This window comes from Schistocerca cancellata, chromosome 1, assembly GCF_023864275.1.
Source record: "Schistocerca cancellata isolate TAMUIC-IGC-003103 chromosome 1, iqSchCanc2.1, whole genome shotgun sequence".
NCBI classification, from domain to species: domain Eukaryota; kingdom Metazoa; phylum Arthropoda; class Insecta; order Orthoptera; family Acrididae; genus Schistocerca; species Schistocerca cancellata.
In genome coordinates, this window is record NC_064626.1 from 82,097,786 (window position 1) to 82,597,393 (window position 499,608).

The following is a 499,608-nucleotide window of genomic DNA, read 5'->3' on the forward strand; positions in this document are numbered from 1 at the left end:
ACACATGCATTGAGAATGCACTGACGCATGTTGTCAGGCGTTGTTAGTGGATCACGATAGCAAATATCCTTCAACTATCCCCACAGAAAGAAGTCCGGGGACGTCAGATCCGGTGAACGTGCGGGCTATGGTATCGTGCTTCGATGACCGATCCACCTGTCATTAAATATGTTATTCAATACCACGTCAACAGCACGCGAGTTATGTCCCGAACACCCACCATGTTGGATGTACATCGCCATTCTGTCATGCAGTGAAACATCTTGTAGTAACATCGGTAGAACGTAGGGCCGGCTACGGTGGACAAGCGGTTCTAGGTGCGTCAGTCCGTAACCGCGCGAGTGCTACGGACGCAGGTTCGAATCTTGGATGTATGTGATGTCCTTAGGTTAGTTAGGTTAAAGTAGTTCTAAGTTCTAAGGGACTGATAACTTCAAGTCCCATACTGCTCAGAGCCATTTGAACATTACGTAGGTAATCAGCATACATTGCACCATTTAGATTGCCATCGATGTAATGGGGACCAATTATCCTTCCTCCCATAATGCCGCACCATACATTAATCCACCAAGGTCGCTGATGTTTCACTTGTCGCAGCTATCGTGGATTTTCCGTTGCCCAATAGTGCATATTATGCCGGTTTACGTTACCGCTGTTGGTGAATGACGCTTCGTAGCTAAATAGAACGCGTGCAAAAAATCTGTCATCATCCCGTAATTTCTCTTGTGCCCAGTGGCAGACCTGTACACGACGTTCAAAGTCGTCACCTTGCAATTCCTGGTGCATAGAAATATGCTACAGGTCCAACAGATGTAGATATAGCATTCCCAACACCAACGTTTTAGAGATTCCCGATTCTCGTGCAATTTGTCTACTACTGATGTGCATATTAGCCGTGTCAGAAGCTAAAACACCTACTTGGGCATCATCACTTGTTGCAGGTCGTGGTTGACGTTTCACATGCGGATGAATACTTCCTGTTTCCTTAAATAACTTAACTATCCAGCGAACTGTATGGACACTTGGATAATGTCGTCCAGGATATAGAACAGCATACATAGCACATGACAGTTGGGCATTTTGATCACAATAGCCGTACATCAACACGATATCGAGCTTTTCCACAATTGGTAAACAGTCCATTTTAGCACTGGTAATGTATCACGAAGCAAATACCGTCCGCATTGGCGGAATGATACGTGATACCACGTACTTATACGTTTGTGACTATTACAGGGCCATCTATCAAAAAGCGAAATAAGTGGTCCAACTAATTTCTTTATGCACTACCCGAATATGTAATAAAAATGTGGGTTCCTATTTTTAAAAAACGCATTTGATATCCGTTTGACCTATGGCAGCGCCATCTAGCAGGCCAACCATAGCGCCGTCTGGTTCCCCCTTCAAGCTAGACGAGTTTCGTTCTGTGTTGTTTTTTCGTTTGATGCTTATTTCGTGAGATATTTTGGCTCGGTCACTATCAATGGACCACCCTGTATACACAACAACTAGTACTGTGAATAAAAGATTTCTGCTTGTCGCCGTAATTCTGCAAGTGCTGGACATGTAATGAAGAGACCAAATATGTGACTACTGAGCAACATATTGAAGATAATTGTTATTATATTAAGACCATACAATCTAACAGTTACTTTAGCCACTGGCAAAAAAATTTGTAGTAGGGTGACACACAGCATGTAAACTAACACTGACAAATTTTACAACCTGGACACCTGCAAAATAAAATGTTCTGAGTGCCCATGACTAGACATGAGCAGTCTCGTCGAGGGTTTCTTATTAGATCAGAGGAACATATACGTACATGAAGGTACAACACACACATTACAATATAGGTTATGTCTTTGGCAATGTAGGTAATCTAATACTAATATTAATAATGGTAATAATAAAAATCATAATAATAATAATCTTTTAGCATCTTTCAATCATTTTGTGCCACGCTAAGCACTAGTTACTTACGAAAAGACGTACTTAATTTAGGTAGTGCCACATGGAAACGAATGTTGATCTCAGCTATGCACAAGTAGAATGAAAATCTTGCATTATAATTAATAGCTCATCACTTTTATGCAGACACACACACATAGATCACAATGTCACCATTTCACTCTTATCACACTTGTAATTTCTCTCAAATCGTTAACACTGCTCTTCACCAAACTCAGCCATCTAGGAGCTGTGAAAGCAATTGAAACTTTAATACCATTTATGAAGAGTATGATAGAATGCTGACTTTCTTTGGTACATTTGCTGATTTAAGCAAATTATTTGATTCTGTCTCACTTAACATAATTGTTGCAAAGTTAAAAATACTGTGACATTAAAGATAAATCACTCCACTTATTCAACTCTTATTAAATCTTAAATTTAAAGAAATAAGTTGCGTAATCCATTTGTAAACACGGATAAATCATTAGCACTCCCAATAAAAAGAGGAGTACCTCAAGGCTCCATAGTTGGATCTGTCTTATTCATTGTCTACATAAAAGCTATTTCGAATTCTAAACCATTTAAGAGTGTACTTCCAACCCTCGTAAAAGCTAATCGGAAAAGAAATTAAACAGCCACATAAAAAACATGAATCATTAGAGGGACTGAAGTAGCTTGTGAAAGGGAAAGAGGAATGTATCTGTTGGCAAGAACAAGTGGATATTCTGCAGTAGTTGCACACAACACATACTTCTCAAAATTACTAACAAAAGTTATTAAAAAATCAAGGAACATGCCAATAATGTCAGACACTAGTAGCTCTGACAACAGATGTGAGGATATATGGAATGTAGTGAAACTAGAGACAAGGCCACCTAAAATGGTAACATCGGTATAGAGCTGAAGGGAAGAGCTATAAATGATAAGTGACAGGCACCAAATATGTTTAAAAATCATTCGATAAAACAAAAGAAATTAAAGGGACTAACAGTTCAAGAGAACAATCATAGTAGTACATTGGAGAAACAACTCTCAAAAACTTCAGACACATGAATGTTTCATCAAATTCTTCTGAAATTAAGAAAATTACATATACTCCCAAAAATAAAAGTTCATCTGGATTTGACAGTGTTTCAAGTAGCAAAGTAAAGATTTGTTCCCATATAATAAGCCGTGACTGATCTGAAATATGTAAGGTTATGTCCCAAGTGAGTAGTGTTGAATGTTGTCTCCCATAATGTGCAGAACACAAACCTATTTGACAATATGGAAGTGTCCTAGAGGCAGGTTATTCGGGAGACACGTGCAGATGGCAGTAACAGCAAGCAGCAGGGAGTGCACATCGGACAGAAACCAGTTTGTGTTTCTTAAGTGCGCAGTGAGTGACAAGCAATGTCCTTTGAAGAAATTAGCACACTGGAACAAGAAAAGGACAGAAATTTAGCAGCCTAGTTATTTTCAGTATAAAAATAAGTCCATTGGAAGGAAGGTTTGTTGTGAAATAGTAATGAAGCTTAAAATTAACATAAAGTAAATATTTTTATTGTGTTATTCTGTTCAGACAAAGTAATTCACAAACAAGTGTCGCACAGTTTTTGCCACTAGTAATGTTAGATGCAGCTGTTTACACTATTTTCGTTGAAAATAATATCCAAAAAAGCAAAAAAAGTGTTGAAATTACTTAACTTGCGCTGATGCGAGTGATACAGTTAAACGGAAATTGATGCAGAGTACTCTCAAGCTTGCATCGATCGCTTTCAAAACGGAATCAAATGTAAATGTAGATATTCTAGTGCATTTATGGAATTTATCAGGATTTGATCGTAAATTCACATGCATGGTATTAAACTCTTCAAACATTTCTCTGTTTCATTAGAATGCTTGGACCTTACTTTACACTGAATAATTGTACTGTCAGAAATGGACTTCTTTCCACTATCAAATTGAATAACAATGCATCAAATTCTATTGTTCGCCTGATCTCAGCAAGATGCTACCAACCATACTGCCCAGGACACTACAGCATCAGCCTGCTTTATGTCATCGAATGTGCTGCCTGCTCGCAGCCTAATGAATCACTAACTCAAGGATCTTTTTCCAGAGAGACTGGAATATGCCATTGTAAAATGCCTCTTTGAGAAGGATGACAGGATAAGTGACAATACCTACCGATCCATTTCGCTAGTGACTTAATTTTCGAAAATTTTTGAGAAGGTGACATATTCTAGAATAGTAACTGAGGAACAATAATACCCTCAGCAAATCATAGTTTGGATACCAGAAGGGTTCTGCTACTGAGAATGCTATTAACTTGTTCACTCACCAAATTTTACGTGCGTTAAATACAAAATACAGCCAGATGATATTTTCTCTGTCCTATCTAAGGTAACTGAATGTGTGAGTAACAGTACTCTCCTAGATAAACTACAGTGTTGTGGGACTGATGGTGTAGCCAAGATAATGTCATATCTAATGAAGTGAAAGCATAAAGTAGTAATTAGTAATGCAACAAACGTAGTCTAGGGACGTTAATCTGACGTTGGAGAAATCATGTATGTGGTCCCCCAAGGCTCAATCTTAGATCTGCTATTGTTCCACATGTATGTAAATGATCTTCCATCTAATATGCAACAAGCAGATTTAGTACTCTTTGCTGGTAACAGTAGTACTATAATCAATCCAAGCACACACTCTGAAAGACAAAAAAAGTGAACAAGATGCTTATAAGTTTCATTGACAGGTTTTCTGTGAACAGTATCACCTTCAATTGTAAAAAGACACAACATATTCGGCTTTGCCTGTCTAGAGGTACTACATCAATGGTAAGTGCAACACATGATCAGAAAATTGTAAATAGGATGGAACACTCGAAATTTGTGGGTGTCCATATTGATAAGAATTTAAACAAGAAAAAAACACATTTTGGAAATTAAAACAACTTACTTTAGCCATATTTGAACTTACAATCTTCGGAAATCTACAGGGGAGACAAACCAGTAAGTTGATATATTTGCATATTTTCATTCAATAACGTCATATCGAACAATGTTCTAGGGTAACTCATCTTTAAGAAGGAAAATGTATGTTGCTCAAAAACATGTTCTAAGTATCCATCTATCCATGATAATCTTATAGACATGTTTAAGGAGTCGAGAATTCCAATTTATGCTTTGTAATATATTTATTTCCTCAGGAACTTTGTTGAAAATCATCCATTGTAGTTCAAAAGAAATAATGTTGTACACAATTACTATATTAAAAAGATAAATGACATTCTTTACTAAACATTAAGGTTGTCTTTAGCACAAAAAAGTGCACAGTGCTGCAACTGAAAGTTTTATAACTTACCCCACAAAGTAAAATTTTAAAACAAGCTGAAAATGTTTCTCCTTGACAACTCCTTCCATTCTGCAGAAATATTTCTATTATTGAAATGTGTAAAATGCGATAGGCAATAATTATTAGCTCACATCTGTATATTTAATGATATTAATGGTAATAAATGTTCAGCATATAGCCATATCTTCAAACTACAAGTTAATTTGCCATGTGAATATAAAATGACTTGTTCCACATCTTTACGATTTATTGTGCAAATGATTCATGGAACATGAAACTACCTAACTAACCAATGTGTGTGAGAACTCAGTTTTCAATTACATCACTCAAAAGGCAATTCGAGTATGCCACAAAATATTCATCCCATTTGCACATTCTGATGCAACTTCCCTTCCTGCACTAATGAACAGCAAATTCCATTTGTCAATTCTTGTTTCAATTTCAAAGCACCATTTCTGTATTTTGGTTTTCATGTTTGCAATTTTCTGGTGTGTGTGTGATTTGTAGTTCCAAACAAACCTAAAAAGAAATCATTAGCAATAATTGCGGAGTCTCTTAAATTGTGAGCATGTTTGTGGAAATACAAAAACGAGTGCCGCAAACACAGAAGTTTAATGACCCAGAATGCTCGAAAGTGTAGATGATGAGTGGGTGATTTGCATATCACATAAGCTAAAATACGAAGTATTTGCTGTACCTACATAAATGGACACAACAAAACAGGAACCAAAAGATTGGTTTCTGGAAATGTATGGTTGTATATAAAATTTATTCCACTTTTAAAACTTATCAGGCATTGTAATGTGTGTTCAGGAAGAAATCGTGCATTTCTTTAAAGTTTGTGAAAGTTGTACAAAAATGTTAGTGCTGTACTTTGTCAATACAAAATATTAATTATGATATGCTGTATGTTAGTGGACATCTCGGATGACAACAAAATGAGGTGGAGTGTTATCTCATCATTCAAGGTGTGTACCACACTATAACATGATGTGTGTATTTTTATTCTAAATTGTATATGACCACAACTGCGATAACATGGTATTTATTTTAGTAGGAACCTATTACTTATTTTATAAATTAAATGTTGCTAGCAGTTAAAGGTCATCATTATTTGTTGGTGCACTCTGATCCATTACATACTTAGACAATACACTGCATGTAGGACAAGCAAAATAGAGAAAGACAGACAGACAGAGAGAGAAAGAGAGTGAGAGAAAGAATACTGTTCCCAGAAATTATGTATTTATGTCACTGCTATTTTAAATCAGTAGGTGGGCTGTTGCATAATTTAACTGATATCTGCAAAACACTTGAATGACCTAATACTGTTACAGGCTGAGATATGTGAATATTAATTGTGTTTAATGTGTTGTGAAAAATATGTTTTTATTTTATCATAGGTCTCAAGCGCTGTTTAAAAGACACTCATCAGCAAACAGATACACTCATACATACACAAACAGATGATATAGTAAATAATTTCTTAAAATTACCATTGACTAGTTATCTGTGAATGCTCTCATCTACAATTTTAAAAGGCAACATATTCTGTTCTCTATATCCAGGGGTACCACAACAATGAAAAGTGTAACACATATTGAGAAATTAATAAATAGAGTGGAAAATTCAAAATTCTTAAATGTCCTTATTTATGAGAATTTAAACTGAAGATAAGACATTTTGGAATTCCTAAAATGACTTACTTCAGCCACATTTGCACTTGGAATCATTGCAAACGTTGGGGAGTGACAAATCAGTAAGCTGAGATATTCTGCATATTTCCATTCAATAATGTCCTGTGGAATAATGTTCTTGGCTAACTCATATTTAAGCAATAAAATCTTCATTGTTCAGAATCGAGCTGTAAGAATAATACACAGTGCTCCCACATGATCTTCTTGTAGACATCTGTCAAAATAGTTGCGTGTTCTCACTACTGCATTACAGTCTACCTCGTGAAGTTTGTTGTAAGTAACTCACTCCCGTTCAAAATTAACAACGATGTATGTAATTACAATACAAGAAGAAAAAATGATACTTATTACTCTATATTAAGGTTGTCTTCAACACAAAAAGTGGTACACAAAGCTGCAATTAAAAGTTTTGATCACTTAACCAGTGATATAAAAAGTCTGTCAGACAGAAAAATAAAATCTAAAAACAAAAAACTTTCTCTGTGCCAATTTCTTTTATTCCTTAGAACAATTTCTGTTATTGTAATGACTTAAAGGTGGTTGCAGGAATTAATAATTCACCTTTGTGTAGTTAAGAAAAACATATAAATGTTCAGTTTGTAGCAATAGTTTCAAAATAATTTTTTCTGTTATTATAAGATGACATAATCCATCCCATTATGATTTATCATGCAAAATGATCTATGGTTCATGAAACTAACCAACTAACTAATGTCTAAAAGTCTTGTGGGCCCTTTATTTTCAGCTGAATGAAGTGTTGTCTAGATGTTTTACAGAGAGCTGTGTCTTCCCCGAGGATGAGCCCTTACTGAACTAATGATTGGAAGTGTTCATAATATGTCTTAATCACTGCTGGCTTGGCAGCAGTTTGATTTAGCGCAGAAAGAGCAGAAAAACCTGTTGAAACCTTTATTCCAAGAGCTTTCATATGACAGCACCATTTTAAATTGGATTTTCAGCGATATTCATAGAACTTCAGTTTCAGAACTGATGTCAATTACATATTGCCAATCCATGGTATTGTATCAAATTCTTGTAGAAATGAAGAAAAGTGGAGACTGATAAAGATAGTTTTTTCTGTATTTATTATTAAGTTATTTTTTGACATTAGCTAGTAATCAGACACACTGAAAGGAACTATAGAGATCCTAGCACAGGGCCTTGTGGTACTCCATACTTCATTGGTAATTTATTAGATAGATGTGTATTGTTGTAATGTCATTTTCTTCAATGTTATCATACCTTAATATGACCATTTGCTGCCTTTCTTCTATGCAAGATATTTTCCAGTGATATCGAATCCCTCTGATGACATCTTCCACGCCATCCAGTTCTTCTAAATACTAATAAATAGCTGTTAATGCAGACTCAGATTTGCTAAATCCAAGATGACTTGGACATTATATGATATTTTTTGTAATGTAACTTTGTACATTATTTCATGTATTTTGGAGGGAACACTGTGTTACAACACTGGACAACAGTTATTTAGATTAAAGTGCCCCTTGAAAAGGAATATGAAAATGGAAATGGATTAGTAATTGGTTGAATAGTTGGAAAAATTGATTGAAAAGAAGAGTTGAAAAATTTTTCAAGGTAATTTATGAATCTGTGCACAATCTTGAGTGATACTTTAACTGATACCAATATCAACAGACTTTTAATATCATTACATTCAAGATCAGTAAACATAATGTGCATTATGTACTGCTGTTTCCAGTAGTGTGCAGTAGCAAATAATCACTGCAACTATTGAAATTGTCGACCTATCATACGAAGCACAATATTTGTAGTATAAGTAAACCAAGTTTAACAGGTCCCTGTCAAGTCTGAGTCGTTCATTCACATTAATTCCATTGTGTTTAGTCTTGAGTATAACAATGTTGATGCAGGAACACTCCTCCATACATGACATGAATTACTCTTGCTTCCACCAAACCTGTTGATGCAGGATCTCGGTTTGCGAGTGAAATGATGAACAGATAGGATTTAACCTTATAACCATGTGAGTAAATATTCCTTTTCTAATGATTTTTATAATAGTTTTAATGAACAGTTAAAATACACATTTTTAACAGTGCTGGTATGGAGGATCTAAGCAAACCTCCATATGCTACCACTTCCCAAAACAAAAGTGTGAAGATACATGGATTAACAAACTGGAGAGCGTAGTGCAGCCATATAAGTATAGAGTGTAGCAGCTTCCTACCTTTTCCACTGAAATCAGCATTCCTGGCTTGTCTCGTTTATAGGCAAAATTTTAATTTGCTCTTTCAATGTTTCTAGATTCCCAATCTCTAATCTCGTGGTCATGTAACAAATACAATGAAAGTTTCATCAGTTCCTTGTAACGATAATATGAATCATTTATCTCGAAAAATTTTATCTCAGCAATTGAAAGGTCTGTTCATATTTCACTTGGCGCTATCCTTTACACAGTCGCCATTGAACAAGTATATGGAAATGGAAAGTGATTAATAAATGCTGAATAGTTGAAATAACTGAATGGAAACAATAGTTGATAAAAATTTGAAGGTAATTTTTGTATCAGTGCACAATCGTGGGTGAAACTTTAACTGATACAAATACCAACACACGTTTAATATCATTACCTTCAAAGTCAATAAACATAATTTGCATCAAGTTCTGCTGCATCCAGTATTGTGCGCTACCAGATAATCACCACAACCATTGAAACTGTAGATCTGTCACAGGAAGTACAATATTTTTAGTACAAGTAAACCAAGTTTAACAGGTGCCTATTAAGTCTGAACGGAATGGATAGTGTCTTGAAAGGAGGGAATAAGATGAACATCAACAGCAAAACGAGGATCATGGAAAGTAGTCGAAAGTAGTCGGGTGAAGCAGAGGGAGTTAGATTAGGAAATGAGACACTTAAAGCAGTAAAGGAGTTTTGCTATTTGGGGAGCAAAGTAACTGATGATGGTCGAAGTAGTGAGGATATAAAATGTAGACTGGCAATGACAAGGAAAGCGTTTCTGAAGAAGAAAAACTTGTTAACATCGAGTATAGATTTAAATGTCAGGAAGTCGTTTCTGAAAGTATTTGTATGGAGTGTAGCCATGTACGGAAGTGAAATGTGGACGGTAAATAGTTTAGACAAGAAGAGAATAGAAGCTTTCGAAATGTGGTGCTACAGAAGAATGCTGAAGATTAGCTGGGTAGATCACATAACTAATGAGGAGATATTGAATAGAATTGGGGAGAAGAGGAGTTTGTGGCACAACTTGGCTAGAAGAAGGGATTGGTTGGTAGGACATGTTCTGAGACATCGACGGGTCACCAATTTAGTATTGGAGGACAGTGTGGAGGGTAAAAATCGTAGAGGGAGACCAAGAGATGAATACACTAAGCAGATTCAGAAGGATGTAGGCTGCAATAGGTACTGGGAGATGAAAAAGCTTACACAGGATAGAGTAGCATGGAGAGCTCCATCAAACCAGTCTCAGGACTGAAGACCACAACAACAACATTAAGTCTGAGTCATTACCTCCACATTAATTCCATTGTGTTTAGTCTTGAGTATTACAATATCGCTGCAGGAATGCTCCTCCATATACCGCTTTAGTTAGTATTGCCTGCACTGATCCTCTTTATGCAGGATCTCGACAGTGAGTGAAAACATGAATAGATAGTATTTGACATTAAAACCATGCTAATAAATATTCCTTTTCTAATAACTTTTTATAATACTTTTAATAAACGGTTAAAATACACATATTGAACAATGCTGGTACGACGGATCCAAGGACACCTCTGTACACTACCACTTCTCAGAACAAATTGAAGAGTGTGTTTCTTACTTTGTTTCTTGCAGATATTTAACAACGTATAAAACATTATCCATGCTACAAAAAAACTCGTTAAACTACGTTTGCTTGTGTCTGTAACTCATTCAGTTTACATATAGCTTATATATAAGAAAAGGAAAGAACGAAAAAATAATATGATTCAGTACACCTCTTTTTTAATACTGTAGTTAATTTTGCTGTTTTTAAGCTACTGAGGCAAGTTCATGCTCATAGGGATATGTTTACTGTGTACATTATTGATTTTATTACTATAATCTGACGATTTTTTAGAGACTGTACATACTGTGGTACACCATACAACCTACACAAATATTGATTTCTAAGCGACCTCAATATTAGCTTCACCCCTGTCAGTGTGACATCTTACTTCAGAATAGCATTTACATAATTTGGTAGACAAAGTATATCTGGATGCTATTTTGTATTAACTGATTTCGTTTATTACTATGATACACATTAAGCTAATGAGCTATTTACTGTTTAGAAAGAGATATTTTTATTGTGTCTAATCTGTGCCAGTTTCTGATATGATAATCTTGTTCATAACATTTCTCTTATATTTTGCATTTAATACATAGTTATCGTTATTACTTCTTTTAATTTCTTTTATCTTGTTGCACACTTGGTCTTTTTTTTAACACAATTTCTAAATTCTAGTGTTTTGTTTTATGAAAGAGTAGTGACTTTCTTGTTACTGGAAGTTACAACATCCCATTATTTTTAACTATTTCAGTTATACTTTTTTCCATTGTAAATGCTATATGACGACAATGCAAACATACATTGTGTAAACGGTCGGAAATGCTATTTATTTCACTTTTTCTGAAGATATTTTCCCACGTATCCCTTAGCAACATAAACTTAAATACTCTGATGTTGTCATCACTGATGTCTTTGTGTCCAGTTTTGTAAGTTTTTCATCCCTATTTTGTATTAGCATTCAGTTTAATTGCCAAAACCTGAGCTTCATGGCCACTGTAGTTCATATATATAATGTTGCAGCTTAATGAAGATAACATGGTTTATAAAAGTCTGGTCAAATGCAGATTTAGTTTCAGTAATAATTCTAGTTGGAGAGTTGACTCTTTGTATACACTCGAAACAATTGACTACATTTAACTTCTCATTTCTATGACTTGAATCTTTTAAAAAGTCTGCATTTAAATCCCCACAAATAACTTCTTGTTCCTGTCATATTTTGTATTATTAAGCAGCCTATCAAAATCTGCTTTGAATAGTTTTCAGCCCTGTATAAAGTGTTTCAAGAAAGGTATTAAGATCTCCTAAATCAGCTACAGATAGTTCAAAGTATTTACATCTTGCCAAGTTGTGATACTTTTCTACTGCTGTCAATTTCAAATAATCTTTGACAAAAATAGCTGTCCCATCACATTTACTATTGTTCCTACAACCATTACTGACAAGTTTGTATCCAGAAGCCACAGCTTACATAATGTCGCCCCTGCAGGTATATATGGGAAAAGTATATGACATTTCTGCAGTGTGATATTAGTGAGTAAGCAAGTATTATTGAGTAATTAGTGAATGATGATGTGTAGTTTCACAGTAGTCACTTAATTCTGCAAATGGTGAAAATAAGTATTCGAGATATGCTTTTTTCATTCAGAAACGGATTACAAACGAATTTTCGTATTCGGTTGTTAATTCTTGTATATATATTAGTAGATTAGTTCCCACTACTTTGTTCTCATAGACTGTATAGCCTGTATAGATTTCTTTTGTTTTTCTGTAAACAAATTTTTATATTGTTTATAAATTGTACCACTTCCTAAAGTTTTCGCTCTAATTAAGGTTATATAAGTATGGTCTTTCCCAAATATACCTCTGACCAAACAGCAATTCCGGTAGCTGGAGTCCAAAGGTTTTGTTAATCATACCTTTTGCGTTCTTGCAATGATATTTCCATTGAAACTTTCATCCTTTAACATGTATTTATATATAACTGAGAACTGGAATACTAATTTTTACTGACGTAGGTTTAATTTTTTTACTGTAAAAGGATATTTTCTTAAAAACAGCATAAATACATCTTAAAATACTGTAAAGTACATTGCAGAGTGCTTTTCCTAAAATTATCAGTAACTCTTCTCCCTGTGTCTTTCATGTGTGGTGTAGATAATAATACAAGTGCCATAACATACAATCAGAGATCAATACTCTTGTTCTTACAATCCTCATTTAAAGTTTTTAGTGGAAGCAGCAGATTTGTTTCATTGCCTTTTTGAATGTATTTCTCTAAATTCGTAAGAATAACATCCGTCGTTTGTGATGTGTGGTACAGTAGCAAGGTCATTTCTATATGGTCTAATGTGACTGGATGTAATCTTAGGGTACATCCTCAATTTATGCTGTTACGGACACTTATGTTTACCAACAAATCCTATCTCACAATTACTACATTTCCCTCTGATTTCCCAAAACATGTGTAAAGTTAGACATCCAAAAAGTAATAAGCTTTCTATTCTAAAATAATGTACAGAAACGAACATATCAATTTCTGCAAAGGAAGATAACATGAATATGTTTGATGTAGAAATGCAACATGCAGAAAATCCCTGAATTCATTTGTTGCTGAACGTAACTCAAGATTGGGACCTTTTATGACAATGATATAGACAGTATTTCAAAAATCAGTGTAATTTAGTTTGTGAAATATTATTGTAGAGCATCCAGAGGCAATCATCTGTGCAATGCTTTAACTTACAAAAATTGTATCCCTCACTGATTACATAAATCTGACCATTTAGGACATCGATATAAATCTTCACTAATTGACTCATTATTTATCAATATCTTTTTCCATAGTTGGAGAGCTCACTTCAAATATTAATACCACTATTAAGGGAACATGCAAATGTCCTTTCTGTCTTCAATTGGGATTTAGTTAATTCAGGTCTTAATTGGCTCTTAAAACACCATTGCATGCTATTTACTTCACTTCTGGTAACGATAAACATACAAACTGGGACTCAAAAATTATCTTTGACTTATTCACGGAATTCTGTCGTTAATAAAATTGTTAAATTATTCAAAAATCTCCAGGGTTTCTTTACTATTAGGTTCGGAATGGCAATGGCCCACAGTCTGCTTGGAAACAATTTATTTGATTTAATTCTCTGTGTTAATATTGACATTAATTGTATGAATATTAAAATTAAAAAAGACAGAGTTCAGAAAAAATAGAAGTCATTACAGGTTCTATCATATTTAATGAACGAAAATTAATACTGCAATAATTGATAACTGGAATTAAATACTATACCCAAAACAAAAATCATCCACATTTAGTTATCATACATTTTATAACAGTTTTGATCTGGAAATGAAATTCTGAACGATAATGTCATGTTAAAATTAAACTCTTTCACTGAAACTGTTCTGCATAACTATCTAAATGGAGTGGTCGTTTGCATCTTTGTTTGTCCCTTTTATAACAGAGTTCACTTGAGGAGCTTTCTTCTCTTTCTTTTACTTTACAGCGATCATAGAAAAATATTTATGATACTCGCTACTTAGACAATAAATATTCCACATATTAATTAATGTATAATTTCATCTCAGTTACAGTAATGATGACTTGAATAAAAAGAAGGGGAGAAATCCCTTGAAATATTGTTGTGATTCCATAAGAGCACAGATGGCGGTGTAACTGATTCCACTAATTTATATTGCTAAATTTGTATAATCAATGTTTACTAAAGTTATTGTATGAGGACATGCAGGAATAGATCAGGTGATGTATGTATTCTGTTTACGTACTTGGTGCATCATTTCTGTCATTTATTTGAATCTCCTTGACCCATTTCAATTGCAATTCTCTCTGACGAACAAGTTTTGGGCACGTTTATCATTACTCTTTCAAAACCAGTAATAAAACATGCAGTCGTGTTTGGCTACGTGGTGTGTGGTATCAACGAAGACACATGGGCGGTTTACGACGATAGAGGAGAGAGCCATGTGGTTAGATGTTGAACACCATAGGCAACACCATTTTAAAGTTTTTTATATTTTGACAACTATGTGGATATGTACCTTGGAAGACACGGCTGCAACAAGGGAAGTTGCCACAGTGTTTTAATTTTATTATCAATTTTATTGTGCCTGGTGTATGTTCCATTTTATCGAGTTTTAACAGATTCTTTTACTTTTTATTATTCTGATGATGGAAGCTTGACTTCTGAAACGCGTCAATCTTAGTGTTTTACACTATAAACAAGTGGTTGAGCCGATATATTTTTTAACATTGACATTCAGAACCACGACCTCTCATTCAGTATGGATAAAAACAAAATACTGAAATTCCTTTATAACTAGTGCAGATTGGTAGAGCGTCACCCATGTTAACCAAGCTGTGATGAGTATAAATAGATTGCAAAAAATCTGTCCACAAATATATATGTCGATATTATGAGAAACAATCAGCAAAATATTTGCCAAAAGTGAAGCAAGCTGGAGACAGTTCCAAAATAAATGGCCAGTTTGTCTCAAAAGTACAACATGATAGTGATTGAACATTATGTAACACAAAAACCAGTTATTATCACCTGACTTGAAAAATGGGTATGGAAAAGGATCAGCAATTTGTTGAATTGAATCATAAGAAACTTGGCGTCTGAAATAACCAACGAATCCAAAACTTACTTCACAGGCAGGGAACAAAAGGAAAAGAGAGGAAAGAATATCTCAATTTATTTTTAGATTATTTGAAGGTGTTGATCACATATATAGATCAATTTGTGACCAAAAAGGTTGATAATCTGTCCGTCCAAAGAGTGCTGGAAGTCACGAAACCCAAACAAGAGACAGGTGTTATTCAGGAACACGTCACAGGAAACCACAACGAGTTTCACACTCAAGTCTTACAAAAAATAAACAGTTGTAGTGTTTCGGGGTATTTGTAAACATCCCAACACACCATTGCAAAGCCATCGACAAGAGATGCCCGTGAGTAAATTGAATAAGGATAAATGTACTGGGAGAGGGAAACTGTATGTTTTCCTTTCTTGTATGCAGTGAATGTGGAACAGTGGTGGAGCTGGTGTGAAGGAAACCAGTAAAAATGGTATTACTACCACTGGTCATCAGGGAGTCATTTGTGCCATAGTGCAGCAAGTGCCTGAATCTGAGAGCCATGGAATAAATAACGGACCAACAAGGGCATAATGAACAATTCAAGAGTGGTAGTTGTTTTTCTGGTTTCTCTCTCTTGTCCTACAGTATGCATGTGTGGACATTTGAATGTACTCAAGGGAGTGGTATTATTGTAGCAATTGTTAGCTGCATTGTGAAAAGTAATATTGAAAATGTTGGGCAAAATATTCCCTGTTTGTGAGATTTGTGGCTATTTATTTAGTAGCGCAATAGAGAGAACTTGCAGAAGCATTCCAGGGATCTTCACCACAGTTGAATAGACACGGAGGTGGCACAGAAAAATCTGGACCAACAAAAAAGAAAAAAACTACTCTGAGAAGACAGGATGGTAATACTCCTTTCATCTGGCGGTGTATTGAGGACAGCAAAATATTACCCTGTTATATTGGTCAGGGACGCAACTTCACGCTAGTCCCAGTTTAAGACCCACCACAAATCTTACAAAATAAACAACAGTAGGAAAAGGAGGAAAAATACACCCCACAGTATACATAAGAAACTGAAAGAAAATAAAACTAAATGGCAAACAAGGGATTATCTTTGGTGCATAACTTACAAGCAGGATTAAACCAGTTTTGCACTGAGATGCGTGGCATGGTGAAGTGGGAAAATGTCTTCATATTTGCAAATACTTGTGTAAGGTATTATGGAGACTCAAATAAGGTTTTCCTCATTTAAATGAGAAACAAATTTGTTGGGCTGCAAACAACTCCTTAGTTTTGTATGTAGCAAGCAAGACATTCATCTAGTATCCACAGCACTCTGCCCTGTAGATGGAATCACATGCCAAAGATAAAATTATGCAAAGTTAGATGCAGGGCTGTTCCACCTTGTAAGCGACAATGCAGCCAACATGCAGCCCATATAATTATGCTACACTGGAGTGAAATACTGGTCGAATGGTGTGCAGAAGAAGCTTTGCAAACAAGTGTTCAGCCTTGAACCTTATAATGTAAGAAGAAGAAACCTAAGCAAGTACTGTTTAAGTAAGACAAATACGAGACAAAGGTATACCAAAGAGTGATTTGTTAAGAGCAATAAAAAGCAAACCACTCATAAAATAAGAGAAAAATTGACCACATTGTTAATGGTAGAGGTATTTTTATTGATAACTGACTGTGATAATCTCATTGAAGAAAATCAAAAAGTGATGCAAAGTGTTCATGCATTGTGAAATGACGGTAGAAATCGGTGCAGAAATTACAAAATACTATAGTGGCACAAATGTGAACTGCAGTATCCTTATATCCAGAGGTTATCTAAAAATAAAGCTAGTGAGCCTGTGTGTTATGTTGGTGAGTTAGCAATGGTTAAAGTTCACTCCAGAAGTTCAAAATTCAATAAAGAAACTGGGATGTTCTTTCATCTGTATAATAGACTACTAATAAAGAGTGAGATACCACATCAAAAAGTCTTGTTACTGGTAAAGCATATTATGACAGTCATTAAAGGAATATATAGTGTTGACTAAGTAAAACAGTAAGATAATGTACAAAGTATAATATTAGTCATGAAAGTCTTGTTTGTTTTGCAATTCCTTTACAGGCTAGTAGTATGTAGTAACATTTTTCTCTGACAAAATTATCAGTAATTTAGAGATTTACTGAGCGTTATTTGAAAAACAGATTTGATTAATAAAAATTATTATGAAAAGCACTCATTTTGAATTAGTTGCAGACACACTAATTATGTCCTAATTACATACAACAGCGACTGGAACCACATTTTGAGCTGCAGTAGCGAATACACATGTTATCAGTTCTGAGATCGAGAAACATCTATATCCTCTGGCCCATGGTGCTAATCCCCATTCGCAGAGAAGATCCAGGGGAGGAAGGGCGATGGCATATCTCTTTCCTGGGACTATCACCTTTCATTTCTTTGTTTCCTACTTTCTGGTTTTTTCTTCTCTACTTCTTTTCTTGCCTCTCTGAACAAACACCGATTTTAAGCCTATCTATCCACACATATCTTTCAGTTTCGCAAACTCCTCTTATTTCCATTTAGTTTTCATTAATACATGTTATAAAATGGTTGTGTTACAAAATCATTTAAAGACTTGGTTGCTGAGAGAGTGCAAAATAATTTGCAGTTTTTGTAAGGCAATGTTATACATAAGATGGAAAGTACTTAAACTCATATGTTTTCTATAGAGTTACAGTACTTCCTGAAAATCATGAAAAAGTGATAGTTTAGTATAATGGCTTATATTACCTTATGAAAATGGAATTGTGCTAACCTAAAGCTAAATAAAGTTTCTGAGAGTTAAACTTTGAATTATATGCAACCTTCATACCAGGTGACACTGAAATGTCATAAACCAATATAGATGCATAACATATGAATTGTGGGCACCCTGGTCATGTGCGGAATAGTGGTATCTCACTATTGTATTGTACATGGAAGCAAGTTCTTGTATTATTATTATTTAGCTACTATTGTACCTAAAGTGATGCAAGACAGTGTACTGAATGCTGAAGCAAGTTCTTGTATCAGTATTATCTAGATACTGTTGTATCTAGCTTGCATGAAAATGTGTACTGAACACTGAAGCAAGGGTTGCTCAGGTACTATTATACCAGTAGCTGCTGGAAGGAGGCACCCCAAAACGGATATTAGAGTACCCACTTCACGTGATATTGTATATTGCATTCTATGGACCACGTAGATGACGTTGAACTCAAGTGAAAAAGCTTTAACACAGAGTTGCTCTAGAAGGATTACTGTAGAAATATAAAGCTTAATATACGAATAACTTGTGGGAATGCAGCCAGGTTATGTCGTCAAAAACTGCTGATGTTTCGACAGAAGCACACCACGCCATTTTGAAGGCAAAACTGCAGCAAGTAAGTGCTGTGCAACAGAATCCAAAACCTCAGATCCCAGAGAAACTCTGGAAAGATAGCACTCACACACTCTGTAAACACCACAGTCTAACATAACAGATGTGACACTCCATCTTCTGTTTGTTACCCACAGCGATTGAGCATGCCAAGCGGTCAGGAAGTTATACTGTCGAGTAGGGCGAGATCTTATGAAAACTAAAGCTAATCGTAATTGCTTATGTTCGCCTGTAGAACGGTTTTTGCAAACGACAGCGTCCATAGTGCAATAAATTGCAGAACCAAAAAGAAGAAGACACCATGTTTGTCTTTTTTTAGGTTTTCTAACAACCCTAGCTATGAACGGCTACATTACCAAACAGTTTATTTACGATTTTCTTGTAACACACAGATATTTACTGGACAAGGTCATATTCTTTACGAACAAAAAAATCGCTTGTAAACAGTACAAGACCTGACCTTTTGGAAAAAGGCATCGTATATCTCCTAAAAGACGTGAAGTTTTCTTCGCTATGCATCCAGTGAAATCAGTGATGTGGAATATAAGTAACGTGTATGGAATGCAATACCTACATTATTTTTAACATTGCTGACAAGCTACCACAACTGTAGCTGAAGAAGAAACCACACAGACATGAAAATAAAAGAATAAAATGAATAAAACTGCTTCCCAAGACAGAAGAAATCAATTCCACAATTGTTGCCGCATCTGCTTTCGCTTTTGACACAAAAGTAATTACGTATATAAATATAGTTATTAGAAAGTCGAGTGAAGTGTAAGACTAATGTGAAACATTAGGCTCCCTAAAAAGTTGTTACATGTCGAGGAAAGTGTGTGCCATAATAAGAACAGACAACAAAAGAAATATATCCTTCTCATGCATGAAATATCCATTACATGATCTTGTTTCCAGAGGAGTAAGCTGCAATTATACATATAATCAAATGTATTTCTTCATGATTATATTGTAGTTTACATCACTGAATCAAGCAGACTCGACTGTTTTTACATGTATTTCATGATAATTTAATTTTCTTAGGTTAGAGGAGGTAGCCCAGGTGTGTTGCATTGTCCTGATGGAAATTGAACTTCCCGCCATTTTCTGTGGAGGAGGGGGGAGAAGAGGCAGGAGGGGTTTACCAGTGGGTGAGGGGTTAATTAATTGATCGATTTAGTTATGTAGTCAACCAAACTGATAAGAGTGAGAGGCATTATTGCAATAACTCAGATCTGAGAGTGTAACAAGAGCAGCGAAGGGAGATGTTTCCTGAGGGGGGAGGGAAGTGGGAGAGGTGGGGGAGCAATATTTTAAGTGCCTGGCAATCAAAAGGAAGGATCCTTTTAGCAGAACAACAGGTTAAGTACCTGTCAATCGAAGGAGAACAGTAGGTTAAGTACCTGTGAATCAAAGGTGAACAATAGGTTTGCCCCTGAGTGCATACCTGCCCTGATGTAGGCAACCCACACTAATCAAATGCGCCAGAACAAACATTGCCCTACTACTAACGGCATGTCCCAACGTATCATCAAATTTCCCCTTGACCAACACATCAAGGAAGGGATGCCAGCCATACTTTTCCACCTTCATTGTGAAACGAATATTCGGGTGGATTGAATTCAGGAGTGATAAAAAGGTGTTCTAATTCTCACTGCCATTACGCCAAACAACAAAAGTATCGTCCATATATCTGAAAAGACACACAGGTTTCATAACCGCCGACTCCAAAGCACATTCCTGGAAGTGTTCTGTAAACAAATTGACAATAATAGGTGACAACGGGGTTCCCAACGTAACTCCATCTGTCTGCTCCTAGTACTGGTCATTGCATAAAAAGTAAGTGAAACATGTCAAAATAGGTTCGTTAACTCAGCACCAAACCTAGTCTCAATCAATTGTAACGAATCAGACACAGGAGCACGAGTGAAGAGAGAGACCACACCACAACTTACTAGAATATGAGAGTCATTCAAACACATTCACTCTAATCGATGTAAGATATCAGCTGAGTTCTTAATGTGGTGCTCACTTCGACTTACCATTGGGCTCAACAGAGTAGCGAAGTGTTTTGCTACACGATGTGTCACAGCACCAATCTTACTCACAATTGGACAATGCAGAACCCCTTCCTTGTGCTGAATCAGACAGTAAACACTGCATATTTTGAACGTAATCTTGCTTTTCCAAACCAATTGTAATATTGTCCTTGTACGCAGGTAAAATAATAATATCCAGATCAACTCTAAGTGAACATAAAGCAGCCCTCTCAGCCGCTGTGATATTTCTCTTGGGTGGATGTGCCTCAGTCAGCATACAACATAGCTCCTTCACAGCCTCCTCTGCGATATCAGGAGGTAGTTTAAGAACACCCTGTTCAACAGGTAGCTGAATTTGTATGGGGTACACACAAGAGCTTTTTTTTTACATTAGGCGACTTTCCATCCAATTCAGATAAAGATAGCTGTGGGCAATCCAGAAGTATCAGTGTAAGATAGAAAGAAATGCCTCTCACCAGTGACAGCTTCAAAAACGTAACGGTAAACTACTGATGAATTCGCAACAGAGTGCAAAAGTTTGAAGGGCTCATGAAAATCAGTGAAGCTCTTTTTATAAAGGAAAACCTAGGAGAACTGCCATAATTTAATCCTTATACCACTGAAAAGATGAATGAAATAATTATTAGTATCAGTGGCATTGAGAAACACCTAAAATCAGTAAAACTGAACAAAACTCCAGGGCCTGATGGAATCCCTGTCAGATTCTACACTGAATTTGCGGCTGAATTAGTCCCTCTAATAACTATAATCTATCGTAGATCCCTCAAACAAAAAACCATGCCCAGTTCTTGGAAAAAGGCACAGGTCACCCCCTTCTACAGGAAGGGTAGCAGAAGTGATCCACAAAACTACCATCCAATATCCTTGACATCGATTTGTTGTAGAATCTTAGAACATATTATGAGTTCAAACATAATAAGGTATCTTGAACAGAATGACCTCTTCAGTGCCAGTCAGCATGAATTTCGAAAACATCGATAATTTGAAACCTAACCCCTACTTTTCTCACATGACATATTGAAAGTTTTGGATCAAGGCAATCAGCTAGATGCTGTATTTCTTGGTTGCTGAAAAGCACTTAAGTCAGTACCTGATGCTTATTGTCAAAATGATCATACGGGGTATCAAGCAAAATTTGTGAGTGGATTGTGGACATTTTGGTAAAGAGGACACGGCTTGTTACATTGGATGATGAGTCATCATCACATGTAGAAGTAACTTGAGGTGTGCCCCAGGGACGACGATGTTCAGGCTGTATGTATATTAATGATCTTGCAGAAAATAGTAACACTAAAAACAGGCTTTTGTAGATGATGCTGTTATCTACAATGAAGTAGTATCTGAAACAAGCTGCACAAATACTCAGTCAGATCTTGACAAGATTTCAAAGTGGTGCATAGATTGGCAACTTGCTTCAAATTATCAAAAATGCAAAATTTTCCACTGCACAAAACGAAAAAAACGTAGTATCCTATGACTTTAGTATCAATGAATCACTACTGGAGTCGGCCAACTCATACAAATGTCTGGGTGTAAAACTTTGTAGGGATATGAAATTGAATGATCACAAAGGTTCAGTCATGGGTAAAGCAGGTGGTAGACTTCAGTTTATTGGTAGAATACTGGGGAAGTACAAAGGAGATTGCTTATTAATCAGCTCATGCGACCAGTTTGTGAGTATTGCACAAGTGTTTGGGACCTGTACCAGATAGGACTAACAGGGAATATTGAATGTATACAGAGAAGGGCAGCACTAAGAGTCACATGTTTGTTTAATCGGTGGAGAGCTTCACAAAGATACTGAAGGAACTTAACTGAACGATAGACATAAACTATCTGAAGAAAGTCTGTTACTAAAGTTTCAAGAACCAGCTTTAAATGATTACTCTAGGAACATACTACAACCCCCTCCACATCTCTCACGTAGAGATCATGAGGATAAGATTTGAATAATTATTGATTGCAAGAGGCAATCAAACAATCATTCTTACTGCACTCAATACGTGAATGGAACTGGAAGAAACCCTAATAACTTATACAATGGGACCTATCTTCTGCTGTGCACCTCATAGTGGTTTGCAGAGTATAGATGTAGATACAGAACAGAACTAATAAAATCAACCTCTGGCACACGCTTGGGAGTCGGAGCAAAATTTAAACCTTTCCCTAGCACACAGAGCGCTAAGACTCCTATAACCTGAGTTGAAATGTCCGCCATGTTTTCCCCAAAGTATAGGATATTCATACTTGTTCACATACGAGTCATGATGCGAGTGGAGACTCCTAATTAATGTATTGAAGGATTCGTCGTAAATATGGGTGACTGATCAGCTGTGAACTGCACCAACTATTTCAAAAATGGTTTTCTTATGTTTAGATTTGCTAGTTACCTCGTATGAAGAAAAATTTGGGCCATAGACTGCTGGAGAGAGAATTGGAACCAGCTGGAGCTCAGTTGTGTATCCTAAATACAATAAACAAAGTAGTTATAAACATGAAACCAATTGTACGAAACAGTGTTTCTTCCCAGTCGAAAACTGTAGTGAAGCATTTTGTGTCAAAATTTTTCGATTCCTGAGATATTTTCCCAACTGGAAAAGTGGAGAGGAATATTTTTGATGTACTTATGCGTCTTATCATAAACATACATACACAAACTGAGTAATACTTAATCCCATTTCTTATGTAGGCATGGTAGAATGAGCGATAATCCAGTTATTTTTATAGCGGATTGGGCATTGTGAGAGAAACTGCACAAGTAACATAATCTTCAAAGAACAAAGTTTTTACCAAAACTCACCAAGCAACAAACCTGTCATGAAGTACATAAAATGAATACTGGTTAAATGATAGATGTAACTATTAATAAAAGTTCGTTCACCGTGAGATGAAACCATAGTTTCCCCCACCTCTGTACAGGGTTATTACAAATGATTGAAGCGATTTCACAGCTCTACAATAACTTTATTATTTGAGATATTTTTACAATGCTTTGCACACACATACAAAAACTCAAAAAGTTTTTTTTAGCCATTCCCAAATGTTCGATATGTGTCCCTTTAGTGATTCGGCAGACATCAAGCCAATAATCAAGTTCCTCCCACACTCGGTGCAGCATGTCCTTATCAATGAGTTTGAAAGCATCGTTGATGCGAGCTCGCAGTTCTGGCACGTTTCTTGGTAGAGGAGGTTTAAACGCTGAATCTTTCATATAACCCCACAGAAAGAAATCGCATGGGGTTAAGTCGGGAGAGCGTGGAGGCCATGACATGAATTGCTGATCATGATCTCCACCACGACTGGTCCATTGTTTTCCAATCTCTTGTTTAAGAAATGCCGAACATCATGATGGAAGTGCGGTGGAGCACCATCCTGTTGAAAGATGAAGTCGGCGCTGTCGGTCTCCAGTTGTGGCATGAGCCAATTTTCCAGCATGTCCAGATACACGTGTCCTGTAACGTTTTTTTCGCAGAAGAAAAAGGGGCCGTAAACTTTAAACCGTGAGATTGCACAAAACATGTTAACTTTTGGTGAATTGCGAATTTGTTGCACGAATGCATGAGGATTCTCTACCGCCCAGATTCGCACATTGTGTCTGTTCACTTCACCATTAAGAAAAAATGTTGCTTCATCACTGAAAACAAGTTTCGCACTGAACGCATCCTCTCCCGTGAGCTGTTGCAACCCCGCCGAAAATTCAAAGCATTTGACTTCATCGGGTGTCAGGGCTTGTAGCAATTGTAAACAGTAAGGCTTCTGCTTTAACCTTTTCCGTAAGATTTTCCAAACCGTCGGCTGTGGTACGTTTAGCTCCCTGCTTGCTTTATTCGTCGACTTCCGCGGGCTACGCGTGAAACTTGCTCTCACGCGTTCAACCGTTTCTTCGCTCACTGCAGGCCGACCCGTTGATTTCCCCTTACAGAGGCATCCAGAATCTTTAAACTGCGCATACCATCGATGAATGGAGTTAGCAGTTGGTGGATCTTTGTTGAACTTCGTCCTGAAGTGTCGTTGCACTGTTATGACTGATTAATGTGAGTGCATTTCAAGCACGACTTACGCTTTCTCGGCTCCTGTCGCCATTTTGTCTCACTGCGCTCTCGAGCGCTCTGTCGGCAGAAACCTGAAGTGCGGCTTCAGCCGAACAAAACTTTATGTGTTTTTCTACGTATCTGTAGTGTGTCGTGACCACATGTCAATGAATGGAGCTACAGTGAATTTATGAAATCGCTTCAATCATTTGTGATAGCCCTGTACAATATAAATGTGGCATTTGTTTAAGTTGCCATATACATGTGACACTAGTAATTAGCCACAGGTCGTTACTGCATAACACTCATATTTGAAGGCGTTGGTACCGAGTTCTTAACTCATTACATTTAATATTTACAAACTACTACGCAAGTTCCGAGCCAACACAACCGTGTAATATTACATTTCAATTTTTGCTATTATATGGTACACGCATTCATCTTTAATCATTAATCATTTAATCATTAATTACTGTTTGGTTCATTTCACACAAGCAATATCAAATATTTTATAAGAAACACTGTAAAAAGTTGCATGAATAGGTTAGCATTAAACAATGCTGAATCCTCAGAGATGGGAACAACATGGCACACGATTCAGCCTGTTATATAGGAGCTCTAGGTAAACTGCATCGTCAGAAGCATTCTCCGCGATTTACCACAGGATTTACCACAGGACGTCGAGATATAGTATTCGACTCCAAGCCATGGAAACGATGAAACATCGTCAAATGCCAGGAGGATACAGAATATATTCCCAGTTAGACTGAGACCATGAAGCACCGTCCAAGGAAAAAACGAAATTTTTGAACCAACCACTAAATGAAGCTGAAACGATTCCTTGGAAATCAAATCTAACTGAGGACTAGTGTGATGGATCCTTTCATGGACAAGAGTAGGCCAGCACATTGCTTGATTCCATTGGTGGCAGGAGAATTAATATGATGACAAGTTTGGCAAACGTTCGAACAATATTTTGGTCACTGATAAGGCACATTGCAGTCTTACTCTACTGCTACTAAGATTATTCAAACTCCGCAAGCAACAATACATTTCCTCCCGGTAGAGGTAAACAATGTGCGACCTTAGTTTCTCCCAACATATATAATGTTCAAATAACTTACGGGAATGCAGCCGGGTGACTCAGTCGACAACAGCCGATATTTCTACAGGAGCGCTATTGTTTACTGTGTGTGTGTGTGTGTGTGTGTGTGTGTGTGTGTGTGTGTGTCACCTTTAGAGAGTTTCTCTGGAACCGAGGTTTTAAATTGCTTTGCACAGTGCTTACTTGCTGCAGTTTTGCCTTCAAAATAGCAGGGTGTGCTCCCATCGAAATATCGGCGTTTGTCGACATCACCCGGCTGCATTCCCATAAGTTATTTGAACATTGTTTTTGCTGGGAGAGACTAGGGCCTCATAAAGTTTAATATCTTGGCAGGTGCTTTTAGCTTCCACTAGTGAGCTTAAATAATCACTGCTGTTTAATAGATGGAATATGGAATTCTGTATTTCAAAATATGCACCAGTACTGATTTTCCTCTGGAATACAAGGTCTACAGAAAGACGAAACAAGGGAGAAGTTGTGGACATAAAAGTTTTCTGAGTGTGGTACCGTGTTATAATGTAATAAATTATACTGGAGAAACAACGTTTCGGCCACTGTAACCCTGGCCAACAGAATTAAAATTACACTCCTGGAAATTGAAATAAGAACACCGTGAATTAATTGTCCCAGGAAGGGGAAACTTTATTGACACATTCCTGGGGTCAGATACATCACATGATCACACTGACAGAACCACAGGCACATAGACACAGGCAACAGAGCATGCACAATGTCGGCACTAGTACAGTGTATATCCACCTTTCGCAGCAATGCAGGCTGCTATTTTCCCATGGAGACGATCGTAGAGATGCTGGATGTAGTCCTGTGGAACGGCTTGCCATGCCATTTCCACCTGGCGCCTCAGTTGGACCAGCGTTCGTGCTGGACGTGCAGACCGCGTGAGACGACGCTTCATCCAGTCCCAAACATGCTCAATGGGGGACAGATCCGGAGATCTTGCTGGCCAGGGTAGTTGACTTACACCTTCTAGAGCACGTTGGGTGGCACGGGATACATGCGGACGTGCATTGTCCTGTTGGAACAGCAAGTTCCCTTGCCGGTCTAGGAATGGTAGAACGATGGGTGCGATGACGGTTTGGATGTACCGTGCACTATTCAGTGTCCCCTCGACGATCACCAGTGGTGTACGGCCAGTGTAGGAGATCGCTCCCCACACCATGATGCCGGGTGTTGGCCCTGTGTGCCTCGGTCGTATGCAGTCCTGATTGTGGCGCTCACCTGCACGGCGCCAAACACGCATACGACCATCATTGGCACCAAGGCAGAAGCGACTCTCATCGCTGAAGGCGACACGTCTCCATTCGTCCCTCCATTCACGCCTGTCGCGACACCACTGGAGGCGGGCTGCACGATGTTGGGGCGTGAGCGGAAGACGGCCTAACGGTGTGCGGGACCGTAGCCCAGCTTCATGGAAACGGTTGCGAATGGTCCTCGCCGATACCCCAGGAGCAACAGTGTCCCTAATTTGCTGGGAAGTGGCGGTGCGGTCCCCTACGGCACTGCGTAGGATCCTACGGTCTTGGCGTGCATCCGTGCGTCGCTGCGGTCCGGTCCCAGGTCGACGGGCACGTGCACCTTCCGCCGACCACTGGCGACAACATCGATGTACTGTGGAGACCTCACGCCCCACGTGTTGAGCAATTCGGCGGTACGTCCACCCGGCCTCCCGCATGCCCACTATACGCCCTCGCTCAAAGTCCGCCAACTGCACATACGGTTCACGTCCACGCTGTCGCGGCATGCTACCAGTGTTAAAGACTGCGATGGAGCTCCGTATGCCACGGCAAACTGGCTGACACTGACGGCGGCGGTGCACAAATGCTGCGCAGCTAGCGCCATTCGACGGCCAACACCGCGGTTCCTGGTGTGTCCGCTGTGCCGTGCGTGTGATCATTGCTTGTACAGCCCTCTCGCAGTGTCCGGAGCTAGTATGGTGGGTCTGACACACCGGTGTCAATGTGTTCTTTTTTCTATTTCGAGGAGTGTATATTGCCTACATATTACAAAATCATACTTTTATAAGTATCCCCTCTTTTTATGTATCTGAGTCGTTTATTCTGTTGTTGAATCAGAACATACTCTCCATCATCTTAACAACTGAAAAGGAAATAATGAATGTATCATTGTTCAAGAATAACACTTCGAAATCTGACGATGTTTTGCCCAACTCCATACTGTACATTACAATGTGTACACAATAACATTTAAACACATTAATATGTGTGTTGTCCAATACTCAACCAACACAACTGGGTGAGTCCAGTACATTAAAAGATGGAAAAATTATGTATGTGGAACATAAAAGGATGCTGTCATTGTAGTGCTGAGTAGTAAGCCAGCAGTGGACCTCACATCCGTAATTGGTCAAAAATACCGACCACTGCTGCGCTCGTGCTAGGTTCGCTTGCGAGCCAACAAACGAAATTAGCGACTTGTGTGTCCGCAGCCAGGTAGAATTTTGATCCCAGCATTAATAAATACTTAAAAGTCACGATTTGTGGACGTCTCCCACTGACTAGATGCGACTGGTGTCCAAACACGTGATGCCAATAAACGATCGAATTCTGTGCATTTTCAACTTTCGCGGCGTAATTATTAGTCCATTAAATTTCGGGCATACAGCCGGACAGAAACACACATCAAAATAACTCCAGCGTCACCTCGGTTCCGAGAGTTCCGGAACCTGTACAGAAAATTAGAGTAGAGATCAACATAAACATCATTTCCGCCCTTTTTATTACTCATGAAAACTACACATTGCATATTGTACCACCATCAGCGAGACCTTGAGAGCTGGTGGTCCAGATTGCTGTACACACCGGTACCTCCAATACCCAGTAGCACGTCCTCTTGCATTAATGCATGCCTGTATTTGTCGTTGCATACTACCCCCACGTTCATCAAGGCACTGTTGGTCCAGATTGTCCCACTCCTCAACGGCGATTCGGCGTAGATCCCTCAGAGTGGTTGGTGGGTCACGTCGTCCATAAACAACCCTTTTCAATCCCAGGCATGTTCGATAGGGTTCATGTCTGGAGAACATGCTGGCCATTACAGTCGAGCGATGTCGTTATCCTGAAGGAAGTCATTCACAAAATGTGCACGATGGGGGCGCGAATTGTCGTCCATGAAGACGAATGCCTCGCCAATATGCTGCCGACAAGGTTGCACTATCGGTCTGAGGATGGCATTCACATATCGTACAGCTGTTACGGCGCCTTCCATGACCACCAGCGGCGTACGTTAGCCCCACATAATGCCACTCTAAAACAGCAGGGAACCTCCACCTTGCTGCACTCACCGGACAGTGTGTCTAAGGCGTTCAGCCTGACCAGGTTGCCTCCAAACAGGTCTCCGACGATTGTCTGGTTAAAGGCATATGGGACAGACATCGGTGAAGTGAACGTGATGTCAATCCTGAGCGGTCCATTCGGCATGTTGTTGGGCCCATCTGTATCGCACTGAATGGTGTTGTGGTTGCAAAGATAGACCTAGTAATGGACGTCGGGAGTAAAGTTGTCCATCATCTAGCCTCTTGTGCACAGTTTGAGTCGTAACACGACATCCCGTGGCTGCATGAAAAGCATTATTCAACGTGGTGGCGTTGCTGTCAGGGTTCCTCCGAGCCATAATTCGTAGGTGGCTGTCATCCACTGCAGTAGTAGCTCTTTGGCGGCCTGAGCAAGGCATGTCATCGACAGTTACTGTCTCTGTATCTCCTCCACGTTCGAACAACATCGCTTTGTTTCACTCCGAGACGCTTGGACACTTCCCTTGTTGAGAGCCCTTTCTCGCACAAAGTAACAATGCGGACGCGATCAAACCGCGGTATTAACCATCTAGGCATGGTTGAACTGTGGCGAACGACAGTGATTTCGAGTGGTCGTGCTAAAAGCAGAGATGTTCCAACGAAGCGAAGTATGACAGCAGATGGAACCCCTTTGGTTCCTTGATTATTCTTAGTTTTTGTATTTGACCGCTTCGTGTTGGTTTCTGGAACTATTTTGTTTGTTTTCGTGTGATTGCTAATTTGATTGTGTTTTGTGTATGCAGTCAAACAATAAAAGCCAAGTAACACTCTCAAGAACTTGTGCATTATTTCAGCAATATATATTAGTAACTTCAATGGTGACCCCGATATTACGAATACGAAAATTAGCTCACAAGAAAAAGTGACCACAAGAATGGAAGGGACTCGATCACGTACAGAAATTGGACGGAAGGAAGACAAAAGCAGCAGAGTTCAAGCAACTCCAATTGAAAATTCATCCTTGCCGTTTCGTAACAGCGGCGAATCAGATGCAGGTTTAATTTCGCAGGTTGCTCTACGTTTATAGCCTTATTGGCCACAGAACCCGAAAATTTGGTTTGCACAGGCAGAAGCAAATTTCCTGTATAGTTGAATAACAAACGAGAAAACAAAGTTCGCCCATGTGGTAAGTCAGTTGGACCAAAACTGCGCATCTATGGTGGAAGATAATTGTCTGAAAACTGTTACCAACATTTGAAGTCAGAACAACGGGTTTCCAAGTCGGTTGAGCAACAAATCCTACATTTATTGCCTCATGAAGAGATGGGACACAAGACGCCTTCGCAATTTCTCCGACGCCTGAGGAGAACCTTCGCAGCGGATACGGAAATGCCAGACTCAATGCTGCGAATGCTGTGGACAAGTCGCCTACCAGTATCAGTGCAAACCGTCGTACATTCACGCGTGGAATTGAATTTAGATAAGCTGGCAGAGATGGCTGATCGAGTACAGGAAACAATTTCACTTCCGCTACCACCAATCACAGAGCTTCCACGACATCATACTGCAGCGTCAACAGAGATGGCCGCAGCAACACAGCAGAAGTACCATACAGATATACAGGACAAGTTGCAGCAGTTGTCAAATGCAGTACGGCAACTGTCATGCCAAGTAGAGACGTTAACAGTGCAGCATGGGCAAATGGAAGTTGACGATAAAGAGAAATAAATTCAGAGACGTCGGAAAACGTTTTCTCAATCACCAGCTAGGAGCAACAGCCCGAGCCCACATCGACGTCAATTTTGTTGGTATCATTTTTTGGTAAACGTCCAACACGATGCTCACCACTGTGCAATTACCCAAACTTCTCGAGCGGCCAGCGGCTGCGAGAGTTACACTCCTGGAAATGGAAAAAAGAACACATTGACACCGGTGTGTCAGACCCACCATACTTGCTCCGGACACTGCGAGAGGGCTGTACAAGCAATGCTCACACGCACGGCACAGCGGACACACCAGGAACCGCGGTGTTGGCCGTCGAATGGCGCTAGCTGCGCAGCATTTGTGCACCGCCGCCGTCAGTGTCAGCCAGTTTGCCGTGGCATACGGAGCTCCATCGCAGTCTTTAACACTGGTAGCATGCCGCGACAGCGTGGACGTGAACCGTATGTGCAGTTGACGGACTTTGAGCGAGGGCGTATAGTGGGCATGCGGGAGGCCGGGTGGACGTACCGCCGAATTGCTCAACACGTGGGGCGTGAGGTCTCCACAGTACATCGATGTTGTCGCCAGTGGTCGGCGGAAGGTGCACGTGCCCGTCGACCTGGGACCGGACCGCAGCGACGCACGGATGCACGCCAAGACCGTAGGATCCTACGCAGTGCCGTAGGGGACCGCACCGCCACTTCCCAGCAAATTAGGGACACTGTTGCTCCTGGGGTATCGGCGAGGACCATTCGCAACCGTCTCCATGAAGCTGGGCTACGGGCCCGCACACCGTTAGGCCGTCTTCCGCTCACGCCCCAACATCGTGCAGCCCGCCTCCAGTGGTGTCGCGACAGGCGTGAATGGAGGGACGAATGGAGACGTGTCGTCTTCAGCGATGAGAGTCGCTTCTGCCTTGGTGCCAATGATGGTCGTATGCGTGTTTGGCGCCGTGCAGGTGAGCGCCACAATCAGGACTGCATACGACCGAGGCACACAGGGCCAACACCCGGCATCATGGTGTGGGGAGCGATCTCCTACACTGGCCGTACACCACTGGTGATCGTCGAGGGGACACTGAATAGTGCACGGTACATCCAAACCGTCATCGAACCCATCGTTCTACCATTCCTAGACCGGCAAGGGAACTTGCTGTTCCAACAGGACAATGCACATCCGCATGTATCCCGTGCCACCCAACGTGCTCTAGAAGGTGTAAGTCAACTACCCTGGCCAGCAAGATCTCCGGATCTGTCCCCCATTGAGCATGTTTGGGACTGGATGAAGCGTCGTCTCACGCGGTCTGCACGTCCAGCACGAACGCTGGTCCAACTGAGGCGCCAGGTGGAAATTGCATGGCAAGCCGTTCCACAGGACTACATCCAGCATCTCTACGATCGTCTCCATGGGAGAATAGCAGCCTGCATTGCTGCGAAAGGTGGATATACACTGTACTAGTGCCGACATTGTGCATGCTCTGTTGCCTGTGTCTATGTGCCTGTGGTTCTGTCAGTGTGATCATGTGATGTATCTGACCCCAGGAATGTGTCAATAAAGTTTCCCCTTCCTGGGACAATGAATTCGCGGTGTTCTTATTTCAATTTCCAGGAGTGTATTTACAGCGCCAACAAAACAATTCATTCTCGCACAGACTCTTTGTAGCAGACAAACTTACTCAGTGCAAAATCCTCATAGACACTGGGTCAGATGCTTCTTCATACCCGCACAAAATGTTACGTGTTCGTGTGAGGATGAAGCCCATGCCCTTACAGTTTTCTGCAGCAAACAGCTGGTTCAAAAAGCTCTAAGCATTATGGGACTTAACATCTGAGGTCATCAGTCCCCTAGACTTAGAACTACTTAAAATTAACTAACCTAAGGACATCACACAAATCCATGCCCGAGGCTGGATTCGAACCTGCGACCGTAGCAGCCGCGTGGTTCCGGATTGAAGCGCCTAGAACCGCTCGGTCACAACGGCCGGCTGCAGGAAACAACTCGGTGATTAAGGCATTTGGTGAAATAACTCTGCAGTTAGATCTCGGACTGGGGTATGAGATATCAGTGGCAGTTTATTGTAGCTGATGTAGCAGAACCAATAATAGGAGCAGACTTCCTCGCTAATTTCAGGTTGCTGCCTGATGTCAGGAATGGCTGTCTAATCGACAATACTTCCGGTTGCAGTACAAGAGGCGCCCAGGTACCTTATCCCACGAAACGGGTGCGAGAAGTATTCGTCACAAAGAGTTTACGCAGCTGTTTCTACACTTTCCCGAGATTGTTACACCACAATACGAGAAGAAGACGTGAAACATAATACGCAACATTTCATCAAAACCACACCAGGTCCACCAGCCACGGAAGTTACCACCTGACCGGCTAGTAATAGTAAAACTAGAATTTGAGAAATTGTTGAAGAAAACATCATCCGTTCGTCTGACAGCCCGTGGGCTTTGACGTTGCATCTAGTTTCCAAGAAAGATAAAACGTGGAGACCTTGTGGCGATTTCCGGGCACTAAGCGCAAGGACAATACCAAGTAGGTACCCGGTTCCGAATTTACAGGAGTTTAACAATTTGCTAGTGGGATCACACGTGCTCAGTGTAGTGGACTGTGCGAGAGCTTATATGCAAATTCCAGTGGCGGCAGAAGACGTCCCAAAGGAAGCTATACCTACCCGGTTTGGCCTTTTGGAACACATGTATCTGCCTTTTGGACTTAAAAATGTAGCCCAGACACGGCAAAGATTTATCCACGAGGTTTTGCGTGGCCTGCATTATTGTTCTGCTTACATTGACGACATTCAAGTATTTTCTAAAACTAGAACCGAGCATGAGGATCATCTGGCACAGGTTTTCCAACGTCTCAGTGATTATGGTGTGACCATTAAATTCAAGAAGTGTGTCCTAGGACAAAACAAAGTGACTTTTTTAGGGTATTTAGTTACCGCAGCAGGAATTACTCCAACGCCGGAGAAGGTGCAAGCGTTACAGCAAGTATCACCCCCGACCACATACCAGGAATTACGAAGGTTTCTAGGAATGGTAAATTTCTACAGGTGGCACTTACCAGGGACGGCGGAGAAACTGGAGCTGCTGACAGCAGCACTCGCAGGTACCAACGCTAAAGGAGAGCGCAGAATTCAGTGGTCTATGGAAATGCAACGCTCGTTCGAGGCAGTGAAACAAAGTGTAGTTGACACAACGCTTCTAGCACACCCTGATCCGACCGCACCAATATGTTACTTTCGCGTGGCAGCCTTTGGAATTTTTTTCCAAAAAATTAAATGCGCGGCAAAGAACTTGGAGTGCATATGATCGTGAGTTGCTGGCAATCAAATATTTCAGAACGTCAGTAGAGGCCAAAGACTTCACCGTTTTCGCGGACCATAAACCCTTAACGTTTGTTTTCACACAGCGTGGCAAACACAGTTCTCCGATGCAACACAGACAGGTTGAATTTATAGCTCAATTCACAATCGACATACGGCATATAGCAGGGGCAGACAATTTTTTAACAGAATACCTTTCCCAAATAAATGGCATATCCCAAACTATTAACTTTTACGAGAGTGGCACAAGAGAAGGATCCAGAGTTGCAGCATTTCCTCTTGAACGAGAATATGGGGCTCCATCTAGTGAAAATTAGATTACCGAACTCGAGTCTCAAAGTTTGGTGCGACGTCTCTACAGGAAGAATGCGCCCATTTGTGCCAACAGACTAACGCAGACGAGCATTTCATAGTGTTCACGATCTGGCCCCTCCTGGCATCTGGAGCACGGTCCGCCTGGTGACAGAACGTTTCGTATGGCCCGGGGTAAGCAAAGAATGTAGGAGATGGGCGCAATAATGTTTGGCCTGCCAAAGAAGCAAAATGGGTCGGTACGCCCATCATCCGTTAGGGACTTTTCCTGACAGTTGCGAAAGATTCGCTCATGTCCATCTAGACTTGGTGAGACCATTGCCGCCCTCAGATGGTTTCTGCTACCTTCTTACGGTAACTGATATACCCGTTGGGCGGAAGCCATTCCGATAGCAGTCATTTCAGCAGAAACGACAGCAAAGACCTTCACGGGCGTGGGGATAGTGCGTTTTGGATGTCCTGTACATGTAACCACGGATAGAGGCGGACAGTTTGAGTCAACTTTATTTCAACAGTTATCCAAGCTGTGTGGAATGAACCACCACAAAACTACCAGTTATCGTCCCAAGAATAACGGTATTGTTGAAGGATGGCATCGGACTTTAAAAGCAGCTCTTATGTGTCATTAAGATAAATGGACACAGGCTCTGCCTTTGGTACTACTTGGTTTGCGCACTGCTTACAAGCCTGACTTAGGCACGTCTACCGCAGAAATGGTGTATGGCCAGAATATCCTCGTCCCAGTGGGCTTCATTGAAGACAGGAGTCCTACGACAGGAGAATTTGATACATCACCTACGTTCATAGCGCAGTTACGATAAGAGTCGCGTCTGGGCACAATTCCAGGCATTAGGCATGGACATCAACCAACTTTCATGCACAAGGACTTGAGCCGTTGTACTCACATTATGTTCAGATCGTCAAACCACTATTGCAACAACCGTATTTGGGACCTTATGAAGTTTTGGGCCAAAACATGCATACGATGGAAATTTCCTACAGTGGGAAGTCAACAGTGCTGTCAAGATGGCTCTGAGCACTATGGGACTTAACATCTGAGGTCATCATTCCCCAAGAACTTAGAACTACTTAAACCTAACTAACCTAAGGACATCACACACATCCATGCCCGAGGCAGGATTCGAAACTGCGACCGTAGCGGTGGCGCGGTTCCAGACTGTAGCGCCTAGAACCGCTCGGCCACCACGGCCGGCCAGTGCTGTCAATAGAAAGAGTCAAGCCAGCTTACATGCCTGCTGACTGTCACGAAGAAGCTTATCCAGCAAACAAGCCAGCGCCGAGGATACCGGAGGACACAATTTCTCTTGTGCCTCCACCGTCCAGTGAGCAGGCATCGCCCAAGCAAGTACCACACAGACATAGACGATCAGGTCGGCGGGTACGCTTCAAGTAGCCATACGTCCCGGGTGCTCCGCACTTTCAGCAGGGAGGCTGTGTGGCGAACGACAGTGATTTCGAGTGGTTGCGCTAAAAGCGGAGGCGTTACAATGAAGCGGAGTATGACAGCGCACGGAACCCCTTTGGTTCCTTGATTATTCTTAGTTTTTGTATTTGACCGCTTACCGTTGGTTCCTGGAATAATTTTGTGAGTTTTCGTGTGATTACTAATTTGATTGTGTTTGTGGATGCAGTCAAACGATAAAAGCCAAATAAAACTCTCAAGAAGTTCTGCGTTCTTTCAGCAATATACACTCCTGGAAATTGAAATAAGAACACCGTGAATTCATTGTCCCAGGAAGGGGAAACTTTATTGACACATTCCTGGGGTCAGATACATCACATGATCACACTGACAGAACCACAGGCACATAGACACAGGCAACAGAGCATGCACAATGTCGGCACTAGTACAGTGTATATCCACCTTTCGCAGCAATGCAGGCTGCTATTCTCCCATGGAGACGATCGTAGAGATGCTGGATGTAGTCCTGTGGAACGGCTTGCCATGCCATTTCCACCTGGCGCCTCAGTTGGACCAGCGTTCGTGCTGGACGTGCAGACCGCGTGAGACGACGCTTCATCCAGTCCCAAACATGCTCAATGGGGAACAGATCCGGAGATCTCGCTGGCCAGGGTAGTTGACTTACACCTTCTAGAGCACGTTGGGTGGCACGGGATACATGCGGACGTGCATTGTCCTGTTGGAACAGCAAGTTCCCTTGCCGGTCTGGGAATGGTAGAACGATGGGTTCGATGACGGTTTGGATGTACCGTGCACTATTCAGTGTCCCCTCGACGATCACCAGTGGTGTACGGCCAGTGTAGGAGATCGCTCCCCACACCATGATGCCGGGTGTTGGCCCTGTGTGCCTCGGTCGTATGCAGTCCTGAATGTGGCGCTCACCTGCACGGCGCCAAACACGCATACGACCATCATTGGCACCAAGGCAGAAGCGACTCTCATCGCTGAAGACGACACGTCTCCATTCGTCCCTCCATTCACGCCTGTCGCGACACCACTGGAGGCGGGCTGCACGATGTTGGGGCGTGAGCGGAAGACGGCCTAACGGTGTGCGGGACCGTAGCCCAGCTTCATGGAGACGGTTGCGAATGGTCCTCGCCGATACCCCAGGAGCAACAGTGTCCCTAATTTGCTGGGAAGTGGCGGTGCGGTCCCCTACGGCACTGCGTAGGATCCTACGGTCTTGGCGTGCATCCGTGCGTCGCTGCGGTCCGGTCCCAGGTCTACGGACACGTGCACCTTCCGCCGACCACTGGCGACAACATCGATGTACTGTGGAGACCTCACGCCCCACGTGTTGAGCAATTCGGCGGTACGTCCACCCGGCCTCCCGCATGCCCACTATATGCCCTCGCTCAAAGTCCGTCAACTGCACATACGGTTCACGTCCACGCTGTCGCGGCATGCTACCAGTGTTAAAGACTGCGATGGAGCTCCGTATGCCACGGCAAACTGGCTGACACTGACGGCGGCGGTGCACAAATGCTGCGCAGCTAGCGCCATTCGACGGCCAACACCTCGGTTCCTAGTGTGTCCGCTGTGCCGTGCGTGTGATCATTGCTTGTACAGCCCTCTCGCAGTGTCCGGAGCAAGTATGGTGGGTCTGACACACCGGTGTCAATGTGTTTTTTTTTTCATTTCCAGGAGTGTATATTAGTAACTGCAGAACTACAGACAACGCGAGCCGTGTACCTCCTTCCTGGTGGAATGACTGCAACTGATCGCTTGTCGGGCCCCCTCCGTCTGATAGGCGCTGCTCAGGCATAGTTGTTTACATCTTTGGGTTGGTTTAGAAACATCTCTGAATAGTCAAAGGGACTGTGTCTGTGATACAATATCCACAGTCAACGTCTATCTTCAGGAGTTCTGGGAACTGGAGTGATGCAAAACTTTTTTTGATGTGTGTAAAACTTACGCTGATATTTCTGCCGCGTATATCAGAGGAAGAAATTTTATTTGCGCGGGTGCATGCACTAAATTTAATGGACTAATCGAGTTCAGCACTGACTACATTCTTTGTGACAGACAGACCTATTAAAAGAAAAGACAATTTGCTGTTTTACAGAGCACAATTTTCTCCGATGATCGCAAACAATATACGTATGTCGTACTAAATGTTTTTCTGTGTAGTTCTAGTGTAGACACTTGAACGTGACAAACAGCCACGAGAGTAAACAAATGTGAAACTTGACTGCCCGAGGTAGTGGAGGGGTGCCGTCGGGACTCTTTCATTTCAAAAGCAGAAAAGAAAAACGGGCAATCCGCAACACAAATTATTCCGTTATGGCTATTGCGCAAATGCTTGCTGAGAGATTGTGAGTGTCATAAATGAGATAACTCAGGCACGACATCTGCCGTTATCTTACACAACCCATAGTTCAAAACACCTCCATGTAAAGCTGTTACGTTATAGTATCAGCACTACAGTCACATTGAGTTTTTAGATGACATTCTTTTCACAAAGCCGTTTGTCGAACGGAAACATTATAAGAAAATCATTGTATACGTTATTTATCAATGCAATTCTGGATCCTTAAGCATTAACTTTTTAAAAATAGAATGTTTATTTGTTCATTGCGGCTTTATCTGATGCTCATTTGTTTTTATCCTAGGTCTGGAGCGTAATATGAAAGTCTCTCTCTTGCCCTTACAGCCTACCTAATTGTCAAACTGCTCTTGTGCCCGTGTGTTTTTGTGTACTTGATATTTCGCCAAATTCTCCGTTTCATCTGTACCGCTGTCTTTGCTGGGAATTATTTTCATATGTACTGAATAGAACATAGTCAACACAGAGAAAATGTCGAGAGGAAATCTCAACCGTTCCTAAGAGCCATTGATTCACAAAACGTGTTTTCAGCGCTGTTGTTTGGAAATTGGTGGTAAGTCCCTATGGGACCAAGCTGCTGAGGTCATCGGTCCCTAGACTTACACACTACTTAATCGAACTTAAAGGTTGGCCTCTGTAATAAAAAACTGAGTGGAAGGATCAACCACCGAACTTGAACAGGATGTCTTGCGACGTCCGCAACGACCAAACACAACGATCCAAAAAAAATAAAAAAACACCTTCACGCGCTATTGTGTTCTTGGTACTGTTGCATGTCACTAGACTTGTTCCCAATGCCGAATGACGGAGAAAATGTTTCAAACTTTCATTACTATAATCCGTTCATCATAAGAATAAACCTGACGTAAATAAACACAAACGTGATGATTGGTCAGGAGCCGTAGCACACGTACAGTGGTGTTGTTACACTCTTGGAAGTAGGTCCCACTTATGTATTAGAAATCTTGTTACTAAGTCACGTCAAATGAAACGTTAAGATATTCAAATGTATTAACAGCCATCAACATTTTTCTTAACCACGCTTTAGCTAAGTAGTTTTTATTTCAAAAATGTATACAGTCACAGCCTCCGCAGCGTTGTGTTCTGATTGTCGCACTGTTAATGCGCAGTGTGAAAGTGGCTAAGGCTGCTTGCTGTTCCGTGATGAAACACACGCGTGGAACACGGTTAAAAAGTGCCGATAAATAGGCTGTTCTTAATGTTTTTCATAAATTTACGGCTTTGAAGTTTTCCCAACGTTATACAGGGTGGTCCATTGATCGTGACCGGGCCAAATATCTCAAGAAATAAGCGTCAAACGAAAAAACTACAAAGAACTAAACTTGTCTAGCTTGAAGGGGGAAACCAGATGGCACCTATAGTTGGCCCGCTAGATGGCACTGCCTTTTTATTCTATGTTCCTTGGCGCTGCCATAGGACAAACGGATATCAACTGCGTTTTTTAAAATAGGAACCCCCATTTTTATTACATATTCGTGCAGTACGTAAAGAAATATGAATGTTTTAGTTGGACCACTTTTTTCGCTTTGTGACAGATGGCGCTGTAATAGTCACAAACATATGGCTCACAATTTTAGACGAACAGTTGGTAACAGTTAGGTTTTTTAAATTAAAATATAGAACGTAGGTACGTTTGAACATTTTATCTCGGTTGTTCCAATGTGATACATGTACCTTTGTGAACTTATCATTTCTAAGAACGCATGCTGTTACCGCGTGATTACCTGTAAATACCACATTAATGCAATAAATGTTCAAAACTATGTCCGTCAACCTCAATGCATTTGGCATTACGTGTAACGACATTCCTCTCAACAGCGAGTAGTTCGCCTTCCGTAATGTTCACACATGCACTGACAATGCGCTGACGCATGTTGTCAGGCGTTGTCGGTGGATCACGATAGCAAATATCCTTCAACTTTCCCCACAGAAAGAAATAAGGGGACGTCAGATCCGGTAACCTGCGGGCCATGGTATGGTGCTTCGACGACCAATCCACCTGTCATGAAATATGCTGTTCAATACCGCTTCAACCGCACGCGAGCTATGTGCCGGAAATCCATCATGTTGGACGTACACCGTCATTCTGTCATGCAGTGAAACATCTTGTAGTAACATCGGTAGAACATTGCGTAAGAAATCAGCATACATTGCACCATTTAGATCGTCATCGATAACATGGGGCCCAATTATCCTTCCTCCCATAATGCCGCACCATACATTCACCCGCCAAGGTCGCTGATGTTCCACTTGTCGCAGCCATCGTGGATTTTCCGTTGCCCAATAGTGCAAATTATGCCGGTTTACGTTACCGCAGTTTGTGAATGACACTTCGTCGCTAAATAGAACGCGTGAAAAAATCTGTCATCGTCCCGTAATTTCTCTTGTGACCAGTGGCAGAACTGTACACGACGTTCAAAGTCGTCGCCATGCAATTCCTGGCGCATAGAAATATGGTACGGGTGCAATCGATGTTGATGTAGCATTCTCAACACCCACGTTTTTGAGATTCCCGATTATCGCGCAATTTGTCTGCTACTGATGTGCGGATTAGCCGCGACAGCAGCTAAAACACCTACTTGGGCATCACCATTTGTTGCAGGTCGTGGTTGACGTTTTACATGTGGCTGAACACTTCCTGTTTCCTTAAATAACGTAACTATCCGGCGAACGGTCCGGACACTTGGATGATGTCGTCCAGGATACCGAGCAGCATACATAACACATTCCCGTTAGGCATTTTGATCACAATAGCCATATATCAACACGATATCGACTTTTTCGCAATTGGTAAACGGCCCATTTTAACACGGGTAATGTATCACGAAGCAAATACCGTCCGCACTGGCGGAATGTTACGTTATACCACGAATTTATACGTTTGTGACTATTACAGCGCCATCTATCACAAAGCGAAAAAAGCGGTCGAACTAAAACATTCATATTTCTTTACGTACTACACGAATATGTAATAAAAATGCGGGTTCCTATTTTAAAAAACGCAGATGAAATCCGTTACACCTATGGCAGCGCCATCTAGCGGGCCAACTATAGCGCCATCTGGTTTTCCCCTTCAAGCTAGACGAGTTTCGTTTTTTGTAGTTTTTTCGTTTGATGCTTATTTCGTGAGATATTTGGCCTGGTCACTATCAATTGACCACCGTGTATACACTGTAGTACATAAACAAACCTATACTGAAAGCGTAGCGCCGGTGGTAGCGTTATGAAAACTGAACCAATTACGGTTATTAGTACGTTAGTTCTAATCTCAACACTGCCTTTTTTTTTTGTCGTTCAATTTGAAATACCTACATCTCGTAATTATAAAACTCATCATCATTTTTTATGACTAACGCACGTCTTCTTGTTTCTAATTACATATTGGAAGCGAAATTCCTGTTTCCATTTCAAATACAAATTTTCAGTTATCGATGTTTTCTATAAGACTGTTCATAAAAGTTGCTTAAATTAAGAAAACATAACAATTAATTTTAAGACAAAAATGCAAAACCAAATCCTCTTTATTTGGACTATGTCCAACGTTTGATACCACAGACGTAGATAAGTATCGTACAAACACGAAAATCAATCATTTTCTCAGCATCGAGTACATCATACAGATGCTGTATTTTTACATTTGCTGCTGTACCATTACTATATGAACCCAACAGAACTGATCTGGAGCCAAGCTGCTCGATTTGGCCCGAGAAATAATTAGACTGTTACGCTGCGAGAGATACTGGAACTAACGGACGCAGTTTTTTCATACGTCACTGCCAAACGCTGACGGGATATGGAACGGCTCGCCACAAAAGAAAATGCTGCGCGTGGTTGGCTTTGTGGATTCTATTGTTGATAGGCTCTTCATCAACGTAGCAGGTGTAGCTGCCCTTTTTCTGCTTTCGCTTTTTCGTGTAATAGGTGAAAGTTTGATTTTATTTTTTACACATTGACTGTCATTGAAGGGTTTTACCTTTATTTGATATTGTCCCCGCTAAGTATCAGTTGGATTACTTTTAAAACCCAATGTTAAACGTGGGTCACTACACGTATAGTATTCCCAACTCTGAGAGAAAAAATCTTTAGTAGCTTTACTTCCAATGTTTACAGACGACGATACTTTAACCTTTCGTTCAATTGTTTTAGATACGAATCGCTAGTTTGTTGTTGGCATAGATCACGTACTCTTAACGTTTATTAATCTAAGCTAAATTAATGTTCAAGATTCCCGCTAACATCAGAGATGTTAGATAATATCCTGACAATTTCGGTAAATAAGTTATTTTTACTTAATATCCGCAAACTGTCATTAACTATGATCACTAGTCGCGTGAAGTTAAAGTTTCCCACTATCACAATTCAAAGTCCGAATCCGGTTAAAATTCTTAATTCAGTAGAGCGTTTACATATTGACATTAAACCCAAAGAGGTTACTATTCACCTTCACGTTTATCTATTCCGATAAATGTCCAAATTAAAGTCTTGAATTGACTATCCTCAAAAACAATCTCGTCACGATCTATTCTTGATCCCCGTCTAATAAAGTTCTAATTGTCGTTCTCTAAAGCAGTACGTCCTAAATAACTTCCAAACTAGAAAAGACTAGGGACTGGAGTATCGTAATTACAACGTATGGCTATTTAATAACTTTAATAAACACTATCTTTGGTGTCCCAGACCTACGTTCCATGACTATAATATTGAATTTCTTACGTATTGGAATAACTAATATTTTAATATTTTCTACTGTTTTCCCCCTTTCCATGTTTCTAAAATTTATAATTAAATTTTCCTTTCCTTTTCTTTTGCTTTCTATACTAGATATTTACCTCTATTTGTTTTTTATTTATTTTTCGTAATTACTACTTGTGGAGGGACTTGGGCCATTTTGTGAATTAATATTTTAAGGACATGGGAGCTAATTTGGGAGCTATTTTTGTTTTTTCAACACCGAGAGGCGCTGGAGGTGTTACACAGGTGACACATAACTGAAGTATATTTCTCGGATTCGGATAAGGAAGGAGGTAAGAGACTATCAGGCGACTGACTGTAATACCTTCAGTGGCTTCAATATTTAACTGTACGATGAAATCCTTCAATACTCTCTTACGTTACACACAGCTTATGCTGAAAGTTTCTCCTGTGGTTAAGTCATAAATTTTCATCATTCTTGTTTGTAATTACAATATTACGTTACCTAAAAACGATAATGTGTTGCCGTTTCCGTCTAATCGTCCAAGGAGAGTATTGTGGGAGATTTGCAGTGTATTATTTCATTAAATGATATTCGAAACTGTATTGCTCGTCTCTTTTTACGTGTAAACTGCAGCAGACTAGCTGCACCAGTTGACCGGCCAGTGCTGTTCAAGTTAAATGCGCCGGTAAAGCTATTGTCCCCTATTATCGCTAAGTCGATGTGCGCATAACGCACAGCACAAAACGTGTCCATATTATCGTACTTGACAGTACTCGAGACAGCTTGGCTGCCGTCCCTTGTGAAATGGAAATCCAATGAGGTTCCAGCAAACGCGGAGGAATACATACTGTAATGTTTATTATACATCAGGTTTATTATGATGAACGGACTGTAAATGGCGGCTAGACTTTGTGCCAAGCGCTTTCGTCTGGCGTTCCAAGTTTCATATGTCAAACTCTTTATTGGTTAAAGAGTGAAGTCCTCCGGAGTCAGGTAAAGCTATGAACCACCTCCACGTAATTCCAATTCATACAACTGACTTGTTTTATTTTAAACATACTACTGGAACATTATTGTCAATGTAGTTGTTTAAGATCTTCAAATGCAGTATGTATCAATCTCAAATAGCCATTAAAATTCTTGCTCTCAAACAGAAGAATGGAAAATGTCTAAAATATTCAAAAGACGACCATGGCTGATGTATGCGAAGCCATACTTCAATAGGCGCTTCAGTCTGGATCCGCGTGACTGCTACGGTTGCAGGTTCGAATCCTGCCTCGGGCATGGATGTGTGTGATGTCCTTAGGTTAGTTAGGTTTAAGTAGTTCTAAGCTCTAGGGGACTGATGACCCATAGTGCTCAGAGCCATTTGAACCATTTTGAACCATACTTCAACTGACCTGTTAATGATGCTGCTATTTCTTCCTCAATAGCATAGGGGGTTCTGCGGTAAATGTTGCAATTCCTGATGCGTTTTTTTTTATGTCAGTGTATTTAGAAGATATCAGAAATGGTTTTTGGTGACTACAGTTATTGCTGTATTCCTGTACTTTTATTATCATAAATAAAACTTGAGCCTCGGTATTTTGAAACAAGAACTTCCTTACTGGCACATGCAATAAGTCAGTTCCTTGGTATGCCACACAGAACATTCTGAAAAGATAATTTATTTTCTAATTTGTTACATTATTTTTTGCACTGATGAGATAAGCAACATAAGTATGTGCTATCAGATTACCTTCTCAATATTTTGGATACAAATAAGTAATCTCCAGAAAGACATACACTGAATCCTGCCGGCCGCGGTGGTCTAGCGGTTCTGGCGCTGCAGTCCGGAGCCGCGGGACTGCTACGGTCGCAGGTTCGAATCCTGCCTCGGGCATGGATGTGTGTGATGTCCTTAGGTTAGTTAGGTTTAAGTAGTTCTAAGTTCTAGGGGACTTATGACCTAAGATGTTGAGTCCCATAGTGCTCAGAGCCATTTGAACCATTTGAACTGAATCCTGACAAATATGAGACATGGCACTTGGTGGGGTATCGACACCACGTCGACAGCAAGTGTGCACGCAAAAGCAACGCAAGGTAAATTCTGTTCCAGAGAAATTACGACTTGAAAAAATGGAAATAAATGTGATCTCTCATTCTGAATCTGTACCCAATCCTCCTGCCAGTCCACACAGGAACCGTGGACGAAACCGAAGGAATTGCATTTCAACCGCTCTGCTCTCATAGATTGCAACTAAACGCTTCGTCAATCACAATTCAGACAATGACAGTCTTTCGCAAGTCAGACCAGATAGTCACATTCAGAGGACGAAAGGCAATCTGTCCGTCTCACAGCAGATTTGCAATCAGTCTGTATCATTTCAGTCAGATACGGGTGCTTCAGTCACTTATGAGCAATTGATAAACCCTCAGTTTAAAAAATCACACCTTTACTTAGTGTGTCTTAGTTCTTGGAACGTGTAGGCTACTTCGCAAGCAAAATATACAGGGTGTTCGGAAGTTCCCGTTACAAACTTCTAGGACTTGTAGAGGGGAGGGAGTCCATAATATTTTGAACAGGAACGCATCCACGAAGACGTCATCCAACGACGCTACAGAGCGTCAAAGTTATAAGCGCCGGCGCCTGTAAATGTATGTATATAGAGGGTGATTCCGTGGTGATATTAGAAACTGCCAAGGATGATGGAGACAGATAACTGCATCAATTTGAGGTAAGGGTCCCTCGTTGTAATACCTCTGACAGTGGAATGTTGTTGCTAAGAATGTAGAGTAGGCAACTTCCAGAGGTTGTACTAAGGACCAAAAAAGAAAGAAAAAAGTTCCCAGTAAATATGGGCTCTAAGTGGCATACCTGAGGAGCTCTTTGTTCATCTTCGCTAATGTGGAAAACATCTTCCCTATTGAACAAGTGCTCGTAGCTCTTAACAGATGCATTTTAGAGCACATGATACTTGGACATTTTTTTCTCGTTTTGGTACTGTCATCTATGACAGTTGCTACCCTACAATCTTAGCCACAATAGCACTGGTACATGTATTCCACTGTCAGAGGTATCAAAACAGTTTCCGCTCGTAGCTTTCGATTCTTTCGTTTCCGGTGCATGGTCCCTTACCTCGAACTGGTACCTTAATACTTTTTGTTATGACTTTCGTGGCCACTTGTTGACAAACTGCGTATTTGTTTCTGTCTCGGGTTCTTCGGCCGACGTTCATCTAATGATTTTTGTGACGTTTCGCCAACGCGAGTGGCTGGCATTGTCAAAGCTTCACCCTCCATTGCCGGTGATGAACTGGAGCCGAGCTCGCGGCCGCAGACTAATATGTGCCTGGTGCGCCAACGTCCGAGGGCTTCTCCGCGGTCATTTCCGGTGCGGTTCTCCTCTTGCTACCTGCGACGGTCGTTCGCTGCAGTACGGGAAGCCAGGATCCGTTTACCTTAAGGCTTTCCTCTTTCTTGTTCAAACTGTTCGCGTGTTTTTGTATTTTTACAGCTTCTCTGAACAAGCGCGTGTGATAGTGCTTCTTCACGGCCAGAACTTCCGTGTCGGCGAATTTTATTACGTGGTCGGTCTCATTCAGTGCGTGCTCTGCCACGGCCGATTTCTCCACCTGCCCCAATCTGCAAGGTCGCTTATGCTCTTTGATCCTGGTGTTAATTGATCGTCCACTCATTCCGACATAAACTTTTCCGCATGTGCATGGTATACGGTATATTCCCGACATTGCAAGTGGGTCCCTTTTCTCCTTCGCCGATGCAAGACGCTCTTTGATCTTCCTTGTCGGTTTGAAAAATCGTCTTTACGTCATGTTTGCGCAATATACGGCCGATTCTGTCTTCACTCTGGGAATGTATAGCAGAAAGGCCGTACCCGACATTTCTTTTTCTGATTCCTTACTTCGCCGAGTGTAATTTGTGGAGTACCCATTGCTCCTCAGAACACTTTTCAGGTGTTGCATTTCTCGTTTGAGGGCTGCGGCTCACATATTCGTCCTGCTCTCGTTACGAGCGTACTAATCATGCCTCTTTTCTGGCTCGGGTTCTGGTTTGATAGTTTGTGCAGGCATCGGTCCGTGTGTGTCGGTTTTCGATACACGCTGTGTCCCAGGTTTTCGCCGTCCCTTGTGACCAGCACATCTAGAAATGGCAGTTTCTTGTCCTTTTCTATTTCCATGGTAAATGTTATGTTGGCATGGAAGCTGTTCAAATGTCTTAGGAAGTCACCGAGCTGATCTTCACCACGGCTCCACACCACGAACGTATCATCGATGTATCTGTACCACACCTGAGGTTTGCAAGTAGCCAAGTCCAGTGCCTGTGCTTCGAATTGTTCCATGAAGAAGTTGGCCACCACTGGACTAAGAGGACTACCCTGTTCGTAGAAATCGCCATTCCACGTGAAATAGCTCGTGGTGAGACATGCATGGAAGAAGTTTTTGATGTCTTGCGAGAAAATGGAATCGATATGCTCTAGAGCGTCACTGAGTAGCACTTTCGTAAACAACGAAACAACGTCAAAGCTGACCAGGATGTCGTCTGGTGCAAGTTTCAGTTTCTTCAGCTTCTCAATGAAATGTCCTGAGTCCTTAATGTATGTGTCGGTCTTCCCCACGTGTGGTTGGAGCAGAGAGGCCAAGTGTTTTGCCAGTTTATATGTCGGTGATCCAGGAGCGCTAACGATCGGTCTCAGTGGAACGTTGTTCTTATGGATCTTGGGTAATCCATACAGCCGAGGTGGTGGGGCTTCTGTGTTGCGCAGGTTTCTCTGTATGTCCGCCGGCAGAGACGACGCCTTGATTAATCGATTCGTATTCCGTGTGATACGCTGCGTCGGATCTGCGCTTAGTTTTCGGTACGTCGTCGGATCTAATAGGTCTCGGATCTTTTGGTCATAATCTTCGGTCTTCATTGCGACGGTCGCATTCCCCTTATCGGCAGGCAGTACCAATATACTCTTGTCGGCGCTGAGATTCTTAATGGCTTGTACCTCTTCTTTCTTCAGGGTGCAAGCTGGTGGTTTTGCTCGGCGCAGTATCCTGGCTGTTCCAGTATTTCCTCTGCCCTTTCACAAGGAAGGGTCCGAATGGCTGCTTCTGTGTTAGCAATGATGTCCTCCATAGGTATAGTTCTCGGGATGATAGCGAAATTCCCTCCTTTTTGAAGAACAGTCACTTCCTCTTCGGTCAATTGTCGTTCAGTGAGGTTGACCACTGTGTGTGACATGTTCGGAATCGCCTTGTCGGTCTGCTTTCGGCATCTTTCAAACTTTTTCTTCTGTCGCTCGGTGCAGCACTCGAGTTCGTTCTGCATGCTCCTGTGAGTGATGCTGTCGATCTTGTCCCAGTCATCTAGATGCATTCTGCTACTTAGTTGATAGAAAATGTCCAGAAGCTCCTGATCCGTTCTTGCCAAGTCTCTCCATGTTGTATGAATTCGCTCACGAAGAAAAGCTCGTTCCATTATGTCGTAGATACGATGGGCTTGGGCGGTGGTGAATAGGGGCTTACATCTCAAGAACTTCGGTGTAGCACATTTATCTCGGCACCGTGACAGAAAGGCGAGAGAGGACATTAATCGCGCTTTCTTCTTCCGTCGTTGGGTCAAGGCATCGGTACAATCTGCAAATCTCCTCCCCGTAGAGGCGTAATACAAAATTGTTAAGGCTTTCGTGGCCCGTTTGTTGACAAACTGCCTATTGGCTTCTGTCTTGGGTTCTTCTGCCGACGTTCATCTAATGAAATGGCTACCAGTTTCTAAGCAGAAATTGAAATGGAATAGAAGGAGTTGCCCTGGAGAAATGATTTTAAATTAGATTTAAAACTTGCTTCACTGCCTGTGAGGATTTCATGTTGTTGGGCAAATGATAAAAACTCCTCTCTGAGCCAAGGACAGCTTTAAGACTGGGCAATAAGGATCATTTTTCTCTCTAGTGTTGTACCTATGTACGAGGGTGGTTTGAAAAGTTGTCGGAATCGCCACGAGAGGTCAGCGCTAGCGCAACGAGTTGTTCACGTGATATTCATTGGACTGTTGCTTGTACACGCGTGCCGTCAGTGATATTGGAAGAGAGCTGTGGCGATAACACGGTTGGGGTGTTGTTCCCGCGTAGTGATTTGCGAAGATGGAAAAAAATCGAGGTTCGAGCATTGATTAAGTACTTCGCCAAAAAAGAAATATATGAAAGCAAAGGACATTCATGCCGATTTCCAGAATACACGGGGGACTCTGCTTCATATTCAACTGTTGCCAAGTGGACCAATGAATTTAAAATTGATCGGAAGAGCTTAGATGATGATCCGCGCAGTGGTCGGCCAAGATGTGTCACTACTCCAGAAATCATTGCAAAAGTGCACAAAATGGTCAAGGAAGATCGCTGATTGAAAATGCGTGAAATTGCTCACGCTTGCCAGATGTCATCTGAAAGGGTATATCACATTGTAACTGAAGAATTAGAAATGAAAAAATTATCTGCAAGATAGGTGCCACGACTCCTGACGCTGGATAAAAAACGCATGAGAATGGACATATCAGAACAATGTTTGGCCTGTTTTAGGAGAAACGAACAAGGTTTTTTGCGCCAGTTTGTGACCACAGATGAAACTTGGGTGCACTACTATACCCCAGAGACAAAACCACAGTCACAGCAATAAACATGCTGATTCTCCGCCACCAAAGAAATCAAAGACAATTTCTTTGGCAGGAAAGATCATGGCTTCAGTGTTCTGGGATGCGAAGGGGATTCTGTTTGTACATTATCTCTCCACTAGGCAAATAATTACTGGAAAATACTATGCTAACCTCCTGGACGAACTGCAACAAAAGATACCCGAAAAAGGCAAGATTTAGCAAGGAAGAATGTTATCTTCAGCAATTTGCAGACTTGTAGCTAAGAGGGTTCAAGTCAACAATGTACTCAGTCTATTTAGATGACATTATTATATTCTTCAGAATAACTCAGGTACACACTGAACAGTTAAGAAGTGTGCTGTCAAGACAATAAGCGGCCCACTCGAGTTTAAGATTAGAAAAATATTATGTTTTTGATTAACGCTAATACCTGGGACATATTACTAGCTTGGCTGAGGGAAAGTCAGATCTGTGACTGATGTACCCACTAATGAAAAGGAATTGCAGAATATTAAAGGCAGGAATTTTCTATCAGCAATCTGCCATGGATTATTCAACAGTAAGAAAACCATTAACAAGGTTGTTAAGAAAAAGAGTAACTTTTGAATGGACTACAGAATGCAAGACTATAATGCAACAGATGCATGTGAATCATCTCATTTTTTGGGTCTGTGGAATGAAAACTGAATCTAATCTAATCTCTGTGTTAAAGAGGTCCCACTTGCTGATATACCTTAATTTTGAGAAGCTGTTAACAATGTCATGTGACACATCAGATTTTGTTGTAGGTGATTTCTGAGTTAGGAACAGGGTAAGAAACAAAAACCAATGGGTTTTGCTTCTCACCAAATCAATAAGACTGAATTTAATGATAACAAAACACAGAAGGAATTGTCAGCCTCAATGTTTGGAATTAATTACTTAAAATTCTGTTTGTATGGCAGTTCACAGTGGTAACTGACCACACTGTCCTTTCATGGCTACTGAATTTGAAAGACCCCCAGTACCTAATGCATTGGATATTGAACTAAAGTAAGTATGATTATGATGTATAAACTGGGGAAAAAATAAGAGAAATCAGAGCTCACATGGAAAGATTTTAATGTTAATTTTTCCCATGCATTGCTCAAGACTGTAATGGTTGAGAAATAGCTTGAAGGTGATTCAATGAACTCTCAGCCAGGCACTTAATGGTAAATTGTGGATTAATCAAATAGGTGTAAATGCCCTTCATCAAAATTCAGATGCCATAAGCAGGAGGGTCCGTGTAGTCCAAGCTGATGAAGTGCTTATCACAGAGCTGAAAGAGGCACAAAGAAAGGACGCTAATTGTCGGCAGTATGCCACTCTCCTGGATTTTGTATCTGTAGATAGTAATTTCAGTGCTCTTACTTCCTTGAGCACATGTTTCCTCCAAAGATTTGTCTTTGATTGATCCCACTACACCAGCAAGTTAACCAGTAAACACTTCATCTGGATGTACAAATGATTATCAACGTTGACAGGCTTTTAAATGTATCGGCATGTGGTGTATAGATAATGAAGAGGTGGGGCTTAGGCACTGGACAAGATGGTCACCAGTGTTATTGCTCCACCCCTGTTATACTGCTATCACATGCAGCCAACTGCTAACATAGCAACAGTCTGGATGTCAAGTGGCCCTGAGTGCATCACACTTTGCCGCATATCGATACTGGCAGGTGTATCCGTGACATGCGCAAGGAAAATGATTCTAATTGGTTAAGCTCTAGTCATCAATGTGTCAAAAATCCATGGCCTGCTTTATGCATAAGGTCCATTTAAATTGCACAACTCTTGGATATACAAGCAATTTTAAGATGGGGAAGGTACCTGTCAATAGTTTTGGACAAAGGTCCGAAGTTGCTTTAAGTAACTGATGCATTGCATATACTCCTGTAATGGATGCTTTAAAGCTACACAAGTTAGAGGACAATACTCCACCTCAACATTTTTTTTAACAAAATAGGTCACTAAATAACTCCAAAACTCCTTTTCAGCTGATCAGCTGTCCAGTTTCCAAGAGTCCTGGATCTTTTTGTACCTGGTTAGTATTGGAGGAAATTGCATATTCAGTGTGCTAGTAACTTACTCATGTTTTCCCACACATGGCCTATTTGCATACTGAAAGGAAGACTTGTCAGGGACTCAACTGAGAAGTCCGCATATGACAATCTCTGTGCCACCTTTTCATTTATTGTGAGTACACACTAGGTCCAGGCAGACAGCATTTATAACATTCTTTAATTACCATACACAGTTGAGCCCATCCTTATACACTCAAATGGGTGTCCTCCCTCTTTCGTAGTTTTGAGATCTTTTCATATGATTGTTTGACACTTTTGGCCATGTTGCCATATAACTGACAGCACAAACACACTGACACGTGCACTCACAAGGTTATTAATATCCGTTTTGGGCTATGGCAGAAGTAGTTTTATTTTCCAAGAGTAGGTCACAGGAGCCCTTGTTGGGATGTGCCCCTAGATTGCTAGCACTGTCTCACCTAGCACATTTTGTGACTGTAATGAGATTTGCTACAGCTCAGGTAGCACCACTAACCCACCACTAGCTTTATGTCTTAAGTGAGCTTGCTTTATGCATTGCACTCTCTGTGATGCATTCCTGTCTATCCACATGTTTGAGCCTGTCTTGGAATCGACTGACAATTTTTTCCTTGTCATTGCCAGATTTTTGAGAGCTCAAAGTACCTGACAATGTTATCAGCAAAGGGAATAATTTGCTTTGCTGATGGTCATATTGTTATTGCATGACGTGTAAGGAACCTGTGGCTCATTCTGCGCTGTGATATTTGGTATTCTAACTACTGTTGCTTTTGATACATTACTGCACTTGTGACCTGTACTCTGACTACTTGTGTTTAGTTTTGTTTCGAGCTTCCACACACCATTGTGTATCTCTGATGTTGTTATGTAAGGACTTACATGTTCTTGCAGTGTTCATTGTATAGTATAGATAATATATTTTCATGCAAAATGACATCTCACATTGTCTTGTAGCACCTGCTGCCCCTGTATCCTGCATGTGCCATTGTACTGCTAAGCAGCAAAAGCAACTATTTTTAGTAGCTTTCATGAATTCACTACACACAAGGCCAGGGAACAGTTTTTCTCTGGAAAGAGTATCTTGGTGTAGAGAGCCAGCTGCCTTGACAACTGTGAACACTCGTGCCACACTTTCCTGTTATGTCAACAGCAAACAGCTCTCTCTTTGAGTCCCTAAGGGGTCATCATAGTTACAGGGCTATTAAAAATGATTGAAGCGATTTCATAACTTCACTGTAGCTCCATTCATTGACATATATGGTCACGACACACTACAGATACGTAGAAAAACTCATAAAGTTTTGTTCGGCTGAAGCCGCACTTCAGGTTTCTGCCGCCAGAGCGCTCGAGAGCGCAGTGAGACAAAATGGCGACAGGAGCCGAGAAAGCATATGTCGTGCTTGAAATGCACTCACATCAGTCAGTCATAACAGTGCAACGACACTTCAGGACGAAGTTCAACAAAGATCCACCAATTGCTAACTCCATTCGGCGATGGTATGCGCAGTTTAAAGCTTCTGGATGCCTCTGTAAGGGGAAATCAACGGGTCGGCCTGCAGTGATCGAAGAAATGGTTGAACGCGTGCGGGCAAGTTTCACGCATAGCCCGCAGAGGTCAACGAATAAAGCAAGCAGGGAGCTAAACGTACCACAGCCAACGGTTTGGAAAATCTTACGGAAAAGGTTAAAGCAGAAGCCTTACTGTTTACAATTGCTACAAGCCCTGACACCCAATGACAAAGTCAAACGCTTTGAATATTCGGCGTGGTTGCAACAGCTCATGGAAGAGGATGCGTTCAGTGCGAAACTTGTTTTCAGTGATGAAGCAACATTTTTTCTTAATGGTGAAGTGAACAGACACAATGTGCGAATCTGGGCGGTAGAGAATCCTCATGCATTCATGCAGCAAATTCGCAATTCACCAAAAGTTAACGTGTTTTGTGCAATCTCACGGTTTAAAGTTTACGGCCCCTTTTTCTTCTGCGAAAAAAACGTTACAGGACATGTGTATCTGGACATGCTGGAAAATTGGCTCATGCCACAACTGGAGACCGACAGCGCCGACTTCATCTTTCAACAGGATGGTGCTCCACCGCACTTCCATCATGATGTTCGGCATTTCTTAAACAGGACATTGGAAAACCGATGGATCGGTCGTGGTGGAGATCATGATCAGCAATTCATGTCATGGCCTCCACACTCTCCCGACTTAACCCCATGCAATTTCTTTCTGTGGGGTTATGTGAAAGATTCAGTGTTTAAACCTCCTCTACCAAGAAACGTGCCAGAACTGCGAGCTCACATCAACGATGCTTTCGAACTCATTGATGGGGACATGCTGTGCCGAGTGTGGGAGGAACTTGATTATCGGCTTGATGTCTGCCGAATCACTAAAGGGGCACATATCGAACATTTGGGAATGACTAAGAAAACTTTTTGAGTTTTTGTATGTGTGTGCAAAGCATTGTGAAAATATCTCAAATAATAAAGTTATTGTAGAGCTGTTAAATCGCTTCAATCATTTGTAATAACCCTGTATATCTACCTGGCTGGATATGTCAAATATACTATACCTCATTTGCAATGTTTCCCCTCATATGAGTATACTACTTACTACATATTTACTGTCTTCTGAAAACTTTAAAAGGGCCTGCTGCCAAGCATTCAAATTTAACTTTACCATATGCCATTATGTCCTTAGTTGCTCTGACCTCCCTGTGACTTCTATACATTTTTGACATATATGGTCCTGAGAATAAAACAATGTCAATTGGAAAAATACCCATTAAATTGATGCAGAATTTATAAGATTTCCTTCAGCTGCTGTCTAACATTGTTCTTTTACTAGTTAAGCATTATGAGGAGACAGACACACACTCATGGTAAACAAGGAATGAGTTTGGATTATCTTTCATTAGGGCAGTTTCTTTACTTTGCTGAGGGGGTCAGACCATGACCATCCATTCTGCTGAAATAAGTAGGTGGATGCTTATTTTTTGATTCCATCCCTATCTGTTTCTTATCCTCTGCTGTGCTACTGAGACTATCCTCAGTTTTTTTTTTCTGCCAAAATAGGGTAGCTCCTACTAAACCCCTCCTAGCTTTACTGGTTTTTCTGTCTCATCTTTTCTTTCATAATTTCGAGGCACCACACCTTCCCCTGTCAGAGTGTCCAGCTATTACTCCATTCCTGTGGATTTCCCATCAAGTGTGATATTTTTTCTTTTGTGCATAACCAAGTAAGTGATCAGTAGTGGCATTTGTTGCTGAATAATATGTTTATTATACTCTGATTATATTCTGGACTGTGATGCTCAAATACATGTCCAATCTTTCTTGTGTCTTCCTCGTCATCTGCATTTGCACCTGTTCCAAACTCTCTCCCCAGTTTGTGATTTAAGAGCAGGTTCATGTACCCTATCTTATAGGAATATACTACATATCCCTGTTCCATTCTCTAATTTTGAATGGGTAACTGACACACTTTCATGCCCATTCCTGCTTCCAGTTCATTGTAGGGCAGGTAGTCCTAGATAGTGTGCAATGTGATGGATTGCTTGAAACTCTATAAAGAAAACTCTATATAAAAAAAAGCCATTATTGTAACTTAAGATCTTATAACTGTCCTGCCCCAAGCCTGGCACAAAGCTTCTGAGCACTAGCCTTTATCTAAATTACGTTGCAGACACTGGTTTCATGTTTCCCTGCCTTCTATTCTAGACTGTGGTGCTGAAATTGGGCCTGACACTGTAAGCATTTCAGATTATGTATGCCAATTCTGGGTTCTCATAAGAACCGGGGTTTAATGCTGTCGCATTATTCATGAACATTTATGTCTTGCTGAAAGCTAGTAGAAATCTATTATCTTCTTACAGCTGACACTCAACAAAAAACAGGTGAGCCCGCACCTGTCAGCACCTTTAAGCCAACGGTGCCCCTTCCCAACTATCCCCTGCCTCTACCACATCCATTGCTATGAGACTTACGAATTTAGTCAATCAGCGAGTTGAATGTGTATGAATCTGTACCACTGTGAGTCTATTGTTACTGAGTTATCTCCACATCTATATCTAGCAGTCTCCGCAGAACTACAGCGTCAGAAAACTTGAAACACACATCATCATTCCTCAAAATTTTCATATCTCACTTGTTTAAACATCCAGTCTTTCAGGTGACTCTTTTGAACCTTAGCATATCCTCTATCATTACTAAATTGTGATGTGAATCTGGATATGCCTTACAATCCAATATCTGATTTCAGAATCTCTGCCTCGTCATGTTGTAATGCGGTTGGTATCTTCCTTGTCTTCAAGCTTTTTCTAAATATAACTCCATCTTCAATGATCCTTGAAGAGTGTATTTGCTACTACCTTATGAAATTTATTGCAGAACTCAAGGGGTCTTTCTCCTCTTTTCATTCCCACTACCAAGTCTGTATTCTCCCATGACTCTGTCTTTTCTTCCTTCCCTGTCTATAATGTTAAAGTTCCCCATGATTATTAGATTTCTGTCTCCTTTTACTTACTGAATCACCTGTTCAGTGCCCTTATATATGGAATGTTTCAAATTGATTCATATGATTTAACGAGAATATGCGCACACAGCCTTGGGGTACTTTTTGCTATTACATTTTTATTCAAAGTTTTCAATTACCTTTCACTAAGATTCAGTGTGTGCTCCACATGAAACATGATAAATATCCAAATTATAGCCAAGCTCATCATGTACATTTACAACTATCACTAGAGTTACTGCAGTCACTGATGTCGTTATATGATGTTGCAGGTCACCCAAAGTTGCTGGAGTAAGGGAGAGGCACATGGACAGAGTCATTCACTAACCCACTTTAAAATATCACATATCTCAAGATCAGGCAATCTTGGTGACTAATAGTGTAAAGTAAGGTCCATACACTCTTTACAGCCAACCAGTTGTTGAGGCAGCTCATTGCTAAGAAATGCTCTTACATGGAAATGACAGTGCAGTGATGCTCCATCGTGTTGGAAAAATGAAATTTTTGCATCTTCTCACAATTTGGAAAAACACAGATGAATGAATGAGTGTGCCAGCAGCAACAGGGAGATTTGTACTGGTAACTACATGAACTGCCAACTTACAACTGGTGCCAAAGTAAAAATTTATTTCCACCATATAATTTAAAATGCACTATCTTCCTTCATGTTGAAGATATAATCCTGTGAAATCAGATGTATCTTCTCTCTCTCTCTCTCACTGTGTGTGTGTGTGTGTGTGTGTGTGTGTGTGTGTGTGTGTGTGTGTGTGTGTGTGTGTGTGTGTGTGTGTGTGTGTATCATCATCTTGCAGATGATAAAAGATCCCTACTCGCAAGCAAAGATGGATGGAGGATTTCAGCCCACCTACCTGCCTGCTTTCTACAGTTAGTGCTGTTTGTTTTATCACTGATGAGATCCATGGTGAGCTTTGGTGATTGATTTGCTCATGTATGAGTCCACAGCTTTGAAGTAATTTCTGGCTAAAACCATACTTACATGCACTGTAGGTTGTCAGAATTTGTCTTATACACATGACCTTTATGTCATCATATAGTATATAACTGGCGAGATGTGGTGTGCAGTCATTTTCAAATGCAGCCACGTCAGTGAAATGTGTGTTGTTATAGCTCAAAACTTAACTAACTCAGAACAGAGTCCTGTACCCACGAACACATTTTTAAATTTAATGACATACATCTCACTTACACAACTGCATCTGAAAAGTGGCCACAGGCTGAAACTATCAGTTATGTATGACATCCGACATTGTGTCACAAATTTCATCTGTTTAAAAAACATTCTGACCACGTACAATAGACATAAAAATTGTTTTAGCATTTAGAAACTGCTATGTCATTGCTTATGAGTTGAGGAATAGCTTCAGTGATGCCATTCACACTGCAATTTAAAACATTATACGATCTGGTTTCATTATCCATTTCTGAGGTATTATTGGTACAAGCAGCCCTGCTGTGCTCAAACGTGGCTTTGATATCCTGAAACAGTTGACTCATATTGACTTCATACAGGTTTGCCTATTATGTCTCAGCACTCTTTTGGAAATGATGGGTGGCATGGAGGACTCTGGAATGGTGGTGTTGGTGTACCTTGTTTGGGTTCTGGCGGTGGATCTGCAGTTCAGCAGCGAATGTGGAAACTTATGGGTTGGGTTAAGGAATTGGAGTAGAATGGTAAGGCAGGGAGGAGTTAAGGTTCTGTGAGGTAATGTTCCTGGAGGTCACCATTGTATGTGTGGAATTCCAGCTTTCTTGGCTTGAATTCTTCCCGCAGATATTTATTGAGGTTCTTGATCATTGTTTCACCCTGCTTATTGTGTCACTATTGATTATGAGTCTACCACTTAGTTCATTGATTAATTTTATGTCAGATTTTGTTTGTCCAACTATGATTGGGGGAATCCTAACACAATGGGGATTGTTTTCAAGGCTGTTGCTAGCGTTAGCACTTGTTTTCTTCTGAGGTGTAAATGTTTTTTATCTCACTGTAGTCTCAATATGACACCAACACACACTATCACTTACTGGCACCAGCACATTGGGAATGAATTTATTATTCTCCTGAGGTTTTGCCTTTTGTGTCCGTTCAAACTTGTTTTGTGAGACTAGCTTAGGTCTGCTTTTGGGGCTGTAACATATACCAGTATGTCTTGGTATTTGTTTTAATTCATCTATTTTAATTTTACTTGGGAAAAGTAACTCATTGATCATGTTCCTCTATGCGAGACCCAGATGAGTCGGCTTGCAACTGATTTTTGTCCAAACTGCCTAGATGATACTTTAGGGAAGGGTGCTGCAATGGCTGTTTCTGTCAGTTATACTCTGAAATCTCTACTTCATGATGAGATTTATGTAACACAATATCTGAATGAAAGAGTGATGCAACTTTTCTTTACAGTGGAGCATGATAAGTCAAATTTAAAGTAAGAGTAAGGTAGATGGTGCATATACAGGGTGCATCAAAAAAATATATACACACTTTGAACCATCATAGAAAATTTGTTTCTGGTTCTACAATGTTAAATTTCTGGAAATGGAAAGCTTAAAGTCCATTTGGAAAAATAAATGTACTTTTCAAATGTGATTAATGTTCAAACTGGTGGCCTTCAGCATCAATACATTCCTGAGTACGAGTCACCACTGATTCCGTACATCGTACCAAAGTGTCAAATGAGATTTCTGCACACAGTGCCTGAATCTCATTCCAAAGTGTGTCCAGGTTATGTGGTTTATGTTTGTACACCTCATCTTTTACTGTGCCCCATAAGAAGAAATCCAGCGGCGTGAGGTCTAGAGAGTGTGCAGGAAACTCGATTGGTCCCCTGCGTCCTGTCCACTGGCCTGGCACATTGTGATCCAGATATGCTCGTACGTCCCTATGATAGTGCGGCGGGGCGCCATCTTGTTGGAAATAAAACTCATCATTACTGTATAATGCACAAATGGCACAGAATATGGAGTCAGCAAACAATGTTAGGTACGTTTCTCCAGTAACAGTACCTTCAAAGCAGAAAGGCCCAATGAGTCCCCTTGTAGACAAACCACACCACACATTTACACCAGGCAAATTCACAGCCTTTTCAAATGTAATGTGTGGATTTTCTTCAGCCCAGTACACACAATTGTGCCTATTGACAGTTCCATTGAGTTTGAATTGGGCTTCATTCGACCAAATTGTGCTACCCATAAATCCCGGTTCACATCTCACCATCTCGTGAACTCATTCACAAAATTCTAGCCTTCGATCTGGATCGTCATCACTTAGTTGTTGCACCAGCCTTGGAATGTACACACGAAACTTGCCTTTCTTCAGAATGCGTAGCACACTACTAGCACTTACATTACTCTCACGTGCTGCTTGCCTTGAAGATTTTTGAGGTGAACACTGAAACTGTTCCAAGACCGCAGTTGTGGAATCATCACTTTTAGCTGTACAAGGTCGCCCTGATCGACCTTTATGCACATCACACACTGTTCCATGAATTTAGAATTTGTCTCATAAACGTGTAATTGTTAACCTTGAAGGTGGTTCTGTATCATACTCACTTCTCCACTGTCTTCGAACTGCAGCTACATTCTCAAAGTTCCAGTACCACTTAATTAATGCTTCCGCGCTTCAAAGCTCAAACGCACGTCCACCATGTTGCAGTTACTTCCTTGTCACTGCTGCCACCTGTTGGAGAGACATAACATTACTTTCTCACAGATATTTAACCTTGTTGAGTGGGAAATAAATTGTCTATGACAGTTCAAAGTGTGTATACATTTTTTTATGCACCCTATATACTACTGGAGGGAGAAGGAAGGAAAATGAGGTTTTTCATTCCACTGACAATGTGGTCATTAGAGATGGATCACAAGCTTGGATTGGGTGAAGGATGGATATGGAAATTGACCATATTCTTTTGATAGGAACCATCCCAGAATTTTCCTTGATCATTTTAGGAAAACCTCAAAATCTCTGAAACTGGACGGCTGATAGCGATTTCAACCAATATTCTTCTGAATAGAAGTCCAGTGTGTGAGCCACCGTGAAACCTTGTTCGTGAATTATGAAGAACTTTTTGCATGCACAGTCAAGTGTTTGCCAGTTGTTCTGTGATCAGTTGTAGGATATTCAAAAACAGCTATCTTATATTTAACACACACTGATATGTTGTTCAGTGTTATGAGACCCAATCTCAATATAGAGCTCAGTCTTACATGAAGGACAACTGTTCTGCATGACTGTCACACAAAAACCAAACATGACAGTTTTACTTCATTTTGTCTCAACATTACGCCTCAGTGTATTTGCAATGAGCTCACTAATATGGAGTCTCGAAGGGATTGTAATGTCTGTTGTGATGCCTAGGTGTTTCTTTTTTTTTTTACCTAAAGCTTACATTGTCTGAACAGTTCTATTTCCGCATCTTCTGGCTCATGTTTCTACGTTTTAGTCTAGTTTTAGCTGGTCTTAGATCTGATCTGCCAGAGGAGTCACCTGCGTTCAAGTTTCTTAATGTACTTAATGCTTAATATTCATTAGGTTTTTTCTCACTGTAGTCTCAGAATGACATCAACACACACTATCATTCACTGGCATCAGCACATTGAGCAAGAATTACCCACTCTGCAGATATTGTGTAGCAGAGGTGAAGCACAATTCTGATTCTGTATCTGCACATGTCCTCTGCAATCTACTCTGAAGTACATTGTAGAGGGTACTTCCCATTGTACTACTCATTAGGGTTTCTTCCTACTGCATTAACTTACGAGATGCATGAAGAATGACTGTTTAAATGCCACTGTGACTGCTGTAACTATTTCAATCTTGTCTTTGATATGGTGCAATATATAGAGGATTGTTGCATATTCCTAGATTCTTCACTTAAGGCTGGTTCTTGTAACTTTGTAAGTAAGTTTTCACAGGATAGTTTTCAAACCCATGACAATCTCTGCTGCTCTTCTTTGTATACATCAAGCTCAACCTTACTTGTTAATCCTATTTGGTATGTGTCCTACACAGTTAAGTAGTTTTCTAGGATGGATTGCACAAGTGTTTTGTAAGCAGCCTCCTTTGTAAACTGATTGCATTCCTAATATACTACAAGTGAACCAAAATTTCCACCTGATTTACAGATAACTGAACCTTTGTTACTATTCAATTTCATATTCCTTGAAATTGTTACACCCAAGTAGTCATATGAGTCGAATGATTCCAATTGTGACTCTTAGAATGGAATATCAACTATGTAGGAAAAGATGGATTGCTACTTACCATAAAGAAGACAAGTTAAGTTGCAGAGAGGCTACATGTGGACATCTTTTATTCATGCCTGTCTGCAACTTGATGAGTCTTCTTTATGGTAAGTAGCAATCTGTCTTTTCACACATTGTTCATGGAACACTAACTTGTTTTTGTTTCTTGAAGTGCACAATTCTACAACCTGGCTGTTTGTACAGCTTTTATGAGACAACTACATCAGCTGCAAAAATTCTAAGGTTACTATTAATATTGTCTGCCACCTCTTTAACATATAACATGATCAACAATGATTGCAAACAGACTTCCCTGGTCCATAGATGAAGTTACTTTTCCATCTGTTCATGGCTCTATGTACAAGATAACATGTTGTCTCCTCCCTACCAAGAAATTCCCAATTCAGTCACAGATTTTGCTTGATGCCTCATATGATCATACTTTTTATAATATACATAGGTGTGGTACAGAGTCAAATGCTTTTCAAAAGCCAAGAAATATTGTACCTATTTAATTTCCTTAATCCATGACTTTCAGGATATCAAAGGAGAGAGTGTGATTTGGGTGCATGATATATGTTCTTTGAATCCAGGTGGATGGAATGGAGGAGGTCATTCTGTTCAAGATACCCTTTACATTTGAACTCAGAATATATTCTAGGACCATGCAACAGCTGGATGCCAGATATAATGTACAGTAGTTTTGTGGATCAATTCTGCTACCTCTTTTTACGTGGGCATGACCTGTGCTCTCTTCCAACTCCTGTACACAATATTTTGTTCGAGGGACCTAAAGTATAACATAGTTAGTAGAGAGACTAATTCAGCCACAAATTCTCTGTAGATATGACAGGGGTTCCACAATGTGATGGAGCTTTATTCAGTTTTAGTGATTTCAGCTGTTTCTCAAAACATTGCAACCTACAGGTACATCAGTCATCTTAGCAGTAGTGTGAATAGTTAACAGGGGCAATACTCCTGGATTTTCATTTGTAACAGAACATTTGAAAACAGGGTTTACCATTTCTACCTTTGCCTTGACACCATTAATTTCAATCATTTGTGACTGTCAGGACTCTAAAACTGGTGCCACTATGAGTCATTACATATGAACAGAATTTCTTTCGGTCTTATGAGAGGTCATTCGATGGGATTCTGCTATGATAGCATAACACTTTTGACAGGAAAGCATGACTCATTTAGTGTTTCTCTGTCAACACCATGGAGGATCTCTTCCATCACAAACTTTTCTACTTGGAACATATGTATCCAGGGTTTTGTTGAATGTTCTGAACTTTAGCCGCAGTTTCGCTACCTGTCCCTGTGCAAAGCTGAATGTTTCAAGTTCCTCATTGAGATATGGTACTATCTTTTTATCTAGTTTGTTCAACAAATAAATCTTACTATTGTTTTTTAGTTTCCCTTTGTACTTTCGTTATTGTTGCTACAACTGTCTCATGGGCATTGATGCCAGTTCCAATGTGGACATCCTCAATGTGGTCAGATCTAGTTGTTGCCATCAGATGCAATATATTTCCAATATGAGTGGGCTTCTGAACTATTTGTTCAAGGTAGTTACCAGATGAGTCATTTATTATTGTTGTGCAGGATATCTTGTCACATTTACGACTACAAAACTGTAATTTTTCCAATTGACTGTTGGATAATTAAAGCCTCCTCGGATGATCAACATATGGTTGAAGAACATACCTACTAGCAAACTGAAGTTTTGTCTAAAGTTTTCGGCTACTTCCACAGGTGAGTATGATGGTCAATAGAAAGAACCATTTATAAGTGTATGCCTACCTTTGAGACTGAGTCTTGCCCAAAATATCTTGCATGCAACTGCAATTTCTATCTTGGTGGATTTTATTTCTCATCTGCTACAATAAATACACATATCCAGTTCCCATTAACCTAGCCTTATATGCTTAAATTTACACTGAAAATCTCATTGCTATCAATTTTGAGTTTCAATCAATTTTCAGTACCTAGTAATATGTAAGTTCCGCTGCTTTTTAGGATTGCTTTACACTCTAGCACTTTGTTGTGAACACTTTGACAGATGATCACTAGGATCTTAATGGTCTCATCAGTGAATGGAGGAGGGGAGTTAATCTCTGAACCAGATGGGAAATTGTTTAATGTAAAAAAAATCTTATATTCAACCCGTACACAGCTATCTGAGTAACAACATCTGATGTGTAGTGCATGCTTGACACATTTAGAGGAAATTTAAAGTTCTCAACCCTATGGCACAAGTCCAAGAAGTTGCAGCTTAGCTTGTCCTTTGAAGTCTCTGGTTCAAGGCTTCCACTTGACTCAGAATCGGGAGACCATGATCAGTCCTTGGGACAAAGCGTCAGATTGTGAACTTAGTTGAAATTCCATAAGCAATGCTGGTCTTGTCAACCTTCTCTGCCAGTCACTGAAGTAAGTCTTTCACCTTAGAGTGCAAACAATAGGAACAGTTTGATCCAACATTCCCTACAGTCTCCAGTGGGTTACACTCTGTTCCCTCAAGGGTCACAAGAATGGCCTCTTCAAGATGTTGAACAAGGCATCCAGGCATATATACTGAGGCCACAAGGTGATGATACCCCAAGACGCACTTCTGTCACACCATTGTCAATCAAGTGGATGAGTGGTACTTCATATAGGGGAGACAGTAACCACAGGAGAGGATGTTACTTGAGGCACCTTTGTTTTTCAAAAATATCATTCAAACTGTGGATGCACTGCATCTGATGCAACATTTTATATAGCACTAAATAACTAACTTTAAACTAAGCTTGCTGGTTTTCTTTAAATTTGAGGATCTGTTATGCTTACAAGGTTCACAAGTCTTTAAGAACTAAACAAATTAGTACCCTATTAGGGGATTTGTATTAGGATAAGAGAAATACTTAGGTTAGATTTATTGATTCCCTGAAGGTACTTCGAACTTTTTTCCAAGGTTAAGATTACTAAAAAGCTCAGCAAACTTGAAAATAGAAGACATTTACAATAACTACAGATAAAGTGTGTGGAGATATATATAACTATACACCAGGATAAATGCCCACCATCAAACTGTGGCCAGGAGCAAAGTAGACCACGCTGTGGCACAACATGAAGCTGAACATAACATGCTTGATTTCAGTAGCTACTTCACCTAACCAAGGCATTTGGATTCTCTCCTCCACCACCAGCTTTCCTGAGCTGCGCTAATGGGAGTTATCCTTACAACACATTCTCTGCTCCCGAAATTATCCCCGCCTCAACCTACAGTAACATATTGTCCCCACTTTCCACCCAACAGTTTCCACCCCCTCTGTCCTATCACCTCCTCTCCATTCTCATCTCCAACTGTCTTTATTTTTCACCCTCTGCCAACGCACCTTCCTATCTTTCCCTGCCCCCCTCCTTTTTCACTCTGTTTACCCAACGTCCCTGCCCCACAATCTCCTGATGCTGGACATGTTGGCACTCTAGTCCCTGTACACTCCATCAGACAGCACTCCTCTCTTCCCCCTGCCACCCCCTCTAGACTGCTGCTTCCATCCCAAATTTTAGTTGCATTCTGGTTCAAAATGGTTCAAATGGCTCTGAGCACTATGGGACTTAACTTCTGAGGTCATCAGTCCCCTAGAACTTAGAACTACTTAAACATAACTAACCTAAGGACGTCACACACATCCATGCCCGAGGCAGGATTCGAACCTGCGACCGTAGCAGTCGCGCGGTTCCAGACTGTAGTGCCTAGAACCACTCGGCCACCTCGGCCGGCCCAGTTGCATTCTGGTACGAGCTGCTGGAGTTGGCGGTCATGACTGAGTCAGGTGTGCTTGGTTGTGGGAATGAATGGTGTGTGTTTCTCTTTTTCTGATGATGGCTGTCACTGAAAGCTGTTGTGTAAGTGTCTTTTAATTGTGCCTGTCTGCAACTTAGCTTGACATCTTTATGGTAAATAGCAGTCTATCTTTTCCTGTGTTGTCGATTTTCCTACCTGGGAATTCCATTATTTCATTTAAATTATGTATATTTTACGTGTATACATGGAAATCAAATATACTCATTAGATAGATTGTAATATGGCCAATATATACACAGGTGATAATACTGTTATAGCTATTCATCTTGTACATTTATGACCTTGTGGGCAATATTAATAGTAATCTGTACTGTCTGAAAAAAGCTGCATTAGTATTCAGTCCAATCTTGATAAGATTTCAAAGTGGTGCAAAGATTGGCAACTCGCATGATATGTTCAGAAATGTGAATGTAAATGTAGACCTTAGGGAAACATTCAACACTGACAATTAGAATAATCTAATGGAAATGTTAAAACTGATTAAACTAGATTATAGTGCCAGAAGAATAATTAAAGAACTATACAAAGAACAATCAATGACAGTAGAGATAAGAAATACACAAAAAGGAGATGGCATCCTCAAAGGTGACTGTATACAGTCTGTCCTCATCCTCATTCAGCAGCTACATAGACCATTTAATGAATTACTACAAAGAATACTGTACAGGTATCAGAATAAATTGAGAAAGAATACAGATGCCTAGATTTGCAATAGAATAGCTATGATAGCTCCAGATGAAATAAATCTCCAAAGAATCTTAGAAGTTATGGCTATAGTACTAATGCCTGAGTACAAAATGGAAATTACTCAAGAAAAAAGTGTGCTCTAAGGAACCAGAAGAAATCAGCATCGAAAGTAGAAGAAATAAAATAAAACAGGCAAAATCATACAAATGTTATGAAAGCAAAATACTTACCAATGGAAGAAGCAAAGAAGACATAAAGCAAAGAACTAAAGAAACAGAATCATTTTTCATGATTAAAAGAGTAAAAGGGTGTTCAGAACTGCATTTGACTCATAGTACTGTATGATTGTTAATCATGGACAATCAGCAAAAATTGATAGAAATTTTTTGAAGCATTTGAGATATGGTGCTGGAGACACCAGCTAAAGATAAAGTGGACAGATAAAATCATGCACCAGGAAAACTTGCAAAGAACTGGTAAAGAAAGATTATTTAGGAAAATAATAGGGTGAGGAAGACACTGGTTGATTGTTAATTTAATAAGAAATTATCAGTTCCTTAGAAATGTCACAGAAGGAACACACAATGGAAGACAGCCTGAGGAAGACAAAGACTGACATTTTTTATACAAGTTATACATAAGACCCAATTGTCAGATTCCAGTGGATCAGGCATGATGCGAAGAGAAGAATCAGAATTCCTCCAAAACCCTAAAGAAGAACGGAATATTTTACATGGGAATGCTCAATACCAAGACGCTATGAAACTAGGTGAATTAATTCACAACTGACAAACACAACGAATAAATTCAATATTAAACTACTGGATGTACAGGAAAATTATTGTCAGATGATAACCACTTTGACTCAGAACACATACAAGGCAAAACCGGCCATAACCATTTTGGGAAAAAATCTCAGACTGTTTGGCACACTATTTATAGGACACAAATCAATACTGGACTCTGTAACAGATTTCACCTTAAAATCAGAAAAATACTTTTCCTGTCTCTCAAATATTTTTCATCAAAGAAAAACAGGAAAAGTACCACAGGAATCAAAGTCAGCTCTAATAGTCATTCTTCACAAGCAAGAAGACAAAGCAGACCCACACAGTACAGAGAAATTTTGCTTCTAACCATCACATATAAAATGTGTGAAACCCTGTTAAATTAGATAGAGCCTCATATAGATTCACAGATAGGAGAATACCAGGAGGGTTCAGGAAGGAAAGATCATTCAGTGAACAGATCTGGTGCCCAGGAACACTATTAACATTGAGAAAGTCCAGAAACACCACAATAACATTTGTTGGCTTCAAGAAGTTCCATAGACTGAAAAACATCTGCAACACAATTGAAGAAAATAAGCTAATTCAGGAAGTATTAACAAATACACTGAAGAGCCGAGGAAATTGGTACACCTGCCTAACATCATATAGGGCCCCCACGAGCATGCAAGTGCCGTAACACAACCTGGAATGGACTCGACTAATGTCTAAAGTAGTCCTGGAGGGAATTGACACTATCAGTCCTGCAAGGCTGTCCATAAATCTGTAAGAGTACGAGGGGGTGGAGATCTCTCCTGAACAACACGTTGCAAGACATCCGAGAAATTCTCAATAATGTTCATGTCTCAGGAGTTTGGTGGCCAGTGGGAGTGTTTAAACTCAGAAGAGTGTTCCTGGAGCCACTCTGTAGCAGTTCTGGATGTGTGGCATGTTGCACTGTCCTGCTGGAATCGCCCAATGGACATGAATGGATGCAGGTGATCAGACAGGATGCTTACGTACGTGTTATCAGTCAGAGTCATGTCTAGACATATCAGGGGCACCATATCACTCCAACTGCACACGCCCCCATTACAGAGCCTCCCCCAGCTTGAACAGTCCCCTGCTAACATCAGGGTCCATAGATTCATGAGGTTGTCTCCATACCCATACACCTCTATCCACTTGATACAATTTGAAACGAGACTTGTCTGACCAGGCAACATGTCTCCAGTCATCAACAGCCCAATTTTGGTGTTGACGGGCCCAGGAAAGGCATAAAGCTTTGAGTCATGCAGTCATTAAGGGCACATAAATGATTGAAATCTGCAGCAATTTGCAGAAGGGCTCAGTCGTCGTTGGTCCTATTCTTGCAGGATCTTTTTCTGGCCACAGAGATGTCAGAGATTTGATGCTTTACCGGATCCCTCTTATTCACAGTACACTCATGACATGGTCATACAGGAAAGACCCCATTTCATCGCTATATTAGAGATGCTGTGTCCCATCCTCATGTACCATCTAGAACACCACATTCAGACTCTCTTAAATCTTGATAACCTGCCTTTGCAGCAACAGTAACAGATCTAACAACTGCACTAGACACTTGTTGTCTTATATAGGCATTGCCGACAGCGGTTCCATATTCTGCCTGCTTACATATCTCAGTATTTGAATACGCAAGCCTATACCAGTTTCTTTGTCACTTCAGTGTACAACATCCAAAGTTAAATGTTTGGGAGAGATCTCATAACCGTTTAAAATCAAGACAGGAGTGAGACAGGGATATGGCCTGTCACAGTTTGTTCAATTCACTTTTAGAGAAAATAATTAGAATGTGGGACAAAGGATTGAGGGGGGTGGGACAAAGAAGAGGAGGGACAGGGAAAGGACTGTCAACATAAATATCTGGCCTTTACTGATGATATAACCATGATAACAAATAACATAAAATAAGCCAACGAGAGTTACTTAATTAGTTTCATCCTCCATGGGTCATTTGCATGATAAATTGTAAGGATTGTCAAGGAGAAACTTTTATCATTTTGTTTTCAAATTTTATATCACTGGGTAAGTGATCATAAAGTTAGTTGCATCTTTGTTTGCCCCTTTTTGTGCTAAAGACAACATTAATGTGGAGTAATTAATGTCAGTTTTCCTTCTGGTATTGCAATTATGTATATCACTGAATTGCTGTGGTTTATTTGCAAAAAGCTTTACAGGAGAATAAATATACTGTGGAGCAGTAGTCAGAATAAACAAATGTCTACAAGACGACCATATGTAGCACAAGATATTATTCTCACTGCATGTTTTTGAGCAATGAAGACTTTCTTTCTTAAAGATGAGTTCCCCCAGAACATTATTGCATATTATCATACTGAATGATAATATGCAAAATATTTCAACTCACTGATTTCTTTCTCTCCAAGATACGCAATGATTCTAAGTGCAAATGTGGCTGTACTAAGTTGTTTTGGGAGTTGCAAAACCCACTTTATCCAGTTTAAATTCTCATCAATATGGACACCTAATGATTGTGAAGTTTCCACCTTATTTCCTCAACGTGTGTCATGCTTATCATTAATGCAGTACCCCTAGACGTGCAGAACTGAATATGGTGTCTCTTTTCAAAATTTAGGGTGACACAGTTCACAAAAAACCAGTCAATGAAATGTTTAAGTACACTGTTTTCATTTCTCCTGTTTCTTTATGTCTGCTTGGATTGATTATAATACTAGTCATCTGCAAAAAGAACTAATTCTACTTGTTGTATATTAGATGGAAGATCATTTACATATACGAGAAGCAATAATGAACCTAAAATTGAGCAGTGGGGATCCCCTTCAGTAATTTATCCAGTCAGAATAATGTCCCCAGTCTGTCTCCAGTCTGCAGTCTTTTGGTTAGAACTGAACTTTATATCCAATGAAGAAATTACCACAAAGGTACAAAGAGCATACAACTTACAAGGAACCACTGCAACAGAAGAAGTATCTCCATCAATGCCAAATTTATGTATATATATTAATAAACTTGCAGACAATATTAATAGTAACCTCAGATTTTTTTGCAGATGATGCAGTTATCTATAATGAAGCTATCTATAATGTCTGAAAGAAGCAGCATACATATTCAGCCAGATCTTGATAAGGTTTCAAAGTGATGCAAAGATTGGCAACTTGCTTCAAATGTTCATAAACGTAAATTGTGCACTTCACAAAATGAAAAAAAGTAGTATCTTATAAATATTATACCAACGAGTCACTGATGGAATCGACCAACCCATACAAATACCTTGGTGTAGCACTTTGTAGGGATATGAAATGGAATGATCATATAGGCTCAGCCATGGTCTAAAGCAGGTGATAGACTCCAGTTTATTGGAAGATTACTGGGGAAATGCAATCAGTCAACAAAGGAGACTGCTTACAAATCACTTATGCAACTGGTTCTAGAATATTGTGCAAGTGTGTGGGACCCGTACCAGATATGACTAATAGGGGATATTGAACATGTGCAGAGAAGGGCAGCATGAGTGTTCACAGGTTTGTTTGACCCGTGAAAGAGTGTTATGGTGATGCTGAAAAAACTGAACTGGCAGACTCTTGAAGACAGACATAAAATATCCTGAAAAAGTTTATTGACAGATTAGATTGGATTAGATTTAGTTTTCATTCCATAGACCCAAAAATGAGAAGGTTCTCTTGGGTGTGGAACAAGCCAGAAAGTATAATATAAAAAACGTAAAACATGTGAATATAATACCACTATCCTGATCATTTGGCAGGCGATTGTCAAAATACATTACAGTAAACTGGAAATGTTAATAGTTACAGAATTAACACACTGTCAGAATGAAACATATTTATGCACTTTTAGTAAATGTATCCTAAACAAAATACCTAATTGTGACTGTTGTGACTAACAAACATTTTTAGTTAAGCCAGTCTAAGAGTTTCTGTTAAGATATTCATCTATAGAGTAGAAGTAGCTGCCTAGCAAAAAGTCTTTCAGGCTCTGTTTAATCTGTGCTTTATCTGAAACGAAGTTTTTAATGGTTGCTGGCAATTTATTGAAAATGTGTGTTCCTGAATACTGGACCCCTTTCTGGACAAAGGTGACTTTAGGCCTTTATGTAGTTAATGGACCAAGAAGAAACCGTAATGACTGGTACAATGGGACATACCCTCTGCCATGCAATTCACAGTGGTTTGCAGAGTATAGATCTGGATGTAAATTAAGACACTATAACACAGTAGTGTTACCAGAGGCGTTCTGCACATCAGAAGCAATAGGGAAGAATGAAAATGATAGAGACAGAAAAACAAGAGAGGAAAATACTGTGAAAGATCTGTGGGCTGGTTCAGAAAGGGGGGATCTCAACGAAGAAATCGACAAAAGGACTGTACAAACAGACAGAAGTGATTACAAACAATATCAGGAAAAGAAGAGCAAGTTCTATGTTCAAATACGTAGGATAAACGATGGCAGATTGATCAAGAAGAACTTTACCATAGTGGCGGCGAATACAGTGGAAATACACTGGGTAAAGGTAATCATGGAAGACGTCAAGAAACTAAACATCTCCACAGAAATCATGACAGACAGCGTAAGCACACAGCAAAAAATCGGATAACGGAAATTTGAGCAAAGGCCCAGAGACGAAGAAAACGGGAAAGGAGTGGACAGAAGAGAGGAAGAAGAAACACAGTGAATATATGAGAGATTTCTGGAACGAAAGAGGCAGAAAAAACGTGTGTGTGTGCACGCGCGCGCACTTCTTTAATTTTCCCCTGTGTGTGTTCCTTCCAGTATTAGTGTTCAGTGTCATAAACCCATTCTCACATAGATTTTCGTTTGACGTTATTTTAAAAATGCCGCCAGGAAAAATCTGACAGCGGAATCCTGAAGCGGCAGCTGGCGCCACAAGGCTCTAGCGGGGGGTACCAGTTGTAAGGGTCTGTGGAGCCCCAGCTTTATTCAGAAACTATATCATCTATTATTTTATTCATTGGCCGACGGAGGCATATCATACACCGCAACTACACTAGAGAACTATTTACAATAGAGTAGGATCGTCGCGTTTTGAATTATATTAACTTGACTGTACAGTAAAATTTTCATTTGTGCGGTTGGCAAAGATGATGTAATTGGAAGCAGTCTTGACGTTTTGTAAGCTTGGTTTCTCTCGTGACGTCATGTTTCAGTTGTTTTAGTGCTACAGGCTGTGTCGGGTGTTGTGAATGTGCGGTGCAGATAGTTTTTAACTGGAGTGACGTTTACTAATATGTGACAATGGCGTCTGTCAAAGTAGCAGTACGGGTTCGTCCCTTCAATCAAAGGTAAAATCTGCTTCAATTATAAAAACAATAAAGCGTTTCAACTATTTAAGAATTAATGCTGTGTACCGTCTTGCTGTTATTAATTACATAGTCGTCAGTTTCAATATGTCATTATAATTTCATCTTTCTCGTTATTTTCTTCTGCGGCTTCACATTTTATTTTCATTCACCAGGGAGATTGATATGGACGCCAAACTCATAATTCAAATGGATGGAAAGAAAACAAGAATTCTGAACTCTAAGGTTAGTTAAATCATCAAAATCCACCATATTTTGCTTCCTCTATTGTATTGCATGAAATTGCCTACTTGAGTCGTCATAAATAATTCCATTCGCCCTAACAACAACTTGTTATTTTGCTTCATTTAAGATCAGTTACTTGACTATGTCCTAACTTTTTCCGGTCAGAATAATACACTCATAGGCCCCTGAGTAGTCTCATTTAATGAAACTGATTTCACACGTTCAAGATAAAATCAACTGGATGCAAAACCAGACTAAATGCTCCTTTTTTTAATTTTTTTTTAATTTTAATCAGTCTTATCCAGACTGCACTAACATATTTACTGTAGATCAAATTCCTGTCTGAGTCAAATGTCTGCTTATTTATTTCTTACTCATGGTATCACTTTAGGAAGTTTTCTCTAAAAGTACTTGCCTGAAGTGTACCTTTATATCAAAGTGAAGTTTTGGTGATAAACAGTACAGGCAAGAAGAGAATAACTTTTAAAATTTGGTGCTACAGAAGAATGCTGAAGATTAGATGTGTAAATCAAGGAGACCTAACTATGAAAAGACACCTCTTACTGCATAAAACTGGGAAGGAAGGAGCATCATGACAATTTGACTTAAACAGTGGATAGGTTGATAGGACACATCTGAGGCATCATTGGTACAGGAAAGAAGTGAGGTAGTAAAAATTGTAGGATAGTGCAAGGAGGTTCAAGTGTATGTAGATTACCAGTAGCTATACAAAGATGAGGAGACTTCTACTGAATAGACCAATATGGAGATGTCCATAAAACCACACCAAGAAAAACTTATTCTTTTACATCTTTATTAATTCTACTGTGCTGTACGTAAGCCATCAAGTATCCTGTTAAAATTAATTCAGTCTTTATATGCTACATCACAAGTTTTGCATCGAATTTTATTTGTACATGGGCTTAGAAATCATTCAGGCTGAATGTCATGTGTCGCTGCATATCTACTAGATGGGTTTGTTTTATTTCTGGTTGGAGGCCCTTCTGTATATGAGCTTTTGTACCCCACTTCAAGAACAACCCAAAATATATCGATCTGAATGTTTGAATCTTGATCTGTGTTGTTCACTACACTTATTGCGCTAACAGATTGGTATAAGGGAAGAAAAGACAAGCAGATTCATAAACTGCGTAGGCTCTGACAGTAGTTGTATAGATATTTTGAAGTTGCTATGTAGGCTAATGTCTTTTAGGGCTCAATTTATCTGAAGAAACTGATCTAGTAAGGTTGTGGTACATTGAGGCTACAAATCAGTTCATCAGTAATCTCAGATAGTTTTTGTTTTGCACTGAGGGCCAATGCAGTACATAATTTTTCTGTCAAACTTTGAGTTGGAGTAAAATTTATGTTTATCATTCTGTTTTAGAGGAAGTGCAACATATTTTACAGAATTATATTGTGGCCCTGTCGGTGAGTGCAAGACGGCCAATCCAGTGGTACACAGTTTGATCCCCAGTCGGTTCTAGGATTTCTTCTGTCACTTATCGGGTCTTTCACCTCTTGCAATGATTTATGAATGTGAAAAAATACCCGTGTTTCAGAGTCCTTGTCAAACTGTAGGTCCCTCTTCAACTGGCGGAGAAAATCAATTTGAAAGGAGGCAAGGGCATACCACATCCACTAGGACTACGACCAATAAAGCATTGCGATGTTTCAACAAACATTTTGGCTCAAAATAACTTTGCTTTTACGTGTTTGAAATTGTGGCATATGTGTTATTTGCCGTCTGTCATAAATAGAGGTGGACAGTTATGTGAAGTGACCCATTTGAATAACATAAAAGCTACTCCGCAACCAGACTCAGAGGACCCATTGATGCTGACTGCCAAGTCACTGTCTGTCATATGGGGTTGTTTGGTTACAGTAGAAGGGGCGTGGAACAGTACAGCACTTTCCTGGCCACTGTCAGCTCTCCAGACTTTGGAGCTGCTGCTTCTCCGTAAAGTAGCTCCTCAGTGTGCCTTGCGAGATTCAGTTCTCGCCGATCAAGAGAGGCTCCCTGGTAGTACTGGGAACTGAACCCAGGCCCTCTGCATGGAAATCAGACCCACTGACCAGTCAGCTAAAGAGGACAATGACCAAGTTGACTATAGTTTAGACATTTTTAAATTTTCAAGTCTGATAATCAGACTAATATTGTTTAAAGTATTGTTCAGCTGAAAACATCTACATCTACATGGATACTCAGCAAATCAAATTTAAGTGCCTGGCAGGGGATTCATCGAACCACCTTCACAATTCTCTATTATTCCAATCTCGTATAGCGCGCGGAAAGAATGAACACCTAGATTTCTGTACGAGCTTTGATTTCCATTATTTATCGTGATGATCGTTCCTCCCTATGTAGGTCGGTGTCAACAAAATATTTTCGCATTCGGAGGAGAAAGTTGGTGATTGGAATTACGTGAGAAGATTCCTTCGCAACGAAAAATGCCTTTCTTTTAATGATGTCCAGCCCAAATCCTGTATCGTTTCTTTGACGCTCTGTCCCATATTTCGTGATAATACAAAACGTGCTGCCTTTCTTTGAACTTTTTCGATGTACTCCGTCAGTCCTATCTGGTAAGGATCCCACGCCGCGCAGCAGTATTCGAAAAGAGGGCGGACAGGCGTAATGTAGACAGTCTCCTTAGTAAGTCTGTTACATTTGCTAAGTGTCCTGCCAGTAAAACGCAGTCTTTGGTTAGCCTTCCCCACAAGATTTTCTTTGTGTTCATTCCAATGAAGAGATGAAAACGTGTATTGTACATCCCAATAATATATCAACAAAATGCCACAGATTTTTCAGAAATTATAATACAGTAATGAAATATTATGACGCCCATTGTCTGAGTTATGAATGACAATGAAGTACTGATTCAAAGCATAAATTTATTATGCCAGTTTTTTTTGTAAATATGATGTATCTGAAGCTATTTGAATTACCATGTTACTGATCAGACATGACATATAAGACATGACAGTTTAAAACACGACACACTGCTACCTGAATCCTACTACGTATCTTTCATGGGAGTGCTGTTGCCATATGAGGCATCTGACATGCCTGGCAGATGGACTCGCAACTTCAAATAGTTGCTGGTTACTTTCCTTACCCCCAAATTAATCCATTACTACCCTATGATGCTGTGGTGCTAGTATCACTGGCAGAATGAATGCAATGGGGAATTTGGATTTATCACCATTTGAGGACTGTTAGGCATGGTGGACAGCTGGACCAAGTATTGCCCACAAAAATCCTTTGTCTGAATTCGAGTCCCATTCCAGTTCTGCACTAAGTTTTAGTTAGTTCCATTACTGTATGCTAAAGTGTAAAAAATTCTCACCCATGATCAGTTGCATTGCTAAATAAAAGGTCAGAATTCCTTTCTGATACTTTTACCTTACCTGAGATGAAACAAACAATTGATCTGTGGTCCTCTTTTTTTCTTTCCTTTATTTTCTTCGTGGTAATGTGAAAAGATTGTTATGACGAACTGAATCTGAACAAGTACTTACAAGGAAGCTCTGAAGCGTGGTTAAAGCCATTGATGTGAGCAATTTCTATCAATGGACATTCAGCGTCTTCAGAATTTTGACTAATCATATTCGACTGTTAATTGTCGACCACTTTGATGCCTGTATGTAAAAATGTTATTTACATGTGTTTTAAATTATTGGGAATGGTTTAATAAGTTTGAAAGTGTGGGGGAGTATAACATGTTGGCCATATTTCATTTCTGTCATGTAAGAGTGAGCATTCTATACTAGAGGGAAACGTGTAGAGTACGAAACGGGACAGTAAAAGTTATTCAAGTGCGTCACACAGGTGCTGCTGAATGATTTTTTTATCATTTAGCATTGACTGTTCAGTGCACTTTGCCTCGTCAAGTCACTGGATCTGCGTAGCGGCGCAGAAAGGATGGTATTACTGACACACCTTTCTCCCATTCCAATGAAGTTTTACAAGCTTCTCACAAATCTTGATACACAATATTGGACTATCTCTTTGCTCTCGATGTAGAAAATATATGATTGTTGTATCTTTGATCATTTGCGTGTGATTTGAGAAAACTACAAGAGATAGGCGGAAGGTCGGTATGGGCACAGTATACAACGCTATGTGATCCGTATTCGGCTGTTGATGTATGGGCATCAACGAACAGAACAGCTGAGATATGTTGGGCCAGTGCGTTTTGACGCAGAATATCCCGTCTCCGGCCATCCTGATTTAGGTTTTCCGTGATTTCCCTAACTCGCTTCAGGCAAATGCCGGGATGGTTCCTTTGAAAGGGCACGGCCAATTTCCTTCCCCATCCTTCCCTCCCCCGAGCTTGCGCTCCGTCTCTAATGACCTCGTTGTCGACGGGACGTTAAACACTAATCTCCTCCTCCTCTTGACGCAGAATAAATAGATTCGTGTCTGTTTATCATAGACCTGCCCGTATTTTACGCGACTGGTAGAAGAAAATGTTGAAAAAGGGGACAGGAACATGGTTGTTTAATAGAGTTAAAAATGCTCGTTGCTTCAGAAACTGCCCATAGGACTCTGTGTTTCATATTGTAATGTTAAAGAGTGAACACGCTGATTCGGTTACCTTTCGTTCTTCGATGAAGAATTGAGGGAAGTTTCAACAATTTAACCTCTTTCCCTGTTGAGACAAGAAATGTTAGGCAATTTCCCTCCCCGCCCCCGCCCTCTTTAACTGTGTTCTCGGTATATCATGTCAACAGTTGACCTAACTCGGGTCTAGAGAATACAGTAAACGGCCCCTATATAGCTGCGTGGCGTTTAGTGAAAGTCAAAATGAGATAGTTTGGCGTTACAGGCCTACAATGTGACCACGTGACCACAGAGAATTATAAATATTTTATGACTGTTTACCTTTAGCTTGTTGACGAAGAACGGTTTGAGAACATGAAAAAGCTGTATCCATCGGGGCGTCACAGCGTATACCGTGGTTGTTAATTATGGATCGAAACATCGTTATACTATATCAGCATCCTGTAACAATAGCTTACTACAACGCGTGGCAGCGCATAGCATTTATTAATACGATTTGCGAGTTGTCGGGAATTGTATGCTGTAGGCTACGTGTGAAGAACGGTCGCAGTGTTACGGATACTTACCGACGTTGTAAGGAATAATTTAACTGGGTGAGTTAAGTTACCATTTCTCTGGCAAATCGAATCAATTGTGGATGTATGCAGCTGGGCCGAAACTTTCCGCGCAAACCAGTTCCACCGGTGTCACCCGACACCAGGCCGAGCTGACCTTCCACACGGTGTTCGCGACTGTCTGTGTGTAGTACGTGTTCTATGGTTCTGATGACGTCGTTGTGTTAACCATACGCTTGATAGGTTGCAAAAAAGAAGTATTACGAATCTTTTCTTCTCCATCCGCCCGTCGCTGGATGGTGCGTTGGCTTCTGATTCGTGACTTTTTACTCCGGAGAGGTCACTATATTTGATTGCAGTGCTTGTGGCAAATATATTAAATTTTCAACACGAAAATTTTCAATGGTAAATCTGGTAAATTTAACTTCCAATCTGGTGTTAATTTTCACTTATGATAATACAAATGTGTTGTGTTTCGTCTCAACTCATCCCTAGGTTTCTGGGATACACGTTTTGTGTTGCAAGTGGTTCGTCCATTTTTAGTTTTTCTACTACAGCATTAAAATACTTAAGAATTGTAACTAAGATGAATTTTAGACCTACCCCTCTCGTAATAGTTTTAAACATGCGCTAAAGGCCTCATTTTGGTACGCCACCCAAAAATCACCATAATTTTATAATTGCCATCAGTTGGTCTCCTTTGCATTCGTGAGTAGGGGAACTGGAAGAATGTGCTGTGACAAGTCTAATATTGTTATGTCGACCTCCACGCAAACTTTGTGTATAAAGCTCCTAGTTTTCACTTTTTTCGTTTCTTTCGGTTCTGAAAGAAAGTGCACTACAAATCTAAATTCACTTATCAGTTCTTGGACGACTGAGATGGGCCAGCATATCTAAAACTTTTGCACCTGTTCAGAATAAAGCAATGGATATTCGTCTCGGCCCTCGTCTGTGCCCATTCATAACGTACTCTGTCTAGAAGTAACATTGCAGATTCGAGAGACGTTGTACACTTGGATGCACATCAGTGTTTCACTGTGATCGTCCATTTCCGTACTGGATGTTGAAGCATACCAGCTCGTTTTAAGGATCCTAAACAGTGAACCGAAGACTTACCACTTTGTATACAGATAGTGAATTTATTTGAACAGCCCTTTTCACACACGAGCACACTGCATTCCTAATAGTTAGTATATATGACGAAGTTGATATTTATGTAGTTGTTAGTAAATGATTTGCAGATAATTCAATGTTGCTGCATCAAGCTGCGAGCCGCGGAGACATTCAATTACTTAGGACAGCAGTCTGCTATGGTAACTGTTACAATCAATATTGTATGTAGTTAACATATTGCATTCACAGATGTGAGTGATAGACTTACACATGGAGTAAAGCCCGCCTTGGCTTAACGACTCTCCACTGAGCATAACGTGTGACTATTTACTCCCAGGTCTCACTAACTTGAAAGATTATGGAGGACTACTTTGTCTGTACTAAATCTTGTACATTTTTGATGAATTTAAAATTCAGGGAATGTGCAGTTCATTATTGAAACTCACTCTTTTAGATAGTCTTTAAAAATAATCATCGGCGTTATTAACATGGAAGCCGAAAAACGAATACACTACCTAGCTTCTCTAGTGTGTCCCTTGACATTTCTAACTGAAGAGTTCTTTAGTTGTAACAGTGGGTTTTCGTTCACCCAAATATGTTATTTTTATACATGACAGGATCCAGACAGATGAAACAATGCGCCATTTTACTTGTGTATTTGTCGTGTAAGGTTCTCCGATAAGTCTCAGATACTTTCCAGTCCAGAATAATTTTACGGAACTACGGCTTCAAATGATTACAAAAATTATTGTCGACAAGCCATGAATTACGGTTTTTTTAGTAAGTGCAGAAAATAGACTCTTTATGATCCAGAGTATACGGATACATTTTACATAATCTTTCGTTCACGGCAGTTTTCTTTGCGGGAAAAAAAAATACATTCGCTTCCACTCGCAATTTCAAATCCGACATTCCAGAAATCTGCAGTAAACTGAAGTTTTCGTGTTTGTTTATTTGGCCGAGTATTCAATATGCAACGTATTAATGCAACGCGCTATATAGTTTGGAACTCGGACACGAAAACCGAGGAAGTTAGATTCGTATGACACGACAGTTTTGCCGTGAACTGCGTCCCTTAGATGGTACGCCCTAAGAAAAACATGAGTACGCCACGTTAGTAAATTAGTGCAATTGCTAAGAAGACCGCAGGTAAGAGGTAGCAGGGGGCTCAACTTTAAGCCCATGTCGACCCGAGTGCGCACGAGCATTAGAACGGCTTGGCGAAGAATAATCTGTCAGCCGAAGGAGTTCAGAAATTCTTTTTTGTGTGTCGTTTTTGCAACGGGGCGTTGTTATAAGCTGATTTTTACTATTATTTCTTTCCCCTTATTTTATTTCAAACGTAATTTTAACTACGTAGCGTGTGAAAAGTCGCGGCCAAGCCTCTTCATTTACGTGTTCCTAGACCGTTGCAGCATTATGTACACTGATTATTAAGGTGGCCGTGACAGCAAAGCGTACAAAAAAAAAAAAAAAAAAAAAAAAAAAAAAAAAATCCGTAACCCGTAGCCAGGAAGCAAGAATTGGAAAATTGAGATTTGTGGTCATCCCAGGAAAAAGGATGCGAAACTGCGCGAAACACGGTTATGCGGATTAGATTCCCGGCCTTGCATGTAGTTTTAAGAGGGGTCGAGCTTGAGAATTGTTGTGGATAGTGGAAAGGAAAGAATGCGAAAGATGGACTTACAGGCAACAAAAGACTCCCGCAAACTAAAATAGACAGCCTGCAGTCTTGTTATAAACTGGCAATTCAAAGAATCGAAGGTGATGAAAATTCCTTATGGAAAATCACTTCGGACACATTTGTTTCATAAAATATCAACCTTTGAAGAGCCACATAATGAGTTCTGCACGAAGGCACATAAATGTTATAGACTGACAACTAATATATAGAGATCCTAGACACACACTCATCCATTTGCCACTGTACAGTTCTACCACCTAGGTCACAAATGTCACAGATGACTCGATAGCTTTTCTTAATAAGTGTCTACACGACAGGAAACAGAAATCTCAATGGGTCTCTTGCCTAATGTAACAGTCAGCATTTGTTTGGTGTTAAAAGGAGACATACACATGTTTTATAGTGCAGTGAAACCTTTTGCTACAGGCTTTTATTAGGAAGAGGTCAAGACTTTTGACAGTTAGGCGTTCATCCAGAGTCACATGTCCGGGATTATTAAAGAACTATGTAGAAGAATAAAGCCGTTAGAGAAGGTGAAACGATAAAACACTCTGTTCTCCAGCCGCGACGGTTCGACGAGTGTCATACTCATCTTCTGTCGAAGTGTCGAATCATTGCGGACCTCACTCTATTTATAGTGATGGGCGCCTCCTCCTCCTCCTCCTCCTCCTCCTCCTATCCACGGTCTCGATGCAGCCACTGGGCTTCACGACTTCAGATGATGATTACGAGGTGTGATCAAAAAGTAACGAAAGTTTAATTTTTTTTTATTCATTCATCAGCATCAACTTCAAAGTAATCAAATTGGTTCAAATGGCTCTGAGCACTATGGGACTTAACTTCTAAGGTCATCAGTCCCCTAGATCTAAAAACTACTTAAACCTAACTAACCTAAGGACATCACACACATCAATGCCCGAGGCAGGATTCGAACCTGTGTCTGTAGCGGTCGCGCGGTTCCAGAGTGTAGCGCCTAGAACCGCTCGGCCACCCCGGCCGCCTCAAAGTAATCCCTCTCAGATAAAATACACTTGGTGCCAGCGCTTTTTCCAATCTTGGGAGCGCTTCTGAACTCACTTGTCGTTATGGTATTCAGCTCTTTCAGCGTTTCTGTTTTTATCTCATCGCTGGTGGCAAAACGACGTCCTTGAATAGTTCTCTTCAGCCTCGGGAATAGAAAGAAGTCACAGGGAGCCACGTCCGGCGAATACGGTACCTGAGGCAACGTAACGGGTTTGTTTTTTGCCAGAAAAGTCACGAACAAGCATTGAGGTGTGAGTGGGAGCATTATCGTGATGCAACTTCTACTGTTTTTGCCACAAAACTGGTCGTTTTCTTCGGATTGCTTCACGCAAACGGCACATAACTTCCAGGTAGTATTCCTTACTGGTCGTACGACAAAAAAACAGGAACTCATGGTGCACTATTCCTTTCTAATCGAAGAAAACAGCGAGAACCTTCACATGTGATCGAACGGGATGAATTTTCTTTGGTCTTGGCTCTTCAGGCAGTTTCCATTGGGACGTCTGAGCCTTGGGTTCGAGCTCATACCCCTCCTCCCCCCCCTCCGCCACCCGTATACTCTTATTTTGTCACCTGTTGTAACCCTCTAGTTCTGGATCGCTGTCGACTTCATTCAGCTGTTCCTGAGAGATGTCCACGCTACGTCGCTTTCGGTCGAAATTCAATAGTTTCGGAGCAAACTCTGCCGCTACTCGTTTCACGCCCTAAACACCCAAAAATATTACTTGGTATGAGCCAAAGTACATGCCGAATTCGCTAGCAACCTCTCTGATGGTGATTCGGCGTTTTTCCAGAACCACTTTCCACTCTGTCGTCAGGAATTTATGTGCTAGGGCGTCCAGGGCGGTCGTAATCTTCAGAGTTCTCTCGACCCACTTGGAAATGTTTATACTACTCGTAAACTCTTGTCGTAGTCATAGTAGATTCGTCAAAAGCCAGAGTCAACATTTCGAATGCAGTGCTGCACTATATTTCTTTTTCAAGCAAAATTTTATGTAAAGCAAAAAAATTTTCGAAAGCAAAAATTCGCCGTGCGTCGACACTCGTATAACCTTTTCGACTGACAAAAATAAACGAAATACTCAAAACAACTGAAAATGCAAACATACATCAGGAACATGTGTACCATCAAGTTTAAAAAAGGTTTTGAAATCCTGTGTAGGGTTTAGCCTGCAAAATTAAAGATTTCCCTGTACTTCTTGATCACACCTCATATGTTGCTCGTTGGAACGGCGCGGTTTTTAACGCTGCCAGTCTGCCACCCGGATGAATAACGTAGCTTTTCACCTGGAGTATATGCCAGGAGTGTCTATATTCACAGCTAATGTCAATGCATGTTATAAAGGAAAGGAAAAAAATGAGGAAGGAGATAAGAATGAAGAAAAGATTAAAGTGAGGGAGCTGTCTGTGCATGTGGACGTCTAGGAGTAGCCTATGTTTTCTTTCGTAGCAGCCTCCGCAAAAAAATATTTTTGCATGTAAACGCCATTCAACAAATAAGTTAGTGAAATTTTTACCACAAAGCCCATATCTCACACATCGGTGTCTGACCTTCTATTATGAGGTTTTCTGAAAAGTAAAAGATAAAGGTGTCATCAGTCAAAAATGTTCAAATGTGTGTGAAATCTTATGGGACTTTTAACTGCTAAGGTCATCAGTCCCTGAGCTTACATACTACTTAACCTAAATTATCCTACGGACAAACACGCACACCCATTCCCTAGGGAGGACTCGAACCTCCACCGGGACCAGCCACACAGTCCATGACTGCAAAGCCTTAAACCGCTCGGCTAATCCCGCGCGGCTGTCATCAGTCCGAAGATGATTTTGAACACCGCAGTGCTTTACTACGCAAGGTGCTGTTGGAGCTGGTATGCCCATGCCTTGCTCCAATCTTCGAACTGACAATTCAGTCTGTTACAGCGGCAGGATCTACTGTTGAACGTAGACACCGAAACACAGTCCAGCTTAACATTTTTCTCAACCAACCATTGCCAGAGGTGAGAGAAGCGATGAGGGATATTCTGTAAAGAAGTTAATTTTGGTATTAACACGCTGGTGGTGGTGGACTGCCGCAACATTTGAAGCACTGGCGAAATACCCTCAGACTTCAAGAAGAATATAATAATTCCAATCCCAAAGAAAGCAGGTTTTGACAGATGCGAAAATTACCGAACTATCAGTTTAATAAGTCACAGCTGCAAAATACTAACGCGAATTCTTTACAGACGAATGGAAAAACTGATAGAAGCCGACCTCGGGGAAGATCAGTTTGGATTCCGTAGAAATGTTGGAACACGTGAGGCAATACTGACCCTACGACTTATCTTAGAAGAAAGATTAAGGAAAGGCAAACCTACGTTTCTAGCATTTGTAGACTTAAAGAAAGCTTTTGACAATGTTGATTGGAATACTCTCTTTCAAATTCTGAAGGTGGCAGGGGTAAAATACAGGGAGCGAAAGGCTATTTACAATTTGTAGGGAAACCAGATGGCAGTTATATGAGTCGAGGGGTACGAAAGGGAAGCAGTGGTTGGGAAGGGAGTGAGACAGAGTTGTAGCCTCTCCCCGATGTTATTCAATCTGTATATTGAGCAAGCAATAAAGGGAACAAAAGAAAAGTTCGGAGTAGGTATTAAAATCCATGGAGAAGAAATAACAACTTTGAGGTTCACCGATGACATTGTAATTCTGTCAGAGACAGCAAAGGACTTGGAAGAGCAGCTGAACGGAATGGACAGTGTCTTGAAAGGAGGGTATAAGATGAACATCAACAAAAGCAAAACGAGGATAATGGAATGTAGTCGAATTAAGTCGGGTGATGCTGAGGGAATTAGATTAGGAAATGAGACACTTCAAGTAGTAAAGGAGTTTTGCTATTTGGGGAGCAAAATAACTGATGATGGTCGAAGTAGAGAGGATATAAAATGTAGACTGGCAATGGCAAGGAAAGCGATTCTGAAGAAGAAAAACTTGTTAACATCGAGTATAGATTTAAATGTCAGGAAGTCGTTTCTGAAAGTATTTGTATGGAGTGTACCCATGTATGGAAGTGATACATGGACGATAAATAGTTTGGACAAGATGAGAATAGAAGCTTTTGAAATGTGGTGCTACAGAAGTATGCTGAAGATTAGATGGGTAGATCACATAACTAATGAGGAGGTATTGAATAGAATTGGGGAGAAGAGGAGTTTGTGGCACAACTTGACAAGAAGAAGGGATCGGTTGGTAGGACATGTTCTGAGACATCGAGGGATCACCAATTTAGTATTGGAGGGCAGCGTGGAGAGTAAAAACCGTAGAGGGAGACCAAGAGATGAATACACTAATCAGATTCAGAAGGATGTAGGCTGCAGTAGATACTGGAAGATGTAGAAGCTTGCACAGGATAGAGTAGCATGGAGAGCTGCATCAAACCAATCTCAGGACTGAAGACCACAACAACAACAACAACAACGACAACATGTGCCCCAGGTGCTGTAACAGTGCCTGCAGTGCTCCCGACGGCTGTGGAAGTCTTGATTTCCACCTTTGTTTACCTCTTAGCTGCGGTAGATTTTTGTGCTAGTTCACCTGCAGAGGTACTGGTGAACTCTCCCCTCACGTTGTCGTCTTTCAACTAATGGCACTCAGACAGTACACGAAACTCTTAATGCTTTCATACTAACTCAGAAAGTGGTCTGCAAACAAAGAAATGGAACTCTCCTTGCTTTCCTACGCTTCGAAACGCACCACAAAAGACGAATCAGTAGTAAATAATATGGTTCACTCGTGTATAACAAGAACGTATGAATTTATCGTAGTTGTAAATGTATGTTGTGTGTTTAACCACCCTCACTTGTCTGTAAATTGTATATTGTCCAAAGCACAATAAGAAAAGTCAAATGCGTGAGAAGCATTCAGAGCCTCGGGCGTACCGACTACTGCTATATATGTCGTCCTCAGCATTCAAAAGACAATCTGCTGGAGGTATGAGGGTTATATTGTATCAAGAACAGTAGTAGATTCATTATAGTTATACTAACTAAAAACCACACATATTTGACATTTTTGGTGTAGGCTATGCAACCTTCAGTTAACAGGAGGTAAGATCGACCGTATTATGAGAGACATGTTGTAAGGTAATGCTTAATTCTTTCCGTAACGGCATTCTTTACCCTACTCCTTAGTCGCGTAAGGTGTCAATCGCATAAGGTTGCATAACAGCATATTTTTCTTCCAGTCGTATTGAGTGCTCGGTGCGGTCGCGGTTCCTAGAGACCTTGGCTAGCTTCTAGGATCGTTTCTTGCACTGAGCTAGTGTAATCTCTCCGCGGAAAATACGTGACGGACTGAAATTACGTTCCAGACCGGCACTCACGTTGTGATTTATATATTTGTGAGTTGTCCGAGTATACCACATTAACAATTCAGAGGAGCCGCCATTCTGCATGTAAAGTCTTGGGGTGTTGCGAATGTTATATACGTGGCCGCGTGTTGTGAGTCTTGACACCAGATCGCTAGTGAATCGCACATGCGGATCATTAGATCTCTGATACCGGACATCATATCTGCTTGTAGCCCTACTCAAAAATTCTACAGTTTTGAGCTTGTTGCTGAAGTGTAGAAAAATTGATTCTGGATATTGTATATTGCGTTGAAAACCTAATACTCGTAAGAAAAACTCAAAATATATTATTGGAACTCGGTGCCGCATGTGATAGTAATGGCACGTAGCCATGTATGGAAGTGAAACATGGACGATAAATAGTTCGGACAAGAAGAGAATAGAAGCTTTCGAAATGTGGTGCTACAGAAGAATGCTGAAGATTAGATGGGTAGATCACATAACTAATGAGGAGGTATTGAATAGAATTGGGGAGAAGAGGAGATTGTGGCACAACTTGGCTAGAAGAAGGGATCGGTTGGTAGGACATGTTCTGAGGCATCAAGGGATCCCCAAATTAGTATTGGAGGGCAGCGTGGAGGGAAAAAATCGTAGAGACCAAGAGATGAATATACTAAGCAGATATAGAAGGGTTAGGGCTGTAGTACGTACTGGGAGATGCACAGGATAGAGTAGCATGGAGAGCTGCATCAAATCAGTCTCAGGACTGAAGACCACAACAACAACAAGAACAGTGGGTGGGGTCATACGGTGGCCATTGAGCACATGGTAAAGAAAGTCCACGATATTGTGTTGTCCAAATCCCTTCTCGAGTGAACGGGTATTCAGTATCTTGCACGAACATTGTAGTACGAGCTATTGCCAAAGTGGATGCCGCCAAAGTAGGATCTAGTGGCAATTTCCCTGTGTTTGAACAATTTTAACTGTCGTCCAAAAGTATGTTTAAGGCCTCATTTCACGAATGGATACTGAGTACATTATTTCCAATCAGGAGACATGAGTATCAAAGCAATGAATTTCTCTTTGCGAGGCGAAGGTGAACGAACGAAGGCGTACTTGCACTTAATGTCCCGTCGACGCCGAAAACCACTTCATCATCTGGACCGAGCGAGAGCCGGTGTGGCCAAGCGGTTCTAGGCGCTTCAGTCTGGAACCGCGCGACCGCTACGGTTGCAGGTTCGAATCCTGCCTCGGGCATGGATGTGTGTTATGTCGTTAGGTTAGTTAGGTTTAAGTAGTTCTAAGTTCTAGGGAACTGATGACCTCAGATGTTAAGTCCCATCGTGCTCAGAGCCATTTGAACCATTTTTTTTTTTGACCGAGCGAGATGGCTGCAGTGGTAAGACATTGGACTGGTATTCGGCCATCTAGATATAGGTTTCCTGTGATTTCCCGTAATCGATTAGGACGAATGCTGGGATTATTCGTTTGAAAAGCTAGGATGCATACCCTTCTTCATCCTTCCCCACTCCGAGCTTGCGTTCATTCTCTAACGACAGTGTCTCGAAGGGACTTCCTAATCTTCTTTCTTTATCAGGTGAGCAAGTTGTGGCGAAAATTTTACCGACACGTTGGTGTGATATTTATCGATCACCTAGAGAAGGAGGGTACTGTGGCTATTAACTATTAAACTTCGGAGTTCGGTATCTCGCACAGGGTACTGTTGAAAAGTCGAGTTCATTTACCGAATAATAATACAGCACTCACCAAGTTTCTTGAGAGTGGCTGAATTCGTATCGTCTGAAGAAATTATGGCCAAAACTCGTGTATTTGTAGAGCCTGAGAAATCGTATTTGTTGGACAGTTTCATATACTTTGACAAGTGTTGAGGTCGTATCCAGGGCGCCCATAAGATAGTTTTTAGGGGAGGTACGGAATATTTTTAATACTTTAGTGTTTGGAAAAAGTGAAACATCAAGACCGAGAGCTGTGATTACATTGAAATTTGTTCCACCGATAAGGGACAAGACACTACACATTTATTATTTAGCGTATGGCTGATATAGACATATCATGAAATTAAATTACATATACATATGTACACATTAACACACAAGAAACTTAAGTTCGTCTTTACAACTGAATATCCAGTCCTTCAATCCAGCGCACTGCATCTCGAGTTGCTAGCAGGAAATCCTCTTTGGCGCCGTGATAGGCTCGAATCCTGCATTCACTGACAATGTGGTGAACAGTCTGGTATGTAGCCCCGGAGTCACAGGCTGGATCAGGCAGCTTCTTCCACTTAAAGAGAGCATCCCTGCATCGGCCATGGCCGGTACGGATTCTGTTGAGAGTAGTCCAGGTCTTGCGTGGTAGGTCGAGTCCACTTGGAAGTTAAGCACCTGAGAAGATGTTATGCGGTGCACATCTGTCACTGCTTCCCACCGACCTTTCCATTCTTCAAGAGGTTTGAAATCCTTAGCAACCATGTCAGCAGCGTCGCACAGAGTTGGATGGCGTGATTTCAGTCTCCTGCGATTTAAAAGTGGCAGGTCGCTATGCACGGGTAGGTTAGAATTCCTGGAGATCTTGTGGAATTCTCTCATAAGGGCAGTATATGTGCGTAGGTCAGGAGGCATTATACCGGTTAACAGTGGAAGCCAATAAACTGGAGTAGATCTGATTGCGCCAGATATTATGCGCATTGTCGTATTCAGCTGGGTATCAACAAGCCTTGTATGATGACTGTTCGTCCAAACAAGTGCACGATACTCAGCACTTGAGTACACCAAGCCCAGAGCTGAAGATCGCAGGGTGGTTGCTGAAGATCCCCAGGTAGTTCCGCATAGCTTACGGAGGATGTTGTTTCGAGTCCTCAACTTTTGAGCTAAGTTAAGAAGGTGTTGTTTGAAGCATAGTGTACGATCCAGGATGACACCAAGATATTTTGGGTTCCAATTATGACGAAGAATTCTGCCTTTGAAACTTACTTCCAGTTTTACGTTCGCCAACCGGTTATTTAGATGGAAGCAACACACTTCTGTTTTACTCACACTGGGTTGGAGTCTCCAGATTTTAAAGTAATTATCTAATGCAGACAGGTCATTGGCTGGAATCTCTTCTGTTGTCTTTATTTCTTGGTGTTTTACGGCTAGAGCCAGGTCATCGGCATAGCAGTATTTTCTGGACGAAGTCAGGTAGATCAGATAGATATAGGTTGAACAGTAAGGGCGAGAGAACTGATCCTTGAGACAATCCATTGTTCAGCTTCCTCTCCTTACTTATGTTGCTTCCAGTGATTACCTGAAACTTTCGATCACTTAGCATGCTGTTAATCAGTCGAGCCATTGTTCTGCAGGGTATGATGCGGAGAAATTTGTAGATAAGGCCTTCCCTCCACACAGTGTCGAAGGCGGCAGTTAGATCAACAAATGCCACAGATGTTTTCTGCTTCATTTGATATCCTGACTATGAAGGATGTGAGAGACAATACTTGGTCGCAGCAGCTACGCTCTTGTCTAAAGCCTGCCTGATCAACTGGAACGTTCTCTTGGATAGCGCTACTTATTCTGTTATATATATTAGCCTTTCAAAAAGCTTGTAGCAGCAGCTAAGTAGGGCAGTGGGGCGATAGCTTTCTACCTTGTTTCTGGGTTTGCCAGGTTTCAGAACAGATATTATGATCTTCGCCTTTTTAAACTCCAATGAAAGTTGACCAGTCCGCAGGACGTCAGTGAAGAGTTCTGCCAGCCATTTCTTAGCTTTTCCTCCCATATGGGTCAGGAATTCTGGATGGATACCATCGAATCCAGGCGCCTTAAGAGCACGATTATCATTACAGACCTGTAAATGCGCCCTGACCGTGGAAATTCGGTACGGAGCAGCGCCACAACGTGCTGCAATCAGAGCCGCTAGACATCGTGGCGAGGAATCAAAGAGCGCCTGAACATACTGCTGGAGAATACTCTGCCACGCGGTTTGTAGACGCGTTCACGAAGCATCATCTGCGGCTACAGGACCTGAACGAAGAAGTTGCCGATCGACTATATCCCAGACATGTTCGATTGTCTACATAAAAGGCGAACGGGCAGGCCAGGGAAACAGTAGTATCCGTTACATATTCCTCGCCTCATGCGGCTGGCCGTTGTCCTGATAAAATGTGGCATGTGGGGGGCTGCACGCCAGTGCCTCGGGCTGTAAAACATCCCTGATGTAGCGGTAGCTGTTCAGATTGCCCTTAAGTGTGGGAGGCGAGATTGCATGTTACAGGCAATAGCACCCCAAATCATCACACTTGGGTTTTGTTCACTATGCCGCTCGACAACACAGGCGTTCACCACGGCAGCCGTCGAACACGTATGCGGCCATCACTTTAGGACAAGTTGAAGCGGGACTCGTCCGAAAACGCTACATTTGGCCATTCAGCACGCCAGTGTCGGCGTTCACGTGCCGTTCCGTCATGACACCCTCACATGCCGATATTCGACCTTTTGATGTCGGCGTGGCACAGTGCACGTTTCCATTTCGTATGACGGCTCCTCACCGACTGACCGTTGTGTAACACTGACCTATCCGGTCACACAAAAGAGGGCTCCGTTGGGCCTACGTGCACGCCACCTCTCTGCTATTTCAATCACTTATTATTGTTTCACCGTTCTACACGTCCTCTTATCGTAGAGTGCTGCAGACCGTTGACTCTGAATGTTTCACTTTTTGCAGACAGTAGTGTATTTTGGAAGAGGGATGGCGACTTGTAAGTAGCTATGAAAAAGTTCAATTTGCAACTCTGTTAAAACTTCCACGTAATACCAACTTTTAAATTGAAAGAAAAACATCTGACTACGCGATATTTTTTTCCTTAGAATGAGAGCTCGGATGAGGAGGAGGGGATGCGGGGTGGGTTGGGGTTGGGGCACGGCCCACCTTGCTCCCCTGGCGCGTATTACTAAGGAATCATTTTCCGTGGCGTAATTGTGCGCGACTGTTTTTCATTCGTGAACTGCGTGCGCACGCTGCGACAGTTTTTTTTACCAAAATCGAACACCTCAATGGCGATAGTTTATTATAGACGTCTTCTTGTTCTCCGCGAGAAGGAAGACAGCACAGTTCCTGCGCAGCCTCACCGAATTCATCAATACTGCAAGAAATGATTGCAGATATTGTATGGTCTCTCATGGGTCCTATTTTGAAGACTACACCTGTGAAGTGGCGCGTGATTATTGCATTTTCGACTCGCGTTTGGGAGGACGGGTACTCAAATCCTAGCTCGTTCATGCAGAATTAGATTTTCCGTGATTTCTCTAAAGCTCACAAACTCAAATGCCGAGATTGTTCCTTCGAAAGGGCGCGGCTCATATTCCCCATTCTTCTACTCATATTCCCCATACTTCTACAACCCGAACCTGTATTCAGTCCGTAATGAGCTCTTCGTCGATGGGACATAGAATTGTAGCCTTCATTCATTCTTTTGAAGACGCCCAACAGCAAATGAACATATTTGTTAAGTTCATAAAATTCAGCACCAGTCTCGTCAATTTTGCGTCATACTTCATGTAGTCATACTTTCGATAATCATTTCCTTCGCGTCAAAAAAGGATACCTTATTACGCATAGTGCGCCAGCCACTTAGCAATGCAACGCATTTTTAACATCAATTGTTGATTACACAGTGTTATTCGGTTCTCTAGGAATGGTACACGCATTTTATCTCAACGCAATATTTACTTACGACCGTAAGCAAGCCACATATGAACGCAGTTTGGTTGAAATTATTCTAGTGGTTTCAGAGCTAGAATGGAACATACACACCCACGTATCTGAACCGTTTATATGGTGTATACTGTATCTCACATCTTTCAATGTCCTAAGCAATCTGACATAGCATCTATCTTCCATGAAGTGGCACAATAGTCTTGTATTTGCAATGTACTAGACCAAGACGCATGTGGTGTTGCCTTCAGTGACGATTCATAGGTGTGTGATATATCAAATGACTTAGAAATTCTGTTCTGTAAAATCCTCAGAAGCATTGAGGCCTATTCAGAGTGATAGTCACTCAGGATTAAGGGTCTCCTGGTCTTTCATGTTCAGGGCGTGGACGAGATTAGACATGGTGTGATCTTCAAAGATCTGGGACAAGTGCAGTGTTATCAGATGCACCTGGTTACATGAAGGTAGTAATCACCTTTAAATCCACCTCTGGCAGTACGGACGTGATAATAGCATCAAAGGAAATTAATAGCCCGTCCACAGAATGAAGTAGAAAACGGTTCACACTGCATTTTTTATGCATCTAGCCTGCTCATTGTACCACCAAACTCTGCGCTCTGAACAAGCGAGAGAAGCGGGCATCTGCTACAATAATCGTATGCCACTTTCATGACATCAGCAGCAATGGCTATAGATGTATTACCCAACTGCGACATTTGAAAATCTGCGCCAGACTGGGACTCAAACCCAGACCTCCCACCTATCGCAAGTGGCCACCTCAACCACCTCAGCCAACCAAGAACACTCCTCCATCCAATCCAAACCTCCACATATCACTGTTGCTTCCCTGTATTGTAATGCCATGTACATCTCCCTTTAAGTTCATAACATTATTTGATTTCCGCTCAGGAAGAGTGACACTACCATAATGAATTAAGTCCATTTTTTATAATTGTGTGCTTTGTCTGGGTTATGATACTTACTTATGATTTGATTATCAGCAGCTTTATGAAATATTATTCCAAATCTGTTATATTTATGAAGCAGAGTGTATGCATGTGTGTATGCTCAGGGTCTCCTCCCAAACTTCAGACAGATTTCAACTAAATTGACACAGAAACAGCAGGCCTCATAAATTTCAGGACTATATCCTCATATCTTCAATGTTCTAAGCAATCCAACATAGTGTTTATCAAAGTGGCATTATAATCTTGTCGTTGTAGCACTACTTCCAGTATGAGCAGAGATACAAGCAAAATGTGTTTTTCCCCACCTTTGGTGTATCGGCTGCCTTGCACGACAGGCATGCTGAATGGGAACTGTATCCGCCTGCCAAATCAATCTGCGTTGCATAGCAGCCTACATGTCAGGAGCAAGAAATGGTTTTCCGGACCCTGACCTGTGGGCTGCCCTGCATGTCAAGCATGTTGTGTTCGAGTCGTGTCGGGCTGCTTTATCGACATGTTTTGCAAGGCGGCCTGTACATCAGGTGCAAATAAATGATATTGAAGCCTCTGATATATAGCCTGCCCTGGGTGACGTGTGTTGTTGGAACAGTATCGACCTGCTTTATTGAACTGTATTGCAGGGGCTACATGTGCTGATGACTAGGCTGGGGACAAATTGAGATGGATGGTGGAGGGGGTGGACAGAGTGAGGGGTAGGAAGAAATGGGCAGAGAGGAGAGAGGAAGAAGCATGTGGATGTGGAAGGTGTAGAGGGATAGTGGGTAGGTGGAGACAGAAGAGAGGGAGATGGAATTGGGAACAGAAAAAGGGAGTAGGGTATAGCGGGAGGGAGAGGGACGAAGGTAACGTAAGAGAGAGGAGATGAAGATACGGTCCGAGAGAGGGGGTAGAGAAATGGACAAAGAAAAGGGAAAAGGAGGTGGAGGGAGAGAGAGTGGGGAGGAGGAGATAGACAGATAGAGGTGGCAGGATGAGGAGGACATCCAGATGGAGGAAGAGTTGGACACAGAGAGGGGGAGGAGGATGTGTGTTCAGTATTTGTGTTGAATACATATGTAGGTGCAGCTTGTAATGGTCGCCTAGTCGTAGATATTGTTAATTGCTATAATTGCACTATTTCACTCCCATTTACGGAGCTTGTTAGCACTTGATGTTAGGTTGGCACCATTAAAATGCATTGTGTTGTGGTAATCGCTGCTAATTGCTGGATCGCTGCTGTGTCTCGATGTTGATGCTGGCTCTAAATCTGGTTGTCTAGGGTTAAAAACATGAGGTCCCGTGTTTTTTTATGTGCTTTTGATGATAAAGAACGAGCGAAACCAACAAATATGTAAACTTCAAATATTTATTACTTTGGCGGCCATCTTAATTCCACTGTCCACTAAAGACCATGACACAACACAAAGTAGTACTTCCTTTACATGTTCTTTGTATTGTTTATCCACCTCAAACAATAACACACAAACACACTTTACCAAAGTGACATTCCGACTGCCTCTCGACCCTTCTTGCTGCTTGTATTTATAACATTGTCAAAGAACTACTAAAAAGAGATATAGTTTACAAGTCACATGTACATCTGTTATCATAATTTGTGCAGAAAAGTTATTAATTTGCATCGAGTGACATAATTTAACATGTTATTAAAATGACAGACAGATTTGTTGACTTGACAGAATAATTCTTTGTTACAAAAAGGCCGTTTTTTAGAAGTTTGTCAATTGACTTCTCTAATTTGCATAAATAAGTGAATAACATGAATTATTAAGAATTACATTGGTTTTCGTCTAAAATAGGATTGATTACATGAATACTGAGTGAAAACGCTCCTAGTGAACTAATAGGTTTCACTGGGTGATTTTTATTTAAGGAGATCCAAAATACCTAAGTTGGCCACTATTTTTCGTACTTCATATTAATTATTTAAGATGAACTCAGTGTTTTTACATGATGACATTTGCTGTATCAGTGATCAAGTGATATTAACTTTTGTGTGGGTCAGTTATTCAGTATAATTTAATGGGTTGACTGTTTATGGAGACATGTTATGCAATCATTGTTAACATACACAATAACTTTTCTATAATCATAAATACTCGTTAAACTGGTTGAATTTGGAGGGCATCGCATACTTCGGTAAAGTAAAGCTTTTAATGTGTTCCGTTACAAGCTGCTGGGAAAAGGCTAGCTATTACACATAAGGAAGTGGACAGTTCATATGGACGATTGGATCGGATCGGGGAGCATGCTCAGATGGGCAAGGTGGTTGGTGCGACTGCTCTTAATGGGCGTGAGGTCTGGATTCGAGTTCCGCTTCGGCACAGATTTTCACATTTCACAATTAGGTAATGAATCTATACCCATTACAGCTAATGTCACGAAATTCGCATTTAGCGAAAAATTTGGAACAATATTTCCTACAGCTGCTGATAACCAACTGACATGTAAGCAACTGCCATGAGAATCGATGGGCTTCTGCATCAGATATATGACGGACAAAGTGATTTTAACTGTTGCACTTGACAGTACCAGACACGAAATCGATACTCTCCTCGAGTATCAGCATTCCCTATCCACCGCAAACGTAACAGCAGTGTTCCTCCCATATTTACACGTTCATACAGTGCAATATTACGGCAGTGTTCAACAACGGACAAATATGGTTCAAATGGCTCTGAACACTATGGGACGTAACATCTCAGGTCATCAGTCCCCTAGAACTCAGAACTACTTAAACCTAACTAACCTAAGGACATCACACCCATCCATGCCCGATGCAGGCAGGATTCGAACCTGCTACCGTAGCAGTCGCGCGGTTCCAGACTGAAGCGCCTAGAACCGCATGGCCACCGCGGCCGGTAACAACGGACAAATCGTGTCGTTGGCGAGATGTAGTCTCCTCTCTCCTGGCCCATCACTATCTATAATCTACATCTATTAATATTGTATCACACTAGATTGAAGATTGAACTCGAACTATTGATTACAACTTCCCTCGTTATGCTTTGCTGCTGTATCCTAAGCCCACGCCATCCTGCTGCCATCCTGAATCGTCTTATTTCGCTAAGTGGTGACTTTTTTGAAATCTGTTTCCTGTATTGTAGAAACTGAAGAGTTGCCATAATGTTTGGGTATGAGTACCACAAGAGTTGCCACAATGTATGGGTATGAATACCACAACATAGCGGAAGAATAAATTACTCCAAGGAGATTATTCCCGTGCAGAATACAAGCAGCGTGCCGTGAAGAAGTACCTGAGTATAGATTCAAGTACACAGCGTCCAGTCACTTTATTGTAACCACATGTCAAAAGCTTAAAGATCACCTTTTTCAGCGCACACGTACAGGAAGAGAATCAACGAGGTTCTGAAACTTACCGACAGGTATGTGGAGCCATGCCGACTGCAGTGCTGTGGTCAGCTTAAATACATACACTCCTGGAAATGGAAAAAAGAACACATTGACACCGGTGTGTGAGACCCACCATACTTGCTCCGGACACTGCGAGAGGGCTGTACAAGCAATGATCACATGCACGGCACAGCGGACACACCAGGAACCGCGGTGTTGGCCGTCGAATGGCGCTAGCTGCGCAGCATTTGTGCACCGCACCACCGCCGTCAGTGTCAGCAAGTTTGCCGTGGCATACGGAGCTCCATCGCAGTCTTTAACACTGGTAGCATGCCGCGACAGCGTGGACGTGAACCGTATGCACGCCAAGACCGTAGGATCCTACGCAGTGCCGTAGGGGACCGCACCGCCACTTCCCAGCAAATTAGGGACACTGTTGCTCCTGGGGTATCGGCGAGGACCATTCGCAACCGTCTCCATGAAGCTGGGCTACGGTCCCGCACACCGTTAGGCCGTCTTCCGCTCACGCCCCAACATCGTGCAGCCCGCCTCCAGTGGTGTCGCGACAGGCGTGAATGGAGGGACGAATGGAGACGTGTCGTCTTCAGCGATGAGAGTCGCTTCTGCCTCGGTGCCAATGATGGTCGTATGCGTGTTTGGCGCCGTGCAGGTGAGCGCCACAATCAGGACTGCATACGACCGAGGCACACAGGGCCAACACCCGGCATCATGGTGTGGGGAGCGATCTCCTACACTGGCCGTACACCACTGGTGATCGTCGAGGGGACACTGAATAGTGCACGGTACATCCAAACCGTCATCGAACCCATCGTTCTACCATTCCTAGACCGGCAAGGGAACTTGCTGTTCCAACAGGACAATGCACGTCCGCATGTATCCCGTGCCACCCAACGTGCTCTAGAAGGTGTAAGTCAACTACCCTGGCCAGCAAGATCTCCGGATCTGTGCCCCATTGAGCATGTTTGGGACTGGATGAAGCGTCGTCTCACGCGGTCTGCACGTCCAGCACGAACGCTGGTCCAACTGAGGCGCCAGGTGGAAATGGCATGGCAAGCCGTTCCACTGGACTACATCCAGCATCTCTACGATCGTCTCCATGGGAGAATAGCAGCCTGCATTGCTGCGAAAGGTGGGTATACACTGTACTAGTGCCGACATTGTGCATGCTCTGTTGCCTGTGTCTATGCGCCTGTGGTTCTGTCAGTGTGATCATGTGATGTATCTGACCCCAGGAATGTGTCAATAAAGTTTCCCCTTCCTGGGACAATGAATTCACGGTGTTCTTATTTCAATTTCCAGGAGTGTATTTCTCTCTTTAACATCCATGGCACGAACAGCCCGATCGAGGCGGTCCCACAGATTTTCGACAGGGTTGAAATCCGGGGAAACTGGTGGACAGGGGAGTAGGGTAAATTCATGCTGGTGCACTTCGAACCACGCACGTACACTGCAAAGTGTGTGACACGTTGCATTTCCCTGCCGGTAGATGCCATCGTGCCGAGGAAAAAGGCACTGCATGTGGAGGTAGACATGGTCCCTAATGATACGTGCATAGACTTCTATTGATCCATTGTGTCTTTCAGAATGACGAGATCACTGGGGAATACCACGAAAACATTCCGCAGACTATAACGCACTCTCCTCCGGCCTGGACCCTACCGACGATTGTTGCAGGACGTTTGCTTTCAGTCCGATGGAGCAAGAAAGTGACCAATCTAAAAATGCCACTAAACGAATGTCCAGTCGCGGTACTGGCTTGGAAATTCGAGCCTTCGTCGCCGATGAACGACAGTCAGCACGGTTACATGAACCAGGCGCCTTCCGCAGAGGCCTATATGCAGCAACGATCGCTGAACGGCCGTGGAGGAGACACTGTGTATAGCCACTTGGCTCATCTCGGCGATCAGTTGCTCAACAGTTAATATTATCTTGGAACTCTTCAAGAATAATGGTTCAAATGGCTCTGAGCACTATGGGATTTAACATCTGAGGTCATCAGTCCCCTAGAACTTACAACTACTTAAACCTAACTAACCTAAGGACACCACACACATCCATGTCCGAGGCAGGATTCGAACCTGCGTCCGTACCGGGTCGCGCGGTTCCAGGCTGTAGCGGCTAGAACCGCTCGGCCACTCCGGCCGGCTTGGAACTCTTCCATTTGGTCCTTGTTTGCATAGAAAAAAAGTAATATCAGAAATCGAGTCCGCCTTGATGCAAAACACCTTGTTATTCGTTTATTTCTTTATTATCCCAAACTAGTTTCGGCGACAAATATCATCATCATCAGTGGTTTTTCTTTATCTAAAACATGCAGAAAATGGCATGATTGCACAAACACAGTAAAACATTATTACATTTTTACAATTCGTCTTTTGAAATATAGTTTTATATTGATACTTTCATACTATACCTTATTTATTGTATGTTACAGCATGTTTTACGCAATTATTGGTGCTGTTTGCGGCATATTTTCTGTGCTCTTTTTTTCTGTTGCCGTCTTTTTACTTAGCGAATATCATGTCATCTGCAACCATGTGAACGGCTGTTAGTAAACAAATACTAAAAGGTGAACTTCGTATGTCAACAGTATATCCTTGGGGTTGTGGTAGTGTTGTGGAAACCAGTTATTTGGTGTTTACTGAGCTGTTGCTTAGCTGTTCGTGTACTCACGTTCGTTGGATGGTATGTGGTTGCTTTTATACACAGAAAAACAAAACTTTTGCACCTTGTTTCTGATTCAGAATATTACGCCATCTTGCTATTCGCACGTGTCGCGAGAGGCGTATCGCATGTGGCGAGAAAGGCTATGAAAAACTGCAGAACATCTAATGAACAAAAACTATAACCCCTCTAATATCGAAATGGTCTACGTATTCTGAAAAACAGCAGCAGTCTATACCGACAACTAACAATAGAAGAAAATTACTACATATAATAATGTCGTGTGACGAGGGCCTCCCGTCGGGTAGACCGCTCTCATGGTGCAAGTCTTTGGATTTGACGCCACTTCATCGATGGTGATGAAATGATGATGATTAGGACAACACAACACCCAGTCCCTGAGCGGAGAAAATCTCCGACCCAGTCGGGAATCGAACCCGGGCTCTTAGGATTGACAGTCTGTCGCGCTGACCACTCAGCTACCGGGGGCGGACATTACTACATAGAAAAGGCTATAGTCGAAGGGAAAAATGTGATAAATGAAACCACAACACTCTGCAACAAAACACTCTTTACCGCTCTGAGAGAACTAACCTAGGACACAAACAGAAAGCACACACACGCAAAAGAACCACTTCCCCATCACACACAGACACATATATAATGAACAGAAGTCTTCGTAATTCGCGCTACAGTTTTTCATAGCCTTTGTCGCCACATGCGATACGCCTCTCGCGACACGCGCGAACAGCAAGATGGCGTAATATTCTGGATAAGAAACAAAGAGCAAAAGTTTTGTTTTTCTGTGTATAAAAGCAGCCACATACCATCCAACGAACGTGAGTACACGAATAGCTAAGCAACAGCTCAGTACACACCAAATACTGGTTTCCACAACACTACCACCACCCCAAGTATATACTGCTGATATACGAAGTTCACCTTTTAGTATTTGTTTACTAACAGCCGCTCACATGGTTGCAGATGACATGATGTTCGCTAAGTAAATGAAATGATCGTATGGCATTGTTGGCCGGGAGGCCCCACGCGGGGAAGTTCGGCCGCCGTATTGCAAGTCCTTTTTAGTTGACGCCACTTCGGCGACTTGCGAGTCAATGATGATGAAATGATGATGAAGTAAAAAAAAGGCTACAGAAAAAAAGAGAGCACAGAAAATATGTCGCAAATAGCGCCAATAATTGCTTAAAAGATGCTGTAACATACAATAAATAAGGTAGTATGAAAGTATAAATACAAAACTATATTTCAAAAGGCGAATTGAAAAATTGTGATTATGTTTTACTGTGTTTGTACAACCATGCCATTTTCTGCATGTTTTAGATCAAAAAACTCCACTGATTGTGGTGATATTTGTCGCCGAAACTAGTTTGGGATAATAAAGAAATAAACGAATAACAAGGTGTTTTGCATCAAGGCGGACTCAATTTCTGATATTACTGCTCAACAGTTGCGTCTATCCGCCCGAGCCGACGTTCACCCCTGTCATCTATGGCCAGTAGTGCACCAGAGTTGCCTCGACGCCGGTTTTGGATAGCGCCATTTTGCCACGCTCTTCATAATTAAACCACGGCGGGACGCGAACAGTGTATAGACTGCGTGGTTTCGGAAATGCTTTCAGTCTTGGTCTAAAAGCCAATGATCGTGCAGATTGCAGATAAATCGCTCCGTTGTCGCATTGAGGTAACGACTGCAGTGTTTTTCGCGTCCTTACGACTCTCTTTATGTACCCTCCACTGCTAGTGCTGCCACCTGCCGTCTGCGATGGGTAATGCACGTTGAGGTCAAACATAGGCGGTGATCACATTACTGTGACTGGACCGTGTATGACTGTTTATTGCTCAGGGTGTTGTTTTTTACACGTTGCGTTAGTCTTGACTTTCTAGCCTAAGCAGAAGTTGAGTGGACGTGTTAGCTTTAGGCGGGATGGCAGTAAAGCGCTTTCCAGTGACTCATCGGGGCGCACTTGCAGCAAAACCAGATAACGGCGTGTGCACACGCGACGGTAAGTCCCAGGTGATGGCACGTTACATTCAGCGTCACTCCAAAACCCGACAGTTCCTCGTTTGCCTAAGATATTTTCAGAGTTGGCTCATTCTGACGGAGTGAAAACACGTTAAAAATGTCGCGTCGCACGCTCTCGTTAAGCGTGTTAAAGTGACGGTAAAACCCAGTTGTATAATTAGGGTAATGATCTAAACAATTGCGTTACCTTTGTGATTGTAATGTTGCGTTTCTTAATAAGACTGTACATGGTGTGGTTTTTCGCTGTTCAGCTTCACAACCCAGTCCGAATAAGAGACAAAAGGGCACGCCCTATCTTCGTACGAGATGTTAACAAATGTACGAGACCTCCCACAATGACGTAACTCTCTACAGTGTGTCAGGCATGCGCAACGAACGGCCGGTTCTTAAGATGTTCTTGCAGCCTAAACTACAAATAACATAAATAAATTTAGGTACGGTACGTGTATACATCAGCATCTACATTCCAACTATGCAAACGAGTGTGAAATGTGTGACAGATGGTACTTCCCTTTTTACTTCATATTAGGGTTCCTTACCGCCCCATTCGCCTATCTTCCCACCATCCACCCGTCTCCACCTTGATCCAGTGTCCTCCTTTCTTTCGCACGCAGTCCTTCACATCTTTCAGATATCTCTCTCTTGCTCTTTTTCCCTTCCCTTTCATCTCGTGTATCTTCGTGGCTATCCTCCATTCGCTTAATATGTCCACACCGCCCAATCTTTGATTGCTCTATCCTATCCTGTAACGGCTGCTCCTTCCCCTCCTCTAATCCCCTGATCGTCTCATTCCTTAACATCTTATTTTGCTTCTCTGGCTTCCTTTCATTACCCAGGTCTCAGAGGTATGAGTCAGGATCGGAAAACAGTGCGCCCAGCATATAACCCGTCTGCTGTTTTGAGGGACATTCTGACTCCATATCGGGCTTCTAACACCCTTCCGGAATGCTTCTGCTCGTTTAATTCTGTGTCGTTTCTTCCATTCTCCTGTATTAAGCTTCCCAAAAACTTGAAAATCACCACCTTCTTCGTTCGTTCTCCAGCAGCTGTTATTCTACTCGTAACTCTCTCCTTCTTCTTGACTGTGATCATTATTTCACACTTAATTATGCTAAATTTCATCCCATAAACTTGCACTATTCGTTGCTGTACTTCCAACTGCTGCTGCAATTCCTTCTCCCTGTTTCCTCGAATCATCAAATTGTGCGCAAACATCATTGCTTTCATCCTTCCCGCACCAGTTACTTGTTCCACTCTGGCCATTATTACGTCTGTCACCGTAGTGAAGCGCAGTGGTGAAAGTGCAATTCCCTGCGTCAAACTATTCTTCTGTTCGAGCCAAGCTGATCTCTCTCCTCCTATTTTCACATAGCTCACACTCCCACTGCACATTTCTCGTAACCTCTATATTGTTGTTTTTCTTCTCGCCTGTTTGCAAGGACTTCCTTATCTTGTTTCTACGTACACTATCATATTCTTTTCCAGTGTCCAGGAGGGTCATCAGTAGATCTGTTCCATATTCATTGTGGTGTTCCTGTATCTGTCTTACAGCTAGAATAGATCTACTGCGGACCCTTCTGCGCTGAACTCATGCTGTTCTCTCATCCTTCCTTCTGTTTTTGGCCCAATTCGTGTTTCCAAAACTTTATCAAAGTTCTTTACACAACGGTTCATCAATGTAATTCACTGATAGGTTATTAGAAAAGAGCCCAAAAACTATCTTGAATATCGGGACAATTATTCCCTTCTTCCAGTCTTATGGGTTCCTCCTCTCTTGCCGCACAATTTTAATCACTCGATGGAGCCAGTGTATCCCAATCTTTGCTGCTGCTCTTATTTCTATGCTTAACTCATCCAAACCTGATGCTTTCCCCCCTTCATCTTTTTCAGTGCAATTTCCAGTTCTCTCCCTGTTAAGTCCTTTTCTGTTTGCAGTTTCTCTTCTTGCTACTCAATTTTTCCCCCTCCATCCGGATTCAAGGGTTCTTCAAAATACTCCCTCTATATGATCTTGAGTTTCTCCTCATTTTCCATCTCTTCGCCACATTTATTCAACATGGGAACATAGTCCATCATATCATTCCGCCTCCTATTTTTAATCGTCTCGTATAGGACTTTTTTTGAACCTTCATTGTCCTCGATCATCATTCTAGTCCAGCCTTCTCTCTTCTGCTTCTTGCCTCTATCTTTCTTGTCCGCTACTCTCCTCTTGCCTCTACTGTCCAATTATGTTACCATACTGTAAAGGGTATATTCTTCTTCTGCACTATATCTTTCTTTTCTTCATTCCACCATAATATTTTCTCCCAGCTCTTTTGTTGCTTGTCCTGCCACACACCATTACCTCCTCGTAAATCTACCCCATTCCTCTTGCACCGTTTGTGGTTCATCCATTTGGAGTTTTTCCTTCACAGTTCTAAGGTACTCTACCCTGCTCTCTTTTTCTTTCAGCTTCCATACCCTGATACTCATACCCTAATTTTCTGTCCCTTTCCTATGCTTGGCCCCTCTCAGATTCTTTATTACAGTCGACGGTCACTTTCCAAGGTTTCCGATGGTATTATCTTGATATCTGTGATGTTCCTTTTCATTTTACTATTGTGGAAGCTATAATCATCTACCGACTTTCTATGCAAGTCGCTACTGCACGAGGTAATCGTCTGGCTCTCAGTTTTTTTTTTTGTTTTTTTTTTACCAGGATTTCCTGACCAACCGACCATTCCTTTGACAGAAATCCAAACTGTCTTTCACCTTCCTCATTCCCACTGCCCCTCAATCCCTCTGGTGCAAGCGTACTTTCGTACCACTGCCTTTCTCTTCCAACATGTGCGTTTAAATCCCACCATTACCACCATTTTTTTTTTTTTTTTTGTCTCCCATCAGGTTTTCATTCCCTCTTTAAATTCTTGTTTTTCTACAGGAGTGCAGCCTACTTGTAGAGCATCATTCGTAATACTTGCATGGTCTTTCCTTTCAATGATATTTTTATCTTCATCATCCTATAACTTATCCTCTCCATTACTTCTTTTAACACATCTCTCACTACGACTCCTACTCATTTCTCCTTCTATCGCGATTCCCATTCCAGTATTATTGTTAGCCTTTCCTTAATTCTCTTCTTTCGATTGGTTCAAATGGCTCTGAGCACTATGCGACTTCGCCGATTCGAACCTACGACCGTAGCGGTCGCTCGGCTCCAGACTGTAGCGCCTAGAACCGCACGGCCACTTTGGCCGGCTCTCTTCTTTCGTCTCCCCTGTTTTTGCCAGTTCCAACAAATCCAACTTCCTTCTTTCCATCACATCCACCATCTCCTCCACCTTCTCAGCCATTGTCTCTATATTCATATTTCCCAATCGTAATTTATGTTTACAACCGGATCATCAACTGCTATATGTATCCATCCCAAGGGTCGTACCACTCTTGAAAACGGTGGGTTTAACCGCTGCTGGCTTGCTGCGTCTATCGTAGCTTCACCAGAGACCCCGTTAGTCTTAACTTTTCAGATTTCTTCTAGCACCTTCACATCTACCGTAGCAGCCCCGAAACACACGCGGTTCCCACTGTACTGCGCCCCAGCGACCAGTCCTCTGCATCATTACGTTGCCCGTCACTCGCAACGGGGACTGGGGATTGGACTTCTGGGAAACAGTACATTCCTAGGTTCATCACTTAATGTAATAATATTCCTATTGGTTCTTGAATCTTTGTAAGCGTCTTTCGCAGGATATTGATATCTATCTTCAGCCGCCTCCAGTTCAAGTTTCCAGCATTTCCGTGACACGCATATCAGTGAGTCAGACGAACCCGTAGAGAACGTTCGTGCTACCCTTTCTAGTATGCGTTAAATATCCTCCTTTAGTTCCATTTGGTATGGGCACCACAGGCTTTAGCAATATTCTACCATGAATCGTGCGATTGCACCAATCTTCTTTATAGATTGATTGCATTTTCAAAGTTATGAGTTATTCCAGCATATCTCTGGAATGTTTTCAGCAGCTCCAACCAAACTTGGGGCACACGCAGGAGACAATTACCGAGTGGGTAACAGTCTCCCACAAACTCTGTTTGTCGGGAGGGGCAGTGCTTACAAATGAGTACAGTCCGGGTAAGACAATGACTTAATACCTGGAAAAAAAAATGGACAAAGACACACATAGTGGCATTGGAAGTGGGGTTTAATGTGGTTGTTCAACTGATTGGTTGTATTTCTGATGACTTTTAATCCCTAGCAGATGGGTTGGAAAAATGGTGACATTTAAATATAACTCGAAACGCGTGGAGCAGTTTCGACCAAACTTGGTACATGTACGACTGGAAACCAAATGGTGTGAGAAGAGCATGTCTAAGGTTAGCAGAAGCGGTGCGAAGGAGTAAGGCGTAAGTGTGGCAATTTCAACGAGGTGTGGTAAATTAGTTACTGTGTCTGGAAAAAAATACTGTTGGCTACGACAGCTGTAGAACCCTTAGGACGGTGTGCGGGTGCGAAGGAGTGACATGTAAAAATAATCGAAAACGAACGATATTAGCGTAGAATCCATATTTTTCAGGGAAACTCTTGGAGCATTTGCAGCCAAACTTGGTATATATAAGACTGGAATACGTAAATAACCAGGGATTGTCAGGTAAGCAACTAGTTTGAATAGACTTATAGTAATTCAGTTAAAAATCAACTCTTACAAGGTAATAACAAAAGTGGTTTGTATGGTGAACCAGGGAAGTGGAGGAGCATGGAGGGGGGGGGGGGGGGTAAGGACTGGTTTTAACCCCTCAGTGCTTCAATAAATTTCTTCATGGAAGAAAAAACTCAAAAATTATGTCGCTCTAGGAGTCCCCAAAACACTCAGGACATGGCAGTACATGTCAGAAGCGTTGGTAGCTTCGTGCAGAATCTGCACCTACCGACAATGGCACTCGAAAACTGTTAACCTTACTCTTATTGCAGTCGCACTGATACGATGCGAATTTGCGACGCCCGGCGTTACGGTGTGAATATTCTTTTTATTTCGGCTTGTACGATGTGGACGCTACCGCCATTAGCAGGTACTGGTAAACCCCCGATTCTGTGTTAAATCCAATTCCCGCGTATAAAATAGCGTGAGACGTCTGATTACAAATGAGTTTGCTTTTAAGCTTGTAAGCGAGAAACAGTTTAGGAAAGATTTGAAATTTCGCTTAAAGTTTGTTGGAAGTCGTTATGTTATCTCATTATGAAACACTAGATGAATATAATCGAGGTAACTTGTGCTTCATTTTAAGCGAAAGCATCTCAATGTTTATGCCGTCTCCTGTGGCAGCGGCAATAGCGTCGCGTGTGCCGCGTAGCTGCCAACCTCTTCGCGGACAACTTCCAATACGTTTCACACTCGTTCCACCGTTAAAATACAATTGCAGTATGTTAGCTATATTAAGTATACAGTAATATATGACCTTAAACGCATCAAATGTTAACTGATGAGCGGCTACATTCTTCACTGCAAACTTTTCAAAATATGCGTCGTGTTTTAGTTTACTTCGAAGTATCACTAACGAAAAGCAGTTCATTATCAAGCTGCATTGTCGGACTATAGGTTGCGGAAAAATCAAATATTTTTTTTACCTAATACTGGGAGAAATACATGGTGCAAACACACTGCGCTGTCTTACCATACATTTATTCACAACCGGTTTCAGTCATTGATCATCTTCCAATTGGAAAAATATTGTGACAACTTCACATGTCATACAAGCTATTTAGTCAGAAAAGACGCCATAGCTGACTTGCAAGCATCAGAAAAAGATACTTACCGTCATAATACCAGAAAACATTGAAACATGAAACAATGAAAGAGCAGTAAGTGCACTGAACCATTGCTCAGGCACAACAACGGTTGTTGTGCCAGATCAGTGGTGCTGCGTGCTTACATTTGGGCTTTCCAGGACTTGCCTTTCGCCTCCTTCCTTTGACGACTACTCCTGGATTTGAAGGATGAAGGGACTGACGATGCGGCAGTTTAGTCCCTTTCACTCCAAACCAATCAACCAACCAACCCTCAGGAAAAGATAGGCTGTTTACTGTTGGCAGGTTACATAATTGGTCGATAGTATTGACAGCTCTCTTGGATTGTTTCTGGTCAACGTTGCTGCCTATAGGGACTTGACACCGTGAGAAAACTGTTGTGTAACCCAGTAAGGCACGGAAAATCGATGCTTTTTGCAGTGGCGCAGCTTAACGCTCGTGCAACGTGATACGCATAAAAAACGGGGAAGTCTGAATATTGTCCGAATACATCAGTGCTGCATCGGAAGCATGTCGCAGATCCGGCAAATTCTTTGGAAGTTGTTGTGCCAGGTGCTAGAGCAAACTCTTGATACGCCTTCGCAATAGAGGGGGACAGCAACGGGTTGAGCTTCAGTAGATAATTCTGAGGATAATTACTTCACCTGCATTAACATGTATTGACAAAATCTCTCAGCAGTTCATTGTAAATTATGTGTTCGTGATGTGTCCAGTATCCGTGACAGTTAACTTCAATCCAGTCAAAATTCCACACCATGTGCAAAATTCGGAAGAGATTTGTTTACAGTGTACGATAACGCTTAAGGGATGGTTAGTAACCTTCAGTTGGAGAAAGACGGTGGTATAAACATAAGACTCTGAGAAACGGTAGTCGTAAATAAATTGACCATCGCACCAGTGAATCGAAGGAATTATCTGAGTGGGGCGGAAATCGGTAGATGTGATGTACATGTACGGGCAAACGAATGATAAAATGGGATTATTCTTTAAAGAGAAAAAGCTTCACAAATTTAGCAAGTCAACAATGCGATGGGCTAACTCTGCACCCTATGCAAGCAGTTATTCGGTTTGGCATTGACTGATGGAGTTGTTGAATGTCTTCCTGAGTTACATCGCTCCACATTCTATCCAATTGGTGCTTTAGAACGTAAAAATCCCGAGCTGATTGGAGGGCCTTGCCCATAATGTTTCATACGTTCTCAGTTGGAGAGACCCGGCGACCTTGTTGGCCAAGGTAAGGTTTGGCCAGCAGGAAGGCAGGTGGTATAAACCGTCGCCGTATGCGGGCAGGCAGTATCCTGCTGAAATGAAGTTCAGGATGGTTTGCCACGAAGGACAACAAAACGGGACATAGAATATCGTGGTCGTTCTGCTGTGCTGTAAGGGTGTCGCGGATAGCAACGGAAGAGTCCTGCTACCAACAGAAATGGCAACCCGGATCATCACTCGTGGTTGTTGGGCTGTACGATGGACGGCAGTCATCTTGGTATCGCACCACTTCCGCGGCATCGCCAGACACGTCTTCCCTGGTCATTGCGGCTCAGTTTGAAGTGGGCCTCATTACTGAAGAAAGTTCTTCTCCAGTCCATGAGATTCCAGGCCGGAGACCTGTCTGGAGACAATATGTACAAGGACCACGAGGGCAGAAAAAGAATGGGAAACTAAGAACGAAGTGCTCGGATTAAAGAGAGACTAAGACAGGGATGTAGTCTTTCGCCCCTACTGTTCAATCTGTACACAGAAGAACCAATGAGTGAAATAAAAGAAAAGTCCAAGCGTGGGATTAAAATTCATTGTGAATGGATATCAGTGATGAGAGTAGCTGATGACATTGCTCACATTTTCTCAGTGAAAGTGAAGAAGAATTTCAGGATTTTCTGTACGGAATGAACAGTCTAATGAGTACAGAATATGAATTGAGAATAAATCGAAGAAAGACGAAAGTAATGAGAAGTAGTAGAAATGCGAAACTTGGTATCATAATCGGGCATCACGGTAGCAGAAATGAGAAACTTGGTATCATAGTCGGGGATCACGAAGTAGACGAAGTTAAGGAATTCTGCAATGATGGTTGGAGCAAGGACACAACAGAAAGCAGATCAGCACAAGCAAAGAGGGCAGTCCTGGATAAGAGAAGTCTACTTGTATCTAACATAGGTCTTAATTTGAGGAAGAAATTTCTAAGAATATACTTTTGGAGCACAGCACTGTATGGTAGTGAAACATGGACTGTGGGAAGACTGGAACAGAAGAGGATCTAAGCATTTGAGGTGTACCACAGAAGAATGCTGATAGTTCGGTGGACTGATACGCTGGTTCTTCGCAGAACCGGCGAGAGAATGTATATATGCGGAACACTGACATGAAGAAGAGACAAGGTGATAGGATATTATTAAGACGTCAGGGAATAAGTTACATGGTACTAGAGGGACCAGTAGAGGGTAAAAAGCGTAGAGGTAGACAGAGATTGGAATACACACAGGGAAAATTAAGGATGTAGGTTGCAAGTGCTACTGTGAGATGAAGAGGTTGGCACAGGAGAGGAATTCGTGGTGCGCCGCATCAAACCAGTTACAAGCCGTGATCGTCGCACGGTTGTTTTGTACTAGTGCCCTTTGTTAGAATGGCTGCATTTCCCAAGTATTATACCAATTAACTGAAGTTTGCCACCTGCTGTGCCTATGATTTTGAGCTTATGTGATCGTTCCGTTTCATATACTTACCCATTGTTACACCGAGGTATTTGTATAACGACCGAGTCCATTTGTGATTTGTTGACACTGCTGTCATAGGATAATACGTTTTTGTCGTTTTGTGAAGTGCACATTTGCAAGTTTCTGAACTTTTAAAGGTAGTTGTCAATCTTTCCATTACTTTGAAATCTTATCAAGATCGGACTGAATTTTTGTGCAGCTTTTTCAAGCAGTTGTTCGTTGTAGATAACTGCGTCATCTGCGGAAAGTCCGAGGATATTATTATAGTCTGCAAGGCTGTTAATAAAAAAGCACGAACAGCTACAGTCCCAAGGCATATCCCTGGGGTACAGCCAAAGTTATCTCTAAGTCTGTGAAAGACTCTCCATCCAAGATAACTTGCTACGTCCTCCATACCAATAAATCCTCAATCCAGTGACATATTTTTCTTCTTAGCGTTAATCCCATCGAATTACGCCGTCTGCTGTATTCAAGATTTGGCAGATTTGTTTGATTTAACTTCGTTGCCGGATGTCCTACCTGGGCCGGCCGGGGTGGCCGAGCGGTTCTAGGCGCTACAGTCTGGAACCGCGCGACAGCTACGGTCGCAGGTTCGAATCCTGCCTCGGGCATGGATGTGTGTGTCCGTCCTTAGGCTAGTTAGGTTTAAGTAGTTCTAAGTTCTAGGGGACTGATGACCTCAGATGTTAAGTCCCATAGTGCTCAAAGCCATTTTTTGTCCTACCTGTCTCCGCAGCTGTCTATTACCTCAGGAAGGGAAGTCTTGTGCGCCGCCTGTCTGTGAATCGTGTAAACTGTGGTCTGCGTCTGATTGTGTTTGTTCGTGCATCGTATTGTCTCAGGTGGAATGTGAGGACCAGCCCAGCTTTTACCTAAACGAGCGGGGGAAGAGCAGAACAAAAGAAAGGAAAAAAAAAAAAAACAACCAGCTGGCCGCTCCATCAGCCACGTTCGTTAACCCGCCGCACAGATTCGGTCCGGGTCTGGTTCACCTTCCGCTCTCGCTAGGTAGCGCGCTGCGAGTTTAAGCCATACGAGCAGGTCACAAGTTTCGATTTATGCCTCTTACGATCGCATGTTCGATAATAAACTTAAGTTTGGTACTGTGTCAAAAGCTTTTCCGGAAATCAAGGAATACTACCTCTATCTGCTTTTATCCGCAGCTTTCAGGATGCCTTGTGATAAAAGAGCGGTTTGAGTTTCACATGATCGTCGTGTTCAGCATCCAAGCTGGTTGGCAGTCAAGGAGATCTTTCTGTTCGAAATGCCTCATTATGGTAAGGCATCCAAAATGTTGCAGACTGTATTGAATCGTTAAAAAACCATTCAAAAACCAAGATCGCCCAAAATATTTTTTTATTTAGTACAGTCTTAGCTGTCATCTCCCGGCCTTAAACATTTTTTTGTAGTAAAAAAATCACTATTTTACGCTGACCTCATGCACAAGATGTCAAGTGAATAAAACTGAGCACATAATAAACGTTTTCCATCGCTAAAATATTTAAAAATACACAGCATCTTGTCCAAAAGGCCATGTCCATATACATATTGCTCACAGATGCTTGTTAATGATACTAATACGGTATACAATAGCGCACCTGTTTAGATATGCTGGACACACACTGAACGGTGCAAATCCCACTTTAAATGGCGTACAAGGTACAGTTATACATATCGCTCAAGATGCTTGTTACGTCATACAAATACGGTATAGAATAGCACATCTGTTTACATATGCTAGACACGTACTCGTACTAAACAGTGCAAATCCACTTTAAATGGCGTACAAGGTACAGCGTAAAATGAACATGTCTTACTACAAAAAAATGTTTAAGACCTGAAGATGACAACTAAGGCTGTTGAAACCGGTGGTCTTGAATAAAAAATATATTGTGCGATCTTAGCTTTTCAATGATTTTTTAACAGTTAAAACAGATCGCCCTTCAATACTCTCTTAATGTCTTGAATCAAAACAGTTTCATACATTCTTGGGGATGGCAGACGATCCAACCACAAATAACATGGACTGTGTTGGTAGATGCAGTGATCTCACCGTCTTGAATCATTATGCAAACTGGAAACGCGGTGCTTTCTATAGCAGCTGTTGCATACCAACATTGGCCTTCAAAGTGTTTATTTCACATCTGAACCAAAGAGGGTCAGTTGCCATGATAGGAGGGGAATGCTGGAGTCTACATCTACATGATTACTCTGCACATCACAATTAAGTGCCTGGCAGAGGGCTCTCATCGGAATCACCTTGAACCTGTTTCTCTTCCGTTCCACTCTCGAACAGCGCGCGGGAAAAATGAAATCTTTTCGTTCGAGCTCTAATTTCTCGTATTTTATTGTTATGATCACATCTCCCTACGTAGTTGGGCGCCAGGAAAATATTTTCACACTCTGACAAGACAGTTGGTGATTGAAATTTCAAGAGACGATCCTGCCACAACGAAAAACGCCTGATTGCAACCTCAATTCGCCTACTATGTCCGTGGCTTTGTCTTCTATTTCGCACTAATACAAAACGAGCTGCCCTTCCTCGAATTTTCTCGAAGTCCTCCGTCAACACCATCTGATGCGGATCCCACACCGCATAGCAGAACTTCAAAGAGGGCGGACAAGCGTGGTGTAAGCACTCTCTCTAGTAGACCTCTTGCACCTTCTGTGGCAATAAATCGCAGTCTTTGATTTCCTTTCTCCACCAAATTATCTATGTGATCGTTCTAATTGAAATTATTTAGTTGAATTTACAGCTTTCAGATTTGTGTGACTTATCGCGTAATCGAAATTTAGCGGATTCCTTTTAGTGCTCTTGTGGATGACTTCACACTTTTCATTATTTACAGTCAGTTGCCACTTTTCGCACTAAACCAAAATCTGGTCTAAATCATTTTGCAATTCGTTTTGATCATCTGATGACTTTACAAGACGGTAAATGACAGCATCATCTGCAAACAATCTAAGAGGGCTGCTCAGTTTATCTCCTAAATCGTTTATGCAGTTCAGGATGTTACTTCTGTTTTACTCGATGACTTTCTGTCAGTTACTAGGAACTGTAAGCTTTCTTACAGAAAATTACGAACCCAGTCGCATAACTGATGCCATGCTCCATAGATACGTAATTTGATTAGAAGGCAACCTGTAAGTCCGTTCACTCGAGATACTGAGTTGCATTCGAGCACATTTCTGAACCAGAAAGAAAACCCTGCTGTGTCAACTCTACAGCTGCACAACTTGCAGAGCAGGCAGTCATAGTTCTGCCGCTACTCATCGTCGCACTGTTGAAACTTGAGACGACTGATAAGATAGGATGCACCTATGTTGTCTCTTTCTTGGAATGGCGTCAGTGGGGAAGAATCCGGGGATTCAACGAGTAACGTTGCACAGTATATCGACAGCACAAAACAAGATATGTGCAAAAATTCTTGAAAACTTGTATGGAAAGACATCGACAGAAAAACGAGTGACAGTTTTGTTCGAAGTAATTTAAATAACTCAGTTCAGATTAGACTAGAGCCACCTTGGTCTCATTTTGAAGAGGAAATATGAATTTTTTTGCCTTTAGTGCTGCAACATCGGTAACACGTCGCGAACTGCGCACGCTCGTAATCAACCCACGATTTTCGACTTAATGGATTTGAGACGTGTCCATTAACGAGGTCATATTTCAGGCCCTAATAATTTGACCTGTTTGAACCAAATGCCGTTTAGAAGAGGAATTTAGTGTCTGTGTGTTACAGTTCATGCTGGGGCGAAAGTGTGTATCTCTCAAGTTCTAAAAAGACTCGGAGCTGTGAATTTGAAAAGTTTGAGAATTTTCCGCTTGTTAAAAAGTCACGAAATATGAAGGTAAGGGAGAACCTGCATTGCTAATTTTGCACGAATGCATGGAGACAAAATTATGAAGATAATTTTTTCGGAAACGTTACGCTCAGACCCACTGCCGCCAGCAGGCAACTTAAGCCAGCTACGAGAATATAGACGTTATGTGATGCGCCTAGGTCACGTATGGATGTAGATTTTGTTGCTCGCGAGATAGAGGGTGCAATGAAGATGGACACGAACCATTTGGGCCTACGCCAGTACCCAAAACGGCGGCCGGAACGCTAAATTCGACTTGTAGCACAGCCGAGGTCGCCTGTTTAAAAATGTGTTTTATAGAAATATGCTATACAAGACTGACGTTTTCACAGAAATAACAGCACTGGATATGTCTTTTTTTCCCCCACAGCTATAGGTATAGCATTCGCGATCGCGGAACACAATGAAGAACTCTCCGCTGTGCGCGAGGTCGTCTGTCTGCTCCTGCGGTGTGACTAATTGGAGCTGGCGTGACGTACGTCATGCACGCATCGTGCTCCGGTGGTTCCTAGACATGGCAGTGATAGCTGGTTGTGTGACGTGCTAATTAACCAGAGTCAACCGAGCTGACATATTGCTCTTCGCTGGTGCTGGAAGCTTAAGTAGAACACTGTGCCAGTATCATGATCCCTCTAACGTAGTATTTAGAGCGCAACAGAATGCTCTAATATGCCCACCATATTTGCAAGTTGGAAAAGAAAGTGCTCAAACAAAGGATTGCTCCACTAGCATATCTCCGAAAGCTTCTGAGTTTGTACTCGAGGGAAGCAAGGAATGGAAGGATAAGCCTCGTGAAACTAAAGAACAGTATTTCACTTAAAATAGAAACAAAAAATGATGTAAATAACTACAGAGATATATCTCTGTTGCCAGGGGGCTATAAAATATTTTCAACAGTATCACTAAACAAGGTAGAAGCAACACTTGATAGCCATTTGGAAGAATATCAGAGTGGATTTAGAAAGGGCAGATCTTGCTCATAACAGATTTTCAGCCTAAAGTGCATAATCCGTCACACACTTACAAACTCTAAAGACATAGTTGTAAAATTTATAAATTTTAATAAGGCGTTTGATTCGGTTGATAGGGAAACACTAGATGAAGTGATTCGAGAATTTGGCTTTAAATCTTAACTAGCAAACCTTATTCGTGAAACGCCTACATACACCAAACCAAAGGAGAGTTTCGCACTGAAAAATCTAAGCCATTCAGAATGAAAACAGGTGTAAGGCAAGGTGACGGCATGTCTCCACTCCTCTTCAATTGCATCCTACAGCAAATAGTAAGAGAACGGAAACAAAAACTAAAAGAACATAAGCTACTACCAATAAGACAGGGGACTACGAACACAAATTCCATGTCTAACATTTGCAGATAATTTTGGATAATTTTGCCATTCGTTCTGAAAACCCGACAAATGCAGAAACACAAATCAGTCTCTTAGAAGAAATAGCCAACAAAGCAGATCTAAGAATTTCTGTAGAAAAAAACAAAATGTATGACAAACATAAAAAAACTGTCCAGAAATCCTAGTATCAGATATTGTGCAGGTAAAGGGGGTAATGAATTTAAATATTTGGGAGAAATGATTCAAGAAAATGAATTAGAAAAATTTGCTGTAGAAAAAAAGAGTACGTGAAATGGAGAGAGCGTATGGTATAACCAGGAACACTTACAACGAAAGGTCTGTGTCTAAAAATTTGAAATTACGGCACTACAAGACAGTAGTAAAACTATAATGACTTTATGCATGTGAATGTTTTGTATTGAATTACAAATTTCACAAACTTGAAGTCCCAGACAAAAGATTTATTCGAAAAATACTCGACCCGTTGGGAAATACAGAGGTATGGAAATTCAGAAGTAATGAAGTACATCGCAACATAGAAAACATAACTGAAACGCTGTAGAAGAGGCGACTGATATTTTTTCGACATTTATACAGATTGAACGGCAACAGGTTAACTAAACAGATTTTTAAATGTCTTTGAGACAAGAAGTCAACAAAAGCCTCGATTCAGGAAGTCAGGATAGATTTGGAAATAAACAACATAAGTGAAAAAGATGCAACAAAAAGTGAGATTTTTTAGAAGAAAGTGTTAAACATGGAAGGAGAAGAGAGATTCAAAATGGTCTGAGGAGAGGAAAAGGATACTTAGTGAGAAGATGAAAGAATACTGAAAGAAGAAGAAAGAAAAACAGAGGGAGAACACTGAAATTGGCGCTTGGTCCTTAGATGACCCAAACGGAAAAAGAAAGAAGAGAAACAAAACAGCAACCAAAATAAAAGCAGCCTTCGAAAGGGCACGTCTATAAAATGAAAAACTGCTAGTGAGTCGACGTGCTACGCTGTCCACAAGACGGTGGAAACGCAGCAGGAGTCCTGCGCTTGGACGCCGCCCCCCCCCCCCCCCTCCCCTCACGGGTTCATACAGTGCAACAACGGACTGCGACACGTGCAACTGGTGCAAACGTGTTACCATGTCCGTATTGTAGTCATGTTGTTCTCTCTGTGGTCTACATAAATAGGAACTTCAGTATCCGTGAACAAATGATAAAAAAGCAAAGGAGGACATCAGCCGACAAAACTACACCAAATCGAACAAACTCACTCATGACAGACAGTTCACTTATATTTACTTGATTTCAAATATTACAGAATTATTCGTTTTGCGAATAAAAACCGCCTTTTTCTGCTGCAATGTATTTTATTTCTTCCAGACGCGTTTTGCATTATACTTTAAGCCATATTCAGTGAAATAGTTGGCCGGCCACTGTGGCCGAGAGGTTTTAGGAGCTTCAGTCCGGAACCGCGCTGCTGCTACGGTCGCAAGTTCGAATCCTGCCTCGGGCATGGATGTGTGCGTTGTCCTTCGGTTAGTTAGGTTTAAGTAGTTCTAAGTGTAGGTGACTGATGACCTCAGATGTTAACTCCCATAGTGCTTAGACCCATTTGAACCATTTGAGTGAAATAGTTCTTCACGTTTTTGGTTAGCATCTGCGTTTTTTCTTATGTGATCACATGCTGGTGGTCGCATTATAACTTCACTTACGAAACATAAGCACGTTTCCATGTTAAGAACTTTTTTCGTCACAATTTTCATATCGTTTGCCCTTATTGCTGTGGAGTCCGCCCCAGTAGCTGAGTGGTCAGCGTGACGGATTGCCGTCCTCCGGGCCCGGGTTCGATTCCCGGCTGGGTCGGAGATTTTCTCCGCTCAGGGACTGGGTGTTGTGTTGTGTTCATCATCATTTCATCCCCATCCGGCGTGCAGGTCGCCCAATGTGGCGTCGAATGTAATAAGACCTGCGCCAAGGCGGCCGGACCTGCCCCGCGAGGGGCCTCCCGGCCACTGACGCCAAACGCTCATTTCCATTTCCATTGCTGTGGAGCACTATTAGTCTTCTGTTACTAGATTTGAAGTCCCCCTAACTAGTGTGTGTTTACTTTGTATCTCAAGTTCCCAAAACATCGGGGAATTTATTTTGTGCTTGACGTGTCGAAATGGTTCCTTGACGTGATATAGCAGGAAGTGACGTCACAAACCTTGTAGAGTGCCAGTAAACGTTAGCTAACTCGTCCATTGTGACGACAGCGTAAGCGCGAGTACCTTCGGAGATGCTCAACAAACTACAGTAGCAGACGCTACAAGAGCCATTGAGTATTGTGGCGAGGTCGACTGTTCAAATTCCGAGAGTGTGCGTTGCAAGAGTCTTTCTTCTTTCCCTTGTGCATCTGACCCACATCGGCGCAGGGTCGGCAGGGTTATTAACGCATTTGGCATGGTTAGTTTCAGCGATGACCCGATGCTCTCTCTTTCGCCAGTGCGTTCCAAGATTCGGGCAACATATTACTTCGCCACGCCCCGCGAAATGACCACGACGGGGAAAGCAGGGAAAATTTAGCGCAAGCTGAGGTTATCTTCCCGCTTATCGTTCGCGAATGGAATGGGAGAGATGGAAATAGGTATTACTACCAGAAGTACCGCAGAAGTTAACTTTCGGAGTTAGTCGTACATGTGGGTGGAAAACACGATAGGTAAACATACTGTAAAGGCACACCGCCACTGAATTTTAAATTAGTGAAAGTAGCATGAAAGGGTGTGTTGTTTAGCGAAGGATCATACGGAACTTCGTATTTTAGAACGAAAAATAATTTTTAAATAAGGTATTGATATGTTAATAGTAAGAGGGCGTGCTGAAAAGTAATGCCGCCGAATTTTTTATTTTAAAACTCTTAAAACAATTTAAATAAAACAAATTTTGTTAACGATCTACATCCTTATGCTTCATGGCTCTATATTAATTTCTCAACATAGTCACCCGGCGACGAAGACGTTCTCCCAACGAGAGGCCATTTTATTGATACCGTCAGTGTAGAATGTCGGACTTTCTTGACGGAGCCACAACCTCACCTTTGCTTGCACTGCTTCATCACTAATAAAGTGAAGTCCTCGAAGATGTTGTTTAAGTTTTCTAACAGATGAAAATCGGACGGAGCGAATTCGGGACTGCGTGGAGGATGATCGACGACAGTGAACCCAAGCGTTTGATTGTTGCACATGTCGCAGCCCTCGTGTGTCGTCTGGTATTGTGCTGACGAACTATCCCATGCTTTAACTTTTCTGAGGAGTGTTTCTCATGCATCGACATAGTTAAGGGGCTCCGGAAAGGCTCAAAATCATGAAAAGTTCAATTTTTACTTTTTTGCGTTTTCTGAATCTTCAGACTATTACCTTTTAATAGATATATAATTTATTCAATTCCGAAGACTACAACTATTTTTAAATTTTTTTAAAAATGTGTTCTACATGGGCGTGACCCACTGTGGCGCTGTTAAACTGCTGTCAAATGGTGTTATTATTAACGTCCGTGTTCATCAGGTACATTTTAGTGATGTGAGATAAAGTATGTGTTGTGGCTAACCTGTGATGGTTCAATATATATCGCTGGTGTGATTGTCGATTGTTTCATGTTTATTTACTCTGTCGTTATCTCGAAAATATTCGTAATTAATTCTGTTTCTTGAGTCTCTGTTTTGTTGAAGTATAATAATGAGTAAAAGTAAAGTTGCTGTTGCGACTTTCAATGATGGCAACATTGTAAGGTGCAAGGTATTTAGAAATATGGGAATGAAGATAGGTTCTAACATGGTACGAGCGATGCTTGCTTTAGACAAGGAACGCCTTCGGGCTGCAGACAGGGCTGTAAAGAGTCTAGAAATACAAGCAAGAGTAAACAAGAGGAGGAACAAGAGGAAGCTGGAGGAGGAGGAGTTTGCAGAGGATGAAGATAATCCATCCTAATGGACCTGGAATGCACTAAAAAGTTAATCCAATCTTTGTCGCTCGATTCCCAAAACTTTTATTTTCTCATACTAATTACATGTTTTCTGAGGATCTTCCAAACATATTTGTTTCAAACTTTCAGTAAATGTTACACAGTACCTTCTGCATAATTTAACACAGCCTTTTTCCAAAAAACTGTATATTTTTGAATATATAAATAAAAAATTGCAAAAAAATGTTGTGAATTTTCATTACAATTGAAAAAAAATCATCTTTAATAACTGAACTAAAATTTTGTAAAATCCTTGTGTTAAGTTGTAGCCCATATTCCAATAAATAATCTGTAAAAAGTTCAACTTCCTACCTCAAATACTTTGTGAGGAAAGATAAGCGTTATTTTAACATTCCAAGTATAGGGCGTTCCGGAGCCCCTTAAGTTACATACCACCACGTTACTCGGTAAAATTCGGAGGCCTCTAGCGACACAGACTTGCAGCTCGAGCCAGCGAAACGGGAAAGTCGAGCGAGTAATATGCATAATAGGTAATACTTCCACCAATATTAAGAACAGAATAAAAAATTCGGAGGCATCCCTTTTCAGCACGCCCTCATCTTATTGAAACCAAATAAAAACTTTTGATTACTGCGATGTTCCGATCAAGCCGCAAAATACGAAGCGTTTATTCGAAAATGAGTGTGTGACTTAGTTAGTGTGGGAATCCCCGTCCATCAAGAAGAGAATGGTGGCAGTTCTCTTCCTCATAACGGGAATGCTGAAACTTGTGGTGGTCGACTCTCAGGCAAGTTTCTGGGAACTGGTACGCGGAAAGATGCCAGCCTCAAGTCGTAAATGTTCTTAAGAGCCGTTCGTCTCGCTTCCACATCCGTCAGTTCATTCCTTCTCGACAGCGCTGCCGCACAATAAAAATACGTGTAGGCCATTTAATACCGTAGATTCCAAGTTCTCGAACAACGGTTCTGCAGCGACTACCCTTAGCCGTGTGATACTACTTTGTTTCCACTACAGGAGATACAACTTAATGGCCGACACTTTCTTGGAGTCATAGGAAGATGGATGCGCGCTGCTAACACACAGTAATCGAGAGTACAGAAGTTGTTGGGTGATTGAGGTCGAAGTGGTTTGTGTGCAGTAAAATTTAGTTAAAATTTTAATCTTCAAGATTAACATAACGTTGCTTAACTAACTACAAAATTTTACCTTAAGTGACAACGGCGTCGAAAGTCTGCAGACTTTCAGCGCTTTTAATATAGCTCGACAAAGCAAAGTATGTGCATGACGAGGGGGCCAACACTGTGGCGGTAAGCTTCAGAGGGAAATGGTTGCGGAATTTGGCGTAAAAACGTGAAATGAAACACCAGTATTTCGTTGTTTACGTGCTTCCTTGGCCGTGTTTGTAGAACCAACTCGAAGTCTATTTTTGCTTTTCTTTTTATTTGTTTTCCTGTCCTTCCAGTCCTTCTATTCGATTACCCTACATACAAACCCATCAACTGGCTCTAATACTTCGTTTTCAATTTGCCCAATTTTATCTTTGCTATGTTTGTTGTATATTATTTTAGTTTGATTGTATTTGAAGTTCTGGTCTATTTTGAAAATGCTGTGTTAAATTCTTCCATTCGCAGTTGAAGTGCTATGTATACAAGAGAGACGCAAACAATACAGTGTCATCTGCAAATCGAATGTTCTTTTAACACGTATTACTTCTTCGTTTTCCCAGTTTAAGTACCTGAAAACTTCGTTTAGGTTTTGAATGAAATTATTCGCACTGGTAAACAACTTTTATTTAACGTCACGACCGGTTCCGCACCAATTGAAGATGCATCCTCAGATGACAGAGGCTCTACACTGCTGGCCGCTGGTGGCCGAGCGGTTCTAGGCTCTTCAGTCCAGAACCGCGAGACCGCTACGGTCGCAGGTTCGAATCCTGCCTCGGGCATGGATGTGTGTGATGTCCTTAGGTTAGTTAGGTTTAAGTAGTTCTAAGTTCTAGGGGACTGATGACCTGAGATGTAAGTCCCATAGTGCTCAGAGCCATTTGAACCATTTTGGTTCTACACTGACGGCAAAAAATCACAAACACCAAGGAGGAGTTGTGTGACATAAACGAAAGTTGGTAAGCGTGTTTCTACGTTTGAAAGGTGATATCTATTCAGATTTCGGGCCACTCGCATAAGACTGGCGCTAATAGCGCCACCATCGTGATGCGTATCAGGTTTTCTTCAAATACACGCTGTAACAGTGATGAGCGAGCGTTGGTTGCCTTTGAGATTGGACGTGGTTAGTTGACGTTAGTCAAGAATGCCTTTAAGGCGACAAAGACGCCGTTAGCATCACCTCATTGAATTTGAACGAGACCGTGTTATAGGGCTACGAGAAGCTGGATGTTCCAACCGCGATTCTGCAGAAAGACTTGGCAGGAACGTAGCCACTGTATATGACTGCTGGCAGCGGTGGTCACGAGACTGTACGGTAGCAAGAATACTGGGCTCTGGACGACCACGTGGCACTACCGAGAGGGAAGACCATCATGTTCGGCGTATGGCGCTGGCGCACCGCAAAAGCAATTTGAGCGGCAGTTGGCACCACAGAGAGACAACGAACCGTTACAAATCTGTTATACCTCAAGGACAGCTCCGAACCAGACTCCTAGTAGCTTGCTTTTCACCGGCACCAAAGCATCGCCATCTGCGATTTCAGTTGTGTCGAACGAGCTCGTTGGAGGACAGGGCGGAGGTCTATTGTGTTTTCTGATGAAAACTGGTTCGGCGTCGGTGCCAGTGAAGGCCGTGGTTTTGTTAGGAGGAGGCCAGTTGAAGGCCTGCAACCGACCTGTGTGCTAGACAAATTGGATCTACACCTGAAATTGTCGTCTCGGGTGCGAATTCGTATGGCAAGCAGGAGCACTCTTGTGGTTATTCCATACATCCTGACTGCAAATTTATACGTCAGTGTGGTGATCGACCTGTTGTACTGCCAATCATGAACAGCATTCCAGAGGGTGTTTTCCAACAGGTTAACGCTCGCCCACATACCGCTGTACCCAAAATGCTCTACATAGTGTCGACATGTTGCTTTCGCCTGCTCGATGACCAAATCTATTTCCAATGGAGCACATATGGGATGTCGTCGGACGACAGTTCCAACGTCATCCACGACCAGCATTAACCGTCCCTGTATTGGCAGACTTAGTGCAAGAGGCATGGGACTCCATCCCATAAGCTGACGTCTGACACCTGTGTAACCCCGATGTATGCACGTTTGCATGCTTGCATTCAACATTCTGGAGGTTAGTCTCGTTATTAATATACCAGCATATCACATTTTCACAATGGCTTATCTCGCACTTACATTAACTTAATGACCTTGTGGATAACATCGGAAGTTCACTGAGGCTTTTTGCGGATGATGCTGTGGTATATCGAGAGGTTGTAAGTATGGAAAATTGTACTGAAATGCAGGAGGATCTGCAAAGAATTGATGCATGGTGCAGGGAATGGCAATTAAATATCAATGTAGACAAGTGTAATGTGCTGCGAATACACAGAAAGAAAGATCCCATATCATTTAGCTACCATATGGCAGGTCAGCAACTGGAAGCACTTAATTCCATAAATTATCTGGGAGTAGGCATTAGGAGTGATTTAAAATGGAATGATCATATAAAGTTGATCGTCGGTAAAGCAGATGCCAGACTGAGATTCACTGGAAGAATCCTAAGGAAATACAATCCGAAAACTAAGGAAGTAGGTTACAGAACATTTGTTCGTCCACTGCTTGAATATTGCTCACCAGTGTGGGATCCGTACCAGATAGGGTTGATAGAAAAGATAGAGAAGATCCAACGGAGAGCAGCGTGCTTCGTTACAGGATCATTTAGTAATCGCGAAAGCGTTACGGAGATGATAAACTCCGGTGGAAGACTCTGCAGGAGAGACGCTCAGTAGCTCGGTACGGGCTTTTGTTGAAGTTTCGAGAACATACCTTCACCGAGGAGTCAAGAGTATATTGCTCCCTCCTACGTATACTCGCGAACATAGCATGGGGATAAAATCAGAGAGGTTAGAGCCCACACAGAGGCATACCGCCAATCTTTCTTTCCACGAACAATACGAAACTGGAATACAAGGGAGAACCGATAGAGGTACTCATAGTACCCTCCGCCACACACCGTCAGGTGGCTTGCGGAGTATGGATGTAGATGTAGAATCTGTGACCATGCAATGTTAATCACTTAAATACGTTACCTAAACAAATGTATTCACGAAATTTTATTACAATAGGTTAATTATTTTTTGGCGTTGCGACCTTTTTTCGTCAGTGTGTTTAACAACTCATAGCTAAACTGATCGTGACTTTGAATAAAAGTATTTTACAGCCAGTTCGGATCATTTCATTCAAAATGAGGAACTGTGTTCCACATCGTCCGCAGTTTAAAACATCGTTTAGAGTTGCAGAAAATAGGCGTAGTGACATGTAATCAGTTTTCCCGACCTCTTTTAATGCTGAATTTCCTATTGTCCGGTTGAAGTGTAATGGAAGCTGTAGCAACGCTATGTACTGTTCAGTAGGCTAACATTGCTTGAATCTAACCCTTTGTTCTTCTAGGCTCCTTGGTGAGAATTCAGTTGAAAGTGAGTCAAATGCTTTTTCAAAATATGCAACTTTCAGGCGACAAATAAAATAAATTCATTACTGTGTATAAATTTCTCGCCAGAGTTCGACAAATCTTGTTCGGGGTGATTTGATTAATTGATAACCTTAGTCTGAATGTTTAAAACATATTAAGTGTTCCTTAGTTTGTATGTTTATCATAATCTTTGGTAGTCCGTTCCGCATATACCAAGTTCTGAATCTGGATTGCTAAAGAGCCCTTGTACTTTTCACGTATATTCACTGTAACATCCCGGTTTTTTGTCGTCTTGTGAGTTTCAATGACTGTAACCGGAAATCGTTACATGTCGGGATTTGGAAGTGCGCCGCGCGATAACGTTGAAGGTAACACTCGCTAGGGACCTCGTTCGCCAAGACTATTGCGGAGCAGTTGCTCGAAACGCTGCTGGAGCGTGCTCAACTGGCACTGGACTTAAGCTCGCAAAAGCCGACGACCGGGAGCGGATGTGAGCTTACGGTAGCGTGGCGTGACCAGGTTAACACGCGGACGGGCAGCTGGGGCGCGCGCCTCTGTTTGTCTCGCATTGTCTCCCGTCACTCCAGCCTGCTCCGTGCATGGGGCGTGTGGCGCCGGTCGCCAGATATTGTATTTTAACAGATGCGTCGGATCATACAAACCCTAGGATTTTTGTCACCTGATCACTTCTTTCAACTTTGCAGTGTTTTTTAACGTGCTGCAGAATTGCGCCGGGGTTCGGACTCAACGTTAAACTGTAGGTTTCCACATAAATATGTATGTTCTGTCCATGAAATATGTTTTTACAACTGCACCAAAAGTTCCTGTACAGGAACTTTTGTAGGAGATCGATTTGTGCATATTTCTCCCACATAACTCTTACATAGGGAGGCCACGACGTTTGGAACGCGGATTTACTGCAAACTTCGTACACTCGTAGTACTCCATGAGGACAACAAAATGTGTAAACAGTAGCCCGTATTTCTCAAGCGTTACTGAGAAAATCGCAAATTTCCTAATCGATAGTTATGAATATTATATTATTTGTGATAATAAAAATTAGTAGACTGCCAAATAACATTGTAAATTTAATAAAAGTCCATCCGATTACACGTATTTTCCCCATTACATCAATTGTAATATAAATAATAAAGAAAATGACTGTTGAAAATAAAAAAAAACTGACGAACGGAACTCGATCCAGGGATCTAGCGGGTAGAACGCCAACCACTTTTTTTAAAAAAAATCATTTTGTTTTATATTGTTCGCTGAATTTGTTCAGGACGGACGTCCGATGACAGCCGTTCAGTTTTTTCGTTCATCCGTTCGCTCAGTTTTTTTATTAGAAAGGAAAGCTAACGCTCTGACCGAACACGCTGAGCTACAGTGCTGGCACCACTCGGGTGTAGCCACTTTGTGGTTAAAATAGCCACGCACAGAAATATATTTGACGACCGAAATTATCTTGCGATTTTCTCAGTGACACATTTTGTTGTCCTCTTGGATTACTACGAGTGTACGAAGTTTACAGTAAATCCGCGTTCCAAACGTCGTGGACCCCCCTTGTTAGTGTAAGACACATATATTGTAAAATCGCATTGAAAGTACAGTACGAGCCCTGTATTTTTTGCTCTCTGACAGTTAAAGTTTTTCCGTTCAGTCATGCACATGTGACAGTTCCATGAACAAGTGTATATAGAGTGTTTAGTACAAAACATTAAGAGGTTTGTTTCTTTGGTGCTTCTGGTCAGATGTGAGATTGTAATAACATAGTAATGCTATTGTTCGGGAAAGCACTTCCGTGTCATGCACCTTATATTTTTAGATGATGACTGTTGAGGACCGTGCAGAGCACAAAAATGCGTGACACGCGACGGTACATCAGATGTATTAGTGTGATGTTCATGTTTCATCTCTCCTCTTTTTTCTTGAGTGTTATGTTTTTTAGATGTATTTGAGAATGGGCGGTGCTCGAAGGTAGTACTGCAAATAAAATATTTTAAACACAGAATGGTGGAATAATGTCCTCTTTCAAATTTACAGAGGCTATGGGGCCCACCAGAAGCAAATGACAAATTTTTATTGATGCAAGGAAGTACGTAGAACTCAAGAAAACTGGTGTTCCAAGACAATTACATCACATGCAGCTACAGGAAACAAGCAAAGATGAAATTAGTCAGTTATTACGTCATTAAAGAATAAAGGCTCCCTCGGGTCTGATGAAATTTCAGGTAGAATTATGAAGACCAGTGCACCAGAAATTAGCGGTGTACTTAGTTCGTCTGTGCAACGAGTCCTTCACGCGTGGTCAGTTTTCTGACTTGCTGAAATACTCGTTAGAGAAACCACTTTATAAGAGTGGTGGGAAAAGATAAACCTAGACAATTACAGGCCAATTTCTGTACTACCTACGTATTCAAAAATTTTTGAGGAAGCAGTATATAGGAGAGTAGTGGCACACTTTAGTACACACAGTCTGCCGTCAGACACTCTCAGTTTGACTTCGGGAAACGAGTATCCACAGACAGTGCTGTTGAGATTCTTTTCTGTGTGAGGCTTCAGCTGGGCTAGACGGTAGGTTAAGGACAGTAGATATTTTCTTTGATTAAAAAGAAATAGATTGTGTGGATCATACAATATATTTGCAGACGTTGAAACGATATGGGATCAGGGGAGGTCAGCCGTGGTTCACTTCAAGTAGGAAGCAGAAAGATGTCCTCCAGTGTAAACAAGCAAGGAAGAAGTTCGAGTCTGACTGGGATCGTGTAAAGTGTGTTGGGAGGGTGGCGCGGGGGAGGGGGGGGGACGACAGCTGGTTATGTTCTGGGTCCGAACGAACCTGGGGTCGAAGAAGCCAGCTTAAGGAGATAATGGGAATAAAATCACATTTCTGTGTGCTTTTTTTATTTACATTAGTTAACTGCAAATACCATCATTCACATAATGGACCTACCGTTTATACTGCATCATACAAAATGTACTGAAACTGACGGCCATCAACCTCAATGCAGGCATGAAATGGGGTGACCAAGATTCTGACACACCCTGAGAAATAACCCTGGTGTGTTTCGAATTACATCACAGGCAGCTATTATTCTGGAAACTTAATTTCCTTATCCACTGGAGTCTCAGACACAACTGACTTTAAGATATCCCCATAGGAAATAATCAACAGGATTAAGGTGAGGTATACTCGCAGGCCACGGAATAGGACATCGCTTCCAGTCAGCGGCCAGGAAGTACTGTAGTGGTGCTGCTCCATCGTGTTCTGCCGTACGCCTCTGAATAGCACTGAGTAATGAACGGGTCTGTCGTTGATTCATGGCACGTGCTGTCGTGGACAATGTGAATCCGATACAACGCAGCCACCTGATGGACAAATACAGTAAACAAAACCTGCATCGTGTCCGAAGGTCACTCAACAGCCAGTGAAAGGAGGTCATTTTAAAATTGTAGGACTGAGGGTAGATAGAATACTGTCTTGGAAGTATGACATTTCAGATCTTACTAGAAACTGAACGTTCCATGTCGACTATAAAAATTATCCCCATTGTCTCTGACACAGTTAACACGAAGTCTTGCTCATTTTGACTCTAGTATCTCGTTTGGTGTTGTATTTTGGGGCAACTCTGAAGGACTGACAAAAGAGTATACGTAGCGCAGAAGCGGGCCCTCAAACGGATCTGCCGTGTCAGTTCGCGAACTTCCTGAAGGTCTTCGTTCATGTGTGCCGAATTTCTAACTCTACCCTCGCTGCAGTGGCGGATACATACGGTGGGCGCGCGGGGTGCACCCCCTCCCCCCCCCCCCCCCTTTGCGGGGCCGCCCACATTGCCACCCGCGCCGCCCTCGCCAGTCGCCCGCACGCTATTTGTTCGTTTGTTTCTTCAGTCGACTCGACTGAATCGAGTTATCGTGTAGTTGTACTTTCCTATGTAGCACGCGCGTCCGCGTCATCGTATTTCATACGTTTTATCTGGCACATAGATAGCTAACACACACCTACGAGAAAAGTCGCGGCCACGCTTGTGATCTCGATACATTATTCTGTCTGGCATTTGTTCGAGACGAGTCGCGAATATTCTACTGTTTTCTTGTACAGAGAACCTTCGATACGTAGGGTGATAAATACGAACTATTCGCCGAGCAGGAAGCTAGTTTACATTCAGAAGCAGAAATATTAAGAATGAGCAAGTAAACAGTCCTAGTTGTAGGAAGTGCAAGTGTGAAGATTAGTCAAGTGTGTGTGAATTCATCATTTAAGGAAGAGAACCATGATTCTAACTTTTTTATATCATACGATGGCATTGTCTTTTTTATGTATATAATCAGTTTAAATAAAACTTTCTGAAACTATGAATGTGACTTGATTATTTTTTATTGTGGTAAAAATAAAGGTAGCTTAAGATCTCTTTAGCGCCACTGCCTCGCTGACCGCATATTCCACCATAGGATTTGTTGTTGTCAGTATTGTCTTATTCAGCAGAAACTGCAGCATTCATTCAGTGAACACCAGGCGGATAAACAGTATGCACTTGGAGAACACATACAGAAAGATGTACATTGTTCAGCAGGTTTCAATTTCAATAGGCTTCCAGCAGTGCTGAAAGAAGATTGACTGATAAACCCCAGGTATTCAAATCTGAGGTGAAATGTTTCCTTGTGGCATGCTACTCTTTTATTTTCCACAGCAGTTCTTCGCAGTAGCTTAGAACTTTTTTCTGTGATGTGTTCTTTATTCGTTTACACTGTCTTTTAGTGCATTATTAATTTTTTGCCTTTGTTGATAGATTTTCTAATCCTCATTGTGTGAACTATGTACTGACTCTTTGACCAAAGAGCTCTGGCTCCGATGGTCTCACCTAACCCGGCGAATAAACAGTACAAAACAAAAAAAAAAACAAAAAAAAATGTGGACGACGGGCCAGGGATCCAGGCGTTGCTCCAACCAAGCACTTGTCAACACCTGCGTCACGTTATTCGATGCGATAAACAAGTGACGTAAAAATAGAAATAAAACAAAGTCAACGACAGGCACCAGCAGACCTACGAGTTTTCTCTGCAAACAAAACGGATCACGCTTGTTACTAGTAATTTTAACAATGCTGACAGGACTGGAACATATCTCAACTCTTCAGGGGAAGATGTCACGCTTGCGTGAACCACGGAAGCTTTCCACCGCACTGGAATTACTCCAAACCCGCTCTATAACTGTAGTAACACTACGGAAGGTGAAATCAATTATATCCTCTTTGCATGTGCAAAATGGGAGAGGCACAGACAATCTTTTTTACAACAATTACGTCGTCTGAAAGCAGAGTTACCGACGATTGCCACCCATTCTACTTTCTTTGATAATGCTGCATATACCAAAGAGCTATTCAGATTTTTACAAACTGCCAAGAATCTTTGTAATAATTATCCTGCACTGTGATCCATGTTAACTGTTGTTCATATGTATTTTATATTTATAGGAAGTAATAAAGTAGTAGATGAGTTTTGCTATTTGGGGAGCAAAATAACTGATGATAGCCGAAGTAGAGAGGATATAAAATGTGTGACAAGAAAAGCGTTTTTGAAGAAGAGAAATTTGTTAACATCGAGTATAGATTTGTCGGAAAGTCTTTTCTGAAAGTATTTGTAGGGAGTGTAGATCGTGTAAGTAATGAGGAGATACTGAACGCGATTAGGGAGAAGAGGAATTTGTGGCACAACTTGACTAGAAGAAGGGAGCAGTTGGTAGGACATGTTCTGAGGCATCAAGGGACCACCAATTTAATATTGTAGGAAAGCGTGGAGGGTAAAAATCGTAGAGGGAGACCAAGAGATGAATGCACTAAACAGATTCAGAAGGATGTAGGTTGGAGTAGGTACTGGGACATGAAGAAGCTTGCGCAGGATAGAGTAGCATGGAGGACTACATCAAACCAGTCTCTGGACTGAAGACCACAACAACAACATTTATAGGGATTTTGATGTAGACTCTGAACAGTTGTATTTCTAGTGCACCAATTTTTTTGTGTATTAACTTGTGGTGGCCTATAAAATTGATACACAGCATGTTCAACACTTTCGTTAAATGCGTATGTGTACCTATATCGATACATGTGCCACTACAGTTATGTTAACCGTTAATGCTGTTATACTTGTATCACTGTTATGTCATGAATTTATAGGTTGTAGTACATGTCTCTTATTTAACGTTTAGCTGACTAAATGGCCGTTGTTTGCCAAAGGCCCAATAAATAAATAAATAAATAAGTAAATAAATGCTTGTAATTATTGGGTTCTGACGTGGCACACATGGAAGTTCTTTTGCTTCATGAAAGCCATATTATGAATAACGATTTTTACTATAGCCAATAAACACATGATAATCTACTAATTAATTGTGTGACATCCGCACGTAGGCTTTATTTACTTACGCCTTTACTTTTTGCCTGGCGACATTAGCGGTTTATTATACCCACAAGAAACTTGTACTTAATTAATTAATTATAGGAAATGAGAAGTTTGTTCTGTTTTACGTATAGGCACAGCCAGAATACCAAGCAGATCAGATTTAGTATTACAATAGCTGTGAGGCAATAGGTTAGGCAATGATTGATGTAGTGAGTGGCTTGCAATCTGAGAAACCAGTAAATACGGCAGTGTATGATAGTTACATCACCCAACTGAGCAGCGTATATGTGAAGCGATAGGACTGATGAAGACGCCTTACGTAAACCATGCATGTAACCATACTCTGTTTACAACAGTTTTTACACTTCCCTTGCTATGGCGAAGTACATCACGATGATAAAGCCACGGGCGAATTCTGTTGGTGCAGTGTCTCTCTCCTACAAATAGTTCTGTCTGTTGCATTGGCTGCAAATACTAACTGGGTATTTACGATATTTTGTTCGTTGTCCGCTGCTGTACAACACGAAGTGGTTGAAGAAAATACTATGCGTATGCGCCTGATGAGGAATGGTATTATCTTCGCCACCATAAACACCAATAGTCTTAAGCCAGCCAATTGATATATACAGAATATAAATACTGATCACTACGATTTCAGACAGCTTGTTCCAAAGAAACAGCTCCATTTCATTGAGAAATATATCGATATACCGATATATTTTTTAAAGAAATGTCGATTTATTTCGGCGACATTATTTTCACAGATATACTGATATATAGACATCAACATGGCCATTTCGAATGCAGATTTTTTATTTCGTATTATATTTTTTCGAAATTTTCGGTAAATATTTGAAGTTGTTATTTTGAATTTGTATCAGAAAAGAATTTTACTTTCGCTGCGTGAAGGAATCTTACTGCTGTTTGAACTTTCATCACGCCTAGTCTTTGTCTTTGACTGCCTGAAGCAAGTACAGGTGGCACGAGAGTAATAGTCCGATTGAACTGTCGAGTGGCGGTGTGAATGGAATAACAAGATTTCCGATGTAAGAAATAGCACAGCAGTTGCGTTAGAAGCAATTTACAACACAACTAATGTGCTGTTTGTTCACATCAGGTGATTCAGAGACAGTTGCTTTAAATGTTGAACAAAAGTTGAAATGACTGAATTGGTCTTTGCGGTGGGCGGAGACGTGTGAGGGGAAATGCTGACGTAGTCGGCGCTCGGCGCTACTGACAGAAACTGCAACGTTTAGATTCACCACGCAATTTTGGCACTACAGTTGCTAGGTTGCGGGCATTGGCATTGGCAGAAATGAAAAAAAAAAAAAGGGAATTCGACATAAAGTGTTGCGGACAAATCCTTGCGTGATGAAACCGAACGACGGACCCATCGGTCACGTTTTATCGTGCCACTTGCATGCAGTTACCAATGTTAGCAAAGTGGTTATCGCCATGCGTGAACTTGCAACGTTTTCCTTTCAGTTCTTACTCTGAGGAGGACAGGCGGGCTTGTTGATTTACAGAATATCTAATAATAAATCAGGACTTTCAAGTACAGCTCTAAAACTAACTGTATATTTACAATGTGCAGCCGATATTTTTATAGACTGATACGTCGATATTCCCTCTATACATAGATAATATTTTCAGATATATCGAGGTACTCTAATGAGTCTTAATTTAAATATCGATATATCCGGTTTCTGATATTTTTAAAAATAACAACAGTCCCAAACAGGCTATAATGACTCGATAGCATTTCTGTTCGGAGAGTCTGAAAGCCAGAGGAAAAGTGTTATTTCGCGCTCATACTATCAATACATTCTTGGTCATTTCCTATAATCTGAGGGCGCTATTAGGCCCTGAAAGGTATCAGCTATTGGACACAATATCTGTGCTATTTATAAACGTGGCCATTTAAACGGATTCATCGTTGCAACAGTTATCATTCCATTACTGCATCACTGAGTACCACGATGTGATCACCCAAAACATTACAAAAACTCGAGTGCGTTTCATAGTCTGAATAAGACAGTATGAACTGTAAGCTTACTTTAGGGGTCTTTACATGTAATCACATACCGATACAAAGACAGAGAAAAAATTAATTTGTAGGGTATACAGGGTTTATCAAAAAGAATCGTCCGATTAAAAAGAATCGTAAGTATTACGTTATTTGAGATACGCGCGTGAATAAAGTACTGTTTGAAAAAGCAAACTGTCGAGTCTTACATGGTTCCCGCTAGGTAGCAGCAGTGTGCACCCACTTCAGTTCTAGTAAAAGTGGTGTCGAGACAACAGAAAGCGTTTTGCGTTCTTCGTTTTGCGCAGTGCGGGTCAGTAATAACTGTTCCGCGTGAATTCGTACAGGGTATGGTGTGGATCCTCCCATGAACCATGGCCCTTGCCGTTGGTGGGGAGGCTTGCGTGCCTTAGCGATACAGATAGCCGTACCGTAGGTGCAACCACAACGGAGGGGTATCTGTTGAGAGTCCAGACAAACGTGTGGTTCCTGAAGAGGGGCAGCAGCCTTTTCAGTAGTTGCAAGGGCAACAGTCTGGATGATTGACTGATCTGGCCTTGTAACATTAGCCAAATTCTGTGCTGGTACTGCGAACGGCTGAAAGCAAGGGGTTACTACAGCCGTAATTTTTCCAGAGGGCATGCAACTTTACTGTATGGTTAAATGATGATGGCGTCCTCTTGGGTAAAATATTCCGGAGGTAAAATACTGCCCCATTCGGATCTCTGGGCGGGGGCTACTCAGGAGGACGTCGTTATCAGGAGAGACAAAACTGGTGTTCTACGCATCGGAGCGTGAAATGTCAGATCCCCTAATCGGGCAGGTAGGTTAGAAAATTTAAAAAGGGAAATGGATAGGTTAAAGTTAGATATAGTGGGAATTAGCGAAGTTCGGGGACAGGAGGAACAAGACTTTTGGTCAGGCGAATACAGGGTTATAAATACAAAATCAAATAGGGGTAATGCTGGAGTAGGTTTAACAATCAATAAAAAGATAGGAGTGCGGATGAGCTACTACGAACAGCATAGTGAACGCATTATTGTAGCCAAGATAGACACGAAGACCACGCTTACCACAGAAGTACAAGACATTTCCAGGGGCAGATGTGGACTCTGACCACAATTTATTGGTTATGAACTGTACACTAAAGCTGAAGACACTGCAAAAATGTAGAATTTTAAGGAGATGGGACCTAGATAAACTGAAAGAACTAGAGGTTGTGGCCGCGCGGGGTAGCCGCGTGGTCTAGGCGTCTTGCCACGGTTCTCGCGGCTCCCTCCGTCGGAGGATCGAGTTCTCCATTGGGCATGGGTGTGTGTGTTGTCCTTAGCGTAAGTTAGATTAAGTAGTGTGTAAGCCTAGAGACCGATGACCTCAGGAATTTGGTCCCGTAGGAACTTACCACAGATTTCCAAATTTTTTTCCAGAGGTTGTAGAGTGTTTCAGAGAGAGCATTAGGGAACGATAAACAAGAACGGGGGAAAGAAATACAGTAGAAGAACGAGTAGCTTTGACAGATGAAATAGTGAAGGCAGCAGAGGATCAAGTAGGTAAAAAGACGAGGGCTGTCAGAAATCCTTGGGTAACAGAAGAGATATTGAATTTAGTTGATGAAAGAAGAAAATATAAAAATACAGTAAACGAAGCAGGCAAAAAGGAATACAGACGTCTCAAAAATAAGATTAGCAGGAAGTGCAAAATTGGACAAAATAAGGATGTAGAGGCACATATCACTAGGGGTAAGATAGATACTACCTACAGGAAAATTAAAGATACCTTTGGAGAAAGGAGAACCACTTGTATGAATATGAAGAGCTCAGATGGAAACTCAGTTCTAAGCAAAGAAGGGAAAGTAGAAAGGTGGAACGAGTATATAGAGGGTCTATACAAGGGACATATACTGGAGGGCAATATTATGGAAATAGAAGCGGACGTAGATGAAGATGAAATGGGAGATATGATACTGCGGATGAGTTTGACAGAGCACTGAAAGACCTAAGTCGAAACAAGGCCTCGGGAGTAGAAAACATTCCATTAGAACTACTGACAGCCTAGGGAGAGCCAGCCCTGACAGAACTCTACCATGTGGTGAGCAAGATGTATGAGACAGACGAAATACCCTCGGACTTCAAAAAGAATATCCAATCCCAAAGAAAGTAGGTGTTGACAGGTGTGAAAATTACCGAACTATCAGTTTAATAAGTCACGGTTGCAAAATACTAACGCCAATTCTTTACAGACGAATGGAAAAACTGGTAGAAGCCGACATGGGAAGATCAGTTTGGATTCCGTAGAAATATTGGAACACGTGAGGCAATGCTGACCGTACGACTTATCTTAGAAGATAGATTAAGGAAAGGCAAACCTACGTTTCTAGCATTTGTAGACTTTAAGCTTTTGACAATGTTGACTGGAATACTCTCTTTCAAATTCTGAAGGTGGCAGGAGACAAATAAAGGGAACGAAAGGCTACTTACTGTTTGTACAGAAACCAGATGGCAGTTATAAGAATCGAGGGGCATGAAAGGGAAGCAGTGTTTGGGAAGGGAGTGCGGCTGGGTTGTAGCCTATTCCCGACGTTTTTCAACCTGTATATTGAGCAAGTAGTAAAGGAAACAAAAGAAAAATTTGGGGTAGGTATTAAAATCCCTGGAGAAGTAATTAAAACTTTGAGGTTTGCCAATGACATTGTAATTCTGTCAGAGACAGCAAAGGACTTGGAAGAGCAGCTGAACGGAATGGACAGGGTATAAAATGAACATCAACAAAAGCAAAACGAGGATAATGGAATGTAGTCGAATTAAGTCGGGTGATGCTGAGGGAATTAGATTAGGAAATGAGACACTTAAAGTAGTAAAGGAGTTTTGCTATTTGGGGAGTAAAATAACTGATGATGGGCGAAGTAGAGAAGATGTAAAATGTAGACTGGCAATGGCAAGGAAAGCGTTTCTGAAGAAGAAAAAATTATTAACATCGAATATAGATTTAACTGTCAGGAAGTATTTTCTGAAAGTATTTGTGTGGAGTGTAGCCATGTATGGAAGTGAAACATGCATGATAAATAGTTTAGACAAGAAGAGAATAGAAGCTTTTGAAATGTGTTGCTACAGAAGAATGTTGAAGATTAGATGGATAGATCACGTAACTAACGAGGAGGTGCTGAATAGAATTGGGGAGAAGAGGAACAAGGGATCGATTGGTAAGACATATTCTGAGGCATCAGGGGATCACCAATTTAGTATTGGAGGGCAGTGTGGAGGGTAAAAAATGTAGAGGGAGACCAAGAGATGAATACACTAAGCAGATTCAGAAGGATGTAGGTTGCAATAGGTGTGGTGTCACCGCCAGACACCACACTTGCTAGGTGGTAGCTTTAAATCGGCCGCGGTCCATTAGTACATGTCGGACCCGCGTGTCGCCACTGTCAGTAATTGCAGACCGAGCGTCACCACACGGCAGGTCTAGAGAGACTTACTAGCACTCGCCCCAGTTGTACGACGACTTTACTAGCGACTACACTGACGAAGCCTTTCTCTCAATTGCCGAGAGATAATTAGAATAGCCTTCAGCTAAGTCCATGGCTACGACCTAGCAAGGCGCCATTAACCATTTCTATAGAGAGTCTCACTTGTATCATCAAGAATGCTGTATACAAATGATGGATTAAAGTTAAGTATCACCGCCGCTACTTACTTTTCTTTATAGCATTCATAACGTATCCTGTTTCAGACCTCACGCCCGTCTGCGTTAGATTATAGCGTGCATTTCGGCCTCCTCTATCTACAAGGTGTTGGCACATTTGCCAACACATCAATAGGTACATAGAGATGAAGCAACTTGCAGAGGATAGGGTAGCATGGAGAGCTGCATCATACCAGTCTCTGGACTGAAGATCACAATTGCAACGACAACAACAACAACATTAATGGTTTGGATCCACCTACAGCTCAAAGCATTAGATGAGGGCATGAACAAGTCCGAGAAACAGGTTGTCTGTGTAAAGGTAAATGATCGGGCCGTCCCCGAGACACGGACGTCGAACGCAACAGCCATAGTTTGACAAGGAGTCCGCAGAAATCCATTAGCCGTGCAGCTCGACAGCTTAGCATGCCCCAGATTTCCGTCTGCCGTGTGTTGCGTCGACGTTTGCATATGAAACCATACCAGATTCAGCTACTGCTAGCTATTCCTGGAGGTGACAAACAACAACTTGTTGAGTTCCGTAATTTCATTCTTGGCAAGATGGAAGATGACAGGTTTTCCTCCACAGTCTCCGTGCAGTTTCACGGGAAAAGGTGTGGTCCATTTTTCTTTGCCGAGAACGCTACTTAGGAAGCACATATTTCGATATGCTTGAGAAGTTTCTTTTCCAACCCTTGGAAACTGATTCGATCGACTTCATTTACCAACAGGATGGGGCACCGCCACACTGGCATCCGGAAATGCGGGAATTTTTAAATCAAAGGATTACTGAACGATGGATCGGTCGCACTCGACTAGATGATTCAGCCTTACATTACTGGCCTTAAAGTTCACCGGACCCTGACTGTATGTGATTTAGACTTGGCCACTGTTTCTATGTTTCGATACAGTGTATCGGTACGTGGAACTGTTTCAGTGTTTCGGAACGGCTACGATTCACTGTTTCGAAACAGTGGTTTTTCATTCCACCCCTGTCTCGGATAACTGGACCAGATTCGGTCTCGAGCCAGACACAGAAACTGTATCATTGTTTCAGAATAAGGCTGTTTGAGTCCACCAGTGCTGGGAACGGACTAATTGTATCGAAACAGTGATGTTTCATTCCTCTCTGTGTCGGACGAGATTCGGGCTCGGCACAGGTACTGAAACACATTTAACATACCACTTCATGAAACACTTTCAAGAGTGTCAAAATCTTTTTGACAAGCAATAGCATGAAGCTTAAGATATCCGAAAATAAAGCTTCGTTTCTAGCTGACTGTCATATTCCGAAATGGCGTAACATCTGCTTTATAAACACTAACAAATAAAACAACGCATACTATTCACATTCAAAATAATAAATATGTGAAAATCATTCAGTTAAATTACACTTTTTGATAACATACGCTTCTCTGTTCATGTACAGTAATCATATTAAGAAACGTAAGTAAGCTTACAACATTTTGAATAAAAAAAGGCGTAGAGTGACAGTTATTAGACATATACATAAATTTCATGTAGGCATAATTGCAAGCAATCTGTTTGACATATCACTGATAGTGTAATGGGGAACGGGAAGGACTAGGAAGCGTGGTGAATTTATAGTAACGGTTCGAAACACCTTGAAAGACAAAATTTTTTTCTGTTATATTTTGTTATTTATTCGAATTAGTTGGCGTTATTTGTGAGTCTATAGTCACTGTGCCTATTATCCTCAATGATTCCCTTTGTGTGCATGGAAATTAGCAGGATGGGTATATTACCCATACTAACGGAATGTGGGAATTCCAGTAGCATATCCGTTGTGTCTGCAGTTTGCTCCCACCTCCAGTTCCGTTCGTGGTGGCCTTTCTGTCTTCAGCTATGGCTGTCCTCAGCCAATTGAAAAGCATGAAAGTCACACGACACGAAAGCAGCGCATTTGCTGCAGAAATACGAAACTGCCAAGACGCCTAAGTTTCATACTTTCTGCGATATGATTAGCGCTCTCGCACCTCATTTGTGTTTATGTGGACATACGTATACAGTAGACAGTCAAGATGATGTGTAGGTTTATTAGATTACAAAACACAAACTGTTTCACTGTTTCGAAACATTACATTGTACTGTTTCATTTGTTTCGAAACAGTTACGTGTTTCAGTTTGCCCATCTCTAATGTGATTATTTCTTGTGGGGGTTTATAAAAGACTGTCTACGTTCCTGAGTTAACAACAACAATGTGTGAACTGAGACATTGCGCAACAGCAGCTGTGCTGTAACTGTAAGACATGTTCGCTCCAATGTGGGAACAATTTGAATACCGCATAGACATGCCGTGCACCTGAAGGGGGACGTAGTGAACACCTATGAAAAGGTATGGGAAAAAAAAACTTTTTGCGTTTCCCGTTCATCAAAAAACAAAATTCATTGTATATGTTTATTAGTTTCAGAAATATAGACGTGCCAAATCAGATGATTCATTTTGATACACCCTGTATTCCGAGGTATCATAGATGGATAGCCCATATTTTGTGCTACTTGCACTGCTCTGAATTCAGCTAATTTCAGAGCGGCCTGGCAATAACATCTCTATTGCATATGACGTACTTACATCAGTTCCCGTCACTGACAGTGTGTCCTCTACACGCATACTGAGCTGAGCAGTCTCGCTGTGCTGGTCTGATCACTGTAGATAACAATCATTCTTTAACCCCTCGAGTCCCAACAATCGGAAAAAAATATAATTTTAAAATTGTTCCCAAAATTAATCTTCATTATCGTTGTAGGCTACGAATACAAGAAGAAATTGGCAGAAAGTTAACACTATATTATTTAAAGGAGGTGGTTTCACGTAGAAACCACTGGGACCTACATTTTTCACTCGCCCATCATCTCATGTATTAATTAGAAAACAAATTAGAGTTTTTTCTAGACACAATCCCACATCTCGAAACTTTCATGAATTCATAATGAGTGAAACAAACTATAGCTGTAAATAACGAGCAAAAATTGGTCTAAAATTTAATACATTTTGTGTCAAAATTACATACTGCCCCACTGGTTTCAATTCAAAACCACTCATAAAAGCAGTAGTACAAACTTCAATTTTCGTTATAATAACTTTAGATATGGTTACTTTCATTGCCAATGATCTCCTCAATAAGACCACTATTTATATAATAAAAAAAAAATCACGTTGCACATCTCCGCGCCGACTGTTGCTTTCAACACTGTGACTGCTACAATCAACTGGTCTCTCATTGTAGGTAGCACTAGATGTCTCGCAGCAGCATCGGTGGTTTCTGGCTGAAACCACTGGTACTCAAAAGTTTAATGGTGTCATGTCTTGTGACAGTACGATATCTGCAGTACGTGATATTAATCACATTTGTCTTTGTATGTGCAAAATTGAAAAGAAATTGACGACCTGTGCCGCCTGAAAATAGAATTTCCCACAAAAGCTCCCATTTTTCTCTCTTTGAACACTCCCTCCCTCCCCCCCCCCCCTTTATTAACAATAAGATTTCTTTAAATTTTTAGTCTGCCGAAATAACCTAATTTTTACAACGCACTACTTGGGATTAATCTGTAACATTAATCAACCATAGCATGAAGTTTTTCCATCAGTATTAATGTTACTATATATCGCCTCAGCACTTTTTTGTTTTTGTACCTAACAGTTATTTTTGATGAATCTGCACTGTCGTATTGCACCTGACATTGAACTTAAAGTAGAGCTGCCATCGACATAAAGGTTGATCTGAACAGCACAGTGAGTTCCATTAGAGGTTGTATGTCATTGCCTCATTCCGACCTTCAACTTACTGTGCACAAATATGCATGGCACGCGATTTTTTAATGTATTGACGACGGGCATCCGCATCTATTACCAGAGGTAACTGCTATGATTGTTTAATGTACGTCCAATTGTACTGTATGACGTTCATGTTTCAGCTCTTCTCCTTTATTATGGTGTGTTGTTATGTACTTAGTACTGCAAAAAATTTGTTTTTAACGCAGCCTGGTGGAGTAATGTCCTCCTTCAAAAATAATATTTTGATTTATCTTCCTGGTTATTTACAATAAGTGATTATTAAATATTTTGCACAACTCTCGTGAATCACGAACTTTTCATTCTCACTCAAGAGAGGGGTAATATGTAGTAATGCACACATATTCTGCCGTGATAACCTCCTTCACAGTTGGTCATTTAATATTAATTTTGTTCTGAGAGATTACCACTCTCTCAAACAATGAATACCCTCTGTGTGATAATATAGCTGCAGTTCCCTTCTACATATTCCAGTGCTCTTAGTTATCGGAATCGGTTGCTTATTAGTACTGCATTTTGTTTTATCGGAGAGTAATGTTAAAGAAAGTATATATTCGTCGTTCAAGTCGTCTGGATTGTAGACTTCTTGCGGAATTAACTCTTCGAGATAAGCTCTATACCTCTGGATTACAAGTGGACCTATATCTGTAAATCGTTGTTTCCTGCTTTGGGATATGATTATGTGTTGATGCGTATCTCTGCTATTATCTGTGAATCATAGTCCGACAGGCTATTACTAAATTTTCTAGAAATAAGTCACAGCTGAATGTTTCATGACGCAGAGGCATGTGTTGTCTGTGTTTATCCAACAAGGCGGGGAAAGGTAACGGCGCAAAGTACTTGATTTGCGCCATTGTTGAGGATTGAATTCCAAACGTCTCTTCGCAGTGGCTCGTAGAATGAACGCTGTTCGAATTGATACGTCCATCTGACGGAAACGTGTGCGTACTGCATCTCAAGAAGTTCAAAAATGAATTATCGTGCACTTATTATTTTGCTACTCCCTGACACGGCAACAGTTGGTGAAGACAACACGTCATATTATGGTTGATGTGAACTAAAATGAGATACCTCGCAATTTAGTATTTAAGCATACTCATTTTTATCCATTATTGAAGTTTTTTTAAACTAGCCTTGTACGCTACAGTCTTCGCAGGTGTCAAAGAATTCTTCGTGTATCACGCAAGCGTTCTTCTTTGGATTTCAGCATGGTGACAGGCTTTTTCCTTCGACTTTCACAAAACTAATGGTATCATTGAGAAGCAACGTAAAACACAGTGTCAGCAGTCGAAGCAAAGTTTCATGCTGATGAATACACGAAATGCTCGAACAGTCCACGGGTATACTGCCGGTTCATTGTGCCCGTTGGACACTGTGAATCGGCAGTATACCCGTGGACTGTTCGAGCAACAAATACGCCGGGAGAAACTGAAGAATCACATCAATACACGAAATGTTTGGCGGCTGTAACGAAGCGTGAGAAGCGCGGCGGAGGGGGGGGGGGGGGGGAGGACAATCAGAGAATTAGAAACAAACAGTGGTTGTGTTAATTTTTGTAATGAATGGGCAGCAGCTTGTGAGTCGCTGTCGCTGTCGCGGGAAAGGTCGTGTTTGTTTCTGTTGTCAGTCCCCTCCCCCACTGAGAGACTCATGTGCAGCCCTCCTCGGAGCGCATGCGCGTGCGATCACTTCACTCGTAACACGTGATTACGTAACGCTCTTGGTGGGCAGCCCGCGCAGTGTGCATCCATGCCGAACTGTCAGAAGGCGGTTGGAAAGAGATCCTTGCGTAATCCAGAGGTGCACGTTGCGAGCCAGTGACCGTGAAGGTTACGGTTACCATCCGATGTGTGTCCCACGCTTAGCTTCTTCGTTTGTGAGTGCGTCTTTTCGTCACTTTTAGGTTCTCTTTCTTAAAAATTAGACTATTTTGAGGGACAAGGATGATGATAAACTGCTTTGCTCATACATATTCACGCTGCCGCGAGCATAAGTTCGGAACTGCAAAGACACTACGGCAAATGAAGAATGGGAATGGACTATCTTGGACGTTGTGAGTGCCAAATTTAAGATTGCTCAGAAGAACAAAAAAAAAGTATCTCTTTTCGTACGGATTTGTATCCAAAACTCTGAGAAGGTATTCTGATATCACAGAATAATACTGTTCATCTCATCAATGCAAAAAATAATGATCAAATTACAAAGTAAATAATTTCTTAAGAACGTTCCAAGTGCCGTACCGGGAAACTGACTGTGTCAATAAGAAAGTTTTTGTTTCGAGTACTGTTAATATTGAGACGCTTCATTTTATTTGTGATAGTACTGGTACAGAATACAGCAGTAGTGTTTTAATTAGTCGAACTACACTCCTGGAAATTGAAATAAGAACACCGTGAATTCATTGTCCCAGGAAGGGGAAACTTTATTGACACATTCCTGGGGTCAGATACATCACATGATCACACTGACAGAACCACAGGCAACAGAGCATGCACAATGTCGGCACTAGTACAGTGTATATCCACCTTTCGCAGCAATGCAGGCTGCTATTCTCCCATGGAGACGATCGTAGAGATGCTGGATGTAGTCCTGTGGAACGGCTTGCCATGCCATTTCCACCTGGCGCCTCAGTTGGACCAGCGTTCGTGCTGGACGTGCAGACCGCGTGAGACGACGCTTCATCCAGTCCCAAACATGCTCAATGGGGGACAGATCCGGAGATCTTGCTGGCCAGGGTAGTTGACTTACACCTTCTAGAGCACGTTGGGTGGCACGGGATACATGCGGACGTGCATTGTCCTGTTGGAACAGCAAGTTCCCTTGCCGGTCTAGGAATGGTAGAACGATGGGTTCGATGACGGTTTGGATGTACCGTGCACTATTCAGTGTCCCCTCGACGATCACCAGTGGTGTACGGCCAGTGTAGGAGATCGCTCCCCACACCATGATGCCGGGTGTTGGCCCTGTGTGCCTCGGTCGTATGCAGTCCTGATTGTGGCGCTCACCTGCACGGCGCCAAACACGCATACGACCATCATTGGCACCAAGGCAGAAGCGACTCTCATCGCTGAAGACGACACGTCTCCATTCGTCCCTCCATTCACGCCTGTCGCGACACCACTGGAGGCGGGCTGCACGATGTTGGGGCGTGAGCGGAAGACGGCCTAACGGTGTGCGGGACCGTAGCCCAGCTTCATGGAGACGGTTGCGAATGGTCCTCGCCGATACCCCAGGAGCAACAGTGTCCCTAATTTGCTGGGAAGTGGCGGTGCGGTCCCCTACGGCACTGCGTAGGATCCTACGGTCTTGGCGTGCATCCGTGCGTCGCTGCGGTCCGGTCCCAGGTCGACGGGCACGTGCACCTTCCGCCGACCACTGGCGACAACATCGATGTACTGTGGAGACCTCACGCCCCACGTGTTGAGCAATTCGGCGGTACGTCCACCCGGCCTCCCGCATGCCCACTATACGCCCTCGCTCAAAGTCCGTCAACTGCACATACGGTTCACGTCCACGCTGTCGCGGCATGCTACCAGTGTTAAAGACTGCGATGGAGCTCCGTATGCCACGGCAAACTGGCTGACACTGACGGCGGCGGTGCACAAATGCTGCGCAGCTAGCGCCATTCGACGGCCAACACCGCGGTTCCTGGTGTGTCCGCTGTGCCGTGCGTGTGATCATTGCTTGTACAGCCCTCTCGCAGTGTCCGGAGCAAGTATGGTGGGTCTGACACACCGGTGTCAATGTGTTCTTTTTTCCATTTCCAGGAGTGTATATTCAACGAGAACCGATTCTGATATCTTCTCTGATATTTTTCTCAAGCGAATATTAAATTCAATAAAAAAATTTGCCACCAATTACTTACTTCTCCTGTTGCTGTAGATCACCCTGTGCTGTTCAGGAAGAAGTGGCAACATCAACAGATCTTTCTATTTTGCAACTGATATTATCATCTTTCAGATGAAGCAGGACATGGTATGCATCAGCCATGATGTTTCGTTTATTGAATACATTGACATTTTTCCATTCTTCTGTTTCAGAGTAACACTTTTATATTACTGTTTAGGCTGGATGAGTTTGAGGGTCAGTCGTATGCACTGAAATTACGTGGAGTTGGTGAATAGTTTTAGGTCATTAGGCTGCTCAACACTCTTGCGAAACAAAGGCCTTGCTTAATTATGTTCCCCATGATTTGGCACTTGGAAAAAGTCTAGGGACTTGCAATAGAGTACCGAGCATACAGTACCACTGAAAACGCTTTTTGTGCCAAATTGGCACATTTGACATTTACACTTTTCTGATTTCCAAGGATGTGTACATTTGTGCTGACAACTCACAGTGTCATATGTGTGAATAATAACAAATAATAATAATAATAATAATAATAATCCATCAGCAATCGACTCATGACCATGCGCATTCAGAGTGTCAATAAAATAAATACGATCATCAATGCGCATGCGCCCACCAATACCGAAAACAAGGAAAAAAAAAACAAAAATTGTGGCACAAGCTCGAAAAAACTGTGAGCACAATTCAACAACACGACGTGAAAATCCTAATGGGAGACTTCAACGCTCAACTCGGGAAAGAAAAAACTTATCGAAAAATAATCGGCAATAATTCTGGACACCAAAACATTAACACTAATGGCACACGTCTGACTGACATATGCCAACAGTTCAACCTCAAAGTTGTGTCCACCCACTTCAGGAAACTCCTACAAAAACCGAAAACATGGCGATCCCCAATCCAACATCTTGGTGAATATCGGATAGACCAGAATGAGATTTTAACTCTGCAGCGGAGTGTGCGCTGATATGAAACTTCTTGGCAGATTAAAACTGTGTGCCCGACCGAGACTCGAACCCGGGACCTTTGCCTTTCGCGGGCAAGGTTCGCAGGAGAGCTTCTGTCTGCTGTCTTAAGAATTACAAAGAGTATTGCTGTCAACATTGTCAAAACCTTGCTCCAAATGTACAAAAGCTGCAAACGTAGGTTTGCCTTTCATGGACCTATCTTCTAAAACAAGACGTAAAGTCAAAAACTGTGTGCCGATAGCATTTTATAGCAATTTTACGTAAGCGGCAATAAAAATGACTCCTTATAACGTTTCCGGCGCCAACAGTCTTCTTCAGGAAGCTGCATTTCTATTCTCGTTCTCTTCATCTGCGTTTATACTCCAAATGCCACTGTAGATTGCGCGGCGGAGGGTACTTCGCAGCTCTGTTGACGATTTTTGCCATATTCCTTTCTTGTATGGAGCGAGGATGAAATATTTCTGCACTCCCGCAGATCTCTCTTATCATGATCCCTGCGCAGGGTAGACATTGGCGACAGCAGAATTGTTCCACACTCATTCTTCAGTACTTGTTCTAAATTTATGCAACAATTTTTCGCAAGAAGAATGTCGTCTTTCTTCCTAAGATTCCTATTTAAGTTCTCCGAGCACCTATACTCTGAATTCGTTCGATGTCTGTCGACGTGCTAACTTGATAGAGACTCGAAACGGTGGAGTAATTCTATAGACCTGGTCGCACTAGCATCATGTATGCGCTTTCTATACAGGGTGGTCCATTGATAGTGGCCAGGCCAAATGTCTCACGAAATAAGCGTCAAAGGAAAAAACTACAAAGAACGAAACTCGTCTAGCTGGAAGGGGGAAACCAGATGGCGGTATGGTTGACTCGCTAGATGGCGCTGCCATAGGTCAAACGGATATCAACTGCGTTTTTTTAAATAGGAACCCCATTTTTTATTACATATTCGTGTAGTACGGAAAGAAATATGAATGTTTTAGTTGGACCACTTCTTTCGCTTTGTGATAGATGGCGCTGTAATAGTCACAAACATAAGGCTCACAATTTTAGACGAACAGTTGGTAACAGGTAGGTTTTTTAAATTAAAATACACAACGTAGGTACGTTTGAACAATTTATTTCGGTTGTTCCAAAGTGATACCTTTGTGAACTTATCATTTCTGAGAACGCATGCTGTTACAGCGTGATTACCTGTAAATACCACATTAATACAAAAAAAGCTCAAAATGATGTCCGTCAACCTCAATGCATTTGGCAATACGTGTAACGACATTCCTCTCAACAGCGAGTTTAACACGAGAAAAATGTGTGCGAAACTGCTGTCGAAAATTCTCGTGATCGGAAAAAAAACTCTCACCTTGAATATCATTTTGAGTATCAAGCTCACACCTTGAATATAATTGAAAATGTCCCTAATTTCTAGGAAAGATTGATGATATATAAGGAATCTTGGTTTTTCACTTATGATCCAGAAACTAAGTGCCAATCCTTGCTTTGGAAGGACCCAACTACCCAACTTCACAGAGAGCGAAAAAAGCCCGAATGGTTTTCATAGAATTGTGTATTTTCACTGGTTTCCTGAATTTAAAAGTATTAAGCAAAATTACCTTGAGGTTCTTGCTCAGCTCCGTGGGAAGAGAAAAACTACCCGAATTACGGGAGAACAGGTGATGGGTTCTGTTCAGACAACGCCCCGGCTGATACCGCATTGTCTGTTAAGAGGTTTCTAGGCAAGTACAGCATCCCAGTGTTAGAAGACTATCCGCCTTATTCGCGCAGCCTAGCAGCATGTGACTGTTATATTCCGCAAGGTCAAATCTGCATTAAAAGGAATAAGGTTCCAGTCCGATGAAGCAGTGTGGTGGGGGGGGGGGGGGGGGGAGGAAGAAGGTGGCACGCGCCGTCAAGGCGCTCAGAGAGGAAAACTTACAGGACCGGCACTGTTTCCATCAATGGGAAATTCACAAGGAGCATTGCAGAGATAGCAGAGGGGAGTATATTTGCTGTGGCATAGGGTGGCAATAATTAAATATGTATGTTTTTGAAATGAAATGTTTTACAGCAATAGTCCCGAGCCACACCTCGTATTTAAAGAGGATTATTCATTACCGTAACCAGTCACAAATTTTCTCAAATTTTCTGCATTTTCTTACGATCAACAATAGACATTAATTTTCTGTAAACAACGGCATTGTCATTGCTCACTCTCTCCGTAGAACGTAGTGTCAAAATTTTTCAAATTTAAGTCAAATGCTAAGTTCGTCGTGTCTTAGCACTGCTAGCCTCAGTGTTGACTGTTTTTACTCTGCATAATACAGAAAGTCGCCCAGCTAGCTAATCATGTTTGCAGCTGTAGCTGTAGAAGAAGCGTTGCTCCACAAGTTACATCACGAGCCGTGAAAGCCACTAGCGCCCTATAAGGCCGGCACTCTTCCAACTTGTTCGTCCAAAAGAGCTTAAGTGCGCGGCGACGCTGAAAGCTGGTCTGTCCGGTCCCTCGAAGGGATTAATAGGCTCACTTTTGAGCAGCGTGAATTTTTAACAGAGCTACGAGTGTTATCTTGTCCTTTGGCATAACAATGTACATTCACAACGCGTGAGTTTTTTTTGGCTCCTATTTGCGTACTATAGCTAGACTACAGAGATGTAGCGATGTAGAGATGTACGGATATCGAACGTTCAAGGAACGGAACGTCGAATCAACAGCCGTAGCGGGGTACATGTGGGTTCTCAGCAGAGATCTTGCCGTTGTTCAATCAAAATCATAAAAAAAGGTGTGTTAAAAATAAATGACGCCCAGAAATAAGGGGTATTTGAAAAGAAAATTAAGGGGTAGAGATTGTGACACGTCATTTCCTGGCCATTCTCGTGCTGGCCCTGTCCGCTATTGGCGCACCTGGGGCAATATCCGGCTGCAGGGAAGAAGGCGGTTTTTCTTCAGCCTGGAACTTGTGGTACGGACTTTTCCTAATCCTCCTAAATGGGTTGTGGCTGGAATCTACTTGGCGGGCTTACAGGAAGAGTAATTTCCCGTCGGCCGGTGCTGCCAACATCCGTTGCAGAAGTAGTTCTTAAAATCTGCCAGGAGGCAGCGCCTTGCAGAAGCGCTGCAAGCAGGACCAGAAAGTGGCTGTGAGAAGGCCTACATTCAGATCCTGATTCTGACTGGCGAGAGGTGTTAAATAGCTGAATGGAGTGGTTCCTGGAGGTAGTGGAATGGAGGAGGTGGTGACAGGCATCCGTCGTAGGGTTGATGTGGGAAATCGGAGTTTGCGTTTTGATGTCGTTACCATTTCGTAACTCTTGAGTTACTACTGATCATTAATGATCAACGAGGTTACGTTTCCGGTAGCGAAAGCCTATAAAACATTCCGGAAGTGCGTTCACGTGCACGGGCGTCGAATGTTACGTAGGCAAATTCCTGATTTTCACGACGAGTGTTGCGCTGTATGGTGCGTGAGCTTGTTCGATAAGAAGAGGTCTTAGAGCAGAGCGCTGGAGCCATTAGCTACCTGGAGGTGACATTGGGTAAAAATGACTGACCTTTCTAGGAACCAATAAATTTCATTTGTGTACAAATTTGAGTGTGATGTTCTTGCGTAACTTTTTGACATTCTAACTGCATTCATGTTTTGTTGTTGTGATTGTCGGCGGGAGTTGCTATTAACCAGTTGGAGGCGGTATGTAAAGCTGTTAGCGACGAACATATTCCAGTCCAGTGGTTCGCTGTCGTTCCTGAAAGCATTGAGATAGCTACAGGGCTTTTAATTAATGACTTTGTAGTTGTGAGGAGTCTCGCAGAGAGGGAGATGGTTATAAGTTTAACAACCAGTTAAACTGCACTATTAAACCGCCCAATGTAACAGGTTTCTGAAATAACCGATTTTTCGGGTTTTGTTTCTTGCATTTTGCAGCAATAAACACAGACTTCGAAAAATGATTGAAAAATACTAATCACGGCGAAGGATTAGGAGACCGCGATCGATATCAGAGTGAGGCTGTGGCAGAAATGTCACGTGTCGAGAGAAGATAGCGAAGATGAAGGAGATCTGTGCGGCAACGGCGGGGGCGTAAGGTCACCCAGTTGATGACTGTACGCGTCGTCAATTTTAGATGGTGCCAATTTTTCACCTTGAAGCAACCATAATATTAAGGGTTCAGTTATTATCCCAAGTTGATAACATCTCAATAAAATTTAGGTATACCAATCAAATTTACCGTCTCTTCCAAGGGACAATATGGACGTTTTCACCTTACATCGATGTCGCAAGTTCGTTGTGCCTCCTTCCGTTTTTAAGCTTTTAAAGCAAATGGAGCATTGTACGTTAGAATTATCGCATTTTGTAACATACTTTCAAAGTAGGGATGATGCCGTTGTGCAGTGCAACGGATGTCCGAGGACGCCAGCGAGAAACTACCGTATAGACCATACGTGGGTGCACACTTCACCTGCACGCGTACGGATCACACGCCAACAGATTAGTCCGCCGCTCGTGGTCTCGCGGTAGCGTTCTCGCTTCCCGAGCACGGGGTCCCGGGTTCGATTCCCGGCGGGGTCAGGGATTTTCACCTGCCTCGAGATGACTGGGTGTTTGTGTTGTCCTCATCATTTCATCATCATCCAGGAAAGTGGCGAAATTGGACTGAGCAAAGGTTGGGAAATTGTACGGGCGCTGATAACCACGCAGTTGAGCGCCCCACAAACCAAACATCATCATCCCCCAACAGATTATTCTCAGCAGTGCTGCACCGATTTCTGTGACATTCTTATGTTGCTAGTTTCTAACTGTAGGCGTTATGAAAATAGAACTGATTGCTTTTCCCATCTTCTGTAATAACCCAATATCTTAAGCAATGCAGATTTTACGAAGAAATATAACTCGTTCGTAAAAAAAGTTTTATTTAAAAATAAAAAATAAATTTTAGCTCTGCTGCTATGGCAAATGATATTCCGATTTCTTTACCAGATGTCTGTAATAAATGAAAAAGCCTGTTATAACTGAGACGAAACAAATCCTGAAAAATACCGTTATTTAGAACTAAAGTACCGGTAACGGTTTTAACCGGTCGATTTTTCTCATGTCTAGTCGCGGATCAAAGCGATGCCGCCGACCCTTATTTATATACAGTTGATAGTGCGGTAGAGCAGAGACTCAAGACAGGCGGACACCAATGAACATTTGCGACTGAAGCTGTGGACCACTAGCGACAGATTCTGCGCCAGCGGCTTACTTGTGATGTCGCTCCGACTGTTTCTGTCCTCTGCTATCATCTAAACGAGCGATCTGGCATCATGGTCAAACTCTGGGCATGACAGCGTGATGACGGCGTTTCAAATCCCTGTCCGACCATTCAGTTTTAGGTTTTCCGTGGTTTCCCTAAATTGCTGAATTCAAATACCAGTATGGTTCCTTTGAAAAGGACAGGGCCGATATCTTTCCCAGTCCCAAGGCTGTGCTCCGTCTCTGATAACCTCGTCACCGGTTACCCCCCCCCCCTCCTCCCCTCCCCCGGCCAGTTTGTGGATAATCTGCAGCAGGTACACATATTTGCTAGATATGATTAATTTTATTTCACGTAGTATGATACGTCTTTTTAGGTATTACGAAGTAAGACGAAAGATTTAGTGCTGCATTACCCTTACGATTTCCTCGTCCACTAAGTCGAATGATTTCCAGCAGTTCAAAATAAATTTTGAAAAATGACAACACAGTTTTCAGAGCACTTTCGCGACACTACCTTTTCGTATTGCGCTGTCGTTTCGTAATTCCTTGAAAGTATCATGTATGCCCGGGATGAGGGAGACGATATATTGTATTTAGTGTCGACAAAACGCAAGGCACGAAGTATTTATTGCAGCGGAACAATTCTTGTGGAAAAAAGTAACTAGCTGTCGGGAAATGTTACAGGTCTTTTAGTTTCAGTACGGTGATATGTAGCTGTTCTGCGAGTGGTTGTGATACCGTTTTAACTATCACCGCGAAAAAATAAAGTTACGTAATTAATTTTTTGTTCGTTTACAGGCTCACGTTTGTAGTCCTATTACACATTCAAATCGCCACACAGCTTGAGCAGCCAAATCAAAATGGGGCAGCTGATTGATGACGTGGGGGTGGCCGGCGCCATTTTGTATGCGCTTCTGTAGAAGGCGAACTACGTTACTGCGGCGCAATGATTTCGTTGTGTATCAGGACTGCATACATGTGCCTGTAAACGAACAAAAATTAAATAAAGTAACTTTATTTTTTCGACTTCCGAAGAGCTTAATCCACCTCCTAGATTTAAAACGAACAGTCAAAAAGTAACACCTGTCCTCAAAAAAAATGTTCAAATGCGTGTGAAATCTTATGGGAGTTAACTGCTAAGGTCATCAGTCCCTAAGCTCACACACTACCTAACCTAAATTATCCTAAGGACAAAAACACACACACACAAACACACACACACACACACACACACACACACACACACACACACACATGCCCGAGGGAGGACTCGAACCTCCGCCAGGACCCGCCGCACAGTCCATGACTGCAGCGCCTGAGACCGCTCGGCTAATCCCGCGCGGCTAACACCTGTCCTCACAGAAATACTGTTTTCCGAAGTTACGCAGGAGTAAAGAAATACTGGATTTTGGTAATGCTGATGAGTCGTTTAACCTGAATACAGTATTTATGATCGAGTGATCATCCACTTTTACTTAAAACTGCAACGAACAAGTCGGCAATTACAGGCGTTTGTTTCCGAAGCCAGGCTGACGATCAAATGCTGCAGCTGTTCAGGGCTGAGTCTGCAGACAGGCACATTCGCGTTTGGCGCACAGTTGCGACCGTCGGCGGAAGTCGACACGATGGCCCTCCGGTGCTGTGACCCACTTGGCCGTGTGGTGGTCGGTGACTCAGCCCTGTGTGCCGGTCTTTATCGCCTTTGTGGGCTTACTCGTATGCCCTCGGATTATGAGATCGAAATCCCGTTTCACTTCTAATGTCTACATCCAAGGCGCGTCTAAAAATTTTGGTAAATTGACAGATTTCTAAACGGAAACGCGTGTTAAAACTGCATATATGCGCATGCCCATATAGACCCACGTCGGTAATGCAATGTCGATTTACGTTGAAAACTCTTAAGGTGAATCAGATTTTTGTCTTTCCGACGCAGTGAGGATGACGACTCGTGCCGTCGTGGAATGGATCACCGCGTAAACATAAAGTTTGTCACGGACTGCGGAAAACAGCGGCGGAGACGCATGTCATGTCGGTGCAAGTCTGTGGAAAAGAAGCAGTGAGCAAAAGGCGTCTTTACGATTGGTTCGTTTTGGGACGGAAACTGTTGATAATACACTACGTTCGGTTTGACCGCCAACAAGCATGACAGACAATACCGAGCTAAACGGAGGGACACGTGGAAGTTTTGCCGCGCGAGATTAGCCGAGCGGTCTCAGGCGCTGCAGTCATGGACTGTGCGGCTGGTCCCGGCGGAGGGTCGAATGCTCCCTCGGGCATGGGTGTGTGTGTTTGTCCTTAGGATAATTTAGGTTAAGTAGTGTGTAAGCTTAGGGAGTGATGACCTTAGCAGTTAAGCCCCATAAGATTTCACACACTCTTTTTTGACACGTGGAATTCCCTGAAAGATTAAAACTGCCTGCCTGGCCGGAACTTTAATCCCGTCTCGATCCGGCTTGTTGTTCGGTGAAAACAGCTTTGATTTCAGAGGATATAATTTTGTTATAGCTCTGTTAAGTCTTTAATTCCCGTTCCGTTCTTGTGTTACAACACAAAGCTACTTTCCGTCAATATTGCATATTCTGTACAACGCTTAGGTATATTCCGGTAAATTTAATATTTTATTTACTGTTCTTCTACAGGTTATTTCCACTTGATGGAAAGAAAGAAGTTTATCAACTATTTTTTAAATTTAACCGTAGATTACTAAACCCTCGTAAAATTTACGATTCCAGATGGTATATCTCACTGGTTCCCGCCAATCTGGACTCATCAGTGACAAGTGCTCTTGCATACCTTCATGGAAAATATAGTTGCTAACAATGGCTAAATTATTTATTGTCTGAGTCTCCAGCGGTTTGCCGACGCTGGTGCTCTTATAAATATCACGAATGTTCAGCAATGGTGAGCCTGTTTTGTAATAGTCGACATACTTGTTTTATCGCTTAGAATTTATATCATTGTGCCACCGCACGTGAAGTATCAAGAAGTCACAGTTAGAAGAGTGTTAGCTTGTATCACATCAGCCATTTTCAATGCCAATCTCTCCTTTTACTGCGGAAATTAGCACACTATCGGTGGTGCTAAGTTTGATTTTGACGGTAACGTACTGGATGATTTGCTTCATGAAGCTTATAAAGACACAGACAATGGTGCATTTAGTGAAGAGGAAGATTTTCTTCAACAAGGTAATGTTGTGTGCACAGATGACAGTGATGTAGAGCCGGACGTTGAAACAGCAAATGAGGAATCGGATGTCTCGCGGTAGCGTTCTCGCTTCCCGAGCACGGGGTCCCGGGTTCGATTCCCGGCGGGGTCAGGGATTTTCACCTGCCTCGAGATGACTGGGTGTTTGTGTTGTCCTCATCATTTCATCATCATCCAGGAAAGTGGCGAAATTGGACTGAGCAAAGATTGGGTAATTGTACGGGCGCTGATAACCACGCAGTTGAGCGCCCCACAAACCAAACATCATCATCATCATCAGGAATCGGATGAAGAATCCCTCAGCGACCGTGGAAGAAAGCAGAGGACTAACTACTCATTTTATCTATACAATACTCTTGCACTCACAATAGTTACAATAATTTGTAACATGTGCGTAGCATAAACTGTGTGTTCTTTTCCCATAACATTTCGTGCAGTAAAATTGTCGTTATAGGGTATAAAACAGGGCATGTTGTATTTATTTTGCATGTAACATGCCACTCATGATCTAGTAATTGTAATTAAGTTGGTCGTCCGTTACCACGCGGCTGCTACGGACGCAAGTTCGAATCCTGCCTCGGGCATGGACGTGTGTCCTTAGGTTAGTTAGGTTTAAGTCGTTCTAAGTTTAGGGGACTGACGACCTCAGATGTTGAGTCTCATAGTGCATAGAGCCAATTAAGTAGTTCATAAGCCATAAATTATGACTTACTTTGAATAAAATTTGGAGTAGTCAAATTTACGATGGTTTAGTGGCAATGTATCATTGCCCCCCCGCCCCACCCCCCTTAGTGTTCTAGGATTAAGTTTCTGACCAAATTTGCCTTTCGGTCCGGCACGCAAGTTTAATCTATCAAGAAATTTCACAACAGGCTGAAAGATTCATTCTGGGAGAGTTACAGGCAAAAAATCGGAGACTGTCTGTTTCACACCGGAGAAAGTGGGGATTCAGTAAGCATAAAAGTAATACTATTATTAGAACGCTGGACTTGGATACGAGGGGAGCGTAGCGCTGCACCTGTCCGTCCATCCCGGCTGAACAGAACGTTTTCCATGCTTTCCCTAAATCACTCAGGGCGAATGCCACAACAGTTCCCCTTAAGAAGGGCACGGCCGCTTTCCTTTCCCACCGTAAGTATTACCAGAGCTAATATTCCACTTGCAGTAACTGCGGCGCCGACAGAACTTCAAACCCTAGTCTTAGTGTTCCCCCATATCCTTGAACCACTTTGAGCGTCAAATTACCCTTATTTTTTGTGCGGACTGTTCATACGAGTTCTTAAGACTATGTGGGCGTTATACGCTCCCTCACAGACTGAATAGTACTAGTGACTGAGATTTGAGGACGGCCATACAGCATCTTAGGACAAGTTAGTCGTAAGATTAAGACACTGGCGATGTTGTCATTAACTTGATAAAATCACGATTAGTCAGCATCATCTGTTGTTGTACATACTGTTGCAAACCGAGGTGGCGCAGTGATTAGGACACTGTAATAGCATTCTGGACGATGATGGTTTAGATCCCCGTTCCACCGTCCAGATTTGGGCTTTCCGTAATTTCCCTAAATCGCTACATACAAATGCTGCGATGGTTTCTTTGAAACCATCCTTCTCCAATCCGAGCTTGTGCGCAGTCTCTAATAACCTCGATGTCGACAGGACGTTAAAATATAATCTTCCATTTCTGCGTCTACATCATACTCCGTAAGCCATCCAACAGTGTGTGGCGGAGGGTATTTATGGTATCACTAACGGATTCCCCTTCCCTGTTCCACCCACGACTTGCGCGAGGGAAGAATGATTGTCAGTAGAAGCCTGTGTAATGCCTCTGATTTCTCCAATTTTCTTGTCGTTGCTGTTACGTGACATCTGTGGTAGGAAGTAATATATTGTCTGACTCGTCCCGAAATCTCTCCGCGGTGCACAACGCCTCTTGTCCGCCGCTCGTGGTCTCGCGGTAGCGTTCTCGCTTCCCGAGCACGGGGGCCCGGGTTCGATTCCCGGCGGGGTCAGGGATTTTCACCTGCCTCGAGATGACTGGGTGTTTGTGTTGTCCTCATCATTTCATCATCATCCAAGAAAGTGGCGAAATTGGACTGAGCAAAGATTGGGTAATTGTACGGGCGCTGATAACCACGCAGTTGAGCGCCCCACAAACCAAACATCATCATCATCACACAACGCCTCTTCTCTAACATCTGCCAGTGGAGTTTGTTGAGAGAGCCTGTCTGTAACGCTCTCGCACCGACCAAACAATCCCGTGATGAAACGCGCCGCTCTTCTTTGAATCTTCTCTATCCTTTCTATCAGTCCTACCTGCTAAGGCTCCCATTTTGATGAACAGTACTCAAGAAATGATCGAACAAGCGCCTCAGAAGCCATTTCCTTCGTGGATGAGTTATATTTCTTTAAGATTCTTCCTTTGAATCTGTCTGGCACCTGCTTTTCCTGCTATTTGTTTTATGTGGCCGTTACCCTTGAGGTCGCTCTGGATTATTACTCCTAGATATTCTGTGGTAGATACTGTTTCCAGCAGTTTCTCATCAATAGCGCTGTTGTACATTGAGGGCTGTTCTATGTTTTGGCAATACGTTACATTTATTTACGTTCAGGGTCAACTGTCAAAGCCTGCGCCATTCACCAATCCTGTGCAGGTCATTCTGCAAATCGATACTGTCTTCTACCGTTGCTGTTGTCTCAAAGGCAACCGCATCATCTGCGAACAGTCTTTAAGAGCATCCGACGCTTTCTAGTAGATACATGGTGAACAGTAACGGTGCTATCCTTGGGGTACTCAGGACATTACGTCTGTCGATTTCCTTCCTGTTTCAAAACATTCGACAGAATACTCTGATATCGGATCTGAGATTCGTCGACAAGGAACGGCCCTTATCGATATCTCACACACAGAAATTGCTCTAGTTGGAGAACGGGAAGTGACGCCAGCAGTTGATATAATTCTCAGTCTTGGCTGACGAAGCTCTTACACGCAGACATCATAACACCTGACGAACGGCTTTATGATGATCATTCTTGGAATATCAGCCTAGGGGTATTTCTTCTTTCTTCAGGTGCTGTCACAGCTTTTTTTACTGGATGTAAAGATACGAGGATGCCTAGTGTGGTGGCTGTGATCCCGTCGATACGTCACAGTGAATCAGTGGTTAACATCCAATATTCTTTTCGATGTGTGTAGTGTATGAGATCTACCCAATGTTATTCCTTGTTTTTGCGTAACGAGTACTCACAAGTTGCTCCTGCTGTAGCATACTGTCTGTGACTTTTCCCCGTCGTCGGGACCCCACTGCCCGTCACTCCTCTCCCACTGCCTGTAGGTTGCAGCTTCCCTAGAAAAGTGCAACGAAAGCAGTGCCTTCCCGTTTATATCCCCTTTTGTGATCGATGGGAGTTCTTGATACTCAGCCGTAGCCGGAAGTTGGAAACTCGTACAAGTTTTAGTTCATGAAAATCGTGACGTTATCATGGTTTTGCTCTAAACTGTGTTACGTCAGCGTGACGGATCTGTACTAAACGACTGTGCTAAGGAGGTCACGGGAGCCAGTTGCAGGTTGCCTGTGTAACACCATCCAGGGGCAACAAAAATTTGAGTTGCAGTATTTTGTATAACTGTTGACCGACTCGAAAGATTTTGGATGTCTGAATCCATTCATTAACCGTACGTTAAAGGCTTAACACAGTAAGACAACTGCCTGGTGGTTATCATTAAAGTGCAGCTAGTCGCGGAGGTCCAGTGTGAGGTGTAATTATTGCATGGCAGCGAAACTCGGTTGAAATGCTAATCGGTAAATGCGGAACCGATTTACGTTATAAAAAAAAATTAGTTCCGATTTTGGCCACCTGTTTTGCAAATATGCCGCTGTATCGCATATCATCGACGTCTCCGGTGCTCATATTGAACAAATTGTGTTAGCGGCGGCTAATAATAAAATCAGACTTGTGGCTTTCTCACTTGTTTGACCTTTTCTGCCCACGCCCAGTTCTTAATTCATTGCATACAGAAACATTCCTGTTTGTCTTTATTGCATTCAAAGCGTCACATGTGTACCTGGGAATAAAATTGGAACTATTTTTTACTGCTTAAATCGGTTCCGTATTAACGCATTAGAATACGTACCAAGTTTCGCTTCCATGCGGTAATTACAGCCCACCCTGTAGCACCTTGACCAGCTGCGCTTTAATTATAATCGTCTGGTATTAAATGTTGGATTCCCGGCGGGGTCAGGGATATTCTCTTCCTCGTGATGACTGGGTGTTGTGTGATGTCCTTAGGTTAGTTAGGCTTAAGTAGTTCTAAGTTCTAGGGGACTGATGACCATAGATGTTAAGTCCCATAGTGCTCAGAGCCATCTGAACCATTTTGGTATTAAATCATCATCAGGCATGAGGTTTGAATTTACTCTTTACTACTAACTCTATTCGCAGTGCATTAGTCCGTGATTGAATAATCCGAACCTAATTAAACCAACATAATTGTGGTTTTGCGTCTTTAACTGCGATGTTTTACATGTGTAGCGTGAGACGTGTAACACATTAACTCATTTATAAAGTAGCCAAACGTTTGAAACTGTCTTATACATGGTACTTGGATGCTTTAAAGAATCGGCGGTGGGGTTAATGGTGAATGTCTTCTGTTGTAAGCAGGACGCGTTAAGCTATTTGAAACTGATAGTATCCAAACTTTCTACGACCTTTTAGTCTAATTTTATAAAGCGTCATCATTTTTGTAGATATTTTACGAAACGCAATTTTTATCGAATGATTTATTCACGCATTCATCACATGTTGCCGACTACAAAACACCGAGACGATAAATCTGAAATCGAAAGGGCAGGACTGAGTGAGGGTTAAAAATGTCGGACTGAAAATGAAAAAAGAAAGTAATTCGAAATAATTTTCATTATTATTTTAATCGTAACGATATGTGATTGCCGTGCCACATAGGTGCCACAGCAAGTATTCTGTGAGTGTACAAACGCCGGACATCCCGTGGCGTCTTCCAGGTCTATAGTTGGTTTGTTTATGTGGGAGAGGGGACCAAACAGCGAGGTCATCGGGCCTATCGGATGAGGGAAGAATAGGGAAGGAAGTTATAATCTTCTGGGTTATTAGGCCGCGTCATGTTTCTTCTAAAATGTTCGACGTTTCGACCCCTCTGCTGGGATCTTCCTCAGCAGAGGGGTCGATACGTCGAACATTTTAGAAGAAACATGACGCGGCCTAATAACCCAGAAGATTATAACTTCAGTGACAACGGCCACGAAAGCCTGCAGACTTACGTAGGTAAGGAAGTCGGCCTTTCGAAGGAACCATCCCGGCGTTCGCCTGAAGCGGTTTAGGGAAGTCACGGAAAACCTTAATTAGAATGGCCGACCCGAATGCTGGTCGAGTATGCTAACCACTGCGCCACCTCGCTCGGGACAGGTCTTTGTAACCGACTGATAACGTAACTAGTGTGACTGTTAGTAAATTACAATTCTCCAGGAAAAAGATGTGCGAGGACTGTTGATAGTTAAGGGCCCTACCGCACAGGTCTGCTGGGAGAGACATCAGACGCATTGGAACCTCCCGCACCTGGCATCTACCTGGGAGTGGCAGCTCTGCCGGCGCAGCGCCGCCACGGGGTTCTGCTGGCAGGCCTGACACCGCTGCCCGTCGAACACACGAACGGCTTACGACCGCTCCCGGCAGCCGGGCCATACCTGCCGCTCACCCGTACGTAGTTTTATCCGTCCACAGGAGCGCTGTGGATAGTTATGACGCAGAATCTTTTATCTGCAGCTACTTGGGACACTCCGTCTCAAAATTATTCAAAATGCGAACTGGAAAAAAACTCGTGATGGGAATTAAGAGCGTCAGAAATGAAGCTCAAATCGCAGAATAAGGCTCTCCACATTACAATCACGTTCAAACTAGTTACAATAACGCACTTTGTGGACTTGGCTGGCTGGCTGGAGGTCGTGGAAATTATCGATCCTCAATTTCCTCACAGCTTGTTCTCGATGCTCCCCTCCAACCACAAGAGCTTTACACCACAGACAAAGCACTGTCCGGGCTTTGTAAGTTTTCCTCTAAACCTACTTCCAGACCGAAATAGCACAGCTACATCTGCTGCTGCAGCAAGTGATACTTATGGGCCAGATTCATCAGACACGCTAAAATTATTTTAAGAAAAAAGGTATGTAAAGAAAGGAGGTTTCCGACTTCGTGTCTGTAACATTCGTAAATTTAATTTTAGTTTAATATAATGTACTTGTCATAAAAAACAGAAGAACACTTCTATGTATACTTTGCAGTTGCAACTGAAACTGCAAATATCATTGCAGACAACAAATAATTAGCTGCTGGGTACAAATCTCACGAAAACCTTTTCCTCTGGTGAGATTATTTTCTTTAAAACAGTGGCCATTTTCGTCAGTTAACCTCGGGAGACCTCCACTACCTCGTCAAATGATTAGAACGACATTCTCAGGATACTGGAAAATGTAGCACTGTAATTTCCTAAATCGTTATAAAGCTTGTCAAATAACCCTTAATGTAACGATCAGCAATGAAGGGATGTGCCCAGAACTTGTTTTTCTGCATTCCCTTTTTGTTTCAAACTTGCACACGAAGCTTGTAGCTCTTCCACTGAGCGAAAACTGAAGGCGTCTCCTATTGGCTGACCTGAGCGCTGCCAGCAGACCTGTCGTAGGGTCCCAGTGCGGTAGGGCCCTAATAAGTAAAACATATAGACCGTGCGTCGGTTTGTTTCAATATTGTTTTTACGCTGTATAATTTTTCTTCTCGGATTGACCAACTAAGGACCGTGAGCCAATTTTAAGTCCTAAGTCTTTCTTTTTTTTCTTCCGGTACTCTTTCATCTCTTCACCATGTTTTTTCTTTCTGTCTTCTCAACACGCCATTTCCCTACTTTGAAATGCTTCCATAATTAATACTTTTTCCGTAAACTCTTCTATGTCTCTTGTTTCTTCAGATTTTGTTTTTTTTTCTTCTTTTACATTTTTCGCTTCATGCATCGAACTTGCTATTGATGTTTTATTCCACACAACATTTGAAGGATTTGGGTAATTTACTGTCTTGCATTCCATATATAAATACCAAAAAATATCAGTCCCCTTTTTCTCATTATTTCCGATATGTTATTTATGCTTCGTTACAACATCCCGAGCCTAATATTTCCGTAATGATTAGCCCTTTTAGTCTCACTAATTATACTTCGTCACACGTTCGCACATGGAGAGTCTGGCTTCACTACTGTGCTGTAATACCGTATTTTTGAATCTTTACACAGGCATTTTTTATTGTAAAGGTCTTTAATTATACCATTGCCTTTCCCATTTTATGTATCTTTAGATCCTTTTCCCAAACCATTTTCTGGAAAAATCTCCTGAAGATATTTAAATTTTATAACCCTCTCTACCTGGCAATATCTGTTTTAAGAAATTTCAGTGCACTTTTAGCCTTTGTTAAATTTCTAAGCGTGGCGTAGACTACTTCAATTGGTAAAAATGGAACCATTGTAGGATAATTTTGTTGCCTGGCGGTCCCTTGGCGGCTGAAAAATTTTGAGCTTGTACGGCAGTGCAGTCCATAGCGGTCATTTATGACACACATCTAGTATCGATAACACGCAAAAATTGTCGAAATTCTTATTCCCGGGGTGGATACACTACCTATAAGCGTAATTAAGTTGGTACGGAACCCTCGGTTGCCGAGCCCTACTCGCATTTATCCGAATTTTTCGTCTTGTGAACAGTATTGAGACACGCTAACTGCAAAATCGTTTACGTACTACCATATCCAAAAAAGGTACGAACGTACATAATTCACCATTCGCTGACCACCTTCTTATCACAGGACACAAACCTAAAGATGTTAATGATATTAGTATCTTACATACGGAAAAGAAAGGCTTCAGACTTGATATTCTTGAACAGTTGGAAATTTTCAAACGTTTTTCCCGTAACGACCATTTAATCCTCAATGAGCAATTACAATTACGTGATAAAAATTTCTTTGATGGTGTAAAGCCTTTGCTTAAAACCACTTAACGCGGACTATTGCTATTATGCTTCCCGCTCTGTAGCCTTAAATATTGTTCTCTCTCTCCCTGTTTTACAGTATAATATTTTGTTCAACTTTCGATCTGTTACATACTATCTGACATAGTGTAATCGACGCATTACGTGCACTCCTGTTCCAATGCTTCTGACAGCTGTTGTCACTGTAAATTACAAGCATTCAATACTAGATGGCGCGATACAAGGTGCCAACTTGGTAACATCGACGGCGCGCGCGCCTGTCAGTCTGATGCTGCTTACAGTGCCGGCCGCACACGGAACCCTTAGCGGCGCGTCTTAATTCAAGTTGTGCATTCCTAGGAAAATTTTATAATGTACAAATATATTTTTATCTTTAACGTGAGCACTGTTGCTCTAAACCATTTCATAACTATTTACTCTATGTAAGTATGCTTTCTTTGTCTACTGTACCGTAGCAGTTAGCTATGATGTAATAATACTACATATGTTTAATTTAATAATTTTTATATTATTCCAAACCTCTGTTATACGTAATGTAAAAATTTTTTTGTTCTGATGAAGGCTGCCTTAGAGCAGTTGAAACCTAGGTAAAGTTGAAAATTTTTTACTTGTGCAACCGAAGAGCTGTATTTTCAAGTAATATTATAAATTTCGTCTACGGTTGCTGCATTATCGGCCATGTTCAAAATTGTAATATCTGTTTCTATTAGGCGATTGTAGTCTATTCGAAACCATGTTTTTGTTCTACCCGTTTATCGCACGTACAGTTTGTCGGTACTCGTTAGTGTCGAACAGTTTTTGGAAACTCGCAATCTTTGAGGTAACGGAAAGCTGCTTCTTGCCGATGTAGCAAAAAAACGAGTGTCTTTGCTCGTTTGGTGCGAGCAGCTTTTCACATAGAGCTTTTGTATGACAGCACCCTACGAACGTTAGTCTTATCGCGTGCCACAAAAACTGCCACAAATGTAGTAACGACCTCTTCGCTGACGACATAACTCGTTACGGGAGCGGCGGAACGATTTTGGGTGTGCGCGCTAAAGTGCATTTACGTAATGGATGGCCAGATGTGCGGTAGCTATTGATGCTGCTGCTGCTGCTGCTGTGCAAGGTGGGCGTGGGTGGCAGGTGTGCTGCGCCTGCGTTGAGCGCCACGTAACGATTGCCGTGGGCGGAGTTTCTGCGGTTGCTGTCGAGTGCAGAGCGCGCCTCGCCCGTGAGTTATCCGCAGCGCTGCGGCGCGCTGCCGGAGTGCGGCTGACGTCGCCCGTACACTCCCAGGTCCAGCGTGGCCGGACACCGGTAAGCGGTCACTAAAACGCGATCTGCCTACCCTTTGTCTTTGTGGCAGCTTAAGCTCTGCTGGGGACGCTATCAGTGAGGTGTCTGGACGTATGTGGAGGGATGGCAGCCCATTCTTTCTTAAGAGCCGAAACCAGGGAAGATAGTGATGTTGAACGTAGGGCTTTGGAGCAAAGTTGACGCTCTAAGTTACCTCATACAGGGTGTTTCAGAAATGACCGGTATATTTGAAACGGCAATAAAAACTAAACGAGCAGCGATAGAAATACACCGTTTGTTGCAATATGCTTGGGACAACAGTACATTTTCAGGCAGACAAACTTTCGAAATTACAGTAGTTACAATTTTCAACAACAGATGGCGCTGCGGTCTGGGAAACTCTATAGTACGATATTTTCCACATATCCACCATGCGCAGCAATAATATGGCGTAGTCTCTGAATGAAATTACCCGAAACCTTTGACAACGTGTCTGGCGGAATGGCTTCACATGCAGATGAGATGTACTGCTTCAGCTGTTCAATTGTTTCTGGATTCTGGCGGTACACCTGGTCTTTCACGTGTCCCCACAGAAAGAAGTCACAGGGGTTCATGTCTGGCGAATAGGGAGGCCAATCCACGCCGCCTCCTGTATGTTTCGGATAGCCCAAAGCAATCACACGATCATCGAAATATTCATTCAGGAAATTAAAGACGTCGGCCGTGCGATGTGGCCGGGCACCATCTTGCATAAACCACGAGGTGTTCGCAGTGTCGTCTAAGGCAGTTTGTACCGCCACAAATTCACGAAGAATGTCCAGATAGCGTGATGCAGTAATCGTTTCGGATCTGAAAAATGGGCCAATGATTCCTTTGGAAGAAATGGCGGCCCAGACCAGTACTTTTTGAGGATGCAGGGACGATGGGACTGCAACGTGGGGCTTTTCGGTTCCCCATATGCGCCAGTTCTGTTTATTGACGAAGCCGTCCAGGTAAAAATAAGCTTCGTCAGTAAACCAAATGCTGCCCACATGCATATCGCCGTCATCAATCCTGTGCACTATATCGTTAGCGAATGTCTCTCGTGCAGCAATGGTAGCGGCGCTGAGGGGTTGCCGCGTTTGAATTTTGTATGGATAGAGGTGTAAACTCTGGCGCACGAGACGATACGTGGACGTTGGCGTCATTTGGACCGCAGCTGCAACACGGCGAACGGAAACCCGAGGCCGCTGTTGGATCACCTGCTGCACTAGCTGCGCGTTGCCCTCTGTGGTTGCCGTACGCGGTCGCCCTACCTTTCCAGCACGTTCATCCGTCACGTTCCCAGTCCGTTGAAATTTGTCAAACAGATCCTTTATTGTATCGCTTTTCGGTCCTTTGGTTACATTAAACCTCCGTTGAAAACTTCGTCTTGTTGCAACAACACTGTGTTCTAGGCGGTGGAATTCCAACACCAGAAAAATCCTCTGTTCTAAGGAATAAACCATGTTGTCTACAGCACACTTGCACGTTGTGAACAGCACACGCTTACAGCAGAAAGACGACGTACAGAATGGCGCACCCACAGACTGCGTTGTCTTCTATATCTTTCACATCACTTGCAGCGCCATCTGTTGTTGAAAATTGTAACTACTGTAATTTCGAAAGTTTGTCCGCCTGAAAATGTACTGTTGTCCCAAGCATATTGCAACAAACGGTGTATTTCTATCGCTGCTCGTTTAGTTTTTATTGCCGTTTCAAATATACCGGTCATTTTTGAAACACCCTGTATGTGTTCCATTGGCTTTCGGTCGAGACTCCGGGCACGGCGGCAGGCCAGTCCATTTCAGGAATGTTATTGTTCGCAAAGTATTGCCTCACAGATACTGCTTCATGAGAGGGTGCATCGTCGTGTTAATACAATCCGTCATCGTGTCCGAACTCTCCGTCCAGTGCATCCAATCGACAGCTGTAAAACGTGTTCATACACTTCCTCTTTCAGCGTTTCCTTATGCGCAATAAGAGAACCGCACCGCAAAGACGTCCCCATACCGTGACACCACCTCCTCTGTACGTCACTGTTAGCAGTACAAATGATGGACGCTAACATCCTCCAAACATCAGCCAAATCTAAACCGTTTCATCCAATTTTTAAAGGATATAGCGTGCTTCATCACTGCAATTCACTCTTCTCCACTTATCCTCTGTGCACTGGTGGATGTTCTTCACACCGCCTCAAGCGTCGCGTTCTCGCTTCCCGGGTTCGATTCCCGGCGGGGTCAGGGATTTTCACCTGCCTCGAGATGACTGGGTGTTTGTGATGTCTTCATCACTTCATCATCATTCATGCAAGTGGCAGGATTGGACTGAGAAAAGGTTGAGAATTAGTACGGGCGCTGATAACCGCGCAGTTGAGCGCCCCACAATCCAGTCATCATCATCATCATCACAAGCGTCGCCTGGGAATGGTTACAGAAACATGTGGCTTATGAGGAGTTGCTCGACCATCGCAGTCCATACTTTTTAACTCCTTTGTGCTAGCTGCGCTGCCGATAACACTCTGAAACTCACGATTGATTACTTCAGCTTATTTCATGCGATTTTTTACTATCATCTGCTGTAGTCTTTGTCTGTCAGTGCATAAGGTGTTGCCTAGTCTTGGTTTAGTTGTGGTTGCTCCTTCGTGTTTCCATTTCATAGTCAAATCACCAACACTCGCCTTGGACACCAATAGAAGCGTTGAAATATCCGTAATGGATCTGTTACTCAGGTGGCATACGAGGACTAGTCCACGTTCGAAGGCATTGAGCTCTTCCGATCGACGCGTTTGCCGTTGCTGCTTCTCTCCTGACTAGTGGGACCGCTCGTCGTGGCATCTAGTGCTCTGTTCTGCTTTGCATAAGAGTATCCTGATACTGTTGATCAGGTAGTCTTTGTTCGTATTAAAACTGTTCTTCTTGAATAAATACTGTAATACCGAACGAAATGTTGGGCTCGTGTTCGAATGCAGTAATCCAGATTTGGACCTTCCGTGGCTTCCATAAATCAGTTCAGGTGAATAGTGAAGTGTTACTATCGACAGGGCAGCAGTCGATATCCTTTCTCTACCTGCTTCAATTGAGCGGGTGCGCCATCTCAAATTACCTGGCCGCCGACGAGACATTATTGAGGAACACGGTGACTACAGCTGGAATCGCGTTATTTGTTGGCGTATTACTTTACTGTGCATTGCCCTTCGGTCTGGGGCACTCAGAAATCTAAAATAAATGAACGAAGTCCGGCGCATATCCTCATGGTCTCGTTTAGTAAGCGCGAGAGAGTTGCGAAGATGCTCGACAAAACTACTATAGCAAGCGCTACAAGAGAGGCGTTACGCATCGCCGGGATGTGTACTGTTTACATTCCCGAGAGCGTTCGTTCTCTAAAAAGTCTCCAACATATTACTTCCTCGCACATACGTGTGGCGAAATGACGATGACGAGAAAATTAGGGAAGTCAGAGGTTATACAAAGGCTTAACAGCAGTCGTTCGTCCCACGCATCGTTTGCGAAACAAACACGGAAGAGCGAAAGTCGTAGCAAAAGCACCCATCGCCACACACCGCAAGGTGGCGTGCGGAATATAGACGTAGATTAGACCAGTTTCGAACACGCGAATGGCCATTGACAACTGGATACATGTTCTGAGGTTTGAAAAAATCTCTTTATTGTGCTGTCTCGAAAGGCACAGCGTACTGGAATTATTTCGTCGGTCGTTGTAACTTTGTGGTAATTTCTAAAAACTTTTGATGGCATTCTGCTAGCTTCTTTCTATTTTTCAAACGCTTACAGGTGTAACTAGTGCAAACTACGTTGTGTAATATTTTTCAAGCCTTCAACAGTTAAAATAATCTCAACAAATGGACGGTTGTAACTTGAAGAGGGGAAAAAATTCCTCCCTTTTAGCGGGCGAGTGAAGTAAAACAGCTGCTCCCCAGTAGCCACTGAGCGAGATTGCAGCACTCGATTTCGAGAGAGCTCGCTTCAGATTCGCGTCAGACTACAAGTATTTAGATTTTCCGCAGTTTCCCTAAATTACCTAAAAGGGATTCCGGAAAAGTTCCCGCGGAAAAGACGATGCTGTCTTCCTGCTTCTACTATCGTCGACGCAGCATTAAACTTTTTTCGCCACGCAGATTCTCTTTAGAATGATGGACGCGACGATTCAAACCCGCGTCCAGCCATCCTGATTTGGGTTTTCTGTGATTTCCTTAAGTCGCTCCAGGCAAATGCCGGGATGATTCCTTTGAAAGAGCGCAGTCCATTTATTTCCCAATCTTTGAAAAATCCGAGCTTGTGCTCCTCTCTGAAGACCCCGATGTCAACGCGACGTTAAATCCTAATTTTCCTTCCCTTTTTTTTCCGAGCTCGTACGCGAAGGATCCATTTCTTTAACAGCTACTCACTCTGTCCGCTCGGATGTCTCTTGGATGTGCTTGAAGGAACCTTGTATGTGACTGTGAATGATGATGTTCTTGCTTTCAGAGCATGTTTTAAATGTGCACATTCGTTTTGAGAATGTGCTGTCGAAAAATAGCGCAGTGTAGGTACAAAAAGTGTTTGGTATGATAATGGATCACTGTTTGACTCTGCAGAAACCTTATTGTGACTTCCATCTTGGGTAAGTGTGTATTCCTGAACAGTGCCAAGTTCACTGAATCTTCCGTCGGTTCACGGTAGAACAACATTATAATAAATGAAAAGCGCCAGTTTAGAATAAAAACAAACTAGCACTTTCATATATCGTAATGCCAAGGCACATAGCGAATGAAATTTGGTACTGTATAGCTTTCCATGTATCTTAGGATAATTGGTATACATCGCATGTCCAAAAAGTGTCGAGACTGGTTCGATTCCTGGCCTACAAACGACGTCAATGTGATAAATACGGCGGTAGCTTAATCTAACAACTGTAAACAACAGATATTCATTTGACAAGTCATTTGTGAGCATTCAGAGTTATGTTGTTGACGCGTGACCGTAGTTTGTCAATATCTCTAAGTCAAGTGTTCAAGACATTCTTCAGAACGTTTAGACTTGAGAAGAGCAGGAAAGTATTTGCACATTTTGTCCCGCACATCCTGATGCTCAAACAAAAACAACAACCGTGAGCGCCTGCCGCGACTTCATTGAATGCAAAAGGCGGAAAATTCTTTTCTGGGGAACTTCAGGGGTGACGAGATATGGCGTTATCAATAAAAACCTACCAGAAAACGGCAAACTGCAGAAATTCACATGAAGGATCAACGCTGTAACGACATAACTGTCACTCGAGCCAATGTGATGCACGAGTTGAACGACATCCCAAAGAAGGTCTTTCCTGACAGTTTCACTAGGCAGTATGAACATTCTGTGCGTTGTACTGAAATGGGGGGAGGGGGGGAGGCGACTATGTAGAACACTTGGAGTATTAAAAAGTCTTAACTTTCTGTTTTTTTATTAATCTAGTCTCGAAACTGCTTGGATTGACGGAGATAAGTGTCACACTACATAATTGAAAGGTGTTGGGTTCAATCCTGAGTCGGGGCTAGGAATTTCCTGTAACTTATCGTTTGTTTGCAGCGTGTTTCGTAGGCCACCCCTACAACAGGCTTGGTAAGACAGTTCAGAAATCGGAGAAAGCCAAGAGGATACCACCTCCAGTATGAGTAGAACCATGCCTGTTAGTGCACTCCGCTGTTCAGACCAGTATTCAAGCCGATGACAGATTTAACTGGAAATCGAAGCATATCTCTTTCGCGGTATGTAAGGCGATCGGATCAACACATGCGTTCGTGGCTGCTTCACGTTGTACGGGGTTGCCTTAAATGCGTATCAGTGGTCGCCGTAATTACAAGCGATAGAACATTGATATGAATATACTGGCTACAGGATTACAACTCATGGGTGGAATATCGGAAATAGTTGATGCCTTCGTTTGATATGCACAACCTTCAGGCAAACAAAGCTTCGTGATGCCAGCACTCCTGGAGGACTGCCAGATCACTGTTTACACTTCCCTACACCCTAACATAAATTCTCTTATTTTGGAGAACAAACAGCCTCTGGTGAAAGTGATATTTTTCAACTCGTATATAACTGAGGCCATGAAAGAGTGCCGCAAAACTGACTCATACAGAAAATTCATCGTAACTAGATTGCCTTTCAGCAAATAGTCGCGTGTTTCACGGAAGATGGCGTGTGCTTATTGCAGTTTAAGCGTTTGGAGGCTGTTATGTAATAAATGCAACAGACACACGCAAAGTCATGTTTTCGTGCTCCGGAAACCCCGAAGAAAGACGTTCTGTGTGAAGAAAAATGTTATGAAAATCTGTTTCAGGATATCGAGGAGAGTGGAAGCCAAAGTCCTTCGTGCAGAAGCTGCGAAGAACAGTTTCGACACTGGCTGTGATGAGACTACGTAACAGGTCACTGGCGCTTTCATTTATAGGTCACAGCGATCCCATCACTTTAAGGGGCCCAGTGCAGAATCTAATTGCTTTCGCGTGACTCTTCGATTCTACTGTCCTGCAAAAGTGAACAGCAGCAGATATTTCTTTGCACTAAACACCTGTTCTTTTGTAAGATGCATAGAACGAGCTTCAGGGCTTCCGTAACTTTTATTGACTCTGACAATTATAATGTAAATCATGATTTTCAATGCGTTAGTTTTAACACCAGAAGCTAAGGTACAGTGATGATAAGCGTTTACTGAGTAAAAAAAGAGTTGTTTCAAAATGTAAGAAGCTTATGTTCCTTGGAGATACTTCTGGTATCGCTGTAACATTTGTCTCACTCGTCGAGTACAAACATGAAATATTGTGGAATTCGAGAAGTTTAATGGAATTTTTTTACAAAAGCGACATTTTACGCAAATGTCGCTAGCTATGTAGATACCGAAAAACCTGTTGCAGCTGGATCGTGATTGTCTTATGTATGTCAATAGAATGAATAGCACATACAAAAACACAGTTTCCACTCGTAACAACAGTCAAAAGAAAATACGAAGTGCAGCTATTGATGATGTAATGTGATTTTCGAACATTAGCATCACTACCTTCAGTGTCCACAATAGCGGTTGTCTTCGAAAGAGACCAAGCTGGAACGTATTACTTGATCAATCGTCTTAGTGCTGCGAGTTAATGTCGTGTCCATGCAGTGGCGCCTTCATCACAATGCGGTTTCAGTAACTCTGAATTGGCCTCGGAAGGCCCAACAGTACCGACCGACTGTCTTGTCACCCTCAGCCGATAGGCGCCAATCTAGACGCGGATATGGAGGGGCGAGAGGTCAGCAAACCGCTCTCCAGACCGTTGTCAGTTTTCGTGATCGGATCCGTAAAGTGGCTCCTCAGTCGATCTCACAGGGGCGGAGTGCACCCCAATTGCCAACAGCGCTCGGCAGACTCTGACGGTCACCCATCCAAGTGGTAGCCAAGCCCGAGGGCTCTTAACTTCGGTGATATGGGGAACCTGTGTTCCACTGCGGCATTCGGTAAGGCATATCATATACCTCACGCGTATAAAGGGTACTGTACTCCGTTCATAATAAGAAGAAACCTGATGTAAACATTACGCCATGTATTCTTCCGCGTTTGCTTGAATCTCATTGGATTTCGTTTCACGTGGAGCGGAGGCCCAGTTGTGACGAGTACAGTCAAGTAAGATCATAAGGATACGTTTTCTGCTGTGTTACACGCACATAGACTGAGCGATAATGTGTGTGACAACAGCTTTACCGGCGCATTAAGCTTGGACAGCACTGGACAACCAGCGGGCCAGCCTGCAATGATGTCAGCAGTTGCAGTTCAGACGTAAAAACAGAGGGGCACAGAAACAATATAGCTTCGAATGTCATTTAATTTTTAAAGAGAATGAAATAATATTCGGTAAAACTCCAGCACTACCGCACGCTTCGTAGGTGACCAGATGGAAAGCACAAAATGCTTTCGTTCTCACCTTAGTATTCTAATTACAATCAAGAGAGATGAAAATTCCTAACTTAAACACAGGATAATTTTTCTGAGCGAGCTATGTGTGATGCAGAATCATACTGCAGGGATTTCACCGTACTGTTGAATACTGAAGCCACTGAGTCAGTCGTCTGATAATCTCTTAGCCCCTTCCTGATCCTAGTCCGAGAAATAGATTTCAGTACTGGAACTGTCATCTGCTACGTTGATAACGAGTCGATCAACAACAGAATTCACGAAGCCACCCAGACGCCGCATTTTCTCCTTTTCTTTTATGATGTGCCGTTCTATATCCCGCCAACGTTCGGCAGTGACGTGTGAAAAAGCTGCGTGCGTTAGTTCCAGTACGTCTGGCAGCTTAACAGTCTTGTTATTTCTCGAGCCAAATCCCTTAACTTGGCTCCAGATTAAGATCTGTTGGGTTCATATTGCAATGGTATAGTGGAAAACGTAAAAATGCAGCATTTGTATGGTACGCTCGATGCTGTGAAAATGATTGTATTTCGTGTTTCTACGACACATGTCTACATCTGTCGTATAAAACAGTGGACATAGTCCAAATAAAGAGTATTTAGTTTTTCATTTTTGCCTTAAAAATTAAATTATGTTTTCTTAATTTAAGCAACCTTCATAACAGTCTTTCACAACAGTCTTTCGATAACTGAGAAATTAGTTTGAAATGGAAACAGGAATTTCGCCTGCATTATACAATTAAAAACAAGAAGATATGCGTTATTCATTAAAAAATGATGATGAATTTTACAATTACGAGATGTAGGTAATTCAAATTGAACGAGAAAAAATTGACTTAGTCGAGACTTGAACCAGTGATCCGTATAATGAATTGCATTTTCAAGTTAACACGCTACCGATTTTTCTTTTTTTTCTTTTTCTTTTCTTTTTTGTTTTTTGTTTAACTTCGGTGATCGGACGAGAAACGGGTATTTTTTCTTATTCTTTTTTATTTCTTTTTCCTTTTTTACGAGAACCAGTGTATTTTTTTCTTTTCTGTTTTCTGTGTAGTTTTTGTTTTTTGTTTTTGTTTTATTATGCTATTCTTTTTGTTGTGTTCTCTAATTTACTTTTGCCGGCCGCGGTGGTCTCGCGGTTCTAGGCGCGCAGTCCGGAACCGTGCGACTGCTACGGTCGCAGGTTCGAATCCTGCCTCGGGCATGGTTGTGTGAGATGTCCTTAGGTTAGTTAGGTTTAAGTAGTTCTAAGTTCTAGGGGACTGATGACCACAGCTGTTAAGTCCCATAGTGCTCAGAGCCATTTGAACCATTTGAATCTAATTTACTTTCCAGTTGGAACTGCATCCTGTTACTCAGTATTCTCACTGTCTTTTTTATTTTATATATATGTGAAGACTTATTTTATTTCACCACATGTCGTAACTATATTTTAAGCATTATCTCACCTAGAACAACATGAAGGACACAAGAATGAGATCATGGTGTGCGAATCATCGAGTCTTTATTGCGAGACTGAAAGGACAATTGAAAGAAATAAGATGGGCTCACACACGCTACCACAGGAGTAGAGTAGTTTCGCGTAAGAATGATGCAGCTGATAAGAAACTAGCAAAGAAATAGCTTCAGCAATTGAACAGTCAATAACGCGTTGATCCACCTCTGGTCCATATGCAAGCAGTTATTCAGATTGGCGTCGATTGAAAGAGTTGTTAGACGACCTCCTGAGGGATACGACGCCAAATTCTGCTCAATTGGCGCGCCATATCGTCAAAGCCCCGAGCACGTTGGAGGGCCCTGCCCACGATGCTCCAAATGTTCTCAGTTGGGGCGAGATCGGGTGACCTTCATGGCTAAGATAGGGTTTGGCAAGCGTGAATAGAAGTAGTAGATACTCTCACCGTTTGCGGGAGGCTATTATCTTACTGAAATGTAAGGCCTGAATGGCTCGCCGTGAAAGGGCAACAAAACGGTGCGTAGAATATTGTCGACGTACCGCTGTGCTGTAAGGGTGCCGTGGATGGCAAAAAAGCGGTCCTCCTATGAAATGACGAGCCACCCAACACAATCACACGGGGTTATCGAGCCGCGTGACGGGCGACGATCAGGTTGGTATCCCACTGCTGTCCAGGATGTCTCCAGACACGTCTTCGCTGGTCGTCAGGGCTCAACTCGAAGCGGAACTCATCACTGAAGACAAATCTACTCCCATCAGTGAGATTCCCTAATCGAGAATATTTGGTGCATTAGGGTCATCCAACTAGTCCAGGATTTTTACAATCTAACGCACCAACTGGACAGAATTTGGCACGATATCCATGAGGAGGATATCCAACAACTCCATGAAACAATGCCGAGTCGAATAACTGTTGCATGAGGGGGGCCAGAGGTGGACCAGCGCGTTCTTGACTCGCCCAGTTTGTGAAGTTCTGTTCTTGAATAAATCATCCAATTTTTCTGAAATTATAATCATTTATTAGTCTGTACATGTGTATCACGTCTACCGAAGTTTCTGCTTAACAACGGCATTTTCAAGTGCACTTCTGGGTGGAATAGTGGATTTTATTTACGTCTTACTTACGATCAGTAACGTTGTTTTTATAAAGTACATTTTTATGTAAGTCTAGGTGGAGTTAACGATCATATGGTATGCAGGGGACGTCTGTTATGAAATATTATTATTATAATCAAGTAGTTTTTATAACATGAAATTTTTCGTGCTAATTATTTGACAGCTATTTGACAGTTGGGTTCCTTAGATACAGATGTTTCATCTCTGGGAGTCAGGGATGGCGTGTTTTTTGAGTAGATATTATTTGCTTAAAAACGTTATTGATTTATTGATCATAAATGAGACGTAAATAAGATCCGCTATTCATAACACCCACTGATGCACTTGAAAATGGCATTGTAAGACGATATAGTCAAGCTTGCTGTGCAGAAATCTCCAAATAAAAGTAAATAAAGATTACACTACAGCTACTGGAACTGACGTCTTCTAAAATATCATATTTCGACTTAGTTCATGCTGCAGACCCGGCCGACAAAAGGCACAAGTTTTAGTTATCAGTGTAGTGAAATACAGTAGCTACCGAAAGCTTGGGATGCAGGCACATAATACAAAACTGTGTGTCAGCGGACACACACACACATACACACACACACACACACACATATTTGTTCGTCTTCGTTTACAGAAATTTAATTCTACTGCTGGAAGCGCTGTTGTCTTGTAAAGGTGCCACGGATGACAAACGAAACGAGTCCTGCCACGGAAATAATCAGCACCCCAGACCGTCACTTCTGATTGTCGGTCTGTATGGTGGGCGACAGTCACGTTGGTACCCCGCCACTGTCCGGGGCATCTCCGGACACGTCTTCGCTGGCTATCGAGGAGCCCGCATCTCGTGGTCGTGCGGTAGCGTTCTCGCTTCCCACGCCCGGGTTCCCGGGTTCGATTCCCGGCGGGGTCAGGGATTTTCTGTGCCTCGTGATGGCTGGGTGTTGTCTGTTGTCCTTAGGTTAGTTAGGTTCAAGTAGTTCTAAGTTCTAGGGGACTTATGACCACAGCAGGTGAGTCCCATAGTGCTCAGAGCCATTTGAACCATTTTGAGCTATCGAGGATCAGTTCGAAGCGGTACTCGTCAGTGAAGACAGTTCTATTCCCAGTCAATGGGATTCCAAGCCGAAGACGTGTCTGGAGACGCCCCGATAGCCCTGACTGTCGCTCGCCATACAGCCCGACAACCAGGGTGCCATTTCTTTTCATAGCAGAACACCTTTGGTTGTCATCTGCGGAACCTTACAGAACAGCCATACGTAGATGATATTTTATGCCCAGTTTTGCTGCCTTTCATGGCACGCATCATGGGCTTACATATCAGCAGGATAATGCCCGCCCGCACACGGCGAGAGTTTCTTCTGCTTGCGTTCGAGCTTGCCAAACCCTGCCTTGACAAGCAAGGTTGTTTGATCTCTCCCCAGTTGAGAACGTGTGGAGTATTATGGGCAGGGCCCTCCAACTATCTCGGTAGTTTGACGATCTAACGCGCCAATTGGTTGGACAGAATTGCGCGCGAGATCCGTCTGGAGGACAATCAACAATTCTGTCACTTAATGCCTAGCCGAATAGCTGGGTGTATATGGGCGAGAGGTGGACCAACGTTTTATTGACATGCTCAGTTTGTCAAGCTCATTCTCTTGAATAATCATCCAATTTCAGTAAAATTGTAATCATTTGTTTGTCAGTACATGTACCTCACTTTTATCGATTTCCATCCCATTCCTTCGTGGTGAATCTTCTTTTTTTTCTTTTTTTTTCCTCTTAGAGTACACAAGGAAATAAATATTATATTGCAGCTAATGGAATTGACATTGTAAGGAGGCTGTTTAGGTTTATATATTGGTAACGCCACGTAGCGCTCTGTATGAAAATCACTGGCTGTGCTGTGTGCAGTCTGTGGCTGGTTGGCATTGTTGAAATATTCGCTATAGAAGTGTTGGGCAGTTGGATGTGAACAGCGCGTAGCGATGCGCAGTTGGAGGTGAGCCGGCAGCAGTGGTGGATGTGGGGAGAGAGATGGCAGAGTTTTGAGAGCGGATGATCTGGACGTGTGTCCATCAGAGAGAGTAAATTTGTAAGACTGGATGTCATGAACTGATATATATATCTATTATGACTTTTGAACACTATTAAGGTAAATACATTGTTTGTTCTCTATCGAAATCTTTCATTTGCTGAGTGTGCCTATCAGTAGTTAGTACCTTCAGTAGTTGGAATCTTTTATTTAGCTGGCAGTATTGGCGCTCGCTGTATTGCAGTAGTTCGATTAACGAAGGTTTTGTGAGGTGATTCATGAAAGGTATAGGTTATTGTTAGTCAGGGCCATTCTTTTGTAGAGATTATTGAAAGTCAGATTGCGTTGCGCTAAAAATATTGTGTGTCAGTTTAGTGTTGATCAGAATAAGTAGAGCGAAATGTCTGAGTACGTTCAGTTCTGCTCAGCTGTTTGAAAATCAAATAACGTAAGGGGTTTATCAGTACAATCATTCATAAATTTTTCTAAGGGGAGGTTTTAACTTTCTATAGAACTTACGCGGTTTGTCGTGTTGTACATTTTGTTGTTACGAATATTTGTGGAATGGAAAAGAAGGTAGTGTGTGCAAGCGCATCCTCTCTAGAATAAGGCGAAGTGCCCACTGGCCCGCGAATTATCATCAACCGTGTCCCGTGTGCACACTCAGCGTGCTTCGAAATTTAACCCGGTTGCAGTAGGCCATCAACTCTTCTACCTTTGTCGACCAAATTCTGATGATGGACGTATATCAAACCGCTCTTGATCGAGCGAAGCTGTCCTGGTGTGCGGTAGTGACCTTGGCGTCGCAGACATGACCACTACATTTACCTTCTTACCTCTTTTCTCACTTTTTTTTAGAGCAGTGCTGCAGCTGTTAGTCAAGGCTAAACATTATTTCCACATTTCCTAATTAACATGCTGCACTTGTCAGGTAAGGAGGGACACGAAGAACGCCTTGGCATTTAGCCGTAGGTATCTTATGTAACAAGACGTTGTTTGTCCTATATTTTTTGTAAAACCGGCGCTGCTGTGAGAATTCTAGAAAAAATCTAAGTAAAACCTGTTTTGCATGTGATCTGTTGCAGCACTTGCTTCTAGCCAGTAGTCTTATCCGGTAGTATAAGCTGCAGCCGTCCTACCGGTTTTGATTCCGCTCTGGTGGTTTTTCTGTTTGTTTTTCTGTCATTTTTATTCTGCATCCCTTAACTGGTTCTCTCGCCTAGTCCTCGCACGCTGGCTTGGTAAGTTGTGTATTGTGGTTGTCTCGAGGCATTATATGCAACCCACTGAATAAAGTGACACAGTGATTAAGGTAAAGGTTTTCGAAGTCGCAAGTAGCAGGGATCAAATTTCCTTTGTCCAGCCAGCCTGGTTTGGGGTTTCCTGCAGTTTCGTGAAATCACTTTGGCGAATGCCGATATAGATTCATGGGAAACCGCGGCCCCTTCCACTCGCCCACCTGTGCGCTGTCCCAACTAATGAATATGTTGACGGGAGGTTCATTTTCCGTCCACGACAATCTAGAGAGACTTCGTGAAAATTATGGAAATTTGTGGTATGGTCGTATGCGACCATACTGCTGACGTCATCGGTCCCTAGACTTACGCACTACTTAATCTAACTTTAACTTACGCTAAGGACAACACACACACACACACACACACACACACACACGTCCGAGAGAGGACTCGAACCTCCGACGGTGGAAGCCGCGCTGACCGTGACAAGACGCCTTACACCGCGCGGCAGACTTTGTGAGCCTTCATAAGTTTCTATATCGCCTTCGAGGATGTCATTTACTTGAGTGTTTGATAAAGCATTCATTCAAGACGCTGTTGCAAACTAGGGAATGCTGTGTTCGAAGATACGCGTTCCATGTCTCGGCTGCCTTTTCGAGGACTTTCCTCTCTCTGTATTCCATACAACTACGTACATTAGTTCTCGCGCTGATGTTTCATTAGCTTGGCCTTGTCATCACTATATTTCAATAGCCCCTCGTGAATATTTAGAGCAAACGTCTTCCCTTATAATCTTTGTACATCATCGTTTTATGCAATTTCGACTGTAGCAGCTAGTTATTTATTTGCCCAAATTCGGACAATGATCGGTGGCCGCGATTCGGATATCTGTCTCTGGCAAGGTACTAGGGGTGGTTTGCCGTTGTCTTTCTGCATACTCCGAAGGTGAGTCAAATAATAATTGTAAATATTTTTAATATTTGTTCTGTGCGTGTGGCACAAAGCTTTTTCACTATTCGATATAATTTTCTCCGCTCATAATGCAAGGTAGCCAGCGTTTGCGAAGTGCCTGAACTCCCATAGCAAATAATTCATTTGGGGGTCTGTGCGGGCAAATCGTTGTGCGCTTATTGGCAAGAACAAACTTGATGTCCAGTACTTCTTCGAGTGCTGCTTTGGAGTGATCAAAAGATGTGAAGAACGCTTGCAGAAAGATCTAATGAGTGTAGTGAATACATAACGCACTCAGAGTGCATTCAGGAGTGTAATTGACACAAACTGTCATACGGTAAATGTGAGCAAAGTTTCAAAAGAATAGATGTATGGCCGGCCGTTGTGGCAGAGCGGTTCTAGGCGCTTCAGTCCGGAACCGCGCGACTGCTACGGTCGCAGGTTCGAATCCTGCCTCGGGCATGGATGTGTGTGATGTCCTTAGGTTAGTTAGGTTTAAGTAGTTCTAAGTTCTAGGGGACTGATGACCACAGATGTTAAGTCCCATAGTGCTCAGAGCCATTTGAACCATTTTTTTGAATGAAGAGAAAACAACCGCTCCTTAAAGAGATTTCTTCGTCTCTGGTGGGTGACCGTTTACACTGGTTTCGTCCCGGGCACTTTCTTGGTCGACGCGCGAGGAAGTAGTTCACATGCATTAACACGTCGTAGTTTTTCGGGACTCACCTGCTACGGTACCCATCCTATAGGTGCTCGGCGTTTTCGATCAGTTGTGCACAGTGTAGTGTGCTGAACCGTGACTATTGTTTACAAATTAATTGTTTACAAATTACTCGGTGGTTTCTAGCAAGATGGCTTTAACGGCTGCACTGTTTTGCGGTGTAACAACGCGTTGTGCCGTATCTAGATAATATGCATCATTCATGGATGCCATACGTTTTGCGTACCTTCCGCATCACTTTGTAGTCTTGTTGTGATAAACATGTATCGCCATAGTGGAGCATAATTCCGTGACGGACTTCAATAGATTTATCTACGATAATGTTGGATGCTGAAGAAATGAATTTGAATTTGTGCCGCGGCGGGACTCGAACCCGGGTCTTCTTACTTATTAGGCAGAAATGCTACCCATTACACCACCGCAGCACTATGGTTAACATTGCTGCACGAACTACTCAAGTCCAATGCCCTCGCCAACACTGTAGTACACCTAGAGAGCAAGAAGACCCGGGTTCGAGTACCAGCTGCGGCACAAATTTTAAATCATTTCTTCGCTTCCAACATTATCGTAGATACATATGAGACTTAAATGTCTCAGAGAAGGTTTAATAGATTCAATAGCAGGTTTCCTCGGCGCATTTCAACGATGAAATCTTCTCCGGTGATCAGCCGAGTGGTGACTTCGTCTTGTCGCAACGTTTCCATGAGTGTCGTACCCTTTAACCTCAAGTAAAGACGACACCACGAGCAGATTTCATCAAGTAACAAAGCACAGGAACAATTTGTTAGTGGTGTGGCCAAATTCATATTATCGCAATACCAGCGTTTATAAATATTCATGATCCTGCCAACTGGTGAACGTCCAGCATACTGTCGGGAGCAAGCTTATCAACTTCTTGTCTGCGCGCGCTGTTTTTCACTTTTTTATTATACGTTTTACAGTTTTCATTTAATTTCATTCTCTTATAACAAGTGTTAACTATGTCACTGTGTCCTTTGGATGACTGCTGATTGCCTGGGTGGCTGTAATGTTAATACGGAGGAATGTAAAGAGGAAGGTAGGATGAGAGAAGTAAAAACTGATTCCGGCAAATTGCCTACCCCTTTCGACTAGCGCCTAGGCGCTGCCGGGATTAACTTCCCCATCAGACACACAATTTCATCAACGTATGGACTTCTCCACACATGCACCTCGATTCTAAAACTATTTGTTTATCAAGACTCGTGCCTGAATTTTCAGCTGTTGCGGTCAGTCGTTTGCCACCATTACAGGATAAGCTTGAGGGTCAAATCAAACTTTGAATGTGCCGTAACTGTCGTATTTTTGACTTAAACTATTGCTGACGTATTTTGTTGGAAGGAAAGAAGTTGGCACACTTACAACTCAGTTTATTGAATAGTAAACTTGTAGCTACTGTTCGTTCGTAGTTAACAACGTTAAGACCAACAAAAATTTGTCCGGTCCAAGTACTACCAATTGCGAATTCACTCACTGTTTCAATAACTTTAAACAGTATCTTGATTCGGACACTACGTTCTTCAAAAATCAAGTAGCCTGATGTACCATTAGCGAGAGTAATTCCGTTACAGCTGTGTTTTCTCGTTCGGAGGGCTCTATGGTTGTCAGTGAGGGAGCATTTTGCCCTAAGTCATGGGAGTAATAGTTCACGAAAAACCGCGATAAAACCGAAATGCGGTCGCGTAGCGACGACGTTAATGAGCTCCGCATCTCGTTTCCCTTCACCTCTTCACGTAACCGTTTGCGGTTTCATGGCATGTTTTAGTCTGTCATAAATCCTGAGCGTAAAAGGCAACCGGCTGACTGCCTTAAATCATTTCGTGCGTTATGCTGAAAGTCCGTTATGACCCGTCATTTACTGTGCTTCCATAAGAACCCTTAATGTTCCCGCCAGCTGTTCATACGTGTTTTTCCACGCTTTGCTAATTAATTTTGAAGTTCGACATTACATTTGTTTAGAATTAGATGTGAATGCGTGATTCTGTACGTTAATCAACAGTTGCATTAACAATGTAATCTACCGATATTTTTTTTTACACTGAAGTGCTGCAGAAACGAATACCTATTCACCTGTTTTACACACTTCTGAGAACTAAATGCCGGAGTGTGTGGCGCAGTGAATCGAGCAGTGGAGACAGCCCGTACACTTGTCTGAAAGCACGCGTTGGCTGCGTTGCCTCTTCAATAGAGGTACGTAAGGACAATGAGAGCTCGGTAGTGTAAGGCCATTGTGTTCCGTCCGGCAACGCTGTTGTTTCCTGCTCCCGTTCGCCGCTCACGAAGTTATTTTAATTGACCCAGACCTGGATCCGTTGTCGAAAATCGCCTACCACGAGGCATGTGAATCGATTTCTGAAGTTCGAAGAAACTTTCAGCTTTAATTTCTCAAGGCCCTCCGGATGCTTGGGGAAACATGCCCCTCTGAATCCGCCCCTATGCTACTGTTCAAGTATTCTTAAGGTGCTACACTACTGGCCATTAAAATTGCTACACCAAGACGAAATGCAGATGATAAACGGGTATTCATTCGACAAATATATTATACTAGAACTGACATGTGATTACATTTTCACGCAATTTTGGTGCATAGATCCTGAGAAGTCAGTACCCAGAACAACCACCTTTGGCCGTAATAATGGTCTTGATACATCGGGGGATTCAGTCAGAGCGAGCTTGGATGGCGTGTACAGGTACAGCTGCCCATGCAACTTCAACACGATGCCACAGTTCATCAAGAGTAGTGACTGGCGTATTGTGAGGAGCCAATTGCTCGGCCACCATTGACCGGACGTTTTCAATTGGTGAGAGATCTGGAGAATGTGCTGGCCAGGTCAGCAGTCGGAACATTTTCTGTACAGGACCTGCAACATGCGGTCGTGCATTATCTTGCTGAAATGTAGGATTTCGCAGGGATCGAATGAAGGTAGAGCCACGGTTCGTAACACATCTGAAATGAAACGTCCACTGTTCAAATTGCCGTCAATGCGAACAAGAGGTGACCGAGACGTGTAACCAATGGCACCCCATACCATCACGCCGGGTGATACTCCAGTATGGCGATGACGAATACACGCTTCCAATGTGCGTTCACCGCGATGTCGCCAAACACGGATGCGGCCATCATGATGCTGTAAACAGAACCTGGATTCATCCGAGAAAATGACATTTTGCCATTCGTGCACCCCGGTTCGTCGTTGAGTACATCATCGCAGGCGCTCCTGTCTGTGATGCAGCGTAACCGCAGCCACGGTCTCCAAGCTGATAGTCCATGCTGCTGCAGACGTCGTCGAACTGTTCGTGCAGATGGCTGTTGTCTTGCAAACGTCCCCATCTGTTGACTCAGAGGTCGAGACGTTGCTGCACGATCCGTTACAGCCATGCGGATAAGATGCCTGTCACCTCGACTGCTAGTGATACGAGGCCGTTGGGATCCAGCATGGCGTTCCGTATTACCCTCCTGAACCCACCGATTCCATAACAGTCATCGGATCTCGACCAACGCGAGCAGCAGTGTGGCGATACGATAAACCGTAATCGCGATAGGCTACAATCCGACCTCTATCAAAGTCGGAAACGTGATGGTACGCTGGTACGCATTTCTCCTCCTTACACGAGGCATCACAACAACGTATCACCAGGCAACGTCGGTCAACTGCTATCTGTGTATGAGAAATCAGTTGGAAACTTTCCTCATGTCAGCAAGTTGTACGTGTCGCCACCGGCGCCAACCTTGTGTGAATGCTCTGTAAAGCTAATCATTTGCATATCACAGCATCTTCTTCCTGTCGGTTAAATTTCGCGTCTGTACCACGTCATCTTTGTGGTGTAGCAATTTTAATGGCCGGTCGTGTATTTGTGCATGAGTTTTGGGATGCCTACGTTGCATAAATAAGGGTCATACCCAGCGATATTTGTAGCGAAGCGATATGCGACTTTCGTAGCCCGCGCTCTTGCCAGTTCGGATCTATACAGAGCACTACATGCTGGACAAGGTTCAAGTGCTGCCAGACAGTCGCCGCCTTTGGACTGCTTGCAGTGTGTGACGTGAGCAGCTGCAAAGTGCGAATTACTTGTGACAAGTGCACCTTTATTGTCACTTTGCCTACCTTCTATGCACGCACGTCGGGAAGGGGGAACATACGCTACTGGAAGCCTGCGTGGTTCGTGGTCCAATCCAAAAGCACAGTCAAGGGAGACGTAGAGGCATCCGTGATTGATTTACTTTGGCGGGCGGCTATCAGCAGTTGCAGCGTGTTATCTACCCGAGTCACTGTTGAGAGGTTTGGAATGAAGACTTCCGCGCACAGATTGACTGCACCTCTCTTCTTCCACATTTTCCAGTATGGTGATGAATATTCACTCACTCATCTTTGCAGCTGAAATAGTTGCTGTCGAAAGATCGGCTCAACGTATTGACGAACTAAATAGCCAACTAGAGTGCGGAAATTTAACGATCGCCGATATTGACCGGAAATCGTGAACGCCGGCCGGAGTGGCCGTGCGGTTCTAGGCGCTTCAGTCCGGAACCGCGTGACCGCTACGGTCGCAGGTTCGAATCCTGCCTCGGGCATGGCTGTGTGTGATGTCCTTAGGTTAGTTAGGTTTAAGTAGTTCTAAGTTCTAGGGGACTTATGACCTCAGCAGTTGAGTCCCATAGTGCTCACAGCCATTTTTGGAAATCGTGAACGTTTCCACAAACATTGATTTTTAGCTGCTTGCGTTATTGGTGATTTTTGCCGTTCGAGCTGCATAAAATACGAGGGTTGGAACTTAAATAGTGGCAACTATTTATTCACAACCGATACAAAAGAGTTACATGTTTGTACCCGTTACTGTCCTTCAAAGTAGTCACCACCGTTGTGTAGAACCCGTCGTCAGCGATGTGGAAGGCGTAGTATACCGTTAGCAGAAGTTCTGAAGCGAATGCCACGAAGTGGTTCCTTCATCTTCGGAATCAAATCAAAGTCACAAGCACTTGGAGCAGCCACATCTTGCGCGGTATGCGCCCGCGCATTGTTGTGCAAAATGATGGGTGAGTTGCGCAGTAACTGTCGCCGCTTCTTTCGCAAAGCTGATCTCAGGTGGTGCTCCAAAAACGAACAGTAATACTGTGCCTTGAAGGTCTGTCGTGGAGGAACGTAATGCTTTAGGATAACACCATCACAGTCGTACACGAGAATCACCATAACTTTCACTCTGACGCACTTTCGACTTTCGCAGCGACCCATAATGACGCCATTCGTTGTACTGGCGTTTCAAGGTTTGGCTCGTACGATGTGGCCCATGTCTCATCCAGAGTTACTATACGGCTAAGAAAGCCTCTGCTTCGCGTTCATAGCGCTCCTAGTGCGTCTGAGCTGCGTCGTAACGCATCCATTTCTGCATTTCCGTCAATTCATGCGCAACTCAATGTGAAGCAATTTTCCGCATGCCCAGGCGTTCCTTCTGGATGCGAAGCACAGTCGTATGCGCTAATCCGGTTTCGTGGGCGAGATCACGAATCGTATGGCGTCGACCACTGTCCACTAACGTGGCAACAGCATGTACTACTACGAGGGCAGTTCAATAAGTAATGCAACACTTTTTTTCTGAAACAGGGGTTGTTTTATTCAGCATTGAAATACACCAGGTTATTCCCCAATCTTTTAGCTACACAACACTATTTTTCAACGTAATCTCCATTCAATGCTACGGCCTTACGCCACCTTGAAATGAGGGCCTGTATGCCTGCACGGTACCATTCCACTGGTCGATGTCGGAGCCAACGTCGTACTGCATCAATAACTTCATCATCCGCGTAGTGCCTCCCACGGATTGCGTCCTTCATTGGGCCAAACATGTGGAAATCCGACGGTGCGAGATCGGGGCTGTAGGGTGCATGAGGAAGAACAGTCCACTCAAGTTTTGTGAGCTTCTCTCGGGTGCGAAGACTTGTGTGAGGTCTTGCGTTGTCATGAAGAAGGAGAAGTTGGTTCAGATGTTTGTGCCTACGAACACGCTGAAGTCGTTTCTTCAATTTCTGAAGAGTAGCACAATACACTTCAGAGTTGATCGTTTGACCATGGGGAAGGACATCGAACAGAATAACCCCTTCAACGTCCCAGAAGACTGTAACCATGACTTTACCGGCTGAGGGTATGGCTTTAAACTTTTTCTTGGTAGGGGAGTGGGTGTGGCGCCACTCCATTGATTGCCGTTTTGTTTCAGGTTCGAAGTGATGAACCCATGTTTCATTGCCTGTAACAATCTTGTCACCCTCAGCCACATGACGAGCAAGCAATTCCGCACAGATGGTTCTCCTTTGCTCTTTATGGTGTTCGGTTAGACAACGAGGGACCCAGCGGGAACAAACCTTTGAATATCCCAACTGGTGAACAATTGTGACAGCACTACCAACAGAGATGTCAAGTTGAGCACTGAGTTGTTTGATGGTGATCCGTCGATCATCTCGAACGAGTGTGTTCGCACGCTCCGTCATTGCAGGAGTCACAGCTGTGCACGGCCGGCCCGCACGCGGGAGATCAGACAGTCTTGCTTGACCTTGCGGCGATGATGACACACGCTTTGCCCAACGACTCACCGTGCTTTTGTCCACTGCCAGATCACCGTAGACATTCTGCAAGCGCCTATGAATATCTGAGATGCCCTGGTTTTCTGCCCGTTGTTTGCAACGGACATCCGTTACAGACGCCATTTTAACAGCTCCGTACAGCGCTGCCACCTGTCGGAAGTCAATGAAACTATACGAGACGAAGCGGGAATGTTTGAAAATATTCCACAAGAAATTTCCGGTTTTTTCAACCAAAATTGGCCGAGAAAAAAAAATGTGTTGCATTACTTATTGAACTGCCCTCGTACTTCAGAGACGCTAGGACGACCTGTCCGATGCATGTCTGCCGCAGTTTGCCGACCTTCGTTGAAAGTGCCACTGTTCTGTACGGCAATGCCGATTCCCCGCACGCCTCTTGAAGACCTTGATGACACTGTCATGCTATACGACCTCTGGCACATTCAATCTTGATCCAACTCCGTTGTTCCTTTTGCGAAAACTTAGTGACACCGTTACGTTAGACCGCTTGCTCACAAGTGACTGTTTCCCTCGACTGTGCGCACGCCGGTGACGTCGGACGGGCGAGTCCATTTGCTTGGAGGTAAGGTAGGTATGTCAGCAACGTGTGCTATCAGCGACAATAGTACGCTAGTTTTACTATACAGCGCTAAAAACAAATAGTAAGCATGCATGAAGTGTTCTGTTGATGTTAAGAATATGTTTTATTCCTTCTCACTCCTAAACGCGTATCGTCAGTTAAATCTCAACATCTGTCCCGATAGATGAATGGTTGATCAGTGCCATCAGATATTAGTTAGTATCCCACGCTTCAACCCAAACCCCGCCGCCGCTGCTCCCACCACCGTCACCGACTTTAGGGCTTAACTAAATTTTAAAATGAATTTTCTTTGAACACTTTCATTTTTAAAATGATGAAAGATATTTAATTTTTGTGGATCTTTTATTAAGCCAAGAACTAATAAGTCAACGAGACAATTGATACTGCCTATGTCTAAAAATCTTTTACATTTGATTTGTTGTCAGTCAGTGGACGTAACAACTCATGCTTCAAATCCATTCAGTTCCTTGTTTTCTTTTTTCCATTGCTATCGTAGTGAAAGATCTGCTTTCACAACCCACAGCACTTCCCCGTAGACTGTAGTGCTAGTTAAAACTTCTCAGATAAGAAAGCTGACTATCCATAGTGAGTGTAGATACTTGTTACAAAACGCTTCTCGTGCACTACTTCTCTCTTTAGCGGAACTTGCTTCACCTTCACCCTGTAATCCCCATCAAAAATGAAGCAAGGTAAAATGTGTGCGCCTTGTCTGTAAATCACTTGACTCCTTACTTCTGAACTTGCGGAAATTTGAAGACTTCACACTGAAACTTCCTGGCAGATTGAAACTGTATGCCGGACCGAGGCTCGAACTCGGGACCTTTGCCTTTCGCGGGCTAGTGCTCTACCATCTGAGCTACCCAAGCACGATTCACGACCCGCCCTCACAGCTTCAATTCCGCCGGTACCTCGTCTCCTACCTTCCAAACTTAAGCCCTTCTGTGAACCTTGCAGAACTAGCACTCCTGGAAGAAAAGGTTTAGCGGAGACATGGTTTTGCCACGGCCTGGGGGATGTTTCCAGAATAAAATTGCCACTCTGCAGCGGAGTGAAGTTGATAGCATGTGGCCGGGTAATATTCTACGGAGTGACGAGGAACTGGGGGTATAGTGAATACACAGAAAGGCCGGATTTAGGGTGCTTTTAAACCATGTGTTGTGCGCGAAGAACCATGCACGCGCCGTATGTAATTGTATAGTGTTGATTCAAAAGCACCTTAATTTTCGATCCGTTCTTCTTTGAAGAGAATACATCCAGAAGGCCTGTAGGATGTACCACGACGTCTGCTCCTTATCGAGACCTCCCCCTACAGCATGCGAGTCCTGCTTTTGACGAGCTCATTTGTGAGGAAACCACTGCTTTCATGTAAGATGGAGGATCCTCATGTCGCTCACCCAGTGAAAGATTGTTCAATGCAACCTTCCACGAACGTCTTATTTCCAGAGGTTTTCCAGATGCATGGACTGCAAGATCACCTAATATGAATCTATATGACTCAGGGGATATCTAAAAGAACGCGTTTATCGGGGACACGTTCGGTTTCTACCTGATCTGAAGGCCATATACAGGAACGCGTTGCTCAGATTCCACCGGAACTAGCAGCTGTTGACCATGTCGTTTTCTGGATGCGGCATGTCGTCGACATCTCCGCTGCTCATATTGAACAAATTGTATGATAGGCTATCAATCGCTGACAAGTATGATTTACTTCCCCGAAACTCATTTTCGGTGGAATCCTAAGTGACAGTAGAGGCCTATCCTGGAGTTACAGATTTAGAATATCTACCAAGTTTCGCTGCCATACGATAATTAAAGCCCACACGGACTTCTGTGAGCAGATGCACTTTAATTATACCATCCGGTACAAACCAGAAAGTTCGTTTGTAGTGGGTAGACCGAGTGAGGAACTTGTAGACTCCACTGTATTGTGTCACACGTTAATGCTAATAATTGAGGAAACATTAATTGCTGATAAATAAATGTTAGAGTCTAAGAAAATTCTTGTAACAGTAATGATCTTTTAAAAATCATTTAGATCCATGACGGAAACGTAATGAAACGTTTTTTTGGTTTTTATCCCTCGGAAAAAAAAATTCAGTATTACGCCTTGGGGGGGGGGGGGGGGGGGGAGTGGTAATAATCCCCAGGTTGAGGTCCACTGCGTTAGATCGCGTTAGCTGAATTATTAAGTGCAGACTTGTTGTTGTTGTTGTTACCCGCTCGGATAGCCATGTATGTTGAAGCCCCGCTTCCAGGACATAAGACGCACCCCACATCGGCCGCAGTTCGAAATCACACGGCGGATTAACGACAAGGATCGGTGTGCCGGCCAGCCTGGATGTGCCTTTTAGGCGGTTTTCATTATTTCACTAGGCGAATTCCGTGCTGCTACCCATGTCCCCGCCTCAGGTACGCTTTACGCAGACGTTTCGAAAACTTTTTCGCGGTTGCACATAAAATTTACTCTGGACGCAGACGCGTGGGGATATACTGATTCCATCCTGGAAGGAGGGGGGGGGTGAATATTTTATTTTATTTGCTGGTACCTAGTAGCTAAGACATATCGTGTCTTCACAATATGAAGTTATACATGTAATAGTATTAAGCTTATTTGATTTCTAAATATTAAAACATTTTAATCGCCGTCACTTTTATTGTTTTAACTCAACACGCGTATAAATTACGTTATTAGCCAGTTTCGACCTTGCGCATTATAAAATGGATGCAATACAATACCAAAGGTACAGAAAATATTAAAATATATTGGTGGATAACATTACGCTTACGTATTACAATTGTTTAAATCACTTACGTGATATTGGTGACGTGTGCGTCACATTTAAAAGTATTTCTTTCGTGTTATACGGAGACAGATACGTTCCCACGCAATGTTACAGATACGATCTTACACGTACTAAATCAGCTTCCAAGAACAACTTTCACAACGCGTCATTTAGGTAAAAACCTTACTAAAAGTTAGCTTAGTAGCTCTTTCATATTAGTTCAGCAGCATACCGTGTTCTTTTCCGCACTCATAATACATGTTGCTGTTCCAGATAGCGGGAAACACGCTTCAGCCAAAGTCATTTTACAGAGACAAAGTTATCTCCAGGGGGAGCTGCAGTCATGTGGTCACAGTCTTGCTTATATGTCGTTAATTCGTATTAAACTTCTTACATGATGGACTTTGCCAGTACTGTGATCACATGACTGTAGCACACTCCGGCGGTAACTTTGTCTCTGGAAATGACAGACCTTAATATGACCTTTGGTTGGTGCACGTTTCCCGCTATTTGTAAGAGCAACGTGTACGTATGAGTGCGGAAAATTACACAGTATGCTGCTAAACGAATATTCCAGAGCTAGTAAGCTACCTACTTAGTACGGTTTTTGCTCACTTGTTGTGAGAGTAGTTGTTGTAATCTGATTGGAATGTGCAAGACCATATGTGTAACATTAGGCATGTGTAAGTATGGGAACGTGTCTGTCCCCACATAACACGAAACAAACATTTTTAAATATGACACACACGTCGTCATGTCACGTAAGTAATTTAAACAACGATTTTAATACGCAAGCGTAGTTTTATCCATGGATATAGCTTACGTATTTGCTGTACTTTTGGTTTTATATTGCAGACATCGATAATGGCCTAAGGACCAAACTGCCCTGTAATGTAATGGTGCATTAAAGGAATAATTTGGTTAAAATGGTTCCACCATTTTAGACGATGCATTGATGCTGTGGACCATACAGGAAAAACTTATTTGATTTCTTTTTATATTAAGAAATTTTTAACAATCTTGCAACTTTAAATACTTGTAAACTAAAACTAAAGAGGAAACGGAGATAGTTAAATTTAACAATATATTTATTAAGGAGATAGAAAAGAATTTAGATTTACAGGACCCCCACCACCGATATTGTTCAGGAGGGAGTGTCTCGAAAAGACATTGAGCTTCTCGCAACTGCGCGGTCTCCGCCTCATTTACTTCAGCTACTACTACTACTACTACTACTACTACTACTCGCCATCCGAGGGCTAATGCCTCAACAATACTTCGAGCTTCTTGTCGTCAGATGGAATGAGTCTACATCTACGGTAGATTACATGCAGCGTGTACTGTTCTCTATTTCTACAGTCCTCTTACAATTTACACGGACCAGAATATTATGGCCACCTACGTAATAGCCGGTATGTCCACCTTCGGCACGGATAACAGCGGCGACGCGTCGTAGCGTGGAAGCAGTGAGGCCTCGGTAGCTCGCTGGAAGGAGTCGGCACCACATCTGCACACACAAGTCGCCTAATTCCCGTAAATTCCGGGGAGTGGGGCGATGAGCTTAGAAGCCACATTCAATCACATCCCAGAGATGTTCGATCGCGTTCGTATCTGGGGGAGGGGGGCACGTCGATTGGAACTCGCCACTGCGGTCCTCGAACCGCTCCATCACACTGATGGCCTTGTGACAGGACTCTCTATCTTCTTGAAAAATGGAACTGTCGCCGGGAAACATGATCGTCACGAAGGTGTGTATTTCGTCTGCAAGCAGTGTACGATACTTCTCGGCCGTGATGGTGGCTTGCACGAGCTCCACTGGACCCATGGATGCTCACGTGAATGTTCCCCAGAGCATAATGGAGCCACCGCCAGCTTATTTCTTTCCCGCAGTACAGGTGTCGAGTAGCTGTTCCCCTGGAAGACGCGGGATTCGCACTCTCCCATCGGCATGTTCCCGGGTTCGATTCCCGGCGGGGTCAGGGATTTTCTCTGCCTCGTGATGGCTGGGTGTTGTGTGCTGTCCTTAGGTTAGTTAGGTTTAAGTAGTTCTAAGTTCTAGGGGACTGATGACCATAGATGTTAAGTCCCATAGTGCTCAGAGCCATTTGAACCCATCGGCATGATGAGGAAAGTATGTGGATTCATCAGACCATGCAATATTCTGCCACATCCAGCGCCGATGGTCACGTGCCCGTTTTAGTCGTAGTTGCCGAAGTCGTGGTGTTAACATTTATTGGTACATGCATGGGTCATCGCCATCGGATACCAATCGTAAGGAGTGTTCGGTGCTCTGTGTATTCAGACGCACTTGTACTCTGCCCAGCATTAAAGTCTGATGTCAGTTCCGCCACAGTTCGCCGCTTGTCCTGTTCTACCTATGTGTCAAGCCTATGACGTCCGACGTACATAATGAGAGGTGGCCGCCCAACCCCACGATGTCTGTGCGTGGTTTCACCTTGATATCGCGAAATACTGTAGCCGACCTTTGGGCTATCAAAATCTGCCCTCGTTCAAAGCCGGCCGCGGTGGCCCTGCGGTTCTGGCGCTGCAGTCCGGAACCGCGCGACTGCTACGGTCGCAGTTTCGAATCCTGCCTCGGGCATGGATGTGTGTGATGTCCTTAGGTTAGTTAGGTTTAAGTAGTTCTAAGTTCTAGGGGACTTATGACCTAAGATGTTGAGTCCCATAGTGCTCAGAGCCATTTGAACCATTTTGAACCCTCGCTCAAACTCAGATAGCGCGCCGTCCACATTCTACACATGGACAGCAAGCTCACTGATACTGCATGCACCGTGCGTGTGTCCAGGAGTCACTCCTCGCCAGATGACGCTGCTATCGCTTGCATGGGTTTATATCGATGGTAGCTCAGTGGTCATAGTTCTCTGGCTGGTCAGTGTAATATTAACGTGTTATGAACACTCGATTTAGTGACGCTTTGGATACTTTGCATTTGGTCCTTATTCTATGTTTCTCTTCGCTTGCGCCGCTGTTCTGTCGTATGCTACAGTTACTACTGTCACCTGTCTCGCGCTAAGTATTGTCTGTGGAAACACTTGTTGCCTGTATTCATTGATGCCGGTGATCTCGCCGCTGCAGGTAATCTGTCTGCAGCGTTATAGGTCTGTGCTTCCCAACATGGGGGTAATTACGCACTGAGGAGTAAAATTAAATTTTCTGAGAGGTAAAAACTATACTATTCGATTCTGTTTCATTCACGGAATTAAATTATTTTTAAAAGACCATTGCTATTATCACAATTTTGTAAGACTCTAATATTGATTATATAAGTTATCAATAATTACTTTTTCTCAGTTAGCAGCATTAATGCAGTGGAGGTTACAGGTTTCTTACATAGTCCACCCACTATACACGTTTTTCTTCGTCCTGTATGTTACTGATGTTAAAAGTGAGACATACGCCTAACAAATGCTAACTATCTCAAGAAAATGTCTTCTCCAAGAAGTAGATAGTACCTGGAGTAGTCCAGATATTGCTTCATTACTCGCTTTGGAACACAAAAATGAATTAATTGACAGCACAACAAAGTAGTAACTATACAAGGTCTACTAGAGTGCTGAGCCACTAATAAGTGGCTGTGGTCAGACACAAAGCAATAGCAGCATGAAGTCTTCCAATTTCTGCCAGTTCAGAAGTATTTATAGAACACACATTTCAACTTGGTTGATTCTGAACGGAGTTGCAGTGTGCAGGTCAAGCAAGTGCCGCCATGGAGAGGAGTATTGCAGGGGAAGTGTGTTTTGTAACAAGTGTCTATCCTCACTGTGGGTAGTTATATAGTTAGCTTTCTTATCTGAGAAGGAGCTGTGGGTAATACTTTCAATGCACAACGAATTCCCTTCTCATTCACACACACACACACACACACACACACACACACACACACACAAACTACATGTCATTCGTCTTTCATCATTTTAAAAGTAAAAGTTTTCCAAGGAAAGTGTCCCATTCTACAGTTAATTAGGTGCTACAGTTGGCGATAATTTGGAGAAAGGGGTTGGGGGCGGGGGTACTAGCTAATTTTTAATTACACTCAGGGATAATGGTCTAAGAAAGGTTGGCAACCACTACTCTAGACGTTCTGTCTACTTAGTCGTTGAGATCGATCCACAAGGTCTGGTCTCTAAGTAATTGTATTATGTCTTCGTGTGAGTGCGCTAGTCTTGGCGGTCACAATACAAAAGTGTGTGTTCTGGGCCCCCCTCTATCCCCTCTTGATCGAGACGTACGCGCTGCAAATGAGTGGGGTATGACCCTTGGTCGGTTAAGAATTGAACAATGCCTCTGCTGGGATTAACATATTTCATCCTCCGTCGCTCTCTGACGTTGGGGAATGATGCATATACCGTCCGGGTCTTTTTACAGTTGTCCCATCCATGAATTCACTCTACAGGTCTTGAGCTCTCCCGGTACCGAAAACCCCCCGATAGCCGCAGGAGCACACTCCTGCGTCTGCTACTTGCTGCCATGGTATCAGCTGCGGTGCAGAGTCGATGTGCCCACTCTCTGGCAGCAAAACATGTTGTTGATTCGAAGTGGACACAGTGGTGTGTTCGTATTATAGTTATGCGTAATCTGTATTTCACTGTGCTGATCCTGGCAAGTTTATGCAATAACTTCCACGCCCTTTCTGTAGCTATTTTGAAATGTTGATTAAAGTTAAGTTTCCGGTCCACGAATATCCCTAAGTATCCTGTAACGATAATAATACTTCAAAATAATGTAGAGGGTTTTGTTTGCCCAATGGTGATTTTCCTTGTAGCACATCACTTGCTCGTGGTTTGTAGTACTGCTGATGTTTTCGCTTCAGGGTGCTCTCTCGAGTTGTCCCGTGTCACAAATAGGTCATCAGCATATGCGACTGCTCCTGTGCGATCGTCCCCTTCCATTTAATGTTTGCAGCGAGTCAGTGATAATCTTCCAGAAAACGCGTCCGCAAATCTACCCTAGCGGGCATAAGTTAGTGATCTTTCCGATCACCCTGCGATTCCCCGCTCACGACTATTTTTGCAGTAGTCAATAAGACTATTATTGTACAGACCTGCCTTGAGCTAGGGGTTTCCAAAGCGTACAAATATCGCAGACACCGTAGATTATCGAATTCCCCTGCTATGTCTATTGGGACTGCTGTTGAGTAACTCTCTTACGTTCTGTTTACTGTTCAAATAGCCTGTTTAACCGCGTCATCTATCGATTTTCCGGATGTAAGTTCCAACTGATGTCTGCTAATTCCGCTGAACGTCATGTGCGCCTGAAGAGGATCACAAAGTAGTCGCTGCTGAATGTCAGCCAGTGAATTTAGAAGGCAGATCAGTTGATAAGATTGAGGTTCTAATGGAATTTTGCCCACGGGTTTTTCTAAAATAACTGTGTTTGCCACCTTGCAGGCCACAACTGTGTTCGTCACCTTGCAGGCCACAGGTACTTCTCCCAGCCGTAGGATGTCATTAAGGGGGAGACGTTCATGAAACTGAAAATGTCAATTTTCAGTTTATTTTTTATTTGTTAATAGAACTCGTGGACAATAAATTCACAAAGTTTCAATGATGAAATAGTATCTGAAGTGCCAGAAAAATAATTAAATGTATGACGCGACATTCGTGCCACGCCCACTGTTTGAAGCAACACTTCAATATTAGCCCTGCATTCACAGGGAGAGGCTTCCAAAAGGTATCCAGGATGTTGTCAAGCCCACTTACTGGTTTCTGGCCGATCTTAAAATTCTAAAAAAGTGTGTTCATGGCAAAGCCTAGAAACTAAATGAGTCTCTAAATTCACTCGTATGGAAACTATGCCCTAAAATGACATTTTCGTGTGCTACAGTTGTCAGAATTGCAACTTACGATGCAGTTCTTGTATTTAATTATGGGAACGTAGGGAAGAAGAAGGTATTAGAGAGGTAGGAAATTTCACTCAAAACCTCTTGAGAAAAATAGATTTACAACGCCTCTCTGCTGCAAAACACGTGAAACCAGGAGAGAAGCCTTGAAGGGAGTAGCCTTGAGTACAAAGTTGGAGCCTGCTGAAGAAGACGTGGCAGAAGAAAAAACGTTATGTTGAACTTTAAATTGCATTTTCTAAGAACTAAGTTTCTTAAAGTTCACGAATCATTTTCTCAGAATTTATGGACAGAACTATGAAATTTTGTATACTTATTTCTATAAAGTCAATAAATGTTGTCTCAAGAGTAAATTTTGAAATTCTAAATTTAAGCTGAGATATGAGGCAAAATGCTTGGGATGTTGCATGAATTTTATATTATACTTGAAGTATAATTAAAAATTATTAAAATTCTCCTGTTGAAAATATTCATCAAGCCTTAAGAGGGAAGCCTACTATATGCAAAGAGATTAAACAGAGAAAATTTTATAGAAATCTCTTGAACAGTTTCTAGAAAAAGGTACATATATTATCAGAATGATAATCAGGAGTGCTAATTTTGCAAGGTTCGCAGGAGAGCTTCTGTAAAGTTTGGAAAGTAGGAAACGAGGTACTGGCACAAGTAAAGCTGTGAGGACGGGGCGTGAGTCGTGGTTGGGTAGCTCAGTTGGTAGAGCACTTGCCCGCGAAAGGCAAAGGTCCCGAGTTCGAGTCTCGGTCCGGCACACAATTTTGATCTGCCAGGAAGTTTTTACATATATTATTTTTAATAAAATTTTTAAATTCCATGAAAAAGTTAAAATATATATAATCCAAGCTACTTGATAGTAAACGTATTAATTTTATGTAAAACATTGTAAAAAATTCCATTTCCGTATCTTTAAAACTGTGGATTTGCGGCATCTTTTAAATGGTATAAGTTTTTCATTAACTCACTTCCCCGCCCTAGAAGTTTCATCAGGTACGGGATGATTTGCACTGTGCGACGTACTGTAGCAGTTATCAACCAAATCCAAAAGGGCCGGATGTCTTTCTCCTCTTTAGCCTGTTAGTGGCTGAAGCGACTTACTCTTGTGCGAAGTGGCTGTGCTCCTAACTGCTTGTGTTTAGGTTCCTCAGCTCGTGGACTGTCGTCAGGGAGGAACTTACACAGCAAAAATTCCGCCATGTGCTTCATCCCTGGATCGTTACAGTAATGCTTTGCCTGAGTGTTGACAATACCAGCAGCGTTTTATCTGTCAGTTGTCTGTCCACTATTCCTCCAAATGTCTCTTTTTAGCTCAGAACAGCGCTTCCTGATGTGCTTTAGCCTGTCTAAACTGCTCAGTTCTAACCCATCGGTCTCTGGCTGTCACAGCACATTGGTGCAGCTTACGTTTGTCTCTGGAATCCTTCCTTTATTTAGCCAACTTCCTGTTCCACGGTGTTCTGTCTCTGGGCCTTGTGATTAGTGCATGTTATTCTCAATGGAGAGAAGTCTTCCGAAGTAAGAGTAATTTCAGGTGTGCCGCAGGGGAGTGTCATAGGACCGTTGCTATTCACAATATACATAAATGACCTGGTGGATGACATCGGAAGTTCACTGAGGCTTTTTGCAGATGATGCTGTGGTGTATCGAGAGGTTGTAACAATGGAAAATTGTACTGAAATGCAGGAGGATCTGCAGCGAATTGACGCATGGTGCAGGGAATGGCAACTGAATCTCAATGTAGACAAGTGTAATGTGCTGCGAATACACAGAAAGATAGATCCTTTATCATTTAGCTACAGAATAGCAGGTCAGCAACTGGAAGCAGTTAATACCATAAATTATCTGGGAGTACGCATTAGGAGTGATTTAAAATGGAATGATCATATAATGTTGATTGTCGGTAAAGCAGATGCCAGACTGAGATTCATTGGAAGAATCCTAAGGAAATGCAATCCGAAAAGAAAGGAAGTAGGTTACAGTACGCTTGTTCGCCCACTGCTTGAATACTGCTCAGCAGTGTGGGATCCGTACCAGATAGGGTTGATACAAGACAGAGAGAAGATCCAACGGAGAGCAGCGCGCTTCGTTACAGGATCATTTAGTAATCGCGAAAGCGTTACGGAGATGATAGATAAACTCCAGTGGAAGACTCTGCAGGAGAGACGCTCAGTAGCTCGGTACGGGCTTTTGTCAAAGTTTCGAGAACATACCTTCACCGAAGAGTCAAGCAGTATATTGCTCCCTCCTACGTATATCTCGCGAAGAGACCATGAGGATAAAATCAGAGAGATTAGAGCCCACACAGAGGCATACCGACAATCCTTCTTTCCACGAACAATACGAGACTGGAATAGAAGGGAGAACCGATAGAGGTACTGAAGGTACCCTCCGCCACACACCGTCAGGTGGCTTGCGGAGTATGGATGTAGATGTAGATGTAGATGTAGATGTAGATGTAGTGTTAAGGCAGTGCATGTGTCTTGTGTTCTGCACTACCTTCCACTTCATGTAGCAGGAAGGAGGACCTTAAGTCGCGAAGCTTCTCCCAGTCCGCCTTGCGCTGATTAAGGCGTCGTTCAGACGTCGTCTGGGTTTTCTTGTCAGAACCAATTTCTTGGATCACGCTTTGTGTCCGTCAACCCCCCCCCCCCCCCCCTGCGTTGTATGCGATGGAGCGCCCTGTTATTTTTTACTGTAATGTCTATATTGTTACGAACACCCGAAAATGTGTTTAGTTGTCCCTCCTTGTTTACCATAAATATGTTGTGTTTGTGAAGTGTGTCTTCAACTATTTTCCCCCTTCCGTCTGTTGTGTCTGCGTGCGAGCGGGCGTCTGGATCTGCTATTGTAAGTCTTCTCTTTGGTTCAAATGGCTCTGAGCACTGTGGGACTTAACATCTGTGGTCATCAGTCCCCTAGAACTTAGAACTACTTAAACCTAACCAACCTAAGGACATCACACACATCCATGCCCGAGGCAGGATTCGAACCTGCGACCGTAGCAGTCGCGCGGTTCCCGACTGAGCGCCTAGAACCGCTAGACCACCGCGGCCGGCAGTCTTCTCTTTGTCGCGTATTGTGCAAGCCGTATCATATTCTTGAATGGCTCTGTGTCAGGGGAGTATTGGCCGTAGATTTGGGCGATCACACATGTACAGTCAGTTCCACAAAAATGTGTTCGCCGTTACCTGTATGAAATAAAAAAGACTGTTATGAACATATGTGTACATGAAAATGCATTTTATTACTAATTGCAGAATTACCTAATAGTTAATTCAAATACCGGCATGATCGATTATAGCTTGGCACCTTTTTGGCATGCTTTTCACGAGATTTTGTGGATATTCTCTCGGTAACGATCTCCATATCGTCCTGATTTTATATGACAACCGCCTCAAAGTTATGTTGGCTTTCCTTTAAGCTGCATCTTAATATACGACCAACGTTTTCAATCGGATTTGCATCCGGAGACACTGCAGGCCAATCCATCGTGGACGCCCCATTGAATTGTTTCAACGCTGCACAGAGATGACTGCGATGTTTCAGATCATTATCTCCTTGAATCACCCATTTTGCCCCGCTCGAACCAAATAGCTTCTTAACGAACCTCAGAAGACATTTTTGATAAATATTACACATTTTTTCCAGCGTTTAAATTCGCTATAAATTACTGCAAATAGCCAAAACTGCAACCGACAAAACAAAACATTCAACTCTCACAATGGAATGAGATTTTTACTCTGCAGCGGAGTGTGCGCTGATATGAAACTTCCTGGCAGATTATAACTGTGTGCCCGACCGAGACTCGAACTCGGGACCTTTGCCTTTCGCGGGCAAGTGCTCTACCAACTGAGCTACCGAAGCACGACTCACGGCCGGTACTCACAGCTTCACTTCTGCCAGTATCTCGTCTCCTACCTTCCAAACTTTACAGAAGCTCTCCTGCGAACCTTGCGTCCCGAGTTCGAGTCTCGGTCGGGCACACAGTTTTAATCTGCCAGGAAGTTTCAACTCTCACCCTGTTGGGTCAACAGAAACATCCGATCTCACGCGTCGGCTTTGACCTGTGACGTAAGCGTGTTGTGGTGTGTGACGTCATTACGGCGCGGAGTTTGGTTTGTGATTGTGGCGTGTTTGTAGATGTCGTGTTGTTGTTTGTTGTGCCCACTGGTGGTGTGTTCATGGTTTTCGTTTGTTTTGTGTGTTGGGGTCAGTTTGCTGTTGCTCAGTGGTGAGTGCTGCGTGCGTGGTTTTGAAGCGGAATTTGTATTAGTGAGTTAACGGTTTTGTGTGATGGTTAATGTAATAATGATTGCTGTACGTCGGGTGAGTTTGTTATTAAGTGTATTCGGTTGTGGTGTTTTGTTCAGGAATGAATATGAAAGACCGGATTAATAGTGCTCGGTTGAGGGCTATGATGGGCGAGACACCTTTAGAGCTGATCAAATTTCTTCAGCTATTTGGCTTAATTGCCGAAGTCGTAAAGTGCGGTCTGTGCCGTGAGCCAATGAAATTGGTTAAAGTTCCGGCCTCTCGGACCAGGGACGGTTACATGTGGCGCTGTAGGAAAGATGACGTATGGCGTTCCATACGGCGCGGTACCTGGTTCGAGAAGTCTAGATTGGACATGCGTGAGATTGTGCTTGTTACATATTATTTTTGTTATAGATCCCCACAGAGTTTTTGCGCGCATGAGACTGGTGTGAGTGAGAGGACTGTTTTAGACTGGTATTCCTTTTGTCGTGAAGTGTGTTCGGAATTTATTAAGTACAGGGATAAGTTGGGGGGGGGGGGCATGGGGTGGTTGTGGAGGTGGACGAGTCACAGTTTGGGAAAAGGAAGTATGGGACGGGGAAGTCTGTGGCTGGTCTTTGGGTGTGGGGGGCTGTTGTTCCGGGGGGTGGGGGTTCCGAATGTGTTTTTAGGGTTGTGGAAGGGAGGTCGAAGGCTCAATTAGTGGGGTTAATTGAGGAATATATAGAGCCGGGGTCCACAGTAGTTTCTGATGCGGGGTTGGGTGAGAGGGGATGTAATCATTTAGTAGTGAACCATAGTTTAGAGTTTAAGAATTATGATACAGGGGCTTGTACTAACACAATAGAGGGGATGTGGGGGGCAGTTAAGTCAGTTCTTGGGAGGGGGAAGAGGCGCTCTTCCAACCTTCAGTCTCATTTAGATGAGTACTGTTGGCGGAAGTGTGTCCCAGAGGGCTATTGTATTGTTCGCGTTTTTTTAAGGGCTGTGGGTAAAATGTATAGGCCGAAAGTGGTTAGTTAGGGTGGACTGGGTAGGTGGGTGGGTGGCTGTGGTTCAGGGTGGGGTGGGTGGTTTATTTTGTTGTATAGTGTTTGTTAAGGTGGGGGAGGAGGGGGAGTGTGTTTGTTTTTTGTTTTAGTTGTGGAGGATCTATTTTGTTGAAGTTTTTGTTGAGTTGTAGTGTGTGATTGAGATGTTTTTTATGTTGTATTTGGTTTTTGTTTGTGGGTTTTTTATTTTGGGGTTGTGGGGGGGGAGGGGGTTGAGGTGTGGGTGGGTTGTGTTTTTCTTTTGGTTCAGTATTTTTTCGTTGGTGTGTGTGTGTGTGTGTGTGTGTGTGTGTGTGTGTGTGTGTGTGTGTGTGTGTGTGTGTGTGTGATTGTGGTGGCCAATCTAGTTTGTGGGGCTGGAACTTTTTTGTGGTAAGTTCCTTTTTTTTTGTTTTTGGCGTATGTGTTGTGTATTGGGTATAGGGAAGTTTTTCATTGAGATTTGTGGCTGTGAAGGTTGGTATTGGTATTCGTATTGGGAGATGTGTTTGAGTTCATAGGTCATGGGTAGTGGTCGATCCTAAGTTATGGGATTGGTAGCTGCTGTTGAGCTATATAGTTGGAGGGAAGTGTTCAATCTCAATGTTTGGTGGAGTATGTTGATTTTTGTAATGGGAGATGGGATCGGGAGTTGCTGTTGAGCTATATAGGTCAAGGGAAGTGTCCGATCCCAATTTATGGGATCGGGAGCTGCTGTAGATATATGTAGGTGAAGGGAAGTGTTTGTTCGCAATGGTTTGCGGTGTATTTTGATTTTTGTATTGGGGGATGGGATCGGGAGATGCTGTTGAGCTATATAGGTCAAGGGAAGTGTTCGATCCCAATTTATGGGATCGGGAGCTACTGTAGATCTATATAGGTCAAGGGAAGTGTCTGATTCCGGATAAGAATGTGTTTTGTGGTATTTGGTGAGTTTTGTGATGTCGATTTTTTTCGTCGTTTTGCGTGGTTTTGTATGGCGGTCGGTGGCTAAATTTGTGTATATTTAGTTTCTCCCCACCCAAAAACCCCCAATTTCCCACGCTTGTCCCGTTAGAATCATTAGGCTTTTTGTGAAACCTGTGTGTGTGTTGTTTTTCTATGTATTTTCGTGTTTATGATACGTATGCGATGTTTTTATATCCGCCATATTGGAATTGTCGTTTATGGTCGTTTCCGCCATATTTGTGACGTCATGGGTCAAAGCCAACGGGTAGGATCGGACGCTTCTGTATTTCCACACTGTTTACCTACACACTGTGCAAAAGCGCAGCGGAACCATTGTATTGTCTCTCGATAGACGACAGCTAGTCAGTCATTTTTATTTCTCAAACGTGTGATGGCTTACTGTAATTTGTGCGCTATTCTCCTTTTCACATAATGATATCACGCAGTTTTCTAAAAACAGTTTCCTGAAGCGTTGTAATTAGTATTGATTTGATGGGTTAGGGGATATGAATATGTGACGAGGGGCAATAACATTAGTCACTTAGTCTCAGAACTGCTTGCAGCTGGGATTGCGCTGTCGTAGTAATGTGAATTGTGTGTCACTATCGTTTGAGGTTACTCGTTTGGTTTTCGCAGCGTTACAGCCGTGTCAGTTGGCAGGCACCTACGGACTACCAATGGCACGCATGTTAACGCGACGGTAATCGAAACCGTCAATCAGTTATCGCCCCGCTAATGCTGCTCCTCGAAGGATCTTAGCACTAATTGTTTTGAGCCACACATGAGCACTTCGTTTTTTTAGGATGGTGTATAGTGCGTATGAGTGATAAAAGGAGCACATTTTTACGGTTTCGTGTTCTTCATACATCGTAGGAATCTCTGATACCTGACTTCTGTAATCTGCACTCACAGAACAAGCTGCTAACACACCAATCTTCTGCAGCGATGTTATCTGCCCGACGGTTATCAAATCGTAATGAGCTACTTGAGCGTTAAGCTTCTGTGAGTTTTTCTATAGATAGCAACTTGTCACCGTTACAGGGCTACCTTGACGGCTGACCTATTGTCACAATTGAGTCATCAGATAAGAAACGGGAAAACTCTTTCATATATCACAAACTACTGGAAGCTCGGGCGATCCGTGAGGTAATCTTCATCAGAGGCAAGTGGTCTCCGGTTCGATTCCGGGCCGGGTTTTCTACCCGGGGACTGGGTGTTCGTGTGGTCATCATCATCATCATCATCATTATTTGTGAGAGTGACTAAATTGGATTGTGAAAAGAAAATGGATTGTGTAAAAATTGGGACTTTGTACGGGCGCTGGTGACCGCGCAGTTGACCGCCCCACACACCAAGCATCATCGTAATCATCAGAGGCAAGGCAGTACGTCAAATTACAGACGTGTATGTTTTTAATGAGTATGGAGAGACGTACTTCGGTTTGCAGAGACCGTGGGTCATAGTTGATGTACAAGGTGCGTTCCATAAGTAATTCAACCAAAACATAAAAAATCATTTATTGAATATATTCGTACAAATAATCAAAAATTTTGAAAATAGCACCCTATTGCGTCGATGCACTTTTGGAGGCGGTGTTTCCATGCCTGAAGGCACCCTGGAATGCCTTTTCCGGAATGTGCTTTAGAGCTGATGTAACATGCGCCTGGATGCTTGCAATCGTGTCCCAGTGTTTTCCTTTCATGACTTCTTTTAACCGAGGAAACAAACAAAAAAAGGTAGCGGGAGCCATGTCAGGACTGTAGGGAGGCTGGGGAACCAATTGGGTCTTGGTCCTGGCCAGTCATTGACAGTGAAGGCACTGTGACTCGGCGCGTTGTCGTGGTGAACTTTCCAAGTGTCCTTGATGTCGCTTTGGCAACGCGAGACCCTCCTTTTCAGTTTTTTGAGCACTTCAAAGTAGAAATCTGAGTTCACTGTAGTCCAGGTAGGTACGAATTCGTGGTGGACAATGCCTCTGACGTCAAAGAAGACAATGAGCATGGTTTTGATCCTGGACTTGCTCATGCGTGCCTTCTTGGGACGGGGCGACGATGGGGTGTGCCACTCTGAACTCTGCCTTTTTGTCTCAGGGTTGTACTCAAAAATCCACGACTCATCACCAGTCATAACTGAGTTTAAAAAATGAGGATCATTTTCAAACATTTCCAGCATTTCTCGGCACCGAAGCACTCGCATGTGCTTGTGTTCGTCGGTCAACACTTTTGGGACGAGTTTGGCGCACACCTTTCTCGCGTTCAAATCTTCGGTCACAATACGGAAAACGGTTCTTTTTTAAATGTTTAGAGTTTGTGCTGTCAATTGAAGGCTCAGCCATCTGTCAGGAGTTCAAACAATCGTGCACACGCGTCACATTTTCGTCGACTCGTGCGGTTGATGGCCGTCCACTGCGAGGTTCGTCGGTGATCTCCTCTCGGCCCTCCATGTACGACTTGTGCCATCGGAAAACTTGTGATCTGGACAAGCAATCATTCCCTGTGGCATGCTGAAGTAATGGAAACGTTTCGGTGGCGGACTACCCAGGTTAAACGCAAAATTTGATAGCTTACCGTTGCTCTACAGAATGATCGATTGTGCCGTGTTACATAATCTCAAAACGGGGTTGACGGAAACGCACGTCCTGACGCAGCCTAATGAGACAAAGAGCGTTTTGAAGCTAACACCCTCCTTCATTTAGCCCAGCCGGTTACAACACGCTGTGGTGTACCGTTGCGTCAGAAAAAAATTAGTCGCATTACTTATGGAACGCACTCTGTAGTGAGTTAATCAAAATACTTTTGACACTAAGTTTCAGCCAAAAACGCAACGAAGGGCAGTTGTTTCCTAGCGAACACTCTTAGTTAAGATTTGCCGTTAACCCGGATGCTGGTTTGTAGAGCATAGTGTTTCATTTGGCTGGTCCTGTTAGAAGTCCTATGAAGTGCCGCTCTCTTCCTCTGGCACATCCTACCGGTAATTAGGGAGCCTTAACAATTTGACGAGCCACCGCGTAAACTGATTTAAAAAATACACAAAGCGTTTCCGAGGGTAGACAACACATCAGCTGACAGAAAAAAATAGTTTCAGCAAACGGTAGGATTTATTTTGACACCCTCACAGCCAACGAACTTCACATAGTCCACTTGTAACAAACCATAAACAATTTATTTTATAACAAGCGTCAATCAAATCAGCAGTTACTTCATCAGTGACCATCCATCTGAGTGTCATAATTTAATGAAATGTAACAGTGCTTTTCGTTATCTTAATACAAGCAAACCGGAGGTTATTCTAGCTTCTTACTCTTCTCCCCGTTGTAAATGTTTACGACATGGGTGCAGTTCTCGTTAAATAGCAGCTCTGCCCACTAAAAAACAGAGAAACATATCGGGATTTTCAATGGGCTTTCACTGTTATTAACCAAATATCTTTGCTGATTCCAGATGTTATGCTTGAACGAGTATGTCGAGTTTCCAATATCAAGCAACCAATGTTAAATACGATCCGTCTCAAAATTCTCGAAATATATACCTGTTGTCTGTCAATGCCAGGCGGAAGAAATTCGCAATCCATCAGCGTATCTTGGAAATGCGTACATCAGCAGTGAATCATTGAACCGCCTTGAGTGTAATTCTTTCTGTAATAGCCTCAGGCATATGAGCTGCACTAGTGAAACATTGGTTGCAGGCTTTTTTCATTCTCTTATGAAACACGTGTTTTAGATTAACGCACCTCTATTTGTATTGCAGCAGACATCCCAGTTAATTAACTGTACAGCAAAACTGGACTAATTCGATTTCTTAGCGCAGAGTAATCTTCCAGAAAAGATTCTGAACTTTCAGGGAAGCCAATGGGAAATAAAATAAAGAGGACAAAGACAGGATTCGCGTGAGTGATACACTTCTGAGAGCGCAGAGTGTTTGTAACCACGCTCGTTGAGTTAATGTGGCCGTGTTGGTAGGATTAGACTGACATTCGGAGCGAGGATTTTGCAGCAGCTGCAGAAGTGATCCGTAATGTACACACTCTAATTTTCATTAATGATGCCTGCAGCTAAGATGTCTGCCGTATCAAAAATAGTTATTCATACTGAATAGCCGTCTCCTACAAAAACTGTACGTCTTTCATGCCGAAATAATGCGTGGTGTCTTTAAGATGTTCCATGTGGTTTAGTGCAGAGGAAGCTCCGAGGAACCATGTGTACACCTAACAGCTGTCCGTGTGATCCAGCACTAACATCTGTTCGTAGTCAAGTTTCCTCCGTTTCTGATACTCTTAATCTCATCGGCGATTTGGTATTCTGTGTATTAGGTTTCCTCTGTTCCTCATTTCTTGTCAAAATGAACTTTACCTTCACTGCTGTTCTTCTTTCTGTTGCTCATATTATTTTAAAATATGTCTTTGAAATTTTGCAGCTCGTTGCTAGTAATCACATCGTGGAGGATTAAGCACTTGTAGTAATTGAACCACTTTATGCGACCCTATAAACACAAATGAAACCATATTTAGTATCATTTCGTGACCATTGACGTTTGCAACGAGACATGTTGCGTTTGAGTATGTCGGTCTGTTGATTGCCTGTCATTTTCCTCTTCACTTTGTAGTTTGTGGCACTGCATACATTTTCCTCCCTCTGCTTGAAACAGCTGTGTCCTTATCAGGCGCACAGTAAAACTGGTTAAATTTATTCACGATTTGGCTGGGAGTCTTGATTTCCTGTTTTTACGTAAGACACGACCAGTAATACATACCACACCCTATTACATGCAGGAGATGTAAAAGTCGTCCCTAACTTGACCTTGGATAAGTCATGTGAGTGTTCTTTTTTTCATATTTCTATTTTCATCACTTGTACTTGCCTGCTCGTGGATTGTACGCGTTCGTACATGATTTGTCTTAACGCCTCTATCGTTACTTTTTTGAGCCTATCGCTCATTGCAAGAGGACATTACGGACCAGCCGTCTTCGATTTTCTTCAAAGAATTTGAAAGCCAGTGCTCGGACATCAATATCCTGAAGCCGTAAGATGCACTTGTGAAAAAAGTACTCGAAAAAATCGACTTTGAACGCTTCTGACTGCTGTTAATTAGAAAACAATTCTTGGTTCTTCATTAAGAGAGATAGCCATTTATAGCTGAGTGCATAGTGTTCTAGTCGCAAAATCGCGACGTTGCCAGGTGAGGCCTCACTAGAAGCAACTATTTTTACTTTTATTTCGATTGTACAATTATCACCAAACAAAATAATGATTAACAGATATTGAATCATACTTTAATTAAATTAACGTATTTTTTAAATTGCCAATCATATGGAAATGCGATTTTCATTTATAGAAAAGAAACTTAGATTAAAACTGTGTGCTGGACCAAGGCTCGAACTCGAGATATCTTTGCCTTTCGCGGGCAAGTACTCTACCGATTGAGCTACCCAAGCACCATCACGATCTGTCCTCACAGCTTTACTTGTGTCAGTATCTCATCTCCTGCCTTTCCAAACTTCAGATAAGATTTCCTACGAAATTTGCAGGACTAGCACCCCTGGAAGAAAAGATTTTGCGTTGGCATGGCTTAACCACGGCTTGGACGTTTCCAGAATGAAATTTTGACTCTGCAGTGGACTGTCCGCTGATATGAAATTTTGTGGCAGATTAAAACTGTGTGTCGGACCGAGACTCGAACTCTCCTGTACTTGCACAGATTGAACAGTATTACTAATATATGTATTTTTCCCTGTTACAAAATATATTATGTATTTATGTACCAAAATTTAATTTGTTATTTAATTTGAGCGTGTCAGTTTCATTGTTATGAAGACAGTACGAAGACGGATATCTTGGGAGTTGAAAACTGAGGAACGATGTAGCAAGCAGCGTAAGTGGAAACACAGTCACCCACGTAAAATTATCTGCCTAACGCCTTTGTGTGAGGGTTATAGGTTAAGCGTATTACGAAGTCAAGAAGTCAGTCGTTTCGATATTTTTAATAATAAATTGATCCATCAATTGTCGCGAGACAGTCGCGGGTTAGCATTTAGATCCGGTCTGTATTATAGCGACCATTCACATTTCGTCCGTATACTATTATGGCACACTGGCACACATTTCTTTCTTTCTTTCTTTCTCTTTTTTCTCTGGTTTGCCCTGCATTCATTTTTGACTATCACACGGAAAGAAACACGAAGTGAGATGTGATGTAAGAAGACAGACGGACACACACACACACACACACACACACACACACACACACACACACACACACACTGTCGCAGGTAGCATGTTGAATTGGATGAGCACACTAGAGGAGAGGGCTGGCTTCATACTTCTTTGAAAATGCTTTCTTTTAAAGGACAAACGCACGTTTCGAAATGGAGAATGAGCTATGATGATTATCGTGTGCTGGATCCTGTGCAACATAAATTAATGTATCAGGACACTGTGATCAGAAAATTTCGAGAAATTATCAGCTATTCTACGATTTCCATAACACTGGTGAATCGAAGTCTGTCAAAAAACGCCGTACTTCTGGTATATAAACATCACTGCCTGTGCCACCTCCTTTGGACGTGTCAGTGACGCACCTTTTTCGGCAGTACTGTAAACGCAGAGTTTTTCTTTTAGTTCCCCCTGTGTTGTCTAAGGTCTAAGGAAAAGGCTTGGCAAATGTTTTGTGGCACTATATGGGGCAGAAACATGGACGCGGAGACGAGAGGATGAAAAAAGGTTAGAAGGATTTGAGATGTGGATGTGGAGGAGAATGGAGAGGATAAGCTGAATGGAAAGAGAGAGAAATGAGAGAGTATTGAAAAGGCTTGGTGACAGAAGATGTCTGCTGGAGGTTATAAGAGAAAGGAAAAAGAAATCATTGAGAAAGGAGTGCTTGGTAGCTGGTAGCAGATGCTTTGGAATGACTGGTTTGTGGGAGAAGACTGAGAGGAAGAAGGAGATACAAGTTGATAGACGACATCAAGGGAAGAGGAAATTATGCGGACCTGAAGAGGATGGCAGAAGACCGGGCAGGCTGAAGAACTACCATGCGAAAATATGCCTTTTGGCAGAACATTAATGATGATGAGTGTTGTCTGTGGCCTCCATTTTTAACATACAGCATATTTCATTTAACACTGTATCACGTTTGTTTCTGTTGTGATAATTTCCACTTCTGATGTTAGAAAGGCACTACTTTATGTAAGTTAAAATATAAAAGTGTTCTTTGCAGCAAGTTTCTCGAAATCACTTTGTGAGCGCGCTTCAGGAGCTGTGAAGTGCACAGCTGCAGACGTCTTCCCCATTTGAAAGCTCACCTCAGACTGAACACTTCGGCGTCTGTCGGCAACAGTCTTGTCACCTCATCGGATGCGCTTTCCCGCACGGATATAAACTTTGATTCTGTCCGGTGCATCATGCAGCAGCAGGGTGGGGGTAGCGAGTTTAGGCAGCCTGCGCGACTCCGGAGACCCCTGTTGTGCGCTAGAAGGAACAGAATGTGTGCCTGGACACTAGTGAACAATAATTACCTCACGGACTCGCCTACGCTCTAACGGCTGCGATTTATTGCCGATAAACTTAGAAGGTGCAAGAGGGCTACTAAACAGGCTGTCTGCTCTACGCTTGTCCGTTCTCTGCTAGAGCATGCTGCACGGTGTGGGATCCGTCTCCGATAGGAAGGACGGAGGACATCGAAGAAGTTCAGACAAGGGAAGCTCGTTTTGTATTATCGCGAACTAGGGGAGAGAGCGCCACGGATGTGATACGTGAATTGGGGTGACAACATTAAAATACACGGCATTTTTCGTTGCGGCAGGATCTTCTCATGAAATATCAATGACCAACTTTCTCCTCCAAATGTGGAAAATTTTGTTGGCGCCCACCTACATAGGGAGAAATGGTCATTTTTATAGAATGAGAAAAATCAGAACTCGCACGGAAAAATTTAAGTGCTCGTTTTTACCATGCGCTGTTCGAGAGTGGAACAGTTGAGGAATAGCTTGAAGGTGGTTCGGTGATTCCGCTGCGAGGCACTTAATTGTGAGTCATTTATATGTGTAAGGGACGATGCAAGTCTTTCCGTTCGAAGGCCTTACAGTCCATAATCGGTATGCCAGTCAGGCAAGCCGGCCGGAGTGGCCGAGCGGTTCTAGGCGCTTCAGTCTGGAACCGCGCGACCGCTACGGTCGCAGGTTCGAGTCCTGGCTCGGGCGTGTATGTGTGTGATGTCCTTCGGTTAGTTAGGTTTAAGTAGTACTAAGTTCTACGGGACTGATGACCTCAGATGTTAAGTCCCATAGTGCTCAGAGCCATTTGAACCAGTCAGGCAAAAACGCCGTGAGCATTGAGGCAGTCATCCCATGGACGAACCAGGTTGAAGATAGCCGTTTGGTAAAACACTGTGTCCTGCTGGGCGAGGAAGACTGTAAATGCCTACTGCACGTCTTCGTCCAAGAGGAATCGTCGATACTTAACCCCCCATTAAAAAAAAAAAAAAATGGACCGGTGGTGTGATAATCGCATGGGTGATCGAATGTCTCTCACTTGTCCGTAGTGGATGTGCCTGGCCTCCCAGATCGACCGACGTCTTGTGCGCACCGCTGCCAGCACGGAAACTGGCGCACCTGTCCACAGCGGTAGTTTACGACAGACATGCTGCCCCAGACATGTTGTTCATTCTCCGATGGAGGTGTACCGGTATTTCTGTCACCATAGTTAATGTTTCCGCATTTTACCGCACGCACGTCGAAAAGACACGAATGCCACACTAACACCCTTGCCTATATGTGTCGGTGCTCCTATACCGACATCGGAGTCGCGCTGCGTTGCATACTCGTGTATGCTGGTGCAACGCCCTTTTTGATCGCTCCTTATAGATGTAGATGTAGATCCTTTCGTCGCCACGTCTCTGTAAACGTCACAGATCTGATGGTGAATCTATAATATTGTTACGTTTCTTCCCAACATAAAAACATATTTACTGCTCGAATCTCACCTTCAGTCTGTTCCGATTCTGTTCATCGCTATAAGAATTTGCCACCGTCCCTTTATGCTGCAAGCTAAATTAAATATGTATTGGGAACAAAAGAAACAAACTAAGTGGTACGCAGGAGCAAAATGGTAGACGCACCAGAGTTGCTGGGATATATCAACGGGGTGTATTTATCTAGACAACCTGTTGTAGTAGTCCTTTTGTAGTCCTTTTAAAGTAACTATCTTCATGTTTTATCTGCCTCTCTTTTCCATCTCCTCGCCGAGTCCCTGTAAAGAATTATTTATCATCACTTTCGACATAATACCATTTCTGCAATTATATCGACAAGCAGATTTATTTGCAGGTCTGCAAGATAGGAATGTGAAATGGCTAGCAAGCGTAATGGGTCACATGTGTAGGATGTATTGGGTAGAAAGGTGTTGACAAAAAGCTCGTATAAATATGTGTTCCACAGCATTCAACCAGATATGGAGCGTATCGACCACCTTTACTTCAGTTTCTGAATTATTCGCCGTAGTACCAGTATCCGAACACTAAGACCACCAGGCGTAAGAATGTTAGAATTTTTGTTGCAGAATTAGAGGTTAACAGACATATACAGAAGAAAACAATCAGTATATCTCGGTAATTTCTAAGTGACGTCTGTATCACTCGTAGGTGCGAGTGGTATAATGCTTTAAAGCATTGCACTAGGATGACAAAGGCTAACATCCTCGTTTTAAGCAGGCGGTATTTTGGGTGAGTCACTTGCCACCCGCGTCAGTCGCCACCGACATCCACGATCGATCTGTAATTCAAAGTAGCGTCGCGCTGCTGCTGTAGCCACTCTTAACGTTGCCTCCGCTGTCAAAATAGCGACGAGTCTGGAGATTTTTCTTTGTACAAAGTCATTAACGATTACTTCTTCTCTCGGGACAGATGATGATCTTCAGACGGGTTCTACAGGGTGTATCGTAATTAATGGCGTAAACGCACACCGTTGGAAGTACACGATGCTAGAAGCAGGAACCTAACTGATACCTTACGAGCTATGTGCACTTCTTCGTCTTCGGTACAATGAAACACATCTCTTCTATTGCGGACTCTGCTTTCCATATTTTAGGAGAAGGGAGTTGGGACCAAAACAAGAAAAAAGTGTCCAGTAAACATGGGCTCTAAAGAGCACAGCTTAAAAGCATTAGCACTTGGTCCTCTTCGCTACTGTGAAACATCTGTTACAATGAACAAGTGCTGGTAGCTCTTAAGCTATACATTTATGATCATTTATTTACGAGACTTTTGTTCTTATTTTGATCCATACTACTTATGGAAAGCAAAGAACTTGCGGTTGAAGAGTTTTGTTTCACAATATGGAAGGTGGAGTGTTGCTCGTAGCTTTTAAGGTATGCGTTTTTGAGCACCTGTTTACTGACGCCATCAATTATGAAACACCCCTATAACGATTAGTTTTTTATACACACAGCATTATACAGAAAGGAGCTGTTATATCGGGTCATATGCTTGGATTCAACTCTGTGTTTCAACAACAAACTGGAATATTTGAAAGCTAATGTTTAGTAACGTTCATGGAACTGGTACGCGAATGAAAGACGACATAGTACTTAGCGTTATTTTACATTTCGTGACATACTTAACGAGTTTTTGACGTAATGAGCAAGAACTGTTTAACACGTACGCCTCTCTGGCGAGTTAGCTATAGTATACTTTTTTATTATTATCGCCGGCCGCGGTGGTCTAGCGGTTCTGGCGCTGCAGTCCGGAACCGCGGGACTGCCACGGGCGCAGGTTCGAATCCTGCCTCGGGCATGGGTGTGCCTGATGTCCTTAGGTTAGTTAGGTTTAAGTAGTTCTAAGTTCTAGGGGACTTATGACCTAAGATGTTGAGTCCCATAGTGCTCAGAGCCATTTTTTTTATTTTTATCGTGTGGATCACAAGTAAAACTGACATCCTGCTCTTAGACACCTTGTCAGTTGCAGGTGGAATGGTGACGATTGCGGCGACCTGGGTAAATAGTAGTAGTGGATTGATTTATTCCTGACATATGTTTTGGAAGATGTCTTCCATTTTCAGCGGCATCCTTAAGAGAAATATGCAGATTACTTCGGTGAATGCTTTTCCGAGATGTGTCGTCATTGACATCGAGGCCTGACAGTGCGTGAAATATTGTAATGTAAACGGACCATCATAACGTCGTCAGGAAAAAATAAAATAAATAAAAATAGAAAATAGTTCTCACTAGGTGGGAACGATGTAAATATTTCACCTAAGCACACGTGAAGACAGAGAGATACGTTGCAATGACTGAGGCACTGGAAATGTTATTCGCGCTCTGGCCATGTCGATTTAGATTTTCCGAGGCATCCTTGAATCACTTCAAGCGAATGCCAGTACCGTTCAATAAAGGGGCAATGGCCTCTGTAGCTGAGGTACCTCCATTTTAAAAATATCTGTGTTTCCGTGGCAGGAATACGTAAGGCATAAATTTTAAGAGGTCCGTAAAGACAGCTCGTAGAGTCGCGTGCTGCCCGACGGAAGAGTGGTAACGGAACTCTTGTGTTCTGCACAGCCGGATCTCGGTGTCCGAGGCGCGAAACGTGTCCTCGATAATCGATACTGCAAACGGCCCGGGCTCAAGGGCAAGGCTGGGAGCAGTCGGACGCGTCACTCAGCGGCCCGCCAGCGGGGGCGCGGCCGCAGCCGCAGCCGCTTGTGCCGCGAGTCCACCCCACACTGCCTGGCCGGCCGGAGATTTGTTTTTAAAGCAACTTCTCCCCCCCCCCCCCACTCCTCCTCGGTATGAGGTCTCCTGGGGCCCTATTCTCTATCGTTCATATCGATCGGTGTAGTAGGTTAGTCTCGGTAGTGACGTCGTTTTCGGTTCTTTATCGAAATATCCCATTCAGTAAGCTTCTGAGACTTGTTACCGAACGGTCCTCCCACCGATTTTACAATTGTACCGAGAGGTTTTGGATTTCGGTCTGGCCCTCTCGATCGGTGAGCTGTGGTTTATGTACACCTATAATTTGTTATTTTAAACATATTTAGCGGTTTTAGCTTTGGATTTAGTGATTGTGTTACTAAAGAATCACCAGAGGACGCATACGGTTGGAAAGTGAGTTCGTAATAGACTATTTTCCTTTGTTGAAATATGCTTACTGTGAATGATTACATCCAAAAATTAAAAACACAAAACATTTTCGGTCTATATTGTCTCAAAATACATGTTATTTTTATGCAAATAAGAGTTTAAACATCATTAAATATCAAGACATCGGCTCTGCTTACGTATATTACATGAGTGTGAACTGACGTTACTAGTGCCTTTGTGTACTTTTTCCCACAAATGGGTTAGTTAGTAATTATCGAAACATGTTTACAACTTTCAAGTAACAATGGAAAGCAATTATGTGAAGCTAGATGTTGGAAACCTTCCAAACATCACGCATTTAAGACTTACACAGCACCGTTTGACAACGATGTCAGCTTACGTTCCTATACAGTATACACAATACTACAAGAATTGAGCACCACGTATCTCTTGTTAGGCGTGGCCAGGTGGTTAGCGCGCGTGAATGCGATACGAAAGGTCACGGGTTCGTGCATGGGTGAACGCAACATTTTTTTTCCCTCTTCATACTTGCAACACGTTCTGAGACATTGTTATTCGTGTAAGTTAAGATTTTTCTGCAATATTCGTCATTACTTACATGTAAGAGCGCACCTCCTCAGTAATGATTTCTTGATTTCTGTGTGTTTAAAATATTGTGAGTGAAACAACCGACAGCGTCCTTTATATTTTTTCTTGTCAGGAATAATTCACCATTTTTTCCTGATATGTAGCGCAGTCCGGAACCGCGCGACTGCTACGGTCGCAGGTTCGAATCCTGCCTCGGGCATGGATGTGTGTGATGTCCTTAGGTTAGTTAGGTTTAAGTAGTTCTAAGTTCTAGGGGACTGATGACCATAGAATTTAAGTCCCATAGTGCTCAGAGCCATTTGAACCATTTGAAAGACTTTGCTGTTATCTTCAGGTCTTCAAAAATGTATGTTCTGAAAGTGTTCATTTTGCTGCCATGTAGCTAAAATCTAGCACATAATATAAAGGTTTGTCAAAAACAAAACGTTTTTTTTTTAATTTATCTACATGGCAATTTGGCTTGAGGTCCAATTCAAAATGATCACATTTTATAACATAATCCAGGCAATATTTGAATATTCATTAGGTTAATTTGATTCCTATACTTTCTGGATGTGCAACCCTGGGCTCCGAATTCCAGCACGCCAGCATATTCCTGTGGTCTGCCTCCTCCTCAACACTGTAGTTCCGCAAAATGTTTTCGTCACTAGAATCAAATTTTCACTCTACAGCGGAGTGTGCGCTGATATGAAACTTCCTGGCAGATTAAAACTGTGTGCCGGACCGAGACTCGAACTCGGGACCTTTGCCTTTCGCGGGCAAGTGCTCTACCGACTGAGCTACCCAAGCACGACTCACGCCCCGTCCTCACACCTTTACTTCTGCCAGTATCTCGTCTCCTACCTTCCAAACTTTACAGAAGCTCTCCTGCGAACCTTGCAGAACTAGCACTCCTGAAGAAAGGATATTGCGGAGACATGGCTTAGCCACAGCCTGGGGGATGTTTCTAGAATGAAATTTTCACTCTACAGCGGAGTGTGCGCTGATATGAAACTTCCTGGCAGATTAAAACTGTGTGCCGGACCGAGACTCGAACTCAGGACCTTCGGCTTTCGCGGGCAAGTGCTCTACCGAGTTCGAGTCTCGGTCCGGCACACAGTTTTAATCTGCCAGGAAGTTTCGTTTTCGTCACTCTCTTTGCGATTTAGGGTTATGTACTTACTTCGGGTTACGAACCGTACGTTACTTGCTGTGTGTCTGAAGCAGACAACCATGAGTCAGCAGAGTATTGCAGCAATCCATTATAAGACGCTTGCGTAGTTAGAATAATTCCTTACTGCATATGAGCTCCGAATTTTACGCTCTCCCTAATCATGTGTTCCAGCAAATGATTACAGAAATATTTCGTGTTGTTTATATCTTACATATCTGATGAGTCAAAACTTTATGACCACCTGCTTAATAACTTGTTTGTCCGTCTTTGGAACGAAAGTATAATTGATTCTGCGTATCAATATTCGACAGCTTGTTGGTAGGTTTATGGAAGTATGTGGCATTAGATGTCTACGCGCAGATCATGCGATTCGCGTAAAAAACGCGCCGCTGATTTGCGTAGTAGCCAAGACACCTTCTGGCGCGATACATAACCTTTTAAGTCTTCTAATGTCACAATAGTAAAAGTTAATATCACAAAGCAATAGCAGCCTGACCGCATGCTATCGCTGGTTGCTTTCCGGTGACCGCCTAAAATTTTTCTCTCCTGGAAAGCTCAGGAAGGGGGTCCATTCAGCTTTGTGTGGCCAACTGAAAACCTGCTTTAATATAAAAGCAGCGAAATTAACGCGCAGGTTACTGAACAACGTTACTTCGTGTGGCCTGCGCTAGGCTAGTTCACACGTAGAGTTCATTCATTAGCAGCGAAATTATCAGCCGTTTTTTAAAGTAAAGAACAAGATGGCTTAGGTATTAAGATTATGGATATTGTTGTTTGCAAAATTCGGATTTAGGTCAAGTTAGTACGGCGGCAGTAAGAAGAGAACTATTTAACTGCAAAGGAGTTTTTCAGTAGTATTACTGGAGGATAAAATTGGTGTTAAGAACCGAACTCGACTCCAGGAACAAAACTGCGGATGTAAAGGATGCTGGCAATAGCCCTGAGTACAGCGCCGATGTGGCGGACTGCACCCACCAATACATTGTGGATTTAGACCGTACGATAAGAGAGGTGCTCAGCATGTATGCTTTTGTGAACTTCAAAGCTCAGATCGACAGACTGCACGTCAGATGCAAGGAAGGAGGACGATGTCTAGGAAATACGACGCAATAATTCTGTTTGGCATGTATGTGACCCAACACTCGCGAATCACCCACTAATGCGTTAAATAACACGATCTGATTGGGCAAATGGGGAATACGTATTGTCCAGGCTAAGAAGGCTTCAAGAAGGTTCTCACTGAAAACGGAAGGTACTGACAATGATTCACTTCTGCAGTGTGACATCATAGTTAAGACTCAGTATAAAATAATCCTGGAGGTAGAAATCTCCACATGGTCAGTACCGTAACTGTCAGGAGAACTTACCCATGGACGGAAATCGAATGCATCTTTGGCTTAAAGAGGAAGAACAAATGCAGAGGCAGACTTTCTAATAGCAGCTGCATACGATCAGCCATTACGTATAATGAACTACGTAAAAGTAATAATACTAACCACTTAAGATGATAGACGTCGACTTTATGGAGTACGCTCAGTTACGAAGAACCACATAGTAACAACCTGTCATATCTTAGAGAAGAATGAAGACCTCAATACAATAAGCTGTGCTCGTACCTTCAGTGGTAAATATGCAGAACTGTGAGAGTGGCAGATCTTTCCAACAACAGGCGAGACCGCAGGCTTAAAGCAGTCACAACACTGGACGTAACACTATCTTGTACGATCAGCAAATACACAGCGACCGAATGGTAGCAGCTAAAATACCTGACATCGTTGTACATCAACCACATGAAAGATCATGGCTCTTATGCAATATCTTCAGTCCCGTGTGATGGGAACATTAAGATACAGTGACTTAGAAGAAACTGAAATATAAGGATTTGAGCTTAGAGATCAGTCGATTGCGAAATATAAAAAATATTCTCCTCTCAGTCATTATTGGTGCCCTGCGATCAGTACCACATAACTTTAGAATCCCATGCTGTAGTAAAGGCCCTGAAATACAGGACCTCAATCGGTATTAAGTTTTGTTTTAAACTTGGAAAAACCACTGCACAAACCCGTCAGATGTGAAAGCAAGATGTTGGAGACAACGATCTACGTGACTCAGACTTTCCATTGGTATAAGCGTAACAGAAACGGGCCAACATTGACAGATGACGGCGGCCTTTCCGCTTGGCCATCAGCTGGCACCACATTGAAAATCCAGCAGGTGGGGGATCGTAGTCTGCAGGCTCGTACACAGATCAAGACTTCTCCAACATGCTGGAGATAATTGTTCTCAACACACTGTAGTCACCAGACAAGACTTCTTCCCCTTGCCCTTGATGAATACACTGAAGGTGATGGCGCAGATTAGATTTATTTAAGGCGTGATAATATGTCTGGAACTTTCGATACCAACTCATATTTCGCAAAATCTAAGACATATAATTTTTCTGTGACCGCAACTCTCTCAAAAGGAAAGTATTTTATGTAAATTGAGTCACACCAGAAAAGGGACGCACGCGATTCAACTCCCTGTACTGTTTGTATCGTTTATTGTTGCAGCGTTACTTACCGCAGGTTTACATAGCATACGCTACAAAGTCAAAGGATAGACGGGAAGTTTGCCTTTCTAGAGGGCTTCTACTTCGTGCTGAAAGCTTATTTATAGATTGCTTGCGTGCTTTGTTGCCGGGGAAAGGTTTACCGAGCTCCGTGGTTTTGATGTCGGAGCCGTATTTGAAGACACGGGTTACGCTGGTGGCGCTCCTGATTTAAATCTTGCGCAGTTTTTCTTTGACGAATAGCGACGCGCTTTCTTCCAATATGCCACAGCAGCAACCTTCTATCACACAGTGTGTGTCACACTTATACTAGCAAGCCTGTGTTACGGTGATAAAGATAAACCGTAGAAGAAGAGAACGACGGTGAAACTTTTCAATTCTAAGAGAAAGCTCAGGATAAGCCAACCTTGGCGCGTAGAAATGGTTACTAGTTGAAAGGAGCTGGTTGCAAAATATTTTTAGGAGTGATTTTGTTTGCCATAATGCCGTGATTAAAGACGGAGTTATACGATCACCGTAATCCAGTATAAAGCGAGAGTCCGTGATGCAACTTAGGGAAACCCCACCTTTCTGTCGTTGATAGCGATAGTGATATCACTTACTAGCGCCATACCATACATCTCAAAGACGAGTTGTTACACTTACAATGGGCGTTGCTAAACTGCCTGGCCAAAATTATTTAACGAGCGATGTTTATAATTTTCCTTCCGATTCACAGTTCCCCATTGTCCAATCCTGTAAGCTATTGAAAGTTTTGAAATATCGTCTCCTTCAGCAGTGTTGTTCCCCACGTGACTGAGTTCGCTAACGATGAGCTAGCGCTCTCTCTCTCTCTCTCACTCACTCACTCACACACACACACACACACACACACACACACACACACACACTTACTTTCATTCTGTAGGTGGGAAGTGTTGATTGAGGTCCAATAAGTGGAGCTCGATTGTTTTCAACCAAATTTCGGCAAATAGGTGCCCAATTGAGAATATGTTGCAGGTGATCACCATTTCGGGTATATCGCTTACAACCAAGCGAAACCCCGCGAAAACCTTTGTCGTAACCGGGAAACTATATTTATGTTTGTTTCTGGGATAATACGACCAGAGTTACTAAGTGTTCAGGTATTTTGACTGCGTTTTTGATTGTTCGTGCTGTGCCAAAGCGAGCTTTGCTAAGTGTGAGGCAGCTACGTGCTGAGTGTTGCGGGCTTTCTAATAGAAAATGAATGAAATGAGTTGGCCCTCAACTACGTACCCTCCGACTCAACGTTGAAGTATTACCCTTAAAGGTTTTGGCTGGTTTCTTTGTCTAGGGGCTGGGAGACATAGTTGCCGCATTACAGACCAAATACTGCTGAGTCTACAGTATACGATAAGAATACACACATGAATCGAATGGTCGAAGGCTTCTATCACTCGGAAATAGTGAATTATGAATGTAACATATAAATTTATAAATGAAAGATCGCAATTAAGTAAAATCTGCAGGTACTATCATAACGACTTTAAATGATGAGTATGATAGTAGAAGTACTTTTGAGAATGCGGGAAATTTCTGCAAAACACTTATTGGTGTCGATGGTCGAGCAATAAAATAAAATATAAGTTGAATAACAGGGAAACAATAGATTCCTACTTCACGTAATTAGTGATGAACAACAGCAACAACATAGCTCGCGAGATATTCACTTCTGAGCGCATACTACGTATTCACCTCAGAAGCCACGGAATTCACACTAGAGCACAGGTCGGCACTCCGAAATATTTCTATCCTCCCTCGACCAGGCGCAAACTGCTCCTTTTTGTCCAAGTCTTTCCGCCGACCGTGCGTCCGTCGCGCCGTGATTGGCTCGAGCGCTCCCTCCATGTCTCCGAGACAACATATACACACAAACGTAATGAAGCACATTCGAAATACTGGATTTACATTTAAATAACTTGAAATTAAATAAATATTCCTACAGCTGGACCATAAACACACTCTAACACACATTATTCGATACATAAACAAATTAAATAAACGTATATGAGAGGAATAGAACAAAAGGTAGGTCAGTAGCCTGATGTCTCTGTGCTTTCTATAACACAGTAAATATTTAACCAATTTCTTCTTGAATAGTGTATATCGGATGTAAACAAAGACATAGATGAATAAATATATTTATAAACATGCTGCTGCCGTTTTTTCGTGTAACTTGTGGCCTTACGCGATCGATAGTAATCGGCCACTTTGATCTCCAATAACTCATGCACTATTCAAATTACATGCCTGTAATTCATACCAATTTAGGTTTACACTAATAGCTTTCTAAAGACACGGCGATCGATAAAATCGGATGAAGCGTTTATATCTTGGAAATTCGTTGCTGGGTGTTACTTGTATAATTTACCGTCAGATACTAAACTTTAAACTAATAAAGATATTGAAAATCTGATTACAACATCAGAATCGTCGTGCAAATAATAGTAATGTACATGTTTCTTTATGGGGTATCATGATTGATCTGGCTACTATTAGTTTCTATACGAACTGTGAAATGACTGCCATTAAGGTTTCACAAAGTCCGCCATCTTTGGCCCTCCCGGCGCACAGCGTCACCAAGAAATTCCCAGCCACGTGCTCGATGGACCACGCGCTGGGGCTCCCCCCGTGCTTTGACGAGCGTCCTGTGCGGCCGCCCCAACTCCGAACATATATTTCCAGGGCGCCACAACTCGCCCGTTACCTCACAGTGTCGATTTGTAGTTTGTATCCCCGTGGTATGTATTGTGGCCTGAGATTTTGTACATTTTTGGTTTTGACGTTTATCCAGAGACAAAATATAATGGTAATAATGTAAGCAGCATATTTCAGGTGCAGATACACTTTAGTTTTTCGAGTGAAGTGCAAAACAAAGATTAATAAGGAAGCCGCTTAAATTAAAGCAAAGTAATATGCCTATGTTATGATGTCAAGAAATATTCTCATACGTACACAGATTGTTTGCATGTGGAATATTCTTTTTTCTGGGGGGGGGGGGGGGTGAGAGGGTGTAGAGATTTACGGAGAAATAAATTACGGTGCTAATTTCCTGACAAGAGAAAAAGCTTTTCTTGCGCTCACTGTCTGAAATTGAAGATTAGATGGAGAAGAACGGTAGAGCTTGCAGGATCTTAGAGGGATGTTTAACTGCCCGTATTTTTCATGATACGTACTGGAGACAAAAGTAGTACGTCGTGTCAGATAGAGTACATTTGCGCAAAAGAAGTCTGTGTTAATATGCAGTGATTATCAAGCGTTTACCAGGACAAAATGTGTCAGTTACGAGGACGGCAGGCGCTGACTCCTAATCGTGTTGTTCGTGTGCTGTGTTGTGTTACGAACTGGCCGAATTCGGAAAACTATATTTTGAAAAGCGCTTTACTTCCTGAAAGGACGATGACCCTGAGCATATTGATCTAAAAACTAAGGTGTGGTAGCTATACAATGATCCAAGACAGCGTGAAGAAGCCACACAAGGAGAAACTTTGACACCAGAGACAGAGTGGTGAGTTCTATGATTTAAACGACGGCCTGTGTGGTTGTGCCCAGAGACCAGCGTCGTACAGTATTGTAATTCGTTTGTAAATATGCTAGTGTGTCTTAATTGAACGAGATAGGGCAGTGTTAGATACCGAACTTATCCAACTATTCGCATTTGGTTTCGTGTCTTCCCAAAATCGCATTTGACGAATCCTTCATGAAGCCAGCAGGCAATTTGAACCCATACCCCGGCCGGCGTGGCCGAGCAGTTCTAGGCGCTACAGTCTGGAACTGCGCGACCGCTACGGTCGCAGGTTCGAATCCTGCCTCGGGCATGGATGTGTGTGAAGTCCTTAGGTTAGTTAGGTTTAAGTAGTTCTAAGTTCTAGGGGACTGAAGACCTTAGAAGTTAAGTCCCATAGTGCTCAGAGCCATTTGAACCATTTTTTTGTTCCCATACATGAGCCATCACTCCGTACTTGATGACGTCGTCGTCTAAAGTACATTAAATCCTGTGTGCCCTCCTATCCTGCCTTTCTTAAGAAGTAAACATTACAACAGCACCTGAGTTTGGCAGCATTATCTACAATTCTACACGATCATTTAGCACTTCACCATCTTCAGTGTCGAGCATTGAATTTATGAATATTATACTACTAGAAGAAAGATTTTTGTAAGTGTTTAAATACTTTTTGAATCCATAAATTGATTTTTATTTGTTTGAGTAATGTGTCGATTGTTTTCGGCTTACTTTATTGTTTATGTGTACATTATGTTGGAAAGCTCAGAGCATCTGAAGATTCTCGTCTCCGTTCTTCTTAGACTCATACGTCTCCCCAGAAGATTCAGCGCCATTATCTTTGGTTTGTTAAATGTTTTATGCACACTGTGCTAGTGAGTCAGGCCCGAGCAGCGTACCTGGCAAGAACGATGGCCCAGTCAGATAATCGCAAGCCAACGCAGTCTTTCGTAAAATACTCAGGTGGCGAGAGAGGCAGACACCCGAGGACTTACATCAGCTGTCCGGTAGATGACATGATTTTTGAAAAAGTGAAATACACTTACTCTGTGTATCACAGTGTTTTGTCTTAGCGCAATTGAAACTATTAATTTCGACATTAACCTGTCGTCTTTGTTTGCCATTGCTTCAGAAAATTGTGCAACCACATCTGACACGCTACACGAAGCCTTGGGGCTTTATAGTACTGCAGTGTTATTTTGTGCTCTCTGCTGAAATGAACTTTCCGCATCAGACGACATTATTAAATTTACAGTATTTATCGGACAGCTACAGACATTGGAAGTTCAACTCGAACCAACTGCGTACATAAATTTCTCCTATCTGCAGAGATGGGATGTATAACTGGAAATGAGGTGCAGTGCAACGTGTTAAAAATATACGAGGAGTCTGCAATGATCTCGGTGTTTAAGAGGCATTAAACTGAAACGAAATGTTGCCAGCTCGGTAAGAGCGTCAGCTGGCGAAACAATGCGTGGCAGTTGCACTCGACTCGAAGTGGAAGTGTACATTGGCTCGGATGACTTCCCAAACAGATCTTCTTTGTCAGTACTCTCGTGGATACAAGCCTATGCAGGGTCTCTTTAAGGCCCAAGCGACACAACTGGCCGCTAGAGGCGCCTATCTGGGGATTTGTGTACACGGTGTATCATAATTAATAGCGAAAATTGACGTGGGTGAAGGTGTACGCCAGTAGAAGCGAAAAAGTTTGAATATACACGGATCCGCAAACGAGGCGACTGCGAGATGAATGCGAACTTGTGGTTATGAACCGCCTCTGATTGTTCTAGTTAGTAAAAATGTCTGACAGCCGTTCATGCCAAACGACTTGACTCGTCTGCTCACGCAACTTTCTTAATAATTTGACTTTGAATAGAAACTGGAATTAATCACTGGAAAGAAAACTGTAAAAATTAACTTGAGCTGACGGCCATTGCCGATGGTGGATGCTTCTTTGTTAGTGGCCAAATTGATTTCTAGAAAAATGCTATAAATTATAGAAATATCATCATCAGTTTTGGTGAAACGGTATCGTAGCTTAGAGACTGTGGCCAGAACATTTTAAGATTCGCGCATGCATTCAAGTTTGCAAAACGCTTCATGATGATCCGCAATTAATCTCAGGGGCGCTGTAGCAAGTTGAATAAATGGCAGAATATTAATTGAATCTGGACATTGTGTCTCCACGCCACGATCCGTTAATCTCGTGTAGGCGTTGGCTGTAACAATGAAGCATTAAAACATTTCATGTAACTGTTAGGGGACCTATTAAAATGAGAACTCATGAGACCTGACTAATTTACATTATTTAATTGCGAATGATTATAAAACTAATATATGACACTTATATCACATTTGCCTACGCAAAAGAAAGATTAATCAATGATACTCAAGGAATTCAAATATAGTGCGTCCTATCAGTATAAAGGCTAATAGACAAGAGAGAGAGAGATCCGACTGGGAACGCTCTTCGCTTACTTTCTAAAGCAAAACAAAAAAAAATGTAGGCCGGCCGCTGTGGCCGAGCGGTTCTAGGCGTTTCAGTCCCGAACCGCGCTGCTGCTTAGATTGCAGGTTCGAATCCTGCCTCGGGCATGGATGTGTGTGATGTCCTAAGTTTAGTTAGGTTTAAGTAGTTCTAAGTTCTAGGGGACTGAAGACCTCAGATAATGCTTAGAGCCATGTGAAAAAAAAAAAAAATTACAATCGATAGCAATCAGTCACAGGCTGACTGTCGCTAAATCTTTAAATATTATTTTTGAAATAATCAATACTTTTCAAAAAAATTAATTTACGTAAGTTATTTAGATTTGAAGTAATTTACAGTAAATAAATAGATAAGTACACTTTTTGCAGTTTTCGTCATTTTGCGACGTTAAATTTATATGAAATTTCATAGGGCTTTCCTTGTGATGCTTCAGACTTCAGTTTACTTTAGCTACAATTGTCTCTTCAAAAATAGAACTTTTGCTGATGCATAAAAAAACTCATTTTCTTTCCTTTTCGCCAAATTTACTTTCTTGTTTCAAAAATAAAAATAAAATTTTTTTACGAAAATTGAATTTTCTTATTGTAATACTTTGTATTACTGTTAGCAGGCAGCTTATTAATTGTTATAGAAGTGAGAGTAATATAATCTTTAAAGATTGATGAATTCAGTAGTATGTTGAATATTCGTCTCGCCCTCCAAACCATGGAGTCTTCATTAAACTGCATTATGACCTGTTCTTTTAGAATAGTCTTAACAAGAGTCCAAGGAAAGGCAACTAACATTTGCGGGAAGCGGAGTTTGCCAATCGATTTGTTGAATGCCTGGAAAAATATCCTAGAACCGGCCCTGCACTTATGGCTACTCCAAGATTTCGTGGAGCTCCTGATTTTCAATGCTAGGACACTGGCATTGGTTTTCCATGTGTCCAGTCGACTGTACGGGCCGAAACATTTGCTACCGCATAGGCGGCTAATGTGTAGCCATACAAGTTTCCCTTATATATGTGTATCACCAGTTTGAGTAACGGAGGCGCCACGCTCCCGAGGTGTTCTACGCACAGGGTCACAAAATTTCCATAAATTATGGACTGGTGGTTGGTGGGTGCCGAACTGGCACTTGACAGCTGGCGTCCCAGAAGTGTTTCAGTCTGGTTCAGATCAGACGAGGTTGGTGGCAAGTGCATCCATGTGAGTTCACTCTCATGCTCCTGAAATCACTGTAGCACGACCTACCTACCGCAAGTCCTATTGGAGCCCAGGTGAGTGTTGGGAACAATTGAATGGAAACAATAGATTCAGTCTGTTACTGGAAAACAATCTCGACTCATTCCGTTGTATCTTTACATATCGGTTGACTTATTCTTCCGTTCTTTTGTGCGAAAGCAGTCTATGAGAGCAACCGAATGGAAAAACAAGCGTATCAACCGGTAGCTGTACGTCTCAGTTGGATTGTTATACATTCATTTCTTCTGAGTGAAACCAGTCCTTTGGAGGAACCGAATGAAAACAGCCGACACAATCGTGCGGTTGCACGCGTGCTGAGTTACTTCATTCTTCCTTTTCAAGTTGCGTCCTGCACGCTCCACGTAAGCGTCCTAATGCTTCCAGGGCCAGGGAACCAGCCGGCGCGAGGAGATGGCCAGTCGCCGCTAACACAGGTCCTAAAAGTACTGTTGTGCTCGCGCTGGTTGCACCATTGGCGCTGGCAGCAGCAGCAAGAGGAGGCTCCGGCGGCGCCACGATCCCCCAACGACCGTCGCTCCCCACGGAAAATGGTGAAAAGTGTGGGAGTGAAACCACTGAAACCCAGAGACTGAATGAAAACATCCATGTAACCAACAGATACTTGTCTCACTCAGTTCCTTCGCATTGACTGAAACCACCCATACCAGACATGTGAGTGAAAACATTCGTACTGTCGAGTCGATTGATGAAGACAGTCGGTTTTCCCATCACTAGGTGAGTGCCCTTCATCGCATTACACTGCCTCCACTGCCCTAGCAGCCGGTCGCCTGAATGACGACGTATCCGCACAGTACCATTGATCTGGTGTAACAAGGAACGTGATCCGTCCGCCAAAGTGAACAGTTTCCATTGGTCTACGGTCCAATTCCACGCTCACTGCAGTCGTAATTGGTAGTGTCGTTGGGTCAACACGGGAAGATATAAGGGTCCTGTGCTGCGGAGCCCCATTTTAACCATTTGCGCTGAACGGTGTGCTCTGAAACAGCTGTGCCTGCATCAGCGTTGTACTCTGTCGCCAGATCTGGTACAGATCGCCGCCCATCCTGCCAAAGTGTTCCCCGTTCTGTAACGAGGTGTGGGAGTCCAACACCTTGTCACCTACTCATCGTTTCAACATCCCTTAACTGGTTTCAGTAGATGCTCGTGGCAGTGGGGTAGCTGAGAAGACGACCGCCTTCGCCGTTCTCGGAATACTCTTTTGCAGACGGCGGGCCACAACAATCAGCCCTTCGTCAAAGTTGCAGCGCGTATCGTAGAATTCTCTATTCGTCTCTGCTCCGCTTACACAGGGTGAAAAGTATTTAAACCGACAAACTCTGGGAGGTTGTAGGGGACATCAAAACAAATATTTTTCCCTAATGTCATTTTTTCCTATGAGGAGTATTTAAACCGGTAGAGGAAGATTTCTCTGGCGGCAAATTTATTAAACCAACAAACACTTTTTCATTTTTTTATGACCAAGAGACAACAACTAGGTAGCAGATACGGCCGAATTAAACAGTCTCCAACAACACCGATCCACACATTAAGGAAGAACCGCACTTGATGAGCGCTAGTAACTGTGGCATGTGGGTTATCCTCACTCCAAACATGCGAATTGTGCATGTTCAAGACTCCATCACGCCCGAACGTTGCTTCATCGGTAAACAACACAGAGGATGGAAATGTAGGATGCATTTCACGCTGTTCCAGGTACCACTGCGAAAACTGTGCTCTGGGTGGATAATCAACTGGTTCCAGGTTGTGGACGCGCTGTAAGTGAAATGGACGTAAAAATTGCTCTCGAAGGACTGTTCTTACATTCGTCTGATTCGTCCCCATGTGATGTGCAATTGCACGAGTGCTGATCGAAGGATCCCGCTCCACATGCTGCAAGACAGCTTCCTCAAATTGCAGCGTTCTTACCGTGCAACGGCATCCATGTCCAGGAAATCTGCTATATGACCTGGTCTCACGCAGACGTTGGTACACAGTATCAAAGGTCGTATGATGAGGGATACGGCGATTAGGATATTGTTGTTGATAAACCCGCTGTGCAGCTCGTCCGTTGTGGTGCGCTACGTAGTACACACAAACCATATCAGTGTACTCACTCCAGGTGTATCGCTCCATTAGTAAAAAGAGACAATGCACTACTACACTGGTGGATAGCAGTTGCCTACAACTGAAGAGCGTAATACACCCTCTAACTACTGAAGATGTCCGCCCCCGGTAGCTGAGTGGTCAGCGTGACAGACTGTCAATCCAAAGGGCCCGGGTTCGATTCCCGGCTGGGTCGGAGATTTTCTCCGCTCAGGGACTGGGTGTTGTGTTGTCCTAATCATCATCATTTCATCCCCATCGACGCGCAGGTCGCCGAAGTGGCGTCAAATCGAAAGACCTGCACCAGGCGAACGGTCTACCCGACGGGAGGCCCTAGCCACACGACATTTCATTTTACTACTGAAGATCGTAATACGGCCTCTATCAAGTGAAGAGCCTCCAACGGTTGAAATAATCCTCATAGGAAAAAATGACATTAGGGAAAAATATTTCTTTTGATGTCCCCTACAACCTCCCAAAGTTTGTCGGTTTAAATACTTTTCACCCTGTATACAGTGTGTCCCACCTAAAATCGGCACGCCTTACGTACCGGTTAATCGTCTCTAGTCTAATTGCTTGTGAAGTGGCAACGCACACTCGAAAATTGGCTACACCCCATTTTATCGTAAAGTTGAGTGTATCGTGCGTCAGTTGTGAGAATTTTAGTGGTGGGACAACCGACTGTTTTCAACAACCACTGGCCAGTCGATTGTTTTCTTTCCATTTTTTTTTCTTTTTGTCAGTCGAATGAAACAGTCGAATGGAACTAGTCTCAGCGACCACGTCCGCTATATGAATTCACTCACCAGGCTTAAATGGTTTCACCCAATGCGAGACAACTGACTGAAATAAGTCTCCGTCGGCTGTGGGCGTACACGAATGTTTTCACTCACACGCCTTGTTAGAGTGGTTTCACTCCGCGCGGGACAACCGACTGAGTGAAGTATCTGTCAGTTACATCAGTTGTATGAATGTTTTCGCTCAGTCTCTGGGTTTGCGTGATTTTTTTCGTCATATTCTTCCCTCCCATCCATGGTCGTTGGGGGTCGGGCGGCACCGCAATCGCCTCCTCTTGCTGCTACCAGGGCAAGGGGTGCAGCCGGCGCGAGAAGGTGGCCACCGCGATCGCACCTGGCGCTAGCGGCGACTCGCCACCTCCTCACCCGGTCGGTGACCTGGCCCTGGCAGCAGGACGCTGACGTCGAGCGTGCCGGACGCTCAAGTACATCTACAAAGAAACACTGGTTAACTCAATACACAAAGTACCACAGGATTGAGTCGACTGTTTTCATTCGGTTGCTCCCACAGACTGATTTCACTCAAAAGAAATGAATGTAAAAGGTGGGCAACTTTGCTTCGTTTTTTTCCCCCCAACATTTGAGGCTTTAATGAAACAAATTGGTTACCCATGTATCATTCAAACTATTTTCCATCCCTGGTCACTACTTCCTCCGATCTTTCGGGCAGTGTACGAATCCCGCGTCGAAAAAATTATTCATCTTTTGAAGCGATCCACGAATCGATCTAATTTGTGACATCTTCATGAGATCGGAAGTGATGGTCAGCCAGGCCATGCGCTATTGATCTAAACAGCTGATAGTCAGAGGGAGCAATGCCTGGAGAATACGGCGGGTGGGGTAGGACTTCCCATTTTAACTTTTCCAAGTACGTTTTGACCTCTTTTGCAATGTGGGGTCGAGCGTTGTCGTGCTGCAAAATCACTTCATCGTGCCTTTCTCTGTGTTGCGGCGTTTGTCTTTTAATGCTGTGGTCAAACGCATTAATTGCGTTCGACAACGAGCACTTGTGATTGTTTCACTTGGTTTTAACACCTCATCGTACACGATGGCGGGCTGGTCCCACCAGATGCAGATCATGATCTTGGAGCCGTGAATATTCGGTTTGGCCGTCGACGTGGAAGCATGGCCGGGATATCCCCATTATTTTTTGCGTTTAGGGTTATCATAATGAACACATTTTTCGTCCACGGTCTCAATGCGATGCAGAAATCTCTACCGTTTTTGCCTCAGAAGCAACTGTTCACAAACACACAAACGCCGTTCAACGTCTCTTGGTTTCAGCTCACACGGGACCCAAGTTCCTTCTTTTTGAATCATGCCCATAGCCTTGAGACGTTTTGAAATGGCTTGCTCTGTCACTCCCATTAATCGTGCCAATTCTCCTTGAGTTTGACGCGAGTCTTCACTCAGCAATGTCTCCAATTCTGCATCTTCGAAAACATTCTCTCTTCCACCACTATGTAGGTATACGACGGTAAAATCACCGTTCTTGAAGCGTTAAAAGCACTCACGACACGTTCTTTCACTAATAGCATCCTTACCATACGTACTTGAGAGCATTCGATAAGACTCAGCCGCTGTTTTCATCATATTGAAACAAAACAGTAACACCTCCCGCAAATGACGAGAATTAGGCTCGTGAATGATCATTTTCAATCAAGAACAACTTTATGATGGAGAGACAAATCGAGTAATGTTTGAATGAGAATATGTTGAGCGAGGTCCAAGCTAACTGTCTGACGTCTGCGATCTGTTTCTTTCGACCGCTGCTTACTGTTGTCACCACCTATCGGCAAACGACGGAAGCAAAGCTCTACGCCTTGTATAATAATAATAATAATAATAATAATAATAATAATAATAATAATAATATCATACTCATAATAATGACATCATACTCACCAATAAAAAGAAGAAATTAACACAACTAATTGAAATATCCATACCCAATATAACAAATATACAGAAGAAAACAGGAGAAAAAATTGAAAAATACATCCAACTGGCTGAGGAAGTTAAGGATATGTGGCATCAGGATAAAGTTGACATTATACCGATTATACTATCAACTACAGGAGTCATATCGCACAATATCCACCATTACATCAACGCAATACAGCTACATCCAAACGTATATATACAACTACAGAAATCCGTAATTATTGATACATGTTCAATAACCCGAAAGTTCCTAAATGCAATGTAACATATACTGTACAGTTAAAAGGAAGTCACGCTTGATCAAGGTCCGCGTCACTTTTATTTTTTGACCAGACATAATGTCTGAGAAAAGAAAGAATAATAATAATAATCTAAGTGATACGTAAAGCTATAACCGACTAAATTGCTTGTTTTTTATTCTGGTGTTCCCATGGACTGGTTTCACCCAAAAGAACGAATGAATAATTTAACCGATACGTAAAGCTGCAACAGACTGAATCGATTGTTTTTATTCGAGTGTTCCCAACACTAGGAAGTAGTTCATAAAGTTGAGTTATTACAGAAATAGGGCAGTGTGCATTCGAGCAGCGAATTGATACTGTGGAGCCGGCCGGGATGGCCGAGCGGTTGTAGGTGCTACAGTCTGGAACCGCGCGACCGCTGCGGTCGAAGGTTCGAATCCTGCCTCGGGCATGGATGTGTGTGCTGTCCTTAGGTTAGTTAGGTTTAAGTAGTTCTAAGTTCTAGGGGACTGATGACCCCAGAAGTTAAGTCCCATAGTGCTCAGAGCCATTTGAACCATTTTTGATACTGTGGAGTTAGTGTTACATAAAGAACGTCCATCAAAGAATGCAAAGAAATGTTTCAAGCCAAGTATCCTGGTAGGAAACTACCCACGACCAGCACTATCTGCACAAGAAATGGAGGACTCCGGGGTCCATTCAGAACGTGCAGAAGAACAGGCTACCAGACTGCGAGGATTCTTACAACTAAAGACAAAATTCGCAGGGTAGAAGCCCCCGCAAGTCGATAAGGAGGTTATCGCAGCAGGTTGGTGTGTCTCCCAAATCGTGTGAGTGGAGTCTTGAGGATCAGGAAAAAAACTTTATTATTGTAACTGGATGTTAACATCAATTGCTAATGGTTACTTGGACCGCTTACTTTACTTCGTGTCAGATGAGGCCTGGTTTCATTTGTTACGTTATGTAAATTCCCCGAACTGCAGATATTGCTCGCAGGACAACCCACATATTCTACATGAAGAACCTCTCCGCTCAGAGAAGATAAGTGTTTGGTGTGCGTTGTCCGGCATGTGCATGACTGGTCCCATATTATTCAATTACACCTTAAACATTGCCAGATCTAGAGATCTTTGACTCTTTCTCTGTACAGTTAACAGTTGCAGAGAATCTGTAATCAATATTCCAACAAGATGAAACTACTGCTCACACATCCAACCAAAATATGTTCCCTGAAGACAGACTTATCAATAGAGGCCCCTGGCCGCCTAGCTCCCCGGACGTATCATCGTGTGATTTTTATTTTTGTGCCACATGGAAAAGCAAAGTGCATGCTGAGAATTCACGCACAATAAACGGAATATTAGTAGAGAAAGTACCAACATCACGCCTGCAGAATTACAGTGTGTTGCTGTTGTCACCACACAAAGTCAACAATATCTTTATGCCCATGGCCACCACTTCCATCATCTCTTATAGACAGGTAACTGTACGTTTTTTGACGTTACTATTATCTATTTTTTTTGTTAGTTCATTGCTACTTGAATCTTGGGCGTGAGGCATACCGGTTTTATTGTACTTGACGTTCCGCGTCATGCGCCCGTGATGCCACTAGCGGTATTCAGTCTCGCTGTGGGCGGTGCCCATAATGTTTCGGCTCGTCAGTGTAGTTTGGCAGCAGAGGCAGCTGATGGCCTTTGACCTTCGAACTAGCTGATCTTAGTCGTCGTCTGCCAAGTTTCCAATTTCTCGTGTGGGGCCAGCGTACGTAGTATTTGAGACTTGCATGCGGCCGACGATGATGTATATCGAGACAAAAAGCAAACATGGGATGAGCGAAAGCTGTCTGAAAACGAACTAACTATTCAAGCACCAGTAGTAGCAGATTGTTTACTTTACATAAAATTCTTCAAATTCTGCCAAAAACTTTTCAAACTTGGAAAGTTAGTTTCATCAGTATGGAATACGGTAGTTTGTATACAACGCTCTCGTGCTTAAATTGAAATTGAATGAGCATTTATAGGTTGAAATGGACTTCGCTTAATGTATGTTTCGTATAGAATTTTTTTACTGATTTTAGAGCCCATGATTACTCCACTTTTTTCCTTGTCTTGGTACATACTATTAGCTCTGAAAGTTGCCTACCCTACAGTCTTAGCAACAAAAGTACCACCAGTTCACGTATTCTATTGTCAGAGGAATCACAGTTGTTTTCGCTTATATCAGAGCATGCACAGTAGAAAATAGGCAACTGTGTCGCTTCTGTGAGCTGATCGTAGTGCGGCTGACCATGATTTCAGCACCCGACACTGGTTTCTAGTTATCGCGGATAGAACCCGGAGGCGCTAATAGTGCGGTACACGATATGTTTTCGTCCGTTTTATTTCCAAAGCAGCACACTTTCGAAGAGAGATGGCGTAATTTTAGTGCTACATTGACAGTGTGCTGTGGAACATTAGCACATGATAACCTGCCGCCACTGCATTTGACCAGTCGCCATATGTGCGGAAAGATCAGTTAAGCGAGAATGCTTGTTTTCATAAAACACAGCTTCTCTTATTCATCTGTTTTGCAGTTGCAGGATCTCGCGGTGACATTCTAATTTTTCTCAAAAATCGTTAAGAGTGACGTAACAAGATCTTAAAGGGATGAAAGCTACATCACCAAGGGTGTAGAAAGCAAAAATGTGAAAAATCAACGTGAAACCTATGTTGATACCTAGGCTACTACCTTCAACGTGATAAAAACGATTGCGTTAGGCACTGCGGAAGAAACGGCCCGCGTTGTTGTAATCGAAGGCTTGACATCCCCATTACCGCGACACTCCTGATCACAAAGCAATGAATGTTTGGCAGTTTGTAGACAAATGGAAGAAAGGATGGATGATTAGAGTTTAACGTCCACTCCAGAACGAGGTCATTAGAGGCCGAGAACAAGCTCTGATGAGGGGAGAATGGGGAAGGATAACGGCCGTGCCCTTTCAAAGGAACCACCCCGGCATTTGCGTTAAGCGGTTTAGGGAAATCATGGAAAAACCGATTCTGGAAGGCGCGACGGGGATTTGAACCATCGTCCTCTCGAATGCGAGTCCAGTGTGCTAATCATTACTCCAACCCGCTCGGTGAACAAAAGAAAATGAGAATGGGTTGGTCTTTTCTGTTACGTCTACGTAAAAGGATATTGTTTTCAGCGTATGAAAGAGCTGTAACAAAAATCATTGAACATATGAAAACTGGTAGTGGTTAAAAGTTGGAGTTGCCATATTTGCGACATTTAGTTTTGTGAGTTTTTCCAGGGTACTCTGTTGGCTAATCGCGTGAGTAGTAAACCAGTAGTTCAAGATTCGCTCACTGACGGACATTCGACTTTCTTTTAATGCTTGTCATGTCTTGTCTTTCGGCTGTAGTAGTACTTTATGTGAAAAATACCAAATTGATTCGAGATTCGGTTACCACCGTAAACTACATCTTTCAGTACAACGGCGTCTCTGGGCCGGTTGATACGTCCCCGTGAAACCTCTAAGATGGCGTCGAAGGCGTTGTAACGTTCATCTGAACGCTTGCTGGCAATAGCGAGTCTGGAAAGTGAACGCAGTCCATTTGAAGATACTGTGATACAGACGATGCAGCAGCTGGCGCGTACGAAGTCAGGACCCGGGCAGCGTCAGTAGAGCTGCAATCTGGTGAAAGGCTGTGCGTCCGCTTCGTTGCCGTGAGAGCGTGTCGGCAAGGACGGCCGTTGTTGCACACCTTCGAGCCAGTATGACGCATGGCCACGACTCGCTTTGTTCCCGCTAAATTACGTTCCCACTCAGTGTCAGGTCGTCTGGATTCACATTTAGGACGCTGTCAGAGCATCCGTACATACATCGTCGGAATTAAACGTCTGGCGTATTTCCACTTGACAGGAAACTTTGAATTTAGTCCATGTGTCGGTTCGGAGTCACAGCTAGGGAAATGGCAAAAATCGTTCTTTCTTTAAAATTTGTTACTGCAGCTACAGGGTGTTTCAAAAATGACCGGTATAGTTGAAACGGCAATAAAAAACTAAAGGAGCAGCGATAGAAATACACCGTTTGTTGCAATATTCTTGGGACAACAGTACATTTTCAGGCGGACAAACTTTCGAAATTACAGTAGTTACAATTGTCAACAACAGATGGCGCTGCAAGCGATGTGAACGATATAGAAGACAACGCAGTCTGTGGGTGCGCCATTCTGTACGTCGTCTTTCTGCTGTAAGCGTGTGCTGTTCACAACGTGCAAGTGTGCTGTAGACAACATGGTTTATTCCTTAGAACAGAGGATTTTTCTGGTGTTGGAATTCCACCGCCTAGAACACAGTGTTGTTGCAACAAGACGAAGTTTTCAACGGAGGTTTAATGTGACCAAAGGACCGAAAAGTGATACAATAAAGGATCTGTTTGAAAAATTTCAACGGACTGGGAATGTGACGGATGAACGTGCTGGAAAGGTAGGGCGACCGCGTATGGCAACCGCAGAGGGCAATGCGCAGCTAGTGCAGTAGGTGATCCGACAGCGGCCTCGGATTTCCGTTCGCCGTGTTGCAGCTGCGGTCCAAATGACGCCGACGTCCACGTATCGTCTCATGCGCCAGAGTTTACACCTCTATCCGTACAAAATTCAAACGCGGCAACCCCTCTGCGCCGTTACCATTGCTGCACGAGAGACATTCACTAACGATATAGTGCACAGGATTGATGATGGCGATATGCATGTGGGCAGCATTTGGTTTACTGACGAAGCTTATTTTTACCTACTGGTCTGGGCCGCTATTTCTTCCAAAGGAATCATTGGCCCATTTTTCAGATCCGAAACGATTACTGCATCACGCTATCTGGACATTCTTCGTCAATTTGTGGCGGTACAAACTGCCTTAGACGACACTGCGAACACCTCGTGGTTTATGCAAGATGGTGCCCGGCCACATCGCACGGCTGACGTCTTTAATTTCCTGAATGAATATTTCGATGATCGTGTGATTGCTTTGGGCTATCCGAAACATACAGGAGGCGGCGTGGATTGGCCTCCCTATTCGCCAGACATGAACCCCTGTGACTTCTTTCTGTGGGGACACTTGAAAGACCAGGTGTACCGCCAGAATCCAGAAACAATTGAACAGCTGAAGCAGTACATCTCATCTGCATGTGAAGCCATTCCGCCAGACACGTTGTCAAAGGTTCCGGGTAATTTCATTCAGAGACTGCGCCATATTATTGCTACGCATGGTGGATATGTGGAAAATATCGTACTATAGAGTTTCCCAGACCGCAGCGCCATCTGTTGTTGACAATTGTAACTACTGTAATTTCGAAAGTTTGTCTGCCTGAAAATGTACTGTTGTCCCAAGCATATTGCAACAAACGGTGTATTTCTATCGCTGCTCGTTTAGTTTGTATTGCCGTTTCAAATATACCGGTCATTTTTGAAACACCCTGTAGATGCACACTACAGAACTGCCCCTCATTAAAATTTCCGTGTGTATGTGTCCTATATTAACAAAGTTTAACCTTGCATCATTCCTTTATGATGTGATCTTTACATTTGAAAATTGCATCGTGCACTAAGTACTTTTGCCCCAAAACGCTAGATTCGAATTAATGGCACTTAGCATTACCTTCAGATAATCAAACGAGACACTTAAATTGTATCCGGGGGAAACATCTTTCAAGACATGCATCGTCATTTAGTTTTTCGGTGGTATCGTTAAACCGTTTCAGGTCAAAATCGGATCGGTTCTTCCAATAACGCCAAAGCGGATTTCTGAGGTAACAATCAATCGCAAATACTGGCGAAGTTGAAACTTCCTTGCAGATTAAAACTGTGTGCCGGACCTAGACTCTAACTCGGGATCTTTGTCTTTCGCTGGCAAGTGCTCTACCATCCGAGCTACCCAAGCACGACTCACGCCCCGTCCTCACAGCCTTACTTCTGCCAGTACCTCGTCTCCTACCTTCCAAACTTTACAGAAGCTCTCCTGCGAACCTTGCAGAACTAGCACTCCTGAAAGAAAGGATATTGCGGAAACATTGCTTAGCCACAGCCTGGGGATGTTTCCAGAATGATTTTCACTCTGCAGCGGGGTGTGCGCTGATATGAAACTTCCTGGCAGATTAAAACTGTGTGCCAGACCGAGACTCGAACTCGGGGCCTTTGCTAAAGCAAAGAGTGAACATCATTCTGGAAACTGGCGAAGTTGTCGAATGGACGTGAAATACTAACCCCCCCCCCCCCCAAAAAAAAAAAAACCTTCCCCTTTTTGCGTGGTAATTGTTTCAACGTGGAATCTTTAAATAGTAGCTTGCTTCATTCTTACGAAAACTCCGCAAAACGTTTTAAAATGCCACTCAAGCGAGAAGCGAATAAAAAGTGATCTCAGTTAAAGACAATCTTTCCGTCTAAAACTTTTGGGGAGTTTATGACGATCTAATTTGTAAATCAAAGTATGATGCACTTTGAAGCGTCTGCGTGTTTCAGTAGCAGCGTGTGTTCCCGCCATTAAGGTTCATGAGATGCAGCTCAAGGATTAAAATTCGTTGTCCAAATATGCTAGCTGTGAACTATGCGAGTATTAATGGTGGTGATAACAGGAGAAAAAGGAGCCGCCTTACGTGTTGCACATGCATTTTTTGAGTTTAGTATCCAAAGTGGTGGTTCAGTTTAGTATCCAAAGTGGTGGAATCACTTGTCGCGTATGCCAGGAAGATTTCCAACATTTAGTACGTAATAGTATTAATTCGATCGTACTCATACCTCTTCCCCACAATAACCAGCGTAGTAGTAGGCCAGTCACAAATGATCCAAAATGGCAAGTTTCATGGATTTGTGCGTGTGATGCAATCCATTTTTGGTGGATTTACACCAAAGCAAAACATGTTTCGAATACCTCATGTGAAAGTTTTAAAAATACCATTTACAAATATTACAAATAGTGTAGGGTATGAGTCAAATACATACCATGCTTGAGGAAGTCTTTCTTTAATCTGCGTGGCGTCAGAGACGCAGCTTGATTTCGTGAGAACTGCAGCGTTGCTTGCAAACAGCTTAAGTACTACAGATTAGCATAAATGTTTGTTGTACGTGTTGAGTCAGCGGATATTGCACTCATTACGTGATATGATAACATATCTCTTAGTTATCGGTACAGTCTTACTCGATAGAATTTGCTAGTTGCAGTTATCGATCATTGCAGAAGATAAGCTGTCGCACATGAGAAGGGAAATCCCCTAAAAAGCCATCTGCTCTTCAGTAACGAAAATGCGCATAGTGAAACTGACTAGAGGACGCACGACTGCCTCATTATGAATCCTGTTATACGAACTATTTTACAGTACCTATTACTCGTTTCCAGACGTTGCAGGGTATCGTTACCAGATGTCACATGTCCTCTAATTGTAAGTTCCCTGGATGATCCGAACGTCATTTGACATTCAGTTACTAACGAAGGAGGTTTAGTCGCTGGCGAGTACTTCAGTTAGTACCAGGGGCTGCATACAACTTGGCCTGCGAACATGGTGACCGTCATTTCAAGCACTGTTTCTAGTTAATTGCGTATGAAACTTAAATATCAAGGCGACAGTTAAAAATTGGAATGGATTTTGTTTTCCTTGTTACTTGGACATAGAGCGTTTCAGCACAAATGTTCGTAAGTGTAACTTTGTTCACTAAATCGCATCTACAACATGTAAATGTGTATAATAACTATAGTGCTACCGTCCGTGCTAACAGTGGGATGAGATTTTGTGGTTTTCACTTTCGTTCTGCCTACTGTTTAGGTATTGATGCTTAACAACTCAGTAATAAATTATACTTCGTTCCTTAACACAGCACATTACAAATACTCGTCACCAATAATGTACGTGGTGCAGTATACATTGGTAGTTGCTACAACCCTCATTGGTTTCAAAGTGGCGGTTTCTACTTTTCTATGTTATCACTAGTGGTGGCATGGAACTAATAACGTTTTTTTTCTGTTCGTCGTTTTTCTTTCTGCCGGTAATTTAGATATAATTAGTGGTGACAGAATTTCCATTTGGATAGCAGATATATTAGAGCTAACCTTTCTTAATATTTTTAATGTTTTACTGCCAAATTATACAGCATTCACGGTAACAGATTGCCCTCTTTCGTTCTCAAAAAAATAAGGGCCTATTATTCCCGATGAGGACATTGCACACCAAACTGTTACCTTGTCTGAGTGCAGGGGTTTTTCATGGAGTTGGTGAGGGTTCTGATCACTCCAGTTATGTTTGTTCACATATCCATTGAAGTGAAAATTTGCCTCGTCACTCATCCAGAGGTTGTGAACAAGCTCCTCGTTTTCTTCCATCATTTGCAAAAGACTTTCACAGAAATGCTGTCGGACCACGAAGTCGTAATTATCCAAAGCGTTAACCACTTGGATTTTGTATGGTTGGTGATGTAAGTTTAACCTCAAAATCCTTCGGACAGTCCTGTCATAAATTCCAAGCTCAACACCCTGTCTACGCGCTGATCTCCGGGGGCTTCTTCCCACAGCAATTCTTGCACATTCCACAGTCTTGGGGGTACGCCCTGTCTCCGCTCTGCCACCTCTTTTCCTTGTTGTTTCACCGACGTTTTCAAAGTTTTCGACCTTAGTTTTTATTGAGTTAACCGAAGGCACCGGCCTATTACGATTAATTTGAAAATGCACCCGGAAATGACGCTGAGCGCCTACATAGCTCTGGTAGAACGCTTTCACTGCAAACGACCGTTGTTGCTTAGTCCACTGCTCCATGGGTACTGAAATGCTTTGTGGAACGCAGTGGTGACGTTGGTTACGCCCCCCCCCCCCCCCCCCACCACACACACACACTTCCGACGCTTCCGCGCACTAATAATAAACGCAGGTTTGATTGCCGCAAAGCTATTCGAGCCACGCTTTTCAACTTAGTTACGTTCGATAATATGACCAACATCCTACAGTCACACTATTACATGTCGATTTAGTGAGAATTTGGACTGTGAGCCAATTCTGCTCTTGTACTTAGGCAAACGCATGAAAATGGCTTCACAGCCTGAACTGTGCGACGACGAGAAACACCACCCTTGCAAAACAGCGTGACAAGCCGCGTGGGCCGGGCGGGACACGTTGGCCATTCCCACGCAAGATCTTAGCCGAGCCGGCAAAATCTGCAACGGCCAACGTCGCCACCTGCTCCACCGATTCGAACGCTTCGCCAACGGTGTTCTTTCCCTGTCTACCGACGCCAGATGTTTGAATATAACATTACCTGAATTACCATTCCCGTGAAAAATCGCTTAAAAGAAGTCGAGTTCCCCAGGAGTTCAATGAGTCATACTATGCAAATTTTATACACTACTGGCCATTAAAATTGCTACACCAAGAAGAAATGCAGATGATAACCGGGTATCATTGGACAAATATATTATACTAGAACTGACATGTGATTACATTTTCACGCAATTTGGGTGCATAGATCCTGAGAAGTTTGAACCCAGAACAACCACCTCTGGCCGTAATAACGGCCTTGGTACGCCTGGGCATTGATTCAAACAGAGCTTCGATGGCGTGTGCCCATGCAGCTTCAACACGATACCACAGTTCATCAAGAGTAGTGACTGGCGTATTGTGACGAGACAGTTGCTCGGCCACCATTGACCAGACGTTTTCAGTTGGTGAGAAATCTGGAGAATGTGCTGGCCAGGCCAGCAGTCGAACATTATCTGCATCCAGAAAGGCCCGTACAGGACCTGCAACATGCGGTCATGCACTATCCTGCTGAAGTGTAGGGTTTCGCAGGGATCGAATGAAGGGTGGAGCCACGGGTCGTAACACATCTGAAATGTTACGTCCACTGTTCAAAGTGCCGTCAGTGCGAACAAGAGGTGACCGAGACGTGTAACCAATGGCACCCCATACCATCACGCCGGGTGATACGCCAGTATGGCGATGACGAATACACGGTTCCAGTATGCGTTCACCGCTATGTCGGCAAACACGGATGCGACCATCATGATACTGTAGACAGAACCTGGATTCATCGAAAAAAATGACGTATTGCCATTCGTGCACCCAGGTTCGTCGTCGAGTACACCATCGCAGGCGCTCCTGTCTGTGATGCAGCGTTAAGGGTAACCGCAGCCATGTTCTCCGAGCTGATAGTCCATGCTGCTGCAGACGTCGTCGAACTGTTCATGCAGATGGTTGTCGTCGTGCAAACGTCCCCATCTGTTGACTCGGGGATCGAGACGTGGCTTCACGATCCGTTACAGCCATGCGGATAAGATGCCTGTCATCTCGACTGCTAGTGATACGAGGCCGTTGGGATCCAGCAGGGCGTTCCGTGTTACCTTCCTGAACCCACCGATTCCATATTGTGCTTACAGTCATTGGAGCTCGACCAACGCTAGCAGCAATGTCGCGATACGATAAACCACAATCGCGATAGGCTACAATCCGACCTTTATCAAAGTCGGAAACTTGATGGTACACATTTCTCCTCCTTACACGAGGCATCACAACAACGTTTCACCAGGCAACGCCGATCAACTGCTGTTTTGTGCAAGCTTCTTCGTATCTGCATAATTCTAGCACCCTACATCCATTTGAATCTGTTAACTGTAGCCGAGCCTTGGTCTTCGTCTACATTTCTCCCCCTCCCACCTACACTACATTCCACTACCAAATTGGAGAGTGCTTGATGATGTCTCAGGATTTGTCTTGTCATCCGATCCCTTCTTTTCTTAGTCAAGTCGTGCCACAAATTTATTTTTTTCCCACTGCGTTTCAGTACCACATCGTTACTTATTCGATATACCCATCTACTTTTCAACATTTTTTTGTAGCATCATATCTGAAAAGCTTCTGTTTTCTTCTTGTCTGAGCAGATATTCGTCCACATTTCACTTCCGCACAAGGCTGCACTGCGAACAAATACCTTCAGAAAACGCTTCCTAAACTTAAGTTTATATTCATTGTAAACAAATGATTCTTATTCAGAAACGCTTTTCTTGCTATTGTTAATCTGCATATAATACCGTGTCTACTTCGGTCATGGTCAGTTATTATCCTTCCCAAATATCTAAACTCATTGACTATTTTGGTGTCTTATTTCTCAAACTAATTCTGTTAGTATCGTCTACATTCCATTAACCTTATTTACTTTTGTTAGTTTTCATGTTGTAACCTTTTTTCCAAGACATGCCCAGTCCAGTCTTCCAAATCCTTTGCTCTGTCTGACGAATCACAATGTCGTAGGCAAGCCTCAAAGTTTTTATTTCTTTTGCCTGATCTGTAATTTCTTTAAATTTTTTTTCTTTACTTCATACCCAACGTAGAGGTTGAATAATATCGGCGAGAGCCTACAACCCTGTCTCAAACCCTTCCCGACTAACGCTTCCCTTTCCTGCCCTTCGACCCTTATAACTGCAGTCTGCTTTCTGTACAAGTTGTAAGCAGCCTTTCATTCCCTGTATTTTATCACTGCTGCCTTCAGAATTTTAAAGAGAATTTTCATTCAACATTGTCAAAAGGTTTCTCTAAATCTTTAACTGCTATAAACGTAGGTTTGCCAGTCATCAGTCTATCGTCTAAGAGAAGTCTTTGAGTCAGGTGAGCCTCTCGCGTTTCTGCTTTTCTTCGGAACCCAAACTGCTCTCCCAAGAGATCGGCTTCTACCAATTTTCCCACTCCTCTGTAAATAATTTGTGTCAGCATGTTTCAGCCACGACGTAACCGCACCTGTCAGCTCCTGCCTCCTTTGAAACAGAAATTAATTTTCTACGTGAACTGTGAGAATGTTTCGCTTGTCTGATATATCTCTCACAGGGATCTCAATAATTCTGAACGAATATCGTCTACTCGGGGGGGACTTGTTTTTACTTAAGTTTTACAGTGATCTGTCAAATTCTTCTCGCAGTATCATAGCTCCCAACCCAACTTCAGTTACTTCCTCTTCCCTTTTTACAATACTAGCTTCATGTTCATTTCTCTTGTGTATCCCTTCTATATGCTCCGTCCACTTTTCAACTTTCCCTTTTTTTGCTTAGTACTACAGTTCAGAATAGGCTCTTGATATTAATATAGCTGTTTCCTCTTTCTCCAAAGGCTTCTTTAATTGTTTTATGGGCAGTTTCTATCATTCTCCTAGTCAAGTGTATTTATACATTCTTGCATTTCTCGTCCAACCGTTCCTGCTGTGCTATTTTGCGCTTTGTCCGTTCTCATTTTTTAGACGTCTGCATTGCCTTTTGACTGCTTCATCTGCGACATTTGTATCTTTTCTCCCTTCGTCAATTAGATTTAATATCTCGTACATTATCCAAAGATATGTCAATTTGTTCTTCTGCTGCCTTTACTATTTCTCCTCTCAAGACTAGTTCTTCACCTTTTGCGTTTCGCACTCGCGTTTCAGTCAGTCCTTGTTTAATGCTCCTTTTGAAACACTGAACAATTTGTGATGCTCTAATTTCATGAGATAATTGACTGAAATCCGATTACATCATAAAATTGCAATTGCTACATACATCCAGAATACAAATAAACACAGGCATTAGTGGCTTGACTCTATTTCAGTAAAATTCTTTCGTCTGTGTGAGGGCGTCACGATGTGATCAAACTACCGACGTTTCCAACTACAGTTGCAGACAATGTGATGAAGTCTGCCTACAACACTAGCCGAAATGCCCATAGCCTTGTCACATATTGCCGTCGTCACACAGCCAGACCAATTTTATTAAAAAATTTGAAATATGAGTTTATCATCGGACTGAACCACCAGATGGTATCACTGTACAGTATTATTTGCAAAAAATCGTACTATAACTACCAGTATTCGTTAAGTAATTTATTAATATGGCTACCTGTGAGTTATTCGTGCTTCCCAGGGATGCAGTGGATATCATTCGTGTATTGTGGCTATATTTTAGGATAAAGTGTGTGTTCCAGCTTTCAAGAATCGGTAACTCACATGGAAACTGGTGCCGTACTCAATCGAAAGTCTTTTTAAATTTTAGTTTTAATATAGAAACAACGAGAACACCTGTTTATCTCTGTTTATAAATCTTAGGGTATCATGTATAAGGGACGATCAAAAAGAATGCGTTTGAGGGTGCAGCTGCAGTGTATATGTAACGTAGCGCAAGTCCAATGCGGGTATATAAGGTGGCGTTTGTGCCTTTCCGACGAGAGGACAGGAAATGTGGAAACGTTAACTACGGCGACGCCATTACCAAAGGCCCAAAATTCTGTTCTTGGATGCCGAAAGACGAACACGGGTAGGGCATAATGATTGTCGGAAACCACCTTTGTGAAATGGCGCGCCGAGTTCCGTGCTGGTCGCGTTTCGACACGGGATGCCAATCGATCTGAGAGGCCAGCCTCATCCATAACGGACAAATGGGAGACACTCGAGCATTCTCCGTAAGTCCCAATCTGTCCCCACGTGATTATCACGCCTTCGATCCCTTGAAAAGTGATTTGAAGGGCGAACCATTGCTGTCGGGTGAGGATATGCAAGAGGCAGTTGCGGACTACTTAACGCAGTAGGACACTTTTTTACCGGACGGGTATTTTCAGCCTGGTGCGTCAAATGGCTCTGAGCACTATGGGACTTAACTTCTAAGGTCATCAGTCCCCTAGAACTTAGAACTACTTAAACCTAACTAACCTAAGGACATCACACACATCCATGCCCGAGGCAGGATTCGAACCTGCGACCGTAGCGGCCGCGCTGTTCCAGACTGTAGCGCCTTTACCTGGTGCGTCGGTGGCATGATTTTCTCAACGCTGACGGCGATTTTGTCTGATAAGTATACCGATTCTGGACTGTACAACCTTCGAGCAGAAACTTTTTGAACGTATCTTATTCTGTATTTCGTATAATCGATGTATTTAGAAGCCAGGGAGGAGGAGATCTTGTTTCAGCTGTGGATCAGTTCTGTAGGCTTGTCAGTCATTGTAAAAATGAACATTTGTTGACTGGCCCTACTACTTAAAGGAATTCAACTTCACCGCACGATACGCGTCGTTAAAAGCAGTTCTCAGCTACGAAGTACGCAACATGCGGGGATGCTCGACAACAGTGATGCACTCTGGCACCCCTTTGGATCGCGACGTGCCCTCTGTGTAGTGCACCACGTGTCAGCTGCAGCGGCGGCAGTCGGCACGCGCTGTGGGGCAGAGCGGCGCGGAATGGAATTGTGTTGTTGTCGCTTTCGCGAGCTGGCGAGCACGCCGGCGATGATGTCAGCGCTGCCCGGCCGGCTTCGGCCTTCGCCTTATCTGCTGCCGCTGCAGCCATCTTGCGTCCGTCTCCCGAACTACAATCGCCGTGTTCCCACAGCTCGCCACACTTGTACCAACGGATGTCCCCGCACTGTTTGAAACTCTGTGCTGATAAAAGCAGCTGCATCAACAGGGCATTTATGCTTATCGAGGCTTCATCCGCTTGAATAACGTCTCTATTCTGTACAAAGGAAGTCTTTCTCGTATAATGTTCTCCGTGTTCTTGCTGCGTTCGGGTTGAGCAAGAACTCGAACTTTCGAATACCTCCGCCATCGCTGCTGAACACAGCAAGCAAAGAAACATCACATTATGTTTGATGAAATCCAACTGCTTATTCGGATTTTGTTACTAAGTGTGATAACACCAGCCCTGGGGGAGGCGATGTAAGGCAATCAGTCAAGGAAGGTCTGTTGGATTTTATTTGTATAGCTGGCTCCTGTCAGAGGCCATACAATATTTTCGAGAGGAGAAAATTGGTCAAACAAGAAAGGAGTAACTGGTCCTCTGAGTGGCCGATTGCATGGACGCCCATAGTGCAGAAAACCCGCTCTTTCTGCTTTCGGAAGAGTAAGTCATCGTGGTGAGTTATACAGTTGATGCGGCTGTTTTTACACACAGGGAAAAGTCCCCAGTTGTGGGGTCGATTTTTTGAAGTTATCTACGCTGTGATTTAGGGTAAGGTCCCAGGAATCACGCCCTGCAGCCATTCACCCTGGTGGACCCTCGTTTGCGAGTAATCGACGAAAGGAAAATAGATAAATAAATATCGGAATTTCGCATGATGTTCTACACCTATGATAATGTAGTATCTAGCAGTTTGGTTACACAGCATAATGTTTAATGTTCTCGCCATCCGTTCGAAAGGTTGTTGTTTCCAAATTCATTGGGTACTGTCTAAATTTTTATTATTTAATCTTTGTCGAAATGACTTTGGCCATTATTTTTATTCAGTTACTTTGGTGAAATGTAGTTTTTTGTTTCTGTCGCTTTGTCACATTTTAATTACTGCATTTACTTTTAAAATTACTCTCATTTTTGTTCCTAAAACTTTTTTCAACCTGGAATCTTTGTTCATTTGATTTTAGTTATTTTTATGTATTAACCTCTATCTGATTTCTATCGTTATATCATCCTGTATTTTTGTCCATTGTATCGCATTCGTTCTTTCCGTTCCCCATTTTGCTTGAAATTCGTTTTATTTAAATCCCTTCTTTCGTTGAAATCTTCATGTGCGTTACTTTGTCCATAATGCAATAAGAATTTACGGTTTTAAGTCTTGTTTGATGGTTACAACCCATATTATGATACATAAATAAGAAAGAATTAAATTCACATGAACAGTGATTCCGGGAGGAACAAGAATGATAGGAAGAAAAAAGAGAGCAATTAGAAAAGTTAATACGATGATTAAAGTGAAGTTACATAGGAATTAGAAATAAAAAATACATCTAACCCAGTTAATTGAATAAAAATGATTGCCAGAGTCATTTGAATAAAGATTAAAAATTAAAAATTTGGGTAACACCTGATTAGTTTCGAAGCGACATTTTGCATTGGAGGCCAAAACTTTAACCATGACACTGTGCAACCAATATGCTAAATATTACTTTTTCACAGCTGTAAAACATCGCAAAAAATTCCCTTTAGGGGCAGTGGTACTATCGAACTCATAACAGATGGCGCCATTTCTCAGGTTTACATACTTAAAATGAATTAAAACTGGGATTGGGGTGTACTACTCGCCAGTGTATCAAAGAAGGCTTAAATTACAACCGGCAGTTGAACTTGAGACAGTTTTCAGTGTCCGCTGATTTCCGGAGAATGATTAGAATTTATCCAGAGTGCCGCGTTGAAGCGGGCTGTTGATGGTTAGAGGTTACGAGAGTATAAACACCGATAAGTGTTTCTGACAAGTTCGGAAAATTGTGTGTGTGTGGCAGAGAGTCGAACCAGGCGACATCTCAACTGGTAGCACACTGTCCGCGAATGAGTACAAGACTTAACGGCATGCAGTTTTAAGTCGTCACAAATGTTCTTTACGTTGAAATAATCTCAGGATTACATGCCGCGCCGTTTGTGCCAAATGCAAGCTGAATTCTGCTTTACTAGCAGACCACCTTTGCAGTCGGTAAAATCAGTTTTTCCTAACGCTGCTGGTAAAGTCGAAGTGATATTCGAATAAAACACAGCAAGAATACCGAGTATGTTTCCTTCACCTATAGCACCTACGGCACTGTTCTGTCAAGACTGTTTGCCGGACCAAGACTCGAATCCAAAACGTTGCCTTTCGCGGGCATACGCTTATCGACTGAGCAATCCGGGGGCTACCTACGCGCAGCTTCGTTTGCGCCATTACCTCTCTCCTACTTTTCGAACTTCACATACGCTCTCGTGCACACGTTGCTGGAGTCACCACTCCTCCACTGCGGACTTTTTCGTCATTTCTTTGACGGACGCTGTGTACGAGAACTGCTATTCTTTCCATAGGCTTTATGTTCACCTAGTAGCGTCATGCTCGCATCGCGGACAGCTAATTATACGAGGGTCACTCCAAAAGAAATGCACACTATTTTTGTAAAAATACAGTTTTCATTCTGCAGGTGTGAAAGTTTTTGCAGTGTGTAGATACATCCTTCCCGCTTGTTTTCAATCTTAGTTAAACCTGTTCCCGTGAGTGGAGCCTTCACAGCATGTCTTCAAGATGGCTGCTGCACTTGATGTTCGTCAGAAGCAACGTGATGTCATTGAATTCCTGTGCTGTGAAAACGAGACAGTGGTAAACATCCACAAGAGGTTGAAAAAGGTGTATGGTGATGCTGCTGTCGATCGCAGTACAGTTAGTCGGTGGGCAAGCAGGTTACGTGATGAAATCGGGCACGGCAATATTGAGGATTTCACTCGCAGCGGCAGGCCTCGTGCTGCACACACCCAAGACAATGTGCAGAGAGTTAACGAATTGGTGACTGCTGATAGACCCATCACAGTGAACGAATTGTCACGCTACGTTGGGATAGGGGAAGAAAGTGTTTGTAGAATACTGAAAGTGTTGGTGTTAAAAAGGTTTGTGCCAGGTGGTTTCCCAGGATGTCGACAGTGGCTCACAAAGAAACAAGAAAAACGGTATGCAGCGAACTTTTGGAACAGTACGAGAATGGTGGAGATGAATTTCTTGGAAGAATTGTGACAGGTGATGAAACATGGCTCCATCATTTTTCACCAGAGACGAAGAGGCAATCAGTGGAGTGGCATCATGCAAATTCACCCAAGGAAAAAAAATCCAAAACCAAACTTTCTTCTGGAAAAGTTATGGCTACGGTGTATTTCGATTCCGAAGGACTCTTGCTTGTGGACATCATGCCAAGTGGAACCACCATAAATTCTGATGCATATGTGACGACACTGAAGAAACTTCAAGCTCGACTGAGTCGTGTTCGACCCCATCAGCAAAAGCAGGGTGTTTTGCTGTTGCACGACAATGCACGGCCACATGTCAGTCAAAAAACCATGGAAGCGATCACAAAACTCGCATGGACAACACTGAAAAAACCTCCTTACAGTCCTGACCTGGATCCATGTGACTATCATCTCTTTGGGAAACTGAAAGACTCTCTTCGTGGAACAAGGTTTGAAGATGATGACTCCGTTTTTCACGCTGCCAAACAGTGGCTCCAACAGGTTGGTCCATAATTTTACCGTGCGGGTATACAGGTGCTGGTTGCAAGATGGCGTAAGGCAGTTGAGAGGGATGGAAATTAGGTGGAGAAATGAAAATATTGTTCCTAAAGGATGTATCTACACGCTGTAAAACTTTCAAACATGTAGAATAAAAGATGGATTTAAAAAAAAGTGTGCATTTCTTTTGGAGTGATTCTCGTATATCACTTTGGAACTGCGAAAGCGGATGACTGCTCTACATCTCTGACTTCTGTCGTTATTCCTTAATCGGACGTGTGTTCTACGGAACAGTATTTTGCCGTTCCGTGTTCTGTCGTTGCAAATGCAACCCTGCCGCCAGTGAAATCTAACTGTTCATGTAGCATTTAGCACCGTCATTCTCGTAACAGCTGACAAGAAATAAAACCGTGAACAAAGCGCGCTCTCACTGTAGTTTATGGACATTCTCCATTGTGCAGTTTTAATCTAAAGGAAATGTTTGTTTCTGGTGCGAGGAGACTTCAGAAAGTAAGTTACACGTAATTACGGCAGGACAAGTAACTTCTGTTGAACGCCGCACTATACTTCAAAGTAACAGAGACTATTTTTCAACATAGAACCAGGTCTCTGTAAAACGATCTGAACCTTGTACCACGTTCAATTCCTCGACGATAGAAATGTTCCAGATGGTTACGGAGCCATCCGAGAACCGCTGTGTAAACGTCGTCGTCGGAAGATCGTCCGCTCCCCCCCGCCACCCCTTTCCCTCCACAGATGTTATTGCTCCATTGCTTGGAGCTTGTTGAAGGATTTCTTGCGCGACCGGCATCACCCACGTATGTGCGCCCTTGGTCAAATTGTTGGCACCAATTTACTACTGCTGGGCGCGACATTGCATTTGATCCATATACCGCCAGAGTTTCACGAATCTGTATGCAGATTAGATGTTCTGTCCCTAAGAACCGTATTGTTCCGCGTACTTCAACTTCAGACTTCATTTGCAGTTGCCGCGTCATATCATCTGCACCCTGCCTGCATCTCATTTGCACCTGTCTGCACCTGTTATCGGTACCGCATCAAATCGCATAATAACCTGTGTTGTGGTGTACCCTAGCAGTATTCTATTTTTACAGTGCGGAACTCCTGGCGCGCAGTGGCCTTAGCGTGGGATGGCATGTGAAACTTATTTTCTGGAGTCCCTTCCTACTTTCCAATGCAGTGCGAAATTTCATTCTTGAACAGGATTCGAAGCTGTAGCCGTGACATTAGCGCATGAATCAATCTTTTATATTTCTATGAAATATTGGAAAATTCCGTAAAATAATCGCAACAGTTCTGGTAATCACGATTCTTGTAAGGGTTTTGTTGAAAGTTTCAAATGTATACGGCTGGCAGTTCATAATTGGCACTATTAGTGATTCTGCTATAAACATGTTCATTATAAGAGCTCTATGACTGCTAAGTTCCAAATAAATTTGAATTAAGTTCTTGTGGATCCTGGGGTTGTGATGCGTATGAATCGGCGAGTCGACTGAATTAATACACAGCATCATTATTGACGAGAAACTAGACACTGGGTTTAGCTGACAGTTAATCGACATGCGGAAGCATGTGTCATCGCAGAATTTGGTAACTTTTTGGGGCGATCCTAAGACGCTTTGCGTAATTTCCTAATTTTGAGTGTTACTGGTACCCGTCGTCACTCTCCCGAGTCCAAGAAACAATTCAAAATCGTAGACAAGGTTACGGGAAAGTTCACGTATGAAGAAAGAAATATTGTAGGGCGGAACGGTGATTATTCACAGACAATAATTGTAATAGGTTACTAGAACAATGACAGAACCCTAACGGTCCAATATCGTTCTTCATTACCAGACCGTGTCAAACAGAATCGACCGAGACCGGCGGACGATAAAGTGCTCTCACACCACGACACCGCTCCAGCCTATACAGCACAAAGGCTGAAATGCGTAACTTAGGGACACGAATTGGTACGTCATCAGCTTGTTTCCCTAGTTGAGTATCGAGTTATTTACAGCAGTTTGATATGAGCGAAAGAAAATTTCATCACACAAGAAAACAACCGGTTCCATAACGGTGTATTTTGCGAATTTAACTAAAGGCGATACTTCGCCCCCGGTAGCTGAGTGGTCAGCGCTACAGCATGTCAATCCTAACGGCCCTGGTTCGATTCCCGGCTGGGTCGAAGATTTTCTCCGCTCAGGGACTGGGTGTTGCGTTGTCATCATCATCATCATCATCATTTCATCCCCATCGACGTGCAAGGCCGAAGTGGCGTCAAATCGAAAGACTTGCATCCGGCGAACGGTCTACCCGACGGGAGGCCCTAATCACAGGACATTTACTAAAGGTGATTCCCCGATGAGATAATAAATAATTTGGAATGTTCCTGGGTTAAATGTGTAGTCCTTTAAAATGAGTACGTTGAGAAATAAACTTTAAAAAGTATAGAAGGTTTTAAAGCGTGTTTTCTATTCGTTAGTATTTAGAAGAGCTTCTGCGGGTGTTTTAAAATAGCTGAACGGTACTGGCGCGTTGAGGCTATGAATACGGCTTTTTCGGATGGTTCGAATGTTGGTACGCTGTCCGGTGATGTTAAACGTCTAGGATTGAGATCGGCTCCGGCACGCAATAAGGCATATTCATTATAGTAATAAAAATATTTTGACTAACGAAAATTTGTTCCATACCGGGACGTCGCGCTTTTTGTGAGTAGTCGCCATAACCAGTAGGCCATCTAAAGGTGCCTCCAGACCTGATTCAGACCCTCTGATGTTTCCTCCTATTACTTCCGAACAAACTCATGTGCTAGCAGGAAGCATCAGTGACAACTACGATTTGAGTCAGGTCCGGGAGCGTGCACAGCACCTGCTTGGAATCCCGGTCTGACTAAAGTTCTCATTAGTCACGATATCTTCATTGCATTAAAGTTCAACATTTTCTGAGTATATTTCACAGGTATCTTTTCATGTTATTATATTTTATTTAGTTCATCTTTATTGTTTCCATATATTTAATTTCAGAGAAATTACGTACAAAGGTTGTTACAGTTAATCTCGCTACAGTGAGAAACTATAACTCCATATTTTGAAAAGCTGTCTTACTTGTTAAAAAATTTGGTACTAGCCTTTGCATGTTGTATAACACCTAATACTACTTTATGGAGTTTTTCAAAGAAACATTAAGTAACAAATTCCAAAATATGACAGCCAATAACCTGAAGCTTCGAATCTGTGAAAATAAGAATGCAAATATGAGCGTGCAATGCTACTAACATAAACAACATAAGACGTCATTTGAATGTCGAAGATCTTTCTGTTCGCACCATCACGTCGGACCGTGACATGTATTCCTGAGGTCAGGGCAGCGTCTGGATCGGTTTCCACTCGGAGGAAGCTGAAATCCGACACACTGGCTAGCCCTGGTTGTGGCTCAAGTCAGTTCCGGACCGTCCCATACGAGTATAACGGCAGGTTGTTGGGCCTTGCCTCACATATAGCATTGTGATTTTCGAAACAGGTAGCATACGGATCTTAATTCACGCTTGTCTCAAATACACGAATACTTGAAAAATAAGTTAGGTGCTGATGTCTGTGTAGTCACTTGCCTGCCTAAGATGTTCCAAAATATCGCTCTTGCAAACTGCATGATGGGCAGTATGGTTATTGATTAATTTATCTGCTTGTTATTATTAAAAATGCAGCATATATTGACTTCCGATTCCGGTACTGCCTTTCGACTAGTTTGATTGCTTGTTATTATAAAAAAAAAACGCAATATATATTGATTCCACATTCCGGGGCTGCGTTAGCGAAAACGTGTTCCTTTAGAACAATTTATGCACTCGAAGCAATTTCTCCAAGGCGTATCCTTCAATAACAAGAAATACATACGCTACGACGTTTTTGTTATATAAATATCAAACGCTATAGTAGCACCTGGCTTATTTTCAGACGCGTGGTGTAACTGGAAGGTTGTTTCTTTTTCGCAGTAATGTGTGTGTAAGGGAAATGCTGTTACTAGAAAACACCCTTAATGAGTGTTATCACGTATATAGCTAAATTGTGTTTGAATCAGTCAACAACTAATTGAAGCGTTTTGGCCATAGCGAGAAAAATAGGAAAAGAGGTAAAGCTATGAGAATTACAGACTATACTAAAAGAAAACAGATGTTCGGGATCATGCGACACAGAAAATTTTCAAATAATATCATTACAGGCGGCAACGCTCGGTGAGGCAGGATAAGCCCAGACTCGGGTCTGTTCGTTCCGCGACTCACAGCATACAAGCTCAACAGCCGTTTTACTTAGCTGTGCACAGATGAAGCTAATGCGGAAACTTATTTTTGCGGGGTTAGGGTGCGGTGACTTTGTTCGTATGAAATAGAATTGCGAATCTGTGTCATATACTCGTCCTTATTGTTTTCTAATATTTCTTGTAGTATCACCTTCCTGAATTTCGTACCTACATCAAAAAGACGCCTTGTTGATCATATGGATAGTTTAACATTAGATAATATTTAACAAAAGTTGATTCACTTTTTTGCTTGTAGTCTCCAGCTTTCTCACTGTTCAGGTAAGGTAACTGTCATATATCTGACTAATCTACATGTAATTTGCAGGCAATCCTATACACGTCACTATGTGCTAATGGCTTCTTCAGTCTTTATTAGTGAACAAAACCATTTTTATGGTATTACTATTATAAATACCTGTCTGTACTTCCGATGTTTTTACCTTTTTTGCGAGAGATTATGAAAATTTCCCAGTATGCTGATCGGTATTAGATTTCTGTCGCCACTGAGTGGCATTTGTTTGCCAGAGCTATAAAGTAACGTATTTTCTTAATCTTTAGAATGTTGCCATTATGGTCAGACCAGTAGGCTTTGCTGAAAGCGATGTTTCCTTGGCACCATTTCTGTGTACAGGATAATTCGGATTGTGGATGGAGCCAGAATATGCACTACACTTCCGGCATGTTATTTATTTAAAGACTTAATATAGACCTGATCCCGTTTGGTTTGCATTGAACTGCGCCAGTTGCCAAATGTCAGCCAATCCGAAGATCCTAAATAAAGGTGAAAAGCGTTATTGGAGAAAAAAAAAAAAAAAAATTGGCACTGCAACCAAGACTATCTGTTCGTTCGTAATGGAACAAATAAAAGACGACACACTTTAGATTGGAAAGCTCCGTGTTTGCTGTAGTTTAAGTGGATGCAGTAAATATAAAACTGCGTATTAAAGAACTGTTAATGTTGTATTCTCACGCTTACATCGCCTACAATTGTACCCTGTCGCACCGAAACATACCACTTACGGGTAATGTGTATCGATTGTCATCGAATTACCAACCTTCAAAATGAGCAATCATCAGTACCTTACGAGAAGAGTCCGCTGAAACCGGTGCATATAGTTAGCTGTCGCTGCTATTGTGTAATGGACAGAGAGCGTTATCTGTAACTTTTTAATGCCAAAGTCTCGGCTATACAGTGTAGTAGTAAAGACCCTTCTTTCATCAAACAGGGTTAGAGTTCAAAAGCAACATACCGTACATAACCGTACATTATCTTAACTGCTAGCAGGGGTCTGAAGACAAAGAGAGATGGTAACATGCTAACACACTCGTAAGGCATCCGACTCATTTTACGTAGGAACGAGACGGTTCCTCTACGCCCAATCTGACATACCTTTCGTTTAGTTACTTCAGTTCAGTGCCAGGACGTCTTTCTAAACAGGAGACGGTTGCTTCCTTCTCCTCAGTATGCTCCTTCTATGAGCGTGCTTCGGCTTCAGTAGCTGCGACTATGAACAGGTTAAACTCTCAGAGACAACGATAATGATAGCTGTGCTCACTGCTTTCTTGGCACCGAGACATACGGAAAATGTTTTTGAAAACAGAATATTTATCCCCTCAGATTGATATTCTGCATTATTATTTATAAAGAACATCACTATGAGAATAAAAATGAAAAGACTTTCATTCGCTGGATTGGAACCCACCGCGGAATCTTAGGCAATGATAAGCTGAATGCCCTAGCTAGTGAATCTGTCGAGTTTGGCGAGTATCAATATGTCTAAATTCTAACAACCGACTTATTTTACCCCAGTAAGTTCGTTCCAGGACCAACTGGAACCACCTATTAAAACTATCATATCAGCTTAAAAGGCAGGCAGTGTACTGAGTTATATCTGCACTAATTATTCGTTCTTGATACGAGGACAAGAAGTGTAACAATAGTGGTAACTGCTCGGCTGCGTTTTAGCCATGGGAACTTCCGCCAACAAATTTACCAGCTTCGTTGGAGGCCTGCCGGCCCGCCCCAAACTCCTCCCCCCTTCCCCCCCCCCCCCCTCTTGCCCGCACCTATATACACTCACATCACAGTGAATGTAACTAGCGAAGAAAGCTTTTCTTTGCTTGGTTGGATAACAGTTTTTCTTAGCCCTGTTAAAATAAATTCAAAGTAACTCAGTTATTTCAAGACATCTAGGATTCTTGATGGAAAAAATAAAAAATGAAAACGTTATATAAAACCACGAAACTAAACAGAAAGAGCTGTGACGCAGCCAGGGAAGATGTGATATGCTGCACTACGATTGTGACGTGATCGAATCTAAGATCTTTATCAGCCTCACCTTGGAGGCCCACTGCGTCTCCAGGACGCATCATTACTGGGAGTTGTGAAGCTGACTAATATCCCCCCCCCCCACCCAAAAAGAGTCAAGATTTTGGTTGCTAGTAACGTGATTGTTGTATATATACATCTATACGAGTTTTTAAAAGAAAGACATATGGGGGGGGGGGCAGTCACATGAAAAGGAGACATTTAATTATTTTTTTTTGGGGGGAGGGGGCGGGGGGCACAGCCTCAACAACGTATTAACCATGCAACTGGCCAATGGACTTCATGGAGAAATGATTGCCTACAGAACAGTGATTGTACCCAAGCATGCACCTCTTCGTCCGAAGCAAATCGACGGCCACGAATGTCTCTCTTCAGGGCTCCAAGAATATGGAATTCGCGCGGGGAGAGTTCGAGACTGCATGGAGGACGTATAAGAGCTTATTAGCGTATCTTCTGCAGCTGGTCTAAACACCAGGCACGCCAGCTCCGGAAAAATAATTATGGCCTTTTTCTTTGACTGCAGGGGCCATCTCCTCATTGACTTTCTGGAACACGGTGCTGCAATTAAACGCACAGCGGTACACGGACAATTTCCAAAATTAAAGCACGCCATCAGTCCAAACGCCCTGAAATGTTGGCAAACGGCATCATTCTGTTGCAGGATAATGGCCGCCCACGTGTTGCCATGGTTTGTTTTCGACTACGCTGCAGAAGCTTCGCTGGGATGCCCGTACACATCCTGCAAACAGTACTGATCTCTCACCATGCGTTTTCCACATTTTTGGAGCCATGAAGAAAGAGATTCGTGGCCGTCCACTTGCTTCGGACGAAGCCTTGGTACAATCATGCTTCCGCAGGCAACCGCTAAAGGTTTTCCGTGAAGGCATTTAAAAGTCTTATGTCACGGAGGCACAAATTTATTAACGGTTATGGCGATTACTTTTCGCCGGCCGCTGTGGCCGTGCGGTTCTAGGCGCTGCAGTCCGGAACCATGCGACTGCTATGGTCGTAGGTTCGAATCATGCCTCGGGCATGGATGTGTGTGATGTCCTTAGGTTAGTTAGGTTTAAGTAGTTCAAAGTTTAGGGGACTGATGACCTCAGATGTTAAGTCCCATAGTGCTCAGAGCCATTTGAACCATTTGATTTGATTACTTTTCAAATAACAAACAGTTTGCTTACTTTTTTCCATCTCTCTCGGTTTTCATTTCACAGATCCTTACATACGTGTGTAGCGGGCTTTCTTAAGTCTGGAGAATTCCTTTAGTGCTGTATTATTCTTTTACTAATTGTCTGCTGAGTATTTGGTAGCTTCACAATTATACTTAATATCTAATATATGGAGGATGTAGCAGAAAGGATTTCGTCGTCGAAGGCCAAATTAAAATAAAATATACAAAAATAAAATGAAAACTTTCAGTTTACATGATGTCAAAGAAACGTCCCGTACTACTACAGTGCGACGCTTTCGTAAATCGTAGAATCACGCTCCGAACTCTTCTCTCTCCAGTCACGTACAGTTTTGCGCTGATTTCGTGAACCATGCCGGACGATTGCTGCAGTGGCCCCGTGTGACGTTTATTCTACGCCGTAGTTAGACCAGTTAGTGTGATGTGTTCCATTATCTCCAGATGACGGAACATGATACTTCATTGGCATATGAGAACAACAGCCGCTACCGAAAGAGTAAATGGCACGTAAGGTTAAGGCAGTGGATTAAGTTTAAGCAGTCTCCCAAAGCAGTTTAAGGCGAGCACCTGAATGATCCCTCGAAAAAAAGTCACAGCCGATTCCTTCAGCCCGCTTCTACCTGATCTAAATCTGCGTTTCAAAAGTACTCGGTGTCGACGAGAGTATAAGCCCCAAACTTCGCTTTTCCCGCATGCACAGAGTTTATCCCATAACTGGTTTCTGAAGCGGCCCGACGACTCGACTGAATGACTGGCATGGATAGCAGCAGCCACCAATTACTCAGCTGTCATCTGGGTAAGTTTCCACAGTCAGTCACGCAGACTCTGGGCTTGTTCCCAAGTTACAACTCAAAAGAGCCTGCGAGGCGACTTGTTTTATCATGCAACTAGTATACGACGACACTGAATCCTTCTGAGACGAGTCGAGTAAGTCATATTTAATTATTATCTTGTCTATTAACAAGCAGCCTCTCTCCTTAAACAACAATTAGCACGCACAAGGTAAAGAACATGTTTGAATTAAAAGTGAATGCGACATTTGGTACCTATAGCAGCCGCATAGTCAGTAGATGTTTTAGAGGGACATGCTATCACAGATGAGTTAACGTACTTTTGTGCTTGCAATGCAGAATCAATGACGGAAAGGGGTCATTCAGTCAAGAGCAGCAAAATTAGAAAATAGGTCGCATTGCAGTATAATGCACACACAGGCGTCTCGCCCCAAGACGTGAAGTCAGAGCTCTGGTTTTAATGCTCAGGTAAATCAGCTGTTAAACAAAGCAGAAATTCCGGTAGAGTTACTTTGCCTCTAGAAGATTGAACACTAGAACTGAACTCAGATTTTGAAAATATACACTGTATAATTTCTAGCAAGAGGTACTTCTGGCCCCTTCTGTACCTGTCGTATTTATCACGCGAGAGGTGAGAAGGGGGGGGGGGGGGGCGTCGGAAGGTAGGACGGACTTAGTTTATCGTACTTAGCATACCTGCTCGAAATATAGGATAGCGGGTGTCGAATAATTTTACAGTACGTAATTACCTATCGATTCTCTAAATGTACTCAAAAGCTTCAGTGAGAGGAATGTCTTCTTTCTCTGTTGATGGTTTCCCTTTTTATTTCTATTAAAACTCGACAACACTGCCATTAAGAATAATTAGGTCTGTTACCACATGATCAGTCTGGAAGCTTCTGATTCCTTCATGCATAACGGTTTGTGAATTTTCAACTCGCGAGCATTATTCAACGACGCACTATGTCGTCAAAAGTATCCGAACACCTGTTAGTGGACATTAATATGAGGTGTGCCCATCCTTCATAACCACAGGAACTGTGCTGGGGACGCTTTCAGTGAAGTAACTGAACGTCTGTAGAGGAATGGCAGCCCATGCTTCCTCAAGAGCGGAAACAAGAGAAGATAGTGACGTTGGAAACTAATTTGGAACGAAGTCGACATTCCGACTCATCCCGTAGGTGTCTGGTTCTGGTCGGGTCTCCGGACAGGCCAGTCCATTTCGGGAGTGTCCACAAACCTGTGCCTCACAGATGGTGCTTTAAGATGACCACATCCTAACCACGAAAGCATCCATGTACCATGACACAACCTCCTCCATACTTCACTGTTGGCTCTACACATGATGGCAGGTAACGTTCTCCATACATTCGCCAAACCCATACCCTTCCGTCGGATGGAGACAGGCTGTAGTGTGATTCATCACTCCACTCGTTTCTAGTCATCCATTGTGGAGTGGCGTCACCCTTTACACCACCTCACCTGCTCTTAGCGCTGGCTACGGAAATTGTGGATTATGAGAAGCTGATTGGTCATTGTACCCCATTCTTTTTAACTTTTTGCTCACAGTCATAGCGCTATACGTTATTCTCGTAGCACTTTAGAGCTTGCGAATGGTTCTGTCCACTGATTCTAATGCGATTTGACAACCGTATTTCGCAGTGCTCGACGGTCCCTGTCTGCCTGTACATGAGATCGGCTTGTTCCCTGCTTAGCTGTGGGTGTTCCTTCGCGTTTCTGCTTGACAGTCTCATCATCAGCAGTCGAGTGGACCGATTTAGAAGCGTTTAACTGTGCCTGATGGATTTGTTAGTCAAGTTACATCTAGTGGCCATTCCGACTTCGAAGTGTTTATGCTGACCGACCTATTCAGCTGTTCCTGCTCCCCTGCTGACAACACGCCACGCGCTTGCTTTTATACGAGGCTAATTCCTAAAGTTAGGTCTCCTATTTATTTTATTAGTACATAGACCTGTTTATTTCTACAATGGTTTACATCATTTTACAGCTTGAACATTTAGCTATTTTTTGACATAATCACCATTTCTGTCGATGCTGTTTTGTAGACGCTGTGGCAGTTTTTGTTGCACATGACGTACCAGGTCGCCGCCATGCTGTCCAGAAAGTTACGAACCTCTTCTTTCACCTCGTCATCGGAGCTGAATCGCTTTCCGGCCAAATGTTCTTTTAACTTAGGGGACAGGTGATAATCACCCACCCGCCCACCCTATAGTCCTGACTTGGCGCCCAGTGACTATGTTCCACTGAAACTATTGCAGGAGAGCAACGGTTTGCCGAGCGATGTGTGGGCGAGCGTTGTCATGGAGAATGTGTACGCCCTTGCTCAACATTCCTCTTCTCCGGTTCTGAATTGCCCGTTTGAGTTTCTTCAGAGTCTCACAGTACCTGTCAGCGTTAATTGTGGTCTCAGTGGGCATAAAGTCGACCAGCAATACCCCTTTCCGATCCCAAAAATCGGTTGTCATGACTTTACCGGCAGACTGTGTTTTGGTCTCAGGTGTTAAGTGGTATGCCCAGGTTTCGTCAACCGTGACAATTGGGTCCAGAAAGTTGTCCTGTTCGGATGCAAGGCGGTGAAGAAATACGCGGGAAGAAGCAACTCGTTGCCGCATGTGGTCCTCAGTCAGCATGCGTGGCACCCATCTTGCGCGCACCTTCCGGTAGTTCAATGTTTCCGTTAAAATTCTGTGAGCGGTGCTGCGGGAAACCTCAGGACCAACACGCAGAGATCACCCAAGGTGATCCGCCGATCTGCATGCATCCTTTGCTCAACCTTCAACACTGTCTCCTCAGAAATTGACGGTTTCCCGCTCCTTTGTTCGTCGTGAATTTCGGCCCGACCAGCTGCAAAATCTCTACACCACTTTCGAACATTTTTGACATCCGTGCACGACTCACCGTACACTTCCGTCAATTGGCGATGGATTTCAATCGGCGCAGTGCCCTTTGCGTTCAAAACCCGAATAACTGCGCGCAATTCGCACTTGGCGGTAACATCCAACGGGAGCTCCATTCTCAACGGCGCCTCAACGCGGCGTGCGCATGTTTACACACAGCGCGTGAAGCACTCTTCATAACAGTGTGACCAACTGCCACACAAACAGAGTTCTATACTTATAAAAAAAAATAGGAGACCTTTCTTTTGGGATTACCCTAGTACTTACTGGTCCTCCTCTCGTGACCTCCAGTGACCATAAGCATGCAATTCATCATTTCGTTACGAGAGCTGTCAGTCCAGTTTAACATAACGTTTACCCTAAAGGAACGGGTTCTAAAGACACAAAAAGCATTTTCATTTTACCTGACTTTTCTCGTATACGCACGTACTCTTTATTACAACGTGTCTCACGCTCAATGCAAGCTCCGTTTCCGGCGCTTCGTGGGAATTAGGCTACCATCACCGCCTGACGCTACGGCTCGTTCATTGAACGGACAGTGTGGCTGTGGCAGGTGGCGTATCGATTTTAACTGAGGGCGGGAGCGTCCTAGCAAAGAAGTCCGAGACTTCAAACCGTATGTCAGCACTATCTGCTCACAGACTAGTGTACAAACTCAAAACTAAAACCTTAAAAAGTAACGGTGCTTAGTGCATCGACTGACAATTCAGATGATCTTGATCAAGTTCATTACTGCAACTGGCTACTACAGTCTGTGCTTGATGAAGAGATTAAACCTAATATGCAAGATTTTTTTTCTGACGATTCTTTCTGAATTTATCGAACTGCTTTAAATTACTGATCAGTCGACATTGTAGTTCTGAACACCGTCACCATTCAAATCGAGAGCGTCTGCATGACGTGGCATGAAACCAAGGGTGCGGTTGGAAATTGGTGCAACCTATGTTCTCCCAACAAACCATAACTACAAATAATTTTGTGAACAGCACACTGCATCCTTTCTTCATCGGACAAACAACCAATGAATGATAAGATCTTCGATTATTTCATGGAGGACAATGCAATATGTGTGTGACACTTTCCTGCGAACATTATTACTCGTATTTTTTGACGACCAGGTAGTAGCCGCCGAAAGCTAGGATGATTTACAAAGACCTGGCTTTAGCTTATTAAACATACGAAGTAGCCTTGAAAAATCGGAGAAAAGCAATAGTTGTAACTAGAAAAAAAATCTTTCTTTCAAGTGCAAAAAATTTAATCAGTAATACAGGATTATTTTAAATGATGTACTTATTTTCAAAAATTCGTATGTATTCAGGTACAAATCCAAAATAAACAAGCTTTATACCAATGAAAAGAGGAAGTCTCAAAGTTTTTGGCGGGCGGGCGGAGATGGTTTCAGAAGCGGCCTGCAGAGTTCTCGCGGCAATAGGGCCGTCAATCAGTTTCACTGTCAGTTGTGAGTGAGTTGGCGACTGTGAAGCACAAGGTTTTCTGCGTTCTTGAGTTCGCGAAAAGTGAGTCGCAAATTTCAGAGCAGCGGGCATTTCCGCGCCAAATTCGGTATTCAACCACCGATTCACAAAAGCGTTAGCCGTTGGTTTAGCAATTTAATCAGACTGGGATTGTGTGCAAAGGAAAAGGCACAGGCCGACCGCGTGTATCAGACGATGTCCGACGGATTCAAGAAGTTTTGCACGCAGTCCCAGTAAGTCTACCAATAGAGCCAGCCGATATCTTGGAATACCCCTCTATGGGAAGTTCTGAAACGGTGTTTGCTGTACAAGCCGTACCGATTACAACTTGTGCAGGCTCTCAACCTCAGTGACACAGAGGAGCGTCTCGCATTTTGTGCACATGTGCTAGGAGGGATGGAGGCTGACGCATTTCTACAGCGTCTAATTTTTAGCGATGAAGCGACGTTCCGCCTTAGTGGAAAAGTCAACAGACACAATGTACGCATTTGTGTTTTGTAAAATCCAATTCACCATTGCAACACGAAAGAGACTCACTGAAGATCTACGTGTTCTGTGCAGTATCCCATACAAAGGTTTATGGACACTTTTTTTTTTTCGGGAAGAACTGTAATGGGACTCACGTACCTGGGCATGTTCGAAAATGGCTGTTCCCCCAAGTTACGGAAGATTCCCTGGACTTCACTTTACAACAGGATGGAGCTCCGCCCCTTTGGCACCGTGATGTACGAGGCTTTTTGAATGACTGCCTTCCTCAGCGCTGGATCGGTCGCAGGGGACTTGAGGACCTGGCTCTGCACTTCTGGCCACCGAGCTCTCCTAATCTCACACACTGTGACTATTTCATATGGGTTGGTTCAAATGGCTCTGAGCACTATGGGACTTAACATCTGAGGTCATCAGTCCCCTAGAACTTAGAACTACTTAAACCTAACTAACTTAAGGACATCACACACATCCATGCCCGAGGCAGGATTCGAACCTGAAACCGTAGCAGCATCGCGGTTCCGGACTGAAGCGCCTAGAACCTCTCGGCCACTATTTCATATGGGGCTATGTGGAGGAAGCTGTTTACGTCGCGCCTCTACCAACCACTCTGAACGGTCTGTGGAACTGGATCACTGCTGCCGTGCACTCAGTAACAGCAGATACGCTTTCGCGTGTGTGGGACGAGTTTGGCTACTGCTTCGGTGTTTGCCGTGCAGCCAACGGCGGCCACATTGAACATTTATAACATTTATCACATTTCTAATTATAATTATTAAAAACTAATTAATTACAAATTATTTAATTTTTTAATTGATATCAAACATTATGAAAAAAACTTTGAAACTTCCTCTTTTCATTGGTATAAAGCTTGTTCATTTTTTATTTGTACTTGAATAAATGCGAAGTTTTGAAAATGGGTCCATCATTTAGAATAACCCTTTATAATGACAAAACGGGTAACAGACTTCACTAATCAGACGGACAAAGAGAAGTAGTCAATAAATCATGATAAATTAAATGTGTTATTAAAAAGGAAACAATTACATAAGTGTGACCCACCACAGGAAAATTGGACAATATTTGCTTCAGGAGAACTGGACTCAGAGCCACCACCATTCGAAGGAATCAAACCATAACACAACTTAAAAACAACAAAGCATCCGGTGACGAGAGTTTAGTCGGAGATTTAGGGAAGCACCATAGTGACAATATGAGAGCCTTAACAAAAATAATTCCAGAAATTTGGGAAACAAAAAACGCGGCCAACTGGATGGACATTGCGTTAATACGTCCCCTACATAAAAAGGGAGATGAAACAGATCCCAACAATTATAAAGGATTTTCCCTCTTGCTCAGAGACCTGTAAGATCCTATCGAAGGCACTTCTAAGCTCCATACTATCTCTAACGAAGGGGAATTTTAGTAAGAACATACCGTCGATGGATTGACAATTTGTACAGTCACAGAACTGGGGCGTACGCAAAACTGCTAATGGATGATAATGCTCGGAGGCATTATGTTTCCCAGTTGCTTGGAATCTGTGCGTCTACATTCAGCAGTTACATCGACAGTTAGTGGGTTTGATCATTGGCGGAACAGAGAGAATAATTTCCCCCTTACCCTTCAGAATAAATCTTCAGTTTTAGTACGTAAACGTTTATTCAGAAGAGACTCGCGTGTCTTCCCTCGCCGTTCGGGCTTTTCGGCGACCTTTTTCCCCGCAAACTGTGCACTTTCACATTACAACTTGTTCCTCTCCAAACTTTCACGGCGTCCACAATGTGTCCACTCCCAGAAGAACCCCTACACATTGCCGCCTTGCTTTCTAAGCGACTGGTTTTGTCTCCGCTTTGTACTTTCTCTATGAATGTCAAGTCTTCTCAAGACTGCTGACCTTGCCAACCTTGGCAGTTCCATTAATATCTCGAAGATCCATTTCGTGGTAAAACTGTATAAATGTATTTCTTCCATCTGTTGTGAGTACTTAACGAACAACGCTTTTTAGGCTTTCCATTACCGATGGTATTACGTGGGCACTGCCGCTCTATTTCTTGCAAGTTGTTTGATACAGATAGTTATCAGACGTTTGAAGGAAAGGGCAGTATGTTTCGTTATGGAACACGGCAGAATTGGAGCTCTGGTTTGCTAGATTCTGACTACTGCGACAGGGCGTTTTTTTCGTGCACGCTTGTGCCGGAATCCGCGTCGTCAGTGTAGACCGCTGTCGGTAGAACGGGAATGGTCGTAGAATACAGGATAGCAACATGTAAAAAAAAATAATAATAATAAAACGGATGCAACGGGTAACAGTCGTTTTTCACTCGGCGGTCCAATCATGACGTTGTCACACTGGCGCGTAATACGCTGTCATACGGTGGTGGTAGGTGAAACGAATGCGGCTTAGAGTTGACGGAGTACGTTTATGCAGCAAGTTGTCATCCCATCGGACTGATCAGTATGTGCTACAAAGTATTACAATAGAATTCATTGAGATAACAGAAGTCATATAGCGGTACTATTGCTTACACAAGGTACAGAGGTGCACTGCATTGGCAGACCTGTCATTTGTACTCGGGCGAGTCATCTGAAAAGGTTTCCAGAGTGATTACGGCCACACGACGGGAATTAACAGATACTGAACGCGGAATAGTAATTGGAGCTGGACGCATGGGACATAAAATTTCGGAAATCTTAGAGGATTCAGTATTCTATGACCCACAATGTCAAGAGTGTGCCGAGAATATAAAATTTCAGGCATTACCTCTCTCCAGGGGCAACGCAGTGGCCGTCGGTCTTCACTCAACGATAGAAAACAGCGGCGTTTGCGTAGAGTTTTCAGTGCTAACAAACGAGCAATCCCGTGTGAAATCAATATGGGACGTAGGACGAATGTATCCGTTGTGACAGAGTGGCGAAATTTGGCGTTAGCGAGTTAAGGCAGAGGACGACCGACGCAAAAGCTTATGCTAATAACACGTCATCGCCTGCGACACACCTCCTGGGCTCGTGACCATATCGGTTGGACTCGAGACGACCGGAAAACCGTGGCCTGGGCAGTTGAGTCCCGATTTCGCTCGGTAAGCTGGTGACGGCTCCATAATGGTGCGGTGTGGAGTGAACTGATCGTTGACTGGGAATGGTAATGTTCGGCTACTTGGAAACCATTTGCAGCCATTCACGGATCTAGTGTTCCCAAACAAGGATGGTATTTTTATGGATGATAATGTGGCATGTCACCGGGCCACCGTTATTCCCTACTGGTTTGAACAACATTCTGGACAGTTCGAGCGAAAGATTTGTCCACCCAGATCGCCCGACCTGAATCCCATCGAATATTTATAGGACACAATCGTGAGGTCAGTTCGTGCACAAAAGTTGCAGCGGCGAAATTTTGGCAATTATGGAAGGCTATAGAGTGAGCGTGGCTCAGTATTTCTGCAGGAGACTTCCAACGTCTTGTTGAGTCCATGCCATGATGAGTGCTACGCCGAGCAAAAGGAGGTCCGGCACGATATTTGGGGGTATCCCACGATTTTTGTCACCTTGGTGTATATACAATTATTGATATGGGTAGGATAGATGCAGGTCAGTACGGAGTCTTTGTGAATAGATCTCAGTTTTAGATTAAGGGGCTCCGGAAAGGCTCAAAATCATGAAAAGTTCAATTTTTACTTTTTTGCGTTTTCTGAATCCGCAGACTATTACCTTTTAATAGATATATAATTTATTCAATTCCGAAGACTACAACTATTTTTAAATTTTTTTTGAAATGTGTTCTACATGGACGTGACCCACTGTGGCGCTGTTAAACTGCTGTCAAATGGTGTTATTATTAACGTCCGTGTTCATCAGGTACATTTTAGTGATGTGAGATAAAGTATGTGTTGTGGCTAACCTGTGATGGTTCAATATATATCGCTGGTGTGATTGTCGATTGTTTCATGTTTATTTACTCTGTCGTTATCTCGAAAATATTCGTAATTAATTCTGTTTCTTGAGTCTCTGTTTTGTTGAAGTATAATAATGAGTAAAAGTAAAGTTATTAGAAATACACAAAGTGTCGACGAAATGAAGAAGGCTGTTTGGGCTCTTTTTTTTTTCACACTTCTTCAACGGATGAAAATCCCCAACATAGCTTGTGTCCCAACGAAGAAGACAGTTGGTGTAAATATAACAAAGGATTGCTAACTGGTGAAGTGTACACTCATAAGCATAGTCTGCCTCATGCAATAATGGAGGTGATAAAACCTATTTTCAGAGACTTAGCAGCACCTGGACTGTTGAAAAAGTGTATTCACGGAAAAACTCAAAACCCCAATGAAAGTGTAAATAGTGTTATATGGTCAAGAATCCCCAAGACTGTATTTGTTGGAATAGAAACACTTCACTTTGGTGTGTATGATGCTGTTGCGACTTTCAATGATGGCAACATTGTAAGGTGCAAGGTATTTAGAAATATGGGAATGAAGATAGGTTCTAACATGGTACGAGCGATGCTTGCTTTAGACAAGGAACGCCTTCGGGCTGCAGACAGGGCTGTAAAGAGTCTAGAAATACAAGCAAGAGTAAACAGGAGGAGGAACAAGAGGAAGCTGGAGGAGGAGTTTGCAGAGGATGAAGATAATCCATCCTATGGACCTGGAATGCACTAAAAAGTTAATCGAATCTTTGTCGCTCGATTCCCAAAACTTTTATTTTCTCATACTAATTACATGTTTTCTAAGGATCTTCCAAACATATTTGTTTCAAACTTTCAGTAAATGTTACACAGTACCTTCTGCATAAGTTAACACAGCCTTTTTCCAAAAAACTGTATATTTTTGAATATATAAATAAAAAATTACAAAAAAATGTTGTGAATTTTCATTACAATTGAAAAAAAAATCATCTTTAATAACTGAACTAAAATTTTGTAAAATCCCTGTGTTAAATTGTAGCCCATATTCCAATAAATAATCTGTAAAAAGTTCAACTTCCTACCTCAAATACTTTGTGAGGAAAGATGTAATTTATAAGCGTTATTTTAACATTGCAAGTATAGGGCGTTCCGGAGCCCCTTAATTTACTGAAACGAGCTTGCAAAGAGGCCAAAAATTTGTGCTGCTTTTGTTGATTTAAGTGCACCGTTCGTTACTGTATGTGTAGACTGGCCACTGCTCGTGCTGTATACTGTACTACAAGCACACTAAACTACTGGAAGCCACGCTTATCGTCCGTGAAGTTACGTTAGCTAAATGTTCAAGTAAATCATACAAGATATGAATGGATTGCTTAGCTACCCTCTTGTTTAACGTAACTAAATAATTTCTGTTCGAAATTCTTTCGAATTGTGCACAGGGAACTCTTTAACTGTTGCAACACTGACGCATCTCGATTGCTCCTGCATTTCAGCTGCTTGGAGCGTTTGGCCAGAAGGCGTGTGTGTGGTGTAAAAGAACCGTAGGTTGTTTAATTAGGAACTCGCTTGAGTCGCCATGTGCCTTAGGGTTTCGTGTTTTCGCTAAACTTCACGGTGGAGAAACCAGGATGCTGTTTTCAGCAAGGTCAAGAGCAGCTCCCTTCCACATCTTTTCAAACCGTGAGAGTGCGTCGTTGCTAATGACCCCTCTGTCTTGGGACATTCACTTCTAAAATAACGAGGCGCTGTGGGGGAAGGAAAGGAGGAGGAGGGATAATCCAGTTGAGTACTAGTTCCTCCCTCTAAGGCGAATGAGCATACCAAATGGCGTCTATTCGTGTTCGCACATGTGACTCTGACAACCGGAGACTTCGATATTTTAAGTAATCTCTGATCGTGTAAATTTCATTGAGTTAAATGACACACACATTTTCTGGCGCCAAACTAACACCAAGACTCTTTTTTTTTAGAAACTAAGTCTGAGATACTGTCATAATTATGACTCATATTTTCGTTTACATGCAAATTTCTGGTTGTGGAAACGTAGATGACGAAGTCATCCGTGATTGGTTAAATGCCTATGCCTCAGAGCCAGGATTTGAGCGGCTCAGTGTCAAAGGTGTGTTCGGTAGAGACGAAGAGCGAAAACTGAGCGGTGGATGAACCCGTTATCACGGACACCGATGCACTGAATTGCGTTAGTCTGTTAATGGAACAAAAATCGTTTGATATTTTGACTCTCCGGAAAGTGAGAACCGGCGTCCGGAATAAAGTGAGTGAAAATTCGAAACAGACAAAAATGGATGATTATTTTCCGTACGCTAACTGAAAGCAACTGATACAAAACAAAGCGTGTTAAACTTAAAGAGTAATATTGTGATCCCATAATTTTTCCATATTTGACACTTACCTTTTTTATTAGTATAGTAGATAGCAATTTCCGATAATAAATATGTATTTTGGATTATGCGCGTTTTTCGGCGATCTGTGCAACCTCAGGCCCACGTTGACTTGCTGCACCACCCGAAGGAGAACTGGGAGACAAGAACTTGCATTTATCGCGGAGTAAATAACGTCAAAAAGTGATACACCTTTGTGTCGTAATTATGCAAAAGATCTTATAAAAATATTTAAAATATTTACGATCCTCATTTGACACACCTTCGTGATGCCGATACTGCACAAAATTATCACTTTTCGTAACAGGACATCTATATCAATATTGTGACTTTACTGAATCAATTGTTGTGGCTCTTATTGCCTTCAGTCATGTAGTCTTGCTTGCAGTGCATGTGAACCATGTGCTTTCTTGTAAACAACCCTATCACGCTGTAATATGTATGGATAGTCACATACGGGACGTCCGGACATATGTATATGACAGCCATTGTGCAGTTGAAGTCCGAATGACTTAGGGGGACCACACCCTGCCTATCTTACCGATGTTAATTAAGGAAGTATTTGACCCATTTCTGAAAAAACTATTTGATGCAGGACCTTAATATTTTTACTGTATGTTACATGATGCTAGTAGAGTCAACTGTACTAAAATCTACTTTATCCATGTTATAGTTTTTAAGAAATACTTTTTTAAATTTATTAACAAAAATATTAAGTTTTTTCTGCAGAAAATATTTTTTTGTGAACTTCCTAATGGGGGAATATTAATGAATGTAGTACCGGAGGTGGCTTTTTATGTTATGCAGAGTCTCTGCAAATTTCATTCATTTACCTATGATAGTTTCTGATATAATGGGGCATATGTGCTGAAAATTTTAGTTTGCGGGAAATTGACTTTAAAGAAAAAACTTTTGAGATTTGTTACTTACAGTTAATTAAAACTGTCCTGCTGCATATGATGGCCCTTCACTAGAAGGTCTTCCAGCTTCTTTTTCACCTTCCTGAATGTTTGTCTTGCTTTCTTGACTATATTAGATGCAGACCTGTCTGCATCGGCTACCCTCATATTATCGCAATGTTGCAGCCCAGTGATCGTATTTTCACCAGGATTAATTCATAGCTTTTTCAGTACCCAACGCTTTCCAATATTACCACAATTGAATGTAATAACAGTATCATGAACTCCTAGTTTCATTGTGTGGATGCCTACAAATACAGTTTTAGGAAGGCAGTTCCAAATTATGCTATTGAAACATTCATTTGGCTTCTGTATCTGCCCATGCAGACATTTCCTTAGAAGGTCAGGATGAGCCAAGTGTCTGAAAATAGGTTTAATTGCTGTAATAACAGCAGCAGGAAGAGAATGCTGGTGAGAATAAGATTCTCCAGTTGCCTGAGCCCTATTGTATTTGCACCACGAATTTTCTCCTGATGGACACAATCCATGACATGGCTTATCATCAAAATCAAATGGCTCTGAGCACTATGGGACTCAACATCTTAGGTCATAAGTCCCCTAGAACTTAGAACTACTTAAACCTAACTAACCTAAGGACATCACACACACCCATGCCCGAGGCAGGATTCGAACCTGCGACCGTAGCAGTCCCGCGGTTCCGGACTGCAGCGCCAGAACCGCTAGACCACCGCGGCCGGCTGGCTTATCATCAGTAGAGGACTTACGGAAGAATATGGCCCCAACATCCCTCTTCATTGCCTCCAGATTTTCTTTATTTCTCCTAATTGTCTGCCCATAGTATACCTGCAAGTTTTGTATTTCAGTTTTAGTTAACCGACCCTGTCCGGTCAACAATTTTCCATCTTCTAATTTTTTTTCCTCTCATATCAACAGTTAGTTTTCTCAGCCTCATTCCCAAACTTTTTGAACATGGCCTACACATTCTATTTTGCTAATAATGGCATCTCCAAATGGCTTAGAGTTCACCACATCGTTGTATGCCTTACTGTCACGATCGCCCAAATATTTGGTGTACCTCTTGTTTCTACGGAGCGATGAAATATTTGTTGTACTCCATGAACTTCCATACCGTCACTTGTTCCTCTAAATTTAGCCACACAGTTGGGTTCTTTATCTTCATTGACTTTACAACATTTGCAATATTTAGAGATTACCTCCACATCTAACACTTTACTGGTGTTACACTCGTGGCAGTCACTACTCCATTCAGAGAAGTATGTCCTCTTTTCTTTCTTTCTTTCTTTTTTTTCTTTTTTGTTTTGGTTTTAGGGCGCAAAACTGCTATGGTCATTAGCGCCCGGTCCGTGACTTAGGAAACAGTAAAAAACCGAAAATGGAAACCAGCAGCAATGGGACGAAACTCAAAAAATTGGAGAAACTAAAAGCAGAAGCAAGGCTTAAAAATCCACTACAGAAAGGGGTTGGTTGTCCCCAAAAAAAGCTTCAAATGACTGACGTCATTTCACTGGCACTAATAAACTCGAGAACGCGATCGGCCGAGCGCGTGTCATCTGCTAAAATTGACGATATATCAGGCGACAGCTGTAGACGGGCGCGTAACGGAGTAAAATAGGGGCATTCAATTAAAAGGTGTCTTACCGTCCACAGCTGAGAGCAGTGGGGACAGGGTGGGGGAGGATCGCCGCTTAAAAGATGTCGATGGCTAAAAAGACAGTGCCCTATCCGGAGTCTAGTTAAAATTACCTCCTCCCGACGACGCGTTCGGGAGGAAGAGGTCCAAGCACAAGGAAGAGCTTTCACGTCCCGCAATTTATTATGGGGAAGTGTCGACCAATGTGCGTGCCATAAAAGAACAACACGACGACATAAAACGCTCCGTAGATTGGCGAAGGGAATCGATTGAATAGCTGGCCGAAGAAGAGAGACTGCAGCCTTGGCCGCTATATCGGCCGCCTCATTTCCACAGATACCAACGTGTCCCGGGAGCCAGAGGAACGCCACCGAGACGCCCCCCAGGTGGAGCAAGCGCAGACAGTCCTGAATCCGGTGGACCAGAGGGTGGACAGGGTAAAGAGCTTGGAGACTGAGGAGAGAGCTGAGAGAATCTGAACAAATAACATACTGTATCCGCTGATGGCGGCGGATGTAGTGAACAGCCTGGAGAACAGCGTAAAGCTCCACGGTATAAACCGAACACTGGTCGGGAAGCCGAAATTGAGTTGGGGTGTCGCCAACAATATAGGCACTCCCTACACCAAACGATGTTTTTGAGCCATCAGTGTAAATAAATGTGGCTTCCTTCATTTGTGCACATAGAGCAGAAAATGCCCGACGATAAACAAGTGAAGGGGTACCATCCTTGGGAAACTGACAAAGGTCACGGAGCAGGCAGATCCGGGGACGGAGCCAAGGCGGTGCTGTACCCCAAGTTGTCAAGAAGGTTTTAGGAAAGCGGAAGGAAAGAGAATGGAGCAGTTGACGGAAGCGGACTCCCGGTGGTAGTAGGGAGGAGGGGCGGCCTGCATACCCTACATCAAAGGAGGCGTCGAAAAAAATGTCATGGGCTGGATTAGCAGGCACGGAAGACAGATGGCTAGCATAACGACTCAGAACGACAGCTCGCCGATTGGACAGCGGAGGTTCAGCAGTCTCAGCATAAAGGCTTTCCACTGGGCTGGTGTAAAAAGCTCCAGACACTAAACCTAATCCACGGTGGTGGATAGAGTCGAGACGCCGAAGAATAGACGGCCGAGCAGAGGAGTAGACTATGCTTCCATAGTCCAATTTCGAGCGCACTAAGGCGCGATAGAGGCGGAGAAGGACCACTCGGTCCGCTCCCCAAGAGGTACCATTCAGGACACGGAGGGTGTTGAGGGATCGCAGACAGCGAGCCGAAAGATAGGAAACGTGGGAGGACCAGCACAGTTTTCTGTCAAACATAAGACCCAAGAATTTAGCGACGTCGGAAAACGGAAGGTTGACAGGTCCTAGATGTAAGGAGGGTGGAAGAAACTCCTTACGACGCCAAAAATTAACACAAACGGTCTTACTGGGAGAAAAACGGAAGCCGGTTTCGATGCTCCAAGAGTGGAGGCGATCGAGACATCCTTGAAGACGTCGTTCAAGAAGGCTGGTCCGTTGAGAGCTGTAGTAGATCGCAAAATCGTCCACAAAGAGGGAGCCCGAGACATCAGGAAGGAGACAATCCATAATTGGATTTATGGCAATGGCAAACAGTACAACACTCAGCACGGAGCCCTGGGGTACCCCGTTTTCTTGGGAGAAAGTACGGGAGAGAGTAGTGTTCACCCGCTCTCTAAATGTGCGCTCTGCCATAAATTCGCGAAGAAAAAGGGGCAGCCGACCTCGAAAGCCCAAAGAGAACAGTGTGCGAGGGATGCCTGTCCTCGAACAGGTATCGTATGCTCTCTCCAGATCAAAAAATATTGTTACTGTTTGGCGTTTCAGGAGAAAATTGTTCATGATATAAGTGGAGAGAGCAACAAGATGGTCAACTGCAGAACGATGCTTTCGGAATCCGCATTGGGCAGGTGTTAAGACTGCCGGACTCCAGCCACCAAGCTAAACGGCAATTCACCATACGCTCCAAAACCTTACAGACACTACTCGTGAGAGAAATGGGGCGATAGCTAGAGGGGAGATGTTAGTCCTTTCCAGGTTTCGGAACAGGAACGACGATAGCTTCCCGCCATCGTCTGGCAAAAGTACTGTCGGTCCAAATTCGATTATAAAGGCGAAGGAGGTAATGCAGACTATGGGTTGATAAATGCAGCAACATTTGGACGTGGATACCATCCGGTCCTGGGGCGGAGGAGCGAGAAGAAGAGAGTGCATGTTGGAGTTCCTGCATGGAGAAAACAGTATTGTAGCTTTCGTGATTTTGAGAGGAGAAGGCAAGATGTCGCACTTCTGCTGCACGTTTCTTCGAGAGAAACGCTGGCGGGTAATTTGAAGAGCTCGAAATCTCAGCAAAGTGCTGACCCAACGAGTTAGAAATTGCGACGGGGTCCACTAATGTATCATGCGCGACAGTGAGCCCAGAGATCGGGGAGAAACTAGGCGCGCCAGAGAACCGTCGAAGCCGACTCCAAACTTCCGAGGAGGGAGTGAAGGTGTTAAATGAGCTAATACAGAATTTTCAGCTTGCCTTCTTGCTCTCGCGGATGACGCGACGGCATCGCGCACGGAACTGCTTATAGCGGATACAGTTGGCCAAAGTAGGATGGTGGCGGAAAACGCGAAGAGCACGTCGCCGCTCACGTATTGCGTCACGGCACGCCTCGTTCCACCAAGGAACTGGGGGGCGCCGGGGAAATTCGGATGTGCGTGGTATTGAACGTTCCGCAGCTGTAAGAATAACGTCGGTAATATGTGTGACCTCATTGTCGACGCTGGAAAAGTGACGGTCATCGAATGTCGCGAGAGACGAAAAAAGTGTCCAATCGGCTTGGGCAAACTTCCAGCGTCGCGGGCGCATATATGGCAGTTGAGGCTGCAGTCTAAGGACACATGGAAAGTGGTCACTCGAGTGTGTATCATCAAGGGCGAACCAGTGGAAGCGCCGAGCTAGCGGAACAGTACCGACCGAAAGGTCCAAATGAGAGAAATTTGTCGTGGAGGCAGACAAAAATGTAGGGACCCCAGTGTTGAGGCAAACTAGATCCGCGTGGTGGAAGACGTCTAGCAATAGTGAGCCACGTGGACAAGGATGTGGAGATCCCCAAAGGGGGTGGTGGGCATTGAAGTCCCCAATCAGCAAATAGGGGGGTGGAAGCTGACCAAGAAGGAGATCAGCTCGTGCCATTGGTGTGGACGATGGAATGTATACAGTACAAAGAGAAAAGGTATATCCAGAAAGGGAAAGACGGACAGCGACAGCTTGGAAGGAAGTGTTTAAGTGGATTGGGTGATAATGGAGAGTATCATGGAGAATAATCATGAGTCCTCCATGGGCTGGACTGCCTTCAACAGAGGGGAGATCAAATTGGACGGACTGAAAATGGGGGAGAACAAAGCGGTCATGGGGACGCAGCTTTGTTTCCTGAAGACAGAAGATGACCGGCGAGTAGGATCGTAAGAGGATCGACAATTCATCCCGATTGGCTCGAATGCCGCAGATATTCCAGTGGATAATGGACATAGGGTGAACAGAAAATGGAGGAATGTGACCAAGGTTGCCATCAACTCAACGACTGCTCAGAGCTTGCGACCGACAGCATGGAATGGCATTCAGCCGAAGGCAGAAGATCCTGATCCATAGGTTGTTCAGGAGCAGCTCCTGCCACCAGCGATCGGCCGGTTGATCGGCCGCCAGCAGTGCGCCTCGGCGACACAGAAGATGGTCGTGAGCGATTTCCGCCAGGTGGTGCTATAGATGGGACACGCCTTGGCGGAGAAGGAGATGAACTGGGTTTCTTAGTAGCCTTCTTGGAAATATGATGTTTAGATGAAGGAGGAACCGATGGTTGTGAAGTTGGGGTATCTAAAAAATCTTCACGAGTATGCTCTTTTTTCGAAGTCTTGGTGTCTGACTTTTGGGCTCGAGGTTTAGCAGAACCCGATGAAGGGTGAGCCATAGAGTGGGCAGGCGAAAGTGGTGAGGTTGAACGGGCGATCTTTGCGCTGGCCGATCTGACGACCGTGGCACTAAAGGTGAGGTCGCAAGTCTGCGTGGCCGCCTCCTTTGTTGGCCGAGGCGAAGCAAGGACAGTGCTGTATTTTCCTGTCTGAGGCACGGTGGGCTGGCGACTGGCAAATAATTTTCGAGCAGCAAAGGTCGACACCTTTTCCTTCACTCTTATTTCCTGGATGAGCTTTTCGTCTTTAAAAACGGGGCAATCTCGAGAGGAAGCAGCGTGGTCACCCATACAGTTGATACAGCGAGGGGATGGAGGTGGACAAGCACCCTCATGGGCATCCTTGCCACACGTAACACATTTGGCCGGATTGGAACAGGACTGGCTGGTGTGATTGAACCGCTGACACCGATAGCAACGTGTAGGCTTTGGGACATAAGGGCGAACGGAAATTATCTCATAGCCTGCTTTGATTTTGGATGGGAGTTGAACTTTGTCATATGTCAAGAAGACAGTGCGGGTTGGAATGATGTTCGTGTCAACCCTTTTCATAACTCCATGAACAGCTGTTACGCCCTGGTCAGACAGGTAGTGCTGAATTTCTTCATCAGACAATCCATCGAGGGAGCGTGTATAAACGACTCCACGGGAGAAATTTAAAGTGTGGTGCACTTCAACCCGGACAGGGAAGGTGTGGAGCAGTGAAGTACGCAGCAATTTTTGTGCCTGGAGGGCACTGACTGTTTCTGACAAGAAGGTGCCATTCCGCACTCTGGAACAAGACTTTACAGGACCTGCAATTGCGTCGACACCTTTCTGAATAATGAAAGGGTTGACCGTGGAGAAGTCATGACCTTTGTCAGACCGAGAAACAACAAGGAACTGTGGCAATGATGGAAGAACTGTCTGTGGCTGAGACTCAGTGAACTTACGCTTGTGAGCAGACTTAGTGGAAGGTGAGGAAACCATTGCGGAAGAATCCCCCATGATTACCGGCGTCTCCGATGGCGCGCTCCTCCCTTGTGGGGGCCCTCTCTGAGGGCACTCCCGCCTTAGGTGATTGTTCACACCTCCCGACAAACGGACGGAGTGACCAATCGGCACTTTCGGAAGGTATCAGCTCGGGTAATCACCCCTCCCTGGGCCTGGCCGTTACCAGGGGGTACGTACATGTCCTACCTGTCTACCCGGGGCAGGGAATTACGCGTTACCCCGTCACCGGCTACGCACAAAATGCGTGGGTAGGCCTTCAGACACGCACAGGCAGGAAGAAAGAGAAAGGGAAAAACAAAGAAAGGGAAAGGAAAGAAGAGAGGTCTCAAACGCTGCAGGTGAGAAAAGGGGAAAGAGAAGAGGTAAGGAAAAGAGAAGGACAAAGGAAGGATGAAGACATACAAGCAGAGAAGGCGAAGAATGCGTTACATTTACGAGCGTCCGTCTCCAGACGTAGGCACAAACCATACTCCCAGAGGGGGAGAAAGGGAAGGAAAGAGCCAGAGGTGAGGGGAGGGGGGTCGAAGATGGGGGATAGGGAAGGATGCGGAAAGGGAAGGTATGCAGCCCGGAAAGGAAGGAGGGCCACATTAGCTCGGGGTCCCGTGCTCGCTACGCACGTATCCACAAAAGAGTTGTGGACCCCCTGGGGGGGTCCTCTTTTCTGCCAACTTCCATCAAGTCAACTGCAATTTCCATACATCCATTTTCTTCCACTGCTTCCGTAGCAGCCAGTTTCATGCTTTCCTCACTGACCTCACATAGAGCTTTCTCTAATATTGCAGTCAGTTTTTCAAATTTATTTGGTGGTTGATGTAAGTTCACCACTGAACAAAATGTTCTCCCTGCAGCCAAGCCCTTGCCAATGTATCGTAACGCAAAAACTAATCTGGTTTTGATTTCATAAGGGCCACGTGCATCTGGTTTTGAAGAACTCATAAATGAAATCACAGCTGAGCATTTAGTGCAAATTAAATACAAAGCAATTGCTTGGCCTTTTCTCCCACTGGCACTCTCACAAATTTTCACACACTGTGACTCACCACACTGTCTACATTGTACAAATTTAGAAATTACATCTGATAATATTCTCAAATTTATAATAATGTTACTGCACCCCTTGTCACTTACAGTAAATTCGTTGTAACTCTCTTGATATGGTGAGAGCTTCTTTCATGATGCACTTGTTGGAGAATTACAGTTAGAAACATAGTTGCCAGGCGACATAAACTCTTGTACAGAAAGCTTTGTAAACTTGTTTTCTCCAAATTGTCGTTTCTTGAAAATGCCTTTACGTTTCGTCATCTTCAATAAACACAACAACACACATGTAAACAAGCACTGCAAACGTAAGTATAACTACACGCAATCACACTTGAACAAAACTAACCGCGTGTTTGCAAGTGTGTTGTTTACAAACAGCAGAAACAAAAAATACCGACCGTTGCATTTCAAGCCAATACACTCGGGAGTAAAAAAAAAATCCCTAACGTGCAGTGTAGGGGATATAAAGATCTAAAATATGTGCAGAAAAGTGGGTGACAGAAAAGTGGGCGTGGCATATAAACACACGTGTTAGGAAAAAGCTCTTTAAATGCTCGGAAAAAATTTTTTTTTAGCAAAATCCTTTTGAGAGTACATAAATAAAACCTTAATCTATCGAAATATGATAAAAACCGAAAATCGATTTTTATCGACCTGAATCCCTTAAGTTATTGGTATACTTGGCGTCAAAAGAATTGGCTTGTCAATTTTTAGTGTTATTTCAGATTAAATTTTCGCGTTTTTGAGCTTCTTACGTTGGCTGAAACCTCTGCCGCTGTTAAGCAATGCCGATTTATATTGGATCGCAAGAATACGATATGCGAATTATCTCGAAATCCGTTAGTTCTTGGGTCTCACAGCCTTGCTGTAGCTGTTTTACAGTTTTAACTTTAACATTAAATACCTGATATTATCGCGATTCTACTAACTGTACAATTTTTTGTCGATTGTTATTCTCTGGTTCCTGTTTGCAATTGAAGGAATACACAAGAAAGACTGCTAGGAAATTGGTTTAGCTGTGAACAGAATCTCGTGTAATCGCTCCACCAGGCGTTACTCCCTTGTAAACCCCTGTCCTTCATCGCAGTACTAAATAGAGCGACTATGAAGTAAACTTGATTCTCGTTCTCAGCGTAACGGAATGAAGTAGAAGGGCTATTTAAATACTCTTTTAACCTGTTCCCACTGACTAGAAGGGGAAAAGGCAAACAATAAATTTAACTTCCTTAGGAAGTATTTCGCTGACTGGAAGAACCGTTCCTGCAGAGACCTTCGTAGGTGAGAATTACACTGTCCAGTCACATTAAATGACCGCCTTTCAGAAGCTGGAATAACCGCTTTTTGCAGCGCGGGCCGCAGTAAAACGTGCAAGAAGACTGTCAGCAAGGTTCTGCTGCCGACAGCGATGTGGCGCCGTGGCCACCCCTGTGCTGTGGCCAGCCGCGATAGGTTTCTCTGTTGAGGATTCGTGGCGCATGCGGCCCGATCGATGTGGTCCCACAGACTCACAATTAGGTTTAAATCCGAGAAGTTTGGTGGCCAGGGGTGTACGCTAAACTCATCCTGGTGTTCTTACAAGGGAACCTCCCCATCGCACCCCCCCTCAGATTTAGTTGTAAGTTGGCACAGTGGATAGGCCTTGAAAAACTGAACACAGATCATTCGAGAAAACAGGAAGAAGTTGTGTGGAACTATGAAAAAATAAGCAAAATATACAAACTGAGTAGTCCATGTGCAAGATAGGCAACATCAAGGATAATGCGAGGGTAGGAGCGCCGTGGTCTCGTGGTTAGCGTGAGCAACTGCGAAGCGAGAAGTCCTTGGTTCAAATCTTTCCTCGTGTGAAAATTTGTCTTCCGTTATTTTCGCAAAGTTATGATCTGTCCGCTCGTTCATTGACGTCTCTGTTCACTGTAATAAGTTTGCGGTCTATGTTTTGCGACGGCACCGCAAACTTACAGTTCGGAAAATATTCATTGACCTTGTTATTGAAGTCGCGAGCTATATTTGCTGGATTCATATTGCCCACGGAATACATCTCACGTATTTAATGCACTCCCGTCCAAAGTAGCGAACAGTCAACTGCCAGCCAGGGAGCCTCGTTAGCAGGAATACTCCTCTTCCGTGCGCTGTTGTCGACTGACGTCGTGTGTTTCGATGTTTTAGGTGAAGCATCCTCATGCTACGGCGCAGTTACCTCACATCGGACGGACAGATAATTGTCTGAAAATAAAAAAATAAACTCTTCACTCGAGGGTAGACTTGAACCAAGGACCTCTTGAACCGCAGCTGCTCACGCTAACCACAGGACCACGACGCTCCTGTGCTCACTTCATCCTTGGTGTTGCCTATCTTGCACATGGACTACTCAGTTTGTATTTTTTGCTATTTTTTTCATAGTTCCACACAACTTCTTCCTGTTTTCTCGATTGATCTGTGTTCAGTTTTTCAAGGCCAATCCACTGTGCCAACATATAACTAAATCTGAGGGGGGTGCGATGGGGAGGTTCCCTTGTTAGAACGACGAACGTACATTGCGAGCTTTTTGAAATGTAACGTTATCCTGCTGGTGTAGATGCCATTGTGCCGTGGAAAAACAAATAGCATGTAGGGGTGGACATGCTCCGCAAGGATAGCTGCATCTTTGTGTTGAGCCATTGTGATTTCCGAGCCATAATGGTCCTTCCTCTGACTTGGAATCTTCCGGCGGTTGTTGCAGGATGTTTGTTTTGAGACGTTTCACGCCGTACACGCCAAAGGCCATCTGTCCGATGGGTCATAAAAAGCGATTCAGCTGAAAAGGCCACCTGTCACCACTCAGTGGACACCCAGGTCCGGCAGTGGCGTGCAAACGCCACCTTTTATCGCAGATTGACAGCAGCCAGGCGCCTGCTGCGGAGGCCCATACGCAGCATCGTTCGCTGAACGGTCATAGAGGAGACACTGGTGGTAGCCCCTTGGTTCATCTGGCCGGTCACTTAATCAACAGTTGCACATCAGTTCGCCCGTACATATATCCGCAGCTATTGTTCACCCCTGTCATCCATTACCCTTGTTGCACCGCATTTGCCTCGGCACCGGTATTGGATAGCGCTATTTTCTTTCTAGGGTATGGTTTTACCGCGGTTGGCACGCAAACAGTTTACAAACTTAGTCGTTTCGGAAATGCTTCTAACCTTTACCACTAAATCCCATTATCATGCCCTTTTGGGTGTCAGATAAGTCGACACGTTTCCGCATTACGACGACGACTGTACTGTTACTTGCGCCTCCCCGACGCGCTTTATAGACCGTCCATTGCTAGGTCCTCCACCTGCCGTCTGTGAGAAGTTGTTGCACGTTGACGTCGAACATAAGCGACGGTCACATTGTGATTGGACCGTTTAGTAATAGATTCGGACTTTTGTTAAAATAAGGAGCCACTGAAACGTATTGGGAATTCGATGGTACCAGTTTTTATATTATTTTCCTTTTCTTCCGAGGAAGAAGGCGACATTGTATATTGACACAGATGTCGAATTAAAAAAGTAAATAAACAAGTAAGACACTCATTCATCCCAACGATGACCTTTCGGGATAGCCGAGCGCATTGTCATGCCGCCTCCGGTGTTCGAGGAGGCGCGCCGACCGCACGAAGAGACAGCGTGCCGGTCAGCCTGCATATGGTTTTTAGGTGGTTTCCCACATCCAACTAGGTGAATACAGGGCTGGAACCTACGTCCCGCCTGTTACACGATTCGCAAACATTTCGAAAACGTTCTCACACTTTCACGTAGGATAACTTTAGACGCAGATAGACGAGGTACTGAAATTCCATCGTCGGGGGGGGGGGGGGGGGCGACGACTAGAAGGGCATTCCTCACCCTGTACCACTGACTTTGCCAAATCCAAATTAACATGCCGACCACCTGAAGATATGAGAAAAAGAAGATTCATGCCAAAGATGTTTCATGGGATCCAGGTTGATGCTTGGAAGCGTGTATTCCTGCAGATCATCCTGGTTTTCTTCGAATCCTCGGGCATTGATTCTTGCCTTGTGGACAGAAACATTCATCGCACTGACACGCGAAAGGGCCGTTTCCCGTGTGTTGCTACAGTTTCGGGAGTACACTTATGAAAAAATTTGTTTTTATGTACAACTTGTGCACATTATATCATCGACCAAAACTAACAATCGAAGCTGAAACCGGAAACAATATTCCTGTTACCCAGCGAGGCACAGAGGAGGGTAGCTTACCCTTTCGCCAATTCCTCTCCCCACCTCGCCACTCCTACCACGAATTCGCACCCCGTCCCCCCAGAGCAAGCGTACCCATCTACAAACGGAGATCGTGCAACTACACTACTGGCCATTAAAATTGCTACACCACGAAGATGACGTGCTACAGACGCGAAATTTAACCGACAGGAAGAATATGCTGTGATATGCAAATGATTAGCTTTTCAGAGCATTCACACAAGGTTGGCGCCGGTGGCGACACTTACAACGTGCTGACATGAGGAAAGTTTCCTACCGATTTCTCATACACAAACAGCAGTTGACCGCCGTTGCCTGGTGAAACGTTGTTGTGATGCCACGTGTAAGGAGGAGAAATGCGTAACATCAGGTTTCCGACTTTGATAAAGGTCGGATTGTAGCCTATTGCGATTGCGGTTTATCGTATCGCGACATTGCTGCTCGCGTTGGTCGAGATCCAATGACTGTTAGCAGAATATGGAATCGGTGGGTTCGGGAGGGTAATACGGAAGCCGTGCTGGATCCCAACGGCCTCGTATCACTAGCAGTCGAGATGAGTCTTATCCGCGTGGCTGTAACGGATGCTGGCCGAGGTGGTCTCGCGGTTCTAGGCGCTCAGTCCGGAACCGCGCGACTGCTACGGTCGCAGGTTCGAATCCTGCCTCGGGCATGGATGTGTGTGATGTCCTTAGGTTAGTTAGGTTTAAGTAGTTCTAGGGGACTGATGACCGCAGCTGTTAAGTCCCATAGTGCTCAGAGCCATTTTTTTAACGGATCGTGCAGTCACGTCTCGATCCCTGAGTCAACAGATGGGGACGTTTGCAAGACAACCACCATCTGCACGAACAGTTCGACGACGTTTGCAGCAGCATGGACTATAAGCTCGGAGACCATGGCTGCGGTTACCCTTGACGCTGCATCAGAGACAGGAGCGCCTGCGATGGTGTACTCAACGACGAACCTGGATGCACGAATGGCAGAACGTCATTTTTTTCGGATGAATTCAGGTTCTGTTTACAGCATCATGATGGTCGCATCCGTGTTTGGCGACATCGCCGTGAACGCACATCGGCAGCGTGTATTCGTCATCGCCATACTGGCGTATCACCCGGCGTGATGGTATGGGGTGGCATTGGTTACACGTCTCTGTCACCTCTTGTTCGCACTGACGGCACTTTGAACAGTGGACGTTACATTTCAGATGTGTCACGACCCGTGTCTCTACCCTTCAATCGATCCCTCCGAAACCCTACATTTCAGCAGGATAATGCCCGACCGCGTGTTGCAGGTCCTGTACGGGCTTTCTGGATACAGAAAATGTTCGACTGCTGCCCTGGCCAGCACATTTCCAGATCTCTCCCCAATTTAAAACGTCTGGTCAATGGTGGCCGAGCAACTGGTTCGTCACAATACGCGAGTCACTACTCTTGATGAACTGTAGTATCGTGTTGAAGCTACATGGACAGCTGTACCTGTACACGCCATCCAAGCTCTGTTTGACTCAATGCCCAGGCGTATCAAGGCCGTTATTACGGCCAGAGGTGGTTGTTCTGGGTACTGATTTCTCAGGATCTATGCACCCAAATTGCGTGAAAATGTAATCACATGTCAGTTCTAGTATAATATATTTGTCCAATGAATACCCGTTAATCATCTGCATTTCTTCTTGGTGTAGCAGTTTTAATGGCCAGTAGTGTAATATACGCTGTAAGTATCAGAGAGTTTAATGAAGTTTATGGTAACTAAGCTGTTCTAGTAGGAAAGTCATAAACTAAATATAGGTGTGCTGCCTGTATCTATTTTATGTGCAGCGTTACTTCTCTCGCCTCCGGTGGCAGAGCATTTGTTGGGATAAATATCGCAGCTCCTAAAGAAGCTCTCTCTCTCTCCCTCTCTCGGTTGATAAGTAAAACGAAGGGGGGCCCTTTTGTGTAGGTTGTAAGAGCAGAAACACACGACTGGAGGCGGGGAAAGTACTGAGCAGCTGTCTGTAGGAAATTGGAGAGCTTTTCATCGCGGCATAGAGCAGGGGCGGGAAAGAATTCAGCGCGCCAGCGGCGTGGGCGTCAGGCATAGGAGCTGTCAGCACATCCTTCCGCATCGCCTATCTCCCTATCTCGGAGAGGCGGCTGGCTGTGCATCTCATATTCGATTCGCCACTGCGAGTCTCCCCAGCTCAGCGCCTCATCATTCTCTGCTCCCCACCTACATACAACTTCCCACCTCCCCAAACCGTCGCACAAGCTCCCATCATTAAACTGGAAACAATGGAAAATTGTACTGAAATGCAGGAGGATCTGCAGCGGATTGACGCATGGTGCAGGGAATGGCAATTGAATCTCAATGTAGACAAGTGTAATGTGCTGCGAATACATAGAAAGAAAGATCCTTTATCATTTAGCTACAATATAGCAGGTCAGCAACTGGAAGCAGTTAATTCCATAAATTATCGGGGAGTACGCATTAGGAGTGATTTAAAATGGAATGATCATATACAGTTTATCGTCGGTAAAGTAGATGCCAGACTGAGATTCATTTGAACAATCCTAAGGAAATGCAATCCGAAACTAAAGGAATAGGTCACCGTACACTTGTTCGCCCACTGCTTGAATATTGCCCACTAGTGCGGGATCCGTACCAGATAGGGTTGATAGAAGAGATAGAGAAGATCCAACGGAGAGCAGCGCGCTTCGTTACAGGATCATTTAGCAATCGCGAAAACGTTACGGAGATGATAGATAAACTCCAGTGGAAGACTCTGCAAGAGAGACGCTCAGTAGCTCGGTACGGGCTTTTGTTTAAGTTTCGAGAACATACCTTCACCGAGGAGTCAAGCAGTATATTGCTCCCTCCTACGTATATCTCGCGAAGAGACCACGAGGATAAAATCAGATATTAGAGCCCGCACAGAGGCATACCGGAAATCTTTCTTTCTACGAACAATACGACTGCAATAGAAGGGAGAACCGATAAAGGTACTCAAAGTACCCTCAGCCACGCACCGTCAGGTGGCTTGTGGAGTATGGATGTAGATGTAAATGAAGGATGCGTTGCAGAGAACAGCTTTTACGACCTTGCCATGCCAAGAACCACTTCGTTCTGGCGTGGTGAGGTCGAGTAAGTACTATTTGCGCTCATTTTCTGCGTACAAATGAACGACTATTAATTTGAAGGTGTTCACACTGCGTTAATTTTCATTATAAAAAAACCGCAAGACATACGCACGAAAAAACTGTCAAGAAAACTGATGATACGCTTCCATAACTTCCCTCACAAATATAAATTGCATTGGATCTCTGCTTTTTGTAACATAAATTTGTTCAAAAACTTGTATCGTTACAGTTTTCGAACTCTGTTTCGTATTTAGCCAGTGTCCTTGCCTCGGTTAGCATGGGAGAATCTGCCTTGAACGGAAGCTCTTAACGACGAATCCCGACGTCATTACAGTGCTTGTAATTGAACGCACGTAATGGCATTTATTAAGGATTGTTTTAAGCTTCACAGGTTAGGAACAACTCTTAACTCAAAACGTTTTTTTTCTGTGTATTCGCCGAAACACATTCATTAACATTCTTTCAGTTTTGTAATTACTGTGTCGTCAAGAAGCACCGCACGTCATCTCAAACGTAAGTGCCCACTAAAAATCCTTTTCATAACTTAGAAATAACCGATATTGACAACCTAACGTCGTAACCTCACTGTATCACCACTGCAAACATAGCTATCATAATTTATTCTCAGATACATGATAATAGTGCTGTATATCTGAAAAGTTTTTTTCAATATATTAATTCATTGTTCCATTGTTGCTTGATGGAATAACTTTATAAAAGAAAGGCACAAAAAATGCGGGATGTTCTACATTTAGTTATTTCCTGATGATGTCTTTTAAGACAAAAACCGGTTAAGTAAATAAATCAGTACGGTAGAACATCCACATTTCCTTGTTTTTCGTTAATTTTTTTACCTACTACCTACTCTGCTACATAATTCAACAATAGTGAAGATAAGCTGGAATATATGTTGATAGAGATCAGATTCCTTAATTGAAAGTGTCTGATACGTTTCATCCACAAACATCCTAAAGTAGGCGGTTTTGTCTGCTTCGAAACGGCTTTTTTCAAGTCTCTAATCGGCATACGGGCATATAATTATAGATGGTTACAGTAACAAATTTTGTACACAATAACCCTTGCAACGTGAAATTTAAGCGAATGCATTCTTCTTCAAACGTGTCGCTACTTCAGCTTGCCGCTACACACCAAAAACAGAGTAATTTGTGCCTCTCAGATATCTGCTACTGACATGTCCGCTATTGACGTAATTTTCATGACGTACTCGCTAGAAAGTCCCAGATAGAAACCCCAACTGGCTTCATATCGAGACTTCAAACGCATTAATTTACCTAATGAGGCGCAAGATAGTTCAGTGGACGTCTTCTAATCCCTTCTTGGACATAAAAGAAAAACTTCATGGATTTTCTTACTCTGCCATATGACAGATATGCCCCCCCCCCCCCCCCCCCCCCGAAAGACCGGAAAAGTAAGAAGGGAACGTGCACACTGGCAAACTGGGCTAAAACAGCTCATGAATCTCAGAAACTCTGCACATTGGGCGTACAAACGACACCCCACGCCTGAGGGCATATTACTTACAAGAAGACGCGGAACAGTCAGTGAAGATGTGAGAAACGCAGAACTCAGGCATGCCTGTATATTAACTGACAAGGGAAGTCTGGGAGGTGTCCCCCTCCGATTTTCTTGAAACTTTGCATGTAAATAGAACACGAAAAAGTATTAGTCATACGTTTTTTTTGTGTATTTTTTTTAGCTGCTAGTAAAATACACCCCTAAAGTTGACCCCGCAAAACACATTTTTAAGGATGTCTTCACTTTAAATCAATATTTTTGAACCAAATCAAATGGAAATCGTTTATTATAATAAACTGCAGTATACAATAGTGAAATTGACCACGGGGACTGCTTTCCTTATCTTGCGTGGGGTAAAATCGTATTTTATGATGTGCACTTTCGTAATAAAAATTTATAGATTAACTATAGAAACTAAAAACATTATTTTTTTCAAACTACACGATCAAATAAAGTTGACGTGATTTTGAATTTTTCTTAAAAGTGCCCCTGCGCAGGGTAAACTACCTCTAACGCCACTGAAAAATTTTCAGTGTCCGAGCTAGCAGTTACTTCAACAAATAAACTGAATGTGCGCTCAAGCTGTCCGCGAAATAAGAACATTTCAAAATTCTACAATTACAGAATATTGCTTCCAATAAGCCTGAGCATACAACACCTCGCTTAAGTCAGACTCCAGTCGAGTGAATTAGGGAACATAATGATAATAAAAGATAGGACGTGTCAGTCGACCAATTGGCTGCCACATATCGAAATCTGACGGTCTGAATCTCATAAATAACGTCTGCGACTATTGGGAACAGCGAGCGAAACGTGGCAATCTACAATCCCGCAATTTGGTAGCTCTGTGGGATCTAAACAGTGGCTTCAGCTGGTGTGTTATACATGAAGAAAAGCCTATGGACTTCCTTCCTCTCCAAGAAGAGGCGGTGTTCAGCGATATTTGCGTGATGTCTCGTGGTGGGTACTAAATTTTTGTTGGTGTGCTAATTAGAGCTCCGATAGGAAAAATAAATGTATTATAGTGAAAAAGATTAATATTGTAAATCCCGTTTAAGATATTCTTCTTTAGAGGAGGAGAAGGAGCTGGCCAACAGGAATTGCTTCAGTTCCCTCTTAACCTCACTGTGTTGCGTGCAACGCATTTAATACGTGCTAGCAAGTTCTTGAATGCGCATGAATCTACACATTTGACTTTCGGTACAAATATTAAACTGTTGAAAGCGTTTGTTGATTTTTCTGTCTGAGAAGGCGGCATGAGAACGTCGGCAACGGCTATGAGCTAGAACCATCTCTTCCACCGCAAACTTGACATTTTGGAGTCGGATAGGACGCATATGGTGGAACACTATTCCCAGGACTCTGCGGACCGCTTCTTCGATGAAGACGCGAAAGAAAGGTTGTGGTGGATGGTAGAGATGGTGGCGGGGGGGGGGGGGGGGGATGTCTGCCTGGGGTCAGTCCCGTGCAGCTATTCCGTGGACGCTAGAGTATGCACTGCAGGCGGACGGGCCAAGAATGCGAGTGCCACCGGATGTGCATTCATAGACCAGGCAGCCCAGGAGTGGGGGGAATGCTATAAACTGCCTGCGGGAATGTACTGTAACCGCAGATATAATCACCAGTTTAGAAGCCCTTAAGTGTGCAGCAAACTATGTTGAGGGCATAATTATTTTCTTGTTTCTTTCATATTTTCTTACTATTTTTTCCACTCGCCTGTGTCCATTAGTTTTTACTTACGTGCTGTCGATATCGAAACCACTACGGCCTCATCTTTGGGCAATTTACCACTGTGAGCCAGTCGATATGCCACTTGGTGTCATAGATATTACACCAAATGGTCCTGGAGTAAATTAACAGAATATACTTGCGGTGAAATATCGCGTCTGTAACGATGTTAAAGTGTCTGGGTATAAATCCCTTGTTGCTAGGAAATCTATACAAAAAGTAACATGCAGTACACACAACTGAGTGGAAGAAAAAACAGGAAGAGAGTAGCTTTTGTTCTCCACAACAAAATGAATGTTTCCCTTGATCTTCCTTTGCACGTCGTATTATTAGGATGTCTTCAAAAGAAAGCGACGACAGATCGAACCCTGAAACAATTGAGTGCTGTAAGGCAGAAAGGCTCAGTGAGTTAAGAGTGTCAGGTTAGTCTGGGACTGGAAAATTTAGATCCTGCGAGCGATTCAAGATACAATTTTTTGCTGTAAACAGTGCAGAAATTAGCCGGAAGCTGAAACACGGTCTTTCAGAGGTGGCTGCATCAGGAGGGAGATCAGCGAAGACGGTGGATCGTATCGTCTAGGAGTGTTGACCTATCCATCTCACCATTACGCGAAATGGACACGAACATTATAGAGAACACATGTAGTGAATTTAATACAACTTTATGAAAATTATACTCCTTATTTTGTAAATGAATTTAATTTTTTGTTCTCTAGAGGCAGTAATATAGCTATTAGTTTTGTTCACAGACGACGCTCAAAACTGACGACTGTAAATACGAATCAGTAGCAGACATGATCATGAAACAAAAAGCCAGTTATAATAACAAAAAGTAATACAGTGATTAGGGCTCAGAAGTCTAGCACTGGGAGTGTGTCATGGCGGCGGAGGTGACCCGGCTCGTGGATTCTAGGTTAACCACTAAACCCACGTTTCCTTAAAGAATCCAATTCCCTTGTGTAAAACAACTTCAAACTTCTGACTTCTTTACAAATATGTTAAATATTTGACGTTCAGCATGTAAGCGAGAAAAAGATAAAAAAGGATTTGAAAGTTTATTTAAGGTTCGTTGGAAGTCGCTAAGTACTCTCATTATCAAACGCTAGACGAGTCTGGGTAATTTTCGATCCGTTTTAAGCAATACCTAGTTTCGTATACATCAATGTGTCTATGACGCAAAGTCTCCTAAACTATATGTCGCCCAGTGATATAATTTCAAGGTACATGCGGTGAAATCTGTATATATTGTCTACAAACTGTGTTGCGAGTAGGTTCTATACTAAAGAAGTAAAAAAATTAAAACGTCGTGCCTGCTGCTGAAGTTTTACTGTGTGAATGGCGAAAAATGTAGTAAGCAATAAACCTTTTTCCTGCATTATTTCGTGGGAGGTTCGCAGCGAGAAAAATAATAGCAAAGGTTTGAAACTATGTGTAAAGTTTATTGGAAGTCGCTAAGCGCTCTTATTTTTAAATACTGGATGAATATAGCCTGGGTAATTTCCGTGTAGCCCGTTAAGCTGCCTCCAGATAAGTTCACTGTTTCCAGCTTTAATACTTGACTTCTTGTGTTAAACACGTAATGTAAGTCACTATAGCAGACATAAATCGTAGGAGATTATCAGCACATATCAGAATACGGTACTCTGATATGTGGTTCTGAGTAGACAAGACGATTTGCTGATGCAACTATTTGGATCTGAAAGTGATCCAGAGAGATCGAAACATGTAATTTAAGTAAGAATGTGCAACTCAGACGGAACCATAAATGAGAATTATGTTAAACTTCAAGGTAAGTGTGTATGAAACCATTTTTAATATTTAAATTCGGTGAATAATTATATGTTGTTGTTGTCTTCAGTCTTGAGACTGGTTTGATGCAGCTCTCCATGCTACTCTATCCTGTGCAAGCTTCTTCATCTCCCAGTACTTACTGCATCCTACATCCTTCTGAATCTGCTTAGTGTATTCATCTCTTGGTCTCCCTCTACGATTTTTACCCTCCACGCTGCCCTCCAATGCTAAATTTGTGATCCCTTGATGCCTCAGAACATGTCCTGCCAACCGGTCCCTTCTTCTGGTCAAGTTGTGCCACAAACTCCTCTTCTCCCCAATCCTATTCAATACTTCCTCATTAGTTATGTGATCTACCCATCTAATCTTCAGCATTCTTCTGTAGCACCACATTTCGAAAGCTTCTATTCTCTTCTTGTCCAAACTATTTATCGTCCATGTTTCACTTCCATACATGGCTACACTCCATACAAATACTTTCAGAAACGACTTCCTGACACTTAAATCTATACTCGATGTTAACAAATTTCTCTTCTTCAGAAACGCTTTTCTTGCCATTGCCAGTCTACATTTTACATTCTCTCTACTTGGACCATCATCAGTTATTTTGCTCCCCGAATAGCGAAACTCCTTTACTACTTTAAGTGTCTCATTTCCTAATCTAATTCCCTCAGCATCACCCGACTTAATTCGACAACATTCCATTACCCTCGTTTTGCTTTTGTTGATGTTCATCTTATATCCTCCTTTCAAGACACTGTCCATTACGTTCAACTGCTGTTCCAAGTCCTTTGCTGTCTCTGACAGAATTACAATGTCATCGGCGAACCTCAAAGTTTTTATTTCTTTTCCATGGACTTTAATACCTACACCGAATTTTTCTTTTGTTTCCTTTACTGCTTACTCAATATACAGATTGAATAACATCGGGGACAGGCTACAACCCTGTCTCACTCCCTTCCCAACTGCTGCTTCCCTTTCAAGCCCCTCGACTCTTATAACTGCCATCTGGTTTCTGTACAAATTGTAAATAGCCTTTCGCTCCCTGTATTTTACCCCTGCCACCTTTAGAATTTGAAAGAGAGTATTCCAGTCAACATTGTCAAAAGCTTTCTCTAAGTCTACAAATGCTAGAAATGTAGGTTTGCCTTTCCTTAATCTATTTTCTAAGATAAGTTGTAGGGTCAGTATTGCCTCACGTGTTCCAACATTTCTGCGGAAGCCAAACTGATCTTCGCTGAGGTCGGCGTCTACCAGTTTTTCCATTCGTCTGTAAAGAATTCGCGTTAGTATTTTGCAGCTGTGACTTATTAAACTGATAGTTCGGTAATTTGCACATCTGTCAACACCTGCTTTCTATGGGATTGGAATTATTATATTCTTCTTGAAGTCTGAGGGTACTTCGCCTGTCTCATACATCTTCCTCAGCAGATGGTAGAGTTTAGTCAGGACTGGCTCTCACACGGCCGTTAGTAGTTGTAATGGAATGTTGTCTACTCCCGGGGCCTTGTTTCGGCTCAGGTCTTTCAGTGCTCTGTCAAACTCTTCACGCAGTATCATATCTCCCATTTCATCTTCATCTACATCCTCTTCCATTTCCATAATATTGTCCTCAAGTACATCGCCTTGTATAGACCCTCCATATACTCCTTCCACCTTTCTGCTTTCCCTTCTTTGCTTAGAACTGGGTTTCCATCTGCGCTCTTGATATTCATACAAGTGTCTCTTTTCTCCAAAGGTCTCTTTAATTTTCCTCTCACCCCTAGTGAGATAAGCCTCTACATCCTTGCATTTGTCCTCTAGCCATCCCTGCATAGCCATTTTGCACTTCCTATCGATGAAATACTGAAAATCAAATTTTTGTTGCCCCTAGAAGCCGTTAGATAGGCAACCTGCAACTGGTACTGTGCACCGTGAACAGGGTAGGCCGTGTAGTAACACAGATGTGTGTCAGCGATGGGCGTGCTGGTAGACTGAATACACCTGGACAAGAGACTCTTTAAGAGGTGAATGAATATTGCTGTATAGCAGTTAGAACAGGTAAAGAAGATGCCGGACTGGAGTAGTACCAAGCATTCCACAAAGCAAAACGGCTTTCGGTAAAATAAGATGGAGATCTATGTTTGGTGGACAGTTATGTACGGATGTGATACGTAGACGATGGACAAAACAGAAGTGAAACAATTAGAAACCAAATTTCAAATGTATTATAGATGAGTTTGAACGTCACATGGGTTGAGTGAGTTAGGAAAGATGATGTTCTGCTCTGATCCAACGAGAAGAAATGCTAATAAGGAATGTAATGAAATGATGGACTTGGCAGACTGTTAAGACATAAGTTGTTACAAAAAACAGTAGATAAAAGGATTGTGGACCGTAAGAATAACAGAAGTATGCCTCGATTTCAGTAATGAGGATAATCGTTGATGTAGAATTCAGTAGTTGTGCTAAAATGAAAAGAATAGCTGGAATACGACAGGGATGGATTACTGCGTGAAACCGACTTTAGGGTTGCAACGTAAATTCGAAGCTCTCCCGATGAGTGACTAAACTTTCTGGGGGAAGCATCAAGGAACTTAAGTAATTCTTGTGAGAGTGGCACCTCGTAAACACTGTTTAAAGTGATAACGAACCGAACACGCTGCGACTCGCAGGCTTGACATTATGCGATAGTGCAGGTCTGGCAAGCACTTTGCAGTCACTTATCGCAGCTGTATAATTCAAGGGATACGTATGTTCCTACGTTAATGAGTATTGCAGCCCATTTGGAATACGTGTATACTAAGCTGCGTGTCGAAAGGACGTTAATCTTTCCTTCTGTGGAACAGATGGTGGTGAATTAAGTGAAACACAGTTACGGAAAGAATAGAATTTGCATCTTCAAGCGTCTTACTGTAGAGTTGTATATTCTGCTGGAACATATTCGTAGCAGCAGTCACGCAGGAAGAAGGGCTGACTTGGTGTGATGGTGACGGAACGCCGGACACTATCTCCACGCAGTGTGATACGTCGGGAACTTCGACAGACAACGTGACAACCAATCTCAGTTCCTGTGTAGCACCCTCCCCAAGTTCAAAAGAAACGCCATCCAGAAGCAGTTCTCTGAAAAGAAAAGCAAAGCACTGCAGCAAAAATGTGAAAATTCGGGACATCACTGAAAAAAAGCGAGAAAAGTGGGAAACGAGGCCTATTTTTTGCTACAGTTTCACAATTTCACAGTGAACAAGTATTTTCCTTGCCAAACCAAACCCAACAATATGGCAAGATCCCGCAACATCATGAAGGTCGTTACTAGACCGGATATTACTCTTGAAGCCGTCCGGAGAACCAGTGTATTGGAGTTTATAAACTACTAGCGACACGTCTCAGATTCGCACGGATGCCAGGAGGTAACTACGGCACTACGAATCGTCTGGCGTAACAGTAATAAGTTGTACATACAAATATTCTTTGTGAACCAGTCTGTCTTGTTACTGTTAACCATATTAAAATCCCTCGGGTAGTTCAGCCTTTAAATAAAGACTGAAAAACGCGACGGGAAGCTTAAGTTTATAATGTGTATAGTAGTTACGACTTTTGCTAATGTAGTCGATGCAGGTATGGTGTTCAGTAGGGCCTAAAGTCGTTTCAGGATTAATTTACTTCAAATAATTCTATCAGTGACCAATGAAAAGGCTCCTGAAGATGTTCTTCAGAACGTTGTGCCCTGGTACAGCACACAGTTTTATTCTGTTAAGGAGTTGCACAACAATGTACTCTCAGCTGCGTACTGAAGATTCGTTCTGCTGTAACTAAGATGTTGCTCAACGACACTCATTCCTTCTGGAGTTTTAGTTCTGCAAGGTGTGCAGGAAATTCTCTGTGGAGTTGGAAAAATGGGAAAGAGGTGGCCAGAGATTTCAGTTTTTCAATTACTGTATGTATGTGCGTACATAAATAACTTTTTGTCCCACTCTGCATAACGTCCAAAAGACGAACTGAACAACATAACTCAATGCATACATTGTAAGCAGATGATCATCGGTACGCTTCCTGTTGGTTAGTGATTGCTCAAGGGTTGGAAAGGTTGTGCCCAAGATAAGATTCAGCCCTACTCGTAAGAAAGATGAGAATTTATTTAAAACTACATAACAAGATTGAAATGCTATCTTCAGAGAATACTGAAACAATTTTAATAGTGATAACAATATTTCGATTAATACAGAACAAGAGCCTTCAGGCTTTGAAATAACAATTGAATAATTATTCTGATGTGCTAATGGCAAACCATCGCTCAAATTGACTGCAATTTAACAAGAATTATTAAGCGGGTTTTAGACTTTACAGAAATTATGATTAACTTTACTAATTCGGAACCCATAAGGAGGAAGATCAAGTGCTCCAAGAACGACACCGAAGTTAAAATAGTTTTCCAACACGAGCAGTTACAGAGTAACAATGGTATCATAAATACAGAAACATCAGAATTAGCGCAAACCGCCTTAGCCGCGCAGGGGAAAACATACTATCACGTCCTGCGCCAACTGACCAACCGACCCGCCCCACTGACCTCTGGGTAAAGCACGGCAGCAGAACACGGTTATAACACACACAATTTCTTAGAAAGACACATAACAAATACGAATTCAAGGCTCCGACTGCAATATTTAGTGTAGGACATATCGACGAAACAAAACCTTCAGGTGAGCTAGCTAAGAACAAATGAATAGTTCGTTTTAACATTTTATCTGCCTCTCCTTTCCCCGACAATGAACGACTCGCGAGAAGCTCCAGAAAGAGGTCAGGTTAGGCTAATGACAAAATTTAGCACGAGAGAAGAGATAGCACAAAAGTAGTAGAAAGCGGCGGAAAGTTTAAGTAGGCTCGCTCACACCGCTTTTAAAACTGAAAGAGCATACCCCAGGACGAATGCACTGCTATGCTACCGGCTAGCCGCTCGTTGTGGCCGAGCTGTTCTAGGCGCTTCAGTCCGCAACCGCGCTGCTTTTACGGTCGCAGGTTCGAATCCTGCCCCGGGCATGGATGTGTGTAATGTCCTTACGTTAGTTAGGTTTAAGTAGTTCTACGTCTAGGGGACTGATGACCTCAGATGTTAAGCCCCATAGTGCTCAGAGCCATTTGAACCATCTACCTGCTTTTGGACTTCAATCTTCCCGCGAAAAGGAAGCAATTTACACAACAGAGCGGCCCCAAGCTAGTAGGCCCGCTCTCTTTCACAGTTTAATATGCGCAAATACAACAGTAAAATCAATATCCACAGCACTATTGTCCTACACAGAAAATAATTAGTAACGCTACTACGACCAGGACCCCCATATTAACGGCCAAGTAGGTGCGATCATTATGACCTGTCGTACATAGAATATCTCAGAGTACCGCTAATTCGCAAACACTTACAATACAGGGAGGCTGAACTGAACCAAATATCGGCTGCCGATAGTACAACTAGCTACCGTTATGATTCAGGGGGAAGTCCTTACTGCGGAGGATGAACTATCTGTCAAATTAACCTGCATCGATAACCACTTGACTGCAGCACAGAAGCCGAACCGCTGTTCGAATAATTCCACACCAAGTATGTCCTCACCGGATTCTTAGTGGGCGTTGAAGACAGCTAATCTGGGTGCCGGCAGCGGCAATGTCAGCGGACGTAATTCCAACAGGTCACACCTCCAACAGGCAGATAGACCAGAACCTCTGCATTGTTCCAACCAGTGTAACACTCTCCAGAGAGATCACAACGTCTTCTATGGGACGCAGGAGTCTTAGAAGCCAGAAGGCCACGGGCTAACACTGCACCACTTCAGTCTGCAACCGCCACACAACTCGCTCCGTTCCACTTCGCCTCGCGCCGCACTGTCAAATCCCCCTTTCCCCCCTGCGGGTCTGAGCATTAGAATAGGCCCGAGGTATTCCTGCCTGTCGTAAGAGGCGACTAAAAGGAGTCCATCCCCCTCACGGGGGTAGTTAGCGCCTGCGTCCGGAGACGGGCGGTTCCACGACCTATAATTGTGGTCTTTTTGGTTTTTCACTTCTCGTTTCTTCCTTCCTTTGGTTGGTTCCTTTCTTTGCTCTTCTCCACCTCACTGTCTTCCTTACTCTTTCCCTTGACTTCTCCTTGCCTTCTTCTCCTTGCCTTTTCATTGCCTTCTTCTCCTTGCCTTCTCATTGCCTTCTTCTCCTTGCCTTCTCATTGCCTTCTTCTCCTTGCCTTCTCTGGTCTCCGCCTCGGCGTTTGAGACAGTCTGTCCTCTTTCTCCCTCTCTCTCTTCTTCCTTCCTCCCTGTGCGTGCCTGAAGGCCGACCCACGCGTTCGCACGCGTAGCCGGTGACGGGGTAACGCATAATTCCCCGCCCTGGGTAGACATGTAAGGCACGCGCGTACCCCCTGGTAAAGGCCAGGCCCGGGGAGGGGTGATTGCCTGAGCTGATACCTTCTGACCATGCCGATTGGTCCCTCCGTCTGTTTCTCGGGAGGTGTGACCTGAGGTGTAAACATTCACCTAAGGCGGGAGTGCCCTCTGAGAGGGTCCCCACAAGGAAGGAGCGCGCCATCGGAGACGCTGGCAATCATGGGGGATTCCTCCGCAATGGATTCCACTCCATCTCTCTCGACTTCTGCCCAAAAACGGAAACGTGACCAGCCACCAGGACAAAAGTACTACCGCCTGCCCCACAGTTCCTCGTCGTTTCTCGATCTGAGGACGGAAAGGATTTTTCCTCTGTCAACCCTTTCGTTATCCAGAAAGGCGTAGATGCCATAGCCGGATCTGTCAAATCTTGTACCAGGTTGCGTAACGGTACCTTATTACTAGAAACTGAGAGTGCCTTTCAGGCACAAAAACTGCTTCGGGCCACACTCCTGTACACGTTTCCTGTCCGGGTGGAGGCCCACCGAACTTTGAATTCGTCTCGTGGTGTAGTCTATACTAGCTCCCTCGACGGATTGACTGACGAGGAGATTCAATCTTTCCTCGCTGAGCAGGGCGTGACGGCTGTCCATAGGGTCATGAAAAAGGTCAACAATGACCTTGTACCGACCCGGACACTTTTCTTGACCTTCGATAGTGTTAAGTGCCGTCGCGCATCAAGGCGGGCTACGAGGTTATTTCTGTTCGCCCCTACGTCCCGACACCTACGCGCTGCTACCAGTGTCAGCGTTTCAATCACACTCGACAGTCTTGTTCCAATGCGGCTAAATGTGTCACTTGTGGCAGGGATGCCCATGAGGGTGACTGTCCACCTCCGTCTCCTCGTTGTGTGAACTGTCAGGGTGACCATGCCGCATCTTCCCGCGACTGTCCTGTCTATAAGGAAGAACGCTGTATCCAAGAAATTCGGGTCAAAGAGAAAGTGTCCACCTCGGCTGCTCGCAAGCTATTGGCTAGTAGGAAGCCCGCGCTGCTCCCAGCGGGGAAATACAGTACTGTCCTCGCCTCTCCTCGGACTACCAGGGAGGTGGCAACCCAGACATGCGATCTGACCTTCAGCACCACGGTCGTCCGTTCGGCCAGTGCTAAGATCGCGCGATCGACGTCTCCTCTTCCTCCCATCACCCCACAGACACCAGCCCCTTCATCAGCTTCTGCTAAGACGAAGACCCCGAAGTCAGATGCACGGGCCTTCAAGAAGGAACCATCCCGTGCAGACTTCCTACGTACCTCGACCTCCCAGCCTTCGACCGGCACTTCCACCAAACGTCCTTCCAAAAAGGCGCATAGGAAGCACAGTTCTCCTTCTCCGCCACGGCGCATTTCTTCTCCTGCGCCACCCAGCGGTTGCCGCCCCAGGCCGTCATCCGTTTCGCCTGGCCGCACCGCTGGTAGCCGAACATCTGGCCGTTCACCGGCGGAGGAAGCTCCCCCTCCCGGCCATCCTCCCAAGATGGCCGATGAACCTATAGACCCAATGGACGATGACTGTCCGCCTACTGATAGCGGCGGCAGTGCTCGCTCGAAGCCAGGCCCTCAGCGGCCTTCGAGGTGACCCCTTCTTTCCTCTTCCTTTTCTTACGATGGCACTTATTCACTGGAATATTCGCAGCATTCGCTCCAACCGAGAGGACTTGAAGTTGCTGCTCCGCTTGCACCGTCCGCTCGTCGTAGCCCTCCAGGAAACGAAGCTACGCCCATGCGATCAAATTGCCTTGGCACACTACACCTCTGTGCGTTTTGACCTACCCCCTGTGGTAGGTATCCCAGCTCATGGAGGGGTTATGTTGCTGGTCCGGGATGATATTTACTACGATCCCATCACGTTGCACACCGGCCTGCAGGCAGTTGCCATCCGCATTACTCTCCCCACTTTTACGTTTTCCATTTGTACCGTTTACACTCCATCGTCATCTGCCGTTACCAGGGCAGACATGATGCAACTTATTGCTCAGCTACCTGCACCATTTTTGTTAACTGGAGACTTCAATGCCCACCATCCCCTTTGGGGCTCTCCAGCATCCTGCCCGAGGGGCTCCTTGTTAGCAGACCTTTTCAACCAGCTCAATCTTGTCTGCCTCAATACTGGCGCCCCTACTTTTCTTTCGGACACATCTCACACCTATTCCCATTTAGACCTCTCTATATGTAGTCCCCAACTTGCACGCCGGTTTGAGTGGTATGCACTTTCTGATACATATTCGAGCGACCACTTCCCGTGTGTTATCCATCTCCTGCAGCATACCCCCTCTCCGTGCTCCTCTAGTTGGACCATCTCCAAGGCAGACTGGGGGCTCTTCTCTTCCAGGGTGACCATTCAGGATCAAACCTTCCCAAGGTCGCACACCTCACGGAAGTCATTCTCGCTGCTGCTGAATATTCCATCCCTCACCCTACTTCTTCTCCACGTCGCGTACCGGTCCCCTGGTGGTCCGCAGCATGTAGAGACGCTTTACGTGCTCGTCGACGTGCTTTACGCACCTTTAAACGCCATCCTACAGTGGCGAATTGTATCAATTATAAACGATTACGTGCTCAATGTCGTCGTATTATTAAAGAAAGCAAGAAAGCCAGCTGGGCTGCTTTCACAAGCACCTTCAACAGTTTTACTCCTTCTTCTGTTGTCTGGGGTAGCCTGCGCCGGCTATCTGGCACTAAGGTCCACTCACCAGTTTCTGGCTTGAAGGTCGCGAATGACGTCCTTGTGGCCCCTGAGGCTGTCTCCAATGCCTTCGGCCGCTTTTTCGCAGAGGTTTCGAGCTCCGCTCATTACCACCCTGCCTTCCTCCCCCGCAAACAGGCAGAGGAGGCTAGGCCACCTAACTTCCGCTCCTCGAATTGTGAAAGTTATAATGCCCCATTCACCATGCGGGAACTCGAAAACGCACTTGGCCGATCACGGTCCTCCGCTCCAGGGCCTGATTCTATTCATATTCAGATGCTGAAGAACCTTTCTCCTGCGGGTAAAGGTTTTCTTCTTCGTACATACAATCGCATCTGGATTGAGGGACATTTTCCCGCATGCTGGCGCGAGTCTATTGTTGTCCCGATTCCTAAGCCGGGGAAGGATAAGCACTTGGCTTCCAGTTATCGACCTATCTCGCTTACCAGCTGTGTCTGTAAAGTGATGGAGCGAATGGTTAACTCTCGATTGGTTTGGCTGCTCGAGTCTCGACGCCTACTTACCAATGTACAATGTGGATTTCGTAGGCGCCGCTCTGCTGTTGACCATCTGGTTACCTTGTCGACCTTCATTATGAATAACTTCTTGCGGAAGCGCCCGACCGCGGCTGTGTTCTTTGATTTGGAGAAGGCTTACGACACCTGTTGGAGGACGGGCATTCTCCGCACCATGCATACAAGGGGCCTTCGCGGTCGCCTCCCTCTTTTTATTCGTTCCTTTTTAATGGATCGACAGTTCAGGGTACGTGTGGGTTCTGTCCTGTCCGACACCTTTCGCCAGGAGAATGGGGTGCCACAGGGCTCAGTTTTGAGCGTCGCTCTGTTCGCCATCGCGATCAATCCAATAATGGATTGCCTCCCAGCTGATGTATCAGGCTCCCTTTTCGTGGACGATTTTACCATCTATTGCAGCGCGCAGTGTACACGTGTCCTGGAGCGCTGCCTTCAGCGTTCTCTTGACCGTCTTTACTCCTGGAGTGTCGCCAATGGCTTCCGTTTTTCTGCCGAGAAGACGGTCTGTATTAACTTCTGGCGCTACAAAGAGTTTCTCCCACCGTCCTTACGACTCGGTCCCGTTGCTCTCCCAATCGTGGAGACAACCAAATTTTTAGGCCTTACATTTGACAGGAAACTTAGCTGGTCTCCACATGTGTCATATTTGGCCGCCCGTTGTACCCGTTCTTTAAATGTCCTCCGTGTTCTCAGTGGTATGTCGTGGGGAGCGGATCGAACCGTCCTACTTCGTCTATATCGGTCGATCGTCCGCTCCAAGCTGGATTATGGGAGCTTCGTATACTCCTCTGCACGGCCATCCATCTTACGCCGCCTCAACTCCATACAACATCGGGGTTTACGACTTGCGATTGGAGCATTTTATACTAGTCTCGTAGAGAGTATTCATGCTGACGCTGGCGAATTGCCACTCACCTACCGGCGCGATATACTGCTTTGTCGGTATGCCTGTCGGCTACTGTCAATGCCCGACCATCCGTCTTATCGTTCCTTTTTTGACGACTCTCTCGACCGTCAATACGGGTTGTATGTCTCTGCCCTGCTACCCCCTGGAGTTCGCTTTCGTCGCCTCCTTCAACACCTTAATTTTTCACTCTCTGCAACCTTTCGAGCGGGCGAGAGCCACACGCCACCTTGGCTCCAGGCTCAGGTCCGCGTTCACCTTGACCTCAGCTCGCTCCCAAAAGAGGTTACCCCCGGTTCGGTCTACCACTCCCGTTTTTTGGAACTTCGTTCGAAGTTCATCAACATGACTTTCATTTATACAGATGGCTCTAAGACCAATGACGGGGTCGGGTGTTCCTTTATTGTCGGGGCACAAAGTTTCAAATACCGGCTCCATGGCCATTGTTCGGTCTTCACAGCTGAGCTCTTTGCCCTCTACCAGGCTGTTCTTTACATCTGCCGCCACCGACATTCTGCTTCTGTCATCTGCTCCGACTCCCTGAGCGCCATCCAGAGCCTCAGTGATCCGTATCCGGTTCACCCTTTCGTGCACCGGATCCAACGCTCTCTTCGGCAGCTGGTGGACGTCGGTTCTCCGGTTAGCTTTATGTGGGTCCCTGGCCATGTCGGTATCCCTGGGAACGAAGCTGCAGATGCCGCGGCCAAGGCTGCGGTCCTCCAGCCTCGGACAGCTTCTTGTTGTGTCCCTTCGTCAGATTTTAGCAGGGTTATTTGTCGGCGCATTTTATCGCTGTGGCATGCCGATTGGGCTGCCCTTACAGCCAACAAGCTTCGGGCCTTAAAACCTCTTCCCGTGGCTTGGACGTCCTCCTCACGCCCTTCTCGGCGGGAGGAGGTAGTTTTGGCCCGGTTAAGAATTGGACACTGCCGGTTCAGCCATCGCCATCTGCTGACGGCTGCGCCGGCGCCGTTCTGCCCATGTGGGCAATTGCTGACGGTCCGCCACATTTTAATGTCGTGTCCGGATTTTAACGCACTGCGTCTCGATCTTAACCTGCCATGTACTTTAGATGCCGTTTTAGCGGATGATCCACGAGCAGCTGCTCGTGTTCTTCGTTTTATCAATTTGACAAACCTCACTAAGGACATTTGATGATGCTGTTTTTAATCCTATGCCTGTCAGTCTGTCTTTTATCGTGTTTTCCCTTTTAGTTGTTGTTTTAAACTTGTGCCTCGCGGTGCATTCTTAACATCTTCAGGGCGCTAGTGACCATTGAAGTTGTGCGCCCTAAAACCACAAAAAAAAAAAAAAAATATCCCCCTTTAGCAGCACACGCTGACGCATCCCGCACACCAGAATCTTTGCCTCAAAGATGTGCTACGATTTGTCGATAGGTCGTGGCACGGCTCAATCATATTTGGCAATAATATATTAAACCCATCTGACGTCCGAAGATTTGTTAACTGTTGGAACAACATTACTGGTACACCCCTGAAGAATTGTTAATACTTAAAAAATAGCGGGAATCCGATATTTAAAGAAATATCATTACTGGCCCGCGGTGTATCTACGAAAACCGTGGTTATATCGACGGAAAAAATATCGACGCACCGGCCAATAAAAAATATCGGGTGTACATTGTAAACATGCTTCCAGTTTTAGAGCTGTATATTTAAGTATTGATTTATTATTAGATATTCTGGACATCATATCAGTTTCAGAGACTGTTTTTGAAGAATCTCGATGTGAAGAAATAACACACTAGTTGCATTAAAAATTGTTTTTTAACGCAACTGGTGTGCTGTTTCTTCACACCGGAAGTCGTGTTGCTCCATTCACCGTCCCCCTTCCCCAATGTAATTGGATTATTACTTTGCTCCATCTGTACTTCACATAGTTTCTGGACGTGATGAAAGCTCAAAAAGACTCCTTCACACGTGAAAGTAAAATTATTTTCTACTACAATTTCAAATATTTACCGAAAATTGCGAAAAAAATATAATATAAAATAAAAATATCGGCACTCGATATTGCCCTTTCCCCATTGATATGTCGATGAAAATGTTATCGGAAAAAGTATCGATATTTTGTCAGCAGCACTTGCAGTTTGAACCACCTCTGTACAAGTTGGTTGGTTGGTTGTTTCGGGGAAGGAGACCAGACAGTGAGGTCATCGGTCTCATCGGATTAGGGAAGGACGGGGAAGGAAGTCGGCCGTGCCCTTTGAAAGGCACCATCCCGGCATTTGCCTGGAGCGATTTAAGGAAATCACGGAAAACCTAAATGAGGATGGCCGGACGCGGGATTGAACCGTCGTCCTCCCGAATGCGAGTCCAGTGTCTAACCACTGCGCCACCTCGCTCGGTCTGTACAAGTGACTTATAAGGAGTAAGTATGGTGCGAATGTGTAACAGCGATGTTTTTGCAGCAATTTACAAGTCTCCAGCAGTTGGATTCGTTGTATTGTTGTACTGTTGAGACAACGGATCTTCTGAAAATTACGCACATCAAGAAAAGTTCAGCATCGCCCCGGTTCCCAGAACTCCTGAAGATAGACGTTGACTGTGGATATTGTATCACAGACCCTTTGACTGTTTAGAGATGTCACTAAATCCGCCCAAAGTTGTAAACAACTATCCATGAGCAGCGTCTATTAGACGGAGGAGGTCCGACAGCCGATCAATTTGTCATTCCACCAGGAAGGAGGTAGACGGCTCGTGTTGCCTGTAGTTCAACCATGCTTAGACGGTCAATACCGCGTTTCGATCGCGTCCTAATTGTTACTTTGTGCCAGGAAGGGCTCTCAACAAGGGAAGTGTCCAGGCGTCTCGGAATGAACCAGAGAGATGTTGTTTGGACATGAAGTAGATACAGAGAGACAGGAACTGCCTCGCTCAGGCCGCCCAAGGGCCACTAATGCGGTGGATGACCGCTACCTACGGATTAGGCCTATGGCTCGGAGGAACCCTGACAGCAACGCCACCACGTTGATTGAATAATGTTTTTCGTGCAGCCACAGGACTCAAACTGTGCGCAATAGGCTGCATGATGCGCAACTTCACTCACGACGTACATGGCAAGGTCCATCTTTGTAACCACGACACCATGCAGCGCGGTACAGATGGGCCCAACAACATGCTGAATGGACTGCTCAGGATTGGCATCACGTTCTCTTCACCGATGAGTGTCGCATTTGCCTTCAACCAGACAATCGTCGGAGACCTGACCGGAACGCCTTAGACACACTGTCCAGCGAGTGGAGCAAGTTGGAGGTTCCCTGCTGTTTTGGGGTGGCACTATGTGGGGCCGACGTACGCCGCTGGTGGTCATGGAAGGCGCCGTAACGGCTGTACGATACGTGAATGCCATCCTGCGACCGATAGTGCAGCCATATCGGCAGCATATTGGCGAGGCATTCGTCTTCATGGACGACAATTCGCGCCCCCATCGTGCACATCTTGTGAATGACTTCCTCCAGGTTAACGACATCGCTCGACTAGAGTGGCCAGCATGTTTTCCAGACAAGAACCCTATCGAACCTGCCTGGGATAGATTGAAAAGGGATGTTTTGGACGACGTGACCCACCAGCCACTCTTGAGGGATCTACTCCGAATCGCCGTTGAAGAGTGGGACAATCTGGACAAACGGTGCCTCGAGGAACTTGTGGATAGTATGCCACGACGAATACAGGCATCCATCAATTCAAGAGGACGTGCTACTGGATATTAGAGGTACAGGTGTGCACAGCAATCAGGACCACCACCTCTCAAGGTATCGCTGTATGGTGGTAACAACATGCAATGTGTGGTTTTCATGAGCAATAAAAACGATGGAAATGATGTTTATGTTCATCTCTATTCCAATTTTCTGTGCAGGGTCCTGAACTCTCGGAACCGAGAAGATGCAAAACATTTTTTGATGTGTGTATTTAAATTGTATGTATTGAGTTCTGGTGTCTAGTTTGTGTTTTTGACATTATGTGATGTGGGATAGAGCGTCATGTATGGATCCAGGCAGGTACTGTAACTGAGAAACTTCTTGTGCCTGACGATGATTAGCAACTATCGAAACAAGAAGCAGCAATAAGAGATCTTCATAGACACTGACACCTGTACATGATATTCGGTGTACTTCTCATAGGAGTAAGGATAATATCGACGTCCCGCACTTCACATTGTTTGCTTTCATCCCTTCTTTGTTCACATCATAAATTTTCATTGCGATTTGCATCGGGAGACTGGTGAGCTTCACTTGTTAACCAATATTTCGTGATATGAGAAGACGCTCCATTCCGCAGACTGTCTTAGCTTGTTACGAGCCGCCCATACTACTCTTCAGTTCTTTGTCAATTTTTATCAATTAATATGCTCATTTCATGAGTGTATTATTTCCGTAATCCTATTACATTATCCGCGTGAAAAGTCAATTCATACTGAAAAACTAGATAGCAGGAGAAAATGCTCACCTCGAGCATCCAGAAAGAAGTGTTTCTGAACCTGTCGAAAGATATTAGGCGATAAGTTTGAGCACTTCGTCCCTTAGCGACAACATAGTGGAGCTCTGTATATATTACAAATATTTGATGCTCCCACTGAGAGATTATATAGGGATAAATAATTCAGTGCAAGAGAATTTCTATACAGTGACACTAACAAAGAAGGGTGGAAATACGAAAAGAGCGATTAAGAGGGGAGGTGGCTTGGTCGGAATGTATCACATGACTCCAGTTCCAAAAATGGATCGAAAAAATCAGATGTGACCAGTACGTAAAAGATGTAAGATGGTCACAATTCATTCAAGCAGAAGGAATCGTTTTTAATTCATTCGTGGAGGGGTCTGGGTTTTCATCGAACATGGCATTCCATTGTATCCAGTTCATTATATTTATAGACTAGAGGAATCTTACGGACAAGATGACATTTGCGTTGCCAGTCTTTGCATGTGATGACAATCGCCTGAAAAATAGAAAAAGGATTGATACAGAAAAATCAAGTTCTGTGTCGTAACCCGCGAATTATAATTTACATTTTTATAAATAGCTACATATCGACACTGTGATTGCAGGTACCGCGTACTTGACTTTTCTCTCAGCGTTACGTGTGGACACCAAACCGGATTGGCGAGTTGCACATCGCACGGAAAATTTTCCTCTCCTTCTCTTACCTTTTCGAGCGAACTACATATGCGTACAAGCTCAACAACCACCTAGATGTCGATTTACCCATCACTCATAACCTGCAAACCACGTGCAGAAGTTAGTCAGGTCGTCCTTGTGGTAATATCAAACACCGACGTGCCCCAAAACGGACTTTGAAGAGTCAGCAAGACGTAAATGTGCATGCTTCTCTGTGCTGGGAACGGTAGAAGGCACTTAGGTGTACTGAACATCTGCAGAACAGTGCATCGTGCTCTTGTAGGACATAATTATATAGTGATAACATGATGTTTTAACCGTTGTCAGTATGTGAGTACCACGTAAAATGAGTGAGTCAGTAAATTACAATACAATAAATTAATAATTGTATGTGATATTATGAGCTTCTACCTCTTTCCACTAGGAGCCACGGTGTATTGTAAACCACACCGGGCACTCAAAACGACCATTGGATTCCGATGCTTACCATTATAATTCTGTTTCAGACGTCAGGTTTACTGCTTACTTAGCCCACAGCTTGTTAGTGTGTAGTGTCTCAAGTGGGCCTTGGTGGTCTAGTGGTAAAGTGCATGCCTGCAATCCAAAACGTCTCAGGATCGAATCCCAGACAGACCTCAGAATATTTCAAACTGCATTTAACCTATCCTTCACCTCTTCATTGTGAAGATCGTCAGGAACTACACGTGGTTCGGATTCCACGTTAAGGTCCCATCTCCGCGGTAGGATTACTAGGGTAGGTTAGACACCATAAGTAGAGAGGCTGTACTTAGTACTTCCCATGTTTGTCGCAGAGAACTAATAAGGCGTGAACGGTTGAAAATATCGAAATTAAATTTTCGACAAAGTGGCAGTATTTTTCAGTATTGTTGATTTGAGTACCGAAATTTCCATATACATGGTGTCACTAACTATTGCCACCAAGAATAACTCCGAAAGTATGATAGGAGCTGAAAAGTTTGTGGCACGTAAGTTACATGGAACAACGGGGGCCATAATATGACGTTGGTTTTTTGTTGCTAGGTGGGGTCGCTTCAGAGATATGAAGGTCAACTTGTTTTTTTAAATGGTATGAAATACTTTGGTACGTTTTCAGATAGCGGCTATCGAGACGAATCCAATGATGTGTAACAGTAAGATCTTTGGAGGTCAACGGAGGTCAAAAAGGTGGCACGAACGTCCATTTACAGGAGGTGTTCGAAGTGGTGACCATTGGTATCAACGCAGTGCTGCAATCTTCTTATCATGGATTGAGTGTTATTCCTTATCACTTCGGCACTTATCGCTGCACATGCTCTGACAATTTTCTCTCGCCTATCTTCAGGTGTAGTTGGAACGTCTTTATAAACAATCCCTGTCTTTTAATGAATTGAAGTACGTAAAATAACTGGGAAATAAAAATATTAACTTTCTTTAAATTCTGACTTGGAATAATTAGGAATGACGGCTACGTTAAAGAAAATTGGGACCTCTTTTCATGAAATATAGTTTCTTTGATCCTATTGTTAACGCTTTTATGCAAATTATCGAACAGTTTCAGTAGCGACTTTAAAGGAGGTACGGCTTACAGTAGCTTGAAAGGTAGTTATTTTGGTAATCAATAAACTGACCGTGAAACTTAATGCTGTTTCCTTTTGGAAAACAATATGTAATTTACGACCGGACATCGTGTATGTGAAACTGCAGGTTCTATAAGAATTTAAAGACAAAATATAGTTGCGCATGAAATGGCGCTTGAAAATAACGCGGACCAAAAGAAAAGCTCCCGTATTTAATTATTCCGCAATTACTAACCTCATAAGGAAGAAGCGGTATTTTAAATGAAAAATAACAAATTTAACAATATATTTTCAAAGTAATCGAGACACACACACACACACACACACACACACACACACACACACACACACACACACACACTTACACTTACACTTACACTTACACTTGGTCATCACAGCTTTTAACCGATAGTTATGACGGTGAAATAAAAAAAAAGGTTGTCCGTGAACATAATACTTTTATGTGATTTCTATACGTTTAGTTATTCACGAAGTCTGATTAAAAATTTATTCTCCAGATAAGAATTACAGCTGAACACTCAACTAAATTAACATCAGAGCAAAGCTGGCGCAATTCACAATCGAGCGAGCTAACAACAGTGAAAGCGAAGTTAGGTCGAGGACCCTTGTACACTGGTTTATAATCAACTACGTCGATGATCTTTGTCCATTTAGAGATTACATTTTGACCTACACCTCTGATATCTCTGATACAGTTCATATATCCGTAAAGTTTTATACTTTTCGTTTGTGCACTTTACAGCGCGTTTCCACAGATTTACATTAATAAAATTCAGGGGAAAAAGTGTGTAAAGTTCGGTTGTGACGCCACAACCCCTTGACCAGCTCACTGTTTCATCCCTCTCGTATTCAGTTTTAATTTATTTTCGATGCAGTTTGTCTCCTTTTTTGCCGCATCCTATTTTCTATAGCGCTGTGTTGTATAGTGGAGCGGGGGTGGGACGGCTGTGGGTGGGCCGTCACCCGTCGCATGCCGAGTCCTGTGGGCGTCCACGTTCTGCCTTACCTATTTCTCCCCTCTTGTTTTGGTTATTGACAGCCCACCTGATGTCCATTACATTTACAGCCCTCACACCTTTACTATTCTGAGTCTGCCGACTACCGGACGTTCTTTGTTCTGTCTTTAGCCTTTATTGGGCTGGCAGGGGTCAGATGCCGGGTGGGATTTTTCTCGCCATTGGATGAGCCCTTTGAGACCTGTCGTCTGCCCTGACGTAAGCACCAGTCCATGTGCCCTGACTTATGCACCAGTCCAATCCATACATTTCTCCATAAATTCCTTGTTGACTGTGGCATCAGCATTGCCGTCAGTGCCTCGGTCCTACCGCTCCTACATATTTTCGTCATCGTAACACATACTCTTGAGCATATCTATTCCTGCACTGGTGAGTTCTTTCTCATCTGCAGCGTCTCCTCGAGCAATTTTTAAGCTACCGACCATGATTACCCTCACCATCTTTTGGTCATTGCTATCCAGATTCCTTGTACGATCTTGAAAAGTGTGGGCGCTCAGTGACCTTCGTCTGGAGCCACGTTGGGTTCCCAGCAAATGAACTTAGCCAAACTGGCTACTAGTTAGCTGACTCCTGAGATTGGTATTCCAAGACCAGACCTCCAATCAGTATTAAGCCGTCAAGCTTTAGGAATCTGGAATACGAATGACTCACTCTGGCTTCACCAAACAAAGTATGGACGATTAAGGAGACTACGAATCTGTGGAGGTCCTCGATGCAGGCCTCTCACAAGGACTCAACCGTCCTTTGCCGGCTCCCCATTGATCATATTTGGCTGACTCGTGGTCATCTCCACCGTTGTGAAGATCCACCCCACTGTCATTGACCGTTCTACGGTGGTCCACATTTTGCTAGACTGTCCCCAACGTAGCCACTCAGTGGCGGACTCTAACTCTCTCTCTGACTTGCTACCCCTGGTATTAGGAGATGATGGCTCAGCGGCTGACTTAGCTTTACATTTTATTCGTGATGGGGGCTTTTACCAGTCTCTTTAAGGGAGCGCCAGGCCCATTGAGAGATTGGCAGAACACTCTGTTCCCTCCTCTGCACAGGCTTTGTCTGTCTGGCCTCGGTTGTCCATCCCGGCCGTCACCCTACCAGCTCCTTCGCTCTTCCTCCTCCCCCCTCTTCTCGTGTGATATGTTCGACTTGTTCATATTGTGTGTATCTTCTTGTCTTGCCATGTCCATCTTGTTAATCTTCCCTGGGCAATTTCTGAGTGGGGTATCCCTGGTGCCGGCCGAGGTGGCCGAGTGGTTCTAGGCGCTACAGTCTTGAACGGCGCGACCGTTACGGTCGCAGGTTCGAATCCTGTCTCGGGCATGGATGTGTTTAATGTCCTTAGGTTAGTTAGGTTTAAGTAGTTCTAAGTTCTAGGGGACTGATGACCTCGGAAGTTAAGTCCCATAGCGCTCAGAGCCATTTGAAGCCTTTTTGTATCTCTGGTAAGTGGCGGGAATGTGTGTCCCCCCATTGTATTCTGCTTTCAGGGGCTGCCGGCTGCTCCCTAAATAGGGCACCTCGCCTGCCTTACTTTCTATATCCCCTCTTTCTTCTTTTCTGCCCCTTATCTAGCCTTCGTTGTTCATTGGTAGACCTAGGAGTTTTCTTCCGCTGGGTTTTGCGCGGTAGGCCTTCTCTGACGTACAGTCGGGTAGACCTGTCTGTTCGAGGAAAAAGGGACTGATGACCTAGTGGTTTGGTCCTTTTAATCAGCCTTACAGCCAGAATGCATACTTCGCGGACGTCACTAATTCCGGATGAACAACCTCTGAATCTGGGGGGAGGGGGGGCGAAGACCCTGTTCAGTTCCTTAACGCCCAATCAATCAGCCAACCTTTCCCCAATCAATCAAACAACCTTCCAAGGCATAAGCAGCCGCGGTAAATTTATAATTGATTATTTATTACAGTTACAGCTGCGGCCGTTAAAATTGTTTTCAAATCTACAACAATTGAATGTAAAATGACAAATATAAAAAAAAGCGTTCGTACTTTTTGAAACAGGTAATTAACTGTATTACATGGTAACTGTAACTACAAGAAATAAACAGTTACTAACAATTATGAAGACATAACCGTGACTCTCTTCTCCCTTCTTTCTTTCCTTGGGTTTTCCTTCCTTCCCACCTTCCCCTCCTCCCGTCAGTCTCGTCCTTTTACTCATACCTCATTAACGTAAATTTAAAGTCTTTAAAATTTCACTGTCTCGTGTTGTTGCAATGTTTACTTATACAGTTTACTTTTACAAGAATATCCTGAAGATGTTCCGTGCCGGAGAAGTAAGCGCGCCAAGTTGTACGGACGCGTCGTATCACGCCGCTGCTCGCAGCGCGTATAGCTTACCACCGGTGTCGTTTCGCAGTGCGTAGGCGTGACCGAGAGTGCGTGTTCACATTACGCGCTGTCGGGTGGTGCCTTCTCTCCGTCGGACTCAGTGCGTACAGAACACCCGGACGCGTTTCGCAGAAGGATCTCCTTTCAGTTTCGCGAAAGCATGAAATCCTATCCTCGCCGCTGCCTCCCTCGTTTCGACTACGTGGGATAGATAAAGGCGCTGTAGGCTAATTTTCACTTCAGATTCATTTCCTACATAAAACTAAGGATGTTCTTAACTGGAAGGGTTCGTACACTACGAGGCAACTCATAGTGTTAACACCGCGAAAAATTAAGTTACGTAATTAATTTTTTAAATGTTTGTAGGCACATGTGTCCGCGATGGAGTACCCCGCGGTAATTCGTGTTAACCAGCAGCAGTGCGGCCTGACGCAGCTGCAACATCTCTGCCGTTGCCAAACACGAATTACTGCGTGGTACTCCTCTAGCACTGTCCTATACTACTGTGACGCGGGTACCAAAACTGCGGACATGTACTTGCAAACATTTGAAAAATTAGTTCCGTAGTTTTCTTTCGTGGTGATAATTAACACTTTGGAGATCCCGTCGCATATTACTGCACTAACAAGGAGACCGTACGAACTTCCCCTCACCAATCTGATTCGTATTGAGAGGGTATGTAGGGCACGACTACAACTTAAACATACAGTGCGTTTAAAATAAATTGCGACTTTTGACAGTTCAGCACGGAGCGAGTGGAAGGAAGCGTAGTTGCCTGCATATGTAGCGCGTGTCAGCAGATAACCAACCATACACGGAACGTGGCAGGGTCGCTTGACTGCGTGTAAAGCAAGCTGTCCGATCTAAGATCTTTCTGAAACGATTTTAAAGAAACTATTCGGTAATAAGCTCTCATTCTTTCACATCCTATAGTTTAAGTCGTCAGCTTCATGACGAACCACCTATCATTTCGTTAATGGCCATAGTTACTGTGATGTTTCGCTAGTAGGTAAATTACTACAAAAAGTTCTTGGTTGCAGTGAAAAATAGGTGTCGCTATGGATTTGTGTTTCATGCGTGTTAGGCTAAATGTTGCTGGTATTAAATGTAGATAATATATTGAATTGCTCTTTAAACTTGCCAGGATATAGTTGTCTGTTTCCAGTCTTGAGAAAATGGAAAGTACATAGAGCGCTCCGGCACGAACTCGTGCGCCAGTGAAAAAACTAGAATGAAATATTCATAAATTCCTCGTATCTCATAAATGTTGTGAGATATCGAAACAAGGTTTTGGCGAATGATAACGATTACGAGGATGTTTTGCCATATGATTAATATGCAGAATTTCCATATCTACGGCGATATTCAAGACACTACAGATTTTTCCAAAGAAATAATATAATTATTCAGCGTCATGGTGAAACGAGAACTGCTGTGAGTTTTGTAAAAATGTAAGTGAAAAATTTACATGCTTACTTTTATACTGAGAATTTGCTGTTCCATAAACTACTGAATTGACTTGCATTCAGCTGTTAGTTTAATAATACACTATTTCAGGATTGTCTGCCCCCGGTAGCTGAATGGTGAGCGCGGCGGATTGTCCACCCTCGGGGCCCGGGTTCGATTCCCGGCTGGGTCGGGGAATTTTCTCCGCCCAGGGACTGGGTGTTGTGCTGTTATCATCATCATCATCCTATCATCCTCATCGACTGCAGGTCGCCAAGTGGCGTCAAATTGAAAGACCGGCATCCGGCGAACGGTCTGCACGACGGGGGGCCCTAGCCATACGATTAAATAAATAAAATAAATTTCAGGATTATGTCGCAATTTCAACTGCATTACAATGTCAGTGAGATGAATATTTCTAAACTCAACTAGAGAAGATTTTAACATGACAGCAGGAGAAGTTGCGTATTCCCCAAAACTTATCCCTGTCCATGAATCAACGTCTACTCAGCTACCTTCTTGGTATTATGATTTACAACTCAAGACCAGTTCTGCCATGTGACATTTGTAGTAGCTTCCTTTGTCGGCATTTCAGTCTCAATGAGCGTAAACTTCTTGCTGTTTCTTGCCACATTACTTTTCACCTAGGCCCATATACACTCTCGTATTTAAATGAACACGATACGGGTGAAGACTGTCTTTTACCGTTTACCAGTTCGCGTGGAGTTCTGCCTTGTACAATACTAAAAGTCCCATTAACTTCGCCTTATACACGCTAGGTTAAACTTTATCTCATGGAACATTTCTTTGTACTCAGAGCAAAATATCCGCTTTCGTCCATTGCATTGTTGGACCTTTATGCATCACATCAGATTGATGTGGCGTTTTGTCCATTACTGTTGTCCAATTCCGAGGAATGTTTCGCAGCAGAACGTTATCTTCCCAGTCGGTGAACGTGTTCGTGGACGACTCTTTTATTGCAGATCTGGTATTCAGATGTACTGCACTGTTGTCATTAATGAAACGCCAACACAAAACACTTGTTCACAATACCTGACGACTACAGAACACTTCAACGCCAGAAAGTACGACTTTAGTACGAAAGCTGACAAATGTTGATGCATGTACAGCGTGACACCATGTGGTACTGTTTACTCATGGTTTGGCAACAGAGGCGCTTTATCAGCCGAACCTCTGGCGTCGTGGTAGGGAAAGTCAGCCCGCCATTGGTGTTACCTAGGCAACGGCGTCACGTCCCCTTCCGGTCAGCCAAACGTCAATAGTCGCAACTAATTTTAAATGCCCTATAGTTATGTAAACGGAAAGACGCAACTCTCAACCGTTTTCATGAAAATAAGAGTTCGAAAATTGTAGGCGTGTCTGTATACATCGTAGGGCCGCACGCCTTCAAAGGAGTCTGCATGCCTTCAAGGAGTCCACATCTGAGCGAGCAAGCGTTTACTTTCCAAAAGCGCGAGGTCTCTGGATCGAATCTCACCGGCACTTTTTTCCCATACCAACAACAGATCTATAATTATTAGTATTATTAGTATTATCAGTATTTAATAATTCATTATGACTCCCTTGTCTTTATTATGAAAAAGGGGAAAATTTGTTTCTGAACGAGATTGGAAATAAAAAAATTGCACCAGAACTTTCAATCAGATCACTATACTCATTTTATTTGTACTATTGTATCTACATTTGAGACAATTGTAATGTGTAACCAATGGAGCACTGCACGAATTAGGATGATAGTGATCGTAGAAACATGGAAAACAATATCATTTTGACGTACAGTACATGTGATGAACGCTGAATTTTTGCATGTGGATGGTTATTTCAATATGTCTATTGCAAAACGTACTCGGTTAACATTCATAACAGTTCTCGCGCGTCACACGGTTTCGCGACTTTCCACGTGTATCGGTGTTTGTCATGGGATATCAGTGCAGATAGCTCACCAAAAAAAAGTTGGCCGGCAGGGAGATTCGATCCAGAGTACGCACACTGTCAATATGAATCAAATCGGTGAGGGGAAGCTCCTATGCCGGCCGCGGTGGCCGTGCGGTTCTAGGCGCTCCAGTCCGGAGCCGCGCTGCTGCTACGGTCGCAGGTTCGAATCCTGCCTCGGGCATGGATGTGTGTGATGTCCTTAAGTTAGTTAGGTTTAAGTAGTTCTAAGTTCTAGGGGACTGATGACCGCAGCAGTTGAGGCCCATAGTGCTCAGAGCCATTTGAACCATTTTTTTTTGTTGAAGCTCCTATGGTCCCTTTGTAAGCGTGCTGCCTCCCCTTCTTCCGCCGCATGGACTGACCTACCAGCCAGTTACGGGGGGCGCCCCGAACGACAGTACGAGTTTGGAATTTTCACACAGAGACAGATCATTGGAAATCTCTCCCATAATAAGCCTTAGCCACACGTGGACCGTCACGTTTCTGTGAATGGCCGGATAGTTTCATCTAGAATGCTCCTTGTGCGTGGAGTGTACGTTCGTATGCGTTAGCGGAGTGTCTACTGCACCATTTAAACAACATAGAGGAACAGATTACATTGGTGTTGCTACCCGTTGTGTGAACCGAACTTTAGCATTTCCTTCCAAGCACGTGTAGTTACCGCAATCTACTTCCATCGTTGGTTGTATGGTTTTGTTTGCTAAAGAGGGGACTGAGTAGCACCTTTACCGCGACAAGATATTTTTTTACTATTAAAGAGTTTGGTCGCGCACATAATGTGGCTAGTTTAATGTTGACTGTCGATCAAAATTGTGTACTATGTTGGCATTAATACCAAATTAATTGAGCACTTGTCTGAAGAGTGATAATTGTCGCATAGCGCGAAGCATGTAGCTAATGTTAGTCGTTCGCTGCTCTCGGATGTGTGAAGTTTTTACTCGAGAATTAGGGTATCGCTAAAAGCCACCGTTCTCACGTAAACCTAGTATTATCGTTAACATGACCTTTTCATACCTTTACCTATCCACACGTGGCTCTGTGGTTTAGTTACTTATTTACTTGTTCCATGTATCCGATTTCTCGTTAAACCTTATGATGGGGAACGTGTCAGCAGAACAAATATAGAATGCTTATGTGGAACTAAATAAAAAAATGAAACACAGTATATGTGTACATGGCTGCATGCTTGCCAGTAACAAGGTTTTTCATTCTATTTTTTATTGCAATGACTGGCTATCAATACTCAAGAATTCCTCCCTGGTGGAGGAGGAATTGTTAAGGGGAGAGCTCTTCAGTCTACATCTGAAAACACTTCTGTCAGACTTTTATTTCCATGGCTAGATTGCCAAAGAGTTTTATAGCTGTGTACCGGTATTTCATCCTTTTCTGTGCCACAGCGGGGCTCATTAAAGGGCAGTGCAGATCATTTTTCTTTCTAGTGTTGTACATGTATTTACATTACCTTCAAACTTAGGTGAATTGTTGATAACAAATTTCATAAATGAATGTCTATATTGCGAGTTTGTGGTTAATATTCCTAGTTCCTTAAACACTGACTGTAATATTTAAGTGTGTGAATAAACACAAAATTCTAACTGCTTTCTCTTCTGCAATGAATACTTTTGGATTAAATGCGGGTTTACTTCAGAAAATTATTCCGTAAGATATCAATCAATGAAAATATGCAAAATGTTAATTTACTGACTTGTATAGCCCTGAAGTTGACATGTCTACTATCTGTTTTTCCCAATTTAATTAAATTATCGTCAGTATGCACAGCTAAGAACTATCAACTTACGTGTCGGCGAGCTTTATTATGTGTGCGGTGTACGAGAGGGGACCCAAAAATAACCGGAATTTCTGTCTAGAAAGCATATATAGCTTATTGTTTTCAAATACAACCTTAATCTCCTTCGAAGTACTCTCCATTAGCATTAATACACTTGTCCAAACGTTCATTCCAGTGTTCGAAGCACCTTTCAAATTCGGCCTCTTTGATACCTGCTAGCACTTTCATGACATTTCGTTTTACGTCTTCCACATCCGCAAAACGCTTCCCTCTCAAGTCTCTTTTCATCCTCTGGAATAGGAAGAAGTCCGAGGGTGCTAAATCGGGCGAATAGGGCGCGTGGGTCAAGGTAGTCGTCTTCGTTGAGGCCAAAAACTGGCGAACGCTGAGAGCCGTGTGCGCGGGAGCGTTGTCGTGATGCAGGAACCACACGCCAGAATCCCACAAAGCCGGGCGTTTTCGCGACAAACTTCTGCGAAGCCGTTTCATAACCTCCAAATAGAATTATTGGTTTACTGTCTGGTTTTCAGGGACAAATTCAGAGTGTACCATCCCTTTGATGTCAAACAGATCAACATCGTATTCACATTCGATTTCACTTGTCGAGCTGCTTTTGGTCAAGGTGAGCCAGGTGACTTCCATTGTGATGACTTGTTTACTTGCTCGATCGTACCTATAGCACCGTGACTCATCACCTGTAATGATTTTGTTGGAAAAATGTGGATCATCTTTGAACGCGTCCTTCATTTCGAGACAGTCTTGAACGCGACGATCCCTTTGATCTCTGGTAAGAAGTTTCAGCACGAATTTTGCTGCTACTCTTCGCATCCCCAAATCGATGGTCAAGATGCGCTGAATTGAGCTCCAGGAAAACCCGGACAAGTTCTCGAGTTGGTCGATTGTCCTGCGTCGATCTTCACTGATGAGATCACGGACTTTGTCGATGTTGTCTTCGCTTCGAGCAATTGAAGGTCGACCGGAACGGGGCTGATGTTCAGCCACCATTTCACCCTTTTCACCCGGACAAGTTCTCGAGTTGGTCGATTGTCCTGCGTCGATCTTCACTGATGAGATCACGGACTTTGTCGATGTTGTCTTCGCTTCGAGCAATTGAAGGTCGACCGGAACGGGGCTGATGTTCAGCCACCATTTCACCCTTTTTAAACCGAGAAAACCATTCGTACACTTGCGTTTTACTAAGAGCATGGTCTTTGTAGGCTGTCTGAATCATCGCAACAGTTTCTGCTGCGTTCTTGCCGAGCAAGAAACAAAACTTCACTGTCGCACGTTGTTCGTAAGAACTAGCCATTTCCTCGTGTCACGTCTGCACTGTACACACACTCAAAGAAACCACACTTCTCACTGTTGGGTGACGCCGCGTGGCAGAATGACTCAGCAGAGCAGAAACCACAAAGAAAACCTCTGGCGGCGCAACCTGCTACTATAAGTACACGATGTGCAGCATTACGATTCCGGTTACTTTTGGGTCCCCCCTTTTATTCCCGATTTTGCAAGTGGATTCCAAATGCACAATGTTGACCTTTAAAAAGAGTAAACATATGTCGCGCTTTATGTTGATAAACTTCAGAGTATTGGCTCAGGATCGACCCTGCCAGGAGGTCCGGGCAAGGGCCGCAGGTGCAGAGATGGCAGCGCGCCTGCGGCAGTAGGTTGCACCTGGGTGAGGAACGGTTGGGACGGAGGGAGTGGTTCCGTCTCCATAGTTTCTCAAACCGCCATCCGCTCACCTCCACAGGATGGGAGGGGAGCAAATGCCGCATCGAGGCACAATGGGTTCGTGGAAAGGACGAAGGACCCGGCTGCTGGAGACCCCGGTGTCCAGTCTTGGGGGTCGGAGGCGAGACAAGAAAGGGGAGCCGATTGCGACTGCAGTCGCGGCAGAACTGCTTGCAGTGACAGATCAGGCATATATGCTCTCCCGTGACACCAAACAGCTGATGTCTCCTGTGGCCTGCGACGACCCTGTGGGTCCACACCGAATGCTAGCCAAACATGTGCGCCCAGACACAGGCGCCCTGTACGAAGACAGCCTTGTATACAACAGGATGGGTACTTAGCGTGGGTCTAACAGTGATGCTGGCAACTGTGCAGGATTGACCCCATTGATGGGATTGGACCCTTATATTGCAAGGAAGCTATGTGAGGCATCCTCGGTCAGCGACATCTGTGAGGCCTCAGACGTGCAGATCATTCATTCAGCTTCTGCATTGGAGGTGTGGTGAAAAGGAGCAGTGGTCACATGGTCGAATCCGTTGAGGTGACAGAAGACCTGGAGCTGGGTTTGAAGTCAGCAGGAGTCCATTGCCCGACACGATGGCGTGAAGCGCCCGTTCAATGTGAAAATCATCTCAAGGGCACAGATGGGAGCACAGATTGTGGAGGCCAGCATGAAAGCCACACATGGGAAGTTTGAGACGGTGTTTACACCAGCAGCCACATATCTCCTTGAAGTGACTCAGCAAAATTGTCATCCATCCTCTCCTGTGGTTTGTCAGGATGAGGCCACGATGGAAAGCACTTTGCTGGGGATACCTGATTGAACAGGCATGGCAGCAGCGGCATACGCATTCAGTGTTAGTATTGATGTTGGCCCAGTAGGCGTGCCGCCTGGCTAGGATTGTTTGTAGGTGTTTATCTGGAGCAAAACAGTTTCCTGGTAATCAAATTTCACCTCGTGGCCAAGAGAGATGTGGCACAGTGCACCTGTGTTGGCATGTTGGGCAGTGGGGTAGAACTCAGATCTTGCCCTGGAACTTAGAACAAAATCAAGGGTTTGTGGTCATTCAACAGTGGAATTTGCTGCAATACAAACAGACATGAAATTTTTTACCTCATAAATGATAACTGAGACCTCCTTCCGTATTTAGGAACAATTGAGCTGTGCAGCGTTCAACATTTTGAAGGCGAAGGCAACTGGGTGTTTAGAACCTTTTGGCACAGGACTGTCACAATGTCATGCATTTATCACCAGTCAATGGCAGGCGTAGCATATACGGCATCAGATAAGCTGCTGCCCTGAACCCACCCTTAAGACACTGGAAGGCCTGTTGACAGATGGCCGTCCACTCAAATTCAACGTCTTTCTTGCACAGGTGATTGACAGGTCTGTGCCACACAAGGAATAGACTTAGTATTGTATGCGATTTCACCCAAAATGACCGCAACTGTTCAAGGTTAGAAGTTAGATTAATGATGGTCAAGTAATTAGCGTTAGACCTCCGTAAGACAAACGTCTATGAGAGCAACGGTTCGACTCCTGCTCAACCTCAGTTATTTAGTTGCTTTTTGTTTTGTTTTGAAAGCAACCGTCCATTCGTTTAATAAGCCAGACAAACAGGATCCAGGTCTAGGCTGTGATACGAGTACGTGTACAGAGCGGCAAGTGAAGTGTTTATCCTTTTCTATGTTTTCTACGCAACATATTTACTAATTTTTTTGCGTGTTTCTCTGTTTAAGAGAGTTAATCGCGTGTTTTTGTAAACGTAAATTCATTCAGTCTTTAGCGCAATAGTTGCTCACTGAACAGCCAGCTATTTAGCTCTTTAAAGCGTCAGCGTCCATTCTTGACACCTCAGGAGTGTAGCAAGTCACGTATCTAGGATTGTCTGCTTTTGTAGTTCACTTCTTCAGTTAGTCTTGCTAGGATGGATAGGACATGTGCATGCTTTATGTGGACGCAGGAGAAGCTGGCCGCAGTTCACGAACAGCTGAAGGTGCAGTTGGCTACGGTCACCCACCTTCAGGCTGCTGCCTCGGGGTGTAGCGGTGGCGGAGCATCTGGCGCATCGCATGGGACACATCAGGTGTCACTCGTTTTACCCACGGACTCTGCTTCCAAGGCACCTCCTAGTGCACGCGACGCGGTAGATCCTCTTGAGTGGCGGGTGTAACGCGTTCGCGCCGCTCCAGTCGGAGGGCCAATGCGGCGACTGGCCATCTGGCCTCGCCCATTCACCCTGTGAGTGGACAGGCCTCCCCTTCAGCATGCTCCAAGTAGTCAAACGGAGCGCGGGGTTTACTGGTTATTGGGAGCTCCAGTGTTAGGTACGTTATGGAACCCCTTAGGCAGATAGCGTCCAGGGCTGGAAAGAAAGCCAATGTATACTGGCGGCCTCATCCGAGATGTGGAGGCGGCCTTGCTGGTGACAATAGAGCGTGCAGGATGCAGTCGTCTGCAAGTCGTGGCTCACAGCACCAACGACGCCTGTCGCATGGGCTCTGAGATGATCCTCAGTTCGTACAGGCAACTGGTGGAGGTGGTGAAGACTGCTGGCCTCGCCTGCGGAGTGCAAGTAAAGCTCGCAATTTGCTACATCATTCCCAGGATTGATCGGTGTTCTTTGGTTTGGAGCGGAGTGGAGGGTCTCAACCAAAGGCTTCATAGACTCTGTGACGGTCTTGGCTGAAAATTTCTGGACCTGCGTTATCGTGTGGGTATTTGTAGGTCTCACATTGGCAGGTCAGGGGTGCACTACGTAAAGGAAGCAGCTACTCGAGTAGCAGAGTACTTGTGGAGTGAACATGAGGGTTTATAGGCTAGGCGGTAGTTTGAGGTGCTTTGACGAACACCCTCCAGTCGATTCACAGCAAGGGAAGTCAAACAGCGTTCAGAATAAAGACACTTTGACTGTCACAATTTCATCAGTAAACTTTCGAAGTATTCATAATAAAGTTCCAGAGTTTCTGCCCTCCAGGAAAGTTCTCGCGCTCAAATTATTCTCGGGACTGAGAGATGGCCGAAAGTGGAAAGCTCTGAGATATTTAGCGAGTCGTTGAACGTATATCGGAAAGACATATTAGAGGCCATAGGAGGGGGAGTGTTCATTCCAGTTGACAAAAATATTGTCTCTATTGAGATCGAAGTTGAGTGTGACAGTGAAGTCCTCTGATCGCGTATAGTAGGTGTAGGTGAAAATAAGTTAATTGTTGGATGTGTTTATACCTGCAACCCGATCCCGCTGTGGCAGTGCTAGAGTCAGTCTAAGAAGGTCTACGGTCAATAGCGCGCAAATACTCAGATCTTGCAATGCTAGTTGGAAGCGACTTTAATCTGTTGAGTATAGACTGGAATGTTTATCGATTCAGTGCGGGGGTTACAGATAAGACAGTCATGCGAAATACTTTTGAACACGTTTTCTGAAAATTGTCTTGAGCAGCTAGATCGGCAGCCCACACACAATCGAAATATCTTAGACCTTGTAGCTACAGAGAGGCCGGACCTTATTGGCAATGTCGGTATAGAAACGCGGATTAGCGATCATGATATCATTATAGCTGCTGTTATTGCGAAAGTTAATAAATCAGCCAAGAAGGCAAGGAGGGTGTTTGTGCTAGGTAGAGCAGATAGTGAACTGGCATCACTTAGTATCAGTAAGATGGATGCAGAGGAATTGTGGGCGAAGTTTAAGCAGATTGTAAACCGTGGTCTAGAGAGTTATAAAGGATGGAAAAGACGAACCATGGTTTAATAACAAAATTCGTAAGATGCTGAGGAAGCAGAGCCTGTTGCTTTCTAGGTTCAAAAGGGGACGCACAGAGGACGACAAACGGTGGTTATTAGAGATTCGTGCCTCTGTGGAAAGATCTATGCGCGAAGCATATAACAGTTACCACCGTCACACCTTAGCAAAAGATATGGCAGAGAACCCAAGAAAACTCTGGTCGTATGTAAAATCACTAAGGGGATCTAAGGCTTCCAGTCAGTTCCATGTTGACCAGTCTGGTGTGGCAGTTGAAGATAGCAAAACGAAAGCTGAAGTTTTAAATTTCACGTTGAAGAAATCGTGTTCATGCAGGAGAACCACGACATAGAAATAAGCATACCTGGTGTAGAGAAGCAAGTTAAAGATTTGAAAACAAATAAATCACCATGTCTGCATGGAATCCCAGTTCGATTTTACGGCATTGGCCCCTTACCTAGCTTGCATTTATCGTGAATCTCCCGCCCAGCACAAAGTTCCAAGCAACTGGAAAAAAAGCGCAGGTGACTCCAGTATATAAGAAAGGTAAAAGAACAGACTTGCAAAATTACAGACCAATATCCCTGACTTCTGTTTGCTGCAGAATCCTTGAACTCATTCTCAGTTCGAATATATTAAACTTTCTTGAGGTTGTTTCTGGGAGACCAGACAGTGAGGTCATTGGTCTCATCGGATTAGGGAAGGAAGTCGGCCGTGCCCTTTCAAAGGAACCATCCCGGCATTTGCCTGGAGCGATTTAGGGAAATCACGGAAAACCTAAATCAGGATGGCCGGACGCGGGATTGAACCGTCGTCCTCCCGAATGCGAGTGCAGTGTGTTAGCCACTGCGCCACCTCGCTCGGTAAACTTTCTTGATGCTTAGCAGCTTACGTCAGCGAATCAGCATGGCACCACTCGTGCGAAATTCAGCTTGGCCTTTTCTCACATAATGTACTGAGAAGTATGGATGAAGGACAACAGGCAGATTCCATATTTCTAGGTTTCTGTAAAGCATTTGACATGGTGCCACATTGCAGGCTGGTAACGAAGGTACGAGCATATGGAATACGTTCACAGATACGTGAGTGGCTCGAAAACTTCTTAAATAATAGAACCCAGTATGTTGTCCTCGACGACGAGTGGTCATCAGAGACAAGGGTCTTATGAGGAGTGGCCCAGGGAGCTGTGATAGGACCACTGTTGTTCTCTATGTACATAAATTATTTGGCGCACAGGGTGGGCAGCAGTCTTCGGTTGTTTGCTGATGATGCCGTGGTGTACGATAAGCTGTCCAAGTTGAGTGACTGTAGGAAGATACAAGACGACTTAGACAAACTTTCCAGTTGGTGTGACGAATGGCAGTTAGCCGTAAATATGGACAAATGTAAGTTAATGCGGATGAGTAGGAAGAACAAACCTGTAGTGTTCGGATACAGTGTTACTAGTATCCAGCTCGACACAGTCAAGTCATTTAAATATCTGGGCATAACGTTGCAAAACGAAATTAGGTGAAATGAGGACGTGGAAATTGTGGTAGAGAAGACAAATGGCCGACTTCGGTTTATTTGGAAGAATTTTAGGAAAAAGTAGAGGAGACCGCATATAGGACGCTGGTGTAACGTATTCTTGGGTTCTGCTGAAGTGTTTGGGATCCGTACGAGGTCAGATTGAAGGAAGACATCGAAGCAATTCAGATGCGGGCTGCTAGAATTGTTACCGATAGGTTCGAACGAAACTTAAGTGTCACGGAGATGCTTCAGGATCTCAAATGGGAATCCCTGGAGGGAAGGCAGCGATCTTTTTGGGAAATAATGTTGAGAAATTGAGAGAATCGGCATTTGAAGCTGACTGCCGAACGATTCTGCTCCCGCCAACACACATGGCGCGTAAGAACCACGAAGATAAGATACAAGAAATTAGGGCTCATACGGGGGCGCACAGACAGTCATTTTTCCCTGGCTCTATTTGCGAGTGGAACAGAAGGGGAAATGACAAGTCATGGACAGGGTACTGCCTGCCACGCACGTTATGGTGGCTTGGGGAGTATTTGTGTAGATGTAGATGATCAAATTGACATGGGCCCACATGAGCGTGATGCTTTTGTAACTAAGATTGTGCCCCAGGTATTTGATGCTGGGGACAAAGAAACTGCACTTTTCAAGTTCAGAGCGTAAAGCATTTTCCTGTAGCCTTTTTTAGAAAGGGGTTCAGTGTTCTTGTGATGATCTGCGTCCACTGACCACCAAGTAATTAACATAGTTTGTAGTATTTTGAACCTGTTATTCTGAATCCTTTTGAAAAATGGTGAGTGCACTCACAGTTCAAAATGGTAAATGATTGTACCTGTATAAGCCGAATGATGTGTTTGAAACTAACAACTGACATAAGGCATCATCAAGTGGCGGTTGGAGATATGCATCCATTAAATCTTTGAATAATAGTGCCCCCTAGCCAGTTTCGTCAACAAATCCTTAGAGTGAGACAGTGGATAGATATTAGTGTTAGACTGGGAATTAATAGTGGACTCAAAATCACCACAACGACTCGTTTGATTTTTTAGTGACCACTATAAGCATCACCCATTGACTGGTGGAAAATGGGGAAATAACATCTTGATCCTGAAGCTGTGTGAGTTATGCCTGAACAGCCTCACGGACTGCAAACAGAATTAGGTGAGCTCAGCAAAATTTAGGTACTACAGAAGGCGTTTCAGAGAAATACGATCTGTAAGACTACTGCCGCACACGATCGTTGGTTCAGGAATCTCGTGAAGTGAACACATGGAAGAAAGAACAGAAAAAGGCATTGTGTCTGTCATTAAATTGACTTGTTATCTACTTTGAACTCAAAAGAAGTAAAGGCATGTAAGCTGAAAATGTTAGTTGCAGTAGCAGAGCACACAGCTAAGAAGGTTAGGATGCGTTTAACATTTTTATATTTAGCCTCCACTGTCAGTTCACCAAGAAGAGGAATGCCCCTGTGGCAGTAAGATAGTACCCGGCAGTAGGCCTGCCAGAGTGGAGGCAAATCGAGCTGCCAGTGTGTGCCCTCGTTAATTACAGACGTGGTGTCCAGTTGGAATGGCTGAATAGCACCAAGTCCGAGGTGAGCTTTTGCGGTGGTGGGGAAGCCATCTGCTCCAAAATTGTGATAGTGTGGACCACAGTGTTGTATTTGTGCTAAAGTTGAGCAAGTGGCTGGTGGACCGCTTGTTGGGACAACGGGCAGATGACCACACTCGCCACAGCCCCAGCAGTCAGCTGCATGATGCTGATATCAGCTTCTCGTATGCTTGCTACCACAGTCAGGACAGGACTGTAGTTTCTTCAGCATGTACGATGTATGTCTCAGTGCTGAGGAAGGAGGTCATTCTTGGCCTGCCCGGTTGACATTCCAGAGAAGGTCATCCGTTGCTGAGGAGAGAGCAGAATAAGAAATGTTCTTAAGCTTCAAGACACTGGCGATCTGGATGTCCTTGGACTCAGGTGAGACGTAGGGGCAGAATTGAAGGATTATGAAAGGAGTCATCAGGTGACCAGTGCTTTTGATGCTGACTGACAAATCATGAAACTTGAATTTCGTTTGTAAATGCATGCTGAGTTACCAAAGCAACATCAAAAGATTTAGCAGTTTTAAGCACTTCACCGATACTGGAATTGGACTTGGCCAAAGCTTTAGCGGTGACCTGCCTGTCGGGTTCAAGGTGCGCAGTCACATCTCGAATCACTGATTCTACATACAAAGCTTTACAATTGTGGCTCATGAAACTGCAATAACCCGTGGGTCCCTGCAAATAGTCTGCCCATGTTGTTTATGAAACCAGTTGAACTGGAGTCTAGATATGACGACATGTGTCTGCCGATCATAATATTCGTTTAACTAAGCACTGAAAGACAATTTGCTAGGGTCTGAGAGTGGTTGGAATTTCTTCACCATTTCGTATAAAGTACTACTGGAAGACTTCACTTCCTACTAGACATCACATAAGCAAAACAGTACAATTCAAAATGGGGGCGGTAGACTTGCCAACTTGCCAAAGACTCATTGAAGGCACTAAATGGCAGTTGGGACATGGCCACGGCCACCAACTGGCATGATTGTTGCTGCTGAGCCGTGAGCTGCACGAGAGCAACTTGCTGTTTATATTTATGTTGTTGGTGGTTCCTTTCCTTGTGAGCTACAAACTGCTGCTGCTGTTGTTGCTGCTGCTGCAGTGACAGCTGTTGCTGTCAAACATCCAAAAAAATGTGGGTTGCATAACACAGACCTGGATGTGAACTCATTGCAGTAAACACGATAGGGTAAGAAATTGTTGGCAGAGTTTATACTCCACTCACTGAAGACCAAAAAGGATAGAATAAGATAAAAGTTCATTTAGTCACAAATTTTTGTACAGCAGTAGAAGGGAGTGCCTATAAAAATCCTATCTACTCCAATGTGAGCTTGGAGGTGAGGGGAAGGAGGAGGCATTTAAAGTTCTCTTTGTTATGTTTTTATTTGATAATTCTAAAACTGTGGCTTCTAGTGAAAATGTTTTGCCAAAAACTAAATTTCCTACAAAAAAGATCCTATACATTTTTTTTCTAGGCCTAACAGTTTGCCTGTTGTAAGAGATCGAAAAATCGCAGATTATCAAAAGATGTGGTTTAATGATATAAAATAGCTTTTTATTATTAAATTCAACAAATATTAAATGTGTGTACCTGGTCTCTGCACAGCAGAGTTGCAGTAGAGGATAAATTGTGTTCTGGGCATGTAGCAGGGCAAAACAGATCCGGTTAGAACGATGCAAGGGAAGCTAGGTCATCAGATTTTGTTCATGTGCTTCCCTCCTTCATAGGTCGATAAACTAAAGAGTGAGCAGCTGGTTTCCTACTCTATCTATCCCACTACTTCACAAGAAGTTATTCTGACCTTCCACAATGTGCTTTATGAATCAGTGGCAACATAGTGTTCAGAAATGCCCGAGGCGTGTTTATTTTCCACAAATTCTATTAACATTACATGGAATGCAGATATGTGTTTAGTACCAACATTCTCAAAGACCTTAATGGCCGAAAGCTTTTTTTTTGTGACAGTCTTTTTGTTGTGCCTATCTGCGACTCAGCATCTCCGCTATATGGTCAGTAACAACTTTCCTTCTCATAATATTATTGCATTCCATCCTGGATTTTCCATTGTTTGATCATTGCAAGGAGTGGTTATGTACAGAATCTGTGCAAATCTCTGCATGATGTTCCCCTCTGCCAATGAAGAACAGTGTGCAGAGATTTGTGCAGTTTCCGTCCATATCTTTTCCTTGTGTTAGTATTATTAGTAACTCGTATCTGCATTCCATGTAATGTTAATGCACTAATGGAAAATAAACATGCCTCACGCATTTTTTCACACTTCATTGCCATTGATTCATAAAGTGGACTGGGGAAGGTCAAAATAACTTTGTGACACACCCTGTATTTAGTTGCTTCCTGGAATGTAGTGAAACAGACAAAGTAGGAAATCAGCTGCTCGCTCTGCAGTTTGCAGATGTATGAAAGAGGGAATCTGGTGATCTACCTTCGCTCGCATCCTTCTATCCTGTTACTTCCACAGAACACAATTTACCCTTTAATATGGCTCTGCTCCACTTAGACCAGGTATACAAATTTAATATTTTTTTCTTAACCCACTGAATGTAATATTAGAAATAAATTTTATACCATTAAAACACTATTTTTGGCAATCTGTGATTTTCCCATTCTCTGCAGTGCGGAATATGATAGGTCTAGAGGAAAAGTGTCTAGTATTTTTTTTGTACGAAATTTAATCTAGTTTAATTTCATAGTGGGAAATATTTTTGCTAGAAGTTGTGGTTTTCGAGTTATTAAATAAAACATAACAAAGTGACCTTCAAACGCCCCCACCCCCTCTGAGCCCCACACTCACACGCCATGGGGTAGGACTTTTATACATTGTTCACAACCCTCTCTCCTACCACTGTAAAAAGAAAAGTTGCTCTTCATACTTTTGAAAGTATTCCAAGTCAACTTAATACAGAAAATAAATACCAACAGGTCATTTCCGAAATTTTTACTTCAGCCCTTCTTATCCACACCCCCATCCCTAGTGGTAGTGGGGAATTTTACTTCCACAGTATTTTTATGTGAATAATAAGTTAAATCCCTAATGAAATCAGTTGAAATCACTCCAGGTGTTCCTGAATTATGCTTCCATGTTAGCCCCTTTCCATTCTCACTTACATGGGATGCATGTGGTTCTTAAGCCTATAGTGGTTCTTTCCAGATAGTAAGTAATGGTTAAACTCTTGATTCTTTTAAGAGACTCCCATGTACAAAATAGCTTCAAGCTTCTGATTCCTTCACAAATAGGTTAAGGTGTTAAATGTTTGACATTAAGCATGTAAGTGAGAAAAAGTTTAGAAAATATCTGAAATTATGTTTAAAGTTTGTAGGAAGTCACTGGGTGCTCTCATTTTCAAATACAGGATTAATATATCTTCGGTATTTGCAAACAATTTGTTACTCTTACTTTTGATACACACCTCATCCCCTCCCCTATGAGGTAGGTGGTTCTTAGCCCACAGTGCTCATTTCCAGATAGTAAATACGTGTACCAAGTTTGGTTGAAATGGGTCCAGTAGTTTAGGAGTTGTTGAAAATACGTACACACATCCATTTTTATAATATATAGAGATTTTATGAGGTTGATGGGGATGACACTTTACTGATAATGAAGATTACTCTTGCTTAATATGAATATTTTCCTTATATCTTGTTGTATCTTATTTGAATAAGACATTATGCTCCTTCTGTTGTGTATAAGAGCTTAATGATACCCATAAAGTTATGAAGTACTGCTGTCTTCAAAGTATTACGTGTGGACACTGTATTATATTGAGTTTCTTTGTGTTTCAGATTGTTAATGGAAAAGACGGTGATTTTGGACGTGAGAGGTACAAGGATTTCACTTTTGATTATTCTTATTGGTCATTTGACTCATCTGATGCCCACTACGTTTCTCAGAAAAAGGTTAGGTATTTCATATTACTCTATATATTTTGACTTAATAAAACAAGACAAGTTTATACTATTAAGAGTAACAAATTTCAAACGTTTGGAAAATTATAAATTTTTGTTTTGTGATCAAAAATTGTACAGATTGTTGTTCTTTATTTTTGTTTAGACTACTGCAAGAAATAAACACTAATATCCTCCTCCACTAACTACTGCAAGAAAAAGTTTCTGAACTTAGCATGACATAGTCAAAAATTTGTAAATTTCTTGTGTTTAGTTTTCTTTCATTGTTTAGGTCTTCGAAGACTTGGGTACAGATGTTATTGAAAGTGCCTTTGAAGGCTATAATGCTTGTGTATTTGCATATGGGCAAACAGGCAGTGGAAAAACATTTACAATGATGGGATCTCCGGTATGTACCGTAAGATCTGGAATTTATCTATTGTAGCCTTTACTTATTTTATTACTGGGATATTTAGAATAATCTATGTATGCTGGTTTTAAAATTTTTAGGGGACATCTGTTCACAGCCATAAGGTATACACAAATACATATATTTGGTGTTAATTATATATAGTGTATTGAAACAAAGAAATTTATGTGTAACAAGCTGCAGATACTAGTCAGTTTATCATTGCCATTTTATTGCACATTTTTGATCAGAAATTAATAATTACTTTTTCCTTTCAAATAAAAGCTATTTTTTAAACATAAATTTTACATGTGCTACAAACATTCACTGTTGAATAATTTTGTTTGGTATATTTTAATTTAATCACATAAAACAATGTTTACCTAACTTCAGGTGCATTGTTGAAAGCCTTTGAAAGTTTGAGGTACTTGATAGCATGTGAATCTGAATAGACATTAAAAATTACCACCAATTAAAAAATGATTAGACCTAAAATACTCACGTAAGCATGCACTAAGAAAATTACTTCAGTCTCTGATTAACTGGTAACCATTGTGTATTTTTGTTCTGTTTAGGAAAACCAAGGACTTATTCCACGTATATGCAAGACATTGTTTTCACGAATACAAGCAGGAAAGGAGCAGGGTACCAGCTATCGGACTGAAGTTTCGTACCTTGAGATTTATAATGAACGGGTTAAGGACCTGCTAAGGAAGGATGCTACGCATACTCTCCGTGTTCGTGAACATCCTAAGCTAGGACCATACGTTCAGGACCTTTCACGACATTTTGTGTCAGATTATTCAGACATTCAGGTTGGTACTGCATTCACTGTTCTATTAATATAACTTGCAGCATATAACATTAACTGTTTCTGAGAATTAGAGGGAGATTCTTCGTAACCGACAGTTTTATTCTCATGCTACACATTGTATAACTTTCTTGTAAATGGTTTATGTATGTGTTTTTTTACAAACTTTGTCTTCTAAAATTAGAAGGATTATGATGTAATAACAAACGATTTCTATGTTGTAATGTTTTTCATCTTTTTGTATGTAGGAAAGGTGTCACTAAACTTACTATCTTCTGTCTTTCCTTAGAAACACATTCAAATAAGATAGCCCAAATTGTGAGATCTCTGGTATATTTTTAAACATCAGTATTACATGCAACAGTATTGAATTTGTGTGTGCTATTTTGGACTGTGTACAAGGTGTACTGCAGTTTTAAATAATATTCAAATAAATGCTTTCATTGAGTGCAAAATATGTCACTGTGGCATAATTGGCTAGGAGACTCACACACTGGCACCTTCCTTGTACGAAGTGTGAGGTTTGTATGTTAAATATATCTGATCCATGTACCCTATATGATTATGACCATGCGTATGATGCCAGCGTTGTATAATGATGAGAGAAGAGAGAGAGTGTGAAACCCGATGCTAGTATATAGCCTACTCCTCTCAAATGGCACAAGATGGACCACCAAGCTTAACGTTCCCATACAATGGCCAGCTCACTATCAACAGTGACATGTGCCCACACTCCATTAAACACTTTGGAGAAGTTTGGAATTTGGTCCATAACATGGGCCCAAAGTCTTGTACTACAACTTTTTCTCATGTAGCAGAAATGTTAATGCGTAACCGAGCAAGTGATTTATATGGCTCAAAGACTCATTACAATAGTGGGAGACAGATTATATCTGACGCATGATATAAAAACTCTGTGGATATAATGGGGACGAATTACGTGTACAATGGACTGACTATTTCCGATTTAGAATTGTGGAGAGTAGGAGCACAGTGGAACTGTAATTAGTGACATCGTTGTAAGCTGCCATTTTGAATACCGAATGTAATTTGACAAATTGTGATAATATTTCATATCATATAAGAATGTATTCACAGGCACTGACTCCATGGGGCCTGAGGGGACCTGAGCCCCTCCCAATAATTTAAGAAAATTATTAGTTATATTATGCTTTGTAAAATCACAAAACTATGGTAGTAAGCAGGTTAACTGAAAACGAGTATTGTGAATCATGATAGTGCTACGGTGCTGAGGGCACACTTAGAATTTGTCCCAGTGCGCGAACCTTCAGGTAAACTCTGGTGCCGGTGGGCCAGCACTGCGGCCGTGGCTACATCAAAAGGACTGGAAGAGGAGCGCCTGAAACCCTCCATCTCATGTCACCTTCGCTTTGAGACATTACGACACCACGGCTATGTAAAGCCCACCCTGCTGTCGCAGTCATTCAGTGTGGATAGTTTCGTTCAGTGCATGCTGCAGACGTGTTTGATGTTCCGACTTTAGTGTCTTGTGGACTATTTTATATGACTATATTTTATTTGTTTAATTTAGTATCTTAGTGTATTGTGAATTAAGTTTGCAATGGATAAACTTGTTACCAAAAAGGCGTGCTTGGAAGTTGTTGATACTGCAAATCAACCTCCAACAATTATTGTGTCGTGAATTTCTTCGTCGTATTCAGGCAAGAACCATTCACAGCCAAACCCTGGACAATATGGTAAGGGAAGATCATTACAGAAGTCTTGGTTGTTCAAATATACATGACTAGAATATGAAGCACCTGCCGAAAAAGTTTTTTGCAAAACCCTTCAAAGAGGCAAATGCTAAAAATCTATTAGAATTTTCTTCAAAAAAAGAAGATGCATTTACTTCCTAAGGGTTTTCTAACTGGAAAAAGGCTCTGGAAGAATTCCGTCTTCATAAAAATATGTTTACGTGTAAAGAAGGTGTTCTGAAACTAAATTCTATCACTAACTGAAGTGTGGCCTCCCAGTTGAATTAACAGTTAGACACTGATATGAAGAAAGGCCATTTAGCTCTTTAGACAATTTTTACAACCATGCAATTTCTACGCCGATAAGGACTAGCAATTAGAGAGCACGAAGACGTAAACTCAACTTTTTTTTCCAGATTGACATAACTGAGTTTAAAGATTGGTTAGGGTGTTTGGGGTATACGTGGATGTCCCATGATATTCTAAATGAGATCATTGATCTACTAGGAAACTCTGTGTTGACAAAGTTATTGGCTTCAGTCAAGAAGACTGTACATTTTTCTATTATGGTTGACGAAACAAATGATTCTTCGATTCACGAACAAGTCTCATTTTGTATTCGCACTGTCGATGACTCCTTAATCATCAACGAAGATTTTATTGGGTTATATGAGACCATCAACACTGAATCACGAACTCTGTTTAGTATTTTAAAAGACGTTTTTGCTCGTCTTGATTTGTCAGTGGATAACTTAAGAGGACAGTGCCTCGAGTATGAGAGGTAAGTTCAAAGGAATAAAAAGAAAGTTAGTTTTGGACATACAACCAAAAGCACGTTATGTGCACTGATTGCTCACAGTTTAGACTTGGCAGTTGTAGACAGTCTCCGCCATCTTATGTCTATGAGGGATATTATGTCTTTAGCCAAGGAATAATAAACACCGTAAGAGAATCCAACAAAAGGATGGGACTTTTCAGAAGCATATGCTGTGAGAGCGCCAACAACAAAGCTGGTCTACGAATTCTTTGCCCGACTTGATGGACTGTGTGAGCTTCTAGTATCTTGAGAATATTGAAAAGCTTTGAAGAACTTCTAAGAGTGTTTTGAAACATTTTCTGTAGAGGACAAAACAGAGGCAGGTTACAAATGTGCAGGCTACCTTGAGTTAATGTTACAATTCAAAACTTATTTCTTTTTACATCTTTATTGCCATGAAGGGAACCCAGTACAGGATGTCAATGAAAAAATTCAATATCCTCATGTAAGTGTTGCTGATCTGGAAAAAATATATGAGTGCTTGATTTCTATATTGAATGGAAGGCATGATAGTTTTGAACACTTCTTGGAATTGTGTTTAAAAGAAAAGCCTTCACAAGTTGATGACCCTTCACTTCCTTGGAATCTGAGTATACCGAAGAAGTATGAAAACAACTAAGCCAGCTCACAGCACACGTTCAGAATCCCAAAGGAATACTACAAAGCTATTTACACTGAAGTTTGTGAAATGGTGCAATCTTGCTTTACTGATTGGTTTGCTTTAACTGGACTCTCACAGGTCATTGCAGTTAAACAAGAGTGCTTGCTTTTACTAAACAGAGGTGAAACAAATTTGGAAAATTCAACTGAGTTTTTCAAAAATGATGTAGACATTGAGAGGCTGCACTTACACTTGAATATGTTAGCCAATACCGACAATAAAAAACAACTGGTCTTAAAAAACATGCGTGATGTAAGAAAGTACATTACACAAGAGACTGCAGTTGGAGAAGTGAAGTGCATTAAAGTTCTCCAAGTAGCTCCAATCACAGCAGAAACAGCAGAATGGTCCTTTAGCGCCCTTAGACGTCTGAAGTCATATCTCCCATCAACAATGGGACAGAAGCAATTGAACAACTTGGTTGTTCTTCATACCCACCGAGATGTTTTGGATGGATTGGATATTTGATCAGTCATAAATGACTTCATATTCAGTAATCCAGTCAGACAATTTACATTTGCACCTTTCTAAAGACACTCTACCCCTAATAATGGCATTTAGAGCAATATTAAATATCTTTATAAAATAGAGAATTAAATACATACATAATGTTAAATTTTCAGTTTCAAAATATTATTACTAGTCTAGTACTGTGTTATTATATTACTATATTACTGTATTAGTTATTTTCAAAAACTTAAATATTTTTAGAGTGTAAGACTCAATTAAAACCTGCTGTTTACATACTATTTGACTGAAATTATTAGGCATATACTGTATTAACTTTATTAACTGTATTAAAGCATTAACTTTGAGATATTGTTTTTATTTAATGAATCCTGAGCCTTATTCAAAGTAAGCTTAAATTAACTATTTCACTTATTAATCAAAATGCTACTACTGTGCAACAGCAATTTTTATGTTTTATTCTTTTAATGATAGTTTAGGATTTATTTAAATATAATTTTAGTCTCTTCAGACCTATATATTCACTGCTCTGTAATAGTCTATAAGCATGATTATTACTGTAAATTAAATTAGCTTTTTACAAAAATACCGTGCATGTTTATCTTTTGTTTCTTTTTTCAAAGCAAAAAAAAAAAAGTGTCAGGTTTGTCGAGTTTCCCGGAGTGTCGAGTTATCGAGAGTCCAGTTTTTGGGGTTCTAATGTTGATCATATGACTCTAAAATGCTTAAAAAAAACTTTAAAACTCACTATTTTTTTATCTAAAATTTAGAAAATTTCCTGGGGCAAGACCCCAGTATCCCCCGCCCCAATATTTTTTATTTGTCGGCACACCTGAAAGTATTAATGTATTATATATATGTATACTGAAATGTAGCTAGGAAAATCATTTATGAAACAATATAATTTCATGAATGAATGGAAAAGGTACATTCAATTCTTTGGTTATTTTAGCTTCTCCCTTGTCTGTGGCTCAGAAAATTATTTAAACCCCCTCCCCCCCTTCAGATTCGGGGGTTAGAATAGGCCCGATGTATCCCTGTCTGTCATAAGAGGTGTCTAAAAGGAGTCTCTCACATTTCGGCCTTTATGTGATGGTCCCCTGTAGGGTTTGACCTCCATTTTTCAAAATTTTTCTGAAGAGCGAGCCAATTGGGGAAGGGTGTCCTACATGGTGCATAGTGTTCATCATGTGCCAAGACCTCTTGCATCTTTTGTTGATGTGGATCTGCGGATCTGCACTTCCACTCATTCTCCAGCTATTGGGCGAGGTCACCCTCCTAGGCGCGTTTTCCTCCATTCTCTGTGCAGTATCGCTTTGTGCGCTGTCAATGATAATGGACTTCTTAGCTCGTTTGCACCTGATATCCAGCACAGTAGCCAGTCTGCTGTAGTGTTGCAGTGGCCATGTATCCTGTTGGTTGTAGCCCCCTGACCACACAGGGATTGCTCTGCTGATGCCTGCGCCGTTAACTCCCCACATATGCCAAGGAGTAGATGCCCGTCACTTTGGGGCATCAGGACTCCCGGCAATGACCATCCTGCCAGATGGCCTTTGCTGCGGCTGGGTGGCGTTCATGGGGAGGGCCCCTGGTCAGAGTGGGTGGCATCATGGTGGATGACATGCCATGAAGCATAGTACATCATCTCTTGCTGGTGGTCCACTGCCAACAGTTTCTAACCGGGCAAAGTGTAACTTCAGTGCTAAGAAATATGACCCCAAATTGTTCCGCTCCCTGGCCACACCGTGGGAGGAATGCCAGGCTAAGGATGGCAGTGAAGTTTGTTCACCCCAGTACCTTGTACATACAACAGTTGATTGGGAATCTTTCTTGTCAATGTAACCTCAGTTTTTTGTGGAGCATTTAGAGGACAAGTTTGAGGAGATGGAGGGCTTGTCCAAAATGTGGTCAGGGTCACTCTTGACCAAAGCAGCATCCACTGCCCAGTCATGGGCATTACTCACCTGTGACAACCTAGGGGATGTTTTTGTTTCCATCATGCCCCGTAAGAGCTTAAATATGGTCCAGGGTATCACATTTCACAGGGCTCTTCTTTTGCAGTCTGACGACGAGCTGCACGCCAATTTAGAGAAGCGAGGCATCCATTTCGTCCGGCGTGTCCACCTGAGTCTGAGGGATAATCAGGTTGCCACCAGTGCCTTCATCTTGGCCTTCAAGGGTGACACATTACCCAAGACGGTCTAGGTGATGGTCTGCCGCTGTGACGTAAGGCCATATATCCTTCCCCCGATGTGGTGCTTTAAGTGCTGGAAGTTCGACAATTGTCTTCCCACTGTACTTCCAGTATCACCTGTCAGGATTGTGGACGTCCGTCACATCCCAATACTCCCAGTGCCCCACCTCCCATCTGTGTCAATTGCAGAGAGCACCATTCACCTTGCTTGCCAGACTGCAGGATTCTTCAGAAAGAAGGAAAAACAATGGAATACAAGACTCTAGACTGACTGACCTACACTAATGCTAAGAGAAAATATGGGAGGCTACCTCCTGTGCATATAATGTCAACCTATGCCGATGCCACGACAACGGTTCTACCATCTTCTGTTCCGCTTCACACAGTTGGCTCTAAGAGCCATCAGACTCCACCTGCCTCCTTGATGGTGGGGGACACTTGCCTCCCTGTTGCTCCTGCACAACCTACTTCAGGAGCAACACCCTCCAACCATCAGGAACATGAGTCCCTACTTCTCAGCCAGAGAAGTGTAAGTCTTCTTTGACTCCTCTCACCAGGAAGGGATTCCTTGGGTCACTCCCTTTCCAGGTTCCTACCAGTGGCAAAGCTGACACCTGCCAGTGGCTGAAGCAACCTCAGGTAGCTGGTCGTAGAGCTTCACGGTCCTCCTCATTCCCTGAGACTGAATCAGTGAAGCCCTTCCAGCCAGACAAATCTAAAGAACAGCAAGAGAAACCTAAAAAGAGGAAGACCCCTAAGAACCAAGACACTGTGGTGGCACCCACACCACCACTACCTACAAGCTCTGTGTCCGAGGATGAGGTGGAGATTCCGGCATCTGCTGAGGACCTAGATCTCGCTGGGCCCTCAGACACAGTGGATGTCAGTCGCACAGGTACTCATCTAGTGGCAGCAAGTGACCCTGAGGCGTAGACTGCCTCATTGAGTGTTTCATTCCTTCCCAGCCTCACAATCACGTAATCCTCCAGTGGAACTGTGGTGGTTTTTTCCACCACCTGGCTGAGCTACGGCAACTGTTAAGCTTTACACCTGCTTTCTGCATTGCCCTCCAGGAAACCTGGTTCCTGCCCTCTGCGGCTATAAGGGATATTACAGGAACAGTAGCGACTATAATAGTGTGTCAGGTGGAGATTGTATCTATGTCCTGAACTCAGTATGTAGTGAACCTGTACCTTTATACCCTTCTTGAAGCTGTGGCTATCAGGTTAAGGACGACGCAGGAAATAACTGCCTGCAGTGTGTGTCTTCCTCCAGGTGGTGCATTACTCTTGAATGTATTGGCTGCACTGATTGATCAACTCCCTAAACCTTTCCTACTTCTGGGAGTTTTTAACGTGCACAACCCCTTGTGGGGTGGCCCCATGCTTACTGGCTGAGATAGGGAGGTCAAAAATTTACTGTCACAACTCAACCTTTGCCTCTTAAATACAGGTGCTCCCACACATTTCAGTGTGGCACTTGGCACATATTCAGCCATTGATCTCTCGGTTTGCAGTCCTGGCCTTCTCTCATCTCTCCGCTGCAGAGCACATGACGACCTGTGTGGTAGTGACCACTCCCCATCTTCCTGTCACTCTCCCGGCATCATGCCCATGGATGCCTACCACGATGGGCTTTAAACGAGGCAGACTGGGAAGCCTTCACCTCTGCTGTCACCGCTGAATCTCCCCCTACATGGTGCCATCGACATTGTCATTGAGCAAGTCACTACAACGATCATTTCTGCAGCGGAAAACGTGATTCCTCGTTCTTTAGGGTGCCCCCAGCGAAAGTCAGTCTCTTGGTGGGACTGGAAGTTGCTGTGGCAATTAAAGTGTGTCGGTGAGCTTTTAATATCTCTTCTACAATTTTATGGAGTCATTTTTCATTTACTATTTCTCAGTGGCTGTTTTATGAGATGAGCACCATAAATTTCAACAATCCACTTGTAGCAACAAAAACAGCCTTTGTTCTTTTCTTGGCAGATCTTGTAGTTGGATAACAAGTGAACTATAGTCTTGAGATGCCCATTTTGGATATTCCGTCTTTTTAGTAACATCATTGAAATGAAGCCAGATTTTGTCATCTGTAACAGTGTTACTAGTATTCTCCATTTTCAAATTTTTGGAGTATTTGATTGAAAAAGAAGTAGCAAGATATGTGGAATTAATAAAAATCTGAGTTTGATTTCTGTAACATGATCCTGGATAACTGTGTTAATTGAGACACAAAATGAGCCAAAGGATTCCACACGTGTTATGGAAATTGACACTCTGGCATTGCTGACACGGAACCTTCTCCCTAAGAGCTGGAGAAATTTCCTCGAAGCACTGACCTGCCATCAGACTTTGAGAAGATCTGTACTGCAAAACTGCAAGCCATTCTTCTTACTCCCATTGCCAAATACATAGACGGTTTGCTGTGAGGAGAGGCACAAAGTTTTCACTTCACACAGGTGGAGACATGCACAGGAGCAGGTTGTGACTTTGTCTACCTAGTGCACCACATTGCAAAATTTTTAGTATTTCACTTTCTTGTATTTAAATCAAGGTAATCATCTTACCACCCTGCTGACTGCTTCCTTAACATATTAGTTAACCCCTGGAACTACAGAACATCAGCCTGGAAGAAACCTTCGGTGTGTCAAGAGTAACAGTTGAGATGGCAAGTAGAGGACTTAAATTTTTTGGGAGAATTCTGGTGAAGTGTAGTGTGTAAATTAAGAACAGTACATGCAAAACTACTGTGTGACTTATTAAGAAATGTTGCTTCATTTTTAGTAGATTTTTTGACAGGTTGTATTGAAGGAAGAAACCTACAGTTTGTCAAGAGTAACACTTGAGATGGCAAATAGAGGACTTAAATTTTTTTGGGAGAATTCTGGATAAGTATAGTGCGTAAATTAAGAACCTTACATGCAAGACTACTGTGTGACTTATAAGGAAATGTCACTTCATTTCTGTAGGTGATTTATTTGACAGGTTATTTTGAAGAAATTCAGACACACACTATTAGACTCATAACAGGCTTGAGGTACCTATATGAAAATTTGAGAAACAAAAATGGGAAATGTTGGATGAAAGATGACATGGTTCCCACAAAATCATGTCTGCTATGTTTAGAGAACTAATGTGTGGGATAGAACAGCAGGCAGTTCTGTTGTTTCTGCCATACATCTAATGTAAAAATCTTGATAAAAGATTAGAAAAGCATGTGTGGAGACAAACAGATTGTCCGTTTTTTCCCTTGCTCGATACTCACATGTAATACAATTGGTAGTGGTTAATATAATATGAAGTACTCATCACCATATACTGTACACCGACTATAGAGTATGTTTTGCAGGCCTGGAGAAATTGCTACTACTGTCTGGAAATGAATATTAGACATTAAATTTAATAAATTCGCCAGGAAGGCTAGGAGAGTATTTTTGCTAAAAAGAACAAGTAAACAGTTGTTAGTGTTCCACTTAAACAATGAATTAGTTGTAAATGATGGACATAGAGCAGTAATGAGCAAATTTAAATGGAATGTAAATTGTGCTCTGGAGAAATGTGTACAAAGTAAGTGGATTAAGGACAGAAAAGACCCATTGTGGTTTAATAACAAAATTTTTAAAAGGCTGAGGAAGCAGAGACTTTGGCACTCGCATTTATGAGGTGTTAAGTGCAACCTTCCTTGCCTTAAACATTATTTTGTTAGTAGAGATAAAACAGATTAAATTGTTGCACAGAAGTTATGTGATGTACTCTTGTGCTATATGGCTTGGGACTGGCTATTTCAGGCAAGGCAGAGATCGTGTAAAGTAGGATACCTCTGAGTATGAACACTTTGCTTTGAGAATATCTATTGTGAAGACTGAGAATATCTATTGTGAAGATCTATGGTGTAGGAGGAGGACTGTCATATGGGAAAGACAGTATTGTTGAAATGTGCATATTGGTATTTATTATAGCTATGTGGATGTGTGATACTGATATACTGCAGAATAAATTGTGAACTAACTATGTGACCAGGAATTAAGCTTTAGGAAGAAATCCGTTTTACCCTGGTTTACAGTAGATCGAGTTATGAAGATACTATTTGTTTCTGGTAAACTTTATACAAAGCCATTATTCAGATCTAGGCACCTGCCTTTTGTGAACAGTGATCTACCAAGGCAGCTATCCATGTGTGCCACAAAGGCTAACTCATTGCTTAAACTTGCCGCGGACTCTTGTTCTGTCTTTCAAAATCTGAGAGGCACCAGCAGTCACAAGGAAATTGTTCACTTTCATGCCTCAGTTGGACATGCAGTTTCAGAGCTATCACATTTAAGTAGTAGTGTGTAGTCCATCAGTAGGAAAAAGAGTCCCCTCAGAATTTCAATTTTTTGCGTGTGGTTAAGTCAAAATCCCCACTGTACCAGTGTACTTTTTCTTCTGGGAGTGCTAGTCTCATGCCATCATTGCATCATTGTAGAATTGCTTTGGAATTTGGAAGGAATGTGAAGAGAAGTAGAAAGTTGAAGCTTTGAGTCAGCCGAAGTCTGTTCGAGCAGTTCAGCTGGCAGAGCACCACATAAGATTGGCAGGCGTACAGGATCGAGTCTCAGTTCGTCATATGCTGTTATCTTATCACACATATAATGGACAGCATATACTATACCATAAGTAAAAAAACCTATTCTATGCTTAATGAAGGCGTGTTGAGTCTTATGATGGAAACAAATTGTATGTACCACATGATTATGATTAAAGTGCAGCTACTCACAGAGATCCAATGTGAGCTGTAATCATCATATGGCATTAATGTGGAAGTGATTTAGGCTGGAAAACAAATTACTTACAATTGTGGATGTGTAGAAATGTTTTCATATGTAACGCATTAGGGATTGGACGTGGGCAGAAAAGATCAAACACGTGACAAAGACATAGTGTTGATTTTATTATGAACCATTAAGGTTTTCAAATGACAGCATGGATGTCTTACCATTATAGAAACAATGTACAGTTCCCCAGATTTGCAGCTGGTGGTCAAAACTGTTGTTACTGCAAATCTGGGGAACTGTACATTGTTTCTATAATGGTAAGACATCCATGCTGTCATTTGAAAACCTTAATGGTTCATAATAAAATCAACACTATGTCTTTGTCACGTGTTTGATCTTTTCTGCCCACGTCCAATCCCTAATGCGTTACATATGAAAACATTTCTACACATCCACAATTGTAAGTAATTTGTTTTCCAGCCTAAATCACTTCCACATTAATGCCATATGATGATTACAGCTCACATTGGATCTCTGTGAGTAGCTGCACTTTAATCATAATCATGTGTTCCCCACCCCCACCGGCATAAATCGATTCCATCTTAATGCATTAGTGCAGCACTGCCATTTGACATTTACAGTCCACACTGGACCTCTGTGTGTAACTGCACTGAAGTTATAACCACCCACTAATATTGTTTTGTAGGCAATGTCAGTTTGCCTCTGTGGTACACACTAAAAGATTAAAATTAACTTCTTGCATGTTTGTGGTGAGTAAAGTTTGACAAGTCCATAGAAATACTCAAAAAGGCGATACTTTTTTCCAGTCACAGTAAAGCTAAATTTGTCACAGTTAAATTGTAGTTCATTTTTACCTATGCAGCTGTACATCAGTTGTGATGTAAAGAGCTGCAAGACTGCAGCCTATTTCTACAATTTCAGGTGCACAGTCAATCAGCATTAGGTAAATGGGTGGAGAGATAGGAAGAAGAGGTTTCTGGCTCACAGTCACCGTGTGCATCTGTAATCCCCCTGCATTTTTTTCCTTGTAGGATCATGTGAAAAGTGAGCAATATTTCTCCCTACCTGTGACTTTGTTCAGTTAACATAAGTTGTCTAAACAGGTATGACAGAGCTATGCACAAGGAAGTCACGCCTTTATAGAAGCTTGGACATGTCCCTGTAGACAGCTGTTGTGATTGTAACATCTTGCGCAAGTTGTACAGATAGATAAAATTGTTTTAAAAATGTGTCTTCTTGGATTTTTATTGTGTCAGCATACCAAAAGTAAATTTGAAATTTTCTCATTTTCACTTAAAACTGAAAGTTATCTCATCATCAGTAACATATCCTGTATTTAAAGAAAAGTAGCTAGCATTTTTTAGAAATTTCTCAGTTTCATGTGGAATACACAGACATGTTAACTATGGGAGTATTCTACCATTAGTAGCTCAGAAATAATTATTATATTATTGTAAGGTTTTTATTACATTTCATAATTGTCCAAATAAAATAAAAATGCATTAATTTTGACAAAATATTAGTGTTATATGTGAATCACTAACACAGTCTGTCTCCTGCAGGAGCTTATGATGCGAGGTAACAGTCAACGCACAACAGCATCCACAAACATGAACGATGTAAGCAGTCGTAGTCACGCGATCTTCACCATTATGTTTGTTCAAGCAGGGTTTTCAAACAACATGCCAAGTGAAACTGGTTCTAAAGTTCATCTTGTCGATTTAGCTGGCAGGTAAATTCAATATCAGTGATTATTATTAGTCAGCATAAATAGCGCTACACATTTTTAAGGCTCTTTCTTAATTCTGATTTTCACTTTTAGTGAGAGAGCTGATACCAGCGGAGCCACTGGACAGCGCCTGAAAGAAGGTGCTCACATTAACAAGTCACTAGTGACTCTGGGCTCTGTAATTTCAGCCTTGGCTGAACACTCGTCCAATGATTCAAAGTCAACTGGGAGAAATGTATTTATTCCATACCGTGACTCTGTTCTGACATGGTTACTTAAAGATAGTTTAGGTGGAAACTCCAAGACCATAATGATAGCAGGTATGTCTGCTCATATCAATCTGTGACATTTATCTGTAACTTTATCTCTGAATTACTTCCATATTCATACACATACATTATTGACACAGAATCCTGAATTATGTTCATTATGTCTTTCAAATATGTTCTTAAAAAGATACAAATATTTAATGGAACAGTAAATGTAAAAACTCACCATCTGGCTCAGGATGAATTGTGATGAATGGGCAGTTGGCCCATAGACAAGAGTCAGTATTTATTGTGTATTGTTTATTTAGTTTCCTGTCACAGTTTTGTATGTGTTCCTTAATAGTGATTAGCTTCAAATGAGTTGTTCATTTTTGAATCGTGTATTTATCATGGGCCTGTAAAATAATTCCAGTGTGATATATAATAATTTTATCCTGTTCTTCTGTACACTGGGTCAGCCTAACAAATGTGGCAGAGTGTCACATTTACTAAGTTGACCGAGTTATGGAAGTCATTTGTGCTAAAGACAGAAAGTTCAAATGTATGGTGTGAAAATAGAAGAAAACTGTTACATACCATATTGGAGCTATTTTATAATCACATGACACACACTGACAATGATTAAAAAATGAACTTCCTTGTTCAAAACTAGTCGCCATTAAGGAATATGTTTGCAACTGTGACAGAAACTACATAAATAAAAAAACTATAGTTGCTGATGCTTTTTGTTAATGTGTGTCTTGAGTTTCAAAATGTTCTCACAAGGGAATGGTTTAATCAGACATGTCAAAACCCAGCACGATTTTTTTTTTTTTATGCAGGAAGAATACAATAAAAGAAATGCAGTCTTAAAATTTTAGCTGCAAGATGCACTGCAAGTATTTTTTAAAAATTGTTGAAGTTACTAATTTTTATCACGTGAGAAACTGCCTATGACAGGAGTTTGTACAGCGTTTGCTGCCTAGCACACAATCGACTGTAACAGAATAGCATAGCACCGCACACTGCCAACTTTGGAAGTGACACAAGTGAATTTTAAACACCTAAACCATATAAAAATGTTGTTGTTGTTGTGATCTTCAGTCCTGAGATTGGTTTGATGCAGCTCTCCATGCTACTCTATCCTGTGCAAGCTTCTTCATCTCCCAGTATCTACTGCAGCCTGCATCCTTCTGTCTCTGATTAGTGTATTCATCTCTTGGTCGCCCTCTACGGTTTTTACTCTCCACGCTGCCCTCCAATACTAAATTGGTGATCCCTCGATGTCTCAGAACATGCCCTACCAACCGATCCCTTCTTCAAGTCAAGTTGTGCCACAAACTCCTCTTCTCCCCAATTCTATTCAATACCTCCTCATTAGTTATGTGATCTACCCATCTAATCTTCAGCATATTTCTGTAGCACCACATTTCACAAGCTTCTATTCTCATCTTGTCCAAACTATTTATCGTCCATGTTTCACTTCCATACATGGCTACACTCCATACAAATACTTTCAGAAACGACTTCCTGACACTTAAATCTATACTCGATGTTAACAAATTTCTCTTCTTCAGAAACGCTTTCCTTGCCATTGCCAATCTACATTTTATATCCTCTCTACTTCGACCATCATCAGTTATTTTGCTCTCCAAATAGCAAAACTCCTTTACTACTTTAAGTGCCTCATTTCCTAATCTAATTCCCTCAGCATCACCCGACTTAATTTGACCACATTCCATTATCCTCGTTTAGCTTTTGTTGATGTTCATCTTATATCCTCCTTTCAAGACACTATCCATTCCGTTCAACTGCTCTTCCAAGTCCTTTGCTGTCTCTGACAGAATTACAATGTCATCTGCGAACCTCAAAGTTTTTATTTCTTCTCCATGGATTTTAATACCTACTCCGAATTTTTCTTTTGTTTCCTTTACTGCTTGCTCAATATACAGATTGAATAACATCGGGGACAGGCTGCAACCCTTTCTCACTCCCTTCCCAACTGCTGCTTCCCTTACATGCCACTCGACGCTTATAACTGCCATCTGGTTTCTGCACAAATTGTAAATAGCCTTTTGCTCCCTGTATTTTACCCCTGCCACCTTCAGAATTTGAGAGAGAGTATTCCAGTCAACATTGTCAAAAGCTTTCTCTAAGTCTACAAATGCTAGAAACATAGGTTTGCCTTTCCTTAATCTATTTTTTAAGATAAGTCGTAGGGTCAGTATTGCCTCACGTGTTCCAACATTTCTACGGAATCCAAACTGATCTTCCCCGAGGTCGGCTTCTACCAGTTTTTCCATTCGTCTGTAAAGAATTCGCGTTAGTATTTTGCAGCTGTGACTTATTAAACTATTAGTTCGGTAATTTTCACATCTGTCAACACCTGCTTTCTTTGGGATTGGAATTATTATATTCTTCTTGAAGTCTTGAGGGTATTTCACCTGTCTCATACATCTTGTTCACCAGATGGTAGAGTTTTGTCAGGACTGGCTCTCCCAAGGCTGTCAGTAGTTCCAGTGGAATGTTGTCTACTCCCTGGGCCTTGTTTCGACTCAGGTCTTTCAGTGCTCTGTCAAACTCTTCACGCAATATCGTATCTCCCATTTCATCTTCATCTACATCCTCTTCCATTTCCATAATATTGTCCTCAAGTACATTGCCCTTGTATAGACCCTCTATATACTCCTTCCACCTTTCTGCTTTCCCTTCTTTGCTAAGAACTGGGTTTCCATCTGAGCTCTTGATATTTATACAAGTGGTTCTCTTTTTCTCCAAATGTCTCTTTAATTTTCCTATAGGCAGTATCTATCTTGCCCCTAGTGAGATAAGCCTCTACATCCTTACATTTGACCTCTAGCCATCCCTGCTTAGCCATTTTGCACTTCCTGTCGATCTCATTTTTGAGACGTTTGTATTCCTTTTTGCCTGATTTATTTACTGCGTTTTTATATTTTCTCTTTTCATCAATTAAATTCAATATTTCTTCTGTTACCCAAGGATTTCTACTAGCCCTCGTCTTTTTACCTACTAGATCCTCTGCTGCCTTCACTACTTCATCTCTCAAAGCTACCCATTCTTCTTCTACTGTATTACTTTCCCCCATTCCTGTTAATTGTTCCCTTATGCTCTCCCTGAAACTCTGTACGACCTCTGGTTTAGTCAGTTTATCCAGGTTCCATCTCCTGAAATTCCCACCTTTTTGCAGTTTCTTCAGTTTTAATCTACAGTTCATAACCAATAGATTATGGTCATAGTCCGCAAATGCCCCTGGAAATGTCTTACAACTTAAAACCTGGTTCCTAAATCTCTGCCTTACCATTATATAATCTATCTGATACCTTCTAGTATCTCCAGGATTCTTCCATGTATACAACCTTCTTTTATGATTCTTGAACCAAGTGTTAGTTATGATTAAGTTATGCTCTGTGCAAAATTCTACCAGACGGCTTCCTCTTTCATTTCTCTCCCCCAATCCATATTCACCCACTATGTTTCCTTCTCTCCCTTTTCCTACTCTTGAATTCCTGTCACCCATGACTATTAAATTTTCGTCTCCCTTCACTACCTGAATAATTTCTTTTATCTCATCATACATTTTATCAATTTCTTCATCATCTGCAGAGCTAGTTGGCATATAAACTTGTACTACTGTGGTAGGCATGGGCTTCGTATCTATCTTGGCCACAATAATGCATTCACTATGCTGTTTGTAGTAGCTTACCCACACTCCTATTTTTTTATTCATTATTAAACTTACTCCTGCATTACCCCTATTTGATTTTGTATTTATAACCCTGTATTCACCTGACCAAAAGTCTTGTTCCTCCTGCCACTGAACTTCACTAATTCCCACTATATCTAACTTTAACCTATCCATTTCCCTTTTTAAATTTTCTAACCTACCTGCCCGATTAAGGGATCTGACATTGCACACTCCGATCCGTAGAACGCCAGTTTTCTTTCTCCTGATAATGACGTCGTCCTGTGTAGTCCCCGCCCGGAGATCCGAATGGGGGACTATTTTAGCTCCAGAATATTTTACCCAAGAGGACGCCATCATCATTTAACCATACATTAAAGCTGCATGCCCTCGGGAAAAATTACGACCGTAGTTTCCCCTTGCTTTCAGCCGTTCGCAGTACCAGCACAGCAAGGCCGTTTTGGTTAGTGTTACAAGGCCAGATCAGTCAATCATCCAGACCGTTGCCCCTGCAACTACTGAAAAGGCTGCTGCCCCTCTTCAGGAACCACATGTTTGTCTGGCCTCTCAACAGATACCCCTCCATTGTGGTTGCACCTACGGTACGGCCATCTGTATCGCTGAGGCACACAAGCCTCCCCACTAACGACAAGGTCCATGGTTCATGGGGGGGATAAAAAATGTTACGTATTGTTAATGATTAGATTAAGATGCAGTTTGTATCGACAACTAAACTGTTGTATATGTAATTCTTACAAAAGTAACTAGCAGAGGAAAATAAATCAAATCTGTGTTTGATGGAACATCACAGACGACATCCAACAATTGTGATTTTAATTTATCGAAATGAACTATTTTTTACATATACATCATATTATGACAATTCCTGTAGCACAGTTCTTATGATAATTTTTGAATAATGTAACAGTTCCTTGTTATTCCTCAACGTCATCACAATAAAGTGAATAACAAACACAAACATTTCCCTTACACTGGGCACACCTGACGAAAGATATACTAATGCGGTCAGACATGTTACAATAAATACTAGTTTTATTCAGACAGAACTGTGGTGGCGTGAGAAATGGTTGTGGCAATTGCTCTGCTTATTGTGCTGTATTCCGAGCATACTTAAAACAATTTGGAAAATGGCCCGATGCAAACTGATAATGCACAAATGACTGAAAGTTAAGAATACAGTTCTCGTGATAAACCTCAAATGACATGGAGCTCACAGAAATTTTATTGTTTCACAGTTTCTATAAAAATACTTTCCAAAGTTGAAAAAATTCTTAATCAAGAGTCACAGTCACATTGGTTGTCCTGGATGGAATCTATGTTATATCAACAGTCTTTTCATTGTCCTTGTAAAAGATAGAGGTATCATTATATCCAGGCCAAGAGTCCGACAAAAGCAATGACTTAATTTCTGGAACTGGTTAAAAACTGTTTCGAATGGAATGTTAAAAATTATTCTTTCATATTTCTCCAGAGTTTGATAGGTCAGTTATAAGATTTTTCTCAGTAAGGTTAATTATTGGTCCTAATATGCCTTGAGGTTCCTGAAGACGGATATAAATCTGCCAAAACAGTAATCCACTCATACTTACCACTGTCATTGTTGTACATGAATGTGTCATAGCACAGACGCCGTGTTTTTTTACCTCAAATTGATAAAGTGTCGTTTGCTCAAGTAACTACGATTTGCCCTTCGAAGCATCTCTTTGTGTTGGTTTATTTTCAGTATTTTCACCCCTTGTGGATTGGAATTATCTTCTGGGATAGTGCACTTAAAGGAAATAAAGTATTTATTTAGCAGAAATGAGCTGTAGAAATATAGTGTAAAGTATATCTTGCAGAAGCCTTTTTCACAGTCTTATAGTTCTTATACTTCCCAATACATTTACTTCTTAATGGTTTTTGCCATTGGCAACAAATCAGTTTCAGATGAACTGTGGCGTACTTTGTCACAATACAAAACACAAAAATAATTTATATGTAGGCTTTGCCTCCATGTCTAGGATTCAGAGGACAGACATGTACCCTGGTGGGAAAATATTCAACTAGCTCCCATCTACATAATACAAGAAACTGGGAATCCCTACCACCAAAAGAAAAAAAAATGAAAACATGCCTCATTAGCCACTCTTTCTTCAAATTACCTGAATATGTAAATTCAGGGATTGAAAAGTTCCATTAGCTACATGGCATGTAGTAGTGTTCATTGTAAAGCAGTATGGCAAGTAGTAATTTACTGTGGAAATAGGATTCAGTATCTTTTTAGGAGATAAATGCCAACTATATAGATAACAAAAGAGGCATTAGCTTTTCCGAATTAACCACCTTTTTTCTAATTTCCGTAATTAAATTTAGCTGGCATAAGCACAAATAGCATTAAGCATTATAGTGATAGTTTACTGTTAATACAATTCACAGATAAGTTTCTATGTTGTGCTTGATGAAGTCTCACCATATGAAGGAAAGATATAAAAATTGTGTTTCAGTCTGTGTGGGATCGCATAATTCTCTACCTGCTATTTTGAATGACAGAATCCTATTTTGTTTTGTCTTACCTGATGTGTCAACATCTGGTAGGAGCCAAATTACAGGTCGTCTGGCCTTTTTTTTCTGGTCTTGAATCTGAAGCCTACGTTGATGCTGCTCTCCGTGCTACCCTGTACTACATCTTTGTCTCTGAGTAACTACTGCAACCTACATCCTTGTGAATCTGCTTACTGTATTCATCTCTTGGTCTCCCACTACGATTTTTACCTCCCAAACTTCCCTCCAGTACTATATTGGTGATCCTTTGATGCCTCAGAATGTGTCCTACCACCAATCCCTTCTTCTAGTAAGGTTGTACCACAATTTCTCTTCTCCCCAATTCTATTCAGTACCTCCTCATGAGTTATGTGATCTACACATCTAATCTTCAGCATTCTTCTGTAGCACCACATTTCGAATGTTCTATTCTCTTCTTGTCTAAACTGTTTATCGTCCATGTTTCACTTCCATACATGGCTACACTCAAGACAAATACCTTTTCTATATTCGATGTTAACAGATTTCTCTTCTTCAGAAATGCTTTTCTTGTCATTGCTAGTCTGCATTTTATATCCCCTCTACTTCAGCCATAATCAGTTATTTTACTGCCCAAATAGCAAAACTCATTTATTATTACTACTACTAATACTAATACCGGCAATTAGCTATACAAATAAACTAATTGTAATGGAAATACTTTCAGGAAGCACTTCCTGATACTTAAATCTATACTCATTGTTTGCAAATTTCTCTTCTTCAGAAATGCCATTGCCAGTCTGCATTTTATCTCCTCCCTACTTCAACCGTTGTCAGTTATTTTGCTCCCCAAATAGCAAAACTCTTTTACTATTTTAAGTGTCCCATTTCCTAATCTAATTCCCTCAGCATCACCCGACTTCCCATTCATGTCCCTGGACTCTTATAATTGCCACCTGGTTTCTATACAAATTGTAAATAGCCTTTCACTCCCTGCCACCTTTAGAATTTGAAAGACAGTATTCCAGTCCACAATGTCAAAAGCTTTCCCCAAGTCTACAAATGTTTCTTTTTTTTATCTAGCCTGGCATTATTACTAGAGCACTATTTACTATGTTTAAATGTATGTGCGTGTGTGTGTGTGTGTGTGTGTGTGTGTGTGTGTGTGCACTAAAATTTGGGTTTATTTCCTTGTCTATTTCTATCTTGTTTTGCATCTGTAGTGACTTTGTTATTGATGGGAATTTTAAACATTACTCTTTCTTGCTTCCTTAATATTTTTTTCATTGTTATGAGAATGTTGACAGCTCTGTTGCAATGCTGAGTTTGAATTATACCTGATCTAAAGGTTTAGATTGGTAATTCTTAGTCTATCATTTATACAAATTAATTTTTACAGCTGTGTCCCCAGCAGACTGCAACTATGGTGAAACTCTGAGTACATTACGGTATGCTAACCGTGCTAAGAATATCATTAATAAACCAACAATCAATGAGGATCCTCATGTGAAACTGATTCGAGAATTACGGGACGAAATCACAAAATTACGTGCTCTTCTTGGAAATGAATATGTAAGTACCATACTGTCATTATACTGCTCATTTTCTTTGGGTTTTTCTTCATTCCCCCTCACCTACACCCCTCCCTCCCCTCCGCTTTGGGAGCTTCTTGCAACTGTATTTTTTCCCTTTAAAACAATACTTCATATAGTAAGGATAACCCTCGATGGAATACAAATAATGGAAGGAATACAGGTAACATCTCACCATATAGTCAAGGCAGAGACTGAAAATGTTACTAAGCTTTCAGACAAAGTTTTTCTTGCAAAAACACACTTACATGCATAGCTAAACTGTCCAGGCTAACCATATTCTACTGTCACTGAAGCGTGACTTTGTCCTTCCATCATCTACGTCATTTTTTTTTCTTCCCCCATTCACTCCTATTATTGATTAACAAGTATGAGAGTGATTTGGAAAGTAAGAATATTTTCCTACGAAACACATACCATTTGTGTCACACTTCCATATTTTTCTCAAAAAAGTTACACTAGCATTGAAGACATTCATTTCATCTCCAAACCAGTCTACATAGTCCATCCTCATATTGAGCAGATGTCCAGGATTCAATAGCTCTGTAACAATACCATGTTGTTTTACATTATCTGCAAAGTGTTTGCTGGCAATATTCTATTTTTATCCTTGAAAAGAGAAGAAAGCCCAAAAGTGAAGTTTTTTCCTCCTCCTTCGTGCCCCGTAATGCTGTGGGGTTATTACCTATGGGAGAAACACTATATGTTCTGTCTCACCATGGTCTCAGAGGTTTACCAAGATGATATGCAAAAATGAAGACCCTGACAATAAATAAAAAAAAACATTGAAATTGAAGGCATAGTGAAACCTGTAGCAAGATCCAACCAGATCCTCACCAACACTGAAGATCACAGTAACCTGTCAAAGAGTGACTTTGCAGTTCATATAGGTGGTTTCGATGATGTATACCGTAATGAAACAGCCACAGCGACAACAGCTCTGAAGACAACACTGGGCAAGTTAACAAACACATTTAAAATACCTCATCACTATGATTTAATTGTGTCATCATGTGTAATCGGAGAAATAACCACATATAACAAGATAATAAGTATTTTAAAACAATTTTCAAACAGTTTAAAAATGTAATGCCTTTAGATATTAAGGAATGTCTCAGTTGTAACCATCAACCCTCTGACAAATGTAACTGCTCAAGAACTTGTCATACAAGACACTGTCAATGTCAAGGCCTAAATGGATTAGGAAAGACACTGCTGGCCCAAAAAATACTTAGTATGGTAATAATAAATTATCTTGGGTCAGCAATTTGAAAAGTATGTCCCAAAACTCAGAACCAGGTCAGGGAAATGTATAAGGCTGACCAAGCCTGAAATGTGTCAGACTTGGTCAAAACAAAGAACTTCAGAACACACACAAAAAACACGCTTAAAGTAAATAATCAAACGTAAGCCCAATGTAAGCAATGTACCGCCTTGCAACAAAAATGAACTACTTTTGTTACATATAAATGTACAATCTGTAAGAAACAAAGTCACTGCACTACAGCACTGGCTGAAGTGCAGAGATAAGCTTATTTGTGCCATTTGGCTGCTTACTGGCAACAAGCTACTGTAGACCATATGAACAAAAATTTGCATCTAATATATTCAATCGTATACCACACAAATCTGTCTGTTGAAGGACTTTTTGAACCATCTGCCTTGGTTATACACACCCAGAAGCTCATTATTGCAACAACTTCCCGACCACCAGCTTCTGATGAGGAGATATTCGCAGAAAAACTCTCTGAATTAATCTGCAAATATATGCAATATAAAACATTTAATCACAGGAGACATTAATATAGATGTAAGAGAAAAGAGAGAAAGGGTGGTACACATCCTAAATATCTTAAAATCAATGAATTACTACTGCTTAAATGAAAAACCGACCAGAATGGAGGCATGCATTGACAGTATTATTAGCAATGTATGTATTAATCAAGTAGAGTGGGATACAATCAAATTAGGACTATCTGACCGATATGGCAAATGGCTCAAAACTGAAAATCTGACACTTGATTATGTCAGGATGTTAACTACATATAAAGCTCTCAAGGAAGAGAACGTTGAAATAATGAGAAGTGAACTGAGTAGAACAGAATGGGCTAGAATACTAACCATTGACAAACATATAAATGAAAGCTTTGCTGCATTTATATCCAACATAAAAAATATATTAGACAGTAACTGCCCTATTATTACTAAGAGATATAACCCCAGCAATATGTCTAAACCACAACATACAAAAAAGTGGTAAACTCCACACCTCAATAAAATCAGAATCTTCATACTCATGCTGAAGAGCACAATTGCACTCAAGAAAACAAGAATAGATATATAAACTTAAGAAAAAGATACAAATCAGAAATTAAAGCAGGAAAAGTGAAAGCAAATGAGTATATTTTAAATTCTAAAAAGTGAGATAAACATGGGAAAGGAAGAAATCAGTAACAGAATTAATTGCAACACACTCAGTGAACACTTCATAAATTCAGTAAATCTCCATGTACCAAAAAGTGACGATGTAACTGATGCAGAATCTTTTCATTTGCAGTCACGGAATAAAACAGATAAAAGATTTAACTGGAGTAGAATAACTGCTACATATGTAAATAACTCCATAAACAAGCTGAACAACTGTAGAACAGAAGACTACCATGGATTCAGTAATTTTGTAATAAAGGTTGTAATTACGGAAATTAGAACTCCTCTACTCTACCTTGCAAATCAAATCCTTGATGATGGCATTTTCCCAGATTGCCTTAAAACTACGGTTACACTCCGCATATACAAAGAAGGTGACAGAGAGGTACCAGATAGCTATAGGCCAATATCAGTTGTCCCTTTACTGGCCAAAATCATAGAGAGCTGTTCATACGCACAGATCTACATGTATTTTGAGAGCAATAAATTACTTAATGACAGCCAGTTTGGATTTTGAACTAATCAGTCAACCATAAAACTATTGAAAACCTGATAACTGAAATCCACAGAGCTTTTGAAAGGAAACTGACCACCTATGCAACACTCATAGACTTAAGCAAAGCATTTGATTCAGTATCACATGAGATAATTAAAAAAAAAAAGGAATATTATGGTATTACAGACAAATCACTTACTCAAATTAAATCATACCTGAATAACAGACAACAGTTGGTGTATGTGAACAATGAAAGGTCAGAACTAATGAAAATTAAGAGAGGAATTCCACAGGGCTCCATTCGTGCACCCTTCCTCTTTATTGTCTATGTTAACGACTTCTCAAAGTATATAGCCTGCAAAAATGTCTTGTATGCCGATGATATGACCATGATCTCCACAGGTGAGAGTATGCAAGAGCTGGTACACAAAAAGAATAAACTTCTTGAAAAATGTAGGGTGGCATATATTGTTAACCAGTTATGTATAAACAACGCAAAAACAGAGGAAATTTATTTTAATCTGAAGGTATGGAAAGAAGAGAATCACAGTGTCAAACTATTGGGACTAACGATGGACCAAAGGCTCTCATGGGATGGCCATATAAGCTATCTGACAGGCAAACTTGCATGCCTGATAGTCCTGCTGTATAAATGAAAATACTCTGTCAGTAAAAGTTTACTATGCGATCTTTCAGTCTACATCTACATCTACTTGATTACTCTGCAATTCACATTTAAGTGCTTGGCAGAGGGTTCATCAAACCACAATCATACTATCTCTCTACCATTCCACTCCCGAACAGCGCGTGGGAAAAACGAACACCTAAACCTTTCTGTTCGAGTTCTGATTTCTCTTATTTTATTTTGATGATCATTCCTACCTATGTAGGTTGGGCTCAACAAAATATTTTCGCATTGGGAAGAGAAAGTTGGCGACTGAAATTTCGTAAATAGATCTCGCCGCGACGAAAAACTTCTTTGCTTTAATGACTTCCATCCCAACTCGCGTATCATATCTGCCACACTCTCTCCCCTATTACGTGATAATACAAAACGAGCTGCCCATTTTTGCACCCTTTCGATGTCCTCCATCAATCCCACCTGGTAAGGATCCCACACCGCGCAGCAATATTCTAACAGAGGACGAACGAGTGTAGTGTAAGCTGTCTCGTTAGTGGACTTGTTGCATCTTCTAAGTGTCCTGCCGTGAAACACAACCTTTAGCTTGCCTTCTCCACAATATGGGATTCTGTTGTGTGGTAATTCAACAGGCATAAACTGTGTGTTCAAATGGAAAAAAAAAGGGCAATCCACCTCATCTTAACTATAAGCTGCACCTAGACCTGAAATATTTTATAATTATATATCTTGAGAATTATAATTCTAAAAAGATTCTCTGATAATGGAAATATACAAAAAAAATTAAGTAGAGTTAATCATGTATTATCACTCACGGGGTAAGTTCCTCTGAATGGAATGAGATACTGCCAAATTCTTTCAGTTTAAAGACCTTAACTAATTTAAAATAATAGGGTATCTAATCGTAGTTTATTATTTAAATTTACAAGGATTGGGTCCAAGAGAAACCAGTGAGGAGCACTTCAGCCTATTAAACTTAATGAGCCTCCCAAGTCTCTATATTTATAACTGCTTAATATACGTAAAAGAAAATATATAACAATTTACGCAGAGAATGAATTTACATTTGCACAGCACCAGAAACAACTGCATGCTTGACATACTGTATTATAGGCTGTCACTGACACACAACAGTCACAAACACTTAAGTCTAAAGTTATATAATAAACTGCCACAATCAGTCAAAACCCTCACCATCTTCAAATTTAAGGAGGTATTAGACACATGGTTTAAAAATAAAGCATACTACTCAATTGAAGAATAACTTGCAAGTAATTTGGAAGGAATGTGTAAACAATGAAATAATGTACCTATCATTTACTAAATGTGTAAAACTGTATAATTAATTCTTGAATGTAAACTATATAATGATTATTACTGAAATCTTCTGATCTGTAAGAAGTTTATGTATTTATGTGTAATGTAAAATGATGATGTGTGTAAAACGTAAAAATTACTAACTACTAAAATGATGTATTTATATATATGCATGATGCCTAATGTAAAAATCAGTAACAACTATACTTTTATGAAAATGCAAAATGTATTTTGATGAAGCCAATTACATGGTAAACATACTGAACAACTAATAAATAAAAATATAACATACACTCTTAACAGAGCTTACACACCTTTTAGCATCTGTTATGAGTTGAACAGAAGACTATGATTAAAAAAACAAGTTATGTCAATAATGAAGCTGTGAATGGTGAAGTCAAACTCCATTTTATGCATTTCTTCCCAGGGATATGAGCGACCCCCGCCCCCCTCCCCCTGTGTTAAAAAAAACTGGTGATGTTCAAAAAAAGTATGAAGAGAAACTATAACCTAGTGACTATCATATCATCAAATAATTATGACTGTTCATTTTTCGATGTAATAGTAAAGTTTCTAATGACAATGTTGTATGCAATTTTACAGATTAATTACAGAAAGTGTAGTATGCAGTTGACAATAATCCATGCTTTAGGTAGGGGCACCAACAGTTCAAAACAAGCCAATTTAATGATGGAATTGAGTTTCACAAACACTTCATTCCAATTTAATTTGTTATTCTTCATATGTGACATTTTGGCATATTGCCTGTTGGATTTTGTCTCAAGATCTTTGGTCAACATTTGTTTAATGATTTTTCTGGCATTTTCGCCAGCATGAGTGGCTGGAATTTTCAATGGTTCACACTTTACTGCTAGTGGCATACTAGAATTGAGCCCATGGCCAGAAAATATATAAACTTTGTGTACCAACATCTGAGGACATTTCCCTACTCATTACAGCTGTGGTTTTCCACTTGTTACTTGCAACAGTCATTTGCAACAACCCAGGAATCCAGGATCAGGTTACCTTTAGACTTCCTTCTTTTGTGTTAAAATTATTGTCATACTTGTTAATTTTAATAGCTTTCCTGAATAAATGGTTGTAGGAGCTTTTCTCCACACTGTACTCAATGTTTCCTCTTCCAACATATCAATTCTAATGTAACTGATGGAGTACTCACCATTCCTCAGAATGAATTCCAGATGCTGCATCTTGTGCCGAAGGTGCTGTGGATCACACATTTATCGTGGCCGTGTTACGAGGATATTACTGGCTTGGGTGATGATTTGAGAGCTTGTGCAGATTTCAGTCCATATGTTTTAGTTTTTGGTACATTCTGTGGCTCATGTCCTCACCAGTTCTTGTAACCAGCATATCTAGAAAGGGTAGCTGCTGATCATTTTCTACATCCGTAGTAAATTTAAAATTGACTTGGGGACTGTTCATATATATTAGGAAGTATTGAGCTGTTCTGCAACATTACTGCACACAACAAAGTAGCTGACTGTGTGTGGGGTGCAAACGAGGGTTTTTTGATTAGATGACTCTCCATCAAGTCCAGATAATGACAGTTGTAGGAGAGCCAGAAGTATAAGTGTAAGATTCAAAAGAATTCCCCCACATATGGGAGCATCAAAATCCTAGTAGTTAATTACTGAAGCATTCGCAACAAAATGCCACTGTTTTAAGCACTCCTGAAAAGCAATGAAACTCACATAATACTAGGTGCAGAAAGCTAGTTGAAACCTGAAATTGAGAGCAGTGAGATTTTTGGGAAATACTTAAGTGTATATTGAAATCATAGGCTAATGGGAAATAGACTTGATGTATTTGTTGCAGTAGACAAGAAACTTAAATCCAGTGAGACAGAAATTGAAGCTGCATGCGAGATTGTTTGGGCGAGTCTCAGTACCAGGGGTGGTCATAAAATAGTAACTGGATCCTTCTGTCGCCCACCAGACCCATCTCCCGCTGTAACCGGAAACCCTAGAGAAAACCTCAGTTCATTTGTATGTAATCATTGATGGAGACTTCAGTAATCTAAGAATCAATTGGGAAAGTTTGTTATTTGTTGGTGTGAGAAGACATCCTGTGAAAAGTTACTAAATGCCTTCTCTGTAAATTACCTAGAACAGATATTTGAGAACCCCAGTCATGATGGAAATGGATTGGATCTAATGGCATCAAATAGATCTGACCTCTTTGAGGATGTCAACATCAAAACTAGTATCAGTGACCATGACTTGGTTGTGGCAACAGTGATTACCAAAGTACAATGGACGTCTTTAACAAGTAGAAAAAATATATGCTCAGTTAAGTAGATTGAAAAGCAGTAGTGTCATATCTGAATGAGGAACTAAACTTGCAGCATAGGGCAGGAGCATGTAGAGGGACTATGGCTCAACATTAAAAGAATGTTGGCCATGCACTGCATAGATATGTTCCCAGTAGGATTGTTCGTAATGGGAGGGGACTTCCATGGTATACAGTCACTGAAAAGAAACTTCTAAAGAAACAGACTACTGCATAATAGGTGTAAAACAATCCATAGGATTATAGATAGAGAGATACTGAATGAAACATGTTTGGCTGTGAAAAGAGCAATGCATGAAGCCTTCAGAGACTACCATAGCAGAATATAGTCAGATAATAATTCACAAAACCCAAAGAAATTCTTTTTGTATGTGAAGGCTGTTAGTAGCACCAAAGTTAGTGTCCAGTCACTCAGGAATGAGACAGGAGCTGAAACTGAGGGTAGCAAAGGAAAAGTTGAAATGCTCAACTCCATTTTCAAATGTTCCTGCGTAAAAGAAAACCTGGGAAAATTGCCCCAATTTAATCCTTGTACCTCTGAAAAGGTAACTGAAACAGTGTTACTATCACTGGTCTTGAGAAACTGCTGAAATTGTTAAAATTGAACAAAGCTCTAGGGTCCGATGAAATCCCTATCAGATTCTATGCTGAATTTGTGGCTCATTTAGTACCTTTTCTAATTGTAATCTGTCACAGATCCCATGAACAAAAAACTGTGCGTTGCAGTTGGAAGAAAACACAGATTGTGCATGTTTACAAGAAGGGTAGTAGAGGTGATTCACAAAACTACCACGTAATATCCATGACAACAGTTTGTTGTAGAATCTTTGAACAAATTCTGAGCTCAAATGTAATAAGGTATCTTGAACAGAATGACCTTCTCCATACCAACCAGCATATTTTCCAAAAACATCGATCACGTGAAGCTCAGCTCAAACTTTTCTCATATGACATACTGAAAGCTTTGGATCAAGGCAGTCAGCAGATGCAGTATTTCATGATTTCCAAAAAGCATCTGACTCAGTACCACATCTAAGCTTACCGGTATTGTCAAAAGATCAGTCATGTGGTGTATCAAACGAAATTTGCGACTGGACTCAGGACTTTTTGGTAGGAAGGATGCACCAGGTAATCTTGTATGGAGAATCATCATTAGGTGTAGAAGTAACTTTGGATGCACTCCAGGAAATTGTGTTGGGGGCCTTGCTGCTCATGCTGCATTTCAATGACTATGCAGACAATATTAATAGTAAACACGGGCTTTTGGCAGATGATGTAGTTATCTGTAATGAATTACTGTCTGAAAAAAGCTGCATAAATATTCAGTCATATCTTGATAAGATTTCAAAATGGTGCAAAGATTGGCAACTTCCTTTAAATATTCAGAAATGTAAAATTGTGCGCTTCACAAAATGAGAAAAACATATTATCCTGTGACTATAACATCAATGAGTCACTGTTGGAATTGGCCAACGCATACAAATACCTAGGTGTAACACATTGTACGGATATGAAATGGAATGTTGACATAGGTTCAGTTGTGGGTAAAGCAGATGGTAGACTTTGGTTTATTGGTAGAATACTGGGGAAGTGCAGTCAGCCTACAAAGGAGACTGTGTACAAATCACTCATGCAACTGGTTCTAGAATATTTCTCAAGTGTGTGGAACCCATACCAAATAGGACTAACAGGGAACATAGAACGTATACACAGAAAGGTAGCTTGAATGGTCACAGGTTTGTTTGATCATTAGGAGAGTGTTACAATTATACTGAAGGAACTGAACTGAAAAACTCTTGAAGATAGGCGTTAACTATCCCAAGAAAGCCTTCTTACAAAATTTCAAGAACTGGCTTTGAATGATGACTCTAGAGATATACTACAACCTTCTACTTATTGCTCACATAGGTATCATGAGGACAAATTAGATTAAGTACAGCACACACAGATGCATTTAAACAATCATTCTTTCCCCGCTCCACACATGACTGGAATGGGAAGAAAACATGAGAACTAGTACAATGAGACACACCTTCTGCCATGCACTTCACAGTAGTTTGCAGAGTATATACCTAGACACAGATGGGATCACCTCATTCTGGGTTCCCCACTATCCACCTGGCCTAGGTTTATGTGGTCTCAGCATTTATTTTCAGTAACTGTTTGTTGAGAAAGTTGTGATGGAATGTTACTGTTACTTCAACCTAGACATCCCCGGTAACAGAAGACTGGTATAATTCATTAAGATAGCCACTGCACACTATGATTATGAAGCAAACACTTGCTTTGATAGAGTAGCACTAGAACAGAAATGTGGCAACACAATATGAAATAACCAAATAACATTAGAGTATGTTTCAATATGGTATTTAACTATGGTACAGTTTGATGTATGTCACTTGATGTCCTATATGGAATGAAATGAATTCTAAATAACTTTGCTGTCTCTTGGCAGTCTCTGATATTGTCAGTATAACTGAAAGTAACATTGCAGATACTCTTAATTGTACTGTTACTGCCTAAGTAGGACTGTTAAATCGGACTGTAGTCTTCTGAGAACTCTAATGAGGTGGCTGCAGGCACAGGACTGAACTTTCCAACTTCCAGACCGTAACTGCGCATCCTTGGCGCATAATTTTTCATGCCTTTAGGCTAAGAATGTCCTTGTCTGCCAGTATAAGGCAGAAGCAATGTAGTCCACAGTTGACAGTGCTCCCTTTGGTGGGTGTCCGCAGTGTCAATAGATGAATACAATGCGCAGCAGGACATGGTGCAGAAGCAGAAAATGGTCTGATTTGGTAATTGCCATATGGAGGCAGCTGCTAGGAACTGAGAGGCACCAGGCCTGTGTTTTGGTGGCATTTTGCTGTGTTTGTTGTGTACCCTTAAGCCTGGTACACAACACTTCGTTTTCTTTGCTCCATTTTAATTTTTTAAATACATTTGGTATTTTTTAATTTGTGTATTAGCTTTACACTCTTATTGCACTTTCATGATGTTTTATCAGTAATCTCAGTCTTGCTTATTACCGTATCTTTCACTTTTAAGTTCTCTGGTTTTCAAATCTTGTTCAGTCCAGGCAGCAACAATCAGTCTTCCCTTCTCATCCCCTCCAGTAAGTCTCACCTGACCCAGCGTTCTGGGTGACTTTTCCCTAATTCTTCCAATTTCCTAAACCTAAACATTTGTCTTCCTTCATCCATCTTCATTTCCATACACCCCTTCTGCAGAAGGAGCTGATGGCTACAAAAGCTTGCACATTTCCACATTCTTTATATCTGTTTTTTCCTGCCATCAATTAGTAGGTATTTTATGGTTGGTTGGTTGGTTTGGAGAAGGAGACCAGACAGCGTGGTCATCGGTCTCATCGGATTAGGGAAGGATGGGGAAGGAAGGCGGCCGTGCCCTTTCAGAGGAACCATCCCGGCATTTGCCTGGAGCGATTTAGGGAAATCACGGAAAACCTAAATCAGGATGGCTGGATGCGGGATTGAACCGTTGTCCATCCGAATGCGAGTCCAGTGTCTAACCACTGCGCCACCTCGCTCGTCGCTCGGTGGTATTTTATGGGATTCAGTCTACCCATGTCCCATGAAGATTATAAATATGATACCCACACTAATATTTCTTACTCCTTTAAAAATATTAATGTGTTTAGAGTAGACAATTTTTTTGCTGTAGCTTGTTTTAATAAAAGCATACATTATTATTTTCAGACAACTGAATCGCAACCACAGGTATTAGCACAGCTTCACCAAAAAGAAGTACAGGAGAAGGTGCTGACAGAAGAATGGGCAGAAAAATGGCGTGAAACGCAAAAGATCCTCCAAGAGCAGAAAGCACTTGGTTTAAGAAAGTCTGGTCTGGGAGTTGTCCTTGATTCTGATATGCCTCATCTTGTTGGCATTGATGATAATGTTCTTAGCACAGGTGTCACATTGTATCACTTGAAGGTCAGTAAAATGGAGACATGTTGTTCAGTAATGAGTAAAATATATAGTGAGAATGAGGAACTAACTTGTGTTTAATGTGTGTTTATGTATTTGTGTTTATGTCTTCCCAAAGGAAAGTCTTGTGCAAATTCAAAAGTGATCATTTTGATCTGTATTATTCTTTTTACTTACATTATGCTATTGACCATAATACATACTAGAAAATAAAAATATATTTATGACTGTGAGGAAGAAGGGGGAGGTGGGTGTGTAATGTATCTAAATGTGAACATTCAAAAGTCTACACACTATCCATATGATTTTTAGCATGCCGGTCATGTCAGTTTGCTGTTATTCATTGAATGAACAGTTCAGCACTTGTTGTTAGCCCAATTACTTTTAATGTTGATATTTTCCCCCACAATTTTCTTCAGTTATACCATATCACACATAGTATATTGGCCAGCCTGTGGATAGTGGTTGTGTACAATACTGGAATGTGACTACAATACTGGAATGTGACTACAATACTGGAATGTGACTTTGAAAATAATATACATTGTGTTCTCCATTGCCTTGTTTTCTTCCCAAATTTTGTCCATAAGACTGGCCATTCCTAAGAGACCAAACTGCTGAGGTCATCGGTCCCTAGACTTACACACTACTTAAAATAACTTATGCTACGAATGACACACACACACACACACACACACACACACACACACACACACACACACGACCGAGGGAGGACTCGAACCTCCAGCAGGAGGGCCATGATGTCCGTGACATGGCACCTCAAATCACATGGCCACTCCACACAGCTCAGAGTTGTTATAAATAAAATTTAATTAAAAACAAATTATTTGCTCTCGTCATATTTCTTCATTGTGTTGTAGAGGCTGTGCTCCAATCACACTATTTCTATCCAACAGAACCAAATTCCTTTCGCCTAACAGAAGCATGCAAGTGTGAAGTGTCAGGTAGAACTGTAGTTGATAGCTAAGTGTCACAAAAGAAGCTGAATGAAATGTTTATTTTAGAACGGTTTTTACTATATTTCGATAATGTTACTTATTACTGTAGATACCTAGGCTTGAAAGGGAAGGGAGCCTTTTCTGTGGGGTAGCAGAGAAAGCGAAGGTACTTTTTATGGATGTTGGAATTCATACAAACAATTGTTCTTATGAAGCTGTTATAGGATGAATGATTGACTTAAAAGAAGGTGAATGTTTGTGTAAGAGATGGAATAAAATGTATCTGGATATGGTGATAAGATTCAAGAAAAATGAGGAGGATATCTCTCTTCTATTGTTGCTTACAGCCAAGACAATATTGGTGAACATGAACCAAGCAGATGGTTTAGAATCTGCTTGCATGAAGAGGGCCCTCTTACTGGGTGGCTCATGAGTTAGGCTTATATGACTGAGTGTCATATGATGAACTAATTTATCTTAGTAGAGAGATTTAGCTGAGGCAGCATTTATAGCATACAGTATTAGCAATGTTTTATTGCTATAAGATTTTTGCACAATAGATTGAGTGGAGACAGATGTGAATGACTACTTGAAATCTATTCACTCTACCTAACTTGATTTTATGTTTAGTCTTAAATCAGTTTGTGGTTTGTTTCACAAGTTCACAGTTGATTCTTACTCATAACAATGTGCAATTAAGCTAATGTGATAATGTTAAGAAAGAAACTTGGAGGTGTTGTCTTGAAGTACACTCCTGGAAATTGAAATAAGAACACCGTGAATTCATTGTCCCAGGAAGGGGAAACTTTATTGACACATTCCTGGGGTCAGATACATCACATGATCACACTGACAGAACCACAGGCACATAGACACAGGCAACAGAGCATGCACAATGTCGGCACTAGTACAGTGTATATCCACCTTTCGCAGCAATGCAGGCTGCTATTCTCCCATGGAGACGATCGTAGAGATGCTGGATGTAGTCCTGTGAAACGGCTTGCCATGCCATTTCCACCTGGCGCCTCAGTTGGACCAGCGTTCGTGCTGGACTTGCAGACCGCGTGAGACGACGCTTCATCCAGTCCCAAACATGCTCAATGGGGGACAGATCCGGATCTCTTGCTGGCCAGGGTAGTTGACTTACACCTTCTAGAGCACGTTGGGTGGCACCACTATTCAGTGTCCCCTCGACGATCACCAGTGGTGTACGGCCAGTGTAGGAGATCGCTCCCCACACCATGATGCCGGGTGTTGGCCCTGTGTGCCTCGGTCGTATGCAGTCCTGATTGTGGCGCTCACCTGCACAGCGCCAAACACGCATACGACCATCATTGGCACCAAGGCAGAAGCGACTCTCATCGCTGAAGACGACACGTCTCCATTCGTCCCTCCATTCACGCCTGTCGCGACACCACTGGAGGCGGGCTGCACGATGTTGGGGCGTGAGCGGAAGACGGCCTAACGGTGTGCGGGACCGTAGCCCAGCTTCATGGAGACAGTTGCGAATGGTCCTCGCCGATACCCCAGGAGCAACAGTGTCCCTAATTTGCTGGGAAGTGGCGGTGCGGTCCCCTACGGCACTGCGTAGGATCCTACGGTCTTGGCGTGCGTCGCTGCGGTCCGGTCCCAGGTCGACGGGCACGTGCACCTTCCGCCGACCACTGGTGACAACATCGATGTATTGTGGAGACCTCATGCCCCACGTGTTGAGCAATTCGGCGGTACGTCCACCCGGCCTCCCGCATGCCCACTATACGCCCTCGCTCTAAGTCCGTCAACTGCACATACGGTTTACGTCCACGCTGTCGCGGCATGCTACCAGTGTTAAAGACTGCGATGGAGCTCCGTATGCCACGGCAAACTGGCTGACACTGACGGCGGCGGTGCACAAATGCTGCGCAGCTAGCGCCATTCGACGGCCAACACCGCGGTTCCTGGTGTGTCCGCTGTGCCGTGCGTGTGATCATTGCTTGTACAGCCCTCTCGCAGTGTCTGGAGCAAGTATGGTGGGTCTGACACACCGGAGTCAATGTGTTCTTTTTTCCATTTCCAGGAGTGTATTTTGCTCTAAGTAGTTCCTTTAACTGTGTTTCATCTCATAGTTGCCTTTATTCTATCCAATCTATAAGTGTATATTCATGAAACAGAAATAATAATTATTTTGTAGGAGGGTGAGACATTAATTGGTACGGAGGATGCATCCACGCAGCAAGATATTGTTCTGGATGGAGTTGGGGTTGAAGCAGAACACTGCAGTGTTCAGCTGAAGGATGGTGTAGCTACTCTCATTCCAAAGCATTCAGCGCAGTGCTGGGTCAACACAGTTCTGGTTGACAAACCAACTAGACTGTCGCAGGGTGAGATAAATTGCCTCTTTCTTGCTTTCATTCAGCAATCATTTGTTAATCTTGAACTTCACTCACTTTTATATATCATCACACAGTGTTAAAATTTTAGTTTAGTGTTTGACAAAGGCCCAATATACAACTCCTCTTAGAACAAAGATAGAAATGAATACTACATATTATCCAGATATAAACCTTCTCACCAGGTAATAAAGTTATATGCTATGCTGATTATATTGTCACTGCTTTCTTGACCATCAAATCCCAAAATTATTAACCTAGAATCAAAATCTGTGTGTTGTCTTAATCAATATAATGGTAATTGGAAATGCAATGCTTGGGCATATCACATATTTACTAGGCCGAAGAAGACAAATTTCAGCATTTTAGTTTTGCCTACTTGTATTGCTTCTTACGTCAGCTGCTTGAGTTATTTATTTATATAATTAATGTAATACCAGATCATCCTACATGGTCCCTAGACCTCAAATAAAATAACATTGTGATTGACAAACTGTAGTGACTGGAAACTTTGTTGCTGGCTGGTATGCAGCATGAAAGTTGCTGATGGAATTGATAGTTGAGCACACTTTACACATTAAAAAAGTAGATGTTTTCTTTTAAGCTCCAAGAAAACATCTGCTTACAGATTGTTGTCGTTGGCTTCTTTGTCAGGTGTGAGGAAGGCAGTAATGGTGGTGACAGTAGTAGCAGCAGAAGCTAACCATATGTTAAAAGGTGAATAGCAGCCATAAGATGAGTGTCCAGTTGCTTGTACAAAGTCACCTTTTAAAGCAGAAAAATGATTGTAAGACCTGAACATAACTGAAGTCTTAGTACCACAGGCTATATTACCAATGTATGCTTGTAAATTACATTGTGAATCTTTTGCTCTGCTGTCTGTAGGGTCACTACAACTGCTCCTACTATCAAGAAAATAATAGGTTACTCATTGTTAGTTTTCATTACACATTCATTCTCCCTCGCTGTAATTATTTGTTCCTTTATTCTACCCATGGTACTGTGCAACTCTCTTGATAAATTTTGCTTGCAGCATTCCTAGTAAAATGTTGTATTTCTTGCAGTGTACATTCTTATTGTCTTTTACACCCATCCGTCTAAACTCCCCACAATTAAAATGGCAATGATATGGTGACAGTCTCAAAATGCTATGGCTATATTTTTTATCAAGTTCATCTACATCATAATGTTATTACAGTGGTTTATTCTAAGTCAGGATCTGCAATAAATCACCCTTTTGTACAGCTGACAACATTCTGTCATCTGGAGGTAACTGTAGGTGCCTTGTCAAAGACTGCTGAATGATAGCAGACATTGTTCATTACACTTACAAAATAGTAGTGTATCTTTATAATGGGGAGTTCTCCAACCACTGCAGAAAAGTCTTTTCATTCATTTATCCATCGTAGTTGCTGATTTTCATTACTTTAAACAGCATAAAGTTATGTATGAACACAGAATGAATATTTATGTCTGTAGCAGTGTGTGTATTGGTTTGAAATGCCATGACAGGTAAAACCTGTGTTCCAGGTCATGACTTGAATGCAGGACCTTGGCTTTCATGGGTAATATTCTTCCATACTATTCAGGCAAGTCATAAATTTGAAAATAACTTCCTGGAATTCAGCCAGGTAACACTTTCAGCTACTGCCGATATTTCTGTGGAAGAACACACCACCATTTTCAAGGCAAACTGCTAATGAAAATGGCGGGGTTTTCTACCGCCGAAATATCAGCGGTTGCTGAAAGTGTTACCTGGCTGAATTCCCGGAAGTTATTTGAAAGTTGTATACGCCAGGAGAAACTCAGGTCTCAAGACATGAATTGTCCTCATAAATTGGAAAGTGGGGTACTAGCAGAATTGAAGCTGTGAGGAGATACCGTGAATCATGCCTGGATAAATTAGTCAGTAACAGCACTGCCCTTGAAATGGAAGGTTCTGGCTTTGATTCCCAATATGACACACAGGTTTAATTTGACAGGAACTTTCTATGAACCCAACTGACATATTTTGATACAGAAGAAGCATATTTTCATTAGAAGAAGCAATACACTAACTCTTCCAGTTGATACTAGCATTTCATAAAAGTAAGATTTCAGAACTCCCTGCAGCTACTGATGAAGATGGCTGTCAATAGCAAAATGCTGTTGTCTGTGTTAATGTATTTTATTATTGATGACAGTTTCAGTGAAACAGCATGGATTTTTATTTTTATTCCACATTAAAAATATTACAATACAGGCTGATGTCAAGATTTTTAAGGTACCTGAAGATGAAGATGTTCTGTTAATCAAATGTGAGAGCTGATAAAGGTTTATCCCATCAGCAGCTCTAGATAGTTGTGAAATATGATTTTTTGAAATATGTATGAGCTGTGGGGTACCACTTGCACATAATTTATTGGCAATGTCATGACAGCAGTTAACTTCCTCTGCAGAGTTTTTATATTAATTATTAGGATCTGTAACATCACAGTACTTCTCATTTCTTATATCAGATGTTAGAAAAATATTCATCATCTCATTTAAAAGTAGCTGCACGTGTATTCTGGTTGATAGTTTTAATTACTAACCTATAGCAAAATATTAGTGCTTACCTGTACTATCATTAGCCAAAAAACCTTAATTTGATATCTCAAAGAGATTATGAAATGTTTGGGATCTATACTTTAGGCAACTCACACCTTTGGTAAATAAGACACTGCATCTGTGATATTCACTCTTTTATGTGACCCTGAATAAAATTTTAAAAAGTCTGTAATGTGATGTATATTTCGAATGGGGGCTGTGACTATATAAGTAAATTGCTTACAAAAGAGAAATGTAAAACAAATCAATGAAAATAGCTTAGTACACTAGGTGAAAACATTGAGTCAAATGTGGTATGATGTGTTACCATGTATAAAATGCATTTACTCCACATTGGAGTGATATTCTACTTTCCTTTCAGCTATAAAAACAATTCTGGTATGTAAGCCACATTCCATATGCAGTAACAATGACCTACAGAAGACTCTGAATTAAGTGCAGTGGATTACTTAAGCATCGTAACAACTTATAAACAGTTAACTTATTATCAAGCTCCAATGGTAGACTACAAAGTACAGAAGAACTCAGTTTTTTAGCAAATATTTTTGTTAGAATCATTTGTTTGGGACTGCATAAGGAGGAAAATATGTGAACTGAATAATGGTGGTTTCCAGTTGCGTTTTATATAGAAACAATAGTTTTTAGACAGTTATGCTATATGGCTCAAAGTCCCTCAGTATTTGGCGCTCCTCTCTCTACCCTTTATAAGTAACATGCCAGACAAAGCTATGCATGGATCAGGTGCAATTTGCATGAAAATGCTGTGACACAGAGCAGCCATTTGAATGCACTTTAATAACTTCCTTATGTCTTGACCACACTTTTATTATTTCCAAAAACACCTTATGCATTTTGACATTCCATCATTTTCAAAGGCTATAAAATACAACACAAAACTAGTATCAGAAGATATGAAAATATGTTATACTTCACTCTTGGTAAGAGACATAGTTTAACAACTAGAATATGGCTTTCTAGCTTACCAGTGTTATGTCACTCATATAAAATTGTTCATTAGAAATGTCTAGCACATCAGCATTCTCAATCACAAGACAAGTGCATACTGCTACCAAGGAAAATTTTGGAAACAAAGTGTATTAAACCACCAAGTGGTGCTGGATACTTAGTGCACATTGCATTTTGATTTGTTTACAGCCATAATTTTCATCATATAAAATAGTTTCATCAGTAAACATGGAAATCACTTTACAATATTTTACAAAAGGTATTTCTTTACAAAACAATGTGTAACAGATCGTTTGACTCGTTGAAATAATACATTGGAAGAATGCGCTGATTGGTGCTGAGGCCAATTGTCAGTGAACAAACATGTTTTGACATGTGCTGCACCTGTTCCTCATAAGTGAATGCCACATGCCTCAGCTGGTATTTTTAGACTTTGTGAAGTGTTATAAAAATGATATTTATGAACTTTTACTGATGCTAGTAATTTATATGCTGTAAGTTGTAAAAAAAATTGTTTGTTAACAGAGAGTTGGCCCCAGTATCAATCAGTGTGTTCTTCCAATGTATTAATTTTGACCACTGAAAAGATCTGTTTCACATTGTTTTTTTTTTTTTAAAGATACCTTTTGTAAAACACTGTAATGTGTTTTCCAGGTTTGCTGATGAAATTGTTTTATACAGTGTAACAATAAAAATCATGGTTGTATACAAAACAAAGTGGAGCAAGTACCAAGTATCCGGCACCGCCTATGAGTGTAGTCCACTTGGTTTCCAAAATTTTCCCTTGGTGGCAGTTTGCAGTTTTCTCGTGACTGAGAATATTGACGTGATACAATGTATCTAATGAACAGTTTTATATCGTTGATGTAACACTGGTAGCTAGTAAGCCATATTCTAGTCGTTACACTATGCCATCTTACCAATGACTAAATGTAACATATTTTCATATCTTATGCTGTCTGCCTCGATAGCTGAGTGATCAGCTTGATGAATTGCTCGCTCAGGGACTGGGTGTTGTGCTATCTTCATCATCATTTCATCCCTGTCTGCACACAGGTCACCCAATGTGGCGTCAAATGTAATAAGACCTGCACCAAGGCGGCCAGACCTGCCCCGCAAGGGGCCTCCCGGCCAGTGACGCCAAACGCTCATTTCCATTTCCATAGCTGGCCGGAGTGGCTGAGCGGTTCTAGGCGCTACAGTCTGGAACCACGCAACCGCTACGGTCGCAGGTTCGAATCCTGCCTTGGGCACGGTTGTGTGTGATGTCCTTAGGTTAGTTAGGTTTAAGTAGTTCTACATTCTGGAGGACTGATGACCTCATTAGTTAAGTCCCATAGTGCTCAGAGCCATTTTTGAACCATTTCCATATCTTATGCTACCAGTTACATGTTGTATTTCTTAGCCTTTCAAAATGAGGGAATGTAGGAATGCGCAAGGTGTTTTTGGAAATAATAAAAGCGCTACACGTGTACTAACAAAACAGGTAACAGGGCAAGCATGTGATGCCAAGAAAGAACTGTGAGTTCCTTATACAGGTAGCTGGCTATTTTCAAAAGACTCACTGCAATACTAATCACAAAGTTACCTTGATCAAAAAATAGAAGAGTTACTGTTTTCACACTTACAAGGGGAACTTACTGACTGATCCCCTTCAATTTTCTTTGTACCATAGGATTTTTGAAGGTCAGTGCCTGGACACCAGTTTCCTACAGCAATATGAGGAAGAAGAAAAAATGCCTTTTAAAACCGGAAGATTTCCAACCAGTGTTAACTACAAATTATTTTAAGGTTATTAGTATAGATGTCACCAACTTAATAACTATCTTAAAAGTCTAGTAGCTGTGAAGTCATTGGTTTGAATCTCGACGATACTAACTTGTGGTTTTGTTTGCTAACATTCCATATTTATTAACAAATGGTAACATTAGTTAACAAATATTGGACTGTAGGTTTTTATAAAAACAACATCTTTCTATTTCTAATTAGTAATTGCATGGTGCAATTAGAGAAGAGAATCAAGTGAGACACTCAGCAAGCAGACAGAAAGAAACTTTTGAAGAAACAAGAACACAAAATGAACTAATTAAAGTTGCAACGAGTGAAGTTCACGAAATACAGCAGGTAACAAAGCAGTAGTAGTAGAGATCAAAGTTTGGCATGTGAAGCATTGTGTTATGATCCCACTAAATACTGTATCTCTGCTGTTCCAAACTGAAACCTTCTTCATGGATGAGTGGAGGGCTACCATAGCATATACTCCACAGGGGTATAGAGGTGGGTTGCAGAATTATAAACTATATTTACATTTGTTGTACATAATGATATGAAATTTAAATAAAATATTTCAAAAAATTGCTACTAACGAGATTCGAGCCATTGACTTCACGATTACCAAATTTTTGTGCTATGCCCTCGAGCACCAGCAACTGTGTTATTACTGTGGAAATGTTTTGCAGGTAACAGTGGTGAGGAATCTTCTAATTTTCAAATGCAATTTTTTTTTTAGATTTTGTGAGAATTAATATTTGGGCACTGAGCTTAAAATTCTGTATGTCTGAAGAAAATTGAAGAAGAGAGCTAGTTCATTAAGGTCACCTTGTTAGTAATATTAGTAGAATCAATTTTGTTAAATAAAAAGTAATGCTTTTTCCAATGATTCACTGAAGAACTCCATTGGTACACACCTCATACTGTACTGGTGCAGCTCTCTCTTCCCAGCTTCTGTATCGCCAAAAATGTAAACATTAAAAAATACAGAATGAAAGTTAACTTGCCATACATGTACGAAAAACTGTATGTTTACAGCAATATTGTCAGTTCAAATACTTGATATATTATAGGTTTTTTACAGCTTAGTTTCATTGTCATATTTTAGTAAGCGTGATATTTGTACATAACAGTGTTGTTGTTGTTGTTGTTGTTGTTTTGGTCATTGTCATCATCATTATTGCTGTTCAGTCTGTCTGTAAACTGAAGAGTAAGCAGCATTTGTAGTAGGGGAAGTGGACTTTCTCGAAAGAACTGTTAAACCACCATTCAAGAGCACTGAGAATCATTTAATTGATTGGCGACTCCATGGAGTTCTGTCTAATAATGTAAAACAGTGTGCAGTGACGTATAAATATCTTCTTAATGTTGTTCATTGGGTTAGTCATATTAGCTACTAATTGTCTATAGTGTTAATCCAGATAGTGAAAAATAAACACTCCCCTGTCATGTCTTCATACTGTGTCACACTGATTAGATGTGCTGTGAAATGGTCAGTACTGGCCAGCATAAGCTTGTGAAATAGCCTAGCCTACAGTTGCTCATTGTGCCGTGTCTGGGTAGAGAGAGTAGGGAATTGCCTGCTTGGTCTTCATTGTGCCACAGGTTTTATAGTCTTGAGCCCAATGACTGACTGGAAGCATTCTCAGACTATTCTGTTTTCTGCAAGCCTCTTACTTATTGCTTAGTTACTGCAGACATCATCTGTTTGACCCTGTTCACTATATTCAAGACTTGTTCTCTGTCTGCTTTTTTCACCCCACCTCCCCCATAACATGCATACAAATCTCTCTCTCACACACACACACACACACACACACACACACACACACTCTCTCTCTCTCTCTCTCTCTCTCTCTCTCTCTCTCTCTCTCTCTCTCTCTTCCTCCCTCCCTCCCTCCCTCCCCCCCCCCCTCCCCTCTCCGTTACTGTATTCACTATTCCTTGATGTCTCAGGATATGTCTAACCAACCTATTCCTTTTTTGGTCACAGTTATAACATAAAGCTCTCTTCTCCCCTTTCAGTCCAGTGCCTCTTCATTTGTTATGTGATCTACCTATTGAATCTTCTTCATTATTCTGTAACATCACATTTCAGAAGCTTCCTTTCCCTCCTTGTATGTACTCTTTATAATCCATTTTTCACTACCATATAAAGTTTTGCTACAAATAAATATTTTCAGTAAAGATGTACTAAGCTTTCCTTGCTATTGCCAGTCTGCATTTCATATCCTCTGTTTCAGCTGTTGTCAGCTATTTTGCCATCCAGAAATGAAAACTCATCAATTTCTTTGAGCATTTAATTTCCTGATCTAATTTTCACAACATTATGTAGCTCAGTTCACACTACTTCACCCTTGTCGTCTTATAACCTCTTTTTAAAGGCACTAACCATTCCTTTCAACTGACATGCCAGGCCCTTCTCCATCTCTGAAAGAATTACATTGTCACTGGCAAAAAATCCCTTTTTTGGATTTGTTATTAGTTTCCATTATTGTTTTCTCACTGCACTAATTGAGTAAAAGGAGGATAGGTTACAGCCCTGTCTCCCACTCCTTTTAACTACTGCCCTTTGTTACTCAATGCTTATATGAGTCTGGTTTCTGTATCAATTCTAGACAACCTGTGTTTCATTACCAATGCTTTTAGAATTCCAAAGAATAGATTCCAGTCAACATTGTCAAAAACTTTTTCCATGTTTACAAATGCTTTTACGTTCTCTAACTCTACCGGGAATCAAATTTAACTTAGCTTGGATAATACACACGTGTATATTATCCCATGCTGCTTAAACTTTATGCCAGAATTCACCATTTGTGGCTGGCAACTGGTGGTGGTGGGGGTGTTCCAGTCTCTTGGCAACCCATGACCAGATCTGGAGAATGTGTCGACCAGGACAACAGCTAAACACCTTCTGCATTGAGGTAGGTCAGGATAACATGAGCAACATGTGTACTTCAGTCAGCACCAGGCTGCTGCTCCTCTCTTGTCTGTAAACAGAAGATTGAGTCAATTACATTACATTTTACATAAGATTCATTGCTAATACAGGCTCTCTGGTTATTTGTTGATAGCCCACCATCAGTGGCTGCACAGAATAACACATCCAGTGACGATGTCCATTCGCCACTCATGCCCATGTAAGGTGCAACGCCTGTGTATATTCTTGGATCTGTGTAAACAGAAACCCAGTGACTGTTTTGCTCCACTCTAGTTCAATTAACTTAAAATAATAGTTTTTCTCTCTACATTCATGTGAATATCTTTCATTTCTCAAAGAGCCTAAGAATGTACCACAGCATTTCCTAACAAAATATCACGTTACATTACACCATCTGTGGTGTTCCGATGTTGTTGCACTGTCCATGTAGGTACTTCTCGTGCAGAGAGCTCATTTCTCAACCCAAGTTACATGAAATGGCTCTACGATTTTGGATGTATGAGCAAACAGTCTTCTCAAGCACTAGTCATACATCTCTGCTGAGATTCGGCATAGCACTGATTGTGGCTCTCCTGAACTAATTTCATTGATATTCACTTGACACATGGGATTCTGACCATTGGAAGCAGTCGTATTGCTTGCTGAATGATAAACAGTTGTCTCTATGGACCACGATCCTGCTGCTGTCGATGGCCGAAGCTTGCTGGTAGACATTTCTTTGCCTTGCACAAGGTGCAACATGATCTTGAACAGCATTCAAATGTGATTTCTGAGTGAGAAACTGACTGTGTAATATTTTCTTCTACATGGAATGTAGATGGTGTTATTCCTACATAATTCATGTGTGTGTGCTGAAATGCTATTCATTCATACAACAACAACAGAACTTACATCACCACACATATAGTCACAAAAAAGAAGGAAAAAAATAGTTGAAAGCAAAACCTGTGAAAGTTTACAACACTTACAGAAACAAATGACACTACATACATTGAAAATGGCAGTTAAATTGTTGTATGTTGAAAACAGAGACCAGAAGGAAAAGTGCAAACTTTCAACCAGTGTGCCACCTGAGAGAAATCTATTTGGCTTAAAAATAATTAACTAGATGTTGATCTGTAAGTACTTTACCAGTTATTATCAAAAGCCGTAACAAACTGTTTTAAATCTATAACATGTATGTGCAAATGAAAAAAATCATGTAATATTTCAGGACACCCACTGAAGGTGCCTTGTAACTAAAGTGAAACGGATCTGGGTGCTTACGAGAAATAAAAAGAAAGCTTAATGCGCAGCATGCAAGAGGTATTTTTTCTTTCGAACGGCCTAATTTATATACAGCTGCTGCAAAAATGGTCGACACAAGAAACTTGTTATAATAATAAGGTTCTCAGTATTTGTGTCCTACTGTTATCAATATATTGTAGTGATAATAGTAGCAGCATATAATATGTTAATAATCTTACACGTAGTGGTAATTATAACAAATGGAAAGTATATACAATGATCCTACAGCCATGTACATATTGTGTCTGTAATTTTTTTCCACGTTTCATTCATGAAAGGTCTTTTTTTTTTTTTTTCAGGTTGTATCATTGTTTTGGGGCGTAACATTATGTTCCGATACAACGATCCAGCAGAAGCAGCTAAGTTACGGAAGGAAGGAAGTCGTTCTCATCTCAGCTTATCGTGTCTGTCTTTGCTAAGCCGTTCAACTACAGAGCTTGCTTGGTCAACTGAGAATCTCAGTGCTTCCACGTGAGCAATGTTTATACAATTTCAGTTTTCATATTTGTCTAATGAAACCAGAAGCTTCTGTGTGTTAAGTGCCATTGTTCTATCCATCGATACTGAACTTCATGCAATACTTGTTCAGTTTCCATTGACTTACAGTTATGGCTAGGAATGGTATTACCCATTTTGCAATTGTGACATATTAATCTGGTTTAATATCTTGGATGTGATACATGTCTCACAGACAAAACTTAATGCAATGTGTGATTCTCAAAAGGGCACAGTTCTTATTATGGATATTCTTCCATCATCTATGGCACAGCTTATTGGATACAATCGTGAAGAAAGAGACACCAGTAGAGATGTTCCTTTGATTTCTACGTCTGTCACATGTTAATTTGTTCCTTACATCTTCCCGAGAGACGATATCTGAAAACAAGTTTTTGCTTCTGCTTCCATGCTGCCTCATATTTTTTTTTTTTTTAAATTGGTTATATAATAGTGCGTGTGAGTGATTTTTTTTCTGCTTTCAGAAATGTTGAATATTAACAAATTTTGGTATATAATTTGGAAAGCTGCATTTGGGCTTGGGTGCCTGTATTTCAAGTCAGCAGTAATCTGTGTAATTTCTTGCATAATTCTAGGTGTTTTTTTATTGTTGTCTATTGTCACAGCTGTCTTTTAAGAGTGATTATCATTTTCTGTAGTCATATATGCTGTGCACAACTTCCATAAATCACTTGCATAATTATTATAGAATGATAATCACAATACATGACTGCATGAGGCAGTAGCAAAATGAGTCCATGATCCAATACTAGAATTCTTTCTACACTGTCGCCAGTACTCTGACAATATTGTACCAAGTGCATGCGAAGTCTCTCCAGAGTGCTGAGCCTCACATGTCTTGCCTTGTGGGGATGTAAGGTTGGCAGCATGTTTCAAGTCTTGCCTGCACATGTTCCTTGGACCTCCACTGGTCGGGTGGTGGTTGCAGCTGTTAGTTGTGTTATTGTCTAGTTCTTGTGGAAGCTAAGTGTAGTGAGAATGTTTAAATGCTTACTGTTGCAGAAAGAACATTTGTAATGGAAGAGGTTCTCCATGCAGGAGCATTAGAGGTGGCAATTTAGATTGCATTTTCCTCTTTGAGGTGTCCACATCATAAACCTGTATGTGATTTAATTCACATATTCCAGACAAAAGGTTCAGTTCATGATGCATCACAAACTGGTAGGCCCACAATTTTAACAGAATTGAAGCTTGACAACATTTCAGACATCATGCTACAGAGTCCAACAAAATGAGTGAGGAGATTACAGCAAGAGACTAAAGTCCCTCTTATGACAGCAAGTAAGGCCATAACCAAAGAACTGGGGATATATCAGTATAAAATTATTGTTGTGGGACAATTGCATTATATGGACCAAGTGAAACAAATAGCATAATTTGAACGGTTTCAGCGATTTGTTAGGTCTTTAACCCCTGCACTCATTTGGATCTGTCTCCTCTCCACTATTCCTGTCGGGGTGCAACTAAAGACAATAGGTGAACTGAAGACAGTGATAACTAATTATCTGCAATTGATTACATGTGAAACAAGGTAAATGTGTTTGCAAATAAATGTAAACATGTTAAACTGTACCTTCAAGAAAGAGCAAGACATTTCCAGAACCTACTGTGATGTTTGTGAGTACAGTGTATTTAATTGTCATTAATATAATTAATTAATTTCATTGTTTTAATTGTAATAATGTTGAATCCAATCTCCCAACATAACTGTAGCCACTAGAAGTGAATCCCAGCACCTAGCTTATACAGCGATATGGATGTGTGGCCAACCTTACACGCCCAGCAAAGCGAGACGTGCACAGCTTCCCGCACCACAGATGCACAGTACTACTCTGTCATAACTGATATTTGCAGCAGTTCTTGTTAGCATTGTATTTTCCAATTTACATTAAAAATATTTTACTTGTATGGTCCTTTAAGTAATAATGTTCTTGTTGTTATCATGGTTTTAGGGAAGATGGAGAAAGGGTTGAGGAACTTGAAATGCAGAGAGTTACCCTTCAAAAAGAAAAAGAAGCATTTAAGGTAATACATGGTGTGCAGTAAATTTTTGTTGCTTTGACATAAGCTTAAATATTCTGATTGTACATGTTTTTGTTCTGATATCGTACATAGTCTATATTGCTGAGTATTGAACACATTGGCATTTCTTGATAATGATACAGCATCTCTCTGCATGTAAACTCTGTTTTAAAATATTGTTGTCACTGGTATAAGTCAATGTGTTACATCCTTGAGCACACTGGAACTAGTGGACTGGTAGCACTTATTGTACTGGAACATTATAAACACTCTTTCAATTGTGCTAAATAGCAATTCCAGTATGCTTAAACACTGCTCTCATCATGACTGCCCCCCTCCTGTTTTTGCGTTTCATCAGCTCAAAATAGGTACTGTAAATAGGTACCATTATTGTAAGACATAATGATTTGCCAAAAAAATTGTACATTGCCAGTACATAAATTAATACATAGTCATAGCAATATATTTATAGAAATGAGATGTTTATGTGCACAATACCAACAACAGTGAAGTTTCTTTCTTGTCTTCAGTCTGAGTTCATAGAAATTAAGTTTTCATTTATTTTGAAGTTTGCTACCTTTGCTACTCTTGCTACAACCCATTCTTGTTTTTGCACTCCAGTTTAGTATGGTTTTATTATGAACCATGCGAATACAGTTAGTAAACAAAATAAAAATTACAATAAATGAAAAGCACCAGTTTGCAAATATTTTTTGTGAATTGTGTTTGTGGAAATTGTAAATTTATGCTGGAAGCTGAGAAAAATACTGATACACCATTTTTTAGCAGATGACATGTAAAGCAAATACACATTCCAATCTCTGAAACAAATATTATGAGGAACATGCTGTTTTGTGGTATAGTCATGTTATGAAGATAGGAAATGTCCCCAACATTTGTTATTGTTAATGAATAGAATGAAAAAGGAGATGCATCAAATTGATGATCAGAGTAATCTGCACAGAACTGAGCATCAGATTAGGTGGAGATGTAACAGAAGCAAAAATCAAATGATGTGACACAGTGATGGAAATATTGAAAGTGAGCAGTTATCAGAAAGATCACCGTCACTTCATCACTGACAGAAAAATTAAACATTCAGAGAAAGTGAAACATGAGCAGGGTGCCCAGCATCGCGATAAACAGGGAAAACTCGGTGAATATTTTGTTCTGGAAAACTCGTGAAATGTTCACATATTACTTAAAAAAAAGCTTGAAAAGGCATGGTATCCAATTCGCTTTTTGGCAGAGGTATTTGCCTGCTTTCTGTTTGGCTGGATGCAGTGCTGCACTCACTATTCGTTCTCAGCTCGTTGCTGTGCAACTGACCACCTACTGTCAATGTTTTGGCATCACACACCTCATCCCATGAAAACTGATTGTTATAGTTTTCAGACATTGTCATAGCTTCAGTTCATATGTACATTGATATTCAAAGTTGTACTAATTGTACTTCCCTACCAGTGAAAGAAAAATGCATACATTGATATGAAAAGTGAATATCAGTAATTGTGTTTTTTGTTACAAAAACCAACTTCCGGGTGTTTATACTAACAGTTTTACAAGGATACATACAATTTAATATCTGCTATTGAGCTACAGCACATCTCTATTAATAAATGCTTCACTTTATTCTTTAACGTATTTAAATTAGCTACCTTATGATCAGGTAATAGACATCCCCAAAAAAAAAAAAAGTTTCCTTTGTTTGTGGGCTACAGTCTTCATCCTTTTTGGTACTTGTAACTGTGAAAGTTTTCCCTTTTTTGTGCAGTGTAATTGTGCACATTACTGTTCATTACATTATGTTCTGTATTTAGTTTCCTTACATGATCGCCAGCAGCATATTCAAAGTTGATTGCAATGGCAGTAAGCATACCATCCTTACTAACTTCTGTTGTAGTCTAAAAGGCCTGTCTGTATAGCCTACTGGTGCCCCATCCTCGATCTCAGTACTATACTGCAGATGCAGATGTATAAATCCGAAATCTCTTTGCCTTGATGTATTTTAGTCCAGAAAGGCTGAAGCCCATTTCAGTAAATACATATTTATATTTACCCTCTTACAAATATGATCTATATTCTATTTCCATTACAAATTACATCGAATGTAGATTTAAGTGTTTTGAAAAGTTATTTGTCTTGAGTGTAGCCATGCATGGAAGTGAAACATTGACGACAAATAGTTTAGATAAAAGGAGAATAGAAGCCTTTGAAATGTGGTGCTACAGAAGAATGCTGAAGATTGGATGGGTTGATCACTTAACTAATGAGGAAGTATTGAATAGAAGTGAGGAGACCAGAGATTTGTGGCACGACGTCAGCAAAAGAAGGGATCAGTTCATAGGACACATTCTGAGACATCAAGGGATCACCAATTTAGTGTTTGGTGGAAGTGTGGAGGATAAAAATTGTAGAGGGGGCCCAAGAGATGAATACAGTAAGAAGATTCAGAAAGATGTAGGTTGCAGTAGTTGTTCAGAGATGAAGAGGCTTGCGCAGGATAGAGTAGCATGGAGAGCTGCATCACACTGAAGACCACAATAACAAGTGCCAGTAGATGCTTACATGTAGTAACATTTATAATTGGATAGTAGTGAAACAAGAAATGGCTTGTTGATGTCTCCTCTATATTTACAAGTACCGTATTTACTCGAATCTAAGCCGCACTCGAATCTAAGCCGCACCTGAAATATGAGACACGAAATAAGGGGAAAAAAATTCCCAAATCTAAGCCGCACCTGAAATTTGAGACTCGAAATTCAAGGGGAGAGAAAAGTTTTAGGCCGCACCTCCAAATCGAAACAAAGTTGGTCCATTGTAATATGAGACACAATTTAGGTCGAATGAATGACGATACAGCTACAGTAGTTTGGTTCGAGTCGAAAGCTTAGCAGTTAAGTTTTACCAGGTAGCCATTGCTATGCGTCAGGCGCTCCGTCCGTATTTATACGGATACCCTTCCTTTTTTACGTGCTTCGTCTGGTTTGAATTGATTGCTTATTTTGCTTTGATCTGATAAGTGTCGTTTTCAATGTTATAGGTGTTTACGTCAGTCACTCTAAGCTGAAAATGCATTACTATACTGTGTCATGCATTGTTTGTCGCATTCTGATAGTGCGTGTTTACGGCCTGTCGCTGCTCGCGGCATGGCTTGCTTTTGTGCGCACTACCGCCGCCTACAATTAAAAAAATAGAGGAATCGTCACATTAGCGAAACAATGGCAAGAGACTGCTATTTGTTGTTACTTACACTGCTGCTTTCTTTGATAATGATCAACAAGAACCAAATAATAGACTGCGTACGATATAACATGTTCTGAACGAGAGTTTGGCGAAAATTTTTCTCCGTTTGAAAATCTTTGTGGCCGCTTCTTTAGTACATCAAATTCTGCACAGAAATTAGTCATCTTAGATTTAAAAATCTAGTCAGTTGCCGTGCTTCATTTCTGACTGTATCACTATTAGGCATAAGAGTAATACGAATATAAACATGACACGATACGTATATTCTTCCCCGTTTGCTGTTGTCTCACTCTAGTTTCGTAGTTTATTTGGCAGACAGGATTTAAATGAGATAGAAGCAAACACGAAAGAATACATGGCAAAATGTTTATATTCGTATTATTCTTGTGGTGAAGAGAATACTGCATGTGATTCACATTTCGTCAGGTTCCTATTAGCAACCATCTCTTCTCACAGGTAGGAAAAAATTCAGAACGTAGAGTTGGCCATATTGACAAAAATCCCAGTATTACCAGTCGGATTTTCGTAGTACATTGAAATTCGAAGATGAACAATACGGAATTTGTATTTACTTCGTTGGATAATGTATGAAAATGCAGTGGTCGAAACTCGGGCGGAGAAAAATGCTCGTCTTCCAATTTTTTTTTTTTTTTTAATTTTATTTACTGACGCAGAGGTTTTGGCGCCAGTATTTATCTTTGTGCCTACAAAGGATGCCTGTGTAGCGCTACATATATTCGACCGCAGAAGTTAGTTGTGGCGGCACCTATCAACATTTTTCAGAACTTCCGCTTGCTTTGCACTCGATTCTAAGCCGCAGGCGGTTTTTTGGATTACAAAAACCGGAAAAAAAGTGCGGCTTAGATTCGAGTAAATACGGTAGCTTATTTGCAGTAAGGCAAGTTGACAGAATATTATAACTGATTTTAGTACTGTTGACAGCAATTCCAAACTTGTATGTTACTGTTTCTTTTTTTCTTTTTTCAAATTGTATTCAAATTCTATTTTCAAATCTCTTTATAAAAAATGTAAATTTTTGCTGAAGTAGATAATGCTCTTTGTTTTTATGTGAGTGTGTACTCCTAACAGTTGATTGTTCCTGATGGATAGCCTTTAATAATAATAACAAGGAGGAGGAGATGGAAGAGGAGGAGGAAAACAGGAGTGGGTGAAGGATTATTGGGTTGAAAAAATTGATGTGGAATAATGGAGAGGACAAAGAAATTCAAGAAAAAAGATTAGTAAGAGGATAGATAAGTTCATCAGGATGCAGGAAGATAAACATAACCAAATCTAGTTCTCTATGGTAACACGTTACAGTGATTATTCCTTAGTTATTTAGGAGGTTTGTGTGGTATCTTGTGTAGTAATTTAATATGAGCAGAGGAAGGGATCAGGGATGAAATGAAAAAGTGCTTCAACATGCTGCTAAATGGAGATGGGGAGAACACAACCATCAATGACTGTAGAGTAATTAATGAAGTCCAAACCAACAGACACCCATTAGCATGGCATGAGGCAGAAACAGCATTAAAGAGCATGCAGAATGGAAAGTCGACGAGCTTTGATGATCTCAGGTCAGACATGATAAAGGCAGTTGGAATATTAGGCTTAAATTGGCTACATAGAGTGTTATCAGTGGTTTGGAAAGAAAACAAATCCCAGAAGATTGGAGTAAAGGAGTCATCACCACTCTGTTCCAAAAGGGCAATTGATAAAAATATGGAAATAACAGAGGCATCATGCTGCTGTCACACAACCTGAAGCTGTTAGAAAAGATTATAGAAATGAGAAATAGAAAAATAGTACAACCTTTGCTTGAGGAAGAACAACATGCACTCAGGAAAGACTGTGGTACTGTAGATCTTATTTTTGCAGTAAGAATTCTAACAGAAAAGCACTGCGAATATGGAAGACATCTTGTGATTGTGTTTGCGAGCACCAAAAAGGCATATGACAGTGTTCCTGGAAACAGGATATGGGAATGTTTGGAAGACCTACAGGTGCCAAAGAATGTAATTGATGTAGTCAAAATTTGTACGAAAAGTGTTACAACTGTGTCCAAATAAGCAACGGATGATCAGAATGATTTGAAATGAAGAGAGGTGACCCGTCACCACTCCTGTTTGTCATAGTAATGGAAAAGATTATAAAATCTATCAAGAAAGTAGACAGCACATCAAATGCTCTGGTTTTTGCTGATGATTTGGTAGAATGGGGAGAGACAATCTGAAGCACAGAAGAATTTTAATGATTGGAGCAACACATTCAAAAATTTTAGACTAAAAATAAGTGAAATAAAGATAGTAGAAATGACCACCAACAGGCAAGGAACAGCCTCAGATACATTTTTAGGAGGAGTCAAAGTAGGAAGCATGATCTCAAATACGCCATTAAGTGGGAAATGCTCAGCAGGACACATAAAGGCATCTTCTCTGGGATGATAAAACCCCACGAAAAGCAAAATCGACCATGTACCACACCTATTTCGAACCAATCCTAACATACCTACCGTATTTACTCGAATCTAAGCCGCACCTGAAAAATGAGACTCGAAATCAAGGAAAAAAAATTATCCCGAATCTAAGCTGCACCTGAAATTTGAGACTCGAAATTCAAGGGGGGAGAAAAATTATAGGCCGCATCCCCAAATCGAAACAAAGTTGGTCCATTGTAATATGAGACACAATTTAGGTCGAATGAATGACGATACAGCTACAGTAGTTTGGTTCGAGTCGTAAGCTTAGCAGTTAAGCTTTACCAGGTAGCCATTGATATATGTCACGCGCTCTGTCCGTATTTATATGGGTACCCTTCCTTTTCCATGTGCTTCGTCTGGTTTGAATTGATTGCTTATTTTTATTTGATCTGATAAGCGCAGTTTTCTTTGTTATAGGTGTTTATGTCACTCTAAGTTGAAAATGCATTACTGTACTGTGTCATGCATTGTTTGTCGCATTCTGATAGTGTGTGTTTACGGCCTGTTGCCGCTCGCGGCATGGCTTGCTTTTGTGCGCGCTACCGCCTCTTACAATTTAAAAAAAAAAAAAAAAGGGGGGGGGCAAGAAACTGCTATTCATTGTTACTTACACTGCTGCTTTCTTTGATAATGATCAACAAGAACCAAATAATAGACTGCGTATGATAGAAGATGTTCTGAACAAGAGTTTAGCGAAAATTTTTCTCTGTTTGAAAATCTTTGCAGGCACCTCTTTAGTACATTACATTCTACACAGACATTAGAGTCATCTTAGATTTAAAAATCTAGTCAATTGCCGTGCTTCATTTCTGACTGTATCACTATTAAGCATAAGAATAATACGAATATAAACATGACATGATATGTATATTCTTCCGCGTTTGCTGTTGTCTCACTCTAGTTTCATAGTTTATTAGGCAGACAGGATTTAAATGAGATAGCAGCAAACATGAAACAATACATGGCAAAATGTTTATATGCGTATTATTCTTATGGTGACGAGAATACTGCGTGCGATTCACAATTTATAAAAGTTCCTATTAGCAACCATCTCTTCTCACAGATAGGAGAAAATTCAGAACGTAGAGTTGACCATATTGACAAACATCCCAAACAGTCTTGCCAGTCGGATTTTCGTAGTACATTGAAATGCTGCTACATTCAAAGATGAACAATGTGGAATTTGTATTTACTTCGTTGGATAATGTATGAAAATGCAGTGGTCGAAACTCGGGGCGGAGAAAATAGCTCGTCTTCCACCTTTTTTTAAAAATTTATTTACTGACGCAGAGGTTTTGGCGCCAGTATTTATCTTTGTGCCTACAAAGCATGCCTGTGTACTGCTACATATATTCGCCGGCAGAAGTAAGTTGTGGTGGCACCCACCAACTTTTTTCAGAATTTCCGCTTGCTTTGCACTCGATTCTAAGCCGCAGACAGTTTTTTGGATTACAAAAACCGGAAAAAAAGTGCGGCTTAGATTCGAGTAAATATGGTATTTAAAACATGTACCCCACTAAACAAAGACCTCATCAGAATTCAGGCAACAGAAATGAGATTCATTAGAACTATGAATCAGACAACTAGAAAGGACAAAATCAGGAATGATGTGAACAGAAAAGTAGCTGGTATTGAGGTTCCTGTTACCAGTGTCATAAAGAAACACGGGCTTCAGTGGTATGGGCACACACATAATGAGAATGAACACCCAAAGACCTGCCAAAAGGTATTTCAAGCTGAGCCTTGTTGGAAGAAGACCACAGGGAAGATCAAGAAAATGCAGGATAGATACTATAAGACGCGATGTGGAGGAGAAAGGACGCAAATGGGAAGCTATCCTGGAACACAAGACATATGAAGACTGAAGGAGATGGCGAGTGTTTGTATGCCACACCCAGAAAACTGGAGTTGGAAAACTATGATGATGATGATGATGATGATGATGATGATGATGTGTGGTATCTTGTATGTGATGGGCACCATTGAATTGCAAAGCAGTTTTCACTTTAATGCCCTGTGCCCAAAATTCTGTGACATTTATAAGAATCACAAATCAATATTTATCACTCTGTGTATTTCTCTTCTTTCACTGTTGAGCTCTACGATCTCTGGAGTTTTTCGTATTTTCATCCATATATAAAGTATACTGTTGTTTTCAACTAGGAGCCCGTCAGAGCTAAAAATCGAAACATGATGTGGCTTGAACAGTGAGACAATTTTATTTATTCACAGGTTATAATAGAAAGCTTTCTTGTGTCACAATTTCCCCTTTTGTCATATCATTTGTTAGGGCTGGGATACTCATTGTGGCTTGTGATGGAAAATCCACAACAATATCAAAACTTTATGAAAATGACAGTGATGGAGATGGAAAAAGTATTACTTGTAAATGGATCAAAGATTGCCAATCTAGATACTATTATGGGTAAATCCATTAGTGTTAAAGATAGACAGCTTGTGACACTAATATTTCTAGCTTCATCTATGTTTATTTTCTTCAATATGTAGCAAAATAACTGTTACAATAAAAGAAAATTACACTAATTTCATCTTGGTAGTCATAGACGTATGAAAGCCAGACAGGGCAGGTACCTGACAAATTAAGCATTTCCAGACATACCTTTATTTGAAAGTTCTTACTTGTATTTAGGGAATCGCTAGTAAATTCCTGACGGTCTGTTCTTCAACATCCAGTATAATAATATAATCAATAAATACTGTGTTGTATAAAATTACAGATACATCTGTATTACCTGAAGTTAAATTGGAATTTTCTGAGTTCCAAAATGATTACTTGCAAACACAATTTAATTTGTTTTTCTGTGTTAATTACTCTATGTTATTAAACTATTTTGTCTGGTTCCTTCAGTTGTGGGTGTTCTGGTAAATTTCTTCTGCCGATGTGTTAAAATCTCTAGCCACATCAGCCAACAAAATTTGCATCCTATCTCAGTTCCTGCAGCCCAGTAACTGTACATTCCACAACACTGGCCATTCCTTATACAGATTAATTAAATGTACAACTTTTTCCTGGGTCATCTTCCTGGCAGCTTTCATCATTACTTTTTCTGCCTAGACATTGGTGACATTCACTCACAGTGCTTATTCATCAGAACAATAGTTTCAACTGTTCTGCCAATTTGGGTATACTTTCATAGAATGGCTAATGGCTTGTTGCTGTGTTAATGTGGCACAGTAGGTACTGCACTAGCCTATATTATCTGTCTATGATCTGCATTGCATAGTTTAAGTCTAGAACTTTTGAAATAGGCTAATTGCTTGTGCTGTTCATCTATGAGCTAAAACTGGCGATTTCTTCACTAATAAACTTACCATGACCACATATTATGACTCAAAACAAGTAGTTTATTCAATATGTGAATGATTATGACAAAATATATTACCAAGATGTGGTAGTGTACAAAATGTGAAATGCCACACAAATCTGGGATGCGGTATGGCCTCTCAGTATTGTCTGTGTATTCTCAGCTCTCCCAACATTTCTGGTAAAGTTTTTCTTGTCTCTTGAGGGATAGATGTTGCCATCTACATGAGAGGTCTAAACTGACAGAGCGTGACTATCTGAGATCTTGTCTCCTACTCAGACACTGTCGGCGAGCTAACTCGTGCCCTTGGTTACATGACACATATTACCCACAAAACCTCTCAGAGCATGAAAAACTCTCATGTTTATATCTAGCTTTACTCAAAAAAGCTCTCTTAGAGAGAGGAACTGACACTTGTATGCTTAGCTTAATGGTGCTCCCCGTCCACTCAATAGTGAAAATGTAAAGCTGTAAAACAAAATAGAAAAAGTCAGTGATTCACAAACAATTTCAATGGCTTTGACATATGTTTGACATGCTACTGATGACTTGAAGCCACAACTCACATTTTTTAATCGCATTTATTTTTGTTTTAGAAAGAACAGGCTGAACGTGAACAAGACTGGGAACGTGAGCAGCGACGTAAGAGAGAGGCACTTGAGGCAGCCCAGAAGGCATTAGAGGAGGTTAGATAACATTAATTGGCATGTCCAAGATAACTCATTTGTCTCTTTCTTTCTGCCCTTATTTCTTTTCTCTTATCATCATATCGTGTTTTTGTAATGTCTGCTCTTAATTTTTTCTTCACTTGTAAACTTTTTTACATCTGTAGCTGCTTACAGTTCAAATGAATTAATTTCTTGTCCAGAATACGCAGCATCTCAATGCAAGTTCCAAAACTTTAGTACTGGTTTGGAAAGCTCACTTTATGACAGTCTTTTCGTTGTGCCTGTCTGCAACTCAGCATCACAACAATAATTAAATATACAACAAAAGTTATTGGAATATTAAAGAAGGAAACTCATGCTTATAAAATTCATTAGGACTTTCCATTTTTAAAAAATCACAACCGGTTTTTTCCCCAGTGCCATAATACAGTGGTATCTACATAGCATTTAACAAAAAACTACAACAGAATTAGTCAAATGGGGAAGAACATAGCAGTAGGCATCATCAACAAATGTAGTACATAAATGTTCAAAACAACTTGTCCGCACATGTCATAAAGACAAAAAATTAAAAAATAATGTAATGTGGACTTGTATAATATTAAAATAGGTATATGTTATGTAAACTAAACTATGTTGCAAAACAACTTGTCAACCTTAAGAACACCATAATGACATAAATATTGTATTCAGTCATTTACAGTCTAGGAAATTGACCTATGTCACATGAAACTTGCATATCAGACATCTTGAGAGAATATAGAATGACTGCTGAAGTGTGCAAGGAGGTTGTACGTAAATAAATAGGGGAGAGCAAGTTACAGGGAGGGCCTGTAGGGGGCAGGTTGGTAAGTGGTGAGAGGTAAATAATGAGATAAATAGATAAAATGCTTTCAAAGTAAAATGAAATACAGAAAAAATGTTATTTAAAAGATGAATGTATATGCGTAATAAAAAGACATGTAAAAAGTATTATTACAAAAAGAGAAATGACAGCAGACAATTGCCAGAGATCTAGGAAACCAACAATGCCAAACAAATGGAAGCAGGAAAGTGTATCTCCATATGATATTTGTTGCAAAGTCGTATTTCAACATAATTTAGTTGACATAACATACATGTATTTTAATATTTTATGAACTCGCACTATACTACTTTTTAATTTGTTGTCTTTATGAAGTGAGTGATTGAGGTGTTTTGAACTTTAATGTATTGAATTTTTAGATTTTTTAGATACATAATTTTATGGAAGACAATTCACCAAGTAGCAGAGATGTGGAGTCATCAAAAAAACACACACACACACACACACACACACACACACACACACACACACACACACACACACACAGAGTTCGCATGCCCACACCTCTGTGTGTGTGTGTGTGTGTGTGTGTGTGTGTGTGTGTGTGTGTGTGTGTTTTGTCTATTTTCGAAAAAGCCTTGTTGGTGGAAAGCTCACTTTATGACAGTCTTTTCGTTGTGCCTGTCTGCAACTCAGCATCACAACAATAATTAAATATACAACAAAAGTTATTGGAATATTAAAGAAGGAAACTCATGCTTATAAAATTATTTGTGTCTTGTGGAGGGTTCCGTAGTTATGGTACTATTTATGTACCAGGTGTACAACTTTGCTTCCGCCGTTTTCCCCAACATTTGAGGCTTTAATAAAACAAATTGGTTACACATGTATCATTGTATCATTCAAAGTATTTTCCATCGCTGGCCACTACTTTCTCCCATGTTTCGGGCAGTGTACAAATCCTGTGTCGAAAAAATTGTTCATCTTTTGAAGGGATCCACGAATCCATCCAATTTGTGACTTCTTCATGAGATCGGCAGTGTTGGTCAGCCAGGCCATGCGTGATTGAGCTAAACAGGTGGTAGTCAGAGGGAGAAATGTATGGAGAATACGGCGGGTGGGGTAGGACTTCCCATTTTAATGTTTCCAAGTACGTTTTGACCTCTTTTTCAAAGCGGGGTCAAGCGTTGTCATGCTGCAAAATCACTTTATTGTGCCTCTTGCTGTGTTGTGGCCATTTGTCTTTTAATTGCATTCGATAATGATCACCTGTGATTCTTTCACTTGGTTTTAACACTTCATAGTACACGACGCCAAGCTGGTCCCACCAAATGCAGAGCATGATCTTGGAGCCATGAAAATTCGGTTTGGCCATCAACATGGAAGCATGGCCGGGATACCTTCATGATTTTTTGCATTTAGGATTATCGTAATGAATGCAATGTTCATCCCCGGTCACAATTCTTTGCAGAAATCCCTTCCATTTTTGCCTCTGAAGCAACTGTTCACAAACACACAAATGCTGTTCAGCATCTCTTAATTTCAGCTCACACAGGACCTGAGTTCCTTCTTTCTGAATCATGCCCATAGCCTTGAGATGTTTTGAAATGGCTTGCTGTGTCACTCCCACTAATCGGGCCAATTCTTCTTGAGTTTGACGTAAGTCTTCACTAAGCAATGTCTCCAATTCTGCATCTTCGAAAACATTCTCTCTTCCACCACTATGCTGGTCTGTGACATTAAAATCACCGTTCTTGAAGTGTTGAAACCAATCACGACACATTCTTTCACTAATATCATGCTTACCATACATACTTGAGAGCATTTGATGAGACTCAGATGCTGTTTTCTTCATATTGAAACAAAACAGTAACACCTCCCACAAATGATGAGAATTAGGCTCGTAAATGGACATTTTCAATCAAGAACAACTTTATGATGCAGACACAAATGAACAAATGTTTGAATGAGGTTATGATGACCGAGGTCCGAGCTAACCACCTGACATCGGTGATCTGTTTCTTTCAACCACTACTTATCTATAAACTGCAAACCACCATGTGGTTCATGGCAGAGGGTGCATCACATTGTACCAACTATTAGGGTTCCTTCCTGTTCCATTCATATATGGAGCACAGGAAGAATGATTGTTTGAATGCCTGAGTGTGCAGTAGTTATTCTAACGTTATCCTCATGATCCCTATATGACTGATATATTGGGGGATGAGTATATTCCTACAACAATCATTTAAAGCCTGTTCTTGAAACTTTGTTAATAAACTTTCTCAGAATAGGTTATGGCTGTTTGCAAGAGTCTCCCAATTCAATTCCTTCAGTATCTCGATGACACTCTCCCACCAGAATTTGAAAATGCTGAAGGAATTTGCCTCTCATGGAGCATAATTGCTTGCTATGTAAAACAAAAGAGCATCAAAGAGAACAGTGGATGTCAGTAATTGAACTTGGCTATAAATAGTGGCATAAGACCAACAATGGCTCACAATCTGGTTGGAGTCTACACAATGAGTACGTGTAATAATAAAACTCGCAGCACCTGAAGAAGCCAGCTGGGCCAGTTGTCAAAAAATTATGCAGAAAATGGAAACAACAACTCGTCTGAACACCCGGAAGCTCTCGTTTCATTATTATTATTATTATTATTATTATTTGTCTTATCTGTCAGTGTCATCAATTATAGCTAGCTGCCTGTCATTATCACTATTTTGCCCCCCCCCCCCCCCCCCTACCCCCCCTCTTCATGATTCTGTGTATTGGTTCTGGGTAGAGTTCTTGTACATGGAGACACTGAACAGCAGTAAATGAGTACAAAAATAGTGTTGATCACTGTAGTTCAGATATCACACTTCTTTCATCAGAGCAAGCACTTAAGCCCATTCTCTCTCCCTACCCTCCCTCCTCCTCCCCCCTCCCCACTCCCTCCCTCGATGGCTGGCCATTTCACATGTATTGAGGGTGGGGCGGAAGGGGGAGGCAGTTGAACTTTCTTATAATGTCGTTGGTTATAATGACGACTCGCAGCTCAGCTGTAACATTGTGATTTCTGTGTTATGGCCATATTCCTCATAAGGAATATACTTCTCATCCTTACTTACAACAAATGTATATATGTGTACCTTGTATATAAAATAATTTTCAGCCTCAGTTAGCAGTATCATTTTCCAGCAACCACTGCACTGTAGAAGGAAATCTGTTGTCGTAATATGGGACCCTGGCATATTCGTCTCTTTTCCCTTCATCAACGATAATTGTAGTACAGATTCCTCACCTCATTGTTATCCTAGCACATCTGTGCTATGGTAGGGGTGACATCACAGAACTCATCAACAGTACATGTGATGTCAGTTTCTATAAAAATTTGATACAAAGTGCAGGTGTTTTAGAATAGTATGTTCAATAATAGAAAAATTTTAACGGTGGAAGAAAAAGTGAAAGGGATTCAAGAAATCGATAATGGAGCTAAAAAGGTTGACTTATGTTGTCAATATGGCCAAGTGATTTGGAAGAACAAGGATAAAATTTTTACTGCATTCGAACTAAATGGATCTAAAATTAAGTGGTTACAAAAACCTGAACCGAGTGATGTGGATGAAGTCTGCTTAAATCATTTAAGCAACAGAGAATCATCAATGTACCAATTTGTGGACCTCTCCTTATGGTGAAAGTGGAAGAATTTGCCAAGAAATTAAAAGATGAGGAATTTGTGTGCAGCAGTGGATAGATTGAAAGATTCAAGCAATGCCATAGCATTGCTTTTTGCAAAGTGAGCAATGAAGCCAACAGTGTGAATACTGGAACAATCCAACTGCGTGGCCTAGAATTTGTGAAGGTTATGAAGACTGTGACATCTTTAATACAGACGAAATTGACATTTTCTTTAAATTGATATCTGACAAAACTCTGAAATTCAAGGGCGAAAAATGTGTTGTCAGCAAGTTCTCTAAATAACAAATAACTGTTCTGGCTTGTGCTAATGTAGGTAGAACTCAGAAGAATAAATTGCTCATGATAGGTTAATAAAAAATTCTAGGTGTTCTAAGCATGTAAAAAAATCTGCCAGAGCATTACAATGGTAATAAAAGTCCTGGATGACTTCTGAACTCTTTGAAGCAGAAATAAGGCATTGTGATCGGGAGCTTAGAAGTCAGAAAAGGAAGATATTGGTTCTTGTTGAAGACTGTTCATTACAAGGTCTGAAAAATATTAAGCTTCTTTTAGTTCCTGCAAATACAATAAGCTTATTGCAGCCCATGTACCAAGGTGTAATTAGGAGTCCAAATTGTCACTATCATAAGCTCATGTTACTGAAAATGATACAATTCATTAAGGAAAAAGCAGGCTTATTCTGTTACACTAATGGGTGTGATCAGATGCATACCAAAGCTTGGAGCTGGGTCACAGCCAAAACTGTCAAGAACTCTTTCTGTGATATGGGAATCACAACTGAAGGAATAAGTGCTGCTGAAATTGAAGACACATTTGATGACACTGATGGTCTGCCACTATCTACATTGCTGCAAGAAATCAACTGTGATATTCTCAATCAGTACAACCATGAAATATATGCAACATTAGATGATGACTTTGTTACAACCGAAGCACAAACTGAAAACGAAATTGCAAATGAAGTGAAGAATCAGGGTCACAGTGACCATGAAGTGAGCAATGGAGATGAAGAAGAAGAGGAAAAAGAAAAAAATAAAGTGCCTATTCCTACTGTGAGTGATGCTTTAAAACCCATTAGAATTATGATCATGTTCTATGAAGTTAGGGGACAAAGCAGTGAAACTGCAAGTGAAACAATGAACGTAAAATTTAATTTAGGAAGTGCTTATTGGGTAAATAGACAGCAGACTAAAATGACTGATTACTTCACTTCTAAGTAAAGAAGTTTGGTGAGTACTCGACATACTGCTGTATATACTGTATTCATGTAGACTTAAGAGTGAATACTGTATGTAAAATAAAACAAGGCTAAATAAATTAGTTATTTTTGATTTGCCGTCACAATAGGCTGAAAATATGGATCTCAATTACAGTGACACTCATTTATAACAACATAATTTTCAAAGTCATCTGAATATTGTTATAGCCAGGTTCCACTGTAATTATTTATGAGTAAATATGTCACTCTAACTTTAAAATGTCTTTGGCACAATTTTGAAGTACACAATGAGCTGTTAAAAGAGAAACAAATATCAACATGCACAGAAATGACATTAATTTCTTGTCCCTCTAATATTCTGGTTCTAAGTATTGACATTTAAAGCTTAGTTGTGCAGGCCTTAGAGATAGTATGTTGCCCATATAATTCATAACTCTCTCTCTCTCTCTCTCTCTCTCTCTCTCTCTCTCTCTCTCTCTCTCTCTGTGTGTGTGTGTGTGTGTGTGTGTGTGTGTGTTTTATTTTTACCACAAATAATCCACAATTCCATAATTGTCAGTGGAAATTATCTGTTGTCCCTTTCCATCTCCCAATAATTATGTCTCCTTTCCTTGACACACTTTTCATCTTCCCTCTAGTGTCACATCATTTCCCCCCCTCCCCACAACTGTCAGATATAATGATCACTCATCAAATGTTAGTGTACCTTTGTGTCCTTATGACACAATCACAAAAGTGTTTGACAGTGGTTCTGATCAGTCAGTGTTTATCATCAGACTAAAGCACCTACTGCAAGCAGTGATGTAATGTTCCCATTCCCCTTTCAACGTAAGTATACTTATGTTGATAACACAATGGGAATGTCACATCACTGCTTGCAGCATGTGCTTTAATCTGAAGATGAACACTGGCTAGGCAAAACATGGGATGCATTATGAAATGATAGATTGTATCATAATGAAATAAAAGAAGATAATCAAGCAGCCACACATTTCCATTGAAATATGTCATTTTTTCCTTCCATTCATTTATAAATCAAGTTATTTTCAGTAAAAAAGGAGAATGTTCTTTAAGTTTGATGTTGCTTATCATGTATCATGTATTTTTGTCTCATGATTTTTTTTAACACAGTGTCTCAAGAGCGTGTATTTGTTTTAATTCTAGCTTCAAGTTCAATGTTGTCAACAACTCTTTCAAATGCGCTACTTTGCTTTGTTCAGGAGCGTCAACAAATGGAGCAGGATTATGAACAACAACGTCGGAAGTTGGCAGAAGATTGGCAGCGGCTAGAACAACACCAACAGGATGACTTAGCTGTCCTTAAGCAGAAGGAGGCAGAATTATGTAGGAAACGTGAAGCCCTAGAAGCAGAGAGAGCATTTTCAATGTCTCAGGTATTGTTCAATTTCCTATTTCTGCCATAAACAGATGTATAGAGAACCTTCTGAAATGAAAAAAAAATTCATTGAACTGTGAAAATAACCTATATTGTGGCACTTCGACACTTCAGCTAAAGAAGCCAACAGTAGCTAGTGAACAATATATTAGTTGTGTTCCATTTCACATCACAAAACAATGGGATTAAAAAGGTAAACATGCAAAGAGAAAATTCTTAAATAACTAATTACCTCTTATTGAGTTTAATCTTGCAAGGCTGCCATAATCTCACAAATTTTAGGCATAATTCACAGATGTCAGTTTGGACGTTTTTATGATTTTTCCATTATTTTGTTGCATGTTTCCTTATTAATGTGCATGCAGTTGTAGAAAAAGGAATTATTTTATTTTAGCTATAAAGATATCATGCTTCACTCCTGCTTTTTATTATGTCAGATGTAGTTATGTTACCATGCTAATTTTTGTACATGAAAAATGAAGTACAAATTTCCCTATTGTTGTCTGTTTTGGATTATAGTTTCTATGCTATCACTGCAATAGAAGAGCCCTTTGCATGTTAAAAGATATCTCCTGTTATACAGTTCTGTACAAAGATATGGTGTAAGAACAGAAAAACTTTTAATTTGCATATAGTTATCATTTTTACATTTTTGGTGCCAGTTTTATTCTGTTGTGTTTGTTTACTTTTATTTTGTGTTTTCTGTTTTATACATATTGATGGCAGAAGAGGTTTATGAAAATGGTGTGTGTTACAACTCTGTGACAGTCTTAAACAGATCTTACGTGTATCTGCAGTGTTCCTCTGTACAGCTCACCTTATTAGACTAGAAGTTACCAACATATATGATTGTCTTGATGTATTACCCATACCTCTGTACACAAATGCACAGAAAAATATATCACCAGCACTGAAGAAATTTGAAGTTTATCATTGACTACCTTGTATCAAGTCTTACACTGAAAAAAACTTCAGAAACAAACATATTTGGAATTGTATTTTTTTGGCAGTGTATGTTTTATCTAATAAGGAAAATGTTTTATAAATTAATCAAAGCACCATAGTCTCACAACATTTTCATCAAATAAGTACTCCACAAGCCACCATGTGGTGCGTGCTGAAGGGTTTCTTGAACCACCACTGGTCATTTCTTTTCCTGTTACACTCACAGGTGGAGCAAGGGAGAAATGACTGTCTATATGCCTCTGTATGTTCTCTCATTTCTCTTACCTTCTCTTTGTGAAGTACATCGGCAACAATACAGTTGTTTTGCAGTCAGCTGAAAATGCTGGTTCTCTAAATATTTTCAACATGAAAAGAACATCGTCTCCTCACTAGGGACTTCCATTGCAGTTCAGGAAGCATGTCCACAATACTGACTTGTTGATCAAACCGGCTGGTAACAAATCTAGCAGCACAACAATGAATTGTTTCAGTGTCGTACTTTAATGTGACATGTTGGGGATCTCAAACACTCATACATGCTTAATAATGTGTTGCACAAGCGACCTGTTTGCAGTCTCCTTTATAGATGAGCTACATTTGCCCAAAATTCTCCCAATAAATGGAGTTCAGCCATTTGTCTTCCCTTCTATCAGCCTTACATGGTTGTTCCATTTCATACTGCTTTGCCACATTATGCCTAGATATTTGGAATCTACCACTCCTCTCCTACAAACTGAGGTTGACCAACCTTCTTAATATCCCCTAGCCTTCACCATTGCATACTAGAGCAATGACAACTCATGATCAGAAAAGCCAGCCACAACAGCACAGTGCTCTCAACGTCTCATCTAAGGCCCTCACCCATCCTGAATTATCGATATTATTCAGGGGTCTTACTTTCATCTGCAAATGTGCATTTGCTCATGCTGCTTTGGTTAAGGACTTACTTTTCTTCACATGTAATGTTGGCTGAAAGTATCACTTTGCAACCCAGTCTCAAATCCTTTCCAAACCTGACACTGGAACCTGCCTTGAACAGTTCAGACCATGATCATCCTTGATCCACCACTGCTACCTCAAAATTGCCCCTTCCAAGCCTTTTGAGAATTCTTAACATCCAACATTGTTTCACCATCTTTCAGGTTCCCACAGCATAACCATAACTTGTCTACTGCAAAACTCCAGGCCGTTTGTTCTGTAAAAACTGATGAATCCATCATTATCCTCCCAGAGACAAGGCCTATACTACTCCGGTACTTGATCGATTGGAGTATGTAAGTGAGGTTTTATGCCAGGTTTGTGACACTTCTCCATATAGCGTCTGCCATCAAGGTCCCATCCCTGTGGTACAAATGGATCTAAAGTCCTTGCTTAAAACCATAGGCCTCTCTCAAGGACTAACACCTCAATCTATAGAACTTCTTACCCCACCCAAATGATGGACCCCCACCTTTTACCAACTTCCTAAGATCCACGGACATGATCTCCTCAGCTGTCCTATAATTTCTGGTTTCAAAGCACCCACTGACTGTATCACTGCCTTTGATATCATCATTTGCAACCTATAGTACAAAGACTCTCCTCCTACATTAAAGACACCAAATATTTCCTAGCTAGTCCAAAATCTGTGCTTGTCCCACTCCCAGCACACAACTTTCATATCATCATTGATGCCACCTCTCCTATACTAACATCCCCTTGTTGACCTCGTCCTCACTGAGTGTCAGCTGCACAAAAAGAAATTGCTTACATTTTGATAGTTGACATCCTTTCCATTTAAAATGTTTTCTTCCATGCAGCCTTTGGATTCAGTTGCAGACTCTTTACAGCAATACACCCCCCTCCCCCCCCCCCCCATTCCACCCCACAATATCCTGTTCAGATGCTATCATCCTTCTGCAGCAATTTCCCAATGCAACCACCAGCACCACCTCTACCACCCTTGTAATATGTGAAACATATACTACCATAGGGAGAGCCACCTGTGAAACAAGTCATTTACCCACCTTCTACATTGGTAAACTACCACTGAGTTGTCAGTTAGGCTGAATGGGTGTAGAGAGATGGTGTATACTGGTAACACACAATATCATGTTGCAGAGCACGCTGTAAAGTATGAGAGTTGTGACCTTGGTGCCTGTTGCACCACTCATGCCATTTGGATTTTCTCTCCTGTCACAAGTTTCTCAGAAATTCCTGAATGGAGACTGGCATTAAAACATGTACGATGTTCTTGCCGCTCACCAGGTCTATTTACTATATCTTATTTTCTGTCATGTCTATTCATCCCACCTGTGTATCGTATACAATGCACTTAGCTTTCCACTCTTATTGGCTCATGTACAATGTTTTTACAGTAATCTCTGTCTTGCATATTACCCTATCTTCCACCTTTCAGTTCTCAGGTTTTCAAATCTCATTCAGTACAGGCACCAACAGCCAGTCTTTCATTCTCATCCTGCCCAATAAGTCTTCATTGACAATGGGTTCTGTGCGACTTTTCCATAACTCTCCCCATTTCCTAAACCTCATCAGTCCTTTCCCTTTGTCCCATTATTCTACTGCACTTTCCTGGAGAACTACTGCTGACATCCTTCTCTCTGATGGACACCCACTGTTGAGGATAATGTACTGTGTTCTATTACTTAAGAAGTCTACAAGAGATTCACATATCTGGGAACCTTTTCTGTACGCTTGGACCTTTGTTAACAGTCTGCAGTGGGGCACGATGTCAAATGCTGTCTGGAAACCTAGGAATATGGATTCTGCCTGTTGCCCTTCACCCGTGGTTCGCAGGCTATTGTGAGGAGAGGCCGAGCTGAGTTTCATATGAATGACGCTTTATAAATACATGCTGATTTGTGGACAGCTTTTCCATTTCAAGAATATGTGTGACATTCAAAATTAGACTATGTTCAGTAATTCTTCAGCAAATCAAAATTAAGAATATGGATTTGTAATTATGTGGGTCTGTTCTTTCACCCTTCTTACTTTTAGGTGACAGCTGCACTTTTTTTCCATTCGCTTTGCTCTTTGCAGAGGATGAGATATACGTGATAAGTGCAAGCTAAGTAAGAGTCCAGTGCCGTAGAGTATTTACTCTCTGTAAAACTGAATTGGGATTCTGTCTGGATCTATCAACTTACTGGTTTTCAATTCTTTCAGTTGCGCCTCTACATCAGGGTTACTATGTCCTCCATACAGGAGTCTGTGCAATGATGAAATGATTGTATGTTTGCACAACCCTCCTGCACGAGTGATTTCTTAAATGTGAAATTTAAAACTTCAGCTTTCCTTTTGCTGCCTTCTATTGCCACACCAAACTAAAGCCTTCGATTAGCTTAGTGATTTTATGTAGGACCAGAATTTTCTCTGTTTCTCAGCAAGATCTTTTGCCAAGGCATGCTGATGGAAGTTGTAGTATGCTTTGTGCACTGATCTTTTTACAGATGAACAAATTTCTACTGATTTTTGCCTATTGACATTTTCACATTCATTTTTGAATTCAGAGCGCAACTGTCTGTGCTTCCTTAGCATTTTCCAAATTTTGTTAGTAAACCTTGATGGGTCATTTCTGTCCTTAATCCACTTACTTGGCATGTATTTCTCTACAGTGCTATTTACAATCAGTTTTAACTTTGTCTGTACTTCCACCTTGTCCATTATATTGGAATTAGGTGGTATCCATTCGTTGTCTACTTAGGACTGTAATGCTTGCTTGTTTGCTGTTTCCAATATAAATACTCTTCTAGCCTTCTTGGTAGATTTGTTAACTTCAGTAACCATTGTCATTATGATGATATCACAATTTCTTATCCCTGTATCTATACTGACACTGTCCATAATGTCAGACACATTTGTAGCTATAAGGTCTAAAATATTTCTATTGTATGTGGATCACTGAAGTAGCTGCTCAAGACAGTTTTCAGAAAATGTGGTGAGAACTACCTCAGAAGATTGCCTGTCCATACCACCTGCAATGAATCCATAAAAGTTCCACTTTATACTCGATAGGTTAAAGTTTTGTCCAAGTAATATTGCACGATCTAGGTATTTCCACACTGCTGAGCATAGACCTGATTTGAATGATTCTATTACTGTTACAGTGGAATTCCCAGTATAAACATCTGACGATCACCTTGCATTCACCTAGGCCAATCACTAACTTCCAGATAAATTTGCTCTCAGGCTCAATTTTGACCCTAACAAACACAATATTTTCGTCGACTGCAATGAACACTACCACTACTGTGGCATCTAATCTGTCTTTTCAATATACATACCATGCCTTGTTAAATACTTTGCATTTCATCAAGAGTTAGTTCTGTGAATAATTTGAGTGTGACAACTTTCCTGGAGGGCAATAAATGTGGGAACTTTGTTACGAATTCTTCGGAAATTTATTGTTAAAGTTTCGACTCTCAAAGTGACTTTCCTTCATGTGCAATCTGATTTCACTCTGCATATTGACTGTCATGTGTTCATCGGAGGGCTCATCAGAACTATCTCCTAGACTAAAAAAAGCCCCATGTCCACTCCACTCTTAATCAATGGAATCTTTGGATGAGGTCCTCTGCTCTGCTCCAAAGCAAAAGGACCCCAATAAATTTTGGGCACGATACTGCAAATTGTGGGCTTTGCTTGCACCTCTTGAGGAAGGCCAGCAACCTTTATCACTTCTCACAGCTGCCAGCACTAACTGAAGGTGGCCCGAAATGCAAGTGAGAGGTGTCATTGGTACCGACATGAGCCGCAACTTGCAGATGGCCGCGCCATGCACCCTTGATAGCTACAGGCAGTGCCTTCTCCACATTGGACTTCTTTCCAACCCTGAATGCTATTTTACTTGGGGCTCCATAATGTGCCTAACATTGGACCTCCCAATTACACATCAGTGAAGTCTTTCAGAAAAATGCAGTTTCTGAAAAATCAACCCATCAATCTTAAGTAATTTTTCTTGTTCAGCTCTACCAAAATTGAGTTTATGAGCACTAATATTGCTTTCTCTGTGAATAATGCTTTATGGAAGCCAGGTTGAAAGGTTGTTAAAAGGTTCATTATGATTTAGTTTAATTTTTCCAAAGATTGGAAATCTATAGCACAATGACCTTACTTGAACCAGCAGTCTCAAAGTGTAATGATAACTAGGTAAATTGATGAAACAGCGTTGGAACTACCAACCAAATCTTACATGACTGATTTCAGATTTCAATGCCCAAAATTGTTTATAGTGTCAGGAAAGAAATTGATTCAGTTTAGTGGTTTGATAGATGGGGCATGAAGAATCCAAGAAGGGAGGCACAGGCTGCCCTACTATCCATTGAGTTTTTGATACTTACTACCTGCAGGTAGAGGAAGCAGACCCCACACAGTAAACAAACTGCTGTGGGGAGACTAGCAGCGCAGCAAAGAAAGCTACTTTTGCGTCTCTCATGCAATGTTAGCAGTATGCAACTCATGTAAGTAACAACTGTGAATTTCAGTAGTTGAAGGTAACATCTACAATGAGTATGGAACTGCTTCATCCTTCCCTTTGGAAGCAAATAAACTTTCAGTGCAAGATGACATTGACTATTACTACTACTACTACTACTACTACTACAGTGTGACACGTAGTATTGTTGTTTTTGGAGCCATAAGGCTGGTAATGGCTAGATGCAAAACTTTAATATTCTGAAGTCAAAGTTGTCTGACTTCTACTTTTTCAGAGAGAGGGAGCTCAAAGATCATGACAAGTTTGACAGATAGTGGGGAAATTTGTCCTGAATTCTGTTGGTAACTTCTAGTAATTCAGAAATATGTCATGTCCAGTATGGGGAGAATACAGTCAATTCAACAAGTCATCCCTCTTAACTCATATTTACCTTGAAATATAGGGCATCTATGTATTTCAAAAGACTACCAGAGCCATTCTCCTCATCTGCCATCAAATAACTGTAGTACTCATTTTTGCTTGATTGATTAGACTGCTATAATGTGCATGCTGATAGGTTGAGAGTGAAGGTAAAATTGTGTCAGCTCTTCGGGAAGAACTAATTCGCCAACGCAGTGAACTGGAGGCTGAAGTGATACGGCTTCTCACAAACTGCTTCACAGATAACAACCTATCAAAGGATAAGGTGTTGGCAGTTGCACAGAAGGTGAAGTATGTTTTGGACTGTTTTGCTAATCATCTTAATATGCATTCTGATTGCAGCTGTTAGTTTCACTTTATTTGTTGTATTATTGTGCAATAATTTTGGAGTTGGGTAATTACCAAGTATCTAGATCTCTGGAGACAATGCATTTGTTGGAGCAGGGGGCAAGGGTACGCTGGCTGATTTGTGACAAATACATAATCTACAAATATCCAAAATGGCTTAAGACAAAAATTGTATAACAGTTACAACAAATAAAGTTAAACTGACAGTTGTAGGCAGAATGGATTCATTTAAGGGGGGTAGGACGTCAGACTGGCCGACTTGGAGCAAGAGAGGCACCACAGGACATTTTATTTTGTACTGTCTATACTTTTACAAATAAATTCATAAAACTTTGTCAGTATGGCCAGGAAGGATTCAGGATTCACACTCATAGCAGTGGAAGTGCAAAAACATAACAAAATAAATTTTTTTTAGATATGAAATTTCATCATTTTTTTCACTTACTGTTGGCTGCATTTGTTGCTATAGGTACATTTTTCTTCACAAGTAAGAGAGATTCTTTGATGAATTTTGCACTTCATACAAACCATACTTACAGGTGTATGAAACGCTAGAATTTTCCAAATCTATTAAAAACTGTGGTAAAAATTGAGATAATTAACTACAAAATTTGGTTTTCTTCTAAACATAAAGTTTAAAATGTAACAGCTCATTCATTTTTTTCATAAATTAAATAGATTCTAGAGTTTCAGACACCTGTAAGTACGGTTTTTATGCTGCACAAAATTCATCGAACAGTCTCTCTTACTTATGAAGAAAAGTGTACCTATAGCAACAAATGCAGCCAATAGTGAGTGAAAAAATGATGAAATTTCACATGTAAAAAAAATTATTTTGCTATGATTTTGAACTTCCACTGCTACAAGTGTGAATCCTGAATCCTTCCTGGTCATTCTGACAAAGTTTTATGAATTTACTTGTAAAAGAATAGACAGTGGAATTTAAAATGTCCTGTGGTGCCTCTCCTACTCCAAGTCAGCCCGTTTGACGTCCTACCCCTCCTTAAACAATTCTCACGGGTGTGGACTCAAGTTAAATGAAAAGCACAGTTGACCATTAAGGTGACACTGAAAATGATTTTTCCAAAATAAAAATAAAATAATTGTGTGTTTGATGCAATAATTTTAAAGAGGTGCGGTAGCACACGGAATATGCTAGATGGGAATTGTGTGGAAGGAGGAAGGGACATTATGATGTACCCTATGTAATTTATATTTTTGATTATGTCATTGTTTTAGTTTTTATCAAATTTTAACTTACATCATAGATGTCTATGCATTTATTCACAAATAATACTGGATTGCAAACAAGAACATCAGAGGAGTAAGTTTGAAGTCAGAAATTGATTTTTGAGAAATGGTTTGCTGAATGTTGTTCTACAGTTATCAGAATTTAATCACATAGAAGCATTAATTAAAGAACTTGCATTATTAAGAAGCAGTAGAAATGTATGAAATGCATTAGCATTGACATTTGTAACTGCTCAGAGTAATGGTTAGAATAGTCATAGTGTTTTATCAACAATGGAAGCACTTAGTGGTTCAAACCAGAATGTGTTCTTGTAGCTATGTGGAACAGTCACACGTTAGTATCTGTTGTGCCACTTAAATCCAATGTAGAAGAAAAACACAGAACTGGAAACGAACGAAACTAATCATGAGAAGCACAGTCATTCCTTGTGGCTATATTTTACAAAATAATTTTTATTATTCATCATTGAACATACTGCCAGATCATTAACCATTCTATACCAGGTTAATTTTAGATGGTTGTTGTTGTTGTTGTTGTGGTCTTCAGTCCAGATACTGGTTTGATGCAGCTCTTGTAATTTTAGATGGATCCAGATACTTTTGAAAAATTTTATCAAAGTCTGTAAGACCTCTTATTCTTTGCTAATGTTTTATTTTAATTTTTGCTCACAAAATAATATGAAATACAAAAGATCAGCATATATTTATTCAAAAATCCAGAAAAAACACATAGTCCTTACTAATTTTTATTTTTATTTTCATTCTCAAACTAATGTGAAATGCAATAGATAGGCATATTTGTATTAAAAAAAAAATCAAGCAAACCTTATGTTCTTCACTCTTTTTCATTTTTATTTTCACTCACAAAAAATATGAAGTACAGTAGATAGGAATATTTGTATTAAAAAATCATTGGGAGAAATTACATTTGCGGTCTCGATTCAGTCTCTTAGTGTTAGGTTCATGTAGGGATCAGTTTATGTGAATAGTGTCTTTCAGGTGGGCAGCCATTAATCCTGAGTGATACTTGTTCTTCAAAAACAAAAATCATTTTTGAAATGAAATTTCACAAATATATGTGGATCCAAACATAGTAGCCAGGTATATGGCTGATTATTTTTGCAATTTTCATATTTTTCTGGGACATGTTTATTCCAAAATTCCGCAGCAGTTGCAGTTTTACACATCTTCAAGGAAATATCTTCCTGCGAGTCTGTTATCTTCATTTGGAGTAAAGGCTTTGGAAGACAGAACAGCTTTGTAGCCACATCCGTCCATTCTGCCACAGGAGAAACTTCAAAAGATGATTTTAAGAATTGTGCAGCTTCTCTATCTATGAAAAGTCTTAGAATCTTGCTGCAAATTCCTTCCTAAAAGCTGACATAAAATTTGAGAATACTGAAATTTTCATTTTAGAATTATTTTTATATTCAAAAATTGTTGAAAAATGAAGAAATTCTTACTTGCTATGTCTTTTTTCAAAGACATCCAGCTTGCGATGGAAAGAAGATACGCTTTGTATCTGTCCACACATTAATATCCCATTTCCTTGTAGCTCAGTATTGAGCACATTGAAATGTTTCAGAATGTCTGTGAAGAAAGCCACAGCTAGCATACTGCATTCGTTTGGTAAAAACTCCAAATGGTTTTCCACTTCTTGTGAATCCACATTTTCTAATAAGCATGTTACTTCTTTTATTTGCCACAAATGTTCAATAAATGTTTGACCTTTACTTAGCCAGTGAACATTGTTGTTCTGCAGTAAATCAGAATGTGCTAAATCACACTCAGAAAGAAACTCTCTGACTGTCTGTGCTGAAGAGCAGAATGAGATCTCATACAATTAATCAACTTGATGAAACTGTCCATTACTTCTTTCAGAGTCACACTAAGTTTTCCAAAAAGGGCTGTCTGGTGAATTATGAATTGAAAAGATAGTAGCCCAGCATTCTTATCTTTTTGATTCTCTTTACTAGTCCTTTTTCTTTCCGATCATGTTAGGACCCAGTCAGAAAATAGATGTTTGTTCTTCAGCAACAATGTTGCATGATTCATCTAGTGCTGTAGCACAGCAAGGTGCCTTCTGCCTAAGTTCAAGTAAACTACTTTTGGTGTCAACATCCAAAATTTCAGTTCTTCTTGTATTACTTCTTGCTGACAATGGAATACCTTGAGTTGTGGCAACAACATACTTGTTCCCTTCAAAAAATGCAACGGCCACTTCCAGCATACACTTTTTTTACCAAATCAGTCAGAAAATGCCTTCTGTTGTTTATTAAGTGCCCAACACATATGCATTGGTGCTTCTGCAGATTTTTTGCACACACTCATAAAGAAAGCTGAGAAAGCTATGCTTTTTTGTAAGAAGCTAGATATGCCTGTAGTTTATCTTGACAAGTGTTACTATCTAGAGGGAAGTTTGTATGGTACTGCTGATGACTTGTTTCATAGTGTCGCTTTAAATTGGCACTTTCCATAAGAGTGACAGTTTTGTTGCATATGAGTGTGCTCCCTGCCGCCGTTGGATAAGCAGCTGCAGCAGCAAGTCGTATACTCCTAGCTCACTCATTTGTTACATAGTTTAATTCTTAATTTCTTTGCGTGTTTTTGGTACTTGCATTGTTTAATTCATAAATTTCGGGCGTATTATAGTATTTGAGAGTTGTAGCATCGCGTTTTAGTACCTGAATAGTGTAAATTCGCGTAGTCGTCTGTCATCTGTTTTAGTTTTGAACGGCCAGTGTCGGCCAGCTTGTCCCACGCATCCCCCGATCGGACTACGACTGTGGTTGCCTGGGATACTGCCCGCATTGAGGCTGATCCCTCACCTGTGGTAGAGTGGGAGGTCGTCTCAAGGTGTGGCAGGGGGCGAAAGACATTCCGGAGGGCTGAACGGAAGGCCTCTCCAGTTTGTCTGACGAACTGGTTTCAGGCTCTGTCTCAGGCTGATACTGATCTTCGGCCTGACATGGCTGCTTGTCCTGTTCCAGAGGTTGCCCCTCAGTCTGCAAATCCGGGCAGTCGCAGAGGGTGGGCTTACTGGTAGTTGGGAGCTCCAACGTCAGGCGCGTAATGGGGCCCCTTAGGGATATGGCAGCAAGGGAGGGGAAGAAAACCAAAGTGCACTCCGTGTGCATACCGGGGGGAGTCATTCCAGATGTGGAAAGGGTCCTTCCGGATGCCATGAAGGGTACAGGGTGCACCCATCTGCAGGTGGTCGCTCATGTCGGCACCAATGATGTGTGTCGCTATGGATCGGAGGAAATCCTCTCTGGCTTCCGGCGGCTATCTGATTTGGTGAAGACTGCCAGTCTCGCTAGCGGGATGAAAGCAGAGCTCACCATCTGCAGCATCGTCGACAGGACTGACTGCGGACCTTTGGTACAGAGCCGAGTGGAGGGTCTGAATCAGAGGCTGAGACGGTTCTGCGACCATGTGGGCTGCAGATTCCTCGACTTGCGCCATAGGGTGGTGGGGTTTCGGGTTCCGCTGGATAGGTCAGGAGTCCACTACACGCAACAAGCGGCTACATGGGTAGCAGGGGTTGTGTGGCGTGGGCTGGGCGGTTTTTTAGGTTAGATGCCTCAGGCAAGTGCAGAAAGGGCAACAGCCTCAACGGGTGCGGGGCAAAGTCAGGACATGCGGGGACCAAGCAGCAATCGGTATTGTAATTGTAAACTGTCGAAGCTGCGTTGGTAAAGTACCGGAACTTCAAGCGCTGATAGAAAGCACCGAAGCTGCTTGTGGTTTCAGTGTGTGTGTGTGTGTGTGTGTGTGTGTGTGTGTATTGTTGACGAAGGCCAAAGGTCAAAAGCTTTAATTGTGAGAGTCTTTTCGTTGTGCATATCTGCGACTCATCATCTCCGCTGTATGGTGAGTAGCAACTTCCCTTTTCTTAATACTATCACAAAATATATTTGAGAGGATGTGACAAGATACAGTCAAAATTAGCTAAGAGAGATACTTGAAAAAGTAAGGGCATGGAAAAAATTAAACAGAATCTTACGTTGGCTACTCAGTTGATCAATTGAAATGACAGAAAGCACAGCAACAAACAATAGAGAGAAAATTGTACAAAGATCTGTAGGTTTTTTTTTTTTTTAATTCTTTATTTTTAGAGGTAAAGAGAAGTGTCAGAAACATAGAAAGTAAATGATGACATTCTGTACGTAATGTCAGATGAGGTGTGTAGAACCATCATCCAAGGTACAAAAAAAGAAAAATCACATGAAGATAATGGTATTTCAGTACAAATGGTTAAAATAATACAAAAGAAGCTCACAAAATTGTTTACAGACTCTGTGATAAACAATATGTTCACAATATATATTACGAGCCTCAAAGAAGAACACATTAGATTTTGATCAGCCAAATTAACAAAATGGCTTTAGAAGTAGATACAGCACAATGGATCATTTGCAGTAAGTGAAAGCAATTTTATAACAGAACAGTAAGTATGAGTTATGACTTTGTTTGGGGTTCATTGCTTTTGACATAGCTTCTGACTCAGTTTCTATAAAATCAGTAAAACAGCCCTTGAGGAACAAGACTCGATTCAACTTAAGTTATTACTAGTACAGAATGGATTCGTATATTGCGACTATGTTGATGTCAGCTGTTTATGACAATTGAAAATTGTGCCGAACCAAGACTGGAACTCCGATTTCTCACTTATTGCAAGCAGTCACCTTAACCACTTTGGCTATCTGAGTATGCCTTCAGGATCAATCCAGACTTCCATATGTCACATTGTCACAATCCTTATACTCACACAGCGCATGATTCCCACACAGGGAGACAAATATTATATAATCATTTTAGACCATCAAGTCAGGGATACAGAATGAGACGAGATACTGGCAGAAGTAAAGCTGTGAGTACCGGACGTGAGTCGTGCTTCGGTAGCTCAGATGGTAGAGCACTTGCCCGTGAAAGGCAAAGGTCCCACGTTCGAGTCTCGGTCGGGCACGCAGTTTTAATCTGCCAGGAAGTTTCAAGTCAGGGGTACATCATTGATTATTTCAATGTCCATGTTTATGTATAAACATCTGTATCTTCACAATACAGTGTTCTTCAGACATGCATACATTACTAAATTGATTTGCATATTAAAACTATATACTGACATCAGCTGTTTGTGACAAATGATAATTTGTGCCAAACCATTACTCAAACCCGAGTTTCCTGCTTGTGTGAGTGCAAGGGATGTGACTGTGTGACTTATTGAAGTTTGGAAACATGTATGCATGTCTGAAGGAAATTGAATTGTGAAGATACAGAAACTGTATGAACACAGACATTGTAACCATTAATGATGTATTCATACCTCGATGGGAAAAAATGATAGTATGATATTTGTCTCCTTCTGTGGGAATCACAATTTGTGTGAACATAACGGTTGTGAATTCATGACATACAAAAGTTTGGATCAGTCCTGGAGGCATGCTCGGATAGCTGAAGCGGTTGAGGCAATCGCTCATGATGAGCAGGAAATCCAGTTTCGAGTTCCAGTGTTACATTTACTTGTTTTAGGTTGAAAGATTTAACTACAGCATTGTACATTTTGTTATTTCACATTGTACAAAGACACACTTTGATAAACAATATGGTTATGTTACTTTTCTCTCCAAAGACTCTACAGCAGAAGTACTGTCAACCATCTTTTGTACTTAAATATAGACGTATGTGACTGTAAAACTTTCCCTTGCTTAATTAAGAAAAAAGGAAGGAAATCTGAAACACATCAACATGAAAGACCCGTTTTATGACATAAAACTAACTGTCTTGGATTTGCCTGGCAGTACATCTGCTAACTGATTATCTCTTTAACAGTTTCTGTTGCAGCTACCAGTTTTGCTTCTGTTGTACAAGTGGCAGACATTTGCCATCTCTCAATGAGCCAGGAGATGGCTCCACCTGCACGTTTAATAACTACACCAGATATTGACCGCCTAGTGTTGTTGCATCCTCCAAAGCCCACATCACTGTAACAGTCTAATATGCCATTGCATAAATTTTGATGAAACTTTAGGCTTAAATCACATGTGCATGCTACATACCGGAGTACTTCAGTCGTAATATATCATCTGTTGATGCCAAGTCAAGAGCTTGAGACAGGAAGCTCACACTGTAAGCCAGGTCAGGTCTCATTCCTAGCATCAGATACATTAGTGCTGCAACTGCTTGTTGATATGGAAAGTTGCACTTCTCTGTATTCTTTATTTCTGCTTGTGATGTGTCTGTTTTCTTTACAGTTGGTGTTGAGTTGGGTTTGCACTATTGAAAACTGAAATACTCCAGAATCTTCTTTGGACAGGCTTTCTGACTTATCTTGACTACACTGTTGAGGAAATACAATGCTGGTTTCACAGTGATCTCAAATTTAGCCTTCAACTCATCAACAAACTTTCTGACATCCTGCTGATAACTCACCATAACGAACCCATCATATTCATAAAAATTCCAACAGTTTCTTGTCACTTTCTTCTCTGATATATAAACAAGTACCTGCATGACTTGTGTTGAAACCTGCTGTCAAAAGAAATGCCCCAAAATGTTTACTCCAACATCTTGGGGCTGACTTAAGTCCACACATACTTCACCTTAATTTTCAAACTCTCACTATGCCATCATTGTACCCTTCTGGCTGTTGGATAAATATTAATTCTTCTAACCCTCTATACAACAATCGATGTCAAATCATTTTGCAGCTGTTGATGAGGCTGGATAAAGAGTTTCTTTTTTCTGGTATCAACACTGTCCTCTTTGGTCTCTGATTCTTCAGACTCTTCTTTGTTGGAGTTTCCCCTCAGCTTCTACTTCTTCTATACTGTGCAAACCACTGTGAGGTGCATGGCAGAGATTACATCCCATTGTACCAGTTATTAATGTTTCTTCCTGTTCCATTCACATATGGATCATGGGAAGAACGATTCTTTGAATGTCTCTTTGCTTGCAGTAATTATTCTAATCTTATGCTGACAATCCCTATGTGAGCAATAAATAGGGGTTCATAGTATATCCCCAGAGTAATCATTTAAAGCCAGTTCTTGAAACTTGGTTAACACACTTTCTCAGGATAATTTGCATCTGTCTTCCAGTTCAGTTCCTTCAGTATCTCTGTGACACTCTCCCATAGGTTAAACAAACCTCTGATCATTGGTGCTGCCCTTCTCTGTTTACGTTCAATATCCTCTGTTAGTTCTGTCTTGTAAGGGTCCAACACACTTGAGCAGTATTCTAGGAAGGGGTACACGAATGATTTGTAAGCAGTCTCCTTTGTAGACTGATTGCAGCTCCCCAGTATTGTACCAATAAACCGAAGTCTACCACCTACCCGTGACTGAACCTATGTCATTTTATATCCATACAAAGTGTTACACCAAGGTATTTGTATGACTTGGCCGATTCCAGCAGTGACTCACTGATATTAGTCATAGGATACTATGCTTTTTTCGTTTTGTAAGGTGCACAATTTTACATTTATGAAAATTTAAAACAAGTTACCAATCTCTGCACCACTTTGAAATCTTGTCAAGATGTGACTGAATATGTATGCAGCATCTTCCAGATAGTACTTCGTTATAGATTACTGCATCATCTGCAAAAAGCTTGATTTTACTGTTAATATTGTCTTCAATGTTATTAATATACAACATGAACGACAAGGGTCCCAACACACTTTCCGGAGGGATACCCAAAGTTACTTCTACATCTGACAATGACTCTTCATCCAAGATAACAAGCTGTGTCCTCCCTACCAAAAAGTCCTCAATCAAGTCACAAATTTCACTTGATTGATACCCCATATGATTGTACTTCTGACAGTAAGCATTGTTGTGCTACTGAGTCAAAAATACATCATCTACCTCACTGTCTTGTTTCCAAGCTTTCAGTGCATCATGTGGGAAAAGTGCGAGTTAGGTTCCACATGGTCAATGTTTTCAAAATCCATGTTGGTTGACACTGAAGAGGTCATTCTGTTCAAGATAGCTCATTATGTTTGAGTGTAGAATGTGTTCCAAGATTCTACAACAAATCAATGTCTAGGATATTGGACAGTAGTTTTGTGGATCACTTCCAGTACCCTTCGTGTAGAAGGGTGTGACCTGTATTTTTTTCCACAAACTGGGGATGGTTTTTTGTTCTTTTCTTCTTGAGCTGCATACTTTCCCTGATTACTTTCTTCAACATCCTTCAACAGTAATTTGACTTGTTCTTCACACCTTGCGGGATTTTCATAGAAGATTACACATCTACTGAGAATGACTTTGTTTTCTTCTTTCACCCAGATTCTGTAATGCCCATTGTTGTTATACCCCATGAGGTAAACCTTGACACCTTTCTTATCAATTAGAAGTCTTGTTTGGGCTGGGATGCGGGCACAGCATGTAGTGTCTGTTATATGTAAATGGTTTATTCTTGGCTTCATATCTAACCACAACTCAAAAGGACTAATATCTTCCAGAGATGGTTTTGCAGCATGCTGATTCTCCAATGGCCAAGTGTCTGCTGGAAAATTAATTTCTTTATTTGATTACTTAAGGTTTTTTCCATTTCAATTATAATTCATATCTTGTGCTCACCCCACCATTTTGCTGTGGTGTACAGGGTGGTGCCAGCCTCTGGGTAACACCTTCTGCATGCACTATGTTCTGAACTTCTTTACTGTTGAATTATCCACCATTGTCACTTAGCAGCTCTGTGACTGTATGACCCAGTGCTGCTGCTTCATAGTTCACGTGTGGAGTTTGTGCTTGATTCGGCCACTAGAGGCCAGCTGGTCTACTAGTACGACAGCAGTTGTGTGCAGCCTGCCAACTGTGCCCCTGTGAAAACTAATGACTATATAGGCTGGAGTGCAAGGCTCTGCTGGGCACTTGGGTGTTCTCTGTTGTATGTACTTTGTCTTTCATGTGTTTATGTGTCTACAGGTAATAAAGTTACAGTGTTCTTGGGTTTGAACACACAGTGTCTTTGAATGTTGAAGAACATATTTCAAAGCATTGTTAACATCAGGCTTCTGCCTTATGATATAGTAATGCAAAAATTCTGTGTAGCTGAGTTTGAACACAGCCATATAGTCTTCTTCTGGAAAGAGTCATTAAAAGGTGATTAGCTGACATCAATTCACTTGGCTTGGTTGTTTTACATCCCTGACTAAATGGCTGTACTCCTGGTACAGCTGAAGTAATGAAGTCTTTTCAGTGGCATTGACTATAGAAATTTCTTTAGGCAAACATGGTTAAATGTCTGCCTTGTACAAGATTCCAAACGGCTCCCAGGTCCTATGGAACACTATTGTATCATCAATTTTAAGCCAACACTCCCCTGCTGATGACTTAAATTCACTTTTATGATTTCAGTCCTGAACAGCTAACATTGCAACCAAGTTTATAGAGCGAAGTGGAACATGCCGCACATCCAACAACCTCGTTTCCTCCATATCAGGCAGAGATGATGACTGAATACTGCTTTTTCCCCACTGCCTTTACAGTTTGTTTTCCTGCTGTCTTTACACCACTTAGTCTGTCAGATTTAAAAAAGTCCATAAAATACTGTGAACAGTTTGTTACACACCTTGTAGCTACAATGTCGACTCACTATGTTGCTGAACTTGCTTCAACTTAATAGGCTTCTGCACAGACAGACATCATCACAGCATTAGCAGCTGCACAACTTTCCTTGCTTCTGTTTTGATTTTTATTTGGTTTCCTGTCAGAAATCCACTTTTTTACAATGAAAAGCGTCACTTTTTCTGGGCTCATTTTCAATGAACTTGCCATTTCCATCTGGTTTTTGGTTACTTACATTTACCACTAATGCTTCCTTTGGCATTTTGTCACTGTTCAGATTCTTCATAAAATTCCTTGTATACATACATAACTCTGTTGTCAGTTCATCAAATGTCCTTTTCTCATTCTTGTTAACGTAAGATCGGGTAAAACATGTTCATTTTCAGGTTTAAGTCCACTGTTCAACTCCTTCCAAAAACTTTTAATTTTTGCTTTGTGTGGGTGAAACATCTTCACCCAGTTTCCAGCAAAAGGAGAAAAAGTCTATACAGATTTTGAACAATTGATCCTTCGATGAGACTTCAGACTTCTGCTTTAAGCTATCCCTATTACTAGCTTGCTCATTACCTCTTGATACACTTCATCAATGATTGCACTAGTTATCATACACTTTGCACAACTGTTTGCCTTTTGATACAAATTGAAATGTTCTTTGTGCTTTTCAGCTTGTAGATCTGTTGCACTGCCTTCCAGTGGTTTCAGCTTCACTAATCTTTTATCAGTGACATCCAGTGCACCTTGATGGTAATCCAGTAAGTCACTTCTTTTGCAAACTGGCCAATCCATTTCTCCAATTATCAGTTTAATATACTTTGACGTATCCATTCCTGCAAAACTTTATCTGAGAACGCTGTATGTGGCCTGAAGTTACTTACTGAATACAAGCCTTTTAACATAAAACTCAGCTATTGATGTTTCTAACCTCAAAAATTGACTGGCTGTACTCTACTCAAAACTTGGTTGATGACACTTTAACTTTTAATTATGACTGCTGTATTTGCTGATGGGCGTAATATCCCTTGCTTTAACACTTTCTTACACTAACATGATTCAGGAGAAAATTTTAAAATAACACATTTTCACTCTAAGCACACATTGCCACATTTTTTTATTAATGTTTCATCACTATTTCAAGTTATTAATTCACATAAGACACTTAAACGAAACTGAACCCATAATCTTTTACACTTACTTCCAAAGTAAGAGTGATTTCACGTGTGCTTCAGGGGAGTGTCGTAGGACCATTGCTATTCACAATATATATAAATGACCTTGTGGATAACATCAGAAGTTCACTGAGGCTTTTCGCGGATGATGCTGTAGTGTATCGAGAGGTTGTAACAATGGAAAATTGTACTAAAATGCAGGAGGATCTGCAATGAATTGATGCATGGTACAGGGAATGACAATTGAATCTCAATGTAGACAAGTGTAATGTGCTGTGAATACATAGAAAGAAAGGTAGTTTATCATTTAGCTACAATATAGCAGATCAGCAACTGAAAGCAGTTAATTCCATAAATTATCTGGGAGTAGGCATTAGGAGTGATTTAAAATGGAATGACCATATAAAATTAATCGTCGTTAGAGCAGATGCCAGACTGAGATTCATTGGAAGAATCATAAGGAAATGCAGTCCAGAAACAAAGGAAGTAGGTTACAGTACACTTGTTTGCCCACTGCTTGAATACTGCTCACTGGTGTGGTACTCGTACCAGATAGGGTTGATTGAAGAGATAGAGGAGATCCAACTGAGAGCAGCACACTTCATTACAGGATCATTTAGTAATTGCAAAAGTGTTATGAAGATCATAGATAAACTCCAGTGGAAGACTCTGCAAGAGAGACGCTCAGTAGCTCAGTATGGGATTTTGTTGAAGTTTCGAGAACATACCTTCACCAAGGAGTCAAGCAGTATATTGCTCCCTCCTACGTATATCTTGTGAAGAGACCATGAGGATAAAATCAGAGAGATTAGAGCCCACACAGAGGCATACCAACAATCTTTCTTTCCACGAACAATACGAGACTGGAATAGAAGGGAAAACCGATAGAGTTACTCAAGGAACCCTCCGCCACACACCGTCAGGTGGCTTGTGGAGTATGGATGTAGATGTAGATACTTGTTTTTGGTTGAAAAAGTTAAATACTGCACTGAACATTTAATTTATTTCACATTGTATAAAGACACTCTTTGATAAACAACACAGTTGCATTATTTACCTCTCAAAAAATTCTACAACAGAAGTGCTGTGAACTGCATTTGATACTTCATCAAATACAGACATATGTAATAATATTTACCACAGCTGTGGTTGTTAGTGACAGAGTCTGTTCCTTCAGACATGCCTGCATGTATCACCAAGACTACTCTCAGCAGTCCTAGAAGAAATTTTCAGACCCCTGGGAAAACAAAGAAGGAATGTATGTTAATGTAATATATATGAACCTTCTCCTTTCTGCTGAAGATAACATATTGTTTGCATCTAGTACAGACAAACTTCGCCATTTAATGGAAGAAATTACAGAGCAAGCTTAAAAGTAGGTCTGAAAATCAGTTGCATCAAAAATAAAACAATATATAACACAAACAGCCATAGCCATAAACATACAATAATCCTGGATGTACGGGCTAGCAAGAAACTTCCAGATGACTGGATCGCAGCCGTTATCCACCCAGCTCACAAAAAAGGAAGCAAAAAAGACTCTGGTAACTAGAGAGGCATATTGTTCCTGTAGTCTTACACAAAATCTTTTCTAACACCCTCGAATGACATGTAATGATTGCAGGGCTGTGAGTTAGGGGAATATCAAGTAGGTCGCAGAGCATAGAGATTTTGTGTTGAACAAATAGAAAACCTCAAGACCATCATCCAATACAGCAACAAATGAGCCATGCAGAATGTAATCAGCTACCTTTGTAGACTTCTAAACAGTGTATGATTCTGTAGACAGAAGTTATCTTTCGAATTCTAAGATAACTAAGACTCAATGAAAAGCTCAAAAGGTTGGTGCAGGCCACCCTGTACAACACCAAATCCAATGTAAAGTTTAGAGGACAACTTTCATAGAGACTCCTGATCAATACAGGGGTGAGAAAAGGTGACAGTATTTCATGTACATTATTTAACTGCATTCTGGAAAGAAACTTGTCAGGGAACATATAATGTGACATTTAAAATTTGTACAACCCACAGACCACCAAACGTACAAGACACGAGAAATTCCATTCCCTTACGGAGCTGTTGTTATCAACAAAGATCTGTAGGGCTATATCCATTATTTGATGATTTATTGGAGAACAGAGAAATGAATGACAGCCATTGAACCTCTGAGTTAAAATAGCAATGTACTTTTAAATTTCATGTTGCATTATAAAGGTGAATTGCAGAATGAATGCAAGAAGAGCATTCAAAGGGATGATATGAATACGTGGTGAAGTGAATATGGAGACTGAATTAGATAACAGTTTTCAAAGATAGACATTGCAAGAAAAGGGAAGGATTTAGAAGGGACAAGTAGACATAACTGAACACAGGTTTTTGAAGTGAGTCCATTTATTCATAAGTGTTGTGTTTTAATACGTAAGAATAATAGAACTTTTTTCCTGTGTGTCTTTCATTGTGTTGTGTGTTTCAGTTGTTGGACCAATGGCCAGATGCTGAAAGCTCAACTCCTAATTCTTCCAGCCCCGACTCATGGGCTAGTTTGGGAATCGATTCATCTGAACCCACTCTGGAGTACGTTAGAGATCTTGTCAACACATACGTAAGTCTCACATTTTAAACAGTTGTTATATGCCTTTTACAATATTTGAGAGTATTTACTGGTTGTTTTTAGCTGTTTCAATGGTAACATGCTACCAGCAGTTTTCCATACAACTTGTTTTGTGAATTTCCAGTATATTTTTGTTGCATGAAACAATGTAATAGTTGTTAGCTCTGTTGAGTGTCTGTTTACCAATTGGTGTTCTCCAACAATCAGCTTGCCAGGTTGTCCCAAATGTGTGCATTTGGTGTTCATGAAACTTTAGTCAGAAGTTCCAACAGTTTGGGCTGAATGACACAAACCGCATTGGCTAAGGTGTAGGAGTTACTTGCGATATGTAGAGGCCTAGATTGTACGATACTGTGTGGGAGCAATGTAATTTTGGCGGATAAGTGCATATGCCAGGGAACCAGAAAATGAAAGCAAGGCAGACTTCACTTCACATCCATCAGTACATGTTACAAATGCAGTGAAGCTGCTAGTTGTTAGATTCATTGCCATGGAATGCAGTTCTTAGGTGTTTTAGGTTGGCTGATAAGTTTTCTGCATCTGGAAATGAGAGCACAATTTCTCGAGCTTAATTTCTCGAGCTTAATTATCCTGATACACACACAAATATCAATCCGTGGGACTGTAACAGTGAAAATAATCAATTCTTGATGATTTAATGTAATTGGATAGAGAAAAATCTACTCGCCAAGCAGCGGCAGGAGAGAACACCTATAAAGAAAGGTTTTACGTATGCAAGCTTTCGGAGCCTGTGGCTTCTACTTCCGGCAGAAGGGTTGAACGTGAGGGAAGAGGGGTGAAGGAAAGGGGCTGGAGAGGTTTAGGAAAAGGGATAGAGTCAGGAAAGTCACCCAGAGCCCTGGGTCAGGGGACACTTACCAGACTGGATGAGGATCTCTCGTCTGACTGCATGGTTCCGGCACTAACATCAGCAGGAAGATAAGGAAACTGTGAACACTTCGCATTAGATGCCAATGTAAACGCCCGAGGTACATAAAACTGCTTGCTTGCAGCTCAATTTCATATTATGCTATATTAGGAAATTTGAAAATGTGAAGCTCTGTATGACTCATAATTAAGAGCAATATTTTATTAAGACTGTTGATATAAGAGAATATTCCTACAAAAATAAAAATGAAAGTGGATTTATAACTGCATTACATCATCAATATTGTGAACTCCAAATTTTTTCCTGTAGAAGTCTCACAATTAAGCTTAGACTAAACAAGAGAGGCTAAAGCAAATAGTCACTACAGCACAACATTGGAGATGGAATAAGTTTTCCACTTACAGCTAATTAGAATCAGATTTTATTATCTATAACTACTCTAACATTGTAGTGGCTACATTTCTCAACGTAGATACCATGTAATTGTGACTTACTTTGTTATGTAATTAAAAAACCTTTCACACATTTGTTCATCAGAACACTGATACCACTTTCGCATCCTCATTATAGAGATAGGAAAATTCTTCACTGAAGAAGCCTTCATCAAACTCCTGGACATTTTAATGTAAAAGAATTTGCCTTTTAAAGTGGAATTACATTACAGATCAAGCAATTCCATCTGCAAATGCGTGGGAGTACTTTCAAATGAAACAGCAAAGGGTCTCCAAAACAGTTCAAAAACACACGTAAGATTGGCTATGTCGCGGGAACATTTAGAAGGTATTTCTGTATTTCTTTCAACACTGCAATGAATTCTTCAAAATTCATATTGTCTTTTTAACACTAGAGGAAAATATAGAAAGTAGAGGGAAATATATGGCGTTTTTGTCAGAAGTTGTTCCTTTCACAGTGTGGTTTTTGTTTTGAAAACCTCCACTTTCCTCATCAAATCATTTAGCATCAATTGTTCTTTTATTGGCTTGTGTTAAGAACTAGAAATTTCTTCAATGTGAAATGCTTCTGTTATTAATATAAAAGAGTTAACTGAGAAAGTCTTAACATAACTGAATAACAAAGAAATACCAAATAATAGTGCTATTTAAACATTTTCCAGGATGTCAATAAGTTTAAATGAAAAAATATTGTACTTTCATTCTTTGTACTATTTTAGCAATGGGAAGTTTTCGGTGTGCCATAAAAATAAGTTTCCAGCAAAATTATACATAAAGACAATAATGAAGTGATTTAAACACAAAATTCAACATTTACACCAAGGTAAATGAAAGCTTCTGTACAGGGTTAAATTCCAGTACATTACCTCACTGGACTGGTACACCCAGTAAATAATCCTCATCATATTTCCAATTAATATACATGTAACTGTACATGATGATTGGCAGCATACTGCGTAATATTACTAAAAAGTGACTGACGCAGTAAAAATTATTTTGTATGTTTATAATGCAGGTGCTGACCTCAGTCAGTTCCATACATCATGGATATTATGTTTCTCAGTAGTGCTCTGTGAAAAGAGCATCCCCCTCCCTCCCCCCACCCCCCACCCCGTGATTCTCATTAATAAATCATGAAGCATTTCTATAATAACAGTCAGACTTAGAGGAACTGCAGATCCCACATGACAACCAAGAACTGAACTCAATAGCAGCAAGCCATCCTGCAGGGAGTCTTCCCACTGTGTGTATTGATTTAGCCAACCAGTAACAAATCTAGCAACACACTTGTAAATTTCTTTGAAGTTTTCCATTGATATTGCCTGGTGGGGATGCCAAACATTCGAATATTGCTCAAGAATGGATCGCACAAGTGTTCTGCATGTCATATTCTATATAGATGAGCTACACTTTCCTAAAATTCTCCCAGTAAACTGAAATTGGCATTATTCCCTCCCTACAACTGACTATACAGGCTCTTTCTATTTCATGTCACTTTGAAGTGTTACATCTAAATTTTAATTGCTGTAACTGTGTTAAAATGCACGTCACTAATGCTGTATTCGAACATTACGGGAATGTTTTTCCTACTTATATGCATTAACTTACATTTTCCCACATGTAGATCAAGCTGTCATTCATCACACCAATTGTAAATTCTAACCAAGTCATCCTGTATCCTCCTACAGCCAGTCGAAGGTGACACTTTCCTAGACATGACAGCATCATCAGCAAGCAGTCACAGACTGCTGCTCACTACCGCTTAACTGTCATGCAGTAATAGGAAGAAAAATTTATGAAAATAAACTTACTGATTATGTGGATGTTCAGTGAGATGTCGAGATTTCTATATGTTTTTTGAGTCAGTGTGTTAAAAATTACGTCTTGTCCAAAAAACCAGTACTTGGACTGTATAATTTGATGTTCATATGTTTTCCAGCTTTTGATTATTACTTTTCATGTTATAACCTGTACTGCAGCCACCTTTGCACCAATTCATTACTTTACAAACACATGTTTTTAATTAAAAACATGTCAAATGAAAATTATATCACCACAGTGCGAAATTATTTACCAGTAATGATGTGTACTGAATGTCCCAGTAACTGTTTTTGTAATGTACCAGTCTTTTACGATTTCATCATTTTTGAAAAAAATGGTTTTTTCTGCAAGTATTAATATGTACTGAATTTGGTGTATAGGAAATTTCAAAGAACTCAATGTAATGATTGATTTATTAATGAAGATTGTATGTTTTTTACGTGTACAGCACCAGGAATTGGGCACTCTTGAAGCAGAACTACAGAAAAGACTGCAGGCAATGAGTGAACACCATTCTAGAGTTGAATCTATTAACAATGAGCTTCAAGAAATGTGCTCAAAGATGCAGGTTTGTTCAACTTTACTACATGATCTGAAGTTACCATTGCCTATCATTTTATGTTCCATAAAACTTTTAATTCGTAAAATTTTAATATAATGTAAAATTGAGGTATTTCCAGATGTAAGTAGCTCAAGGATATTTCAAAACATTTCCTTATTTTCTCTTTCCTTCAAGGGAGGATCAAAAGAATTTGAAAAAATGAAGACATGTTTGGCCCAAAGAACACAGGAGCAGTTACAAGAGATAATGCTACGGAAACAGTCGTAAGTTATGACATACTTCTTAATGTGTGCAGAGTTTGTTCTATATGCATTATACATCTTCATCAGTTCACAAAATTTTCTGTTTCTTTTGCACTGTGTTTTAAAAACTGTATAACTGAACAATCTTTTGGGTTTTAATTTCATCTATTAGACAGGTTAATAATGGTTCCAGCATGAATTAAGGCATTCTGAAGACATACAGTCTATGTAAATACCAGATATTCACGTGTTCAGTAATAAATCTAATGGTGTGAGAAGATTTGTTACTCCAAGATATTCATTTTGTCAAGGGACTTAAGATCTACATCCTTCTTCTTTCTGGAACCTAGTATATTTTTTAAAGACAGGCTATAATCTTAGTGAAGCCCAGGGATGATGAATAGGAACAGCATTTCACAAATAACCAAATTTAAAAACTTGAATTTCAAAGAGGAATGGTGGTTCCAGGGACAGCATCCACTCTCCTTCTGTCCTATAATTCTGTCCGAGTGGTGCAGGCTCAGCATTTGGTTGCTGGGTATGGGTTTGGCGATCCCGGGTTCCTGAGCTGGGGACTGATAAGCACCATCAGCCCTCCATTACTGTAAGCTCCGGGCATGGTTCAGCAACCACCATGCAGTGCAGCAGTGGAATGTTGTCTGTTTTGGAGAATGGGCACTTTGGCTTCACTGCCTGGATCATGAGTAAGGTACACACCTCTATAAAAAATCACTCAGCCTTAAGGTGTGCTACTTGCTGATGAGATGAATGGCTGTTGAGGTAAAGCAGTCTCCAGCGGGCAACCTGTAGGGTGCCTGCTGTTCCCCAGTTGTGTAAGGTTTGCTCAGGCATGCAGGGCTCTGCCTGGGTCAACAGTTGTTTCCCTAGCATCTCGTGGAATCCTTATGGAACGGTCTCACCAAACTACTACTGCTGATGGGATGGGTGTACCATCAGGTAGTACCCACACCAGCTCATCAAAGAGAGCTCGGCTGGTCAGTCCTCCCAAAAAGTCTCTGAATCATAGTAACAGGTCATTAGTGTGCCATAACACTTTCATTGTAATCAAGTGAACAGGGGGAACCTTTGAGAAGCTCTACCCTTTATATATTCATGAGACATTGGAAGGTGTTGCTGGCTCTCCAAAAAGTGTCAGACAACTTTGTAATGGAACACTTCTAGTTGAAACTGCTAATTCAAACCAAGTATTACGCTTCTGGGATGTAAGGCCTTAGGTGATTACCCAGTCAAGGCTAAGTTGTATAAACCCTTAACGTTAGTAAGGGCGTGTTACCTGCTCCAATATAATGGAGATGGACCCCACAGAGTTACAGGTAGAATGGAAAAATATGGGTGTCACGGAAGTGCAGAACTGTATGAGGGGAGTCAGTGGCAAATTGGAAAAATCTGCAATGTTTATTCTAACATTTAGTACTCCAGAATTATCTGAATATATCCTCACAGGCTTTATCTGTCTTAAGATTCACCCATTTGTTCCTAACCCAATGCGATGCTTCAAATGCCAAAGATTTGGCCATACCACTATGGAATGTAATGGGAGGGCTACATGTGGCAATTGTGGAGGCTCAGCTAATGAATCAGCAATTCTTGTATACTTCCTCCAGGGATTATCCAGTGTGGAGCAGAAAGTGTGAGGTTTATAACGAGGAAAGGAAAATTCATGAGTTAAAAGTCAAGAGACACATACCATGTTGTGAAGCTAAAACAGCTTTCAAAGCTATGCAACCTCTGGTTTTTGCTACTTCTTTCGCATCAGCCCTTAACACGCCAGTCACCAAGTGTGATGCCTCCACACAAACTCAGACCAAAGATTCAAATATGAGCACGTGCACTTGTCGGTGTACCTGTGGGGGAAACACTACACTTCAAACAGAAGTCATTCGGAAGCCGTTGGCAATAGGATTACCAGCTAAGCCACATGCCACTGCCCATCATCAGAAGCCTACTAAACTATCCTCTCAACCCAAGCAACCACCTCCTTCCATAAATAAATATATATGTCCTTTGAAAAGTATTTCCAAGTTCAAGAAAGTGGTAGTTAAACCTTCGGATCAGTGAGCTCTCTCCCTCTCTGATGTGGACTATTCTCTTGAGGATATGGACTTCCAGTCAGAAGAACCAGAGAGCCGGGGACTGGCTAACATTCCCCCTGACCTCCCAGGTAAAACACCGCCTCCAAGGGAGAAAGAAAGGAACAACCTTAACTAAACAATGGTTTCCACAGGGACTTCCATGTAGCAGTGGAATTTAAGTGGCTATCGCTCACATTTAGAAGAATTACAGCTCCTGGTCCAGGAGAAACCGTTCTGCATCTGCTTACAAGAAACGCATCTTAAATTCACCGACACACTAGCATTACGGGTCACCACCCCTACAGGAAGGACAATATTACCGGAGACAAGACTAAAGGTGGAGTGGCTGTTTTCATTGATGACAGATGCCGCTCCTCTCCTGTCTCTCTTACCATGACCTTACAAGCATTTGCCATGAAAGTTTTAGCACCCAGTAATATCACAGTGTGTTCTTTGTATCTACCTCCTAACTATGATTTGGATGCAGACGCACAGACAGAACTCTCCGAGCACTCCCACGCCCATTCCTCCTTGTGGGGGTCTCCAGTGCACACAATGTGCAGTGGGGCTCACCTACTAGTTGCTCCAAGGGTCGGATGATCGAGTGACTTGTCCATTCTTAGAATATCTGCCTTCTGATCTCAGTCAGACGACACACTTTTCCACAGCTACAGGGTATTTTTCAGCCACTGACCTTTGTTTCTGTTCCCCAGCTATAGCAGACTCAGTTCAGTGAGAAGTGGCTACAGATATACATTCTAGTGACCACTTCCCGGTGTGGATCCATCTGCCGAGTAGGGCAGTGGCTGACAGGAGACCACGAAGATGGATGATGCAAAGGGCAAATTGGTTGCAGACAGTCAGCAGGCTATTTATGAACAAAATTATGTGCACAGGAGATGGTGGCCCATATCACTTGTGAGATCCAACGGGCTGCCGCAGAGTCCATCCCCTGATCCAGTAACCACCTCAGACGATGGCCTGTACATTGGTGGAATGACAACGGTCAATTGGCAATCAGGGCCAGATGAACAGCTCTGTAGAACTTCAAACCCCGTCCAACTACAGAAAACCTTTATGCCTTCAGATCTGTGAGAGCGCATGTGAGGCGATTGATAAAAGAACAGAAGAGGGCTTCCTGGAATGAATTCATGACTTCCATCAATCGGTCCAGTTTCACTGCGCAAGCTTGGGACTCAATAAGGTAGATTTCAGGCAAGGGCAATACAAATCCCCTCAAGGCCTTGTCAAGTAATGGGGTCTTGATGGACATGCCAGAAGATATGGCTCAGGTCTTAGGGTTTTAGCTGAACACTTTTTTACTGTCGCTGTGACATCCAGACAAGCTCCTGCTTTTCAGGTGTTCTGTGGGACTGTGGAGATGAGTAAGCTTTCACATGATGAGGAAGTATACAACCTTCTGTTCTCAATTTGGGAACTGGAATCAGCTTTATCTGCAGTCAGAGACACTGCTCCAGGACCTGATAAGGTCAATTGCTTCATCATTTGTGCCATGAAGTGGAAGGACAGCTCCTCTCATGCTTCAACCAGATCTGGTTTGATGGACAGTACCCCATGACTTGGAAGGAGGCAATATTAATTCCATTCTGGAAACCAGGCAAGGGTTATAGTGCCCCCTATCAGTTACTGGAGTGTGGCCCTTATCAGTTGTATGGGTAAGACTCTTGAACAAGTGGTCAGCCACCACCTTGTCTGGCTGCTCAAATCTCGAGGTCACCTGAACTGTTCCCAGTGGTGTTTTAGGTGCTACCGTTCCACCATTTTTAGGGTAAGAGCTGTATTAGAAATGCCATTAGATAAAGAATCAGAAACCGTTTCAACTAAAGTTACTAAATACCCCGATTTTGCTATACTACGCAATAACGTTCAGTCACTCACAGATAAAATTTCCATGTTGGAAACACTACTCCAGCATGCACTAAATGCTTATAAAAAATTTTGGTCTTTCATTATTAACCTTCCTGAGCTCTGATACATTTGAAAATATAACATTAAGATGACTCACGAGATAATGAAAATGAATACAAAGTAAATTAATATAATTTTTTTAAATATATGTTATGCTTTATACTTTTTATGAGCATTTCAAATTTTAGGAAAATTGACAATGCAACAGAAACTGCTTGCAGTGCATGCTTGTAGTCTGAAGATGATCAGTGGCTGATCAAAACCCAATATGGCATTCTGAAATATTCATGTGAGTGTGTCAAAAAAATTCAAAAAAGCATAAGAACATGTCACACTTAAAATTAAAACCAGCATGCCATTTCAAAAATAAATATTTTTAGGACTCTTCATTTGATAACAGAAACAGTTACTAGCACTTGTTCAGTGTACTGCAAGGTCTCCCCCCACCCCCCCATCCCACCCTCCCCGTCGTCCCCCTCCAAGATACTCAATGTTAGTATCATTCACGTAACAGTCTTGAGCTCTTCATTCAGGGATACAGGGATATCGTGAATATATGTTCATTGACCTCCATATTGCTCGGTAGAGAAAAATATGATAACTGAGTGTGCATCCAGTGTTGATGGCGCATAATACTTTCAAATATCAATTCCCTAATATAATACCTTTGTCTCTGTTGTACATTTATGCAGATTATCACTGGATCTGAAAAGGGCCACAGTAGTGTCTCCATCTATACCTTCTACTGAAGAGACAGTGCTACCCACATTGTCAAGCTCGGTAGGCACTGGAGACACATTTCACACAGCAACTTCACCATGCTCAGAGAAGAATGACAATGAGTACCAGCCAGTCAGCAACAACTCCACCAGCTCTTTTGAGCATGTGTCCCCACTAACTGAGTGTCGTGCAAGTCCATATCACAACAACAAGTTGAACAAAGTAAGTGAATTTAGATCTGAATTATCAATACAGTGAACAACATGATGTCTCTCCTTTGTCCCTGATTTTACTTGTAATTAACATATGTGGTGCATAATTTAATGTCATATAAAAGTCTTCATAATCTAGATTATTTAGTTGGAATAATGATGTATACTGTAAGTGACTGTAGTTTCCTAGCATAAACAGTAACAAAAAAAAATTGCAGAGAAAAAATGTTTATATTTATTTCTAGCATTGAATGGAAGTAAGTGTACTGCAATAATCTTGATTTAATATTATTACTATTGTTGTTGTTGTTGTTGTTATGTTAGCTACTGTGGAAGTCAGCACAGAAGGAGAGAAGTTGCAGTGGCCGTGGTAGGAGTCCAAAGTGATCAGTACAAAACACTTGCACATTAATGTGACACTTTATTTCTAAAAAGGAAAGAAACATAACTTCTTGTTATGGAGTAGCTTGATGTGCTTCTTGTGCCTCCTACATGCAATTACATTTGTACACTATTTCTACTTGTAGAATGCAGGCTAACTTATTGCTCAATACTAATACTTTCAAAGTCTGTGACTGAACTGGGACCGACTAGCGATGGGCAGCTGCTCTGCAGCTACTCTGTCTCGCTGAAGATGTGGCACTGCCTGCTCTCTCCATTGGTGTATGGGTTGGTGCCTTCTTGATACCGTTTCACGGTGCCGCGCTGTTAGATGGGCCAAATCCCCCCCCCCCCCCCCCCCCCATATCCTCGCCGTTGCATGTAGGGAGCCATCTCACAACAGTGGGGGGAGGGCCAGGAAGCAGGAAATGGAGATGGGACCGAAGCCAAGCCCCGGCTGCACCCCAACATCTGTCCTGTGCTCCAAGGGGAATATCGGTCAGAAAACACCCAAAAAGGTGCCGACCCTCTTCCTGAGACAGTCTGACAAAAATGGAAAGGATAGCGATGACGATGATGCCAGGTCCACAATGGGTGCTGAGGCAAGTGCTGGGAAGTTGAGCTTTTGGAGTGGCGATGGCTATGGGTCCAGCTCCATCGGTTCCATGGGCAGTGCCGAAGTGGACCATGGGGGTGGCCGCAAGATCCCTGTAGAATGCAAGTCTGTGGAGAGAAAATTTGTGGAAGAATCACACAATTAATGAGCACAAATCTGTTTCTGTGGGTGGCACAGCAACTAAATACATGCAAGCACACAAATTTTTTTGATGTGGGCTGGTACTGTATTTCATACTGGTACTTTGACAATAACAAAGCCCAATGTTGCAGCTTCTGAATTGTGTGTGGCAGAACAGGTTTGGACAAATGAAACAAAGACTGAAGTGGCATATGGTCTAGGCAAGACTTATGACCAAACATATAATGGTGAAACTTCGTCATACCATTAATAATAGCAATTAGGGAATAGTTACATTGAGTCTTGGACAGTAACTTGAACATGAAAGATATCGACCTTACCTGTGAGCTAAATCTGTGTGAGAGCACAGCTCCAAACCTGTACAAAGAAGCATCCACTCCCAAAACCACAGGCTGAGCAGGATCAAAATGAACAAGGCGTGTGTCACTCAGAAAGGCATTTTTAAGTTTCTGGAATACATCCTGACACTCTTTGGTCCGAACGAAATGCGCATCCTTGCAGCACATTGCAATGGATCTGCAATCTGAGCTTCATTGGCTATAAACTGGATATAATATGTCATTAAACAATGGAAAATCCAGGACGGAATGTAACAGTATTATGAAAAGGAAAGTTGCTTCTCACCATTAGTGTGGTTTCAGTTGCCTGAGACTGCAGTCATGTGTGTGTTGCGTTTGTTTGTGCGTGCGTGCGTGCGTGTGTGTGTGTGTGTGTGTGTGTGTGTGTGTGTGTGTGTGTGTGTGTGTGTGTGTGTGTGTGTGTGCGCGCGTGTGTGCGCGTGTGTGCACATGCAAACGTTTGTATGTCTGTCTATTATTGACAAAGACCTTAATGGCCGAAAGCTATAATTGTGAGAGTCTTTTCGTTGTGCCCATCTGCGACTCAGCATCTCTGCTATATGGTGAATAGCAACTTTCCTTCTCATAATATTGTTATAATATGTCATTATAATATGTCTGCAATTCCGTTATGTTCCGCAAGGCAGGGAGGACCTGGATGGCCAGCAAATTTGCGTGTAGGGACTGAATGCCTTGGGTATTAAGAACATGGGCCAAGTACTGAATTTCAGTCTGAAAAAGTCACATTTGTCCAGGTGACACTTCAAACTTGCAGCTGGAAGTACTTGAAAAGCATACGAAGGCTGCTCATATGTTCCTCTGGTGTTTGTCATGACACCACAGCATCATCCAAGTAATTTGAACAGAATGGAACTTTTGCAATAAGCTTTTCTAAGTAGTGTTGGAATATGGCAGTTGCGGAAGTACAAAACTTGAACAACCCTAAATGTGTGTTGACCACAAACATTTTTGAGACACCTCATCTAGGGGAATTTGTAAATACACATCACATAAGTCAGTTTTTGAAAAATAGTGGCCTGCATCACGCCTGTCCATTAATTCCTCAGAGTGAGGTAAGGGATAAGTATCAGTTATTGTTTGTAAAACTCAAACAATGGAAAATCCAGGATGGAATGTAACAATATTATGAGAAGGAAAATCGCTACTCACCACATAGCAGAGATGCTGAGTCATGGATAGGCACAACAAAAAGATTTTCACACTTAAAAGCTTTCAGCCAATGGCCACACACATACACACTCACGCAAACACAACTAACACACACAACTGCAGTCTCAGGCAGCTGAAACCACGCTGTGAGCAGCAGTACCAGTGCATGATGGGAGTGGTGACTGGGTGGGGGAAAGGAGGACGCTGGGTGGGGAGGGGAAGGGAGGGGATGTATGGTGGGGATGGCAGACAGTGAAGTGCTGCAGGTTGGGCAGCGGCAGGGGAGAGGTGGGGAGTGGGAGGAAGTAGCAGAAAAGGAAAGAAATAGAAAAAATAAAAAAATAAATATAATAAATATAATAATAATAATAATAATAATAATAATAATAATAATAATAATAATAAAATAAATATAAAAAAGAAGACCGTGTGGCAGCGGAATGACGGCTGTGTAGTGCTGTAATGGGAGCAGGGAAGGAGCTGGATGGGCGAGGACAGCAACCAACGGAAGTTGAGGTCAAGAGGGTTACTCTTCTTTTCCGCTACTTCCTCCTCCCCCCTTCCCACCTCTCCCCTGCCTGCTGCCCAACCTGGAGCACTTCACTGTCAGCCATCCCCACTATACATCCCTCCCTATCCCCACCCCAGCCTCCTCCTTTCCCCCACTCAGTTGCCACTCCCATCATGCACTGGTGCTGCTGCTCGCAGTGTGGTTTCAGTTGCCTGAGATTGCAGTTTTGTGTGTTGGTTGCAAATGCGTGCACGTGTGTGTGTGTGTGTGTGTGTGTGTGTGGGTGTGGGTGTGGGTGGGTGGGTGGGTGGGTGGGTGTTTGTATTTATTGTTGACAAAGGCCATTGGCCAAAAGCTTTTAAGTGTGAAAATATTTTTGTTGTCCTATCCGCGACACAGCATCTCTGCAATATAGTTAGTGTTTGTAGATTCACAGTGGATTTAAAGTCAACACAAAGACAAAGTCTTCCAGAAGGCTTTGGTAAATTACTAAGGGAGAAGGCCATTGACCAGCCTGTATAGGAGCAATAACACCATTATCCTGCCATTCCTGAAGTTCACTTGCAGCTTTGTCTCCAAGTGCATGAGGGACAGGATGCGCCTGAAAAAACTTAATTTGTGCATTGTCCTTTATTGTAACATGTGCCACAACATTATTTGCTCTGCCAAGCTCTTCAGAAAACAAATCGGGGAACTCCTCAATCGAATGAGTAACACTGTCTTTTGGGTTGAAAGCAGAAATAGAAAGTACAGTGTCCTGAATACAAAGACCAAACAAATCAAAAGACTCTAAGCCAAAAATATTTTCACAGTCACATGAATGCAAGATAATAAATGTCTCTATTATGATGTGTAACTGGAATGTGACAGGCAAATTACATGTTCTGGAATGTCCTGACCTTTATATGCAGTAAGGTGCATGCAAGATTTTGTCAACTGTGGGGAGCCCAACTGTTTGTAATGGCATGATTAAGCAATGCAACAGAAGCACCTGTGTCTAACTGAAATCGCACACAGCATCTGACAGTGATGAAGTTCACAAACAGTTCTTTTGACTGTCATTGCACAGCACTTGGGCAGGGTGAAAGCACATCCTGAAGTTGGTCACTAATAGTACTGGTAGCCAGTTTAAAAAAGAAAAACTAGTCACTGAGTGAGAAGGTGCTTCATGCCTTCAAGAACGAATGGGGGTAGAGATCTTTTTCTGTTGCAAGCACACTGACTGTACATGACCTGGCTTCCCACAAGCAAAGCAAGTCATATTGCGTGAAGGGAAATTTTACCTTTTATGCTTGGAAAAGCAGTGGGGACATGATTTCACAGCAGATACATGCTTTGACACTTGTTTACTCTGTCCACGGCACAGTGGCCTGTTTGCGTGTGGTGGCCAGTCACAGGGCCGTACCTGTTTGTCAGTGTGCACTACACTGCAAGTGGGAGCTACCTGAAAGTTTTCCACGACACTATCACACGAGACCTGATGTTCAATAATTTGTAACACTTGTTTCAATGTAGGATCAGAATGTTTGAGAATTTGTTGATGAATCCTACTGTCTGGCACATTGCATGTAATTGCATCACAAGTCATTGTGTCACTGTAGTACTGTCCACAGCTACACCGAAAACAACACTTTCGTGTCAAGCCCTGAAGTTCAGTGACCCACTGACTGTATTTCTGTTCTGGATTTTTCCATAATTGAAGAACTTGTAAAAAGATGCAGCAGCAATCTGTACCTGATCCTTGTAATACTGAGTGAGGTCGGAAACTAAATCTTCAAAAACTAGCAACTCTGGCATACTAGTTGGGAATAACCTCTGAGCGAGGCACTAAACTCCCGTGCTGGCCATTGACAAGGAATAACAAAATTTCACAGTACCTTTCACTTGATGTGTAGAACAGTGAGCACTGAACTGTGCGTACCACTCGTTCCATTCCTCTTGTTGTTCATTGAAAGTTCAGAACGGTGGAATGCATTGAGGTGGTGCCACGGATGTGGTTGGCTGTTGTGGCTAAGTTGATGCAGCAGCAGTTCGTGCATTAATGAGCTACTGGACTGCCATTATCAGCTGCGACATTTGGTGGTTCTGAAACTGAATGAACTTCATTAGACCAAAGTCAGCTGCAACTGGAGGTGTAGGCACAGGTGGTTGTGTAGGAGGTGGGTCAGAGGCCATTTTAATGAGAGGACTGCTGCAACAAAGTATAAGCAATGCAAATACGTAAATAGCAGAAGTGTTGTGGCTAGTTTGCAAGAATGAACACAATTAGTATCAATATTACCCTGAAAGAAAAGAGAGAAATATTAGTGACGCACTGTGATGGAGCACTGAAGAGCAAAGGCAGCATTTGTTTCGGAATCCGTGGCTCCAGATGTTGTGTCTGCTGCTGTGAGAGTCAGCACTGACTCCAAAACAAGGAAGAATGAGAAGTTGCTGTGGTTGGTGGCAGGAATCCAAAGTGATATGTACAAAACACTTGCAGAATAGTGGAACACTTTATTTCTAAAAAGGAAAGAAAATTAACTTAACTTCTCATTATGAAGTGGCTTGATGTACTTCTTGTGCCTCCTACATGCAATTGCCTTGAAATACTATTACTACTCACAAAACGCTGGCTAAGTATTGTCTTCCTATTACTCGGTACCGATGCCCTCACAGCCTGCGACCAAACTGGGGCTGACCGGCAGTGGGCATCTGTTTAAGTCCGTATTGGCAGGGGGCGCTGGACTCTGTCTTGCTGGAAGTGTGGCACTGTCCACTCTTTCTATTGGTGCACAGGTCAGCACCTTCTTGATACCGTTCTGTGGTGCTGCACTGGTCAGTGTGGAATTGATGCTTTAGGACTGCACACACTGCACTACACTTATTACAATAAGTAAACAGTACTAAATATCACAGAAATTTATGTAGAGGTAAATCTGTATGGGAACATGAAGTACCATATGAAGACTGTGAAATATTCATAATTGACATCTGTGCTATCACCTACTCTCTCTTCAGTGTAAAAAACTTATATCTATGCATACAAGCCTCTGTAGTCTGTTGTTGACTGGATGTGCATAGTGTACCTGGGTCATGTTACTGGAACATACAGTTCTGTTTTCAGATGATGTGCTAATAGAACAACTATTGGTACATTTGCTTCTTCCTCTTCTTCTTCTTCTTCTTATTTTTCTTTCTGTTTCAAGGAGTAGATGATTCACCTGCTCCAGTCACATAGGAAAGAAGCCAATGTTTCCGTGGTCCCCCAAAGTCTCCTTTTACCATTTGGTACATATCTGCACCCTTACCTTGTACTCTTAAGTCACCTTTTAGTGTGTGGAAGAGGGTACTTCACATACCATTGACATTTTCCGGTTCTAATTATGAATGATTTGTGGCAAGAAAGGTTGTCGGTAAACCTCCGGGTGAGCTCGGTTACCTCTAATTTTATATTTATGGTATTTTTGTGAGATATACTGAGCAAGAAGCAGTATATTAATTAACAGATCCCAGGCTGATGAGCAATATTCAAGTTATGCTCGAAAGAGGACTTTGTAAGCTCCCTCCTTTGTGTATGGACTACAATTTTTTTGGTATTCTTCCTTCTTGCATTCTGTTCAGGTGTAAGAGCCATCTTTCTTTATTGTTGTTAGTTCACCATCTGTTTTAGAAACATTCAGTTTTCACCGCACATCATTTTTAAATGTGTACAGTCTTGGACAGTCTTTCAGGGATCTCAGGAGTCTCATTTCTGATCCCTGCATCTTCATGAGCTGTTTAGCACTTGTCAGCCAATTCTCTGAGCTGCAAAGCAAGACTGGCACAACTGTGACTTCATTCTTGTTTCTTTTCTTGTTTCCCTGTGTGATGTTTTTGAGATTGTTCCATATATGGCCTGATACTTACCCAGTTTGTGATGGACGTAAAAATCAATGCCATATAATTTATATGAAAGCCAAAATATTAGAATGAAACACTTGCTCAGTAGGTCTATTATGTCTTCATTTAACCTGAAATTTCTGTAATTTTACCATCACGGTAATTTCACAGTGTTAATGTGGGAAGAAGCCTGTTTACTCTTCGTTGAATGGGAACTCACAAAATTTTAACTGCAAGTTGTTACATGTCACACAGAAGATAGTTAAGCAGAGGAAAATCTGGGATGGAATAAGAACAATATAAAATAGAATACATTGCTATTCATAGATGAGGTGTTGAGTGGCAGACAGATACATTCAAGTGAACTGTTGCATTGTTTGTCATTCTTCGGATGAAGTGTCCCTGCACGCACACGCGACACACACACACACACACACACACACACACACACACACACATTGGGAACTGAGTTTGCTGAAGGAAAGTACTGATCAGCCTTTCTGCCACTTTGTAATTTGAACTGTAATTTGTGTTTTCTTACGTTAACTGTTTCCATTGTTAATCATATGTCACACAGTAATAACAATATCTCTTGTATATTTTCATTGCATTACCAGTTTGTTTGTTTTTGTGTCTGTGTGTGTGTGTGTGTGTGTGTGTGTGTGTGTGTGTGTGTTTATAACAAGTAGTGTAGCTACAAATGTTGTGTCTCTGTCTAGATGCTGTTGTTGACATTTTTGCATCTATGCTGACAGCGTTAATGTTTTTGTCAAGAGTAAGGGAAACTTAAAAAATACTACTAAATCGAGTCATTACACTATTTAGCTCAGACTTGGGGGTAAAATAAAGATGAAGTTGTAGAAAATGTGGTGTAACACTTCACCTTGGAGAAAGTGATGTGTTACCCAATGTCTATCTAAAAGACAAATGATGTTTATTAGTTAAGTAATGAGTTTAGAAACAATTAATAGTTGAAGTTTATTCTTACTTGTACATGAACACAGCTTTGAATGGATGGAGTGTGTCTGCAAGGTGAGATGACGATAGCAGCTTTATTGCACTTCGCAGAGGTTTATTCCATGCTGCCATATCCTGGCTTGGAAATATCCTGCGCACCATGGAAAAGCAAGTACTGTGACAATTGAAGTGATGTCATGGGAGACAGTTGAGTGAGGATTGGCTTTTTAAATTTCAAACATCTTACAGAATAAATGTCAAATTGATATATGTTGTTATAACGTGATGAAGTGATTCCATGTTGTAAAGGAAGGATCAGTATATTAATAATTTATGAAGAAGTGCTTTCTGTTCTTTAGTAGAGAGTTGGAGATTCAGAAAACCTTACAGCTTCCAGCACAGGAAAAGTTGATGAGATGAGGAAGTCCAAAGCAGAGAAGGAACATTGAATCAAGAAGCAACAGTTCAGAATATAAAGTAGCAGCAATCATAATCAAAATATACACATGTCATAATATTAAACTAGGGATCAGTTCAAAAGGAGACTAAATGCTTGGTGACAGTCGAAATGGGACATGTTAATAAAATTAATAGAAGAATTATTTTATCTAACAAGCAAGAATACACAAGGAAGACATCCAGAATTAGTGTGGTACAGTTCTAGAAAATAAAACTTCGGTGACATCAGATATTGACATTAAACTGTGGAGAGAGCTCATGAAACTGCACATCTGTTCCGTAACTTTGTCTGGAAATGGAACTTAAACTGAGAGTCTGCTTACCATACCAGATGGACATTTAGATTTAGTCACAAACCTAATGTTCAGGTCATTTTAATATCAATGGACCATAGTTACGTGTTAATTTGTTAATTTGTGTTTACTGAGAATTGGAAGTAAACTAATGACTTAGTGTATGTTTTTGTTGTTTCCAGAATGGTATAAATTCCGTCTCACATGGCATAGGGGCTGTGCAGATGATGCAACAGTTGTGTGAACGGATGGGACAGCAAAAGATGCTCATTATCAGAACACTGGAGGGTGAAAACTGCAGCAAGTCTGAGCTGAATCAACAGATCGCAGTACGTACCCAGAATACACAGTTTGGCTGACTTGTGATACTGTTTTGGTATTGTATAGCTTATATTTTATGTATGTTTGCATTTAAATGACTAACATATGTTTTTTTCATTGTTGTAGGTATTGCAGGAACTGAAGCGGCAATATGTTAAACTAGAAATGGCTCTGGAGCATCAAACCCAGGGAGACATCACAGTTAGCAGTGATGAGTCTGAAGATCTGTCAACATCAGCTGATGACGGGTTTGTACAATCTTGTACATGTATATCAGTAAATGCCAAACAACAAAAAAACATAAGTAATATTGAGCAGACTTCAAAAAATTATTAAATGGCAGCTCTAGTTTCAAAACACATTTCTTTCATAATGCATACATGTACACATGCAGAAGTGGTCATGAACTCTCTCTCTCTCTCTCTCTCTCTCTCTCTCTCTCTCTCTGTGTGTGTGTGTGTGTGTGTGTGTGTGTGTGTGTGTGTGTGTGCGTGCGCACATGCGCGCACTCGAGAACGCGTGCGTGCGCGCGCATGTGCACTACGTATTTTGTGTTATGCAGATGTTTAAAGAAAAGATAACAGCATTAGCATTTTTTTCACATTGTTTGCATTACATTTCATTTGGCAGTGCCCATTCATACTGGTGGAGAGCTGACTGGTAGTCATATCAATTTACAAAGCTGAGCAATGGTTGCAGCAGAGCTGATATATGACATGGCTGGTTTCGGAGGTAGTTCAGTTTCTGATGGGTTAGCATAAACCTGGTGATAGGTCTGGAATAGGAAGTTCAGGGTGGGTGGATTGGGCACATCTTGCACCTGCATCTTTGCCCTATGTCAATGGGGTAGGATTGTGAGTGGTGTAGGGATGGACTAGGATATTGTGGAGGTTGAGTGGGTGACAGAACACTACTTAACAAGAGATGGAAATGATCTTGGGTAGGGTGTCCATAATTTCAGGGCATAATGATAGATAATCAAAACCCAGATGTAGGATGTGGGGGTGGTGGGAGGATTTTGGGTGGTGGGAGGATTTTGGGTGTGTTTGGATATGGCACAAGAAATCTGCTTGCCGTCTAGGTCTCTGGGATAGTGCCTGGCCATGATGGCCTTTGTGAGAAATTCATTATTCTGGGTAGGGGAGCACCTGTCACTGCAATTTGCCATTCCCAGGTGGCCAGGCTGTAGGGGAAGGGTTTCTTGGTGTGGAAGGGACGACATCTGCTGAAATGCAGGTGGCTTTAATGTGGGTAGAGGTGCATATGAAGTCATCAGAGAGGAGGAGGTGCAGAAGAGAGCTAAGTGAAGTGGATGGGAAAGAAGGTTCTGAGGTTGTAAAAGAATGAGGATAGGATATTCTGGCTCTGAGTTAGATCATTAACGTATATCACCAATGAACATGAACCAGGCTAGAGGTTTGGGGATTTTCGATGCTAAAAAGTTTTCCTCTAGACAGCTCATAAACAGACTGGCACAGGAGGGTGCCATGCAGGTGTCCATGGCTGTGCCATGAATTTGTTTCATTTCTTCCCTTCAAAGGAGAAATAGTTGTGCATTAGGATATAATTAGTAAGATGTGTGAGGAATAAGGTAGTGGGTTTGGTGTCTGAAGGACATTGGGAGACAATGTTAAGTAGGGGCAAGACCATGGGCATGGAGGATTTTGGTGTATAGTGAAGTCGTGTCAACAGTGACGAATAGAGATCTAGGACATAAGGACATAAAGGGGTGGGTACGGTGGAGAGTAGGTGAAGGAAGTGGTTGATATCTTTGTTGCGGGGAAAGGGGGGGGGGGGGGTAGATTTTGAGTGCTAAGTTGGAAGTGTTGGTCAGTGGGGGCTGAAATTCTTGCAGTGTGAGTGCAATAACCAGCTACAACAGGGCATCCAGGATTGTTGGGTTTGTGGATTTTGGGGAGCATGTAGGTGAGCGTGCACCAGTTGGTGGCAATCCTTTTAGCTAAAGCCACGTAATCCCAACACTGAACCCTGCCTCTCCCAATTTACACCACCATCCAACCATGATCCTAGCCCCTGTTAACTTTCCAGGGATTCCTTACCTCCAACTTGGCCTGAACATCCTTCCCCATATCCCTTCCTAAGAACACCAACATTTCAACAGAAGAAAGGCCTGTCGTACAGATCCTGACTGTATCATGCTACTTGCAGACAAAAGTTCCACTGCTGTCGATAAGAATTGCAGTGACTACCTGGTGGAACAGGCCTCCGGCAGTTGTCACCTCCACCTATAAACTTGGCCAGAGTGATGTGACCCAGGAGTCAAAATAACCTACAATCCCTACTTGAAGCCTTAGGCCCTTTCCTGAACATTTCCTCTGAATATTTTTCTCACCCACCTTCCATGGCTCCAAGAGAACAGACACACATATATAATTAAGCCAAGTCTGGTCAATGATCCTTTCAGTGCAGATGCACACCTTGCTCTAACTCTTTTGGAAATCAGCAGAACGCCACAATCAATGTGGATAATGGCCAATGACACTATGTCAGTATTGTGTGGATACATTAGAATTTGGGTTTAATCAGTCATGTTAGGGTAGTCCATGAAGTTGTGATGAGCGCCATATCTGGATGGCTTTGTGGTCAGAGCATCTGTCTAGTGAAATTTTAAACTGGTATGAAGTGGTCAGAAGAAGGGAGAAAAAACATAGTGAACAGATGAAAGAATACTGAAAGAAAAGAACAGAACAATAGACAAGAAGTTGAAATCTGCCAGTCCCAGTCATCCGTGGTTGACCCATTCCAGAATAGGGAAGGGAGTGGGGGACAATTAACAAAGAAAGGGTATTTGTTTCAAACAAGAGCTAACAGAAAAATTATAGAAATGATCAAAATCATCTGTAAATGTCTCAAAGAGAATGTTAGAAGGAATAATGAATATTTGATAAGAGAAAGGATTGAAACAATGAGAGTACAAAGAAAACGAAACAGAAACTTATGAAGATCATCCAGAAAGTAAGTTCCAGTGACAAAAAAATCAAAAACATCAGTATGTAAGAAATATATATTTCATCTTTTGCAGAGATTTCCTCAAGATAGCCATCATTGCTATTTAACATTTATAATCCTGATGCACCAACACTTGTATGCCTCTGGGGTAAGTGTCTGCCACCAGCATCTATACCTTATTGTCATTGTCGGAATGTTTTCCTACCAGAAAAAGCACCAGGACAATGGACAGATGAAAATCGCTTAGTGCAAGGTCAGGGCTGTAGGGTGAGTAGTTGAAGATCTCTCACCCAACACCATTTTCTTTATATATATGGAGGAATGTCAGTGATATGATCAGACACTTATTTTTACACCCATCCATCAGCTGTCGTGAAAACAAACTTGCACATGCTTTGTGGCAACTAAGCCATTGTGTGATAAATTTCTGCAGCAGTGTCTGCAAAATTGCATGCCACACTCTTTTTATCAGTTCTGTCATCACCAGTAGCAGTTGGTCACCATAATCTTTTCTGTGTGGACTGGTTTGCCCTTCAGTGAATTGCCAGCAGAATCATCTACCCACACTATTGCTGTTGATGTTGGCTCTGTACTCATGGCACTGTTAGGGGTGGATCTGTAATGGAGTTTGCTTCCGAACATGCAGAAATCTGAAAGTTGCACAAAGCTCACAGTTTGTGAGAAACCACATCAGTGCTACCATTTTATCATAGTTCTGTGAAATAATGAATGTTGTCACAATATTGATACTGCATCACATAAAAGCCTGTGTAGTACCACATATAGGAATTCTAATCCAATTCTCCTAGGATTCATGGAGTTTGAGGATCTTTTTGACTTATGGGGGAATATTCCTAAGTGTCAATAAACAATTGTGATGAAACTTGGTGGGTGTGTAGAAGAGTAAAACGAGTGCAATACTTGTTGTTTGTTTATGCCCAGTTTCACTTTAAGAGGTAAAATACATCCCAAAACATAATTTGACATTTTAGGTTTAGAGGGAATATCTTTGAAACAATGATATATAAAAAAAATTTTCATATAAAATTTGATATGTACTGTTCTTGAAAATGGTATAATCAACTTTTGTAATAATTTGAAATTTTTCAAAATACCCCATCACCATTGATTGATTTTGTTAAATGAGAACTTTTATTACAACATAAATTAAAGCAGCTTTCAAGCTACATACATCCATGTGTAATAAAGCTGGTTTTTGAAATACCATTTTTGGAAAATAAGTTGTACACAATGTGCTTTCAGAGTAGTTTCAACTTACATAATTAAAATATATAAACTTCATTACTGTTGTATTAATGGCGAGTTTGGACCAAGTTTTCAAGAATCTCTTTTTGAAGTCCCAGATGTCTTTGTAACAGCATAAAAATCTGGCAAGCAATTGTCTGACCAGATCAACAGCTATTTGAAAGAGTTTTCTTTCCCAGGGAGGGAGAAATACCAGTATTATCATTAGATTCTTGCAGCGGTCAATGTGAAAGAACCATTTACAGCATCATGTCTGTGGACAAGGAACTTGCTCATCAGGCGATCCCAAGGAGCTTGATGGCACACATACACCCTGAGGGACACATATAGGTTTCAGTGACAGAAGAACTTTATGAGAAGACTTTCAAATCTAGTTTTATGGAATGATTTTGATGTCAGTCTCCACAATATTAACATACTGCAGTCATTAGTACATAATCATTTCTCTTCACCAAGGCTTATGAATGTACTGAAATATGCCTGATACAAATTAGGATATTTAGAGTATCACTCATGATGATTTAAAATAGTATTGAATTTTGTGTTACGTCACCTTCTATGTCGTGTATGTAACGTGAAAGAATTTTGTTCATTTTATGTGCATGGTGTAGAAAAGTTATGTTTTAAGCATTTCTTTATAGATTATCATTATTGTAATTATTTTCTAACATAATAATGAGTCACTTGTTGTTTTCAATTAACAAAATATACAAATGTGAAATGTTAAACTAAAAGTAAAAAAAGGAATGTAAAATACAGTTTAAAATATAAAACAAACGTAATTAAAATTCATAGTTAGAATAGTAATGAATGTTTAGATATTTTAATTAGGTATGTTGAAACTACTCCAACAGAAAATTGTGTACAGCTTATGTTCCAGAAATGATATTTCAGAAACCAGCTCTAGTTTTATTTTTTTAATTAATGTGGTAACAGACATTTTCATGTAGTGGTGGGGTATCTTGAAAAATTTCACATTATTACAAAAGTTTATTATACTATATTCAAGAACATTAGTTACATAGGAATTTGTATATGAAAAACATTTTTTGTATATCATTATCTCATCAAGATCGATTATTGATATTTGAGGATGTTCCCTTGTTAGTTTCAACAAAACCTATACTTAAAGCCTTAGAGAAACAAGGCATTGATTCAACCTGTGCTAAAGAAAATCTACATTAATTTTACAGATTGTATTAGACTTCATCCGGATTGTGAGAAATCCAGAATTGAAAGAGAGGTAAGACAAGGAGATCCCATATCATTATAACTGTTCTCAGCAAACATAGAGATAGTTTAGAATACTAGAACAGGGAAAAAAAGAAAAATGTTAATTAAGTGAAAAACATTGTTATGACACTAATGACAATGAACTGAAGGTGCGCAGGACATTTAACCTAGTGAGTGGAAAGTTAATGGACCAAGGAAGTTCTTCCAAGAGATAACAGGAGAGTAAGACAATGATGGAATGGAAGGTGGGAGGAAAAGATAAAGGAACATGATGGAGCAACACTGAGGCATGTTGTATATGGCCATAATGCAAGTAGTAGCCTGGAAGTTGCTTTAATGCAGCACTGGAAACAAAATGGCTGGTAATGACTGTGATGTAATATAATCATACCTCAGTGCAAGCACGCAGACCTGTCTTCCAGAAGCTTGATTTCAGTGTTATGAAAAGGGTTTATCATAATATTGTTAATATTGTAATTATTCCATCAGGATTTTCCATTGTTTGATGCTTTATTTCAAGGCAGATAGGGAAAATAGGATTTGCTTCTTTTCAAGTGAGCAAATGATAGCATTCAAACATGTATCTGACAAAGTAAAACTTGCTACCACCACTGCTGAATTGTGTGTTTTGCTGTCTTGGCCACGATCATAGTCTTAGCACATTTTATTCATTATTTTAAAAGAAACCATGAGAAATGAAAAGTCAGTATCCTCTCAGATTTTCCCAGGTAGCACAAACCTCCCTGTGCACACTTAATAATAGGGGCACAGCATCTAGCTCTAAGAGGAACCAACACTGCACTGTTCTACATCAATTTGTCTGTCTGTATTTACAAAGAAAATGGCTCTTGGAATGTTACTTCTAATGGCATGCTCCATGGGATTGCTGAAACCCTGTAGAACAGTGTAGTTTTGAGCAGTTTCACTTCACTGTCAGGTACAAAATATGTATGACTACTGTTCAGTAAATGCAAGTTTCCATATTCATATTTGAAGTATGTGTAAGGCTATTTGTCATGATTATCACATGGAATATTAACCGAAATAATTTATCAACAGCTCATTAAAGTTAGAGAATTTGCTTTGAAATGTTTCGATTTTGAGTACTAGACACCAGGAAAGATAAAACATGTTACTGGGACTCTAGAATAACAGTAGAAATTAGTTTAACTGTGGTTAGATGTATGTAGCAAATGTATTTAGCTATAATGTGTTGCGATACAGGTGCCTGTCAGTGTAGTTAATGAGTCTAGAATTATAAAAGACATCAATATCCTTGAAATCACATTACTGAAAATATTCGTATTATTTAATGGAAAAAACTGTAAGTAATTTGAGCACAAATTTTTAAATAATAGTTACTTCTCTGAAGCACATGTCACTCATGGCTTCTGTACAGGGGAAGGCTGTGAATCTCTTATCAGTGTGGTCAAATTCTCGAATGCCTATCTGTGGACTTTTTGTCCCTTCAGTTATGTCTCAAAAGCATGTATTTGACAGTTCTATTTATTTTATTTTTATTTACACATCAAGATCTGTAGGACCAGTTTGAGAAGCATATCTCCAAGGTCATGGAATGTGTCAGTACATGAAATTACAACATAAAAGTTATAAAAGATAAAAATATAATGTTTATGGTCCCAAAAAAAGGTCAAGCCATAAATTTAAGTAAACGCAATCAACAATCAGCTTGAGTTTTCAATGAACTCCTCAACAGAATAGAAGGAGTGACCCATGAGGAAACTCTTCAGTTTTGATTTGAAAGCACATGGATTACTGCTAGGATTTTTTTTTATTCTTGTGTTAGCTTATTGAAAATGGATACAGAAGTGAGCTGCACACCTTTCTGTACAAGAGTTAAGGAAATCCTATCCAAATGCAGGTTGGATTTCTGCTGAGTATTAACTGATTGAAAGCTACTTATTCATCGGAATAAGCTGATATTGTTAACAAGGAACAACAGTAAAGAATATATATATTGAGAGGCCAATGTCAAAATACCCAGACTAGTGAAAACCGGTCGACAAGAGATTCGTGAACTTACACCACTTATTGCCTGAACCACCCATTTCTGGGCCAAAAATATCCTTTTAGAAGGGGAAGAGTTATCCAAAAATATAATACCATATGACATAAGCGAATGAAACTAAGCAAAGTAGACTAATTTTCTTGTCGAACGAACCACTTACTTCAGATACCATTTGAATAGTAAAAATGGAAGCATTAAGGTGCTGATCAAGATCCTGAACGTGGGCTTTCCATTACAGCTTACTATCTATCTGAATACCTAGAAATTTAAACTGGTCAGTTCCATTAATCATATGCCCATTCTGTGAAATTGAAACGTTGGGTTTTCTTGAATTGTGTGTTAGAAACAGTAAAAACTGAATCTTACTGTGATTTAGCATTAGTTTATTTTATACAAGCCATGAACTTATGTCATGAACTGCACTATTTGAAACTGAGCCAGTGTTGCACCCAACATTCTTTACTACTAAGCTAGTGTCATCAGCAAACAGAAATTGAGTTACCCGTAATACTAGAGGGCGTATCATTTACGTAACTAAGGAACAGGAATGGCCCCAACACTGATCCCTGTGGCACCCCTTATTTGACTGTACCCCACTCAGATCCCACATCACAGCCATTCTCAGCACTGTGAATAATAGTTTTTTGCTGTCTGTTGTTAAAGTAAGAGGTGAACCAATTGTGAGCTACTCCCTGTATTCCATAATGGTCCAAGTTCTGCAGCAATATTTTGTGATCAACACAATCAAATGCTTTGGTTAAATCAAAAAATATGCCTAGCATTTGAAACCTTTTGTTTGACCCACCCAGTACCTCATGGAGAAAAGAGAATATAGCATTTTCAGTTGTTGAACGACTTCTAAAGCCGAACTGTACATTTGGTAGCAAATTATGTGATATAAAATGATCAATTATCCGTACATACACAGCCTTTTCACTAACATTAACAAACACTTATGGCATAGAAATGGGTCTAAAATTGTCTACATTATTCTTTTCTCCCTTTTTATAAAGCGGCTTTACTACTGAGTACTTTAATCGTTCAGGAAACTGACGATTCCTAAAGGAAAAATGACAAGTATGGCTAAGTACAGGGCTAATGTGTGCAGCACTGTACTTCACTATTCTGATAGGCTCTTCATCATATCCATGAGAGTCCTTAGTCTTCAGTGGTTTAATTGTTGACTCAGTCTCCCCCTTATCGGTATCGCAGAGGAGTATTTCAAACAGCAATCTCGGAAAGGCATTTGCCAAGAGAGTTATATGATTCCCTGTAGAAACTAAATTTTTATTTAATTCACCAGAAATGCTCAGAAAATGATTGTTAAATACTGTACATATATCTGATTCATCAGTAACAGAAATATTTTTACTATGAACTGACTTTATATCGTCGACCTTGTTAGATATAATACACATCATCAAGGAAACACAGTGAGCAAGCAAGGAATTGTTAATGACCGAAATCAAGAAAACATTCTTTGCACATAATCAACTGAAAAACTTGCACTAGATGGTGATGGTCCCATTACTGTATTCTAGGGCACTTCACTGACACTGTATGCCCTTTTAGGACTGATCTAAGGCCCATGCAACACAAACAGCTGCTTGCGGTGCCAATCTAAGAGGGATAGAAGAGGCATGTGAAGTGCACTGTGTGGACTGTGTATCGTCAGCAAACAAGTTGTTAGGACATTGCAAATGTGTGATTATGAACCAGCACTGACTTAAGTATCAAGAACAGGCTCACTTATCCATTTTCGACTATGTTGGAACATCAGAAGTTGTCTTATATCAGCAGCAAACTGTACCATATTCCCCAGTATTGCACAATCTGAGTTATGGCAAGGGTGAAATTTGAGGCCAGTTAGATGGGGGATTTAACTGACATTTCAAATAAACAATACTAACTAGGGCAGTACGTCATACTAAAGCTAATGGCAACTCGTACCACACATTTGTGTTTTATCTTGCAAACGGATCGTTTGTGAACACATGTTTACTGGAACTTTTTTGCTTTTGTTATCGTACATTTTTGTTCATCATAAAATAAATGGGTTCGGCTATGAATGACAAACGAATCACAGTGTAACGGTTGTGATGTGATTTGCACAAGCTGTACTGTACAATGTGCTTGACCACACAGGTTTCCCTTCAGCAGTTGTAGCACTGTTAATTAGATAAGCCCTTCCAGTCAGGTTGTGCCAAATTCCATAGGAAAAATTAGTTTTTATTTGTACTGAGGCCATAAACCGCATAAAAAGCAACAATGAAATTGATTTTTGAGTGTTGTGAGACTGGCACAAGACATGTTCAATAAGATGTCCACCTATTTTTCTCCCACAAGTTGAAATCTAGGAACACCATGTTACACAACAAGAATGGAATGTTTCAGGAGTCACGTTAAGAATGCATTGCACAATGTGTGCCATTAATGCAGCATTGAACACTACATCTTTCAGGTAATCTTGCAGCCAGATCTCACATGGACTATGATCATGATCTAGATGGCCCAGCTGTAGGGAAATGACAGCTGATAATTCTAGTATGTCCAAAATGCCTCTGCAGTAGGCGCTTCACCAGCTGTGCAATGTGTGGAGAAGCACCATCTTCCATAAAAAGATTCATACCCACTTATCCAGAGTGCTGGAAGGTCGGAATGATACTGTGCACAAAAGACTGTCATAGCCTTTATCAGTGACAGTACAGGTAACATGAGCTACAGGACCCATCTCCTCAAAAAAAAAAAAAAAATGCCTTATGGTAAACAATCCCATCAACCAACATCACACAGTTGCCTTTGCAGAATGAAACAGTACTGGTTGACATACGAGTGGATTTTCCATTGCCCGTATTCTGCAATTTTGTGTATTAACATGTCCTTGGAGATGTAAATAGGCTTCATCTCTTGTCAGAATGTTCCGTGGCTGTTCATTGTCCTATTTCATGCCTCCTAAACATAGGTAATTTTGTATGGATAGTAATGCAGTATGTTTCATAGAATTTTATGCACATCCACAGTTTGAACAATTTCACATGCACTGCACATATACATAACCACTTGCACCCTCCCAAAGTGTTGTGACCACATCTCTTACTGATGTCGGACCAGGTGTTTTCCTCTGCCACAGTGCTCTTTTTTCCAAAGCCTTGACAGTCACCATTCTTGTAAACGAGCTTTACTGGCAGTGTATGATATTGCAATGAGACAGTCATACTGAGCATCCCAGAGAGAACTGAGGGACAACCATGTACCCACTGTTGTTTGTTTTGCATATTCTGCTGCTTACACCACCATCTCGTCTAAGCTGTTTAGTCCCCCTTAAACATCCCAACAACCACCACCACCATCTCGTCTAGTGGTAATATTTTTGTTAAGTTGTTTTTGTTTCCATGATGTTTCCCCCTTCTTCAATAATATTCCATTAAAATTCCACATCATTGTGAGCAGTAGTTCATTTTACAGCATTTTGAAACTGGTACTTTAATTATAATTACCCTGTATATGATTTTCGGATGGTGCTGTCAGCAGGAATCAAACCCATGTCAATGACCTGAAAATTCTGAACACTGTCAGTCAATTATGGAGGGTGATTATTATTTATGATATTACTAAAATAGTTCTGGTTGGATGTTATTAACATCAGGTCATTTTCACTAATGATTTGCAAATGCTCTTTGCAGCAAAATACCAAGCACTTTGCCCCTGCTCAGTAATAAGGAATAAACCATTTGCAGACACAAAATTGTGTTCTGTAGCCAACTGTGACACTTCCTCCTCTCCTTCCCACTACGCAGTCAGTGATGGTGTCAAAACATTGTGGTAGCAACACTTGATTACAAACCACAGTGTTCAGTTGACCTCCTTGAGGCTTTTGTTCCACCCAAGTATGGTGCTTTGTGACTGCGTTATCAGTGTGATGACAGATATAAAAGGGCTTGCTTTCTTCTCATTTAAACTTTGAAACAGAGAACTAGATTCATTCCAGGAGAGAGAACAAGGAATTTACTTGTGGGTTCCATGATGAGCCAGTTGGTGAAGGTGAAACAGAAACCTCCTTAATGTAAATTTTTCCTATTTCATTGTTGACACAGCTATCTGCTCACTAAAAGATATCTACTGAAGCGCCAAAGAAACTGGTGTAATCTCGCATATTCAAAAACAAAAATATGCAAACTGGCAGAATACGGCAGTCCAGTTGGCAATGCCTATATAAGACAAGTGTCTGGTGCAGTTGTTAGATTGGTTACTGCTGCTACAGTGACAGGTTATCAAGATTTAAATGAGTTTAAATGTGGTGTTATTGTTGGCACACAAGCAATGAGACTCAGCATCTACGGGGTAGTGATAAAGAGGGGATTTTCCCATACGACCATTTCACGAGTGTACTGTGAATCTTAGGAATCCAGTAAAATATCAAATCTCCGACATCGCTGTGGCCAGAGAAAGATCCTGCAAGACTCGGACCGACGACGACTGAAGAGAATCATTCGACATGACAGAAGTGCAACTCTTCCGCAAATTGCTGCAGATTTCAATTTCAGCACGTGTACCATTCAACGAAATATCATCAATATGGGGTTTCGGAGCCAAAGGCCCACACGTGGACCCTTCGTGACGGCATGACACAAAGCCTTACTCCTCACCTGGGCCTGTCAACACTGACACTGGACTGTTGATGACTGGAAACATGTTACCTGTTCAGATGAGTCGCATTTCAAATTGTATCGAGTGAATGAACATATACAGGTATGGAGACAACCTCATGAATCCGTGGACCCTGCATGTCAGTAGGGGACTGTTCAAGCTGGTAGAGGCTCTGTAATGGTGTGGGGCAGGTGTAGTTGGAGTGATATTGGACCCCTGATACGTCTAGATATGACTCCGACAGGTGACAAGTACATAAGCCTCCCGTCTGGTTACCTGCATCCATTCACGCCCATTTTGCATTCTGACGGACTTGGGCAATTCCGGCAGGACGTGCAACACCCCCCGTGTCCAAAATTGCTACAGAGTGGCTCCAGGAACACTCTTTTGGGTCTGAACATTTGTGATGGCCACCAAACTCCCCAGACATGAACATTATTGAGCATATCTGGAATGCCTTGCAATGTGCTATTCAGAATAGATGTCCACCCCCTCATATTCTTGTGGATTTAAGGACAGCACTACAGGATTCGTGATGTCAATTCCCTCCTACACTACTTCAGGCATTAGTCGAGTCCCTGTGTTCTGGAACTTCTGTGTGCTTGCGGGGGCCCTATACGATGTTAGGCATGGGTACCAGATTCTTTGGCCCTCCAGTGTATTTGAGCTCATGAGCATAGTTAGAGCAAGAACTAATACAGTATTCGTGATCTGCAGATGTAGGATGATGGGAAATTAAAAGCTGTCTGCATGGGTCTTGAGCTGTGTTAACTACTGGTGATGAATGTGACACCAGTGAGAAGGAATTAAATGATGGAGTTCTGATCTTAGCACCCAGTCTTCCTGCTGGAAGTCCACTACAGGGTTTATTATCTTATACTACAAAAAGAAACTTTATTATCTTTTTTTCAGTTCTTTTGTAAGATCAGAATTCTTCTCGACTTTCTAAAATATTAAGTACTTAGTTGTGAGTTTTCTTCACATGTAATGTGCAACATATGCATTCAAACAGTGTCGTCTTTAATATGTCAGTATAAAATTAGATGATAATTTTGTATTCTGTCCCACTCGTAAATTATAGAATGAAAATATTGCATTATCTTTAAAAAAAATGTGTTTTTCACTTTTTTTAATAAGTAGCACATTTTTGTTGAAACTAGAACAAAACAATAGGACTACATCTTCCTGCTTTCTCTAAAATATTACAAAGATATCAGGAATTACCTTAAATATAAATAAACTGTTTCTTCTTGTAATATTTAGCACTAGAATACAGAAATTTATGTTCATTACAGAGTAATGTTTGTGTACTACTTATTATAAAAAAAGCAACCCATTTCCATGATCACTAAATTTAGAATAATGTTTAAAGTCCTTAATAAGAGACCTAGGAATAGTGACTAATGTTTGTTGAAGGAGAGGAAAAGGAAGAGGAGGAAACAAATGATATATCACTTGTGTGGAAAAATGTTCTTGAGCCGGCTGTGATACCTTTACTACCGTGGATAGAACAGCCAGTTCCAGAGGCATACCTTTAACACTTTCAAAACATTAATATTAAACATCAATTAATGATGCATCAAAATGCAATAGAGAAATCAAGAGACAGAGATTTGAGAGTGAAAGTTCAGTCACTCTATTGGTGCCTGTTCATTGTAAGCACTAGAACTTGAAAATTGTGGAGATTGGTCTGACTCCCTTAGGCTCAGCTTGTTGAGTATTCTAGAATCCCATAAAATCTGTACTATGCAGAAGCCATCTTCCCCCCTTCTAGTTCATGGAGCTAAACAGCATTTCACTAGCTACTACTTGACAAACATCACTCGATATCAACAGCTCTGAACAACTTGAATGTCATTCAAATACATGGAAAATATTCGAAATGCGTCATGATAATCTGAATTTTGTGAGGCATTATTAAAAAAAATGTTTCAATCTATCTATTGTGACAGCTCCACTACAGAGTCCTCAACTATGGGCCACACATGCACTGAAGTACATTTCCTCTTGACTATAGTGGAGCTGTAGTAACTGTACTTGGAAACTTGCAGCATGTTACATTGTAAAACTAACTGTTTCCACATCACAGTGAGAGACTGTGGTTATGAGCCATAAAAACATTCAGATAACTAAGCAAAAGTATAAGATTTGGATGAACAGATATGAGTCCTTCAGGGGATAGTGGCACTGCATTTTTTATTTGCACAAACTGTAAAACAGGACTGTGTTGACTTAGTAATAAATGAATGTTACGAGTATCACACCTACCACTCCCATAACACAGTGTCTCTTACAGTTATTCTCAGTGTAAGTGGCATCTTCTGACTTTTTTTTCAAACTTGTAATTGATCAAATATTACTAAAAGAAGCATAATCATTAGATGTTAAATTAGAATTAGCTTACTCAGAACATAAATAATAGCCAGCCCTAAGCATACCAGTGAAACATTTTCTATGGGTTTTCTTCATCCAGGTGCTCAAGGGCAATTAATAGTGTTGACACAGCTCATCACACTAAGTTTGTCAGCCTTGTTCTGACATTACACAGTTGAAAAACAATTGGCCATTAATCATTTAAGCTGAGAGCCTGATAGAATTTCCATTATTGCATTTCCACTATGTTAGTTTATGTAATAATAACTTAAAATTAATGTATGGTATTTGTAAAGACATTAACTGTTAATATTACATCATTTGTTCACTTTTACAGGTTATCTGAGAACTTGAGTGCGAGCTTGAGGATAGATACCCACAGTTATCAGGAAGACAGTCCAAGACGCAGAGCTTCGCAGAACATACATAAGAGAATTCTTCAGTATGTGTCATGGGATTGCACACCCTTTATATACATGCTAAGGCTACATTAATTTCCCTTACTACTTTGTTAATTACCCTTATTACTGTATTCTTGTCATTCCTTTTTTATGATTTACGTTTTGAATGCAGCATAAAAGATGTCTGCAATTGGTAAAGATGGCATTGAAATGTTATCATATATTACATGCCTATTGTGATTATTACTTATCTTCTACCTTTTGATGATAATGCTAATCCTGTTTCATTTAATAAAGTTTAAATTTCCTTCCAGTGGCCGACTTGGATCGCCTGTGAGTCCAATCCTCTATACTTCAAATTCTGTAAGTGATTGTTTTTCTTTTTCTTTTTTGTTGGGAATTTGTGACTTGTGTTTCTAACGTATCTTTCCTTTTTTATTTAAATACAGAGTCAGGGAGATGCAGATAGTCTTTCTGCTTACAGTCTCAGCATCCCTTCCCCCATATCTGGTGAGTAGGCTTAAATCATATATAAAATATGAATAGATAGTGTTCAGAAACCTCCAGGAATGCACAACACTTGTATTTAAATTTGGACAAAACATGCCAATTTTGAACTATGAGAGAGAATTTTTTCCCTTAGGAGCAAATAAAAGAGAAATATGCAGTAAGTTAAAGGCTAAAAATTCAGGAGGGTGATTTAGGAGTTGACACAAAATTTTTAGTGCAGGTCAACACAAACCACTTTATATATTACTAGTACTGGTATATCAATGTGACTCCAACACAAGGTTGATAAGCCAAACTTGTTAACTGATGTGGCATCACATTGTATTATTGAGTACAAAAATTTACAGTACTTTGATGTTACATTTGTGGAAGGGAAAAAGAATATAACGATGAAGGAATTTCAATAACAGTAAAAGCAGTTAATATATTGAATAATACAAACTACTATGATTTTTGAAAATCCAGGGGAAACAAAATTAGCAACCCAAGGAGAGGCAACCACTTATATTAGAAGTAGTTTTGACGGGCTAGAAGGTGCACGATAATGTCTTGATGGCTACAACTGAGCTGTTGACAACTATGGGACACTTTTACACAGTGTTGTAATAACTGTGCTCTGTAGAGCCTCTCACATAGGAGGATTATCAGGGATGTGGATTGACTTGTGTTTAAATTGAGAAAGATAAGTAGACATAGAAGAATGCAGTGAAGAAGTGCTGATAGCAGCTAAAAGACATTCCCATAGTAAACTCCAGGTGGGATGGGTGATCAGTAGTAGACTGGGCCTTTCGAAATTTGCACTGTGAGTTAGACAAGTGGCCTTTATGTGATAGATCCCTCAATTTTTCATAAGTTGGTCTTCATGGAAGTACCCCAGTTCAAGTATCGTTTATACGGATGGCTCAAGAGTTAAAGACCGGACGGGCTACACCTTTACGTGCTCCAGGACCAATGAGAAATATCCCTGACTAGTCAGCACAGCCTATTTGTGGTAGAATTGGTGGCACTTGTGTGTGTCCTTCACTACATTTGCAACCTATCACAAGAATGCTTCCAAATCTAATAATGCCTAGGCAGCAAATCAGGTTTTAAATTTCACCCATCAGAGTAGTTTGTATACTTTTATGCGAATCCTTTATAGTTATCGTCCGACCGGCTGCCATACGGGGATGGAGGGTTTCCTCCTTCTGCCTTTTCGGTCCTGAGGGAGCCTCTGGCTGCCTCCTTATAGAGGTCAGGCTCAACCCTTGACATATCCGCTCAGTTCTAATAGTATCCATAATTATTTTATATTTTAGTGCTCCTCCTAATAGGTAGCCAACTTGGCAGCTGTATTGACTTTGTGTAGCGGGAGAGGCAGCCAGTCACAGTGCAGAGGTGGACTTTCCGCTGCAGGACAAGATGCCGTGGGCCTGTAATAATTTATTGTTAACACCTCTTATGGCTACCCTATACCAATTTTCTTTTACCATCTATGTGATTTAAAATCAAATGTTTTCTCATGTTTCTAACATGCCTGTATTGAGAGACTGATGACCATAGCAGTTTGATCCCTTAAAGTCATGTAAACCATCCAGCAAGAAATTGTTGAGTTCATCACTTGGCAAGTTGTTACGCAAAACTCTATTACTGTTACCGGTAAAATATGCGATTAAGTCAAAATTTTAGTAGGACCACGAGTCATTAATCTAGCACACAGATTCAATCCTGCTGTAATGAGATTTTCACTCTGCAGCGGAGTGTGTGCTGATATGAAACTTCCTGGCGGATTAAAACCAGCACACAGTTATAATCTGCCAGAAAGTTTCAATCCTGCTATGTCAAATAAGCCATCATGCTTTGCATTAAGCACACGAGCAGCTCTGATGGACAAATGATGTAAATGAACAGTGTAGCACCATACAGCTCTGATCAAATAAAAAGTAATGAAAAATATTACATACACCAGAATACATTGTTTTTAAACAAGGAAAGATCCCCAGTGGTGGGATCAACTTTCTGAATCAATCTATATGGGGAATTACAGTCTGCAACTGTTCACCCTGGTGGGGCCTCGTTTGCGAGTAATCAATGAAAAAAAATTTTAGAATTTTGCGGCATACTATATTGCCTTAAAAAAGGTATTAGTTTACAGCCTGGTTGCATAGCTAATAGTTAAGGTACTGACTTCACATGCAAAAGCTTACTGGTTTGAATCTTCTCAGATACCTAAAAACTATTTTATTTTAAAATCTTTATCAAAATGACTGTGATATTTATTTTTATTCAATTAATTGGTTTACATGCAATTTTTTTCCTTTCCATGTGTCACATCATATTATTCATCATATGAAATACATCATTTGCTCTTGTTTTTCTATCAATCAGTCCTTTTCCATTTGGAATCTTACATTGACTGTGCAGTGGTGTCAAAAATGTGTTTTTCGTTACAGGATGTACATCTTTTTTTATGGCAATGGTCATACACAATTTAAAACATAAACTCTTATTGCACTCCAGACAAAGTAATGTGGATGATGATTTACGCAAAAGCAGGGATTTTAAGAAAAGTGAAATTCAAGCAAAATGATAAAGAGAAATAATGATTGCAATAACATGGACAAAAAGTCAGGTGACAAGGTGGAAGTAATTAATATCCATCTTTTTGATTTGCAGCTTCTTGTATTGGCCGTGTTTGCAGTTAAAATTATTGGATGTGAGGTCTGCCAGTTACACAAAACACCGTTTTTCGCAGTACCCAAACATGTTTCGGCACCACTGTGCCATCATCAGTGGGTTTTCGTTTTTATTTATTCTTTACATTTGGTGAACATGAATTTTCTGGATCACTTTTGTGTTAATTATTGCAGGTAGCTTGTCATGTTTTCATGTGACAAGCACTTCCATTCTCCGCATCATGCTGAGATGTTGTGATTATTAAATTATATTGTTAAATTATATTAATTAAATCAAAGATAATAACAACAATAATTAAAATCACATGAACAAGGATTCCAATTGGAAAAGACTGACAGGAAGAAAAACGAGAGCAAATTATGTATCTCATATGATGAAGAATATCATCTGACAAATGAACAGAAGGAAATTGCATGTAAACGAATTAGCTGAATAAAAATAGTGACCAAAGTCATTTCTATAGAGATTTAAAAATAAAATAGTTTCTAGGTATCCAGCGAGTCTCAAACCAACAACCTTTTGCTTGTAAAGTTAGTACCTTTACCATTACACTATGTAACCATTTTGTAAATTAATATCATTTTTAAAGCCACGTAACATCACATGAAATTCCAAATTGCAGCTAAAATACCATGTAATTGGAAAAGGTTTATTAGTATCATCACCACACAAAGAAACAAATATGGAAAGGGTAGGTTGCTACTTACTACACAGAGGAGGAGGCGGGCCACAGACAGGAAAAATGAAAAGCACACTAGAAATATTGAAGCTTCTGGACAAAGTCGTTCGTCAGAAGTAGAACACACTCACATTCACACAACAACATCTCTCACCATGTGATTGAGGCCCAACTGCGACTACATCTGAAGTGAGCAGCAATCTGGTTGGGTGGGTGATGGGGCCAAGGAGATGGTCTGAGATGGGGAGGGGGAGGATTTAGCATGGCAGGAGTGGGGCAAGATGCTAGTGCTATCTATGGCAGCATAAGAGAATGTGATGGGTACAAGAGAGGGCTGCTGTGTACATCTACATTGATATTCCACAATCAACCTTACAGCACGTGGCAGAGGGTACCTCATACCACTACCACCGCTAGTCATTTCCCATCCTACTCCACTTGCAAATAGAACGATGGAAAAATGACTGTATATGTGCTTCTGTATAAGCCGTAATGTTATGTATCTTCATGGTCCTTATGCGCAAAGTATGTTGAAGGAGTAGAGTCGCCTATTTGTAGCTACAGGGTCTAAGATATTTCCATTGCTGAACTAGCAATCCAGGACAGTTTTCAGAAATTGTGTTCAAAAATACTTCGCATTACTGTCAGTCTGTACCACCTGTAAAGAATCCATAGACATCTCAGTCTATACTCAGTAGGTTAAATCACCCCCAACCAATAATGGATGATCTGTATATTTACATGCTACTGGCCATAGACATTCTTTGAATTACCCTACAACTGTGACAACACAATCAGGTGACCAATAAAAACATCCAACAATTAACTTGGTTTCACTTAGATCTGTTAAACATTACCAGATAACTTCACTGTCACACTCAACTTTAGCCTCAACAGAGATAATATTTTTGTTAACTGCAATGAACAATCCCCTTCCTGTGGCCTCTAATCTGTCTTTCTTATATACGTTCCCTGACTCACTAAATATCTTGGAGCTTTACATTGCAGGTTTCAGCCAGCTCTTGGTCCTGAGAATAATTTAAGCATGAGGACTTTCCTGGAGCTCAGCAAATTCGGGAACTTTGTTACAAATACTTCTATAATTTACTGATAAAATTTTAACAGTCAAAGTATGTTTACTCTGAATGTGGTCTGACTTCCTTTGCTGCATATCAACTGGTGAGTGTTTATCAGAGTACCCAAAACTAACACCTAGCCCAAAAGGCCATCATGTGCTCTCCCCAAGTCCTCTGATACCCGATTACCTGCTTCCTTTGTGTAGTGTACCCCTGACCCATCAAGGAGAGTCCTACAAATCCCCAACCAATAACACCGGTTAGAAGTCTCCTGGCAAGACAATCAAAGAGTCAACAAATTGTTTAGTTGAAGTCCTTCACTCTGCTCCAGACCTAAGGATCCCAATCAATTCTGGGAACAATGCTACGAATTGCAAACTCTGCTTGCACCCACATGTGAGGCCAGCAGCCTTCACCACTCCCCCAGGTGCCTATACGAACTGAGGATGGCCTCAGAACCAATGCAACAGGCATCGTTGGTTCTGACATGAGCCACAACTGGCAGATGACTGCACCCGGTATGTGCTATAGCCGCAGGCAAGGCCTCCACCACACTGTCAGACATAAATAGTGCACATTGGCTTTCTTTCCAGACATGAATGCAATCTGCTGAAGGTGCTCCATAATGTGCCTAATATTGGCAGCTAGCTCCCAATAACAAATAAACCACTCCCTCCCCCCTCCCTCCTCTTTACCTGCTCAGACACTGCTGAAGGAGGGCCACCTGTCCACTCACCAGGTGAATGGGTGAGGCCAGACGAGCAGCCTCCATACTGGTTTTCCGCCTCGAGCGATGCAGACGCATTACCACCTGCCTGCCACTCACTCTGCTGTGAAGACGAATCCACCATACTGGGTACACCAGGAGCTGCCTCAGGAGCAGAGGCCGTCAGTGAAAAAAGTGACACCTGAGGTGTCCCCTAAGACATGCCACATTCTCTTCCACCAATACATCCCAAGGCGGCAGACTGCAGGTGACAGCTTGCCCACACCCTAACAATAGAGGCTTTGGCGGTGGTGGTGGTGGTGGTGGTGGTGGTGGTGGTGGTGGTGGTGGTGGTGGTGGGGGGGGGGGGCGTAGAGAAGAGGAAAGGACTTTAGGTGCATTGATAGGATAGAAGGTATTTGTGTACTGTAGTGACAACAGGGAAGACGATAGACAGATGGACGAGACACTAGCGAAGATAATGGCGCCAGTGGGGTGGGGGGGGGGGGGGGGATGTATACAGTATACAGATAGTTGTCACATGTGCAGTTCAGAAAATCTGGCCTTGATGGGAAGAATTGAGATGGCACAGGCTGTGAAGCAGTTATAAAAGTGAAGCATACTGTGTTGGATGGCATGTTTAGCAGCCAATGTATAACATTTAATTTATTTTTTGTTTATTTATCAATTTCTGTGGGACTGTGCAAGCCAAAGCTACTTGGTCATGGCACATATCAGTACATGGTTTACAGATCCAATTGATGAACAAGCTGCCCCACACAACGCACTTCACTTTAATGACTGCTCTACAGGCTGTGCTATCACCTGGATTTTTTCCAGCAACACCAGTTTTCTCAGTTTCGCAGGTGGGAACTGTCCCCGCAACACATCCTACTTTCTTATAATCCCCCTGACCTCAATGTTCAATAGTCCCTTCCCTTCTCCCACTCTCCCACCACTGCAGCACACAAATGCCTTCTATCTTGCCAATGCATCTACAGATCCTTTCGTCTTCACTACTTCTGAACTCCCCTCCCCCCCCTTTTTCCCCCAGCATGGCCTCCGAGTGCTGAACCTAACAGCCCCATCCTCGCCCCACCACATTTGCTGTTCACATTAGATGCAATCACATTCGTGCCTTAGTGGCCGTAGTCAGTAGTTTTCTCTCTCTCTCTCTCTGTCTCTCTCTCTCTCTCTCTGTCTGTCTGTCTGTCTCTCTCTCTCTCTCTCTCTCTCTCTCTGTGTGTGTGTGTGTGTGTGTGTGTGTGTGTGTGTGTGTGTGTGTGTGTGCGCGCGCGCGTGCATGCATGTGCCAACTCCTACGTGTGACTCAGCGCTTCCTCTGTGTGGTGAGTAACAATTCAGAAATTATTTATTATTATTTTTTTTATTTTTATTATTATTATTTAGGCTGTGTGCATCATAATGTTTTTTTCCCGTGCCTCTAGCAATGATTTCTTAATGAGAAAATCATGCAACTGTACCAGTATCAGAGCCCGTGGTGTACTGCAGTTCCACTATAATGGACTAGAAGTCATTTCAATGGTCAGGGGACGGGTAGGGGCAGGAACTCCAGTACTTGAGTATTTCTTTTGATATTCATTTGGATGCAACAAAAAGCTGTTTGGTTGGAGAAATCTTTAATACTGCACCTGCATAGGTAGTTAACAAAATAATATGGTTGATTTTGTTACACAGACATACTGAAACAAAATCATTTAAGTTGGAAGTGAAGGCAATTATTCAAGGAAACATAACGTCTTTTTCTCATTTCTGTCTTTATCGATACAGATGGCTGTGCAAGTTGGGTGCAGATACCATCCTACGTTTTGCGAGGTGCTGGATCCTTCACTCACTATGAGTATGTGGTTCGAGTTTGTGTGGGTGAGGACAGGTGGACGATTCTGAGACGTTACAAACGCTTCAGAGAGTTACATCAGCGTATGTCTGCAAAATATGGACCGAAGGTGAGTAAACACAAATGATATTTCCTGCAGTGATTTGTTGCTGATATTTGGAAGTTGTGGAGAGTGTGTGGAGATAAATCGTGGGACTGGAGAATGTTTTCTTACGTACCCCAACAAAGTACCTGATATTCCTTGAGAATATTTCTCATGAAAAATAACAGTTTTTTTACTACTTTAAAATGAAAAAAACAATCTCGATGGCAAGAAGCCTTTATTTTTGTGGTTATCGGTTTGTCAGTTTTTGCCCATCTTCAGACCTCATACCATGATGGTGATGAACAGAGCAGGTGTTACAACTCCATGAATGTCAACTGCAGTTGAAGTTCCTGGAGTTGTAACACCTGCTCCTTTCACCATCATAATGGTATGAGGTCTGAAGATGGGCAAAAACTGACCGAAACCAGTAACAAAAATAAAGGCTTCTTGCAGTCGAGGCTGTTCATGTTCATTCTAAAACCTGGTATTCAATTTTTTTGTGTATTCAAGAGAACACTATTCTGATACATTCCATAAACCACAATTATTTTGACTAGCTTGTTATATTTTTTCTTACTTACGGCTTTGACATATTTTGCATTTCAGTAATTCACTGCATTTGGTTGCATCATTTTCTTTCCTTTCTTTCTTTTTAAAGTATTCTGTTCAGAGCATATAAATAGAATGAAGATCTCATTAGTTTCCTAGTAGCAAACCTGATTTTATTTCTTCCTGAATCTGAGTTTGCACAATGTCTGTATCAATGCCATTTTGGTGAACTGGTAAATCCCAATATTTTTTCCTTCGTGTTTCAGTTCTCCTGATAAAAACAAAAGTTGGCAGTTCTGACAGCATACTTATTAATAAAGAGTGTAACTGATATTGAAGTTCAACAGTAACATGGGAAACAAAAGAATTGACTGTTTAATTTAAGAAATGAATGTAACCAATTGAGATTTTAGCATATATTGCAAGATAGTAATCACAGCAAAATTGGAATCAAACACAGTTATAAGAAAAAAAGAAACTTACCTAGCACAATAAGATAAAGGCAGAAATAATTTGTCTTGTATGTTTTAACTGTCCAGGGTCTCATTTATCTGGTGAAGCATAGAAAACTATTGTAAAAAATAAGTAAGCTTAATTGAGAAAGCTCCTCAGAATGCCATTCGGGAGGGAGAGAGGATGGAGTAGGAGAAAAATGAACAGTTAAATACTACTAAATTTGCAAGATTTGATATTCTTAAAAGTTAGAAAACGCAGAGAAGCTAATTGACAATTTAGAGATAAGGGAAATACACAACGAAAACAGAAATATATAGTATACGTATGTGGTGTGGAACATATGAAATGAAATGGAGGAAGCCACAAATAGAGGAAGAAAAGGAGGACATAAACAAATGGAAAATGATGGTAAGAATGAGGCAGAAGTAATCAGCATAAGTAATTTCACCTTACATTGCCCAAGAAAATTAAAGGTTTGTGTGAGGAGTGAACTGGTCAGGCATAGCTCAGTAGGTAAGAACACATTTGAGGACTAAGGCTCAGCTTTGAATTTCCAATTTTTAATCTTCTGGTGATCTTGAGACATGGTGATGGTTGTGGTCCTTCTCTACAAATCCAGCATCGTATGTGACACTGATCTACTAATAATGGATGGTTTGACAGAGACCTTTCCTGCATTTTCGCTGTTTAGGAAATGTGCCACCTCAAAAATGACCTCAGCATTAACCTCAGTGTCATTATAAAGATGCCTTCCACACAATGGTCACTTTGTGCAATGTCAGGAGAATGTAGAGAGTCAGCAAAATGTGAATTCCCGAAGAATCTGCATGAGTGACTGTGCCCCATGTAGAATAAGCCAGGGAATTATCACTGAACGAGAGCACACCTCGGGGAGCTGCCTGTGGTGCTTCATCATTACAGCTTCCTGTAATCTCCCTGGGAGTTTTGGTCCTATGCTTCCATGACAGTTTGTTCCATATGAGTATAATCTGTCAACACAGTTACACGGAACCATCACCTCACCTGTTGATCATCAGTTCTTCACCTTCTTCGGCGGTGCTGAAACCATATTTTCATTACTTCTTTTTTTTTCCTGTCTTTTGTGGAACTATGCCCAGCACTTGCCCATGATGATTGGGCAGCTAAAGTCTAATAGAAATGCAATATTTGTGCTGCCACCTCAGTTCAGCGGGCTGTACGGGTGGGTGTGAGCAGTTGCGAAACCTGATGGATGTACAGCTGAATAGTTACAGTTACTTGTATGTGCAGTAACTGTTCATTTGCACTTCATTTGCATTCTTCCAAGTACCATTTTGACTACCTGGCATGGTGATATGAAAATGTGTCCCGACTCGAAACTAGTCATCGAGCAAATGAAAAAAGTGAAATTTGCAACTTTAGCTGGTTTTTTTTTCGTTGTACTGAAAAACTTAATTGCATAGTTTTATTCATTCAACATAATTAATAAAAATACTAGAGGGAACCATAAGTGTACAGCTGTTGCAAAAGACGAAACTTGGAGTATATCCAATAAATAATTGAGTGTGCACGTGTCCACACACACACACACACACACACACACACACACACACTCCATCTTTGACTTCGAGGCCAGGCCTCGGCAGCCTCCCCTCTGCTTTTCTCTCTTTGAAGTGTATGTGGTACCAGAAATATTCAAACATGTTTATTTTTTTCTGCAGGTAGAAGCATTGCCATTTCCTCCACGCCGCTTCTTCTCAAAAAAATCAGAATCTGTGGCTCGACTGCGTCGTGTCCAATTGGAGACATATCTACGGCAGCTGCTTGAAGTATGTTCCACAATAGAAAGTTGTCCTTTATTCTCTTGTGTACAGAATCCAACTCGACTTGCACTTCTCGAGTTTTCTTCTTTTTTCCGGAAAGGTGTGTTTGAAACAGGGAAGTTTGGCACAAGTTAATGCCATTTTGTAATGGAGAGCAAGCTCTTTTTGGACTAATGAAGTGTGATACATGTTATTAAGTAAGCAGTGTAATAATTTATTGCAAGCCAGCTACTTATGCTGCTCTTGTGCAACTTTTATTTTACAGAATTTTGTTCTGAAAGTCTTTACTGGTTTTGTTTGACGACACACTCAGCTGTTTAATGAGATGCATAGCTGAAAAGAGTATGTAAATGAAGAATGATATATGTAAAGATTGGTTGAGCATGGAGCTTAGTATTTTGATGGCACATCATATTTCCATGACAAAAGTGTTTTGTAATTTTTTAACAGTGTAGTACACACAGAGAATAGCAATATTTAATTTTTGTTGATATTTACTTTTCTACAGTATTCAGTGACGTTTCTCATTTCTTCTCTTCTTTTAATGATGCAGACAAGCTCATATTTTTGTAAATCACAGATGAATATGTAATGGCCTGTAAGGTGCAAACTGCTTATACCTATTTACTTTATTTTATGGTTTATCTAAATAAAGTTTAGTGTAAACAGGCTATTCTGTAAGTGATATGAAAATACTATAATCTGTTTAATTTCCAAATGTATCTGAATTGAAGAGTGGTAATCATGTGAGTCTCAATAATAAAAGGAGATGTTAAAAAAATGTAAGAAGGGAGGAAGATAAGTGGCTACAATATTTTGGATTTCATTATTATTATCCTGCAGATAAAATTTCTCTGATTATACCAAGTGTGAAATATTATACAAGTTGAAGTAATTGTAGAAACTGTTCAATTTTAAGAAACTGTGCTCAATAATATTTAGTGTAAAATTATTTCTACAATATTTTCTTCATGATGTGGGATTAACTTGATTAAAATACTGCTTTAATGAAGCTTTTAATAATTCTATAATTATAATGAGCATCTTGTTTGTATATCTGCAAATGTATATTTTGCCCCAGTTTCTCTATGTAAACATTGTAATGATTTTCCACTTTTTGTCCTCACATTATTCATCTTCACCCTTTCCTGTTAGTCTTACTCCTTTATGTCTTTCAAGTAATTTATGTTGAGACTAATCTGCCAAAAGCATTATATAAAGAGACGTTTGAGTGATTTAGCGTTACTCAATTCCCTGTCTTACAACCTGTTTGGCAGTTCTGTACATGATACCTCATAGAGATATCTTGCAATATGTATCCAAAATAACTTGTTGATCTCTCTCATTGAGAGATGCAATAGTAGTTAACACAGATGAAATTGGACCCCTATTACTTTAAAGGTATTTGTAACCTATAACATAGTCATGTTATCAAAATGAGTATGAAAGGCATTCAGTACTATTCTTATCATTATTATTTTAATTGTAAGATACAAACTCACTCTTTGTACATCATTCCCTGATAAGCCGTGTTTCTGAAACTTTAGAATACAACACTAACTTCATCATCATCGTTATTTCCTCCTCCTCCTCCTCCTCCTCCTCCTCCTTTCCCCCCCCCCCCCCCCCCCCCATCCTGTTTTGGAGGGGTGGTTGGTTTATGATGTATGGATGTGAAAGAACTGTTGTCAATAACAATTATTCTTTGTTACTGAGACAAATGCATTCTTGTAGGAGTTATTAAAAAATGAATGCAAACAATCCTTGAGAACTGTAAGCTGTATCTTCAATTTTTTGTTTTACGTTGTTAATGTAGGAAACAATAAGTACTGAGTTATGGTCACCATTTTTTTCATGAAAATGATTTGCAAATGCATTGATTTTGCACTAATAAAAAAGTAAGAATCAATGTAAATTATATTTAAATAGCACTTGTCTAATGACTATGCATGGATTGTGAATTGTTGATATTCACCATTCATTAGCTTTCGAAATCATTTGTCAACCCTGCTGTTTGCAATGTTCTTCATTTTCTCTTTACATTTTGAAGAAGCGTTCAGTATGAAAAAATTACATTGAGCATTCACAGATTTATGTTTCTTTTTGGGTCAATTACGGTTTTTAAAGCAATTTTTACTTGCAATCTTGATTTTTTGTCTTATTTGGACAATATTGTCTTAAGTGTAGTGAATTTGCACTGGGTTTATTCCTATATGGAAGTTACCTGGTTTAAACTCTTGTCAGAATGAAGAGAGTACCATTTTATTGTTAAAATAAAAAAGTTGCACAGTAAATGGAAATTAGTTTGGCTGTTTCTCATATAAACTGACTAGTTTGTGTAATATGACAGGAAGGTGCTTCTTCTTTCTTACCTAATTTGGACCTATGCTGTTGGTGTTATTGTGGAAAATTCTCCCTCTGTTTATTGTTCATTGCAGAAGAGATGACAAGTAATAAACTAAATAACAGTAGAAATTTATCCAAAAAAATATTTAAACTTAAATGTTTTTGATAATGTTCAGAAATTAATGGGAAAAGGAAGTGATGAATCAACAGAAAATTCTCTCCAGAAAACTATAAAGTTATAACACAATTGGTGGCTAGTGCTTTCCTTCAGGACAAATGTCTGTACTGCAAATAGACACTACTACATACACTATCCTAGCTTTTGGACCTAACAGTTCCTTCCTTCTGGAGCAGAGAGGTATAGATTGGGAAAGGTTAAAAATGAAATCTATCCACCCATCCTCCCCGAGGGAGGAACTGTTAGTTCTCAAAGTAAGGATACTGTATCTTTTCTGGCACTACTGACAGTTCTTGTGAAGGTACTTACCACAAGTTCTGTCTGAAAAGAAGTGATATGGCAGAAAACAGGATGTGAGGCACAATAAAACATTTAGTTCAATAGTTCTCACAAGGACATATTTAAATATGATGGTGCAGAAGAGTAATTAGTAAATAATGCAGATCTTTCAGGAAGTTTCCATCTCAGAAGGGATGCTTATTGATAAATTATCTCCAAATTGTGAGAAGGAAATAAAATTGTTACCAGGAGTATAGATATAGATAAAAAAGAAATTACAAGAGGAAGGAATGAAGAGGTTATATTCACAGGAAATAGTGTAGAACATAGAGAGGAGAGGAGACTAGATTCACAATGAAGGGAGGCTGAAAGAAAAAAATTATTCTTAATGCAGGAGAAAGTATAGGTTTTACATATTGTTACACTTAATAGGACATCTTTCTTCTTACATTACAATGCTTAATTGATCTAAACTATTATTGTTTTCCTACTCACCATTCACTCTTAAAGACTGCCAACATTGCATTTCCTTTTTCTTTGCCTCATTGCATTCATTATTTATTTAGTTATTTATTCTTTTTTTGTTATGTTTCTTTTCATGTATCCCAGTTTTTCATCCTCATGTTGATGGTAGCTTTACCATTTCTGCTTCCTTTGTTTGTGTGTGATTGTTCTCTCTTCTGCTACTCTTGATCTACTGTTAGTTTTAAAGTCTTTGCTGTTGTAGCTCCATCATAAGTAATCTCCTCCACTTCCTCCTCCCACCCCCCCACCCCCCCCACCCCCACCCCCACCCCCAACCCCCACCCCCATCACAGGTGTTAGTATGAAATTATCTATCCTTCAATCCTTCCTGTCTGTCAGTTTAGTGCTGTTACATTTTTTTTTATCTTGTGTATATCTTAACAGACAAGTTGTGTGTTAAATCATGTTTAGTCCTAAATGTTCATGAGTTTCATTCCCACAGGGATTGGTAAAATTTCGTTTTTAAAGCTAAAAGTAAAAGGCACAGAAAATAATTTGAGTGCAATACACAAAAATAGTGTTCTACATGTCAGCTTGTTTATTTACTGAGTTTTATATTTACGTAACCTTCTCTCCAAAGAATCAGCATTACAGCTGCATGAAAAGCATATTAATAGACTTAGTAATATTACTTTGGAATTCTTAGAATTGTTTCAGCAAACATGTGTGAAATCAACAGTAGGATTTCACTTTTGACAGGAAAGTTTTATTTTTCTGTGGCGTTGAGCTGCTTCTGATGTGATAATCATTGAAAGGTTAGAGTATCATCTCATGTTTTTAGCTTTAGGAGCAGGAGGAAACTAAACCTCCAGTAAACCCACTAAGTGAGTTTTCAGTTTTTGTTTATATCTTAATAAGTATGTAAACTGAGTATTCTGTGTCTTCTCTACATTATTTCTGTAACAAAAACCAAGATGGTTCTCGATTTTCCATTTCCTGACAATTCCAAACTTTTGTTGGGTATTGTTATGTCTTCCCAGTATTCTGGGTGTTCTAGTCAGTCATAATGGTTGTTGCATGTCGTACTCCACTATCTTCCAAATGTCATCCAGATTATAAATTATGTATAACATAAAAGAAAACTGTGTTAGAAATTTTTGTGAATATTTAATGTTGTAATTGTGTGACTGAAGCAATCTAAGGCTTGTGTATACTGTATAATGTGTTATAAATGTTTTTCCTGTGTGTTGTTGGATAAAATTTTAATGAATGTTAAGCCAAAAAAGTCAAACTGTGAAACAATATAACCAATGTGAAACAGTTTTTCATACATAGTGTGAAAGATTCCCAAATGATTTGAATGACATGTTGGTTGCAACAGTGAGCATATCATTTAAGGATGAATATGGAGTATTTAGTCACTTGACTGTTTACATAAACAGCATTTTAATACAATAAAAAATGGGGAATGGGGCTTGCAGCTATATTTGACATCTTAGTAGCTTTTATAATTTTCAGTTTCTTTTAAGTACATTTGCAGTATAGCAAATAGACAAGGAAAGCTCTGATCTGTAACTTTTCTACATATAAATTTGCAAAGAGTGCCTTCCTTTTTAAAGAATATTGCAATAAGTGAATTTGAAGTTCCTTTGCTCATGCTGTAAATAAAAAGTTTGCAGTATACAGTATGCACACTAGTTATTCCTTTGTTTATTTGTAAGCAGAATTGAAACAGATCAGAAGTAGTACGTAGCGTTAGCCTGGTACTAAGATTATCACTTTGATGATAGCAATGTATTATTTTGTAACATTATTTTATAATGTCATGGTGCAAAGGAAGGCATATAAACTTTTGTGTATACAGTGCTTTTGTAAAAGCTAATCTTGTCTTGCTTAAGTGACTGAAGACATAAAAAAAAGACTGATATGTGAAAGACATTAATGTGAACTGTTTATATTCAACCAGGTGTTGTTAAAAATTGCTTCTGAATGTGATACAGTTTCTCCAAAATGTGCCTGAGTACAAAATATTAACAATGATATTTATCAAAAGTTCATTTGTTTTTGAGTCTGTGTAACACACAATGTGCTTTTAATAGATTTTATTCATTGTGGAAAGCTGATGTATTCAATAAAGAAATTTTATTGTTAAACCAAATTAAACAATTGACAATTTTATGTTTATATTCTTTAACTGTCTTCATAATCTCCAATGAATGTGTTCAGTAAAAGTCACCAGTTGTCTCCAACGAAATATGATTTCATAACAATGAAAATAATCAATTTTTGACAATATAATGTAACCGGCTAAAACACACACACACACACACACACACACACACACACACACACAAAGAAGGTTATACTTACGTAAGCTTTCAGAGTCAGTGGCTTCTCCTTCCGGCAGAAAGGCTAAAAGAGAAGGAGGAGGGATAAAGGAAAAGGATTGGAGAGGTTTAGGAAAGGGGGTAGATTTCTGAAAAGTCATACCAGACCACAGGTCAGGGCAGACTTACTGGACGAGATGAGAAGGAAAGACAGATTGTTGGGGACTGCACCGAATGATATTTGAAAACCTGATAGCTTACAGGTGGAAGACAGGGTAATATGCAAGACAGAGATTACTGCAAAAACATTGTGTACAAGTTAATAAGAGTGAAAAGCTAAATGCTTTGTAAGTAACGGAGGTGGTATGGGGATGGAGAAAAATAGACAGATCATAAAATGAAGGTGTTTAAAACTAAAATAGAACCAAGAAAGGAGTGGTTACGGTGAAGAAATGCTGAGACAGAAGTAATCTCCTCCACTTCCTCCTCCCCCCACCCCCAACCCCCACCCCCATCACAGGTGTTAGTATGAAATTATCTATCCTTCAATCCTTCCTGTCTGTCAGTTTAGTGCTGTTACATTTTTTTATCTTGTGTATCTTCTGAGACAGAAGAAATTAATGTAAATTAACGCCAGGTGTGTGGTGAGAATCAAGGACATGTTGTAGTGATAGTTCCCACCTGTGGAGTTCTGAGAAAGTGGTGTCCTTGTCTAAGGAAAATATCCGGATGGCACGTGTGGTGAAACCGGCACCAAGGTCTTGTTGTAGAGCATAGTCTGCAACAGGATATTGTGTGTTGCCGGTATACATCCTCTGCCTATGCCCATTCATCCTAACTGACAACTTGATGGTAGTCATGCTGATGTAAAAGACCAAACGGTGTTTACGTAACAGCTGGTGTACGGCATGTTGTTTCACAGGTGGCTCTCCCTTTGATAGTATGCGTTTTGCCAGTTACAGGGCTGGTATAGCTGGTGGTAGGAGGGTGCATAGGGCAAGAGATTAGAGAAATCCATGAACTTTCAAATCTCTCCTTGTTCATGAGAGATGCATGCTTACGAAACATAGGGTCTGACAAGGGTATTGTGGAGACTGCAAGGACAGTGGAATGCTGTTCTAGGTGTGGTGGGCAAAATCTCTGATAGAATGGATCTCATTTCAGGACATGATTTTAGGAAGTGATGGAGTGTCGAAGTAGCTGATTAATACATTAAAGACTAGGATTATACTGAGTGACATTGGTGTGCTCCAAAGTTGTTATTTGGAGCGACCAGCAGTAACAGGATTGGATCTGATGGGCTGGGAAATTGCTTTTGAATCAGGCTGGTGGGGTAATTATGTCCAGTGAAGGCTGAGGTGAGAATGGTGGTGTATTGCTGTAGAGTCTGCATATGAACAAGTATGTTTGCCTCAAATGCCAAGGTTGTATGGGAGGGAATGTTTGACATGGAAAGGATGGAAACTGTCAAAATGTAAGTACTGTTGTTTGTTAGTAGGTTTAATGTGGATAGATGGTTGTAGCTGGCCTTCAGTGAGGATGTGAGGAAATTGTGGAAGGCTTGCAGGGGATGATTTTGTGGTGGTATTGGTGGTGATGGTGGAGGAGGAGGAGGAGGAGGAGGATCATGTTGGCATCACGGTCGAAACTGTTCAAAACAGGGTTCAATGTCAGGTCTGCCATTCGAAAGGAATTCCTCATATCCAGTATTGCTTCACAATCCTTCCTCCGGTCCCAACAATATGACCCTAACCTGTCCTGTGCAGAACTCCAGGCTCAGCATTCCCTAAAAGCAGATGACTCCATCATTATCCTCCCAGCAGATAGAGGATCTACCACTGTGGTACTTGACCATAAGGAGTTTGTTAGTGAAGGTCTGTGCCAGCTGTCTGACACCTCTACATACAGCATCTGTCATGAAGGCCCCATCCCTATGATTCAAACTGACCTGCAGTCTCTCCTTAAAACCTCAGACCCCTCAGAAGGACTAACGCCTCAATCCATAGAACTTCTTACCCCACCCAAACCACACATCCCCACTTTTTACTATCTTCCTAAGATGCACAAACCCAGTCATTCATGCCATCCTATAGATCAGGCTGTTCCAGCTCGTCGGCTCCGTTGTGAGCTGCGGAGCGCTCCCTGCTCCAGGGAGCCGTGTCGCTCGCTGTGACCATTCAAGTGGGCCGGCACGTGGCACAGCTAGCTGAGGCAGGTGGCAGGGCAAGCGTTTTGATGTGCCAACTGCTTCTCATAAGATCGACAACCTCATACTCTTAGCTGCTAAGATGTGGTGACATACTACACCAGGAAATACGATGTTCAGGAAATAAATAAGAAACAACTGCTTTACAAGAAATTGCTTACTAAATTTATTGGGCCTCCGTAGCTTGACATTTTCTTTTCGTTACAAGATCGGAAATATCAGGCGTCTTTAGTGTTCACAGTGTTAATGCGGAGGATGGCCTTCATTGTTGCATCCTGAAGAAACGACCGTTCCTTACTTTTTACTCTTTTCATTGCTGAGAAAAGCTGCTCACAACAATACATAGATCCAAACATGCACATGATCTCAGCAGCATTGTTTTGAAGCTTGGGAAATGTTTTTTGCTGCAATGAACGATACCATCGTGACAAATCCAACGTGTTGTAGTACCTCTCTTTTAACAAAGTTGAATTTTGCAAATCAATAATCTCCAATTGAAGTGACGATGACAAGTCATCAGGGAAAACTGAAAAAGGAGTGCTGAACACCTTAAGTTCCCTTTCCAAGCTAGAGAGGTCTCGGAACCGTGTTTCAAATGATGTGATGAGCTGCTTTAACTTTGCTTGGTAATCGCCGAAAGTAGGTAGTACCTTCAGGTAGTTTTAAAGAAGCAAGACGATTAAAGAACATTAAATGTCCATTACTCATCCGCCTCTCAAAGTAACTTTTCCATGAACGCTTTGATCTGGTCGTGCATGTCAACGATTAGCTGCCATTTGCCCTGCAATGATAGATTTAAATTATTCAGATGCATAGTTATTTCGGCTAGGAATGCCAGGTCTGATATACATTTTATATCCTTCAAACGACGCATTTCTTCCCCTTTCATTTCGAGAAAAAGGGACATTTCCTCACGAATGGCAAAGAAAACATCAAGAACTTGTCCCGGACTCAGCCAACGAACTGTACTGTGGTAAGTTATATCCCCATACTCCGCTTCCATATCTTTCAGGAATCCTTTGAATTGGTGATGATTCATACCGTGACAAAATTCACACACTTCACGACATCTTTGATTATGCCACCTAGCTCTACTGTTTCAGCACACAGTGCCTCTTGGTGAACAAAACAATGAAGAGTCAAAATGTCTTTCCTGAATTTGTCCCCGAGTTTATTTTTCGAACGAGAAGCAAAACCTTGGTGACGCTCGATCATTTGTGGTGCACCATCTGTCGCTACAGAATGGAGCTTATCCCACGGCAAATTCATATTGTCCACTGATTCACAAAAAGCTTCAAAAATGTCACGTCCTGTTGCGGTGTAATCAAGTGGTACCGTGCGCAAAGACTGCAAGCTGAGCATAGACCGATATGTCGGTGCTTTCGTCAAGCGCTAGTGAAAATGCAACAAAGCTCTCAGCCTTTTTCCTGAGCTGTGTGTCTAAATCCGCTGCCATGTCCAGATTCGACGAGACATTGTTTACTTCGACAGGCAAACCCCTTCAATTGCCTGCACCTCCCTTGGAAACATTCTGCAACTGCTACCATGCACGATTTTACGAGTGGTCCCACCGAAAACGGCTAGCCACTCGTCGCAATAATGTGAGCGACCCTGTAGCTTGCTCGAATTGCAGATGCAGTAGTGTTTTCCCCGATCTCATTCACCTGAAAATATAAATGCATTACAGAACACTAACTATGTTGCATGTTTTGATACCCTCCATATTACGAAACCATTTTTAAACCTACGTCTCCTGGTATGTCGTTCATAAGCCTGGCTACCAGTTCACTGCATGCAACGCCTTCTACCTGATCGTAGTGCGCTGCGTGAGGGCGTATATAATGTCGTTGTATATTGTACCTCTTCACTGAATTAAATGCTTTATGACATACAAGACACTGCGGACGACCATCCCTCTCAATGAATAGAAAGGTATCCTCCAATAGAGGTACATGGCTAGTCATAGCTGTCATTGAACATGGATTATTGCGTCAGTTACGGCTACATGCGGCCAGGGGGCAGTGCGTTCGCTTTCCCCCTCCACGCGGGCTCCGAGCTCACGCAGTGAGCGCTCCGGCTCCCTGGAGCTCGGTTGGAACAGCCTGTTATAGATGCTGGCTTTAAAGCATCCACCAAATGTATATCTGCCTTAGATGATCAGCACCTGCAACCATAGTACAAAGACTGCCCTCCTAAGTTAAAGGTACCAGCTACTTCCTAGATCATCTGAAATCTATACCCATCCCACTCCCACCAAACAGCTTGGTTGTCACCATTGATGCCAACATCTCCCACATTCATAGTCTGTCTGCTGCTGAACATTTCCTCAGTCACACCCACCTGATACCAAACCTATGCCATCCTTCCTGCTCACCTTAATCAACTTTATACTTACCGAAAACTACTCCACATTTGAAGGGCATACATACAAACAGATAGGGGTATGGCCAAGGGAAGCAGGCTAGCTCCTTCCTATGCCAACCTCTTCATGGGTCACTTGGAGGAGGCTTTCCTGGGATCCATAAGCTTCAGCCCTTGGGTTGCTTTAGATACATGGATGACATCTTTGCATATGTACTCATGGTGAGACTGACCTGTTAAAATTCCAGGAATCTTTAAATACCTTCTCGAAACTAAATTTCAAATTGTCTTATTCTGAACCCCATGCCACTGTTCTCGATGTTGATCTCATCCTCACTGAAGGCCAGCTACACACTTCTCTCCACATTAAAGCTACTAACAAACAGAACTTACATTTTGACAATTACCATCCTTTCCATGTAAAACATCCCCTCCCATACAGCCTTGGCATTTGAGGCAAATGTATGTGCTCAAATGCAGACTCTTTACAGTAATACATCACCATTCCCACCTCAGCCTTCAATGTATGTATTTACCCCACCAGCCTAGTTTAAAAGCAGATTTCCTGGGCCACCACATCCAATCCTGATTCTGAGTGTCCCTCAAAAAACCAGCATTGGAGCACACCACTTGTCACTCAGTGTTATCCTGGTCTTTAATGCATTAATCAGCTATTTCAACAAGGCCACGACTTCCTAATATCAAGCCCTGAAAGGAGATCCATTCTGTCTGAGATTTTGCCCACCACCTCTACACTAGCTTTCTGTCGCCTTCCCAATCTCCGCAATGTCCTTGTCAGATACTATGCTCCTTCTGCACGCATCTCCCTACTCTATGCCTCCTACCCTTGTGACCACCTCCATTGCAAGACCTGCCCTATGCACCCTCCTACCAATCCTGTAACTGGCAAAACATGTACTATCAAAGGCAGAGCCACCTGTGAAATGACATGTTATATATCACCTATTACGGAAACACTGTTCGACCTTTTACAGTGCAATGACTACCACCAACTTATCAGTTAGGATGAATGGGCAAAGGCAGAGGGGTATATGCCGGTGACACACAATATCCTGTTGCAGACCATGACAGTCGTGACCTCGGTGCCTGTTTCACCACATGTGCCACCTGGATTCTTCCCCTAGACAGAACTTTCTCAGAACTCCACAGGTGGTACATGTCCTTGGTTCTCACCATGCACCTGGCCTTCATTTACATTAGTTTCTTCTATCTCAGCATTTCTTCACAGTAACTACTCCTTTCTTCACTGCATTTTAGTGTTCTACATCTTTCATTTTCTGACCTGCGTATTTTTCTCCGTCCCCCTACCACTTCTGTTACTTACAATGCACTTAGCTTTTCACTCTTATTAACTCATGCACGATGTTTTTGCAATAATCTCTGTCTTGCATATTACCCTGTCTTCCATCTTTAAGCTATCAGGTTTTCAAATATCATCCAGTGCAGTCCCCAACAATAATAAGTCTTTCCTTCTCATCTCATCCAATAAGTCTGCTCTGACCTGTGGCCCTGGGTGACTTTTCTGAAATCTACCTCTTTTCCTAACCTCTCCAGTCCTTTTCCTTCGCCCCTCTTCCTTCCCTTTCAACCAGTGGCTCTGAAAGCTGGCATACGTGTAACCTTCTATTGTGTGTGTCTGTGTGTGTGTGCCACAGCTTGGTGACTGGATTTTTTAAAAGTACAATTGTATGGTATTTAACTGCAGATAAACCACTGACTGCTATTAAGGAAAATGTATGCATTAAGTAAAATGATGGCACGGCACAAATATTTGGAAATCTCTCCTAAAATAGAAGATTCTTTGTAGATTTTCAAAGGCAAAGAGTCCCGTCAGGAACACACAACAGCTTATCAGAAGGCAGCATGCTGGTTTCATTGCTTTCCAGTATCTATAACAATGACCAGCCATGCTCTGAAGGCAACTAAAAGTTTTATAGATGCAGGTGACTGTGCCAGTACGGTCTAAGTAGATAAACTGGATACCATCAGAAAAAAAAAAAACCAGTCAGAAGCCCTTAAACAGCAGCTCGTGGTCTACTACAAGGAAAACCAAATCAAACCTAATACTTCTGTTGAGGAATGAAAGGAGACTCTTATGCCATATGATGACATTTTATAGTACTACAGCAGAGCATCCATTATTCAAAACGGTTCAGGACAAGGAGTGTTCGAAAAACTGATCTTTTACATAAACAAATGTATTAACTATCACTGGAGCAGTATGAAACAAAGAAAGAGATAAATGACAGTGTTACGAAAGGGAAAGATTGCTACTCCCATACAGTGGAGATGTTGAGCTGCAGACAGACACAGCAAAAAGACAGTACTAAAAACATAAGCATTTGGCCAGAAGGCCTCCTGAAATAGACAACATACATGCACACGTTCGTGCAAACGCAGCTCACCCACAAATGACCACTTTCTCTGGCTGCTGGGTCCACAGACATTAGTTGAGTGTGTGTGAGCTGTTTTTTTTTTTTTTTTTTTTTTTTTTGTGTGTGTGTGTGTGTGTGTGTGTTTTGGGAGAAGGCCATTTGGCCGAAAGGTTATGTATTTAGTAATCTTTTTGTTGTTCTTGTCTGCACCTCAACATCTTAGCTATTTGGTGAGTAGGAATCTTTCCTTTTTGTAATATGGTTGTTATTCGTTCTTGGATTTTCCATTGTTAGAATGTATTAAACCCAAAATTGCATGTTGGTGGTAGGCAACAAAAACCTCATAACACCATTGACAGATTAGAGAAATCCATGAACTTTCAAATCTCTCCTTGTTCATGGAGTTTTGTTTACTGGAATTACAAGGTTTTCATTGCTCTCCATTGATATATTTTATATGTATTACAAAAAATTGTACATACCTTATATAAAGTAGACATTTGCTATTAAAGTAGTCCTTCAGTTTTCGAAAAAAGTCCAAAATTTTGCTGCAAGGATGTTTGTCATTGTCAACACTTCAAATGACTTATCATTCATTAGTAAATGATAATCAGGGTCACCAGCATTACATTGTAGCCAGTCTTGAATGTTTTCCTTATTGCAGTCTTCAAATCCTGAATATTCTTAATCAGCACAGCTAGTTGCGATAAAATTGGCTCTTTGGTGGGTCTTCAGTTGCAGTGTTAAGCTCATCTGATGGAAGGAGCTTATTCCGAGGGCAGTGCCCTTTATAAGAGCCCAAGCTTCTGCTGCCATGTACACAATGTCCAAGTTACTTCTGGCGTACACTTCCTGAATTGTTTTTTGATATCTTTTTCCAGTTAGAATCGTATGTAGCAATGCCTTTCTGTAATGCCATTTGAAGCCTTCAATGATCACCTGATCCAATTGCTGGAAGGCAGAAATAATATCTGAAGGCAAAAATGTATCCCTCCATGAATTCTTTTGATTCCTGTAGGTGACCAGCAATCTAGCCTATGTGTTCCAGTAACATTCCTCATACTCTAGCAGTGATGTGTGATTTGCTTGCCTTATAACAGTGCTGACATGTCTTTGTTGGAAACTAGGGATTTTGTTATCATTTTCTCCCAGTACAAACCAATTTCACCTGCATTGTAAACAATAGTTTTGTTATGGCCTTCCTTATAAATAAGTCTGTTAAAACATACTTTAAAACATTCAGCTGCTCCAGTATCAGCTGACAGTTTTTTACCCTGAATGTCCAATTCCCTAATTCTGTGCCTAGATTTTAAGTGCATAAGCCAGCTGATAGTCCTTTAAAATCAGAATTAACCCCTAGTTCCTTAGTTATTTCAAGCTCTTTTTCATTAAATCGAAGGGTCACCTATTGGTTGTCTTTGGCTGCATACCTGCATAAACCACGTGTAATCTTCAGTCTCTATACCTTGGTTTTCTGCAATTTTCAATGTTTTTCGGAGTAATGTTCTGTCTTTACTGCCAAGTTGACTCGCAAATTTTGTAATGGCATCACTTTTGTTTTTAATATCTGATATTATGACACGCCCTACTGCATATTCCCTAGATAAGCTTGATCCACTAGCACGATTTTTCAATTGGTCTATTATTTTAAATTTACTTGAAATAATGCAAACAATGCCATTACATTTATTTACGATTGCAAATGGTACAACTACAGCATAATGTTACAAGTGAAGTCTAGGATGCCGCTGATGAGTGCTGACTAGAGGCTCAAGGTCAAAAGCATGCGACTGCTCATTCACTGTTGATAGGGAGAGGAAAAGAGCTGCAGAGCAAAAGAACAAGCAGCCACCAGCTGAACTGGGTGGCATGCAGATTTAAATTTGCTGATTGGTACCCATTTGGTTAACGGATGTTTCAGTTTATCAATATTCAGATCATCAGTGCTCTATAGTAGTAGACTGATGTGGGTGTGATGTGACTGTTACTGCAATTGATAGTGTGAAATAAAGCTGTAGGTGCTGATTTGAATCACTTTAAGTAGTAGTAAGAAGCAACATTTTCATGCTGAAACCCAGAGCATGTCAAGAGATTAATTAGTACAACACTTTCAGGAGGAGTCTATGTTGACAGAGAGGATTTTGACTGACTTCAGTCTCGAAATACGATCACACCGAGCCACATTTAGCTCGTGGAGATAAGTCGTGGCACTGCTGTACTGCATTCACGTGGACATTACTTATTAGTTATTTGCTTGGTGCATGCATCTTTGTGGGTAATATTGTGCAGTTGGTGTATTATTGAATGCAAAAGGAAACTGCTTGTCCTACTAGACAGCAGCACCGTCTGTTGACAAACAGGAAATATTCCTAATGAGTACAGACAGTGAACTATGGTTCAGCAGTCCCATCTCTTAACAACAGCAACTACTTATTAGAGGGTCGACTATTACAGACGCACTGTCACGGCAGTAGCAAAGGCATGACTGACAAGGTCATGATTCTCCCAAAACTGCAACACAAAGGTACAGCTTTGTGCTTGAACACTGTGTGAGCCAGATGCCTATGGAGGAAATTGGATACTGTCAGGAATGATTGCAGGAAATGCTAGAAGAGCTGAACACACTAAATGACTTAATACTGAATTTCGAACAATGGAAAATCCAGGATGGAATGTCACAATATTTTGAAAAAGAAGGTTGCTACTCATCATATAGTGGAGATCTGAGTCGCAGATAGGCACAACAAAGAGACTTTTCACAAATAAAGCTTTCAGCCAGTAAGGCCTTCGTCAAACACACACACACACACACACACACACACACACACACACACACACACACACACACACACACAGAGCCGCGCGGGATTAGCCGAGCGGTCTGGGGCGCTGCAGTCATGGACTGTGCGGCTGTCCCGGCGGAGGTTCGAGTCCTCCCTCAGGCATGGGTGTGTGTGTTTGTCCTTAGGATAATTTAGGTTAAGTAGTGTGTAAGCTTAGGGACTGATGACCTTAGCAGTTAAGTCCCATAAGATTTCACACACATTTGAACATCTTTTGAACACACACACACACACACACAAATCACATTCAGATGCAATTCACACACACATAGCTGCAGTCTCGGGCAACTGAAGCCACACTGCGAGCAACAGTACCAGTGCATGATGGGAGTGGCAAATGGTTGGGGGTGGCAGACAGTGAAGCGCTGCTGGGGAGCACGCAAGGATGAGATGGAGACAGGGTAGGGCAGCTATGTGCAATCAGGAGGTTAGGTGCAGGGCAGGGGAAGAGGATGGGGAGGGGAAGGGGTAATGAAAAAGAAGAGAATTAAAAAGATGGGCGTGATGGTGGAATGAGAGCTGTGCAGTGCTGAAATGGGAACAGGGAAGGGTTTGGATGGGCGAGGACAATGACTAACGAAGGTTGAGGCCATTTCATAATATTGTTAATACAGCTCGCCAACATACCTATGTAGAGATCAATTTGCGTACTATAAAACAGTACCATCTCTCTGGTGGTACAGAAGCATGGCCTCAATCACAGCTTTCATAGGTGAAATGTAGATGGCATTGATTATGAATAAGCACATTTCTCCATGAATATTCAAATGAGGAACCCAAGGATTTGCTGTTACAGCTGACAAAAATGAGCAGACAAAACAAATTTTGAAATCCAAGTACAGGGATAACAGGATTATCCAACGGCATCTTGACTGCTTGATGAACCTCAATGCTTCTACTTCAAGCAGTCCAGGGGCTCTCAGGGCTCTACATTGAGTGCTATAAGTGGATCCAAGCATTATGAGCACTATGAGAGAGTGTAGTTTCTTATGGGAGAGTGCTCATCCCCCTTCTCCCCAAACCACTATGTGCATTCACAGAAGAATTTTGCAGACAATGGCTTACATACACATGCAAGCAAAAGGTTAAATATATGTGAAGACAGTAAATTATGTACCCTTGGCACCTGTTTTTCATGTGAAGATTAAAGTGAAGAGTGACAAGAAGAAGTAGCAACAAAATTCAGACCCTCTTTGCATGTACTGTGTAGATGCGACCACAATAAAAATCACTGTTTTAAATGGGTCAAGCCATCCTTCGCTAACTTTAAGGGAGAGCTCCGCATTTCTATCTGCGGTAGCGTCCTCGTGACAGTGTACAAGACTGAAATGATTTCTGGCTGAACATACCTGTAAACTATTTCTGTGTGTATCAGAGGACCAACCGGTAGGAGTAAACTGATACGTACAACCCTAGACACAAGGGGTCAGTAAAGTTCTATCCGCCATTCACTGATCAAAGATCTCAAACTCAATATCACAGAAACCACAACTCTGAAAATAATGTCATTTGTATCATCCTACACTTTGTTTCTCTCAAGAAGGATAGTTCATATTGATATGATGGAATACTCCACCGGTGCCCACATATCAGTTAAAGCTTTCAAAAGCAGCAATAAATCCTCACATCAACTGACAGAACCACAACATATAGGAGATATGACCTTGATGGAGGGTACACAGGTAGCAGATCCAAGAGTAGACTCAGAAGATCCCTCTCTTGAAGTTCTGATCAGAGTTGATTACTGTGGGAAAATTGACATTGAAACAACCAATTAAAGAATCACTTCATTCATTCTTCTTCCCACAACCTTTGTAGGTATTCTTAGAAGAAACAGAACTGATAAAGCAATCAACAACTTCTTTCATGGCTGCTTCAGTGAGATGCCTGATGAGTCATTGTTCCTCTTTTGTGACTTGGGAGACTGTTGGCTTAACACAGCATCATGTGTGACATTGAGAGCCATGCACAACCCTGTCTCGCAGAAGTTTCAAGAGTCATACCACAAAGAGAATGGCCAGAATTGCAGGCAAGTGCACTGCTTCTGAACCATATCTTTGCTTCTTACAAAACAAGTTGCAAGGGAATGAGGAACTGAAACTTATTTATCATGAGAACATGTCAGACTACATTAAGAGGTATCAGCTAGAAATTGCATCTAAGGACTACACAGCTGGAAATGTGTTTTACCTGCTGCACCATTTAGTGGATAAATGTAGCAGTGGAACTGTCAGATACAGGATCATGTTCAGTGCATCATCACATCAATCAAACTGTGTAATAAGGGAAAAGTTCTTCAAGCAACACCTCAGTTTTACAACCCTCTTTATCGGTTCACAGCCACTGAGATTGTGGCTAAACTAATCTTCCAAGACACATGGCTGAGGGGTTCTGCATGAGAGGAAGTTTCGTTCACAGATCTTGCATGTAGTTGGCACTCCGATTTCAAAATTTCACCACTTGTCATCACTGTACTTTCCCAAATGGATAGCTATAACAAGGACAAATGATTCTGCAGAGGCGCATGTGTTCTGCAGTGCATCTGAATGAGTTTGTGATGCTGTTTTGTTTGTATGATTGCACGTTGAAATTGGTTACACACTGCACATTGTTTGCAGCAAGAACAGACTGTTACTAGTCCAGAAAGTAACCTCACCTAGGTTGGAATTACTTGCTGCATTGGTCAGCTCCTTCACTACTTTTGCCAGGGAACATGTTTTGATAACAACAGAAGCTACTTCGTGGAGTGATTCAATGGTTACCTTGGAGTGGGTACAAAATGATCCCAAGAAATTGAAAACCTTCATTTGCAATTGAGTAGTAGAAATACTGCAACCTACATTACACCCAGTTAATGGAGGCACTGTCCCAAAATCCCGCAGATCATCTCACTCGGGGACTAGAACCAGATTTGCTAGTAACGCTTGATATCTGGTGGTGTGGTTCACCATGGCTTTCAGAAGACATTCACCAATGACAACTGGACATCCCAGCTCTTCATAAATCTACGCCAGAGACCCAAACCTGAACAAGTCACTCTGATGGCCATCACTGAACCCTTGTTGAACACCACATAGTTCAGTCCACACTGATGAATACTGCATACAACTAACCTTGTATTTCAATTTCTTGATATCATGAAGAACAAGATTAGAAGTACTGGCAGTTTGAATGCTATGGAATTGCAAAATTTGGATCAGAAGAGCTTAAGAGCAACAATTCACTGCCAAACTGTATGGATTGTGTAAGGGAGGACAGTTACCCAAATCTTCAAAGTTTGGTCAGTACAACTCTTTCCTGTCAGATGGCATGATTCAGCTCAGTGGTGGACTACAATTTGCTGCTTTGTCCAACACCAATTATCCTAAATGAGCATTGTCTTCACCTGGAGCTTTTGAACAAACACATGCGTATAAGATTTCATCCTTCTTTGTGTACACATTGTGCTATGAGAGCTGCGTGAAGAGTTTGGGATTTGTGAGGACAGCAAGCTTTTAGAAGAGATATTCACTCTTGCCTGCCCTTGCAATATAATACACAGTTATTGATGGACAGGGGTTCAACTCGTAAATCCGTATGCAGTAATGGAGATGCCACGAACTTGTACGAGACAGTGTTAGCACCTGATAAATTCTGTCATTGTGGGTCTCCATTTTGTTGGCTGGTGAAATAGTGCAGTATTCCTATTAATGGCCCATTCAAATGGGATGGTGGCCAGATGTTGGACAGCATGGATATGTGGGGCAGGCATAGTTGTGACTGAAGTTCCAAATGACAACTTCTGAATACCACAAAACAGGGTCACCATATTGTGCACTATCTACATTGTAACCCTACCACACCCACATCTGCCATCTGAGAGCAAGTAATAAACTCCTTGCAAAATTTTGTGTCATCCTACACCTTTGGCTGGAGACTTGCAGTCTAGCAAATTACTGTCCTATGTGTGGGCTGCCATTAACACCACAAAGCAAATGGCTGCATCTGGACAGGTGCCGTGACCGGGAGACATGGATTGCTGATGAATGGTGTCACACTGTATTCACCACTATTCTGGATGACCATCGTCATTGAGTATGGTGGTGACCAAGGGCAAGATCCCATTCTTCCAAAGATTTGGAGAGGCAAAGTGGTATTACCAGTACTCCTAGCATCATGGTGTGAAGGCCCAGCCAAGTACAATGTCAGGTCACGTTTGGTTATGACTGAGGGAAATATTGACAACACAACAGTATGTCAAGGACATCCTATATCCTCACATCACCAAGTTTCTCTATGAACTATCTGTGTAATGTTGTACTCTGGTGACCAGTAAGATCCCCAGATCTGTCTTCAATAAAACATCAGTGGGACCAGTTTGGACATCAACTGCATCCCAGACTCAGTATCCAGGATATCAAAGACCAGTTAAAAAGTTGTGGTATAGCTCGCTCAGCAGAGGAAACAATGACTTTGTGATACTCTTCCCCGCCAAATCATTGTCAGCCTTCAGCTCAGAGGGAATGCAACATCTTATATATAAGTGGACCCATACGGCCAAGTTAGATAAGTGTGAAGACTGCTGCACAATCAACTTAACAGCTCATGCAGCCAAGCTGCAGACAAGAATAATATATGAAAGAATAGAAAAGAAAATTGAGGATCTGTTAGAACATGATCTGTTTGGCTTTAGGAAAAGTAAAGGCACCAGAGAGGCCATTCTCAAATTGTTGTTGTTGTTGGTTTATTCAGTCCTGAGACTGGTTTGATGCAGCTCTCCATGCTACTCTATCCTGTGCAAGCTTCTTCATCTCCCAGTACTTACTGCAACCTACATCCTGCTGAATCTGCTTAGTGTATTGATCTCTTGGTCTCCCTCTACGATTTTTACCCTCCACACTGCCCTCCAATGATAAATTTGTGATCCCTTGATGCCTCAGAACATGTCCTACCAACCAGTCCCTTCTTCTTGTCAAGTTGTGCCACAAACTCCTCTTCTCCCCAATTCTATTCAATACCTCCTCATTAGTTATGTGATCTACCCATCTAATCTTCAGCATTCTTCTGTAGCACCACATTTCAAAAGCTTCTATTCTCTTCTACTATTCAAACTATTTATCGTCCATGTTTCAGTTCCATACATGGCTACACTCCATACAAATTCTTTCAGAAACGACTTCCTGACACTTAAATCTATACTCGATGTTAACAAATTTCTCTTCTTCGGAAATGCTTTCCTTGCCATTGCCAGTCTACATTTTATATCCTCTCTACTTCGACCATCATCAGTTATTTTTCTCCCCAAATAGCAAAACTCCTTTACTACTTTAAGTGTCTCATTTCCTAATCTAATTCCATCAGCATCACCCGACTTAATTCGACTACACTCCATTCATTATCCTCGTTTTGGTTTTGTTGATGTTCATCTTATATCCTCCTTTCAAGACACTGTCCATTCCGTTCAACTGCTCTTCCAAGTCCTTTGCTGTCTCTGACAGAATTACAATGTCATCGGCGAACCTCAACATTTTTATTTCTTCTCCATGGATTTTAATACCTACTCCGAAATTTTCTTTTGTTTCCTTTACTGCTTGCTCAATATACAGATTAAATAACATCGGGGAGAGGCTACAACCCTGTCTTACTCCCTTCCCAACCACTGCTTCCCTTTCATACCTCTCGACTCTTATAACTGCCATCTGGTTTCTGTACAAATTGTAAATAGCCTTTTGCTCCCTGTATTTTACCCCTGCCACCTTTAGAATTTGAAAGAGTGTATTCCAGTCAACATTGTCAAAAGCTTTCTCTAAGTCTACAAATGCTAGAAATGTAGGTTTGCCTTTCCTTAATCTATTTTCTAAGATAAGTCGTAGGGTCAGTATTGCCTCACGTGTTCCAACATTTCTGTGGAAGCCAAACTGATCTTCGCCGAGGTCGGCTTCTACCAGTTTTTCCATTCGTCTGTAAAGAATTCGCGTAAGTATTTTGCAGCTGTGACTTATTAAACTATTAGTTCGGTAATTTTCACATCTGTCAACACCTGCTTTCTTTAGGATTGGAATTACTGTATTCTTCTTGAAGTCTGAGGGTATTTTGCCTGTCTCATACATCTTGCTCACCAGATGGTAGAGTTTTGTCAGGACTGGCTCTCCCAAGGCCGTCAGTAGTTCCAATGGAATGTTGTCTACTCCCGGGGCTTTGTTTCGACTCAGGTCTTTCAGTGCTCTGTCAAACTCTTCATGCAGTATCGTATCTCCCATTTCATCTTCATCTACATCCTCTTCCATTTCCATAATATTGTCCTCAAGTACATCACCCTTGTATAGACTCTCTATATACTCCTTCCACCTTTCTGCTTTGCCTTCTTTGCTTAGAACTGGGTTTCCATTTGAGCTCTTCATATTCGTACAAGTGGCTCTCTTTTCTCCAAAGGTCTCTTTAATTTTCCTGTAGGCAGTATCTATCTTACCCCTAGTGAGATAAGCCTCTACATCCTTACATTTGTCCTCTAGCCATCCATGCTTAGCCATTTCGCACTTCCTGTCAATCTCATTTTTGAGACGTTTGTATTCCTTTTTGCCTGTTTCACTTACTGCCTATTTGTATTATCTCCTTTCATCAATTAAATTCAGTATCTCTTCTGTTACCCATGGATTTCTACTAGCCCTCGTCTTTTTACCTACTTGATCCTCTGCTGCCTTCACTACTTCATCCCTCAGAGCTACCCATTCTTCTTCTACTGTATTTCTTTCCCCCATTCCTGTCAATTGTTTCCTTATGCTCTCCCTGAAACTTTGTACAACCTCTGGTTTAGTCAGTTTATCGAGGTCCCATCTCCTTAAATTCCCACCTTTTTGCAGTTTCTTCAGTTTTAATCTACAGTTCATAACCAAATTATGCTTCATAATGAAAGCATGTCTGAAGAAGAATTGAAACACATTCATAAGATTTGTCAACCTCTAAACAGCATTCAGCTATGTAAAATGGTGCAAAATGTATGAAATTCCGAGGAAAATAGGAGTTAGCTATAGTTGGGTAATATACGATATGTACAAGAACCGAGAGGGAACAATAAGACTGGAACATCAAGGATGAAGTGCTTAGATTAAAAAGGGTGTGAGACAATATGCTGTCTTTTGCTGTACTGTTCAATCAATACATCAGAAAAGCAATGAAAGAATGAAAGTAAGTTTCAAGAGTGGGATGAAAATTCAGGGTGAAACAATGTCATTAATAAGATTTGATGAAGACATTGCTATCCTCAGTGAATGTGAAAATAGAATTACAGAAATCAGCAGTCTAATGAGTACAGAATTGGATTGAGAGTAAACTGCAAAAAGACAAAGGTAATGAGATGCAGCAGAAGTCTCAATAATGAGAAACTTAAAACCAAAATTGGTGAACACAAAGTAGATGAAGTTAAGGAATTCTCCTACCTTGGAAGCAAAATTACTCATGACAGATGAAGCAAGGAGGACATAAAGTGTAGACTAGCATAGACAGATAGGGCACTCTTGGTCAGGAGAAGTCTACTGGTATCAAAAATGGGCCTTAACATGAGAAGGAATTTTTGAGAATGTACATCTGGAACACCACAATGTATGGTAGTGAACCGTGGACAGTGGGGAAACTGGAAGAGAAGGGAAATTGAGCATTTGAGATGTGGTGTGATAGCAGAATGTTGAAATTGGGTAGACTGATAAGGTAAGAAATGAGGAGGTGCTGTCCAGAATTAGCATAGAAAGGAACATATGCAAAACACTGACGAGAAGAAGGCACAGGGTGATAGGACATGTGTTACGGTATCAGGGAATGGCCACTATGATACTAGAGAAAGCTGTAGAGGGTAAAAACTGTGTGGGAAGATAGATATTTGAATACTACAAACAACTGAGGACATAGGATGCAAGTGCTACTCTGAGATGAAGAGATTAGTGCAGAAGAATTCATGATGGGTGGCATCAAACCAGTTGGAAGAATGCTCAAAAATCTGCGAAGTTCTTTATAAACCTGACTGATCTAGATGATCACTGATGTAACATCACATACATTTGAAGTTTCATATAATTTCCTCCTCCACTTCTGGATGCTTCACTTTTTTTTGATCAGGCAGAGTATGTTAAAATTTGACACCAAATCAAAAAGTCTATGTCTACATTTACAGCTACAAGGGCACACTGAAAAGTAATGCCTCCAAATTTTTTCTGTGAAAACTCTAGCGACTTTTAAATAAAACAAACTTTATTAACATTCTTCATCTTTATTCTTTATGTCTACATGTTTATTTCTCAACATAGTCATCCTGATGATGATCACATTTCTCCCAATTAGAGAGCAATTTGTTGATGCCGTAGCTGCAGAACGTTTGACTTTGTTGATGAAGCCACAACCTCACATCTGCTTGCATGGGTTCATCACCATCAACATAGGTCATCAGAGCTGTTGCCTATGTTTTGGAAACAGATGAAAATGAGATGGAGGCAAGTCAGTACTGTATGGAAGATGATGGTTGGCAGTGAACCCAAGGCATCAGATTGTTGCGGATCTTGGTGCATTCATATGAGTTCTGGCATTGTCATGCTGAAGGAAATTGTGCTCCACTTGTAGACAAACTCTTCAAATTCAGAACCTGATTACAGTATGCTGTTTCATATGCACTGTCATAGTTATGGTACGCATCATCATGTTACGAGCTACAATTCAGAGGCCTCTAGCGGCAGAGGATTGCAACTTGTGTCAGCGAAGCGGGAAAGTCGACCAATTAATATGCATGACATGTAATACCTCAATCGAAATTGAGAACAAAATAAAAATTTCAGCACACTCTCATACATGAATACTCTGCAGTTCACAGTTAAGTGCTACATGGTTCTGTTCACATGTGGCACAACACATGCAGTTCATGCTGAGCTTTTCACTTATAGATTTCTGATAGTTATGCAACACTTTGCAAGATGTAGAAGTCTATCACTTACTGTTTATTTGGAAAATGCAATATGCAGCAAACACATAGCTGTCAGAGCTTTTCTAAATCCAACACTCAGAAATATGATACTACTGTGTCCACCATGGAATCACTTGGAAGTACACTAATGTCCAAAAGTAAAGCATAATAACAAAGAGAGGATATTACTGCCTTATCAGGATGTCAGAAGGATTACTGGACAAGATACAGCTTAATCACAAGACACTTGGCATACAATAGTGTCCTAAACATTTATGTCAGAAAAGTTCTGCTGGCTAAGATACACATATGTAAGAAAATAACACAACTGGAAAACCTCTCCAGCAACAAAAAAAAGCTGTTAATAGGGGATATGATTATCCCTAACAGCTACACATTCTGCACAGCAACATGGCATGCTCTCTACTAGATGGCTCACGAGCTATTATCGCAGCTGATCCCATTCCTCAGCAGAAACAGTGCGGAGGTCTGGAATTGTTCTTAGTGGAGGGTGACAGGATGCGATTTGCTTCCCTAATGCATTCCAGATGTATTCTATAGGATTCAGATCTGGGGACCTTGCTGGCCAGTCCATGCAATGGGATTTCTCCACGTTCAAGAAATTCATCCACCAGAGCAGCTCAATATTGATGGGTGTTATCATCCATAAAGAGGAAGTATGGACCACCTGCACCTCTGAAAAGGTGAACATATGGTTCAGTATTCCTCTGACCATCAGCAAAGATGTGCAGCTCCGTATGGCCATTCATCTAGATGCCTCCTCACACTATGACATCATCACCGCAAGACCGGAGTCTTTCTGTTCCTGGGGTTGTATCAGCTACCAGGTTCTCTCCAGGGTAATGTGCAACAAGAATCATTTGACAAACAGAAGTGAGATTCATCTGTGGAGAGCACATTCCTCCATTCATTCGTGATCCAATTGCGATGTTGCCAACTCCAAAATACACGGCCCCATCTCTGTGCTGGAGTGATTGGGATTCACATGGCCACATGTCTGGCAAACAGCCCTGCTGTTCTAAGCCTTTGATACACAGTTCGTCAGAAAATAGCAACTCCTGAGGCAGCTGCAAGCTCTGCAGCCATTTCTCTAGCAGGTGTACTTCAATTTTGTCAGATGTCTTGCTGTGAGTAGCTGTTCTTGGTCAGCCTTCCTGACCTACAACCACCATCTCCAGCCTCAAAATGAAATTTTGTGGCACATCCAAGGATACTGAGACTGTGGTCTGTGTCTGGCCTGCCTCCAGATGGCAAAGTATTCTACCCTTCAAAACTGGGTCCAAATGGCATCTTTATGGCATTATGTTGTCAACTTCAGCAAGAGACCACACTCTGCTCACCATGAATGGATAAACAAGAATGAGACATGAGTAGTCTCATGCATTGTTTGTGTTTACCTTTCGCTTAAGCCGTTTCACAGCACAGAGGATTCATTTCTTATACAGAGCAAACAATTCATTTGCAGAACAGAGCTGCACTTGCAGAGGTGGGAGTTTCTACTATAGGAAAAAAAGAAAGTACTGTTATGTAACAAATTCAGCCTGAAGCTGACTGTGAGTGGCTAGGCATTATAGGAAAAAGGAAGGAAGACTGATGTTTAATGTCCCATCAACAATGAGGTCATTAGAGATTAAACACTAGCTCAGATTAAGAAAGGATGGGGAAAGAAACTGGCCATGCCCTTTCTAGGGAATCAATCCACCATCACTGACAGGGATTTGAACCATCATCCTCCCGAATGCAAGTACAGTGTGCCAGCCACTGTGCTACCTTACTCAGTAGATATTATAGTCAGCAAGCTCTCTTGTGTAATGCAGATATGTGGAGCTTATAATGAATTTCCTAAGAACATTTGAAATTTAGATTAACTGAAAAATGCATTCCTTGGAGTGATCTGATATAAAATAAAAAACTCCATTGATGGATAAGAGCAGAAAGATAACTAATTTTAGAAATGAAATATGATATAAACTACAAGTATTGTCTATATATTATGCGGAGAAAGACGCCAGCATGGGTGTTCTGCATATTCCACACTTTTTCTCTCCAACAAATTTGGGGGAGGAGTGAGAACACTGAGGCTTTACTATCTTCTCTGAAGTTTTGTTTCAGTTGTTGGTACCCACTGTGGCTGTGAGAAACATTATCATTTATTCTCAGGTTTTCTAAGTTTCATTTCTGATATTGTTCTTGTGATTCAACTGTCAGTATATTAATGGTTAGACGTAACAAAAATAAATTTTTACTATATTTAAGTTGTTTGTTTATGGTTAGACCATCAAATATTTAGAAAACTTGTGACAGTTCACTCAAAGGTAATGTCTTTCCACAACATGGAGACCACCTCTGTTGAAATGGTGGTGCACACTGTCGTTATTTGGTGCCATTCTGAAAAAAAAAAAAATGTCTGCACTGTGGAACAGTGAGACATGAATGATGAGGGTACAGTCAGACATGTCTCATTGATCTCAATGCTTATTCTTTGTTCCTAAAAACAGCTGCTGCCCTAAAAAACAGTGAATCCGGTATTTCTAATTTAAGAAAAAATAGTTTCAAGTTATACAGTACCCAGGAGAAAGAAGACAAACAAGGAAATAGAAAGATTTTCAGAATATTCATTGACAGACGCCATTATGCTGAAAATCAAAAATAAAATGAGTGTGTAAACAGTTTAGGTTATCCTTTCAAACTGTCAGTTGATATGTCAAGAAATACGGTAAGGTTAATGCTGCGAAAATGTGCCCCAACTGAAACTTCCTGGCAGATTAAAACTGTGTGCTGGACCAAGACTCGAACTTGGGACCTTTGCCTTTCACGGGCAAGTGCTCTAGCAATATCCTTTCTTTCAGGAGTGCTAGTTCTGCAACGTTTGCAGAGAGCTTCTGTAAAGTTTGGAAGGTAGGAGACGAGGTACTGGCAGAAGTAAAGCTGTGGGACAGGGCATGAGTTGTGCTTGGGTAGCTCGGATGCTAGAGCACTTGCCCGCGAAAGGCAAAGGTCCCGAGTTCGAGTCTCGGTCCAGCACACAGTTTATCTGCCAGGAAGTTTCATATCAGCGCGCACTCCACTGCAGAGTGAAAATATCATTACGTGCCCCAACTGTTCAGTGAACTGCATTTCCAATCAGAGTTGAAAAGTAATTTAAATGAATATTTAATTGTATGCTCTAAAATGTTTTGTGGACTTACTATGAAAGATTGCCATAGCATAGCTTATGAATTAGTTAAAAACATGGACTAAAAATGAGAAAGCATCCATTGACTACCTCTTCAAACTCCTTAAGGATGCAGCTTGTCTAGAGCTGCAGCTTTTTGCTAAATTAATATGTCAGCTTTCTTTGATAAGCCAGAAGAAGTTTTCAAACATCACCCAAATTTTGCTGATCGCTCACGCATTTTCAATCTAAATGAAACTGGAACAACAACAGTGCAGTAGTCACAGAAGATTTTGGCATTAAGTGGTATGAAACAAGTTAGCAAAGTTACCAGTACAGAGAGCAGAACATTATTTATGGCATATTGTATTATAAATGTTCTTGGTAACAGCCTACCTCCCCCCCCCCCTCACTCCCCACCCCCGACCACATGTTAATTCCGAAGAAGATATGACATTGGGAGCACCTGATGGCACATTAGATTTTGCTACTAAAGGAGGATGGATGACCTCAGAATGTTTTGTAAAGTTCATTAAACACTTCAAAGAATTTTCCGCCAGCTCCAAAGCAAATCCATCTTTGTACTCATGGATAATCACAAGGGCCACCTCTCAATAGATGTTGTAATTCTGTGCAAGAAGACTGGAATAACAATTTTGACAATTATACCTCACTGCACCAATAAATTGCAGCCTCTTGATGTCAGTGCCATGAAACAATTTCACATATTTTGCAATGCACCTGTACATACATGGATGATGTCACACACGGGCAAAACATTTTCAGTTAGCAATGCTCCTCACTGTGTGGGAATAGCATATCTCTGAGGAATGACTACAGTTAATATCATTGCTAGGTTTAAGAAGACAGCCTTTTTCCCGTTTGATCACCATTTGTTCAATGAAGATGACTTTCTTCCATCCTCTACATGAAAGCCTGGAAACAGACCTAACACCTCACAAACTCCTTGAAACTGATGTGGAATAGCCATCACATTTTGATATTAAAACACTATCTGCAGTGACAAGTACGAAAAAATGCTCAAATGTGTATGAATTCCTAAGGGACCAAACTGCTGAGGTCATCAGTCCCCAGACTTACACACTACCAAAACTAATTTACACTAAGGACAACACACACACACACACACACACACACACACACACACCTTGCCCGACAGAGGACTCGAACGTCCGGCAGGAGGGGCCGCGTGATTCATGACAGGGTGCCTCTAGCCATGTGGCAATGCCAAGGAAGATCTACACCTGTGACTTATCTCTCTCTAGAAGATATGAGGGTTTCCCAGAGGTTACACCAAGAAAAAATTACAGTCATTGATGATCTAAAGGAAGAACAATGATTGCAAGAGATGCACCAAAAGGAATGAACAACAAATGAAATAAAAACCAAAAGACATTATAGCCCAAACCAAAAGGAGCATTATTTCTAGACGATGCTAGTGATTCTAACAAAAGTGAATTAGTTTTGCAAGATTCTTCAGAATCTGAGAACTTTGATTTGCCAGAGCCCTATTCAGAGCCAGAACTTCTTAACTTTGAAGACTTAGAGTGCTTAACCAAACTGATTTATTTTCTTTTGGTAGAGTTTAAAAAATGAAAATACATTATATAGGAAAAATCCTTAGAATTTTAGAAGAGTCATCTGAGTGTGAAGTGACAGTTTTCAGGAAAATTTTGCGATTAGACAATAAATTTGTGCTTCCTCTGGTTCCTGCTATTTCTTACAGTGACAAAAAATGTATGAAACTGTTATTGCCAAACCCTAACACAGCTCACTGCAAGGTAAAATGACAACAATCTGCTCCTGAGATAAAGTTTGATTTGTATGATGTTCACTAAGGTTTTAAACACTGTCTTACTGTTCCCACTAATAAAAAGTCATTGGTACAGTGAGAAACTTTTCCTTTTCATTTTTTACTCTTTAAAATGGAAGACAATAGTATAAAACATAATTGTATCACTTTGTACATTGCACATTGCTACCATGGGATATGATGCCAATACTTTTCTTGGAAAGTGTAAGTTGTTTCTCAATTTTTGCACCTCACTGTTCTTGTTCCTCCCCTGTAAGTTGTTTTACCTGTGCCTGTCTGATCGATACTACTGAATATTTTTCCTTCTTTTTCTATTTAGATAATTTTATTTCATAGATTGTCCTTCATTCATAAGCTCAATTTAAAAAAAATACCAAGTCTTGCGTGAAAATATGGATTTTCTGACTTCTTTTTTATATGGCATACTGCTTCATTTCTGAATTTTACAGATTAGTATGTGAACTCAGTTATTACTTTCAGTTTTCTAATCATGATGCGATATACAAGGTATGTCTTTACTGAAATTAAAATAAAATGAGGCATAAAAGAAACCTTACAGTTCTGTCTTCCACAGTATCCTTTTGTTTGAACAAATCTCCACACCCCTCAAATAAGCCTCTGCCATCATCATCAAGAAAAGATTCCAGACAGTAGTTAGGCCACATTTTCACATAACCCTCTCCACTTCCCTCAATACTCCGACCACCATTCTGCCACTACCCTCTGCCAGTCCTCTCCTTTCCTCCAAATACTCTCTTCCACTTCTTTCAGCCAGTTATCCTTTGATCTTTTGCCTTAAAATCTCTTCTTCCCTCAGTTTGTCTCAGTCTTTCCAATTCTGTCTGCTCCAGTAAGGGTCTTTCCTTTACCATTGTCCTGATCTCTTCATTTCTTATTCTGTCCTTCATTGTTACTCCCACTCTGCTTCTGTAAAACTTCACTTCACATGCCTATATGTTGCTTAAACTACTTTTCTTCATTGTCCAAATTTAGGAGCATAGATCAGGATAGGCACATAGCATGTCTGATATGTTATTCTCCTGGTCTCTTGTGGAAACCTTTATACCCACACCAAACACCTGACAGTTCTCAGAAATGCTACCACTTGCCTCCCTATCATTGACTTCATTTATTTCTTTCCACCATGCTTCCAAGAAATTTGAAGCCACCAACATTTTTCAGCTGTTCTCTTGCTACCGTGAGTCCAGCGATAGTCACCACCCTCTTGCTGGTCACAATTGTTAACTCATTCTTCCTCACATTAAATTTCATACCATATAATCCAACCAATCTAATTGCAACCGAGCATCCTCTTCCTTTTTCTCCAGATCATTAGTTCACCATCAACACCCATTAGTTTGTCATTATCCTCTCCAATGCTTTGCACCATATTGTGTACAAGGCACATAACTAATTAATTAAAGAGATAAACTGATGGAGAAAAAACTGTTTTTTTACAAAATGAGACTTTTACTACTTTTCAACATAATCCCCACCAATATTAATACAATTGTCCAAATGAAGGACAATTTTTTTCATACCTGATGCAAAGAAGTCTTTGTCTTGCTCTTTGAGCCATCTACCCTCAAATTGTTTGACCTCCTTGTTGCTGCTGAACTTTTTTCCCGTCAGTGGGCCAAATAAATGAAAATCCAAGGAACCAAATCTGGACTGAAAGAGAATGAGATAGTATCTCCCAACCCACTTTTTTCAGTGGTTTCTTAGATCAGCTGGGCTGCATGAGAACAAGCACTGGCATGTAGTAATATCGCACGTTTTCTTGAGATGTGCAACTTTTTTCTCTCATTGCTGGGTTTGCTTTGTTCACCAGAATGCCTGAGTGGTAGGCACTATTTATTGTATGCTGAACTACCAAATAATCACAAAAGACAATACCTTGGGTATCCCAAGAGGACCCACAGTCACTTATGTGGGATCATTTTTTAACTAATCTAAATACAAAAATTTCCATGGTGCATTCAACTTTCAGTATACTATAAAATCATTCAAGAAAAGATTTGGCCAGTTTTTCACTTTCAGGAAGCAAAATACCTATCACTGAATGTTGTTCAGCTTACGTGGAAGCTTCAAACACACGTTCCATCATTAAATACGGTATTGAGGTTATAAACAAAAGAATTTTTATCCATCAGCTGTTCACGGCTCATCCCCTAGTGTGGTGTCAATTTAACAGACTTGCAACTTGGCAGCTAAACTTTCCCATTTAGGGATTCCCAGCCTTCAATGCCTTATGGTCATTTCATTTTTCTCATTATGCTGGCAAGGTTCATCAGTAAATCTTGGCCATACTTATATTGTTCCTACTGCAGCTGCCTTACCACAAAAACAACCCACTGACTAGCTGAGGCACTGACAAGCATATAAACAACACTAACGAAGACACGCACACATAAACAACAATAGCACATGTGCGCAAGCGCGCTCGGTCTCACACACACACACACACCTCAGATTCAGCTGTAGTATCCTGGCTGACAAACTGTGCTGGCACCAGCTCAAATGGGCGGGGGGGCAAGGCCTTATCTACTGGAGCTAGCACAGACTGAATCCACAGCACGAAGGTTATGTTGCAAGGACAGCACCCATCTACATAATTCAGAGGAGCTGATGTTGGGGGAAATGCTCCAGATTGCATGGGTTATGAATCAGCCATTGAAATCCTGCACTGTGTGCTCAGTAGTATGTTTTGCCTTTGGGTAGTCAACTTTGCGTTTGACCAGAATTTGGTGGTGACTATTAATTCAAGTTGACACCTGGTTTGTGTAATCTTACTTTTCTATTGTGTATTTTCCTTCTGATTTATTTCCTAAGCAAACATAGAAGGAAGGGGCCTAGAATTTGTAACCAGGTAACTATGAGCACACACAAATATGGTGGCAACTTTTATTATTGATGGTTAACTGGGTACATTTGAAGCTACATGTCCAAAGGTTCGACATTAAATGTTCAACTCAGTCCTAAAAGACTGGTAGTGTTAATCAGTCTTCCGGCTCATAACCTCACGTGCCACTAGCCTATACCTGGCCAAGATGCTTTCCATTTAGAGTAACCTAAGGGGCACATGTGGCATTGCAAACTGGCACAAATGTAACAAGCTTACCCTCATTCAATTGTTAACTGTTTTATCTGTCGGGTTGTTATTGGGTTATAAATGCTGATGTACAAGATGTGCATTAGCTGTTTGCTACATACATCTGGCCAGTTGTGTTGCCTCTGTATTACTACTAATACACAAATTGTTTTCAGTGTCTTCTTTGCTTGCTGTCACTTCAGCATGCAGTCAAGGGGGTGTATCTACTATCAGCCAGACATAAGTACGAATGGAATTTGTTCCCAATCAATATTTCTTGAGAATTTTTAAGAAGGTATCAAAGTGTTGCACTGGTAGAGCACCTTACCACAAGACAGAATTCAACTCAGTACATTATACAACTCAGTTGATCTCAAACACTTCTTTTCCCCAGTTAATATGTAACTAAATATAGCAATAAACATCCTTCGTGAAATATTGCAGGCTCCACAACTTCTACATAGTGCCATTTTTTTGTCAAGGTCTTTAACAAATGAAAATGCCACGGTGAGGCAAATAGTTACTTCGTAAAAGTACAAAACAATACAGTATAAGAGCAAAAGCTATCTATTCCATAACACAGTTATTAATTTCCTATAGACAAACCATTACATCATGGACGAACGCAGTGCAGCAAAATGAAGTCGATAATATCACTGAGGTAAAATCCACATGCTCTATCATGTGACAGTGACATTGAGAAACAGCAAGTGTTACGAATGCTGCTTCAAACTGCTCGAGAGCTTCATTGAGAATACGAAACTCAAATGGTGTGCTTGAGATGCTATGCCTCTTCCTTCTGGGCACTGTCACACAGTAGCAGCAGTGTGTGGTTCAATGTTGGATTTCTTCACATCAGTGGCAATTTGTTGTTTATTGTTGGTAATTTTTCTCTTAGAGCTTCTTTAGCCTGCTGTTATCTATTGTCAAATTCCATTTGTGGTTTAAAAGTATTTTTAATAAACTGCAAAATAAAGCTTTGACATTTTATTTGCTGGATGTGTTTCTTGCCTGAAAACGCTTCATGAGATGGATGAGATGAAAGTCCCTTGAGGTGAGGTCAGGGCTGTAGAGTGGATGCTCAAAGATGTCCAATCCAAACTGATTCAACACATTTCGTGTGGTGCTGGATCTTGCACTGTCATGCACAAGTGTAATGCCTCTTGTCAACATCTCGTGTCTCTTGCTGGATCGCCATCCCCAATCAGCATTTACAATCTCCCCTCACAACCATGTTGATCCCAGGAGGCAATGCACACGATTCTTTTCTTACTACAACGCCAGTGCATGGATCGTCTTTTTGTTTCTGGTGTGGTATGAACACACGTTTCATCCCCAGTGACAACAGGCTTGGGAAACATGTCACCTTTCAATGTGCACCACAGCAGGAATGTCAATGTTCATCTGTCAATTGCCTTGGCACTCTTCTTGGATGTACTTTATGAAAACCAAGCCACAGGGAACAATTTCGTGCAACAGTAAGCAATACATCTGGGAGGGGGGGGGGGGGGGGGTGGATGAGAGAGTTCTGAAATTTTGAAGTGCTGATTCTGCAAAATTGCTTGCCACACACTTTACATCAGTTCTAGTGTCACCAGGGATGGTGGACCACTACGGTTTTTGTCATGAATACTGCTTTGTCCTTCAGCGAATTGCCTGCACCATTGTCTGACTATACTGTTGTGTCTATACACATAGCACAACTGGTAATGGATCTCTGCTGGAGATTGCTTCTGAGCGTGCAAATATTGGATAACTGCATGAACCTTCGAGCTGGTGGGAGACAGTAACAGAGCAGCCACTTTATCCTAGTACTGTGTGGTAACCACGCCATCACAAGACTGAAACTCTGCTACATTATTCCCACATACCTCCTCTGGACACAATCAGAACTTACTTTCTGGATGTATCTCATACTTTGCATCTACATCAGCAACAATCCAGAATTTGAGATAATGTTTCTTGTTGTTGGGCATGGATAGGATGAACAAGTGTGTTATTCTGCTTGTGTGTTACTGTCAGCAATAGTTCTATTTTCTGCAGTGGTAAGAAGAATGGAAATTTCCAACCAACTTATCACAAATGGGATTAGACTTATCAGTTGGCAAGCTTCCAGACTGGGTTAATTTCTTGAAAGATAGCAGGCATGAAACTGTGTATTATTGCAAAACATGCACATGAAACCCAGCTCCCCATCCTGAGGAGCATTTCAAAAGAAAAAGAAAAAAAAAAAAAAATCACAAAATAAACAATTTTGTATTGTGATGCTTTTGTCAATATATATGTATGAATGAGTCCTTTTTGTTTAAATGTATACCCTAATAGTTGGTCAATGGCCTCATTGTTTCCACAAAGAGACTGGCGCATTTCTCAGTGGTATACTCACCACCCAAGCAGCAGCAATTTAAATAAGATCACACAGATATGCCATGTGTCTTCACTATGGAGTGCAAAGGGATTAAAAAAAACTGTAAGCGTTACTAAAGAGGAAGGTAGCCCTGATCTAGCCAGTACACATGCAACAGCATGCACTACCTAATGTGTCAAAATGTGTGAATTCCTAAGGGACCAAACTCCTAATGGGTCCCTAAATTCTGTGGATAAAAGCAGGATTCTTTCGAGGCACCATTAGTTCATGGGCAGTTCCTTAGAAAACCCCTAAAATGATCGCAATCTCAAACAACCTTGAAAATTTTCTCAATATCTTTTCAAAGACAGAGAGGTTCAAAGTTACCCTTTTGTACAGGTAAAACATGTACGTAAAATCAAGTAAGAGGTGAAGACAGAGTTTATAAAGTGATGTAGCATGGTAAAATATGCTGTGAAGTGTCTCCATTATCATCAGAAAGGTTCTGGAAACCCCCATGCTGTAGTACTGAACCACATGGAAAATTTTTGTTCACGTAAAATCTACTTTGTGGTGTGAAATTATTTTTGCATTATTTCAATTCCACATGAACTAAAATACCAACATTTTACTAGCCCATAAAGTTCTTTTCACGAGTGACATCCATCCCTGTGGCAAGGAAAATAAGGGAACCAGCAGAAAAATGCTCCTATTGAAGCAAAAAAGGTGAATATGCTCATGCCTCACTTTACCTTCTTCAGCACCTTCAAGAAGTTTGGCATGCAAACATATTCACAATTTTTTGTACTCAGAGAGAAGAAGACAGACAGTGGCCTTAGGAAAAAGGAAAAGTAACAGATATTGGACAATAGTGGTTCTGATACAAATGGCAGCTTGAGAGAAAGAGAGAGATACAATGGCAGTGGAACACAGCTGACAGTGACAAAACAGTGGTAGGAAAAGAGAGAAGGAGACAGTGCCACTGGGAGAGGAAAAAAGAGAAGGAGAAAGTGGCAGTGGGTAACAGCCACTCATAATCAGCACAGTCTATAACAATGACAACAAGGAAGGGGGGGGGAGGAAGGAAGGGAGGGAGGGAGGGAGGGGTGGAAGGAGGGAGAGAGGGAGGGAGAGGGGGAGAGGGAGGGGGGAGAGGGAGGGAGGGAGGGGGGGGGGAGAGAGAGCACAATAGTGGTAAGAAATGAACAAGATAGTAGCAGTAAGAGAGAGTGAGAGGGAGAGAGTGTGTGAGGGGGAGATAGTGTTAGTAGGACAGAATGAAGGAGTATGGCTGGGGAGATAGTGTTAGTAGGACAGAACGGAGTGTGGATATCAGACCAGGGGGACGGGGGGGGGGGGGGGGGGAGGCAGTGATAGACACACACAAAGAAATAATGACAATGAGCTGGGCTCAATGAGAGTGAGAATGGACAAGTGGAGTGAATGCGTGTGAGCGACTTATAGTGATGGAATAGTTGGTGTGAGTGAGTTAACAGTTAGCGGAGCTTGTGGGAGTGACAGGTATTTTGCACGTTAAAAAGAACACGATTATGTTCGCGTCCCAAAATTTTTAAAGGTGCTGAGGAAGTTGGTACCACACTTTTCAGTCAGTCTTATAAACAGAAGCATATTCACCTTTTTCTATTCCAATAGAACCATTATCCCGTTAGTATTAATATACATCTCTCTCATATACACCCAATGGTTACAACAAACTGTATCCCTGCAATTTTGTCTTTAGTTCCACTCTTTAAAACTGCAACCAAAATATAACTGCTTGTGAATGCAAAGACAAAATCGACAGCTCCAACTATTAACACCAGGTCCAAAAGCAGCAAAATGGTGTTATGATGTTTGCAGAATTTTTACTTCAATCCTCTTCTCCTGTATAAAAAATCTTATCTCTAGCACTCCAGCTTCAGCAGCAACAGAAATCTTAAAAGTCCTCTGAGGAATACATATACCAATAAAAAGAATCTTAAGTTATGTTACGATGTTTTTCCTGGGGCAGTAGTGGTAGTGGCTGTTGTGGTCTTCTGTCCAAAGACTGGTTTGATGCAGTTCTTCGTGCTGCTCTATACAGTGGAGCTGCATACCCTCGGGAAAAATTACAGCTGTAATTCCCTCTTGCTTTCAGATGTTCACAGAACAGCACAATAACGCCATTTTGGTTGATGTTACAAGTCCACATCAGTCAATCATCCAGACTGTTGCCCCTGCAACTACTAAAAAGGCTGCTGCCCTCTCTTCAGGAACCACATTTGTCTGGCTTCTCAACAGATACCCCTTTGTTGTGGTTGCACCTATGATACAGCTATCAGTACTGCCAAGGTTTATCATCTTCGCTATTAAGTTGGAAGCACTGTCATCTATGCTGATTGGGACATGTTCATCAGTACAAGGATAATAAGTGATTTCACACAGAATAATAATTTATATCAGTAATTAAGTTCTTGATTAATTATGTACTCAAGTCAAACATTAAGAATAATGAGCAGGGTTCTCAACCCAATGAATGTTGCTGAATGTAGGTAGACATTTTCTCTTGTATGAACAACGATAAAAGAACAGAACTGAAAAAGAACCCTGATATTCTGTAGATAGTAACATATACCCATGTTGTATAAACATAAAGAACATTATTCGCAATTTGTTGGATGCTTGGTTCTATTTAGAGCCACAAATAATTACGTGTTGTGTTGCAACAGTAATTATTGATGACACTTTTTTACACAGGAGAGAGAACTGTAAATAAGAGGGCATTGTTTCCCGCTGATGCCGATTTCTAAATGATCATTCCAACAATACCACAAATTTAGTTATCAAAAGCAAGATTACTTTGTGTGTATTATTGTGTCAACATAATACAAATTCTTAGTTTTGTTTGTTCCAATTGTTTTTACAGAAGCTTTTTTTTTGTACAGTTCAAGTAGTGACAATGGGAAAAGATGGCAAAAATTACTGATTCCTCACATTTCGATAATAGTGAAAAATTATGTTGCTGATCCAGAATTTGTTGCCAAAACAGTTGATGGTTGATCAAGCAACAGAAATGAGAAGGAGCAAAAAGAGAACATGGTTGAAAGGGAAAAACAAGAAAGATAAGAGTAGTTTTGTCGCACACACCTTTCAGGAAACAGTATAATTTAAGCATTTCATTTTCACAGTATGCATTTTTATTGCAAGAGAGCACAGCTCCTTACAAACTGAGGGGATAACCTTTAAATGGTTCTCCACCTGCCTCCAAAGCAGAACGTAATGCAACACGCTCCTCACCAGATACTGTTAGAATGTGGCAGTGCTCAAGTAATGGAGGAGAACCCGTAAAAGGAGTAAAAATTTATCCTCATGTATAGTAAATACAGCAAAAGAATCCTTCAACAAAGGTTCGTGCATAAAGGCCGAAAAAGTGCTGAAATCCTGGCTACATTAATGAAACCTGGACGTGATCCCAATTCATGCGGACTGAAATGCCATCAGAAGTCAACCCAAGAAAACACGCAGGATATTTTTGAACAGTTTTGGCAGATGGGAGATCATAGCAGACAGCAAGAATTCACCTGTTGATGTCTGAAAAATATTAGCAGAAATACAGATCCAAAATGTGACTGAATGAAGACGAAATATTTCAAGAGGATATTCTCCAACAGCTGATGGGAATAGCATTTTATGTCAGAAAATGTTTCCGCATTCCTCTCTATTACAGATATGCGGTTGAGGACTGCCCTGAAAAAATTGGGAGTAGATGGAATTTAGTCACCTGATGTGACAGGAAATTGTTCCAAAAAGGGGGAATGCAATACAACCTGAAATAAAGGAGTTGGTGCAAGAGCATATAAACAGCTTTCCTTGTCAAAAGTCACATTAAACAAGGAGAGAAACGAGCAGAAAATGGTATGATGCTGAACAGTACATTGCAAAAATGCACAGAATGTACAAAGAGTGGATGAAGGAATGTAAATTTGTCAACTTGAATTCTGCCACATACACTGATAAATTCGACAAAGAAAATAATTTGTCATTCTTTTGTCCTAAAAAGGATAAGTGTGAACTACACGAAGTTTACACTAGTTCTAGCAGAGGGGAGAGTGCAACGTTGGCAGTCAAATATGGATCTCACATTGCAAATAAAGCTGTTTCAGGGAACTGAAAGAAAAAGACAAAATCACTTCAATTTCAGACAATTCCATCATAAGTGCACTTTTCGATCTGCAGAAAGTGTTGGCGCGAGGCCATTTGCCCGTCGTGGTCCAAATGAAACGGCCAGCTGTCTTTCTTACAGATGCAAGCTGGTGAAGGTGACAGAACATCTAAACTCTATTTGCATAACTGCAGGGGACAAAACAAGAACAGATTCTTATTTTCTCTGTCTGCCGTTGCATCTATTAAATATGGAATATCAATCGCTCATATCTTTCTACAACGTGTGTAACCACAGAATGAAGGTGATTCAATGCGTTTTCTGATTGAAAGAAGAAGCAATTTGTGCACATTCTGTATCAGTGGATCACCTAAATCATAATGTGTAAGGTCAGTGTCAATATGTTCACAGTTAACAAAATGACTCATGCCTTCAGGAAAGTGGTGCAGAAACAACTGTGGATATACGACATCAATAAGAACAAGGTGATGTGCAATAAAGTAACACCATATGAAACGTACTTTGAGTGCACTTACTACGAAGAAGCAAAGTGTATCTTCCTCAACAAGCAATCTAGAGGAAGGCCACTATCACCCTGTGACATCCTCTAACAATGAACAGAAGTTGAAGCATCTATTGTCCTTACATGACAGCATGTGCATCCTAACTGCTTATGTTTTATCAAAGCCAGGTTTCAAATCAAACTGGTCCACCAGAACATATTAATGGTGATATATGAACTGCTGATGAATGAGGATCTCTTGCAAAAAATTCATAGGATCATCATATAGCATTACTTTCTCAGTCTTTTTTTTATCATTGTGCTATTGTAACACAACTTGCAACAGAAATCTGCTGTACATTTACCAGAGAAAAACATCGTTAAGTCTGCAATGTCCATTTCTGAAAATAGGCTTAGCATATAGGATATTTAAATCCCTTCATTTATTATCTGTTAGCCTGTGAAGTTTCAAAGAAATTTAAAATAAATATGGATTTATATAGTTCATTTTAATTTTCTTTTACTTCTATTGTAAAACTGACAATTTGTAGTTAACAGTGTTAGTATTTGGAGCCGTCAAAATATGGCTGCACAATGTTGTGTTTTATGGTCATTAAGACAGACTGCTGCATGGCTGGCAGCAGCCACAGCAGAACCGCACAGCTGATGCTATGTGGCCACTGGCAGGGGGGCAATAGCAGAGCCTCATGCCCAATGCTGTGTGTCTGGCCAGACGGTAAAACAACATCCGTCACTAAGCACGTGGCACTTCCAACGTTAAAGTGATAGTCTAAAACAAGTTTCTGCACCTAACCTTTCATCTCCTAAGGCTTGAAAGCCTTATAAATTTGTATACAGAGAATTTGCAAACTTGAGCAAGCTGAATTATTTATAAATAGTTTAAATTTTCAATTAACTACATTTATTTTCATTTTACTTCTGCCATTGTAAGTCATTTTGTTGTCCAAATGGCAAACTCATCTACTATTTTCAGCATATAATCTCCTAATCTAAATCATCAACTATGCTATGCATTTAATAACTAATAAATTATGGTCAGAGTCCACATCTGCAGTTTAAAACCTGGGTTCTTTATATTTTTAAAATATAATCTATCTGAAACCTTCTGGTGTTTCCAGGTATCTTCTGTATACTATCGTCTTTCACGATTCTAAAACCAAGTGTTAGCAATGATTAAATTGGCAACAGAAGAAATGTCCACTACATATTACTCAACCGCAATGTTACTGCAGTTGCTTTCTACCATTTGTGTGATGGACCACCCACTTCACAAGTCGAGGTTAGTGCAGTTTTCATTGCAAAACTGTAGTCCTGGTACCCTGCCTTCTCTCCTCAATCCCCCAATTATCAGTCGACTTACAGTAAGCAGACCAAAATGTCTATCTCCCAGGTTCAATGATATTGTGATCGACTAATAACTACTTCTTTCATTCCTCTTTCCCAATCTATGTCTTCCCACTATTTTCCTTCCCTTCCTTTTCTCACTATTGAATTCCAATTCTTAATTGCAAGTAAGTTCTAATCTCTTTTTAACATAAAAATTTCTTTCACCACAAACATTTTACACCATCTCTTAATTATTAACGAGGCTAGTAGGTAGGCAGGTCATGGTTTGTTCTATAACTTGGTTGTGATAATCCATTCACTCTTCTGTTTGTCATAGATCGCCCATACTGTAGCAAAGGTGCTACAGACTATGACAGGGGAGGGACAGTTAGGAGGGATGAGTAGGTGTGGGTAGTTAGTAGAGGATTGAGGCCAGGAGGAGGACAGCAACGAAGGATGTGTTGCAAGATTAAATCCCATATAAGTAGTTCAAAAAGCTGGTGCTGAGTGAGGGAAAGGATCAAGTTAGCAATGATTGTGAAGCAGCCATTGGAACTGGACACTTTGGGTTCAGCAGCATGTTCTGTTTCTTGGCCACAGTTTGACAGTGGCCATTCATTCCAGTGGGCAGTTGGCTGATGGTCAGCTTTGCTGTAATTTACACACAGAATTTTATGAGGGCAAGACCACCAACCACCAGCCCATTCGAAGTTTCTCACAAATAAATCATGCGAGGGCCAACCAAATAAAAATGAAATGATATGTTATGAGACCTACCATTTACAGCTGTTGTAACAGGGCTGTTGGTGAACAAAAATAATAACCTAGCAATTATGTATCACAGGGTTAACCAATTATATTTAGGGAAGGTATCACATACTTTCTGGTCAAAACCAACCAATGAGAGTCAAATCAATATTATATGAAATTTTCCTTGAGACTAGAAGGCAATTAAGTTACTACAAAGTCACATTGATGTTTTACACGTGTAGCAAAGCAGTATAACTGAGAAAATATTGATGAGTTACACAGATCTTTTTACACTGGTCTGAAAACGTATATTTCAGACAAGGATTACTTTTGTAACAAATGTTAAGCTGCCAATAAGCCATTCTAAAAATGTACAGGGCTATTACAAATGATTGAAGCAATTTCATAAATTCACTGTAGCTCCATTCATTGACATATGGTCACGACACACTACAGATACGTAGAAAAACTCATAAAGTTTTGTTCGGCTGAAGCCGCACTTCAGGTTTCTGCCGCCAGAGCGCTCGAGAGCGCAGTGAGACAAAATGGTGACAGGAGCCGAGAAAGCGCATGTCGTGCTTGAAATGCACTCACATCAGTCAGTCATAACAGTGCAACGACACTTCAGGATGAAGTTCAACAAAGATCCACCAACTGCTAACTCCATTCGGCAATGGTATGCGCAGTTTAAAGCTTGTTTTGTCCCCTGCAGTTATGCAAATAGAGTTTAGATGTTCTGTCACCTTCACCAGCTTGCATCTGTAAGAAAGACAGCTGGCCGTTTCATTTGGACCACGACGGGCAAATGGCCTCGCGCCAACACTTTCTGTTAACGGGAAATCAACAGGTCGGCCTGCAGTGAGCGAAGAAACGGTTGAACGCGTGCGGGCAAGTTTCATGCGTAGCCCGCGGAAGTCGACGAATAAAGCAAGCAGGGAGCTAAACGTACCACAGCCGCCGAGTTGGAAAATCTTACGGAAAAGGCTAAAGCTCCAAGCCCTGACACCCGATGACAAAGTCAAACGCATTGAATTTTCGGCGCGGTTGCAACAGCTCATGGAAGAGGATGCGTTCAGCGCGAAACTTGTTTTCAGTGTTGAAGCAACATTTTTTCTTAAGGGTGAAGTGAACAGACACCATGTGTGAATCTGGGCGGTAGAATCCTCACGCATTCGGGCAGCAAATTCGCAATTCACCAAAAGTTAATGTGTTTTGTGCAATCTCACGGTTTAAAGTTTACGGCCCCTTTTTCTTCTGCGAAAAAAATGTTACAGGACACGTGTATCTGGACATGCTGGAAAATTGGCTCATGCCACAACTGGAGACCGACAGCGCCGACTTCATCTTTCAACAGGATGGTGCTCCACCGCACTTCCATCATGATGTTCAGCATTTCTTAAACAGGAGATTGGAAAACCGATCGATCGGTCGTGGTGGAGGTCATGATCAGCAATTCATGTCATAGCCTCCACGCTTTCCCGACTTAACCCCATGCGATTTCTTTCTGTGGGGTTATGTGAAAGATTCAGTGTTTAAACCTCCTCTACCAAGAAACGTGCCAGAACTGCGAGCTCGCATCAACAATGCTTTCGAACTCATTGATGGGGACATGCTGCGCCGAGTGTGGGAGGAACTCGATTATCGGCTTGATGTCTGCCGAATCACTAAAGGGGCACATATCGAACATTTGTGAATGCCTAAAAAAACTTCGAGTTCTTGTATGTGTGTGTGTGCAAAGCATTGTGAAAATATCTCAAATAATAAAGTTATTGTAGAGCTGTGAAATCGCTTCAATCATTTGTAATAACCCTGTACAATCTAAAATAGAACACTGGATAATAATTAAAACAAAATACTGCTTGCATCTTAACTGTAAGCAGTAATCTACATGAAGCCTGCCTGTCTCGAGTATTTCTGATGTCGTGATTCAATGGAGCATGTGAGAACAATTTAACTCCTTTCAACATGCAAACATACCATGTTTTACAGAATGGTAGTTGTATGCAGAAAATATTTTTAAATTTTTGACCACAAAGACTCGTTATATTACTAAATAAAACAAAAACATATTATATAGTTGTATCAGTCTTTTATAGTCATCAACTTGTTACACATTCAGAAATAAAACACTGAAGCGTTGTTACATTTTGCCTGTCAGAATCCCACAACTTCTTACAAGATTTTTTTTTTTTTTTTTTAAATTCAGCCTTACACTGTAGTCTCATACATTCACTTTATGGCTGCTCACAGTAAGAGATAACTAACGGCAACAAATATGATGGAGATGTACTATATTAATAACAGTTCAATGAATCACTACCAAAGGACGTAAAATTGCAAAATGAAAACTTTTCTCACATTGCAATCTATGGAGAGTATAATTACATTTAATTACAACGGATCTGATTTCCATAGTTTTACATGGAAAATTATTGTTTAGCAAATATCTAGTCCCCATCAGACGTATTTCTGTCTACCTAACTGGAGGTTGGTAAAGAAAGAACCAAGCGTGTTGTAGCAAAGCAGATATATCTGAAAGACTTCACAAAATTATTCCACTAAAGTGTTACATGTACACATCTAATAATTTCCTAGAACTTAATATTTTACAATAGGATAAAGGCTGCAATGATGAATCAAACTGTGGCATTGTGTGCAAAATAAAATCTATGCACTTCACAAAATTGTCAAGGACTACACATTTTGCTATGTCTATCAAACTTATCCAAATGAGGCCTCTGTCATTTTATCTCACTGAAAACTTAAAAAAAAAAAAAAATAAATAAAAACCACACACGATTCAGAATAACAAAAAGAAAGCAGATTTTTTTAAAGAAAACAACAACATGTCTTTTATGATCATAGTAAATACACACTGCCTACATTACATTTTTGACAATATCTGAACAAGTACTCAGATCTACAATATATACAAGGGCCTACATGTTTTTCCCCTACAGCCAGAGCGATGGTACATGTTACAATTACTTCAGACACTGTCTTACAAAATGAACAATTACAAGTCATGGAAAAGGAAGAGGCAAATAACGTTTGAATATCCTATGCATGTCACTGTTCACAACATACTTTGATTATAACGAGGATTCATAACTGAGAAATAAATTATTTCACGAGAACTAGAAGATTTTAGTACTGTGAAGTAGGTCACTGAATAATTTACAATAGGGTGATATCTTGTGACAACACAATTATTACTTAAATGTAGATTAAACTCAATAAAGAAACAGCTGAGTAATGAATGAAGGTTCAATTGTAACAAAAAAAAGCAAAACAAGTGGCGATAGTCATTAAAATTTGTATTTCCATTTCTCATCTCGAGTTGAACTGTATAAAATTAATTACAATCATCTATGTACATAAATCACATAAAATATTTCAAGTTATTCTAAAACAAATACTTGATTTTAAA

General features: G+C 41.6%; 1 protein-coding gene across 1 annotated transcript; it reads left to right on the top strand.

Annotated features, from left to right (window-relative positions):
* The first annotated feature begins 72,183 nt into the window (after positions 1-72,183).
* On the top strand, positions 72,184-457,838 carry LOC126165849 (kinesin-like protein Klp98A). The gene is made up of 26 exons (XM_049920354.1): positions 72,184-72,308; positions 72,482-72,551; positions 324,512-324,625; positions 324,906-325,022; positions 325,598-325,837; positions 338,022-338,191; positions 338,282-338,508; positions 346,059-346,231; positions 357,161-357,397; positions 360,521-360,710; positions 370,572-370,743; positions 372,741-372,813; positions 382,458-382,547; positions 389,458-389,631; positions 396,569-396,718; positions 411,246-411,374; positions 414,994-415,113; positions 415,282-415,370; positions 420,064-420,313; positions 429,213-429,359; positions 429,478-429,599; positions 444,207-444,311; positions 444,585-444,633; positions 444,720-444,780; positions 451,709-451,884; positions 454,566-457,838. The coding sequence occupies exons 1-26, from the start codon at positions 72,262-72,264 to the stop codon at positions 454,800-454,802; spliced, it is 3,729 nt and encodes a 1,242-aa protein (XP_049776311.1). The 5' UTR covers positions 72,184-72,261; the 3' UTR covers positions 454,803-457,838.
* The last annotated feature ends 41,770 nt before the right edge of the window (positions 457,839-499,608 follow it).

Excerpts from the sequence above, each read along its gene's own strand:
- LOC126165849 (XM_049920354.1), top strand. The coding sequence starts at position 72,262 with ATGGCGTCTGTCAAAGTAGCAGTACGGGTTCGTCCCTTCAATCAAAG. Across the intron at positions 357,398-360,520 it reads TCACATTGTATCACTTGAAG|GAGGGTGAGACATTAATTGG; the intron begins GTCAGTAAAATG and ends ATTATTTTGTAG. Across the intron at positions 389,632-396,568 it reads GAGCATTTTCAATGTCTCAG|GTTGAGAGTGAAGGTAAAAT; the intron begins GTATTGTTCAAT and ends GCATGCTGATAG.